The sequence below is a fragment of the Scyliorhinus torazame genome, chromosome 9, assembly GCF_047496885.1.
Source record: "Scyliorhinus torazame isolate Kashiwa2021f chromosome 9, sScyTor2.1, whole genome shotgun sequence".
Classification (NCBI taxonomy): domain Eukaryota; kingdom Metazoa; phylum Chordata; class Chondrichthyes; order Carcharhiniformes; family Scyliorhinidae; genus Scyliorhinus; species Scyliorhinus torazame.
This window is the reverse complement of record NC_092715.1, coordinates 124,949,377-125,526,092: the sequence shown is the minus strand read 5'-3', so window position 1 is coordinate 125,526,092 and position 576,716 is coordinate 124,949,377. Positions and strand designations below refer to the sequence as shown.

Here is a 576,716-nt window from a genome sequence, read left to right as displayed (position 1 = left end):
TCACAGCCCTCCAATTAGAAAAGCATCCCTCCATTGCTACCCTCTGCCTTCTATGGCCTAGCCAGTTCTGTATCCACCTTGCCAGTTCACCCCTGATCCCGTGTGACTTCACCTTTTGTACTAGTCTACCATGAGGGACCTTGTCAAAGGCCTTACTGAAGTCCATATAGACAACATCTACTGCCCTACCTGCATCAATCATCTTAGTGACCTCCTCGAAAAACTCTATCAAGTTAGTGAGACACGACCTCCCCTTCACAAAACCGTGCTGCCTCTCACTAATACGTCCATTTGCTTCCAAATGGGAGTAGATCCTGTCTCGAAGAATTCTCTCCAGTAATTTCCCTACCACTGAAGTAAGGCTCACCGGCCTGTAGTTCCCGGGATTATCCCTGCCACCCTTCTTAAACAGAGGAACAACATTGGCTATTCTCCAGTCCTCCGGGACATCCCCTGAAGACAGCGAGGATCCAAAGATTTCCGTCAAGGCCTCAGCAATTTCCTCTCCAGCCTCCTTCAGTATTCTGGGGTAGATCCCATCTGGCCCTGGGGACTTATCTACCTTAATATTTTTTAAGACACCCAACACCTCGTCTTTTTGGATCACAATGTGACCCAGGCTATCTACACCCCCTTCTCCAGACTCAACATCTACCAATTCCTTCTCTTTGGTGAATACTGATGCAAAGTATTCATTTAGTACCTCGCCCATTTCCTCTGGCTCCACACATAGATTCCCTTGCCTATCCTTCAGTGGGCCAACCCTTTCCCTGGCTACCCTCTTGCTTTTTATGTAAGTGTAAAAAGCCTTGGGATTTTCCTTAACCCTATTTGCCAATGACTTTTCATGACCCCTTCTAGCCCTCCTGACTCCTTGCTTAAGTTCCTTCCTACTTTCCTTATATGCCACACAGGCTTCGTCTGTTCCCAGCCTTTTAGCCCTGACAAATGCCTCCTTTTTCTTTTTGACGAGGCCTACAATATCATTCGTCATCCAAGGTTCCCGAAAATTGCCGTATTTATCTTTCTTCCTCACAGGAACATGCCTGTCCTGTATTCCTTTCAACTGACACTTGAAAGCCTCCCACATGTCAGATGTTGATTTGCCCTCGAACATCCGCCCCCAATCTATGTTCTTCAGGTCCCGCCTAATATTGTTATAATTAGCCTTCCCCCAATTTAGCACATTCATCCTCGGACCACTCTTATCCTTGTCCACCAGTACTTTAAAACTTACTGAATTGTGGTCACTGTTACCGAAATGCTCCCCTACTGAAACATCTACCACCTGGCCGGGCTCATTCCCCAATACCAGGTCCAGTACCGCCCCTTCCCTAGTTGGACTGTTTACATATTGTTTTAAGAAGCCCTCCTGGATGCTCCTTACAAACTCTGCCCCGTCTAAGCCCCTGGCACTAAGTGAGTCCCAGTCAATATTGGGGAAGTTGAAGTCTCCCATCACCACAACCCTGTTGTTTTTACTCTTTTCCAAAATCTGTCTACCTATCTGCTCCTCTATCTCCCGCTGGCTGTTGGGAGGCCTGTAGTATACCCCCAACATTGTGACTGCACCCTTCTTGTTCCTGATCTCTACCCATATAGCCTCACTGCCCTCTGAGGTGTCCTCTCGCTGTATAGCTGTGATACTCTCCTGAACAAGTAACGCAACTCCGCCTCCCCTTTTACATCCCCCTCTATCCCGCCTGAAACATCTAAATCCTGGAACGTTTAGCTGCCAATCCTGCCCTTCCCTCAACCAGGTCTCTGTAATGGCAACAACATCATAGTTCCAAGTAGTAATCCAAGCTCTAAGTTCATCTGCCTTACCCGTAATGCTCCTTGCATTAAAACATATGCACTTCAGGCCACCAGCCCCGCTGTGTTCAGCAACTTCTCCCCGTCTGCTCTGCCTCAGAGCCACACTGTCCCTATTCCCTAGTTCTCCCTCAACGCTCTCACCTTCTGACCTATTGCTCCCGTGCCCACCCCCCTGCCATACTAGTTTAAACCCTCCCGTGTGACACTAGCAAATCTCGCGGCCAGGATATTTATGCCTCTCCGGTTTAGATGCAACCCGTCCATCTTATACAGGTCACACCTGCCCCGGAAGAGCTCCCAGTGGTCCAGATAACAGAAACCCTCCCTCCTACACCAGCTGTTTAGCCACGTGTTTGTCTGCTCTATCTTCCTATTTCTAGCCTCACTGGCACGTGGCACAGGGAGTAATCCCGAGATTACAACCCTCGAGGTCCTGTCTTTTAACTTTCTGCCTAGCTCCCTGAACTCCTGCTGCAGGACCCCATGCCCCTTCCTGCCTATGTCGTTAGTACCAATATGTACAACAACCTCTGCCTGTTTGCCCTCCCCCTTCAGGATTCCCTCTACCCGTTCGGAGACATCCTGGACCCTGGCACCAGGGAGGCAACATACCATCCTGGAGTCTCTTTCACGTCCACAGAAGCGCCTATCTGTGCCCCTGACTATAGAGTCCCCTATAACTATTACTCTTCTGCGCTTTGACCCTCCCTTCTGAACATCAGAGCCAGCCGTGGTGCCACTGCTCTGGCTGCTGCTGTTTTCCCCTGATAGGCTATCCCCCCCGACAGTATCCAAAGGGGTATATCTGTTCGAGAGGGGGACAACCACAGGGGTGTCAACAAGGGTGGCCAACAATGGGCCTTTCCTGCGGTCAAGAACACTGGAGGTAGAAACCCCACCTCACTAAACTATTGGACAATCAGAGGTCAGCAGCTCCACCATGCTATCAGCACCACCAGGGGAATGGTGATAGCTGCCGGCAATGCACAACACACCCATCGGAGGGCCAGGAGCAGTGAAGGACCCAGGCCACAGGTGAACAAGAGCAGGATGGAGGGGCACATGTGAGTCCCCACTTTCCCTTGCTTGATACCTTGATCAGATGCCTTGAGCCTTTGAACAGCTGCTACACCTGAAGAATGCATTGAAGGAAGAACTGTAAAGTGAAATGTTATTTTAATGTATTTGCGAATTACAAGCTTAACATAATTGTCCAAAGAAGTAAATAAGTTAAAGTAAATGTAGAAGACGGCCATACGGACATGCATAACTTTAAAACTTGGGATGAAAACATCTTAGGAATACATGAGTGATAAGTCATTACTCACAAAAGCCTGCTCAGGCAGCTCTTTGTATGGCCATTTCTCATGGAATGTAGGGGGTGATAAGGTAAGTGATGTACTGAATGAAACACTGGAATTATTTTTTTTATGGGTAAATTTGCAGCAAGAGCTGTTCCCAGGATGCAAAAGGCTATAAGGTTTATATTTATACTGTGCCTTTGGTTGTAGAGTACACCAAGGGCATACTGTAATATGAAAGAAGTGAATTCCGTGCCTTCGATGGTACCCTATATAATTGATCCAGAAAACAGAAGTCAGAAATACAAAGCAAGTTTCTTTAATGGCCCAGTGGAGACTAATGGAATAGAGGTAATAAAAAGTGGAGTGATGTTCAGTGATCTGAGTCTCCATTTGGTGTTCGCAAATCTCTGTCTAAACAACACCCAAAAATTTGAACAGCAATGTAAAAGTGCCTTCTGATGGCACTATTTCTAAACAATAGAGACACAATTTTAAAAGCAATTCATAATTTTAAGGACATTGCTTATTAGGTTTTGCTTTGAAAGAAAAGGTAATTTTGACTAAATGAGACAAACCAATATTTCCAGATGCAGACAAGTTCCAAAGTGTCCATTTTCAATTTGGAACCAGGGAGGGCAAGAATTAACTGCCCAACAATTTGTACAAAATGATGATCCCCTTGTGAGCAAAACAAAGACTGATCATAAAACAGTTAAATGGCTACAATATTAATGTATATAGATTTAAAATCAGCAAGGAACTGGTGTCAAATATATTGCAGAAGGTTTGAGGTATTTCAGGACAGCACAAGATAAAAATGAGAGCACAACCTGCACACCTACAAATATATGAACATATGAATTAGGACGAGTAGGCCATTCGGCCCCTTGAGCCTGCACTGCCATTCAATAAAATTATGGCTGATCTGATTACAACCTCAAATCTAGATTTCTACCTGCACAGATAATCTTTCATCCCCAGCTCATCAAGAATAACAGAATAATCACAGAATAATGCAGTGCAGAAGAAAGAGGCCCTTCGGTCCATCCCATCGACACATGAAAGACATCCGAGCTGCCTACCTAATCTCATTTTCCAGCACTGGGCCCATAGTCTTAAATGTTAAGACGCGCAAAGTACTCATCCAGGTACTTTTTAAAGGATGTGAGCAACCCACCTCGATCACCCTCCCAGGCAGTGCATTCCAGACTGTCACCACCCTCTGGGTAAAAAGGTTTTTCCTCAAATACTCCCTAAAGCTCCTGCACTTCACTTTGAGCTTGTGTCCCCTAATAACTGACCCTTCAACTAAAGGGAACAGCTGCTCCATACCCACCTGTCAATGCCCCTCATAATCTTGTACACCTCGACCAGGTCGTCTTCAGTCCTCTCTGCTCCAGCGAAAACAACCCAAGCCTATCCAACCTCTTTATAACTTAATAGTGCATCCCAGTCAACCTCCTGGTGAATCGCCTCTGCACCCCCTCCAATGCAAATCACATCCTTCCTATAATGTGGCGACCAGAATTGCACACCGTACTCCACCGTGTTTGTCCATAGATCTCTGAAGGCAGAGAGCAGGCTAATAGGGTGGTGAAAAAGGCATATGGGACACTTGCCTTTATCAATCGAGACATAGATTACAAAAGCAGGAAGGTCATGTTAGAGTTGTATAGAACTTTGGTGAGGCCACAGCTGGAGTACTGTGTGCAGTTCTGGTTGCCACATTACATGTCTAATTCTGTATTAAAGAAAAACTTTGGGGGCAATTTTGAGCTCGCATTAGCCATCTGCGTAAACGGCGACACAGGCCCAAAATCTCACGAGAGTTGGGAAAAGCAATACTTGCCAGCGAGGCCCGATTTCCTACACCCCTCACCCGTGAGGTAACAAGGTTCCCAAAGGGCAGGAACCTAATTTCAATAAATTTAAATGTCATTATAGGGCTTCCCCACAATACATGCCCTCTTCACTGAATATTCATACCTCAGTGGTGTGGCATCAGGTTTTTAAACAACAGATTCTTAAAAGCTCAAAGCAGTCAAGGGGGAACTGACAGGAGAAGAGGGACTAGACTGGACAGGGTGGCAATGCCAGGGTGGGCTCTCTGGGGAGCCCCATTGGGGTGTTGTGTGTGGTGGAGGGGCACACACCCATGCTTATGTTGGGGGGGGGGGGGGTTCCTGATGCTTGTGGTGAGGGGCGTGGGGGGGCATTTATTTTTAAATCCCAAATTTGGGTGCCCCGATCTCTGTGGAGCCGGCATTGCTGGCTCCATCAGGCCCTGCCCACCAGTGACAGTTGGAGACCCGCATATCGGTTTTACCGCCAGGGGGAAGATTCTGCCCTCTGCTTCCGCTGCCTTTTGAGGAAGATAATTCCTAAGACTCACTACTCTTGGAGAAAAAAATTCTTCTAATCTGTGTCTTAAATGGGTGATCTTGTTTTTAAACCCCGAGTTCCTGTCAAGACCGGTCAAGATTTTATATGTTTCGATCAAGTCACCTCTTACTCTGCTAAACTCCAGCAGATACAAGCCTAGACAGTCCAACGTTTCCTCATAAGACAATTCACCCATTCCAGGTTTTAGTCTAAACTGCTTCCTTAAACAAAGAGACCAACACTACATAGTACTCCAGATGTGATCTCATCAATGCTCTGTATAACTGAAGCATAACCTCTCTACTTTTGTTATAAATTATATTGAGACATCTCACAATAAAAGATATCTAGCTCAATCTTCCACAGTAATTTGGAAATTATGAAATGAAAATCGCTTTTTAATCACAAGTAGGCTTCAAATGAAGTTACTGTGAAAAGCCCCTAGTCGCCACATTCCGGCGCCTGTTCGGGGAGGATGGTACGGGAATTGAACCCGCGCTGCTGGCCTTGTTCTGCTTTACAAGCCAGCTGTTTAGCCCACTATGCTAAACCAGTTCCTTATATTATATTATAAATTATTATAGTATCAACAGACTTATTGATTAAATGCAGCATAACTGATGGGAGTAGAACAATTGGGAAATAGTTACCACTAGATTTATTGTACAAATGAAAAAAAGTCAGTCAATGATAATGCACTGAAATGGAAAACAGAAAAAGTTCAGTCAGCTGAGAAATCATGTGCAAATTATTTGGGCAGAAAGGTTAATAGGTCAGCAGGTCAACAGTAAGAAATCCTCAAAATACAAGTTGCATAGAGAACAAAATTAATACATTTCTACAAAGTGAAAATGAATGTTTAATGAGGTTTGGCTGACAGCCCAGAAATCCATTTCACACTTTTTTTCTGACAACCCACTTTTACAAAATGGCCGACTTCTTGTGACCTGCACCATGTTCACAATAGATTCTCCATAGTTACTTTTAAAAATGTCACATTCATTGTTGGCACTTCTGTATTATCAAATGTAAAGATTGTAAATTGAGCTGCTATTTCACCTTAAAGGACAGCTCTATCCTGACACCTTGCTAAAGGGCGGAACACAGGATTATTTGATTATTTTATATCTTCACACCCATTGTTAGCATTTGGATAATTGCGTGCAAGCGCTGGAAGGATTAAAGGGGTTCAATATTACACAATTTTAACAACATCATATTCACTCTTATATAACCTGACACAACTTGGATAGGAAATTAAACTCAAAACTTCCACTTCAGAAGCAAGAGTCCTAACTACTGAACTAAAAACATGGTTAGACAGAATGTCGCTGGATGCCTGTCCCAGGATTCCTGTTTCGTGGGTAAATATGTAAGACCTGCTTAAAAAGACAATGCTGGGTACAACTCAGCTGACCAATATGCAAAACTTTGTAGACACGCTCCATTTCATACACCAGCAACATTTTACCAGCTCCTGTATACAAGAGTGTAGTTTAGTCTCCAGCTTTTGACATCCTTGGCAGACAATTAAAGACCTGATAAAGATAGATGCAAAAATCTTTGTGGTACAAAAAACATTTCAGCTGATCAGGTCCATGTTGCCACACGGCAGTGATGGATATTTGGAGACGCGTACCTGGGAAGAGGAGGTGAATAGCAGCGGGGTAGGTGATGAAAAAAAAAAGCGTACTTGAAGGGCAAGAGGTGCCAGTGTGGAAAGACGATTGAGAAATGGAGCGGGGTGGACATACTTCTGGGTTAACTGAGAACGATAAAGGATGCACGAGGTTTGTTAGTGATACACTGAACTCAGAAATAATACAGATCCCGATGCTGAACACAGCAGCAGAAAACACTACCCAAAGAGAATTTTACAGGTCTCTGATTGCAAACTCCCCCAACTACACGGTGACCAAGGGAGGCAAGAAATTCCACAGCACCAGCTTCTACACCAGCCTCATGTGGTCATACACTGTTCTGCAGCGTAAATTTACCCAGAGAGAAAATGATCAGGCGATCTTTGGGGATCATCTTACTCAATCACATGGGTCGCAAGTTCCACTTTGAAAACACGGCTTTAGACTGTTGAAACAGCTGCACCCTAACGAACACATTGCTTGATTGACAGGTCTGATTTTCTGATCTCTTCTGTCAATTTCATAATGTTTATTTACACAAGATAGAGAGAGATTTCACCTGCTTGCAGTTTGTTGCTGATACTTTAAAGGATCTGTATGATTGACAAAAGGTTCCCTTATTCAGACAATGGCTCATGCCTTCTCTGACTCTTTGGACCACGACTCTTTGAAAAGATTGCCTGACCCTGTGAATGTTATGGAGGACTAGGACATGTCTATCCCCGCAATGGAGTTGGTCAGGTATTGAATACAGGGTGCAAGCTCATGACCCAAAACAGCCTGTACCCTTAAACAACATTGGTGAAATTCAGAAACCCCAGGAATAGTTTTGGAAATCGGGTCCCGGATGCCATTTTCACCCCACGACAGAGTCTCCCTTACTCAATGAAAAGCCAACCCATTAAGTAGATATCTTGGATTCTTTTTCGCAAATAGTGAAGTGGGAATGTAGGTGTAGCAGATGAGAATACAAAACAATAATTAGAGATAATTTAAAATAAAATAATTGGATCTCAGTCAGCAGCAGGATCCAAACGGAATACATTACCGTGAAAAATGTCAGACAGGAGATTTAAAAAAATTCTGGGCAGAATTTAAATATGCAAACATGCTGTGGAACTAGCTATTATTCTTGTTCAAGAAGGGAGAGAATGATAATCCAGGTATAGATTAGATGTGGGATTTTTTACCCTAATCTTTTTCTTAGAATTCATAATGTAAGATAATATTAGTGAGCATTTCCAACTGCACTGGTTACACTAGGACAGTCAGTATGCATCTTCAAAGATACTTAATGTTTTATATTGAAGAAGCGACAAATTGGAATGCAGTTGATGGATATTTTTAGAAGGTGTTTGATAAGGCAGATTACATTAAGTTGGTTACAAAAATATGGATGTATAACAAAAGAGGAAATATAACAGCATACATAGAACGTTGCCTGACTGATAGAAAACAAATAATTAAATTCAATAAATAAAGGTTGTTTGGATTGGAGAAGGAGTGCAAGTGATTTACCTTCAGGCTCATTGGTGGGTCCACTTTTATTCTCAGTACAAATCACAAGCAGAATCACAGAATATGCCAATGATATAAGAAGGAGGCTTGAAAAAAAAAAATTGAGGGGACAAAGTCATCAAGAAAGCAAAGCCAGGTTAATGGAATGAGTTGACAGAGAACAGATACAACTTAATATGGAAAAATGAGACTCAATACTTTCAGGAATTAAAAATAAGAAACAGGAAGAAACACTCCATGCAATGACATGAAAAGACGTGAAATACAGAAAATTTATGGTACAGAGGAAGCCATTTGGCCAATTGTCTACGTCACTAAAAGAAAACAATGTTGCCTAACCAAACTTTCCAGCACTTTTTCTGTAGCTCTGTAGGTCTTTCAAAAAATATATATATACCCAATTATTTTTTAATTGCAATGAACAAAAACACAGGCTTCAAATACAAAATTCTGGTAATATTTGAATGCAGATTTTAAAACAAAAGCAAAAGCCTTAGGGATGTACATTGTGGATAGCACAATTGCATCACAGTTCCTGGGTCCCAGGTTCGATTCCGGCTTCGGCCACTGTCTGTGCGGAGTCTGCACATTCTCCCCGTGTGTGCGTGGGTTTCCTCCGAGTGCTCTGGTTTCCTCCCACAGTCCAAAGATGTGCAGGTTAGGTGGATTGGCCATGATAAATTGCCCTTAGTGTCCAAAATTGCCCTTAGTGTTGGGTGGGGTTACTGGGTTATGGGGATAGAATGGAGGTGTTGATCTTGGGTAGGGTACTCTTTCCAAGAGCCGGTGCAGACTCGATGGGCCGAATGGCCTCCTTCTGCACTGTAAATTCTAATTCTATGATAATCACAAGAGTAAAGTAGTAACGGTTGTTGAATTGTACAATACAATTATTAGACCACAGTTAGACTGCATGTGTGGTTATATGAGTACCCCATTAGCGAAGGAACATTGAAGTCACTGACAGCGTACATTCATTAGGGTAACATCAGGGAAGGAATAGTCATGAGCAATGACTTGACAAACGATACCATTTCTATTGGAGCACAGAAGGAAATTTAGTAGAGGATTTTTAAAAAAATCTACAAAGGGTCTTGTTAAGAATAAATAGATTCCTTCAAATCGGGGAGTGAGTGAGGAGGAATAATCAATTTAAGATGACTGGGAATTGGGAATATTATTCAGAGAAATGTTTTTATACAGCGTGATTGTAAGATGTTTCCTCAGAGGCAGAGACCATTGCATATTTTATGGGAAAATAGAATAAATATTTGAAGCAGAGGAAGATAAAGGAGAGCAGTGGCACTTATTTTGGATTGGTGTAATGAAAAGCAGATCCGAACGGAATAGGTCAACTGGGGCGCGGTTCTCCGATGCCGCGCCGGTTGGGAGAATCGCCTGGCGTGCCATTTGTACACGAGACGCCGGTCCGACGCCCTCCCGTGATTCACCCAAGCGGCGCGATCGGCCCCGTCGAGTTCTGCGCGGCGCAGGCCGGAGAATCGCCCGAGACACCCAAAATGGCGATTCTCCGCTACCCCCGCTATTCTCCGGCCCGAAATCGCGACCCCAGTTCACGCCGTCGCCATTCACACCTGGTAAATAAAGTTGTCAGCCAGCTGAGCAGTGAGGAGGTGGGCGGACTGTTCCGGAGCTCCTGCAGACCGGGTCGGCTTCCCCGAGAACGCTGCGGCCAACAGGGGCAGTAGGAGGGGGGTGAGGGAGAGTGTGGAAGTGGGAGGGTGAGTGAGGGTGTGGAGGTGGGAGGGGGGGGTGAGGGAGGGAGTGGAGGTGGGAGGGGGTGTGAGGGAGGGTGTGGAGGGAGAGTGTGGAGGTGGGTGAGAGAGTGTGTGGAGGGTGTCGTCCATCCGCGGATGCCACATGTCAGCCACCTTGATATGGCAGGACGGTGACGAGGACATGGCCACAGGTTGTGTGGCTGATGGGTACAGGCGACTGGCACACTGGTGAGGAGGACGGTGTGAACTCACCGTTGGACACAGACAGTGACCAGGGGTTAGGCTGGCTGCGTATCTGCAGCGCGACCATCCCACCGGGGCACACAGGTATCCCATGCAACCCGGCTGGCGAGGTGTGGAAGAACCTCCGTGTAACGTGTTGTTTCTCTGGCCCCCCACCACCCTCCTGCAGGTCACCGTGTATGCCAACCAAACAGCGATGTTCACTGCCGTGGTTGGAGCCGCAGCACTACAGGTGGCCATCCGGCAGCGTAGACTGCGACGGCCCACAGTGGCTGCAGATGCAGCGGTTGCTGCTGCAGCAGAGGGGATGGCCGCGGAGTGGCCTGTCGTCACCGCGCAGGCCGCAGGCGCTCAGGCCTGGAATGTCCAGGGGGATGCAGAGGGGAACATTGACTCCCCGACGGCGAGGAATGCACAGGAAGCGGGCACTGATATCGAAGTGCTTGGGGGGGGGGGGGGGGGGGGGGGGGGCGGAGGAGGAAGAGGAGGAGCCACTAATGGTGGTGCCAGGTCGCCACAGGCGTCCAGCAAGGGTGTTCCGTGACTGAATGTCGTTCGAGGCCCTACCGGACATTACATGCAGGAGGAGACTACGGTTCAGCAGGGAGACGGTCGCACATATATGCCACCTCGTGGCGCACCTCGCACCACTTGGAACGGGTGGAGGACACGCTATACCAGTCTCCGTCAAGGTGACGGTGGCCCTAAACTTTTACGCTACCGGTTCCTTCCAGGCGTCGAGCGGGGACCTATCCGGGATCTCACAGGCATCGGTCCACAGGTGCATCAGGGCCGTGACCGACGCCATGTACGCCATCGCGGACAGGTACATTAGATTCCCCGAGGACCGAGCGCAGCAGGAAGCACGTGCACGTGGATTCGCCAAGGTGGCCGGGATACCGATGGTCCAGGGTGTCATCGATGGTGTGCACGTCCCCATGCGCCCACCTGCAGACAACGGGGAAGTGTTCATGAACAGGAAGGACGCATACTCCATGAACATTCAGGTGGTGTGCGACCCCACATGAAGATCATGCACGTGTGTGCAAGGTACCCCGGGAGTGTGCATGACGCCTACATTCTGGCACAGTCGTTCATCCCCGCAATGTTCGATGGATGCCCCCATGTCAGGGGTTAGATGCAGATGCAGCGGTTGCTGCTGCAGCAGAGGGGATGGCCGCGGAGTGGCCTGTCCTCACCGCGCAGGCCGCAGGCGCTCAGGCCTGGAATGTCCAGGGGGATGCCGAGGGGAACATTGACTCACCGACGGCGAGGAATGCACAGGAAGCGGGCACTGATATCGAAGTGCTTGTGGTGGGGGGGGGGGGGCGGAGGAGGAAGAGGAGGAGCCACTGATGGTGGTGCCAGGGCGCCACAGGCCCCGGCTGAGGGGCTGGTTGCTGGACGACAGGGGCTATCCATTGAGGGCATGGCTGATGCCGCGAATACGGAGGCCTCAGACCAACGCGGAGAGCCTATACAACGAGCCCATGCAGCAACCAGGGGTGTGGTGGAGCGGTGCTTCTGCCTGCTGAAGACGCGATTCAGGTGCCTGGACCGCTCCGGAGGGGCCCTGCAGTCGGGTCGGTCGCGTAGTGGTGGCCTGCTATGCGCTGCACAACATTGCCATGCAGAGGGGAGATGCCCTGGTGGAGGAGTCGGAGGGAGGACGGCACCAGAGCTAACGCAAACGAAGGGGAGGAGGAGGAGGAGGAGGAGGAGGATGGCGTGCAGCAGGGTGGGGGGAGGGGCGCAGGACACAGACACTGCCCGGGTGCTGGTTACGTCCAGGAGACTGCACGGCGGCACCGTCGAGGACAACGGGCACGTGATGCGTTGGTGGCCGCACGTTTCACGCACCGTGGGGGAGGGATTCGCTGACACTGCCACTTGCACCGTCAGTCCTGCACACGGGTACCACACAGCAACCCCCCCGCCTCCACCCCCACACCGCGTACACGGCACCAATTCCACATCACCTTACCACTGCGGCACTACGGGATTGCACAACATTGATGATTGTGTAAGCGGTTGTGATCAGTGCCACGTTGAATGGCGACAGCCCGCTCTGCGATGAGCTGTGAGCTCAGATTCGCCAGCCAAGGTCTGACTCATGGCTATAGCTGAACCATACACTCTGGTGGTCACAGCCTTCGTAACAGACATTTCATCACGTGCCCGTGTGGGGTAGCTGGCGTCGGAGTGCCGAGGATTTTGGGAGGCAGGGGGCAAAGGGACAGCACATCCGGCACCGACGTTGAACCGCTCGTTAACAGCGCCACTCGGTCACCCTCACGAGCCCCCTGGCACTGGACATAGCACAGAGTCTTACAAGTTAAGTGCAACAGTGAGTTTAATTGTGACATTCACATACAGATGCCCTACCCTCTACAACTAAACTGTGCCCTGCACCCGTGCCATCTTATCATGTTCCTAACTTCTTTGCCTTACGGGCCCTACCACTACGTCTAAGTGTCTCCCCTGATGGTACAGCAGGAGTGGAGGCGGACTGCTGAGAATCACGCCCTGCGACATGTCGGCACGCGTTTCCTGTGGCGGCCCGGCTTCGATGGGCCAGGCTGCTCGGCGGGGGTGCTGGATGGCGTGGTGCCACCCTGTCCTGCCCGCTGCCCACCAGATGCACCAGGGACGGAACGGGGGGAGGCCGAGTGTTCCCGGACGTCCCTTGCTGGAGGTACCGAGACGGGCCCCAGAACCTCCCCCTCCCTTGGGGAGCCCGGTGGCCCCAGGGCCTCACTGTGGGACGGGGGTGCGATCGGAGACATGCCCCGTCGCACCACCGACACCTGGCGCTGCCATTCCTGGAGGCCTGCAGCGGTATCGACCACGGTCCGGATGTTTGCAGAGACGGAGCCCAGGGAGTGCGACATTCCTGCCAGGGACTGTGCGATCTCAACCTGTGAGTGCGCCAAGCCATCCATCATGTGCGCCAGGCAGTCTATGCTCTCTGCGACTGACTGGCGGGACTGTGCCATGGCCTGCTGGGGCCGGGCCATGGCATGGTGAGACTGGGCCAGGGCCCCGAGCGCGGCGGCAATGTCATGTAGGCTCTGGCGCATGGCTACCTGTGAGTGGGCAGCTCTCTGCTGGGCCATGGATGACACGTGCACGTGAAGCCCAACGCCTTGCAGAACCTGACCAATGGCCGAAACCGTTTCACCCATTGCCTCCACCGCGGAAGCCACCCGTGTGGTGTCGGCCTGGGTGGCTGCGATGAGCGGCACCACTCCCTGCTCCTGGACGCGAATGGACTCCTCCAACTGTGTGTGTAGGTCCTTGAAGATGGCCCTCATCCCGTTATTCAGTCCCTCGGTGTCCACATGCATTGGTTGTCCGAGTGGGTCAAGTACATCCAGAACCCGGGAACTGTCTGGGCGGCAGCTGTTTGCTGGGCCTGGGCTGCCCTCCGACCGTCCAGCCACTCGGCTGCTCCAAACTCCACTTGCTGTACCGGCTCGGCCGTGTGGTGCACACCAGACCGTGACCCGGGAGCCTCATCACTTATCTGCCCAACCGAGGTGAGTGTCTCTGCGATGGTGGATGGTGTGGGAGACAGCAGTGCCGCTAGCTCGAGGTCATCGTCCGTTAGGAAGTCTGGTGTGTACTGGTCCCCCTCATGGCCCGGCACAAGGTGCATGCAGCCCATGTCATGTTGCCCTCCAGGTGATTCCGTGTACTGTGTGGCCGTTCTCTGTGCGTCATCGTCACTGTGTGTCCTGTGCCCCTCAGTATTGTCTCTGTCCGTCGTATGTGGGTCCCAGTCCAGCGTCCCAGACTGAGAGGATGGCCCTTCTGTCCGACCAACTGCCACCCTCTGGCGTGCGTCCCTGGGTGCGGTTGAGGTTGGAGATGGTCGGCTGTGTCTTGGCCGAGACGACCCTGGACGTTCGGCGGCTGGCCCTGGGGAACACAATGATACGGGGTTCGTTAGACACTCTGGGCCGGGTGTATGGCGGTGGTGGGGGCAGTGTGTGAGGGGGGGGGGGGGGAGGGGATCGAGGGTGCAGTGGCCGAGTGTGAGGGGGGAGGGGATCGAGGGTGCAGTGGCCAGAGTGTGAGGGGGGCGATGACGGGTTGGGGGGGGGGGGGTGGTGAGGACATGCAGGGTTATCTCACTTGCTTCATGCGCCTCCGACCTGGCAATGTCACGACCTCCCGGGTGGCGGATCCCCCAGCGAGGTCAAGGGCCCTCTGCTCGTGAACGTTTAGGGGGTGCAGCACAGGCGAACCCCCTCCGGTTCTCATACGCTCGCGCTGGTTATGAGCTGTCTTGTCCTGGGGGGGGGGGGGGGGGGGGGGGGGGGGGGGGGGGGGGGGGGGGGGGGGTTGGATAAAGGATCACAATTAGGCGGGTATCATCAGGGCGTGCAGTTATAGGATATATTAATGCTGGGTGGGGAGACAGTTGGAGCCACGCCATGGCAGCTCTCCAGGGGGGGGGGGTCCCGGTGCACATGTGGGTCGAGTACAACGTTGTGCACCCTGAACCCTCCCCCCCACCCCACTTCCCCCCCCTCGTGCCGGGGGGGGGGGGGGGGGGGGGGTTTGGTTGTGACCCGGGGGCACCCTCATGGCACTTACCCTGGCAGCCCGAGTGAAGTCGTGCAGCTTCTTCCGACACTGCTCCCCGGACCGGGGGGGGGGGGGGGTGTCCCACAGCACTCACAGCAGTGCCAACTTCACGCCAACCGCGCTGGACGGCTGCTGATGCCCACATCTTGGGCAAAGGGTGGCCCTTCGGTTTTTAACCTCATCGAGGAGGGTGTCCAGGTCCGTGACCAGGAACCTCTGTGCGGCTCGCCGGGCTCAGCCATCTCTCCTCCTTCTGGGTCCTGCCGTGCGCGGATCGCACCATTTATGGCGCAACGCCGCGTCATTCGGGCGTCACGCACTTACGACGCTGCTTTCGTGCCACGCCCCCCCCCCCCCCCCCAGAGTTTCTCGTGGCCCCGCCCCAGCCCATTTTCGGGCCCTGAATCGATCGGGGCCGTTTCGTGCCATCGTGAAACTCGACGGCGTTCACGACGGTGCGGGCACTTAGTCGCGGGAGCGGAGAATCCCGCCCCTGGTCTCTGTGATATAACCATCTACATTGTTTTATTTATCCCATCCCAAAGATTTTGCCTCAACTACTCGACTGAAGGGGCACACCAGGTGTTAACTACCATGCTTCCTGATGTCAGTCCTCAATTTTTCCAATAATTGCGGTTTGAAATAGTGTTTCAGGTTAAAATTTTCTATTCCAATTGGGAACATAGATTTTTGACCTTGAAAAGTGGCAAACTTTTATAACCTTTCTTTATAACTCAATTGTCTGACATCAGGGATCAGACACACAACCTTTCTCTGTATTGAAATTGTAATAACAGCCTGAGTTTTGCGATTCTTGGCAAACAAACTGAGCCAGCTGCTTATTACATTGGTCCACAGATGGGTTTTTGCTTTGGAACTTGTAATGATTAGTAATCCATTTCAGCACAGTGTCATTTACAGGAGACCTGGGACGTGTGTGTCCACAGCAAGCAAAGGTTCATCACCCTTTCAATCAGATTGAAGAATTCTTAGTGAAACATTCAGAGTCTGAACCAGGAAATGGAAGATAGAATAGTTAGAACGATACAGCGCAGTACAGGCCCTTCGGCCCACGATGTTGCACCGAAACAAAAGCCATCTAACCTACACTATGCCATTATCATCCATATGCGTATCCAATAAACTTTTAAATGCCCTCAATGTTGGCGAGTTCACTACTGTTGCAGGTAGGGCATTCCACGGCCTCACCACTCTTTGCGTAAAGAACCTACCTCTGACCTCTGTCCTATATCTATTACCCCTCAGTTTAAAGCTATGTCCCCTCGTGCTAGCCATTTTCATCCACGGGAGAAGGCTCTCACTGTCCACCCTAGCTAACCCACTGATCATTTTGTATGCCTCTATTAAGTCTCCTCTTAACCTTCTTCTCTCTAATAAAAACAACCTCAAGTCCATCAGCCTTTCCTCATAAGATTTTCCCTCCATACCAGGCAACATTCTGGTAAATCTCCTCTGCACCCGCTCCAAAGCTTCCACGTCCTTCCTATAATGCGGTGACCAGAACTGTACGCAATACTCCAAATGCGGCCGTACCAGAGTTTTGTACAGCTGCAACATGACCTCCTGACTCCGGAACTCAATCCCTCTACCAATAAAGGCCAGCACTCCATAGGCCTTCTTCACAACCCTATCAACCTGGGTGGCAACTTTCAGGGATCTATGTACATGGACACCTAGATCCCTCTGCTCATCCACACTTCCAAGAACTTTACCATTAGCCAAATATTCCGCATTCCTGTTATTCCTTCCAAAGTGAATCACCTCACACTTCTCTACATTAAACTCCATTTGCCATCTCTCAGCCCAGCTCTGCAGCTTATCTATGTCCCTCTGTAACCTGCTACATCCTTCCGCACTGTCGACAACACCACAGACTTTAATGTCGTCTGCAAATTTACTCACCCACCCTTCTGCGCCTTCCTCTAGGTCATTGATAAAAATGACATACAGCAACGGCCCCAGAACAGATCCTTGTGGTACGCCACTTGTAACCGAACTCCATTCTGAACATTTCCCATCAACCACCACCCTCTGTCTTCTTTTAGCCAGCCAATTTCTGATCCACATTTCTAAATCACCCTCAATCCCCATCCTCCGTATTTTCTGCAATAGCCTACCGTGGGGAACCTTATCAAACGCTTTACTGAAATCCATATACACCACATCAACTGCTCTACCCTCGTCTACCTGTTCAGTCACCTTCTCAAAGAACTCGATACGGTTTATGAGGCATGACCTACCCTTCACAAAGCCATGCTGACTATCCCTGATCATATTATTCCTATCTAGATGATTATAAATCTTGTCTCTTATAATCCCCTCCAAGACTTTACCCACAACAGACGTGAGGCTCATCGGTCTATAGTTGCCAGGGTTGTCTCTACTCCCCTTTTTGAACAAAGGGACCACATTTGCTATCCTCCAGTCCTCTGGCACTATTCCTGTAGCCAATGATGACATAAAAATCAAAGCCAAAGGCCCAGCAATCTCTTCCCTGGCTTCCCAGAGAATCCTAGGATAAATCCCATCAGGCCCCGGGGACTTATCTATTTTCAGCCTGTCCAGAATTGCCAACACCTCTTCCCTACGTACCTCAATGCCATCTATTCTAATAGCCTGGGTCTCAGCATTCTCCTCCACAACATTATCTTTTTCCTGAGTGAATACTGACGAAAATTATTCATTTAGTATCTCGCCTATCTCTTCAGACTCCACACACAACTTCCCATCCCTGTCCTTGACTGGTCCTACTCTTACCCTAGTCATTCTTTTATTCCTGACATACCTTTAGAAAGCTTTTGGGTTTTCCTTGATCCTACCTGCCAAATACTTCTCATGTCCCCTCCTTGCTCGTCTTAGCTCTCTCTTTAGATCCTTCCTCGCTACCTTGTAACTATCAATCGCCCCAACTGAAACTTCACACCTCATCTTCACATAGGCCTCCTTCTTCCTCTTAACAAGAGATTCCACTTCTTTGGTAAACCACGGTTCCCTCGCTCGACGCCTTCCTCCCTGCCTGACCGGTACGTACTTATCAAGAACACGCAGTAGCTGTTCCTTGAACAAGCTCCACTTATCCAGTGTGCCCAACACTTGCAGCCTACTTCTCCAACCTATCCCCCCCCAAGTCATGTCTAATGGCATCATAATTGCCCTTCCCCCAGCTATAACTCTTGCCCTGTGGTGTATACTTATCCCATTCCATCACTAACGTAAACGTCACCGAATTGTGGTCACTGTCCCCAAAGTGCTCTCCTACCTCCAAATCCAACACCTGGCCTGGTTCATTACCCAAAACCAAATCCAAAGTGGCCTCACCTCTTGTTGGCCTGTCAACATATTGTGTCAGGAAACCCTCCTGCACACATTGTACAAAAAACGACCATCTAATGTACTCGAACTATATCTTTTCCAGTCAATATTTGGAAAGTTAAAGTCTCCCATAATAACTACCCTGTTACTTTCACTCTTTTCCAGAATCATCTTCGCCATCCTTTCCTCTACATCCCTAGAACTATTTGGAGGCCTATAGAAAACTCCCAACAGGGTGACCTCTCCTTTCCTGTTTCTAACCTCAGCCCATACTCCCTCAGAAGAAGAGTCCCCATCTAGCATCCTCTCCGCCACCGTAATACTGCTCTTGACTAGCAGCGCCACACCTCCCCCTCTTTTGCCTCCTTCTCTGAGCTTACTAAAACACCTAAACCCCGGAACCTGCAACATCCATTCCTGTCCCTGCTCTATCCAGGTCTCCGAAATGGCCACAACATCGAAGTCCCAGATACTAACCCATGCTGCCAGTTCCCCTACCTTATTTTGTATACTCCTGGCATTGAAGTAGACACACTTCAAACCACCTACCTGAACACTGGCCCCCTCCTGCAAAGTCAAATCTGTGCTCCTGACCTCTATACTCTCATTCTCCCGTACCCGAAAACTACAATCCAGGTTCCCATGCCCCTGCTGCATTAGTTTAAACCCCCCCCCCCCCCCAAAGAGCGCTAACAAATCTCCCCCCCAGGATATTTGTGCCCCTCAGGTTCAGATGTAGACCATCCTGTCTGTAGAGGTCCCACCTTCCCCAGAAAGAGCCCCAGTTGTCCAGAAATCTGAATCCCTCCAGCCTGCACCATCCCTGTAGCCAATGTTGGTCCAATGTTATTTATATTCTGTCTTTAATGGAATAAAATGTTCCACAGTGCTTCACAGGAGTATTACAAAACAAAATATGACACCAAGCCACAAAGATATTAGGTCCGATGACCAATAGCTTGATCAAAGAGGGAGGTTTTAAGGAGTCCCTTCAGAGAGGAAAATGAGGCTGAGGTGGAGGGGTTTGGGAGAAGGAATTCCAGAGCTTAGGGCGTAAGCAACTGAAGGCATGGCTCAACAATGGTGGCACAATTAAAATCAGAGATGCTGAAGCCAGAATTAGAGGAGCGGAGATATTGGAGGGAACACAAAAAAATCATGAACAGAACAAGTAAAATAAAGAGTGAAAGAAAGTTTGAGATTAATAGAGATGAGAACTTTAAAAAAACAGTGGCATAGTGGTAATACCACTGGACTGGTAATTTAGAGGCCCAGGCTAATCCTCTGGAGCACAGGTTCAAATCCCACTTTGGCAATTAGTAGAATTTAAATTCAATGAATAAATGTGGACTATAAAGCTAGTCTCAGTGATGGTGACCATGAAACTATCAATTTTTATAAAGACACATCTGGTTCGCTAATGTCCTTTAAGAAAGGAAATCTGACAACCTTGCCTGGTCTGGCCTAGATGTGACACCAGAGCCACAGCAACGTGGTTGGCTCTTAACAGCTCTCTAAAATAGTCCAGCAATCCACTTGAGGGCAACTAGGGATGAGCAACAAATACTGGCTTTTCCAGCAATGCAAGCTCCAAAAGTAATTAAAATCTGGAGGAAAGTGAGAGACTTCACACTTTTAGTGCATGTTTCTGGTCTAGAGGGGTTGTCTGGCATCAATTAAGGAATTTGGAGGGGCAGCACTGTGCCGGTGGTTAGCACTGCTGCCTCACAGCACCGAGGACCCAGGTTTGATCCCGGCTCTGGGTCACTCGAGTTTGCACATTCTCCCAGTGTCTGTGTGGGTCTCACCTCCACAACCCAAAGGTGGGCAGGGTAGGTGGATTGGCCACACTAAATTGCCCCTTAATTGGAAATAAAAGAGATGGGTACTCTAAATTTATTGAATAAAAGGTAAGGAATTTGGCACACTGCTGAAAATTTACTTACACAAGAATGGATACACTTCAACCTTTTCCTGCACGCTTACCTATCAGGCGGGATTCTCCGTTCCCCCAGCCACTAGTTTCTTGGCAGCGGGCCTTTCGCTGGCAGTGGGATTCTCTCTTCCCGCCGCTGGTCAATGGGATTTCCCACTGAAGCCACCCCACGCTGCCAGGAAACCCGCGGGTGGGGGTGCGCTACTGGCGGAAAAAGAGAATACCAATGGCCGTAAAACTCCGGCCATCTTGTAGGGCGGCACGGTAGTACAGTGGTTAGCACTGTTCCTTCATAGCACCAGAGTCCCAGGTTTGATTCCCCCTTGGGTCACTGTCTGTGTGGAGTCTGCACGTTCTCCCTGTGTCTGCGTGGGCTCCCCCCGGGTGCTCCAGTTTCCTCCCACAAGTCCTGGAAGACGTGCTTGTTAGGTGAATTGGACATTCCGAATTCTCCTTCAGTAGGCCCGAACAGCTGCCGGTGTGTGACTAGAGAATTTTCACAGTAACTTCATTGCAGTGTTAATGTAAGCCTACTTGTGACACTAATAAAGATTATTATTCACATCTTTCCATGTGTTTCAGTCACTCCCCGAGATAGTACAGCGTAGCTTCTGATAAAGCAGGTAATTCAATCAGCAATGTCTGATTTCTGCATTTCATTGTGCATGTGTAGTTGCTAGAAATTGTTATCCGATTTTACTCTTTAGTACAGTTGCAAAATCTGGACCGTTTTGTATGCAGCCAAACAGATCTAGTTAATGTCAGGGATAGGACTGTCATATATTAAAATTAAATGCATACTCCACATGACCTAATACAGTACATAAAATGCAAGTCATGATGCGGAGTCAGTGTTGTTGGTAACCGGATGGAAATGAAAGGCTTGAAGTAGCGGCGTTTACTATTTTTGCTTTGGAGGTGCCCCTCCCCAGTTGTAAAAATTCCACAGACCCCATACCATAAGTATTTATTTTCTGCATAAAAATAAATGACAATTAAACATATACATTGAGGACTTCCGGTGGCATGGGTGAGCAGGGCGGCCGCAGCAACAAGAGTTTTAACAAAGAGTAAAACAAAAAGTTTTAAGTCAGATTGATGAAGGACAGGAGGGTGAAGGAGGAAGAGGAGAAAAGAAAGAAGATAAAAAACAATAAGCCGCTAAAGGATACGAAGAGCAGCGTTGAAGAAAGGAGGAAACGCGGGTTCGCTGCTGAAGGAGAAGACTAGCAAAAGTGTTGACAGGATGGCAGAAGCCGAACTGTAAGGCGGGGCCGCACTACCTACGGTGGAAAAGATGACCGAAGTGATGGCAGTGGAGCTGGAAAAACAGTTTGTGAGGCACATGGAGGCCTTGAGGAAAGAGACGGCGGTCGTGTTGAGGTCATTGGTGGAGGAGGCAATCGGCCCGATGAGGGTGGAGGTGGCAAAGGCATCGGCCGAGGTGAGAGAGCAGGGCGAGAAGATGAAGGAGGTGGAGGAGGCCGTGTCATGACACAGCGACCAGGTCACCTCGATGGGGGACGAGCTGCGGAGGGTGGTGGAGGTTAACAGAGGACTCCGAGCAAAGCTGGAAGACTTGGAAAACCGCTCAAGGCGGCACAATTTGAGAATTGTGGGCTTGCCCGAAGGGACAGAGGGCACAAGGCCAGCGCAATACTTCGCTAAGAAGTAGGCGGAGCTGATGGGGGAGGGCGAGAGCCCCACCCTGTACGAGCTAGACCGAGCTCATCAGTCATTAAGGCCAAAGCCCAAAGTGAACGAGCCGCCAAGGGCAGTAATTATCTGCTTCCATAGCTTTTGCATGAAGGAGAAGGTATTAAGCTGGGTGAAGCAGGAGTGTGAGGTACTGTGGGATGGTACTGCGGTTCAGATCTATCAGGACTTGACGGTGGAATTGGCAAAAAGACGAGCGGCGTTTGGGCGAGTGAAGGCGGCTTTGTACAAGAAGGGGGTGCGATTTGGTGCGGTGTACCCGGCGAAGTTGAGAATAACATATAACACCAAAGACTTTTATTTTGAGACAGCGGAGGCAGCTGAGGCGTTCGTGAGGGCAGAAGGCTTGGGACAGACGTGAAGAGCGGAACTGGAAGAGAGACTGTGGACTGTGTTTGAGCGGCTGGAAAATGTATAAATGTTACAACTTTCTTTTTACTGATTTGTATTGAAATTTACTTCTCTTTGCATTGTTACAGAGTTCAGGTTAATGGCGTTCTGTGTTGCGACGGTTAAATGTTATGTTAGTGGATTGTTGGGTTTGTTTTGGTGTTTCTTTCTCTGGAACTGGGTGGAAGGGGGCGAGAGGTCTTGGCGGGGAGAGCCACCCGCGCTAGCTAACTAAAGTCAGTTCGTGAACGGGGGTGAGGTGAAAGGAGGTCTGCGAACGTTGGAGCCTGGATAGCAGGCTTCAATGGGCCAGCGAGGCGAGCAAGGGATGGATGTTGGGGGGTGTTTTTGTAGGGGGGGTTCTTGAGAGTGGGGGGGGTTCAATGTTAACAATGGACAGAGGCGGATCATGCTTATGGGGCAGGGCCCGGTGGTATGGTGATGGTGGATAACAAAGGTGGGGTAGGGGGGGGGGGGGGGGGGGGGTGAGAACCCCCCGGAAGGATAGTCACGTGGAACACGAGAGGGCTAGTAGGTCCGGTCAAGAGTGCTTGCACATCTTAAATGTTTGAAAGCCGATGTAGCAATGCTGCAGGAGACCTACTTGAGGGTGAAGGACCAGGTGAGACTTAAAAAGGGCTGGGTTAGCCAAGTGTTTCACTCCGGATTTGATGGAAGGGCTCGAGGGGTAGCGGTGTTGGTCAGCAAAAGGGTACGCTTCCAGATGGAGAAGGTGGTGGAGATCAGGGGGGTAGATATGTGATTGTGGCAGGGGTGCTGGAGGGGAGATTAGTGGCACTGTCAAGTGTATACGGTCCCAATTGGGACGATGTGGGATTCGCGAGGAAGGTGTTTGGGGCTACACCCGACTTGGACACGCATGAGATGATTGTGGGAGGGGACTGGAACTTAGTGCAGGGGCCAAGGTTGGGCAGATCACGGCCGCACTCGCTGGTCCCATCAGGGGGGGGGGGGTGAAGGCTAATGGTGGAAATGGGAGGGGTGGACCCTTGGAGGTTCCTGCACCCAAGGGAACGGGAGTACTCGTTTTTCTCAGCGGTCCACAAGGTATACTCGCGGATCGACTTTTTTGTGGTGGGGAAGGCTTTGCTGGCTGGAGTCAAGGGGTCGGAATACTCTGCAATTGCAGTGTCAGATCACACTCCACATTGGGTCGTGCTGGAGAAGGGGGTAGCGCATAGACCGGAGTGGAAACTGGATGTGGGGCTTTTGGGGAACCAAGTGTTCTGTGAGAAAATTTAAAAGGTAATTAAGGAATATGTAGGTTTCAATTGCACGGGTGAGGTGTCGAAGGCAGTCGCCTGGGAGGCTCGAAAGGCGGTGGTGAGGGAATTTTGTTTAAGGCCAGGGTGGACAAGGAGGAGAGGTTGGAGCGGCAGAGGGTAACAGATGAGATGCTGGAGGTAGATAGAAGGTATGCAGAGGATGGGGACCCGGCGAAGCTGGAAAAGAGGAAGGAACCAAAGGCGAGCTTCGACCGACTGTCCACCAGGAAGGCGGTGCGCCAACTGAGACAAGCAAGGGGTGCAGTTTATGAACATGGAGATATGTTAGCAGGTCAGCTCCGGAGGGAGGCAGCGGCAAGGGAAATTCTTCAGGTGAGGGATAGGGCAGGGAAGTTGGTGGTGGCTCCAGTGCTGATTAACAAGGTTTTTGAGGAGTTTCATGAGCGGTTGTACAAGTCAGAGCCACCCGGTGGAGACCGTGAGATGCAGGAATTTCTAGATGGGTTGGAGTACCCGAGGCTAGGGGAGGGGGACAGGGCTACATTAGAAGAAGCAATAGTGGAGCAGGAGATAAAGGATGCGATTGGGAGTATGCATTCGGGGAAGGTGGCAGGGCCGGATGGGTTTCCAGTGGAATATTATAAAAAATTCAAGGACAGGTTGGCACCCTTGATGGTGGGGATGTTTGAGGAGGCGATAGGGAAGGGGGTGGTGCCGCAAACCTTGGGGCAGGCATCGATTTCACTGTTGCTAAAAAAAGATAAGGATCCGACGGAGTGTGGGTCGTATTGGCCCATATCACTTCTGAATGTGGACGTAAAAGTGTTGGCGAAGGTACTGGCGGGTAGGCTGGAGGAGTGCCTCCCGAAGGTTATAGGGGAGGATCAGACGGGGTTCGTGAAAGGGAGGCAGCTGTTTTCGAACATTTGGAGGGTTTTGAACGTTGTTACGGCACCGGCGGAAAGAAAGGAAACAGAGGTACTTGAGGCATTGGACGCTGAGAAGGCGTTTGATAGGGTAGAATGGGGGTATCTGATGGCAGTGCTGGAGCGGTTTGGGATTGGACCAAGGTTTGTGAACTGGGTAAAGCGATTCTATAAGGAGCCGAAGGAGAGTGTCCGCACAAATAATATCAGTTCGAGATACTTTTCTCTCCACCGTGGGACGAGACAGGGATGTCCTATGTCCCCCCTGCTGTTTGCATTTGAGCCGTTGGCCATCACATTGAGAAGTTCGGGAGCATGGAAAGAAATAGTGCGGGGGGGGGGGGGGGGGGGGGATAGAGCATAGGGTGTCCTTATATGCCAACGACTTGCTGCTGTATGTGTCGGAACCGAGTGCATCGATAGGAGGAATATTGGAGCTACTGCGGGTATTTGGGTCTTTCTCAGGGTACAAGCTGAACCTGGACAAGAGTGAGTATTTTGTAGTGTCTCGGCCGGGGGTGGGGGCAGGGACTCATTTTAGGTATCTGGGGGTGCAGGTTGCCCGGGAGTGGGGGAGGCTTCACAGGTACAACATCACTAGTTTGGTGGGGAGAGTGAAAGCCGATCTGGCAAGGTGGGATGGCCTTCCTCTGTCACTGGCAGGTCGGGTACAGGCAGTTAAAATGAATGTGTTGTCACGATTCCTGTATATTTTTCAATGCCTATCGATTTTCCTGCCAAAGTCTTTTTTCAGGAAGATTGAGGGAAGGATTACCTCATTCATATGGGGAGGGAAGGTGGCCAGAGTGAGAAAGGTGCTGCTACAGAGGGGAAGGCAGGCAGGGGGTTTGGGTCTCCTGAACCTGTTATACTACTGCTGGGCGGCGAATGTGGAGAAGGTGCGGAGCTGGGTCAGAGGGGTTGATTCTCAGTGGGTCAGAATGGAGGAGAGTTTGTGCAGGGGGTCGGGGCTGAAGGCACTAGCAACAGCGCTGCTCCAGATAGCTCCGGGGAAATATTCAGGGAGTCCGGTAATAATAGCTTCATTGAAAATCTGGAGGCAGTATCGCCAACACTTCGGGTTGGGGGTAGGGTCAAGGGAAATGCCGATTCGGGGGAACCACAGATTTGAGCCAGGGAGGTGGGATGGAAGTTTTTGGAAATGGGAAGAGAGGGGGATTAAGACGCTAAAAGATTTGTTTCTTTGGGGTCGGTTTGCAGGATTGAGGGAGCTGGAAGCGAAGTATGGGCTAGAGCAGGGCGAAGTGTTCAGGTACATGCAGGTTCGGGATTTTGCCAGGAAGGAGATACAGAGCTTCCCAGAGGAACCGGCCTCCACTTTGCTGGAGGAGGTGTTGACGACAAGGGGACTGGAGAAGGGAGCAGTGTCAGCGGAGCTATTTTGGAAGAGGATAAGGCACCACTGGAAGGGATCAAAGCAAAGTGGGAGGAAGAGCTGGGAGAGGTTATAGAGGAGGGGGTCTGGTATGAGGTGCTCCGGAGAGTGAATGCCTCCACCTCATGTGAGAGGTTGGGGCTGATACAGCTGAAGGTGGTATATAGAGCGCACCGCACGAGGGCGAGGATGAGCCGATTTTTTGAAGGAGTAGAGGATGTGTGTGAGCGTTGCGGGGGGGGGGGGGGGCTAATCACGTTCAGATGTTTTGGTCCTGTCCAAAGCTAGGGGAGTACTGGAAGGAGGTGTTTAGGGTAATTTCCAAGGTGGTGCGTGTGAAACTGCACCTGGGAGGCTCGAAGGGGTTCTACAAATCATGGGCACTATTTATTATGCACTTTCAAGAACTGGATAACATCGAAGATTAGTTGGGGGGCGGGGGGGCTGTGTAGATTAAGGGTGACTACGGGTAATCCCTGATTCCTTTTTGTCATTTGTTTATGTAAACATGCGGGCTGATGTTTGGGCGTTGGTGGCGGATGGGATCGTTGTTATTGTTATGGGGATTGACATATCTTGCTGATTATTGTTGATGGGTGTAAATGTGGGAGAAAATATGTGAAAAAGGAGAATAATTTTTTTTTTTTAAAAAACAAAAACATATACTTATTCTTTTTGTTTTGCGAAATGAGAAACCCATTGCTGGTTCTGACAGACAATTCTGCCAAGACATGGAGGTACATTTGAGAAAAATGAGTTTAAAAAACTGGAAAATTATTAACCAATAAATGCATGCAGAGACCAAATCCAAAAGGAAAAATATGAAAAAGGAGGGAACTTATTAAGGGCAAGGTCAAAAATAATGTTCAGAGATTGAAATAGTTAACAAAGTGCCTTCCTGAAAAAAAAATGCTGCCCTCTACGGATGAGCTCCTGGAATTACCTGAGTTAATAATTTCACATTGCTCTCGCAATCCAAATCAGATTTCCTCTGGCAAATGTTCATGGGAAAGCCAATGCCAATCACTGGTGCCAATGCTTTGCACCTGCACTAGTGTTAAGTGAGCAAGGGAAGAGGGTGAAACAGTGACCCCACTGCCAGGTTAGGTGTGCTAACCCAATCTTCCATTTCTAACTTTGAGGTTGGAACAGGTCCACAGTCTGTGGAAGGTCTTTCTGAGCTGGGGAGGGCAGTACCAAGCCTTTGTGGCAGTGCCTTTGCCAGATGAATTGACAGCACAAGACTACTTTCCAACTGATAAATCTGCGGTCTCACCACCTTGGCTGCATAATTTGGACCTGCCACTATCAAGGGACACTAAAAAGTAACTCGGTCGGCCATTAGGAAGGCAGTTGGCATTCCTCGAAGCCTATTGGATTTTAACTATTAAAAGCAAGGGGATCCAGGTCGTCAGTAGGTTCACCAGATCGGTTTGTGTTTGCCTCCATGCATAATTTTCTGTTCACCAGTTGTTTGGATGCGTTCCTGGGATGGAATTGAGTCCAATTAGGCAGATCCCCAGGACAGCCATGGCGGGGGAGGGGCAACCGGGTGGGAGGGGGAGACGGCCAGTCGGGAGGGGGGTAACCAGGGGAGGATGGAAGGCATCCAGTGGGAAGAGGGGAGGGGCATCCAGGAGTAAGAGGGGAGGGGCAACTGGGCAGGGCAGCAACCGGGAGAGGGAGGAGGGGAAGCCAGGAGGGAGACAACCGGTGGGGAGAGGGGCAACCAGGGGGGAGAGGCATCCAAGGGTGGAGTGGGGCAAAGCAAAATAAACCTGGGGAGGCAGTGCCATTATGGTATTGAGGCTGGACCAATAATCCAGAGATCCATGGTAATGCTCTGGGACCCAGGTTCGAATCCCACCAGAGCAAATGGTGAAATTTGAACTCAATACAAAACGTCTGCAAATCAAAGTCTAATGATGACCATGAAGCCATTGCTGATTGTCATAAAAACCCATCTGGTTCACTAATGTCCTTCAGGGAAGTAAAATGCAAAAATAAGCACCTAAATATATGACGAGAAGTGAAAAGATTATGGGCGAAATTCTCCGGTACCGGCGCGATGTCCGCCGACCGGCGCACAAAACGGCGCAAATCAGTTGGGCATCGCGCCGCCCCAAAGGTGCGGAATCCTCCGCATCTTGGGGAGCCGAGCCCCAACCTTAAGGGGCTAGGCCCGCACCGGACTAATTTCCACCCCGCCAGCTGGCAGAAAAGGCCTTTGGTGCACCGCCAGCTGGCGCGGAAATGTCATCTCCGGGCGGCACATGTGCGGGAGCGTTAGCGGCCGCTCACGGCATCCCCGCGCATGCGCTGTGGAGGGAGTCTCTTCCGCCTCCGCCATGGTGGAGACCGTGGCGAAGGCGGAAGGAAAAGAGTGCCCCCACGGCACAGGCCCGCCCGCGGATCGGTGGGCCCCGATCGCGGGCCAGGCCACCGTGGGGGCACCCCCCCGGGGCCAGATCGCCCCGCGCCCCCCCCAGGACCCCGGAGCACGCCCGCGCCGCCTTGTCCCGCCGGTAAGGTAGGTGGTATAATCTACGCCGGCAGGACAGGCATTCTAGCAGCGGGACTTCGGCTCATCCGGGCCGGAGAATCGCGGCGGGGGCCCACCAACCGGCGCGGCGCGATTCCCGCCCCCGCTGAATATCCGTTGCCGGAGAATTTGGCAACCGGCGGGGGCGGGATTCACGCCAGCCCCCGACGATTCTCCGACCCGGCGGGGGGGTCGGAGAATCTCGCCCTATATTGCTGTATGTTCAAATCCCACCATGGCCGTTGGTGATATTTGAATTCAATAAAAATCTGGAGTTAAAATTCTAATAATGACCATGAAACCATTGCCGACAGTTGTAAAAATCCACCTGGTTCACTAATGTCCTTCATTGTAGGAAATCTGCTTTTCTTATCCAGTTTGGCCCATCCGACACCAGACCCACAGCAATGCGGTTGACTCCTTTTATTTTAACATTTTGAGTACCTAATTATTTTTTTTCAATTAAGAGGCAATTTTTAGTGCGGCCAATCCACCTAACTACACATCTTGTAGTTTTGGGGGTGAAACCCACGTAGACACGGGGAGAATGTGCAAACTCCTCACGGACAGTGACCCGGGCCTGGATCAAACCCGGGTCCTCAGCATCGTCGGCAGCAGTGCTAACCACTGTGCCGCCCAATGTGGTAGACTCTTAACTGCCCCCCCTCGGAAATAACCCAGCAATCCACTCTGTTCAAGGGTAATTAGGGATGGGCAACAAATGATGGGACATCCAGCGATGCCCACATCCCAAGAATGAATTTTTTTTAAATGTAAAGGCAGGAGATACAAAGTAGGAAAGTAAAGTGTCTGCTAACCACAACTAGATGCTTAGCCAATCACACATCCACCAAGGGAAGTTGCAATAGTATTTGACATAAAATATGTGATGTGTTAGATAGAAAGACAAAATAGTAGAATGAATCCAGACAAAAATAAACAAATAATGCCATTGGGTTAATGCTAGGCAAGCCAACAAACGGATAAATAAAAATATGCTTTGATCTCAAGATTTAAATAAAGCAATGCAAATCCTAGAGGAGGTAGTGTTATGCCCATTAAATAGCAAAATCATCTACGTGCAATTAATAGTAGTAGATATGCATTGACCAGAATGCTCTTTGGAAAAGTTCTGGAGCTGCGATGATACAACGTGTGAAGATTTTTAAAAATTATTTTTATAGGATGTGGTCTTGGCTGGCTTGGTCAGCATTTGTTGCCCATCCATAATTGCCCTTGAGAAGGTGGAGGTGAGCTGCCTTCTTGAATCGCTGCAGTCCATGTGGTGTAGGATGTGCTATTATGGAGGGAGTTCCAGGATTTTGACCCAGGGACAGTGAAGGAATGGTGATATATTTCCAAGTAAGAATGGTCACTGACTTGGAGGGGAAGCTCCAGGTGGTGGGGTTCCCAGGTATCTGTTACTCTTATCCTTCTAGATGGCATTGGTCGTGGGTTTGGAAGGTGCTGCCTAAGGAGCCTAGGTGAGTTCCTGCAGTGTATATTGTGGATGGTACACACTGTTTTTACTGTGTGCTGGTGGTGGAGGGAGTGAATGTTTGTGGAAGCAGGAGCAATCAAGCGGGGCTGCTTTGTTCTGGATGGTGTCGAGCTTCTTGAATATTGTTGGAGCTGCACTCATCATGCAACATGTGGAGTATTCCATCACACTTCTAACTTGTGCCTTGTAGACAGTGTAGGCTTTGGTGAGTCAGGAGGCGAGTTACTCGCTGCAGGATTCCTAGCCTCTGACCTGCTCTTCTAGCCACGGTATTTATACGGCTAGGCTAGTTCAGTTTCTGGTTAATGGTAACCCCCCCAGGATGTTGATAGTGGAGGATTCAGTGATGGTAATGCCATTGAATGTCAAGGGCCGCAGGTTATATTCTCTCGTCGGAGATGGTCATTGCCTCGCACTGGTGTGGCATGAATACCATTTGCGACTTGTCAGCCCATGTCTGGATATTGTCCAGGTCTTGCTGCATTTGCACGAGGACTGCTTCAGTGTCTGAGGAGTCGCGAATGGTGCTTAACATTGTGCAATTCATCAGTGAACATCACAGATGTTCAGACAGCATCGAAGGAGCAATTACAGATACACGTTTAAGGCAAGAACAACAGAAAAGGCAAGAACAAATAGAAACAACAAGCATTTGAAAAACAAGAGTAGATGCTGTTGTAAAATCTGTTAAAGCAGCACTCATTGACCAGGCAGGTAGAACACAAAGATTATATTAATTTAGGATATTACACTCTCCACTCCCCAAAGGATCTTGCTCCCTGATCTGTTCCCAGGTCAGAGATTTTATATTAGCGGTCTGATTCCGTCAGATAAGGGTACGGAGCTCATATATTCAGAGGAGGTCACCTGGAATCTAACTGTCCTGATACCATGACCTCCTTGACAGTTATAACGAATGTGAAGCTGATATATACTCAAATCACAATAAATCAATTGCAGCCAATGTCACACTGGATGGACAGAAGGCCAATGAAAATTGGAAGTAAGTAATTAAAAGCAAGAAAAGGTTTGCAATTTTGGAATTGTGAACTAAATAGGCAAGTTTGTGCTATTTTGTCAGACATAAAATTACTAAGTTCTAATATGTCAGCCTGAGAGAAAAGGTTTCTGATGTTCTTCAGGAAAAGAAGGTTGAGAGAAGATTTGAGCGAGGTGTTCAAAATCGGGACTTTAGACCTCACGATGAGAATTTCATCCCCACGGCCCTGCACCAATAATTAGTAACTTCCACCTAGAGCTAGAATGTCAGAAGATTCTCCAAACAGCCAATTATATTGAAGGATTTTCACAGACATACAAGCAGAAAAGCAGAAGCAGTAAAATAAAATCACTTATTTAAAAAAAATACAGAGCAAATTAAAAATTGGGGAATTTAGAGGGTGGCGGTGGCAGTGATGAGACTAGAGTAGTAATCCAGAGGCCCAGGCTACTTTTCTGGGAAAAGGGTTAAATCCCACCATGGCATCTGGTGGAATTGAAATGCAATTAATAAAATCTGTAATTGCAAATTATCATTGATTATTGTAAAAACCCATCTGGTTCACTGATGTCCTTTAAGGAAGGAAATCTGCCATCCTTACTGGGTCTGGTGACATGTGACTCCAATTCCAAAGCGATGTGGTTGACTCTTGACTGCCCTCAGAAATTGCCCAGCATGACAATAGATTTGAGGGCAATTAGGGACGGGCAAATGTTCACGTTTCCAATGATGTCCACAACCCATGAAAGAACAACATTTTAAACTTGTATGCATGGGTGAAGGCAGCAGCTTAAATATTCTCAAATATGTATTTTTTTTTAAAAGCCAAAAATCATTTAACAACACTCCACAGATACAAAATTATTTTTTCAGGGCCAGTTCTTTTGACCACATCACCATTAAAAACCCAGTAACAACGAATTGAATGTTCTTATGGGATTTCTAACGGCAGCGTGGAAGTAGAAAACTTGAAATTCTCACTAATTGCCTGTTGTGGTGGGGGAAAATGCGCACAGTGCAGCCTGTCTTGGAACAAGTGACAGGCCGTAAGATTTTTGCACTCGTTGGCTAACAACCGGAGGTTTGTGGTCAGTTTCAGAGGGACAATGAGGTTGAATGCTGACAGTTTGCTGTCCGCCCTCCTCACTCCCTGGGAAGTAAATCTGGGCCTGTAAATTAATGAGTACCAGGGGCTCAAGCACAATTAACACACTGATGCTTGAACTGTGCGCATGGTACATCCCAGATCAAGTAATTTCAGATAATAAACTCCAGTTTACAGGTATGGAATCCAGGAATATTTTACAAAGCCGCACCAGCAATATTTCCAGGAACCAACACAAATTGAGAAAGTTGTTCAAATTGCAAAACCAAAACATAACAAAACAAAAGGCCAAGACACAAAGCAATTCCTGGTTGAGTGCCATATTGGCTGGGAGTGGTATAACCTCACACATACCCAATTGTTGATGGTACCTGTAACAAAACAATAACTGCTACCTTAAATTGATTGCACTTACCAAAAGTCATCAACAGAAGTTTCACAAGACAACAAACAGAAGCAAATACAAGTACTATTACCAAGGGTCTCCATTTCCAACTATGGTTACCAACTGGTAACAGGAAAATGCATGTAACCAAGGAAAATTAAAGGAAATGAGCAACTGGATTAAGTTACATGACAAGAAAATAAATTGGAACAGGCAATCACCAAAAACATCTCATCAAAAGGCACAGATATTTGAGACCAATGTGATAACAGCTGGTTGAGGAAATTAAAAAGCCAAAAATTGTAACTGATATTAGAAAGAGTGAACTGAAAAGCCAAGAAACCAGAATCTGTAAACAACCTAATAATTAGATTTATAGGTCCTGTCTTGACTTGAACCACTCATCCCAGAGGACGGAAAAAGGTTGAAAATATTAAAATTGAGCAACAAAATCCCATTCTCTTCCATTTACGTTTTTAGAAATCCAGATCAGGCAATGGATAAGGATCCAACGGAAAGGTGACATCAAATGTAACTGTAGGTCAGGGAGCAACAGCAGATCAGACTGCCGAAGGAGCCTAACCAACTGCCGATGGCAAGTACTGGAGATCAGTAGGGCTGGCGGAACATGATTGCTCCCCCAATCTCCCACCACCCCCAAACCCAGAGATATCACACCAACCAGATTACCCACCAGCCCTGACCTTCTGCCTCTTCTGATCACGTCCCTGGACTTCCACTTCCCCAACTGCAGCCTGGAGTTTCTATGCTCTGGTCACTGCCCTGGCTACCCGAAACCTGTACAGAATTATTCAAATGACGCTATGGCACTAAAATAGACTCCAGCCTTGCTGGGTTCTTTCATCTTTTACTGAGCTCCTCTACACCATTTAAACCTGCCAATTAATATCACAACCTTTGTTTGTTGATAAAATAATAGTATTAGCAGCATGTACCATTTACAAGATGCATTGCAGCATCCCACCAAAGCTCCTTCGACAGCACTTTCCGAACTCCCAACCTCTATCGCCTAGAAGGACAAGTGCAGCAGCTGCATGGGTACACCACCACCTGCAAGCCCCCCTCCAAGCCAATCACCATTCTCATTCAGAAATATGCCACCATTCCTCCATTGTCGCTGGGTTAAAGGAAAGCCGCTCCTGAACAGCAACGTGGCTGTACTTCCACCACATGGACTGCAGCAATTCAAGGCAGCAGCTGACCACCACCATCTCAAGGCAATTTGGGATGGACAGTAAAAATGCTGCCCTGGCCAGAGACTCATGCCCCATGAAAGAATTTTTAAAAGTCTCAGGGAAATTTCAGAATTCATTTAAATTTTGAGATCAATTTCAAATGCTGTAATGATATGTATAAAGTTGAATGGAAATATTGTGTGGTCAAAGATACAAAAATACCATGTATATAAGCTGACATTCAGACAGACTAAAAGCTTTCTGTAGTGCCATTTAGTATTGTTAAAAATAGACCAAACAGTCACAACATCCATGATGTGGATGTTTCCCTTACTTTGGATGCCAGGTACGAACTAACCTGGCCATGCATTATACGCCTTTAACCTAATGGACTGAGTCTACCATTTCACTGATAAATGGCAGCTACCCAAAGAAAAAATTGAGCTGAAAAATAGAACATACTGTAACAGGCACACCCATGACTGAGTAACTGTAACTTTCAGATTTAAATGAACCATCTTCGCAGTGTCATCCAAATATTTTACCGGCTTGTCCTGTACTATGCTTAAAAAGTATTCCAGAGGTGATCTTACTGTTTTCAGTTCCATTCCATTGATATCAGCTGGACTGCTCGAACACCCCTTTATTTGCAGATAGGTGTCCTATTCCATTTAAGTAGGCACCAATTAGCAAGGTCAATTGTGGAATAGGCTGTTGCAAAGGATTACCCGGTTTCTTTTGTAACCTCCCATGTTGAGATCCCTGCACGGGGAAGGCGGCCCATTTGATCCTTAACATTTAGCAGAATCATATTTTGTCGGGGGATAACTGCCTGAGTAATTAATAAAGAATATGAGACATTCGAAAGTAGATGACTGCCAGAAAACCTGAAAAAATCTTTAGTTGAGACCTATGACCGAATCTGCAAGAGGACAGCAGATTCCTAAGCATAGGTAGAACAACTTTCTGTAGATTAGGTTTCCCCAAATAATGCCCCCAAGAATATTGGCTTCTACTCAGGATGCTAAAGTCCCATCTTTTAGCTTGAATTGAGTATATGCTGTATAGGCAAGCTGAATGATATAGTGTATGGGGTTCTAATGAGGCAATTCATCAAATACAGATATTCATGAAGATATTGCATTCTGAAATGCATTGCACTTACAGAGAAGCACTTTGCAAAAACCTTGGTTGATTAAACTGAAAGAAACCTTGTATTGTTAGTTTTGCTCTGGAAATTCAATTTACTCCCATCTGGCAATATTGACGTTGACAACTTGGATCTACAACCAGCCAAAATAATCTTGGATGGTGGGACCATTTACATTTATCCTGTTTTATCAATTAGCTTGGGGCTCGGAGCCCTGGTAAAAGATACTCTCCTAACCATGGTTTTGTTTTTGTAATCAAGCCAATATTAGTAGTTTGCCCATTGAATATCATAAATGTGGTGTTACTGTACTGCAGACAACTCATTCGGATCATTCCAATGAAACAGTGTGACACATCTGTTAAATCAAGAAAGCAGTCCCCCCAGATTCTATCTGGACTCATGCGAACTGTAGTGATCTTTCTCTATATATCCCAAATTACTGCAGGCAGCCTCCTGCTGAATTAGATGGGAAGAAGATACCCAGTGAGTCATGTTGAGGCCTGTGCTATCCCAGATGTACAGAAAAATCCTCAGAGCCTCTGGCTATGAACATCATTTGAAACAAAAGAGCAAAATTCTGGTTGATGGGCCCAGCCCAATAAGTGGGCCCTCAGGGTTATTTAAAACTGCTGCTGAGTCAGGCGTGTGACATGGTCTTAGCTGAATGAATGAGCAGGGTTTTCAGCTATCAAGATATTCAGATCTATCCTCATCATAACGTGCATTTCTGCATGTTTTTCTTAAAAGGGTCTATTCAGTCCTGTGTCTATCCTCCCAAAATAGCTTTCTCAGCAAATAATGGTTACAATAATTGCTGACTGTAGTTCCTTCAGGAATTATAATGGTTGCAACATGCACGTCTATTCAGCACTGCTTCCAATTACAACATGCAGATTACATCTTTGATATAAAAAAAAAACATTACTTGTTTCGCGGCTCTTCAGTGAACAAATTTATCTTTAAGCTTCATGGTATTCCATCCAAAAATGTTGGTAAATTCCCTGCCCCAAACCACCTGGACCTCTGGGCTTCAATTCCTTGGACTTCCCAAGCATCAAGACTAATGCTGAGACAGTTCATTGCGGCCTTCCCAAGAAGGTGTTGCGTCCATATTATGGATGTTTGGACTTCTACCGGCTGTACTTTCTAATCCAGAGCTCAATGCTTCTACGATGCCAGGTGGATTGTGCCAGGGCACAAAGCTTTGTTCAGTGTTTTATGCAATATGCTCTTTAATTCTCTAGGACATCTATTTTTATCTAATCATTCACAGGAAGGCAAGGTCATCATTCATTGCTCATCCCTAGTTGCCCTTGAGAAGGTGTTGGTGAGCCACCACTGCAGTTACTTTGGAATTCTGACTCCGTGATAATGAAGCAATTCTATTCCAGTGTGACTTGAAGCAAAACTTGGAAGTGGTGATATTCCCTGTTCCCTTCTTTTCTAGGATGCGGAGGCCACGGACTAGGGCTGCCGAAAGAGCCTTGGTATCTTAGATTTATCATTTAGGATTGAGATGAGAACTTTCTTCACGCAGAACCAGGGTTGCTTTTCATATTGAGGCCTGTGCTACCCCAGATGTATAGAAAAATCCTCAGAGCCTCTGGCTATTCCAGAGGGTTGTGGATGCTCCATCATCGAATACATTTAAGGCTGAGATCGACATATTTTTGGTCTCTTGGGGAATTAAGGAAAGCAGCCAGGCAAGTGGGGTTGAAGCCGAAGATCAGCCAGCATCGTGCCGATTGGGAGAACATGCTAAAATGGCTGTCTTGTCTACTGCTGCTCCCATTTCTCATGTTCTTTTATATTGTACGCATTTCTGCCACTGTGCACAAGTGGTGGAGGTTTTAAGGTGGTGAATGGGGTGCCTATCAAGTAGGCTGCTTTGTTCTGAATGTTGTTGAGCTTCTTGAGTGTTGTTGTTGCCTCCTTTGGAGAAGTGAAGAGTATGGTATCACTTGTAGATGGTGGAAATTCTTGATTCTGTCAAATAACTGACAGGTTTGTTCAGGGCTTTATGCAGTATGTTCTTTAGCTTCCCAGCTGACTGAGGGGGAAGAAGCCAGATTTGACCATTTTCCTGGATTCTCTCCCTGTCCGAAGCTGGTGGACACGTGGAAGGATTAGATTTTTTTAAAAAGGCGGCACGGTAGCTAGACCTGCTGACTCACATCGCCAAGGGCCCGGATTCGATTCCAGCCTTGAATGACTGCGTGCGGAGTTTGCATGTCCTCTCTGTCTCTGCGCGGACTCCACCGGATGCTCTGGTTTCCTCCCACAGTCCAAATATGTGCAGGTTAGGTGGGGTGACGGGATGGGAAGGGGAATGGGCCTGGGTCGGGTGTGCGTTCAGAGGGTCGGTGCAGATTCGATGAGCCAAATGGCCTCCTTTTGCACTGTAGGGATTCTAATAATAATAATAATAACCTTTTATTGTCACAAGCAGGAAGTAACTGTGAAAAGCCCCTAGTCGCCATACTCTTTTAAAAAAAAAAAAAATTTATTAAAGGTTTTCATAAAATATCAATAACAAAATGAGAAAGAAAAAAAGAACCCAACAGGGTTAAGTACAAAACACAATCTAAAAAAGCAACCCCCCAAACCCCTCCCCCCGTACATAAATAATAAATTAACATTAACACCCCGACTTAACACAACAGGTGTATACACCCCCTCAGACCCTCCAGTGTAAATAACATAAACAAAAATAAAGTAAACCCCCCCCCCCCCCCCCCCCCCCCCCCCCCCCACCGAGCTGCTGACCAATGTCTATCTCTCTGCCAGGAAGTCTAAGAACGGTTACCACCGCCTAAAAAACCCTTGTACATCGCTGATCCAGGATTCCACGCTTGGGGGCCTCGCATCTTTCCACTGAAGGAGAATCCTGCGCCGGGCTACCAGGGACGCAAAGGCCAGAATTCCGGCCTCTTTTGCCTCCTGCACTCCCGGCTCCTCTGCCACCCCAAATATTGCGAGCCCCCAGCCCGGTCTGACCCTGGATCCTACCACCCCCGACACCGTCCTCGCTACGCCCTTCCAAAATTCCTCCAGCGCTGGGCATGCCCAGAACATATGGGTGTGATTTGCTGGGCTCCCTGAGCACCTAACACACCTGTCCTCACCCCCAAAGAACCGGCTCATCCTTGTCCCGGTCATGTGTGCCCTGTGCAGCACCTTAAACTGTGTGAGGCTGAGCCTCGCGCACAAAGAGGAAGAATTCACCCTCCCTAGGGCATCTGCCCACGTCCCCTCTTCGATCTCCTCTCCCAACTCCTCCTCCCATTTACCTTTCAACTCCACCATCGAGGCCTCCTCCTCCTCCTGCATCACCTGGTAAGTTTCCAAGATCTTCCCCACTCTTTCTCCCCCCCCCCCCCCCCCCCCCCCCCCCCCCCCCCCCCCCCCCCCCCCCGAGAGCACCCTGTCCTGTACTGTGTGTGGCAGTAGCCGCGGGAATTCCACCACCTGCCGTCTGACAAACGCCCCTTACCTGTAAGTAAGTTCCCCGGGGGGAGCCCGTACTTCTCCTCCAGCTCACCCAAGCTCGCGAACGTCCCGTCCACAAACAGGTCCCCCAACTTTCGTATCCCTGCCCTGTGCCACCCCGAAAACCCTCCACCTGTTCTTCCTGGGGCGAACCGGTGGTTCCCCCGTAATGGGGTCCACGCCGAGGCCCCAACTTCCCCCCCTATGCCGCCTCCACTGCCCCCACATTTTGAGGGCCGCCACCACCACCGGGCTCGTGGTGTACCCCCTTGGAGGGAGCGGCAGCGGCGCCGTTGCCAGCGCCCCCAGACTCGTACCCACACAGGACGCCGTCTCCAGCCACTTTCATGCAGCCCCCTCCCCCTCCATCACCCACTTGCGCAGCATTGTCGCATTGGCGGCACAGTAGGACCCACAGAGGTTGGGCAGCGCCAGCCCCCCCCCTATCTCTACTCCGCTCCAGTAACACTTTTCTCACCCTCGGAGTCCCCCGCGCCTACACAAACCCCATTATACTCCTGTTAACCTGCCTGAAAAAAGCCTTCGGGATAAACACGGGGAGGCACTGGAACAGGAACAAAAACCTTGGGAGCACCGTCATTTCGATTGACTGCACCCTACCCGCCAAGGACAGCGGCAACGCGTCCCACCTCTTGAACTCCTCCTCCATTTGCTCCACCAGCCTTGTAAAGTTAAGCCTATGCAGGGCCCCCCAGCTCCTGCCACCTGGACCCCCAAATATCTGAAGCTCCTCTCCGCCCTTTTTAGTGGGAGCTCGCCAATCCCCCTCTCCTGGTCCCCTAGCTGAACTACGAACTGCCCGCTCTTCCCCATATTGAGCTTGTACCCCGAAAAGTCCCCGAATTCCCTAAGGATCCTCATTACCTCTGGCATTCCTCCCACCGGGTCCGCCACATACAGCAGCAGGTCGTCCGCATAAAGCGACACCCTATGCTCCTCCCCACCCCGCACCAATCCCCTCCAGTTCCTCGACTCTCAGTGCCATAGCCAGGGGTTCAATCGCCAGTGCGAAGAGCAGGGGGGACAGGGGACACCCCTGTCTCGTCCCTCGGTGCAACCGAAAGTACTCGGGCCTCCTCCTATTTGTGGCCACACTCGCCATCGGGATCTCATACCCATCTGACAAACCCCTCCCCAAACCCGAACCTCTTCAGCACCTCCCACAGGTACCCCCACTCTACCCTATCGAAGGCTTTCTCAGCGTCCATCGCCACCACTATCTCCGCCTCCCCCTCCCTCGCCGGCATCATAATCACGTTCAAAAGCCTCCGCACATTCGCGTTCAACTGTCTCCCCTTCACAAACCCCGTCTGATCGGTACAATTCCTCGTAGAAGTCCCTGAAGACCCCATTGATGCCAACCCCACTCCGCACCACTCTCCCTCCCCTGATCTCCCTCACTGCGTCCCGCTTCTGAAGCTGATGCGCCAGCATCCAGCTTGTCTTTTCCCCATGCTCTTAGTCCGCCCCCTGGGCCTTCCTCCACTGCACCTCCGCCTTCCTGGTGGTCACCAGGTCGAATTCGGCCTTGAGGCTGCGCCTCTTCCTCAACAATCCTTCCTCAGGCTCTTCCGCATACCTCCTGTCTACCCTCACCATCTCCCCCACCAGCCTCTCCCTCTCCCCCCGCTCCTTGTGGGCCCTAATGGAGATCAGCTCTCTCCTCACCACCGCCTTCAGTGCCTCCCATACCATCCCCACTCGGACCTCCCCGTTGTCGTTGGTCTCCAAGTACCTCTCTATACTTCCTCGGACCCGCTCGCTCACTTCCTCGTCCGCCAACAGCCCCACCTCCAAGTGCCACAGCGGGCGCTGGTCCCTCTCCTCCCGCATCTCCAAGTCCACCCAATGCGGGGTTTGGTCCGAAATAGCTATTGCCGAATACTCGATATCCTCTACTCTCGCTATCAGCGTCCTACTCAAAATGAAAAAGTCGATTCGAGAATAAGCCTTATGGACATGTGAGAAGAATGAAAATTCCCTAGCCCCCGGCCTTGCAAATCTCCAAGGGTCCACCCCTCCAATTTGGTCCATAAATCCCCATAACACTCTAGCCACCGCCGGCTTCCTACCCGTCCTAGACCTGGAGCGATCCAGTGCCGGATCCAACACCGTGTTAAAGTCTCCCACCATTATCAGGCCCCCCACTTCCAAGTCTGGGATCCGACCCAACATACGCCGCATAAAACCCGCATCGTCCCAGTTCGGAGCATACACATTGACCAGTACCACCCTCTCTCCCTGCAACTTACCACTTACCATTATGTACCTACCGCCATTATCTGCCACAATGCTCGACGTCTCGAATGACACCTTCTTTCCCACCAAGATCGCCACCCCTCGATTTTTGGCATCTAGCCCAGAGTGAAACACCTGACCTACCCACCCTTTCCTCAGTCTTACCTGGTCTGCCACCTTCAGGTGTGTCTCCTGGAGCATAACCACATCCACCTTAAGCCCCTTCAGGTGCGTGAACACGCGGGCCCGCTTAACCGGCCCATTCAGTCCCCTGACATTCCAGGTTATCAGCCGGATCAGGGAGCTACCTGCCCCCCTCCCCCGACGACTAGCCATGACCCCTCCTCGGCCAGCCACGCGCCCGCACCCCACACCCGGCCCGTTCCCCACAGCGGCATACCCCCGTCTCGACCCCCCCCACTCGTTCCAGCTCCTCCTTGACCTTAGCAGCAGCAACTCGATCCCCCCCCCCCCCCCGGCTAGGACCGATCCAAGCTGGTTTACTCCCCCCATTGCACCTCCGCAAGTCAGCTGACTCCTGCTGACCCCGGCCATTCCCGCCTCCCCTTTGACTCCTCCCATTGTGTGGCACACCCTCCTCTCCCGCACCCCATCGACAGGCTCTCTCCCTCCCCCCTCCGTTCTAAGCGCAGGAAACAATCCTCGCTCCCCCCCTCCCCCCCCAGTCTTCGGCGCAGGAAAAAAAGCCCGCGCTGTCCACCTACCAGGCCCCGCCACCAACCAAAACAGTGCCCAACCCACCCCATCACCCTCCCCAATCCGAAAGAGAAAAACACAGAGAAAAAGAAACCCAAAACAATGCAAAGGCCCCCCCCCCCCCCCCCCACGAACCAAAAATAGGCATTACATATCCACCGCAGTCCCCAATCGCCCATCCCGACCCTCAGTCTGTGTCCAGCTTCTCGGCCTGATCAAAGGTCCACGCCTCCTCCGGAGACTCAAAATAATGGTGCTGGTCCTTGTAGGTAACCCAGTCACGCCGGCTACAACATGCCAAACTTCACCCCCTTCCTGTGCAGCACCGCCTTCGCTCGATTGTACCCGGCCCTCCTCTTCGCCACCTCCGCACTCCAGTCCTGATATATCCGAACCTCCGCGTTCTCCCACCTGCTGCTCCTCTCCTTCTTGGCCCACCTGAGCACACACTCCTGATCGACGAACCGATGGAACCGCACCAGCACCGCCCGCGGAGGCTCGTTAGCCTTGGGCCTCCTCGCCAACACTCTATGGGCCCCTTCCAGCTACAGGCGTCTGGAAGGACCCCGCTCCCATCAGCGAGTTCAACATGGTGACCACATAGGCCCCCACGTCCGGCCCCTCCAGCCCCTCTGGGAGGCCCAGAATCCGCAGATTCTTCCACCTCGACCGATTCTCCATCTCCTCGAACCGCTCCTGCCATTTCTTGTGGAGCGCCTCGTGCGCCTCCACCTTTACCGCCAGGCCTAAGATCTCGTCCTCATTGTCAGAGATCTTTTGTCGAGCCTCTCGGATCGCCACTCCCTGGGCCGTCTGTGTCTCCAGCAGCTTATCAATAGAAGCCTTCATCGGCTCTAGCAGGTCCGTTTTAATCTCTCTGAGGCAGCGCTGGATACCCTCCTGTTGCTCCTGCGCCCACTGCCTCCACGCTGCCTGGTCTCCGCCCGCCGCCATTTTGTCCTTCTTCCCTCCCTTCTTCTGTTCCACCACCACCTTTTTTGTCGCCCTGCTCCTAGTTAAAGCCATATACCGACGGGGAGCTTTTATTAACTCCTTCCCACACAGGGAAATGTCGAAAAAGTGCCCTTGGGGGCCCTGAAAAGAGCCCAAAAGTCAATTTCTGCGGGAGCCGCCGAATGTGCGACTTAGCTCCGCATAGTCGCAACCGGAAGGTGTCGAGAGGGAATCCTTTTGGCAGTGTTCGCTTCACCAACCTGCCCCCAAACGTCTATGAAAACTCCTGAAAAAGGTCTGAGTGTAAGTTCCAGACGGGAGCTGCCGAATGCGCGACCTATTCCTCCATGGCCACCACCGGAAGCCTCGTCCCCGCTTCTTCAATGGCCTTGGTAGATCTCTTCACAGTTGTTCCCTCTGCTGCTGGAATTCACCTTTATTAGAGGCCCTCAAGTTGGTTGCAGCTTTAAGCTTGCCCTTCTCCCGCCCGCCTGCTGGAAGAGGCTCCTCTCTCCCCTGCAGTTACAGACACATCTTTTACTGTTTTCATAGAATTCATAGAATTTACAATGCAGAAGGAGGCCATTCGGCCCATCGAGTCTGCACCGGCTCTTGGAAAGAGCACCCGACCCAAGGTCAACACCTCCACCCTATCCCCGTAACCCAGTAACCCCACCCAACACTAAGGGCAATTTTGGACACTAAGGGCAATTTAGAATGGCCAATCCACCTAACCTGCACATCTTTGGACTGTGGGAGGAAACCGGAGCACCCGGAGGAAACCCACGCACACACGGGGAGGATGTGCAGACTCCGCACAGACAGTGACCCAAGCCGGAATCGAACCTGGGACCCTGGAGCTGTGAAGCAATTGTGCTATCCACAAGGCTACCGTGCTGTTTCTACCGGGTCTGGTAACCAAAAAATATTCCTGGGGGACACTGTCAGGGGAATGTTACAGTCTTCTTCCCACACCGGGAAATGTCAAACAAATGCCGTGGGGGCCCTGTAAAAGAGCCCAAAAGTCCATTCCAAGCGGGAGCTACCGAATATGCGACCTAGCTCTGCATAGCCGCACCCGGAAGTCCCCTAGTCGCCATACGCAAGCGCCTGTTCGGGTAAGCTGGTACGGGAATAATCTTTGCTAAACCGGCTATTTTCTGTTAGCTTAATCAGCCCTTTTTCTATGGTAACTATGGACACTGCTACTGTTGTAGGCTAGACTACACCTGTGCAAATGTAGATAGCTAAACCACCCTCCCCAATTAAGCACTGGGAGCATTAAACTAGTCACTTAAAATTTGTGCTTATTTTTTCTAATTCCGAACATTCCTAAAGAATACTTGCGTCAATCGGCATCATGGTTTCTTCAATATCACTTTCCTGACTGATGCTGGGATCTTTCTGCAAAAGAATCTATGTCTAAGGAAAATCAAATGCTAGTCAACATATTTGAAGGGATTAATATTGATCTCTACCAATTGCTGTTAATTTTTCAATGCTAGCACTTCCATTGTCAAGGAAATTTCAATATTAAAGGATGTAAAAGAGCGTCAGTGCTAGTTTGTGCAACACTCGCGATTCGCCAATCATCGGAGGCCACCATACAATGCCAACATTATCTTTAAGGATCATGGTGCAGTCATTTAATATGCTTGTATTTTATGAACCTGAATATACCAGCTCAATTTCTTGGGCAACAGAATTTGATATAACAAATCGGGGACCAGGATTACAAATGGTTCATTGCAGTTTGCAGTTGTTAAAGTGTTCATTTATTGATGGAGATTGTGGATTATTTAGGTCAATGCCAAAAGAATGTTATTGCAGTACACTATTACCACATTTATGACATTCATAACCTAGGTATGCACACTCAGCAAATTTTAAACAATCCAAAGGATGCATTCGGAGATATCACATTAAAAGAATCACAACATGTCTGTGGGGTAAGGATTCCTGACTGAAACTTAGTACAGTTATTTTTGCTGATTGACTCGACTATCTCAGTGATTAGTCGATGGGACATTTGCTCCAATTAAAAACAGTTCCACTCACTGGAGGTATACAATCTCTCCCCTATTGTCCTCATATTGCCAAGGGTCAGAAAAGCAACAGCATTGGTGAAAATATAATTGACTGTGTTTTTGAGTAATAATAATAATAGCTCATTGTCAGAAAGGCTTCAATGAAGTTACTGTGAAAAGCCCCTAGTCGCCACATTCCGGCGCCTGTTCGGGGAGGCCGGCACGGGAATTGAACCCGCGCTGCTGGACTTGTTCTGTGTTACAAGCCAGCTGTTTAGCCCACTGATCTTGCATATCTCAGCAAGGAGGGTAGCACCACTTAGCTAGCTTGTACCGAAGGCAAGGTGCATTATGGCTGTATTGGAAGATGTTGTTGAAGAGTGACTCACCTCGAGGAATAGTAAAGTTAGCACAACTTGGAGAATAGTGGGCTCCCAAATGTTTTGATGCAGCACTGAAGGCTTTGGTGCAGAGTTAGACAAGAGCAGAGAAGTACACTTCTCATAGGGGACCAGGCAGCTCTTCTTCTCAGCATTTAGAAAGCCAAAGGGGCACAAAGCCATGGGGGTCAATGCGAATCATCACCTGAACACTCACTGCTACAGGAACCATAGAATCCCTACAGAGCAGAAGGAGGCAATTCCACCCATCGAGTCTACACCGACCCTTTGAAAGAGCACACCTCACAATTCTACTCCCCTGGCGTATCCAAACCTAACCTACATATTTTTGGACACTAAGAGCAATTTAGCATGGCCAATCCACCTAACCTGCACATCTTTGGGCTATGGGAGGAAACCGGAACACCGGGAGGAAGCCCACGCAGACAATGGGAGAATGTCTCCACACAGAGTCACCCAATATAGGAATCGAACCTGGCGCTGTGAGACAGCAGTGATACCAATGTGCCACCCTGCTGCCGAAAGGGGCCGAAGGCCAAGAGGTTCAGGTCACTGATGAAGAAGAAACACTGGTCATGCTTCACACTTGCCCAACAACTTAAATCTAAGACTGTAGTCATACAGGTACCTTTGCCATTATGGCTGCAGACACCAAGCTAAAAAAAGGCTTTGAGTGTTACAGCACCCTAATAATTGGTGCTCCAACAGAGTAAGAGGATTACGGAGACAGACAAACATATGAAATAGGAGCAGAAGTAGGCCATTGGCCCCGAGCCTGCTCCACCATTCAATTAGATCATGGCTGATCTGTTTGTGTTTCAAATTCCACATTCCCATCTACCATCAATAACCTTCGATTCCCTTGCCTAACAAGAATCTATCTACCTCCATCTTAGGCAATGAGTTCCAAAATACCTGCTCATTCCAGCTCTCAATCTAGTAAACCTCCTCTGAGCTTCTCCAATGCATTTACATCCATTTACATGAACTGAATGACTTGCTAGGCCATTTCAGGGGACATTTTGGTCACATGTAGGCCAGACAAGTGACAGATTTCCTTCTCTTAAAGGACATTAGTGAACCAGATGGGTTTTTTGACAATTAACAATTGTTTCATGGTCATCATTAGACTTTTAATCAAATTCAAATTTCACCATCTACCATGCTGGGATTCGAACCCAGGTCCCCAGACTATTACCCTGGGTCTCTGGATTACTAGCTCAGTGACAATACCATTACGTCACTACTCCCCTTAACTGTTTTGTGTTCAATTCATCTCGTATTAAAGGATAGCATTCCATTAGTCTTCTTAATTACCCGACTCACCATCCTGGGGGAGTGTCAGTGGTTCCATGGAGCAGGAACCTGTCTTCTCTCAGAATGAGCATTAGTGCTCCCATCATTCCACCCTGCCAATCCCAGCCAAACTGCGGCCACCCATGCAGAGGTGCTGTAGATTGAAGTTGGGCCTTTCAGAGATGCAATGGCATCCTCATAACCATCTGCGGTTTTGTGTACTTTTAGACAGTAGCCTTCTGTCTGTCATGCAAGAGCAACTGAGGTTGCAATGCATAGGAGCAGTAAGACATGCAGTACCCTGCAAGACAGGCACCAAGAACATTCACAAGGGTAATTAGTTGACTGTTATATGGAACAATGAATAGTTTGTTTGATTAAACTATTGTGGCCAAGAGGATGCAATGAAAGAAAAATGGTGAGGTGTGGAGATTATCATAGAATTTAGAGTGCGGAAGGAGGCCATTCGGCCCATCGGGTCTGCACCGGCTCTTGGAAAGAGCACCCTACCCAAGGTCAACACCGTCACCCTATCCCCATAACCCAGTAACCCCACCCAACACTAAGGGCAATTTTGGACACCAAGGGCAATTTATCATGGCCAATCCACCTAACCCGCACATCTTTGGACTGTGGGAGGAAACCGGAGCACCCGGAGGAAAACCACGCACACACGGGGAGGATGTGCAGACTCCGCACAGACAGTGACCCAAGCTGGAATCGAACCTGGGACCCTGGAGCTGTGAAGCAATTGTGCTATCCACAAGGCTACCGTGCTGCCCTATGTTATGAAATGGGCTTGAGGGCACGATAAGCCTACACCTGCTCCCATTTCTATGATCTTAGTGGGGATTTTGGGTTGTGTTCATGAGAACTGGAGTCAAATGAGGTGATCACAGAGAGGTGGGCTAAAATGTGGACGTACCAGCTTCCTCTTCCCTTCCTCCAGCATCTCATGATGACCAGGTCGTAAAAAATGTGGAAGAACACTACGAATCCAGACATCTGCTGTGACAAATAACAGAGGACTCTTCCAGAGTGGTTAAGACAACAGAACCATTGCTTCTGCACCCGAGTGATCTGGCCAATGAGGTTTCTGACAGCATGGCTCCTGCTGATCATATGTGGTTAGATTATAGAGCCAGGTGTTGTGCAGATAGCCGTAGCCATCCAAGAGCCACCCTCCTGGCAAAATCATGTGTACAGTCCAGTTGTTTCTCTCTGTTGAGGATTACAATAAACTCCCCTCTCCTGGCATAAATGTAGTAGTGATGGTAAACTGGGAAATGCTAGGTTTGTCACTTGCTCCAGCTTGGATGGATATTGGCACTTAGAAATTGAAGGTCACGGTCACTTTCTCAGCCAGGGGCAGTGCTGTCTTTGCCCTGCTTTTGAACCTGAAGTTCTGGTTGCAAGAGATGGCAGAGTTCTGTGAACACCTCCTTTGTAAAGAGCTGATGATACACACACTGCTCTTGGCTTAGGTCGCGAACACCCAAAACACACTAAATTGATAGGGCCTCCTTCCCCCTCCCTCTGAGAGCAGCTGGTCTCCTCTTTGCCACCTTCCTCTTATGCTGCAACCGAAGAGGAATTGCAACAATAGCACTCATGACTGGGAGCAAGAAAGTTTGCAGTAATATCCACTGCCTTTTCCACATTCAGCATCATTTCCTGCAGGCTTCAACTGTAACCAACTTCTTAAAACACCCAGAATGTTCACCAATACAAACAGAAGCAGCAAACAGTAATCAGTTACTAAATTGGAAGTCGTTGATGATCCATTTAAGTTGTACTGGTGGAGGATCCTTCCTGCTGTTGATCACATTTTCAGCTATGCGAAGTGTAGTATGGGCACTGATTAAATCAGTGAGGTTGAAAATGGCGGCATTGGCATCAAAGCAGTGTTACACATTTACTGACATCACAATCTACTTATTCTGCATTCTTCCACTGCACACTCCAAACATCTGCAATAACATAGAACATACAGTGCAGGAGGCCATTCGGCCCATCGAGTCTGCACCGACCCACATTAAACCCTCACTTCCACCCTATCCTCGCAACCCAATAACCCCTCCTAACCTTTTCTTTGGACACTAGGGCAATTTAGCATGGCCAATCCACCTAACCTGAACGTCTTTGAACTGTGGGAGGAAACCGGAGCACCAGGGAGGAAACCCACGCAGACATGGGGAGAACGTGCAGACTCTGCACAGTGACCCAGTGGAGAATCAAACCTGGGACCCTGGCACTGTGAAGCCACAGTGCTATCCACTTGTACTACCGTGCTGCCCACAAAGATTGTGTTCGGCAGAAGCCACACCAGAAGTGTGCGTATGCGACACGTTCACCAACCTGGTAACAAAGCAGTACCCAATGTCAATGCGACAATCGTAATGGAGCCCAATTTTGAAGCAATGAATAGTAAAATTGCACTTCATTTGTTTTTTATTGCCGCCTGCTGGAGACCAAAGTTAAATCAAGAAAATTAAAAGATCTGCTGGGCATAACATAATTAATGCGCTTCATGCTTTATTCATGAAAGATGTTTAATGAAGAAGTTAATTAATATAGATCAATGCTCTTGATGCTATGGAGTTCACCCAGTTTCAATCATAGGGCAGATTCATAATTTTATGAGGGGCAGATTCAACTGGAACTATTTCTGGTCTCCCTGTTCTTCGTACTATAAATGAACGAACAGTTGCTGCCATTGCTTATGGCTTGGATAAAAAGGTTGACACTAAAAGAAATGTACAAATTATTGATCTGGGTGGCGTCATCTTTGATGTCTTCATCTCGACCACTGAAAATGGTATATGTGAAGTCAAGTCTACATCTTGGTGTCACGATCAACCATTGTATTGCTGAATTCAAACGAAAATAGGAGAAAGATATTACTGACAATAAGAGAGCTATTTGCTGTCTCTGCGCCACATGTGAATGTGCCAAGCATACCTCGTCATCTAGTACACAAGCTAGCATTGAAATAGACTCTCTGTACGAGGGTGCTGATTTCTACACCTCCATCACCAGGGCATGATTTGTAGAGCTCAATGCTGATCTCGTCTGAGGCACACTGCATCAAATAATAAAGAACAAAGAAAAGTACAGCACAGGAATAGGCCCTTCGGCCCTCCAAGCCTGCGCTGACCATGCTGCCCGTCTAAACTAAAATCTTCTACACTTCCAGGGTCCGTATCCCTCTATTCATGTATTTGTCAAGATGCCCCTTAAACGTCACTTCCATCACAACGGTGCTTCCACCACTTCCTCCGGCAGCGAGTTCCAGGCACCCACTACCCTCTGTCTAAAAAAACTTGCCTCGTACATCTCCTCTAAACCTTGCCCCCTTTGCATCTTAAACCTATGCCTCCTAGTAATTGAAATCTCTACCCTGGGAAAAACTCTATGACTATCCACTCTGTCTATGCCCCGCATAATTTTGAGACTTCAATCAGGTCGCCCCTCAACCTCCTTCGTTCCAGTGAGAACAAACCAAGTTTATTCAACCTCTCCTCATAGCTAATGCCCTCCATACCAGGCACCATCCTGGTAAATCTCTTCTGCACCCTCTCTAAAGCCTCCACATCCTTCTGTTAGTGAGGCAACCAGAATTGAATACTGTACTCCAAGTGTGGCCTAACTAAGGTTCTCTACAGCTGCAACATGACTTGCCAATTTTTATACTCAATGCCCCGGCCAAAGAAGGCAAGCATGCCGTATGCCTTCTTGACTACCTTCTCCATCTGTGTTGCCACTTTCATTGACCTGTGGACCTGTACACCTAGATCTCTCTGACTGTCAATATTCTTGAGGGTTCTAACATTTCATAGAATTTACAGTGTAGAAGGAGGCCGTTCGGCCCATCGAGTCTGCACCGGCTCTTGGAAAGAGCACCCTACCCAAGATCAACTCCTCCACCCTATCCCCATAACCCAGTAACCCCACCCAACACTAAGGGCAATTTTGGACACTAAGGGCAATTTATCATGGCCAATCCACCTAACCTGCACATCTTTGGACTGTGGGAGGAAACCGGAGCACCCAGAGGAAACCCACGCACACACGGGGAGGATGTGCAGACTCCGCACAGACAGTGACCCAAGCCGGAATCGAACCTGGGACCCTGGAGCTGTGAAGCAATTGTGCTATCCGCAATGCTACCGTGCTGCCCATTCACGGTATATTTTTTAATCACATAATTCACCTCACTTAATTTCCTTTCAATCTGATACGGTCCACAAAACCTTGCTTTTAAAAGTTCACCTACCACTGGTAACAACACTAAAACTTCATCTCCAATGGCAAAACTACGAACTTTGGATTTCTTGTCCGCTACCTGTTTCATCACATTTTGTGCAACTTTTAAATGTTGTCTAGCCAATTCATTTGCTCCATTTAATTGTTCCCTAAAATTTGGCACGTAATCCAATAATGTAATTTCCGATTTCTCAGTTACCAAATTTTTCTTAATCAATTTAAATGGATCTCTTACCTCATGACCAAAATTAGTTCAAAAGGACTGAATTTGGTTGACTCATTAGGTGCATCTTAATGTCAAACAGTACGAATGAAATTCCTTTATCCCAATCCTATGGATAATCTTGACAATAAGCCCTCAACATTGTCTTTAATGTCTGATGCCATGTCTGATGCCACCTTTCTAACGCTCCCTGCGATTCTGGATGGGACACAGTTGATTTAAATTGTTTTATTCATAAGCTATCCATAACTTCTTTGAATAACCTGGAGGTAAAATTTGATCCTTGATCCGATTGTATTCTGTGGGTAGTCCATATCCAGTAAAGAATTTAAGTAACTCCTCCACAATCTTCTTAGCTGTAATATTACGTACTGGAATGGCCGCTGGAAACCTAGTAGACACATCCATTAGCGTCAAAAGATATTGATTCCCACTTTTCGTTTTCGAATGCGGTCCTACGCAATCAATAAGGACCCTAGCAAAAGATTCCTCAAATGCTGGAATGGGTATTAAGGGCGTTGGTTTTATCACTGCTTGAGGTTTCCCTATCACTTGACATGTGTGACATGATTGACAAACTTTTACTGCATCTTTATGTAGTCCAGGCCAATAAAAGTATTTCTGGATTTTAGCTTGAGTTTTCCTGATTCCCAAATAACCTCCCACTGGTACCTCATGTGCAACTCACACCTCCTTTCTATACCCTACCGACAAGACTACTTGATGAACTTCTGCCCATTTTTCATTCGTCTGCATATGTAAAGGTCTCCATTTTCTCATCAAGACATCACTTTTACGGTAATAACACTCTGGTATTCACTCAGATTCCTCTTCCGTGTATGCTTTCTGATACATCCGTTCTATTTCTACATCTTTTTGTTGTAACTCCGCCAATTTTCCTGAACTAAAAATATCCACCTCATCCTGCACCTGTTCTTGTTCAACCATCTGATCAAAAATAGTTTCCGATAATTGCACTTCAACGTAATCTTCATTCTTCGATTTCTCCTCTTGTCTTAACCTGTGACTTGCGATCTTGTTACTACACAATCCGGAAAAATCCCAGGATCTTTGTCCTTCAACACTTCAGTTGTCTGATTTTCCACTGGCTTATCAACCAGAGTAGGCATCATTCCCACCTGCGATCCAGCTATATCATTACCCAAGATAAACTGTATTCCTGGACAAGTAGTTTCTCTATTACTCCTACTACCACTTCACCACTCTTCACTGGACTTTCCAACCTTACCTTATATAATGGAACACTACTCCTATCACTCTGAATTCCACATATTACCACCTTTTCTGGCAACATTCTTCCCAAACTACATAACTCCTCATCTCTTACCATTAAGGATTGACTAACTCCCGTATCTCTTAAAATTGTGACTTCTTTACCCGCTCCTGATACACGAGTAAACTTTACCCACACAAGTAAATTCTTTAAAGAAATCTGGCACCTTATCATCAATTATCTCTTGATCAGGCTGTGCAATCTTTTGCACCTCCTTGGCTTCACTTGGGATTTCCTTTACCACTTTCACAAACCCCATTGTCTTATCCTGTTTTACCACATCAGCCTTCCTAGTGCTTTTCTTCAACCACCAACACTGTGACTTTACATGGCCTAGTTTATTACAGTGAAAACATTTGAAACTTTTCATGTCTCTTCCACCCTCCTGGATTTCTTTTTTAACCGGAGGTACAGCCTCCTTATTATCTCCCATCAGATCACCTTTACCTCTACCACTTGAGTATTTCTCATGTCATCAGTTTCTATCCCTCACAGGCTGAAACTGATGTCAGAAATGATTATGAACTAATTCATAATCATCTGCCATTTCTGCTGCTAATCTCGCAGTTTTAACCCTCTGCTCTTCCACATGAATTCTCGCTACATCAGGAATTGAATTTTTAAACTCCTCCAAAAGTATAATTTCTCTGAGAGCTTCATACGTTTGGTCTATTTTCAAAGCCCTTATCCACCGATCAAAATTACTCTGTTTGAGCCTTTCAAACTCCATGTATGTTTGACCAAATGCTTTCCTTAAATTTCTAAACCTTTGTCTGTAAGCTTCAGGCACTAGTTCATATGCACCCAAGATGGATTTTTTCACCTCCTCATACGTCCCAGATACCTCCTCCGGTTGTGATGCAACACTTCACTAGCCCTACCTATCAGCTTTGTTTGAATCAGTAATACCCACATGTCCTGTGGCCATTTCATTTGTTTAGCCACTTTCTCAAATGAAATGAAAAAGGCTTCTACCTCCTTCTCGTCAAACCTTGGCAATGGACATATTTAAATATATCCCCACAAAGCCTTGGACTTTGACGCTCTTTCCCACTCCCCTCATCACTATCAACCAACTGTTTATGGAGTTCAATCCAGGCAAATGCGAGGTGATGCATTTTGGAAGATCTAATTCAAGAGCGGACTATACTATCAATGGAAGAGTCCTGGGGAAAATTGATGTACAGAGAGATCTGGGAGTTCAGGTCCATTGTACCCTGAAGGTGGCTACACAGGTCGATAGAGTGGTCAAGAAGGCATACAGAATGCTTGCCTTCATCGGACGGGGTATTGAGTACAAGAGTCGGCAGGTCACGTTACAGTTGTATAGGACATTGGTTAGGCCACATTTGGAATACTGCGTGCAGTTCTGGTCGCCACATTACCAGAAGGATGTGGATGCTTTAGAGAGGGTGCAGAGGAGGTTCACCAGGATGTTGCCTGGTATGGAAGGTGCTAGCTATGAAGAAAGGTTGAGTAGATGAGGATTGTTTTCGTTGGAAAGACGAAGGTTGAGGGGGGACCTGATTGAGGTCTACAAAATTATGAGAGATATGGACAGGGTGGATAGCAATAAGCTTTTTCCAAGAGTGGGGGTGTCAATTACAAGGGGTCACGATTTCAAGTTGAGAGGGGGAAAGTTTAAGGGAGATGTGCGTGGAAAGTTTTTTTACGCAGAGGGTGGTGGGTGCCAGGAACGCTTTGCCAGTGGAGGTGGCAGAGGCGGGCACGATAGCATCATTTAAGATGCATCTAGACAGATATATGAACGGGCGGGGAACAGAGGGAAGTAGATCCTTGGAAAATAGAAGACATGTTTAAAGGATCTGGATCGGTGCAGGCTGGGAGGGCCGAAGGGCCTGTTCCTGTGCTGTAATTTTCTTTGTTCTTTGTATGTTTCCCTTTACGTCTGCCAATTTTAACTGACTGCCAATGTTTCATGGCCATTTTCTGAAGTTCAAACTCTCTCTCTATCTTTTTCCCTGATATGCATCTCCCTTTCTCTTTCTTTTTGTTCTGCGAGGGCTATCCTTTCTGTTTTCCTTTCTTCTCTCTCTTTTTCCTCTCTCTCTTTCGTACTCAAGCTGCTTTAATGATTTCTCATATTCCATTTGTTTAATTTGTAACTGCAGTTTTGTAATTTCCAATGAGTCAAACTGTGTCTCAGGCAACTTTAAATGCTCAGCCTCTGCCATAATTACCTAATCTTTTTGCATATTGCCAGGTAGTGTTAACTGCAATGTTTTTGCCAAATCTTAACAGTCTGCTTTGAGTCTCTATCCGTAAGGTACTGCGTGTGACCATCGCCACCCTCAAAAACTTCAGAGCCTCTGAAAAGAGTCATTGTCCACAATACACTCCCTACTTAAACTAAAATACCACACCTGAAAAGCAACCACAATATGCTCACCCCTCACTGTCTTTAAGTTCACTAAGCCAATCCAATAAGTAGACTTTTATCCCCTCGAGCCCCCAGTTTGTTATGGGCCAGGGTTTAGAGAACCCCAAAGCGTATCATGGAGTTCACCTGACCCACAACTTTTAATAGATTGTGGTATGGGGAGCACACTGCTGTGTGGTACAGCAGAAATGGAAAAGTAATTTTTCAAGCAAAACAACGTTTATTCTATGAACTCAAGTTAACCTTTTTGAAACATAGTGAACATCTTAGCAACCATCAATTCAAATACAACCCCCAAAGAATACAACACTAAGTAATCCTTAATAACTTCCCAAACAACATCCAGAAGACAGAAGAATCACCTTTTAACAGAAGCACATCAGGTTTACATTCACTACTGAAAACATTTATAATTCTGAATTCACCAAATGATCAAGAGATAGTCTTTTCATGGCAGAGAGATCAACAGTACACCTGCTGTCTGGCTTCAGCTCCAACACTGAAAACGAAATTAAAACGCACCCTGCAGCAAACAGCCTAAAACGAAAGAAAAAAAACTGACAGACAGCCCAGCTCCACCCACACTCTGACATCACTGATAAACACCCATTTCTTAAAGGTACTCTCACATGACAGTATGGAAGGAGGCCATTCAGTCCATCAAGTCTGCACCGACCCATTGAAAGAACACCCGACTCAGGTCCACGCATCCACCCTATCCCTGTAACCCAACCTAGCCTTTTGGACATGAAGGGGCAATTTAGCATGGCCAATCCACCTAATCTGCACATCTTCGGACTGTGGGAGGAAACCGGAGCACCCGGAAGAAACCCACGCAGACACAGGGAGATGGCTGGTAGTGTAACTACTGTCCTAATCAAACTTTAAAAAAAAAAATGTAGAGTATCCAATTCACTTTTTCCAATTAAGAGGGCAATTTAGCATGTTCAATCCACCTACCTTGCACATCTTTTGAGTTGTGGGGGCGAAACCCACGCAAACACGGGGAGAATGTGCAAACTCCACACGTACAGTGACCCAGAGCCAGGATCGAACCCGGGACCTCGGTGCCGTGAGACTGCAGTGCTACCACTGCGCCACTGTGCTGCCCGTCCTAATCAAACCCAATACCACCATTACAACACAGACCTTCACCACCTGCTCTGACAATCAGCCTGGTGTGTTCATCCAGGTGTATGAGGGTGAAAGAGCCATGATTAAGGATAACAACTTGCTGGGCAAATATTGAGCTGACTCAAATTCCACCTGCTCCATGAGGTGTGCCTCAAATTGAGGTGACATTTGATATTGATGTCACTGGTACCTTGAATGTGTCACAGTGGATAAGAGCAGTGGAAAGGAAAACTAGATCACCATCACAAATGACAAAGGTCGCTTTAGCAAAGAAGATATTGAACTTATGATCCAGGAAGCTGCGAGGTACAAAGCAGAAGATGATCAACAGCATGACAAACGGGGGACGACAAGCAGAAGATTTTAGACAAATGTAACAAAGGTATCAGCTGGTTGGATAAGAACCAGACTACAGAAAAGGATGAAGGGGGCAAATGGAGCAGTTTTCAGTGAGAATAAGGAACCAATGTGTCTTTTATAAACATACAAATAGTATAACCGGAGTCAAAGGAAGGGTTGGACTCATTAGGGGATCAAGAAGATCTTCTTGTGGAAATAAAGACACAGCTTAGGTCTAAATGAGTACTTTGCCTGGGTCTTCAGTAAAGAAGAAGATACTGCCAATGTCACCGTAAGGAAGAGGCAGTAGGTAAAAATGTATAATGGATAAATTATTAAAAAGGTTGACAGTGCTCAAAAGTAGAAATGTTCCTGGGCTGATGAAGCAAGTAAGAGTGGAAATTGAAGAGGGTCTGACCAAAATCTTCCTAATCTCTTTAGATGTAGGAATGGTGCAAAAGGACTGGAAATACCTGGTAAAAAAATAGGGGAGAGGATTAATCCTGAAAACGACAGGCCAGTCAGCCTAATGTTTGGAGGTGGGGAAACATTTAGAGAAAATAAACCAACACAAAATAAATTTGAACTTGGAAAATATGTACAGTAAATGAAAGCTAGTTGGATAATTAAAGGCAAGTTATGTTGACTAACTTGATTGAGTTATTTCCTAATTTAGTGCAGAGATTTGACATGGATTGTGCATAAGAACTTTGAAAGTTATCTAATAAAGTACCACATACTAAACTTATTAGCAGAATTGAAGCTCAATGACTAAAGGATCAATGGCTTTGTGGATGCAAAATGGGCTAAGGGACAGAAATCAGAGAGTAGTGGTGGACAGTTGTTTTGAGCTGTCCATTGAGGAGAGACTGAATCAAATGGGTCTACATAGAATCATAGAATTTACAGTGCAGAAAGAGCCCATTCGACCCATTGAGTCTGCACCAGCCCTTGGAAAGATCACCCTACTCAAGCCCACGCCTCCACTCTATTCCTGTAACCCAGTAACCCCACTTAACCATTTTGGACACCAAGGGCAATTTTAGCATGGCAAATCCACCTAACCTGCACATCCTTGGACTGTGGGAGGAAACCAGAGCACCCGGAGGAAACCCACACCGACATGGGGAGAACGTGCAGACTTCACACAGACAGTGACCCAAGCCGGGAATCGAACCTGGGACCCTGGAGCTGTGAAGCGACTGTGCTAGCCACTGTGCTACCATACATGCTCTGGAGTTTAGAAGACTAGGAGGTGATCTAATTTGAATGATAAACATTCTTAGAGTGATTAATAGGTTAGACACGGGGAAACCATTTCCCCTGGTTGGAAAAAAAGAGGAGGATGTAGTCCAAGGGTAATGGGTCAACCATTTAGGACTGAAATGTCTTCAAAGAGGATTGTGAATCTTGGGAATTCTCCATACCATAGGGTTATGGCGACTCTGTTGAAGACTATATTCAAGACCGGGATGGTTAGGTCTTGGGGAAGTTAAAAGGTCAAGGATCTGGAAAGAGGGTGGGAAAGCAAAGTTGATGTAGAAATTCAGCCAAGATCTTATTGAATGACAGAGCTCAAGGAATCGTATGGCCTACATCTGCTCCTATTTCTTTGGTGCAGTGGTATCTTTCAGGGGCCAGTGTTAGGGACCCAGGTATACATGTTCTAATTTAAAAGTTTGGAGAGGCCAAGAAACTTGGAAATAGTGTAAAAAGTGAGGAAGATAGTAATTGGCGTCAGAATGAGATAGATTGGTGAAATGGGCAGAAATATGGCAGAAGAAATGTAAGGCAGGTAAGTGCGAATTGGTCGGAAAACTGAGAAGAGCTGATATAAATTTAAAAGATACAATTTTAAAGGGGGCAAGAGAAGCTTTGGTATATCTGCACAAGTCTTTGAATGCTGCAGGACAAATGGAGAAGGTCGTAAAAAAAAAATAGCTTTATAAAGCTAGGCAAAAAAAGGGAAACATTTGCAGGACAATGGACAGTGGAGTGGGACTAACTGGATAGCTCTTTCAAAGAGTCAGCACAGTTAAGGAAGTCACAAGTGCCTGTACCATTCTAGCATTCTATCCAAGATTGTGGCCAAAAAGTGGTAGACTCAGTAGCAAGGGACTGGTCTTTGTGACAGATTAGTTCACAATTTTGGGGGAGGAGGTGGCAGAAGACAAATCTGAACCTCAATGTGCCACTGAATGCTCAGACATTCCACTACTCTATTCTTAAGGAGAGAATACCCTGACTGGATAGGGACAACTAAAATATTGCAAAGTTATACACTTTCAAGCTGAACCTTTAACATTCAGTAGTGATGGTGCTGATCATGTTCCACATCTTTCATAAACATAATTGTCGAGACTATGCCCCTTTAATTTTGAAAATATGGTTTTCAAACTTTCAACTGATCGAAAATGTTGCAATTCGAAATGAGACTGAACAAACTACTTATAAATTCAAGGTCACCTTCGAAAAGGTGAAAAACAACCAAACCAACATATCCATTAAAACTGTCTAACAAAGCCACAGCTGCCACAGACAGACCCACCCTAAACCTCTTGGAAATACACAATTGGTGAATTATAAACGGTCAGGTTACAGCCACAGCACAGAGATTGCAAGTGACACATAGGAGTGTGAAAAATATTTTCAGGAGATTTAAAAGGCTGAAAAGCTCTGCTCGGTCCCCCTCTCTCTTTAGAAATAATTGCAATAACAGGTTTGGAAGTCAACTTTATTAGCAATATATCAGCGAACTGAGATCTCTTAATAATTGCAATTTCTTCTACATCTGACCTCATCCATAAAAGCAGCTAATCCAAATTTGCCACCAAATGTAAAATCTACGCCTCAAGGACGAACAAAGGAAACTTAGCCGTATATTCGCTGAACATCATTTCATTGGACTCTAACTTCCCTCATTTCTGGTGCAGGTGTCTATGACATTGTGTTTTTATTATTTTTTCCCCATGGGTTGAACAGTTAATAAATTTGCACTTTATTTAACTTAAGAAACCTTGTTTGATTGGCTCCTTATTGCTCACTGCACAAATAGTTAAACACATTCTCATTTGAAAATGGCACATCTTTGTGAAAAAAAACATAAACTTCTGTTGTGATGAGCAGAAAAGGTTGAATGGAGCAGAGCCAGTTCACTCCTTCTCAACTGGTCAGAACATAATATGTCATTACTTTTCCACAGATCATATCATTCCCAAGATGATGGTTCTTGTAGCTTGAGGGAACTATCCTGTAAGGTAACATTACATACACAAGCAAGCCATCTTAATTTGACAAAGAGTCATCCAGACTCGAAACATTAGCTCCCTTTTCTCTCCACCGATGTTGTCAGACCTGCTGAGATTGTGAAGTATTTTCTGTTTTTGTTGATTCCAGCATCCACAGTAATTTGCTTTTATCTTAATTTCAATTGCTATTTTACAAAATAAAAACACTTACCTGCCTTCATTTCCTGAAAATGGCTAATTATGCTGTGGCACAGTTCCATACGTACCAATCACATATCCTGTTAACAGCTAATGACTAGGCTCATTAAGAAAAAGGTTACTTGAGTGAGGAATGAGAAGGTAAGCAATGCACATAGAAATGCAAATGAGGAGCAGTCAACCACTTCAAGGACAAAGGGGGAGAACGCAGGTATATAAAGGAAAACCCTGCACTGCCTCAATTCCATTAGCCACAAAATATTTTTGGGCCAGGATTCACAAAACCGAGATGTACTTGTGAATGGTTACATTGTCCAGTATAAAATATACCAGTTTGTATTACAACTCAGCTGTCCACTTTATAATATTTCTGTTTCATTTACCTCAGAGTCTTCACTGTTGACTCCAAGCTCAAGAATAGCATGGGGAGATTTCATTTTGGCTTGCGTTGAATGACCCATTTCAAGGTTAAGACAGAACCCAATCTTCTCAAGCTGTAAATATGATCAAATTTGAGATATTAGTGCAGAATAGACATTGGAATAACTTTTCAGACTACTTATTTGCCTCCCCTCCCTCTCCCATCTTGGCCTTGCATTGTAACTCGGTTTTGACTTCATACAGCACTTGGTCTTGACTCAGCATGTGCAATACCATGAAAAATCTACTAGCTGTGTACATAATTTTACTTCAAAGTATTGAGTTGCCTCAATACTGAAAAACAATCAGCAAATTAAGGCTATCCACATTTCTAACGAACATGGGGTAATATTGGTCATTTGAAATGAATGGAAAAGATAATTGGGTGCAACATAATGTGGGCTGTTGTTTGCTTGCACTCATCTTGTGCTATTGCTGAAGATGAACTTCACCTCAATAAGCCACTATTTGCAATATATGTTTGTTAGAAAAAGCAGCCACTTATTTGGATTTTCACAAACTTCTCTACTCTAATACTGCATAATTTTTCAAGTCATTCAACAGGACAATGACTTGAGACCACCACTACTGAAATTACAATGTCTAATAAGAATATTTCCCAGAATTCTAGGGTATTCATGATTGGATTCTAAAGCTCCACGAGAAAAGCACAAGGAATTCTACCTGTAGGTAGCAAGCAAAGAACCAGAAGTATTAAACAAGTCAAGACTATTTAGGATTTGATATGTCCCAGTTGATAACATTTCCATCGGAGTCAGGTGGTCATGGATTCAAAGCCTGTACAGAAACATTGGCAAGACATTCATGGAAACATAGAAAATAGGAGCAGGAGACCATTCGGCCCTTTGAGCCTGCTCCACCATTCATTATCATGCCTGATCATCCAATTAAATAGCCTAATCCCGCTTTCCCCCCATATCCTTTGATCCTCTTCTCCCTAAGTGCTATATGTAATTGTTTCTTGAAAAAATGCAATGTTGTGGCCTCAACTACTTCCCGTGATAACGAATTCCACAGGCCGGCCAGGCCCTAGGAGCAGAAATTTCTCCTCATCTCAGTCCTAACTGATCTACACCATCTCCTCAGGGGTAGACCCCTGGTTCTGGACACACCCACTAATAGCCCGGTTAACATTTTACAGGTTTCTATGAGATCCCCCCCTTGTTATTCAGAATTCCAGCAAATACAATCCTAACCAATTCAATCTCTCCACTGTCCCAAGAATTAGTCTGGTGAACCTTCGCTGCACTCTCTCGATAGCTAGAACCTCCTTCTTCAGATAAAGAGACCACAATTGCACACAATATTCCAGGTGTGGCCTCACCAAAGTATAATTGCTGCAAGACATCCCTGCTCCTGTACTCAAAATTCCAGTACAGTGCTGAATTGAGACCCGCATCTTCCAAGTTGCTGTTGCTCATGAGGACATGAAGTTATATTGCAGCATTTGAAAAGTAACAGTTAATTCTCCAAGGGTGGTGGCCCATTCTCTCACAAACTTTACAAACAGAAATAAACATCACTCAGTTCCCTGCCATACCTGGATGGTGATAAACTGTGGATACAATTCACCCAAAAAATGACTAGAGCGATTCTCCAGAAAGATTTCCAAGTGTGGTAGGGAGCAGGAACTGCTGTGAGCTTCCCAGCGTTCGGCCCATCGAGGCCGGCAATGCTACTCAACATGAATTGGTCCACTTGATGAGACCTCATGACCTTCACACCGCAACTGAAGTCTCCCCAGCCGATCCGCCAGGACCGCGCTCGCCAGCCTCCCGCTAACAAGGTTCAGCAGCACTTACAAAGCCAACCCCACTCAGCTCGCAGCCATGACGCCGAGATGATCAGCTCAAATGTTTGGCGACACAGACCTGGGGAGGCTCCTAGATGTGGTCGAGGCCAGGAGGGATGTCCTGTTCTCCGAAGGGTCCTGAAGGGTGAGCCACAAGGCAGTCAGTGCCGCTAGGGACGAAGTTGCAGTGGCCGTAAGCTCAGGCAGCATGACTACGACTGGCCTCCAGTGCCGCAAGGTCAACAATCTACACCAGGCAGCACAGGTGAGTTAACCCTCACATCCGGAACCTTCCCTTCCCCCCCACCCCCCAAACCACACTTCACCCCCCCACGCCACCCCCCCCCCCCCCAGCAAGCCACTGTGAACCACACATGTGGCTCATGATGCCCTCTGTGTCACTGCAGGAGAAGTTCTCTCACAATCACCAGGAGGGGGCCCAGACTGGCGAACAGATGCCACACATAAGAATCCTCACAACATTGGAGGATGGACCCTAGAGGTGACGGCGGTGGCCGAGGACAGAGCAGTCAGCAATACGGAGGTTGGCGCATGCCGCAGAGGTGAGGATCCACCAGTCCACAACTGGATGGACTATCACACGTGAATTGTTAATGCCAGAGAGACTGACCCATCCCTCCCACTGAGCACGTGTTCATTCTCCCGCAGGCACCGGCCCATCGGGGGTGGCCCCGACCCCTGCATCCCATGAGGCCACCTCGGAGGAAAGCACAGAGGATGCCACATTCGAAGTGTCACCCTCCACCAGCGCAGATACACACACCTTGGTGGGAACAGTTTGTGGTCAGGCTTCTGGGGCAGAATCTGGTGAGCAACGCACTGTTGCTGATGTACATCAGGTGGAGGCAGGAACCCCCAAGTGAGACAGCAGTTAGACGGTTGCTGGATCCCAGGATCCAGCTGGGTCCCAGTCAGTTGCTCAGCCTCTGGAACAGGTTCACCCGGAGCTGATGGAGACGTTAGGGAGTGGCCAGGACATCCAGAGGGAGATGTCAACAAAACTCCAACAGGTCTATAGCCGATTGGAGGAGACCCAGAGGCTACTGGTGCAGGAGATTTGCCAGCAATGCATGGCACCGAGGCCAACAATGCTAGAGTGGCAACCGCAGCTGAGAGCCTTGCACAGGGGCCATGCTTATCTTCTCTGTATCGCTCCAATTTTAGTATATGTGCTGCCGAAGCGAGCACCGCAGCGGAGAGCCTGGTGGACGTCAGCAGCATTTATGGAGGTGTCCAAGGTGTGGCGCAGTCGGTGACGGCCATGGCGAAGGGCCTCGGCCCTTAGGAATGTGGGGAACGTGACTCAAGGCTGACTTTGTTGAGGTGCTGTGGGACATGTCTCGCTCTCAGATGGGAATGGCAGAGGCGCTGCGAAGCTTGTCCCAGTCAGAGTTGGGCATTACCGAGTCACTGCAGAACATGGCCCAATCACGGAGGAGCATCACCAAAAGCGTCAACACAATGGTGCAGACATTGGGAGCCTCCAGGGTTGGCAGAGCCAAATGACACATGGGCAGCAGGGGCTTAAACCAGCTGCCCCTCCATCCTGAGGTGTATCTCAGGGCCCTGTGGGCACCGACCAGGAGGAGGGGATGCTGGGTGGCCATCAGCTCCCCCAAGTGCCACCTCTCTGATGAGCCTTGCGCTCGCAGCCAGCATCCAGACAGGGTGACACGGCTGTGCATGTGCCATTGACAAGTGCCCCGGGGCCCTCCGTGGAAGGGAGTGTGGGGATAGTGTGTTGGCACCATTGGGATAGTGGGGCACTTTATACACTTGAACGAGGAAGATTAAAATACCCTCAACACAACCAGTATGACGCCTTTGGCTCTTCGTTCCACGATGCGTGTGACCACCAATCTCACCCCCCAGACATGCCCCCCACCCGACGCGCCCTGCCCACGCACACCTGGCCACGGACAAGCACACAGGGCTGGGGCTCATCTCCTGGGTGTTGGGAGGTTGGTTGCTGCTTGTGTGGTACTTCCTCCTGCAGCGTTCACAGTGTCCATGCATCAAGGTGTGATTGGGATGCTAGACAATGAGATCCACATGCTACATGCCTGCCCACCCAGAGGGATCCACTTGGGACGTGTGAAGTGCTCACTGAACCAATATTGCCAATCCCTATTAGCAATAGCCTTCAGCCGCACGACCAGAGACCTCTGTGGTCAGTGGGTGTTGCGGGTGGTCGGTGGGGCAGACAGGCAGGGGCTTAGTTGCCCCTGATATGGGAACACGTTCCAGGGGTTGGCATGATGGGCTGGCGCACGTCCGCACTCATCCCGCAGGCTGTCCCACCAGCCCCGATGGCGGCCTAACCCCAACCGGGGCTGCACCCCCGGATCATAGGGGCTCATTGCCTGTATGTAAAAATGGCTGCTCACCTCCTCAGTTCCCCGCAGCAGAACATCCGGCAGGTTCACATTTTTCAAAAGGAGTATTAATCAGCGCCAGCGTGATCACTTGCTGGGGTGGCCGCTGAAAGACGGGAGACCGTTGGCTCCCATTAATTATATGGATATAGGGTTTAAGTGGTGATAATTGGTTTCTCACCATAAAACTACGGTTCGAGCGAGAGTGCAACGGGTCCGGTGAATCGCGTCCCACCAAGTATCCGCCTCCCACCAAGTATAACTTTGGGTGTGTTTCGCGGGGTGATTGCCAGGCGTTTGGGTATGATCTGTATTCACTCACACTTGGGGAATTTCTCATTGAAAAATCCCACTGCAGTGGGGAATTAAAGGCGCCGACAAGACCCTATCCTCAGAGATCGGGGTGCCATTTTTGAAGGGTGCCCAGACCTCAACATGAGGTTGAGGGGATCCACCACCCCCACCCATGGACCTCGTGATTCCCCACAGACATGGACAACACCCTGAACCCTCACACCCGGAGGGGCAACCGACCCCCATCACAAAAAGTCTGCATCACCAACCCACCCCACACCCATCCATCCTCATAGGCATTGGGGCATTGCACCACCCCTCCCCAAGTGAGCATACCCCACAATTGGGTCGCCGAGGGACCTCCCTTTTAGTCCCGCTCTCCTTTCAGGGCAACCCCCTATCATACCCCTTTCATGGGCATGGTCCGCTCAGGCTCCAACACTTAGCACCCGGGCAGTGCCAACCTGGCACTGCCCCAGGCATCCCTGTAGTGCCAGGTTGGCACTGCCAGGGTGCCAGGGCACTGCCCTGCCCTGTCCCATCCAGCCAGGGCTCCAATGGCCTCAGAGCCCCTCCCACCCACCTTCCCGGTGTGACCATTACGTGTGCTTTCCATTTCTGGAGACCACTACTAATCTATGCTGGCATGAGGCCTCACACGTGGGGCCGGTGAATACCGGTAGCCAGGAGACTGTTTTTTCAAATGGGCAGTGCATATTGAAAAGAGCCTAATAATTCATTTAAATACGTTGCTGGGCGTGATCCCGATCATTTCCGGCATAGAGGGTCAGGAGCATAACGTGCAGCTCGGCGCCTGGCACAAAACACGTTTTTGGCCTCTCCCACTATGCATCCGCTGTAACGCAAATCGGGACTGGGCATACGCAATGGGAAAATCATGTCTTGTAGTTATACTTCAAAGTAATTCTCTTTACGTGAAGTGCTTTGGGATATTCTTTTGTGATACAAGCGCAAATTCTTCCTTTTAAAAAGAAAACCCCGAGTATTTGGTTTTGATCATTGACTTATATTACCTTTTTAGGAGCAAAAGTACTTTGCCTCAGTTTTTCAACAATATCTTGCCCCATATTTGTCCAGGCTTGGCAAAAGGCCTCAGCTTTCTCTTGACTCAGGTGAATATTTTCCAGTTGTTGTTGAAGAGCAGCGGGTTTCATGTTGTAATAGGCTGCCTAATAAGGAAATACACAAGTGAAAATTCAAAAGAAGCCACATTCCATCCAGTCTTGGAAATATATTGCCATTCCTTTAGTCGCTGAGGCGAAATCCTGGAACACCCTCCCTCCCTCCCTCACAGCACTGTTCGTGTACGTTTACCACATGGAGTGCAGTGGTTCAAGAAGGTAACTTCCCACCACCTTCTCAAGAGCAATTAGTGTTGGGCAATAAATGCTGGTCTGGTCAGTCATGTCCACATCCTGTGAGTGAATAAAAAAAGAATATGTATCCACCCCCCATCCACCACCAGAGTGAAGATTCCACCATTCGGGCGAGTTTCTGCTGAGTCGGATGCTGTGAGTCGGGAGACATCCCAACTCGGGTGAAAATCCAGACCTATTTATTATAATCTTGGAGCTACTCAACTTCACTATCCAGTTTTAATATCACACTTTGTCAACTTCCTCCTCATTAACCATTCAAATATTGTAGCCGCTTAAAATGGCTAACTCCTGATTAGAATGGCCAAACCCCGATTTAAAATGGCAAACGGAAGAGGCTGATGGGAAAATCAGCCAACAGGACTCAAACAGACAGCTGCAGGTAAAGCAATGTATTCGCCTCTGGGGAAGCCAGACCGAATCGATAACAACACCCCAGCCATCTGCATATTAACCAGCAATCCCCGGGAATAATTGATACAAAATAGAAACACAAAGCCAACCCAGACCTTTCGGCGCCAGCAGGTGCTGACACAAAGAGAGGTAAATGACCACCCCTCTACTCCAGCATTGGAGACTATCGAACCAAGTGATTGGGACCAAGTCCAATCACTTGGAACCAGGTACAAGGTCCGTCCCGAGAGGCGGGAAGCCCCTGGGGACTATAAGAATAGGGGCCAAGTTCAAATCGACCCTTCTTCTCCTCTCCGCACCCTTCGAGACCCTTCTGCTGACCTTCTACAATAGCCGCAAGAGAACGTAAGTTTTACTCCAACGATCGCTACGAGATAGGTACTCCTGACTATCGACCTGTACCAGCTTTTGAATCCCGCAGGCTCAGAACCCATTCGAAAAGCGATTTGTTTCCCTCACCTAGTGGGCTATTTTCAAAGTTAAGTATTGGCATGTTAGTTGTAGGAAGTAGCTTAGAAATAGAATTAATGTACAAGTATTAATTGCTATATATAATAAATGAGTGTTGATTTAACTCTTACTAAGCGGTGTATTGGATTATTGATCATTACTCGGACTTGAACCACGTGGCGGTATCAGAAAGATACCTTGCGACTCAAGAGCAAAGGTGACAGAATAAGAACAATTAAACTGAGGCTAAAACGAGCAACAATATCCACATTTATAATGCTCCCTCCAAACCCACCTCACATAAACACAGCTTTCAATACATTTCAACGATTGGTTCCCACAACAAATCAGACAAGATTTTTAGAAATCTGAACAATATCACATCTGTTTCACACTGACATAATTAAATTTATCCACCGAATTGTGTAATTAAAATTCATTTAAAATACATTAAAATGTTTACTTAAAGGCCTGACGTTTCCCAAAAGGGCTTTGATACATTTCCCTGGAGTTGTGATGCAGTGAATTGATTCTGGACTGTGTTGTCTGAGTATTTTGAGACAATTCCCAGGGTGTGTCTGCACAGGCTGTAATTTACACTGATCGAGTATTTTGTCTAGCTTCTGGCAGTTTCAGTCTTAAAGCTTTCAAAATTATTTGGACAAACACTAGCAAGATAAAATTTACATTTAGCATTTTCTTTTTAAACAGAGGCCATGCCTGTTTTAAAAGAAATAAACTCAACAGGTGTGCAGAAGAAAAAACGAACAATGACAATATACTGAAAATACATCTATTATAGTTATGTTTGTGCTCTATAAACTTTGGGAAGTGTATTACCCAGCCTAGGTCTTATTTCCATGCTAACCTATTAATTATTTTTAAAAGTACCAGTTAAATTATGAAGCCAACAATTTTGTTGGCCTTTTCTATGAGCAAAGCACAGGTAAAAATTATTCACTTTGAACCTCCCGTGAGGTTTTTGTTCAGTTTTCAGAGACTCTCGCCCATCTCTCATCATTATACATGGTTCTGAAATTTATAAAACACAAAACAAAAGCTACAACAGGTATATGACTTTTAGTCCCTGCACACACAGGCTCAATATAAATTAAACATGAATTAAGCTTTTGAAATTTTCCCTCTTGTTTTCATAATTCTTAAAGATTAGACTACTGGTTAAAAAAAAAAAGTGTTGGAAGGAGAAGAAAAAATATTGCATCAATACTCTGACAATGGCATTGAATTTTGGGAAATTAGGGGTACAAGCCAAATCAGTGTACACAAATTCAAGAGTCTCAGCAAATATATAAGCAACAAGCCCAAGGTTTAGGAAAAAATAAAGTATTTAAGTAAACGCCTACATAAAAGCACTAATAGACAAATTCAATGGATCAATTTCATTACATTACTGTAAATAAGCATTTTTCTTTTAAATTTTTGGGGCAGTAGATATTTCAGTTAATCATAAAAAGAAATTCAGAAAGCATTTTGAGCAATCTGCATGTCCCCAGTGGTCGGATTGCAGTAGGTGGCAAGCTAAGTAAGTTTGCGGATGACACCAAGGTTGGTAGAGTGGCAGATAGTGTTGAGGATTTCCAGAGGACACAGCAGGACGTAGATAGGTTGGAGACTTGGGGCAGAGAAATGGCAAATGGAGTTTAATCCAGACAAATGTGAGGTAATGCATTTTGGTAGGTCTAACATCGAAGGGAAAAGTACCGTAAATGGCAAAACACCTGGGAATATAGAAAGTCAGAGAGATCTGGGCGTGCAGGTCCACAGATCGTTGAAGGTGGACAAGGTAGTCAAGAAAACATACAGAATGCTTGCCTTCATTGGATGGGACATAGAGTATAAAAACTGGCAAGTCATGCTATGGTTGTACAGAGCGTTGGTAAGGCCGCACTTGGAATATTGCGCACAATTGTGGTCGTCACACTACCAAAAGGATGTGGAGGCTTTGGAGAGAGTGCAGAGGAGGTTTACCAGGATGTGCCTGGTCTGGAGGGTGTTAGCTATGTGGAGAGGCTGAATAGACTCAAGACTGTTTTCATTAGAAAGGCGGAGGTTGAGGGTGACCTGATAGAGATCTACAACATTACGAGGGGCATGGATAGAGTGGATCGGCAGGCACTCTTTCCTAGGGTGGAGGGGTCAGTCACCAAGAGGCATAGGTTTAAAGTCCGTGGGACAAAGTTTAAAGGAGATGTGTGAGGCAGGTTTTTTTATGCCGAGGGTGGCGAGTGCCTGGAACGCGTTGCCAGGGGAAGTTGTGGAAGCAGAAGCAAATCCCTGGGAATTACAGACCTGTCAGTCTTACATCTGTGGTGAGCAAAATATTGGAAAGGATTCTGAGAGATAGGATTTATGATTATTTAGAAAACATAGTTTGATTAAAGATAGTCAGCATGGCTTTGTGAGGGGCAGAACATGCCTCACAAGCCTCATTGAATTCTTTGAGGATGTGACAAGACACATTGATGAAGGTCAGGAAGTGGATATGGGGTATATGGATTTCAGGAAAGCATTTGATAAGGTTCTCCATGGTAGGCTCATTCAGAAAGTCAGGGGGCATGAGTTACAGGGAAATTTGGCTGTCTGGATACAGAGTGGCTGGCCGAAAGAAGACAGCGAGTGGTAGTGGATGGAAAGTGTTCCACCTGGAGGTCGGTGACCAGTAGTGTCCCACAGGGCTCTGTTCTGGGACCTCTGCTCTTTGTGTTTTTTATAAATAACTTGGATGAGGAAGTGGAAGGTTGGCTAGCAAGTTTGCCGATGACCGAAGGTTGGTGGAGTTGTAGATAGTGTCGAGGGCTGTTGCAGGTTACAACAGGATGCAGAACTGAGCTGAGAAGTGGCAGACGGAGTTCAACCTAGATAAATGTGAAGAAATTAATTTTGGTAGGTCGAATTTGAATGGCGAATACAGGGGTAAAGGCAGGTGGCGCAATTCTCCCAGCCCCATGCCGGGCCGGAGAAACGCCACAACCGTGCCACGCCGCCCCAACGCCGGCACGCGATTCTCCGAGGTGCGGAGAATCGGCACTATTTGCGCCGGCGCGTTGGCGCGACACCGGTCACGGGCCGCTGTCCGTGGCGGGCCGCCGATTCTCAGGCACGGATGGGCCGCGCGGAAAAAGCAGAGTCCCGCCGCCGTCGTTCAGCGTCCCGGCATCGCGGGCTGTCTCGGCGGCAACTCCAATTCTCAGAGCCGCAGCGGGCTCAGAGAATCCCGGCCATGGTGTCCAGTTCTGGTCGCCTCATTATAGGAAGGATGTGGATGCTTTGGAGAGGGTGCAGAGGAGATTTACCAGGCTGCTGCCTGGACTGGAGGGCATGTGTTATGAAAAAAGGTTGCGGGAGCTCGGGCTTTTCTCACTGGAGCGAAGAAGGAAGAGCGGTCACCTGTACAAGGTGATGAGGGCATGATTAGAGTGAATAGCCAGAGACTTTTCCCCAGGGCGGAAATGGCTGTCACGAGGGGACATAATTTTAAGGTGATTGGAGGAAGGTATAGGGGAGATGTCAGAGGTTGGTTCTTTACACAGAGAGTGGTGGGTGCGTGGAATGCACTGCCAGCGGTGGTGGTGGAGTCAAGAGTCATTGGGGACATTTAAGCGACTCTTGGACAGGCACATGGACAGCAGTAAATTGAACGGGTGTAGGTTGGATTGATCTTAGATTAGGATAAATGGACGGCATAACATCGTGGGCTGAATGGCCTGTACTGTTCTATGCTCTATTAACGGCGTTCAATAGGCATCTTGATAAACACATGGATAGGATGGGCATAGAGGGATACGGCAAAAGGAAGTGCTGAGGGTTTTGACAAAGGTTGGCATCATGACCGGTACAGGCTTAGAGGGCCGAAGGGCCTGTTCCTGTGCTGCATTGTTCTTTGTTCTAACAAAGTCAAAATACAAACGAAAACAGAATCATGATGAAATACAGCATTTATGCAGGCCATTCAGCCCATCGCCCACTGCCAGCTCTTAAAACAATTAATCCCATTCCCCTGCGCTTCCCATGTCCTGCAAATGTTTCGCCTTCAACTATTACCAATCTCCCCTTTTGAAAGTTATCATTGTATCTGCTTCCAGCACTTTCAGGCACACATGCTGGATTACAACCTGCTGTGTTAAAAATAAAATTGTCCTCTCACTTCAGGATCTTTTAACAATTACTTTAAATTTGTGTCGCTCATTACCAACCCTTCTGCCATGGAAACAGCATCTCTATGTGCACCATCAAAATCTGTACCTAATTTTCAACATCTCTATTAAATTTCTCCTGAACCCTTTCTGCTCTAAAGGAGAATAATCTAGCTTCCCTGACAGCCCCGTTGAGGTGGGACCCATCTATCTTTGACAGGTACTTCCTGTCCTGTCCAAAGGTTGGTTTCAATGCTCCAGGAGTAAAAAGCCTTTCCACCTGCACCATTTCTCCAGTCTTGCAATAACCTGACCCACCTTACTGAACCCAACTCAGTCACATGTAGTACAGGAAGAAAAATATGGGAGAAAACGTTTTTGGTAGTCGACAAATTTGTAAACTTTACAGTAAATCATTAATTTTAAAGCATCAGGTACTTTACGGAGTTTTTTAAAAAACTGTCTGGAAAGTTACTATCCTACACTAACCAGTTCAATGTGTGCTGACAATTTACACAAATCAAACTCCACTATTTTAGATTTGTAATACAGTAATCTCTTGCTGTTCACAGGGCTTACATTCCCACAAAACCTTACAAATGGCAAAATCACAAATGACGAACATGCTTTACAATGGGAATCAATTAGATGTCCTAAAATTTTCCATATATAAAGGATCAAAGACATCTATTTTAAAATAAATTTGAAGAGCAATTTATTGGAGAAATTGTTTAGAAAACAAAAAAACAAGAAAAATGCAAAGTTCGGCACACTTAAAAGTGTGAGAGTGGAAGTGGATTGTGATCAGGAATTAAATAGAGTCCAAAGATGTGCAGGTTAGCTGGGGTTATGGATAGGGCAGGGTAGTAAACCTGGGTGGGGTGTTCATTCAGAGGGTCGGTGCAGATTCAAGGGCCAAATGACCTCTATTTGCACTGTAGTTTTATGGTTCTATAAAGGAAAACCCACATGCAAACAAAAGCAGACAACACAACACGCTATGCACAATTTCTACTTCACAAAATACTTCATGGACATCTTCCTTTTCTTAAACAAATTATATTTTGGCATTTTCTAAGGATAGCTTCTAATTTTACTTTCAAAACCATGGATAAGTGAACACTTGGGCCCACAATGGGTGAACTGGTGTGTACGGAAAAGCGAATACGCGAAAGAGGAAGTTGCGAACTGTATCGTACACCGCAAAATAAATGAATTCGCTTTCAGTTTTAAAATCAAACCTTATAATTTTTACTGTGGTTCCACAACTTTTATAAAATGCAATGCTACTCAATGGAATGCGATTGCTGAGCTTTTCAAATGATTAATAAAAGTCAAAATTTTATGTACTGCAATTTCCCATTATTTTACCTGTTCCAGGATAAAAGAGACAGTTTCCAGCACTAAGCAGAGGTCTTGTTTTTCCAGATAAAGTGCAACGTGAAGCTTTTCTTTCTCTTCTTCATTAAATGAATCCTCATCCTAAAACCATAATTGATTAGTACTGTACCGATACAAGACAATATAATCAGCACTGTAAAACGATATTAGTAAACTGCATAGATAGTTAGTTTTGAATGGTAGCTAATTACATATGAAGAACACGCTGATAAAATTAACTTCTGTCCAAATTAAGATAATGCTTAAAACAATATTTTAAATCAGTTGGGAGGTCCTTTGGTGTAAATTGCCAGGTTTCACTAACTGTACATTTAATTTTATTTATTTTTAGTTAACTAACAGGGGCAAAATAAAAATGTGTTCACCAATGAAAAATAAAACGCCAAATAAAATGAGAACAGAACATTTACAGTAGTGGAAAAGGTCACCAAGCCAGGCATCTGGAGGAAACTATTATTGAAAATGAACATACACAAAGAAATGAATGTGTTGGTCCATGTTCTGCAGTACTGGAGGAGGTGCAGAGGCCATTCTCCAGGATGTTGCTTGGGGTAGAACATTGAAGTTACAAAGACAGGTTGGATAGGTTTGGGTTGTTTTTGCTGGAGCAGAGAGAAGGCAGAGGGGCAACCCGATCGAGGTATATAATATTATGAGTGGCATGGATAGAGTGCGTAGGGAGCAGATGCTCTTCTTAGTTGAAGGGTCAATCATGAGGGGGCACATGTTCAAGATGAGGGGCAGAAGGTTTAGGGAGGATTTGAGAAAAAGCTTTTTTACCTAGGGGGTGGTGACGGTCTGGAATGCACTGTCGGGGAGGATGGTGGAGGCAGGTTGCCTCACATCCTTTAAAAAGTACCCGGATGAGTATGAATGTTATGACGTGCCAAGTGCTTGCAAATGGGATTAGGTAGGTAGGTAGGTAGGTCAGGTGCCAGTGCAGATTCAATGGGCCGAAGGACCTCTTTTGCATTTTATTTTTCTGTGATTTTGTGAATATTAAGAGAAACAAATAGGGAAGATAGAGAAACTATTTCTGCTATGTAGAGAGCCTGAGACAGGAGAGCATATACTGTATAAAAAAAATAGAGCCAGATCTTTCATGAGTAAAAGTAGGAAAGACGTCTTCAAGCACAAAGGACAAACAGCATTGATGCAAGTTCAATTGTTAATTAAGATTAAGATGGCTAGATTGTTAGCCAAAGAAATGAAGGAATTATGGAACAAAGGTGGTGTTACGATTCCAGTTGATGTTATAAATAGTCAAGATGATCTCAGAATGGACCCCTGGCTGAAAAGACAGTAGCATGTTTTAAAAATAAAACATGGAAGAGGAGTCAGGACCACTAATTAGTTTTTTTTTTTAATTCATAAACATGAAAAAATTGGATGATACAATACTCCCGCCACCCCCCCCCCCGCCACCCCTCGCTTTGCTTCATAATTACAGAAATTTTAAAATTAACCTGGCAGAAATTTTAAAATTAACCTGGATTAAGTACATAAGATGACTGTGGTAAGACACTCACCACCCCAAGTGAATATTTGTGGATATGTCCTCAGAATCCCCCCAGATGACTATCATGTGAGAATTTCAAAATTCCACTCTCAAAAACACACTTTTAAATCTTCTCTCATAATTACGCTTTCCTTTAGTGGTTTGTATTCCAAACTCCAGTCCAGGTTTTATACATTATTCTTTCAAACCAAGCTTCCACTCCACTTTTAACAAAGATTCTAGGCCAGCATTTTACACCATCCTCTTTTAAGTTTCCTTTGTTTTAACTGCTTTCACACAAGCTCGGATATCCAGCCACTGATTTCCATAGTAATTTCAACTCATGTTCTGCAGGCTGCAGTAAAATCTCGCAACCCTGAAAGTCGCTTCAAATATCTTTCAAGGATCTCAGCCCAGTCGATCTTTACTAAACAGGGGCGTCATTCTCCGACCCCCCGCCGGGTCGGAGAATGACCGTTGGCCGCCGTGAATCCCGCCCCCGCCGAAGTCTCCGGTACCGGAGATTGGGCGGGGGCGGGAATCGGGCCGCGCCGGTTGGCGGGACCCCCCCGCTGGATTCTCCGGCCTGGATGGGCCGAAGTCCCGCCCAGAAATTGCCTGTCCCGCCGGCGTAAATCAAAGCTGGTATTTACCGGCGGGACCAGGCGACGTGGGCGAGCTCCGGGGTCCTGGGGGGGGCGGTGGGGGGGGGGGGGGGGGTGCGGGGCGATCTGACCCCGGGGGGTGCCCCCACGGTGGCCTGGCCCGCGATCGGGGCCCACCGATCCGCGGGCGGTCCTGTGCCGTGGGGGCACTCTTTCCCTTCCGCCTCCGCTACGGCCTCCACCATGGCGGAGGCGGAAGAGACTCTCCTCACTGCGCATGCGCGGGAAACTGACAGCGGCCGCTGACGCTCCCGCGCATGCGCCGGGAAACTGACAGCGGCCGCTGACGCTCCCGCGCATGCGCCGCATTTCCGCGCCAGCTGGCGGGGCAACAAACGCCATTTCCGCCAGCTGGCGGGGCGGAAATCCCTCCGGCGTCGGCCTAGCCCCTCAATGTTGGGGCTAGGCCGCCAAAGATGCGGAGCGATGCCAGTCTGATTGGCGCCGTCTTTGGCGCCAGTCGGCGGACATCCCGCCGTTGGGAGAGAATTTCGCCCCAGATCTCTGTTCTAGTACCTTTTAACCTCAGACTTCTTGGAAACTCTTTGTTTCTCTAGTTTCTTCAGCTAACTGCTCTTCAGATCTCTGCACTTCGTTTTCTTAGTCCCTAGTATGGATTTTCTTCTAGGAAAGCTGAAAGATATGTTCCTCTCTATTTTAAGCCAACTGCTTCTAGCAGAATTGTGAGGGCTGCCTTCTCTCTCCCTATCTATCACCAACTATGATAACTACCATCAAATAAGCAAAACTAAAACTTAAAAGCTTCTCTGGTTTATGAGGCCCCAGTTGCCAAGCAACCACTGCTGGTTTATTTTCTCTTCACACCATAGCTTTCCGGAAAGCAAACCGTCGGAAGGCGCCGGGATCCCTGGTCTTGCACTCAGAGCCTGCGCAGACCAGCTGGCAGATGTGTTAGTGGACACTTTAACCTGTCTCTACTCCGCTCCGAGGTCCCCACCTGCTTCAAGAAGACCACAATCATACTGGTGCCAAAGAAGAATCAGGCAACTACCGTCCAGTGGACCTGATTTCAGTTGTAATGAAGTACTTCAAGAGGTTGGTCATGAAGCGCATCACCTCCATACTCCCAGCACGCCTTGATCCACTGCAATTCGCATACCGCCGCAACTGGTCCACAGCAGACACCATCTCCCTGGCCCAACACTCATCCCTAGAGCATCTCGACAACAAGGACTCCTACATCAGACTCCTATTTATTGACTACAGCTCTGTCTTCAACACTATAATCCCAGCCAAGCTCACATCAAAGCTCCAAAACCTAAGACTTGGCTCCTTACTCTGCAACTGGATCCGCGACTTCCTAAACCAGAGACCCCAATCAGTAAGAATAAACAACAACATCTCCTGCACAATAGTCCTCAATACCGTGACCACGCAAGGCTGCGTAATTAGATCCCTACTATCCTCCCTGTACACACACGACTGCGTGGCAAAATTTGGGTCCAACTCCATCTACAGGTTTGCTAACGAAACGACCATAGTGGGCTGGATCTCGAATAACGAGTCAGAATACAGGAGGGAGATTGAGAACCTAGTGAAGTGGTGCAGCGACAACAATCTATCCCTCAATGCCAGCAAAACTGAAGAGCTGGTCATTGATTTCAGAAAGCAAAATGCTGTACACACCCCTGTCAGCATCAATGGGGCCAAAGTGGGGATGTTTAGCAGTTTCAAATTCCTAGTGGTACATATCTCCAAAAATCTGCCCTGGTCCACCCCATTGATGCTGTCACCAAGAAAGCACAACAGCGCCTATAATTCGCACCTATAACTCCTCAGGAAACTAAGGAAATTCGGCATGTCCACATTAACTCTTACCAACTTTTACAGATGCACCATAGAAAGCATCCTATCTGGTTGCATCACAGCCTGGTATGGCAACTGCGTGGCCCAAGACTGCAAGAAACTTCAGAGAGTCGTGAACACAGCCCAGACCATCACACGAACTTGCCTCCCATCCACTGACTCCATCTGTACCTCCCGCTGCCTGGGGAAAGTGGGTAGCATAATCAAAGACCCCTCCCACCGGGCTTACTCACTCTTCCAACTTCTTCCATCGGGCAGGATATACAAAAGTCTGAGAACACGCACGAACAGATTCAAAAACAGCTTCTTCCCCGATGTTACCAGACTCCTAAACGACCCTCTTATGAACTGACCTCATTAACACTACACCCCTATATGCTTCAGCCGATGCCGGTGTTATGTAGTTACATGGTGTACCTGGTGTTGCCCCATTATGTATTTTCTTTTAATGCACTTAATGATCTGTCGAGCTGCTCGCAGAAAAATACTTTTCACTGTACCTTGGTACACGTGACTATAAACAAATCCAGTCCAATCCAAGCCCTCTCCAAGCATAATAGAAAAATCAACGCCACACATGCAAACATCTTTGTCCAGTATGAATCTAACTATACATTTTACTCTTCTAGGCACAGTACATCAAATTAAACCCATTTAAAACTATACCTTATTTCTAATGTTTGCCAGTACAAATGTAAATCCCTTTAAACTACCTTTGTTTTCCTAACAGTGGGTATATTGTTTGGTCACAGATCTCCACTGAATGGTGGGCTGAACAGACTTGAAGGGCAACTCCATCAACATGCCTTCTGCCGACTTCCGGGTGCGGCGATGACCAGCTAAGTCGCACGTTTCGGCAGCTCCCGGTGGAACGGACTTTTGGGCTCTTGATAGGAGCCCCAACGGCAATTTTAACGGCTAAAAACACCGTGCGGTAAACCAGAAGGGAATTCCCCCTGGACACGGATGGAAAAAGGAGAGGAAAGTGGCCGGATTGCAGCGGATCCTTTGGAACAGCGGCAAGGAAGGCAAGCAAAAACCAAGATGGCGTCGGAAGGTGGCAGTTTCACATGGGGCCCTGAACAACAAGAGTTCTTGAAATGCTGCGTGGAAGAGATAAAAAAGGAAATGAAGAAAGAGCTGTTGGCCCCGATACTACAGGCGATTGAAGGGCTAAAGGAGGAACAAAAGACCCAGGAGCGGGAGCTTCGGGTCGTGAAGGCGAAGGCAGCCGAGAATGAGGACGATATACAGGGCCTGGTGGTGAAGACGGAGATACAGGAGGCACATCAGAAACGATGTGTGGAGAGGTTGGAGGCACTGGAAAACAACGCAAGGAGGAACAACCTGAGGATTCTTGGTCTTCCTGAAGGTGTGGAGGGTGCGGACGTCGGGGCATATGTGAGCACGATGCTGCACTCGTTAATGGGAGTGGAGGCCCCGGCGGGTCCGTTGGAGGTGGAGGGAGCATACCGAGTTATGGCGCGAGGACCGAGAGCAGGAGAAACTCCCAGAGCCATAGTGGTGAGATTCCTCCGTTTTAAGGATAGAGAAATGGTCCTTAGATGGGCGAAGAAAACTCGGAGCAGTAAATGGGAGAACGCGGTGATCCGCGTTTATCAAGACTGGAGTGCGGAGGTGGCGAGAAGGAGGGCGAGCTTTAATCGGGCCAAGGCGGTGCTTCATAAAAGGAAGATAAAATTTGGAATGCTGCAACCGGCAAGACTGTGGGTCACATATCAAGGGAGGCACCACTACTTTGAGACGGCGGATGAAGCGTGGACTTTTATTGTAGAAGAAAAACTGGAATGAGTGGATTATTAAAAAGAACGTTTGGACAAAGTGGTGGGGCGAATGTGGGGGGCGAAGAGGGGTTTTATGTTCTAATCCTGCGGTGTGGTAACTTTTCTCTCTCCCACAGGGGGTGATGGGGGGAGGTGGGGAGGGAGAGGAGATGGGGCGTTGGCCATGGGGGGCGGGGCCAAGGGAGAAGCGCGGGCTTAATTATGGCGGGAATAGAGAAGCAGGAAGGAGGGGGCGTCGCACGGTGCGAGCCGTGGTCACGGGGGGAAGCCGAGGTCAGCCAGAGTTTGCTGACTTCTGGGAGCAACATGGGGGGAGTAATTACGCTAGCGGGGGGTCTAGCGGGGGGGGGGGGTGGGAGGGGGGAATTACTGGGTTGCTGCTGCTGGGGAAAGGGGGGAGCGGGTACGGGAGAGGATGGGCGGGGGGGCACCGCCTGGGGGAGATACAGCTGCGTGGGAACTGGGTGAGAAGCTGGAAAAAGATGATGGCTAATCGGCAAGGGGGGGGGGGGGTGGGAAGCCCCCCAACTCGGCTGATCACGTGGAACGTGAGAGGGCTCAACGGGCCGATAAAGAGGGCACGGGTACTCGCACACCTTAAGAAACTTAAAGCAGATGTGGTTATGTTACAGGAAACGCACCTGAAACTGATAGACCAGGTTAGGCTGCGCAAAGGATGGGTGGGGCAGGTGTTCCATTCGGGGCTAGATGCGAAAAACAGGGGGGTGGCTATATTAGTGGGGAAGCGGGTAATGTTCGAGGCAAAGACTATAGTGGCGGATAACGGGGGCAGATACGTGATGGTGAGTGGCAAACTACAGGGAGAGACGGTGGTTTTGGTAAACGTGTATGCCCCGAACTGGGATGATGCCAATTTTATGAGGCGGATGCTAGGACGCATTCCGGACCTGGAGACAGGAAAGCTGATAATGGGGGGAGACTTTAACACGGTGTTGGAACCAGGGCTGGATAGGTCGAAGTCCAGGACTGGAAGGAGGCCGGCAGCAGCCAAGGTGCTTAAAGATTTTATGGAGCAGATGGGAGGTGTGGACCCGTGGAGATTCAGTCGACCTCGGAGTAAGGAGTTCTCGTTTTTCTCCTATGTCCATAAAGTCTATTCGCGCATAGACTTTTTCGTGCTGGGTAGGGCATTGATCCCGAAGGTGAGGGGAACGGAGTATACGGCTATAGCCATTTCGGATCACGCCCCACACTGGGTGGACTTGGAGATAGGGGAGGAAACAGGAGGGCGCCCACCCTGGAGAATGGACATGGGACTAATGGCGGATGAGGGTGTGTGTCTAAGGGTGAGGGGATGTATTGAAAAGTACTTGGAACTCAATGACAATGGGGAGGTCCAGGTGGGAGTGGTCTGGGAGGCGTTGAAGGCGGTGGTTAGGGGGGAGCTGATATCAATAAGGGCACATAAAGGGAAGCAGGAGAGTAAGGAACGGGAGCGGTTGCTGCAAGAACTTTTGAGGGTGGACAGACAATATGCGGAAGTACCGGAGGAGGGATTGTACAGGGAAAGGCAAAGGCTGCATGTGGAATTTGACTTGCTGACTACAGGCACTGCAGAGGCACAATGGAGGAAGGCACAGGGTGTACAGTATGAATATGGGGAGAAGGCGAGCAGGTTGCTGGCACACCAATTGAGGAAAAGGGGAGCAGCGAGGGAAATAGGGGGAGTGAGGGACGAGGAAGGAGAGATGGAGCGGGGAGCGGAGAGAGTGAATGAAGTGTTCAAGATATTTTATAAAAAATTATATGAAGCTCAACCCCCGGATGGGAGGGAGAGAATGATGGACTTTTTGGATCGGCTGGAAATTCCCAAGGTGAAAGAGCAGGAAAGGGTGTGACTGGGAGCACAGATCGAGGTAGAAGAAGTGGTGAAAGGAATTAGGAGCATGCAGACGGGAAAGGCCCCGGGACCGGACGGATTCCCAGTCGAATTTTATAGAAAATATTTGGACTTGCTCGCCCCGGTACTGACGAGGACCTTTAATGAGGTAAAGGAAAGGGGACAACTGCCCCCGACTATGTCTGAAGCAACGATATCGCTTCTCTTAAAGAAGGAAAAGGACCCGCTACAATGCGGGTCCTACAGACCAATTTCCCTCCTAAATGTGGATGCCAAGGTCCTGGCCAAGGTAATGGCAATGAGAATAGAGGAATGTGTCCCGGGGGTGGTTCACGAGGACCAAACTGGGTTTGTGAAGGGGAGACAGCTGAACACGAATATACGGAGGCTGTTAGGGGTAATGATGATGGCCCCACCAGAGGGTGAAACAGAGATAGTAGTGGCGATGGATGCCGAGAAAGCATTTGATAGAGTGGAATGGGATTATTTGTGGGAGGTGTTGAGGAGATTTGGTTTTGGAGAGGGGTATGTTAGATGGGTGCAGCTATTGTATAGGGCCCCAGTGGCGAGTGTGGTCACGAATGGACGGGGATCGGCATATTTTCGGCTCCATAGAGGGACAAGGCAGGGATGCCCTCTGTCCCCATTACTGTTTGCACTGGCGATTGAGCCCCTGGCGATAGCGCTGAGGGGTTCCAAGAAGTGGAGGGGAGTACTTAGGGGAGGAGAAGAACACCGGGTATCTTTGTATGCGGACGATTTGCTACTATATGTGGCGGATCCGGCGGAGGGGATGCCAGAAATAATGCGGATACTTGGGGAGTTTGGGGATTTTTCAGGGTATAAATTGAACATGGGGAAGAGTGAGCTGTTTGTGGTGCATCCTGGGGAGCAGAGTAGAGAAATAGAGGACCTACCGTTGAGGAAGGTAACAAGAGACTTTCGTTACCTGGGGATCCAGATAGCTAAGAATTGGGGCACACTGCACAGGTTAAATTTAACGCGGTTGGTGGAACAGATGGAGGAAGATTTCAAGAGATGGGATATGGTAGCCCTGTCAATGGCAGGGAGGGTGCAGGCGGTTAAGATGGTGGTCCTCCCGAGATTCCTCTTTGTGTTTCAGTGCCTCCCGGTGGTGATCACGAAGGCTTTTTTTAAAAGGATTGAAAAGAGCATCATGGGTTTTATTTGGGCCGGGAAGACCCCGAGAGTGAGGAAGGGATTCTTACAGCGTAGCAGGGATGGGGGGGGGGCTGGCACTACCGAGCCTAAGTGAGTACTATTGGGCCGCTAATATTTCAATGGTGAGTAAGTGGATGGGAGAGGAGGAGGGAGCGGCGTGGAAGAGATTAGAGAGGGCGTCCTGTAGGGGGACTAGCCTGCAGGCTATGGTGACAGCCCCATTGCCGTTCTCACCGAGGAACTACACCACAAGCCCGGTGGTGGTAGCTACACTGAAGATTTGGGGACAGTGGAGACGGCATAGGGGAAAGACTGGAGCTTTGGGGGGGTCCCCGATAAGAAACAACCATAGGTTTGCCCCGGGGGGAATGGATGGGGGATATGGAATGTGGCAAAGAGCAGGAATAACGCAACTGAAAGATCTATTTGTGGATGGGAAGTTCGCGAGTCTGGGAGCGCTGACCGAGAAATATGGGTTGCCCCAAGGGAATGCATTCAGGTATATGCAACTGAGGGCTTTTGCGAGGCAACAGGTGAGGGATTTTCCGCAGCTCCCGACACAAGAGGTGCAGGACAGAGTGATCTCAAAGACATGGGTGGGGGATGTAACTTGTGACAAGGCAGTTGCCAATTAGGGCTAGTTTTCATTTTTGTTATTTAATATTTATTCATTTTTTGTTTTTTGTTTATATAAAATAGGTCATTGTTATTTGTGCTGTTATAATATTGTGTAAAGGATGCACAATGTACTGTGTTGGTTGACCAAAAATTTTCAATAAAATATTTATTTAAAAAAAAACATGCCTTCTGCCCCACCAAAGGTGCAAACACCCTGGACCACTGCTACACAAGCATCAAAGGTGCCTACTGCTCCATTCCCCGACCACACTTTGGTAAATCCGACCCCAAGTCGGTACTCCTACTTCCGACTTACAAACAGCAACTCAAGCGTGCTGAGACAGTCAAGAAAACCGTGCAGTGCTGGTCCGAGGCATCAGAGGACTCTCCGCGATTGTTTGGGAGTCTGTGGACTGGTCCATATTCAAGGCTCCGGCAGCTAATCTGGACGAGTACACAACCACCGTCACAGACTTCATCACCAAGTGTGCCGAGGACTGTGTACCAAAGAAGACAATACGGGTTTTCCCCAATTGGAAACCCTGGCTCAACCAAAAGGTCCATTCGCTGCTAAAATCCCGGACGGAGGCGTTAAAGTCTGACGACCTTGACCAAGATATGAAATCCAGGTATGATGTACGGAAAGCCATCAGGGACGCCAAAAGACAATACTGGATCAAACTAGAGTCCCAGGCTAACAGCACAAACCCAAGACGTCTATTGCAGGGCTTACATGAGGTCACATACTACAAAGCAAGGCCAGGCGGAATTTCTGGGGCTGGAGCATCCCTTCCCGATGAACTGAACAAGTTCTATGCCCGCTTTGAACAATCAGCCAATATATCAGTGCCACCCGCCACAACCGCCTTGGACACACCCATACCCACTATTAAAGCTTCGGAGGTAAGAGCTGCCTTCTTGAAAGCAGCTGGATCCTCGACTTCCTCATCAACAAACCGCAATCTGTCAGGATACGTAACAACACCTCCTCCACAATAGTCCTCAACACCGGGGCCCTGCAAGAATGTGTGCTCAGTCCTATACTGTATTTCCTATACACACACGCACGACTGAGTGGCAAGACTCAACTCCAATTCAATCTATCAGTTTGCAGATGAAACGACTGTTGTCGGTCGTATCTCAAACAACAACGAATCTGACTACAGAAGGGAGATAGATCACTTGGTTGCATGGTGTACCGAAAACAACCTCTCTCTAAATGGTGGAAACACCAAGGAACTAATCATCGACTTCAGGAAGCATAGCATGACAACCCCCCCACTCTACATCAATGGCTCCGAAGTAGAGATGGTCGATAGCTTTAAGTTCCTGGGGGTCACCATCACCAACAGTCTGTCCTGGTCCACTCATGTTGATACAACAGTCAAGAAAACCCAACAACGTCTCTACTTCCTACGGAAGTTAAAGAAATTTGGCATGTCTGCAACGACTCTCACAAATTTCCACAGATATGCCATAGAGAGCATCCTATCCGGCTGCGTTACTGCTTGGTATGGCAACTGCTCAGCCCAAGATCGCAAGAAACTACAGAGTGTGGTGAACTCAGCCCAACACATCATACAAGCTTCCCATCCTCCCATTGATTCTGTATACACCTCCTGCTGCCTCAGAAAGGCAGACAGCATTGTCAGAGACACGTCACATCCAGGCTTTGCACCCTCTTCCAGACCCTTCCAGAAGGCAGAAGATACAGAAATCTGAAGACCCGCATATCCAGGCATTGGAACAACTTCTTCCCCACAGCTGCCAGACTCCTCAATGACTCTCCCTTGGACTGATCTGTTCCCTGTAAGAACACTATTCACGACGCCCTATGCTGCTCTTGTTTGGCCCTTGTTTCTCACTGTAACCAATCACTATTTGTTGATGTACCATTGTCAATGTACTCTGTCGATTATTCTTTTGTCTACTATGTATGTTCGCTTGGCCAGAGAAAAATACCTTTCACTGTATTTCGGTACATGTGACAATAAATATCAGTCAATCAATTAATAAATGGCTTCTAGCATTTTCTGTTTTTGTTACAGATTTGAAGCATATTTACTGATCAACGTACATAGGAAGATAGGTTTGGTTGAATGAAGTGTTTAAATTCACTACACATGAGAATGCTGGGCTTTGCATTTAAAATCATAGTTCCAAAAAGCATTGCTCTGGTTTCCTCCCACAGTCCAAAGATGTGTGGGTTATGTGGATTGGCCATGCTAAATTTCCCCTAGGTAGGGTTACATGGCTAGGGTGGGGGATTGGACTTAGGTAGGGTATTCTTTCAGAGAGCCAGTGGAGACCCAATGGGCTGAATGGCCTGCTTCTGCAATATAGGAATCCTATTCTATGAAAAAAGAGAAAGTAGAAGTCTGTACCAAATCCTGAAAAATCAGTTTTTTTTTAAATAAAAACATCCACTGTGCCGGACAGATGGAATGTACATTCTCTAAATTAAACCAAGCACCACACCCAAGTAACCCAATTGTAAATGGATCCAATACTTCTCAAAACATTAACAATACACATATAATTCAGTTGTTTCATTTAGATACCCTGTTGTCATAAATAAACTAAACATGTTTTTCATTAAGTACCTTCAAGTGAAGTTTCTGAAGGATGCGAGACAGCAGTCGTGGAAATTTACCAGCATCAATTCCATTGATTAACATTACAGCTTGCTTTATGCTATACGAAAAGAAAATGGGTCAGATAAGTAAGTTGCTACATAAGTTTCTATATAATTTCAAAAGGCAGGTTTGAGCAGAAAATTCAAGCAAAGGCTTCAACTTAGATAATAATAGGGAAATATAGTACTCTCAACAATGCAATTTGAGGAACACCGCAATTCCAAGGTGGCATCTTTTGATGATCCAGTAAACTGAAGTCCCCGATCAGATGGACATTGCGCTGGCAGCAATATTCAACGAGGAGCCAGGAAATCTCCCAGAGCCTGCCCAACATTTCATCCTCAAACAAACACCAGTATATGGCTAGTTATTTATTGTTTGTGGATCTTCCTGTTCAAAATTTGGTTGTAATCTTTCTCTATTGAATAATAATGACTACAATTCAAAAAGCAAGTCACTGGCTGAGAAACACTTGAAATATTGTCAGTAAGTATGATGCTATATAAATGGAAGGTATTTTGTTGTGAACAATCCAAATCATGCTGAAAGAGCACGTGATAAAAATCCTTAAATAGCCTAACTTGAGATCCACTGACGAAAAAAAATGTGCCTGAGAATTGGAGACCAAGAATTTAATCTTATTCCCTAATTTATTTGGCATTATCAACGGAGTGATGTGATAATGCTATTGTTGTAATTCAAAACTAGCAAGGGATTCAAATACTTCATTTAAATAAATTACAAACTTCAAATGTCAAGAGAGGGAGTTCATATTTGCTAGTTAAGAGAGTGTCAGGCTAGATATTCATCAAACTAGGTAGCATATGAACATTTCTATTAGTTTTTTAAAAATCCTATCACAGAATACAGATGTCGCTGACTAGGCCAGTATTTATTGCCCATCTCTAATTGCCCTTGAAAAGGTAGTGATGAGCCACCTCCTTGAACCGCTGCTGTCCATGTGGTGTCAGTACACCCACAGTGCTGTTTGGGGAGTTCCAGAATTTTGGCCCAGCAACTGTAAAGGAACAATAATATAGTTCCAAATCAGGCCGATGCGTGGCTTGGAGGGGAAGCTGAAGGTGGCAGTAGTCCAATACACCTGCTGTCCTTGTCCTTCATGGTGGGAGAGATTACATGTTTTAAAGGAGTCTGGGTGAGTTGATGCAGTGCATCTTGTAGGTGGTACACACTGTTACGATTGTGCATTGGTGGTGGAGGGAGTGAATATTGAAGGTGATGGTGGAGGTACAAATCAAATGGGCTACTTTGTCCTGGATGGCATTGAACTTCTTCAGTGGTGTTGGAGCTGCACTCACCCAGGCAAGTGGATAGTATTCAATCACCCTCCTGACTTGTGCTTTGTAGATTGTGGATAGGCTCTGGGAGCAAAGAGGAGGGTTATTAAACATCCCTACCTCTGACCTTATGAGGGAAGGTCATCGATGGAGCAGCTGAAAATGGTTAGACCTGGGACACTAGCCTGAGGAACTCTGCAGTGATGTCCTGGAGCTGAGATGATTGACCAACAACCACAACTATCTTCCTTTGTGCTAGGTATGACTCCAACCAGTGGAGAGTTTCCCCCTTATTCGCATTAACTCCAGATTTATTTGTTTTTTTTAATGCCACACTCGGTCAAAAGTTGAGTTGATGTCAAGGGCTGCAACTCTCATCTCACCTCAGGTTCAGCCCCTTTGTCCATGTTTGGACTAAAGTTGTAATGAGGTCAAGGGCTGAGTAGCCCTGACGAAACCCAAACTGAGCATCAGTGAACTGGTTACTGCTGAGTAAGTGCCGTTTGATAGCACTATTGATGATCAACAGTCAACTGATGAGACAGTATTTGGTCAGATTGGATTTGTCTGGCTTCTTGTGGTCAGATCATAGGTAGGCAATTTTCCACATTTGCTAGATAGATGCCAGTGTTGTAGGTGTACTGGAACAGCTAGTTCCGGAGCGCAAGTCTTCATTATTATTGCCCAAATCTTGTCAAGGCATATAACCTTGGCATGATCCAGAGCCTTTAGCTATTACTTGATATCACATGGTTGATGGCTGGCATCTGTGATGCTGAGGGCCTCAGCAGGATGCCGAAATAAGCACGGTAGCACAGTGGGCAGCACTGTTGCTTCACAGCGCCAAGGTCCCAGGTTCGATTCCCGGCTTGGGTCACTGTCTGTGTGGAGTCTGCACGTTCTTCCTGTATCTGTGTGGGTTTCCTCCGGGTCCTCCGGTTTCCTCCCACAAAGACATGCTGAATTCTCCCTCAGTGTACCTGAACAGGCTCTGAAAAGTGGCGACTAGGGGATTTTCACAGTAACTTCATTGCAGTGTTAATGTAAGCCTCCTTGTGACACAAATAAAGATTATTATTAATAGAGCTCTCTCTGGCACATCAAACAGGTGAGCCTTTCCTTTCATATTAGATTTCATCCACTGAATTTTCTTTGCTTAAATGTCATTGCTACAATACACAATCACAAACCAGGGGGAATGTGGGACTAAGTACAACTACTATTTCAAAGATGCAGACATGAAAAGTTGAATAGCAATTCCTGTTCTGTATGTTTCCAATATTCTCAGACAATAATTGTTTATGTGGACACATAGACGGAACTTTCTATTTAAAAAATATTCAAAGTAAACAATTGAACAACTCGTCAATGTGGGTTTCCATTTATTGTTTTATTCATTTATGAAAAACTACATAACACCTAAACCTCCACCCAAAGTCAGCACTGAGTAGCATCCTCTTGTGGTTAGTTGGCAGACTTAGACATGGGCAGCCACACAATCGGCCTTCAATGACTCTCTCTCCTTCATTGATCAACTCAATGAGATGGCCCTCACTTGGTATCGTTTGCAGATGTCTGACTGTAGCCAAATTGTCCCCTACATCTCTTCCTGCAGCGACATTCTTACAGTCGCAGTTCTCTTCCCCCAATCCTACCCCACCAAGGGATCTTTCCTTCACCCCCCCCCCCCTCCCCCAATCCTACCCCACCAAGGGATCTTTCCTTCACCACCCCTCTCCTCCCCTCCCCTCCTGGTTGTAAACATCTTCCCCAGACAGGGCATCAATTTCCACATGTTGTCTGTCAATCCCCACACCGGCCCCTCCCAACACTTCTTTTGATTTCACTCTCCTCCATCTCATCATCAGCTCCACATACACCCATAACCACCCCCACAGCTTATGTGTTATCAATGTATTTGTTCAACATCGTCTTATATTAGCTGCAACCTCCTCCAGTGAAACACTGGGAAGAGCAAAATAATCCTCTTTAGCCCCTGCCACAAACGCTATGGTCTAGCTCCCAATTCCCGTACCCACTCCACTGTTTCAGGCTGAATCAATTCACAACCTTGGTATCGTAATCAACCCCAATCTGAGCAGAGAGCTCCAGTTGCCCCTCCATCAGACACCGCCAGCTTCCAACTCCAGAACCTGCCTCTTTCCTGGACAAATGCTGCTGAAATCTCCACCCACACCAGATAGCTGCAAGTAGCTGCTGTTGAATACAAACATACAAAATAGAAGTCGGCCATTCGGCCCCTTGAGCCTGCTCTACCATTCATTAAGATCTTGGCTGATCTGTTTGGAGTTCCACATTCCCCATCTACTCCTGATACACTTTGATTCCCTTGCCTAACAAGAATCACGGGGGCCATTCCTGGCCGTCTAGGCAGATTGTAATATGCAAAGTACAGAGTTTTGAACTAAAGTTAGAAACGTGTTCTAATCTCCCGTTTGTTTTTACCTCTGGGTTTCTTTGACAATTGCCGCCATCTGACCCGGGAGGGGGGGCTTGTCGCCAACTGTCACTCAGTGTGCGCTCAGCTCGTCCTTCACCCGGTCCCACCGAGCGCTCCGTCCCCCGGTCCCGTCGCCGTCTGCCGGTCCCGCCGCCGGTTCCCCCGGTCCCGTCTCCGGCTATTTCACATCTGCCGCTCCAGTTCCGCTGCCGGCTGCAGGATCACCTGACCGAGTATTGCAGAGCGACGGAGGCCTGGGAGGCTCAGATTCATCCAAAAAGATGCGAGCACAGAATTAGCCCAAGAATGAGTGGTCAGTGGAACTGGCCCAGAAATCGAGATGGGCTCCACTTACCTTCACTTGGAGATAGAATGGCTGCAGCGCAGATGGGAGGCCATTTGGCCCGTCGTGTCCATGCCAGCTCTCTGCAGAAAAACCCAACTCCTGCCACTGCCCATTTCTCTTGAAACCCAGCAATTTATTTTCTCTATTTCATGCAATTCTCTTTTGCAAGCCATAGTATCGATATTTCGATTGTATCTGTAATGCATAAATCTTGAGAGTTAAATGAACAGAATGATTATTGACATTGCATCCATCCTTCATTTCATTTTCACATTAATACATTTGTTGTCCGTTGAGTGGTTCATTTGCCTTCAGTTTTCTCAGTTTGCCTCCCAAGTCTCTGATTTTGTTGTTTTTTTAATTTTTTAATTTAATTTTTTTATTTTATTTTTAAATTTAGAGTATCCAATTTTTTTTTCCAATTAAGGGGCAATTTACCGTGGCCAATCCACCTACCCTGCACATCTTTTGGATTGTGGAGCGAAACCCACACAAACATGGGAAGAACATACAAACTCCACACAGAATCGAACCTGGGACCTCGGCGCTGTGAGGCAACCATGCTCCACTTGCACCATCATGCTGCCCTTCTGATTTTTATTGTTGACTGGTACTGATTTAAGTTACCATGCATTTGCACATTGCTGCCTCACGGCACCGAGGATCGGATTCGATCCCAGCCCCGCGTCACTGTCCGTGTGGAGTTTGCACATTCGCCCCGTGTTTCCTTGGGTCTCACCTCCACAACCCAAAGATGTGCAGGGTAGGTGGATTGGCCACACTAAATTGCCCCTTAATTGGAAAAAAACAGAATTGGGTACTTTAAATTTATAAAACAAAGAATCTAAGATACTAATGCAATTTAAAAATAAATAAATAAATGCTATGCATTTGCACTTCGTGGCTAGTATGCTCCACTTTTATGAAAAAGCAGAAGATGCTGAAAATATGCAGCAGAGCTGACAGCATTTGTGGGGAGAGAAATAGAATTATCGATCCAAGTCGATGACCTTTCATCCAAATTGACAAAAAATTTTAAGCAAGAATGGGGCGCAATGGGAGGAAAGAACAAAAGGGGAGCTCAGTGATAGAGTGAAAGACGAGAGATATTTAATAACAAAAGGGATGATAGTGTGAGGAAAATAAAATGCAAATGAAACAAGCAACGAAACATAACATGGGTTAGACAGCACCTGCTGGCTAATAAAATGAGAACGATGGTTATAATCTTAAATTATTGAATTCAATGTTGTGTCCAGATGGTTCAACAATTTCAGATCATAAAACTACTGCCATTTTTCAGATAGCAGTTGCTGGTAATGGTTCTGTTGTCATAGTTTATACCTCCTCAAGGCCAACCTCTGTTTCTTTTATAGTCCCATGACATTACAGTCTTAAATGGTCTAACCCGTATCCTCAAACTGTGACTCCAGATTCTGGATTTTCCCACCATCAAATGAGATCTCCCCTCATTCTTCTGAACTCCAGCAAATACAATTCTAACCTGTCATGATATGTAGACACACACATAATGATATACAGGCAGGCACAGACAAGCAGCTAATGGATGTCATAATATACACACAGGTATATGATGGTGCACAGACAGGCAATGATTGACACACAGGATGACCAGTGAACACACAGAACGCAGCAGCCAATCACCAGACAGGACACGATCACTATAAAGCCAGTGGGCACTCGTTTTCCCGCTCTCTTGGAATCCAGCCTCTGAGACAGTCAGAGTCCAGGAGCAGCAACTAGAACATACACCATGTGGTAGTAAGATAGTCTTGTCAGGTTAGCTTCAGGTCTCCAGTCAAGTCAGCAGAGTGTCAACCCACAGTTAAAGTATGTATGATAGTTAAGAGTTCAATAAAATCGTGTTGCATTTCTTCAAGTGTTGGAAGCCTGTCTCTCTCACTGCTGCAGCAAACGCAGTCCTCACAGACCCGGCATACCCAACACATCATGGTACCAGTGAGTCATGCTCGAGTTTGACGGACCTACCTTGAGATAGTCTGCCTTTGACCAGCGATCAGCCATCCGGTAACATGGACAGCGTCCGCCCTCCCCCGCAGCTCCGCATCGCCGGCAACCTTGTGCAAACTGGAAGACTTTCAAGCAGAAGTTCCAGCTGTATCTTGACGCCACCGACCTGGAAACCGCATCAGATGCCAGGAAGATCGCTCTCTACAGCCGGGGACTACGCTATCCACATCTTCAACTTCCTCACCTTTGCTGAAGGCGAGGACAAGACAAAGTTTAATCAGTCCTGCTGAAGTTCAACAGCCACTGTGACATCAAAGTCAACGAGAGCTTTGAACGCTATGTGTCCCAGCAGAGGCTGCAGGGTAAGGATGAACCTTTCCAGTCCTCCGTATCCTCGCGCAGTCCTGCAACTACGGCTCCACTTCCGACTCCATGGTCCGCGACCAGATCGTTTTCGGGGTCCACTCCGATCCCCTTCGCCAGCAGCTCCTTAAAGTTAAGCAGTTCACCCTTACCATCGCCATCAAAACCTGCGTCCCCCACGAGCACACCAACAATCGCTGGCTTTTAAAGCAGGCCAAGGCAGGCCAGCAGCACGGTTCAATTCCCGTACCAGCCTCCCCGAACAGGCACCGGAATGTGGCGACTAGGGGCTTTTCACAGTAACTTCATTGAAGTCTACTCGTGACAATAAGCGATTTTCATTTTTCATTTCATTTCATGCCCTCCATACCAGGCAACATCCTGGTAAATCTCTTCTGCACCCTCTCTAAAGCCTCCACATCCTTCTGGTAGTGTGGCAACCAGGTGTACGGTGAATCAGCCTATGTCCACAGAATCGTTCCTGCAGTGAATTCCCCAATGCTCAAGGCCAGTTCATCAAAAGACTTGCAGGAAGAATAGATGGATACATCTTCATCCAGTTCTCCAGAAGTATGTATCATGATATCAGATGAGGATGAGCCACTAACTGAGACTAAAACACAAAGTGAACAAACAACGTCTAATGTTGAGGACATTGATCTAGCTAAGATACCGGAATGCAAGGGTTTGCTGATCATTACTGAAGTCGCAGATTTGCCTGCAACTGCGAAAGCGCCCAAACGTACGCCGAAAGTGGATGCCTCACCAGTTAATGGGCATGCAGCACAGTGTTCAAGCGCAAGCACCATGGATCAATCAAAACTCCTCAATCCAGCAAAGGATCCAGAATCAGCCATTGTGACAGAAGAGCCAGAATTAACTTTCACAGCAAAAGACCCCAAAACAGCCATTGTAACAAGGGATTCAGAAACAGCTAATCCCATGGCCAAGTCCAGGCGCAAGAAGGATGCCACTAAAGCCAAGACAAAAGGAGAGGGTAGGAGCTGATAATAAAAGAGCAAAGGAAGGGTAAGAGAGCCCAGGACACAGTTGGTCAACTGGGTAGCAGCTGCGACAGTGAAGATACAAGCATCGGCAAGAAGGCCAATAAACAAGAAAACACATGGAGACGGAGCAGGTAACATCACTTCAAAAGGCTGAAAGAGATGGTGACGCAAAGACCAACTAGGAAACCAGTCTTCCGAAAGATGAAGCGAAATCAAGTATCTGGTCAAGGTACAGGAGACCAACAAAACAGTGTCGTTTTGAACATGGAATAATCTTTGCACAAGGGGGAAGTTTAGAATCATCATGCATATCATGTTTTGTAAAGCACAGTTACATTTGTATATGTGGCCTGTTTAAAATTATTATGTAGATCATGTTTTGTAAAGAACAGTTACATTTGTATATGTGGCCTGTTTAAAATTATTATGTAGATCATGTTTTGTAAAGAACAGTTACATTTGTAAATGTTAACACTTCCAAAGGAAGGGGGATGTGATGGTATGTCTGGGCACAGTTTTGTATATAGTTATCTCTTACTGTATATAGCTATCGATTAGACCTCCAACCAGCAGGTGGTGATAGAGATCTATCATGTGACCCGAGCTATCCGGTAGTTGGTAGCAGGTCATACTAGAGGTTCATCGCACTAGAAGTAGCGGCAGAAGAATTCACTGAATTTGTTTACGCATTACCGTTTGTATCATAGTTCGTTAGTTATCTTTCCCATGTTCGTTCTATTAATAATGTATCTTACTAGTCAAGGAACTAGATATTCTGTGTGCAACTGTACGACGGCCACAACACAGAACATAACAAGGAGTACTTTTTCACACAGAAGCTGTGGATTGTGGATTAATTGAAATTGCAAGGACTGAGGTCAATGTATTTTCATTAGGTAAGAGTTTCAAGATTTATGTATCAGAAGCAGATAAATGGAATTGAGCCATGTCAGTCATGATCTAACTGCAGCACGGTAGCACAAGTGGATAGCACAGTGGCTTCACAGCGGCAGGGTCCCAGGTTCGATTCCCCGCTGGGTCACTGTGCGGAGTCTGCACGTTCTCCCTGTGTCTGCGGGTTTTCTCCGGGTATTCTGGTTTCCTCCCACAGTCCAAAGACGTGCAGCTAAGGTGGATTGGCCATGATAAATTGCCCTTAGTGACCAAAAAGGTTAGGATGGGTTTTGCGTTATGGGGATAGGGTGGAAGTGAGGGCTTAAGTTGGTTGGTGCATTCTCGATGGGCCGAATGGCCTCCTTCGGCCCTGTATGTTCTACGTTCTTATGAATGGTGGCGCTCATGTGAAGGGCTGATTGATATAATTCTGTTCCAATATTTGCAGATGTGCTCAAAATGTTAAAATTTTACAACTTTGAGGACATCAAATGATAAAAACTGTATTAAAATCAAACAAATTAATCCATTTCACTAGATTCATCTTTGATCTCCTTTCTTGCCCTCTTCTGAGCTCATCTTCTGATGAAAGTTCATCTCAACCTGAAATGCCAACTTTGTTTCTCTCCACAGATGCTGCCAGATCTGCAGAGTATTTCCAGATTGTTTTGTTTTTGTCCACAATTCGCACCTCCAACAATATTGCCACTAATCTGCTGAGCACCCAGCCTTCCTTCCCGGCTCCAATTTTAGCTGATTATGTTAACTGTTCTTCCTGCTCAGGTACTAGCCACCTCTCTTTCAAACCTGTTGTCATCACCCCTCTCATCTCAAACAACCCTTGAATCCTCCATCGCTGCAAACTGCCAGCCCATCTCCAATCTCCATTTCCTCTCTAGTCTTTGAACATGTTGTCTGCTCAAAAATCCAAGTCTATTTTCCCCAGAACTCCACGCTTAATTATCTCCAAACAGGTTTCTGCCACAGTACCGAACGAGAACTTAACAAAGTCACAAATGGAAACCTAAGTGAATGTGGCCAAGGTAAACTATTCCACCTCATCTTGTGAGAAGGTTTTGACACAGTTGGCGACATCGTCCTTCTCCTAAGTCTCTTCACAATCATCCTGCCGGGTTGGACTACACATGCCTCATTCCATTCTTATTAATGCAGATTTAGCCATAGAACATTGCAATGGCTTCCTTCCAACTCCCACACCAATACCTCTAGGATCCCCAAAAGGATCTATCCTTGACTCCCTCCTTTTTCTTATGTATATGCTGATTCATGCAATTCATCCAAAAACAGAGTGTCAGTTCGTACACTGAATGGACGACACTCAGCTATGACTCATTCCCTCTCAACGTAGTCAGTGTTTGTCTTCCATCCTGTACAGGATGAGCAGAAATTTTGTCCAACTAAATAATGGAAAGACTAAAACGATTGTCTTTGGTCCGACGAACAAACTCTGTTCCCAAGCTACCCAGCTCAATTCCTCTCCCTAGTAAATGTCTGAACCAGATGTTTGCCACCTTGGTGTTATTTGACTTTGAGAGGAGTTTCTGGTTGCTGTATGTTCTCTTCCTGAAAGTATCATCATCTGTTAATACTTCATGGTAAGCAATTTTCCTGACAACTTTTGTCAATGGTGCTTTGCCATTGCCTCCCAAGCTAAGGCCAGATGAAGGAGGTAGGTCCCAAATCTACCTCAGCCAGAACAGGAATCAAACCCATGTTATTCTAAACAATATGCTGGATAGCTGGTCAACTGAACTAACCAGCCCCCTCTAACTGCATGACACTTAAGACTGCCTTCTTCCACCTCTCTGTTGCCTGACTCTGCCCCTCCACAATTCATCTCCTGCAATAACCTTCACTTATGATATTTTAAAAAAACTTTTAGACTCTACTATTGACCTCTGACGCTGTACACTTCATAGTCATTCAAAATGCTGCTACCTCTTCCTAACATTATATATTCTATTCACCCATCACATTATGGGCGGGATTCTCCAAGCCTCCGCACCGAAATAGAGTTCCGCGCGAGGGCGAAGAGGGCGTCAGGCCCGCTTTAGAGTCCAACACCTTCCCGCGACTCTCCCTGAACCGGAGAATCGCCGCCAGTTGCGCACGCGCAGTCGAGGCGGCGCTGGTTGGGCCATTGAAAGAGAGCCCTGCGGCGATTCTCCACCGGCAGCTGGCCTAGTTCCCGCCAGCGTGGTTCCCTCGTGGTTCCACCTGACGGGAGCTCGCACTGGCAGCTGCGAACCCGGGGCATCATTGTCCGACCCCCCAGAGGGTCGGAGAATGGCCGTTGGCCGCCGTGAATCCCGCCCCCGCCGGTTGCCGAAGTCTCCGAAGGGAGAAAAGTCGGCGGGGCGTTAATGGCGCCGCTGCCGCGGAGAATGTCACGGGTCTGCGCAAGGCAGCCGATTTTCGGCCTGCCGATATTCTCCCTTCCGGATGGGGGGGAAGTCCCGTCGACGTGATGACCGTTCACGTCGACGTGAATCAAACCTCCTTTTCATCGGCGTGACCCGGTGCTCCAGGCTCACGCCGACCAGCGTGGAGGTGAGTGACGGCCTGGGGGGTTGGCTCTGGGCAGGCAATGGCGTGGCCGCAGTCTGATTGCGTGAGGAGAGGTGTGTCTCGGCTTGTGTGTGTGTGTGCGGCGGGGCGGGGTGGTTAGAGTAGGCTGGGCTCCGGGGGAGTGCCGGGAGGGGGTCCGTGCCGGGGTGGAGGTTGGGGGGGGGGTCCGTGCCGGGGTGGAGGTTGGGGGGGGGGTCCGTGCTGGGGTGGAGGTTGGGGGTTGGGGGGGGGGTCCGTGCTGGGGTGGAGGTTGGGGGGGGGGTCCGTGCCGTGCCGGGGTGGAGGTTGGGGGTTGGGGGGGGGTCCGTGTTGGGGTGGACGTTGGGGGGGGGTCCGTGCCGGGGTGGAGGTTGGGGGGGCGGGTCCGTGCCGGGGTGGAGGATGGGGGTTGGGGGGGGGTCCGTTCTGGGGTGGAGGTTGGGGGGGGGTCCCTGCCGAGGAGGGGGATGGGAGGGCAAGTGAGTTGGTCCACCTGGCCAGGTGCCAGCCTCCAACAGTTGGACCCATGCGGTCCATGCCACCTGGCTGGGGGGAGAAGGGGATATGGGCAATGATGACATGTCGTCGTTCCCCTCCCCCCCACCAGGCCGTCATGTTTTCAGATCATCCAGCGATGTTGGCCGCCGTGGTGGCAGCCGCTCATGTCTATGTTGCCCTGGATGAGGAGGAGGAGGAGGAGCGTGCCAGAGAGGCGGCGCAGGCTGCTGCAGAGGGGCAGGTGGCAGCCGCCCAGGCTGGAGGGACACCTGACCGACAGGACGAGGAGGGGGAGGAGGACGTCACGGCCCCACGGCAACGGAGGCACCCGAGGGCGCCCCGTGTGTACCGGCCCCGGCAGTCATACCAGGACCTCACGGACCGGGAATGCAGGAGGAGACTCCGGATGAGCCGGGAAACCGTGGCACACATCTGCCACCTGCTGGCACACCTGTCACCGCGTGGCACTGGCGGGGGACACCCTCGCCCCGTGTCCGTCAAGGTTACGGTGGCCCTGAACATTTATGCAACGGGGTCATTCCAGGCACCGAGTGGGGACCTGTCCGGCATATCGCAGACATCGGTGCACCGGTGCATCCGGGCAATGACAGATGCCCTATATGCCATGGCGCACCGCTACATCCGCTTCCCCGTGGACCGGGCCAGCCAAGATGCCCGGACCGTGGGCTTCTCTGCCGTTGCCGGGTTCCCCATGGTCCAGGGCGCGATCGATGGGATGCACGTCGCCGTGCGGCCACCTACAGATAACAGGGCCGTGTTCACTAATAGGAAGGGGACCTATTCGATGAACGTACAGGTGGTCTGCGACCACCGCATGATGATCCTGCACGTCTGCGCCCGTCACCCAGGCAGTGTACACGACTCATTTGTGTTGTCGCGGTCATCCATCCCCGGCATGTACGAGGGACGCCATCCCCGGCTGAGGGGCTGGTTGCTGGGCGACAGGGGCTACCCATTGCGATCGTGGCTGATGACGCCTATACGGAGGCCACGCAATGAGGCGGAGAACCGCTACAATGATAGCATGTAGCGACAAGGGGAGTGATCGAGAGGTGCTTTGGTGTGCTGAAGATGCGTTTCAGGTGCCTGGACCTCTCTGGGGGCGCCCTCCAGTATCGGTCAGATAGGGTCAGCCGCATCATTGTGGTGTGCTGCGTCCTGCACAACATAGCCCAGCAGAGGGGTGATGTGCCGCAGACAGAGGAGGGCGGAGTGGAGGAGCAGTAGGAAGAGGCCCAGTCCTCCCCAGATGAGGGGGATGGGGGCAATGGTCAGGGCAGACGGGGTAGACACAGGCGGGTGGCTGTCCACCGTTACCGGCTGGCCCAGCGGGCATGGGACAGACTGATAGACGCCCGCTTCACTGACTAGATGGGCGTGGGAATCGGGTAGTATGGCCACAGACCGCACACCATGGCAACAGCCGACCACCCAAACCCCCCACCCATCCACCCACCCAGCACCCTCACCCCCCTCCCCAACCCCACCCACCCCACCCGCATGCACACCACCCCCCCCCCCATTGCCGATCCACCTGCGGCACAACGGGCTGGGCTCACACAGTTGCGGGTGGACGCGTGACTATCGCAGGCCATGGAGGATGATGACAACCCGCCCTGCGATGAGCTCCTGGCTCTACATCGTTGGACTATGTCTGACCCATGGCCACAGTACCACCATCCACCCGGACCATCCCTGCATGCGGCTGTGACACTGCAGCGCACGGTCCCGTCCTCTGCCCGGGGGATGTTGATGGCGGCCCAGGGGTAAGGTGGCAGACTCACCTGGGGCTGAGGTAAGACCACCCCTCACACACACACTTGCGCTCAACGTACATGACACCCCCGCACACTTTGGACAGAGCACAAAGGCAGCTTCGGTAGGTGTAACATTGACTTTAATAACCAAAGGAGTTCATGCACGTGCCCTAGCCCCTAAAACTCATCTGTGCCCTGCACCCATGCCAACTTACTCAGTGTCTAATTGTTTGGCCTTACGGGCCCTTTGACTACGTCTACGTGGTTCCCCAGGCGGTAGAGCAGAACTGGAGGTGGACTCCTGTGATTCCTGCCCTCTGACACTGGATCCCTTTGGCGGCCGTTTCCTGGGGCGTCCTGGCCTAGATGGGCCAGGCTGCGGCCCGGGCGACTGGGATGGCGAGCTGCCAGCCTGTCCTGCCCGTTGCCCACCCGATGCACCTGGGATGGAAGGGGGGGGGGGGGGGGTCCGAGGTGTCGCGGTGTACCGGGGCCTCCCCTACAGAGGGAGCCGGGACGGACCACACCACCTCCTCCTCCCTCGGGGTGCCCGATGGCCCCCAGGCCTCTACATGGGTGGGGGATGCGAACGGACTGGCCATCCGACGCCCCCCCCGACATCTGGCGCTGCCAGTCCTGGAGGCCCGTGCTGGTATCGACAGGGATCTGCAGGTTTGCAGCCATGGAGCCCAGGGGGTTGGCAAACCCTGTCTGTGACAGTGCGACGCCGGCTCGCACATGGCCACTGGCGCCGATGCCCTCAGCGATGGCCTGCAGAGACTGGGCTATGGCGTTGAGCGCCTCTGCCATCTGGCGCTGGCACTGGCTCATGGCCTCCTGTGAGAGGGCAGCCATGTCCTGGGCCACAGACGCCGCCTGCACGGAAGGCCCCAGGCCTCGCAAACCGTTTCCCATGTCTGACACCGTCGCACCCATTGCCTTCACCGCGGACGCCACCCGTGCGGTGTCAGCCTGGGTGGCACGCATGACCGGCACCATTCCCAGCTCCTGGACGCGGGTGGACTCCTCCACCTGCGACCGCAGCCGCCGCAAGCCGCCCGTCACCCTCTTCGCTCGTCTCCGGGTCAGTGGTTGCATCGGATCTATGTGTGGGTGTGGTAACTCCAGGAACCCGGGATCCATCTGGGCGGCAGATGTTCGCTTGGGCTGGGCTGCCCTCCGACCGCCCGGTCCCTCTGCTGCTCCTACCTCCACCTGCTGTACCGGGACGGCTGTGTTGTGCGCACCAGTGAGTGTATCAGACGCCTCATCACTAAAGTGCCCAACCGTGGTGAGTGTTTCTGCGATGGTGGAGGGTGTTGGTGACAGCAGTGGCGTTGTGTCGTGCTCTTCGTCCCACTCTGAGTCCATGGCACTTTGGGGTGGGGGTTCGTCTCCACCCATCCACTCTGAGTCACTGTCCGGTATTTCGTCTTCCTGGTTGTGCTGTCCCGGGTAGGGGTGTCCTGGGTAGTGGTGTCCTGGGTAGTGGTGTCCTGGCTCGGATGTGACGGGGGCCTGTGGCTGCCCCCCTCGTCGCTGGGTGGTCGCTCCCGCACGTGACGGTGGTGTCGTCTCCCTGTTGCTCCAGGTCTCTCCGTCTCCCATGGTGTGCGAGGGGCATCCTGCGGGCGTCGCATGCTGGAGGGTCCGGGTCTCTCCGTCTCCCGTGGTCTCCGAGGGGCATCCTGCGGGCGTCGCATGCTGGAGGGTGCGGGTCTCTCCGTCTCCTGTGGTCTCCGAGGGGCATCCTGCGGGCGGTCTGCATCTGCGGGGATGGGTGCCTGGACATTTGGTCCTGCGATACACAATGAAGCATGCATGGTTAGACATCAGGCAGTGATCAGGTGATACGGGGGAGGGGGATATAGGGGAGGGGGGATATGGGGACGGGCTGTCGGTGGCTCACTCGCTAGTACGCCCCCGACCTCTGCATCAGCAACCTCCTGGTCCTCAGGTCCGCCAGACAGTTCCAGGGCCCTTTCCTCGTGTACGGTCAGTGGCCTCTCATCAGCGGGCCCTCCTCCAGTCCTCACATGCTCCCTATTGTTGTGTGCGCGCTTCTCCTGTGGGGGGGGGGGGGGGGCAGGTGTAAAAGGCAACAGTGTTAGGCAGGTATATGAATGCACGCCATCGGTTGCGCGTGCATTGCAGAGGTTAAGGTTAGGGCTGGATTCACTTGGGGATATGGGGGAGGGGGGGATATGGGGGAGGGGAATTATATGGGGGATATGGGGGAGGGGGGGATATGGGGGATATGGGGGAGGGGGGATATGGGGGAGGGGGGATATGGGGGAGGGGGGATATGGGGGAGGGGGGATATGGGGGAGGGGGGGATATGGGGGAGGGGGGGATATGGGGGAGGCTCACCCTGCCTGCTCTGACGAGGTCGTTCACCTTCTTGTGGCACTGGGTGCCTGTCCGTGGTGTCAGGGCCACAGCGGTGACGGCCTCTGCCACTTCCCTCCACAGACGCCGGCTGTGGTGTGGGGCAACTCTGCGGCCTTGCCCAGGATACAGGGCGTCCCTCCTCTACTCCACCGCGTCCAGGAGCGCCTCCACATCGCGTGACTCGAACCTCGGGGCTGAGCGACGGCCAGCCATCCAGTCGGGTGTTGCGGTCGGGTGGGGGGGGGGGGGGAGCAGCGCGGCCTTATGAGCCGTCACGCCGTGCAGCGCGTACGACGCTGCACGGCGTGAATCACTGCGCAAGCGCGGATCCCGTTACGTCGCTGCTAGACCATTTCAGGCCGGAGACTATCGACCCATTTTTCCGACGTGACGCAAGTCGGATTTGCGCTGTTTTTTGCGCCGATCGGCGGACTTTCCGCCGATAACGGAGAATTTCGCCCCCAGTCCGCAGCCTCCCTGGTGGAGGCGGGTGTATCCGTCGCCGGGGGGGCACCTCAGGACGGCTGGGATTCCAATCGGGGGCCACCCACAATGTGGTGGTGGTGGGGGGGGCTATATTGTGGGGGCCGGATTGCTGTGTGGGTCCGACCTGTCGCACAGGGCCCCATATCGGCAGCTGGAGATGCGTGAACCACCCCGGGGCCCTGCAAGTCCCTTCAAAACGGAGAATCACTTGGGACTTTGTCCAAGCAATTTCAGAGAATTCCACCCTATTAATTATATTCAGTCATCTTTCCCCCATGGTGACCTTCAGCAAGTTAAGAAACACCTAGATTTTAATTTTTAAACCCTCTTTCAAACACTCCATCCCATCACTTCCAGCCCTACAGCACTCAGGTTTGGTCAATTTTAAGCCTTTCACCAATTTTAATTTAATTATGTTCCCATTGGCAACACCTTCAACAGCCAAGGACCTAGGCTTTCAAAATCCTTCTCCAAATCTCCTTGTCCTTTCTTTCCTCCTGCAAGACACTCCTTGAATCCTTTCATTTGCCTCAAGTGCTAAATTTTGTTGGCAAAAGCTCAAGGGCCGTACGAGGCTTTAACATATGACACCATACATATACTAAATAAATACAAGTTTTTGTGGAATTTTTTGACATGGGCCTTTACAGGTGGATAGCAAGTATGCAATATGAGACATTGATTCGACAACAATGTACAAAAAAACTGAATAAAGACTATCGTTTACTTTAAATTTTTTTTAGTTATCAATTGTCCCCACCTCCAGTATCCTCCAAAATCAAAGGAATGAGCAGGCACCTTTGTTCTGTTTTGGTGTAATATCTGGGAGCAGAATAGATTGGAATTGGGAGGAGGAGGAGGAGGAGGGGGGGGGGGGGGGGGGGGGCGGTTGTTGGAGAAGCAGTCGAATGACTATTCCCATTGTCTCCCTTTTAAATAAAGGGAAAAACCCACGAGGCAAATATGTTCTGAACTTATGGAAGGTTTATGCTTAAACAAAATATTGCACAGAAGAGAAATGTGAGATGCAGGCTTTATTTTGACTGATAGTCTAATTGGCATGTAGGAGTCAAGTCAAATAATATAATTGTACCAACACTATTGACAAATTAAATAGTTTATTGTGCAATATCGGACAAATGTAGTGCTATAAAAACAGTTGTGCAAATCATGTTATGCACACGCAAAAAAAAAAAACACTCTATACACTCCATTCAGACTGGCACAAATTCAACTAGAATCCAAATTGGGGAACTTTTGCACAATATCGCTTCCTTCCGTTTCAATTCCATCATAGATCCACTTCCGGTTACAGCGACATATGGAGCCACATTTCCACGAACTACACTTGGAGCAGGGGTAGAAACAGCCAGGACAGTTTTCATCCAGACAGTCACAAAGGTCTACTCCATTGAACAGCAGCCTGCCTGTGTTGTCATATTTTCTCTGCCAAACAGCACTAATGAAGAAAAAAAAAAAATCAGAATGTATTTTAGAAATACAGGAAATCAGCAACACAGATTCTACAATCATAGTATTTTCACAAGAATTGCTGGTCATGGCACACCTTGTGAAGAGTTTTCAAGCCATATTAGGTTAGAGCGACACATTGCTGGAGATGTGAATTGCTAATGATACAGCAGTGTATCTCAAACCTCAGTCTCTCTCTCTCTAAATCAATTAAATTTAAAGATGGAAAAGGAGCTTCACTGTAGCAGCTGCCAGTTTAGGGAGTTCCTGAAGGTGGTCCTTTCTCTCTTTCTCCCCCCCCCCCCCCCCCCCCCCCAATCCTTTTCAGCCTGCAGTATTTGGTTATTTCTGTGGCACATGGGAAGCAGCTTTTTGGCAAGTTATTATCTTTATAATAAATAGTTTGTAAAGTTAAGTATAGTAGGGCAGCTTGACAGAATAGAATCTGTATTTTGCACCACGTGACGTAGACAAGCATCTTCAGGAAGCGTCACTGGCTGCAAAAACTTGTCCTCTTGGTTTTGGAACTGAAGCAGTGGCTGGAGTCACTGTGGTGCATCCACAAGTCAGAGAACAATGTGGGTAGCCCGTTTAGGAAGAGGGTCACAGTGCAGATTAGGAACATGCAGACAGAGGGAATGGCTGACCTCCAGGCAGTCTACGAGAACCAGTAAGGTAATGCTGAAGTCCCCTGAGCCAATCTTGCGCAGTAACCAGTTTTCTACTTTGGATACCAGTAAGAACATAAGGGTGATGGCTCCTCGGAGAAGTGCAGCAAGAGCCAGGTCCATGGCACCAAAAGTGGCTCAGCTGCACCGGAAGAGGGGAGAAAAAGTAGAAGAGTAACAGTGATAGGAGATTCAATTATTAGAGGAACAGACAGGCATTTCTGCATCTGCAGATACATATCCAGGATTGTATTTTCCACCTCTGGTGCCAGGTCAAAGATGACACAGCAAACTGCAGCTCACTGGATGAACAGCAGAGATCATCATGGTCCACACTGGTACCAATAGCAGAGGGAGGAAGAGGAGAAGGCCCTGAAAGCAGATTGAAGGAGTTAGGAAGCAGGACCTTAAATGCAGTTATCCCAGGATTTCTTCAAGTCCCACATGCTAGGAAAGGAATAGGAAGACTATAATTTTGAACATGTGGCTGAGAATTGGTGCAAGAGGGGAGGGTATCAAGTTTGAAGCACGGGCTAACAAGGGAGAATTGCTAATGTTGGGGCAAGGTTAAGCTAGATTGGCAGGAGGATGGGAGATAGGGAACTCAGAATAGAGGGAAACAAAACTGAAATTAGGAAGTAGAAAAAAAGTTAAATTGGAAGGCAGATAAAGCAGGCAAGCATTTATTAGGATCAGAATGCAGGATAAAGTTAAAGGACTAAAAATATTGAATTCATGCAGCATTCACAATAAGCTAGAGGATTTGAAGGCAAATCAAAGAGTTAATTTCCTTTACAGAGATGTGGTTATAGGGTGAACAAGACTGGGAATTAAATAAGTCGGGCTATTCATCCTTCAGGAAGGAGCAGCAAAAGGAAAAGGACAAGGAAATGGGGTAGCAAAGGAACTAGGCCAGTACATTAGTGAGCTAGGTCAGTACATTAGTGAGCGAGGATCTTGGATCAAAATGGAGGGTGATTTTGCGCCCACATTCGACATCAGCAAGAACGACGACATGGGCTCAAAGCCTTTTCTGAGTTGGGAAGGTATTCTCACCGACGAGATCTTGTTTCCCCATTTTCCATGCCCCTTTCCGGTGACTTGAGGTTCCACCCTTTATATTTGAATGAATTTACATATTATTAAAGGGCCAACATGCCACATCATCCACCCCCTCACGGAGTATTTGAACAATTGCCAACGTGACGTCACATCGGCGAGGTTCACTGAAAACAGTCAAGGGGTTCGCACCAGGGGCGCCAAGGTTACTATTGCCTGACAGAAGGAAAAATGGGGGCATTGATAGGTCAGCATTGCCACTTGCGGGGGATTGTCAGAGTGCCAGAAAATCTGGTCTGAAACTCAGCAGTACATCTGGAGATACACAAGCTGGTTTTCAATCAGGGCCGGAAACTGAAAAATGGCAAAATTCCACCTGTAGAACCTGTTGGGTGGAATCAAGAAGTAATGAAGGGTGGCAAATATTGTTCTCTGCCAAATTGTGGTGGCAATGTTGGACAGAATATAAATCAAGAAATGGTGTTGCATGGAAATAATAATAATAATAATAATAATAATGTGACTTCAACTTGCATATAAATTGGATAAACCTAATTTGTGCTAATGCTGTGGAGCTCGCCTGATGAAGAAGTTGGACTCCGAAAGCTAATGATTCCAAATAAACCTGTTGGACATTAACCTGGTGTTGTAAGACTTCTTAAGTTCCTTCCTACTTTCCTTGTATTCCTCACAGGCTTCATCTGTTCCCAGCCTTCTTGCCCTTACAAATGCTTCCTTTTTCTTTTTGATGGCTCACAATATCCCTCATTATCCTAGGCTCACAATATCCCAGGTTCCCGAAACTTATACTTTCCCATACACATCCTTCTTCCTCACCAGGAACATGCCGGTCCTGAATTCCTATCAACTGACATTTAAAAGTCTCCCACTTGTCAGATGTTGATTTACCCCCAAACATCCATCCCATCCTAGATTCTTCAGTTTCTGCCTAATATTGTTATAATTAGCCTTCCCCAAATTTAGCAGCTCATCCAAGGACTACTCTGATCTTATCAACAGTATCTTACTGAATTATGGTCACTGTTCCCAAAATGCTCCCCTACTGAAACTTCGACCACCTAGCCAGGCTCATTTCCTCAATACAAGGTCTAACATGGCCCCTTTTCTAGTTGGACTATGTTTCAAGAAGCCCTCCTGGATGTTCCTTACAAACTTTGCGCCATCCAAGCTCCTGCCACTAAGCAAGTCCCAGTCAATATAGGGGGAAGTTAAAATCACCCACCACAGCAACCCTGTTGCTTTACACCATTCCAAAATCTGCCTACATATCTGATCCTCTATCTCCTGCAGGCTGTTGTGAGACCTGTAGTAAATCCCAAAATTGTGACTGTACCCTTCCTATTATTGGCATTTTCAATTGCACACAGTAAAACGTCCAATATATACATCTCATGCAGTTCTTAAGTATATACAATCGCCTTGGTGTCCCCCCCCCCTCCCTCCCCTGCTGTTGGCATCCTCTTTCGTTCTGGGTGTTCTGTTCCCTGGCTCCCATTCTGCCCCTCTTCCCCCCCGCCCCCCTTCCCTTTGTTTACTGTTATGGGGCCCCCCATGCTTGTCCCAGTGTTTCCTCTGAGTCTACTCCTCTCTTCCGCCCCCTTTCCCCTTTTGTATATGTATATCTGTCTGCTTTCTCCAGTCTCTCGCTTTTTCCCTAGTCACTGCTGGCTTCGAACAGGTCATGGAACAATCCGACAAACTGCCCCCATGCTTCGAGAAAGCCTTCTTCCGACCCTCGGATGGTGTACTTGATCGTCTCCAGGTAGAGTAATTCAGTCAGGTCTGCCAGCCAATCTGCAGCTGTGGGTGGTGCTGCTGATCATCAGCTGAGCAGGATTCTCTTGTGTGCGAGGTTGTCAGTCCTCTTCTCCATGTGTAGCACTGGTTGTTGTGATACCCCAAAGATTGCCACTCTCGGGCAGGGCTCCACCCTCACAATCTTGGACATTGCCTCAGAGAAGGCTGTCCAGAATCCTACAAGTTTGGGACAAGCCCAGAACATGTGGGTGTGGTTGGCCTGGCCTCTCTGGCACCGTTCACGTTTATCTTCCACCTCCAGGAAGAACCTGTTCATTTGGGTTTTGGTTAGGTGTGCTCTGAACTGCTGGAGGCTGAGCCATGCGCAGGAGGAGGTGGAGTTGGCCCTGTTCAATGCTTTTCTCCAAAGTCCCCAGCCCACCTATAGCCCCAGTTTGTCTCTCCATTTTCCTTTGGCTTCGTCCAGTTGCAGTCTTGCCCTGTCCAGTAGCTGTCCATAGATTTTCCTGCAGTTTTCCCCTTCCTTACTGTCAGTGTTCATCAGCCCTCCAGTAATGTGGCTCCCAGGGCCCTGGGATATCCTATTGTCTCCTTGCAGAGAATGTGCTTTACCTGGAGCTGTCTAGCAGCGAAATGGGTCAGTACGATCCGCATTCCATCGGGTCTTCGTCTTTTTTGGGCATCAACCCTTCCTATTCCTGAGCTCTACCCATATTGCCTTGCTGTATAAGCACTCGGTGTCCTCCCACAGTAGGACACCTTATTCTCCTTAACCAGTAGTGCAGCACCCTCACCTCTTTTACATCCCCTTCGATCCCACCTGAAACATCTAAATCCTGGGATGTTTAGCTGCAAATCCTGCCCCTCCCTAAACCAAGTTTCTATAATGGCAATATCCAGTTCCAAATACTAATCCAAAAGTTCATCTGCCTTACCTCCTTATACATCTCACACTGAAAGAAATGCACTTCAGACCACCAGTCCAGGCTGTGTTTAGCAACATCTCCCTGCCTGCTCTTCCAGAGTATTACTGGCCCTGTTCTGTAGTTCCCCTCAAGTTATTTCACTTTCTGAATCATTGCGCTGATTCCCACCCCCCTGCCATACTAGTTTAAACTCACCTGTGTGACACTAGCAAACTTTGCGGCCAGGATATTTATGCCCCTCCAGTTTAGAATCATAGAATTTACAGTGCAGAAGGAGGCCATTCGGCCCATCGAGTCTGCGCCGGCTCTTGGAAAGAGGACTCTATCCAGGGTCAACACCTCCGCCCTATCCCCATAACCCAGTAACCCCACCCAACACTAAGGGCAATTTTGGACACTAAGGGCAATTTATCATGGCCAATCCACCTACCTGCACATCCTTGGACTGTGGAAGGAAACCGGAGCACCCGGCGGAAACCCACACACACACGGGGAGGATGTGCAGACTCCGCACAGACAGTGACCCAAGCCGGAATCGACCATGGGACACTGGAGCTGTGAAGCAATTATGCTAGCCACAATGCTACCGTGCTGCCCACAACCCGTCCTTTTTGTACAGGATTGATAAAGAGAAGATAGTGGACATAGCGTACTTTGAAAAAGTCCCCCACAGGAGGTTGGCTAGCAAAAGTAAAGCACATGGAATAGGAAATACTTTACTGCATGGATTAAGGATTAGTTAGCAGAATATAAATAAATGAGTCATTCTTGCGTTGGCAGGCTGTGACTAGTGGGATACCGCAAGCATCAATACATGGGCCCCAGTTGTTTACGATAAATATCATGATTTGGATATAGGAACCAAATGTATTAGTTCCAAGTTCATAGATAACAAAGCTAGGTGGGAGCATATGTTGTGAAAAAGATGCAAAGTAACTTCAAGGGGTTTTGGGGAATGAGCAAGAACATGGCAGCTGCAATATATTGTAGTAAAATGTGAACAGGTGCACAAAATATTTCTAAATGGCAAGAGATTAGAAAGTTTGGTTTTACAGACTGGTGTCCTCATCAATAAGTAATTGAAAGCTAACATGCAGATGCAGCAAGCAATTAAGAATGCTGTATGTTCACCTTTATTGCAAGAGGATTGGAAGACAGGAGTAGCAAAGTTATGTGGAAGCTCAATCATGGAAGTATATTTAAAGCAGAGATTGAGAGATTTCTAAACACCAATGACAAAGGGATCCAGCAATTTACAGATCTTAATCAGCAGCTATTAATGGGAATGCTTTATTGACTTTCTATTAACCAAGGGCTATTCCATCTCAACAGTTAGAAGAGTAGGCAGGTACTTGCTCCCAAGCAAATGTGCTCTTCACTTACCACGTTAGGCGCATGGAATCATAGAATCATAGAAGTTTACAGCATGGAAACAGGCCCTTCGGCCCAACCAGTCCATGCTGCCCAGTTTTTACCATTAAGCTAGTCCCAGTTGCCCGCACTTGGCCCATAACCCTCTATACCCATCTTACCCATGTAACTATCTAAATGCTTTTTGAAAGACACAATTGTACCCGCCTCTACTACTACCTCTGGCAGCCCATTCCAGACACTCACTACCCTCTGAGTGAAGAAATTGCCCCTCTGGGCCCTTCTGAATCTCTCCCCTCTCACCTTAAACCTATGCCCTCTAGTTTTAGACTCCCCTACCTTTGGGAAAAGATGTTGACTATCTACCTTATCCATGCCCCTCATTATTTTATAGACCTCTATAAGATCACCCCTAAGCCTCCTACGCTCCAGGGAAAAAAGTCCCAGTCTATCCAGCCTCTCCTTATAACTCAAACCATCAAGTCCCGGCAACATCCTAGTAAATCTTTTCTGCACTCTTTCTAGTTTAATAATATCCTTTCTATAATAGGGTGACCAGAACTGCACACAGTATTCCAAGTGTGGCCGTACCAATGTCTTGTACGACTTCAACAAGACGTCCCAACTCCTATATTCAATGTTCTGACCAATGAAACCAAGCATGCCGAATGCCTTCTTCACCACCCTGTCCACCTGCGACTCCACCTTCAAGGAGCGATGAACCTGTACTCCTAGATCTCTTTGTTCTATAACTCTCCCCAACGCCATACCATTAACTGAGTAGGTCCTGGCCTGATTCGATCTGCCAAAATGCATCACCTCACATTTATCTAAATTAAACTCCATCTGCCATTCGTCGGCCCACTGGCCTAATTGATCAAGATCCCATTGCAATCCTAGATAACCTTCTTCACTATCCACTGTGCCACCAATCTTGGTGTCATCTGCAAACTTACTAACCATGCCTCCTAAATTCTCATCCAAATCATTAATATAAATCACAAATAACAGTGGACCCAGCACCGATCCCTGAGGCACACCACTGGTCACAGGCCTCCAGTTGAAAAACAACCCTCTACAACCACCCTCTGCCTTCTGTCGTCCAGCCAATTTTGAATCCAATTGGCAACCTCACCCTGGATCCCGTGAGCTTTAACCTTCTGCAACAAACTACCATGCGGTACCTTGTCAAAGGCTTTGCTAAAGTCCATGTAGACAACGTCTACTGCACTGCCCTCATCTACCTTCTTGGTCACTCCCTCAAAAAAGAGGGATGACCTTTACTTGTATTTACTCCAAACGTTAGGTGGGGTTGCGGGCCCATGTGGGGTGCTCTTTCATAAAATCCCTACAGTGCAGAAGAAGGCCATTTGGCTCATCGAGTCTGCACCGGCCCTTGGAAAGAGGCCCCTAATTAAGCCCACGCCTTCACCCGATCCCTGTAACCCCATCTGACTTTCTTTTGAACACTAAGGGGCAATTTAGCATGGCCAATCCACCTAACCTGCACATCTTTGGACTGTGGAAGGAAGCCCACGCAGACACGGGGAGAAAGCGCAAACTCCACACACCAACAGTCACCCGAGGCCAGAATTGAACCCGGGTCCCTGGAGCGGTGAGGCAACAGTGCCAGCCACCATGCTACCCATGAAAAGGGGGAAGGGGGTGCTTGGGCAGACTTGATGGGCTGGATGGCCTCCTCTGTACTGTGGGATTCTGCGATGATTTGGGTCATGCACTATTAGAATACAAGGAAGTAAAAGCTCACAAATTTCAAAACCTAATAAAATTAAGCCCAAAATGAAATTTGAGGTAGTGGGAGTTAGAGATAAAGAGGTTATGAAAATCATGTTGAGGATTTTACTTGCTTTCGAAGACCAGCTGCCTTAGCTTTGTCCTGCGGATTTCTTTTGTTTGTATTCTGGTCTCAGGGTTGAACTCGGCCAGCAGAGGGCCAGGATTCTGAAATGCTAAGCATTTTAACTGGCGTTCCGTTTGCTTCTGCAACAGGAAGGGTTTGTGGAAAACATGTTCAATGATTCTAAAAAAAGATAATTCATGTTTCAAATACAATATTAATTCAGATGTATTACTACTGACAAATTCTTCCAAGTGTCAAAGCAAATCTGAAAACAATGGATTACAAAAATAGCCTAGGAAATTGTGCTAAGTAACAGGTTAGGATTCACAGTGCTTGCTGACAGTTACACTTGTTGGAGGGAAACGTGTCCATGGTATCTCCAGGAACAATTTGAACACTGGATGCATCTCACTAAACTTCCTTCAAAATGTACAATGTGGCTTTGGTAAACTGTAGGTGATGCAATTTTTCAATACATCAAAACTATTCGTAGTATTTACAGGGCATACCCGACAGACGCACATGCACACACACTTCAGGTTAACAGCAAAGGATGTGCCAGGCACTCACTGCTTATCAGAGAAATAGAGCAGTTCTTCCACTTCAGCAAGAGCGAGATCCTTTCACTTCCCAAGATCTAATCACTTTGGTGCAGTTCCCTCAGAAAGCATCCACGGGAAATCACACAGTAACCAATCACTGACCGCAATCAGGCAGAATACTGTCTGACCAACCCACAGGTTGCCACCTCCCTCCAAACCTGGTTCCCAAGATCCACCTGTGCTGAGGAGTCTGGTTTTTCCTCTCTAAAAACAAAGCCCGGACACATGGGGGGCTATTCGCCGAGCCCTGCGCCGGGCCGGAGAATCGGAGCAACCATGCCATGACGCCCCGACGCCGGCATGCGATTCTCCGAGGTGCGAGAATCAGCGCCATTTGTGCCGGCGCGTTCGGCGCCGTGCTGGCATCGACAGGGCCACCGATTCTCCGGCCCAGATGGGCCGAGCGGCCACTCTGACACGACAGAGTCCTGCCAGCGCCGTTCACCTCTGGTCGTTGCCGGCAGGAACTCTGCGGGAACGCTCGGGGGTGGGGGGGGGGGGGGGGGGGGAGAAAAGAGGGTGGCTCCGTCACCGGGGGTGGCCTCCGAAGGGGTCTGGCCCGCGAACGGGGCCCACCAATTGGCGGGCCTCCTTTCCTCTGCCGGCAATGTTATAGCCCTGCGCCATTGTTGTGTGGGGTGGTCTGGGGAGGACGGCCACTGCGCATGCGCTAGTTGGCGCCTGCCCAACTGCGCATGCGCGGGACACTTGGCGCAATGTCTTTTACACGGCGCCGGGTCTACGTGCCAAGGCCCCTCCCCCGCAAATCACACCACACCCCTGCCAGCCCCATGGAGGCCCCAGAATAGAGGTCTGGGAACGGGCGCCGGTGGGAGATGTTTATCTCCAAAAAATTGGCGGCACTTAAGACTCCCGTTGGGAGAATCCCGCCCATGATGTCCTGAGAAGCAGGCTGTTTCAACTTGCTTAAAGTCACATTCAGATTATGGGTCCACGGACCAAAATAATAAACAAAAGAAATGAGAGCAAACAGTCTTATAGATAGGTCTTGTTTAATAAGGGGATCAGGGGTTATGGGGAGAAGGCGGATGAGAAAACATCAGCCATGATTGAATGGCGGAGCAGTCTCGATGGGCCGAGTGACCTAATTCTGCTCCTTTTATGTCTTATGGAAATAAACAGGGAGGACTCTCAATACCGAAATGGACATTGAAACCCAAACTTGACAAAAGCACAACACATAAAGTTTCCTCTCCTACCATTTTCTTTTGATCCCGTGCTTCTGATACATGTTTCTCGTGCAACAATTTATTTCTGCAGTTCGTGGCAGGATTTTGAATACTTTCTTGGTTATAAGTGCTCTCTTCAAGAATCTGCTCCATGGTTCACAACAGACATTCCTGGATGTCAAAAAAAAATAAAATTAGGAGTTATGAGGGAAGACACGAGTGATAGTGTCATGACACCGTCGGCTAGTACCTGGTCAATTCTAGCCCCACTTGATCCAGAGTTGCAACACAAGTAAAATTAGATTATATTTTAAATACCAGAGGTCCTTGGCTAAGCTCAATAAACTGCAGTCACCAGTAACCTTTTATTAGGTACAGTATTAGAATTGGCTGGCTGCTGGTTTGTAATGCAGAGCGGGTCAAATTCCTGAGGTTATTCGTGACGGCCCCACCTTCTCAACCTTGCACCTGGCCCAAGGTGCGGTGATCCTCAGGTTAAATTACCACCAGTCAGCTCTCCAATGATAAGGATTTTTGATGCACTGGGATGACTCCCAGTTAATGTCTTTCTGAAATTCAGGCTTTTGTCTTGGTACTTCTCCCTTTTGGGCTGGAAACGGTTCCCTCTGGCAAGGTTGTCTACTTTCTCAGCAGGTTCTCTTCAAGTTCACAGCAAAAATATGTGGCAGCCACTCACTGGTTTTCGAATAAAGTTGTTCTTTCTCATCAGCAGCAGGAGAGGAGAGAGAAAGAGTGAGACTGAACATTCCTTACACCCAAGCTCTAATCACTTTGAAGTTCTCTCAGAAAGCATCATGCAGGACCTAATCACTGACTGTCATCAGGCAGAATACAGTCCATTGGCCAGTTGCCTATCAACCAGGCAAACGGAGTCCCTCCAAAGCTAATCCCCAAGATCTACTCGGCACCGAAGAGTCTGGTTTCTCCTCTCCAAAATACAAAACTTGGAAAGCATGCTGTTTAAAAGGCACATTCCAATTATGGGTCCAAAGACCAAAAAAGAAATAAAAAGAAATGGGAACAAAGGAAATAAACAGAATACAATAGTCCAAGATGTTAAAACAAATTATTGACGGCAGACCATGAATAATAAACTATTTTATATTTTCCAAATTACATATACTTTCTCGAAACAGCTGAATTTCTCATGTCCTTTCTCCTTTCCCGACAAACCCACACAGGACACAAAAATGTACAAAATTATGCTTAGAATTATTCCAATAAGATAAAATTAACCCATATCGGGGATGGATTCCAAGTTGGAACTGATCCAGTGGGCAGCACAAGAAACTACCATATTTACCCCTGAAGACAAGTAATTGAAAAGTGGCAGGATGCAAGGGAGCAGTGACCAGGGATGGCACGTAGATACGCCTTTTAAATACTAAAAAAAAAACATTGGATCGATTTTTCCTGGAATTAAATACGTTCTCGAAAAGGGCTCGTGTTTCAATAAGTGAATCGGCATTAAAGAGCGAGTGTAGACCCGATGGGCCAAATGAGCTCTGTGCTGTACAAATTCAGCAATACGGTCAGTTAAATAAAGAGTGAGGTCAGGCCCGTTCATACCACAGACCCGACCAACTGTTCTTCTGGACAATCTATTGGTTATACCAGACTTGAAAATTAAACTTTACAACTATTGTCTCGCACTTTCTCAACAGGAAAAATAAACAACCATAGAAAAACTCAAAATTTTCGACTTAAACACAATAAATAAGTTTGCAGTTGCGATTATCTTTTATAGGTTTTGCTAACCTCCAACCGCTCACACAAAGTCCAATGCACAGTGCATCACCAATTGACGAGACAAGTGTCAAACATTTGAGACGTCGCTTAATTCAACAGAGTTTGTTTTGCAGTTAAACAATAAACCTGCACACAGGACGGCAAACTGAACAATCCAAACCTGCTGTAATCGCAAAGCGTTAGAAACGGAAATAACGAGATATCACCGCGCAGTTTCTTTTCATACACTAATTATCTGAATAAAGTAATTAGCCTCGGAATCACTGGATGCTCTTTTAACTTGTCGCCTCGCTTATCTCCATCCACCAATCACCTCCAAGCGTCAGCTCTGCCTGTCAATCACACATAAATAACCAATGGCAGCCGCGGCTACCTGACAGCACCAGCAACCGACGGCCACGGGTCTCAAGGAGACCATTCGGCCCATCGTGTCCATACCGGCTCTTTGCAAGAACAATTCAACTATCCCTACTCCCCTTAGCCTTCCTAAACAACCCTTCACTCTTAATTCATGTTGGAAACTAGTTTTGCAGTTTCTATAAATAAATACAACGGGAAGAATATTATATAACCTTTTGGGACAAGGCAACATTTTTAGATTTGCCAATGCATTCAATGTTAGCTTCCACTGGCTCCCAGCACCAGTCTATAGGGGAAAGTCTCCCGCCCAGGACCAGGGTTTGATCCCAGCCCCATCCGTGTGGAGTTTGCACATTCTCCCCATGTCTGTGTGGGCCTCACCCCCACAACCCAAAGATGTGCAGAGTAGTTGGATTGGCCACACTAAATTGTCCCTGAATTGGATTTTTTTAATTATAAAAAAGACCATTGTGACCGATTATAGGTGGAGATCATAGAATCCCGACAGTGCAGGAGGCCATTCAGCCCATCGAGTCTGCACCATCCCTCTGAAAAAGCACATGACCAAGGCCCATGTCTCCACCCAATTCCCGTAATCCAACAACCCCATCTAACCTTTTGGACACTAAGGCGAAATTTATCCTGGCCAATCCACCGAACCTGAACCTCTTTTGGACTGTGGGAGGAAACCGGAACACCCAGAGGAAGCCCATTCCGACATGGGGAGCGAATCACTATAGTGCAGAAGGAGGTCATTCGGCCTTTCGAGTCTGCACCGACCCTTGGAAAGAGCACCCTATCTAGGCCCACGTCTCCATCCAATCCCTGTAACCCAGTAATACCACCTAACCTTTTGGACACTAAGGGGAACTTTAGCGTGGCTAATCCACCTAACCTGAACACCTTTGTGACTGTGGGAGGAAACCGGAGCACCCAGAGGAAACAGACACGGGGAGAAAGAAAAACTCCACACAGGCAGACGCCAAGGTTATCAATTAGAATGTGTCTCTTGGGCGAAGAAAAGATCAGCTGCCACAAAACCATAATTGGGTAATGGATTGGAACGAGAAAACTACTGCCTCAACTTGACAATTCAAAGCCAGGTCTGACTCCATGTGAAATACTGTTGTTTCATTTCACATTGCAATTGCAAAAATGTTGTATAAGTTGATAAATGGTAATGAATTTGAGAAGACTGTAGGCCTGAGGCCACTCATTTTTGCAATTTTGCATTTTATTTCTGTTCTGCTTTAATTTTTAATATTTTAAAGTCACTTTGTATTTTCTCACTTGATAGATACTAATCTTAACCTAGCTATCATTGTGTTTCAATTAATTAGTCAATAATAATCAATAATAGTCGTGATCTGTTATTGTAGATCTTGTTTTCTCTTGGATCGGGCCGCACAGTTGTGTTTAGACTATGGGCGTGATTCTCCAGGAAGATTTCCAAAAAGAGCTTCCACCCCCAACTCTCCATGTGGCCCCCAACTCCCCCTTCACCACCCCCTCTCCCTTAAACCCTCCCCAAACCTTTCTTCACCACCATCCCCACCACTGTGACCCACGTGTGTGGCTAACAATGCCCTCTCTGTGTCTCCACAGGAGCAGCTCTCTCACAATCACAAGGAGAGGGCCAAGACTGGCAGAGGGGTGCTGGACATACGTATCCTCACAACCTTCAAAGAACGGGCCCTGGAGGTGGCCGAGGACAAAGCGGCCACCAATGTGGAGGTCAGCGGACACCACAGAGGTGAGGCTGGACCCCACCATCGCTGGCCTCCCCCTTTGGGTCCATCCCTGGCCTGATGGGCAGCCGGGTCCTCAGGGTGTGGGACATGGTCCGGCACATGGGCCACTGCCTCGAGCATCTGCAGGCGCTGCTGCTGCCGCCGTCTGGCCGCCGTCTGGTCACCCGGCCTATCAGCAGCACCACTAGGGCCTGTTCTGCAGGGTCCAACATACCATCCATACCATTCAATATCTGTAAGGAATTTGGAGTGGGTGTTAGATTGACATACAGCGGTGACTCCCACCCCAGGGCCCTCCATTCCCATTGATCGCCCCTCCCCCATGCCCAAAACACCCAGCCTAAACACTCCCAGCTGCAGCGGACCCTCCTCAATGGACCCTAGACCCTGTAACGCAGACACCTGCACATAATGTCACCTGGACCGGGCGCTGGTCCCCTCCCTGTTGCACTCACCCGGAGCTGTATCCCATCTCCTGGATGTACGGATGTTGGCTGCTGCATGTGTAGTGCTGCCTCCCGTAGTGTTCAGGCATCACGGTCTGATTGGGATGCTAGGTAATGACTCCCAAATGCTAACTGGCTCGCCCACCCATGGGAATCCACTAGGGTTATGTAAAGTGCTCACTTAACCATGATTGACAATTCTCTATTCTCTATTGACAATAGCCTTCAGCAGCATGGCCAGATGCCTCCGCGGTCAATGGGGATTATTGGTGGTTGGTGGAGCAGACAGGCAGGGGCGAGGGTTGCCCCCAGAATGGGTATACACTATCCAGAGGTTGGTATATTGGAGCCTTGCGTGGTTGCCCCTCCTGCGTCTCCCCCTCCCCCTTACCATGGCAGTCCCCCACACCCCGCCTAGCACTGAGGTGGCAGGCCCAGCACCCACGGGCTCTTTGCCTGTGAGCAAAGATGGCTACTCACCTCCTCGGCTCCCCACAGAAGCCTTTCCGCCAGGTTCACGTTTTTGAAAAGGAGTACTAATCGACACCAGGGTGTCCACTTGCTGGGGAGGCCGCTGAATGATGAGAGACCGTTGGATATGGGGTCCCTCTCGTTAATATTGTTTCCATCTTTATTTTGGGGTGAACCACAAGCTGTTTCTTATATCGACCAAATGACCACACAACCAATATGTTAGCTCAAAAACACAGTTTATTAATAACACAAGACTTGTATCTCTATGCAATAACACACGTGGCTCCGTACTAAACTACATCTAATGACTAAGATGACCTTTACTTAACTTCGAGCAACCGGCACTGTGCGAGATAAGGCCTTTATCCGGGTCCACGTGGTTGGTTTGGAAGTTGTTGGGTTCGTCTCAGCTGGGCTCGTCCTTCAGGAATGGTCGTGGGTCCTTGAACTTGGTTGTTCTGCTGCAGTTGGTTGCACACAGGCCGGTCCCAAAAGAGATCGATCTCTAGTGCGCAGGGCTTTTTATCCTTCATCTCTTTTGCACCCTTTTGGGCGGTCCTTACTCTGGGTCCAATGGATCGATAGGGTTTGCGATCACCCTCATCTTAACCAATTAGGGGGCGGATACCTCAATAGCTGGGCGGGTCCCAGCTATCATTGTCCCAGGCACGTAGGCCTTTCCAAATAAGGGCGGGCGGCGCCGGTTAGTCTGCTACTGATGTAACTCCTTGATTCAAACTCTGTTGTCCTGTGGAAATGGTGATCGACTCTTAATGGATACAAGTTTCAGCCAAGTCTGGTTTCTTTGCGCAATACACAGAGGCTGTGTACCTGTCTGTGAACCAAATTGACCACAATTCCCATGGTCCTTTTCAGGTGGCCATTTTACATGGCTACATTCCGTCCTCTTGATCGTGAACGTGAAGCGTGGTGGATCACAGTCTTGATCCCGTAGTCTATCTTATCAAGCCAGCACTGGTCAGTCAGTTCAGGTCCTACTCTACTCTGTCCTAAATGTATTGCACAATTTTACCTAATTCATTAATATTACATACATTCATTAAAACAATTCACGATAACTGATAGCTATTTCATTCCTAAAATTGGATCCATATAAAACATTTTAACTTAAATTAACATACAAAACAGCTGGTTTGTAACTAAACTTTCTAAACTACACTCATGCTGCTGGTTTTACCTAAAGAACTTATCTATAACACAAAACCTACAAAACTTAAACAGCAGCACCACATTCTTTCGTCTTATCACATTTCATCGGTACAGAGGTATAAAGGGTCCATTTAGCAGCGGTTATCACAGATTTGTAAGTTGTATGTTCTGAGTAGAGTTCTATTGCATTCCAAAGAGGGGGGCTCGAACTGTGTATATAGGGGGCCGGGAGGCTTTTGCCTTCCATTTACAGAGTTTGAATGAGAGGACTGCACTATAGATTACTGCAATCAGGAGGAGGGTCTCTATTATGTATGAGAGTGGGTTCCATTTTGCAATGCCTTCCCACCAGGTGGGAGTTTCGGTCTCTATCGCTAACAGTTGTTGTGTGGTATCCTGACTGGAGGTGGTCTGTGGGGTGGTATCGCTCGGGGCTGGCTTAGGTCCTACTTTAATTGTGTGTATTGCCAAATTACCTTTAGTGGGTGTCCCGGGGCACTTTTGTCTGATCCTTATTATGTTCCCTGCAATTTTATTTAAACATCCAATTTCGGGGCACCCTTCATTAGTAAGTTCCCACCAATCTTCTGTCCCGGTTGTGCTAATGTAACACTCTGATGTGGACCCATTGGGCTTTTTGTAAATTTTCCATTGGTTACTGCACCCAAATATGACGCTTGTGTTCTTACGCACCCATAGGGTCCCACTCTCACATTCCCCTGCATCTGTGGGCGGTACCACAGACCGCCGGGCTGTGGAAGGTCTTGGGTATCTTGTGCTCGGAGTCCGGTAAGTGCGGTAATGATCCAGACGGCGATCATGGGTGCTGGATTCATCCTGCGGTGTCTGGTTTCTGTGTAATCCTAGGGAATCAAGCATAGTATCATGACAGCATCGTTGGTTAATATCTGTGTGTGTTAGTCTCTCTCTCTTAGTTCCAATTTCCCTTTATGATTGTCACCATGTGTGACTCCCCCATTGTGTTTTAAAAAAAGAATTTGGAGAGGTACTAATCCAAGTGTCTCAATTCAAGTATTCAAGTGTCTCACAGCGTGTGTGGTCAATGCTAGGAGTGGGCAGAAGCTTTCTTCGACCGTTCTCCATTTTTACTAGCAACCAAGGAGGTTGAAGCTTTGCTTAACCAGCCGAATTTCAGGGCGGCCAGTTTTATAGAGTTTCTTCCCAGGGGCTCAGAGGTAGCAACAGCGATCAGCAACAGTTGTGTTTTTAAGTGTAAATAGCATTTGGAGGTGACCCAAAGGGGTCTGGAAGAACAGTGGAGGAAAGAAGGGTTTAGATTTGGAGCAGAGAGGAAGATTTAAGACGTGCCCATAGCAGCAAAAGGGTGTAGTAAACCATTCCAGAGAGCATGATGCGAAACGTGGGGTGCGTGTGGGCCGCTACAGGACAAGAATGGGTGGGATCCCCGGGTAGGGTGGGAGTTAGTGCGACCTGTGCAGCTGGTGCCTTTCTTTTTGGGATGCGTGGCGGCTGCTTTTGACTTTCCGTTCCTTTAATGTACATTTGCGCGCTTTCAGTTAACTCTTCCCAGTCTGTCATCTCTTCCTCATCTGTCTCGTCTGTCCTGAAGGCACACATAAAACCATTCTGAACTGAAAGTAATGACTGGAGCTTGTCTATCTTTCGCTGGCATGTAACGTGGCCAACGGTGCTCTGTCTTTGTTCTTTACTGGACTGGTGGAGCTCTTAAAGATGCCTGTAAATCGGCACATTTCTTTGTTAGCTGGGTGACCTGGTGTTCAGTCCCCTCTCTTATCAAGACTGCGCGCTGTGTATCTTGATAGGCCTTGTCGTACTGGGTTTGGAAGCTGCTAAGGTGTACTATGCAAGACTGGTGGGCGCATTTAACATTGGCGATTTCCCTGTCTTTAGCGGCTAACTTCTCCCGGAGTTCCTCAATAATGTTCTCACTTTCTTTACTGTTTCCCTCATTCTTTTCTTCCTTCTCTGCTAACTGTCTGCTGAGCATCTCGACGACCTCCTCGGTGCCTCGCAACTGTGCCAAGCAGCACACTATTGCCAATGGCTTTCTAAACTTTGCTGCGTTTTTCTTATATATCTCACACAGATTCTCCCACCAAGTCTGTCCTATCTTTCCTGGACCTGTCTCGGTGTTTGCACAAAATTTCGATCAAAGGGGCCATCCTTTCCCCTTTAAATACGTTCTCAACACAACCTCCCATATGTGGCACTGCTCTGATTTATCAACTACTGTAACCTCGGATTGCTGCTGTGGGTTCATCAACTTCTCTATCATCTGCGCCGCCATCTCTTCTCTATTTAAAATTTGGACCAGGGAGGAATAAGGATTCGATTGAACAACGGGTACAGCTTACAGCTATTTTCCATTTCAGAATCCCTCCAGATTTGCATGCAAGTCTGACGAGTTTACCTTACCCTTCCCTGTTAGTTATGCATGCGGTTAGTGCACACTTCCAAAAATCGGTTATTTGGCCGATATAAAACTTACTGTTGTGGTTCGTTCTCTTTCCCAATTTAATTCAAAGTTGTGGGATCCCTTGGAATAACAAAGTCACTACTAATCGAGGTCCCTCCAGAGTCGCCAATAAATGTTGCCTTCTTTACTTTGAGGTGAACCACAGGCTGTTTCTTATATCGATCAAATGACCACACAACCAATATGTTAGCTCAAAAACACAGTTTATAAATAATGTAAGACTTGTATCTCTATGCAATAACACACGCGGCTCCGTATTAAACTACACCTACTGACTAAGATGAACTTTTATTTAACTTTGAGTGACCGGCACTGTGCGAGATAAGGCCTTTATCTGAGTCCACGTGGTTGGTTTGGAAGTTGCTGTGTTTGTCTCAGCTGGGCTTGTCCTTCAGGAATGGTCACGGGTCCTTGAACTTGTTCTGTTGCAGTTAGTCGCACACAGGCCGGTCCCAAAAGAAATCAATCTCTAGTGCGCAGGGTTTTTAATCCTTTATCTCTTTTGCGCCCTTTTGGGCGGTCCTTACTCCGGGTCCAATGGATCGATAGGGTTTTCAATCACCCTCATCGATCTCAGCTAATTAGGGGGCGGATACCTCGATAGCTGGGCGGGTCCCAGCTATCATTGTCCCAGGCATGTAGGCCTTTCCAAATAAGGGGGGGGTGGTGCCGGTTAGTCTGCTACTGTTGTAACTCCTTGATTCAAACTCTGTTGTCCTGTGGAAATGGTGATCGACTCTTAATGGATACAAGTTTCAGCCAAGTCTGGTTTCTTTGCGCAATACACAGAGGCTGTGTACCTGTCTGCATCCCAAATTGACCACAATTTCCATGGTCCTTTGCAGGTGGCCATTTTACATGGCTATAATATGGAAATAGGGTTTAAGTGGTGATAATTGGTTTCTCGCCCTACGTCGGGATCCCAATTTCACCAGGGAGTGGGCCGGTTGCATCGGCAACTGTTTGGCTCCTGGCGCGGTTCTCATTTTTGGCCTCTCCTGCTATTCACTGGCCTTGTTTCACTCGAGCCAAGAGCGCAACGAGACCTGAGAATCACGCCCGTAAATCTTTTGTTTTTCACTTTCTCAAGCTAGAACACTGAAATAAGTTTTCAAAAAGTATATATCTCCAAAGTGCTGTTCTACTGCATTCTCTGACCTTTGGACTACAAACCATGTTGCTGAGTAATCTTATCCGATGTGGTTACGTGAAGCATCAGGAGATGACGTTTAATTGGTGGAGCTGGAGTGATGGCAATGAGAAGAAACCGCCAAGAGCTATGTAAACAATGTGAATAGTACAACGTCTGCTAAAGGTCTTTATGACAACATCTGGTAAGAGCTGAGATTTGTTTTTGGAGAGACTGTACAGCAGCAGGCTTCCAGCGGCTGAAATGCAGCAGCCAAAAATTAAGTTTAAAGAGACATTGCTTCGGAGACTTAGGGCTGCAGGCAAGTGGAATAGTCATCCCAGACAACAGGAAGAGTGACTGACCAAGGTGCTCATCCATTGGGGTTATTCAGTAACTTGGAAATGTATGTGCCGAGGGGACGATAACTTGTGTACTAATTTGGGGGAGCTATCGTGGAACAGACCAAACTGAGGGTTATCGTTTGTGTTTAAACAAACATCTGCCTGTCTTCCTTTCTTCAGATATATACAACGTTTTTTCTCCTTTCAATAAAGTTATCTTTCTTCCGTATAATCTTTCTTATATATATATAATTAATTATAATTTCCATTTTATTACAATCATTATTTAATAAAATTGTTGTTTTAACACTATGCTTATCAGAGTCATTCATTCCTGTTATGTCCCGGGTTCGGCTTCGAACCCAAGTGAGTCACTGAAAGGAACTCTCACCACTCATTAAAAGACCTCAATGCAATATTGTCCTTACTTTTCGCTTGCCTTTTTACTTTTTTGATAAATGCTTAGATTAATGTTAAACACAAAGATGTTCCTCTTGTCTAATCTTAGGGATGATGGGAACAACACAGAGATTTCTCCTGCTGATTATCCTCTCATTCTCCGAGGGAACGGTTAGCTCACACTTTTTAAATTTTATTATTATTTTCTTATTACTATTTATTTAAAAAAAAAAAAAATTAAAAAAAATAAATGTAAATTATTTTTTTCCAATTAAGGGGCAATTTAATGTGGCCAATCCATCACATCTTTGGTTGTGGGATGAGACCCACGCAAACATGGGGAGATTGTGCAAACTCCACATGGACAGTGACCCAGGGCTGGGATTGAACCCGGGTCCTCAGCGCCGTGAGGCAGCAGTGGTTAGCTCACATAATACGATCTTGTAACATTTACCAGTAGGTGGCAATATAATGCCGCTAAGTAACTCAACCTAAGAAAATAGAACCATTAGGACGCATCAGAAGCCGAATGAAAGAACATAAAGTGACAGGAGAATCGGACAGGACAATGGCTGAATGGTTAAGTTAATATTCAGAACATAGCAAGTGCAGAATGGTCGTTCTGAAAAAGCCAATGTTTCCCTTTATGACCAAAAAGTCTGTGTTGTGGAGTTGGTAGAGTGTTTGTAAAGAGCCAGGTCCCTCGAACAATGAGATAAATGAATCTGTTTCTTGGTGGTAATAACAGAGGCAAATGTTGGTGAGGAGACTGTGGTTATACAGGAGACATGAACAGGAACTCCTGGTCTTGTTCTGGAATGGTATTTTAAAGGGTTTGATAATGAGTCCCAGCTGGACAGGCCTCTGCCCATTATCATGCAACCTTGTATTCCATGGGCTGGATTCTCCAAAAATGGGGCTATGTCCTCACGCCGGCGTAAAAAGGCTGGCGTTTCACTCTTGACTTTTCTTAAGAAAGTCCTGAGTGATTCTCCGACGTGCAGTGGGCTGGCAGGGCCCCGGAGCTCTCCTTGCAGCTCTGGCTGCGGATACGGGGCCCCACACTTCCGGTCGGGAGTCCATGCATGCGCACGGCAGTGGCCTGCAGTGGCCGCGCTGTGCGCGATGACGGACTCGGACCGTGAACTGTCATCCAAAATGTAGGCCCCTCGAGAACACGCGTGCCCGTGGATTGGTGCCACCCGATCCCTCCCCTGGCTATCCATGAGGCCCCCCATCCGGTGTTCGATCCCCACGCTCCCCCCCCCACCCACCACCAGGGCTCACCGCGGATTGAATCCGCAGTCACCACCCAAGGTCCCCGACGGCCGATACGTGGTTAGAACCACAGAGACGGAAACTCGGCCAGCTTTGCGCGGAGAATCGCGCGGGGGGGGGGGGGGCGTCTGTCAGTTGCCCCGTAGCCGCGCCGCATAGCGATTCCCAAGAGATTCTCCGGGGACACGGTACCACTGGCATCAGGGACGGGTGCCAGGGCCAGAGGCCCCCATGGTGCCGGCCACGGTGGGGGATGGGAAGGGGAGGGATATGCAGGGACAGAGTCTGCGGTGCCAACTGGAACCACTGTGCAGCTGATTGGACCTGGTTGGGCACAGGGGTACGCACCATGCTAACATGTTGGCCTTTCAAAGAGGAGGTGGACCCGGACCCTTTGGTGGCGATATTTGGTGTTTCAGAGAAGTCGGAGATCATGGAGAGGAGGAAGGCCAATGTCATGGTCTTCGTCTCTCTGATTGCACAGAGGCGAATTTTACTGGAGTGGCGGTCGGCATTGCCACCGAGGGTAGCAGCTTGGTTGGGTGACTTGTACGACTTCCTGTGGTTAGAGAAGATAAAGCATGAGATAAAGCAGCCTCAGCAGGGGATTTTGAGAAAAGGTGGGGGATGTTTGTGACCGTGTTTGAGGAGCTGTTCATAACAGGGGGGGTGGGGAGAGTTTGTCTCCTGGCTGTTTATTTGCTGTAACCAGTTTTGATACATGTTTGTAACAAAATACATTTTAAAAGAAAGATGTCAGCCTTTCACCCCTTGAAGACAATGGTAACCGCACCCTTCTCCATCGCATCATCAAACATTTCCACCACCGGCGGCATCGACATTCCTTAAACTTTTCATAGAACTTCACTGGGAACCCATCCGGCCCCGATGGCTTACCTGACTGCGTCTTGGGGTGGTGTGGTTTCATTTTTGATGTTCGGGGAGGGGGCTCTCACAGGGATCATTGCGCTAGCAAATGCAATGTTGGCTAGTGAACAGGAGCAAGGTGGGGGAGGGGCCGTGGCAGTTGGAACCTGTATTGGCAGGTTTTGATGGACCTGGGAGGTGTGAGTGGTGGGGGATGGGGTCAGGGGATGAACCCATCACTACCTTCACTGCCTCCAACTCTAATGGCTCCTCCAACCTGGCCCTTTCCACCTCTCCGACCACTCCAAAAACTCTCCTAACCCCAACTTATCCTCCAGCATCTCTTACTCATATAACCCCATTAAGGTCCTCAAACACCCTGTTCACCTGTTCTAGAGCCACCACCACCCCCTGTCCCATCCCTAATCTCTCTTACCGCTACCTGCCGACGGGGCTGGCTCGCCAACAAAAGACTGTCCTTCTTACCATACTCATACACAACCCCCATGCACGCCTCAACTGCCAAACCGCCCTCCCGTAGACAGGCGGTCAAACATCGTCTGCAACTCATTCCTCCTCATCAACAGCCCTGGAACCGGATCCTCCGCATATCTTCCATCCACCTCCAATATCTCCTCTATCAGTCATTGTTGCTTCTCCCTAACCAACTTCGCCTTAAATGCGATGACCTTCCCCCTCACTACCATCTTCAATGCCTCCCAAACCACTGAGGATGAAACCTCCCCATTTTGAATAAACTCCACATACTTCTCCATCACCCTCCCCATCTTGATGAAAAAGTTTGGGTCCACCAACAGGCCCACATCCAACTCCCACGCAGGCCTCTGGATCGGCCCCTTCTCTAAGACCATATCCATCCAGTGCAGCGCATGATCTGATCTGATCTCCGAGTGCTTCAACTTCTTTACCCCGCCAGCAACACCTCCCCTACCACAAAAAAGTCAGACCTCGAATACTACCTTGTGTACCGAGGAGAAGAACGAATATTCCCTGTCCCGTGGATGCAAATTCCCCACGTAACCGCCCCTCCCATCTCCGTCATAAATCCACTTAACACCTTTGCTCCCCCCCCGTCCCTCCCCAAGGGGATCAGTTAGCGCAGCCGAGACCTATCCATCCTCAAGTCCAGCACCATATTCCAATTCCACCCCCTATTATCAGCTGGAGAGTATCCAGATACGGTATGGCAGCTAACATCCGCCTCACAAACCCAACGTCGTCCCAGTTCAGGGTATACATGCAGCCCAACACCACCAATCTCCCCTCCAGCCCACCTGTCACTATCCTTCTTTGCAGTGTCGGTTTGGGAATTCTCGGGTTCTTACACCCCCCACACAAACGCCATGATTAGACTGTCTACGTTTTGGAAAAAGGCCTTGGGGATGAAGATTGGTATGGATCTAAACAGGAAGAGGAACCTTGGCAGTGCGTTCATCTTGATCGTCTGTACTCTCTCTGGCAAGGAGAGTGGGAGTGAGCCCCAACTTTGAAGGTTTTTTCTTACTTCCTCCCCCAGGCTGATCAGGTTCCATTTGTAGATCTGTGTCCAGTCTCTGGCTATCTGGATCCCCAGGTAACAGAATCTGTTCTGGGCTGTTTTGAACGGGAGCCTCTTCAGCTCTGTCCCTCCCGCTTTTGGGTTAATTGGAAATGCCTCACTTTTGCCCAGGTTGGGTTTGTAGCCCGAGAAGGTTCCAAACTCTTTCAATATTTGCAGTATTGCCTTCAGTCCCTCCTGTAGCTTTGAGACATAGAGGAGCAGGTCATCTGCATAGACTGCAACTCTGTGCTCTCTGTCCCCTCACTGGATTCTGTTCCAACTTTTTGCGTCCCGCAGAGCTATCACCAGGGGTTCGATCACTAGCGCGAACAAGAGTGGGGACAGGGGCAGTCCTGTCTTGTTCCTCTCTGTAACTGGAAGTATTTAGAGCTGGTGGTGTAAGTTCGGACACTCGCTTTGGGAGTGTTGTACAGGAGCCTCCCCCAGGTGGTGAACCCCGCTCCTAGCCCAAACCGTTCCAGTACCTCGAGGAAGTAGTTCCATTAGACTCTGTTTAAAGCCTTTTCTGCATCCAGGAAGACAGTCACCTCTGGTGTTCTCTCCCCCCGGGTATTTTCGCATTCACGTTCAGCAGTGAAATGGGTCTAGATGATCCACATTTTCTCACGTTTTTGGGCGAGATTCTCCGACCCCCCAGCGGGTCGGAGAATGGCCGTTGGCCGCCGTGAATTCCGCCCCCGCCGCCCGCCAAAGTCTCCGAAGGGAGAAAAGTCGGCGGGGCGTCAATGGTGCCGCAGACCTCGGAGAATGGCATGGGTGGGCGCAAGGCAATGGATTTTGGGCCTGCCGATATTCTCCCGTCCGGATGGGCCGAAGTCCCGCCGACGTGATGACGGGTCACGTCGGCGTAAATCAAACCTCCTTTTAATCGGCGTCAACCAGTGCTCAAGGTTTACGCCGACCAGCGTGGAGGTGGGTGACGGCCTGGGGGGTTGGCCTCTGGAGAGGCGATGGCGTGGCCGCAGTCTGTATGTGTGGGGGAGAGGTGTGTCTAGGGTTTTGTGTGTGTGTGTGCGGCGGGGGGGGATTGGTTAGAGTGGGCTGGGCTCCGGGGGAGTGCCGGGAGGGGGGTTGAGTGCCGGGGACGGGAGGATGAGTGCCGGGGAGGGGGGATGGGGGGGTCCGTGCCGGGGAGGAGGATGGGCGGGTCCGTGCCGGGGAGGAGGATGGGAGGTCTGTGCCGGGGAGGGGGATGGGGGGGGACCGTGCCGGGGAGGAGGATGGGGGGTCCGTGCCAGGGAGGGGGGATGGGGGGTCCGTGCCGGGGAGGGGGGATGGGGGGGTCCGTGCCGGGGAGGAGGATGGGGGGGGTCCGTGCCGGGGAGGAGGATGGGGGGGGGGTCCGTGCCAGGGAGGAGGATGGGGGGATCCGTGCCGGGGAGGGGGGTTGGGGGTGTCCGTGCCGGGGAGGAGGATGGGGGGGTCCGTGCCGGGGAGGGGGGTCCGTGCCGGGGAGGAGGATGGGGTCCGTGCCGGGGAGGAGGATGGGGGCGTCCGTGCCGGGGAGGAGGATGGGGTCCATGCCGGGGAGGAGGATGGGGGGGTCCGTGCCGGGGAGGAGGATGGGGAGGTCCGTGCCGGGGAGGAGGATGGGGGGGTCCGTGCCGGGGAGGGGGGATGGGGGGGATCGTGCCGGGGAGGAGGATGGGGTCCGTGCCGGGGAGGAGGATGGGGGGGGGGGTCCGTGCCGGGGAGGGGGAATGAGGGGGTCCGTGCCGGGGAGGAGGATGGGGGGGTCCGTACCGGGGAGGGGGGGTGCGAGGGCAAGTGAGTTGGTCCACCTGGCCAGGTGCCAGCCTCCAACAGTTGGACCCATGCGGTCCATGCCACCTGGCTGGGGGGAGGAGGGGTTATGGGCAATGATGACATGTCGTCGTTCCCCCCCCCCCCACCAGGCCGTCATGTTTTCAGATCATCCAGCGATGTTGGCCGCCGTGGTGGCAGCCGCTCATGTCTATGTTGCCCTGGATGAGGAGGAGGAGGAGGAGCGTGCCAGAGAGGCGGCGCAGGCTGCCGCAGAGGGGCAGGCGGCAGCCGCCCAGGCTGGAGGGACACCTGACCGACAGGACGAGGAGGAGGAGGAGGGCGTCGCGGCCCCACGGCAACGGAGGCACCCGAGGGCGCCCCGTGTGTACCGGCCCCGGCAGTCATACCAGGATCTCACGGACCGGGAATGCAGGTGGAGACTCCGGATGAGGCGGGAAACCGTGGCACACATCTGCCACCTGCTGGCGCACCTGTCACCGCGTGGCACTGGCGGGGGACACCCTCTCCCCGTGTCCGTCAAGTTACGGTGGCCCTGAACCTTTATGCAACGGGGTCATTCCAGGCACCGAGAGGGGACCTGTCCGGCATATCGCACCGGTGCATCCGGGCAGTGACAGACGACTTATATGCCACGGCGCACCGCTACATCCGCTCCCCTGTGGACCGGGCCAGCCAAGATGCCCGGGCCGTGGGCTTCTCTGCCGTGGCCGGGTTCCCCATGGTCCAGGGCGCGATTGATGGGATGCACGTCGCCGTGTGGCCACCTGCAGATAACAGGGCCGTGTTCACCAATAGGAAGGGGACCTATTCGATGAACATACAGGTGGTCTGTGACCACCACATGATGATCCTGCACGTCTGCGCCCGTTACCCGGGCAGTGTACACGACTCATACGTGTTGTCGCGGTCATCCATCACTGGCATGTACGAGGGACGCCATCCCCGGCTGAGGGGCTGGTTGCTGGGCGACAGGGCTACCCAGTGCGATCGTGGCTGATGACGCCTGTACGGAGGACACGCAATGAGGCGGAGAACAGCTACAATGATGCCCATGTAGTGACAAGGGGAGTGATCGAGAGGTGCTTTGGCGTGCTGAAGATGCGTTTCAGGTGCCTGGACCGCTCTGGGGGAGCCCTCCAGTATCGGTCAGATAGGGTCAGCCGCATCATTGTGGTGTGCTGCGTCCTGCACAATATAGCAAAGCAGAGGGGCGATGTGCCGCAGGCAGAGGAGGGCGGAGTGGAGGAGCAGCAGGCAGAGGCGCAGTCCTCCCCAGATGAGGGGGATGGGGGCAATGGTCAGGGCAGACGGGCTAGACACAGGCGGGTGGCTGTCCACCGATACCGGCTGGCCCAGCGGGCACGGGACAGGCTGATAGACGCCCGCTTCACTGACTAGATGGGCGTGGGAATCGGGTAGTATGGCCACAGACCGCACACCATGGCAACAGCCGACCACCCCCACCCCCCACCCATCCACCCACCCAGCACCCTCAACCCCCTCCCCAACCCCACCCACCCCACCCGCATGCACACCACCCCCCCATTGCCGATCCACCTGCAGCACAACGGCCGGGCTCACACAGTTGCCGGTGGACGCGTGCCTATCGCAAGCCATGGAAGATGATGACAACCCGCCCTGCGATGAGCTCCTGGCTCCACATCGTTGGACTATGTCTGACCCATGGCCACAGTACCACCATCCACCCGGACCATCCCTGCATGCGGCTGTGACACTGCAGCGCACGGTCCCGTCCTCTGCCCGGGGGGATGTTGATGGCGGCCCAGGGGGAAGGGGGCAGACTCACCTGGGGCTGAGGTAAGACCACCCCTCACACACACACTTGCGCTCAACGTACATGACACCCCCGCACGCTTTGGACAGAGCACAAAGGCAGCTTCTGTAGGTGTAACATTGACTTTAATAACCAAAGGAGTTCATGCACGTGCCCTAGCCCCTAAAACTCATCTGTGCCCTGCACCCGTGCCAACTTATTCAGTGTCTAATTGTTTGGCCTTACGGGCCCTTTGACTACGTCTACGTGGTTCCCCAGACGGCACAGCAGAACTGGAGGTGGACTCCTGTGATTCCTGACCTCTGACACGGGATCCCTTTGGCGGCCGTTTCCTGGGGTGTCCTGGCCTAGATGGGCCAGGCTGCGGCCCGGGCGACTGGGATGGCGAGCTGCCAGCCTGTCCTGCCCGTTGCCCACCCGATGCACCTGGGACGGAAGGGGGGGAGTCCGAGGTGTCGCGGTGTTCCGGGACCTCCCCTTCAGGGGGACCCGGGACGGACCACAGCACCTCCTCCTCCCTCGGGGTGCCCGATGGCCCCCAGGCCTCTACATGGGTGGGGGATGCGAACGGACTGGCCATCCAACGCCCCCCCCGACATCTGGCGCTGCCAGTCCTGGAGGCCCGTGCTGGTATCGATAGGGGTCTGCAGGTTTGCAGCCATGGAGCTCAGGGGATTGGCAAACCCTGTCTGTGACTGTGCGACACCGGCTCGCACATGGGCAATGGCGCCGATGCCCTCAGCGATGGCCTGCTGAGACTGGGCCATGGCCTGCTGAGACTGGGCCATGGCCTGCTGAGACTGGGCCATGGCCTGCAGAGACTGGGCCATGGCCTGCTGAGACTGGGCCATGGCCTGCAGAGACTGGGCCATGGCCTGCAGAGACTGGGCTATGGACTGCTGAGACTGGGCCATGGCGTTGAGCGCCTCTGCCATCTGGCGCTGGCACTGGCTCATGGCCTCCTGTGAGAGGGCAGCCATGTCCTGAGCCACAGACGCCGCCTGCACGGCAAGCCCCAGGCCTCGCAAACCGTTCCCCATGTCTGACACCGTCGCACCCATTGCCTCCACCGCGGACGCCACCCGTGCGGTGTCGGCCTGGGTGGCACGCATGACCGGCACCACTCCCAGCTCCTGGACGCGGGTGGACTCCTCCACCTGTGACTGCAGCCGCCGCAAGCTGGCCGTCACCCTCTTCGCTCGTCTCCGGGTCAGTGGTTGCATCGGATCTATGTGTGGGTGTGGTAACTCCAGGAACCCGGGATCCATCTGGGCGGCAGATGTTCGCTTGGGCTGGGCTGCCCTCCGACCGCCCGGTCCCTCTGCTGCTCCTACCTCCACCTGCTGTACCGGGACGGCTGTGTTGTGCGCACCAGTGAGTGTACCAGTCGCCTCATCACTAAAGTGCCCAACCGAGGTGAGTGTTTCTGCGATGGTGGAGGGTGTTGGTGACAGCAGTGGCGTTGTGTCGTGCTCTTCGTTCCACTTTGAGTCCATGGCACTTTGGGGTGGGGGTTCGTCTCCACCCATCCAATCTGTGTCACTGTCCGGTATTTCGTCTCCCTGGGTAGTGCTGTCCCGGGTAGGGGTGTCCTGGGTAGTGCTGTCCTGGGTAGTGGTGTCCTGGGTAGTGGTGTCCTGGGGAGTGGTATCCTGGCTCGGCTGTGACGGGGGCCTGTGGCTGCCCTTCTCGCCGCTGGGTGGCACACGCCTGCGCCGTCGCACCCGCACGAGAAGGGGGCGTCGTCTCCCTGTTGCTCCAGGTCTCTCCGACTCCAGTGGTCTCCAAGGGACATCCTGCGGGCGTCGCATGCCGGAGGGTCCGGGTCTCTCCGTCTCCTGTGGTGTGCGAGGGGCATCCTGCGGGCGTCGCATGCCAGAGGGTCCGGGTCTCTCCGTCTCCCGTGGCCTCCGAGGGACATCCTGCGGGCGTCGCATGCCGGAGGGTCCGGGTCTCACCGTCTCCCGTGGCCTCCGAGGGGCATCATGCGAGCGTCGCATGCCGGAGGGTCCGGGTCTCTCCGTCTCCCGTGGTCTCCGAGGGGCATCATGCGGGCGGTCTGCACCTGCGGGGATGGGTGCCTCGACGTTTGCTCCTGCGATACACAATGAAGCATGCATGGTTAGACACGCAGGTAGTGATCAGGTGATATGGGGGAGGGGGATATAAGGGAGCAGGGATATGGGGACGGGCTGTCGGTGGCTCACTTGCTAGTACGCCCCCGACCTCTGCATCAGCAACCTCCCGGTCCTCAGGTCTGCCAGCCAGTTCCAGGGCCCTTTCCTCGTGTTCGGTCAGTGGCCTCTCATCAGCGGGGCCTCCTCCAGTGTAAAAGGCAACAGTGTTAGACAGGTATATGATGCACGCCATCGGTTGCGCGTGTATTGCAGAGGTTAAGGTTAGGGCTGGATTCACTTGTTGAAATGGGGGAAGGCTGATATGGGGGAGGGGGGATATGGGGGAGGGGGGATATGGGGGATATGGGGGAGGGGGGATATGGGGAAGGGGGATATGGCGGATGGGGGATATGGGGATGGGGGGATATGGGGGAGGGGGATATGGGGGAGGGGGGATATGGGGAGGGGGATATGGGGGCGGGGGGATATGGGGGAGGGGGGATATGGGGGATATGTGGGAGGGGGGATATGGGGAGGGGGGATATGGGGAGGGGGGATATGGGGGAGGGGGGATATGGGGGATATTGGAAGGGGGGATATGGGGGATATGGGGGAGGGGGGATATGGGGGATATGGGGGATATGGGGGAGGGGGGATATGGGGGAGGGGGATATGGGGGAGGGGGGATATGGGGGATATGGACATCGGGCAGGGGAGGGAGGCTCACCCTGGCTGCTCTGACGAGGTCGTTCACCTTCTTGTGGCACTGGGTGCCTGTCCGTGGTGTCAGGGCCACAGCGGTGACGGCCTCTGCCACCTCCCTCCACAGACGCCGGCTGTGGCATGGGGCAACTCTGCGGCCGTGTCTGGGATACAGGGCCTCCCTCCTCTGCTCCACTGCGTCCAGGAGCGCCTCCACATCCCGTGACTGGAACCTCGGGGCTGAGCGGCGAGCGGCCATCCAGTCGGGTGTTCCGGTCGGGTGTTCCAGTTCGATTGGGGGGGAGCAGCGCGTCCTGATGAGCCGTCACGCCGTGTTGCGTGTATGACGCCGCACGGCGTGAAGCACGTGAGCAAGCGCGGATCCCGTCACGTCGCTGCTAGCCCATTCCGGGCCGGAGACTTTGCGACGTTTGGGGCGGCGTGATGAAAGTCGGATTTGCGCCGTTTTTGGCGCCGATCGGCGGACTTTGCGCCGATAACGGAGAATTTCGCCCTTTATCTTTTTGGGGTATCAGTGAAATTATGGCCTGTGCTAGCGTGGGGTGCAGGGTGCCCCTTGCCAGTGAGTCCACGAACATGTCCCTTAGGTGTGGGGACAGGACTGGTGCAAATTTTTTTTAAAGTCCGCCAGGAACCCGTTGGGTCCCGGTGCCTTCCCCCCCTGCATGGAGCTGATGCTCTCCATGATTTCTCCCAGGTCTATTGGTGCTTCCAGCTCCCCCGATCTGTCTTCCCCCACAACTGGTAATTCAGTCCGTCTAGGAACTGTTTCATCCCCGCGTCCCCGTTGGGGGGCTCGGAGGTGTACAGTCCCTGGTAGAAGGTCTCAAATGCCCGATTGACCTCCTTTGGTTCTGTTACCAGTCTGCCTCTGCTATCCTTTACCTGCGCTATTTCCCTCGTGGCTGCCTGCTTTCTCAGCTGGTGAGCCAATAGGCGGCCAGCCTTGTCTCCGTATTCGTAGAAGGTCCCCCGTGTCTGGCAGAGTTGGTATGCTGCTTTCCTAGTGGGTAGCAGGTTAAAGTCCATCAGCAGCTTTTCCCCCTCCACCAGCAGCTCTTGTCATGGATTTAGGTTATTCCGGACCTGATAATACTCTATTACTAACCTATGCTCTAGGTCAACATATCAAAAGAGGGAAACCTGTTTTCCTGCCAAGACTCAGAATCGATCTCACGAAGGGAGAATGCTTTTCCAGGTCTCAAGCAGTTAAACAAGGTGTCAGTTACTTTTTATGGGGAGAGTTCAGATTCGTCACTCATAACTAAATCAATACCTCTAATGCCGTGGGTCCTAGCCTATTTAGGGCTTCCTAAATGAGTGTCTAGGATTTTCAACTTTGAGATTAATTTTCACACAGTGTATTTTTAATTAAAGTATCTTTATTGTGAAAATACTCCCAATAGATACATACTGAATTGCAGAGTTAGAATATAAGTGAACTAACAGTCATTCTAGTTATCTGTTATTAACACATCGTTAACAATCCTTTGTTATCTGCTAATGTACAAACTTCTCTCAATAGAATGAGATATCTAAAACATGGAAAAATCCTAAAGTATCTCTATCAGTTTTTAATACATTTCTAAGAAGTTATACAAAACCATACTTACAACCTAAGGTTTTGTTCGACGAGACAAGCTTCTAAGAACAGAACTGACTCACACACTAAAGGGGGGTCAGAATAAGAGAATGCTTCTGCTAAAATGCCTTCTCTTATATACATAAACGTTGCTTATCGGTTCAGGAAGGCATTTGTTACCTTGGCATTTATTGTTGGTTAATTACCTATAACCAAATGGCTAATTGGATGTACTATCACTGATAGATCTCTGAATAGTTGTAGGGTCTGTGTAATTGTCAGGTGTCCTAAGATATATTGGCAAGGGGGCCCCGTTTGGTGCCTGTCTTTCTTCAGTGTTGTCACTTTCTCCAGATATCAGAACAGACCCTTTTGTGAAGGTGTTATCGTAAGTGTCCAAAGGTATAGGGCGGGATTCTCCGCAATCGGCGCAATGTCCGCCGACCGGCGCCAAAAACGGCATCGCGCCGCCCCAAGGGTGCGGAATTCTCCGCAACTTGAGGGCCCGAGCCCTCACCTTGAGGGGCTAGGCCCACGCCGGACTGATTTCCTTTGGTGCCCCGCCAGCTGGCGCGGAAATGACTTTGCCGGGCGCGCATGCGCGGGAGCGTCAGCGGCCGCTCACGGCATCCCCGTGCATGCGCAGTGGAGGGGGTCTCTTCCGCCTCCGCCATAGTGGAGACCATGGCGAAGGCGGAAGGAAAAGAGTGCCCCCACGGCACAGGCCCGGCCGCGGATCGGTGGGCCCCGATCGCGGGCCAGGCCACCGTGGGGGCACCCCCCGGGGCCAGATCGCCCCGCGCCCCCCCCAAGACCCCGGAGCCCGCCAGCGCCGCCTTGTCCCGGTGGTAAGGGAGGTGGTTTGATTCTCGCCGGCGGGACAGGCATTCCAGCAGCGGGACTTCGGCCCATCGCGGGCCGGAGAATTGCCAGGGGGGGCCCGCTAACCGGCGCGGTGCGATTCCCACCCCCGCCGAATATCCGGTGCCGGAGAATTCGGCAACTGGCGGGGGCGGGATTCACGCCAGCCCCCGGCAATTCTCCGACCCGGCGGGGGTGCTGAGAATCCCGCCCATAGGATTTATGTATCTGTTTATCTGTTCTCATATTTTGAATACTTCTAGGTATAGGGAGTTTGTCTCAAAGAATTTATTGGTCTGTCAAAGAAGAGCCTTTAATTGTTTATTATTAATGAGTCCTTGAAACCAGCTTGGAGTCTCTCCCATCAGGTGACAACATCTACCTGACCTTTGGCTGGAGTGGTTTTTATTCCATCTTGAATTAGAATGTTGTTTGTATTAATGTCTTATTTTAATCCGAATCCTGCGCTGAACATGATATCCATCACACTCTACGGTCGGGGCCTCGGAGTATTTTCTGTCGACTTCCAGAATGGAGTCCACCAGTTGTTGCCTGGCCACCCTCACTTCCCTATCTCTGCTTGCCTTGTAGGCTATAATCTTTCCAATCATGGCCTTTAGTGTCTCCCAGAACGTGGAGGGTGAGACCTCCCCATTTTGGTGTTACTAACGCCTATGTCCCAGGAGGTCCGTGTCCAGCCTCCACGTGGGGCGCTTGGCTCGGCCTGTCTCCAACCTCACATACATAGAGTGTGGAGCGTGGTCGGAGATAACGATCGCGGAGTATTCCGTTTCCGTGATCCCTGGAAGCACTGATTTCCCCACTGCAAAGAAGTCAATACGGGTGTACACCTTGTGCACTTGTGAAAAGAACAAGAACTTATTTTCTGGTGGACTCCATTCTGGAAGTCGACAGAAAATACTCCGAGGCCCCGACCGTAGAGTGTGATGGATATCATGTTCACCGTAGGATTCGGATTAAAATAAGGCATTAATACAAACAACATTCTAATTCTTTTCGTGCAGGAACCTCCATGGGTCCACCGCCCCCATCTATTCCATGAAGGCTCCTAGCTCCCGAGCTATACCAGTCTTTTTCCCCATTCTGGGGTTTGATCGGTCAGTCAGTGGGTCCTGCACGCAGTTAAAGTCGCCCCCCATAATCAGTCGGTGTGTGTCAATGTCGGGGATTTCTGCCATGGTCTTCTTTATGAATTCTGTGTTGTTCCAGTTGGGAGCGTACACATTTACCAGTACGACCGGTGTCCCTTCCAGGACACCGCTGACCATGACGTACCGTCCCCCTGGGTCCGTAACTGTCTTGGTTTCTGTAAACCTCGTCCTCTTGTTAATTAATATTGCTGCCCCCCCTAGCCATCGCCCCATAGCATCACCCAGCAGTCGGTCCTTCTCCCTCAGGTGCATCTCTTGTAGGTAGATTATGTCTGCTTTTAGGATTCTTAGGTGGGCGAAGACTCTGGAACTTTTCACTGGGCCATTGAGTCCCCTTACATTCCAGCTAACAATCCTGGTGGGGGGTTTCTGATCTCCCGGTCCTGAGGGATCACCCATACTTACCTGGTGGAAGCGCACTTCGACGTTTCCTTTTGTTAGGGGGCCATCCAAAATGACCACAGTTGCCGCTCTCACCAGGAAGTCGGGCCCCAGTGCTCCTGGGTTTCCCTTTGTCCAGGGGGCACCCAACATGGCCGTCAGCTATGTGTACACCACGTGGATGCGCCCCTGCACTCCAAGGTTTCCCTTCGCCTTGAAGCCTTCCCAAGTGGCTGTTTGCGGCGCCATCTTTGTTCCTTGCCATGCTCCATGCCCGTCAAGGCCTGTGTCTGTACTGCTTCTCTACCTCCCCCTTCTCTTTACTTCTCTTTTGTTCTGCGCTCTCCCCCCAACTCCTCTCCCCCCCTAGCCCCTGTCCCTCTGCCCCCCCCACTGTGTTCTCCACCCCCTTCTGCCCCATCCCCCACCCTCCTTGTGTCAGGCGCTCCCTCTCCCCTGAAAGGCACGCTGCGGTCCTTCCTTCCTTCTTTCCCGTGTTCGCCCTCCTCACTAGCACAGTGGCCCCCCTCCCAGTACTTGCCCAGCTCTGGCCCTGTTTTACCTTCCTCTTACTAGCCCTTGTCTCACCCTGCTGTCCGTTTTTCTCACCCTCACTTCCCTTGTCTGCTCTCCCCCCATCGCATTGAGAGAGAAGACAAGCCCAGAAACGAGGCAGCACAGTCCCGCGCAAAACACAAAACACACAGGCACAGTTCATGACCTTAATGTCTCTGTTTGCGGTCTGTCCTCCGCTCTTTGTTCTGATTCTTCCTTTCTTTACCGTCCCCGTGGCTTTCATGGAGGTTGTGGCTGTTCCTCCCCCAGTTTGTTCAATCTAACGAACTCCTCAGCCTCTGCTGGGGTGTTGAAATACAGCTTCTTCCCCCTAAATGTTACCCAGATCTGGCCGGGAATAACATCCCAAATCGCACCTTGCTTTTGTAGAGTGCTGATTTTGCCCTGTTGAACTCCACCCTTCTTTTGGCCAGGTCCGCCCCAATGTCCTGATACACCCTTTTGTTTTTCCCTTCCCATGTGCTCGATCCCGTCTGCCAGGTCCACTTTAGGATTTTTCCCGGTCCTGGAACCGGTGCAGCTTCACAATAATCGCTTTGGGCTGCTCCCTGGCTTTGGGCTTGGGTTGAAGCGACCTGTGCGACCTGTCTATTTCTGGGGGGGGGGTTGGAAATCCTTCCCTTCCCACTAACTTGCCCAGCATTTGGGAGATGAAGCCTGCTCGGTCTCTGCCCTCCATCCCCTCTGGCAGACCCACTATTCTAATGTTCTGCCGTCTGGACCGATTTTCCTGGTCCTCCACTTTCCCTCTTAGGCTCCGCTGGGACGTTACCACCCTTTTCACCTCGGCTTCCAGGGCTATCACCCTGTCGCTCTAGTCTGAGGCGGCCCTCTCCAATTCCAGAATCGTTTTCTCCTGCGCCTCCACCTTTCTTCCCAGGCCTTCAATGGTCCGCTGCATTTTGTCCCTTGTCTCCACCAGCACCTCCTTCATCATTGTGTGGAGCTCCGTCCTGATCGCCTCCTTTATGGTATTTAGCTCCCTTTTTGGCACACTTCTCCACCCTTCCCCCTGTGCGGGGGAGATGATGGTCGCCACGTCCTGCTCCCGCTCCGCTGTTTGGTCGGCCAGCTTTTTCCCTTCCAGGTTTGCCTGAACCTCTGTCTTGTCTCACGGCGCTGCCTGCCTGCGCGCCCGCCGCTCCTGCGTTTTTCCCTCGTTGCTGCTGCTCTTTGCATCTCACCGTCCCTTTGTTATGGCATTTTTTCCTCCTCCAGCCATCTGTCTCTCTCTCTCTCTCTCCACACTACTGTTCCTCACCCTGAAGTTGCTCTCCCTTCCCCCCACTCCTCTGCTCTCGCTGAGTCTGGCCTGCCTCAGGTTTCAGGTTTGGGTTTCTTTGTCCGGTTTGGTTTGGTTTGGTTCCCTTCCCCTTCCTTCTCACCGGGTCAGGTTGGGTCGAGAGAGGAGTTTCCAGATGGGACGGGAGTCACCTTTTGTGCCGTCGCTCACCTCGTGGTCGCCACCGGAAAGTGAGGGGAGTCTCTCTCTCCTCGTCGATTGCTCCGCTCCCGAGTGCCCAGGCCTCCCACTTTAAAGTGTTTTGGTGTCCGGATTGACACCTCTTCCCCACTCACTTGTTGTGGGGATGCCCAAATGGACAAGTTTGTGTGCTTGGGTGCAAGTTCTCCGCAGGGACGGGACAAAACTGTGTTCCCCCCGAGGAGCTCCTCCACGCGTGACGGCTCCACTGTAAGTTCTAGGATTCTATGATGATCTTCATCTGTGTCTTCCCTGGATGGTCACTATGCAGCTCCTTTAGGAGGGATCCCCTGACTCAGACTCACCATGCACTACTCTCCAGAATTGGTTGCATTCTTGGACACATGCTTCTCCATCAAGGACGGTCACCTCAGCACTTCGCTTTACCGCAAACCCACGGATAACCTCACGATGCTCCACTTCCACCCTAAACACATTCAGGAAGCCATCCCTTATGGACAAGCCCTCCATATACACAGGATCTCCTCAGACGAGGAGGAGCGTAACAGACATCTATAGACACTGAAAGATGCACTCGTCCGAATGGGATATGGCGCTCGACTCATCAATCGACAGTTCCAACGCGCCACAGCAAAAAAACGCACCGTACTCCTCAGAAGACAAACACGAGACACAACCGACACATACCCTTCGTCGTCCAGTACTTCCCCGGAGCGGAGAAACTACGACATCTTCTTCACAGCCTTCAACACGTCATCGATGACGATGAACATCTTGCCAAGGTCATCCCCACACCCCCACTACTTGCCTTCAAACAACCGCGCAACCTCAAACGAACCATTGTTTGCAGCAAACTACTCAGCCTTCAGAACAGCGACCACGACACCACACAACCCTGCCATGGCAATCTCTGCAAGATGTGCCAGATCATCGACATGGGTATCACCATTACACGTGAGAACACCACCCACCAGGTATGTGGCATATACTCGTGCGACTCGGCCAATGTGGCCTACCTCATACGCTGCAGGAAAGGATGTCCCGCAGTGTGGTACATTGGCGAGACCATGCATACACTGCGACAACGGATGAACGGACATCACGCGACAATTGCCAGGCACGAATGTTCCCTTCCGGTCGGGGAACACTTCAGCAGTCAAGGGCATTCAGCCTCTGACCTTTGGGTCAGCGTTCTCCAAGGCGGCCTCCAGGATGCGCGACAACGCAGAACCGCCAAGCAAAAACTTATATCCAAGTTCTGCACACATTAGTATGGCCTTGGATTCATGTCGCATCACCCCCCCCCCCCCTCCACCATCTGGCCTGGGCTTGCGAAATCCTACCAACTGTCCAGGCTTGAGACAATTCACACCTCTTTAACCTGGGATTATCCCTCTCTCCAGCTGCTCCGTCTGGACCTGTAGACTTAATTACCTGCAAAGACTCACATTCAAAGTATCGTCTTGCATTTTTGACTTTGTCTATATATATGCTTCTGGTACCCACCTCTTCATTCACCTGAGGAAGGAGCAGTGCTCCGAAAGCTAGTGATTTGAAACAAACCTGTTGGACTTTAACCTGGTGTTGTCAGACTTCTTACTGTGCTCACCCCAGTCCAACGCTGGCATCTCCACATCATTACTTTACAGCAGGTGAGTAGCTGTTTTTAGGTGTTTTTCTCTGTCTCTCCCATGGTTGAAGCTTCTTTAAGATGGATTTCTGTATTGGAGCTTCATGGCCCTTTCAGCGCTTTTCCCCAGTACTGATATAGTCACTCTTATCATGAGACCTGTACAAGAATGTCAAGTCACTTTCTATATTAGTCAAGTGGTAATTCCATTGCAGTTATCCAAAGTCTCCTTACTCCGTGTAGTGATCAGAAGGGCCAAGGTTGTTCACACCTTTAGTGACTTATCAGTTAAGGTGTCATTGTGTTTGGAGGAAAAACCATCAAATCGATGAGTTTCCTGTTGACTCATTAAGAGCACTCCTTGAATTTCAAAATGTCTTTCATTATGGGAATGCATTCTTGTCTTTTTGTTTTTGTTTCAAAAGGTGTAACTTTTAGAATAGATTTCTAAAAGTGTAATATCACAGCTGAATGCTGTAACATATTCCACAAACCTACTGGTCATTTTTATTTAGGGTGCATGGTGGTGCAGTGGTTAGCTGCTTCACAGCACCAGGAACACAAGTTCCATTTTGGCTCTGGGGAACTGTCTGTGTGCAGTTTGCACTTTCTCCCCATGTCTGCCTGGGTTTCCTTCAGGTGCTGTGGTTTCCTCCCACAGTCCAAAGATGTGCCATGCTCAAATTGCCCCTTAGTGTCCAAAGATGTGCAGGTCAGCTGGGGTTACTGGGATAGGGTGAGGGATTGGGCCTCGGTCTGGTGCGAGATTAATCAGTTTTGTAGGCACTGGTACAGCACCTCCAGTAGAAATAGGGTAGATGGGGCCAGAGATCCTTCCATGTGGCCAGTCACATATTAAATCAGCAGACTGGGCTATGCAGCTCAGCAAGATATTATTAACTTGTTCAAGAAATCAGAGGCTTAAGTGTCATGTGAGAGTACCTTTAAGAAATGGGTGTTTAAGAAATGTACCTTTAAGAAATGGGTGTTATCAGTGATGTCAGAGTGTGGGTGGAGCTGGGCTGTCTGTCAGCTTTTTACTTTTTTTTTAGGCTGTTTGCTGCAGGGTGTGTTTTAATTTGTTTTCAGTGTGGGAGCTGAAGCCAGACAGAGCAGCTGTATTGTTGATCTCTCTGCCATGAAAAGACTATCTCTTGATCATTTGGTGAATTCAGAATTATAAATCTTCTCAGTAGTGAATGTAAACCTAATGTGCTTCTGTTAAAAGGTGTTTCTTCTGTCTTCTGGATGTTGTTTGGGAAGTTATTAAGGATTACTTAGTGTTGTATTCTTTGGGGTTGTATTTTAATTGATGGTTGCTAAGATGTTCACAGTATGTTTTAAAAAGGTTAACTTGAGTTCATAGAATAAACATTGTTTTTCTTTAAAAAAATACTTTTCGATTTCTGCTGTAGCACACCTGTAGAGTGGGCCGTGTGCTCCCCATACCACAATCTATTAAAAGTTGTGGGCCAGGTGAACTCCATGATACACTTTGGGGTTCTCTAAACCCTGGCCCATAACACAAGCCACATGAACTTACTGCTCCACACCATCTTCAACAAAGGATATTTATCCATTGTCTGGAATTTGACTAAATATCCCTATCATTAAGGGTTAAAAGGAATGTTTGAGAGATCTTTGTCTTAGTAGACTTTCCTGGCGGGATTCTCCGACCCCCCGCCGGGTTGGATAATCGCCGGGGGGGTGTGAATCCCGCCCCGTTGCTCCGATGCCGGCTGCCGAATTACCCACCGCCGGTTTATTGGCGGGGGTGAGGATCACGTTGCGCCAGTCGGGAACCGTTGGCAGTGGCTCCCCTGGCGATTCTCCGGGCCCCGATGGGCTGAGCGGTCGCCCGTTTTCGGCCAGTCCCACCGGCGTGAAATACACAAGGTCCATACCGGCGGGACCTGGCACTGAGGGTGGCCTGCGGAGTCCTCGGGGTGGTGCGGTGGGATCCGGCCCCGGGGGCGGGCCCCCACGGTGGCTTGGCCTGCGATGGGGACGCACCAATCTGCGGGTGGGCCTGTGCCGTGGGGACACTCTTCCCCTCCGCGCCGGCCCCTGTAAAGCTCCGCTATGGCCGGCGCGGAGAAGAAACCCCCTGCGCATGCGCAGGGATCACGCCAGCGATTCTGCGCATGCGCCAGAACACGCTTGCGCTCCTGCACATGCGGCAACTCGCGCCAGCCGGCAGAGGCCCTTCAGTGTCAGTTGACGCGGCGCCAACCACTCCAGCGCTGGCCTAGCCCCCGGAAGTGCGGAGTGGTTCACGCCACTCTTTGGCGCCGGTACGGCCCGCCCGCCGGTTGGGGGACAAACCCAGCCTCCATCTCCGAGGGCAAGCCTGAATTGGCAAATCCAAAAGGCCTTTGATGTACCTCCCCTTGAAGTTGGGCTGTACAGTCCCCACCTGATCACTAGCTACCCCTGCAAAATAACGAGGTGTGAAATTTCCAAACCTTCAATATGGCTTCTTTCATTCTGTAGTCACAGACTAAAACTCTCAGAGGGTCAGCCATCTGAATGGTCTCAGATCAGTCAAGGTTCAGTTAAAATTAAGAAATAGGCATGAGGATAAATTTTAGTAAAAATCTACAGTGTGAAGGTTTGATCCATCATGGATTATTTAGAGCTGGTGGCTTACAGACAGCAGCCATAAGAATCAATCAATCAGGTGCTTTGGTTCGAGCAAGGACTGCGATTTCCCGGAAGTTGAGCTGTCCAAACAAATAATTGAGTTGGTTATAGCTTCAACACAAATTGAAGCGTTCCTTAAGATCTTTTGGAAAAAAAGAAAGGTCACAATATTAACAAGCTGCTAAAAGACGGCAGAAAATATGAAGCCATTGTAACTGGACAACACATCTGCAAGCCTTAGGTGCAACTGCCTGTATTAATACCATAACCAGGATGCAGAAAGCAAGAACATTATGTGGGAAGTGTAGTGTGCTGTACCCGTGGCGAAACTGTCTTGTATCATTCTTATAGCACGTAAAAAGGACATTAGGTTTACCTGTGCAGAATTCTGATTCCGGACGTGCAACCAGAGATCGGGCGGGATTGTCCGACCCTCCGTGCCGGAATCGTGCCCGGCGCGGGGGCGGAGAATAGTCATTCACGCCGGAAATACGGCGCGACGGCCGTTCCGCGATTCTCCATGGACCCGCCAGTCCCGCGCGCACGGTCGACGCGGCGCCAGTCGGGGGCCATTGGAACAGGCCTCCGCGGCGATTCTCTGCGGTCGACCGTCCGAACTCCTGCCAGTATGGTTTACATGTGGTATCACCCGGCGGGAGCTGGTACCCACGGCCGCGATGGTGGTCCTGGTGGGCGGCGGGGGATATCTCCAGGGGGGGAATCAGCGGTGGCCAGGCCCACGATCGGGTGACCGATCGGCGGGCCATCGCGCGATCTGGGAGGGACCTGCCTTCCTCCGCGCGGACCCACTGTGTGGCTCCGCCAACATGGCCAAGGTGGGCCGCCGCTCGCATGCGTGGACCCACTTGCGGCCGCCGTGTGCATGCGCGGCCTTGCGGTCTGGCTAGCAGGACCCCGCAGGCAGCCAGAACTGCGGGACGTCAGCCAGGGCTCTGCTAGCACCCTGGAAAACAGACAATCGCCCCGGATTCTCGCATCGTTTTCCGACTTAGTCCCCAGAAGGGAGAAACCCGCCCAAGACACAATCAAACTAAAAGTATCTCCAGCGCACTCACTGCAACAAGAGGGAGTGTGCCAGAGACGCGCATAAGCTCAAGTACATACACGAGATTAGTAGCAAGACAGACCAGGGTAAAGATGCAGAGCAGGGAGATCGTCAAGTGGAAGATGAATTGGCTTTCCAGAATGTGACTCTGGCACATTTGATGTGGATGAAATCAAACAGTTAGAAGCTTTTGCTACTATCAGCATAATATACCCAACGAAAAGTGGCAAGCACGCACTCACAGCCAAAGTTGACACTGCAGTGATTGTGAATATCTTACTGGTCAGCATCCTAAAGGATATTCATCGAATCTCTAATTGCAGAAGGACACCATTCGACCCATCAAGTCTGCCTAGGCCCATTCCTTCTCTATCCCCATAATCCCCCGCATTGATCATGGCCAATCCACTTAGCCTGCACATCTTTGGACTGTGGGAGGAAACCGGAGCACCCGAAGGAAACCCACGCAGACACGGGAGAATGTGCAGACTCCGCACTGTAAGAGTCTTTCCTGTTGATTTCTTTTGTCCCCATTTTTTTTATTTTATTATTGGATGTATCAGCAATTAACAAAGAGGAAGTATTAGAAAAGTTGGCGATATGTTAAAGTTGATGAGTCACCAGAACCAGATCAGATGGATCTGAACATATGAAAGGCAGTAAGATTGGAAACTGTACAGGCACTGTCCCTAACCTTCCAATCCTCCTTAAATACCATAAAACTCGAGAATTTACAATGTTACACCCATGTTCAAAATGACAAGGTAAGGATAAACCCAGCAATTTTAAGCCAGCAAATTTAACCTTGGTGATCGTGAAATGGATTATAATCCTCGGCTCTTTTTGGTACTAATCCAGATCGAGCATATTCTCCCGGTCATCACTCTCATTTACGATTGAGGAAGACAGTCCTGACAAACACTTAAATAGGTCTGAAAGGGCGCCCCGATCAACAGAGAGTTGAAACTTGCCTCAGCAAACCCCCCACTCCACTATGAAGGAATTGGGGCTCCCGCCTTCCCCTCCATGACCAACAACCACCCGGGCAGTATTGCCGGCGCTCCCCCACATGCCAGATGCTCCCCTCACTGCCAGATCACCCCATAATGCTAGCTGCCTGCCCGTGACTGCAAGTCCCCCTCTCAATGCCAGGCTCCCCCAATGCTAGGTCCCCATCTCAATGCCAGGTGCCCCCCTCAATGCCTGCTCTCCCCCGTGACTGCAAATTCCCCCTAAATTCCAGGTCTACCATAATATCAGGTCTCCCCCATCAATGTCATGTCCCCCTCCAATAGTAGATTCCCCCCACAATACCAGATGCCTCCTTCACTGCTCATTCCTCTCAATTCCTGCTCCCCCTTTCAATGGCTGCTTCCCCTCACTGGCCACTCCCCGTCACTGCTAAGTCCCCCCTTCAAAGGCCTCGGTGCCCTCCACCCACCATTCCTAACAGAATCCCGCCCCACTGAAGTGGGCTCCACAGAGGGCCTGCCCTGGCACATCCCCAACACATGCTGGCATAGGCTGGCACTGCCAAGTTGGCCCTGCGAAGTTGGCACAGCCATGTGACACTGCATACTCGGGGAGATCCCCTTGACTGATTCACACGTTCATATACCCATTGTAAATGTCACGTCAGTGAGGTATGAATATTAAGTGAGGGGAGACCATGTGGTGGGAGGGCTAATTTATTACATTAACATTTATTCAAATCTATTACAAATCTAAAAGGTTCTCACCCTTTGTGGACAGGAACCTCGTTAATGGGGAGGCAGTGGCATAGTGGTATTGTCACTGGACTAGTGATCTGAAGACCCAGGTTAAGGTCTGGAGACCTTGGTTCGAATCCCACCATGGCAGACTGTGGAATTTGAATTCAATAAAAAATCTGGAATTAAAAGACTAATGATGACAATTAAACCAATGCCAATTGTCATAAAAACCCACCTGGTTCGCGAATGTCCTTTCGGGAAGGAAATCTATTGTCCTTACCTATATGCCAACACGTGAATCCAGACCCACAGCAATGTGGTTGACTCTTAAATGCCCTCAGGGATGCACAATAAATGCTACCCCAGCTGGCAACGCCGACATCCCACAAATGAACCAGCGAGGGGCGTGGAACATTGGGAAATGCCAACCTTGCCAGCGAGAATCGCATTTCCTGACTCTCTTGATATTTTGCACCCTTTGCTGATGGCTAACATGGCCGCAAAACATAAGAACATAAGAACATAAGAACTAGGAGAAGAGAAGAGATTGGGAGAGCTGCCGTTTAGAATGGTAAGGAGCTTTCGATATCTGGGAATCCAGGTGGCTTGGGAATGGGGGGCACTGCACAAGTTAAACCTATCCCGGCTCATAAGAACATAAGAACTAGGAGCAGGAGTAGGCCATCTGGCCCCTCGAGCCTGCTCCACCATTCAATGAGATCATGGCTGATCTTTTGTGGACTCAGCTCCACTTTCCGACCCGAACACCATAACCCTTAATCCCTTTATTCTTCAAAAAAACTATCTATCTTTATCTTAAAAACATTTAATGAAGGAGCCTCTACTGCTTCACTGGGCAAGGAATTCCATAGATTCACAAACCTTTGGGTGAAGACGTTCCTCCTAAACTCAGTCCTAAATCTACTTCCCCTTATTTTGAGGCTATGCCCCCTAGTTCTGCTTTCACCCGCCAGTGGAACCTACCTGCCCGCATCTATCCTATCTATTCCCTTCATAATCTTATATGTTTCTATAAGATCCCCCCTCATCCTTCTAAATTCCAACGAGTACAGTCCCAGTCTACTCAACCTCTCCTCGTAATCCAACCCCTTCAGCTCTGGGATTAACCTAGTGAATCTCCTCTGCACACCCTCCAGTGCCAGTACGTCCTTTCTCAAGTAAGGAGACCAAAACTGAACACAATACTCCAGGTGTGGCCTCACTAACACCTTATACAATTGCAGCATAACCTCCCTAGTCTTAAATTCCATCCCTCTAGCAATGAAGGACAAAATTCCATTTGCCTTCTTAATCACCTGTTGCCCCTGTAAACCAACTTTTTGCGACTCATGCACTAGCACACCCAGGTCTCTCTGCACAGCAGCACGTTTTAATATTTTATCATTTAAGTAATAATCCCTTTTGCTGTTATTCCTACCAAAATGGATAACCTCACATTTGTCAACATTGTATTCCATCTGCCAGACCCTAGCCCATTCACTTAGCCTATCCAAATCCCTCTGCAGACCTCCAGTATCCTCTGCACTTTTTGCTTTACCACTCATCTTAGTGTCGTCTGCAAACTTGGACACATTGCCCTTGGTCCCCAACTCCAAATCATCTATGTAAATTGTGAACAATTGTGGGCCCAACACTGATCCCTGAGGAACACCACTAGCTACTGATTGCCAACCAGAGAATCATAGAATTTACAGTGCAGAAGGAGGCCATTCGGCCCATCGAGTCTGCACCGGCTCTTGGAAAGAGCACCCTACCCAAGGTTAACACCTCCACCCTATCCCCATAACCCCATAACCCAGTAACCCCACCCAACACTCAAGGCAATTTTGGACACTAAGGGCAATTTATCATGGCCAATCCACCTAACCTGCACATCTTTGGACTGTGGGAGGAAACCGGAGCACCCGGAGGAAACGCACGCACACACGGGGAGGATGTGCAGACTCCGCACAGACAGTGACCCAAGCCGGAATCGAACCTGGGACCCTGGAGCTGTGAAGCAATTGTGCTACCCACAATGCTACCGTGCTGCCCCGAAGCACCCATTAATCCCCACTCTTTGCTTTCTATTAATTAACCAATCCTCTATCCCTGCTACTACTTCCCCCTTAATGCCATGCATCTTTATCTTATGCAGCAAACTTTTGTGTGGCACCTTGTCAAAGGCTTTCTGGAAATCCAAATAGACCACATCCATTGGCTCCCCGTTATCTACCGCACTGGCAATGTCCTCAAAAAATTCCACTAAATTAGTTAGGCACAACCTGCCCTTTATGAACCCATGCTGCGTCTGCCCAATGGGACAATTTCCATCCAGATGCCTCGCTATTTCTTCCTTGATGATAAATTCCAGCATCTTCCCTACTACTGAAGTTAAGCTCACTGGCCTATAATTACCCGCTTTCTGCCTACCTCCTTTTTTAAACAGTGGTGTCATGTTTGCTAATTTCCAATCTGCCGGGACCACCCCAGGGTCTAGTGTATTTTGGTAAATTATCACTAGTGCATTTGCAATTTCCCTAGCCATTTCTGTTAGCACTCTGGGATGCATTCCATCAGGACCAGGAGACTTGTCTATCTTTAGCCCCATTTGCTTGCACATCACTACCTCCTTAGTGATAACAATCCTCTCAAGGTCCTCACCTGTCATAGCCTCATTTCCATCAGTCACTGGCATGTTATGTGTGTCTTCCACTGTGAAGACCGACCCCAAAAACCTGTTCAGTTCCTCAGCCATTTCCTCATCCCCCATTATTAAATCTCCCTTCTCATCCTCTAAACGACCAATATTTACCTTAGCCACTCTTTTTTGTTTTGTAGATTTGTAGAAACTTTTACTATCTGTTTTTATATTCTGAGCCAGTTTACTCTCATAATCTATCTTACCACCCCCAATGAACCTTGGAAATCCGACTGTATAGGCCCAGTATTTATATCATTAAAGAGCTGAAGCAGCAGGAAGGACGTCAGCACACAGTCAACATCATTCATCATTGACAGGGGGCTGGATTCTCTGCTGCCCGAGTCCGAAGTCGCGTACGGCGAGAGGGGGCGAAGAATCCCCAATGACGCCAAAATCCCTGAAAAGCTCTGCCCCCTGAAAAGCAGCGTACGGCCTCAAGCTGTGATATGGTGTTCTTATACTGTCTTGTTAAATCTTGTGCACATGCCACACCATGTACGTCCCTTTTCCTGTGATGAGTTTGGCAGGTGTCCTCTGGTCACGCAAAGTCTTGAGGGTCACAAAGTGTTTATTGGAGTCCTGCACTCTGGCAGGTATCTCCTCGTTGCTGTGGCACAGTGGGCGCTGGAGCCACTGGCCGACAATATCAGGATCACCTTGAGAGGAGGTCCTAGATACTGTCAGCTGCTCGCCACCCGTCATTGCGGGGTTGACTTCTGCTTCCCTGCTCACCTGAGAGGAATGATGTCCCGGCATAGAGTTCAGGCCATTGATTTCCTTCCCGCAGTGACGCTGACTGCTTGAAATCAGTGATAAGGTAAAGGTCCGCAGGTCTACTGGATGCAACTCTCATGAAAGTTGCCGGTCTGTCAATGGGGGAGATCATGCATGCACACGGGAGGGAGATTGCTGTGCACATGGTCTCAATTGATTCCATCACTGGCCTTACCAGGGCATGCATTGCTTTTGGTATTCTACCAGGTCGCCACACACCTCCCATTGTACATCCAGTGTATACTGCCTTTCTGGCAACTTCAGAGGCTCAACATCAACCTGGCAATCAGCATTGACTAGTGCTCCCCCAATCCTCCAAATGTTACTGGGTGTCTTGCCTTTGAAGCTTCGTTCTCTGTAGTATTGACTGACCAATAGTATGGCTGCATGGGCTGTAATTGGCCATGGAATGCTTAACATGGCAGGGAGAAGAGTGTTGAGAAGCAATTTGTGGACTATGGGCATCTACTTCTGTTGGTGGGAGCTTACATACTGCTCTTAAATGCACACCTCCCACAATTTCTTCTCTAGCCTCACGCAGTGTTCTTGGATATACCTGGTCAGGGCAGGAGATTTATCCACCTTCATACATTTTAATATGTCCATCACCTCCTCTACTGTAATGCGAATACAGTATATCACCACTAACCTTCCCAGGTTCCCAAGTCTTCATGTCTTTCTCCACTGTAAACACAGAGGAGAAATATCCATTGAGAACCTTGCCCATCTCCTGCAGTTCCACACATATCATAGAATCATACAATCATAGAATTTATAGTGCAGAAGGAGGCCATTCGGCCCATCGAGTCTGCACTGCCCCTTGGAAAGAGCAGCCAACCTAAGCCCATCCTATCCCCGTAACCCCACCCAACCTTTTTGGACACTAAGGGCAATTTAGCGTGGCCAATGCACGTAACCTGCACATCATTGGACTGTGGGAGGAAACCGGAGCACCAGGAAGGAACCCACGCAGACAAGGGGAGAAAGTGAAAATTCCGCACGGTGACCCAGTGGGGAATTGAACCTGGGACCCTGGAGCTGTGAAGCAACTGTACTAACCACTGTGATACCGCCACATATGTGTTCACTTTGGTCTTTGAGAGTCCTATTCTCTCTCTCGTTATACTTTTTCTTTTAATATACTTAAATAATCCCTTTGATCCTCCTTAATCCTCTCGGCCATACTTCATACTTTCTTTTTACCCTCCTAATTTTGTTTTTTTAAAAAAAATTTAGAGTACTCAATTCATTTTTTCCAATTAAGGGTCAATTTATCGTGGCCAATCCACCTACACTGCACATCTTTGGGTTGTGGGGGCGAACCCACGCAAACACGGGGAGAATGTGCAAACTCCACACGGACAGTGACCCAGAGCCGGGATCGAACCTGGGACCTCGGTGCCGTGAGTCAACAGGGTGAACCCACTGCGCCACCGTGCTGGCCGCCCTCCTAATTTTCTTACTGTACTACGTATCCCCTGTACACCTCCAGGAAATCCCTCAATTCCAGCTGCTAGATAGAACCATACTGTGTGAGGAAATCTTCCTGAACACACTTAACAAATTCCACCCCATCTAAGCCCTTAACAGTATGGCAGTCCCAGTCTATGTTGGGAAAATTGAAATCCCCTACTATACTGCAAGTCTCCTCAATCCTCCCTGCTGCTGGGGATTCCATCCCCCTGTCAATCTGGTTTAAACCCTCCCTTGTAGCAAATCTGCCCCCCAGGATATTGGTCCCCCTCCAGTTCAGATGCAACCCGCCCCTCGTAAACAGGTCACCTCAGCCCCAGAAAATATCCCAATGATCTAAGAACTGAATCTCTGCTGCCTGTACCAATTCTTTAGCCACGCATCCCATCTGCCATATTCCCCTGTTCTGACTGTCAGTGTATGTGGCACTGGAAGTAATCCAGAGGTTATCACCTTTGAGGTCCTGCTTCTTAATCTTTTTCCTCAATCTCTATAACCACTCCTCAGGACCTCATCCCTATTTCTATTTACATCATTTGTGCCAACGTGCAAATGACTTCTGGCTGCTCCTCCCCCCCCCGTGAGAATGTTGTGCAGCCGCTCCAAGATATCCTTGACCCTGGCAACACACCATCCTGGACTCCCGTTTGCGGCTACGGAATCTCCTGTCTGTTTATTTCTGTAACCCGCAGCAGTCATTGCGATCTTTCAGCCTTACATTGAGAAAAGGCATTGAATGTTTAATGAGGCAAAATTAATCTTTATAAATTGAATGGTTCATCAGTATGATTTTACATTTATTAAATATTTAATTACAATAATCCATTACAGTACATACTGCATCTAATTCAATGTTGATCCCTAAGGTTGAAAAATTATTCATCAACAGAATAAATTGTGGGTAATCGATAAACATACTTTTTCAATCACTTCATGTACAGTATTTCAGAGAAGATATGTACACTTTACAGTGTATGTGATTATGAAAATATAATAAAGGTACAATTTGAAATGAATTTAAATTCAATGTTTCTTGGGGCTGGTTCAGCTTGTGCAAGAATATAATAAAGACATGCAAAGATAAGAGAAATGAATTTAGCAGATGAAACATCAAACTTAATATTGTGGGGAGATCTCAAGTGAAGATGATTCAAGGTTTTTCAAATATACATGCTCGAAACAAAGAACAAAATGAAAGAGCAACAGGCAAGTGATTGAACACACATTTCATATTTGCCGTTTCTCAGAAATAGGGGGAAAAGATGCCTGAGTTCAATACATTTCCTGAGACTCTGCACCTTGAGCAGGTCCCACAATCAGTAGGCAGCTTATTAGAAAATCAGGAGCAATAAATCTAAGATTTGTTGAAGAGAAGTAACTTTACTTTCTGGTTGAAGGGCAAAGGGGTGATATCAGATTTTCTGCCTGTTATACATCTCCTCAATTTTCTCTTCTCTTGACTTCAAAGGACACAAAAGCTGAGAAAGGTGCATAACAATGGTGAATCCATTATTTCCCCATTTTATACAATTGACAAATGTTAAAATTACTCACAAGCTTCTTGCTATCCTTGAAATACAGCCAGTGATATGGACTAAAGGAAAATTTGACCCTAATTTCCACTAACAGTGGTGGAGGAGCTAGGCAACTTAAAGATATAGCAGGAAAGACAAGGCAGAATTTACTACTCTTCTAGATGGCCAGTTTGATGCCCTGATTAATTCTGTGGTGGGAAAGCCTGTGGATGGCCTTCTGCCCGACCACCAACTGAAGCCTTCATGTGGGTAATTCATGCTCAATTAAGTGTCTCATCCCACTGCTGTTTGAATTGAAAGACTTGCTAGGCCAACTCGGAGGGCACTTAAGAGTCAACATTATACTCTAGCTCTAGAATCACATGCAGGTCAGACCAGGCAGATTTCCTTCGCAGAAGAACATGTGTGAACCAGATGGGGGTCTTCATTTTACAACAATCGACAATGGTTTCATTGTCATCATTAGGTACTTAATTCCAGATCTACTGAGGTGGGATTCGAACCTGTGTCCCCAGAGCACTACCCTGGATATCTGGATTACTTGTCCAGTGACAATACCATTGTGTCACTGCCTCCACATGGTGCAGGAAAAGCTAAAGATTAACATTTACTTCAGGGTGTCCATGAGATACCCCAGGATGAGTCATAAGGCCTTTGTTGTTTTTAATTACTTAAACGAGAATGTAGCTAGCTGAGTTTCCAACATTTGAGAGGGTATCCAACTAGGAAACTATTAAAATTTTAAGAAAATTTTAGTCAGAGTCAGAATTATTTAGATATGTAAATGATAGGTGCAACTGAATGTGGCTAAGCTTGAAATGGTGAATATTGGAACAACAAATCTAAAGAATGTGTGTGTGTCAAATGGAAAGTGCTGGTCAAGAAAAGGTCTTTGGAATTATAATGGATACATTTAAGAAACAGTAAGTATGATGCACAACTGCAGATAAAATGACAAGAGCCTGGATTGCATTAGCTCAGCAACAACGCACAATTGAAAGAGGTCATATTGTTGTCATTTAAGGCTTTACCACTTGAAGTCTTGTGTGAATTTAATCATAGGGAATGTTTAACAGAGGTGAGCAATGATGACAATTCTGTGCAATGGTAAGGAAGTTTGTTTGCTTCCTTCCGGGTCGCTCCAGGATTGAGTGATGCCTCCTTGGAGTCGCTTCTGCAAGCAGTCAGAGAAAGAAATCACCCCAGAATGCTGCAGCTGAGAGAAAGAGTCCAGCAGATCTCACCAAGAAGGCATGCCTGGAGGACGCAGCCATAGCAGGCATCCGTGGGGTTGGCAAGAACATTGATCACAGCAGGACTGTGCTGCCCGTTTACATCCTGGTGGTTACCATTGACCAGAAACTGAACTGGACTATTCATATAAATACTGTGGCTATAAGAGCAGGTCTGAAGCTAGGGATTCTGTGGAGACTAACTTACCTCCTGAATTCCGAAAACCTGTCCACCCTCCAAAAGGCTAAGGTCTGGAGTGTGATGGAACATATTCTCTACTTGCTTGGATGAGTGCAGCTCCAACAACATTAAAACAGCTCAAAACCATCCAGGACAAAATAGCCCACTTGATTGGCACCCCATCCACCATCTCAAGCATTAAATCCCTCTTCTACCGATGCATAGTGGCAGCAGTGTTAACCATCTACAGGATTAATTTCAGCAAATCTCCAAGGTCCTCCAATAGCACTATCAAACCTGTGATCTCTACCCCCGAGAAGGACAGGGGCAGATGCATTCAAACATCACCACCTACAAGAATTCTGACTTGGAATTATATTGCCATTCCTTCAATGTAACTGGATCAACATCCTGGAATTCCTGTACAGCACTGTGGGTGTACCAAAGTGGTTGAAGAAGAAGGCTCACCAGCATCTTTTTAAGGGCAATTAGAGGATGGGCAGAAAATGTGGGCCTAGCGAGTGATGCCCACATCCTGCAAAATAATAAATAATGAAAGAAAAAATAAGACACCAATGGAGCAGGAGGTCATGGAGGTCAGATGAGTCATAGCAGGACACCCGCTCACTGCCATGCGTTCATATGTCAGAGATAAAGAGCCACTCATGGCATCGGTAGGCTCCATTTGTGCATGGAACTTCACAAATGGAAACTCCAACAAATGTTTACACATTTCACACTGCCACTGTGCTGCATGAAGTTGAATAACTGTGCACCCCTCCTGAGGAGAAGTGGCCATAGTTCTCACAGTCTCCACTACCTCCTCTGTGCTTCTGTGCATCGTTCACCAGATTGTGCCACCCATTCTACATGTGCTACAAAGACCACAAATGCAAGTGTTTCCAAGCAGGCGTGGAAGCAATGGAGGGTGTGTAAAGGAATGGTTTCACCAAACATTCTTTAGACCATGCATGAGCAGGGGCACTCATGATGTCCTTTAACAACACAGGAAGCTGCTGACCTGCGGGAAAACCAATGATTAATTGAAGGAGAAGCTGTTTCACTTAAAACATGCTCCTGTAGTTGGTACAGCAGCAGGAGTCATCAAGATTCCTGCAGCACATAGAACATAACAGCGCAGTACAGGCCCTTCGGCCCTCGATGTTGCGCCGACCTGTGAAACCACTCTAAAGCCCACCTACACTATTCCGTTATCGCCCATATGTCTATCCAATGACCATTTGAATGCCCTTAGTGTTGGCGAGTCCACTACTGTTGCAGGCAGGGCATTCCATGCCCTTACTACTCTCTGAGTAAAGAACCTACCTCTGACATCTGTCTTATATCTACCTCCCCTCAATTTGAAGCTATGTCCCCTCGTGCTAGACATCACCATCCGAGGAAGAAGGCTCTCACTGTCCACCCTATCCAATCCTCTGATCATCTTGTATGCCTCAATTAAGTCACCTCTTAACCTTCTTCTCTCTAACGAAAACAGCCTCAAGTCCCTCAGCCTTTCCTCATAAGATCTTCCCTCCATACCAGGCAACATTCTGGTAAATCTCCTCTGCTCCCTTTCCAATGCTTCCACATCCTTCCTATAATGCGGCGACCAGAATTGCACGCAATACTCCAAATGCGGCCGCACCAGAGTTTTGTACAGCTGCAACATGACCTCATGGCTCCGAAACTCAATCCCTCTACCAATAAAAGCTAACACACCGTACGCCTTCTTAACAACCCTCTCAACCTGGGTGGCAACTTTCAGGGATCTATGTACATGGACACCGAGATTTCTCTGCTCATCCACACTGCCAAGAATCTTACCATTCGCCCAGTACTCTGTCTTCCTTTTATTCCTTCCAAAATAAATCACCTCACACTTTTCTGCATTAAACTCAATTTGCCACCTCTCAGCCCAGCGCTGCAGCTTATCTATGTCCCTCTGTAACTTGTAACATCCTTCCGCACTGTCCACAACTCCACTGACTTTAGTGTCATCTGCAAATGTACTCATCCATCCTTCTATGCCCTCCTCCAGATCATTTATAAAAATGACAAACAGCAGTGGCCCCAAAACAGATCCTTGTGGTACACCACTAGTAACTGGACTCCAGTCTGAACATTTCCCATCAACCACCACCCTTTGTCTTCTTCCAGCTAGCCAATTTCTGATCCAAACTGCTAAATCACGCTGAATCCCATGCCTCCGTATTTTCTGCAGTAGCCTACCGTGGGGAACCTTATCAAACGCTTTACTGAAATCTATATACACCACATCAACTGCTTTACCCTCATCCACCTGTTTGGTCACCTTCTGAAAGAACTCAATAAGGTTTGTGAGGCACGACCTACCCTTCACAAAACCGTGTTGACTATCTCTAATCAAATTATTCCTTTCCAGATGATTATTTTAAGCCGCTGCGACACGGTGCCACAGCCGAGGGCGGCACAGTGGTACAGTGATTAGCACTTCTGCCTCACAGCGCCAGGGACCCGGGTCTGTGTGGAGTTTACACTTTCTCTCTGTTAGCACATTCTCCTCGTGTCTGCGTGGATTTCCTCCCGGTGCTCCGGTTTCCTCCCACAGTCCAAAGATGTGCCGGTTAGGTGGATTAGCCATGTTAGAGCCCAAAGATGTGCAGGTTATGGGATGGGGAGTGGAGGGTGGGCCGGATGGCCTCTTTCTGCACAATAGGAATTCTATGGTTCTATGGTCACGGAATTGCAGTACACCATCAGTGCAGATACACTCGCATCGGTGGGATTTGTAGCATGTGCAGAATTAGTGGCACCATCTGACCAACAATGCACACAAGTAGAGGAGGAGGTAGTGGAGGCTGCGAGGACTGTGGCCACTTCTCTTCAGAGGAGTGAGGAGAGGCCCATCATTGCTCAGCTTCATATAGATGATGTGCCTCGGGGTGTCATCATCACAGTGGCAGATCCTTTAGCAGCAGTGTGAAATGTGTAGAGATTTTTTGGAGTTTTCCTGAGGCTGTGAAGTTCGGTCCACATGTGGAACCTAACCATGCCATGGGTAGTTCCATTTTTCTGATTTGTGAATGGATGGCATCTTTCATTGAGAAATTGGCGTGTTAATGGAGAGACAGACAGACCAAAGCACTTGGTGGATGCAGAGGTTGCACACAGACCTCCATAGAATTGCCTCATCCTCACAGTCGATGGAGTAATCGCTGGTGAGGTGGGCCAGCCACATATTTTCTTATTGTCAAGAGATGAGCCACATAGGCAACCACAGAAGTGCATCTCCGAGGACTGAGGAGGGCCAGGCAGAAGGCAATGGGAGACTATCTGAAATAAAAACAGAAAATGTTGGAAAAGCTGAGACCGTCTTGCATCATCTTTAGAATGCAAAGAAGTCACATTTGACTCGAAGCGTTAACTCTGTTTCTCTCTCCACAGATGCTGCCAGACCTGCTGAGTTTTTCCAACATTTTCTGTTTTTATTTCAGATTTCCAGAATTCACAGTATTTTTCTTTTATTTTGGAGTTCATCGGAAGGTGCTGTGATTCCTGAAGGCAAATCCTTAGTCCCTCTGATGGTGATCTCAGCACTACATGCTGGTCAGATGACTGAAGTTGCCGTGCACAGATACAGGTAACCCTTAGTGTGCTTGGGCCTCGTAGGGTTCAGGCACCCAGAGGATACAAGCTATGACCATATAACGCAATGGAGCATGAAAGGCAGCAGGCTGCCCATTTCAATTTCAGACACAGGGGCAGCACCCATACAAGTGATTGTATGGGGGGACTAGCACTTGGGTTTCACTGGGTGATTTTGTATTAAACTGCAGAAGCATTTAACATTTAATGATAATTAAAAGTCTTAACATTCAATGTATAAAGACTCATGTTTTTTACTTTACACAACAATTGATAGTGACCCAGATGTGAAATCAAATAGCTGGACGGTATATAAAATTGAGGAGCTGATGACTGTCTGTGTTGGCCCTGAGGGGTGCAGAGAGATGCTAACGATCTCTGATGCAAGGTCAGCGGTGCTGGCTACGAGAGAGAACTGATCGGCTTGGTGCACTTGTCCTTGTATGAAGTGTCTGCTGATCAGAGAGTTGTGAATCACCCTGTCATGCATGTCACTGCCTGTGAGCTGAGAGGCATGGTGCCACCTTCATCGGCTGGTACCTGCTGAGGTGCCTCATTCTAATACAAGGATGTGGCTCACTCAGAGCCGTCCTCTTGTTCCAACACTACTCCCCTCTAAAGCACCAGGTTGTGCAATGCAGAGGATACCCTTGAGGGTGCGAATTGAAGGGCTCCTTCACGTTTACCAAGGTATCTAAACTTTAGAGACAAAAGGCTATGGTTGGCTTGATGGTGACACTTGTAGTCAAAAGGCAACAGTTCTATGTACCCTTTACCTTGTGTTGAGGTTGCATACAGGAGTCAGAAGCTGTAACTTCAGTGGATACCCCTTGTCCCTCAGGATCCAGCCACAAAGGCACAAATGGTCACATAACGGAGGTAATTGGTACTGTCAATGGATGTCAGAGCTTTGGCAGACTCTGGAACTTTGCGCACAACAGCATAATCTGCTTATCGTAGACAAAGATGGCTTGAGGAAGTGGAACCCTTCTCTGTTCACATGCTCTCAGGGAGCTTTGAAGGTCACATGAGTACAGCTACTGCCCCACTGCACTTGGGGGAAATCCAGCTATGGGCTGAATGCTGACTGCTCTCTCTGTCTGATTCACATCAGATTGGTAGTGAACTTGGTATATTGGCCAACCCGACAGTGCATGACATTCATGGCATCCTTTATGCCGTGTTGGGATGCTGACTGAGAGCTGCCATCTAGATCTCCACATGATCACTGCAACAAACCACAAGCAAAGGGTCTCAGTGCCAACATCATCTTTAAATTTACATATCTAATGGGTGGGATTCTGTGTTAGCCGACGCCGAAATCGGGAAAGGCAATTGGGCGGAGAATCGGTTGCGACGCCAAAATCGCATCAGGCGCCGATTTGACGCCACATCGCAATGCTCCAGCACCTCGACAGCAGCGTTCTGGAACGCACGTACTGTAGATACCCTTTGCATATCATTAGCAGGACTGACTCCGCGATTCTCCGTCTCCAGTGGGTTGAGTTCCCGACTGCGCAGTTCACTTGCGCTTTTAAAAATCGTGAAACTGACGTGGAGGCTGCTGAGGGGAGAGAGAGGGGCTACGGAAAGTGTTCAACATCACCATAGTTTGCTGACAGTTGTGCCACTGACCGGGAGGCTTCTGCCGGGGCCAGGGGGAGTAGTGGGGTGGCCAGGAGGTGGACTGTGGGATAGCGGAATCGGTCCAGGTGTGGCTCCAGTTTTTCTGTTGTCAAAGTCCACGAGTTTTGCGTTGGCATATACACTTAGTCTCAGAAACGGAGAATCCTGCCCAGGGTGTCCACCACTTCCCATTGGCATCAACTCCTGCATACCACATTGGACATCTCTATGCAGTTGAGCCTCTTGCTCCCATGCACATTCCTCATCCACATTTAAAAGCTTCCTCAACCTACCAACTGCTGCAAAAGCCACTCCATGTGGCTGCATCTCCATCTCAGTGCCACTTTCCTCCTGATTGGACAAGTCAGAATCTGGATGCATTACCCCACAGTCAAAGAAGGACTCCACTATGGTGAGCTTCTCAACAACCTTGTTCTTCCTCCAGTAGCTGATGCAGACCTGGGAAATACCTTTCCACCAACAGCACTTCACTTGAACCTACCCTCTACAGCGCCTCCAAACGTCATAGCGTCACTCTTTCAACATGCAACCTGCAGGCTGCTTCACATAATGGCTGGCAGCATTGGAAGAATGGGGGACCTGTTCATCGACGGGACATTTGCGAGCCTAGGGGCACTGGAGGAGAAGTTCAAGTTACCCCCGGGAAATGCCTTTAGATATATGCAGGTGAGGGCTTTTGTGAGGCGACAGGTGGGGGAATTCCCGTTGCTCCCGGCACAAGAAGTTCAAGATAGGGTGATCTTGGGTGTATGGGTCGGGGAGGGCAAGGTGTCGGAAATACACCAGGAGTTGAAAGAGGGGGAAGCGCTGGTAGAAGAGTTGAAGGGTAAATGGGAGGAGGAGCTGGGGGAGGAGATCGAGGAAGGCCTGTGGGCTGATGCCCTAGGTAGGGTTAATTCCTCCTCCTCGTGTGCCAGGCTCAGCCTGATACAATTTAAGGTGGTCCACAGAGCGCACTTGACGGGGGCGAGGTTGAGTAGGTTCTTTGGGGTAGAGGACAGATGTGGAAGGTGCTCAGGGAGCCCGGCGAACCATGTCCATATGCTTTGGTCATGCCCGGCACTGGAGGGGTTCTGGAGAGGAGTGGTGGGAGCAATATCTCAGGTGGTGAAAGTCTGGGTCAAGCCAAGCTGGGGGCTAGCAATATTTGGAGTAGTGGACGAACCGGGAGTGCAGGAGGTGAAAGAGGCCGGCATTCTGGCCTTTGCGTCCCTAGTAGCCCGGCGAAGGATCTTGCTAATGTGGAAGGAGGCGAAGCCCCCTAGCCTGGAGGCCTGGATAAATGATATGGCTGGGTTCATAAAGTTGGAGAGGATTAAGTTCTCCTTGAGAGGGTCTGTGCAGGGGTTCTACAGGCGGTGGCAACCGTTCCTAGACTATCTCGCGGAGCGTTAGAGGAAGGTCGGTCAGCAGCAGCAGCAACCTTGGGGGGGGGGGGGGGGGGGGGCGGTGGAGGGGACGTCCTGGGATGGGGGGGGAGGGGGGGGGAAAGGGGGGACTGCCTGGGAGGGTGGATGAGCAAGAGATAACATGAAGAGTTGGGGAAACTGGCACGTACGGGTGAGGGCCAGTGTACAAAGCTGTGTAAATATATCATTTTGCCATGTATATATCTTGCTCTGCGCGATTTCTCGTTTTTTTTTGTTACGCGGGTTATTGTTTGTAAGGGAGAAAAATTGTGTTAAAAAACTTTAATAAATATATTTTTTAAAAAAATAATGGCTGGCAGCTCCCTCCACAACTCAGCTACTGCTAAGATTGTGGCTTGTTTGAGTAGGCAACGCTCTTCCCTTCCATGCCTCCTGTGCACCCATTGACAAATTCAGAAAAAGGCAATTGGTTGTTCAACAACATTAATTAGCTGCTCACCACTGATATGTCAGCTGATGATCTGTCCCATCATCGGTGCCTAGTAAAATTGGTGGATGGTGGGAAGACATTAGGGAAGCTGGCCTATGCCATTTTACTCGCCCCACCGCCTTGCCCACTTCCAGGCTGGCTTCTATGGGGCCAGTAACATTCTGCCCAATGGCATTCTTTCCAATTTTTTGTTCATTGGAGTGAAGGGTTAGCTGCCAGAGAACGTGTTAAAATTGAGATATAACTGGAAGAGAAGTCAAGCATATCTTTTACTCTCAAATAATAATTGAATTGTGCAATAAAGTAACAGGAAAGGCAACTGAAGCGGTCAGTGTAAATGAGCTAGAAACCTTTGGCGAGAGAAGGGACTAAAGGATACAGTGCAAAATAGGTGAATGGGGTGATTTTGGACAGAAACATGGGTTTGTTTGAGCCTCAGGACTTTTTTGTGTTCCTGAATTCCTTTAGTGTTTTTTTAATCCGAAGGTACATTTTCATTTAACCAATTGTGAACATCAGTCTGAATTTTCTTCTTCCAATTGAAAAACTCCCGCCCGTTTGTGATGATGCGTTCAACTTCTTCGGCCAATTTTCCTTCGTCACTGGTACTGTTCAGAAATAGTTCAAACTGTAAAAAAAAACATATAAATGTCAGAAAAAGCTGAGTCATAGAAATATGGTTACTGTGCAAGTAATAGTATATTAATCAGTACAGCTTTGTTAAAGAGTGCTCGAGAAAACCTGTAGTATTCAATGGGAAAGATGTTTTTTCTACACTGCTGTACACTTAGCCATCTAATTGAAGAGAAGTGACGGGAAGACACAAAGGGGCTGGACCCTCCATCGGCAGGATCGTCCGTTTCACCGGCAGTGCACTCACGCCCGCTGATTTCCCGACGGCATGGGGTGCCCACAATGGGAAACCCCATTGGCTGCTGCCGGGTTGGAGGATCCCGCCTCCGGCGGGGTAACTGGTGCAGCGGGACGGAGAATCCCGCCCAAAGTTCTTTACCACACAGAAGCTGTCTAACTCACCTCTGCCCATCTGCTGCTGAGACCCTCACCCATATTGCCTCCAAACATGTCTATTCTACCACTCTCCTGGCAATCTCCCAACTACCACTCTCTGTATTTTTCTGACCCTCTAAAACTGCATTTCTTAATCCTATAGTTTGTTCTAACTATAGACACAATGGGCGGGATTCTCTGATCCTGAGGCGAAGTGTTGATGCCGTCGTAAATGCTGTCGCGTTTTACGATGGCGTCAACAGGCCCCCCAGGAGCAGCGATCCTGAGCCTTACAGGGGGCCAGCAGGGCACTGGAGCGACTCGCACAGCTCCAGCTGCCGATACCAGCATCAAACGGGCACCGTGGGTCTGCGCATGCGCGCTGTGACTAGCTTCCTTCTCCGCGCCGGCCCCGACGCAACATGGCGGAGAGCTACAGGCGCTGGAGCGGAGTAAAAGAGGAGAAGCCGGCCCGCCAATCGGTAGGCCCCGATCGCGGGCCAGGCCACCGTGGAGGACCCCCCCTCCCTGGTCGGATCCCCCCCCCCCCATCAGGCCGCCCCCCCCCCCCGCAGGATGGATGCCGAGGTCCCGCCGGGTAAGACCACGTGAACGGCGCCGGCGGGACTCAGGCTTTCTTGGAGGCTGTGGTAGTATGTATTGGGGGTCATGTGGGACTGGAAGCCCTAGTGTCATTGGCTGACAGATCCCGGGTCCTGGTTGGCTGTTGACCTCAAGCTCCGCCCTGAAGGCGGAGTATAAGAAGCCGGAGTCTTCCCCCGCAGGCCAGTTCACTATCGAGCTGCGGGGGAACAGACACGCTTAATAAAGCCTCATCGACTTCACTCTATTCGTCTCACGGAGTCTTTGTGCGCTACAGAGGCCACTCGGCCCATCCCGCCCGGAGAATCGCCGGGGGGCCGGCCGGCGCCACGCCATTCGCGCCAGCGCCAATGGCGCCGAATTCTCCGGTCATCGGAGAATTGGCGGACTGGCGTCGGGGTGTCGTTGCATGAATTGCGCCCGGCCCGGTGATTCTCCGACCCGGCCCCGGGGTCAGAGAATCCCGCCCAATGTTTCTACCGCATTGCACCCGGTGCCTGATCGTCCCTGCTGGGTATATCACAGGAGAGCCCCAAATTGGGCTTCACGCCGGACGCAATATCTCATGGAATCAACCAACCCACGGTGCCTGCCGAGTTCAGCTCCCTACTGCTGAAAAGATTTCTAAGTGTGGGCTAGAATGGGGAGAAACTCTCCAAGGCCCAAAAACCTGACGAAGTGTGGGTGAATCTAGGGGCAAAATCTAATGGCTGAGTGGCGCCCGACTTGGGAGGTGGCGTGGCTGATAAATCGCGCGGAAAGCCTCTCACAAAATTTAACTGGCTCGTTACACCTCGCAATGAGCGGGACCCACATCTGTATATTCAAGTGTGCAGTAAGGCACACAGGAATATGCACTCATCGTAGTTACCCAAGGTGTGGGATCTAACCCCGGCACCTCGGAGACCACGAGCGCCGGATAGCACTGGTCTAGACCAATGTGGACTAGGCATACCGGCACTTGGGGGCACTTCCAGGCGATTGGGGGTTCCTGGGTGGTCGGGCTCTGGCAGGGTGGTATCTTGGAACCCCTGATCCCACCCTGGCACAGCTAGACTGGTAGTGTCACCTGGCAGTGCCAATCACGTGCCACTCTAGCACTACCAGGGTGTCCAGGTGGCACTGCCAGGGTGCCAGGCTGGTACTGCCAAGGTGCCCGGATAGCTTTTTGCGTGTGCCAGGATTTGGGTCGGGGTGCCCTGCACTTCTGAGGTGGGGTGCAAGGGACTCGATTACCCCTTTTAGGTGAGTTGAGGCAGTTGGGGGGTCCGGAGACCAAGCTGAGGAGGGTGGTCTCGATTGCGCCCCGATCTCTTCCTGCACTAGCAAGCGGAGCTCATTCTGCAGGAAATGGGACTTAGTGGGGCATTCCTCACCGAGGCCCCGAAATAAAGCAGTGTCCCGTTCAATACTGAGGTCTGTCTCTGCACTGCCTATGATGGGGAACACCCGTCTGTGGTTGACGCGGAACTCTGTTTCATTTCCGCTAAATTGCTCCTTAGGTCTGTATCTCACCCAGAAAGCCGCTGGGAAACTCCCGCCAAACCCGTACAAAATAACACAATAATTTTTTGGGTGAATTGCGCTGCATATCTTTGCTAACCTACATTGGCTCTCGTTCTCCAATGCCTCAAATTCAAAACACTCCTCCTCATGTTTAAATTAATTCATGGACTCCTTCCTCCCTCCCTCTGTAACCTCCTCCAGTACGACGTATCCCCCACCTAAACCCTTCACTTCTCTGACTCAGTCTCTTTTCAATTTCCCTTCCTTTCATCCTGTGGCATGATGGGCGGGATTCTCCGCCGGTGGGATGCTCCGTTTTTCCAGCAGCCCGGGTGTTTCCTGGCGGCCGGCGTAACGGAGCATCCCGCCGGCGGGGTGAGGCAGAAATGTGGCCGGCGGGACGGAGCATCCCGCCGGCGGGGTGAGGCAGAAATGTGGCCGGCGGGACAGAGCATCCCGCCGGCAGGGTGAGGCAGAAATGTGGCCGGCGGGACGGAGCATCCCGCCGGCGGGGTGAGGCAGAAATGTGGCCGGCGGGACGGAGCATCCCGCCGGCGGGGTGAGGCAGAAATGTGGCCGGCGGGACAGAGCATCCCGCCGGCGGGGTGAGGCAGAAATGTGGCCGGCGGGACAGAGTATCCCGCCGGCGGGGTGAGGCAGAAATGTGGCCGGCGGGACAGAGCATCCCGCCGGCAGGGTGAGGCAGAAATGTGGCCGGCGGGACAGAGCATCCCGCCGGCGGGGTGAGGCAGAAATGTGGCCGGCGGGACAGAGCATCCCGCCGGCGGGGTGAGGCAGAAATGTGGCCGGCGGGACAGAGCATCCCGCCGGCGGGGTGAGGCAGAAATGTGGCCGGCGGGACAGAGCATCCCGCCGGCGGGGTGAGGCAGAAATGTGGCCGGCGGGACAGAGCATCCCGCCGGCAGGGTGAGGCAGAAATGTGGCCGGCGGGACAGAGCATCTCGCCGGATGTGTCTGTTTCCTCACTCTGAAATCTTCCCCCTCTTAACTTTAAGATCCTCCTTAAAACTCACCTCATTGGCCATGCTTGGTCATTTTTCCTAATATCTCCTTCTTTGGCTTGGCATTCATTTTTTCTTTCCACTTTTGTAAGGGAAGTTGGAGCATTTTTATATCAAAGGCGCTATATAAGGCCTGTCATTGTTGCAACCGAAGATTATGGTCAATCCTTCCCAACATGGGTTTACGATTTAATGTCAGGTTTTGGCCTGAGGGTTAATTACTGCCTTATCAACCAGTTAGGCTATTTTAAAATATTGTATTCAATGGTAGTAATAATTCAACATATATATTCATAAGGCTTTTATCAAACTCTCATACCTCTTGGAATTCAAAATCAGTCAGAAGTCCTTCAGACAATATGTAGAATAAAGATGTCAGGCCAAAATAATATGTAGAGCTACAATAAGGAAAAATAATTTGAAATATAAATACAATTATAATCTTATGTAAAGATTATTATCAGTGCTATCTTGCCTCACTTGGTAGTATTCTTACGTCTGAGTCAGAACAATGTGCTTTCAAGCCCATCCAGGGCTTTAATGTATGATATGGACTCATGCTCCAGTGCAGCATTAAGGGATTGCTGTATTGCTGAACGTGCTGGGCGGGATTCTCCGTTGGCTGACGCTGATACGCGATTGAGTGGAGAATAGGTTCCGACGCCAAAATCACGGCAGGCGCCAATTTGACGACAAATCACAACTCTCTGTCACCTCGACAGCGGCGTCAATGCGTTCCGTACTGCACACACGGTAGACACCGTTTGCATGTCATTAGCGGACACGACCCAGCATCCTCCGGGGCCTGCGTGATTCTCCTCCTCCGATGGGCCGAGTTCCTGACGGCGCGATTGACTTGTGCTTTTAAAAATCGTGGAACCGGCGTCGTGCTGATGAGGGAGAAAGAGGAGGTAGGACATGGAGAGGCGCGACTATGGACTACCGGGCTGGTCGCTGGCCGGGCTGGCTGGGGTGGGGGGTTTCTGCCAGGGCCGGGCAGGGGGGAGATGACAGGCGAACAAGCCGAGTGGCCGGGGTGACCCTCCACTGGACTAGGGCGGTGTCGCCATTACCGCGACCTGCAAGGCAGCCATTTGCTGTGCACCCCACTGACCATCCACCTTGGCCGCTGGTTCTGCAGAATTACACCAACCAGATGGGAGCCCCCAACCCACCACCCCCATACCCAACCGTCCGCCATACCCCCCCCCCCCACACCCGACTGCCACATGCCGGGATGGCCCACCCAGGGAATGCCCACTGTAGGCCCTCCGGGCTACCGGGTGGGGCCGCGGAATGTACCGCTGGCAAGGGCAGTGACAGCCGATGGCACCCCTGGCATCAAGGACAGGTGCCAGGGCCAGAGGGCCCCACAGTGTAGGGAAATGATGGGGCCAGGGGTGCAGAGATGGGATGGGGGGAGGTTATGCTGGGGCGGAGCCTGCAGTGCCAACTGGGGCCACTGTATAGCCTGTTGGACCTTGCTGGGCACATGTTGGCCTTTCATCCCCTGCAGACAATGGATATTGGAATTCAGCCAGCAATGGTGGCCTTCCTGCTAGTCACCGCAGCCCTGGGGGTTGCCTTGCGGCTATACGAGCTGGAGCTGCCTGAGGAGGAGGATACTGCAGCAGCGGAATGTGCAGCAGTGGAGCATGCAGCAGCAGAGTATGTCACAGAGGAACAGGAGGCAGCCCCCCCAGGATGGAGAGCCAGCCGCCCAACAGGCAGAGGAGGAGGAGGTGCAAAGCAGGCGCCGCATGAGGCCTCATGTGTAGCTGGTGGACCGGACATACCGTCAAAGGCTCCGGCTCAACAGGGAGACAGTGTGACATGTTTGCCAGATCATGGCCACTTGGCACCGCAAGGGTATGGGGGAGGACACCTGCTCCCAGTGGCCATCAAGGTGACGGTCGCCTTGAACTTTTACGAGACCTCCACAACATCGCGCAGCAGAGGGGCGTTGTGCTGGAAGAGGATGAGGAACACCAGGTCTCGTCCAACAAGGAGGATGCGGGGGATGGAGAGGGTGGGCAAGCCATGGAGCCCAGGCAGGCATGGGAGGCCGCAAGACGTGAGCGCAAGGGCCAACACCCATGGGACGCTCTGATCGCTTCCAGGTTCACCAACTGGGGGGGGCACTGGTCAGGGGCATGGACATGGTATCGCACCCTTACACACCTCTTACCCGCCCCCCACTGCTGCCCGGCCAGCCCCTCACCTGCAACCCGTTCTGTGATACATACCTGCCCCACTATGGGGTGCGGGCCCTGGGTTGGCAGTAACACCACAGGATTGGTCCATGGGATGGAGGATGATGATAACCTCTGCGATGAGCTCTGGTGCTCCACATCGTTTAACAATGTCTGACTCCTACCCACGGTAGCACTTTCCACCGTCCACTGGGTGATCCCTGAATGCGAGCTGGTCATTTCATCACAAGGTGCCAACGAATCCCTGGGTGAGGGTGGTGGGACGGTCGGGGGGGGGGGGGGGGGGGGGGGATGAGGGGGGGTGCTCGGCATGCCCTAAGGTTCTGGGCTACTCCATGGGCCGGGGATGCTATCCCCCGAGGCTCCTAATCCTGGATTCTCGCTCTAGTCTTGACCAGGGTCTGCAGGCTCTCAGCCATGGAGCTCAAGGAGCGGACCATCTCGATCTGAGACGACGCCACATCACCTTCTGGGTTTGTGTCACATCAGCCAGAGACTGCGCCATCTCCCTCTGAGAAGGGGCCACCTTCCTCTGTGTCTGCACCACATCGGCCAGTGCCTGGGCAATGCCGCCGACATTCCCAGCCATGGCCTGCTGTGACTGGGCCATCTTCACCCTCTTTTCTGTTGTTGATCATTCTCATCTTTAGGTTTCACCCCCTTCACTGTTTCTGTCCTTGGATGCAGTGTCATTGCTCCTCGGAGCAACCTCTCTCCGTCCTAGCTCTGCCACCCTCAACTCCATAGGTCTGCCCCTCTCTTTTCAGACCCTGCACCTCAGCTCCTCAGCGCTGCACCTTGTCATCCTTGTCCTTGCCCCTAGCTTCCTCAGAACTGCCCCTCTCCAACCTGGCTCTGCCCCTCAGCTCTGTAGTGTTGGCCCTCTCCTTCCTGGTTCTGGAGCACCACAGTAATGTTCATCTATGCTTGGGACATGTCCTTGGGTGACTGGGCCTCAGTCATGGATATCACAGCGTGAGCCAAGTCTTGGACTGATCAGACATTAATCGAACTTCTTGTCCCAGGCCTTTCACTGTGGATGTCACCCTTGCAGTGTTGGCCTGGTTGTCACGCAATGCCAGGCACCACCTCTTGTGTGTGAAGCCTTGCAAACACCTCCACAGGAATGTCTCTGACATGCCCTCCTGTAAAGCCTGGCTCTGCATTTACACCTCGACCAGTGCTGTGATCACCTTTTCCAGAAGCCAGACATCTGGCTTGCTTCCTGGGATCCAGCAGTCCTCCGCCTGCCCACCCCCTGTTTCCTGGGATCCAGCTGACCTCCGACTGCCGACTCCAGTGCGCTACAACAGGTGTGGTGCTCACCAGAGAGTGCTCCAGATGCCTGTCCACTAACATGTCTCATTGAGGTGATTGTCCCTATGCTGGTGAATGGTGCTGGTGAAAGCAGTGCTGAGACTTCGTGTTAGGTGCTCTGAGGAGTTGGATGGGGGACGGTGATCTCACATTGCCTAGCCTCATCTGATGGAGATTCTGGAAGACAAAGAACATGGGGTCAGCTTTTGGGAATGACAAAGCTGTGGGAGAGGAGAAACTCTCTTGAGGTAGGTCATCTGGATAAAGTTACTTTGGGCTCTCACTTCTTCACTGCAGACCGACCTCGTAGTCTGCCATTGTTCAGTCCAGGGCCTCATTCGCGAGTTCCATTGCCCTCTTCTCAAAGGGAGAGAAGGTGTGTAGTTCGGGCAGGCCCGCACCCATCTTCACCTGATCCCTCCTGTTGTGGCCTATCTTGGCCTCACGGGTATGGGGTGTTTTTAGCAGGTGGAAGTGTGTGCAAGGCACCTAGCCAAAGAAGGGATGTGATGGTGATTCCTGGGGAGGGTGGGGTGGGGGTTTCTGAGGGAGATGCTGATAGCTCTGTTGTTAGAGGATTGTAAGCGTTTAGGGTCAGATGCCATAGATTAGGGACGGGAGCAAAGCCAGAAGCATACTGATGGGTACTCACCCTGGCAGCTCAAAAGGAGGTCATTTACCTTCTTCTGGCAATGGAGGCCGGTCCTCCTCGTGATGCTGCTGGCACTTACTGCCTCTGTCATCGCATCCCAGGCATCGGACATTGCGTGGGCTGGATGTTGTCTGCCAACCCGGGAGGAGTAGATTGGCCCTTCTCTCCTCCACTGTGTCCAATACCTCTTGATGACTGCATCTAGGAACCGTGGCGCAAGTCCGTGCAGCCATGGTCTTGGCTGAAATGTTAGTCAGTGCTGTGGGGAACGTTTAAATGCTGCTTTCCGCTTGTCAAGGGCTAACAGGTGGTTTCCTGACTCCAGAAAATGACGCGCCTGGGGAGTTGGGAATTCGGTGTGATTCACTTGAGGGGAGCAATGGCCCATTTGCATAAGCTGAATCTGGCCTCTTCAGTGCTCCCAGCGCCAATGGGAAACACTCCGGTTTTCCTATTGGCGGGAGAACTTAGAAGAGTCAAAATGGGAGAATCGCGCTCTTAGTCATTATTTGGAAGAATGCCACCCAGAATATTGTGTATTGCTGAATATAGAATTGAAATTTCTATTTAGATGCATCTAAGGTAAGGTAAAGTCCCAGATGAAGGAGTTGCTTTCCCCTTTGATGGGGGAGAGCTGACTGGTGGTGATTTAACCTGAGGAACCTGCACAGGTGAGGGGTAAGGTTGTGAAAGCAGGGCCTTCATGAATGCATCTGCATAGAATTCTGCAGCAGATATCTGCATGTATCACATCACCATTTGAATTGATGCAATACATAAACAGAAGAACATTAGATTTATACATTTTTAAATCCTTCTTAAATGCACCCAGAAGCATGTGTCAGATGAAAACTGTACTTTAGACGATTGACTTACTTGGTTTCAATAACATTCAAGTTCGCTCTTATGAAGTTCCATACCAAAGGCCAACCAATTAAATTTTGTGCCACAGAACGATAAACCACAAATGAATGTTCCGGAGAAATCATTGAATCATCCAGAGTATAGTATAAATATCTGCAAAAATAAAGATCCACAATGTTGTTATGGGGCATTCGTAAGGCATAGTATATCTATTCTCACGTTTTATCATGTGATTCGTGGCTTGAGCAGTGTAAAGTTTCCATTCGGTACATACACAAGTAGAACAGTCGTCAAAGATCCAATTAGGTCAATGATGGAATTTTGAAAAGTTCAAAGGTTGGAGTTTGATACGGGATCTTTTTCTGATACAGAATCTCTTGTGGCTTTGCACATTGAGATCGAAGGCGAGTCATTTCCAAATATGCAATAATATTAAAATTACAGTAAGTAAGAGCAGTTTGCATGTTCCTGTGGCTTGTATTCTTTTTAGGACAGCACTGCTCTGTCGTTTTTCTGCTGCAATGATCCCTCTTGGTGGGTTATGTGTTACCAACATTAGTTACAGTCCACTCTCTGCATTTCAGGCTTCCCTTCCAACTACCCTTTGACCTTGTTTTTTCTCCCCTTGTTTTTGTGATGCCATGGCTGCCGACTGGTCTGATGATATCTGACATTTGATTATTGTGCTTAGGTTGTCACATAACATGAGGTGATGCCCTATTATCATCAACCTGTCATATTGCATTACACATTGCCAGAAATGTTGGAATCTTGAGGATGCTTATCAATTTTACTATACAGTAGATGGATATAGGCATAGATATGTATTCTACTATATAAGGGTAATTTTGTAAATCTTTAATCCCGATAAGAAATCTAACTAAGTGCATGAATTGAAGATAGGGCTAAGATGATTGAGAGGAGAGATTTGTGACCTCTGCTCGCATACAATGAAGTTCCATGTCAGAAGCAAAGCTATCCCTGGAAAAAAACAATTTAAACTGAACTATTAAGTCACTTTGTAATTGTTAACAAGCACAAATAAACAGTAGTTACCATAAACTAATGATAGGTGAAATTTTGGAAGTTACATTATTTTCTTGGACCTCTCGTGCTCAAAAGAAATGAACAAAGATTAGCGTAATACGCATGCTTCCCATTGAATAATAAGCAGCAATTACCACCAACCAATGGCAGATAAACCCAAGCCTCTGTCTTTCCTTCCTATATTGGGATTGCTCCAGACTCCCTCCAACTAAATATTGAGGGTGCAATTTAATGGGAATGAAACAGTCCTGTTTCGGGCGCATTTAGCAAGATCTGGCATTTGCAGGGACGAAAATAACCCCACTATTAAACGGGACTTTGCTTCATTTTTGGACCTTGGCAAGGAACGCCCGTCGAGGCTCAGCTCACATGTGCAGGAAGGGCTCAGGGTACTTTTGACCCCCATCATGGCCTCCGAAACTCCCAATGCCCAACCTACCAATTAGGGGGTCCTCATAAGGGCAGGGCACCCCTGGGCCCGATCCCTGACATGGACAAGATGGCATCTGGGCACCTTGGCACTGCCAACCTGACACCCTTGCAGTGCCATTGAAACATGGCAGTGCCACCTGCGCACCCTTGAATTGTAAGGGTGACACCTGGATGGCACTGCCAGGGTGCCAGTCTGACAGCGCCATGGTGCCTGGGTGGCAAAGAACAAAGAAACGTACAGCGCAGGAACAGGCCCTTTGGCCCTCCAAACCTGTGCCGACCATGTTGCCCGTCTAAACTAAAATCTTCTGCACTTCCGGGGTCCGTATCCCTCTATTCCCATCTTATTCATGTATTTGTCAAGATGCCCCTTAAACATCACTATCGTCCCTGCTTCCACCACCTCCTCTGGCAGCGAGTTCCAGGCACCCACTACCCTCTGTATAAAAAACTTGCCTCGTACATCTCCTCTAAGCCTTGCCCCTCGCACCTTAAACCTATGCCCCCTAGTAATTGACCCCTCTACCCTGGGAAAAAGCCTCTGACTATCCCCTCTGTCTGTGCCCCTCATAATTATGTAGACCTCTATCAGGTCGCCCCTCAACCTCTGTCGTTCCAGTGAGAACAAACCAAGTTTATCCAACCTCTCCTCATAGCTAATGACCTCCATACCTGGCAACATCCTGGTAAATCTCTTCTGCACCCTATCTGAAGCCTCCACATCCTTCTGGTAGTGTGGCGACCAGAATTGAACACTGTACTCCAAGTGTGGCCTAACTTAGGTTCTATACAGCTGCAACATGACTTGCCAATTTTTATACTCAATGCCCCAGCCAATGAAGGCAAGCATGCCGTAAGCCTTCTTGACGACCTTCTCCACCTGTGTTGCCCCTTTCAGTGACCTATGGACCTGTACACATAGATCTCTCTGACTGTCAATACTCTTGAGGGTTCTACCATTCACTGTATATTCCCTACCTGCATTAGACCTTCCAAAATGCATTACCTCACATTTGTCCGGATTAAATTCCATCTGCCATCTCTCCGCCCAAGTCGCCAAACAATCTAAATCCTGCTGTATCCTCTGACAGTCCTCATTGCTATCCGCAATTCCACTAACCTTTGTGTCATCTGCAAACGTACTAATCAGACCAGTTACATTTTCCTCCAAGTCATCTACATATACTATGAACAGCAAAGGTCCCAGCACTGATCCCTGTGGAACACCACTAGTCACAGCCCTCCAATCAGAAAAGCACCCTTCCATTGCTACTCTCTGCCTTCGATGACCGAGCCAGTTCTGTATCCATCTTGCCAGCTCACCCCGATCCCGTGTGTCTTCACCTTTTGTACCACTCTGCCATGAGGGACCTTGTCAAAGACCTTACTGAAGTCCATATAGACAACATCCACTGCCCTACCTGCATCAATCATCTTTGTGACCTCCTCGAAAAACTCTATCAAGTTAGTGGCATCAGGAGTGCCAGGGTACCACTCTACCCAGTGTCCGACCACCCAGGGGCCCCGAACGCCTGGAAACACCCGCAAGCGCCACTACGCCTGGTCCAAGTTTGTGGAAACCAGTGCTAAGTGGTGACCACTCATGGTCCCCGTGGTGAGGCCGTCAGGTCCTTCGCCTTGGGCAACTCCAGTGTGAACATATTTAAGTGAGCTTAACTGCACACTCAAATATGCAAATCAGGATCCTATCCTCAATGGTTACGCAGTTAAGTTCACTTAAATATGTTTGCACCGGAGTTACCCAAGGCGCGGGACAATGGGCAGCAATTGGCGGGACCCAGATCATGTTGCCTCGTAAGATCGAGGCGTAACGCGTATTGGCCTTGTCGTGTCCCAATTTGGGCGTGACAAAGACGTTAGATCATGTCCTGAATAATTAACTTGATCTTGTGCTTACTAACATTCTACAAATTTCTGGATAGATGTGGCTAACATGAATAGTTACCTGGATTACTAAGGACCAATGGGTATTCTTAAAACTATGAAGTGATTTTTGAAATAAGCTCACTAATGGCACATAGGGGGCTGAATGCAATGGGGAGCAGTGGTTCTAGTGCCCTATCCTGGCTAAAGGGTTAAGGGTGAGTATTTCCCCACTCCAATGGCTGACCTGCAATGTGAAGTTGAGGTTAAAATTAGATCAGCCATGAACTTATTGAAAGGTGGAGCAAACTTAAGGGGCCTACACCTGCTCCTAATACATATGTTCCTATTTAACTGTGGCCACTCTTGGGACTACAGTGAGTCCTGATGAAGAGGAGCTCATACTCAAAGAAAAGTCTAAGGTCAGGCCCTGGTGTGGGGAGTGGTGGGGTTGTGGGGCTGAGTTTGAGAGGCTGGTAAGGGTAAATGGGAGCATAGATGACTTTTCTGACTGCAACTCATGCAGCTAAAGCTGCCATGTTTCCCACATGGCATGACATCTCCACTATGGGTAAAATATTCACAATGGCAGGGTGAGGCCCTGAGGGCCAGTGGGAGTCTTGTTATACCCCCGTCTTCTCCCAATCTGCATATAAATGTGGAGGAATTAGGGTCGAGTGGGTAGGCAGCGGGCACAATGCTCACTAGATTTTACATGCCCACTGCCATCAAATCTGCCAGCAGGTGACCATATAAACTAGCCCAAGAATTTTGGAAATTGGCAGTTGAAAAGGACAAATGGTTAAAATAGTTCAACAGAATTCTACGCAGAAAATATGGGCAAAATTTAAAAAAGACATCAGGGGCGGTATTCTTGGTTTTTGGGACTATGCCCCGACGCCGTCGTAAAAACTGTGGACTTTCATGCCAGATAAACAGGTGTGAAAGGGCCACATATGCAGGCGGATAGCAGGGAACCAGTGTAAATCTAGCAGCTTTCACTGCAGATATGGGCCCCCACACTTCCGGGTCGGAGGCCGCGCATGCGCATGCCGGCGGCCTCCAGCACCTGCGCCGTGCTCCATGACGGATTCAGACCATGGAGCTGGACCCTGAAAATAGTGCCCACGATCAGCTGCGCGCCCGACCCTGACCACCCGCCCAAACATTGCCCGGTCGCGTATAAGAGCCCCTTGTCCTCCGTAGGCCCGCCCCCGACCAGGGGGGCCGCGGAATGAGTCCGCAGCCGCCACGCTAGTATCCCGACCAACAGGACCATGTTAGATCCACGGTGTCGGGACTTCGGCGGGGGCGGAGAATGGTGGGGCGGACCTCCAGCAATGGCTGCAGGTAGGTGATTTGCGGCACGGCTTTTCGGGGCCCGGAGAATCAGGGAACTGGCGCCGGTCCCGATTTAATGCGGCAAAATGGATTCTCCACCCGGCCGCAATTTCGGTGTCGGGGTGCGTAGAATCCAGCCCAAGGATTTACTGGTTTGTTACATTGCTGTCTGCTGGAAAACTAATACCTGTTTAGAATCCATGGTTCTCTACTACAGCTCATAGCAATAAGTAAATCATCATCCTCTTCCATTGATGTATGATTCAGATAAAGTGTCCAGGCAAAGTTCCATTCTTTATCAGTGCCAGCTTTAATGGCCTCACAGTAGATTACATTTCTGATATAATTTGGAATTCTGAAAGAGAAGAATGTAGCAATATTTTAATATTTTCTTTCAATTGTCATTTTAAAATTCTGCACAATAAAATTGATATTTTGGGGTGTCTTCCTGATGATTATACCTGAATATCTAACGTGCACCTGGCAGGAGAGGCTATCTGTTAAGAATGCAATGCTGAAAGTTATCTCTATCTTCTCATTTTAAAATGTTTCCTAATCCTCAGCTAGTATCCCTTTCAGCATTGGCTTTTCCGGCAGAGTGGGGTGGCCTCAATGGGAAATCCCATTGACGGATGGCGGAAACGGAGAAACCCGCTGCCGGCGAGAACACGCCATCGAGGAACACACGGCTGGCAGACCGGAGAATCCAGATCACTATATTTACATTTTTACAATGACTGTTTCAATGTTTGGGTCATGAATTATCCCTACGATTAAATGAAGGGTCGAAAACAACCAAACACAGGTATTTTTGTTGAAAATATTCTCATTCACAATAAGTTTCAAGATAGCCCAAATTCAAGCATTCCTGTGTGAGGTGAAATGTAGATTTCAGCTTGCTCCATTATGCAGCGAAGGTGACTTAGCCACAACTTTAGAGAAGCATTCTCCAAGGCACAGTTACATTTTTCATTTCAATCGTCAGCCGATTGGTCATATATAACTTGCTGAATGTTGCTGAAAAGAGAGACATGTTGCCAAAGCTTTTTAATCTTGCTCTCATCAGGACAAATACAAGAATGACAAATTTCAAATGAACTCAACAAGTTAAACTGCAGGAGATAAGTGTGATGATCGGTTGGCAAGTCGACTCTGATTGGTCAAGGTGTTGCAATGGGGTAAGCAATGGGGAACTCCAGGACCCCAAGCTCCAAGGTAATTGAGAAAAAGGTGCAAGACTTGAACATATTCCTTTCATCTGCAGAGAACGGGTCTCTGCTAATAAGACCATCCTTGGTCCAGCAGAATAAAGGAGATAAGACCATAAGACATAGGAGCAGAATTAGGCCACTTGGCCCATCGAGTCTGCTCCGCCATTCAATCATGGCTGATATTTTCTCATCCCCATTCTCCTGTCTTCTCCCCATAACTCCTGATCCCCTTATTAATCAAGAACCTATCTATCTCTGTCTTAAAGACACTCAATGAATTGGCCTCCACAGCCTTCTGCCGCAAAGAGTTCCACAGATTCACCACCCTCGGGCTGAAGAAATTCCTCCTCATCTCTGTTTTAAAGGATCGTCCCTTTAATCTGAGATGGTATCCTCTGGTTCTAGTTTTTCCTACAAGTGGAAATATCCTCTCCACGTCCACTCTATCCAAGTCTCGTAGTATCTTTTACGTTTCATTAAGATCCCCTCTCATCCTTCTAAACTCCAACGAGTACAGACCCAGAGTCCTCAAATGTTCCTCATACGAGAAGTTCTTCATTCCAGGGATCATTCTTGCGAACCTCCTCTGGACCCTTTCCAAGGCCAGCACATCCTTCCTTAGATATGGGGCCCAAAACTGCTCACAGTGCTCCAAATGGGGTCTGACCAGAGCCTTATACAGCCTCAGAAGTACATCCCTCGTCTTGTATTTCAGCCCTCTTGACATGAATGCTAACATTGCATTTGCCTTCTTAACTGCCGACAGAACCTGCACATTAACCTTAAGAGAATCGTGAACAAAGATTCCCAAGTCCCTTTGTGCTTCTGCTTTCCAAAGCATTTCCCCATTTAGAAAATAGTCTATGCCTAGATTCCTCCTTCCAAAGTGCATAACCTCACACTTTTCCACATTGTATTTCATTTGCCACTTCATTGCCCACTCTCCTAGCTTGTCCAAGTCCTTCTGAATGTTTGTAACTTCTCGCAAGTGCAAATGAGCTCAATCAATTATAAGACCAGAAGATATAGGAAGAGAATTAGGCCATTCAGCCCATTGAGTCTGCTCTGCCATTCAATCATGGCTGATATGTTTCTCAACCCCATTCTGCTGCCTTCTCCCTGTAATCCATGGTCCCCTTATTAATCAAGACCTGTCTATCTCTGTCTTAAAGACACTCAGTGACTTGGCCTCCACAGCCTTCTCTGGCAATGAGTTGCACAGATATACCACCCTCTGGCTGAAGAAATTTATCCTTATCTCAGTTTTAAAGGATCGTCACTTAATTTTAGAGACTGTTCCCTTGGGTCTCTCTTACTAATGGAAACGTTTTCTCCACGTCCACTCTATCCAGGCCTCGCAATATTCTGTAAGTTTCAATGAGATGCCCCCTCATCCTTCTAAACTCCATCGAATATAGATACATAGATACATAGTAGTTAGGAGCTGGAGGAAGCCATTTGGCCCTTCGGGCCTGCTCTGCCATTTAGCACGATCATGGCTGATCATCCAACTCAATAGCCTAATCCTGCTTTCTCCTCATAACCTTTGATCCTATTCGCCCCAAGTGCTATGTCTAGCCGCCTCTTGAATATGTTCAATGTTTTAGCATCAACTACTTCCTGTGGTAATGAATTCCACAGGCTCACCACTCTTTGGAGAAGAAATGTCTCCTTACCTCTGTCCGAAATGCTTTACCTTGCATCCTCAGGCTGTGACCCCTGATTCTGGACACACCCATCATTGGTAACATCTTCCCTGCATCTACCCTGTCTAGTCCTGTTAGAATTTTATAAGTCTCTCTGAGATCCCCCCTCATTCTTCTGAACTCCAGCAAGAACAATTCCAACCTAGTCAATCTCTCCTCATATGGCAGTCTCGCCATCTCTGAATCAGTCTGTTAAACCTTCGCTGCACTCCCTCGAGAGCCAGAACATCCTTCCTCAGAGGAGACCAAAACTGCACATAATATTCTAGGTGTGGCCTCACCAAGGCCCTGTATAATTGCAACAATACATCCCTGCTTCTGTACTCGAAACCTCTCACAATGAAGGCCAACATACCATTAGCCTTCTTTACTGCCTGCTGCACCTGCATGCTTACCCTCAGCGACTGGTGCACAAGGACACCCAGGTCCCGCTGCGCACTTCTCTCTCGCAATTTACAACCATTCAGGTAGTCATCTGCCTTCCTGTTTTTGCTTCCAAAGTGAATAACCTCATACTTATCCAAATTATACTGCATCTGCCATTGATTTGCCCACTCGCCCAATCTGTCCAGATCACGCTGTAGGATCTCTGTATTCTCGTCACAGTTCACTCTCCCACCCAACTTGGTTTCATCTGCAAACTTTGAAATGTTACATTTTGTTCCCTGACCCAAATCATTATTATATATTGTGAATAGTTGGGGTCCTAGCACCGATCCCTGTGGCATCCCACTAGTTACTGCCTGCCAATTTGAAAAGGACCCATTAATTCCTACTCTTTGTTTCCTCTCTGCCAACCAATTTTCTATCCACCTCAATAATCTCTTATGCGGGACTTTATCAAATGCCTACTGAAAGTCCAAATAAACCACATCGACTGGCTCCCCATTGTAAACTGTACTAGTTACATCTTCAAAGAATTCCAACAGATTTGTCAAGCATGATTTCCCCTTCATTAATCCATTTGACTCTGACTGATCCTGCCACTGCTTTCTAAATTTTCTGCTATAAAGTCCTTGATAATGGTTTCAAGAATTTTCCCCACTACCGATGTTTGGCTTACTGGTCTATAATTCCCCGTTTTCTCTCTACCTCCTTTTTTGAATATTGGAGTGACATTAGCTACTCTCCAATCTGCAGGGACTTTTCCAGAGTCTATAGAATCCCGGAAGATGACCACCAATGCATCCACTATTTCCACAGCCACCTCCTTAAGTACTCTGGGATGCAGATTATCAGGCCCTGGGGATTTACCCGCCTTCAATCCCATCAATTTCCCCAGCACCATTTCTCTACTAATATTGATCTCCCTCAGTTCTTCCCTCTCACTAAATCTTTCATTCTCCAACATTTCTGGTATCTGATTTGTGTGCTCTTTTGTGAAGACAGAACCAAAGTATGTATTCAATTGCTCAGCCATTTCATTGTGCCTTATTATACAATACCCCTGTTTCTGTCTGTAGGGGGCCTACATTTGTCTTCACCAATCTCTTTCTTTTCACTTTTTATAGAAATTCTTAGTGTCAGTCTTTATGTTCCCTGCAAGCTTACTCTTATACTGTATTTTCCCCTTCTGAAATCAATCCCATGGTCCTTCTTTGCTGAATTCTAAACTGCTCCCAATCCTCAGACTTATTATTTTTCTTGGCCAATCTGTGTGCTTCTCCCTTGCATCGGATACTATTTCTAATATCCTTTGTAAGCCATGGATTGGCCTCTTACCCAATTTGCTTTTATGCCAGACAGGAATGAAAAGTTGCTGCAGTTCCCCCATGCGTTCCTTGAATTTTGCCATTGCCTATCCACTGTCATCCCTTTAAGTAACTCTCCCCAATCAAGGCCAACTCACGCCTCATATCTTCATAGCTTCCTTTATCAAGATTCAGCACCCTAGTCTCCGAATCAACTACGTCACTCTCCATCACGATAAAAAATTCTCTCATGTTAAGGTCGCTCATCCCCAAGGGGTCTCGCACAGCCAGATTGGCAATGATTCCCTTCTCATTACACAGCACCTAGTCTCAGATGGTTCCTCCACATATTGGTCAAGAAAACCATCCCGTATACACTCCAGGAATTCCTCCTCTACGGCATTGTGGCTAATTTGATTTGCCCAATCTACGTGCAGATCAAAATCACCAATGATCTCCGATATTCCAGAAATACATGCATCTTTAATTTCTTGTTTAATGCTATTCCTAACATCAGCACTGCAGTTTGGGGGTCTTTATATGACACCCACTAATGTTTTTCTGCCCCTTGGTATATATCAACTCTACCCATACAGATTCCACATTGTCAGAGCTTATATCCTTTCACACTATTGTGTTAAATTCCTACACCACCACCTTTTCTTTTATGCCAGTCCTTCCTAAATACTGAATACCCAGGGACATTCAGTTCCCATCCCTGGTCACCCTGCAGCCATGTCTCCGTAATACCAATTATATCGTACTCATTTATATCTATCTGCGCGATTAGTTCATCCACTTTATTTCAAATGCTCCATGCATTAAGGCACAGAGCCTTTAAGTTTGTCTTTTTCACATTGTTTGTCTTGCTCCTAATATTTTTCTCTTTTGCCCTGTTTGAATTTTGCCCTTGGTTTCTTCGCCTATCACTTTTCTTATTCCCTTTTCTATATTTTGTTTTTCTCCCTGCTCCCTCTTTCTCTGACTCGTTCCATAGGTTACCCTCCCAGAGTCCTCAACTGCTCCTCATATGACAAGTCCTTCATTCCCAGGATAATTCTTGTGAATCACCTCTGGACCCCCTCCAAGTCCAGTATCTCCATCTTCAGATATGGGACCCAAACCTACTCACAATATTCCAAATGGGGTCTGGCCAGAGCCTTATACAGCCTCAGCAGTACATCCCTGCTCTTGTATTCTAGCCCTCTCGACATGAATGCCAACATTATATTTGCCTTCCTAACTGCCAACTGAACCTGCATATTAACCATAAGGGAATCCTGAACTAAGCCCCTTGGTGCTTCAGATTTCTGAAGTCTTTCCCCATTTAGAAAAGTCTCTGCCTCTATTCGTCCTACCAAAGTACATATCCTAATAGTTTCCCACATTGTATTCCATCTACCACTTCTTTGCCCACTCTCCTCGCCTTTACAAGTCCTTCTGCAGCTTCCCCGCTTCCTCAACACTACTTGTCCCTCTACATATCTTTGTATTATCCGCAAAGTTAGCAATAATGCCCTCCGTTCCTTTTTTCTAGATTATTAATGTATGTTGTGAATAATTTTTATCCCAACACTAACTATTGTGGAACACCACAAGTCACCGGTTGCCATCTTGAAAATCATCCCTTTATCCCCATTCTCTGCCTTCTGCTAGTCAGCCAATCCTCTATCCATGCCAGTACCTTGCCTAAAACACCATGGGCTCTTATCTTATTTAGCAGCCACCTGTACGACATCATGTCAAAGGCCTTCTGGAAATCCAAATAGATCATGTCCACTGGCTCGCCTTTTTCTAACTTCCTCCTAACCGCCTCAAAGAACTCTAACAAATTTGTCAGGCATGACCTCCCCATTTGACGAAGCAGTGCTGACTCAGTTCTATTTGATCATGCACTGCCACAAACTCACAATCTCATTCTTTATAATGGATTCTAAAATCTTACCAATGACTGAATTCAGGCTAACCAGCCTATAATTTCCTGTCTTCTGCCTCCCTCCCTTCTTGCATTAGCCATTTTCCAATCCTCTGGGACCCTCCCTGCCTCCAGTGATTCCTGAAAGATCACCACCAATGCCTCTACAATCTCCTCAGATATCTCCTTTAGAACCCTGGTGTGTAGTCCATCCGGTTCGGGTTATTTGTCCACCTTCAGGCCTTTCACATTCCCCAGAACCTTCTCCTTGGTGATAGCCACTACACTCACCTCTGCCCCCTCATTCTCCTGGAACTCTGGCATCCCACTGGTGTCTTGCACTGTGAAGACCGATGCAAAGTACCAATTCAGTTCCTCTGCCATTTCTTTGACCCCTATTACTATTTCTCCAGCCTCATTTTCCAGTGATCCAATGTCCATTCTTGCATCGCTCTTACCTTTTATATATCGCAAAAAGCTCTTGCAACCTTCTTTTATATTACTAGCTAGCTTACAATCATATTTCATCATCTCCCCTCTTTATTGCTTTTTTAGCTGCCCGGTGCTTGCTTTTAAAATCTTCCCAATCCTCTCGCTTCCCACTAATCCTCGCCACATTGATGCTTTTTCTTTTGTTTTATGCTGTCCCTGCTTCCTTTGTCAGCCATGGTTACTTTGTCCTCTCCTTAGCATGTTTCCTCCTCCTTAGGATGAATTTCTGTTTTGCCTCCTGAATAACCCCCCAAAACTCCTGTCTTTTCTGTTCCACCGTCTTCCCTGCTAGGCTCCCCTACCAATTATCTTAAGTTGACTGTTAGGATAACGATTAACAAGTGCTCCCTAGCCACAGAATCACATCTAACAGTAGATGTTTTGTTTTAGGTTTTGCAAGCGCAGGGTGATTGAGTATGATATATACTCTGATGATTACAAACATGGTAGCACGGTAGCATGGTGGTTAGCACTATGACTTCACAGCACCAGGGCCCCATGTTCGATTCCCGGCTTGGGTCACGGTCTGTGCGGAGTCTGCACATTTTCCCCGTGCCTGCATGGGTTTCCTCCGGGTGCTCTGGTTTCCACAATTCCCGAAAGACGTGCTATTAGGTAATTTGGACATTTTGAATTCTCCCTCTGTGTACCCGAACAGGCGCCGGAATGTGGCGACTAGGAGCTTTTCACAGTAACTTCATTGTAGTGTTAATGTAAGCCTACTTGTGACAATAAAGATTATTATTATTAACAACCAAAGGAACATACTGTTTGACTTGACCAGCCAATCACTGGGGCATATCTACATATCTACATACCTGGTACTGCGCAGGCACTGAAATTCATACATGATATTGTTCATTTGTGTGATAGGCAGAACATCTTTTTGGATTTATTGCAGCATCCTGCTGGTAGGAAATACTACTTACATACCCACTGCATAGTAGCAGCATCAAATGGTTTGCTCACCCTGTTGTTCAAATTTGTTGTAGACTGTAATGGAGAACTCATTAGCAGGTTTCTCAACTAGCATGTTAAGGAAATTAGGCTGCTGCATTTCAAAAGTGAATTGGAGTGCATCAAGGTCAATATACATTGAATTTATAGATCCATGCATTATAAGATTGACCTTATCAGCAATCTTGCAAATAGGGCAATTTGCTCAGTTTGCAATATTGTGGCAGAAATAGAACACATCATAGCTATCCTGATTAGATCATTGTTCACTATGTATCCTGAAAATCACAAATGGGCCTAAGGCTGCCATTGTCCATCAACCTCACATTACCCTGGAAAGAAAAAGTTACTCAAAAATTTGAACAGCAGCTTAAGCAAGCCATTTCACACATACTATGCAATGACTACGTAAGTGGTAATTTCCACGAACTGGATGCTGCCATAAATCCAAAATAATATTCTGCCTACCATAAAGTTGAGCAAAACCCTGTCAGATGGAGAGCATGAATTCCAGTGCTGATTGAATCAAACAACATATTGCTTTGCAGAAACAAAAACAAAATGTCTACTGTTGGATGTGATTCCGTGATTGTCAGCATTTTACTGAAAAATTCAGAGTGTGCTAACAGCTGCTCTAACAACCAATTTAAGATAATCAGTAAAGCTTATAATGTGACTCATTTATGCTTGCAGCATACGTTCTTACATGGACCCATTCTCCGCAAACAAAAGTAACATGTTCAAGCTTTGAACCTTTTTAAAATTGTTTGAGGAGCCTGTATTTCCTTATTGCATTCGCCATGTTGATGTCTCAGCCAATCGGCACCCTTTTCTTCCTATAATAGAAAACTGTTATGATAGCTTGAACTCTGGTATTCTTGAGACTGGCCTGATGAACGCAAGATGGAAAGCGATAAGGGGAAAATTCCTCCCCATGGATCCCTTTCCTGCATCCTCTTCCTTGATGGCATTTTATTCTGCCTAATGGGTAGAGTGACCAGCAGTGGTCTTGAAGGGTTGGGAAATGAAGTGCAGTTGGGAATGCAACAGTAAGCCTCCCCATCTGAATTTGTCCCTTTTTTTTATTGCTATCTGATAGATTTTTGTAATTTTGCAACACTTACGTATTGTTAGCTGGATTGTTCATCAGTTGCGAGTAAAGACTTGTTGCTCGATCCACAAAGTCCTTTAGATCAAGTAGACACATTGTTTCAAGAACTGCACTTATAATTGATCTGGATGGCCAGTTAAGTAGAAGCAGGTCAGTGGCATTTATGTATTGCGACTCCACATTTAACATAAAGAATGATTTGTTAATCTTACTACATTCTATTACATCTTCAAATGAATGGATCGATTGGGAATTTTCATAGTAACTTCATTGCAGTGTTAATGTAAGCCTACTTGTGACACCAATAAAGATTATTATTACAACTTTACATTTCAAAATGCAAGGCAAGCTCCCATTTCAGGTTTGCATCACCAGAATTTCCTACTTTTTATTAGAGATTTTCCATTTTACAATAACATTTTAAACAAAATCCAGATTGCCTACAGCTGATGATACACAAATCCAACGTAACAAAAACCCCAACCAACCATACTCACCCCATCCACAAAGAGAAGAAAAAAACAGCTGATAAACAAACAAAACAAAATAAACCCCAAACCCCCCCACACAGAAACTGACTAATTCCTTAAAGTAGGTAATGAATGGCTGCTGTCTCCAGTAGAACCTTTCAAAGGACTCTCGAACAGTATACTTGACTTTCTCCAGGTACAAGAATTCCATTAGGTCACCCAACCCTATCGAGGTGCTGGACGGGGTAGAAGATCTCCAATCCACCAGAACTTGCCACCGGGCAGTCAACGAGGCGAAGGCAAGAACATCTGCCTTCCAACCCGTCTGCAACCACGGCGAGTCCAACACCCCACCAGAGGACAAGGCTCCAGTTCGAGATTCAGAATCGATGCAAAACCTTGCCAGTTTGGGGCAGGACCAGAACATGTGTGTGTGATTGGCCGGCCCATCGGAACACTGTTCACACCTGCCTTCTACCTCTGGAAAAAAAGTCCTCAACCTAGCCTTGGTCTGCTGGATTAGACCAAGCTACGCACATGAAGACGTGGCATTTACCCTGTGAAGGGCCTCACTCTACACCTCATCATCCACTATAGGTCCCATCTCCCTCTCCCACTTCTCCTCCAAACCATCCACCAAGTCCAAACCCTCAGACACACTTTGTCCATAAATACCAGATGTGCTATCCTTCTCCGACCCCACCAGTGAAAGGATCCTTTCCAACAGAGATACCTACGGTGCCTCAAGTAATGTTGGGAAGGTCATCCTTACAAAATTGCTTAGCACGAGGAAACTGAATGAGTTCGCCCCCACAAGCCCAAACTTCGCCGACAATTCCTCCAAACTGGCAAAAACACCACTCTAAAAACAAATCCCTGATTCTCTCCAGCCCCTTCCCTACCCACATCCCGAACGTGGCGTCCATCTCAATGGCTCAAATAAGTGATGGGCACAGGTAGGGGCCAAACTCGACACGGATCGAAGCTTAAAATGCTGCCTGAATTACCTTCATACCCTTAACGTAGACACGACCCCTGGGTTTGAGGAGTGCCTAACCAGAGAAAACGGAAGTGAGTCCATCACCAACCACCCAGGTTAGATTCCCTGTATGGCCTCGCCTCAATCTGTTCCCATACTGAACCTGGGTCACTGCGTCACCCCAGCACCTTCTCAGCATTAGACGCTCAATAATAATAAAGCAAATTTGGCAATGCTAGGTCCCCCGACTGCCTATCTCTTTGAAGAACTACCCTACGATCCTCTGAGTCTTGCCCGCCCATATAAAGAACGAGATCAACCTATTCACCTTCACAAAAAAAGATTTAGGGAGGAAGATAGAAAGAAATTGAAACAAAAACATAAACCTTGGAAGAATATTACTTTTAGTAGACTGGACTCTGCCCGCCAGGGACAAGGAAGATTGTCCCACTTTTGCAGATCGGACTTAACCTTGTCTACCAGACTTGCAAAGTTCAATTTATGAAAGCTGGTCCCAATCATGGACCACCCGGAGTCCCAGATCCTGAAGCAAGAGCTGTCCAAGTGAAAAGGCAACAAGGCAACACCTCCAGGTTGGCCCCCCTCCCTGGGGGGGGGGGGGGGGGGGGGGTTAACCGGAAAACTTCACTCTTTTCCATATTCAACTTGTAACCTGAATACAAACCAAAGCTCCTCAATAGCTCCGTTATATCACCATGGTGGGGACCGGGTCCGTAACATAAAGCAGCAGATTGTCAGCAGAGAGATATCCTATGCTCCACTCCTGCCCTCCTTATCCCCTTCCACTTTACTTTCCATTTTTGGAACATCACCTACCTCTGTTCCTTTCTCAGCTAATCTGGTGAAACCTTTATTTAACCGTTTGTGACCTGACTCTATGGTCAACTTCAACAGGGCCACAAAGGGGACGGTAGTATGTCAACCTCCCCTTATATATCCCGCCACATTTTTACTTCCATTGAAACTAACAGAAGGGAAAATCGGCAGGGTGTATAAGATGCCCATGCATCTCTCTCCTCCTCTTTACACCACATCCTTCCCTGTGCCCCTGCCTTGTACCAATTATCCATCCCCAAACCTTCCATGACCTGAACATAGTACTTGGTTTTGACTTTCCATATGTCATACCATCAGAGTTTTATTTGTGTTAAATAGTTGCTAAATTACAAAGCCACAAAGGAATTATAATTCTGATAAACAATAAATTAAAAATGTCAGGTGCGATTCAGCAGAATGTAGTTAAAGTCTGCTGAATGGCATGTTTGTTTTGGCCTCGGGTAGTTTCCCCCCACCGAGGCAGCACTAAGAGGGGTTTCCTGCTGGTGAGCTTCAGTTGGGCGCCATTTTGTCAGGCAGCCCCATCTTTCCCTCCCCCACTCTTTCAGGACCCCCCTGTACTTTTGATCCCCTCTTCACTCTCCCAACCTTGGGGTGGCCCCGGGAACCCCTCTTCCTGGCAAGGTCTCCCCAGGCCCGAGCCCTGGCAGTGCCAACCTGGCAGCTTGGCACCCCGGCAGTGCCCCTGACACCCTAGCAGTACCATGCAGGCACCGTGACAATACCAAGGTAGCAATGCCAGGGTGCCAGGCTGGCAGTGCCAATGTGGCTGGATGCCAGGGTGCCACCCTGCCCTGCCCCCAAGCACCCAGGGGACTCCAATGCCCTGAGAGACCCCCCCCTCCCCAGATGCCGCTACAATTGGTCCACCTTTGTGTGGGCCAGTACTAAATGGCATTCTGGCGAGATCTCCCACGAGCAGCTGTTGAGTCGTGGGCGCCGAGTGAATCCGGCATCCGGGTATTTAAATGAGCATTACGATCATTTAAATATTCAGGTCAGGATCTTTCCTAGTCAGGAAAAGATCCAGATCACGCTGGTGGAGTGAGCCGAGTGACTCGGGTGAGGTTTCGCACCTGGCATGGAGCCAATTTAGGGCTCGCACATGATTCACCCGTTGCACCCAAATCCACGCTGGGCACAATGGGGTCACTGAATCGCCCCTTTCATTCTTTCCAAGACAAATAATTATAATTATAAATAAATTAATGCATGGTTTACCTGCAATCCTGTATTTCTTTTAAAATATTTTATTAAGTCATTTATATAAACAACAAACAAAACAAATAAGAGCAAAAGCAAACTACAGCACAATAAATAACCAATAACCCCCCCCCCCCCACCCTTCCCCTCTTCCTGTCCTACCACCCCCATTTTTAACCTCCATTTCTCTCTCCCCCCCCCTTCCCCTCTGCTGACACCTTCGATCCTTCTTAAAGAAGTCGATGAACGGCTTCCAGCTCCGGGCAAACCCATCAACCGACCCTCTCAAGACAAACTTAATCTTTTCCAAACTCAGGAATTCTGCCAGGTCACTTCCCCACATCCCCGCTTTCGGTGGCTCCGATTCCCTCTATGCAAGTAAAACCCATTCCCGGGCTATCAGGGAGGCAAGGGCCAAAACATGGGCCTCTCTCGCCCCCTGGATTCCCGTGCTTCCGACACCCCAAATATCGCTACCACTGGGCTCGGGACCATCTTTACCCCCAAAACCTTGGACATTACGTCCACAAACCCCTGCCAGAACCCCTTCAGTTTTGTACGTGCCCAGAACATGTGGACATGGTTCGCAGGCCTCTCCACGCACCGTTCACACCTATCCTCTACTCCCACAAAGAACCTACTCATTCTAGCCACCGTCATATGCACCCTGTGAACTACTTTGAACTGAATAAGGCTGAGTCCTGCACATAACGAGGATGCATTCATCCTCCACAGGGCCTCTTCCCACGTCCCGGATTCTCCCCAGTGCCCTCTATCCCTCCCACCCAGCTCCTCCTCCCATTTCCATTTAACATCTCCTATGGGGCTCCCTCCCAGTCCATTAGCTCCTTACAAACCTCGGACACCTTCCCTTCCCCTATCCCCTCTCTCGACAGCACCTTATCCTGCAGCCCCAAGGGTGCAACCCAGGAAAGTACCTGCCTCCTCACAAAGTCCCGGCCCTGCAAGTATCTAACCCCATTCCCATTGGACAGCTCATATTCCTCCTAGCTCTCAAAACTGCCCCCTATGAACAAATCCCAAACCGCTCAATCCCTGCCTGCCACCACCCCTGAAACCTATGGTTATCACAAATCGGTGCCCACACTGAGGCACTCTCCAATCTCAGATGCCGCTTCCACTGCACCATACTCTCAAGGCCGACACTACCACTGGGCTCACAGAGTACCTGCTGGCGAGAACGGCAGAAGCGCTGTCAACAATGCCCCTAAACCCTTTCCTCTGCAAGAAGCTGCCCCCATACCGGCCCCTCCCCCACTACCCATTTCCTAACCGCAGTGATGTTGGCCACCCAGTAATAATTCATTATATTCGGCAACGCCAGCTCCCCCACCACCTCACCCCCGTTCCAAAAGCGCCCGCTTGACCCGCGGGGTGTTCCACACCCACATAAACCCGAGATCAACGCGTTGACCTTTTTAAAAAATGACTTTGGAACTAAGATCGGAGGTTCCTCTAAAACTCCTCGAACACCCTATTCTACTCCACCGGGTCCAGTACCCTTCCCGTCCCGTCCTTCACTCTTCCAATCTCCCTCACCACCTCCTGCTTCCTAAGTTGGTGGGCCAGCATCCTACTCGCCTTCTCCCCGTACTCGTACACTGCCCCCCTAGCCCTCCGACTGCCTTCCCCGTAGACATCAGCCCAAACTCCATCTGGTGCCTCTGCCTCTCCTTCAACAACCCTGCCTCCAGGGCTTCCGAGTATCTCCTATCAACCCTCAAAATCTCTTCCACCAATCTTGCCATCTCTGCTCGATCCTCCTTTTCCCTGTGTGCCTGAATCTAAATTAACTCTGCCCCTAAACACCACCTTGAATGCCCCCTATAGCGTGGCAGCCGTAACATCCCCCGTATCGTTGAGCTCCACATACTCCCAGATGGTAGACCTCATCCGTTCGCACAGCTCCTCATCTGCCAACAACCCCACATCCAGCCTCCACTGCAGGAGCTGCACCCCCAGGTCCATACGCAAATCTACCCAATGCGGCGCATGGTCTGAAACCACAATTGCCGAATACTCCGAGTCGACCACCCCCGCCAGTAACGCCTTGTCCATCACAAAGAAATCAAGCCCCACGATCTGCAGGTTTTGTCTTCAGGAGCAGTTCTCCAGATCCCCCACCTTCTCCTTCGCCCGCTTTTGCGTCTCCCGCATCACTCCCATCTCGGCTACCAATTAGACGAGCCACTCCCCGTGCTCCCCCACCATCTCCTCCAGTTTCATCATCGCCTGGCCCTGGGACTCCAACCTCTGCTCCACACGGTCAATCCCCGCTTTCAGCAGCTCTACCACCCTGGCTAGATCCTCCTGGGCTTCCCTTCTCTGCTGGCTGAACTTCTCATTTAATAAGTTCACCAGCTGCTCTGTCAACCACTGGGCGGGCAGGACAGGCCCTTTACCCTCCACCACCTTGACATGTGGCACACCAAGATTCTCCTGTTCCACTAGCTTCCTTCTTCTCGACGCACTTGTGGTCGTGGATCCATCCACCAGCCACACCAGTGGAGTCTCACTTTCTCCTGGCATCCTGCATCTTTTTTCATCCAAACTTCCAGCCTACGAGCAGGGAAAAGGTCCAAAAAATCTACCTTGAGCTGCCAAATGTGCGACCGCTTACTCCATGGCTGGCACCGGAAGTCCTGCAATCCTGGGCTGGATTCTCAGGACACCGACGCCGAAATCGCGTTTGGTGAGGGGCCGGAGAATCCAAATTCCCAACAGAATCGGGGGCGGCGTTGCTTCCACAATGCTCCGCCCCCTCCAAAGCGCCGTAATCGCAGAATATGCCGCGCCATCTATCCACGGTCTCATGCCATTGCTGGAGGTCCTCCCCCTGATGCTCGGCACTCGACCGGCCATGTTCCCGATGGAATGGGTCGCGAGTAGTCTCACCCATCGGGAACTCAGTGTGGCAGCTGCGGACTTAGTCCAGCGCCGCCACAGTTGGGGGAGGGCCGATTCACGGGTAGGGCAGCCATTATTCGGGGCTGGCGGAACTGTGGCGGGGTGGTCCAGGGCACGCGAGCCGGCTGAAGGGGGGGCACTATTTTGCGGGCCGGGTCCGTGAGCGACATCCGCCATGAAGCACGGCGCGGCCGCTGCAAGCCGCCGCCGTGCATATGCGCGGCCACGGACCCGGCAATTCTCCAGGTCGTATCGGCAGCTGGAGCTGGGTGCTCTATGCTGCCTTCTTGCTAGCCCCCAGCAAAACGGGACTTAACTATGCCAGTCTGGATCACACCCATTGTGAGCCAAATCCAGATCGCGATGTCTCGTGAGATTTCCTTAGATCTCGTGGGGCGTAATGACCGTCGGGAATCCTGGAAGAGTCCCAGGATACGGCCAGCAAATCGTGCCCCACATTTCTGTGCATTAATTGTTGTTTGTCACGTGTCCACCCACTCCACTGAGTTGTCTATATTCTCTTACATTCTTTCACTATCCTCATAACAGTTCACAATACTTTCAAGTTATGTCTCATTTGAAAATTCTGGAACACTGCCCCATATAACCAAGTCGAAGTCATTAATATATATCAAGAAAATCATATGGTTCTATTATCAATGCAACTGGAGAACTTTCTCCAATCGGAAAAATAATCAATTACTCTCTGCTTCCAGTTACTTTGCAACATTGTATCCACGCTTCCATTATCTCTTTCGTTCTTTGGGTTGCAGTTATGCCAGCTAGATTGTTATATGGCAATTGTCAAATATTTTTTGGAAGTCCATGGGCTGGATTCTCCGCAGCCCCGCACCAAAATCGCGTTTGGCGCAGGGGCGGAGAATCAACGTTCTCGGCAAAATTGCGCTCGGCGCCTCTCCGCCGATTCTCCGGACCCCAGAGAATCACTCGTCTGTGAATCACGCCGTGCAGCTGGGAGGGCATTGCCAGAGGCCCTCCCAGCGATACTCCGCTCCGACTGGACGATTTCCCAACGCCATGGTTCTAACCACATATGGCCGGTCGGGACTAAGTTCACGGCTGCCCAGGTGGGGGGGACGGGGGCATTCAGCGGACTCGGAACTGGAAATGTGTAGGTCTGTATCCGCAGCTAAAGCTGCGAACTTCACGACGGGTCCCTGCTAGCCCCCTCCAGGTAAGTGAATTGCTCTTTATTTTTTGCAGGAATCTGGGAAGTGAAACTCCAGTGTTTTTACGCTGGCGTGGGGACATAGCCCCATTTTTGGAGAATCCAGCTCCATGTATCAAGCACATTACCTTCATCAATCCTTTCACTCTATTATCTCGTCAAAAAAATTAAATCGGTGAGCAGCACGGTGGCGCAGTGGGCTAGCCCTGCCGCCTCACGGCACCGAGGTCCCAGGTTCGATCCCGGCTCTGTGTCATGGTCTGTGTGGAGTTTGCACATTCTCCCCGCGTTTGCGTGGTTTTCGCCCCCACAATCCAAAGATATGCAGGCTAGGTGGACTGGCCATGCTAAATTGCCCCTTAATTGTAAAAAATGAACTGGGTACTCTAAATTTAAAAAATAAATAAATCGGGTTAGTTAAACCTACAAGCAAAGAGGGGTACTCTAAGTCAGGGAAAGCAATTCCTGAAAAATGGCCAGCAGAATGACTGTGCCAGTGCTGTGGAGAGAGGTGAGATCAATGTCCTGCAAGTGCAGCCCAATGCTTTCAGTACAACAGGATTAGATACTGGGGCAAAGTGTGTAAAGCAGTTCTTCAACACAGGGGAGGCTCAAAGTTATGCATGAAGTTGAGTTTGCAAACCAGAAGACGCACAGCCATGTTTCTTGGGGAGGTCAAACATCTTCTTAGTTTCTCACTTTGGAATGCAATCTTTTCTGTCAATGGCCATCTAACAAATTGAAAGTTAGATATAGGAGCCAGTGTGACAGTCCTGTTGGACTGAAAGACTTCTGGCTTCGAACAACAGCACATCACTTTATGGTTTAGGAAGAATCTGACTCCCAATTGTTGGTATGACCCTGAAACCACTGAGATATGGCAGCAAACAGATCAATGACTGTTATATTACCATGATTGGTAAAATGTTGTATTCTTTGTCTTTTCTTCCAGAATGACCTGATGTAGTGTTGACAAAGAATATACCAATCAAAAGATTGGTATCAAAAAAAACTAAGTTATTATTACACTACTAATTAAATGAAGTTCGAACATTCTACTGAGCTACAGATGATAATTAAATATCCTAACTACATAATGATCTAACCTCGTGCTATCTCTAATTAACATTCATTCTGCTCTAAGCTTCTCCTTGTGCTTTCTCCATGCTTCTCCTTATGCTATTCCTAGAATTCCCTGAGAGCCTGTCTTAACTACTGAGAAGTAGTAACGTCCTCTCGTGTTTGATTTACATAGAGATGTAATTATTAACCCTTCACTAACCTGACTATATACATATCATTACATCCCCCTTTTTTTAGACATTTCTTTTCTATCATCAAAAGGAAAAAGTATATAATATCGGTACACAATACATGATATGTATCTGAATTTAACATGCGAGTGAAAAAAATTAATAATCAAACAGTCCAACAGTGATGATTCACAAATTGAGTCTGTCCAGCTTCCTTCTAATCCTGGATGATATTCTCAATCCAAGAAGAGGAGTGTCAGAAGTTTTTAACGTCTTCTGTGAATCATCAACAACCTTGGAAGAAGTCATTGTATTGTGAAAGAAACTTTCATGCAGTTGTAGATCTGGAAAAATCTTGTTCGATGGTTTGATTTTCAAAAGTGCTCATCGAGTTTGTCGAACAATTTTTTTTTTTTTATTAAATATTTTATTGAAAATTTTTGGTCAACCAACACAGTACATTGTGCATCCTTTACACAATATTGTAACAACACAAATAACAATGACCTATTTTATAAACAAAAAATGAATAAATAATAAATAACAAAAATGAAAACTAGCCCTAATTGGCAACTGCCTTGTCACAAGTAACACTCTCCAAAAATATAATTTAACAGTCCAATATATAATTATCTGTAGCAACGACCTATACATACTATACAGTATATATTAACAACCCTGAGAGTCCTTCTGGTTCCTCCTCCCCCCCCTCCCCCCCACCCCCCCCCCCCCCCCCCCCATCCTGGGCTGCTGCTGCTGCCTTCTTTTTCCCATTCCGTCTATCTTTCTGCGAGGTATTCGACGAACGGTCGCCACCGCCTGGTGAACCCTTGAGCCGACCCCCTTAGGACGAACTTAATCCGCTCTAGCTTTATAAACCCCGCCATGTCATTTATCCAGGTCTCCACCCCCGGGGGCTTGGCTTCTTTCCACATTAACAATATCCTGCGCCGGGCTACTAGGGACGCAAAGGCCAAAACATCGGCCTCTCTCGCCTCCTGCACTCCCGGCTCTTGTGCAACCCCAAATATAGCCAACCCCCAGCTTGGTTCGACCCGGACTCCTACTACTTTTGAAAGCACCTTTGTCACCCCCATCCAAAACCCCTGTAGTGCCGGGCATGACCAAAACATATGGGTATGATTCGCTGGGCTTCTCGAGCACCTCGCACACCTATCCTCCACCCCCAAAAATTTACTGAGCCGTGCTCCAGTCATATGTGCCCTGTGTAATACCTTAAACTGAATCAGGCTTAGCCTGGCACACGAGGACGACGAGTTTACCCTGCTTAGGGCATCTGCCCACAGCCCCTCCTCGATCTCCTCCCCCAGCTCTTCTTCCCATTTCCCTTTTAGTTCATCTACCATAGTCTCCCCTTCGTCCCTCATTTCCCTATATATATCTGACACCTTACCATCCCCCACCCATGTCTTTGAGATCACTCTGTCCTGCACCTCTTGTGTCGGGAGCTGCGGGAATTCCCTCACCTGTTGCCTCGCAAAAGCCCTCAGTTGCATATACCTGAATGCATTCCCTTGGGGCAACCCATATTTCTCGGTCAGCGCTCCCAGACTCGCGAACTTCCCATCCACAAACAGATCTTTCAGTTGCGTTATTCCTGCTCTTTGCCACATTCCATATCCCCCATCCATTCCCCCCGGGGCAAACCTATGGTTGTTTCTTATCGGGGACCCCCCCAAGGCTCCAGTCTTTCCCCTATGCCGTCTCCACTGTCCCCAAATCTTCAGTGTAGCCACCACCACCGGGCTTGTGGTGTAGTTCCTCGGTGAGAACGGCAATGGGGCTGTCACCATAGCCTGTACGCTAGTCCCCCTACAGGACGCCCTCTCTAATCTCTTCCACGCCGCTCCCTCCTCCTCTCCCATCCACTTACTCACCATTGAAATATTAGCGGCCCAATAATACTCACTTAGGCTCGGTAGTGCCAGCCCCCCCCTATCCCTGCTACGCTGTAAGAATCCCTTCCCACTCCACTCTATCAAATGCTTTCTCGGCATTCATCGCCACTACTATCTCCGTTTCTCCCTCTGGTGGGGCCATCAACATTACCCCTAACAACCTCCGTATATTCGTGTTCAGCTGTCTCCCCTTCACAAACCCAGTTTGGTCCTCGTGGACCACCCCCGGGACACATTCCTCTATTCTCATTGCCATTACCTTGGCCAGGACCTTGGCATCTACATTTAGGAGGGAAATAGGTCTATAGGACCCGCATTGTAGCGGGTCCTTTTCCTTCTTTAAGAGAAGCGATATCGTTGCTTCAGACATAGTCGGGGGCAGTTGTCCCCTTTCCTTTGCCTCATTAAAGGTCCTCGTCAGTACCGGGGCGAGCAAGTCCACATATTTTCTATAGAATTCGACTGGGAATCCATCCGGTCCCGGGGCCTTTCCCGCCTGCATGCTCCTAATTCCTTTCACCACTTCTTCTACCTCGATCTGTGCTCCCAGTCCCACCCTTTCCTGCTCTTCCACCTTGGGAAATTCCAGCCGATCCAAGAAGCCCATCATTCTCTCCCTCCCATCCGGGGGTTGAGCTTCATATAATTTTTTATAAAATGTCTTGAACACTCCATTCACTCTCTCCGCTCCCCGCTCCATCTCTCCTTCCTCATCCCTCACTCCCCCTATTTCCCTCGCTGCTCCCCTTTTCCTCAATTGGTGTGCCAGCAACCTGCTCGCCTTCTCCCCATATTCGTACTGTACACCCTGTGCCTTCCTCCATTGTGCCTCTGCAGTGCCTGTAGTCAGCAAGTCAAATTCTACATGTAGCCTTTGCCTTTCCCTGTACAGTCCTTCCTCCGGTGCTTCCGCATATTGTCTGTCCACCCTCAAAAGTTCTTGCAGCAACCGCTCCCGTTCCTTACTCTCCTGCTTCCCTTTATGTGCCCTTATTGATATCAGCTCCCCTCTAACCACCGCCTTCAACGCCTCCCAGACCACTCCCACCTGGACCTCCCCATTATCATTGAGTTCCAAGTACTTTTCAATGCACCCCCTCACCCTTAGACACACCCCCTCATCTGCCATTAGTCCCATGTCCATTCTCCAGGGTGGGCGCCCTCCTGTTTCCTCCCCTATCTCCAAGTCCACCCAGTGTGGAGCGTGACCCGAAATGGCTATAGCCGTATACTCCGTTCCCCTCACCTTCGGGATCAATGCCCTACCCAGCACAAAAAAGTCTATTCGCGAGTAGACTTTATGGACATAGGAGAAAAACGAGAACTCCTTACTCCTAGGTCTGCTAAATCTCCACGGGTCTACACCTCCCATCTGCTCCATAACATCTTTAAGTACCTTGGCTGCTGCCGGCCTCCTTCCAGTCCTGGACTTCGACCTATCCAGCCCTGGTTCCAACACCGTATTAAAATCTCCCCTCATTATCAGCTTTCCCATCTCTAGGTCCGGAATGCGTCCTAGCATCCGCCTCATAAAATTGGCATCATCCCAGTTCGGGGCATATACGTTTACCAAAACCACCGTCTCCCCCTGTAGTTTGCCACTCACCATCACGTACTTCCCCCGTTATCCGCCACTATAGTCTTTGCCTCGAACATTACCCGCTTCCCCACTAATATAGCCACCCCCCTGTTTTTCGCATCTAGCCCCGAATGGAACACCTGCCCCACCCATCCTTTGCGTAGCCTAACCTGGTCTATCAGTTTCAGGTGCGTTTCCTGTAACATAACCACATCTGCCTTAAGTTTCTTAAGGTGTGCGAGTACCCGTGCCCTCTTTATCGGCCCGTTCAGCCCTCTCACGTTCCACGTGATCAGCCGAGTTGGGGGGCTTCCTACCCCCCCCCCTTGTCGATTAGCCATCACCTTTTTCCAGCTCCTCACCCGGTTCCCACGCAGCTGTATCTCCCCCAGGCGGTGCCCCCCCCCGCCCATCCTCTCCCATACCAGCTCCCCCCTCTCCCCAGCAGCAGCAACCCAGTAATTCCCCCCTCCCACCCCCCCCGCTAGATCCCCCGCTAGCGTAATTACTCCCCCCATGTTGCTCCCAGAAGTCAGCAAACTCTGGCTGACCTCGGCTTCCCCCCGTGACCTCGGCTCGCACCGTCCGACGCCCCCTCCTTCCTGCTTCTCTATTCCCGCCATGATTATCATAGCGCGGGAACCAAGCCCGCGCTTCTCCCTTGGCCCCGCCCCCAATGGCCAACGCCCCATCTCCTCCACCTCCCCTCCTCCCCCCATCACCACCTGTGGGAGAGAGAAAAGTTACCGCATCGCAGGATTAGTACATAAAACCCCTCTTTGCCCCCCACATTCGCCCCACCACTTTGTTCGAACGTTCTTTTTAATAACCCGCTCATTCCAGTTTTTCTTCCACAATAAAAGTCCACGCTTCATCCGCCGTCTCAAAGTAGTGGTGCCTCTCTCGATATGTGACCCACAGTCTTGCCGGTTGCAGCATTCCAAATTTTATCTTCTTTTTATGAAGCACCGCCTTGGCCCGATTAAAGCTCGCCCTCCTTCTCGCCACCTCCGCACTCCAGTCTTGATAAACGCGGATCACCGCGTTCTCCCATTTACTACTCCGAGTTTTCTTCGCCCATCTAAGGACCATTTCTCTATCCTTAAAACGGAGGAATCTCACCACGATGGCTCTGGGAATTTCTCCTGCTCTCGGTCCTCGCGCCATCACTCGGTATGCTCCCTCCACCTCCAACGGACCTGCCGGGGCCTCCGCTCCCATTAACGAGTGCAGCATCATGCTCACATATGCCCCGACGTCCGCTCCCTCCACACCTTCAGGAAGACCAAGAATCCTCAGGTTGTTCCTCCTTGCGTTGTTTTCCAGTGCCTCCAACCTTTCCACACATCGTTTCTGATGTGCCTCCTGCGTCTCCGTCTTCACCACCAGGCCCTGTATATCGTCCTCATTCTTGGCTGCCTTTGCCTTCACGACCCGAAGCTCCCGCTCCTGGGTCTTTTGTTCCTCCTTTAGCCCTTCGATCGCCTGTAGTATCGGGGCCAACAGCTCTTTCTTCATTTCCTTTTTGATCTCTTCCACACAGCATTTCAAGAACTCTTGTTGTTCAGGGCCCCATGTTAAACTGCCACCTTCCGACGCCATCTTGGTTTTTGCTTGCCTTCCTTGCCGCTGTTCTAAAGGATCCACTGCAATCTGGCCACTTCCCTCTCCTTTTTCCATCCGTATCCAGGGGGGATTCCCTTCTGGTTTACCGCACAGTGTTTTTAGCCGTCAAAATTGCCGTTGGGGCTCCTATCAAGAGCCCAAAAGTCCGTTTCACAGGGAGCTGCCGAAATGTGCGACTCAGCTGGTATTCGCCACACCCGGAAGTCGAGTTTGTCGAACAATTGAACCTTCATTCGTTTGAGTGGTATAGGAGCGTGTTGCTGCTTGACAAATCACTTTAGCAATAGCAGACCAACCTCCATCAAGAATAAGAATCCTGTTTTGTTCAGTGGTTCTAGTGTGGTTGCATATTGATTGTAGTATTGTTGTTCTATGTCTTGTTGACATTGCAACTTGTTGATTACGGGCAGATGATCTGGATCAGGAAGTCTGAACTGAAGAGTAGTCCTTAACTCCCTGTTCAGCAACAATTGAGCTGGCGATAAACCCGTGGCAAGTGTAGTTGCTCTGTAGTTGAGTAAAGCAAGGTTCATATCAGCATGAGAATCGAAGGGTTTGTATAGAAGGGGCTTCACTACGTGAACCTCTTTCTCAACTTTTCCATTTGATTACGGATAGTATGGACTTGACGTAATGTGAGCAAAATTATATTCTTTGGTGACTTTTGACCATTCATGACTATCAAAACACAGTCTGTTATCAGTCATTGAAATAAATTTTTTTTTTTTTTTATTGTTTTGGGGCAATTTTGCGTGGCTAATCCACCTACCCTGCACATCTTTGGATTGTGGCGGTGTAACGCACGGAAACATGGGGAGAACGTGCAAACTCCATACGGACAGTGACCCAGAGCCGGGATTGAACCTGGGACCTCAGCGCCGTGAGGCAGTAATGCTAACCACTGCACCACCGTGCTGCCTGCTGTTATCAGTCATGACAGTGTTCGGAATACCATGTCTCGCAAAGACTTCTTTTGTAGCCTTGATAACAGATCTGGAAGTCAATTATGACAACTTAATGACTTCAGGATAATTTGAAAAGTAGTCTATGATTAACACGTAATTAATTGAAATGAAACAAGTCGATTCCTACTTTCGGCCATGGGCCGGGATTCTCCGACCCCACGCCGGGTGTCGGAGAATCCCCGCGGGACGTGAGAATTACGCCCCGCCGCCCCGATGCCGGCTTCCCACTTCTCCCCCGACAATTCTCGGGTGCCCGCGGGATTCCCGCCGCACCGGTCTGGGGCCATTGAAAGCACCCCCCCCCCCCCAACCCGGCGATTCTCCGGGCCCCGATGGGCCGAGTGGCTGCCGAGTTCGGCCGAGTCCTGCCGGCGTTCGTTACTCAGGTCCCACACGGTGGGACCTGGAAGGTGTGTCTGCGGGGGCCGTCCTGGAGGGGGAATGGGGCCCCCATGGTGGCCTGACCCACGATCGGGGCCTACCAATCGGCGGGTGGGCTGGTTCCTCTGTGCCGGGGGCCAGCACGGAGGAGGGAACCCACGCACATGCACAGAATCACGCCGGCCGTGGCGTGCATGCGCGGAATCACGCCAGCCGTTCCGTGCATGTGCGAACTCGCGCCGGCCGTTCCACGCCGACTGGAGCTGCGGGGACCACTCCGGTGCCGACCTCGCTCCCTCGAAAGGGGAGCATTCCCCATTATCGGGGACTGTTGATGCCGGAGTGGTTGGTGCCGCTTTTCATGCTGGCATGAGGACATAGCCCCATTTTTGGAGAATCCCGCCCATGGAGTCTTCTCTAATGCATGCGGTAGAAGTTTTTCTTTGCACTGTGCAGGTTCGTATTTAGACATGTTTCACACTGGTGAATAAGATTTATGATGTCTCAGTTGATACCTGACCAATAAACAGCTTGTCTCGCTCTCATTTTGCATTTTTCTTAGCTGAGATGACCTTCATGTATCTGTCTCAGAATCATGGGTCTAAGTGACATAGGAATCACTATGCAATCGAGTCGGAGTAACAATCCATCAACAACTGTTAGTTCAGCTTGTATGTTTCTATATTTGGAACAATGTCCTTCAGGCCAACCAAGTAACATTGAATCTTTGTTGGTCTCATCACGGATGAGTTTCAGTTTGTCATCTGAGGCAGGGAAGGTTTCAGCTCGAAGCTCCCCTTCAGCTTCTATGTGCTGAATAAATTAAGTTGGTTGCTCTTCTGAGTTAACAGAACATGATAACGCATCAGCAATTATCAATTCCTTGCCTGGAGTATATACAAGTCGAATGTCATATCTACGTAGCTGTAACCTTGGTGTCATATCATTCAAATCTTTATGAATGATGTGAACAAGTGATCGGTGATCAGTCTCGACTGTGAATGTAGGTAGACCATATACATAGTCGTGAAACTTGAGAATTTCCGTTAGTAAACCTAGACATTCCTTTTCAATTTGGGCATACCATTGTTCAGTAGATGTCATTGCTCTTGAAGCATAGGCAACTGGTGACCATGAAGAATAGTCATCATTTTGTAGAAGAACTGCTCCAATTCCACTTTGACTTGCATCCATTGAGATTTTTGTTTCTGTCGGGGTCAAAGAAAGAAAGAAGAGGTGCAGTGGTCAGTTGTGACTTAAGATCGATCCATTATTTTTGATGAGTGTCAGTCCATGCAAACATGGTGGACTTTTTGATGAGATGTCATAAAGCAGTAATTCTGGACGAGAGGTTAGGAATGAATTTCCCCAGAAAATTCACAACACCTAAGAATCTCAACACAGCTTTCTTGTCATTTTCTGTATGGCAGCAACATTGGCATCGTCAGGTCGCACACCATGATCCGAAATTTGATCTCTAAGGAACTTCAGAGTTGAGATTCCAAAATTACATTTGACTCTATTCAGTTTTAGATCAAATTTATGTACTCGTTGGAAGACTTGCAACAGCATTGCATTGTGCTCTTCTCATGTAGATGACCAGACAATTATATTATCCACATAAACACGTACACCTTCAATACCTTCAGTCATTTGTTCCATCACGCGATGAAATATCTCCGAAGCTGAAATAATACCAAATGGAATTCTGTTGAATCAGCATCGACCAAGTGGTGTGTTGAACATACACAACTTCTTGCTTGTGTCATCTAACTGCATTAGCCAAAATCCTCTGGAGGCATTAATTTATGAATTTTTTTTAGCACTCGCCATTCCGCTGGTGATTTTTTCACACTTGGGTATTGGATAGTGCTCTCGCTTAATATTTTTATTCAGATCTTTTGCATCGATGCATATCCTTAATTCCCCAGAAGGTTTCTTTACACACACCATTGAACTGACCCAGTCAGTCGGGGCTGTTATTTTGGATATTATGCCAAGGTTTTGCATACGTGCAAGTTCTTGCTTTAATCTCTCATGAAGCGGTGCAGGAACTCTCCTCGGAGGGTGTACCACTGGTTTGGTATCTGGCTTCAACTGAATTTTATATTGATAGGGAAGAGTACCCATGCCTTCAAAGACGTGCGGAAAGCGATCAAGAATTCCTTGTATGACGTCCTGAACAGGTGGAAGAGATGAACTTGCGCTATAAATTCTCTGAATTAGGTAAAGATCCTTGCAGGCTTGCGCACCTAAGCGAGAGGATCTGTTCAATTCAACAATCTCAAATCTTAGAGGTATGGTAGTGTCGTGATTTGGGACCAATAAATAGCATGATCCCAATGAGGTGATAGCGTTGCCATTATAGTCACGCAATTGACAATCTGAATTCTTGATTTTAAGAGTTTGCTTCAGTTGCGAAAGGTCATGCCTGTTGAGCAAGTTTGCAGAAGCTCCTGCATCAAGTTTAAAAATGATTTCAGAACTATTTAGTTGAAGCATTGTGTTCCATTCTGATTCTAAATTGATAGAATGAACTGCACTAAGAGGAGATGAAACATCTGTGGTATCATCACATTTTTCAATAATGCCTACGAAGAAGGAATCTTCTAATTAGTAAGCATCAAGATCATTGAAAAAAAATTCTTTCCAATAAGCTTCTTTTGTTGTGTCTACACTTCTTACATTCATTTGCTTATTATTTAAATTCGCAGATTTTAATTGTGTTGCTTTAAGAGATGTCCTGCATTTCACAATGAAGTGGTTGAGTTTGTCACATTGTGAGCAAATATTTCCTCGTGCTGGACATTTTTTGTGAGGGTGGGCGTATCCACCGCGTCCACACATCATGAAGTTCATGTCGTCACGCGTACAGTTCCTTCGCGCAGGCGCAGATTGGTCTTCTTCTGTCTCGTGTCTTTTTGCGAAGTGCGAATGTGTAGGCCGGGAATGCGCATGCGCAAGATGGCTGCCGTCCGAAACGTGCATCTTTCTGAGCTGCGCCACAGCTCCAACGCATTCTACCTCGAGGCTCGTTTTCGCACCTTTTTCATCTGCAGAATCTCAATATATTGACTTTTGGACAATTCATGTATATGACACATTTTGCTAGCATTTTCAAGCTGGAGATCTTTCTGTCTCAGTAAACATTCCCTGAGCTTATCAATTATTCCAAATACAATTTGATTTCTGATCATTGAGTCAGTGAAAATGGAGGAAATACATATTTGAGCTGAGAACTTGGGCGGGATTCTCCAACCCCCCCCGTGTCGGAGAATCGCCGGGGGGGCGGAGTGAATCATGCCCAGTCGCACCGACGCCGGCTGCCGAATTCTCCAGCGCCGTTTGTTTTGCGGGGGCGGGGATCACTCTGCGCCGGTCGGCAGTGCCCCCCCCTGGCGATTCTCCGGTCCCCGATGGGCCGAGCGGTCACCTGTTTTCGGCGAGCCCCGACGGCGTGGATTAAACCAGGTCCGTACCGGCGGGACCTGGCTCTGAGGGCAGCCTGCGGAGTCTTCGGCGGTGCCGCGGGGGGATCCGGCCCCGGGGGGGGGGGGGGGGCCACAGTGGCCTGGCCCGCGATCGGGGCCCACCGATCTGCAGGCAGGCCTGTGCTGTGGGCGCACTCTTTCCCTCCGCGCCGGCCTCTGTAAAGCTCCGCCATGGCCGGCGCGGAGAAGAAACCCCCTGCGCATGCACAGGAATCATGGCAGCGGTTCTGGAAACACGCTGGCGCTCCTGTGCATGCGCCAACTCGCGCCGGCAGCAGAGGCTCTTCGGCGCTGGTTGGCGCGGCGCCAACCATTCCAGCGCCAGCCTAGCCTCCGAAGGTGCATAGGATTCCGCACCTTCCGGGCAGCCCTACACCGGAGTGGTTCACACCAGTCTTTGGCACTGGTACAGCCCGTCCGCCGGATACCGGAGAATCCCGGCCTTGAGATCAATCATGAAGCATTCAATCGACTCCCCATTATTTTGCATCCTTTTTTTAAAGACAAAACACTCTAATGTTTTATTAATCTGTATCTTGCAGTGAAGATCAAATTTTGCTGTGACAACATCATATTTAGTCTTTTCTTCATCCGCTGCAAATTGAAATGAGTTATACAGTTCCATGGCTTGTGGATCAGCCACCTTTAGAAATAATGCTAATTTCCAATCATTACTTGCATCATTTAAATCAGGTGGCAATTGATATAGCTGAAACTGTTGTTTGAACACTCACCAGTTAACATCTAGTTCACCAGTGATCCTGAGTTTTCGTGGAGCGTGAGCTTTCTCCATGAGTCCTGGATTCTTCGATGTCTCGCAGTAACAGGTCTGTAAGCAGTCTATTCTTTGAAGTTCGAGTCGCATGCTAGTTTTTTTGATAGTTAGATTCTTATTAATCTATCTATATAGCTTCAGTAGTCATCTGGTACCATGTTATATTACCATGATGGGTAATAAGTTGTATTCTTTGTCTTTTCTTCCAGAATGACCCGATGTAGTGTTGACAAAGAATAGACCAATCAAAAGATTGAAACAAAACTAATTTATTATTACACTACTAATTAAATGAAGTTCGAACACTCTACTGAGCTAAAGATGATAATTAAATGATATTCAAACTGTACGATGATCTAACCTTGTGCTATTTCTAATTAACATCCACTCTGCTCTAAGCTTCTTCTTGTGCTTTCACCATGCTTCTCCTTATGTTATTCCCAGAATTCCCTGAGTGGGCAGCACAGTAGCATAGTGGTTAGCACTACGGCTTCACAGCACCAGGGTCCCAGGTTCGATTCCCAGCTTGGGTCGCTGTCTGTGCGGAGTCTGAACGTTCTCTCTGTGTCTGTGCGGATTTCCTCCGTGTGCTCCGGTTTTCTTCCACATGTTCCGAAAGACGTGCTGTTAGGTAATTTGGACATTCTGAATTCTCCCTCTGTGTATCCGAACAGGCGCCGGAATGTGGCGACTAGGGGCTTTTCACAGTAACTTCATTGCAGTGTTAATGTCAGCCTAGTTGTGACAATAAAGTTTATTATATTATTATTAAATACTGAGAAGTAGTAACGCCCTCTAGTGTTTGATTTACACAGAGATGTAATTATTAACCCTTCACTAACCTGACTATATACATATCATTACAATGACCTGATGTACATCATCCATACCTAGCTTTTCTCTCTCTCGAGCAGGGATGCCTGCATAGTCTCAGAACTTCTGAAGATGGCAGATGATGTCAACACAACCACTATCATTAACCACTGTCATTAACTGCAAGTTCGGGAATATTTGTTATAAAGAAATGAATATCCTGACTGAGTCTTCAGCTCTGAGATGTCTCTCTTTGCAGGAAAGGTTTGTACATTCTCATGACAGGCCTCAGGAAACCATCCAACCATCCAGGAGGTAACCACATCATTTCCAGTGGAAGAGGGGAAAGAGAGTGATCAATAGTCTGAGAAATCTCTACCTCCAACCCCAACAATTGTACAGCAGGTCAACACTGTAACCACTGTGCACACATGGCAACTGCCAGCAAGCTTGCCAAAGGAACAAGAGATGCTGGAATCTGTTAGCAGCCATTCATGGCTGGCAATGAAAAGCAGACGTGAGCGAACACTAAACCTACTTCTTGCCAGAGGAATGCTCTCTCTAGGCTACGGAGGACATTGAGATGACCCACACAAAGACGGAAAAAGCAAAAGAAGTGAAAAATGAACACAGTGTTCATCTAACTCACAAGAAATGAGTTTGAATAGCACCATCAATCAATGCAACAGCCAAACTGGCCAAGTGCGGTTCAATACGAAGGAATGGAAGAAAAAAATGAAAGTGTAACCAATTATCAGCTCAACCTCCAGACCAACAGGAAGACCTATCAATGACAGAGCCTCTGACATAACTGCAAACAAGATATGGAAGGCTTATAACACCTCCAGACCACCTTGCCCTTCAAATTCAAGGAATTAAAGTGGGGAGATGGAGTAATGACAATGTAGGAATAATGCTAATGCAGTAATAGTGATAATGCGGTAAAAGTGATAAGGAGTAATAGTACGTATGTATTAATAGTGATAATGTAGTAATAGTGATAATATAGTAACAGTGTTAATGTAGCAATAGTGATAATGTAGTAATAGTGATTATATAGTAATAGTTCTAATGTAGTAATAATGATAATGCAATAATAGTGCATTTCTCAAGGAATTAAAGTGAGGAGATGGCGTAGTGATAATGCAGGAATAATGCTAATGCAGTAATAGTGATAATGCTATAAATGTGATAAGGAGTTGTAGTACTATGTAGTAATAGTGATAATGTAATAATAATGATAATGCAATAATAATGTTAAATAGCAATAATATCAATGTATTAATAGTGATAATGTGAGGTGGTCTTGTGGCACAGTGGTAGCATCCCTACCTCTATACCAGAAGCTCCGGGTTCAAGTCCAACAGTCAAGAATTGTTGCCATAGTTCACAGGCTGATAATCAGCTTGGGAATGCTCTCATCTTTCCCCCACTGTTCCCAAAGGGGAAAAAGTTGTGAGCACAGATACGCTAAAGAAAAGTGACAACGTAGTAATAGTGCGAACGCGGTATTAGTGATACTGTAGTAACAGTGCAAATGTAGTATGAGTGATAATGAACTAATAGTACTAATGTAGTATTAGTGCTAATGTAGTAACAGTGCAAATGTAGTATTCGTGATAATGTAGTAATAGTGCTGATGTAGTGCAAGTGATAATGTCGTCATAGTGCGAATGTAGTATTAGTGATAATGTAGTAACAGTGCAAATTTAGTATTGGTGATAATGTAGTAACAGTTCAAATGTAGTATTAGTGCCAATGTCATACTAGTGATAGTGTAGTAACATTATCGTATTAGTGATAATGTAGTAACAATAATACACACAAGTGCCAGGCAATGACCATCTCCTACAAGATCTAACCACCACCCCTTGACATTCAGTGCCAATGCCATCCCTGAATCCCCCACAATCAACATCCTGGATGTTACCATTGATCAGAAACTGAACGGGACCAGCCATATTAATACTGTAGGAAGTCAAAGGCTAGGAATCCTATGGCAAATAAATCACCTCCTGACCCCCCAAAGCCTGTCCACCATCTACAAGGCACAAGTCCGGAGTGTAATGGAATACTCTCCACTTGCCTGGATGAGTGCAGCTTCAACAACACTCAAGAAGCTTGACACCATCCAGGACAAAGCAGTCCGCTTGATTGCTCCCCATTCCACAATCATTCAAACTCTCCACCACCGACAAACGGTGCCAGCCATCGTACCATCTACAAGATGTACTGCAGTAACTCACCAAGGTTCCTTAGACAGCATCTTCCAAACCCATGACCACTACCATCTAGAAATACAAAGGCAGCAGATACCTGGGAACCCCACCACCTGGAGGTTCCCCTCCAAGATACTCATCACCCTGACTTGGAAATATATCGCCGTTCCTTCACTGTCACTGGGTCAAAATCCTGGAACACCCTCCCTAACAGCACTGTGGTGTACCTACACTTCAGGGGCTGCAGTGGTTCAAGAAGGCAACTCACCACCACCTTCTGAAGGGCAATTAGAGATGGGCAATAAATGCTGACCTAACCAGCGATGCCCACATCCCTGAAATGAATGAAAAAAAATATACAGCTAACTTCCATGCTGGAAATTGCAATTGATGCTAAGGCACCAAGTTAGCTCGATTTGGGTTCCATTTTAATAAAATGGGAAAGAGTACAAGTAGTAGATTGGGTGAAAAATAAACTGTACATATGACACGAAATAAGTAAATGCTAAATTTGTTAGTCCAAAATCAAGAACAGAAAATTGTAATACATACATGGTGCCAATCTGAATATTATTGAAATCTTCATTGATCAATTTCATCTGATAATGATAAAATGGAACAATTTTGCTGGCAATGTATTTCTGGAAACAACAAATAAGTAAATTAGGTTGTGAAATGAGGGCATTAGTAGAACAAATTATGAATACATTGTTCAGTGGAATCTGAAGCTTTTAAGACAATGAAGCCTATGTAATCTGGTTAGCAAAACATCAGATTCATGTGTACAGTCTAAATACAGACATGCACAAAAACAAAATACAGCAGAAATCTGAAATAAAAAACTGGAAAAGCTGGAAATACTCACCAGGTCAGGCAGCATGTGTGGAGGTGGAATCAGAGTTAGTAGTCAGAATTATATGCAGAGGCAGTGGCCCCACCCACAGGTTGAAAAGTCAGAGGTGAACCTACCATTGCTTGCCCAGGAATTTAGCAGGATTTTATGTTAACAGGCAGTTAACTCTTGAAGTCACGGCATTTGCTCTCATTAGGCGTTTGCTCTCATTAGGAGGGTATGTCCAGCCTCCAGGATTGCGGCGGGTGGGGAGCCCCAGGAGAGTGGGGGGAGAGACGGAACGGGCCGGGGAGTAGGTCAACCACCATTGGTGGGGGGTCGCTCCTGGGCTGGAGGATAAACTGCTCAGCACCCACGGGTCCAACTTCCCACCCCCCGTATCGTGTATACCCATACCAGAGGCAACATCAGCTGCTGCCTGTCAGTTCCACCGAACACCCACAGCACAGAGCCGGGTCCGTGATAAAATGGTGCAGGTCACTTTAACTCCCACTGACCATTGCAGCTTCTGGCTGCACAGCTGAAGTCTATTGCCAATAGGGAATTGGCAATGTTAGTTATGTGAGCACTCCACGGCTCCCAAGTGGATAGACATGCCATGTCGCAGGCGGGAGTTATTGTCCAGTGTCCCACTCAGTTTGTGAGCCCTGCATGCTTTGCCTGAACAATGGAGACATCAACACCACAGGGGCAGCAGCTGACAATCAAACACTCAAGAGCTGTGCCTCAGCATTGAGGACATCCCCACGGCCAAAGGGTGGATGTGTAAATTGGGGAAGGGACCTGCACTCGGTCCAAGTAATTTTCCTGGCAGGGGTCTGGGTTCGGTACTGAGAGGCACCTTCCATGTACGGGGATGCGTGTGCAAGGTGGGGGTCCCCCAGCAAAAACCGTTTCATTGGAGGGCACCCTGAGTTATGGCAGGGAATGTAAGGGTGGGAGGCTTGGGGCACTTGAGCATACTGGGGTTGAAGCTCTAACTGATTGTCTGTCTCGCACCCTTGACTGATTGTCAAGGTCGCTGCAGGCTACACTTTGGATACATTCTAGGGCTCGAGCGGGATCTTGTGAGGCATACCCCAACCAACAGCCCAGAAGTGCATTCATGAAGTCACGGATGCCCTGTTTTCCTGGGAAGCTGACTATATAAACTTTGACCTGGACCAGGCCCACCAATTTGGCCAGGCAGCAGGATTCCCCTCCATCGCTGGAATGCCCTGGGTCCAGGGGCAATAGATGGCACGCATATCGCCTTATGCGAACCAGGAGGTCTGGGAGCACCCTTTATTAACAGGAAGGGGTTCCACTCCCCGATTGTTGAACTTGTGTGTGACCACCAGCTCAAGATCATGCATGTGTGCCTGCTTTGCCATGAGTGTGGCGTAACAGTTACATACTGGGACAGTTGAAGATTCCCGCCGTCTTAGAAGGACACCCCAGGATGACCGTTGGCTCTTGGGGGATTAGGGGGATTCGCTGAGGTCCAGGCTAATGATAGAACAAAGAACAAAGAAAATTACAGCACAGGAACAGGCCCTTCGGCCCTCCCAGCCTGCACCGATCCAGATCCTTTATCTAAACCTGTCACCTATTTTCCAAGGATCTACTTCCCTCTGTTCCCCGCCCGTTCATATATCTGTCTAGATGCATCTTAAATGATGCTATTGTGCCCGCCTCTACCACCTCCACTGGCAAAGCGTTCCAGGAACACACCACCCTCTGCGTAAAAAACTTTCCACGCACATCTCCCTTGAACTTTCCCCCTCTCACCATGAAATCGTGACCCTTTGTAATTGACACCCCCACTCTTGGAAAAAGCTTGTTGCTATCCACCCTGTCCATACCTCTCATAATTTTGTAGACCTCAATCAGGTCCGCCCTCAACCTCCGTCTTTCCAACGAAAACAATCCTAATCTACTCAACCTTTCTTCATAGTTAGCACCCTCCATACCAGGCAACATCCTGGTGAAGCTCCTCTGCACCCTCTCTAAAGCATCCACATCCTTCTGGTAATGTGGCGACCAGAACTGCATGCAGTATTCCAAATGTGGCCTCACCAAAGTCCTATACAACTGTAACATGACCTGCCGACTCTTTTACTCAATACCCCGTCCGATGAAGGCAAGCATGCTGGATGCCTTCTTGACCACTCTATCAACCTGCGTTGCCACATTCAGGGTACAACGGACCTGAACTCCCAGATCTCTCTGTGCATTAATTTTCCCCAGGACTCTTCCATTGACCGTATTGTCCGCTCTTGAATTAGATCTTCCAAAATGCATCACCTCGCATTTGCCTGGATTGAACTCCATCTGCCATTTCCATGCCCAATTCTCCAATCTATTTATATTTTGCTGTATTCTCTGACAGTCCCCCTCGCTATCTGCTACTCCACCAATCTTAGTATCATCTGCAAACTTGCTAATCAGACCACCTATACCTTCGTCCAGAACATTTATGTATATCACAAACAACAGTGGTCCGAGCACGGATCCCTGTGGAACACCACTAGTCACCTTTCTCCATTTTGAGACACTCCCTTCCACCACTACTCTCTGGCTCCTGTTGCCCAGCCAGTTCTTTAGCCATCTAGCTAGTACACCTTGAACCCCATACAACTTCACTTTTTCCATCAAACTGCCATGGGAAACTTTATCAAACGCCTTACTGAAGTCCATGTATATGACATCTACAGCCCTTCCCTCATCAATTAACTTTGTCCCTTCCTCAAAGAATTCTATTAGGTTTGTAAGACATGACCTTCCCTGCACAAAACCATGCTGCCTATCACTGATAAGTCTATTTTCTTCCAAATGTGAATAGATCCTATCCCTCAGTATCTTCTCCAACAGTTTGCCTACCACTGACGTCAAGCTCACAGGTCTATAATTCCGTGGATTATCCATGCTACCCTTCTTAAACAAAGGTACAACATTAGCAATTCTCCAGTCCTCCGGGACCTCACCCATGCTCAAGGATGCTGCAAAGATATCTGGTAAGGCCCCAGCTATTTCGCCCCTCGCTTCCCTCAGCAACCTGGGATAGATCCCATCCGGACCTGGGGACTTGTCCATCTTAATGCCTTTTAGAATACCCAAAACGTCCTCCTTCCTGATGCCGACTTGACCTAGAGTATTTAAACATCCATCCTTAGCCCCAACATCCATCATGTCCCTCTCCTTGGTGAATACCAATGCAAAGTACTCATTAAGAATCTCACCCATTTCCTCTGACTCCACGCATAAATTCCCTCTTTTGTCTTTGAGTGGGCCAATCCTTTCTCTAGTTACCCTCTTGCTCCTTAGATACGAATAAAAGGCTTTGGGATTTTCCTTAACCCTGTTAGCCAAAGACATTTCATTTTTAGCCCTCTTTATTGCGCGTTTGAGATTTGTCCTACTTTCCCGATATTCCTCCAAAGCTTCATCAGTTTTAAGTTGCCTAGATCTTATGTATGCTTCCTTTTTCATTTTAGCTAGTCTCACAATTCCACCCGTCATCCATGGTTCCCTAATCTTGCCATTTCTATCCCTCATTGTCACAGGGACATGTCTGTCCTGCACTCTAATCAACCTTTGCTTAAAAGACTCCCACATTTCAAATGTGGATTTACCCTTAAAGAGCTGCTCCCAATCCACATTCTCTAGCTCCTGCCGCATTTTGTTATATTTGGCCTTTCCCCAATTTAGCACTCTTTCTTTAGGACCACTCTCGTCTTTGTCCATGATTATTCTAAAACTTACGGAATTGTGATCGCTATTCCCAAAGTAATCACCGACTGAAACTTTAACCACCTGGCCGGGATCATTCCCCAATACCAGGTCCAGTATGGCCCCTTCCCGAGTTGGACTATTTACATACTGCTCTAAAAAACTCTCCTGGATGCTCCTTACAAATTCTGCTCCATCTACGCCTCCAACACTACATGAGTCCCATTCAATGTTGGGGAAGTTAAAATCTCCCAACCCGACCACCCTATTGCTGCAACATTTTTCTATAATCTGTCTACATATTTGTACCTCTACATCACGCTCGCTTTTGGCAGGCCTGTAGTAAAGTCCCAACAATGTTAGTGCACCCTTCCTATTTCTTAGCTCTACCCATATTGCTTCAGTGCTCGAATCCTCCATCATGCCCTCCTTAATCATAGCTGTGCTATCATCTCTGACCAGTAATGCAACTCCTCCACCCCTTTTACCTCCCTCTCTATCCCTCCTGAAGCATCTATACCCTGGGATATTTAGTTGCTAGTCTTGCCCTTCCGTCAACCAAGTCTCCGTAATACCAATAACATCATATTCCCAGGCACTAATCCATCTGAGTTCATCTGCCTTACCTGCTACACTTCTCGCATTGAAACAAATGCACCTCAGACCACCTGTCCCTTTGCGTTCTTCATTTCTTCCCTGGCTACTCTTCCCCTTAGTCACATTGAGTTTATTATCTAGTACCTTACTGGCTTTAGTTGCTGCCTCTTTACTGACCTCTTACTTCCTAATCTGGTTCCCATCCCCCTGCCACATTAGTTTAAAACCTCCCCAACTGTGTTAGCAAAAGCACCCCCTAGGACATTGGTTCCAGTCCTGCCCAGGTGTAGACCATCCGATTTGTGATGGTCCCACCACCCCCTGATGCCAGTATGGAGGCTGGAGACCTGTTATAACGAGGCCCATGTAGCCACCCGGGCTGTTATTGAGTGGTGCATTGGACTGATGAAAATGCGGTTCTGATACCTCGACCGCTGTGGTGGTGCAATGCAGGCACCCTCTGGAGTGTCCCCCGCTTCGTGATGGTCTGCTGTGCCATCCACAGCCTGACACAGCAGTGGGACGATGTGCTGGAGATGGAGGAGGAGGACCATCGGCCTCGTCTGTGGAGGAGAATGAGGAGGAGCTGCACCAGGGTGGGCTGAGGTCGAGCCTGGGGAGGACCAGCGGGAGCAGCCGGAGGATGGAGAACAGGCGGCAGGGATGAGGGTCCAGCATGCCTGGAGGACCAGGAAGGCCCTCACCCTTGCCCGCTTCTCATAGGACATTGTTTAGTTTACCATCTCACCCCCCTATTCCCACCCACCATCCCCCCTCCACACACCCCCACCCGACCTGCCTCTCCCTCAACCCCCCTGAACTATTCCCCCACCTGTCCATTGCCCGCAACCCACTTTATCACCCTGCTCCACCCTCCAAGAGTATGGGTAACATCACTCCAGGGCGATGGACCAGTGTCGGCAATGCCAGCGGGTTTATATACAAGGCAGGAGAGTGGTGATAACGCTTTGTGGGGTGAGCTCTGGTGCTCCTCAATCTATGCCATAGTGTAACTCCTGCCTGTCTGCTGACAGGGCACTGATACCCATCATCTGAACTTGGCATGCCTCAGGATGTGGTGGCAGATCTAGGACCCCCGTGCCCAGGGGGCTGGGGCCTGGGGAAGGCAGAAGACAACTAGAGACAGAGGTGCAGTCCGGTCTACAGTGCGGAATAATGCGACAGAAGTTTCATGTGTCTCGGATTGTAATGGTGTACAATCGTGACCCAGCCTTTTCCTAGCTCCCGATGGTGCTGCCCACCCTCCCCCACAGGGCTTTCTCAGTGATCCTCAATCTGTTTAGCCCTCTGTGCTCTGCCGCTCCATCTAGGTATGTCCCCAGGATGCACATCAGAGGTAGAGGCAGCCTGCTGCTTCCTTCCGCCAACTGACCCGAGACACGCTATTGTCAGATGGGAGGGGGTGGAGACTCGAGAGAGCTGGTGACTGCCATTGCCTCCCTGTAGGGAGGCTCCGGGTTGGTCTCTAGCACTCCCTCCTCCTGGTCGGTGCCCTGGTGGGGTGACCTTGGGGCAGAGGGGTGGCTGGAGGGAGCTCTAGAGGCCACTGCATTATCTGGCTCTACCAGCCCAGGCAGCTCCCCATTGTCTGCACCATGGTGTTGTCACCCTCAGCGATGCCCCTCTGTGACCGGGCTGTGCTCTGCAGTGCCTCGCCAATGTCTATCTGCATCTGGGACACGGTCCTCAGTGATGAGGACATGCTGCAGAGCACCTAGGCAATGCCCACCTGAGACTGGGACTTGCGCCTCAGCGCCTCGGCAAGGTCCATCTGCATAATGGACACGTCCCCCAGAAATTGGGACTTGCTGTCGAGGCCCTCAGCCATGGCCTTCACTGACTGAGCAATGCCTTGGACACCACCACTCATGCTGCTGACATTGTGCTCCCAACAGTGTTGGCCTCAGTGCCTCGCATTGCCAGCACCATCTCATGTGCCCGTAGCCTTTGTGACTCCTCCAATCGACTATGGACCCACTGGAATGTCACTGACATCACCTCCTGAATCTCATGGCCGCGCCCTAGTGCCTGCATCAGCTCCAGGATAACCTGGTCCAGAGAGTCGACAACGGATTGGGACCAAGCTGGGTCCTAGCTTGCAGCAGACCTCCGAATGCTGTCACTCCTGGATGTTCCTGCCTCCAACTGATGCGGAAACCTGTCGACTACATTTGCCCACCAAAGTGTGTGTCTCTGAGTTGGTGGAAGGTGGGATGGTAGCCGGGACACATCGATGGTGGCATCCTTGGAGCTCTTCTATGAGGTGTTCGCTAGTGAGGCAGGGGGAAGTGGGTGGCAAGCACGACAGCTGGGCCGACACCATCGGCTGGAGATCCTGAGGGACAAAGGCCATGTGTTCAGTGGGAGGGAAGGATAATTATGCTTGACATGAGTCACAGGTAAGACAGGTAAGGCCTTCATATCGGGAGCAGAGCTGAGCGGGAGAAATCGGGACTGCAGTCTGAGGAGGAGGGGAATGGAGGCGAGTGCTTGGAGCGACGACATTTTGGGAAGGTAAGCGAGTAAACGGTGAATCTGAGGTTTAGCCTGGGGAGAAACTGAAGAGTGAGTCTCAGGAGGGCTGTGATTAGATTGGCCAAGAGAGGACCTGCTAGCAAGTAGTGGTGACTGGGAAGTAGTTTTTCTTTTCATTTCTCTCTTTGTTTTGTTTTTCTTTTGTTTTTTGGAATTGTACTTGTATACGTTAACCTAAGGTTTAAGACATGGCAGGAGATCCCAGAACCATGTCATGCTCCTCGTGTGCGATGTGGGAGTTCAGGGACATGTCCACTGACCCTGGCTCCTTCATGTGCAAGAAGTGTGACCAGCTGCAGCTTCTGTTAGATCGCCTGACTGCTCTGGAGCTGCGGGTGGATTCACTTTGGAGCATCCGTGATGCTGAGGACGTCGTGGATAGCACGTTCACTGAGTTGGTCACACCGCAGGTGAAAATTACTGAGAGAGATAGAAAATGGGTGTAGCTCTGTTATTTAAGGATGACATCCGGGCAGTAGTGAGGGATGACATCGGTGCCATGAAGGATAAAGTTGAATGTATTTGGGTGGAAATCAGGAATAGTAAGGCAAAAAAGTCACTGATAGGAGTAGTCTATAGGCCACCAAATAGTACCATTATGGTGGGGCAGGCAATAAACAAAGAAATAACTGATGCATGTAGAAATGGTACAGCAGTTATCATGGGGGATTTTAATCTACATGTCGATTGGTTTAACCAGGTCGGTCAAGGCAGCCTTGAGGAGGAGTTTATAGAATGTATCCGCGATAGTTTCCTAGAACAGTATGTAATGGGACCTACGAGGAAACAAGCTATCCTAGATCTGGTCCTGTGTAATGAGACAGGATTGATTAATGGTCTCATAGTTGGGGATCCTCTCAGAAGGAGCGATCACAATATGGCGGCATTTAAAATACAGATGGAGGGTGAGAAGGTAAAATCACACACTAGTGTTTTGTGCTTAAACAAAGGAGATTACAATGGGATGAGAGAAGAGCTGGCTAAGGTAGACTGGGAGCAAATACTTTATGGTGAAACAGTTGAGGAACAGTGGAGAACCTTCCAAGCAATATTTCACAGTGCTCAGCAAATGTTTATACCAACGAAAAGAAGGATGGTAGAAAGAGGGAAAATTAACCATGGATATCTAAGGAAATAAGGGAGAGTACCAAACTGAAGGAAAAAGCATACAAAGTGGCAAAGTTTAGTGGGTGACTAGAGGATTGGGAAATCATTAGGGGGAAACAGAAAGCTACTAAAAAAGCTATACAGAAGAGTAAAATAGATTATGAGAGTAAACTGGCTCAGAATATAAAAACAGATAGTAAAAGTTTCTACAAATATATAAAACAAAAAAGAGTGGCTAAGGTAAATATTGGTCCTTTAGAGGATGAGAAGGGAGATTTAATAATGGGGGATGAGGAAATGGCTGAGGAACTGAACAGGTTTTTTGGGTCGGTCTTTACAGTAGAAGACACAAATAACATGCCAGTGACTGATGGAGGCTATGACAGGTGAGAACCTTGAGGCGATTGTTATCACTAAGGATGTAGTGATGGGCAAACTAATGGGGCTAAAGGTAGACAAGTTTCCTGACCCTGATGGAATGCATCCCAGGGTACTAAAAGAGATGGCTAGGGAAATTGCAAATGAACTCGTGATAATTTATCAAAATTCACTAGACTCTGGGGTGGTCCCGGCGGATTGGAAATTAGCAAACGTGACACCACTGTTTAAAAAAGGAGGTATGCAGAAAGTGGGTAATTATAGGCCAGTTAGCTTAACTTCGGTAGTAGGGAAGATGCTGGAATTTATCATCAAGGAAGAAATAGCGAGGCATCTGGATGGAAATTATCCCATTGGGCAGATGCAGCATAGGTTCATAAAGGGCAGGTAGTGCCTAACTAATTTAGTGGAACATTTTGAGGACATTACCAGTGCGGTAGACAACAGGAAGCCAATGGGTGTGGTATATCTGGATTTCCAGAAAGCCTTTGACAAGGTGCCACACAAAAGGTTGCTGCATAAGATAATGCTGCATGGCGTTAAGGGTAAAGTAGTAGCATGGATAGAGGATTGATTAATTAATAGAAAACAAAGAGTGGGGATTAATGGGTGTTTCTCTGGTTGGCAATCAGTAGCTAGTGGTGTCCCTCAGGGATCAGTGTTGGGCCCACAATTTTTCACAATTTACATAGATGATTTGGAGTTGGGGACCAAGGGTAATGTGTCCAAGTTTGCAGACGACACTATGGTGAGTGGTAAAGCAAAAAGTGCAGAGGATACTGGAAGTCTGCAGAGGGATTTGGATAGTTTAAGTGAATGGGCTAGGATCTGGCAGATGGAATTCAACGTTGACAAATCTGAGGTTATCCATTTTGGTAGGAGTAACAGCAAAAGAGATTATTATTTAAATGATAAAATATTAAAACATGCTGCTGTGCAGAGGGACCTGGATGTCCTGGTGCATGAGTTGCAAAAAGTTGGTTTACAGGTGCAACAGGTGATTAAGAAAGCAAATGGAGTTTTGTCCTTCATTGCTAGAGGGATGGAGGTTAAGACTAGGGAGGTTATGCTGCAATTGTATAAGGTGTTAGTGAGGCCACACCTGGAGTATTGCTTTGAGTTTTGGTCTCCTTACCTGAGAATGGACGTACTGGCACTGGAGGGTGTGCAGAGGAGATTCACTAGGTTAATCTCAGAGTTGAGGGGGTTGGATTACGAGGAGAGGTTGAGTAGACTGGGACTGTACTCATTGGAATTTAGAAGGATGCGGGGGATCTTATAGAAACATATAAAATTATGAAGGGAATGGATAGGGATAATTGCAGGAATGTTGTTTCCACTGGCGGGTGAAAGCAGAACTAGGGGGCATCGCCTCAAAATAAGGGGAAGTAGATTTAGGACTGAGCTTAGGAGGAACTTCTTCACCCAGAGGGTTGTGAAGCTATGGAATTCCTTGCCCAGTGAAGCAATTGAGGCTCCTTCATTAAATGTTTTCAGGAGGTGCAGTGGAGGAAGGCCCAGGGGGTGGTCAACGAGTATGGGGAAAAGGCAAGCCGGATGCTGGCGCATCAGCTTCGGAAGCGGGACGCAGCTAGGGAGATCGGGGGAGTTAAGGACAGGGGAGGGAATGTGGTGCGTAGTGGGGTTGGCATCAATGGGGTCTTCAGGGACTTCTACGAGGAATTGTACCGATCCGAGCCCCCACGGGAGGAGGGAGGGATGGGCCAATTGAGGTTTCCAAAGGTGGAAGAGGGACTGGTGGTGGGACTGGGGGCCCCGATTGGGCTGGAGGAGCTGATCAAAGGGATAGGAAGCATGCAGGCGGGGAAGGCACCGGGGCCGGACGATTTCCCGGTTGAGTTCTATAAAAAATATATGGACCTGTTGGGCCCGTTGTTAGTTAGGACCTTCAATGAGGCAAGGGAGGGGGGGGGCTTTACCCCCGACGATATCCCGGGCACTGATCTCCTTGATCCTGAAGCGGGACAAGGATCCCCTGCAATGTGGGTCTTACAGATCGATTTCCTTGCTAAATGTAGATGCCAAGGTGCTGGCGAAGGTCTTAGCCACGAGGATTGAGGATTGTGTGCCGCAGATCATCCATGAAGACCAGACGGGGTTTGTGAAGGGGAGACAGTTGAACGCGAATGTGCGGAGGCCTTTGAACGTTATCATGATGCCGGCGAGGGAGGGGAAGGCGGAGATAGTGGTGGCGATGGACGCTGAGAAAGCCTTCGATAGGGTAGAGTGGGGGTACCTGTGGGAGGTGCTGAAGAGGTTCGGGTTTGGGGAGGGGTTTGTCAGGTGGGTTAGGCTGTTGTATGAGGTCCCGATGGCGAGTGTGGCCACAAATAGGAATAGGTCCGAGTATTTTCGGTTGCACCGAGGGACGAGACAGGGGTGTCCACTGTCCCCCCTGTTCTTCGCACTGGCGATTGAACCCCTGGCTATGGCAGTGAGAGAGTCGAGGAACTGGAGGGGGTTGGTGCGGGGTGGGGAGGAGCATAGGGTGTCGCTTTACGCGGACGACCTGCTGCTGTATTTGGCAGACCCGGTGGGAGGAATGCCAGAGGTAATGAGGATCCTTCGAGAATTCGGGGACTTTTCGGGGTACAAGCTCAATATGGGGAAGAGCGAGCTGTTCGTAGTTCAGCTAGGGGACCAGGAGAGGGGGATTGGCGAGCTCCCACTAAAAAGGGCGGAGAGGGGCTTCAGATATTTGGGGGTCCAGGTGGCCAGGAGCTGGGGGGCCCTGCATAGGCTTAACTTTACAAGGCTGGTGGAGCAAATGGAGGAGGAGTTCAAGAGGTGGGACGCGCTGCCGCTGTCCCTGGCGGGTAGGGTGCAGTCAATCAAAATGACGGTGCTCCCAAGGTTTTTGTTCCTGTTCCAGTGCCTCCCCGTGTTTATCCCAAAGGCTTTTTTCAGGCGGGTTAACAGGAGTATAATGGGGTTTGTGTGGGCGCAAGGGACTCCGAGGGTGAGAAGGGTGTTCCTGGAGCGGAGTAGAGATAGGGGGGGCTGGTGCTGCCCGACCTCTGTGGGTACTACTGGGCCGCCAATGGTGCGCAAGTGGGTGATGGAGGGGGAGGGGGCTGCACGGAAGAGGCTGGAGACGGAGTCCTGTGTGGGTACGAGTCTGGGGCGCTGGCAACGGCGCCGCTGCCGCTCCCTCCAAGGAGGTATACCACGAGCCCGGTGGTGGTGGCGGCCCTCAAAATTTGGGGGCAGTGGAGGCGGCATAGTGGGGAAGTTAGGCCCTCGGCGTGGACCCCATTATGGGGGAACCCCAGGAAGAACAGGTGGAGGGTTTTCGGGGTGGCACAGGGCAGGGATACGAAAGTTGGGGGACCTGTTTGTGGACGGGAAGTTTGCGAGCTTGGGTGAGCTGGAGGAGAAGTATGGGCTACCCCCGGGGAACACCTTCAGGTACTTACAGGTAAGGGCATTTGCCAAACGGCAGATGGTGGAATTCCCACGGCTACTGCCACACACAGTGCAGGACAGGGTGCTCTCGGGGGGGTGGGTGGGAGTGCGGAAGATCTCGGAAACTTACCAGGTGATGCAGGAGGAGGAGGAGGCCTCGGCGGTGGAGTTGAAAGGTAAGTGGGAGGAGGAGTTGGGAGAGGAGATCGAAGAGGGGACGTGGGCAGATGCCCTAGGGAGGGTGAACTCGTCCTCTTCAGGGCACACATGACCGGGACAAGGATGAGCAGGTTCTTTGGGGGTGAGGACAGGTGTGTTAGGTGCTCAGGGAGCCCAGCAAATCACACCCATATGTTCTGGGCATGCCCAGCGCTGGAGGAATTTTGGAAGGGCGTAGCGAGGACGGTGTCGAGGGTGGTAGGAACCAGGGTCAAACCGGGCTGGGGGCTCGCAATATTTGGGGTGGCAGAGGAGCCGGGAGTGCAGGAGGCAAAAGAGGCCGGAATTCTGGCCTTTGCGTCCCTGGTAGCCCGGCGAAGGATTCTCCTTCAGTGGAAAGATACGAGGCCCCCAAGCGTGGAATCCTGGATCAGCGATATGGCAGGGTTCATTAAATTGGTGAGGGTGAAATTCGCCTTGAGAGGGTCGGGACAAGGGTTCTTTAGGCGGTGGCAACCGTTCTTAGACTTTCTGGCAGAACGATAGACATTGGTCAATGGCAGCAGCAGCTCGGGGGGGTGGGGGGGGGGATTTACTTTATTTTTGTTTATGTTATTTACACTGGAAGGGTCTGAGGAGGTGTATACACCTGTTGTCTTAAGTCGGAGTGTTAATGTTAATTTATTATTTAGGTATGGGGAGGAGGGGTTTGGGGGGTTGCTTTTTTAGATTGTGTTTTGTACTTAACCCTGTTGGGTTCTTTTTTCTTTCTCATTTTGTTATTGATATTTTATGAAAACCTTTAATAAAAATTATTAAAAAAAAAAAAAAATTAAATGTTTTCAAGGTAAAGATAGATAATTTTTTGAAGAATAAAGGAATAAAGGGTTATGGTGTTCAGGTGGGAAAGTGGAGCTGAGTCCACAAAAGATCAGCCATGATCTCATTGAATGGCGGAGGAGGCTTGAAGTGCCAGGTGGCCTACTCCACTCCTATTTCGTATGTTCTTATGACATGAACAACTCATGTGTGACAGGTCACCTGGGCAGCGCAGGCCAAGCTGTTTAAATATTTTAATGAGACTTGCAGCCTCCTATTAAGCCTGCACTGCAGGTTTAACTCTGCTCGACTGGGCTTCCCAGGCTTCAAAAACCCAACAATTGAAGGAAGGTGTTGACAGCTTTTGGGAAAACATATGTGTTTCTCCTCGGCCCCATGATCTCCCCTCATCAAACAACCCTCCCATACATCCTCATCCTACCCATCTCAGGACAATGATCCCCCCCCCCCCCCCCGCCCAGCGTTGGCGATCAAATGCCCCTGGGGTTTCCTCTCTCAGGGTCTGAAGTGAAATCTCTCACCTCCCCACCAACTAATAGTATATTAATTGGCTATTTACTTGTATTGAGGGAGTAGGCATTAACTGGGGAATCACTTGTTCTCCAATATATAAGAAACAATTGAAAATCTGGTTGTTGGATTTGTAATGCGCATCTTTGCACATACAAGCTTATCAAGTGATTAAAGATTGGGCTCCAGTCTAATCCTTCACTGCCTGGCTATCTGGAGTGTGACATGTCCACCATTTTCCCAGTGACAACAGCAGTCACCCAACCTGTGGCTCTGTCTTCCATTACCCCCTGCCTGACTGAAAGCCAAGGCTGTTAGTAAATTGACTTTTGGACAAGAAACCAGTCAAAGCAGAACTTTTCACGCTGAATGATAAAAATCCTAGCATGCAAGGAAATGCAAAATTCTGGGTTCTCTGGCAGAAATTCCATCCCTACCTTGTCTACGCAGCGTGCCTCTGTCAAGATACGGGTCAAATAGTTTAACAAAGGAAGCCACAAATATTCTTTAAGATTTTGTTCTTTGTCTAATTTTACAGTGAATTTAGACACAGTAGGTGAGATGATCTGCCTGAGGGCAGAATCTTGAAATGAAATGAAATGAAATGACCTTCTGCTTGTTTCTCCATTCCTTGCACCTTACACTTTCCTCTTCAGTAGCTCATGGAAGCCTCCCATTTTCAACTACACGTTGTCTTGAATCATCATTCTCTTCCTCCCACTTGGTCTGTGTAAAGTCTCAGGCAAGCGACCGCTCGGAAGAGATGAAGCAGAAACGTTTCCATTTATTTTTCTTACTATTTACACCTCCTAATCCCCAAAAGGTCTCCTGCACCCTGCCCTTCCCGGGCCAGGGTACCGATGTCCTGGCAGTACTAGGAAAAGGGGAGTAGCCCCGCCCCCTCTCATCTGGGTAAACCGTTCTCAGGCGAGGCCACATGGAGTCTGAGGATGGAGATCCCTGGGCCTCCTGTAGGGTAATAACAGTCTACATCCTTCTCACCTTCATTTAATCAGCTCCCTCAGAGAGTTTTAACGCCTGAAAATGTGGTCAATTGACCTTGATGATATTCAATACCAATCTTTCCTCCTGCACCATCCTGAGAATTTCTTCACTGTTCTTGTCTTCTCTTCAACAGAGCCACTGCATCCTTCTCCAGAACCCTCTTTCACATGTTCTCCTTTTTCAATGTCCGCTTTTCTGAAGGCCCATGTGTCAGCTCCGTACAACAAGGCATTCCAAATCATGGTCTTATTAACTCTTTTCTTAGGACTTCTACCCACTTCTACGCTGGACAATTCTTTAGAACCATGTGAAACGTTGGTAACAACGTAAAACACCTGTTGTGGCTCCGCTATCCTTTAAACTCTGTGGTGTTATCATAACTATCAGCATGACAAGGGTTAATGTAGTATCATGAATAGCCACTAGAGGGATCTGCAGATACTACTCTCTAAAGCAGTGATGCGAGACCTTGGGGGAGGAGTGTAAGCAGGAGACAGCTAAAGGTTATCAGTTCAGTTAGTGTGAGAAGGTTAGATTATAGTTTATACCAGTAAGTGAGATAAGCAGTAGGTGAGTGTAGTCAGATGTTATTGATTAATTCTCATTTTTTTTCATTTCATTTCATTTTTCATTTTCTGTATTCTAAAAGCACTAAGTGTCGAAACCCAGTTTAGGAGTGTAAATAAAATCATAGTTTTGTTTAGGTAAAAGCTATACTGTGGTCTTTGTGGAACACTACGCAATCCATCCTAAATAAGCAACGCAAAGAACACCACAAACCCCTTCCCAGTTCTCAGTTCCATTTAATGCAAAAGTTAAAATCACCCAAATAAAATTAAGGGAATGAATTCTGTGATAAATATGTTAAAATTATTACTGCAGTCACATTGTTTCAATATAACATTTAGATTTTTGATTGCAAACATAGGATATAGGAATATATTAATACCTTATAAAGCCCATATGTATAGGTGGTCTTTAATACTGATTGAAGCTTCATGAAATGTACCAGGGCTGTGCTCCACACTTTGCTGTGCTTTTCCTCAGCAAGATACGTAGTTGCACTCAGAGCAATTTTGATGTCAATATATCCATCACTGTTAGATAGCAAAAAAAAAATCATTTTGATTGAAAATGTGCAATGAACCCATAAATTCTGGATGAAAATGTTAACATTTAAGTTTAGGAGTTTTGTTCATATTTGGGGACTATTCCCATGATACCTAACAGGAGCCTATTGGCACCAAACCCTCTCTGAAGGTTGAAAGGCAGGTTAATAGGGTGGTGAAAAAGGCTTATGGAAAACTTACCGTGATCACTCAAGGCATAGATTACAAAAGCAGGGCGGTCATGTTGGAACTGTATAGAACTTTGGTGAGGCCACAGCTGGAGTATTGTGTGCAGTTCTCATCACCACATTACAGGAAGGACGTGATTGCACTGGAGGGGATGCAGAGGAGATTCAGCAGGATGTTGCCTGGGATGGAACATTTGAGTTATGAAGAGAGATTGGATAGGCTTGGGTTGTTTTCGCTGGAGCAGAGAAGACTGAATGGTGACCTGATCGAGGTGTACAAGATTCTGAGGGGCATGGATCAGGACAAACTGTTCACCTTATCTGAAGGGTCCATCATGAGGCGACACAAATTCAAGGTGAGGGGCAGGAGGTTTAGGGGGGATTTGAGGAAAAATCTTTTAACCCAGAGGGTGGTGCTGGTCTGGAATGTACTGCCTGGGAAGGTGCTGGAGGTGGGTTGCCTCACATCCTTTAAACAGTACCTGAATGAGCACTGGGCATGTCATAACATTCAAGATTATGGGCCAAGTGCTGGTAAATGAGATTAGATAGGCAGGCCAGGTATTTTTCATGTGTCGGTGCAGACCCGATAGACTGAACGGCCTCTTCTGCACTGTGTGAGTCTGTGATCCACCGGTCTGCCAGGCATTAGATTCTGCTGGAATCAGGTGGGATCTGGGGCCTGGATATTAAAATACAGCCTGGGAGTTTTGTGCTTCTACATGCAAATTTGTTGTTCACCCAGGCCCTCTTGCATGGACTGATTTTATCCTGACTACAAATTGGATCCAACATGCTCAGATTCTATTGATGAAATCATCTATTTATGATGCTACAGAATGAAATGTTATTCACTCAGTCACAGATACTGCGGGCAGGATTCTCCTTCAGCCAACATCGAAATCGCGAAACGCAACTGGGCAGAGAATTGGTCCTGACGCTGAAATCATGGCGGGCCACCACGATTTTCTGCCCCCACCGTGGGGAATTCCAGACAGCGAGGCTCACTTGTGCTTTTAAAAATCGGGAAATGACGCCGTAGCTGATAAGGGAGAGAGAGAAGGTAGGATTCGCAGAGGGGCTACCGTGGGCTGCCGATCCTGACGTTGACCGGGCTGGCTGGGAGGGCTGCCAGTGTTGGGGAAGGAGGAGGTGATGGGTGGTTACTAGTGGGCGGACCGTGAGGAACGGAGTGATCCCCACAGGCCGGGGGTGTCCTGGGTGGATCGCCATTGCTGCAGCCTGCAAGGCAGCCATCTTGCTGCGCATCCCACTGACCACCCACCGTGGCCAATGGTCGTGCAGAGTGCCATCGGCCATATGGTGCCCTGACACCACCAGCCCCCACCGCCCCTGCACCCTAGGCACCATCCCAGCCTCCACCCTCCACCATACCACCCCAGCCCTGCCCCGCCACCCCACAGATCCTATCCCCTGTCGTGCCACGCCCCCAACAGGCCGCCCGCCACCTGCCAGCGAGGCGTCACACCCACAGTAACCCCTACATGGGGCGCCAGAGAGGGCCGTGGAGCATACAGCTGGCATGGGTAGTACCAACCGATGGTATCCCTGGCAGCAGGAATGGACGCCAGGGCCAGAGGCCCCCATGGTGCTGGGCATCAATGGGGCCAGGGGTGTGGAGATGGGGGAGGGTGGTGGACATGAGGGGACATGGACCACAGTGCCAACCTTGGCCATGCCGTTGAAGACTCTGGCTGAGCAGGGGGACAGTGTAATATATCTGCCAGATTATAGTAACGGTTGGACTGAACTTCTGTGCCACAGGGTCCATTCAGGCACCGAGTGAAGGCCTGTCTGGAATCTTGCAGAGCTCGGTGCACAGGTGCATCCGAGCCATCACAGAGGCCCTGTATGCCCGGTCAGCACAATACATCCACTTCAATGTGGACTGAGCCCACCTGAATGCCTGGGCAGCGGGGTTCGCCACCATCGCCGAGAATGATCGACAAGATGCATGTTGCCCTGCGAGCATCTATAGATGACAGGCAGTCTTTAGAAACTGAAAGGGTTTCTCGATGAATGTGCAGCTGGTGTGTGACCATCAGAAGTACATCATGGACGTCTGCACCCGCTATCCGGGCAGTGTGCACAATGCCTTCAGCCTGGCACATTCGACGATTCCTGACCTCTTTGGTGGTGGGACACCGGAGTGGTGAGCGCTGATTGAACTGTGATCCCTGGGCCAAGCCCGCCCACAACGTCTGCCCATTCCTGCCCTTTCCCACCCCCCTGCACTCCTGCTGCAGCCAGGCCAAACCATCCTATTCCTCACCCTTCTGACAGAGCACCGAGGCAGGTTGTAACACTGTGCACAGGTGTTCAACAAATATCTAGAGGTTTGTGCTCTAGCACCTAATGCTCTACTGTGCCCTGCACCCATGCCAAATTAACTGGTACATCAGAAGTGGAAGCGGCCTTCTGTGATTCCCGCCGTTTGACCTGGATCTCCTTTGGCGGCCGTCTTCCGGTGCGACTGGGCCATGATGGGCCCAACTGCTGCTCGGGTGTCCCAGGTGGTGTGGTGCCGCCGTCCTGGTATGCCCGCTGCCCATGTGATGTGCCATGACAGGAGGGGGGAGTCCGAGGCGCTGCGGTGTTCTGGCGCCTCCCCTGCGGGAGTCACCAGCACAGGCCCCATCACCGCCTCTTCCCTCAAAGTGCCCGATGGCCCCTGGGCTACTCCATGGAATAAGGTGCGTGCAGACCGGGCCCCTGAGGCTCCGCCACACCCCCTGGCGCGGTCAGTCTGGACTGCTCGTGTCTTGACCAAGGTCTGCATTCTCGCGGCCAGGGAGGAGCACGGGGAGTGGACCACCTCTCTCTGGGACTGCACTACATCACCCAGTGACTGTGCCATCACCTTCTGGGTCTGTGCCACATCAGCCAGTGACTGCGCCATCTCCCTCTGGAACTGTGCTACCTCCCTCTGGGTCTGTGCCACGTCAGCCAGTGCCTGAGGAATGTCGGCGACACTCACAGACATTGCCCGCTGTGACTAGGCCATGCTCAAGGGCACCGCTGAAATGTCCAGGTGGCTTTAGTACATGTCTGCCTGTGATAGGGCAGCCCTCTCCTGGGCCTTGGCCAACGCCTGTACAGATTGCCCCTGGACTTGTCCATATTGACCCATGGCAGAGACATTCGCCCCCAAGACCTCCACCGTGGACATCACCCATGCAATGTTGGCCTGAGTGGCAAGCATAGTCGGCACCACCTCCTGCACCTGCAGGCGCTGGTTTAATTTCCAACACCCCCTCATGCAGTCCCTGGCTCTCCACTGCATCTCCACAATCAATGGGACCATCCATTTCAGAAGCCCGAAACCCATCTGGACGGCAGTTAGTCCCTGGGGTCGGCCCGCCCTCCGACCATCTGCCCCCTCCGGAGTACCTACCTCCACCTGATGTACCTCAGTAGGTGTGTAGTCCGCACCAGATAGTGTCCCAGGAGCATCTTCACCAAAGTGCCCAACTGAGGTGAGTGTCTCTGGGATGGGGGAGGTCACCTGCCTCTCCTCCACGGTGTCCAGCAGGGTCTCCAGTTTGACATCGCTAAACCTTGGAGCTGCTCTCCTCGCTGCCATCTTGTTGGCTAGGATGTTGTATGGGAAATGAAGTGTGTATATGTGGCTGCAGCTTGTCAGCCTCCTAAGTGTCAATCCCGAACCCGGATAATCCCGCACCATTTCTCATTGGAATCGATTGCGTTCCATGTAGCGACGGTGCTCCCCTTAACAGTAGCTGATTCGGCCCAGGTGCGCCGCCAGTTTTGCTGTCGTAGAACTCCACAAATCCTGCCCTAGCGTCAACACTTAATCGCCCTGCAAATTTATTTTGATGAAGGTTGAAAATTTAAACTTATGTGGAATATACTTTAAATAGGGCAGAACTATATATGTAACAACATATTGGTACTCCTTCCATCCATGGACAAAAACAACAATCCATAAGATTCTGAGGATGCTGGAAATAAAGGAAAACCTCACAAATATTTGTCAAGGATCAGAAAGTAAACCACCGTCTGTTTTCAAAGCATGGGTTCTGCTGTGGAAGCGAGAAATCTCACCAGAGTCCCAAAACGTGAGATACCCCAGCAGGATTTCCCGTTCTCTTTGTCCCCATCCCCATCAATGACGCAACTCAACTTCTGATGTTAAATGTCGGGATCCTCATTTGAATTAATTTAAATACATTTTCAGGCCTTCATGCCTAACAGTTTGCCCTGTAAAATTGCCCACTTATGTCAGCATGAGGACACACCCATGTGAATTGTGACAGGTCTTCCATAGCCAGGGGCAGTGTCAGTGGGGTATTCTGTGTGGAGGGTGGTATTGAATTGTTGGCGGTGGTGGTGGTGATGGTGGGGGAGGGGGGTGGGGGTTACGTGCCGGGACGCAGTTCCGTGTTGGGGAGAGGTTCTGTTTTTATTTTTTTACAAAGTAGGTTACTGGTCGGGCGGGCCCAGCAGCATGATATTGTGGAACCCGCACCTTAACCTTTTTCTCAGTAACAATAAAATGTGCCGTCCACACTTTTTCCCCACCCGCTGCACCACTCTGCCTTAAGATGCAAAAATTCCGCCCAGTGTATCTAATTACTCTAAGCCTTCATTATGCTCATCCAAATAGATAGGATAGATACTTTTTTTCTGAAATTGAGTTGATTATACTTCATTTATAATTGGGACCAAACCTGGAATGACAAATGCTGCTTTGAGGCACTAATCACACTTACAGAAAAAGCTAACAAGAATTTTTGTACGCTTCTGTTTTGACACATTACTCACCGTTCTAGTTCAAATGCATCATTGATTATGTGTACTCTGTTCGCAACTGGAATAACCTGCAGAAGATGAGCTCTCAGAATTAAAGAAAAGTTATTAAAACCTGAATAAGTTCAAAACAATGTAAAAGTATCTAACAGAGAACTTTTATAATTTGGGCTTTCTTCGAGCCCTGTGTTCATGCACTATGCAAATAATAATGGACAGTTCTGCTCTGGAAAGTTAACTAAAAACAACCTCCATCAGAACATGTGTACAGTATTTGCACCGTTGCTCAACCCAGGTCTTAAGGCGGAGAGAAAGGAAATCATTTCAGAAATAGACACTCAGGTCAGGGGTGGATTCTCCATTGCTCAATGCCAGTATCAGGATTCCTGATTGGGTGGTGAATGGGGGGTGTCACCCGTAAAACGAGATCAGCGGCAGGCGCCAGGCACGTTGCAATGCTCCACTGCCTCGTCTCTGGCCATAGCACACTACCCATCCAGCACCTGCGGGAAATGCAAATTCAGGTTTAGCATGCAATTAATAGGCGGAAGTCCAATTCTCTCACCTCCTATGATATTCTGACCCACACAGTGGGAAACCTACCTGGCGGGCTTTGGTATGAGGTTAGCCAAGTGTAGTCCTAGTGCGGTGGATCCCGAGGGGGGTCAAGGGGTCAATCCATACTGTTATGGACCAGGGTTTAGAGAACCCCAAAGTGTATCATGGAATTCACCTGACCCACAACTTTTAATAGATTGTGGTATGGGGAGCACACGGCCCACTCTACAGGTGTGGTACAGCAGAAATGGAAAAGTATTTTTTAAAGCAAAACAATGTTTATTCTATGAACTCAAGTTAACCTTTTTAAAACAAACAGTGAACATCTTAACAACCATTAATTCAAATACAACCCCCAAAGACTACAACACTAAGTAAACCTTTAAGCTTTCCTTTTTAACATCCATACAACTTAAAAACAAAACCTTTAACAGAAACACATCAGGTTAAAGTCACTCCTGAAAACATTTATAATTCTGAATTCACCAAATGATCAGATATAGTCTTTTCATGGCAGAGAGATCAACAGTACACCTGCTCTGTCTGGCTTCAGCTCCAACACTGAAAACGAAACTAAAACACACCCTGCAGCAAACAGCCTAAAACGGAAGTAAAAAGCTGACAGACAGCCCAGCTCAACCCACTCTCTGACATCACTGCAGTAGTAAACACCCATTTCTTAAAGGTACTCTCACTATAGATATTTATATACATACCCATTTATAAACACCCATTTCTTAAAGGTACTCTCATATGACAATATGTAATGTGCCCCTTTGCAATGCCAAGCTGCAAAGTGGGGGGAGGGGGGTGAGCCCCCAAGGGTATTGGGGGCTGAGTGGGCTCCACATCAAAGGAACTAAATGGTGTTACTTCCTCTTTTCTCACAGCAGAATGCACTCAGCTGTTTTTGATGTGGTGAGGGGCTGTCAATCATAGCTAGAGTGTTTATAAGCATTGCGGTATATCAAAGCAGGGCACTTGAGATGCATTAAAGTGTGAAAGGAAAGATAAATAAACAATCCACCAAACAGTTGTGTCTGGATCATGAAACGGTCAATCACTGGCTAGTGAGGTATTGCTCTGTGAAATTGAATGGATGCTGAGCATTCCAAAGGCTGTCAGGGGATTGAAAGCTTTTCAAATGTTGTGAACTTTCTAGGAGGTCTCTGGCACTTGTAAAAATAGTTCTTTTAAAGGCTTTTCTCTGGGGGAGCAGATGCTAGGAGAGGGAAAGTGGTTGGGCATTGATCCTTCACTGAACTGCCTGGATTGCTCATCAGCTGTCAGGCAGAGCAGTTCAGGCTGAGGAGGCCATGCCAATATTTAAAAACTCAGACCAGGAGAATTCTTTTGAGCAGAGGGCTGCCTGAGTTCACCATGCCAAGGGTGATCTTCGGGTTGCACAGGGTTGGAAGGGGCAGACCAGGGATGAGGTCCCGGGGTCAATCCCTCACCCACAGCCCACATGGCCCTTGGGGACTCCCCCCACCCCCTACAACCTGGCAGCACCAGAGGGGCACATTACCTATGGCCTGACCTCCTTGATCCCCCTTGGTCTACCACGCCAGGTGCGGGTTGCACTGCAAGGACTTGGTGCCATGGTAGCATGGAGGCTGTGCACCATTGGCAATGCCAGGAGGTAGGGACTGAAGAGGGTGGCTAAAGGGGAGACTGATGTGGTCAGGTGAGGAGGCCTGGTCACACTCATGCGAGTGTTGGAGGGTGGTACATGTTATTCCTGTGATTGGGGGGGGGGGGGAAATGTCCCTCCTTGTCAGGGGGGGTCAAGGTTCGAAGTGTGCAGGGGAGAGGACCCTGAATAGAAAACCTGCTTCTCTGTCTCTCCTTTTTAAAAAAAAAATATTTTTATTGGCATTTCTCATATTTATAAACAATTGTATTTATACATCACATTTTTCTTACCCGCGTTAATTTACTTTATTGTACAGGAAGTTTACTTTGTCTTTCATTGAATTGACCCTATATACAATTCTCCGCCCTCTGGATCGATCTATAGTCCGCCCCCCCCCCCCCTCCAGCTTCAGCTGTGTTTTGCTTTTATTTTCAGGGAAAGGGGGGGGGGTCTCCCTCCTCTTCTCTTCTTTTGTGGTTTCCCCACCTTCGTTCTGTCTGCCCCCCCATCCCAGGTGCGCAGTCCTTTGGTTCCTCATCTATCTTGGTTTTTTATTCTTAGCTAACTCCTCTTGCTGACCTCAAACAGGTTTTGGAACAGGCCACCAAACTGCCCCCAAATATCCAGGAAGACTTCCTCTGACCCTCGGATGGTGTACTTAATCTTCTACAGGTGGAGAAATTCCGAGAGGTCAGCGAGCCAGTCTGCAGCTGTGGGTGGTGCTGCCGATCGGCAGCCGAGCAGGATTCTCCGGCATGCGATTAGGGAAGTGAAAGCAAGGGCATTGGCCCCCTTCCCCATGTGTAGGTCTGGCTGCTCCGATACCCCAAAGATTGCCACCATTGGGCATGGCTTCAACCTCACCCCCACAACCTTGCACATTGCCTCGGAGAAGGCTGTCCAGAACCCAGCAAGTTTGGGACAAGCCCAGAACACGTGGGTGTGGTTGGCCGGGCTCCGCTGGCACCGATCACATTTATCCTCCACCTCCGGGAAGAACCTGCTCATTCGGGTTCTGGTCAGGTGCGCTCTGTGCACCACTTTGAGCTGCATTAGACTTAGCATTGCGCAGGAGGAGGTGGAGTTCGCCCTGCTCAGTGCTTCGCTCCAGAGTCCCCATCCTACCTCTGTCCCCAGTTCATCCTCCCATGTTTGTCTGGTCTCGTCCAGTGGTGTTCGAGCTCTGTCCAGTAGTTGTCCGTATATTTTCCCACATAGCCCCCCATTCTCGCTGCTTGTGCCTATCAGATCCTCTAGTAGTGTGGTTTCTGGGGCCCCGGGGTACCCTGCTGTCTCTTTGCGGAGGACTTGTTTCATTTGGAGATGTCTTATTTCCTGCCCTTTTGCTAGTTTCCATTTCCTCGTCAGTTCGTCCAGTGTCGCCAGTGTGTGCCCTACGTAGAAGTCCCCGGCCGTCAGTGTGCCCCCGTCCCGCCTCCATCTTTTGAAGGTGGTATCTAGCATGGCTGGGGGGAATCTGTGATTGCCGCAGATGGGGGCCATTTTAGTTATCCCGAAGAGATGTTTCAGCTGGGTCCACATTCTCAGCGTGCCCGCTACCACTGGCTCGTTGTGTATCTTGTTGAGGGGAATAGAAGTGCTGCTGTAGCCAGGGCCTGGAGGGTCATTTCTTTACAGGATGCCTCCTCCATTTTTACCCAATCTGTGTTGGGTTCTTGTACCAATTCCCTCACTCTTTCTGCCGTTGCTGCCCAGTGGTAGTATTGTAGGTTCGATAAAGCCAAGCCCCCTTTGATTTTCCTGCTTTGCAGTGTCAGTTTGGGAATTCTCAGGTTAACCCCCCCCCCCTACACACAAACACCATGATCAGACTGTCTACATTTTGGAAAAAGGCCTTGGAGATGAAGCTCGGCATGGATCTAAACAGGAAGAGGAACCTTGGCAGTACGTTCATCTTGATCGTCTGCACTCTCTCCGGCAAGGAGAGTGGGAGTGAGCCCCACCTTTGAAGGTCTTTTCTTACTTCCGCCACCAGGCTGATCAGGTTCCACTTGTGGATCTGTGTCCAGTCTCTGGCTATCTGGATCCCCAGGTAACGGAATCTGTTTTGGGCCATTTTAAATGGGAGCCCCTCCAGCTCTGCCCCTCCCCCATTTGGGTTCACTGGGAATGTCTCGCTTTTGCCCAGGTTACGTTAGTAGCCCGAGAAGGTTCCAAACTCTTTCAGGACCTCTTGAGGCACTGCTGCCAGGCTCTTGGATCCAGACTCTGGGATCTGATCATCCTGCCCAACTACTTCCATTTCCACTTCCTTTTGAGGGTTGTCCTTATGGTTTTCCTAATTCCCCGTGAGATTATGGCATCTCTCTACTTGCCCATCTGCACCACTGATGGCTCCAGTGCCACATTCATCAGTCGGGAACATTTCTAGCCTTCCATGTTTTACCACCCTACTTTGTGAAAAATCAGCTTACTCACTCTGCTCTCATGATAATCTGAATTTTATGCCCCCTTGGATTGAAATTTCCTTGAAGATCAGATTTGGGGAATATAAGGGGAAACCGCATTGGGACAGCTTCCAGACACAATCCCACCACCTGGGAGCTATCCTAGGGGCTGGTTGGAAAACAGACCAATTGCATACTCCATGGAAGTGGACAGCCAAGTAGCATTGTTTGGTCCCCAAGTAATGATTATCTTGCAGCCTTTCCTTCATTTTGCTAGTGGTAGAGTGATCCCTTCCATATGAAATAGTTGTCAACTCAATGAAAGTGACTTCTCCATTGCAAGCTGTTAGTGTTCTGAGCTGGAAGTTCCATCCTGCAAAGGGTGGTGGGGATCAGAATTATATGAATGAAAGGCCACAATCGTGACCAATCGAGACCAATCCCCATCAGATCTATCTGTCTCTTACTTGAAGACTGGTGAGCAGGCCAACAACTTGCCTCCACATTGAGGTGCCCTCACTGTAACCAACGTGCCTCAGTAACAGTGAGGCCACTGAGCCTCTCGAGCTCCCGGCCCTCTTATTGAACCTGCAGCATTGGAAGTGCACATGCTATCCTAAACAAGGTGGCAACCTTACATAGAACATAGAACATAGAACATTACAGCGCAGTACAGGCCCTTCGGCCCTCGATGTTGCGCCGACCTGTGAAACCACTCTAAAGCCCATCTACACTATTCCCTTATCGTCCATATGTCTATCCAATGACCATTTGAATACCCTTAGTGTTGGCGAGTCCACTACTGTTGCAGGCAGGGCATTCCACGCCCTTACTACTCTCTAAGTAAAGAACCTACCTCTGACATCTGTCTTATATCTATCTCCCCTCAATTTAAAGGTATGTCCCCTCGTGCTAGACATCACCATCCGAGGAAAAAGGCTCTCACTGTCCACCCTATCCAATCCTCTGATCATCTTGTATGCCTCAATTAAGTCACCTCTTAACCTTCTTCTCTCTAACGAGGTGACCAATTAGAGACTGCCTCCAGGAAGCTTGCTCTGCTGATCTTATTGTGGTGATAAGTGTGGGCTTAGGACCCCCATTTGGTCCTGACTGGCCAGCAGCGCTCGGTGGGTTGGACATCCTCCACCAGGGTCCTTGAGTGTGATTGTGAAGGAAGTGTGGGAGTAACAGCAGATGATCGACAGCACTGATGTATTTTTTAAATACTTTTTGGGGGTATCGTGTCGCTTGCTAGGCCAGCATTTATTGCCCATCCCTAAGTGCCTTTGAGAATGCTGTGGTGAGTTGCCTATTCAAACTGCTGTAGTCTGTGTGGCATAGGTACACTCACACAATTGTGCTCAGTGGATCATCAAGTGTTTCCTCCTGACTCTGTCCATCTAATTTCCATCCTTCCCCACTATCCCCTGACCACTACCCCAATAAATGTCTGGACCACAAGAATTAACAGATGCTTGTAATATTTATTCATAAGACCTTCCTTCTCCACAAATACAATAAGCAGACAATGATCAAACTCCACATGTTTATCCATGGAATTTCATAAGAAATGTACCCTGATCACTGTGCTACCGTGCTGCCCTTCGTGGAGATGTTAGACAGCATGTGCTGCAGGAAACTCCGCCTCAACAAGGGGATGGTGCGGCACCTGTGCTGTGTGTTGTAGACTTGGCACCATGTGGAGGAGGAGGATACCCGCTCTCAGTGGCAGTGAAGGTCACCACAGCCATGAACATTCATGGTTAATTCCAGGGATCGAGTGGGCACTTGTGTGTCATGCCCTAACCTACAGCCCACAAGTGCATCCGATAAGTCATGGATGCCCTGTTTGCCCGGCAACCGATTACATAAATTTTGACTTGGACCAAGCGCATCAAGATACCCAGGCATCAGGATTCTCCGCCATCGCTGGGATGCCCCAGTTCCAGGGGATAATTGATGGCACACATGTCACCTTACAAGCACAAGGCAGTCCGGGAGAGCCCTTCTTTAACAGGAAAGGATTCCACTCCCTGAACTTTCAACTTATGTGTGACCACCACCTCCAAGTCATGCACGTGTGTGCATGCTTCACTGGGAGTGTGTACGACAGCTACATCCTGGAGCAGTCGGAGTTCCTCAGGGTCTTTGAGGGACATCTCAGAATGATGGGATGGCTCTTCAGGGATAAGGGGTATCCGCTGATGTCCTGGCGAATGACGCCACTAAGAAGACCAGAGACCGATGCAGAGAGCCGATCTAACAAGGCCCATGTGGCCACCCAGATTGTCATGGAGTGGTGAATCGGACTGGTGTCTCCGATTCCCGACCGCTCTGGTGGTGTGTAAACCCCCCAGAGGGTCCCCCGCATTGTGGTGGTCTGCTTAGCCCTCCAATACCTAGCATAGCAGTGGGGCGACAGGCTGGAGGTGGAGGCTGAAAGGGATATGCAGCCTCGCCTGAGGATGAGGAGGGGCCGGAGCAGGAGGGACTAGTGGACAAGTCCGCAGAGGACCCGAGGGGGCAATCGGAGGATGGGGGCAGCGGCGAGCCCGGAGGACTGATGAGGCCCTCAACCTCACCCCACTTCTCATAGGACGCGGCTTCATATGTCATCTCAACCCCGCCCCCTTTCCACCCACCGTCGCCCCCCCCCACCCATCCTCCCCCCGACCCGTCTCTCTCTCTCCCCCCCCCCCCCCAACCATTTCCTCTCCCACCCTCCCATGGTCTGTGTAACATCACGCCAGGTTGATGGGCCTGTGTTGGCACTGTCAGCGGGTCAATACGCAAGGCAGGAGAGTGATGATAACCCGCTGTGAGGTGAGCTCTGGTGCGCCTCTAGCTATGCCATAGTCTGACTCCTGTCTGTGCTGACAGGGCACTCACACCTATCACCTGCACATGGTACGCCTCCTCCAGCAATGGCCTACGGCTTATTGTCCTACCCCACTACTCCATTAGTATTGCAGTCCCAATTTTCCCCTGATGACTGGCTCCACAGAACCTCCTTCATGTCACTTCTGTCCCTGTCTTCAAAATATTCTTCTGTTCAACCAACTTTCACCTTCCCATCTCCATTTGCATTTTCACACTTCTGCTCTTAAACCACAATACAATAAAGTTCTTCAGCCATTTGTCTGCACATGGGAATTGGTTTAGAAAGTCACATTATTATTAATTTTCAGTGATTATTAACTCAACATTTCATTGTAAGAAACTGACTTGACAGTCCTTCCTTGTATCTAATGTATTAAAGATGAATAAAAGTTATTAAAAGGTTAAAAAGGTTATAACTTACTGCAGGGTCTTTGTTCAGTTGTAGAATTAACTGGTGCCAATTTGAATCATCATAGATAATTCTACAGAGGCAGGAAATATTGATATTTAGCAGGATCCATTCTTCATCTGTGGTACGTTTTATCTTCGAGAATATTTCTGTGTACAAGTGCCAAGAATGAAAATCAACAGGACAATAGTTTCTGCTTATGTCAGAGAAGAATGAGTATTGTGTACTAGGACATATGTCAATTGCCCCCATTTCAGTGTAGTCAACATTTTGGAGTCAATGAGTGGAATCTTATGGAGATGATGGGCATTAATTGTCCACTTAAAGGCAGCAGGATTGGTCAGGATGGCTGTCCATGGGCCTTTCCACCATGGATTTAATTGGGATGGAGATGAGATGGTTAGTGGGCTCCCCTCTTGCCTGATTAAATGCACTCCACCACCTAACTCACCACAGGGGAAGGCCCAAGCTTCCAGTCAATGTATGTGAGAATCTTTTCCAATCTGACTCCTTTAGTATTGCTTTCTGCTGTGATTCCCTGCCATAGCTGGAGGAGAATGAATGCCATTTGATAGTTTAAAAAAAACAGGAAATGGCATTCACATCAGGCAGTGCATGAATAGCAGCAATTCTGCTTACATTGTAGAATAGATTGGTATTTGATGGCCGGTGTAGACATGATGGACCGAAGGGCCTCTTTATGTGCCGTAAAAATCTATGACTCGATGATGGTAGGCACTGCAATATCAGTCTCCAATGTGGTGCATAAAGTTGACGGTAACATTTACACAGGCCCCAAAGATACATTCTGAGAGTTGCAGTAAGAAGTGATCTAACACCATGAAATTCTGTCACAAACTGCACAATACCGATGAGCTTTCTTGAAAGTATTTCCGTTAACTTGCCTTAGGTACTAGAAAATAATAAAATATTGCTGAAATCTTCAAGCAAAGATTCAACTCTCTGACTTCATTTTCTCAGAAGTGGGGAAAAGCCTTGTCCCATCACATATTGGGAATTAGTGGTAGGAAAATTAAGTGTAATGTGTGCCTGACTTTCTAATAAATGAAAGTGAAGTTCACCAATGTGAATGCAATATCAGAAAACTATCCAGTTTGTTTTGTTAAATGTGATTATGTTGGATTTTCCAAATTGGTAATATTTTTTGATTGGTAATATTTTCCAACTGACTCTACTAGGAGTATGAAATACAACTTTACCTTAGGTACTCTTTCAAGAGGAGAGAGCCGGAGGTTATTCTATTGATGGATGCAGAGAAGGCCTTTGACCGGGTAGAATGGAGGTATCTGTTTCAGACCCTGAGGAGGTTTGTGTTTGAACGATCGTTTATAGCATGGATATGGTTGTTATATGTCATACCCACGGTGAATGTGAGGACAAATGGGATGGACTCGGGGTATTTTAGGTTGCATAGGGGAACGCGGCAGGGATGCTCGTTCACCGTTGTTATTTGCGCTGGAAATTGAACTTCTTCCCAATGCATTGAAGGAGTCCAGAGAGTGGAAGGGTATAGTTCGGGGAGGCAGGGAGCATAGATATCACTCTATGCCGATGACCTACTGTTATACGTATCAAACCTGCTGGAGTCCATAGACAAGATAATGGACCTGTTAGGAACGTTTGGGAGGTTCTTGGGATATAAGCTAACTTTGTCAAAGAGTGAAGTATTTCAGATTAATGCCCAGGGAAGGAGTGCAAATCTGGTTGTTTGGTCGCTCATGCTGGCAGGAGAATATTTAGATACTTGGGTATACAAGTAGCACATGACTGGGACACAATGCACAAGATAAACTTGTCCAGTTCGGTTGAGGGAGTGGAGGGGGATCTGAAGAGGTGGAATTCCCTGCAGTTGTCTCTGGCAGGAAGAATATAGGCATTTAAGATGAATGTACTACCAAGATTCTTATTCGTCTTCCAAACCCTTCCAATATTCCTCCTGAAAGCGTTCTTTCATAGGCTGGCAGATTAAGTTTGGAGTCTTTGTGGGCTGGTAAAACTCCCAGGATACAGAGGATCTTTTTGCAAAGAGGGCAGAAGATGGGGGCAGGGCTTGGCATTCCCAAAACTATTATATTACTACTGGGCGGCAAATATAGAGAAGTGAGGTGTTGGTGGGAGAAAGAGGAATCAGAGTGGATTCGGGTAGAGTAGGCCTCCTGTGTGGGGTCGCGTTTGAGGGCCTTGGTGACGTCCCCGCTCCCGTTCTCCTTGGAGAGATATATTAGGAATCTCATGATTGCATATTCGCTCAGAATATGGAACCAATTGAGGTGGCACTTTGGGTTAAGAGACACGTCGACAATGGCCCCATTTGTAGGAATCATCGGTTTATGTCAGGAACGATGGATGTAATGTATGGTAGGTAGTACAAGGAAGGGGTAGAACAGTTGAGGGACCTGTTTATTGAAGAAAGGTTTGCGAAAATGGAGGAATTACTTGGAACATTTTTATTGCCCAGGGAACACAAATGAGGTCATGCACCTAATTAACTCAACTTCATCCTGTGCTAGGATGAGCCTCATTCAGTTCAAGGTAGTGCACAGGACTCACATGATGCGGGCCCGGATGAGCAGGTTTTTCCAGGAGGTCGGAGATGAGTGTGAAAGGTGTGGTAGAGGATCGGCAAACCATTTGCTTATGTTCTGGGAAAGCTAAGGGGTTTCTGGACTGCAGTGTTTGACACAATATCGGAGATAGAGGGGTGTCAAGAGATAGTGGCACCGTGCTCTTTGGTGGCAATCTTTGGAGTTGCAGAATTTCTGGAGCAGTTGGAGGGGAGAGGGGGCTGACATAGTAGCCTTCGCCTCGCTGAATGCAAAGCGATGAATCCTATTGAGTTGGAGATGGGCGATGCCACTGTGGGGGGGGGGGGGGGTATGCCGGGGTGGGGGGCTTAGGGGAAGGGGAGGGCAATACTGGGTTATTAGGCAAGGGGGCAAAAAAGGGGGACTTTTTTTTCAAACTGTTAGTAAACTTTTGCAAGCTGATTACTGTTTGTTAATGTGTATTTGAAATAAAATATATTATTTTAAAAATGTAAAAAAATGTATAGTAAGAAGACCGTACTATATTATATATTACTTACTACGTTTTCTCTCAAGCCAGAAAAGGGGCTGCACAGATCCATTCTTTATCCAAGAGATAGGAATAAACCATGAGAAGCTAAAGAGGAAATAATAATAATCTTTATTAGTGTCACAAGTCGGCTTACATTACACTGCAATGGAATGGTAGAGATTACATTTCTGAATGCTTATTGTTGGTTTCCTATGAATAATTACAATAGTGTGAAATGTACGTTCAAAATGTAATTAGTCCACCTCCTCTGACCTTCCATGCATTAAGATAAGATCATCCACAGTCCTCATTTGAAGTGGGTTTAGAGGGCATGGGAAATCATTCAACTGTCATGGGAGTGTCCCTTTAAGAAAGTTTTTTGTCTTATCATATGATTGTGTGGTGGAGCTGGGCTGTGGCTCTGTGAGCTGTTTTTACTTTCGCGTTCAGATTTGACTGCTGTGGACTCAGACAGGAGAAATAAATGTTTTGGCCTGTCTCTCTTTAGTTTCATTTTAAATATCTGTTCCAGTAAAAATCACCTTGGTGGTGGCTTTTATGATATTGTTTGCTTTCCGGAAGGGTTTAAACCTGCTGGTGAGACGGGGTCAGAATCTGAGGAAAAGCCAGTCTTATTCAAGTGAGAATGCAGAGTGCTGGGTCACGCCCTTGAAAAGTTTTTTTGGGGTAATGGGATTTTAGTTTTGAATTGGAACAGTTAAGAGGGAATTCATTAAGTATTGTATACATAGATTACTGTAGCTGTGGGGTGTCTTTATGTTTGTAATTGATGTGCAGGCCACAATCTCACTGATACCCAAAAAAGATAAAGACCTGACGGAATGTGGATCATACAGACCCATTTCACTGCAGAACGTGGATGCGAAAATACTCGCAAAGGTCCTGGCCAAAAGGCTGGAGGGCTGCGTACCCGGGGAGAGAACAACAGAGGTGATCGTCTTCCTGGATTCAGAAAAGACCTTCAACAGAGTTGAATGGAACTACCTCCTCGAGGAACGGTTTGGGCTAGGAGCGGGATTCACCGTCTGGGGAGGCTCCTATACAACGCTCCCAAAGCGAGTGTCCGAACTAACACCACCAGCTCTGAATACTCCCAGCTACAGAGAGGAACAAGACAGGGCTGCCCTTTGTACCCACTCTTGTTTGTGCTAGCGATCGAACCCCTGGCGATAGCCCTGCGGGACGTGAAAAGCTGGAAGGGGATCCGGAGAGGAGACAGAGAGCACAGAGTCTCACTTTATGCAGATGACCTGCACCTCTATGTCTCGAAGCCACAGGAGGGATTGAAGGCAATACTGCAAATACTGAAAGAGTGTGGAATCTTCTCGGGCTACAAACTTAACCTGGGGAAAAGCGAGGCATTCCCAGTGAACCCAAAAGGGGGCGGGGCAGAGATGAAGGGGCTCCCATTTAAAACGGCCCAGAACAGATTCCATTACCTGGAGATCCAAATAGCCTGAGATTGGACACAGATCCACAGCCTGGTGGAAGAAGTAAGAAAAGACCTTCAACTGTGGGGCTCACTCCCACTCTCCCTGGCGGGGAGAGTGCAGACGATCAAGCTGAATGTACTGCCAAGGTTCCTCTTCCTGTTTAGATCCATCCTGATCTTCATCCCCAACACCTTTTTCCAAAACGTAGACAGTCTAATCATGGCATTTATGTGGGGGGCTAAGAACCCGAGAATTCCCAACCCACACGGTAAAGAGCAAAGGTTAGAGGGGGCCTGGCTCTACCGAACCTACAATATTACCACTGGGCATCAACGGCAGAAAAAGTGAGGGGATGGGTACAAAAACCTGACACAGCTTGGGTACAAATGGAGGAGGCATCCTGTAAAGGAACGACCCTCCGGGCCCTGGCTACAGCAGCAAAATCTTCCTCAGCAAGGTACACAATGAGCCCAGTGGTAGCGGCCACGCTGTGAACGAGGACCCAGTTGAGACAGCACTTTGGGATAACCAAAATGGCCCCGATGGTCCCCAACTGCGGCAATCACAGATTCCCCCCAGCCATACTTGATACCACCTTCAAAAGATGGAGGCGGGACGGGGGCACACGGATGGCCGGAGACTTCTACGTAGGGCACACACTGGCGACACTGGATGAACTGACGAGGAAGTGGAAACTAAGAAGGACAGGAATTGAGACACCTCCAAATAAAACACTTCCTCCGCAAAGAGACAGTGGGGTACCCCGGGGCCCCAGAAAACACATTACTAGAGGACCTGATAGGCACAAGCAGCGAGAAGAGGGGGCTATGTGGGAAAATATACGGACAGCTACTGGACAGAGTTCAAACACCACTGGACGAGCCAAGACAAAAATGGGAGGACGAACTGGGGACAGAGGTAGGATGGGGACTCTGGAGCGAAGCACTGAGCAGGGTGAACTCCACCTCCTCCTGCACAAGGCTAAGCCCAATGCAGCTCAAAGTGGTGCACAGAGATAGAGAACCTAGTGGAGTGGTGTAGCGACACCAATCTCTCCCTCAATGCCAGCAAAACTAAAGAGCTGGTCATTGACTTCAGGAAGCAAAGCACTGTTCACACCCCTGTCAGCATCAACGGGGCCGAGGTGGAGATGGTTAGCAGTTTCAAATTCCTAGGGGTGCACACCTCCAAAAATTTGTCCTGGTCCACCCACGTCGACGCTACTACCAAGAAAGCATAACAGCGCCTATACTTCCTCAGGAAACTAAGGAAATTCGGCATGTCCACATTAACCCTTACCAACTTTTACAGATGCACCACAGAAAGCATCCTATCGGACTGCATCACAGCCTGGTATGGCAACTGCTCGGCCCAGGACTGCAAGAAACTTCAGAGAGTCGTGAATACCGCCCAGTCCATCACACGAACCTGCCTCCCATCCACTGACTCCATCTACACCTCCCGGGGAAAGCGGGCAGCATAATCAAAGATCCCTCCCACCCGGCTTACTCACTTTTCCAACTTCTTCCATTGGGCAGGAGATACAGAAGTCTGAGAACACGCACGAACAGACTCAAAAACAGCTTCTTCCCCACTGTCACCAGACTCCTAAATGACCCTCTTATGGACTGACCTCATTAACACTACACCCTGTATGCTTCATCCGATGCCAGTGCTTATGTAGTTACATTGTATATGTTGTGTTGCCCTATTATGTATTTTCTTTTATTCCCTTTTCTTCCCATGTACTTAATGATCTGTTGAGCTGCTCGCAGAAAAATACTTTTCACTGTACCTCGGTACACGTGACAATAAACAAATCCAATCCAGAGCGCACCTGACCAGAACCCAAATAAGCAGGTTCTTCCCGGAGGTGGAGGACAAATGTGATCGGTGCCAGAGGGGCCCGGCCACCCACACCCACATGTTTTGGGCTTGCCCCAAGCTTGTTGGGTTCTGGACAGCCTTCTCCGAGGCAATGTGCAAGGTTGTGGGGGTGAGGGTGAAGCCATGCCCGATAGTGGCAATCTTCGGGGTATCGGAGCAGCCAGAACTACACATGGGGAGGATGGGCCAACGCCTTTGCTTTCGCTTCCCTAATCGCATGCCGGAGAATCCTGCTCGGCTGCCGATCGGCAGCACCACCCACAGCTGCAGACTGGCTCGCTGACCTCTTGGAATTTCTCCACCTGGAGAAGATTAAGTACACCATCCGAGGGTCAGAGGAAGGCTTCCTGGATACTTGGGGACAGTTCGTCGGCCTGTTCCAAAACCTGTTCGAGGCCAGAAACGAGGAGTAAGCTAGGAAAAAAAAAGCTGAGGAACCAAAAAATGTTTGTAATTGATAAAAAATCTTGCTGTGTGTTTATATAAATGTCAACTAAGTTCTTAGAATAAAGCTTATTTTGATTAAAGTGTCTGGGAAGACTGTTGAATCACACCTCAAGTGAAGGCTCTTGTGCTCATCCTCGCAAAATTCAACATTAAGTTATAGGTCAGGTGAACTCCATAATATACTTTGGAGTTTCTAAACCTTGGCCCATCAGGCAACCAGAGAATTAATTTCTATATTTACGGACATACGAATTAAGAGTATACCATCCCGCGCATTGAGCCTGCTCCGCCATTCAATAAGATCATTGTTGATCTGATTGCAAACCCAACTCAATATTTCAATCTACTCCCGAATACCTTTCACCTCCTTGCAGATCAAGAATCTATCTACCTCCGCCTTAAAAACATTCAAAGACTCTCATTCCACCGACTTTTGAGGAAAAGAGTTCCAAATATTTATGACCCTCAGAGAAACAAATTCTCATCTCTTCTTAAATGGGTGACCCATATTTTGAAACAGTGATCCCTCATTCTAGATTTTCCCAAAAGCCACCCTGGACTCGAGGACCTTTAGCAAACTCGTGGAACTTGTTGCAAATCATTACGACCCTAAGCCATCGGTGATTATGTAGAGGTACTGATCAATGCTGGTCGGCAAACCACTGGGGAATTGGTTACGGAATTTCTGATGTGCCTTCATAAGTTAGCCGAACATTGCAACTTTGGCCATCCCTGAGATGTTAAGAGATTGTTTGGTGTGTGGCATTAACAATATGGCGACTGTAAGAAAGCTGTTAGCGGATCCAGCCTTGGGCCTAAAAGAACCATGGTGCTGTCACTCTCCCATGAGAATGTGGAAAAGGGAATCCAGGAGATCCAGGATTCCACTGATTATGGCGTACACAGCATTGGCTGGCCTCTGTTCTGAACGGTGACTTCACCTAAGGATAGGGCTCACATAACCCAGTCAACACTATAACAGTGTCATGAGCAAACTTGATGGTCAAGGGCCACCACGGCCCAATGGGACACCTGCTGGAGAACGATGAGGAATATCCACAGCAGTGCTGCATTTACAGTCACAGGGACCGTAACGGTTGAGGCTACCAGAATCAACAGCAAACGCATCGCACTCGCCAGGTGACACAAGCACCCCGAGCCAGCATGTTGCACATTGCCCGCCCTAAGGAACCTAATGTAGTTAAACTGCTTCACTGCAAAAGTGGCCCTGATTAGAATGAAGCTTCAGGTCAATGGTCACCCCTCGACATGGAAATCAACATGGGGTTGCTGTCTCTATTATTGGACAACAAACTTTCCATAGGTTCCACATGGGTATCCTGGGCTTAAGGGGTACCAAGGCCCAGCTGGCAACATTCACTGGGAAACCATTGACCATCATCAGTGCCTTGGTGACCCCATTTACCCGTGGACAACCACGGTTAGGCTACCTCTAGTTGTCGTGCAAGGACCCCGGCCGAGCCTCTGGACTGGCAACAGATTTTCTGGATGGGTACTGGAACACAACCAAAATTGCAGAGCTCAGCGCTGAGGACGGCATCATCCTTTGGGGAACGCCAATCTTGGTATCAGTAAGTAGGCCGGCCCGCTTCTACAGCACCTCCACAATGGGCACCCGAGAGTTTCCAAGATGAAAATGTTGGCCCACAGTTACGTCTGGTGGCCTGGAATAGACGGCAACATAGAGAAGTTGGACCCCGTGGTGTGTGCAATGCCAGGACCACGATAAGCTGCCACCAGCGGCAGCCCTCCACCTGTGGGAATAGCCAGGTCGACCTTGTTCCTGCCTCCGTGTTGACTTTGCTGGATCATTACAGGGATCCACGTTCCTCCTAATAGTTGATGCTACTCCAAATGGATGGATGTGCACTTAATGCAGCAACAACTACGAAGGCCATGGTTGAATGGCTTAGCCCAGACGTTCAGCAGACATGGCATCCCGGAGGTGCTCATTCCCGATAATGGCACAGCCTTTACCAGCGCAGAGTTCAGCTCATTCATACAATCCAACAGAATCCGCCACATGTGCACCGCTCCATATCGTCTGGCATTGAACGATTTGGCCGAGCTTGCGGTCCAAACTTTCAAGCAGTGGATGACGAAGCAGCCAACATGAACCCTGGAGACACGTTTAGCCAGGTTCCTTTCTTGGCATCAGACCACGCCACACGCCAGGGTGTGGGGTTGCACCATCGGAGCTGCTCGTGGGACTCCACCTCTGCACTAGGTTGAGTCTGGTGCTTCCGGACATTGGTGGGAAGCTCAGGTGTGCTCAGGACAGGTCCGAGGCAGACACAGCCAGGTGTACTCCACTGCCCAACCTTTTTTCTGATGACTTGGTACACGTCCAGAACTTTGGTGACAGGGTCACATGGATCCCGGGTTTTGCACCGTCCCAGACCGGACTGGTTCTGTATAAGGTGTGGGCACAGGGCCGCGAGTCGAACAGCCATGCGGAGCACTTCCATAGTCATGTCTATGAGCGGTCAGACCCTCTCCTGGATGCCCGGCCCTGCGTATTCCACCTCCTCCACAGATGCCACTGCCTCTGGCCCCATTGGCCACGGAACCCCAGGACTGCAGATGCAGGCCCTTCAGACTTTGTCTCGGAGATGGAGACTCAGCCGCCAGCAGAGGTCAACAACCCAGTTTCCGATGTCGACCCTGCCACACTGGCTCCACTCCGATGCTCCAAGCGGAAACGTTGATCCCCCGTCTGGTATACACCTCCAGATTCCATGCAGACAACACCTGAGCGCCAACAGAGGGCAAAACGGACAACAGGGCCCTTGCGCCATTCCACCGAAGTGGATGCCTTTCAGGTCTTGGCTGGGGGGGCGGGAGGGGGGGAGAGTCTGACAACGAAGGTCACGTGAGGGTGGTTCCCCGTGACCCTGCTGAGTACGAACATCCCTGGTAACGGGGCTTCCCCTTAATGAGGGGAGCCTGTGCAGTATAGAAAACCCGACCTTGCGGGAGAATATTTTGTTTATTAAACAATCAACAGTAACAAATCCTTTGGTGAGTGGAGTAGTCTAGTTTGGTATGTTGATAAACCCGGTTTTTGCATCCTACCTATCGTTTCCTTGTGGGCACTCTGCGGATTCTACACTCCTAAACAATCCCCTCTTTCAGACAACGTTGAACCGAAAACCTCTCATCAGTAATTCCCAAATAGAAGAATTTCTATCCCTATACAGCCCATTTCAGTACCTCATAATTTTCAACACTTTTATTAAATCTCCTCCTAGTCTTCTCTGCTGCAGTGAAAAATAGTCTGAACTCAGAAAGGGTACTATAGAAACACAAGTTAATTCTTTCTTTCACAGCACTTGTTTCCCAAATCTGGCATAATTTGCAATGTTGTATATGGCTTTAAAATCCTCTGATTAATCTCCCAGGTCTGAGCTCCTGGCAGTTCCCTGCAGATTATAATAACCTGTTCCATAAATTAATACTTGAAGCAAAGTAATTAAATCCCAGCCATAATTACTGTATTGTCTAGAGTATTCAATGAGTGAGTGGTTTACAGTAGCAAGTTCGCGACCTTAAAAAGGCGCCCAACAAATGCCAGCGAGGGACAGAGACTAGAATAGGCTTTCAGTGAAGTGCTGCTAGTTGGTTTAAAACAAAAAAATAGGTATTTGTAGGCAAATTTTGTGAAATAAATACTAATTTGCATTACCTATTCTAATTTACTTTCAGATTAAAGGTTAAAAGAAATATTTTACAGATTAGAAAGACTAAAAGCCAGCTGGAAATAGAAAAATAACAAATTAAAAGCTAATTAAATAAAATAGAGATGCAAGGCCAGGCGATGCATTGTACCTGCATGATGTGGGAGTTGGTGGACCCCATTGTGGGTCCGAGTGACCACATCTATAGCAGTGTTGGTTGCTGGAGGAACGTCGGCTCAGTATTGATGAGCTGGATTCTGAGCTTCAGACGCTACAACACATCAGGGCGGGGGAGAGGTACCTTTTCGCCGTATTTCAAGAGGCAGTCAGACCCCATAGATTAACTACCATGAATTCGGCCAGTGGTCAGGGACAGGAGGGTGTGACAATGAGTGAGGCAGATGGAGGGATCCAGGAGGTAGGGTTGCAGGAGCCTCAGTCCCTGAACTTGTCCAACAGTTTTGATATTCTTGCTTCCTGTATGGACGGGAACGGGGACTGCAAGGAGGATGAGCAAACTGATCACAGCACCGTGGGACAGGGAGCCGTTCAAGTGCGGGGGAGAGAAAAGAAATGTAGTCGTAATCGGTGATAGTGTAGTGAGGGGGAGCTGTTCCCTGTGACCAGGATCGAGAGTCCTGAAGATTGTGTTGCCTGCCTGGTTCTCTGATTCAGGATATCTCATCTAGGCTGCAGAGGAAATTGAAGTGTGTCATGTGAGAGTACCTTTAAGAAATGGGTGTTTATAAATGGGTGTGTATATAAATATCTGCAGTGAGAGTACCTTTAAGAAATGGGTGTTTATTATTGCAGTGATGTCAGAGAGTGGGTGGAGCTGGGCTATCTGTCAGCTTTTTACTTTCGCTTTCAGCTTTTTGCTGCAGGGTGGGTTTGGTTTCATTTTAGTTTTGGAGAAGCTGCAATCACAGTAGGATGTGTGTGAATCTCTGCAAGCTAATGAATGTCCATTTGCTGATTTCAGCGTGGTAACTGTTCTCAGTACTGAATTTAAACCTGAGGTGCGTCTGTTAAAAGGTTTTGTTTTAAGTCTTATGGATGTTAAAAGGAAAGCTCAATAATTACTTAGTGTTGTATTCTTTGGGGTTGTATTTGAATTGATGGTTGCTAAGATGTTCACAGTATGTTTTAAAAAGGTTAACTTGAGTTCATAGAATAAACATTGTTTTGCTTTAAAAAATACTTTTCCATGGCTGCTGTACCACATCTGTAGAGTGGGCCGTGCTCCCCATACCACAATCTATTAAAAGTTGTGGGTCAGGTGAACTCCATGATACACTTTGGGGTTCTCTAAACCCTGGCCCATAACAAGTGGGAGAGTAAAGATCCAGCAGTCATGGTCCATGTCGGTACCATTGACATAAGTAGAACAGGACAGAGGTTTTGCTGAAGGAATATGAGGAGATATGGGCTAAATTAAAAAGCAGAACCGAAAAGATGATAATCTCTGGATTATGGGTTTGAATTCATGGGACATTAGCACGTACTGGCGAAGGAGGGAGCTGTTCCTCACCTGAATCAAGCTGGAACCAGAGCCCTGGTGAATCACATAATAGAGTTGTAGATAGGACTTTAAACTAAATAGTGGGAGGGAGTGTTCAGTTATATGAAAAATTAGAAAATCAAAGTTAAAGGAGAAGGTAGAATTGCTGGTTAATGATGAGGACTTTAAACTAGTTAGAGGCCGAGGGGTCAGGAGAGGCGAATAAAGTTTCCAGAACAAGTGAAAGAAAAGAGAGTATGGAAAGCGGCAGGAATCTAACTTCAGGTACAGCAGATAAGGTAACAACTGTGAGAGTGGGGCAGTCAACATAGGACTGAGGGTTTGTATCTAAATGCGTAACAGTATACGAAACAAGGTAAATTGGACATTCTGAATTCTCCCTCAGTGTGCCCGAACAGGCGCCTTAGTGTGGCGATGAGGGAATTTTCACATTAACTTCATTGCAGTGTTAATGTAAGCTGACTTGTGACACTAATAAAGATTATTATTAAATGAGCTTGTATCGCACATCGAAATTGGCATGTATGATGTTTGGGCAATGGCAGGAGCTTTTGGGGGTTATTCGGGAGGCACATCAAAAATTCATACCAAGGAAGAGGAAACATGCTAAAGGGAGGAGGATGAGGCAACAATGGCTGACAAGGGAAATCAAGGACAGGATAAAAGCAAAAGAAAAAGCATACAAGGCGCAAGGATTAGTGGGAATTCAGAGGGTTGGGAAGCCTTGAAGAGCAAGCAGAGGACAACTAAAAAAGTAATAAGTGGGGAGAAGATGAAATATGAATGTATGTTAGCTAGTAATAGAAAAGAAGATAACAAGAGGTTTTTTTCAATATATTAAAGGTAAGAGAGAGGCAAGAATAGACATTGGACCATTGGAAAATGAGGCTGGAGAAGTAGTAATGGGGAGCAAAGAAATGGTAGAGGAACTGAATAGTTACTTTGCATCAGTCTTCACGGTGGAAGACACCAGCAGCATACCAGAACTTCAGGAAAATCAGGGGGTGGAACTGAGTGTAGTGACCATCACTAAGGAAAAAGTGCTGGGGAAGGTTAAAGGTCTGAAGGTGGTTAAATCACCCGGACCAGATAGACTACACCCCAGGGTTCTAAAGAATTTAGCTGAGGAGACTGTGGAGGCATTGGTGGTGATCTTTCTTGAGTCACTGGAGGCAGGGAGGGTCTCAGAGGACTGGAAAATGGCTAATGTAACACCCCTGTTTAAGAAGGGGGGGAGGCGGAAGACGGGAAATTATGTGGCGGTTAGCCCGACTTTGGTCATTGGTAAGATTTTAGAGTCCTTTATTTAGGATGAGATTGTGGAAGTGCATGATAAAGTAGGACTGAGTCAGCACGGCTTTGTCAAGGGTCATGCCTGACAAAATTGTAGAATTCTTTAAGGAGATAACGATAAAGTTAAATAAAGGAGAGCCAGTGGACGTGATCTATTTAGATTTTCAGAAGGCCTTTGACAAGGTGCTGTACAGGAAGCTGCTAAATATGATAAAAGCCCATGGTGTTAGAGGAAGGTACTAGGAAGGATAGAGGATTGGCCGACTGGCAGAGGCTGAGAGTGGGGATAAAGGAGTCTTTTTCAGGATGGCAGCCAGTGACTCGTGGTGTGCCTCAAGGGGTCAGTGTTGGGACGACAACTATTCACGATTTATATTAAGATCTGGAAGAAGGAACTGAGGACATTGTTGCTAAGTTTGCAGATGATATAAAGATATGTAGAGGGACAGGTAGTGTTGAGGAAGAGGGGAGGCTGCAGAAGGTCTTGGACAGGCGAGGTGATTGGGCAAAGATGTGGCAGATGGAATGCAATGTGGAAAACTATTAGGTTATATACTTTGGTAGGATGAACAGAGGCATAGACTATTTTCTAATTGGGGAACGACTTCAGAAATCTGAAACATAAACGGACTTTGGAGTCCAAGTTCAGGGTTCTCTTAAGGTTAACGTGCAGGTTCTGCTGGCAGTTAGGAAGGCAAATGCAATGTTGCCATTCATTTCCAGAGGGCTAGAATACAAGAGCAGGGATGTACTGCTGAGGCTGTATTAGGCTCTGGCCAGACCCCACTTGGAATATATATATTTTAAAATATTTTTACTCAAGGCGTTTTCAGATTATTTACAAACCACCAAACCAGGCATTTAAATCAAAACACATAAATAACAACCCCAGTATAGTAAAGTAACTCCAACACCTCTCCCCCACCTCGCTGATGTTTACCATTCCTTAAGGAAGGCGATGAACAGTGTCCACCTCAAAAAGAACCCCTCTTCAAATCCCCTCATGGCAAATTTAATCTCGCCTCCACCACCCACCTCCTAACCATCTCAACATTCGCTGCCCAGTAATCATTCAGCAAGCTCGGCAACGTCAATGCACCTCTTCGCCTGTCCCTTTCCAAAATGCCCTCCTAACCCGGGGTACCTTACCCGCCCATATAAACTCAGAAAAGATCCTATTCACGCTTCCAAAGAAAGACCTGGGCACAAAAATAAAGAGATTCTGAAAAATAAACAGAAACTTAGACAAGACCATCAATTTTATTTTCTGGACCCTCCCAGCCAGCGATAGCGGCAGGACATCCCACCTCTTAAAGTCCTCCCTCATCCCCTCCATCAGGTTTGCTAAATTCAATCATATGCAGTTGGGCCCAACTTTGCACTACCCGTATACCCAAATAATGGAAGCTTGGCTTAACCAGCCGAAACGATAACCTCTCCATGCCCCTCCCCTGCGCCCGAGCGTTCACCGGGAATACTTTGCTTTTTCCTAAATTGAGCTTATACCCTGAGATGGACCCAAACTCTGTCAATATCCCCATAATCCTTTCCATACTCCACTGGGTCCAAGACGTACAACAGAGTGTCCGCACACAGGGAGACGTGATGCTCCATCTCATACCCCCTCTCACTATACTCCTCCACACCCTCGAAGCCCTAAGTGCCATCGCCAGAGGCTCGATCATCAATGAAAAAAAGCAACAGAGATAATTCTTTAAAAAATGGACATTCCTGCCTGGTTTCCCGATACAGATGAAAATACCCCAAACTAATATTATCCGTGCAAACACTTGCTGCAGGGACCCTTAGCCAATAGCTTCGCATCCACATTAAACAACAATATTGGACGATATGATCCACGCTCTGCAGATCCTTATCCTTCTTTAAAAGAAGCAGAATTGATGCTTGTGTCAATGTGGGCGGGAGCTCTCCCCCTTGCCCGCTGACTCATTAAATATCTCCAATAACAAGGTGTAGCGCACAAAGACTCTGAGAGACAAATAGAGTGAAGTCAATGAGGCTTTATTAAGCGTGACTGTTTCCCCCGCAGTTCAGTAGTAGACTACCTGCGGGGGAGGGCTCCAGGTACTTATACTCTGCCTTCAGGGCGGAGCTAGAGGTCAATGTCCAACCAGGACCCGGGATCTGTCAGCCAATGACATCATGGCTTCACAGTCCCACATGACCCCTAATGCATACTACCACATTCACCCCTTGTTAAAAATGAACCCGGCGGGGTGATGCTTCGCATGGTGGTAAGGGTTTACAAGGCTGGTCCTGGGAGGAAAACTTTCAATATAACAGTATGTACAAGGTTTTTTTTTTTTGTTTCAACTATTTACAGCAATCGTCAGGAAAAGACTATTAAAAGTCCACATTGTACTGTTAGATCGACGCCACGAGTCGGTCGGGCGGTCTGGTCGTCCGTGTCGATCGCCTCGGCCCCGGTGGTGGTGGTGCTTGTTCTGGTGTTGTCTTCTCCGGGAGCCTTACGGTTTCAGCTTGGGCTTTATTCCTGGTTGGGCCTGGGAGGAGGACTGATCCTCCTGGGAAGGGGGCGGTCGCGGGGTGCGGCGGTGGCAGGAAGGGGTTGGGTGATTGGTGTCGGGGTGGTGTGTGTGTTGCCGGCGGGCGCCAGATCTCGCAGAGAGACCGTGTCGTGTCGGCCGTCGGGGTACTCCACGTAGGCGTACTGCGGGTTCGCGTGAAGGAGGTGAACCCTTTCGACCAACGGGTCCGACTTGTGCGCCCGCACGTGCTTTCGGAGCAAGATGGGTCCTGGGGCCGCCAGCCAGGTCGGCAGCGACGTTCCAGAGGAGGACTTCCTGGGGAAGACAAGGAGGCGCTCATGAGGCGTTTGATTAGTGCTAGTACACAGTAGTGACCGGATGGAGTGGAGGGCGTCCGGAAGGACCTCCTGCCACCGGGAAACTGGGAGGTCCCTGGACCGTGGGGCCAGTAGGACGGTCTTCCAGACCGTGCCGTTCTCCCTCTCTACTTGCCTGTTCCCCCGGGGGTTGTAGCTGGTCGTCGTGCTCGAGGCTATCCCGTTGCTGAGCAGGAACTGGCGCAGCTCGTCACTCATGAAAGAGGACCCCCTGTCGCTGTGGACGTATGCGGGGCAACCGAACAGTGTGAATATGGTGTTCAGGGCTTTAATGACTGTGGCCGTGGTCATGTCAGAACAGGGGATAGCGAATGGGAAGCGGGAGTACTCGTCCACCACATTAAGGAAGTATATATTGCGGTTGGTGGAGGGGAGGGGTCCTTTGAAGTCCAGACTAAGGCGTTCAAAGGGGAGGGAAGCCTTAATCAGGTGCGCACCATCCGGCCTGAAAAAATGCGGTTTGCACTCTGCGCAGATGTGGCAGTTCCTTGTGACTGTACGGACCTCCTCTAAGGAGTATGGGAGGTTGCGGGACTTGATAAAGTGGAAAAACCGAGTGACCCCCGGGTGGCAGAGGTCCTCGTGGAGGGTTTGGAGGCGGTTAATTTGTGCGTTGGCACATGTGCCGCGGGATAGGGCATCGGACGGCTCGTTCAGCTTTCCGGGACGATACAAGATCTCGTAGTTGAAGGTGGAGAGCTCGATCCTCCACCTTAAGATCTTGTCGTTTTTGATTTTGCCCCGCTGTGCATTAACGAACATGAAGGCTACCGACCGTTGGTCGGTGAGGAGAGTGAATCTCCTGCCGGCCAGGTAATGCCTCCAATGTCGCACAGCTTCCACTATGGCTTGGGCTTCCTTTTCCACTGAGGAGTGGCGGATTTCTGAAGCGTGGAGGGTACGGGAGAAAAAGGCCACGGGTCTGCCCGCTTGGTTAAGGGTGGCCGCTAGAGCTACTTCGGAGGCGTCGCTCTCGACCTGGAAGGGGAGGGACTCGTCGATGGCGCGCATCGTGGCCTTTGCGATATCCGCTTTGATGCGGCTGAAGGCCTGGCAAGCCTCTGCCGACAGAGGGAAGGTCGTGGTCTGTATTAGAGGGCGGGCCTTGTCTGCGTACTGGGGGACCCACTGGGCGTAGTATGAAAAGAACCCCAGGCAGCGTTTCAGGGCTTTTGAGCGTGCGGGAGGGGAAATTCCATGAGTGCGCGCATACGTTCGGGGTCGGGGCCTATTATCCCATTGCGCACTACGTAGCCCAGGATGGTTAGCCGGTTGGTGCTAAAAACGCACTTGTCCTCGTTGTACGTGAGGTTCAAGGCTTTAGCGGTCTGGAGGAATTTTTGGAGGTTGGCGTCGTGGTCCTGCTGGTCGTGGCCGCAGATGGTTACATTGTCGAGATACGGGAGCGTGGTCCGCAACCCGTGTTGATCACCCATTCGGTCCATCTCTCGTTGGAAGACCGAGACCCCGTTTGTGACGCCAAATGGGACCCTTAGGAAATGGTATAATCGCCCGTCTGCCTCGAAGGCTGTGTACTTGCGGTCACTTGGGCGGATGGGGAGCTTGATGGTAGGCGGACTTGAGGTCCACGGTGGAGAAGACTTTATATTGGGCAATCCGATTGACCATGTCGGATATGCGGGGGAGAGGGTACGCGTCTAGTTGTGTGTACCTGTTGATGGTCTGGCTATAGTCTATGACCATCCTTTGCTTCTCCCCTGTCTTCACTACTACCACCTGTGCTCTCCAGGGACTATTGCTGGCCTGGATTATGCCTTCCTTTAGTAGCCGCTGGACTTCGGACCGAATGAAGGTCCGGTCCTGGGCGCTGTACCGTCTGCTCCTAGTGGCGACGGGTTTGCAATCCGGGGTGAGGTTCGCTAACAAGGACGGGGGTTGCACCTTGAGGGTTGCGAGGCCGCAGATAGTGAGTGGGGGTATTGGGCCGCCGAATTTGAAGGTAAGGCTCTGTAGATTGCACTGGAAGTCTAATCCCAGTAATGTGGGGGTGCAGAGTTGGGGAAGGACGTGGAGCCTGTAGTTTTTGAACTCCCTCCCCTGCACCGTTAGGGTAACTATGCAGAAACCTTTGATCTGTACGGAGTGGGATCCTGCAGCTAGGGAAATCTTTTGTGCGCTGGGATAGGTGGTCAAGGAACAGCGTCTTACCGTGTTGGGGTGGATAAAGCTCTCCGTGCTCCCGGAGTCGACTAGGCATGGTGTCTCGTGCCCGTTTATCAGCACCGTTGTCGTCGTCGTCTGGAGTGTCCGGGGCCGAGCTTGGTCCAGCGTTATTGAAGCGAGACGTGGTTGTAGTAGTGGAGCGTCTTCTTCGAACCCCGTGGAGCCGTCGACACTGGGGTCCGTTGTTGCCGTCCAAGATGGCGTCGGGGATGAACAAAATGGCTGCCCCCATGCATCGCACATGGCTGGGGGGTCACAAGATGGCGGCGGGGGTGGACAAAATGGCCGCCCCAATGCGTCGTACAGGTCTGGGGTGGTCCAAGATGGTGGCGCCCTTCCTCCCCTCGTGGTGGCCGGGACCCAAAATGGCGGCGTCTGCGGGTCGCACATGGGGCGCTGGGGGGGTTGGGGAGCGTTAGGAATGCGCGGGGCTCCCTCATCTCTGGGGACAGCGGTGGTCGGGACCCAAATTGGTAGCGCCGGCGGGTCATACGTGGGGCGCGGGGGGGGGGGGGTTTGGGGGGCGTTAGAGCCGCGCAGAACTCCCTCTTCTCCGGGGAGAGCGGTGGTCGGGACCCAAAGTGGCAGCGCCGGTGGGTCATACATGGGGCGCGGGGGGAGGGGTTGGGGAGCGTAAGCGGCGTGCAGGGCTCCCTGTTCTCCCGGGACCGCGGTGGTCGGGACCCAGAGTGGCTGCGCCTGCGGGTCGTACATGGGGCGCTGGGGAGGGTTGGGGAGCTTAAGCGGCGTGCAGGGCTCCCTGTTCTCCCGGGACAGCGGCGACCTGGCGGGACCGGCACACAACCGCGAAATGGCCCCTTTTCCCGCAGCTCTTGCAGATTGCTGCGCGGGCCGGGCAGCCCTGCCGGGGGTGTTTCGTCTGGCTGCAGAAATAGCAGCGGGCGCCCTCGGTGCGACTTGGTGTTTGGACCGCGCAAGCCTGTGGGGTGTCCGGGGGGGGGGGGGGGTGGGTTTGTCGCGACGGGTACGTACGGAGCCCAATGGGCTGCCGCGCGGTCGGGGCCGTAGGCACGGGTATTACGCGCGGCCACGTCTAGGGAGGCTGCTAGGGCCCGTGCCACTGAGAGTCCTAGCGACTCTTTTTCTAGAAGTCTTTGGCGGATTTGGGAGGAGTTCATACCTGCCACAAAAGCATCGCGCATTAACATGTCCGTGTGTTCATTTGCGTTCACCGACGGGCAGCTGCAGGCTCGTCCCAAAATTAGTAGCGCGGCGTAGAATTCATCTATCGATTCTCCGGGACTTTGCCGTCTCGTTGCGAGTTGATAGCGAGCGTAGATCTGGTTTACTGGGCGGACATAGAGACTTTTCAGTGCTGCGAACACCGTCTAGAAATCCTCTGCGTCTTCGATGAAAGAGAAAATCTCCGTGCTTAACCTCGAGTGCAGGAACTGTAGTTTTTCGTCTTCTGTGACCCGGCCGGTGGCCGTTCTGAGGTAGGCCTCGAAACAAGTCTGCCAATGCTTGAAAGCTGCTGCCGTGTTCACTGCGTGGGGGCTGACCCTCAGGCATTCCGGGATGATCCTGAGCTCCATAGTCCTTTTTAGGAATAAACGTCCAACCAGGACCCGGGATCGGTCAGCCAATGACATCATGGCTTCACAGTCCCACATGACCCCTAATGCATACTACCACACAAGGTCCCCAATTCTGTAACATATTTTTACAGAATTCAGCTGGGAATCCATCTGGACCCAGGGCCTTCCCAGACTGCATAAAACCCACTCACCCTCTCACTTCTCCCAGTCCAATCAGAACACCCAATCCCTGCACCTTCCCCTTATCCACCAGTGGAAAATCCAGGCCTTTAAAGAACCACCTCATGCCCAAATCTCCCCCCCCCCCTCCCCCTCCCCCTTACCCCACCCTCCTCCCCCTTACCCCAACCTCCTCCCCCACACACAAACAAGAGTTCTTTCACCATCGCTGACACCTTTAAGTACTTGGGGCACGACCGATCCATTTTAGGATCAAGAATCATATTAAAATCCCCCCTAATTAATCTATGTGTATCCAGATCCAGGACCTTCGCAGCATCCTTTTCATAAAATTGACATCATCCTAGTATGGGCCATAAATATTCATCAACACCACAGGCACAGCTTTCAACCTCCCACTCATCATTACAAATCAACCCCCTGGATCCCCAAAGGCACCTTTTTACTAATCACCACCGCAACACCTTTCATCTTCATATCTAACCCTGAATGAAACATCTGCTCCACCCATCCTTTCCTCATTCTAGTCTGATCCACAACCTTCAAAGTGTATCTTACATAAACACCACAATTGCCATTAAACTCTTTAAGTGGGCAAAAATCTGGGACAGCTTGCGCGTCCACCCCCTCCCCAAACAATTCCCCTCCCTCCCGGAGTTCCACACCCCCCGTGAATCCCACCCCCGCCGGTTGCCAAATTCTCCGACACCGGATATTCGGCAGAGGCGGGAATCGCGCCGCACCGGTCGGCGGCCCCCCCCCCCCCGGCGATTCTTCGGCCTGCAATGGGCTGAGGACCCGCTGCTGGAATGCCTGTCCCGCCGGCGTGAACCACCTTTCTTACCGGCTGGACAAGGCAGCGGGAGCAGGCTCCGGGGTCCCTGGGGGGGGGGGGGGGGCGCGGGGCAATCTGGCCCCAGGGGATGCCCCCACGGTGGCCTGGCGATCGGGGCCCACCGATCGGCGGACGGGCCTGTGCCGTGGGGGCACTCTTTTCCCTTCGCCTCGGCCACAGTTTTCACCATGGCCGATGCGGAAGGGACACCCCCCTCCCTGCGCATGCGCGGGGATGACGTCAGCGGCCGCTGACGCTCCCGTGCATGCGTGGACTTCTGCCGGCCAGCGAAGACCTTTCGGCCCCGGCTGGTGTGGCGCCAAAGGTCATTCCCGCCGGCCGGCGGTGCGCCAACCACTTTGGCGCGGGCCTAGCCCCTCAAGGTGAGGGCTTGGCCCGTAAAGGTGCGGATTTCTCCACACCTTTGGAGCGGCCCGATGCCGGAGTGGTTCCCGCCACTCCATCCCGCCGGGACCCCCCGCCCCGCCGGGTAGGGGAGAATCCCGCCACTCCAGTCCATTATGCATACAAACCAAATCAAAATCCCATGTCCTCAAACATCCTCCAATCCATGGTCCCTTAGAAAGCTGCTCACCTCCTCCGGCATGTCGAAATAGTGCTCCTGTCCCCCATGCGTGACCCATAGATGTGCTGGGTACAAAACCCTAAACTACACTTTGTTCCTGTAGAGGGCCGCCTTGACCCTATTAAATCCGAGCCCGCAATTTGGCCAACTCCACTCCCAGGCCCTGCTAGATACGGACTGTATGGCCTTCCCAGGTGCACTCTCATGCCAACTTTTCCCACTTCAGAATCTTCTCCTTATCCAAGTACCAGTGCAGTCTCAGAATGATCACTCTCTGCAGCTCTCCTGCCTTCGGCCTCCTCTGCAGCAGCCTGTGTATCCGATCCACTTCAGGAGGGTGGTCAAGGACACCCTCCCCCACCAACTGCTCAAACATCTTGGCCACATACTTCTTGGCCTGTGTTCCCTCGATCCCTTCAGGCAGCCCCAAGTTCCTCAGGTTCTGCCTCCTCGAACGGTTCATCGAACTTCTTCCTCAATTTTTTTTGACCCTCCGTCATCATCAGCATTTCAGCCTCCAATGAGGCAATATGATCCTCATGGTCAGCCATCGCCTTCTTCACCATCTGGATCGACACATTCTGTGCCCCAAGCTTCTGCTCCACTCTCTCCAGGGCAGCCTGAATCAGCCCAGCTACCTTGACCAGATTCCCTAAAACTGCCTTCCTTTGCTGTTTTAACTTGGCCCCCAGGAATACCACCAACTGCTCAGTTGGCCATTGTGCGGGCAACAAATCCATTGGTCCCTCCGCCATCTTTTCCCCAGCTACGCCATGTGAGTCCTCTTGGTCCGAATGGTGCCCCTTATTTGTCTCACATCTTGCTTGGTAGCCCTTTGACATTACCCACTGAAGGAGAATACCTTAGTGTTTGATATTCTCATTTTATTCCACCTCCCAAAGTCCTGGAAAACGGGTTCAAAGGACCAAATAATTCAATCTCAGGCAGGAGTCGCCTTATGTGCAACTGCCAACTCCATGGCCACCACTGGAAGTTCCCCATATGGAATATAGTGAGCAGTTTTGGCAGCCATATCTAAGGAAGGATGTGCTGGCCTTGGAGGGAATCCAGAAGAAGTTCACAAGAATGATCCTGGAATGAAGGGCTTGTCATAGGAGGAGCGGTTGAGGACTCTGGATCTGTACTCAATGGAGTTTAGAATGGGGGATCTCATTGAAACAGACAGAATACTGAGAGCCATAGATAGAGTGGACATGGAGAAGATGTTTCCACTAGTTGGAGAGACTAGAACCCGAGGACACAATCTGAGACTGAAGGGACGATCCTTTAAAACAGATGAGGAGGAATTTCTTCAGCCAAACGGTGGTGAATCTGTGGAACTCATTGCCGCAGAAGGCTGTGGCGGCCAGGTCACTGAGTGTCTTTGAGACATAGATAGATAGGTTCTTGATTAATAAGGGGATCAGGGGTTATGGGGAGAATGCAAGAGAAAGGGGATGAGAAACAAATCTGCCATGATTGAATGGCTGAGTAGACTCAATGGGCTGAATGGCTTAATTCTGCTCGTATATCTTATGGTCTAAATTGGCAGGGTTGCTGAGTGGCAACACTGAGAAACAAATGAGAGAATACTTACGCTTCTGCTCCATAATTACCCAGAGGACAAATAGTTGAATTCCAGCTTTGCATATACAATACTCATTCTAAATGTGGACATAGGATTTAATGTTGACAAGAAGTTAGCAGAAAAAATGAGACAGAAATATAACAATCATATACAAACTGGAAGTGTGTACAGAATATTTTCATTCAGACATTTAGAACATAGAACATAGAACAATACAGCGCAGTACAGGCCCTTCGGCCCACGATGTTGCACCGAAACAAAAGCCATCTAACCTACACTATGCCATTATCATCCATATGTTTATCCAATAAACTTTTAAATGCCCTCAATGTTGGCGAGTTCACTACTGTAGCAGGTAGGGCATTCCACGGCCTCACTACTCTTTGCGTAAAGAACCTACCTCTGACCTCTGTCCTATATCTATTACCCCTCAGTTTAAAGCTATGTCCCCTCGTGCCAGCCATTTCCATCCGCGGGAGAAGGCTCTCACTGTCCACCCTATCTAACACCCTGATCATTTTGTATGCCTCTATTAAGTCTCCTCTTAACCTTCTTCTCTCCAACGAAAACAACCTCAAGTCCATCAGCCTTTCCTCATAAGATTTTCCCTCCATACCAGGCAACATCCTGGTAAATCTCCTCTGCACCCGCTCCAAAGCCTCCACGTCCTTCCTATAATGCGGTGACCAGAACTGTACGCAATACTCCAAAAGCGGCTGTACCAGAGTTCTGTACAGCTGCAACATGACCTCCTGACTCCGGAACTCAATCCCTCTACCAATAAAGGCCAACACTCCATAGGCCTTCTTCACAACCCTATCAACCTGGGTGGCAACTTTCAGGGATCTATGTACATGGACACCTAGATCCCTCTGCTCATCCACACTTCCAAGAAATTTACATTAGCCAAATATTCCGCATTCCTGTTATTCCTTCCAAAGTGAATCACCTCACACTTCTCTACATTAAACTCCATTTGCCACCTCTCAGCCCAGCTCTGCAGCTTATCTATATCCCTCTGTATCCTGCTACATCCTTCCACACTATTGACAACACCACCGACTTTAGTATCGTCTGCAAATTTACTCACCCACCCTTCTGCGCCTTCCTCTAGGTCATTGATAAAAATGACAAACAGCAACGGCCCCAGAACAGATCCTTGTGGTACTTCACTTGTAACTGAATATATATAGATATATTGATAGGCAGAGAAGATTAATTTATCTACGGGATAATGTTTGATAATGTTTGATAATATTTGGGTAATGATAGGAGCAAGGATCATGGTAATAATTTTATTCTCCCTTGATTTTGTTTTCCTTCTTCAGACTATTCTAATACTGCATCAACTGTTATTTGCTGCATTGGAGTTAGATCTATAAAGTACACATTATTTGTGAACGATTATATGGACATAAATAATTTTACTTTTCTCCAGTCCTCTGGAATCACATCAGTGCCATGTCTTGGTTGCATTACTAGCTAATGGTCTTATGTGGTTTGAGAAGGGATCTCTCCCAGGTCAGTTTTCCTTATTTCAATCCTTTACATAAACCAAAATTTCTGGAATGAAGTTTGAACTGTGATGTGATGGTGACAAAATGTATTGAAGCAGAAAGTCAAGGAATGGTAGGATGTGGGTTCACACATGTGATTTACCTTCACATGTTGAATTTCCAACCTCAGTCATGGTATTAAGAGAAGAAGATCAAATTAAACAGATGATTCGCCCAAAGTCAGCTCACCTGCTGGTTGGTCTCAGAATGGCAGAGTATAGGAACATAGGGATTAGGAACAGGAGTAGGACGTTTCAGGCTGAGGTTTAATATTAGATTCTTTAATGAGTCTTTTTGACCTCAGATTATGTCAAGAATGAAAGCTTCAGAAAGTGACAGAAATTAAGGATTTTCAATTTAACAGCAAGAGAAGTGTCTTATCCAATAATGTTTCAGAACAATGATCAAGCTGTAGCCTAGTAAAAAGAATGCAAAAGCATTGAAATAAATACCCCAATAGTATACACACATATTTAGGGACATGAATAATTTTGCTTTTTGATTGATAGGAGTTCAAGTTACTTACCTATCACTGATGAGAAAGAAGAACGCTCAACAACATTAAAAAAAATGGATTATACATACGTTGAAATTCTGTTTTCTGCTGATTTTGCATAAGGTTCCTGTGTTATGATGCCTCTCAATGTATTAACTCTTATAACAGGCACTCCTTTCTGCATTGTCCATGGGTCCATGATGGATTTTATTGATGCTGGCAGTTTAATAGCATCCTGACTATCTATAGCCTAGTGAAGCAGAAGTTATCAATTAGTAATTCATTAATTATGCTTCTACTGACTCATATTTTCCAGTAATCAATTGTTGAGTGGCCCTTACTAAACTCATAATCAATATCATCAAACACCACTCAGATAGTGTGAAAGGCATCTGTAAAAACCATTATGACTGACAAACAATAAATTATAGAATAAAATAAACTCGAGCCAACTTTGAATTACTTACTTAAACTGTGAATAATCAATCCTTAAGCATTAATTCTGCATTGTATCCAGTTAAACAAAAAGTATGATTTCCATTCTGTCACAAGAATGAAATGTAACTCTAGTATGAATACCATGAGGCTAAATAGGAATGCCTTAAAAACTAATTTTAAAAAGCTGAAGTCTGTTCAGGGTCTTTAATGAGATTGAAAGAAAGGAAAAAAATGCAACCAGTTTGTTATAATGAGTAAAAGCATTTGCCGACTTGAGGAATTTGAATCTCAAATATATCCAAATGTTGCAAAAGGTTTTGATTAAAGCATTAATATTTTTGTATGACCAAGTCTTTGGAATACGGTTCTTATAAGTAACTTGTGTAAACTGTGTCTACTTGCTATGGAATTTAGGGATTCTGGTTTGACATATTTGTTCTATACTGATATGATGGCTTCCCATTTGAGATCCTAAAATGTAGATGATGGCTTCATTGTTAGTAATCTAGATTAGTCTTAATAAAAGGTATCAGGCAGATTATTGCACTATATTAGGAGATTTACTGGACTAAACTCAAATATTATGGAAGTTTAGATATCATAGAATCACTACAGTGCAGAAGGAGGCCATTCAGCCCATCGAGTTTGCACTGACCCTTTGAATGAGCACTCTATGCATTTCCACCCCCCCGCCCACCCTGACCTGTCCCCGTAACTTCATAACCTAACTAGCACATCCCTAGATACCAAGGGGCAATTTAGCGTGCCCAATACACCTAACCTGATTGTCTGATTGTCTTCATTTCCATGCCTGTGTCATTATTTCCCCTCTTTAATGTCTTATGCATTGCAAGTCTTTTCTCTCCTAATATATGACTCTTTTTCTCGTTATTCCATTAACACCAGGAATTTATTTATTTTCCTTGTTTCTCTTTCTGCTCTTATCTGGCCCACTCACTCCCCCTCTCCTTGTTCACCTCTCTTTGTGTTTCTGTCTGCCAATTTAGTTTTCCTTCCGCAGCATCATGTCTATCTCAATTACATCAGCACTCTCATATCAAAGTTACGGGTAGAGAACAGTCGTGCAGCTATTTTAGAACAGCTCGGGCGGGTGTGCTGCTAATGGTAAAATCTTCAGCAATATCGCCAGGGTCTTGCAGGACCACAGCCGTGACCCTTGGCTCCGCCACCTTTCTGACACCCGTTTCATAAAGGCGTCAGGACTCCAGCAAGTTAAATTCGCAGATATATTTATTAAATAAACTAATGTTTACAAGAGGGCCAGTTAAACCTCACTGGGTCCTTTCTCTCTGTCGGTCGGTTCCAGACTGGCCAACCTTTTCACACTGCCCCACCCCCCGCCCGAAGAAGACGACAAAGTCAAAAACATCGACTTGGCGGATGAAGAAAGGAAGAAGACAAAGAAACTGGTGTTGCTCCCGCAGCGAACAGGCGATGAAGATGTTTGGGCTCAGATCAGTCCCCGTTGAGAAGAGGGATCAGGTCGCACAATGTGTAGCATACCGGAGAGCGACGTTTATGTCGGGTACACCTGGTCAGAGAAATCTGGAGGTGGTGGAGCCACAGGTTTGGCATCGGAAACTGCAGAGGACTGTGTTTCCATATCGGGATCAGAGAACAGGTTATCTGGCATGTCAGCATTGTCATGATATCCATATTAACATATCATGGTGCAATCACACACACACACTGATGGACAGGTTGACGGACCAATCAACACACACACAACATCACAGCCAATCACCAGTGAGAGCACACGCACTATAAAACGGGGAACACCACAGTTCCCGCTCATTGCAGCAGGAGATAGCTCAGAGCACAGAGCTCACAGCGTGCCACTCAGACATACACCATGTGCTGAGTGCCTCTCTAAGATAGTGCTAGGGCTGGGTCCACAGGTTAACTGGTGAAGTACGAACCACAGCCAGAAGTTAGCAGTTGTTATTATACAGAATAATAAAACAGAGTTGTACCATCTACAACCGTGTTGGTTCGTTTGTATATCGGAACACCCAACACGACAAGCATCACGAGGAGATAGGATGCAATAGGTTGCACGGGCCGTAGAGCTGGAGGATCCAGGGCCGATCCAATCCGGGGTAGCACCCTAACCATCAACCTCCTAACGAGGAGGTGATCGAGGTGCCATTGTATTAATTGCTCTCGGACACGAACCTGGTATGACACAGGACCTGATTGTCGGACAACAACTCCAGGAAGCCAGCAGGAGCCGTCAACAAAGTTACGAACGAAGATTACTGTGTTAGGTGCGAAGCGCAAAGAAGATGAGGTCGAGTTGGACCATACCCTTGTAATTCTTGGGAACAGCGCACCTCCATGTTTATGTCGGGAAATAATGGGCTGCACACTAGCATAATGGCTTCACAGCGCCAGGGTTTCAGGTTCGATTCCTGGCTTGGGTCACTGTCTGTGCGGAGTCTGCATGTTTTCCCCTTGTCTGCGTGGGTTTCCTCCGGGTGCTCCAGTTTCCTCCCACAATTCCCGAAAGATGTGCTGTTAGGTCATTTGGACATTCTGAATTCTCCCTCTGTGTACCCGAACAGGCACCGGAATATGTCGATTAGGGCCATTTCTCAGTAACTTCATTGCAGTGTTAATGTCAGCCTACTTGTGACAATAAAGATTATTATTATTATTATTATTATTATTAATATAAAAGAAGGTCAGCCGTGTGAGTAGCCAGCGGCCCATCAACATTTTGGCCGCGGATACTCCAGTTACAGCATGAGGAGTAGTCCTGTATGCAAACAGGAAATGTGCCAGCCTGGTAGCCATCAAACCACTAGTCTGCTACTTCAGACGCTGCTTCTGCCAGGCCATTTGATGCCGAGTGATAATGGGCTGTGCAGACATGACGAATACCATTTGTTATCGCAAAAGCAGTCAACACCTCGCTTGTAAAGAGCCCAAACATCTTCATCATCTGGTCGCTGCGGGAGCAACACCAGTTTCTTTGTCTTCTTCCCTTCTTCTTCATCCGCTTGTTATCAGTGACAAGTACCTCCCGTGATTCCCATGAGTCAAAAAAGAGACACGCAGTTGTTCTGTAGTCACGCAGAACGTGATGGACATCGTTTTGTGTACCTCCAACCACTTGGAGTGTGCAGCTACCAGGATGAGAAACATCAAGCCTAAAAAAGAACTGGCATAGTCCGCATGGATGTGAGCCCAGGGACCTCTGGGCCATTCCCAGGGGTGCAGGGGCACTGTTGTCGGCAACTTCTGGTGTCCATGACTGAAGGGGCAACTCTGGACTATTGCTTCCAGATCACCATCTAGCCCCGGCCACCAGACATAACTCCTGGCCAACATTTTCACCTTGGAGATGCTTGGGTGACCCCCATGAGGAACCTTCAGAACTAAAGTCTGTCCTTTCTCACAGACGATGACCCTGGTGCCCCAGACAAGGATACCCTCTTCAATGATCAGTTCTGACATCTCCGAGGAAAAGGCCTTCAACTCCTATGGAATGTGTCGTGATTTACTGCCATACAAAACTAAATGACGCACCTTTGCCACCATAGGGTGAGTCTGTGTCCACTCACGGATGCAGGAAGCTGTCACCGATAGGGTGTCAAAAAAATTAAGATGTGGAGATGCCGGCATTGGACTGGGGTGAGCACAGTACGAAGTCTTACAACACCAGGTTAAAGTCCAACAGGTTTGTTTCGATGTCACTAGCTTTTGGAGCGCTGCTCCTTCCTCAGGTGAATGAAGAGGTATGTTCCAGAAACAATTTACGCAAAGAGTAGTGAGGCCGTGGAATGCCCTACCTGCAACAGTAGTGAACTCACCAACATTGAGGGCATTTAAAAGTTTATTGGATAAACATATGGATGATAATGGCATAGTGTAGGTTAGATGGCTTTTGTTTCGGTGCAACATCGTGGGCCGAAGGGCCTGTACTGCGCTGTATCGTTCTATGTTCTATGTTGTATGCTCCAACTGCTCCAAGGGCAGCACGGTAGCATTGTGGATAGCACAATTGCTTCACAGCTCCAGGGTCCCAGGTTCGATTCCTGGCTTGGGTCACTGTCTGTGCGGAGTCTGCACATCCTCCCCGTGTGTGCGTGGGTTTCCTCCGGGTGCTCCGGTTTCCTCCCACAGTCCAAAGATGTGCAGGTTAGGTGGATTGGCCATGATAAATTGCCCTAAGTGTCCAAAATTGCCCTTAGTGTTGGGTGGAGTTACTGGGTTGTGGGGATAGGGTGGAGGTGTTGACCTTGGGTAGAGTGCTCGTTCCAAGAGCCGGTGCAGACTCGATGGGCCAAATGGCCTCCTTCTGCACTGTAAATTCTGTGATAATCTGTGAAACTTCATCTGCCACCGGCTCTACCAATACCCGTGGCAGAGGTAGATGACTCAATGCATCTGCATTCGGTATCTGGGTTCCCGGACGGTGCTCAAAAGTGTACTGTTAGGCGACCAAATATAAGGCCCATCGCTGAATCCAGGCAGAAGCAATTGGGGGGGGGGGGGGGGGCATGTCTTCACAGAATAAATCGAGGAGTGGCTCTTGATCCGTGATCACCAAGAAATGGTAGCCGTAAATATACTGATGAAAGCGTTTAACACCAAACAAACAAAGAACAAAGAAGAAAGAACAAAGAACAAAGAAATGTACAGCACAGGAACAGGCCCTTCGGCCCTCCAAGCCCGTGCCGACCATACTGCCCGACTAAACTACAATCTTCTACACTTCCTGGGTCCGTATCCTTCTATTCCCATCCTATTCATATATTTGTCAAGATGCCCCTTAAATGTCCCTATCGTCCCTGCCTCCACTACCTCCTCCGGTAGTGAGTTCCAGGCACCCACTACCCTCTGCGTAAAAAACTTGCCTCGTACATCTACTCTAAACTTTGCCCCTCTCACCTTAAACCTATGCCCCCTAGTAATTGACCCCTCTACCCTGGGGAAAAGCCTCTGACTATCCACTCTGTCTATGCCCCTCATAATTTTGTATACCTCTATCAGGTCGCCCCTCAACCTCCTTCGTTCCAGTGAGAACAAACCGAGTTTATTCAATCGCTCCTCATAGCTTATGCCCTCCATACCAGGCAACATTCTGGTAAATCTCTTCTGCACCCTCTCTAAAGCCTCCACATCCTTCTGGTAGTGTGGCGACCAGAATTGAACACTATACTCCAAGTGTGGCCTAACTAAGGTTCTATACAGCTGCAACATGACTTGCCAATTCTTATACTCAATGCCCCGGCCAATGAAGGCAAGCATGCCGTATGCCTTCTTGACTACCTTCTCCACCTGTGTAGCCCCTTTCAGTGATCTGTGGACCTGTACTCCTAGATCTCTTTGACTTTCAATACTCTTGAGGGTTCTACCATTCACTGTATATTCCCTACCTGCATTAGCCCTTCCAAAATGCATTACCTCACATTTGTCCAGGTTAAACTCCATCTGCCATCTCTCCGCCCAAGTCTCCAGACAATCTAAATCCTGCTGTATCCTCAGACAGTCCTCATCGCTATCCGCAATTCCACCAACCTTTGTGTCGTCTGCAAACTTACTAATCAGACCAGTTACATTTTCCTCCAAATCATTTATATATACTACAAAGAGCAAAGGTCCCAGCACTGATCCCTGTGGAACACCACTGGTCACAGCCCTCCAATTAGAAAAGCATCCCTCCATTGCTACCCTCTGCCTTCTATGGCCTAGCCAGTTCTGTATCCACCTTGCCAGTTCACCCCTGATCCCGTGTGACTTCACCTTTTGTACCAGTCTACCATGAGGGACCTTGTCAAAGGCCTTACTGAAGTCCATATAGACAACATCTACTGCCCTACCTGCATCAATCATCTTAGTGACCTCCTCGAAAAACTCTATCAAGTTAGTGAGACACGACCTCCCCTTCACAAAACCGTGCTGCCTCTCACTAATACGTCCATTTGCTTCCAAATGGGAGTAGATCCTGTCTCGAAGAATTCTCTCCAGTAATTTCCCTACCACTGAAGTAAGGCTCACCGGCCTGTAGTTCCCGGGATTATCCCTGCCACCCTTCTTAAACAGAGGAACAACATTGGCTATTCTCCAGTCCTCCGGGACATCCCCTGAAGACAGCGAGGATCCAAAGATTTCTGTCAAGGCCTCAGCAATTTCCTCTCCAGCCTCCTTCAGTATTCTGGGGTAGATCCCATCCGGCCCTGGGGACTTATCTACCTTAATATTTTTTAAGACACCCAACACCTCGTCTTTTTGGATCACAATGTGACCCAGGCTATCTACACCCCCTTCTCCAGACTCAACATCTACCAATTCCTTCTCTTTGGTGAATACTGATGCAAAGTATTCATTTAGTACCTCGCCCATTTCCTCTGGCTCCACACATAGATTCCCTTGCCTATCCTTCAGTGGGCCAACCCTTTCCCTGGCTACCCTCTTACTTTTTATGTAAGTGTAAAAAGCCTTGGGATTTTCCTTAACCCTATTTGCCAATGCCTTTTCATGACCCCTTCTAGCCCTCCTGACTCCTTGCTTAAGTTCCTTCCTACTTTCCTTATATGCCACACAGGCTTCGTCTGTTCCCAGCCTTTTAGCCCTGACAAATGCCTCCTTTTTCTTTTTGACGAGGCCTACAATATCACTCGTCATCCAAGGTTCCCGAAAATTGCCGTATTTATCTTTCTTCCTCACAGGAACATGCCTGTCCTGTATTCCTTTCAACTGACACTTGAAAGCCTCCCACATGTCAGATGTTGATTTGCCCTCAAACATCCGCCCCCAATCTATGTTCTTCAGTTCCCGCCTAATATTGTTATAATTAGCCTTCCCCCAATTTAGCACATTCATCCTCGGACCACTCTTATCCTTGTCCACCAGTACTTTAAAACTTACTGAATTGTGGTCACTGTTACCGAAATGCTCCCCTACTGAAACATCTACCACCTGGCCGGGCTCATTCCCCAATACCAGGTCCAGTACCGCCCCTTCCCTAGTTGGACTGTTTACATATTGTTTTAAGAAGCCCTCCTGGATGCTCCTTACAAACTCTGCCCCGTCTAAGCCCCTGGCACTAAGTGAGTCCCAGTCAATATTGGGGAAGTTGAAGTCTCCCATCACCACAACCCTGTTGTTTTTACTCTTTTCCAAAATCTGTCTACCTATCTGCTCCTCTATCTCCCGCTGGCTGTTGGGAGGCCTGTAGTATACCCCCAACATTGTGACTGCACCCTTCTTATTCCTGATCTCTACCCATATAGCCTCACTGCCCTCTGAGGTGTCCTCTCGCTGTATAGCTGTGATACTCTCCTGAACAAGTAGCGCAACTCCGCCTCCCCTTTTACATCCCCCTCTATCCCGCCTGAAACATCTAAATCCTGGAACGTTTAGCTGCCAATCCTGCCCTTCCCTCAACCAGGTCTCTGTAATGGCAACAACATCATAGTTCCAAGTAGTAATCCAAGCTCTAAGTTCATCTGCCTTACCCGTAATGCTCCTTGCATTAAAACATATGCACTTCAGGCCACCAGACCCGCTGTGTTCAGCAACTTCTCCCAGTCTGCGCTGCCTCAGAGCCACACTGTCCCTATTCCCTAGTTCTCCCTCAATGCTCTCACCTTCTGACCTATTGCTCCCGTGCCCACCCCCCTGCCATACTAGTTTAAACCCTCCCGTGTGACACTAGCAAACCTCGCGGCCAGGATATTTATGCCTCTCCGGTTTAGATGCAACCCGTCCATCTTATACAGGTCACACCTGCCCCGGAAGAGCTCCCAGTGGTCCAGATAACAGAAACCCTCCCTCCTACACCAGCTGTTTAGCCACGTGTTTGTCTGCTCTATCTTCCTATTTCTAGCCTCACTGGCACGTGGCACAGGGAGTAATCCCGAGATTACAAATATGACAGCCAATCCTTCCTTCTCAATGCGAGCATAGTTACGCTCAGCAGCCATTAACTTCCTGGATGCGAAGGTTATCGGTCCGTCTCGACTGGCACCAATTCGGTGGCTCCTATACCGTATGGTGAAGAATCGCATCTGACATATAGCGGCTTTGCTGGATCAAAGTAGGTCAACACCTTTGAGGAGGATAATATTCGTTTCACCGCCTTAGGGGCCGGTGCTTGGTCTGATCCTCAGTTCCAGGGGTGATTCTTTTGCAGAAGAAGATGAAGGGGGCCAGGATAGTTGTTAAATTGGAATGCAACATCCGTAATAATTGATCAGCGCCAAAAAAAGAACGGCGATCCGAAGCATCACGTGGGATGGGGGCCATTTTGATCGCCTGCACCTTTTCTTTGACTGGGTGTAGGACATCCCAGCCTGATTATACCGAGAGTTCCCAATCATCGGAGTTCGGTTTCGACTTTGTCTACTATCGCGCAGGGGACCAGAGGACTCAAAAGTAACGGGGTTGGGCCTGAGGGTCCACCTGAACCACAGCCCTTTTTATGGTTCCCAAGCCTGGTCTGATGACCTCTGGAAATTTGTTCAGCACTTCGCTTAAACCTCCCGTCCCTACGTGGAGGATATTTTGCCAATCTTTAAGTGGTGCAACCAATTCCCGTCCCAACAGGCTCGGACAACATTGAGGGGCAGACGCAGGGATTGCTGGCTGTAGACCACCGGTGCAAGCGTGGAACCCATTATATTTAGTGGTTCCCCCGTAGAGATGGTGAGGCGAGCAGCTGTGTCCACCAGCATCAAAGTATGTGCAGCTTGCCTGATCCAGTTGAATGTATCCTGCATCACAACCAAAACTGCGGCACCTGTGTCCAATTGCATCTGCAAGATATGCCCATTAACCTGGATGGGAATTCGGATTGGGGCTACGCGAGGTGCCGCCACGCAATTTAGGTGAATTCCAGTCTCTTCTTCCACCTGTTCTGGGTCATCCAGTTATAGGGGCGGGATTCTCCGCCCCCTCGCTGGGTCGGAGAATCGCTGTGGGCTGGCATGAATCCCGCCCCCGGCGGTTGCCGAATTCTCCGGCGCCGGTCGCCGAGCCCCCCCCCCCCCCACCCGGCAATTCTCCGGCCCGCGATGGGCCGAAGTCCCGCTGCTGGAATGCCTGTCCCGCAGGCGAGGATCAAACCACCTCTCTTCCCGGCGGGTCTAGGCGGCGCAGGCGGGCTCCGGGGTCCTGGGGGAGGCGCGGGGCAATCTGGCCCCGGGGGGTCAGGGCCCACCGATCCGCGGGCAGGCCTGTGCCGTGGGGGCACTCTTTTACTACGCATCGGCCGTGTAGGTCTCCGCGATGGCCGACGCGTAGGTGACACCCCCCCCTGCGCATGCGCGGGGATGAAGTCAGCAGCCGCTGACGCTCCCGCGCATGCGCGGACTTCCGCCGCATGAAATCCGCACCTTTGGGGTGGCCCGACGCCGGAGTGGTTCACGCCACTCCATCCCGCCGGGACCCCCCGCCCCGCCGGGTAGGGGAGAATCCCGCCCGGGGTTCGTGCACAGGATTGGCGCCTACCTCAAAACAAATATCTTGGGCGGCGTCCGGCCCGCTGCCGACGACCGCGTCTAGCCTGATGCCCACTTGTCGCACAGGAGGCGGAATTGCCATCAAGCAAGTTGGAGGAGGATTAACAGCTTGGCCCATGTCTTTGCGGCATTCCTTCCTTGATACGGAGGGGTGGCGAGGAGAAACATCAGACAACGTTCACTGTCATACACTGAAGCTCTTGGGCACACCGAGCAGCGCACTCCTGAGAAAGAGACATTTGTAATGTCTGTTGAAATGTTAAGGAACTTTCTCTTAATAACGTCTTTTGTGTATCATGGTTGTTAATGCCACAGACCAAAAAGTCGCAGAACATATCTACTAGTACAGCACCGTGTTCACAATATTCAGCTATTTTCTGCAACATACTCGGCAATGGTCTTTCCATTTGACCTTTCCACTGTATTAAATCTACACCTCTGTACGATGATGGCTGGAGTCGGGTTAAAATGTTGACCTACCAGTGTAACGAGCTATTCGAATGCCATCGTATCCAGTACTGGCAGAAAGTATGTGTGTCGCAAGCTACCAACAAGATTATGGTCTGGTGTTCATTTTCAGTGATATTATTGGCTCTGAAAAAGTACTGTATTTGGTCCGCGTACTGATTTCAGGCTTCAATAGCAGGGTCAAAAGCATCCAAACGGCCAAACAGAAGAATATTTGACTATTTAGCGTTGCACCTTAGTCCAAGGAGAAAAAGAATTGTGCAAAGAGTCAGCTCAGCTCGATGAATAGCATGTCGATAGCTCCAATTTACCCTCGTTGCCAGTTTAGTAAAGGCATTGGGAGTCCAGCGAGTTGAATTAGCAGATATATTTATTAAACAAACTAATATTTACAAGAGGACAAGTTGAAACTCGGTTCCAGACTGGCTGACCTTTCATACAAGAAGTAGGGCAACCCTGCCCTCAGTGGGGGATCTCATACTCATCGAATACCATGTGGAAAACAATCATCCCCACACCATATGTCCCGTGTGTTATATTACCATGATTGGTTATATGTTGTATTCTTTGTCCTTTCTTCCAGAATGATCTGATGTAGTGTTGACAAAGAATATACCAATCAAAAGATTGAAACAAAACTCATTTATTATTACACTACTAATTAAATGAAGTTCGCACACTCTTCTGAGCTACAGATAATAATTAAGTGATATTGAATCTGTCTTACGGTACTCAATATCTAAATAATCACTATGTACACTATGATCTAACCTTGTGTTAATTCTATCTACTCTAATCTTCTTCTTATGCTTTCACCATGCTTTCTCCTTATGCTACTCCCAGAATTCTTTGAGAATCTGTCTTAAATACAGAGAAACAGTAAAGCCCTCTAGTGTTTTATTTACACAGAGTTGTAATTATTAACCTTTCACTAACCTGACTATATACATATCATTACACTGTGTAGGTTATTACAGCCCACACTTTAAAAAACCCTGACTTAGGTCATGACATAAGCGTGATAATAATCAATCATTCTCATAATCTACCAGGGAAAAGTAATCAACTGCCTGAATTAATGAGCTTCCATTCCCAATCTCAAATAGGAATGTAAAATCATGTTTTATGCCACTTAGGTCAATCTTTTTCCGTTTCTTTTGACACAATCAGTCAAGTGGAATAAAAGCAGAACCTTGCGGATGTTTGAAATCTGAAATAAAAACAGAAAATGCTGGAAAAACTCAGCAGACCTGGCAGCATCTGTGGAGAGAGAAAGAAAGGTAATGGTTCAAGTCTAATGTGACCTTCCATCATAACTCAGACACGTGAAATGTTTCCTGATGTTGTCTGGCCGTGTGTGAACATTTCTCATGATGGTTTGGCAGATGTAAGTACAGATCCAGCTGATAGTTCGGGAGGTTTACCTTTTCACAGAGGGTTTTGTCATTTGGAATTAGTGGAGTGAATAGAATAACATGGGGTGAGTGCTTCCTCACAATGAGGGGAGACAGGTTGTACCCACATCTCTACCAATTACCTACATCAAGATTTCCCAAACCTTTCCAGCCACGGAACCCTTTTGACTTCCCAAGAGAACAGACAGAACACCTGAGAAACATTCTTATTGTGTTGAAGAGCCAAACCACAAAAAAATGTTTGCTTTAGTGCAATGGGTACAAACATACAAATACCTAATTTACAGAAATCTTTTCTATTTCTTATATGAGAACTTTTATTTAAAGAACGTATTTAAGTCTTACCTTTATCATTTTTAACAAGAGAGAGTTGCTGCTCCTTTTGTTCAAATGGGAGAGTGTTACTGGAATGCTGGATTCTTAAATTAGACACACACACACATTTCACACACACTCACATACACATTCCATCTCACACACACATTTATAACTCACACTCATTTCACACACACACACTCACACTCATCTCACACACACACTCAGCTCACACACACACTTAGCTCACACACACTCATCTCACACACACACTCAGCTCACACACACACTCAGCTCACACACACTCAGCTCACACACACACTCAGCTCATACACACGCTCATCTCACACACTCAGCTCTCAAACACTCAGCTCACCCACACAATCAGCTCACACACACTCATCTCACACACACACTCATCTCACACACACACTCAGCTCACACACACACGCTCATCTCACAAACACACTCAGCTCACAAACACACTCAGCTCACACACACACTCATCTCACACACACACTCAGCTCACACACACACTCAGCTCACATACACACATACTCAGTTCACACACACACTCAGTTCATACACACACTCAGCTCACACACACTCATAGGCTCTTATCTTTCACTCTGATCTCTCAACTCTCACTCCCTCTCACACCTCACTCCCTCTCTCACAGATATGCTCTCATCTCCCACTCACTCACCCTTGCTCACACTCACACATTTTCATCTCACACACACTCACTCTCATCTTATTCTCATCTCTCCCACACACTCTCATATCTCTATCATCTCTCACTCCTTCTCACATACACACTCATCTCTCACTCTTGCACCCACTGATATGCTCTCTCACGCACATGCACACACACTCTCATCTCTCAATCCTATCTCACTCTCATCTCTCTCACTCTCATGTCACTCTCATCACACACAAACCCTCTCCCAACTCCCACACACTCTCCTTAAATACACTCATCACACACACACTCAGCTCACACACACTTAGCTCACTGATATCACACACTCACTTTCATCGCTCACTTTCTCATTCTCATGTCACACACTCTCACCTCTCACTCCCTCTCTTAGAGGGTCAGAAGTGAGAGTTACGGTCAATTCCTACATAATGTGGTGTTTTCAAAGTGTCACACATAAAAATGGCTTCCAATGGAACATTTAAATTTCAGATTATCTAAACAACAGGCGATTGTCTGTAGCAGCACAATTACGAAACAGAAATAACAAAAAAAATTGTAAAATCCACAGGATCAATGTGCAAAACTGTACAATAGTAAATGAAGCCCATTTAAGCTTGCTAAACCCACCATCTGCAAATGATCCCATATGTCATCTGTCACTGCATTTGAATAGGAAAAGGTCTTGAGGTATGACTGAAAAATAAAGGGGAAAACTGAAATGTTGTGTTTGAAGAAATAAAGACAAACTCTTCCTGTGAAAACAAACAAAACTATGGAAACAATTTTAAATTGTGTTGTGAATCATGGGGGAGGGAGGGGAATTTTCCACCCCCATTTTTGGTGGGCAGGATTGGAGAAAGGGGTGGAGAATCAAGTGGGAGTCTCAAAGCAGCTTTTACTCTGGCGGGATTTTCCCGCTCGATCATCCCCACTTCCACCAGTGATGTAAAGGGGTTCCCATCACACACAGATGAGAACCCCATTATAATACATTTAAATATAATTAGCAAGCTTCCCACTGTAGCATCCCCCCATGCTGGAAAGTCCCCTTCGATGGCATGATGGCACGTCAACGCTATTCACGACAGGTTTTGAAACTGGCGAATAGAACCTGCAGGGGCACACCGGTTAGTACAGTCCCCAGTGGGGAGAAGGTCATGCCCAGGCTGTATTCTAGCACTGACCCCTGGCACTGTTCCTTGACAGTGTCAGAGGGCAATGCCGGGCGTATTGACTTCTGTTACAGAGGTTTGGGGGTGGATGTCCCTTTCCGTGCGTGATTCTTCTTTGAATTTTTAAAAATTTTAATTCTTTTTACATCGGCACGCCCTTCTCAAGTGCTGAACTTGCTGGTGGGGCAGGCTCATGATGTCCTGCAACCCGCCTCCTGTTTTTTTAATAAGTATTTACAAAGTAGGCAGTAGAAGCCAACAGTCTACATGCCGCTTCTCCTGCCCGAGTTGCCACATTGAAAGAAAAAAAATCGGAAAATTTTGCCCAATATTTCTATTAACAGAACTTACTGACTCAAAACAGGAAAGATATTTTCAAACTCACTCTTATCCCTTTTGCAAACAGTTCCTCTGTCATAAAATTGGAGACCATATGGATAATGGCGGCACCCTGTGGTTAGAAGAGGAAAAATTGTTCATGTGTCAATATAATAGCGATGTGCCCCGTTACACATCTGACTACTAATACTTGCAATATCAAAATTTAATGTCACAAGAAATTAAAGGCAGCAAATTTCCAAAAGTTAAAAAAATTCATGAATCAAATTATAGTATTGAAAGCTTGTGAATATAATACAGGAATGGGTCATTCAGCCTCTAGTTACTCATCTTGGTTCCTTTAATCCTTCTTGCCCTTGCCGAACCAAAATCTATCAATCCCAGCTTTGACATTTTCAACTGACTTGGCCCCAACATCTTTTTAGGGTGAGAATTCCAGATTTCCATCACCTTTTGTGTCCTGACATTAGCTCTGAATGACATAGTTTTAATTTTAAGAATTTGCCCCTTGTTCTGGATTCCCCCACCAGAGCATATAGTTTCTCTCTATCTAACTGACTGCAATAATCATCTTTAATGCCTCAATAAAATTACATTGAATCCTTTATACACAAAGTAATACATGCCGAATCTCTGCACTCTATACTTCTAATTTAACCTTTTATCCCAGTATCATTCTGGTGAATCTGTACTGCCATGTTGAAGGTCAGTATGTTTTTCCTGATGCACAGAACTGAATGCAATACTACAAATGTGATCTAACCGGAGCTTTATACAACTGTAGCATAACATACAACTTTTGCCCTCTTGAGGTGAAGGCTGACATTCCTTTCTAATTACATCTGTACCTATGTTAACATATTTCTGTATAATTCCTATCTTGTTTATTTTGAGTTAGATCTTTGATCATTTTATTCACGATTTTATCATTCGAATAGAAAAAAGAAACTATAAGCATACATAGCAAAAATGGAGAAACAGTCACAGATAATTATATAGCACTGTAAGATGTAGTCACCAATACAACAGGGTAGCCACATATAATTTTGAAAGGATGGAAATGTGCAATAAGAGAGCATGAAATGCCTGGCTACACATTCTGTAAAACATGGGTATGATGGTGGGGACCAAGAATTTGAGCAGGCTGCCCATTCTGTGGCCTAGAAGAGTGATCCATTGCTGTCCAAGCCCAAGCTTGAGGAACTCAGGTTATCCCCGCTACATGTCCCAATGAGATGGAGAGTCTTTGAGAGACAAATTGGGTACAAGACAAGTAAAGAAGAAAAGGATAGGCACATTGTGAGATGAAAAAAATGGATCCTGAAATGTGTTGGCTCAGCCACCTTCAAGAGAGCAGAGGAAGAAATAACTCTTTGAATTGTGGCTTTGACGACTTTCCTCACCTCCAGCAGGTTTTACTGAAAAGTACCAGAAGAGTTGATCTTGTGGAACTTGTCTTACCTCAGCTTTATAATGGGCATGATTGATCAAATGCTTGATAGAACATGGGTCCACATGAATGGTGATAGAAAGCTTACCTGGCAAATGTTCCCAGGATTATGCATTATGAAGAAAATATTTGGAGATTAAGCAGACAATGCATCTCAGAGTGGTAATGGTTCTTCAAAAGAGGTCAATGTGGATCAAGCATGAAAAAGGGACTAACATTTCCCAATAACTGAGCTTTAAAAAAATACAACTTCGACCTCTGATTTCAGTCTAATTTTCATAATGATCATTGTATAATTCAAGTCTATTAAAGCAGCAAACGATGCAAGATAGTCTTTGTTTTATTCATCTGGAAAATAAATGTTTCCTGAAATTTCAGCATCTTTTGCTCAGTTGCTCAGGGTATAAAAACAGAAAAATAAATTACTGGAAAAAGTCAGGAAGCTTTATTTTTCTGTACATTTAGAGTACCCAATTCATTTTTTCCAATTAAGGGGAAATTTAGCATGGCCAATCCACCTACCCTGCACATCTTCGAGTTATGGGGCCGAAATTCATGCAAACACGGGGAGAATGTGCAAACTCCACATGGACAGTGACCCAGAGCCGTGATCGAACCTGGGACCTCGGCGCCGTGAGGCAGCAGTGCTAACCACTGCACCACCGTGCTGCCCTGAAAAGTCAGGATGTTTGGCAGAATCTGTAGAGAGAAAAGAATTAACATTTCAGGTCCAATATGACTGCTCCGGAACTTAGGATATAAAGCACCAAAACTGACCATATTGTATTTGTTTTCTCAAATAGTGTGGGAGTTGGTAAGCTCAGTTGGCTATCTGGCTAGTGTATGGTACAGAATGGTTACCATGGTACAGGAAGCCCTGTACTTACTGCAGCAGTATATGGAGGTCTGCCTGCTCACATTGCCCCATGCTTGATGTGAAGTGGTGCCCCTCAAGCTATATAACCACTTTTCTCACTTCAACAGAGGGAGATGCTGTGATTCCTGTTATGGGAGGAGAAACCTGAAGCACTTTATTTTCTCAGCATCTGTCCGTAAGCAAAGTTGTTTTAATTTTTGAAGCAAGTTGTGGCTGTTTCCCCAATCCGGCGGCATATGAAGTTAATTTTTAAAGTGAATCTCAGCAAACTCTCTTTGAAGTTGAACAAAGGTATTGTTTATTCATACATTCACACCCGGGCAATGGTTGCAATTTCATATACACACACAAACGTAGAAAGAAGATGAAAAATAGGAGTTTTTATACCATTATAACTTAAAAGAAAAAGAACCACAGATATGGATATCAATTATATTGTCATAGTTCAAAAAGTCCAGAGAGGGCTCCATCATGGACGAGTTACAGTTCAGGGAGGATCAGTTAACTGAACCAGGAGTTGCAGAATTCCTTTAAAGTTGAGGGTGACAGAGCAAATCCTGGTCTGTTTAGCACGTGATGGCAGGGATCTCCCAGAAAGAGAGGCTTCGAGGAAGCTTAGATTTGATGTAGGCTGTTGGTTAACCTGGAGTCCTGCTCTGGTGTTTGTAGGCTGGAGGTTAATCCACAGACTGAGCTATGAGTCTAGAAATGTAATACTATATTAATACTTTCTAAATATCAGAAGCTTAGGTAATATAACATTGCTTATTCTTATTCTTAGGCAGTCTTTGGAGTCAAGGATGAGTTGCTTCCAATGTAAAAATTAGCTCTTAGCTGATTGAGGAGCCCAATGCACGACTTCTGGCACAAGTGGGGCAGATGGTTGTTGGAGGAACTGGTAGATGGAGTGCCTGGGTTGCCACACGTTCTTTTTGCTGTTGACGCTTGGCTTCAGCTTAGTCTTGATAATGAAACTCGAGGTGTTGAGATCCTTCCTGGCTGCTTTTCCACTACTTCGGACAGTCTTGGGCCAGGGATTCCCGGATGTCAGTGGTGATGTTACACTTGTTCAAGGAGGATTAACATTGCCTATTAACAAGATGTAGGCTAACAAGACGTTTCTATGCCTCTGGTCAAATTTTATTCTTCACTTTTTGGAGATAACTGTTGGCTATTAATAACTCTTCAGGTTTAATGGGTTTCATTGACTCTCCTTTTGTTACAGGATCAAGCTGGAGTGACAGACCGTCTAATGATCCCTGGTTTCATTGATTGTAATGTGTCTTCAGAATGAAAGTTGTGACATTCCATAAGAATAAGGGTTCAGCTTTGGTCCTGTAACTACAGTTAGAAATTTCTAGAAACTTTAGTTACCCTGTGAATCATGTGACCTGTAACAGCCATCTTTTAGCTAAGCAAAGCAATTTGTAAATAAGCTAGAACGGTTGATTTAAAGTGTTTATAATCTTTTTCATGTCTTGGGGTCATGACATCCCTCATTGTAAAAGTAAGTTGTCATGTGAGAGTACCTTTAAGACATGGATGTATAAGCAATATACCTTTAAGAAAACAGTGATGTCAGAGAGTGGGTGGAGCTGAGCTCAGATCAGCCATTTTGAAGTTTTGAGTTTGAAAAAGAGCTTGTGTGTCTGTGTGTTTCCAGAGAGCTGCAGTTTGAAAAAACAGGTTGTGTGTGTCTGTGTGTTTCCAGAGAACTGCAGTTTGAAAAAGCAGCTTGTGTGTGTCTGTGTGTTTCCAGAGAGCTGCAGTTTGGAGGAAAACAGCTTGGGGAGTGTCTGCGTTTTGCAGTGAGCTGGATTTGCTGTGATATCTGCCATGAAAGACTATGAAGATCATTTGGGTGATTTAAACTCAATATAGTAAAGCCTTTAACCTGATGTGATTCTGTTTAAAGGTGTTAAGTCTCTTGGAAGGTTGAAGGAACATTTTGAGGAATTATTTACTGTTGTAATATTTTCGGAGTTATCTTTGAAGTAAGGGATGTTAAGAGATCCAATGTTTATTTGAGATCTTAAGTTGAGTTCATGGAATAAACATTGTTTTGTGTTAAAAAATCCGTGTGTCCATAATTGTAATCCCACACCTAGGGAACAAGCCGTGTGCTAGGAAAAGCAACAAATACATTAAAGGGGGAGGTTGGTTGAACTCCATGATACATTTTGGGGTTCTGAAAACGCCTCGACAATAACAAAGTAAAGTCTCCATAGTCCCAGATGATCATAGGCTGATTTCCTCTTTGCGGGGGGGGGGGGGGGGGGGGGGGGGGCGAGCTGACTGGTGGTGATTTAACTTGAGGATCACCACACCTCAGGTGAGGGGCAGGGTTGAAAATGTAGGGCCTTCTTAAAAAACTCAGCTGGTACGGGGAATTAACCAGTGCTGTTGGCCTTGTTCTGGTCACAACCAAACTGTCCAGCCAACAGAGCTAAACCAGCCCCGCCATGCAATGGCACCATGCACTGTCATGGATTATGGCTAATTATCTCATCGGTGAGAGTGATTTCATCATGATCAAAATAATTCACACCCATAAATGCTAAGGCTGAGAGCGATAGTGATCTTATTTCTACACTTAAGTGTTGACTGCTTGTGGACTGTGACTTTAACCCATCTTGGAATGAGTCACAGATTCACTCGAGGTAAAGCTGCTTTTCTGAAACTAGGTCTCTACATGGTCAAAGAACAAAAAAAAGTACAGCACAGGACCAGGCCCTTCGGTCCTCCAAGCCTGCGCCGACCATGCTGTTCGTTTAAACTAAAATCTTCTACACTTCCGGGGTTCGTATCCCTCTATTCCCATCCTATTCATGTATTTGTCAAGATGCCCCTTAAATGTCACTGTCATCCCTGCTTCCACCACCTCCTCCGGCAGCGAGTTCCAGGCACCCACTACCCTCTGTGTTAAAAGACTTGCCTCGTACATCTCCTCTAAACCTTGCCCCTCACATCTTAAACCTGTGCCCCCTATTAATTGACCCCTCTGCCCTGGGAAAAAGTCTCTGACTATCCACTCTATCTATACCCCTCATAATTTTGTCGACCTCTGACAGGTTGCCCTTCAACCTCCTTCGTTCCAGTGAGAATAAACCAAGTTTATTCAACCTCTCCTCATACCTAATGCCCTCCATGCCAGGCAACATCCTGGTAAATCTCTTCTGCACCCTCTCCAAAGCCTTCACATCCTTCTGGTAGTGAATTGAACACTATACTCCAAGTGTGGCCTAACTAAGGTTCTATACAGCTGCAACATGACTTGCCAATTCTTATACTCAATGCCCCTTCCAATGAAGTCAAGCATGCCGTATGCCTTCTTGACTACCTTCTCCATCTGTGTTGCCCCTTTCAGTGACCTGTGGACCTGTACACCAAGATCTCTCTGACTGTCAATACTCTTGAGGGCTCTACCATTCACTGTATATTCCCTACCTGCATTAGACTTTCCAAAATGCATTACCTCACATTTGTCCGGATTAAACTCCATCTGCCGTCACGCAACCCAAGTCTCCAAATGATCTAAATCCTGCTGTATCCTCTGACAGTCCTCATTGCAATTCCACTAACCTTTGTGTCGTCTGCAAACGCTGACCGAAAGGTGCGGAGGAGGGGCCTAGGCCGGCGCCAGCGGGGTTTGCGCCGCGCCAACCGGCGGCGAAGGGCCTCCGCCAGCAGGCGCGAGTTGGCGCATGCGCGGGAGCGCCAGCATGTACTGCCGTCATCCCAGCTCATGCGCAGGGGTTTCTTCTCCGTGCTGGCCATGGCGGACCATTACACCAGCTTGGCGTGGAGGGAAAGAGTGCCCCCATGGGGCCAGATCCCCCCCTCGCCCCCCCAGGACTCCACAGGCCGCCCGCAGAGCCAGGTCCCACCGGTACGGACCTGGTGTAATTTACGCCGGCCGGACCGGACAAAACCGGGCGGCCACTCGGCCCATCGCGAGGCGGAGAAATCGCCGCTCCCAACCGGCGTGACGCGATTTCCGCCCCCGCCAAAAAACGGCGCCGGGAAATCCGGCAGCCGGCGTTGGGGCGGCGGGGCAGGATTCACGCCGCCCCCCGGCGATTCTCCGGCCCGGTGTGGGGTCGGAGAATTACGCCCCTTGAGTCTGGGTGGAATCTCATGGTGGTCAAAGGAAGCACCACAAGGAACTCTGAAGGCTTCACTTAGGATTTTAAAAAAAATATATATATTTATTGAAGATTTATTTCATTTCTTTTACATTTAGTTCAAGGTGCAACAAAACCCCAGGATTTAGTACAGCATTGAATCATCATAATTCCACATTTACACAAAGAGACAAGCAAAAACCTTTACAAATAATACAAATAGTCAAACATGATAAACCTCATCATTATAGTCAGTTCCTCCTTTCACACAGATATGGGAAGGATAACGAAGGAGCGGGAGGATTCAGGATAAAACCCATATCCCCCACAGCACCAGAGGGCGCCAATAACAAAGAGAAGGAAACCGGTTCTCCCCAAGACCATCATAGGATAATCACTAGATTATTTAACTTCAAAATAACAAAAATAGAAAGCAAAAGACACAACACCACTAGTTCTAATGGGGGTTTTCTCTCATCCACAGTGAGGCCTTAAGGCCATACCAACTATCTCCATGCTAAACTATCAACCCACCACCCCGATGTGGCGCTCCTCATCTTCCCTGCAAATAAGATGGAGAGTACCACAAAAATATATACCTTCCCAGTAAATCCAAGTATATCAGCACATAAAATTACGAAGATAGATAAATATTGCACGACTGTCAAGACATACAACCCACGCGGCACGTTCATCAATAGAAAGAAGGAGATCCACAGCCACAAAACAAGGCCTCCCTTCTTCCATCGGCGGAGCATATCGGCAGAAAAACACCAACAAGGATACAAAGAGTGATCCCAGGTTTCACAGGACAGCAAGCAAAAAACAAATTGTCTTGGTGCCCATTTTATACCCTTATCAGGATAAAAGACAACACCACATAATCAGGAATAAAATCATAAGGGAACAAAATTTAGTATTGATGAAGAACTGCAGAACAATACAGACCTAGAAAAGGCCAAAGTCATGATCAGATCATCGAGGAACATTCAAGAATCACCGAGAGCTTCACCGAAGTCTTGGCGCCTCCATTATGTCGTCAACCTGAATCCCAGATGAACGAGAATCCTGGCGCCAGTAGGTGACAAAGACTCATCGCTCCCAGCCATCTTCAACCCCACTCAACGACCATCGAGATCAAGACAAACATAAGACCAGTGGTTGAGGTCACCAACTGACCCCAGCCTTGAGACCGGATGAAATGTACTTATCGAATTCCCGACGCCCATCCCTCAGGTCGAGATTGTGAAAGCATGACAGCAAGTTCTCAAAATCAGCCAGGTATTTCACCGCACTCCTTTTGGGGTACCAAGCTCACAATCTCCCTTTCTGGCCTCAGCTCCCCGACTCAAACAAGATATTCAACGCACCAAACAGCAGGATTTTCAAGGATTGAAGGTGAACACTCACCTAAGAAACCTGTGTCGGGAGCCGGAAACATCGACCACATCTTGACTCACAAAGGTAACCCTCATTTAGAGCCAAACAACAATGCCGTGAACAGGACCCCACCCCAGCTGTTTCCAACCATCTCACGTTGACGAGAATGCTTTACTCGGCTTTACTCGGCTCCCCATTGCTAAAAGTTTAACCAGGAATTTTCAGAAACATAGCAAAGACCAGGATCAAATAATCACGGGTCGTGCATTGGATAAAAGAGCATGAGTAGCGACAGAGATCTGAAAAATGCAGCCACTCCCCCGTCACGTGACCCCCCACTTCGGATTTTTAATATCGACTTCAAGTCCTGTGAAAAGCTCAATCAGGATCACTGCACCTGGCATAACCAAATAAAAACAGCGCGGCCCCCTTCAAAAGCAAGAGAGAGAGAAAGCCCAAGGAAAGGAAATCCCAAATCCAAAACTTAAAAAAAAATAAATTAAAAAACCCAATTCATTTTTTCCCCAATTAAGGGACAATTTAACATGGCCAATCCACCTACCCTGCACATCTTTGGACTGTGGGCGTGAGACCCACACAGACACGGGGAGAATGTGCAAACTTCACACGGACAGTGACCAGGGGCCGGGATCGATCACGGGTCCTCGGTGCCCTGAGGCTGCAGTGCTAACCACTGTGCCACCGTGCCACCCACACCCAAAACTCAATGTCCTATTTCCAGCCTTATAGTCCAGGTGCAGATTGGCCTCAGCAGTTAACTATGTATCTAACTGAACCCTACCAAATACCCCAGATGATGAATATGTTAATCTTCTCCTCAAAGCGATTACTTAAACATTATATCCTGATGCTCAATGCGTGCACTTGGATTCTTTCCTCAAAATCTTCAATGACATGCTAAAACCGTTATCTGACCTGAAATCCAATTTAATCTTTCACATTTGTTCTGAAATTTACCTTGTAGTATGTGGTGTCGCTGAACATACCCATGATTTTATCAAAGGTTTTAATATCTTCTTTCTTCATAGTCAATGACTGTGAAGGCGAGTTTGTCTCACTGTGGAACACATTGTATTGCAAATGAAGTGGATACTGAAGTTTCTGAAATAAATCAGTACAGCAATTAGTTCATTCCATTACAGAGACATAATAGCCTATTCCTTTCACAAGCAAGTACAATTGACCCCCATTCTGACCTCTACCTCATCCATTTAATTTCCTAATCCAAAGTTCTACATAGTTTGTTGTTGACATCCAGGCAAAGTTAGTCCATATTCCAGATTATGGATAACAGCCCCCATATCCATACTGTTCATAGCTGCCTTTATTTTGTTTTCTTCTTGATATATTTTTGGTATTTTCCTATGATTTGGGCCACGGCATTGCTAACCTAACCATCAATCCCAGTCATTCTAGCTTTTAGTTTAGTCAATATACATAGCGATTATCAGTTTTACTTCCATATCATCTTGTTGAAAATCAATCTTATTTTATAATGCTGTACCTTCCTGATTTGATAAAACCTGCTCATGAAGTCACAGTTTTGGAACATTTACTTCTTAGGAACTCAAATTTCAAGAGAGGAGAAATGAAAAAACCCTAGCCAATTACAACAGACTTGTAATAAAGCAGCATTTAATTATCTTTCTCTACAACAATTCCAGTAACCACAATTACCCCTGAAAGCAGATTTTATTTTGCATTTGTCTTTAAAAGTTAATAGGTGAAAATGTCATTATTCTATCATTCATCTGCTTCAATTTCCAACCCATGGGCATTGTTTTCCTGGTCCCATTCTTACCTCATTCATAACAGGCACCAGTGGGCAAATGTTCTGAGGCATCCATTCCTGGCATACAGGAGGGGAGGAATTTACGTATTATGACATTAGGTCACCTGTTTCCTATCTTTCCAATTCTGCTAATACACCTTAGTCTGTGCTGTTGTTATCTTAAAATTTGAATATTCCAGAGCTGTCTAGCTGGTCTTCTTACATTAAAGTTGCAAAGAATTACAACTTACCCCAAAAGCTGCACCTCATTATTCAAGCCTCACTGGCAGACTTGTGTTCATTTTGAAATTATTGTCCATGGGTTATATTTTATGTACCCACCCCCCCACCTCCCTGCCCAGTGTGTTTTGGATGGGGGGGGCATGTACCACAGGGTGCATGCCTACCCTACCACCTTCATACCCACTCCCAAGCTCAACCCCATAAATTATAGGAGCTTTATTTTTGAGGGAAAAATGTCCATGATTTTGCCCAGTGAGTCAATGGTTGTTCATAGGGATAGAGGGGTGACAGCCACCATTGTTGGTCAATGACTTGACTTTCTCCCCAGTTAGATCCATGAATTTCAAGGTATTAGTTTGTGGAATTGAGGGAAGCTATTTACCTGTGCCTTCATATAGAGTTAATTCTAGGTGCCGTTCCTAATTTGCCTATTGATTGGCGGAGGTTTTTTATTAAGAAATGACTTGGCTGAGGAAAAGATATTATTGTGTCTAGTGGTTTCAGGAAAGCCAGGAAAAATAAGAGTCCGCTGAAACTGAAATTATATAGGAAAGGCTGGGCGGCATGAAAAGGTACCCAAAATTCTGTAAATCTGCTGTAAGATTAATGTATCAAGTAAGGATCTGTCCAAACAGTCAGAAACTCGAGTCTGCTCATTTTAAAAGGAGCATCAGGCTAAAAAGGAAAATTTCATGATATTTGGGAAAGCTTTAAATCATATGAATAAAAAATTTGGAAAACATATGAGCAAGAAGAGGCAAATCAGATGGCAATTCCACCAAAGTTAATGATGAAATGATGAAACAGAGATAAAGCATGCTCTAAAGCAGAGTGGATAAGCTCAGTTCAGAACTGACACAATAGAATGTACGAAGTCTTACAACACCAGGTTAAAGTCCAACAGGTTTGTTTCGATGTCACTAGCTTTCGGAGCGCTGCTCCTTCCTCAGGTGAATGATTCACCTGAGGAAGGAGCAGCGCTCCGAATGCTAGTGACATCGAAACAAACCTGTTGGACTTTAACCTGGTGTTGTAAGACTTCGTACTGTGCTCACCCCAGTCCAACAATACTTTAATGCCTCTTCCAGGTAGGGTGACCAAAATCCATTACAATATTCAAAATATGATCCAATTTATAATCTCTACAATGCAAAGTTAACTTGTTACAACTTCTAATCAACTCACAATACATTTTGTACATGCTGAGTTTGCTTTCAGAGAATGTTTATTAATCAAACATAAGTTTTATAACTTTACTACTGAACTCCCTTATATTTCATTCAATTGAGGAAAGACCCAGTTAAACATCGGGTGCTGGATTCTCCGTGGATCCCCACGCCGGCATGAAAACAGTGGTTATTTACACAGGAAAACTGGCGCAAAACGGCCACCGATTCACCATTTTGCTGGGGACCAGTAGCAGCTCTAGCTGCTGATACGGCCTGCAGCACCTCTGGTTTTGTGGCTGCTCATGCGCACGGCGGCAGCCTGCAGCGGCCACGCCGTGCTCCACGGCGGACTCAACTAAAGCCCAAATGTAGGAGTCCCAAAACTTTCTGAATCCCAGGGCTAGCTGTACCCTGGCCAGGTGCCATGCCTCTGGACACATTCATCCCTCAGCTGCTTGAGTTGCAAAGACAGAGCCGCGAGTACCAGCAGGGGGCGGGGGGGGGGGGGGGGTGGGGGGGGGTCAGCGACATTCCTGCGACTGCAAGACCAAATGTAGGAGTCCCAAAACCTTCTGTCACAGGATATATTGCCGGCAATGCGTGGCACCTAGGCCAACACTACAAGGGTGGCGTCCGCAGTGGAAAACCTGGGCAAGAGGTCAAATCCATGATGGGAGAACCCCAAAACATGGGTCAGTCCCTGAGAGCCATGGCTGAGGGATTCCACATCATGGTGTAGATAATAGTGGGTCTCCAGGACAGGCAGCGACAGTTGACACTGCAGCTGTCCTCCATCCCATCAAGTAACCCAAAGACCCTCAAGCACCTGGAGAGAGGAGGATCTACTGGAGCACCTTCCAGGAGACCCTAGGAGAGCCCAACTAATCTGAATCCCCTCTTCCTGAAACTGGTACAACTGAGGCTTAGCGGGCAGAACAGGATGAAGTCACAACACCAGTGTCACCTGAAATTAAGCCGGAGTCATCCAGGTCCCAGCCCTCCAGAGGATGCCTGCCAAGGGCATCTCGGGCAACAGGGGGTGGATGGCAGCAGGCCTCCGCCACCTTGAATGTGCATCCTGGGAACACACCCAGATGTAGTGGGAGGATTCGCAAGGCAAAGGAGTTGTAGAGGCACAGGGTAGACACGGGTGAAGTTAGGCACAGATAGGTTGGAGTAATTATAATTTGTTACATCGGCACCTGTCACTATATTAAATGTTATTGTTGCTCACCACCTTAACGCCTCACATTCTTGAACTATCTTGCAGAGCACTTCTCCCCATTGGGACACAGTTGAGCTCACTTGCTCTCAATGCAGTCTGCAGACTGAAAGACTTTAGGAATATCAGATTCTAAGCAGTGGGCAGTTTTAGAGTTAAAAGCCTTAGGGTGTGTTTTGCTGAAGTGGTCATGTTTGTTAGAAAACAGTTCTGTTTGCAGGGTGCTTTTCCCAGCCAGAGGTGAAATTGACAAAGGAATGTGTTTTCAGTCTGCACTAATGGACTGTGGTTTGACTGGGAAAGTCCCTGAGGAGTTAATGTGCTTTGCAGCCTGTGTATCCGCGCCAGAGTGATGTCACGTCTGGTGGGGGTGGCGGGGGGGGGGGGGGGGGGGGTGATTCAGTGAGGGTTGAAGATGCAACATTAACCATATATTAAAATGCAGCCAAATTGATGCAAATTAGCTTCTCACCATTCCTGGCCATGAACCTGATTGCGTCATCGGGGAGCGACCAGTAATATCACGTTCCAAAATCTCGTTGGTTCAAATCTCGTTTTTGGCCTCTTGTGAGACTTTGTGGCTATGGCGGGATTTTGCAACCGCGGCTAAAGGACCCACTAAATCCCATCCTCTGAGTCAGAAGGTAGTGGATTCTAAAACACCCACTCTGGGGTTTCCGGTACTAGCCTGATGCTTCAGTGCAGTCCTAAAGGGGAGCTGTACTGTCAGGAATGGTGTCTTTAAAATTAGACGTTCAATTAGATGTTCAACTGAGGCCTTGATTGACTTCTCAGAAAGCCTAAAAGATTCCACAGCACTTTATCATGGAAGAGCAGGAACATTTCTCCTGATGCCCTAACCAAAATTTATTCCAGAATCAACATCACTGAAACAAAGGAGATAATTATTATTTTTTCCACAATACTTATCTTTCAGCTACATATCTCCTCTTTCTCTTTGTGGGATCTTGTGAAAAGCAATTTGGTGCCAGATTTGCATCAATTCAATAAATTCCTTTAAAAAGTAAGTTATTGACCGTTCGACATCTTAGGATATCCTGAAGACTTGAAAGGTGCTATTTAATTGCAAATTTGCTCTTTCTGTTGGAAAAATGCCACTGTGATATCGTGTTAACTCCCCAATTTTGTGAAGTGGACTGTTAATAGCGTAACTGTTTCAAGCAACTCTTCTCAGGGTCTAGTAGCAAAACCTTTACTCTATTGTTGTTTTGGAAATGCTGGATTTTCTTACCAATTTTTCAACAGTGTCTTCAACGGCAATATTAAGGTTTTCGAAGTATGATGCGAATCCTTCATTAAGCCAAAGATCGTTCCACCATCTCATTGTAACCAGGTTTCCAAACCACTTCAAAAAGAAACAAAAAAACATAACTCATTGTTAATTCAATACTCCAGAATTTTCTATTCCCCAAAGGTCCCTACTTAGTAAATTTGAAGATGAAATTTAAGCATATTTAAGCAAATATAGTTCATGCCATTGCAAACCAAATGTCATTTTCAAACCTTTTTTTATTGGAACCACACATTTACATGCTAGATCTTTGAGGTGAGGTGTGGGTAATTCAGGTTTTAAAGAAATTTATGTAATTGGTGCAATGGATATCACTTGTAACTTATTTTTGTTGTACAAGCTCATACAGTCATGGTGCCATGCTGTCAGGGACCTCTCACTGCCAAAAGGATAGTGTCTCCTTAATTAAACAAAAATTATATGATATACTAGCTGGCAATGGTCCATACTCTTACCAATTATTTCTCTCCAGGAAGCCTTATCTGGCATTAGAAGATACATGTTTGATGCATACTATCTATAAGTGCACAGATTTGGTAATGTACCATTTTTTATTAATTCACTCCTGGAATGTGGTGTCACTGGAGAGGTCAGCATTCATTGCCCGTTCCTAACTACTCTTGAGAATAATAATAATAATCTTTATTGTCACAAGTAGGCTTACATTAACACTGCGATGAAGTTACTGTGAAAAGCCCCTAGTCGCCACATTCCGGCACCTGTTCGGGTACACAGAGGGAGAATTCAGAATGTCCAAATTACCTAATAGCATGTCTTTCGGCACTTATGGGAGGAAACCGGAATACCCAGAGAAAACCCACGCAGACGTGGGGAGCACATGCAGACTCCGCACAGACAGTAACCCAAGCCAGGAATCGAACCTGGGACCCTGGTGCTGTGAAGCCATAGTGCTAACCACTATACTACCATGCTGGCCAGAAGGTGGTGGTGAGTTGCCTTCTTGGACTGCTGAAGTCCATATACTGTAGGTACACCCACAGTGCTGTTAGGGAGGGAAGGGTTCCAAGATTTTGACCCAGCAACAGTGAAGGAACAGCAAGAGATTTCCAAGTCAGTATGGTAACTGACTTGGAGGCGGTGGGAAACTTTCAAGTGATGGGGTTCCATGTAGCTACTGTCCTTGTCCATCTAGATGGTAGTGGTTATGGATTTGGAAAGTGCTGTCTAAGGCGCCTTGATGTGTTCCTGCAGTGCATCTTGCAGATGGTACACATGGCTGTCGCTGTTCATCAGTGGTCAAGCGATTGAATGTTTGTGGAAGGGATGCCAACCAAGTGGGCTGCTTTGACCTGGATGGTGTCAAGCTTCTTGAGTGTTGCTGGAGTTGCACTCATCCAGGCAAGTGGAGAGTATTCCATTACACTCCTGACTTGTGCCTTGTAGATTGTGGACAGGTTTTGGTAAGTCAGGAGGTGAGCTACTTAACACAGAATTCCTAGGCTCTGACCTGCTCTTTAGCTTGTAGCCACAGTATTTTTCTGGCTGTTCAATGGTAACACTCAGGGTCTTGATACTGGGGGATTCAGTGACAATAATGCATTGAATGTCAAGGGGCAATGGTCAGATACTCTCTTTTTAGAGATGGCCATTGTCTGGCACGTGTGGCACGAATGTTAGAGGGTGTTGAATCTGTGGAACTATTTGCCGCAGAAGGCTGTGGAGGCCAAATCACTGAGTGTCTTTAAGACAGAGATAGATAGGTTCTTGATTAATAAGGGGATCAGGGGTTATGGGGAAGAGGCAGGAGAATGGGAATGAGAAAGATTTCAGCCATGATTGAATGGCTGAGCAGACTCGATGGGCCGAGTGGCCTAATTCTGCTCCTATGTCTTATGGTTTTATGTCTTATGGCCACTTGTCAACCTAACCCTGAATGAAGGTAAAGTTGCCATATTCCCAGATGACTATAGGCTGCTTTCCCTTTTGAAGGGGGAACCTGACTGGTGATGATTTAACCTGAGGATCACCACACCTCGGGCGAGGGGCAAGGTTGAGAAGGCGGACCTTCATGAATTTATTTACTTATTTATTAAAATTTAGAGTGCCCAATTAATTTTTTCCAATAAAGGGGCAATTTAGCGTGGCAATTCCATCTACCCTGCACATCTTTGGGTTGTGGGGGCGAAACCCACGCAAACATGGTGAGAATGTGCAAACAACACACGGACAGTGACCCAGAGCCGGGATCGAACCTGGGACCTCGACGTCGTGAGGCAGCAGTGCTAACCACTGTGCCACTGTGGTGCCCTGGACCTTCATGAATAACCTAGGCTGGTACAGAAATTGAACCCATGCTGTTGGCCTCGCTCTTCATGACTAACTAGCTGTCCAACCAGCTGAGCTAAACCAGCCTGAATATTGTCCAGGTCTTGTTGCATTTTGTTATATTTCTAAGTTAGCCACAAAGAGAAGAGGTATGGAGCTGCCCACACTCTGGATTCTTTCAAACACAATGAGAGGTTTTATTAAGAGGTGTTGCTCATACAATCTAAGATGGAGAACTGCAACAGCCGCGCAAACACTCCGCTGATGTCACTACACATTACGTAATGCTTTACCAGCAGGGATAAATTCTCTAAGAGATAACACCCCTCCCGCTTCACTTCACTGATGCAACAACAATGATTTAATATTTACACAACAGACGTACTTATGCATTAGCTTTATACACATATCTACAATTCAGTAAGACAATCCCTCAGGTGGACGTCTATTCCTTTTGCGTTGAATTCGGCCTTCTGGAACCTGGTTACTCAAGATCTTTAAATTGCCCTCATTCCCTTCAGTAGGTGGTACTTCTGGGAAGTTACTCCAGTGTCTGTCACTACAGGTATTGGAAAGTCCTCAGAAACAGAAATTATACTTGTCTCTGTGTTTGCTCTTGGTTCCGAAGTATCGTTGTCTAGATTTTCCAAATTTATTTCAGTGATTTCCCTTTGAAATGCTGGTAGCTGGTCAGCATGGCTTCACCAAACTCTTTCATCATCTGTCTGTACAGTTTGTGAAATTGGACCTGTCACCGAAAATGATGTTGTAAGTCTATTTCTCTCGCTGAGCATAATTAATTTATGCATTAGTAAGAGTGTGTTAAGCAAATACTATCAGTCATTCCTCTCCTGTAGGCGTTATGTGCAAGACAACTGCACCAACCCCATTGGGTGAGGCATCGCAAAGCAGTTGGAACTTCAGCTTGGGTTATAATGAACCAACAGATATGACTTCTGTAAGGCATCTTTTAACTAATTTTATGCACTTTCAAATCCTTCTGACCAGTGTCTTGCCTGTTTAGCACAAAACAATAAAACAATGTGTGTAAAGACTTCAATTACATTGTTAAATTTGGCATGAATTTATCATAATAATTCATTGATCCTAAAAGCGACCTAATTATGTCACATCTTGAGGACCTAATACTTCTAAGAATGCTGGTATCTTCTCCGGCTTCTTGTGTAAACCAATTTTATCGATGATATGACCCAGATAATTTATGGATGACTTGAAAAGTCACACTTTTCCTTTTTAACTCTCAGGTTGTGGCTCTGTAACCATGTCAGAGCAGCTTCCAAATTCTTCAAGTCTTCCTGTTCACTTGAATTGGTGATTAGTTTTTCATCTAAATAACATTGCACCTCATTCAGCCCACTTTGACATGGATCTCTAAAAAACAGCAGAGCAGACGTTATTCAAAAAGGAAGTCTTCTGTAACGAAACAGACGTTTGTATGTCATAATAATGAGTAGCGGCTGTGATTCTGCAGCCACATTCATCTGTAAATATGACTGTAAAGGATTAATTGTACTGAATGTCTGTCCTTCAGAAAGTCCAGCATACAAGTCCTCAATCAGCGGCAGTGAATAGTGCCTGCGCATAATACTGGGTTAATAGTTATTTTAAAATCTCCACATTTTCTCACTGAACCATCACATTTCAATACATGTTTGCCCAATCATTTGTAGTAACTGGTTCAATGAATCCTGTTTGGACTAGTTTTTCTAGTTCTTCTTCAACTTTTGGCCAAATAGCATATGGTACGGTTCTAGATTAAACATTTTGGTGTACTATTGGGCTTGCTTTTTAAATGCACTTCAACTCCAGTCGTTCAGCCTTGTGAATCTTCAAACACCATCTCATACTTCACCAGAGGTTGTTGCAATTTGCTCTTTGAATCCATGAGTTGATTTACTTCTTCCCAGTTGAGTCTGATCCTCGCCAAACATGCTCTACCAAATAGAGCAGGAAAATCTCCATGGACGTGAAGAGGCAACTCTGCCATCTGTCCATTTGCTTCTACTTTCAACATAATGCATCCTTTTAATGGCACTACCTCTTGTAAGGGATGGATTAATTCTGTCCACTGTGAGGATACTTGGCAGCCTTCCAGTCCAGGGTGTTGATTGGGACATAAAGCGCCAAGTGTTCAAATTCAGGCGCTATCCAACTATTTACAACATCTTGCTGACTTTCCCAGCTGCTTATCTCTTCTGGACGTGTTTATTCCACAGCATAATTTTGAGGCCCTTCTGCTTGTTCATTGATCTTCACCTCGGACCTGAGTCGCGACAGGTGCCAGGAGCTGAATCTCGAGACCGCCATTGACACCGAGGTCCCCAGCGGGTTGATGGGTGGGAGATTTTTGTGTTGTATTCTTATCTTATATTATATTCTTCTATCATATTATTCTGATCAATAAAGTAGAGTAGACAAACGTCTGTCGTTGTTTTCTTGATTACATTGTGTCCAAATCACAAAGAATCCTTGGAGTAATGCAAGACACCTCTTCAGTGTATGTCCTTAGGATCTCATTTCATAGTACATCAGAGACATGGTTGTCCCTTGCAGCCTTGTTCCTTGTTGTATCCATTTTGTGGATGTTTGCTCTAGCCCCCATCCATGAAGCTTCTTTTGCTGCTAGCTCCATGGATGTGACAACTTCCACAGCAGTTTTGTGAGTTAAATTGCTTACAGTAAGCAGCTTCTTCTGAATAGCTTCACCGCAGAATCCACAAATCAACCTATCACGAAGCGTATCATCAAGTGTTGCACCAAGTTCGCGATATTTTGCTAATCTTCTTAAACTCACTATAAATTGTAAAACACTTGCACCTTCTTTCGGACTATGGCGGTGGAACCAAAAACCTTCTGCAATCAGTAATGAGCTAGGAGACAAATGCCCCTCTAAAATCTTTGAAGTAGGTCTTTCCTTCACCTGACATGTGTGTGTGTGTAAATCTGTCCTGGGCATCTTCCTTTGCTCCCAATGCCTTCTTACTATTTTTGCTGACAAATTTCTTCTTCAGCAATTTTTCTTGCCGCAATCCTTATCGCCAGTTTTTTCTTTTGTTATGTATCTTTGTTTGCCGCAAAGAGAAACCATATGGAAGTCCCACATTCTGTATTATTTTAAGCATGATGAGAGGTCTATTAAGAGATTTTGCCCATACAGTCAAAGATAATTTGTGATTCTGACACAGTGTAATCAAGAGAACAATGATAGAAGTTTCTACTTTACTTTATTGATATGAATAATATGATAGAAGAATATAATTTAAGACTGATAGAAGATAAGAAGCCCATCACATGATGCTTTACCAGCAGAGATGTATTCCTGATGCATTGCACATTTGGACCTGGACTGCTTCAGTATCCAAGGAGTCGTAAATGGTGCTAAACACTGTGCAATCATCAGCAAATATTCCCACTTCTGACCTTATGATGGAGGGAAGGTTAGTGATGAAACAGCTGAATATAGTTGGACCTAGGGCATTACCCTGAGGAATTTCTGTAATGATGTCCTGGAGCTCGGATGACTGACCTCCAAGAAAGAAAACCATCTTTGTGTCGAGTATGACTCCAACCAGAAGAGTATTTCACCCCTGATACCCATTTACTCCAGTTTTGCAAGGCCTCCTTGATGCCACACATTCAAATGTTGACTTGACGTCAAAGGCAGTCACTCCCACCTCACCTCTGGAGTTCAGCTCTTTTGTCCATATTCAAAGCAAGACTGTAATGAGGTCATGAGTTGAGTGACCCTGGCGGAACCCAAACTGAGCGTCCGTGAGTAGGTTATTGCGAAGCAAGCGCTGCTTGATAGCACTGTTGATGGCCCCTTCCATCACTTTAATGATGAGTGAGAGTAGCCTGATGGGGTGGTAATTGTTGTGGTTTGATTTGTTCGATTTTTGCGTACGTGACACGCCTGGACAATTTTGCACATTGCCCGATAAGTGCCTGTGTTGTTGCTGAACTGGAACAGTTTGGCTATTAGTGTGGCAAGCTCTGGAGCACAAGTCTTCGACTTTTTTGCCGAATATTGACAGGTCGCGTAGCCTTTGCAGTATCCATTGTCTTTCGCCCTGTCTTCAGGATTGGCCAACTGATAGAAGTTGGGATAAGAGGAACATTTTCAGGATGGCAACCTGTAACTAGTGGAGTGGCTCAGGGATCCATGTTGGGGCCACAATTATTCACAATATATTTAATGACTTGGGCGAGGGAAGTTTTTCCCTGGAGCAGAGACGGCTGAGGGGGTCCTGATTGAGGTGTATAAGATTAAGAGGGACATAGATAGGGTGACTAGGAAGGTACGTTTCCCCTTAGTGGGGGAGTCAATAACCAGGGGTCATAGATTTAAGACAACGGGCAGGAGATTTAGAGGAGACGTGATGGAAAGCGTTTTCACCTAGAGGGTGGTGAGAATCTGGAACTGACTGCCTGAAAGGGTGGTAAAGGTGGGAACTCTCACAACTTTTAAGAAGTATTTAGATGAGCACTTGAAATGCCATAGCATACAAGGTTCTGGACCAAGTGCTGGACAATGGGATTCGAATAGTTTGGTGTTTGGTGGTCAATGTGGGCATGATGCACCAGTGAGCCTCTTACTGTGCTGTAAAACTCCCTGACTTTATCTATCACTCCAGGACCTGGGTTCAATTCCGGTCTTGGGTGACTTTAGTAGTCACAGAGGAGTCTAGCAAAATGAGTAAAACCAATGGTTAATTACCAAAATAAGGTATACATAAGTAACTGGTGTAGACAGAGCAGGGGCATCACTAGAGCTCGGCTCCTATCTGATCCAGCTTTTAATGTCCAAAGTTAACTATTCTGCTGGTGAGCCTCCGTTCCTCAGCAGGTGAGCTCCTACTCCATAATTAACCAGGTAGTCCCTGTGGCTGTCGTGAGGGTTAAAATAACCCTCCTCCACAATGTCCATAAGTCCTTCCAACGAAGGTAGAGTAGGAGACGCCGGATCATTTACGCCCGTAGCTACACTGCCAGTGACTGCGGGGCTGGGCCGGGGGACGTATAGCCTGTGGGGGAATGCCGTTTTCTCGACGACCCCCTAGGGGGTGCAACCACTGGTAATTGATCACTGACCAGATTCTACTTTGGAAGTCTTGGTTCTCCATTTCTCTCGTATCTCGGTGTTGGGGCCCCCAGGGGTTGATGCCCCTAGGCCCCCATGAGTCAGCGCGACGTGGCTGGAAGATGGTTCCTCCGGAGGGGCATGAGGTAATGTTGGTCCCCTACTCCTGAGGTGGTCAAGATGCTTCGCATCGTCCGCTCTCACATCTGTACCTGGTACAAAACCGGCCCACTGTCCTTGGAATCTACCGGGCACCGTCCCCGAAGTTGCAGTCGTCCCCTGATTCAAACCGCCTGCTCCGCGTCGGCTTATCCTGGTTGCATCTCTGCTGTTCCCGACACTATCGCACTTTCCCACCAATATCGAGGAAAGTGAGGCTGAGGCGAGTCTTGAGTCGCCAGTCCTTCAATAGTTCTGCCGGCCGCTATGCTGGTCACAGCATGTCCAATGGTCCAATAACAGAAACAAAAATCTAGCCAGCGATGCTTCCATGGATCCCGTGTTCTGCTTCTTCAGACTCCCTTTGAAGATCTGTACCACCTGCTCGGCCAGCCTGTTCGGGTGATACAGGGTATGTGGATGTGCCACACCCCTCTGGCCTTCATGAAGCACTCAAACCCTTCGCTGGTAAAGGGGGTGCCATTATCCATTGCCAGTACCTCCGGGATGCCATGGGTACTAAAGGGGAACCGGTGCTTCTGAACCGTCGCTCTCGATGTGATGGATGACATCCGGTGTACTTCCAGCCACTTGGAATGGGCGTCCACTTTGAGAAGAAATGTTGACCCTTGGAAAGGTCCCGCAAAATCGGCATGGAGGTTTACCCAAGACCGGCCTGACCATTCCCACTGTTGCGGGGAGGGAGGGGGGTATGTATTCATCAAGATGCCTCTTAATAATCACTATAGTATCTGCTTCCATCACCTCACTCGGCAGCGTGTTACAGGCACCCTCTATGTAAAAAAGTCTTTAAACTTTCTTGGAGTTTCTGCTGTTCTTGCCATGTGTTGCACTGTTGAGCCAGATGTTTGATCATGCCATCTCGGCCTGGCCACCACACATAGCTATGGGCCAGCATCTTCATTTTCAACACCCTCAGATGTTCATTGTGCAGATGCTCTGCCCAGGTGTGGGACATGAGCACCCCACAAAAGGATGCCATCTTCAATGCTGAGCTCCAGCATTTTGGTTGAAAAGGCCCGCATTTTTTCTTGCAGTTTCCCTTGCTGGCTCCCATGTAAGACAATGTGGCATACCTTCGCCAAGATGGCATCTTTCTGTGTCCAGTCGCATATCTGGGCAGCGATGACCGGCAGCGTATCCATAAAGTTAAACGTTGAAACAACTTTGTCAGCTCTGGATGGAGATGGGGGCCACGTCGGCAGTGGGAGCCTGTTCAATGCATCAACATTCGCAATCTGCGTGCCTGGGTGAGGCGCAAAGGCGTACTCATACATTGCCATCCCTGAATCCGGGGGGGGGGATCCTTTTGTGGGATCGCTTTGTCCTCCTTAAAGAGCCCGCGCAATGACTTGTGGTCCATTACGATAGTGAATCGACCCTCATACATGTACTGGTGAAATATCTTCACCGTGAATACGGCGGACAACATTTTTTTGATCTGACTGCAATTTCGCTCTGCCGCGGTCAATGTCCTGGATGCAAATGCTATTGACCATTCTCTTCTGTCAGCAATGCAGTGGAACAATGCAGCTTTTATTCCGTATGGTGAGGCATTGCATGTTACCAAAAGAGTCTTGAAGGGTTCGCAATGTGTCAATAATTCGGATGATGTTAGCTGCTGCTTCACCATGGCAAAATCTTCCTCCTGAAGTGCTCTCTGCACCCATTCTTGATGATTCTTCAGCAATTTGTGCAGTGGGGCAAGGATGGTCGCTAGGCCAGGAATAAACTTCCCATAATAGTGTACAAGAACAAAGAACAAAGAAATGTACAGCACAGGAACAGGCCCTTCGGCCCTCCAAGCCCGTGCCGACCATGCTGCCCGACTAAACTACAATCTTCTACACTTCCTGGGTCCGTATCCCTCTATTCCCATCCTATTCATGTATTTGTCAAGATGCCCCTTAAATGTCACTATCGTCCCTGCTTCCACCACCTCCTCCGGTAGCGAGTTCCAGGCACCCACTACCCTCTGCGTAAAAAACTTGCCTCGTACATCTACTCTAAACCTTGCCCCTCTCACCTTAAACCTATGCCCCCTAGTAATTGACCTCTCTACGCTGGGGAAAAGCCTCTGACTATCCACTCTGTCTATGCCCCTCATAATTTTGTATACCTCTATCAGGTCTCCCCTCTACCTCCTTCGTTCCAGTGAGAACAAACTGAGTTTATTCAACCGCTCCTCATAGCTAATGCCCTCCATACCAGGCACCATTCTGGTAAATCTCTTCTGCACCCTCTCTAAAGCCTCCACATCCTTCTGGTAGTGTGGCGACCAGAATTGAACACTATACTCCAAGTGTGGCCTAACTAAGGTTCTATACAGCTGCAACATGACTTGCCAATTCTTATACTCAATGCCCCGGCCAATGAAGGCAAGCATGCCGTATGCCTTCTTGACTACCTTCTCCACCTGTGTTGCCCCTTTCAATGACCTGTGGACCTGTACTCCTAGATCTCTTTGACTTTCAATACTCTTGAGGGTTCTACCATTCACTGTATATTCCCTACTTGCATTAGACCTTCCAAAGTGCATTACCTCACATTTGTAAGACCTTAGAACAAGCGTAACTCTGTCACATTTTCCGGAGTGAGGGCTTGTTTAATCACCTGCATCTTCTCGTCTACAAGGTTCAACCCCTCCTGATCCACAAGATACCCCAAGTATGTAATCTCCCTGGCGTAGAAAATGCACTTTCCCCTTTTGAGGCGGTAAACTAGCAGAGGCATCCTCCAGGTTGCTCAGGTGCTCCCTTTCTGTGGCTCCGGTGACCAAGACGTCATCCAAGTAGACTGCAACACACGGTAGCCCTTTCAGGATGTTCTCTATAGCATGCTGAAAAATTACACAAACATCCCGCATAGGTCTTCTACCCTAGGCATTTTGTACTTGTCCAGAGGGAGGCCTTGTTGATGGTCAACGTATAATCACTGCACAGGCGTACAGTTTTGTCAGGTTTAAAGACCGGGTCTACCGACACTTCCCAATCGGTAAATCATGCCAGTCGGATGACCCAGAGGCCTTCCATTTGGCTGAGCTCATCCTCAACCTTCACCAGCAATGCAGGCCCGGAAGTACTTCGGCTGTGCCTCAGGGTCAACATGTATTTTGGCCACAGCTCCATTAATTCTGTCCAGGCCTTTCTGGAAAATTTCAGGATATTTACCCAATACTTCGTAAAGTCCTTCGGTACCCATCCGGAAATTCCATTGCCAGTTCAATCGGAGGCATTGTGGCCAATCACTGCCCAGCAAACTCGGTCTGGGGCCCTTGACTATTATTAACGTCAGCAAAACGGACTGTTGCCAGTAAGTCATCCTCGTGTCCGCTATGGCTAAGGGTTCTCCCATGTAGATCGCCAGACTTGCCTCGGTGTCCCGAAAATTCAACCATTGGATTCCAGACTTGATCCCCTCAAATGTCTTCCAAATACCAAAACTGCGGCCCCCATGTCCAACTCTATCTCGAGCAGGTGACCGTTCTCCTGGACGTTAATCCTGATGGGTGCAACTCGTGGCACGGTGAGGCAATTGAGTTGCATACATTCCCTGTCCTCAGGCTGGTCTAAGTGAAGGATCCGGGCTCTGGGCTGGTGACTCTTCAGTAGGGCGGTGAGTTTGCTGGCTGACCTGCAGTTCACTATCCATTTTTAAAAAAAATTTAAGAACCCAATTCATTTTTTTTCCAATTAAGGGTCAATTTAGCATGGCCAATCTACCTACCCTGCACATAAAATTTTTTTCATAGAATTTACAGTGCAGAAGGAGGCCTTTCGGCCCATCGAGTCTGCATCAGCTCTTGGAAAGAGCACCCCACCCAAGGTCCACCCCTCCACCCCATCCCCATAACCCAGTAACCCCACCCAACACTAAGGGCAATTTATCATGGCCAATCCACCTAACCTGCACATCTTTGGACTGTGGGAGGAAACCGGAGCACCCAGAGGAAACCCACGCACACACAGGAGGATTTGCAGACTCCGCACAGACAGTGACCCAAGCCGGAATCGAACCTGGGACCCTGGAGCTGTGAAGCAATTGTGCTATCCACAATGCTACCGTGCTGCCCTCACATCTTTGGGCTGTGGGGGTGAATCCCATGCAGACATGGGGAGAATGTGCAAACTCCACACGGATAGTGACCTGGGGCCTGGACCGAACCCAGGATTAACCACTGCACCACCGTGCCACGTTTCAGTATCCTATCCCTGCAAATGGGCCATCCACAAATGGCGCATCACATTGAAGCATCTTGCATCATTTCTGGGAAGGCGTCCCACCTGGCCATAGTGGCTTTTATCTAACGGGTCGGGTCCCGATGGTGTTCGGACCAGGGCAGGCTCCCGGGGCTCCCAGTGCTATGTGCCAGAATGAGGGGCATCCTATGCTGTTTACCTCCATCCCTGACATCCCCTGGAGCTCCCTTCTCTGCACTCTCCCACGGGAAGGAGATCTCAACGTCCTTCTTCAGGTCCAGCAAAGGTTTGGTCAACAATTTCCACTGGATCGCCATATTGTTGACTCTGCATACAAGACAGTCATGTAACCTCTTGGGTAGGGATGGGCCATAATCGCAAACTTCAGCCAATTTTCGTAAACGCTTCAAGAACTCAGTAATGGACTCCCGTGGGGTCGTCTTGGCTGTAATAAGTCAGTACCTCTATATGATAACCAACGGCTTGGGTTCATAGTGTTTACCATTAGTGCCATTATCTCTTTGAATGTTTGTGAATCTGGGGCAGCGGCATATGTCAGGGCCTTTATAATGCTGAAAGTGGGGACCCCACAGTCGATCAGAAGAATTACCGTCTAGCAATCATTCCCAATGATAATGTTCAGACCGCCACACCTACATTGAAAACATCGAGTCTGTCAAAGAGCGGCATTTTCAAAATGGTGCAAACCTCAACCCTTTGCAAAGAAAAGTGGCCGTGCTCCAATGGTTAGCAGCTGCCAAATGAACATTGTCCATTTATTGTGGTTACCTGTCAATCAGCAGGCTGCAATACTTTCCTACTACTTCACCTCGACCAACCAAATAAAGAGAAACCCACTATTAGAGACTGGTGAATGCTCCACAGGGACACTGGAAATATCAGAAACTAGTGTGTAAACACAATAGAGCACACACAAATAATAACATTCCTCAACACAATGTTTTAGCTTCACAATTACCTCATTATTCCAGGGTTCTGTGTAAGAATCCCATGTCAACTTCTGCATGTTAGGCAGTTTCTTCACTCCCATATTCAGTAATTGTGATCATGTAACTCTAACAACAATTTTAAAATGATCGCCATCACAAAATGTTGAATGTAGCTGTGTGCCCTGCAATGTTTTCTGCACGATCCCCAATTCCCAACAGAAATTAATACAGAAGACTAATTTGTAAAAACATTGTGCAAACGTGCCTGATGTGCCAGTTCATGTGCAACTATTGCAGAAATGCTTGATCTTTCAATTAATTTCATCTTTGGATGATATAACAATGAATCCTGTTTGAACATCAGCAGACCCCAGTTTTCCATTGCCGTTGATCCGTAGTCAGGCAATGCCATTATATCTAAAAGGATAAGAACATAATGAGTCAGTTATAATGCAAAGCCGAGTTACAGCGCACAATAGCCGAGCATGTGGTCGAAGCCATGTCCATGTTTCAAGTGTAAAATTGGATGTAATATGGTGGGAAGCATATGGTCCAAATTTAATCTTTTTGGTAAAGGCATATATAGTAAATTCCAAGGCCCCAATGCCTGAAACAGGCATTAGGCCCTTTGCAAATGAAAATAAAAAGCCAAAAATATGTTTGAGGCCTCTTTTGCAAGCTTGGTCTATTGCAGCTGGCACCGGATGTGTTGCATTCAGAAAGGTCTATATTCAGCCTATCCAGTGCATGCCATCATCAGAAGTGAATTTTCTAAAAGAAAAATGACTAGCAAGTGGAAGGAGGGGGTGGATTCTCCCTTGCCCAATGCCGGTATTGGGATTCCCGATCGGGCAGAGAATGGAGCGTCAAAGGGAAAATTGGGTTTGGCGTCAGGTGCCAAACACGTTGCGATGTTCTGATCCTCCCTCTAAGTCCCTCGCCACATCAAAAGGAGCTAGGTGCTTTCACTTCCACTTTTTCTCACTGGAAAGCACTTAAATTGTTTTGACGTGGTGAAGCCCTCTCAATCATAGCTAAATGTTTATAAACATTGTGGTTAGCTTCTAAACAGGGTACTTGAGTTGCAGTCACGCATGCAGGAAAATGTAAATAAACAGTCCAAACACCTGGCTATGTGGAAGCTATTACCCTGTCAGTTACAGCCCATTAAAAGCTATTTCTCTTTGAGAGTGATTAGAAGCCTTGCAGATCAAAGGATCGTAGGCTGTTTGAAGCCTTGTGATGTGGCTTGACTTTCTATAAAGCAACAGCTGCTGCTTTCAACACTTCTGTCTGAGACAGCACATATAAGGAGCTGGGAAGTGAAAAAGCAGTGATTTTCATTGTTTCGGCCTGGACTGCTTTTTAGCTTCCAGGCAGGGGTGATTGATTGGGAGGGGATTCTTAGATGGATTTCTGAGATGTGAGATGGGGGTCTTAGCAATGGGGGTCTCTGATGGGCGGAATCACTGATGGATGGGGTCTCTGATCGGGGAGACAGATGGGAGGGGCTGGAAGGGTGCTGGGGGTTGGAGTGGGCAGATTTGCATTGTGGGGGGCCCTCTGATGAATCTTTGGAGCACCAAAGTTAAATACCTACCCGCTTGACCCACCACGGGGCCCACCGCTTCAGGCCAACACTTTAAATACATGCACCAGTGCACGCACACGAGAATCCCAGCCAAGCGACCTAGAAAGCATCATGGGCGCATGGAGGGTCAGGCGTCCAGTGCGTTAATCGGATGCAAATGGGTTCAAAGACTCAATCCCAACCGGGATCGGGACCGGGATGCCTGGGCACGGACCATCATTGCCATGGCCTGCAGGGTAGCCATCTTGCTGCGCACCCAGCTGACCGCCCACCATGGTCCGTAGTTGCACAGAGTGACACCAGCCATATGGGTGCCCCCATCTCTGCATCCCTGCACTACACCCCCATTCCCCCACAACCAGGCGCCACCAGCTGGCGTACAGTCCTGGGGGATGCATTGAGGCTGCACGAGCAGTAGCTGCTCAGGGAGGACCTTGCAGTGACAGAGCTTGTCCCAGAGGAACAGGAGCCAGCTGGTGAGTGTGGTGAGCTGGTCACCCAACAGGCTTAGGAGGAGGTGGGAAGGAGGCGCCGCATCAGGCCTCGTGTGTAACAGCAGAGCCTGTCCTTCAAGGACATGCTGGAGGAGGATGCTGTTGAAAGACTCTGCTGAGCAGGGGAACAGTGCGACATATCTGCAGGATCACAGAGCGTCTGGAACCGTGGGGATATGGAGGAGGACACCTGCTATCGGTGGCTGTCAAGGTGATGGTCGCCCTGAACGTGGTCCTTCCAGGCGCCAAGTGGGGACCTGTCTGGGATCTCACAGACCTCGGTGCACAACTACATCTATGCCATCATAGAGGCCCCATATGCCCGCTCGGCACAATATATCAACTTGAATGTGGACCGAGGGTGTCCAGGCAGCAAGGTTCGCCACCATTGCCAGGATACCCTAGATCCAGGGGGTGATCGATGGGCTGCATGTCCCCCGATGAGCACAGGCGCATGACTGGCTGGTCTTCACCAACCGCAAGGTGTTCCACTTGATGAATGCGCACCTGGTGTGTGACCATGATCTGTGCGTCATGCACGTCTGTGCCCGATACCTGGACAATGTGCACGACCCCCTCATGCTGACACCTTCGAGGCACATCCCCGGCTGAGGGGTTGGCTCTTGGGCGACAGGCCTTATCCGCTGCAGTCATGACTGATGAAGCCTATCTGGGGGTACAAACTGATGCAGAGACTGGCTACAATGATGCCCATGCAGTGACCAGGAACATGATCGAGCGGTGCTTCGGTATTGTGAAGATGCGGTTCAGGTACATATATCGCTTTGGAGGGGCCATCTAGTATATCACTAGGAGGGTCTCCCACATCATGGTGGCCTGCTGTGTCCTCCACAACATCACACAGCAGAGGGACAACATCCTGAGGGAGGGGAGGAACATCACGCCTCGTCCAATGTGGAGGTTGCCGGGTAGGGTCAGGATGGGCAGGGCATGGGGTCTGGCAGGCACAGGAGGCCACACAATGTGTACGCCAGGGCTGGAACGCGCAGGGTGCACTAATAGCCTCCAGGTTCGCCGACTCGGGGGTCTGGCCAATGGCATGAGCAGCCTATCCCACCCCCACTTTCCCCCCCCCTCCACGACCGACCGCCCTGCAATCCCCTCTGTGATTCTGCCCTGCCACACTGGGGCCATGGTCCATGTGATGGAGGATGATGATGATCCACTCTGCGATGCGCTCTGGTGCTCCACGGCGTTTGACAACTGCCCACGGTAGAACTTTCCACCGTCCGCCTGGGTGATCCCTGCAAGCGAGTTGGCCATTCCATCACAGTGTCCCTCCAATTACTTGGAGTGGCAGAGGTGGGGACGGGTGTGGGTGGGGGAGGCGTCAGGGTTGAGAGGGAGGTGGAAAGTCAGGGTACCAGGCCTTGTTAGCTTTTATTGGTAGAGGGATTGAGTTTCGGAGCCATGAGGTAATGGTGCAGCTGTACAAAACTCTGGTGCGGCCGCATTTGGAGTATTGTGTGCAATTCTGGTCGCCGCATTATAGGAAGGATCATTACATAGATTGATCATTACATAGAATTTACAGTGCAGAAGGAGGCCATTTGACCCATCGAGTCTGCACCGGCTCTTGGAAAGAGCACCCTACCCAAGGTCAACATCTCCACCCTAACCCCACTAAGGGCAATTTTGGACACTAAGGGCAATTTAGCATGGCCAATCCACCTAACCCGCACATCTTTGGACTGTGGGAGGAAACCGGAGCACCCGGAGGAAACCCACGCACACACGGGGAGGATGTGCAGACTCCACACAGACAGTGACCCAAGCCGGGATGTGGAACCGTTGGAAAGGGTGCAGAGGAGATTTACCAGAATGTTGCCTGGTATGGAGGGAAGATCTTATGAGGAAAGGCTGAGGGACTTGAGGCTGTTTTCGTTAGAGCGAAGAAAGTTAAGAGGTGACTTACAAGATGATCAGAGGATTGGATAGGGTGGACAGTGAGAGCCTTTTTCCTCGGATGGTGATGCCTAGCATGAGGGGACATAGCTTTAAATTGAGGGGATATAGATATAAGACAGATGTCAGAGGTAGGTTCTTTACTCAGAGAGTAGTAAGGGCATGGAATGCCCTGCCTGCAACTGTAGTGGACTCACCAACACTAAGGGCATTCAAATGGTCATTGGATAGACATATGGACGTTAAGGGAATAGTATAGATGGGCTTTAGAGTGGTTTCACAGGTCGGCACAACATCGAGGGTCGAAGGGCCTGTACTGCGCTGTAATGTTCTATGTTCTATATGTTCTATGTTCTATATGTTCTATGTTCGGTGTCTGACATGGGGTCCTCAGACCATGCCCACCTCCACCGTCCGCCCATCTCCCCGCTCCCCCCCTCCACCAACCTGGGCCCCACAGTACCCTCTCTGCAAACCAGCCCAGTCCAGCCCAGCCCTTCCCTCACACCTTTCAGAAAGAGCAGTTAGGCAGGTTGGAACTTTTGCGCATAGGTCTTAATTTTGAAAAGAACAGGTGAACATCTCTATAAGGGTTTGTGCCCTAGCCGAGTGTTTTTCAAACTTTTTTCTGAGGACCCATTTTTACCAACCAGCCAACCTTTGTGACCCATGCCGTCCGATGGTCACGATCCACGGCCCCCAAACTTCTTGACCCACCATTTTCGCTTACCTTTAATGCGGCAGGTGAGCATGCTTGGTCCTCACAATCTCACTTATTTTGTCATTCAATGTTACATTTCCGTATGGGTTTTTCATCAGAAGTCCTGGAGCTCACACCAGCACTGCTTTGTCCTGTTGTGGACTCTCCTGACAGCTCTCACCACCACTGCTTTGTCCTGCTGTTGATTCTCTTGAGCCGCTCTCTCCAGCAGGTTTAGTTGTGAGATCCTGGCCTGTTTGTGTCTCTGGCCCTCTCTTCCTTATTACAAAATGATCCATTTTAAATTTTACAGTCCTGTTGCTTGTTTGCTGCTGGCAAAATGGAGGAATCGCAATCGCGTCCAGAGCACTTGACCTCAGTGTTCGGGTCGGCGTGGACTGCTCTCTGTCATCGCTTCAGGCAGGAAGACTGCATTGAATTAAAAAGAAATCTCCTCCTGGATCAGCGCGCTGATGTTAGGAGGAGGCAGTGTTTTTTGCTAGGTTCTGGGCATGCCCACTGATGAGCGGGCACACTTGCCCGCATTCTGAAAGCCGGTCGCAGCTGCAATTTTAAAAAATCGGCTCCTGCGGCCATTGCGCATTAATTCCTGCGATCGGGAACGGGTGGTGAGGGTTTGGTGAGGAGGTGGTGTGGGAGTGCTGAGGGGGTGGTGAGGGTTTGGTGAGGGGGTGGTGAGGGTTTGGTGAGGGGGTGGTGTGGGTTTGGTGAGGGGGTGGTGAGGGGTTGGTGAGGGGTGGTGTGGGAGTGCTGAGGGGTGGTGAGGGTTTGGTGAGGGGGTGGTGAGGGAGTGCTGAGGGTTTGGTGAGGGTTTGGTGAGGGGGTGGTGAGGGAGTGCTGAGGGTTTGGTGAGGGGGTGGTGAGGGGTGGTGTGGGAGTGCTGAGGGGGTTGTGAGGCTTTGGTGAGGGGGTGGTGAGGGGGTGATGTGGGAGTGCTGAGGGGGTGGTGAGGGTTTGGTGAGGGGGTGGTGAGGGGGTGATGTGGGAGTGCTGAGGGGGTTGTGAGGCTTTGGTGAGGGGGTGGTGAGGGGGTGATGTGGGAGTGCTGAGGGGGTGGTGAGGGTTTGGTGAGGGGGTGGTGAGGGGGTGATGTGGGAGTGCTGAGGGGGTGGTGAGGGTTTGGTGAGGGGGTGGTGAGGGGGTGGTGAGGGTTTGGTGAGGGGGTGGTGAGGGTTGGTGTGGGAGTGCTGAGGCGGTGGTGAGGGTTTGGTGAGGGGGTGGTGAGGGGGTGGTGAGGGTTTGGTGAGCGGGTGGTGAGGGGTGGTGTGGGAGTGCTGAGGGTTTGGTGAGGGGGTGCTGAGGGTTTGGTGAGGGGGTGGTGAGGGGTTGGTGAGGGAGTGGTGAGGGGGTGGTGAGGGGGTGGTGAGGGAGTGATGAGGGGTGGTGTGGGAGTGCTGAGGGGTTGGTGAGGGTTTGGTGAGGGAGTGGTGAGGGAGTGGTGAGGGGTGGTATGGGAGTGTTGAGGGGGTGGTGAGGGTTTGGTGAGGGGGTGGTGAGGGGTTGGTGAGGGAGTGGTGAGGGTTGGTGTGGGAGTGCTGAGGCGGTGGTGAGGGTTTGGTGAGGGGGTGGTGAGGGGGTGGTGAGGGAGTGGTGAGGGTGTGGTGAGGGCGTGGTGAGGGTTTGGTGAGCGGGTGGTGAGGGTTTGGTGAGGGGGTGGTGAGGGAGTGGTGAGGGGGTGGTGAGGGAGTGGTGGGGGGTGGGCAGGGAGTGGTGTGTGTGGTGAGGGGTGTGGTGTGGAGGTGGTGAGGGGGGTGGTGTGGGGGTGGTGAGGGGGGTGGTGTGAGGTTGCTGAGGAGGTGGTGTGGGTGGTTAGGGGATAGTATGGGGGTGGTGTGATGGGGGTATTGCCACATGTGCCACAGGGACCCTGCAACCCTGTTTGGGGCAGCACGGTAGCATTGTGGATAGCACAATTGCTTCACAGCTCCAGGGTCCCAGGTTCGATTCCGGCACTGTCGGTGCAGAGTCTGCACATCCTCCCCGTGTGTGTGTGGGTTTCTTCCGGGTGCTCCGGTTTCCTCCCACAGTCCAAAGATGTGCAGGTTAGGTGGATTGGCCATGATAAAATTACCCTTAGTGTCCAAAATTGCGCTTAGTGTTGGGTGAGGTTACTGGGTTATGGGGATAGGGTGGAGGTGTTGACCGTGGGTAGGGTGCTCTTTCCAAGAGCTGGTGCAGACTCGATGGGCCGAATGGCCTCCTTCTGCACTGTAAATTCTGTAATAATCTATGAAAACCCAACTTGGTTGCGCGGTGCTGACCTCCACCTCAGTGACTTCCCTCTCTCCAGGCCCACCGGCCAGGTCCAGTGCCCGCTGCTCCGCGATGGTGAGGGGCCGCAGGTCTGGCGGTCCCCCTCCAGTCTTCTTTCTCACTCTGTGGTTATGCACACCTTCTTCTGACGGGGGTAGTCACAAAACGCACAGTGTTAGGCCGTCAGATGCTTGCAGCACAGTGGCTGGGCAGCTAGTGGTCTTTGTGGCCAGGGCATCCGGCCATGGCGGGCGGTATGTGTGCTGGAATGTGGTTCGGGGTGGGGTGCGATCAGGTGGATTTGGTCGCCCTCCGGGTCGGAAGGGGAGAGTGGCGGAGGTGGGATTATGGGTGGCTGGGATGGGGATTTGTGTCAGGAGCATGGTGCTGCCTACTCACCCTGGCTGCCCTGAGGAGGTTGTGCAACGTCTTCCGGTACTACTGTCCGGTCCAGGTGGGTGGACCCACAGCACTCATGGCCTCTGCCACCTGTGTCCAGGCCTGGTGTCGCTGTGTACCGCGGCAGGTGGCAGCCTCCTTCCCACCCCCTCCCTTGGGAAACAGGGTGGCCTGCCTCTCCTCCATGGCGTCCAGCAGGGTCTCGAGCTTTGCGTCCGCAAACCAGGGTGCCGCTCTTTGTGTTGCCATCTTGTTGGCTGGGATGAGTGTGGGTGGGTAGTGGAGTGCTTATCTGCGGCTGCAGTTTGTCAGCCTCTCGAGTGGTAATCCCGACCCCTGTTGAATCAGACACTGATTTATGTTGGAATCAGTTGAGTTCCATGTGGCGCCGGCGTTGGCCCATTAACGGAGCATGAATTGCTCCAGAACTGATGCTAATTTAATGTGGTAGAAGTATACCGATTCAGTCCCGGTGTCAACACTTTCTGAACGGAGAATGCCGCTGGTGGTTCCTGTCCATAACCATTAGGTTAAAGCCTAGAACTTCGAGTAGGAGTCAGATTTGACTAATTTTGATGAGACCCAAGAGATCAAATGGATCAGACATTACTTTTTACACAAAACCCTGGAATACTAAAACAATTGTGATTGTATAATGCACTTTATATTTTTTTAGTTTGAGCATCTTTGCAAACACTGTTTTTCCCTTTGAGGAACAGCAGAGAAGCTATGGAAGGATTCCCAATAATCGAGACAGACAGATAGAATTAATCAAGTCACTTTAGTTTACGCTGCAGCTCTGGCCTTAGTCAGAATCATGGATAGGAGTATGAGTAATATAAATATAAGATAAGTGACTTACCTAATTTGGGGAGGGGGTAACTCAGATTATAATACTCTTCAAAGTATGCGAGTATTGGACCTGTTATGTTTAATGCATAGTCAGCTTCACCTTTTGATATGCTTGCTTTATCTGCCCAAACACGAATCTGAAAAAGTCATTGAATTTACAGTAAAATATCTATAAGTAATTTTTAATTAAAATTTCGATTTCATAATAAAACTTAGGATCATTTCCTTTCTACGATTTATGTAATTCTTTGTTCTTCCTGATTGATTTGCTATCTCTATTAATTCAAACTTCTCACACTTCCTACATTACGGCAGGGACTGCACGTCAAAATTATTTTATTTGTTGGAAATCGCTTGGAGGTCCGGATGTTGTGGCAGTCACAATATTGCACAGAATTACACAGGATGTACAGGACAGAACATACAGCACAGAATATACAACACAGGATGTACAACACAAGATATACAGCACAGGATGTACAGCACAGGATATACAGCGTAGAAAAATGTTAATGGAGCAATTATTGCAAGGGGAATGGAATATTAAAGTAGAAAAGCTTTACTGCATCTGTTTTACTGCAGCCGTACAGGGTATTGGTAACACCACATCTGGAATACTGTGTATCGTTTCCTTATTTGAAAAAAGAAATAATTGTGTTGGAAGCGGAACCGAGAAGGTTCACTTGGCTCATCCCTGTGATGAAGGACTTATCCTATAAAGACAGGTTCACCAGGTTAGGCCAATATCCAAAGGAGTTTTGAAGAATGGGAGGTGATCATATTGAAACAATCAAAATTCTGAGGGGACTTGATAGAATAGGTATAGAGAGGATGTTTTCATTTGTGGGGGAGACTGGAACTGTGGCACACAGTTCAGGAATAAGAGATTAAGACTGAGATGAGGAGAATTCTTTTCCCTCAGGAGGTCAGTAGTAAGTGGAAATATCTTCCGCTGGGAGCGGTGAAGGCTGTTTCATTGATTTTATTCAAGGCTGAGTTAGACAGATTTTTGATAGGGAGTCAAAGGGTATGGAGGCAGACAGGAAAGTGGAATTGAGACAACAGCCAAATCAGCTAGAATCTTATTGAATCGCAGAGCAAGTTTGAAAAGCCGAATGACCCATTCCTGCTCTACAATCCTCTGTTCCTATTTTCCTAAATCTTTAATGGGGAGAAGTTTTAAAAGCCTTGAAGCTCAGAATCTCCTTTTGCCAGCTCATTGTTACAGTTCCAATGAGCTGGACAGTTCGAATGAGTTTAAGATTTTTTAATGCACATTCATACATTCAAGGGCATCTAACTTCCTCCAATGGTGTCCTGGGACCATATCCAAAAGACGACCTTACATCTCCCAAAGGTCACTTAACTATCAACGGGATGAACTGGGACATATCCAAAAGAGTCCTCTATTTCCCCAAACAGCTCTAACAGCTTTAGACTTTCCCTTAGCAGGCCTAAAGTGCGCATACCATCAGCAAAAATCAGATTAGTCTGAGGGAGCTGCACTTTAACATGTATAGCTCCCTCCATGAACCACAGATGCACACGTTACAGCCCGCCTCCATTCCCCAATGAAAATGGTCAGTGCTATGTTCAGGGACAGGACTTCTGGATTTGACCCTCCACTGCCACCTTCGTAACAATGAAGAGGCTCACTGTCTTTACAAAAATTCAGGCCATAAGTATTAAATCATCTCTAAGTCTTATCTTTTCTAAAGGAAAGGTCCTCAACCTGTTCAACCTTTCCCAAAAAACTTTAACCTCTCAGTTCTGACCTCATTCTCTTAAATCATTTTTGCACTTTCCTTGTTCCTTTCTACTAAATAGAAGACTTGCATTTATGACCTCAGGGTGCCTCAAATTGCTTAACAGCGAAATAATTACTTTTGAAGTGTCGGCACTGTTGCAATGTAGGGAACATGGCAGACAATTTGTGCACAGCAAGGTTCCACAGACAATATGATGATGAACGGGCAATCTGTACTTTTAATGTTGATTGAGGAATGAACATTAGCCAGATGCCCCGGGACTCTTCTTCAAAATTGTGTCATGGGATCTTTTATGATCACCTGAGAGGGCTTGGTTTAATGTATCACCAGAAAGACAGGAAAGTCGCATTCCCTCCGTACTGCACTCGGGTTTCAGCTTAGATTTTTGTGCTTTAGTACGGACAGTAGATTGTGCACAATTCTATCAGTGTGGCCTGACCATGTTCCTACGCAACATAGCTTCACTAATTTTGAATTCTATATCTCTAGAATTAATAATAATAATCTTTATTAGTGTCACAAGTAGGCTTACATTAACACTGCAATGAAGTTACTGTGATAATCCCCTAGACGCCACATTCCGGTGCCTGTTCGGGCACACAGAGGGAGAATTCAGAATGTCCAATTCACCTAACAGGCACGTCTTTCGGGACCAGTACAGCTAGCATTTTAATTGCTTTGCTGACCGCTGATGCTGCCTTTAATTTGTTTACCTATATCCCAATTGATCTTGCTACCCCTCTAATCCATTCAGTTTCTTCTGTTCTAAGATAAGGTCGTTCTTTCCATTTTTTTCTACAAAAATGCATCCTTTCAAATTTATCAAAATTCAAGTTCACTTACATTTGACTGCCTAGTATTCAAGGTTCCTAAAAAATGTTGCATTTTTCCTGAATGCCAGCTGTACCCCTCAGTTTAATATCGTCGACTAGAATTGATGTTGTGTTACTTGTTCCCATGTTCAGGTTATTAATGTAAATTACTAATTATTTGTGGTCCAGCACTGATTCTTGTGGAAGAATACTTTCTACCTTCTTCCAATCTGGATAGCTACCCTTTAAATAATAATAATCTTTATTGTCACACGTAAGCTTACACTAACACTGCAATGAAGTTACTATGAAAAGCTCCGAGTCACCACATTCTGGCGCCTGTTCGGGTACACAGAGGGAGAATTCAGAATGTCCAATTCACCTAACAGCACGTCTTTCGGGACTTGTGGGAGGAAACAGGAGCAACCGGAGGAAACCCACGCAGACACGAGGAGAACATGCAGACTCCACACAGACAGTGACCCAACCCGGGAATCGAACCTTGGACCCTGGAACTGTGAAGCAACTGTGCCAACCACTGTGCTACCCACCAATACCTTTACCAATACTCACTGCTTTGTTTATTTGAACCCCAATTAGTTATTCTTTTTGCCATTATTCCCTGGCTCCATGTGCATTAATCTCTATAAATCCAACCTTTTTATTCTTTTTTAAGTTTTCCTCAAAATGGCTTCCATTAAAAAGCTGCTGAACTAATTCAGAAACATGTATTCCCATTCACCTAATTTGATTTAAATATATCATTAATCCGGCAGAGGTAATTTCTGACACAAAAAACCCCCAAATAATCCTCATAGAAATATATCACTGTCATTGATAGTTACCTCTATGCCGTTGTAAGTTGTGTTAACGTAACCATAATCACAAATAGCAAAAGCAGTTACATAGGTAGACATCTTCACACTGGTGTTAAATGTTGTAACCTTCCATTTACCATCCTTGTCCAGTCTTTCAGAAACATCTAAAAATTCAAAACATTCAAGTTGAGTTGTTTCCTATTACTTCTGCACTGGTGTAAAAGCTGGCATGAGACACACTATTATACATCTGTTAGTACTCATAGGTTTGGTCTCAGGCAGACTTATTTTTTTAAAGGAAATGCCTGACTTTGCAGCAGGTGTGATGGAAACCTGGGGTTTTTATGATGTTCTGAAGGAATTTGTGGTTGCTTAATCCAAAACAGAAGTACACTGATAATAAATTAGCTATCATTACAATGATAGCATGTCAACCGGTACATCAGATGTTGAGATGAGAGTGGCGGGGTGGTGGGGGCAGGGTTGGGGTGAGGGGAGGTGGACAGTTAAAGATGATCCTAGCAACAGTTAGCGTGTTTGTGATTGACCCATTTACAAACAAGGCCTTGGGGCTGAAACTCAAAGTTCTGCCAACAGAAGCTTCCAGACTGTAACTTTTATAACAACAAGGGAAGGTCAACTGTTGCAGTAAGGTTGGAGGTTGCTGATGCACACAATGCACATTGCATAGATAAGACACTCAGAATTAGTCTAGAGGTTATCAGATAAAGCAATGTGCTATAAGAGAATCAATCGAAGGAAAAAGGGAAAATTCCAGCTTGCTAAGGAAGAATAAAATATAAGTAGTTTCACCTTTTCATTAGTACAATGAACAGAACACATGTCTGCATATGCTGTCTGCTGTTTGTACTCTGCTTGTAAATTGCTTTTGTATGCTGAAGTAATATTATTGTAATCCAAATCACCAACTGACTTTGTTACTACTTAAGTGCATTTAAACTTTTTTAACAATATCAGCATGTTTGTGTAATGTTCTGTTAATTTGTTTTGCAATAGTGACTGTTTCATTTGTGGGAATCAAGCCACTGCAACACTAAATATGGGACGGCAAAAACTGCCTCATGCACAAAGACTGGCATGATATTCTTACATAATACTCGAATAGTGAAGTGCATTTTTCAAACTCTGTCGGTTTCTGCATTAGTAAGGAACACATGCGCTTCATTGTGTTATCATTAAATGGGTTCCTAAAGTTTATGCAGTCTTAAGGGGAATTCACCAGCTTCCATTGTGGGTTGTTATGAGGCCATGTTTGGTTGATAGGAGTAGCAAAAGGTACAGCAGCTTATTGACTAACAATAATTGGCCTGCATGAACAACATTGAACACCTAATCATTGCGCACTGACCCCACTTTTATGCAGCCCAAAGAGCAAGGGCAGGATTCTCCGGTCTGCCAGCCGTCTGTTCCTCAGCGGCATGCCCTCGCTGGCAGTGGGATTCTCCGTTCCCGCCACCTGCCAATGGGATTTCCAATTGTGGTCACCCCACGCCGCAGGGAAACTTGGGGGTGTGGGTGCGCTGCTGGCGCAACGGAGAATCCCTTCAGCAGAGAATCCTGCCCCAAGAGCTTGACTTTAGTAAAGGAGAATGCTTTTGCTAACGTGTGGAAGGTGAATGAACTTAGGCAATCCCCAGATTGGAAATAGTCAGAAAGTCAATATCAACTGAGTGATCACGTGACGGAAACATGGGAATTCTCCCAGAGCGTGGGAAAACCACAAGTATGGAGTAGCTGCTCAGCTAGTGAATAAAGTATTGTTTGTTACAAGTCCTTCGTCGGCAGTTTTTGGGGAACCCAACATTTCTACAGTCAAGCAGCATCTGTGGAGAGAAGCAGAGTTTTTAAAAATAAATTTAGAGTACCCAATTCATTTTTTCCAATTAAGGGACAAATTAGAATGGCCAATCCACCTACCCTGTGTTGTGTTGTGCTTCTTCATGTAGCATAAGCTGCTTGCTTGATGTATACTCTGACAAAGGAAGGTTCAGACTTGGAGATGGGCTTAACACATTTATTGAACAGTTAACAATTCTCCTACTTGAGTTTGACTCTCCTGCTAATCTTGCTACAGTAACTAACCAGTCTGCTCTAAGCCATGCGGTGGGTGTGATGCTCTGAATTGTCCCTGTCCTTCTCATTACATTTCACCTGTGGAAAGAGAAAGAGCATGTGTGCTCTGTCCTTTTATATGGGTTGCCCCCTTGTGGTAGTGTCACCTCTGGGTGTTTTGACTGCCAATTGGTCGTGTCCTATTCTATGTGTTCATTAGCTGTATGTCTGCATGTAATGACATCTCTGGTTCTCCCTCTAGTGTTTACTTAGTTGTAGTATATTTACATTAACCCCTTGTGTATTTACAGTGATGCATATCACCACACCCTGCACATCTTTTGGATTGTGGGGGCGAAACCCACGCAAACACAGGGAGAATGTGCAAACTCCACACAGGCAGTGACCCAGAGGCAGGATCGAACCTAGGACAACCACTGCACCACCGTGCTGTCCCGGAGAGAAGCTGAGTTGACAGGGCCGCTATATCTCACGTGATGCCGAAAATATGAATGACGACACCGAGATTTTGGTTTACGACCTTCCTAGCCTCCCTCTGTTGATGTGATCAGATTTATGCCCAGGAAGAGTGCGAGCCTGATCTGCATGAATTATTATCTAATTCACCGGCATCACGCTGCAACGTCTGGCCTCGTTCTATCTTCCTATCTAGCCGGCGTGACATTACACCGGCGTGAATTACTACTGGTCTTTAAAAATGGAAACCTGGTGCCATGTCTGTGACTGACCTCATGGGGCTCAGTAAGTCTGTTCACTGGGATTAGTAGGTCTGCTCATGGGGGTCAGTGAATCCATTCACAGGGGTCTGTGAGAGTGGGGATTACCTGAAGGCCATATGGCGGTGCGCTGGCTCTGTGCCATGCAGCCTGGCCAGCTATGCTGGCTGGGCGCTCTCAGTACAATGCTTGTTGGAGCCCCCTCCTTGGGGTGGGAAGGGTAGCTGGATGAAGCTGAGGAATTACTTTCCTGTGAGTTTTATTTTGGGGGTTGACAGCAAAGAGCTCCCTGAAGGCTGCCACTTGAATTATCAGAGTGCCTATTAACACAGTTTAGCACTGAAGGAGGAACCAATTATGCCCAGTTAGTAAACTGAGTTTCACATATGTGATACTGATTGGCCCTCAGGAGTTAACCCTTAACATGACCATCTCCCCACAGTGCTAAGTCCAAGGTTGAGCCTCAGCTTTCGGTGGGAGGGCTGGCAGACCTAGTGCCACAGAAACAAGAGCCAAAGGATTCACCTCTCCCCACAGCCCCCAGCTCCTGCATTAGCAGTAGCTTGGATTTTGCCCTCCACGCTCTTCCCAATGCCCACCTCACCGTCTAAATGACAGTGTTGAGATGCAACCAGAAAACAAAAGTCCCGCCTGACAGAGCCTTCAGTGGTCCTATATACAGGGCAAGGCATTCTTAGGCTGATGTCCATCTGCGAGGCTGAGTGGATGAGAGCTCATTCCAGTGATGAGGGCCCACTGTTCCACTGTTGGAGATGGGATGGGAATTGATATCAGTGAGTGTGCGAGCGCTGCAGGCGATGTCCTTCAACTGGCTGCTTCTAGGTAAGGATGGTCAATGTGTCCGGGCATGGTCATGAGTCATTATTGGTATATTGATCTCTCTTTGTCTATTGTCTCACAGTTCCTGTGGAGATGGCTGTCATACTTATAAATGCGATGGAGGAGGAAAGAGTCCAACATCAACATGCAGCTGCACTGATGCTGGAGCATCACTCTGAGGACCAGGGGGCCACAGGGCCTAATCAATAGCCGGAAGACGGAGGCTGGACAAGCAGATGCTGGAAAATCAGACGCAGCATGTTATGTGATTGGCATTTTTCGCATGAAATGTTTTTTTACCCCCAAGTGTCTTAACAATTCGGTCTGGAACACGGCGACAGGATTCACCCCAGTTTTAATGCCAAAAGTGACACTTAGCCAGATTTGGGGCAGATTCCGCCCAACATTTCAGGTTGATTGACAACACTTTCATCTGAGACTTATGTGAATCTCAGTCATGATGGTAACCACTAGTTTCTGCTGATATCTCAGAATCCCTCACCCCATAGTTGTGCCACATTTGTTTTAAAGCTGTTCACAACTGGTCTATATTTTATTTTATGGACCCCTAAATCCTCAATTTTAATTAATAGCAATGCTCCAGTTGTGTTCACAGTGTGTGCCTGGAGGTGAACCTGCTCTTCAATTTTGTTAGCTATGATAGCTCTTTCCCTACAATTTTCCCACATTTCTTTCATCCTTATTTCCCAACTATCTACTTTCCTTTTAAAACCTTGAGCAATGAATATATTCATTCATGAATTCCAGAGCAGTGCATTCCACATTCTCACAATCCTCACTCCTTTATGGGACGTTGATCTTTTTTTCTGAATTCACTTTTAACTTTTAACCAGTTTAGCTATAAATTAAAGATTACGGGCGGAATTATCTCCTCCTGCCACTAACGGATTTGTGGTGGGTGGGGGAGGGCAATAAAGAGGCAGCTCAAACGTTGGTTTCATAATAGTTTCATAGAGTTTACAGTCCAGAAGGAGGCCATTTGGCCCATCAATTCTGCACCAGCCCTTGGAAAGAGCACCCCACCCAAGTCCAGGCCTCCGTCCTATCCCCGTTACCCAGTAAGCATACCCAACCTTTTGGACACTGAGAGGTAATTAATCATGGCCAATCCACCTGCACATCTTTGGACTGTGGGAGGAAACCGAAGCACCCGGAGGAAACCCACACAGTCACGGGGAGAAAGGACAAACTCCACACAGACAGTCACCCAAGGCTGGAATTAAACCTGGGACCCTGGAGCTGTGAGGCAGCAGTGCTAACAACTGTGCCACCCTGCCGATGCCAGGAAATGATGATGGAAGCTTGCAGTCCCGACCTTCATGGCGGTTCCCCATTACTGCAGAGGCAATCAAGAAGTCATTTTAAATCTCATTGAATATATTCAAATGAACACCTGACCAGAAATGCCGACTCACCCTGCCCCAACCCATCCAATTACCCGCCCAGCCAGCAGCATTTCACTCCAGTCCAAGACATGTCAACGCCACGTTGATCCAGACATGCCAAGACTTAAGTGGATGGAGGCCTAAAGCAGCATGTGGGCCCTGAAACAGGCGGTGAAAGCCTGCAATGGTGGACCCTGGGTAGATGATGAAATCTTGCAATGATGGACTCTGGGTAGATGATGACAGCTCGTAATGGTGGACCCTGGGGTAGATGATGAAATCTTGCAATGGTGGACCCTGGGGTGGATGATGAAAGCTCGTAATGGTGGACCCTGGGGTAGATGATGAAATCTTGCAATGGTGGACCCTGGGGTGGATGATGAAAGCTCGCAATGGTGGACTCTGGGTAGATGATGAAAGCTCTCAATGGTGGACTCTGGGGTGGATGATGAAATCTTGCAATGGTGGACCCTGGGGTGGATGATGAAATCTTGCAATGGTGGACCCTGGGGTGGATGATGAAATCTTGCAATGGTGGACCCTGTGGTCGATGATGAAAGCTCGCAATGGTGGACCCTGGGGTGGATGATGAAAGCTCGCAATGGTGGACCCTGGGGTGGATAATGAAATCTTGCAATGGTGGACCCTGGGGTAGATGATGAAATCTTGCAATGGTGGACCCTGGGTAGATGATGAAAGCTCTCAATGGTGGACCCTGGGGTGGATGATGAAATCTTGCAATAGTGGACCCTGGGGTGGATGATGAAAGCTTGCAATGGTGCACCCTGGGGTGGATGATGAAATCTTGCAATGGTGCACCCTGGGGTGGATGATGAAATCTTGCAATGGTGGACCCTGGGGTGGATGATGAAAGCTTGCACTGGTGGACCCTGTGGTCGATGATGAAATCTTGCAATGGTGGACCCTGGGGTGGATGATTAAATCTTGCAATGGTGGACCCTGGGATGGATGATGAAATCTTGCAATGGTGGACTCTGGGTAGATGATGACAGCTTGTAATGGTGGAACCTGGGTAGATGATGAAAGCTCGCAATGGTGGACCCTGGGGAGGATGATGAAATCTTGCAATGGTGGACTCTGGGTAGATGATGAAAGCTCGCAATGGTGGACCCTGGGGTAGATGATGAAAGCTTTCAGTGATGGACCCTGGGGTGGATGATGAAAGCTCGCAATGGTGGACCCTGGGGTGGATGATGAAAGCTCGCAATGGTGGACCCTGGGGTGGATGATGAAAGCTCTCAATGGTGGACGCTGGGTAGATGATGAAAGCTCGCAATGGTGGACCCTGGGGTAGATGACGAAAGCTCGCAATGGTGGATCCTGGGTAGATGATGAAGCCTTTCAGTGGTGGACCCTGGGGTGGATGATGAAAACTCGCAATGGTAGACCCTGAGGTAGATGATGAAAGCTCGCAATGATGGACCCTGGGTAGATGATGAAAGCTCGCAATGGTGGACCCTGGGGTGGATGATGGAATCTTGCAATGGTGGACCCTGGGTAGATGATGAAAGCTCGCAATGGTGGACCCTGGTGTGGATGATATAATCTTGCAATGGTGTACCCTGGGTAGATGATGAAAGCTCGCAATGGTGGACCCTGGGGTAGATGATGAAATCTTGCAATGGTGGACCCTGGGGTGGATGATGAAATCTTGCAATGGTGGACCCTGAGGTAGATGATGAAATCTTGCAATGGTGGACCCTGGGGTGGATGATGAAATCTTGCAATGGTGGACCCTGGGGTAGATGGTAAAGTGGTGCGATGGTGGAACCTAGAGCAGCATGTAGACAAGTGTGCGGGTGGAGCATTGAACAGGAGGTGTTTAGCTACAGTAGGTGCTAGAACTCATTGATAGTCTTTGTGGTGAAAGGGTGGAGAACCCAACCCCCCCCCCCTAGCGCCCCATGTACGACCCGCAGGCCCCGACCACCGCTCTCCCCGGAGAACAGGGAGCCCTGCACGCCGTTTACGCTTCCCAACCCCCAATACCCCCACTCACTATCTGCGGCCTCGCAACCCTCAAGGTTCAACCCCCATCCTTGTTTGCAAACCTCACCCCGGATTGCAAACCCGTCGCCACTAGGAGCAGACGGTACAGCGCCCAGGACCGGACCTTCATTCGGTCCGAAGTCCAGCGGCTACTGAAGGAAGGCATAATCCAGGCCAGCAATAGTCCATGGAGAGCACAGGTGGCAGTAGTAAAGACAGGGGAGAAGCAAAGGATGGTCATAGACTATAGCCAGACCATCAACAGGTACACACAACTAGACGCGTACCCTCTCCCCCGCATATCCGACATGGTCAATCGGATTGCCCAATATAAGGTCTTCTCCACCGTGGACCTCAAGTCCGCATACCATCAGCTCCCCATCCGCCCAAGTGACCGCAAGTACACAGCCTTCGAGGCAGACGGGCGATTATACCACTTCCTCAGGGTCCCATTTGGCGTCACAAACGGGGTCTCGGTCTTCCAACGAGAGATGGACCGAATGGTTGATCAACACGGGTTGCGGGCCACGTTCCCGTATCTCGACAATGTAACCATCTGCGGCCACGATCAGCAGGACCACGACGCCAACCTCCAAAAATTCCTCCAGACCGCTAAAGCCTTGAACCTCACGTACAACGAGGACAAGTGCGTTTTTAGCACCAACCGGCTAACCATCCTGGGCTACGTAGTGCGCAATGGGATAATAGGCCCCGACTCCGAACGTATGTGCCCCCTCATGGAATTTCCCCTCCCGCACTGCTCAAAAGCCCTAAAACGCTGCCTGGGGTTCTTTTCATACTACGCCCAGTGGGTCCCCCAGTATGCAGACAAGGCCCGCCCCCTAATACAGACCACGACCTTCCTTCTGTCGACAGAGGCTTGCCAGGCCTTCAGCCGCATCAAAGCGGATATCGCAAAGGCCACGATGCGCGCCATCGACGAGTCCCTCCCCTTCCAGGTCGAGAGCGACGCCTCCGACGTAGCTCTAGCGGCCACCCTTAACCAAGCGGGCAGACCCGTGGCCTTTTTCTCCCGAACCCTCCACGCTTCAGAAATCCGCCACTCCTCAGTGGAAAAGGAAGCCCAAGCCATAGTGGAAGCTGTGCGACATTGGAGGCATTACCTGGCCGGCAGGAGATTCACTCTCCTCACGGACCAAAGGTCGGTAGCCTTCATGTTCGATAATGCACAGCGGGGCAAAATCAAAAACGACAAGATCTTAAGGTGGAGGATCGAACTCTCCACCTTCAACTACGAGATCTTGTATCGTCCCGGAAAGCTGAACGAGCCGTCCGATGCCCTATCCCGCGGCACATGTGCCAACGCACAAATTAACCGCCTCCAAACCCTCCACGAGGACCTCTGCCACCCGGGGGTCACTCGGTTTTACCACTTCATCAAGTCCCGCAACCTCCCATACTCTTTGGAGGAGGTCCGTACAGTCACAAGGAACTGCCACATCTGCGCAGAGTGCAAACCGCATTTTTTCAGGCCGGATGGTGCACACCTGATTAAGGCTTCCCGCCCCTTTGAACGCCTTAGTCTGGATTTCAAAGGACCCCTCCCCTCCACCGACCGCAACACATACTTCCTTAATGTGGTGGACGAGTACTCCCGCTTCCCATTCGCCATCCCCTGCCCTGACATGACCGCGGCCACAGTCATTAAAGCCCTGAACACTATATTCACACTGTTCGGTTGCCCCGCATACGTCCACAGCGACAGGGGGTCCTCCTTCATGAGTGACGAGCTGCGCCAGTTCCTGCTCAGCAACGGTATAGCCTCGAGCAGGACGACCAGCTACAACCCCCGGGGGAACGGGCAAGTAGAGAGGGAGAACGGCACGGTCTGGAAGGCCGTCCTACTGGCCCTACGGTCCAGGGACTTCCCAGTTTCACGGTGGCAGGAGGTCCTCCCGGACGCTACTGTGTACTAGCACTAACCAAACACCTCATGAGCGCCTCCTTGTCTTCCCCAGGAAGTCCTCCTCTGGAACGTCACTGCCGACCTGGCTGGCGGCCCCAGGACCCATCTTGCTCCGAAGACATGTGTGGGCGCACAAGTCGGACCCGTTGGTCGAAAGGGTTCACCTCCTTCACGCGAACCCGCAGTACGCTTACATGGAGTACCCCGACGGCCGACAGGCGCCCGTCGGCAACACACACCCCCCCCGACACCAATCACCCCCTCCCTGCCACCGCCGCACCCCGCGACCGCCCCCTTCCCAGGAGGATCGGTCCTCCTCCCAGGCCCGACCAGGAGTAAAGCCCAAGCTGAAACCGTAAGGCTCCCGGAGACGACAACACCGGAACAAGCAACACCACCACCACCGGGGCCGAGGCGATCGACACGGACGACCAGACCGCCCGACCGACTCGTGGCGTCGGTCTAACACTACAATGTGGACTTTAACGAGAACATTTTGTTTTTCTCCTGACGATTACTGTAAATAGTTCGAAAAAAAAAAAAAAACCTTGTACATACTGTAATAACATGTGAAAGTTTTCCTCCCAGGACCAGCCTTGTAAACCCTTACCACCAAGCGAAGCATCACCCCGCCGGGTTCATTTATAACAAGGGGTGAATGTGGTAGTATGCATTAGGGGTCATGTGGGACTGTGACGCCGTGATGTCATTGGCTGACAGATCCCGGGTCCTGGTTGGCCGTTGACCTCTCAGGGCGGAGTATAAGAACCAGGAGTCCTCCCCCGCAGTCAGTCTACTACTGAACTGCGGGGGAACAGTCACGCTGAATAAAGCCTCATCGACTTCACTCTATTCGTCTCTCGGAGTCTTTGTGTGCTACACACCCTTATTCAAAATTGCGTGTAAAGATAAGCTCAACGAGTGCAGGCAGTCATTTTAACCTCGGTAGTAGGAAAGCTTCTAGAAACCATTGTTCTTGATAAGATTAATAGTTTATTGGGTAAATGTGAGTTAATTTAGGGAAGGCAGGTTGGATTTGTTTAGGACAAATCATGTTTAACAAACTTTTTTTGAGTTTTTTGATGAAGTAACAAAGAGGGTTGATGAGGGTGAAATTGATGATGTGCTGTACATGGACCACCAAAAGGCATTTGATAAATTGCCACACAACAGACTTGTGAGCAAGGTTCTAGCTCATAGTAGAAAAGGGGCAGTAGCAGTATGGATATGACATTTTCTGACAAGGAAAAGGGTAGTGATTAATGGATGTTTTTCAGACTGGCACAATGTTTGTAGTGGAGTTCCTCAAGGGTGGGTGTTGGGACCCTTGCTTGTCTTGACATGTATCAATGATATAAACCTTAGTGTACAGGACATTATTTCAAAATGTGTAAATGAAACAAATCTTCAAACAGTGTGAACTGTGAGGAAGATAGTGTAGAACTTCAGAATGACATAGGTTGGTGGAATAGGCAGAAGAAATTTAATTCAGAGGAAAGTGAAGTGATTGATTTAGGTAGAAAGAACCCGGAGAGACAATAAAAATAAAGGTACAATTGTAAAGGAGGTGCAAGAGCAAAGGGATCTGGGTGTACATATGCATAAATCATTCAATAAGACTGGACAATTTATAATTTGAGAACATAGTTAATAAGGCATATGGTATCACAGGATTTATTAACAGAGACAGAGGACATGATTCAGCCATCACATTGCACCCGGTACAGAGCCGGGCACAATGGGTTAATCCTGCAACTGCCCCAAATCGGGCTCCGCATTGGGCGCCTGGAAGTCATCCAACTCGATACACCTGGCGCAATCTAGACCATGCCCTTAGTGGGCGTGATCCAGATAATGATATTTAAATGAGCCGTTGCGCTCATTTAAATACCTGGACGCCACTTTCAGATGGTACCCAAGAGCCGACGGCCACGCCTGCGAGGCCTTACCCAGGTACCGTTTTGCACAGGTTTCCATAAACATAACATAGGCCAGGCATAAATGATGGCACCTTGGGGGTCCTGCAGGTCATTAGCGCCATCGGGGACAGGGGAGGGTAATACCCTGTACTTCCCCTGGCACCTGGGCACTATGGCACTGCCAGCTTGGCACCCTGGCAATGCCACCTGGGCACCTAGGTAGTGCCACCCTGGAAATGGTTTGGGGCGGGTGAAGCGGTTTTCTGAAAGTTGTGGGGGGGGTTACTGAAAGGGGTGTGTGGAGATCGGGACAGTTGTTCAAAATGGTCCCCTGATCTGTGAGAATTCCCCCCCCCCTCATATGCCGGTGGGCCTTGCAAAACCATCATTTGCATGGATTTAAATCTAATTAGACATAGGATGCTCCATCCTTCATTGATGCTCCGCCCCTCTCAGGCAAAGGTCATGTGGGATGTGAGTATACTGCTGGCATGGGTATCAGGCCAGAGGCAGGGATGCAGTGCGGAGGGCAGAGTGCCAGGCAGAGGATGGCCAGGACATGGGGTCCAGACAGGCACTTCAGTATGTACAATGTGACTGCCAGGGCCGGTGTGCACGGGACGCTCTAATTGCCTCCTCACCGAATAGGGGGCCTCGCTGACGGCACTAACATCCCATCCACCACCACCGCCCCCACCCCCCTCCCCACCCCCACCTCACTGGCCGACCACCCCTTCCCATGACCACCCACCCTAACTCCCCCACCGCCCTGCACCCCACTCCGTGATTCCTACGAGCGGGAGCGGGCCCTGGGTTGGCAGTCACAGCAGGTCTGGTCCAGGGATGGAGGATGATGATGACCCGCACTGCAATGAGCTCTGGTGCCTCACATCGTATGCCGAGGTCTGACTCCTGCGCACGGTAGAACCTTCCACCATCAACCTGGGCGACCCCTGAATGCGAGCTGGCCATACTATCACACCGCCCCACCGGACCTAGATGGGGGCAGGGTGCGAGGGGTTGGACGAGAAGGTTGGGGAGGGGCGGGGTACCAGGGCGATGTCCGGGGTCCGACCTGAGTGCCCCGGCCCCAGACCACCTCCACCGGCCGCCCATCTTCCACTGCACCCCTCCCAGCACCCCCTCGACAGTTAGCCCAACGCAACCCATCCCTCACACCCTTCAGAAAGAGCACCGAGGCACTTTGGAACTTTTGTACACAAGTGTTTATTTTGCAAATAACATGTGAACATCACTTTCACGGTTTGTGCCCTAGCCCCTAACACTATCCGATGTGCTGCACCCAGGCCAACTGAACTGGTGTCTACCTTTCTGACCTTATGGGCTCTAATGCTAGGTGGATCCCCAGGCAGCACATCAGTGGTGGAGGCAGCCTGCTGCAAATCCCACTGACACTGGTCCCCTTGGTGGGCGTCTTCTGGGGTGACTGGGTCTGGAGGGGCCCGGCAGTTGCTCGGGTGTCCCATGTGGCATGGTGCCACCTTGTTCTGTCCGCTGCCCATCTGAAGGGCCTGGGACAGGAGTGGGGGGGGGGGGGGGGAGGTCCGGGGCGCTGTGGTATTCCGCCACTGCCTCTGCAGGTGTCATCAACACAGGCCCCGACACCTCCTCCTCCCTCGGGGTGCCCGATGGCCCACAGGCTACTCCGTGAGTCAGGGGTGAGATCGGGGTGAACCCTTGGGGCTTCCCTATCAATTGGCACTGTCAGTCCTGGAGGCCTGCTCTCATCTCGACGAGGGTCTCCATGCTCATGGCCATGGAGCACAGGGACTGGTCCATCTCCCTCTGGGACTGTGCCACATCACTCAGTGACTGTGCCATCTCCATCCAGCACTGGCGCAGGTCAGCCAGTGTTCGGGCATTGACGTAGACACCCTCAGCCATACGCGTTACAACTGGGCCAAGCTGGGGGGTGCTGTGGGGGGGACAGAAAACACACAGTGTGCAGCACAGTGGGTGGGCAGCTGATGGCCTTCTTGGACAGGATTTCCGGCTATGGTGGCCGGTATGGGTGCTGGCATGTGGTGCAGGGTGGGGAGCGTGCACACTGCCGACGGTGGGGTTCTGTCTCCCTTCAGATGGGTGGGAGGTGGGTTATAGTTGTTTGGAATGGGATTGGTGCCAGGGGCACAGTGCTGCTCACTCACCTTGGCCGCCCTGAGGAGGTTGTGCAGCTTTCTGCAATGCTGACCAGTCCTGGCAGTGGAGCCCACAGCTGTCACAGCCTCTGCCACCTGTGCCCAGGCCTGGTGTACAGCAGTGGTGGCAGCCTCCTTCCCACCCTTGAGGAGCAGGGTGGTCCGCCTCTTCTCCACGGCGTTTAGCAGGGTCTCAAACTCTGAAAACTGGGGTGCCGCTCTCTGTGCTGCCATCTTGTTGGCTGGGATGAGTGTGCGTGGGGAATGGAGTAATAATATGCGGTTGCAGCTTGTCAGCCTCTTGAGTGGAAATCCTGACTGATTTGTTGGAAGGTGTCGCTCGTGCAGATATAGGGCAGATGAAACGGTAAAAACGATATTTATAGAGGTCAAAACGATAAAGTAACAAAATTGTGCAAAAGTTCAGTCTATAAGTTTAGTCTCTGCGGCGGGTGACGAATTCTGGTTGACCGCCTCAACAGTAGATCAGGGGCCACCTGCACTTGGATAGGCGGGACCGCCGCCAATGCGGTGGTCACAGAGGTCGGCAGGGTTGCTGGTAGATCGGTGGCCTCGTGGTAGGGCACGTCCGGAGGAAGCATTGTATGAGGCGGGACATCATGGTTAGGTGGCGGGCGTGGAACTATGCGCAGCGCCCGTCTGTTGCATCATAGGAAGGAGCCATCAGCCATGCGGACGAGGAACGATCTCGGGGCCACTTGCTTGACCACCACAGCTGTGGCGGACCAGCCGCAGTCAGGCATCTGCTCACGAACACGATCAGTTGGGACCAGTTCGGGGAGATCCGTGGCATGAGTGTTGTATGCTGATTTCTGTTGGGCCCGAGACCGCTGCATCATTTGTATGACCGTGAGGTGGTCAAGGTCTGGAACATGGATGGCTGGAACCGTGGTTCGCAGAGTGCGATTCATGAGCATCTGCGCGGGAGAGAACCCAGCGGACAGCGGGGATGCTTTGTTTGCCAGCAGCGGCAGGTTGAAGTCGGAGCCTGAGTCTGCAGCCTTGCATAGTAAACTCTTGACGATATGGACCCTTTTTCGGCCTTCCCATTTGACTGCGGGTAGTGGGGGCTGGAGGTTACGTGACGGAAGTTGTATAGGCGGGCAAAATCAGACCATTCCTGGCTGTAAAAACAGGGACCGCTGTCACTCATCACCGTGAGCGGTATCCCATGCCTGGCAAATGTTTCTTTGCATGCTTTAATCACCGCCTTCGACGTGAGGTCGGACAGTTTCACCACTTCTGGGTAATTGGAGAAGTAGTCGACCAGGAGGACATAGTCACGCCCCTTGGCGTGGAAAAGGTCGACACTGACTTTGGACCATGGGGAGGTCACTATCTCATGTTGCTGCAGTGCTTCTTTGGGTTGAGCTGGTTGCAATTTCTGACATGTGGGGCAGTTGAGGACCGTGTTGGCAATATCCTGGCTGATGCCCGGCCAATAGACTGCCTCATGAGCTCTGCGTCGACATTTCTCGCCCCCCAGGTGACCCTCATGAAGTTGGCCGAGCACCATAGCTCGCATGCTCTGCGGAATCACAATCCTATCGAGCTTCATGAGGATACCGTCCACCACCGTCAGGTCGTCCTTGACATTGTAAAACTGGAGACACTGTCCCTTCTGCCAGCCATTCGTGAGGTGCTGCATCACATGCTGTAGCAGAGGATCCTTGGCCGTTTCCTCATGAATTTGGATGACCCTCTCATCAGTGGCCGGAAGGTTGGAGGCACACAATTGCACCTGCACATCGATTTGGCAGACAAAGTCAGTTTGTTCACACGGTGTGGTGATAGACCTGGAAAGGGCATCTGCAACAATGAGTTCTTTGCCTGGTGTGAAGACAAGTTCAAAGTCGTAGCAACGTAGCTTGAGAAGGATTCGTTGTAACCGAGGCGTCATGTCATTTAAATCCTTCTGGATTATGTGAACTAATGGCCTGTGGTCCGTCTCAACTGTGAATTTTGGGAGGCCATACACATAGTCGTGAAATTTGTCGACTCCCGTTAGGAGGCCCAGGCATTCCTTCTCAATCTGAGCGTACCATTGCTCAGTGGGTGTCATGGCTCTGGAGGCATACGCAACTGGGGCCCATGAGGAGGAGTCATCCCGTTGGAGGAGCACCGCCCCAATACCGTCCTGGCTCGCGTCAGTGGATATTTTGGTCTCCTTGGTAGGGTCGAAGAACGCCAGAACCGGGGCTGTGGTGAGTTTTGCCCTCAGCTCACGCCATTCGTTCTCATGAGCGGGCAGCCACTGGAATTCCATCGACTTTTTGACGAGATGGCGGAGGGTTGTGGTGTGGGACACCATGCTGGGCATGAACTTACCGAGGAAGTTGACCATCCCTAGAAAGCGGAGGACCGCCTTCTTATCCTCTGGGGTCTTCATGGCGTTGATCGCCGAGCCCTTGTCAGCATCTGGCCACACGCCTTGCTGCGAGACGTGGACACCAAGGAATTTGATTTCTGATTGACCGAATGAGCTCTGTTGAGTCAGAGGCCATGCTCATGGATTCTGTGGAATACCTGCTTGAGGCGATCGATGTGTTCTTGAGGAGTTGTGGACCAGTTTATGACATCGTCAACACACAAGCGCACCCCCTCGATACACTCCAACATCTGTTCCATGATGCGGTGAAATACCTCTGAGGCAGAGATGATACCAAAAGGCATCCAGTTGTAGCAGTAGTGACCGAACGGGATATTGAATGTGCACAGCTTGTGACTGGATGCATCCAGCTATATTTGCCAGAACCCCTTGGAGGCGTCCAGCTTCGTAAAGAGTTTGGCATGAGCCATCTTGCTGGTCAACTCTTCTCATTTTGGTATCGGGTAATGTTCCCTCATGATGTTGCGGTTTAGATCCTTGGGGTCGACGCAGATTCGAAGCTCCCCTGACGGCTTCTTGATGCAGACCATGGAGCAGACCCAATCCGTGGGTTCTGTGACCTTTGGTAAGATGCCCTGATCCTGAGGTCCTGTAACTGCTGCTTGAGGCGGGCCTTGAGGGGTACCGGCACCCGACGTGGTTCGTGGATCACAGGGGTGGCGTTTGGTTTGAGCAGGATTTTGTATCGGTATGGGAGTGTGCCCATTCCGTCGAACATGCTGTGGTACTGCGTGATGATGTCATCAATTTCAGCCTGGAAGTTCTCATCAGGTGAGGATGTCGCCTGTGAGGATGACATGGTGTGGACTCGCTGAACCAAGTTCAGGAGTATGCAGGCCCGAGCACCGAGCAGGGGTGCTCTGTCAGGTCCCACGATCTCAAATCGCAGTGTCGCTTTAAATGACTTATTGGAAACTCCGAGTTGGCATGAGGCACTGGCAGCTATAGCATTGCCATTGTAGTCAAGGAGCTGGCAGGCCGGTGGAAGAATGTTTGGTCTGACGCGGATGGTGTCGAGATCGGATTTCGAGATGAGGTTCGCCAATGCGCAGGTGTCCAGTTTGAACCGGATGCGAGCCTTGTTGACTGTGAGGACAGCACACCACCCGTCACCAGGATCCACACTGAGGATCGGGAGGTGCTTCACTGTCTTGGAGAAAGACAGCGCATGCTTCGTAATGATGCCCACCCTGTATGGAGATTTGAGGCACTCAGCATCAGGATCTGTTGGGCTGTCGGGGTTGGAGTCTGGCATGGCCTGCTGTATTGAACGGACGCTTCTGCGCCGTGGCTGGGATCGCTGGATGCTGGGCAGTGGAGCAGATCTGCAAAGGGCTGCGTAGTGGCCAAGCTTGCCACACTGTAGACACCGTCGTGATTTTGCCGGACATTGCCGCTTTAAATGGGCGGAGCCACAATTCGGACACGTCATGGCGCCAACGTCAGCGCGTTCCGTGCTCCATCGCGCATGCGCAGTGCGGTCGAACGACGTACGCACCTGTGCAGTCTGGTCATCGGTCTCGCCGTCCCCTCAGTCGTGGCGCGCATGCGCAGGGGCCTGCGAAAAGTGCGCGAAATGGCCACTCTCATCGATACTTAGGCCATACATTTGTGCGACGGCCTGCACCCATTCCGCCTCGTGGGAGGTTAGCTTTGCCGTTTCTGCCGCCCTGATATGGGAGTACCAATTGTTAGCATGTTCGTGGAGAACGCACGTTTCGATGGCGATGGTGAGGGTGAGCTGCTTGACTTTCAGGAGCTGCTGGCGAAGGGAATCGCAGTGGACCCCGAAAACGATCTGATCCCGGATCATGGAATCAGTGGTCGAGTCATAGTTACATGACTGCGCGAGGATGCGGAGATGGGTCAGAAAGGATTGAAAAGGTTCATCCTTACTCTGTAGCCTCTGCTGGAAAATGTACCGTTCAAAGCTCTCATTCACCTCAATGTCACAGTGGCTGTGGAACTTCAGCAGAACTGTTTTATATTTTGTCTTGTCTTCGCCTTCAGCGAATGTAAGGGAGTTGTAGATGTGGATGGCGTGGTCCCCGGTTGTGTAGAGGAATAGTGCGATCTTCCTGGCACCCGATGCGGCCTCGAGGTCGGTGGCTTCGAGATAGAGTTGGAACTTTTGTTTGAAGATCTTTCAATTTGCACCGAGGTTGCCAGCGATGCGGAGCTGCGGAGGAGAGCGGACGCTTTCCATGTCACCGGATGGCTGTTTGCTGGTCAACACTGATTCACTCAAGGTAGGTCCGTCAATTTTCAGCATCACTCACTGGTACCATGATGTGTTGGGTAGGCTGGGTCGATGTGGACTGCACTTGATGCAGTGTAGCGAGAAACAGACCTCCAACACTTGATAAGATGCAACACGATTTTATTTAACATCTAAACTATTATACATGTTCAACTGTGGATTGACACTATGCTGACTTACTAGCTACCACATGGTGTTTGCACTGGCCAGCTCATAAACTCTGGCTGTCTCAGAGGCTGGGTCCCGAGAGAGTGGGTAAACTGGTGCCCTCTGGCTTTATAGTGGTTGTGTCCTGTCTGGTGATTGGCTGCTCTGTTCTGTGTGCTTACTGGTCATCCTGTGTGTCAATCACTGCCTGTCTGCACTCCATTATATACATAGATATATATTATGACACTGACCCCAGCAAATTGGACAACATTTTTAATTGGAATCGATGAAGTTCCACATGGTGCTGGTGCCAGCCCATTAACGGATCCTGAATTGCTCCGGGACCGGCTCCAAATTAGTTACCATAGCAGTCCACTGGTTCAGTCCCGGCATCAACACTTAATTTCTGAAATGGAGAATCCCGCCCCTTGAAGTTAACTGATGTTGTAAAAGTTGAGAGCCACAGCTGCATTTACTTACACTGGCAAAATTCTCTGGCAAGATCATGTTTACTGCAGATCTACATAAAAAGTTGGACCCAGCAGTCTTATAGACTTCCCTGGCAGGGCTTTTCATTGAGGTTTTCATTAGACCGGCAAGGTCTGTATATTTTTTGGAGAAATGTAATATATTGTTGGACACATCCTTCGAACTCTCCTTTTCCCAGTGTTGCACTGCTATTATTGCACATTCGTTTAAACTTCCCTCAGGGAATCCTGCAACTATAACTCTTCTTATAATGTTATGCCCCTTTAATTTTGAAAATATGGGATTGGATTCTCTGTAACCTGATGCCGAAATCGTGGTCGTCAATCGGGCGGAGAATGGATTCCGACGCCGGAATCAGGGCCGGCGGCGGTTTGACGCCTGTCCGCCACGCTCTGCCATCTCCAAACCACCGTCTTCGTGACGCGCGGCATGCACCGTTTCAATGCCGTTGGTGCGTCACTAGCCTCACCCATGATGCTTCGCCACCGATGGGCCAAGTTCCCGCTGGCGGGGGCCACTTGTGGTCCCGAGCATGCGGGAACCCAGCGTCCCGGCTGTGGGCAGTGTCCAGCACCGCCACACTCAGCCGTGATCCATGCCGCTGGCCGGGTAGGCTTCTGCTAGGGTTGCGGGTCTGGTAGGGGTGGCCAGGGGGTGGGATGTGGGGCTGTGGTTGGCGGGTTGGGTACAGCCGGCACCATGTTTTATGGCGTGACAGGTGCAGGTTGTCAGCCGTGCGCATGCGCGGCCCAGGACCCAGCCATTCTCCGGCCATTTTCGGCGCAATCACCGGGAGTTTCACTCGGCGCCGATGCTAGCCCTCACCGGTACCGGAATCGTTGCGGGTTTTGCGCCGATTTTTCTGCAGTGCAAGTCCACACATACTCCGCTGGCGTCAACACTTCGTCTCAGAAACGGAGAACCCAGCCCATGATTTTTAAACTTTCAAGTGATTGGAAATTTTACAATTTGCAATGAGACAAGACAAACTGCTTAAAAATGAAAGGTCACATTCCAAGGTGAAGGTGAGAAACAAATAAATCACCCTCAGGGAAGTGTGATGAGAGGCATATTTCTCTAATCTGGACACCCATCGAAACCCGTAACTGTCAATGAAGAGCCATTAAAAATACCCAAGTATTGGACATTGAAGCAAAGGCTTCATAGGGAAATAGTTAAAAAAACAAGTTTTTAAAATATTGTACAGCAGTTGAAATTCAAGCTTGTATTGTTCTGAGTCAAGGTCAGATTATAGTTTGCAGCTTGGCAGTGAAACCTGACACCAGACTCTCAGCTCGACTGCAAAGGGAGCACAGCCAGTGTCATAATATGCACACAAGTATATGATGGTGCACAGACAGACAGTGAGTGACACAAAGGATGACCAATGAACATACAGAACACCAGCCAATCACCAGACGGACACGGCCACTATATAACCAGGGGGCACTAGTTTTCCCGCTCTCTTGGGATGCAGCCTCTGAGACAGTCAGAGCCTGTGAGCAACAACTAGATCATCCACCATGTGGTAGTAAGATAGTCTGGTCAGGTTAGCCTCAGGTCTCCAGTCAACTCAGCATATAGTCAACCCACAGTTCAAGCATGTTTAATAGTTAAGAGTTTAATAAAATAGAGTTGCATTTCTTCAAGTGTTGGAAGCCTGTCTCTCTCTACAGTAAACGCAGTCCTTGCAGACCCAGCTTACCCAACACATCATGGTACTAGTGAGTTATGTTTGAGTTTGACGGACCCACCTTGAGATAGTCTGCCTTTGACCAGCGATCAGCCATCCGGTAACATGGACAGCGTCCGCCCTCCCCTGCTGCTCCGCATCGCCGGCAACCTCGGTGCGAACTGGAAGATTTTTAAGCAGAAATTTCAGCTGCATCTTGAAGCCATCGACCTCGAGGCCGCATCGGATAGCAGAAAAATTGCCCTCTTCCTCTCTACATCTGGGGACCACGCTATCCACATTTCTAACTCCCTCACCTTTGCTGAAGGCAAGGACAAGACAAAGTTCAAAACAGTCCTGTTGAAGTTCGACAGCCACTGTGACATCGAAGTCAACGAGAGCTTTGAACGCTCTGTGTTCCAGCAGAGGCTTCAGGGTAAGGATGAACCTTTTCAATCCTTCTTAACCCATCTCCGTATCCTCGCGCAGTCCTGCAACTACGGCTCCACTTCCAACTCCATGATCCGCGACCAGATCGTTTTCGGGGTCCATTTCGATCCCCTTCGCCAGCAACTCCTCAAAGTTAAGCAGCTCACCCTCACCATCGCCATCGAAACCTGCGTCCGACATGAGCATGCTAATGACCGGTACTCCCATATCAAGGCAGCAGAGACGGCGCAGCAAGGCCCCCACGATGCGGAGCGGGTGCAGGCCGTAAAACAGCTCCAGGGCCTGAGTCTGGTGAGGGCAGCCATTTCGCGCCCTTTTCCCGGGCTCCTGCGCATGCGCACAACGACCAAGAGGACGGCGAGGCCGAGGATCGAACTGCGCATGTGCGCACATCTTTCGACCGCATCGCGCATGCTCGGTGGCGCACGGAACGTCCTGACGTCGGCATCATGACGTGCAACAACTGTGGCTCCGCCCACTTAAAGCGGCAATGTCCCGCGAAATCTCGACGCTGTCTCCAGTCTGGCAAGCTTGGTCATTACGCAGCCCTGTGCAGATCTGCTCAACTGCCCACCACACAGCGATCCCAGCCGCAGTGCAGGAACGTCCGTTCAGTGCAGCAACCCGTTGCAGACTCCAACTTCGACATGGTTCCGGATTCCGACACTGAGGATCTCACATCCCCATTCCGGGTGGGCAACATCACCAAGCATACGGTGCTTTACAAAAAAATGGCGAATCCACTCTCAGTGCTGAGCATTGATCCGGACGACGAGTGGTGTGCCACCCTTACGGTCAACGAATCTCGCATATGCTTCAGGCTGGACACCGGCGCTTCAGCGAACCTCATTTCGAAGTCTAACCTGGATACCATCCACGTCAAGCCGAGCATTCTTCCATCGGCTTGCCAGCTCATCGACTACAATGGCAATGCCATTGCTGCCAGTGGCTCATGCCAGCTTGTGGTTTCTCATCGTTCCTCAAGAGCCACCCTGCGTTTCGAAATAGTAATGTCCAACAAAGCTTCCTTGCTAGGAGCTCAGGCCTGCAAAATCCTGAATCTTGTGCAACGGGTTCACTCCATGTCGCCTGCTGAGGCATCAGCCTCGCCAGATGCCAACTTTCAAACCCATTTAGATGCCATCATAGCACGATACCACAGTGTCTTCGAGGGTATGGGCACACTCCCCTACGCATACAAGATACTTCTGAAACCGAATGCCACACCCATGGTTCATGCACGGCGTCGGGTGCCGGCACCCCTTCAGGCCCGTCTCAAGCAGCAGCTGCAGGACCTCCAGGACCAGGGCGTCATTTCTAAGGTCACGGAACCCACGGACTGGGTTAGCTCCATGGTTTGTGTCAAAAAACAATCAGGGGAACTTCGCATTTGTATCGACCCCAAAGATTTGAATCGTAACATCATGAGGGAACACGAACCCATCCCTAAGCAGGAAGAGATCACTAGCGAAATGGCTCACGCCAAGTTATTTACGAAGCTGGATGCCTCCAAGGGGTTTTGGCAGATACAGCTAGATGCATCCAGTCAAAAGCTCTGCACTTTTAACACCCCATTTGGTCGTTACTGTTACAACCGGATGCCCTTTGGCATCATCTCCGCCTCGGAGGTGTTCCACCGAATAATGGAGTAAATGATGAAGGGCACCGAGGGGGTGCGAGTGTACGTTGATGACATCATTGTCTGGTCCACAACTCCTCAGGAACACATCGATCGCCTCAAGCGAGTGTTCCATAGGATCCACGAGCATGGCCTCCGACCCAACAGAGCCAAGTGCTCGTTCGGTCAAGCAGAAATAAAGTTCCTCGGCGACCATATTTCGCACTTCGGTGTGCAGCCAGACACAGATAAGGTGTCGACAATCAATGCTATGAAGACACCAGAGGACAAGAAGGCGGTCCTCCGCTTCCTAGGGATGGTCAATTTCCTTGGGAAGTTTATTCCCAACCTTGCATCTCACACCCCAGCTCTCCGCAATCTTGTTAAAAAAAAACACTGACTTTAAGTGGCTCCCCGCTCACGACAGTGGCGTGAGCTCAGGGCGAAACTCACCAAGGCCTCGGTCCTGGCGTTTTTCGACCCTGCCAAGGAGACAAAGATCTCCGCCAACGCGAGCCAGGCTAGCATTGGGGCAGTACTCCTCCAGCGTGACAAATCCTCCTCCTGGGCCCCAGTTGCATATGCATCGAAAGCCATGACCCCTACTGAGCAGCGATATGCTCAAATCGAGAAAGAGTGCCTGAGCCTCCTCACGGGGATTGACAAATTCCATGATTACGTGTATGGACTCCCCAAGTTTACGGTCAAAACGGACCACAGGCCACCGGTTCACATCATACAGAAGGACCTCAACGATATGACACTACGCCCACAGCGTATCCTCCTCAAACTCCGATGCTATGATTTCGACCTGGTCTACACCTCGGGCAAGGAGCTCATTGTGGCTGATGCACTCTCTCACTCCATCACCACGCCGTGCGAGCAGTCGGACTTCGTCTGCCAAATCGATGCCCATGTTGAGTTCTGCGCATCCAACTTTCCGTCCACTGATGAAAGGGTCGTGCAGATTCGTCAAGAGACAGCCAGGGATCCTATACTCCAACGGGTCATGCGCCATCTCACAGATGGTTGGCAGAAGGGCCAGTGCCCACAGTTCTACAATGTAAAAGACGCCCTGGCAGTGGTCGATGGCATACTAATGAAACTGGACAGGATAGCAATACCACAGAGTATATGAGATCTCGTCCTCGGCCAACTCCACGAGGGTCACCTGGGGGTGGAAAAGTGTCGCCGGCGAGCCCGAGAGGCAGTATATTGGCCTGGCATCAATGACGACATCACCGACACTGTCCTCAATTGCCAAACGTGCCAACGGTTCCAGCCGGCTCAGCCGAAAGAGACTTTGCAGCCGCATGAACTGGTGTCGGCATCATGGACCAAGATTGGCATTGATCTCTTCCACGCAAAAGGCCGGGACTACGTCCTTCTCGTGGACTATTTTTCAAATTACCCCGAGGTAGTCAGACTGCATGACCTCACATCAGCAACAGTCATCAGGGTGTGTGATGCGCAATCAATTACTCTCGAGACAAGGTGAGTCATAACTAATAGGCTTTAATCTGCTAGAACTGTTCCCCAGCAGCTTCGATACAGAAAGTGAAGGCTGCTGGGACGGCATCGGTTCTTATACTCCGCCTCTCAGGGCGGAGCTATGTACATCAGCCAATAGTAGACTCCTGGGTCTAGCCAATGGCCATCCACGTCTCAGGTACCGCAACACCTGGTATTACCACATTCACCCCCGTTAAAAAAAGAGCCCGGCGAGGTGATGGCCAGCGTTAATGTCGCCTTTCGCATGGTAGGACCGGGTATGGAGGTGCCGTGATATCGAGGGTAATAGCAAAGTGTTCATGGTGCAGCAGTCAGTCGATCGGGTGGCCTGGTCGTCCTTCTGGAGCGTCTGGGCTTCGGCGGTGGTCCTGATGGGGGTGCCGGCGGTTGCGACTCCGGGAACGTGGTGTCGTCCTCCCAGGCAGCTTTGTCACCCCTAGGCGGCGCTGTTGGGGCGAAAAGTGGGCGAGGGGGGGGGGGGGGTGGTGCCTGTAGGGGGTGTCGGTGCTTGTTCGGGCCTAGGCAGGGGCGGCGGGAGTACTGACCCTCCGGTCAGGTGCTGTGGGGAGGGTGGGGGTGGGGGCAATGGTGCGGGTGTGTGTGGGGCTCCGGCGGGCGCCAGGTCCCGAAGGGAGACCGTGTCTTGGCGGCCGTCAGGGAACGCTACATAAGCGTGCTAGTGGTTGGCGTGCAGCAGGTGGACCCTCTCGACCAACGGGTCCGACTTGCGCGCCCTCACATGTCTCCGAAGCAGGATGGGACCGGGTGTCGCTAGCCAGGTTGGGAGCGAGGTCCCGGTGGAGGACTTCCTGGGGAAAACAAGGAGATGTTCATGAGGTGTCTGATTTGTGGTAGTACAGAGCAGCGACCGGATGGAGTGAAGGGCCACCGGGAGGACCTCCTGCCAGCGGGAGACTGGGAGATTCCTAGACTGTAGGGCCAGCAGGACGGTCTTCCAGACCGTGCCGTTCTCCCTCTCAACCTGCCCGTTTCCCCGGGGGTTGTAACTGGTTGTCCTGCTGGAGGCGATGCCTTTGCTGAGCAGGAATTGGCGCAGTTCATCACTCATAAAGGATATCCCCTATCACAGTGAATGTATGCGGGGAAACCGAACAGTTTAAAGATACCCTGGAGGGCCTTGATGACGGTGGTTGTGGTCATGTCTGGGCAGGGGATGGCGAATGGGAACCGGGAGTACTCGTCAATCACGTTCAGGAAGTACGTGTTGCGGTCGGTGGAGGGGAGGGGGCCTTTGAAATCCATGCTGAGGTGTTCAAAGGGACGGGAAGCCTTTATCAGGTGCGCCCTCTCTGGGCGGTAGAAGTGCGGTTTGCACTCTGCGCAGATTTGGCAGTCCCTGGTGACTGTCCTGACTGCCTCGATGGAGTAGGGCAGGTTGCGGGTCTTGATAAAATGAAAGAAACGAGTGACCCCCCGGGTGGCAGAGGTCCTCGTGGAGGGCTCGGAGGTGGTCCACTTGTGCGAAGGCACAAGTGCCGCGGGACAGAGCATCAGGAGGCTCGTTCAGCTTCCCCAGACGGTACAAGATCTCGTAATTGTAGGTGGAGAGTTCGATCCTCCACCGCAAGATCTTGTCGTTCTTAATCTTGCCCCGCTGTGCATTATCGATCATGAAGGCCACCGACCGTTGGTCCGTGAGGAGAGTGAATCTCCTGCCAGCCAGGTAATGCCTCCAGTGTTGCACAGCTTCTACTATGGCCTGGGCCTCCTTTTCGACCGAGGAGTGGCGAATTTCGGAAGCGTGGAGGGTACGGGAGAAGAAAGCCACAGGCCTGCCCGCTTGGTTGAGGGTGGCCGCCAGAGCTACGTCGGACGCATCGCTCTCGACCTGGAAGGGGAGGGACCCGTCGATGGCGCGCATTGTGGCTTTTGCAATGTCTGCTTTGATGCAGCAGGAGGCCTGGCGGGCCTCCGTCGACAGAGGGAAGGTTGTGGACTGGATTAGGGGTCGAGCCTTGTCTGCGTAATTGGGGACCCACTGTGCATAATAGCTGAAGAAGCCGAGGCAGCGCTTTAGGGCCTTGGGGCAGTGAGGGAGGGGGTACTCCATGAGGGAGCGCATGTGCTCAGGGTCGGGGCCTGTGACTCCACTTCGCACTACGTAGCCTAGAATGGCTAGACGGTCGGTGCTAAACATGCATTTATCCTTATTGTAAGTCAGATTAAGGATATTCGCGGTTTGGAGAATTTTTCGGAGGTTGGTGTCGTGGTCCTGCTGGTCATGGCCGCAGATGGTGACGTTATCAAGATATGGGAACGTTGCGCATAAGCCGTACCGGTCAACCATTCGGTCCATCTCAGGTTGGAAGACCGAGACCCTGTTCGTGACACCGAAGGGATCCCTTAAAAAGTGATAGAATCGCCCATCTGCTTCGAAGGCAGTGTACTGGCGGTCACCATTACGGAGGGTAGCTGGTGGTAGGCAGATTTGAGATCCACCGTGGAGAAAACCTTGTATTGCGCGATCCTGTTCACCAGGTCGGCTATACGGGGGAGAGGATACGCGTCCAGCTGCATAAACCTGTTGATGGTCAACCCACAGTTCAAGCATGTTTAATAGTTAAGAGTTTAATAAAATAGAGTTGCATTTCTTCAAGTGTTGGAAGCCTGTCTCTCTCTCTGCTACAGTAAACGCAGTCCTCGCAGACCCAGATTACCCAACACATCAGCCAGTAAGTTAGATATCAATGTGAGTGATGGTAAAGACCACTATTCAGAAGTTACAATTCAAAACTTGTAAACCAATAGGGAGCAAAGAGGAGGGCGGTATCAAACCCCATAGGTATAAGGTTACTGGCACATGCCTTCCTCTCTCGCTGCACCTTTGATCTCTTTAAAGTTATTTTATTCCAGATGCCCCGCTGGGCTTTTGTTTTGTATTTTTGTAGTTTTTGAAGTGTACTCACTAGATATCTGCAAAAAAACTCAATCCCGCATTACCATCTCTTATTTTAAAAGTAAGAGATCCTCCAGCTGCCATAGATAAGCATGCCCAAAACCTCTTGGGATACACAATGGGGAAAGTATTTCAAGGCAAGACTGCCCAGCTACAGGGAGAGATTGCAAGTGACATAGAGAGTGTCAAAAATAAAGAGTGGGATTCTCCGAGCCCACGCTGGGTTGGAAAATCGCCGGCAGAGCGCGCGGATCCCGTCAGGCCACTCCGACGCTAGGGTATCGATTCTCCGGCAACCGGAGAATCAGCGGCAGTCGCGCCTGCGCGGTCGACGCGGTGACGGTCGGGGGCCATTGAAAGCGGCCCCTGCGGCGATTCTCCGCGTTCAATGTGCCGAGTGCCCGCCAAGTTACGCCGAGTCCCGCATATGGTCCTACCCGGCAGGACCTTGCCATTCTGGCTGCAGGGGCCATCCTGGTGGTGGGGCGGGGGGAAACTGACTCCGGGGGGGCCTCCACGGTGGCCAGGCCCGCGATCGGGGGCTGCCGATCGGTGGGCACGCTCATTCTGGTGGGGGGGGCCTATGTTCCTCCTCGCCGGGCCCCTGTAGGGCTCTGCATATTGCCCGGGGGCCGGCGCGAGACGACCATGGCGCGCACATTCGTGGACCCGCGCCAGCCATGGCACACGTATGTGCGCACCCGTGACGGCCGTGTACGGACGACTTTTGGCGCCGGAGCAGCACACAGCACTCTGACGCCGTTTTAGCCCCCGAGGCCGGGGAGAATGACTGGGCCTGGAGGCCCGTTGACGCCGCCGAAATCCCGGCCAATGTCTCCAACAGAGGAAATCTCTGAAGGCTGATCTCTCACCCTCTCTATCTCTTGGAATAAGAGCATTGCCTGGTTCAAGAAGCTAACTCTACCAGTAAGCTACCAACAAACCAAGATTTCACAATAATTGCAATATCTTCTATCTGACCGAGAGGTGAGAGGTGAGTGAGCCGGGACAGTGAAAACAGCGCGAGAGGTGAGTGAGCCGGGAGATTTAAAAAGCGCGGGTGATTTAAAAAGCGCAAGAGCTGCGAGTCAGAGCGGAGATTTTAAAAGATCGTGGCCTAGTTTCGGGAGCCGTTCGGAGGAGGAGGAGCAGTCTCTGTCAGGGAGAGAACCTGAGAACATCTAAGACACTCAGAAGGTAAGAAAGTAAGTAAGTGATTTTTACTCATTTTTACTTTTATACCTTTTTCAAATTGTGTGTGTCGGGGGAAACTGAAGTGACATCACAGAAAAGCTGTGACCTGAGTGGCTGGTTGGGAATCTACACTAAATTAAAAAAATTAAGCATGGTAACTAATTAAACATAATTACTTAATTATAATTTAGAGGGGTATCTAAGCAAGAGATCGGAGAGTACTATATTTAGCTTTCGCATTCATATTAGAAATCTAGTGCTAGGAAACAGATAGTTAACAGTAACCTTGAAAATTAAAAAAAAATATTTCAAATTTTTTTTAAAAACAAACTTTTAATTTTAATTAATTGACGCAATGTCAGTTAGAGGGGCGCAGTGCTCTGACTGTGAGATGTGGCAGGTCCGGGAGGATTCCAGCATCCTGGATAGCTTCATCTGCAGAAAGTGCACCCAACTGGAGCTCCTCACAGACCGCATGGTTCGGTTGGAGCAGCAATTGGATGCACTTAGGAGCATGCAGGTGGTGGAAAGCATCATAGATCGCAGTTATATAAATGTGGTCACACCCAAGGTGCAGGCAGAGAAATGGGTGAACACCAGAAAGGGCAGGCAGTCAGTGCAGGAATCCCCTGTGGTTGTCCCCCTCTCGAACAGGTATACCCCTTTGGATACTGTCGGGGGGATAGCCTATCAGGGGAAAACAGCAGCAGCCAGAGCAGTGGCACCACGGCTGGCTCTGATGTTCAGAAGGGAGGGTCAAAGCGCAGAAGAGTAATAGTAATAGGGGACTCTATAGTCAGGGGCACAGATAGGTGTTTCTGTGGACGTGAAAGTGACTCCAGGATGGCATGTTGCCTCCCTGGTGCCAGGGTCCAGGCTGTCTCCGTACGGGTAGAGGGCATCCTGAAGGGGGAGGGCAAACAGGCAGAGGTCGTTGTACATATTGGTACTAACGACATAGGCAGGAAGGGGCATGAGGTCCTGTAGCAGGAGTTCAGGGAGCTAGGCCGAAAGTTAAAAGACAGGACCTCTAGGGTTGTAATCTCAAGATTACTCACTGTGCCACGTGCCAGTGAGGCTAGAAATAGGAAGATAGAGCAGCTAAACACGTGGCTAAACAGCTGGTGTAGGAGGGAGGGTTTCTGTTATCTGGACCACTGGGAGCTCTTCCGGGGCAGGTGTGACCTATATAAGGACGGGTTGCATCTAAACCGGAGAGGCATAAATATCCTGGCCGCGAGGTTTGCTGGTGTCACACGGGAGGGTTTAAACTAGTATGGCAGGGGGGGTGGGCACGGGAGCAATAGGTCAGAAGGTGAGAGCATTGAGGGAGAACTAGGGAATAGGGACAGTGGGGCTCTGAGGCAGAGCAGACAGGGAGAAGTTGCTGAACACAGCGGGTCTGGTGGCCTGAAGTGCATATGTTTTAATGCAAGAAGTATTACGGGTAAGGCAGATGAACTTAGAGCTTGGATTAGTTCTTGGAACTATGATGTTGTTGCCATTACAGAGACCTGGTTGAGGGAAGGGCAGGATTGGCAGCTAAACGTTCCAGGATTTAGATGTTTCAGGCGGGATAGAGGGGGATGTAAAAGGGGAGGCGGAGTTGCGCTACTGGTTAGGGAGAATATCACAGCTGTACTGCGGGAGGACACTTCAGAGGGCAGTGAGGCTATATGGGTAGAGATCAGGAATAAGAAGGGTGCAGTCACAATGTTGGGGGTTTACTACAGGCCTCCCAACAGCCAGCGGGAGATAGAGGAGCAGATAGGTAGACAGATTTTGGAAAAGAGCAAAAATAACAGGGTTGTGGTGATGGGAGACTTCAACTTCCCCAATATTGACTGGGACTCACTTAGTGCCAGGGGCTTAGACGGGGCGGAGTTTGTAAGGAGCATCCAGGAGGGCTTCTTAAAACAATATGTAGACAGTCCAACTAGGGAAGGGGCGGTACTGGACCTGGTATTGGGGAATGAGCCCGGCCAGGTGGTAGATGTTTCAGTAGGGGAGCATTTTGGTAACAGTGACCACAATTCAGTAAGTTTTAAAGTACTGGTGGACAAGGATAAGAGTGGTCCTAGGATGAATGTGCTAAATTGGGGGAAGGCTAATTATAACAATATTAGGCGGGAACTGAAGAACATAGATTGGGGGCGGATGTTTGAGGGCAAACCAACATCTGACATGTGGGAGGCTTTCAAGTGTCAGTTGAAAGGAATTCAGGACCGGCATGTTCCTGTGAGGAAGAAGGATAAATATGGCAATTTTCGGGAACCTTGGATAACGAGAGATATTGTAGGCCTCGTCAAAAAGAAAAAGGAGGCATTTGTCAGGGCTAAAAGGCTGGGAACAGACGAAGCCTGCGTGGAATATAAGGAAAGAAGGAAGGAACTTAAGAAAGGAGTCAGGAGGGCTAGAAGGGGTCACGAAAAGTCATTGGCAAATAGGGTTAAGGAAAATCCCAAGGCTTTTTACACGTACATAAAAAGCAAGAGGGTAGCCAGGGAAAGCGTTGGCCCACTGAAGGATAGGCAAGGGAATCTATGTGTGGAGCCAGAAGAAATGGGCGAGGTACTAAATGAATACTTTGCATCAGTATTCACCAAAGAGAAGAAATTGGTAGATGTTGAGTCTGGAGAAGGGTGTGTAGATAGCCTGGGTCACATTGAGATCCAAAAAGACGAGGTGTTGGGTAGATAAGTCCCCAGGGCCTGATGGGATCTACCCCAGAATACTGAAGGAGGCTGGAGAGGAAATTGCTGAGGCCTTGACAGAAATCTTTGGATCCTCACTGTCTTCAGGGGATGTCCCGGAGGACTGGAGAATAGCCAATGTTGTTCCTCTGTTTAAGAAGGGTAGCAAGGATAATCCAGGGAACTACAGGCCGGTGAGCCTTACTTCAGTGGTAGGGAAATTACTGGAGAGAATTTTTCGAGACAGGATCTACTCCCATTTGGAAGCAAATGGACGTATTAGTGAGAGGCAGCATGGTTTTGTGAAGGGGAGGTCGTGTCTCACTAACTTGATAGAGTTTTTTGAGGAGGTCACTAAGATGATTGATGCAGGTAGGGCAGTGGATGTTGTCTATATGGACTTCAGTAAGGCCTTTGACAAGGTCCCTCATGGTAGACTAGTACAAAAGGTGAAGTCACACAGGATCAGGGGGGAGCTGGCAAGGTGGATACAGAACTGGCTAGGTCATAGAAGGCAGAGAGTAGCAAAGGAAGGATGCTTTTCTAATTGGAGGGCTGTGACCAGTGGTGTTCCACAGGGATCAATGCTGGGACCTTTGCTCTTTGTAGTATATATAAATGATTTGGAGGAAAATGTAACTGGTCTGATTAATGAGTTTGCAGACGACACAAAGGTTGGTGGAATTGCGGATAGCGATGAGGACTGGCAGAGGATACAGCAGGATTTAGATTGTTTGGAGACTTGGGCAGAGAGATGGCAGATGGAGTTTAATCCGGACAAATGTGAGGTAATGCATTTTGGAAGGTCTAATGCAGGTAGGGAATATACAGTGAATGTTAGAACCCTCAAGAGTATTGAAAGTCAAAGAGATCTAGGAGTACAGGTCCACAGGTCACTGAAAGGGGCAACACAGGTGGAGAAGGTAGTCAAGAAGGCATACGGCATGCTTGCCTTCATTGGCCGGGGCATTGAGTATAAGAATTGGCAAGTCATGTTGCAGCTGTATAGAACCTTAGTTAGGCCACACTTGGAGTATAGTGTTCAATTCTGGTCGCCACACTACCAGAAGGATGTGGAGGCTTTAGAGAGGGTGCAGAAGAGATTTACCAGAATGTTGCCTGGTATGGAGGGCATTAGCTATGAGGAGCGGTTGAATAAACTCGGTTTGTTCTCACTGGAACGAAGGAGGTTGAGGGGCGACCTGATAGAGGTCTACAAAATTATGAGGGGCATAGATAGAGTGGATAGTCAGAGGCTTGTCCCTGGGGTAGAGGGGTCAATTACTAGGGGGCATAGGTTTAAGGTGAGAGGGGCAAGGTTTAGAGTAGATGTACGAGGCAAGTTTTTTACGCAGAGGGTAGTGGGTGCCTGGAACTCTCTACCGGAGGAGGTGGTGGAAGCAGGGACGATAGTGACATTTAAGGGGCATCTTGACAAATACATGAATAGGATGGGAATAGAGGGATACGGACCCAGGAAGTGTAAAAGATTGTAGTTTAGTCAGGCAGCATGGTCGGCATGGGCTTGGAGGGCCGAAGGGCCTGTTCCTGTGCTGTACATTTCTTTGTTCTTTGTTCTTTGACCACATCCAAGAAATCAGCGAATCCAAATCAGCTACATTTTAACATCTATGCCTCAAGGACAATCAAAGGACACTTAGCTGTATATTTTTGTACCCTTTCTTATTGGACTCTAATTCCCCTTTTTCTGATATCTGCGTGCCTCTGTGAGCATGCATGTCTGCATGCATTTGAGCCCAAATGACTGCATCAGGGCCCATTGTTGACATCGCATTTTTAGTATTTTTCTCAATTTAGTGATGAATAAATTGGCTCTTCCTTTGACTCAAGAAATCCTGGTTCATTTTATTTACTGCTCCCAATGTGATCTCCTGTGAGATTAAACACAGACTGGGTGATGATTTTGCAGAACGCCTTTACTCAGCCCGCAAGCATGACCCCAATCTTCCGGTTGCGTTCCATTTTAATTCAGCATCTTACTGTCATGTCCACATGTCTGTCCTTGGCATGCTGCAATGCTCCAGCGAAGCCCAACGCAAACTGATGGAGCAGCACATCAGCTTCCAATTGGCCCATTACAGCCCTCAGGACTCAACATCGAGTTCCACAAACATAGACAAATATTTCTCCTCCATCTTAACCTTTATCTTATAATCCAAACATTTTTGTCCCAATGCAAAACCCTCCCTCCCCCACTGGGCCATCTGTCATTTGTTCTTAATTTTGCTGCATTTTTGTTGCAATGTTTCCAAGCTGCCACTAACCACTGACCTTCTACTCTATTCCAGCTGTTCTACCCCCTCCAGGGTCAGGGATGTCACTGAACGGCTGCAGGGCATCCTAAAGGGGAGGTTGATAAGTCAGAGGTCATGGTACACTTTGGTACCGACAATATAGGTAGAGTGGGCAGCACGGTAGCATTGTGGATAGCACAAATGCTTCACAGCTCCAGGGTCCCAGGTTCGATTCCGGCTTGGGTCACTGTCTGTGCGGAGTCTGCACATCCTCCCCGTGTGTGCGTGGGTTTCCTCCGGGTGCTCCGGTTTCCTCCCACAGTCCAAAGATGTACAGGTTAGGTGGATTGGCCATGCTAAATTGCCCATAGTGTCCAAAATTGCCCTTAGTGGTGGGTGGGGTTACTGGGTTATGGGGATAGGGTGGACGTGTAGACCTTGGGTAGGGTGCTCTTTCCAAGAGCCGGTGCAGACTCGATGGGCCGAATGGCCTCCTTCTGCACTGTAAATTCTATGATTCTATGATTCTATGAAGTGTGAGGTCTTGCTCAGAACTCAGGAGCTTGGCAGCAGATTAAAAAGCAGGCCCTCAAAGGTTGCAATCTCTGGATTACTCCTGGTGCCATGTGCTAGCGAGTACATAAATAAGAGAATAGGGTAGATGAATGCGTGGCTCAAGAGTTGGTCCAGGAGGGTTTTAGATTCCTGAATCACTGTGCCTGTTTCTGGAGAAGGTGGAACATGCACAAGCGAGACGATCTGCCCTTGCAGGTGGGTTTGCTCGTGCTGTTGGGAGGAGTTTAAACTAGTTCAGCAGGAGGAGGGGGACACAGAACATTAGTACAATAGGGGCACAACTTTCTAGTAAAGGGACCAAGATATAGGGGGTTCAGCTCCCAGAGAGTAAGGCGAGGCTGGATGGCCTCTACTTTAATGCTAGGCGTATTATAGGTAAGATGCATGGTTTGACATGTGGAATTATGATATTGTTGCCATCACAGAGATGTGGTTGAGGGAGGGGCAGGACTGGCAACTCAACATTCTGGGTATAGGATTTTCAGGCGAGACAGGGCAGGGTGTAAAAGAGGCAATGGTGTTGCATTATTAATTTAGGAGTCAGTTACTGCAATAAGGAGGGATGATATCTTGGAAGAGTCTTCAAATGAGGCTTTGTGGGTGGAACTTAGGAATGACAAGGAGCAGCTACATTTCTTGAAGTGTATTAAATTTTAGGCCCCCAAGATGTCAGTGGACAATAGAGGACTAGATATGTAGACAGTTCAATGAGGTGTGTAAAAATAATAATAGGGTAATTATATTTGGGGATTTCAACTTCACCAACATTAATTGGGATTGTCATAGTGTAAAAGGTGCAGAGGGGCCTTTTCAAGAAGGGTGGTAGAGATAAGCCTGGTAATTACAGACCAGGGAGTCTCACATCAGTGGTAAGGAAACCATTGGAAAACATTCTGAAGGAGAAAATTAATCTCCATTTGGAGAGGCAAGGTTTGATCAGGGGTAGTCCCCATGGCTTTGTCAGAGGGAAGTCATGCCTAACGAAATTGATTGAATTTTTTGAGGAGATCAAGGGCAGTGCAGTTGATGTAGTTTATATGGATTTCAGCAAAGCCTTTGACAAAGTCCCACATAGGAGACTAATAAAGAAGGTAAAAGCACATGGGGTCCAGGGTAATTTGGCAAGTTGGATCCAAAACTTTCTTAGTGGTAGGAGACAGAGGGAGGTAGTAGGCTGTCTGTGTGACTGGAAGCTGGTGGCCAGTAGCATACCACAGGGATCAGTGCTAGGTCCTTTATTATTATGATACATATAAACAATATAGATGGGAATGTGGAGGGGATGACAATTAAGTGTGAGGATGACAGGAAGATTGGCAATGTGGTTAATAGTGAGAAAGACAGTCTTAGATTCAGGAAGATGTAGACGAGTTGGTCAGATGGGCAGGTAAGTGGCAGATGGAATTTAACCCTGAAAAGTATGAAATTATGCACTTTGGAAGGAGCAGCAAGACAAGGCAGTACTCAATGAATGGCACCACACTAGGAAGCTCAGAGGAACAGAGGGATCTTGGGGTGGTTGTCCATAGATCCCTGAAGGCGATATGGTTAATAGGGTAATTAAGAAGGTATTTGGGACACTTGCCTTTATCAGTCGTGGTACAGGTTAAAAGAGCAGGGAGGTTTTGTTCGAGCTACACGATATTTGGTCAGGCCACAGCTGGAATACTGTATGCAGTTCTGGTCAATACACTATAGGAAGGATGTGATTGCACTGGACAGGGTGCAGACCAGGATGTTGCCCGGGATGGAGCATTTGAGTTATGAAGAGAAGCTGGATAGGCTTGGGGTATTTTATTTCCAGCAGAGAAGGCTGAGGGATATAAGATTATGAAAGGTATGGACAGGGTGGATCGGAAGCAGCTGTAGGGTCAATAATGAAGGGGCAGAAATTTAAGTTGGGGGAAGGAGATTTAGAGGGAATCTGCGGTAACATTTTTGACCCAGAGTGTAGTGGGAGTCTGGAATGCACTGCCTGGGAATGTAGTCGAGGTGGTAAACCTCACAATCTTTAAAAAGTATATGGAAGAGCATTAGAAATATCATAACATTCAAGACTAAGGGCCAAGTGCTGGAAAATGGGATTGGTGTAGATTTAGTGTACTTTGTTGGTGTACACTCGCTGTACGATATGACTCTATGGCCGGGATTCTCCCTTCTGGGGACTTAGTCCCCAAGCCGGCGGGAAAACCGGCGCCAACCACTCCGGCGTCAACAGCCCCCAAAAGTAAGGAATTCTCCAAACTTTTGGGGGCTAGGTGGACACCGGAGGGGATGGTGCCACTCCAGCTGGCGCCGAAGGGCCGGCGCGAGTTTGCGCATGTGCGGAACGGCCGACGTGATCTTGCGTATGCGTGAACCGGCTGGCGTATTTTTGCGCATGCTCGGGGGGTTCTCTTCTCTGCGCCAGCCCCCCGGTAAATATGGCGGAGCCCTACAGGGTCCCAACGCGGAGGAAAGAAGTCCCCCCATGGAACAAGCCTGCCCGCAGATCGGTAGGCCCCGATCGTGGGCCAGGCCACCGTGGGACCACCCTCGGGGTCGGATCGCCCTGCCCCCCCCGAGGACCGCCACCGCACACTTACCTGCCAGGTCCCGCCGTGCGTGAGGTGAGTAATACACGCCGGCGGGACTGGCCAAAACTGGATGGCTGCTCGGCCCATCGGGGCCCGGAGAATCGCCGGGGGGCGGGCCGTCCGATGTGGTGGGAATCCCGCCGCCGTCCGAAAAATGGTGCCGGAGAATAGACCAGCCGGCGTCGGGGCGGCAGGGTGGGATTTGCGCCTCCGCCGGGGATTCGCTGACCCAGCGGGGGGTCGGAGAATCCCGGCCTATGTCTGTGATGAAGTCACATAGACTCAAAATGTAAACTCTCGTTCCAGATGCTGCCACCTGTTGACTCTTCCCAGCATTCTCTGTTCTTGTTCAGAAAACTTTGTTTGATTGGCTTCTTATTGCTCACAATTTAAACAGTTAAATACAGTCTGATTTGGAAAAGACTTATCCATGTGAAAAAGATAAACCTTTGGTGTGACCAACCATGGTGGTTGAATAAAGCCAGTTCACCATTTCTCACCTGCTCCATAGCATTCTGAACCTACCTTCGGAAAATTCTTATAATACTTTCACACGTCCTCAGGCTGTTGGAGGCAAGATCAGTTCTCTCCTGAAAACCAAAAATAACCACAAAAACTCTCTTCCAGGTCTAGCAATCACTCCTCAGAAATGTTTGTCAGGCTGCAATCTCCAAAATAAAGCATTGTTGTCAGTTCCATCAGTTTCTGACAAGTACACCTCCATTAACTTGTTCAATGCCCTTTGCTACATTTGGGACGCATCCCAAGTTTTGAAAACTCCAACATTATATATATTAGAAATGTATGCTCAGTTTCATTCTGTCTGTCCATCTAATGATCATGTCCATCAATATCTCTCTCCACCTCCCTACGCAAACCACTGGCAATGATTGGCCATCTATCCTTGGCCTGCCATGGGCCCCCATCTATTTCCCAGCACTACAGTATATTCCAGTAGTTCACTTTTGCAAGTATACATATATCACTATAGATCAACTCACTATGCTCAGGAACCAACTTTGAGTTTGTGCTGCTAGTCAGAATGAGATGCTAGGGGAATAAGCAATGGAGAGAAGGAGAGGGTAAAGGGGCGTTTCTCTTAGCTGTTTTCCTTACATTCATTCAAAATTAAGATCAAAAAAATGCAAACTTGAGCCAAAAAATGGAAAATTGTACTAGATATTTACTCAAATGTTTTGCCATTCAGTTTGATGAGGGGAGAACATGAAATGTGTGGTAGCATTGTAACACACAAATCGTACTTGGCCAGGTAATGCTGAGCAGAAGAATCAGGTGGAGAGGATATCTCAGGCTTCCCCATCCAATCTCATCTGCACCTGTGCTGCACCTGTCCAATGATCTAGCCAATTGGAGCATTGCCCTTAATAACAAATTAATTTGACTGTACCAAGCAGCATGTGACAAAGGGGCAGACTTTGCACATGAAGCAGCAGCACTAATCAGTAAATCAGACTGACAGCTACAATTTTCCAGTCACTGCGGAACATGACAACATTTATTCAGTATTTCTCTGATTACAAGAGCACTTTCAGTTTTTTACTCAAATCAGACATTAATGAGCCAGAATTTCTCTTCACAAGGTAATTGCTAAATAATCTTGCAGTGCATTGCAGTTCAACTAACATAAATGCAGGATGATATGTGTAGAACAATGTTGCTCTGACTAGTTGCCAATGGTATGATTTATTTAGAGCAGATTGCTTTTACAATTACCACTTTTTTCCTCTTACTCACCAATTGCTGGCATGTTAGAAATTGCCACAAACTGGGAGCGGTGCACAAGCCTGATGTCGAATGTTGCCTTCATAGTAGGTTCATCAAAGCATGGGTAAACTGATCGGGCATGTGTTGGTTCCAACAGTGATGCAATGATAATTCTGATTGGAGGAAAAACATACAATTTATTATTGCTCTTTTCATTTAAGAGATAAAGAGCAAAGGTGTGGAGGTAGAGAACCATTCAGATGCGAGAACATGGTCCTTCAACACAACATTTGCCAGTCCTGAAATCAGTGATCTGAGATATTGGAGGCTTTCCCAGGACGGAGCCTGCTAATGTCCCCAGCAGTAACCTTGTCAGAGTATCTGATATAACAGGAGAGCACCACAACTTCTTGAGACGAGCAAGTGCCCACTGCCTCTATCGGTTAATCTCAGGCATCTGCCAGCCTGCTGCTACTGGAAGCTATTAACTGGAGGCTGCCCATTACTTGACGCACCCCAGGAAGAAAACAAACATAACTCAATGAAATATCTCCGTCACAGAAATTCTTTAGTCTTTTCTGTGCACTCCTCATGTAAGTCCACTGGGAGACCAGCAAAATATTTAGGAGCATGTTAGGTCCTGGCCTCACAAACAATTTTCTGGGAGGGCTGTTTGGAGTGGAATGTCCACCTGTCCCAATCGTGACTCTTTATGTGAGTGGTTGTACCCAAGGAAGGCAATTTCCTGAGTCTCGGTCTAAATTTCACCAGGCAGCCAGTAATATGGGGATGAACAAAGCATACCAGCTGGTTGAGCGGCACAAGTGAGTTCTATCCACAGCTCGAGACCTGGCTAGGACAGCTGCAGAAAATCTGTATTTGTGAGATCATTCACAAACTTTCACTGAGGTTGGAGCTGCTGGCTCCATATGCAATTCTGGCCTTCACACTCCATAAAGAGTGAGATTCCAAATCCATGATGCAAGCCGGAGACCTCACCCGTTACACTGATTTATTAAATTAACTCCCACTGTTTCCGTATTCCTAGTAACACCACCCTTTACAATTATTCCAAGAATCAATATGACTTTCTAATACCACAATTAACCTTGCAACCTAACATGTAAAATTGAAGGGCAGGAAAAGACCTGCTGGTCCATCAAGCTTGCCCCACGCCATGTTAACAGGAGCATTATGACCATTGTGTTTTTCCTCATGTTTCCATTCAAAATACCTCCCCACACCCACCTCTAGTTGCCTGCTGAATCAGATGTGTATTTTCTTTTTTAATGCTCAACTTAATTTTGGTTTGAAACAAGGGTGAATTCTCCATTGGCGGGATTCTCCGTTCCGCCAGCAGTACACCCTCGCTCGAGGCTTTCCCAGCAGCGTGGGGTGGCTACAATGGGAAACCCCATTAGCCAGCAGGCGGAAGGGAGAATGCCGCTGCCAGCGATCGCTCGCCGCCGAGAAACACTCAGCTGGGGAGGTGGAGAATTCACCAAGATCTTTCACTGGAAAATAATCAGGTAACTGGGCAGTGACAGGTCCAGGCCAAAAGAAAGGCTGCAGTTCCACAATTATTAGCAAAACACTGCAAAGCTCGAGCCAACACTATTAGACATAGCCTGTAAACCTCTCTGGGTTTGAAAAGGAAAAAAAAATTACTGTCAAAAACAAGAAGAGAAAAAGGGGCATCGTTAACTTAACATTGTAACCCTTAAGCACTTATACTTTAAACCTCAAATTCCAAACAGAACTCTTTGCATATAAAAGTAAATTACTGTGGATGCTGGAATCTGAAACAAAAACAGAAAATACTGGACAAACTCAGAATGTCTGACAGCATTTGTGGCTGGAGAAGGGAGCACGTTTCGAGTCTGGGTGACGTTTTGACAAAGAGTCATCCAAGAGACAAAGGATCCCCGATCCCGTGGTCAAGTTCTGACGCCGGCGCCAAAGCGGCGTGAGCCACTCCAGCGTCAACGGGCCACCAGGCCCGGGTATGCACCCCTTCGTAGGGGGATAGTACGGCGCCGGAGTGGTATCCACTGCCCCGGCGCTCGCAAGCCGGTGTGCCAGGGCCGACGCGAGTCCACACATGTGTGTGGGTTCCCGTCTCCGCGATAGCACCCAGGCAATATAGCGGAGCCCTACAGGGGCCTGGCCCGGAGGAACATTGGCTCCCATGGAACTATCCCGCCCGCCAAATGGTAGGCCCCAATCACGGGCCAGGCCACCGTGGAGGCCCCCCCCAGAGTCAGATTATCCCGCCCCCCCCCCTACCAGTTCGGCCCCTGCAGCCAGAACTCCGAGGTCCCACCGGGTGGGACCATATGCAAACCATGCCAGCAGGCCCCGGCTGAACTTGGCGGGCACTCGACCCGTCGAGGCCCGGAGAATCGGCAGGGGGGGGAGCCACTGGCGCGGCGGCGGTCCCGCGGGGGCCCGGGAATCGGCACCAGAGAACTGACGGGCCGGCGTCGGGGCGGTGTGGCACGATTCACGCGCCCCCCGGCAATTCTCCAGAGAATCCTGGCCAAAGATTCATCCAGTCCCGAAACGTTAGCTCCCTTCTCTCTCAACAGATGCTATCAGACCTGCTGAGAACTCTTCACATTCCACTTTTAATTTTAACCAGGAATATTTTTTTGCATTACAACTTTTGGAATGTCAATTGATTAAACAGGCCAAGGAGTGTCATCTCCCAAGAATTTACCGTTTTTTTTCTCGTTTTCCCAGTTACCTTCCGACTTGAGGGGTTTCTTGGGAATTCTTCCATCAACATCTGACCAGGGGAATCGTTCAACCCTACTTGAACACAGTTTGGGATTTCTCCAGCCTGAACATGGGTCCACTACTCCCATCCTTGCATCGTAACTCCAAATTGGAAACACCACTTATTCCAAATTGCCCTCTGCTCCTTGTTCTGGTTGCTAGCAGATTCTCTGTCTGCCTGCTCCAAAACTGCTCGCGGCACAGACTGTTTCCAGCATGAATGCCTCGCAGACTACAAAATACAACCAAGATATAAATATAAATTCCCAACCTCCACAATCCTTCTCCACTAGCAGGATGCTGACATCAATTGATGAGGTCCTACAAGCTGAATTTAGGGAGTTAGGAGTTAAACTAAAAAGTAGGACCTCAAAGGTAGTAATCTCAGGATTGCTACCAGTGCCACGTGATAGTCAGAGTAGGAATGACAGGATAGCTAAGATGAATACGTGGCTTGAGAGATGGTGCAAGAAGGAGGGTTTCAAATTCCTGGGACATTGGGACCGGTTCTGGGGGAGGTGGGACCTGTACAAATCGGACGGTCTGCATCTGGGTGGGACCGGAACCAATGTTCTTGGGGGTGTGTTTGCTAGTGCAGTTGGGGAGGGTTTAAACTAATGTGGCAGGGGGATGGGAACCGATGTAGGAAGTCAGTGGGGACGGAAACAAAAGGCAGGAAGGGAGAGTGTGTAAAGCATGACCAGAGAAAGCAGGGCAGAGAGCAAGGAAAGTCTACATTAAACTGTATTTATTTCAATGCAAGGGGCCTGCCGGGCAAAGCGGATGAACTCAGGGCATGGATGGACACATGGGACTGGGATATTATAGCTATGACTGAAACATGGCTAAGGGAGGGGCAGGACTGGCAGCTCAATGTTCCGGGGTACAGATGCTATAGAAAGGATAGAACAGGAGGTAAGAGAGGAGGGGGAGTGGCGTTTTTGATTAGGGAGAACATCACGGCAGTACTTAGAGGGCATATATCCAAGGGTTCGCCCACTGAGTCTATATGGGTGGAACTGAAAAATAAGAAGGGAGAGATCACCTTGATAGGACTGTACTACAGGCCCCCAAATAGTCAGCGGAAAATTGAGGAGCAAATATGTAAGGAGTTTACAGATAGCTGCAAGAATAATAGGGTGGTAATAGTAGGGGACTTTAACTTTCCCAACATTGACTGGGACAGCCATAGCATTAGGGGCTTGGATGGAGGGAAATTTGTTGAGAGTATTCAGGAGGAATTTCTCATTCAGAATGTGGATGGACCGACTAGAGAGGGGGCAAAACTTGACCTCGTCTTGGGAAATAAGGAAGGGCAAGTGACAGAAGTGTTAGTGAGGGATCACTTTGGGACAAGTGACCATAACTCCATTAGTTTTAAGATAGCTATGGAGAATGATAGGTCTGGCCCAAGAGTTAAAATTCTTAATTGGGGCAAGGCCAATTTTGATGGTATCAGACAGGAGCTTTCAGAGGTAGATTGGGGGAGACTGTTGGCAGGCAAAGGGACGGCTGGTAAATGGGAGGCTTTTAAAAATGTGTTAACCAGGTTTCAGGGTAAGCACATTCCCTTTAGAGTGAAGGGCAAGGCTGGTAGAAGTAGGGAACCCTGGATGACTCGAGATATTGAGACTCTGGTCAAAAAAAAGAAGGAGGCATATGACGTACATCAACAACTGGGATCAAGTGGATCCCTTGAAGAGTATAGAGATTGTCGAAATAGAGTTAAGAGGGAAATCAGGAGGGCAAAAAGGAGACATGAAATTGCTTTGGCAAATAATGCAAACGAGAATCCAAAGAGCTTCTACAGATACATAAAGGGAAAAAGAGTAACTAGGGACAGAGTAGGGCCTCTTAAGGATCAACAAGGACATCTATGTGCAGAGCCACAAGAGTTGGGTGGGATCCTGAATGAATATTTCTCATCGGTATTCACGGTGGAGAAAGGCATGGATGTTAGGAAACTAAGGGAAATAAATAGTGATGTCTTGAGAAGTGTGCATATTACAGAGGAGGAGGTGCTGGAAGTCTTAAAGCGCATCAAGGTCGATAAATCCCCGGGACCTGATGAAATGTATCCCAGGATGTTGAGGGAGACTAGGGAGGAAATTGCGGGTCCCCTAACAGAGATATTTGAATCATCGGCAGCCACAGGTGAGGTGCCTGAAGATTGGAAAGTGGCGAATGTTGTGCCCTTGTTTAAGAAGGGCAGCAGGGAAAAGCCTGGGAACTACAGACCGGTGAGCCTAACGTCTGTAGTAGGTAAGTTGCTAGAAGGTATTCTGAGAGACAGGATCTACAAGCATTTAGAGAGGCAAGGACTGATTCGGGGCAGTCAGCATGGCTTTGTGCATGGAAAATCATGGGCGTCATTCTCCGACCCCCCAGAGGGTCGGAGAATGGCCGTTGGCCGGCGTGAACCCCGCCCCCGCCAGTTGCCGAAGTCTCCGAAGGGAGAAAGGTCGGCGGGGCGTTAAAGTCGCCGCTGCCGCGGAGAATGTCACGGGTCTGCGCAAGGCAGCCGATTTTCGGCCTGCCGATATTCTCCCTTCCGGATGGGCCGAAGTCCCGTCGACGTGATGACCGTTCACGTCGACGTAAATTAAACCTCCTTTTCATCGGCGTGACCCTGTGCTCCAGGTTCACGCCGACCAGCGTGGAGGTGAGTGACGGCCTGGGGGGTTGGCTCTGGGCAGGCGATGGCGTGGCCGCAGTCTGAATGCGTGAGGAGAGGTGTGTCTCGGGTTGTGTGAATGTGTGTGCGGCCGGGGGGGGGGGGGGTGGTTAGAGTAGGCGGGGCTCCGGGGGAGTGCCGGGAGGGGGGTCCGTGCCGCGGGGGGGGGATGGGGGGGGGGTCCGTGCTGGGGAGGGGGATGGGGGGTCCGTGCCGGGGTGGAGGTTGGGGGGGGGGGTCCGTGCCGGGGAGGGGGATGGGGGGGGGTCCGTGCTGGGGAGGGGGATGGGGGGGGGTCCGTGCCGGGGTGGGGGATGGGGGGGTCCGTGCCGGGGCGGAGGTTGGGGGGGGGTCCTTGCCGGGGAGGGGGATGGGGGGGGGGTCCGTGCTGGGGAGGGGGATGGGGGGGTCCGTGCCGGGGTGGAGGTTGGGAGGGGGGGTCCGTGCTGGGGTGGAGGTTGGGGGGGGGGTCCGTGCTGGGGAGGGGGATGGGGTGGTCCGTGCCGGGGTGGAGGTTGGGGGGGGTCCGTGCCGGGGAGGGGGATGGGGGGTCCGTGCCGGGGTGGAGGTGGGGGGGGTTCCGTGCCGGGGTGGAGGTTGGGGGGGGGGTCCGTGCCGGGGAGGGGGATGGGGAGGGGGGGTCCGTGCTGGGGAGGGGGATGGGGGGGTCCGTGCCGGGGTGGAGGTTGGGGGGGGTCTGTGCCGGGGAGGGGGATGGGGGGGGGGTCCGTGCTGGGGAGGGGAATGGGGGGGTCCGTGCCGGGGTGGAGGTTGGGAGGGGGGGGTCCGTGCCGGGGTGGAGGTTGGGGGGGGGGTCCGTGCCGGGGAGAGGGATGGGAGGGCAAGTCACTTGGTCCACCTGGCCAGGTGCCAGCCTCCAACAGTTGGACCCATGCGGTCCATGCCACCTGGCTGGGGGGAGGAGGGGATATGGGCAATGATGACATGTCGTCGTTCCCCTCCCCCCACCAGGCCGTCATGTTTTCAGATCATCCAGCGATGTTGGCCGCCGTGGCGGCAGCCGCTCATGTCTATGTTGCCCTGGATGAGGAGGAGGAGGAGGAGGAGGAGCGTGCCAGAGAGGCGGCGCAGGCTGCTGCAGAGGGGCAGGCGGCAGCCGCCCAGGCTGGAGGGACACCTGACCGACAGGACGAGGAGGGGGAGGAGGACGTCGCGGCCCCACGGCAACGGAGGCACCCGAGGGCGCCCCGTGTGTACCAGCCCAGGCAGTCATACCAGGACCTCACGGACCGGGAATGCAGGAGGAGACTCCGGATGAGCCGGAAAACCGTGGCACACATCTGCCACCTGCTGGCACACCTGTCACCGCATGGCACTGGCGGGGGACACCCTCTCGCCGTGTCCGTCAAGGTTACGGTGGCCCTGAACATTTATGCAACGGGGTCATTCCAGGCACCGAGTGGGGACCTGTCCGGCATAACGCAGACATCGGTGCACCGGTGCATCCGGGCAGTGACAGATGCCCTATATGCCATGGCGCACCGCTACATCCGCTTCCCCGTGGACCGGGCCAGCCATGATGCCTGGGCCGTGGGCTTCTCTGCCGTGGCCGGGTTCCCCATGGTCCAGGGCGCGATCGATGGGATGCACGTCGCCGTGCGGCCACCTGCAGATAACAGGGCCGTGTTCACCAATAGGAAGGGGACCTATTCGATGAACGTACAGGTGGTCTGCGACCACCGCATGATGATCCTGCACATCTGCGCCCGTCACCCAGGCAGTGTACACGACTCATTCGTGTTGTCGCGGTCATCCATCCCCGGCATGTACGAGGGACGCCATCCCCGGCTGAGGGGCTGGTTGCTGGGCGACAGGGGCTACCCATTGCGATCGTGGCTGATAACGCCTATACGGAGGCCACGCAATGAGGCGGAGAACCGCTACAATGATGCCCATGTAGCGACAAGGGGAGTGATAGAGAGGTGCTTTGGCGTGCTGAAGATGCGTTTCAGGTGCCTGGACCTCTCTGGGGGCGCTCTCCAGTATCAGTCAGATAGGGTCGGCCGCATCATTGTGGTGTGCTGCGTCCTGCACAACATAGCCCAACAGAGGGGCGATGTGCCGCAGGCAGAGGAGGGCGGAGTGGAGGAGCAGCAGGAAGAGGCGCAGTCCTCCCCAGATGAGGGGGATGGGGGTAATGGTCAGGGCAGACGGGGTAGTCACAGGCGGGTGGCTGTCCACCGTTACCAGCTGGCCCAGCGGGCACGGGTCAGACTGATAGACGCCCGCTTCACTGACTAGATGGGCGTGGGAGTCGGGTAGTATGGCCACAGACCGCACACCATGGCAACAGCCGACCACCCACACCCCCCACCCATCCACCCACCCAGCACCCTCACCCCCCTCCCCAACCCCACCCACCCCACCCGCATGCACACCACCCCCCCCCCCCCATTGCCGATCCATCTGCGGCACAACGGGCCGGGCTCACACAGTTGCGGGTGGACGCGTGTCTATCGCAGGCCATGGAGGATGATGACAACCCGCCCTGTGGTGAGCTCCTGGCTCTACATCGTTGGACTATGTCTGACCCATGGCCACAGTACCACCATCCACCCGGACCATCCCTGCATGCGGCTGTGACACTGCAGCGCACGGTCCCGTCCTCTGCCCGGGGGATGTTGATGGCGGCCCAGGGGGAAGGGGGCAGACTCACCTGGGGCTGAGGTAAGACCACCCCTCACACACACACTTGCGCTCAACGTACATGACACCCCCGCACACTTTGGACAGAGCACAAAGGCAGCTTCTGTAGGTGTAACATTGACTTTAATAACCAAAGGAGTTCATGCACGTGCCCTAGCCCCTAAAACTCATCTGTGCCCTGCAACTGTGCCAACGTACTCAGTGTCTAATTGTTTGGCCTTACGGGCCCTTTGACTACGTCTACGTGGTTCCCCAGACGGTACAGCAGAACTGGAGGTGGACTCCTGTGATTCCTGCCCTCTGACACTGGATCCCTTTGGCGGCCGTTTCCTGGGGCGTCCTGGCCTAGATGGGCCAGGCTGCGGCCCGGGCGACTGGGATGGCGAGCTGCCAGCCTGTCCTGCCCGTTGCCCACCCGATGCACCTGGGACGGAAGGGGGGGGGAGTCCGAGGTGTCGCGGTGTACCGGGACCTCCCCTACAGAGGGAGCCGGGACGGACCACACCACCTCCTCCTCCCTCGGGGTGCCCGATGGCCCCCAGGCCTCTACATGGGTGGGGGATGCGAACGGACTGGCCATCCAACGTCCCCCCGACATCTGGCGCTGCCAGTCCTGGAGGCCCATGCTGGTATCAACAGGGGTCTGCATGTTTGCAGCCATGGAGCCCAGGAGGTTGGCAAACCCTGTCTGTGACAGTGCGACGCCGGCTCGCACATGGCCACTGGCGCCGATGCCCTCAGCGATGGCCTGCAGAGACTGGGCCATGGCCTGCTGAGACTGGGCCATGGCCTGCAGAGACTGGGCCATGGCCTGCTGAGACTGGGCCATGGCCTGCTGAGACTGGGCTATGGCGTTGAGCGCCTCTGCCATCTAGCGCTGGCACTGGCTCATGGCCTCCTGTGAGAGGGCAGCCATTTCCTGGGCCACAGACGCCGCCTGCACGGAAAGCCCCAGGCCTCGCAAACCGTTCCCCATGTCTGACACCGTCGCACCCATTGCCTCCACCGCGGACGCCACCCGTGCGGTGTCGGCCTGGGTGGCACGCATGACCGGCACCACTCCCAGCTCCTGGACGCGGGTGGACTCCTCCACCTGCGACCGCAGCCGCCGCAAGCCGCCCGTCACCCTCTTCGCTCATCTCCGGGTCGGTGGTTGCATCGGATCTATGTGTGGGTGTGGTAACTCCAGGAACCCGGGATCCATCTGGGCGGCAGATGTTCGCTTGGGCTGGGCTGCCCTCCGACCGCCCGGCCCCTCTGCTGCTCCTACCTCCACCTGCTGTACCGGGACGGCTGTGTTGTGCGCACCAGTGAGTGTACCAGATGCCACATCACTAAAGTGCCCAACCGTGGTGAGTGTTTCTGCGATGGTGGAGGGTGTTGGTGACAGCAGTGGCGTTGTGTCGTGCTCTTCGTCCCACTCTGAGTCCATGGCACTTTGGGGTGGGGGTTCGTCTCCACCCATCCACTCTGAGTCACTGTCCGGTATTTTGTCTTCCTGGGTAGTGGTGTCCCGGGTACTGCTGTCCCGGGTAGTGGTGTCCCGGGTAGTGGTGTCCTGGGTAGTGGTGTCCCGGGTAGTGGTGTCCTGGGTAGTGGTGTCCTGGGTAGTGGTGTCTCGGGTAGTGGTGTCCTGGCTCGGATGTGACGGGGGCCTGTGGCTGCCCCCCTCGTCGCTGGGTGGTCGCTCCTGCACGTGACGGGGGTGTCGTCTCCCTGTTGCTCCAGGTCTCTCCGTCTCACATGGTGTGCGAGGGGCATCCTGCGGGCGTCGTATGCTGGAGGGTGCGGGTGTCTCCGTCTCCCGTGGTCTCCGAGGGGCATCCTGCGGGCGGTCTGCATCTGCGGGGATGGGTGCCTGGACGTTTGGTCCTGCGATACACAATGAAGCATGCATGGTTCGACATCAGGCAGTGATCAGGTGATACGGGGGAGGGGGATATAGGGGAGGGGGGATATGGGGACGGGCTGTCGGTGGCTCACTTGCTAGTACGCCCCCGACCTCTGCATCAGCAACCTCCCGGTCCTCAGGTCCGCCAGCCAGTTCCAGGGCCCTTTCCTGGTGTTCGGTCAGTGGCCTCTCATCAGCGGGGCCTCCTCCAGTCCTCACATGCTCCCTATTGTTGTGTGCGCGCTTCTCCTGTGGGGGAGGGTGGGGTGGCAGGGGTAAAAGGCAACACTGTTAGGCAGGTATATGAATGCACGCCATCGGTTGCGCCTGCATTGCAGAGGTTAAGGTTAGGGCTGGATTCACTTGGGGATATGGGGGATATGGGGGAGGGGGGATATGGGGAGGGGGGATATGGGGGATGGGGGGAAATGGGGAGGGGGGATATGGCGGAAGGGGGATATGGGGGAGGGGGGATATGGGGGAGGGAGGGATATGGGGGAGGGGGGATATGGGGGAGGGGGGATATGGGGGAGGGGGGAAATGGGTGATATGGGGGAGGGGGGATATGGGGGAGGGGGGATATGGGGGAGGGGGGATATGGGGGAGGGGGGATATGGGGGAGGGGGGGATATGGGGAGGGGGGATATGGGAGAGGGGGGATATGGGGGAGGGGGATATGGGTGAGGGGGGATATGGGGGAGGGGGGGTTATGGGGGAGGGGGGATATGGGGAGGGGGGATATGGGGGAGGGGGGGATATGGGGGAGGGGGATATGGGGGAGGGGGGATATGGGGAGGGGGGATATGGGGGAGGGAGGATATGGGGAGGTGGGATATGGGGGAGGGGGATATGGGGGATATGGGGGAGGGGGGATATGGGGGATATGGGGGAGGGGGGGATATGGGGGAGGGGGAGGGGGGATATGGGGGAGGGGGGATATGGGGAGGGGGGATATGGGGAGGGGGGATATGGGGGAGGGGGATATGGGGGGATATGGGGGAGGGGGGATATGGGGGATATGGGGAGGGGGATATGGGGAGGGGGATATGGGGGAGGGGGGATATGGGGGAGGGGGGATATGGGGGAGGGGGGATATGGGGGAGTGGGGATATGGGGGAGTGGGGATATGGGGGATATGGGGGAGGGGGGATATGGGGGAGGGGGGATATGGGGAGGGGGATATGGGGGAGGGGGGATATGGGGAGGCTCACCCTGCCTGCTCTGACGAGGTCGTTCACCTTCTTGTGGCACTGGGTGCCTGTCCGTGATGTCCGGGCCACAGCGGTGACAGCCTCTGCCACTTCCCTCCACAGACGCCGGCTGTGGCGTGGGGCAACTCTGCGGCCGTGCCCGGGATACAGGGCGTACCTCCTCTGCTCCACCGCGTCCAGGAGCGCCTCCACATCGCGTGACTCGAAACTCGGGGCTGAGCGGCGGCCAGCCATCCAGTCGGGTGTTGCGGTCGGGTGTTCCGGTCGGGTGGGGGGCGGAGCAGCGCGGCCTTATGAGCCGTCACGCCGTGCGGCGCGTATGACGCTGCACGGCGTGAACCACTGCGCAAGCGCGGATCCCGTTACGTCGCTGCTAGCCCATTTCGGGCCGAGAGTATCGACCCATTTTTCCGACGTGACGCAATTTAGATTTGCGCCGTTTTTTGCGCTGATCGGCGGACTTTCCGCCGATAACGGAGAATTTCGCCCCATGTCTCACAAATTTGATTGAGTTTTTTGAGGGGGTGACCAAGAAGGTAGATGAGGGCAGTGCAGTAAACGTTGTCTACATGGACTTTAGCAAAGCCTTTGACAAGGTAACGCATGGTAGGTTGTTGCAGAAGGTTAAAGCTCACGGGATCCAGGGTGAGGTTGCCAATTGGATTCAAAATTGGCTGGACGACAGAAGACAGAGGGTGGTTGTAGAGGGTTGTTTTTCAACTGGAGGCCTGTGACCAGTGGTGTGCCTCAGGGATCGGTGCTGGGTCCACTGTTATTTGTGATTTATATTAATGATTTGGATGAGAATCTAGGAGGCATGGTTAGTAAGTTTGCAGATGACACCAAGATTGGTGGCACAGTGGATAGTGAAGAAGGTTATCTAGGATTGCAACGGGATCTTGATCAATTAGGCCAGTGGGCCGACGAATGGCAGATGGAGTTTAATTTAGATAAATGTGAGGTGATGCATTTTGGCAGATCGAATCAGGCCAGGACCTACTCAGTTAATGGTATGGCGTTGGGGAGAGATATAGAACAAAGAGATCTAGGAGTACAGGTTCATAGCTCCTTGAAGGTGGAGTCGCAGGTGGACAGGGTGGTGAAGAAGGCATTCGGCATGCTTGGTTTCATTGGTCAGAACATTGAATACAGGAGTTGGGACGTCTTGTTGAAGTTGTACAAGACATTGGTACGGCCACACTTGGAATACTGTGTGCAGTTCTGGTCACCCTATTATAGAAAGGATATTATTAAACTAGAAAGAGTGCAGAAATGATTTACTAGGATGTTACCGGGACTTGATGGTTTGAGTTATAAGGAGAGGCTGGATAGACTGGGACTTTTTTCCCTGGGGCGTAGCAGGCTTAGGGGTGATCTTATAGAGGTCTATAAAATAATGAGGGGCATAGATAAGGTAGATAGTCAACATCTTTTCCCAAAGGTAGGGGAGTCTAAAACTAGAGGGCATAGGTTTAAGGTGAGAGGGGAGAGATTCAGAAGGGCCCAGAGGGGCAATTTCTTCACTCAGAGGGTAGTGAGTGTCTGGAATGTGCTGCCAGAGGTAGTAGTAGAGGCGGGTACAATTTTGTGTCTTTTAAAAAGCATTTAGATAGTTACATGGGTAAGATGGGTTTAGAGGGTTATGGGCCAAGTGCGAGCAACTGGGACTAGCTTAATGGTAAAAACTGGGCGGCATTGACTGGTTGGGCCGAAGGGCCTGTTTCCATACTGTAAACTTCTATGATTCTAACTTCTATGAATCCAGAAAGATGTTCTACCTACCATACAATTGAGCAGTGTTGTATAAGAATTTCAGTACCAATGCTTAACAGGCAGTGAGATACATTCATAAACAGGGACTAGTTCTTACAAACAAAAGGAATATCTTCAAGTCGTGAGCCTTTTTTTGAATTACCTGGAAGCATGGGGAGCCTATAGTTCCCCATTGCTTGTTTCATGGCAATGCCAACCAAACAGTCCCTTTTCAGCTGTGGTATCAATTTTTGTAATTGTCTGTAATTTGTCATTCTTAGATTTGTCCTGATGAGTACAAGATAAAAATCTTCTGCAACATGTCTCTCTTTTCAGCACTACGCAAGTTCTGTACTACCAAGTGGCCATTGATATCATTGGGTCTGAAGGGTTAAATGAGTGTGGTGGAGCTGAGTTAACAGCAGGAGGGAAGATTGCTGATTCAGTTTGCTTCAGTAATCTCAGTGGTCAGGAAATTTCACAGGGCTTTCCTCAATCTCCTGCTGTAACTACAGCAAAAAAAAAATCAACATGACACCTGCAGGATTTCAAGGCCTCTGTCTCTGTGTTAGCTCAGATCCTATCTGTAGCTTTGCTCAGTGACGTATCTCACATAGTTCTTAAAACTATTATTAGCATTCACCACTTAAGCACACATATTTTAACCTTATCCAAAATAAGCAGAAGAAACAAAAGTCGGCTGGGATAAACCATAACTCTTGTTAACTAATTGATTCCTTGCAAACAAAGGGTTTGCCTGTGCTTACAGCAGGACCTCAGTGCTGTTTATCTCTTTTGAAATCATTTGTTCAAGTGATTATATTTTTATATTGTCACTCTTTAAAACTGTATTTTATTCTTAATATCTATTAATCCTGGATCCTTCATACAGGCTCATATACAATTACCACCAGACCATCTTGCCGTGATACAACTATCCTGCTGATACACCTTTTGATGAGTCCACATAACATGTAAATTAACATTTTGTTAACATTCTCCAGCAATAAATTTCTTTAAAATCTTACATCGCCTATTACGAGCTTTTTTCTGCTATAGGAAAACATGTTTTTAATATTGACTAGAAGATTCAGAGTAAATTAAATAACTCTGAACATAATTTTTAGGACTGCTTATGTCTGGTACCATTACAAATCATACAATATATCGTTTTAATGAAAGTTACTGATAAAGTGCCTCAAAATCTAATTAATCCTTGAAGATCACAAAACAAATGCATCCCTATTTGATAGCTACCACAATAGTAAAATATGTGATCTGACAGACATTGGCTTCACCATCTGGACAGAATCATAGCAACATGCATCATTGTGGTTTAAGTTAAAATAGCATTACTCAGCTGGATTCCCAAGGGTAAGATTGAGAAGATGCATTCCAATACCATGGATCACCAACTGGCTCAGACAAAATGTTGATAGTATTAGTGTTGGAAAGGATTCAACTTGAGTTTACTCACCAGCCTGTTCTCACTGACGAACACTGGCCCTTGGTTGAGCAATGCCTAGATTTTAAAATGATCATTCTTATTTTCAACATCTGCACGAACCCCCTCAGTCTTACCCCTCTCTACCTCTATACCTTCTCTTAAGTGGGCTTAAGTGGGGTGCTCTTTCCAAGGGCCGGTGCAGACTTGATGGGCCGAATGGCCTCCTTCTGCACTGTAAATGCTATGATTCTCCAGATCTGCAACTCTCCAAGATATCTGCACTCCTGCTACTCTGGCCTAATGCACACCCGTAACTTTAATCACTCCACCTTTGATGCCTATTATTTAGCTACTAAGAACCTAAGCTCTGGAATTCCCTTCACAAACCTGTCCGCCTCTCTTTCCTCCTTTAACCTCTTTGACCAATGTCATCTGCCCTAATATCTCCTTATGTGGTCTGAAGTGAAATAGCGTTTGCTAATGCTGCTGTGAAGCACCTTGGGATATTTTACAATGTCAAAGATCTTTATAAAATACAAGGTTGCTGCTTTTCTTTTTATTGCTAAAGGTCTATTTTTCTCATGATATTGTCCTGACTCAGATGAACATAGGCCTATTTTTTGTGATTTCAATGTCAGCAAAACATGTATTATCCAACATTATGACTGTGAAGCTGACGGAAATCTCTGGCCCCCAGACATGCACAGTTAAACATAGAAATTCAGAACTTGATGCCATTGATTCCCAGCCGTTTCACAGGTTGCATCGTTGGAATCCTTGCAGGGGGAATCTTAGAAATCATTTGATTTGGGGCTGGATTCTCCATTCTGAACACTCAGTGCTGCCGCCGGGGAGAATTGTGCTAATTGCGCGGCGCCCGCTCGGTGCGCCGGCCAGGAGAAATTCATGTCATTCAAATGGGCCAGCAGGCAGCCCATGAGCAACCAACCCGATTCCCAGCCCCACTGGTGTCTGACACGCTGGGATCGGGATTCGTGTTCAGAGCCTGGCAAGCCGGAGCACCTTTTAACCGCTCCACTCAGCACTGACTGTCCTTTCACCCTAAAAGACTTGCTCCAAGGTTCCTGGATGCTGACATTGACCAAATGCTAGACGCCATTGAGGAGAGGTGGGGCGGAGACTCAAATCCCTGACACTGAACAAGTCCTGGGGTGAGGTAGCAGAGTCTGTGAGTGCTGCCAGATTCACCAAGAGGACCAGCATGCAATACCGTAAGAAGGTGAACGACCTCCTTCAAGCAGCTTGGGTGAGTAACCATCTCTGTGCTCCTGGCATCACTCCCGTCCCTCACTCCTTATATCTGCCCCTAATCCCCGAGAGGCCAACAGTGCCCCACCTGCCTGCATCTCCCTTAAGAGCCACCCTCCAAGAAACCCCAACACATGTATTTGGCTGGGTGCTTTGCACACACACACACCACCACCACCTCCACAAAACTCATGTGCTAGCGTCTCACTATATTTTTTCTGTGTCCCCCATAATCGCCAGGAGCACCAGAGAATGAGAGGGGGCATCCCAGATATTTGGGTGCACACGCTCTCTGAGGACCATCCAGGCCCTCAGAACACCCCAGAGCATCGATCGGGGAAAGACACCGATGGCTCTGCTTGTACCTGCACCATCCACCATCGCAGAGACTATCACCTCGGTGGGTAACATTAGCGTTCAGGTGGATCATCCTCTGATGAGCACCACACACATGCTGCAGCACATCAGGTGGAGGCAGGGACTCCTGAGGGAGCGGGCAGTTGGAGGGCTGCCCGATCCCCGGAAATAGCTGTTGTACAGATAGATGTTGTGCTTCTGAAAAAGATGACCTCATCACTGTTGCAGATGCAGAAGCATAGACAGAATCTACAGGAGGGCGTGCGAGCAACTTTACAGCGCCTGCAAGTACAGCTAGTGGGACACAGCTGCCTTCAGGCGCAGGAGATGGTGCCGACAATGCGTGACACTCAAGCCAACACTGCAAGGGTAGCGTCTGTGGTGGCAGGACAGGGGCAAGACATCAGAGCCATGTGTCAGGACTTCGAAGGCTTGGGGCACGCTGTGCTATCCTTGGATGAGGCATAAGACAGGAGAGTCCAGTCACAGGCGGACATGTTGCAGGCGCATATGAACATTGCTGTGACACTCCCAGAGCTTGGCTGAGGGCATCAAAAACATTGGCCGGGCGCTAACTGACCTTAGCCAGTCACAGAGGAACATGTCATAGGCACAGAGGGACATGACCGAGGCAGTGAGGGACTTTGCTCACTTGTTGAGGGGCATGACCCAGTCTCAGTGCGTCATGGTTCAGGGCATCGAGACCACGGTTCAGACAAGGACGGGCCTCCAGGACTGACAGAGCTCATTCCAGCCTCCCCTCTCTCCCACGGAATAGCCCGGGGGCTAGTGAGCATCCTGGAGGAGGAGGAAGTGATGGGGCACATCCCAATGCCCCTGCAGGGGAGGTTTCAGAACTATTCAGCCCTTCTGAATTCCCCTCACCTGACACTGAGGCATGTCATGGGCAGCGGGCAGAACAGGTTGACATGTCATCACCTGTGATACCCAAAAGTTGGCTTGGCCCATCCAGGCCAAGGACCTCCATAATATTCCCCCCAAGGGCATCACAGAGCAGAGGGCGAGACAAGCAGCAGGTCTGCCTCCACTCCTGTATGTGCTGTCTGGGTCAACACGTAGAAGAATCGGGAAGCCACAAAAGAATAGAAAGACAGATGTAACTTAAGTTGACATGGGTGTAGTATAGAATAGATAGTAAGGGGGAAGAGTACACATGTAAATACTCATCTTTAAACACTTTTGCACCACCAGTGCAATCGGCCTCTAACATCTGTCTCACGAGTGGGAAGGATTGGCTGGGGCTGGGTGTTGTGTGGCAGCAGGTGGGCTTGGGGGGATGGGGGCGACTGAGGTACAGTGCCCATGACACATGAATGTCCCACATGGTTACACCCTCACTGAGAAGTGGCAGGGCATGGGAGCAGCAGTGCGAACCAGCCTTGTATAACAGCATCCCCAGTGAGTGAGCCCTGACCGTTCACCATCTCCCATAACTCCACCTCCCCCCCTCCTCCCCAAACAATATATTTGGGGCCGAGAGAAGAATTTGCCAGCACACATACAAGGATCATCTGGGTGGATGTGGTGTGTTATCTTAAAGATTGAAATCAGACTTTGTCAGAAAATGAGGAACAGCAGAGTTCATCTTACAGCGGGTCATCATCACCCCAAGTCACATTGGCAATACCCGCTGATACTGCCAACCATGGACCAACATCCTGTGGTGATGCTGATATGACCTTCGGAGGGGGGAGGGGCTCTGTGATAGTGGAAAGGAGTGGAAGTCTAGGAGGAAGGTGGAGTGAAGGACTAAGGGAGAGGGAAGGGGTGGATGGACTGAGGCAGAGGAAAGGTTGAGAGTTTCAGGGGAAGGTGGATTCTGTGTGGGAGAGGGGGTTGAAGTATAGGGGGAGGGGGAAGAGGTGGGACAGGGCAGCAGAGTTGCCGGTGGGCAAGTCTCCTAATTGGTAAATCAGGAGGTGATTAGGTTGTCTGGTGTGCAGTAGCCCTGGATCACATGTTGGGCTTCCTGATGTGCTTTCTCCGGCTCCATGCCCAGGTCTTCCTGGAAACCATCCTTGTCCTCGTTAGATGAGGCCTACTGTTTTTCCTCCTCCACCTACATGCTGCTTTGCCATGTTGTGCAGGATCCAGCAGGCCACCACGATGCTCAAGACCTTCTGGGGGCTACAATGGGAGCCCCACCAAAACAGTCCAGACATCGGAAGCACATATTGAGCATGCTGATGAACCGCTTGATGAATCCTAAATTCATTTTCTGTGGGAGAAACTGTCAGTACGATTATGATTCCCTGGACCACCCAATGTCACCATGGTCACTCTTTATTGCTGCGCTACCCGTAACAGGCTCCCCCTCTCCCCGTCCCCCCCCCCTCCCCCGGCCCATTCAAGATGATGTAGTTCGCATTGCACCCCATTCCCATCAGTGACTGGCGTCCGGCCTGTGATGTGAGGAGCCTCTAGCCTCACCACCAATCCCTGCCAACAGGGGTACCGGTGGCTGCAGCAACCGATATTCGTGATAGGATCTGTGGCTCCTGTCCTGTTTTTTCCAGTGAGGTTAACTGTGGGTCTCCTCGCTGGGTGGGCCATGTGTTCTCCCATCAGCAGGGTGGAAATCTGGTGGAGACAGTCGACTTGTGCAGGCAGTCGCCCCCATGCCAAGAGGCTGATGTGCAGATGGGAATGCGAGGTATGTGTGAGTGTGCTGGGAGCTTAGCTGCAGTGTGATGTGGAGCCAGAGTTTAACACACAGGCTGTGACATTGAGCTGGTCAGGTTTCCTGGCTGGGAGCAGGATGGCGGGATCAGGGGCGGGGTGGACGGGCAGTGCTTGGAGACAGTTCCTGACCCTGATGGGTGGGTTAGCGGATAGTGCCACGAGGTGAGGCTTTTACTCTGAGAGAGGCTGTGTGCCAGGGAAGGTTCCAACAGCCACTGTGCGTGTGTCCGTTGTTTGGGGTGAGCTGTGCTAATCCCCTGCTTCCTCTCCTGTGGGGCTGTGCTTCTAAGGAGTGCACTGAGGACTCGATGGGCCAAATGACCTCCTTCTGCACTGTAGGGATTCTATGTGTTCTCTGAGTCCATGCATTTGCCGTCAAGTTGTTCACTGCTACTCTGATGTCCAGGCAGACATCCCACAGCAAGCCCGAAATGTTTTGAGAGTTTTCTTACCTTCTTGCTCCTCCTCAATGGCCATAGTGCCCAGGCCCTGCTCGTAAATACTTGTACCAATTCACACCCGCGTGACTCCCGCCTGAGAGGTATGGAGCATGGCAGAGGGGTGGAGCAACCAGTGCCCAGCACATTAATCATAGTCAAATCGATGCAATTCACGGATTTGGGACATCCGGCACAGGGTGCAATCCTCGATGCAGCCACCAGAGGGGGAGCAGAGCATCACAACGGGATCAGCACTGGGCTCCAATCCCGTTATGTGCCCGCACATCATTCTTCACCCGATCGCAAACTCGCTGCTGGCATCAGGCAGTGGAGAATCCTGGCCAATCTCTTTAACTAATGCTTGGTCATTAAAGGGAGGTTAGGTACTTCATGATTAATAATTTTCCTCATAGTGAATTATGCCCTGAGTATAATTCTACTACTCATTTACAATGGAATTGATGTCAATTTTAAAGGTGATCAAATGCAACATACATTGAAAGTCAGATACTAAGAGGTTGCCTTTCATGTTTAAATGCACCACAGTTTTCGCAAACAATGTTTATTTGAACCCATTTCTGGAAAAATGGACGAGAGAAATACAATTGGTATTTGCATTTAAATAGAGCCTTTCACATCCTCAGAATGTTCAAAAGCATTCACATCCAAAGATATAGGGCTGGATTCTGTGCCGGCGGGATGCTCCATTTTGCCGGCAGCCCGGGGGTTTCCCGATGGCGTGGGGCTGCCCCACAATGGAAAACCCCATTGACCAGCTGGCGTAACGGAGCATCCCGCCGGCGGGGTGAACAGAAATGTGGCGGGGCGGGACGGAGAATCCAGCCCGTACTTTTGAAGTGTGGTAATGGTTGTAAAGTAAACAAACATGCAGCCAAGCTACTCAGAGATAGATCCCACAAACAGTAACCCTCACTTCCCCAACATCACATCTTGTACACAGCAGTTAAATTATCTGATCTTGACATAAATATTCTCAAAACAGTTCACAAGGGTGTCGCAGCAGATCCCTCTCTTAATTGCAGGAGCCGATTGCACACAATATGAGGCAGCAGACAGTGACTGGAGAAGAAGGTTTTCCTGCAAAGCTTCTTCCAACCTGAGGAGGACATGTTGAAGAGCACAGGCAGGGAGACAGCGATGAGCAGCAACCCTGGAGGAGGTGCGTGTGGAGTCTCTTCACACCTTCAGCAGGATTGTCCATTCCTGAGACTAAATGCTGACTTCAGCACATGTTTCATGGGGTTTCACGACAGCAAAACTGGCGGCGCACCTGGACTGATTCAGCTCCTGTTAAGGGGCTCACACCAACACCACGTGGAACACAATCGATTTCAATGAGAAACGGTGCCGGATTCGCCGGGTCCGAGATTGACACTCGGGAGGCCGACAAACTGCAGCCGCATATACGCACTTCACTCCCCACACACACCATCCAGGCCAACAAGATGGCAGCAAGGAGAACGGCCCCACGTTACATGGACGGCGAGGTTGAGATCTTCCTGGACGCGATGGAGGAGAGGTGGATGACCCTGTACCCTGGCCCGGGAAGGAGGCTGACAGTCGCCGCCATTCGCCATACCTGGGCCCAGGTGGCAGAGGCAATAAGCGCTGTCAGCAAAGCTGTCGGGACTGAAATGCAATGCCAGAAAAAACTGCACAACCTCTGCAGGGTGGCCAGGATGAGTAGGCAGCACTGTGCGCCTGGCACCAACCCCCGTCCTGCACACCCATAAACCGGACCACCTACCCCCGCTTGGAGGGCAGCCGAACCCCCATGCTGCACCATATGTCAGCACCCATACCAGCCGTCAAGGCCGGTTCCTTGGCCACTAAGGCCACCAGCTACCCACGCCCTGGGCTCCATGAGTCAGACTGTCTAACACTGTCATTTTCTGTTTCCCCCCACCAGGAGACGGCCGCTCATAACCGCCGGGAGCGGGAGAAAACTGGAAGAGGACTGCCGGATCTGCGGCCCCTGACTGTGGTAAACCCGAGGGCCCTGGACGTCCTCGGCAACCCGGAGTAAAGACAGGTCGCTGGGATGGAGGTCGGCCCAGGGCGAGGAAGTGAGACCCTGTTGAGTTATGATTCCCTGTGACACGTGTGACAACCCACCCCTCACACCACCCTCACCCCCACACCATTCTCATCCCCCACCCTCACCCGACACCACCCTCCCCACCTCTCCACACGCACCCCGCCCGCAGTCTAATCATGTGTCTTGTCTTGTGTCTTGCAGGACCTGCCGGTGATGGGGCGGGTCCATCTGGTGTCCCCCACCCCCAGTCAGTGCCACAGCCAGAGCCCCCCCCCCCCCCCCATGAGGAGAGCAGATTGGAAGGTAGCCCTTGACCCAAGCCGCTGGACACCTCGGAGCTTGTGTCCGAGGATGACAGTGAATTCCCGTCACAGCTGTCTCCAACACCCTCCAACATCCCAGAGACAGGCACCTCAGTTGGGCGCTATAGTAAAGAGGTTCCTGTGCACCACACCAGCTGCTCCCGTACAGCAGGTGGATGTGGGAACACCCAAGGACGTGGACGATCGGAGGGCTGTCTGACCCCAGGGATTAGCTGCCATCCAGGCGTGTTTTGGGCATCTGGATTGCTCAAACAGTCCCATTGATTGTGGAGATGCAGTTGCAGAGCCAGAGACCACATAAGGGGTTGTCAGTGAGCATCCAGTACCTGCAGGTGCAGTTGGAGGAGCCCAACCACATGCAGCAGCAGGAGGTGGTGCCAATCATGTGTGCCACCCAGGCCAACACTGCATGGGTGGCATCTGCGGTGGAGGCATTGGGGGCGACGGTTTTGGCAATGGATCAGCATTTCCAAGGCCTGGGGCATTCTGTGCAGGGGCTGGCCGAGGCCCAGGACAGGGTTGCCTCCTCACAGGAGCCATATGCCAGAGCCACCTGGAGGCGCTTTGGAGCGTGGCCCAGTCACAGACACCATGGTTGTGAACGTCGGCGGCATTGCCAGGTGCTGGGCCGACGTGGCACAGACACAGAGGGAGGTGGCCCAGTCCCAGAGGGAGATGACACAGTCACCGGCTGATGTGTCACACATCCAGAAGGTGGTGGCACAGTCCCTGGGTGATGTGACGCAGTCCCAGACGGAGATGATTCACTCCCTGTGTTCCACAGCCGCGAACATGCAGAAACTGGTCGACACCAGAGGGGGCCTCCAGGACTGGCAGCTCTAGGTGGCGGGGAGCCTCAGGGGATAGGTCCACTCACGCTCCCTGTAGCCAGCTGGGTTGGCCAATTCCTGATGTAAAATGGAGAACAGCAAAAGCTGAAGGGAAATTCGGCCAACACAGGCAGAAACTAGCAGGTGCAAGTTTACTGTGTATTAAACTCTGCAAAAGCCCAGACAGCATCGATACAAGCAACCATCTGCACAATAATGTAGCGGCCATCTACATACTAATGAGCGATCCCTGGGAACAATCGAAACATTTGGGACAAACAAAGCCAAGCCAGACTCCTCGGCGCCAGCAGGAGCCAACACAAAAGAGGTTAACGGACACCTAAAGACCGCCCATCGATCAGGGAACCGCTCCAGTATTGGAGTAATCGAACCAAGCGATTTGAACAAAGTCCAATCACTTGAAACCAGGTACGGGGTCCGCCCTGAAAGGCGGGAAGCCCCTGGGGACTATAAAGTAAGGCCCCCCAAGTTCAAATCGTCCTTCTTGACAGGGTCACTCAGCAACGCGAACTAACCCTTGACAGTGACCAGTCCAGCTGCCGCCAAAAGAACGTAAGTCTCAAGTCAACGCTCGCTACGAGATAGGTGCTCCTAGCTACCAGTCCATACCAGCTTTGAGTCCCGCAGACTCAGAACCTGAACGAAAGGCCATTTGTTCCCCTTACCTAGTGGGCCAGTCCGAAGCTAAGTATTGGTCTGTTAGTGATAGAAGTAGCTTAGAAAGTAGAGTTTATGCATGAGTAGATTTGACTGTGTGTAAATACATGTGCTTTGATTTGGTGGCTTAACCACTCCGGGAGAACCCAAAAATTTGAATTAGAGATCCAATTGGGAACAGGAAAACCACAAGTGTTCAAGCAGTTCTGATCAATCCTCATAATTCGGAAGTGTGTTAAATGCATGCGTAACTAACAGGGCTATAAGGTAATACTGATAGATTTTTTGTTGCGACAAAACTGTCGGGAGTTTGTATTCCGGAAAGTAGCGAAAGCCGTACCCGTAATTACAGCACCGCCTTAATACCCCTTGTTCCAAATTTTAAAAGAAGCATTCAGAGAAGAAAGATGGCAATGCAGGCAATGCAACGCCTCATGAACCCAGAAGAATTCGCGGTCACAGCGACCAGCAGCAGTAGAGTAGGACAGTGTCCCGTTTGGGAAGAGGAAATCAGAAAGTGCCTCAAAGGGAAAGGATGGCCCCTTTGGAGCGAATTCTGTAACAATGAGGAAACAGGTCCCTGGAGGAGAGGACATACTTGGTGGGAGAACCTGAGCGAGATTCACAAGAAGAGCTTAGGAAAAGCTCGCAAGCCGATGGTAATCGTGTCCTGTTTGACACAATTGCGAGGCACAGAGGAGGTCGTTAGGACGCTCCGGAAAGAGATAGAAGGCATACATCGAATGAGCAAGGTCGATGTCAGTGAGGTAGAAAGAGAGAACGTAGAGTTAAGGAGGAAGTTGGCAGCAAAAGACGGAGAGGTGGATGATGCCAAGTGGGCACACCAGTCTTGTCTGGCGCACTTAAGCAGCTTCCAATCCCAGTACGAAAAGGCCTATCAGAACATGCAACGTGCAGTCCTGGTACGAGAGGAAACCGAGGCAGGTAGAGGCATTGCAGAGGCAGTGTAGTGACCTGAAGGCAGCGTTACGAGCACTCCATGCTGCCTCCACGGAGCAAAGACAAAGCTCATTAGACCACGCAAAGTGCCGGAAGCAGATTGCAGAACTGCAATCTCTGCTTTCAGTTCAAAAAGGATTCCAGGAAACCTTTGGATCACAGCTAGATGAGGAAGACGGCCCTAATTGGGAAGAGTTAAATGAGACAGCGCAGAGATATGTTCAGGGAACATGTGTGCAGGGAAAGCCCCAGAAGAGAGAAGCACCCCAACCCCTTACAAAGCAGATAGTTCAGGCTCCAATTAACCCAGTCACCACCCACCGCACAGCCACATTGGACGAAACTGAATTTCTGTACACCACCCCCTTAGCAGTGACCCAATTACGGGACGCATACGATAAAATCAAACTGTTCCTCCCCACCTCAGACCCCCACCACTTCTTTGCCAGAGTAAAACAGCAGGCTACCATGTACGGCCTGGATGAGCGAGAGCACGTAAAGCTCACAGTTTTGAATTTGGACCCTTCAGTCGTAGCAGCCCTTCCCGACCCACAGAATGTAGGAGGAGGCACCCTTGCAGAAATGCATACTGCGATCCTGGACGCGATTGGGTACAACAGGGGTGACCCCGTAGATGGCCTCAATAAGTGCAGGCAAAAGAAAACCGAGCACCCCACAGCGTTTGCTGGACGCCTGTGGATCCATTTCGCAGCAGTTTTCGGAGACTTAGACCGCGCCCATTTGTCCCCAGACAACATGGCCAAATGGACCCGCACCCTTATCTCCCATGCCACAGAAACAGGACAAAAAGCTTGCGCCAATTATGACTCCTCAGAGGAGGCTCATAATGAGAACTGGGTTGTAAAAAGATTGTCCCGCACCTGGGAGCAATCTGTTCAAAACAAACCCACGAACAAAAATCCCGAAGAACAGCAGGCAGAAGCATACATACACGCAGTTAAGGCACACCAGAACCCCGCCTGGGTAAATGAAGGCAAGAACAGCCTCCCACAAAGGTCACAGGAGTGTTACAACTGTGGACAGTTGGGACACTTGGCAAGCGAATGCAATGCCCCACGGAAGCCACAGAGAGCCCAGCAAGCAGGCACCCTGAATAAGAATAGGACAGAGCCCATACATAGTGTGAGCACCCATTCAGATCAGACGGACCTGAACGGAACGGACTGATGGTGTTCGGGCTCCCCCAGTTGGGTCTCCGACACCCTTTGGGATAGGTCCGGCTGACCAGTAGTTGCAGCAAAGATACGGGACAGCCCATCGAGTTTCTCTGGGACACAGGAGGGTCCCGCACCACAATCAATTCCTCCACCATGTTTCAAAAGGACACGTGGCCCACTACAGCCACCATCACCCTCAGCGGCTTTACAGGCCACTCACAGCAGGGACACATCACAGCCCCTGTACCCATTCAAATCGGCAACATCACCACCAAGCACCCCATCATTTTAGTCGATCTACCCCACACAGCAGAACACATTTTGAGAATTGACTTTATGAATTCCCACAACCTATCCTTTGATCCAGTCAACCAATGTGTCTGGAAAATGGCAAAATCCGCAAGAGCCCCAACAACGATCCCCATAGGAGAATATGCAAACAAAATTAGCGCAGGAGGCGAATTTTGGTTTGACCCGACCATGATTAGCACGGACAAGCAGGTTAGGGCAGTTTTACAAAAGAACAGGACAGCATTCGCGACCCACAAACAGGACTGTGGCTGGATGACTGGTTCAGTACAAATCACAGGACCTGAGCCTAGACCCCAAAGGCAATATGGATTTCCCCAAGAGGCAGAGGGAGAAATCGCAAAAGTTATCGACAGCTTATTAGAGCAGGGTGTACTTAGATCAGTAGCCTCCACTAATAATGCCCCGATTTGGCCAGTGAGAAAGCCCGATGGATCATGGCGACTGACCATCGATTACCGGGAACTCAACAAAATCTCCCCTGCAGCAGCCCCCACGGTAGCCACAAGTCCCGAGACCATGCTCAAGCAGGGACTCAATTCCCGATACTTTACGGTTTTGGATATCAGCAATGGATTCTGGTCCATTCCATTGGCAAAGGCGTGCCAGTACAAATTTGCCTTCACGTTTAAAAATCAACAGTACACGTGGACATGCCTTCCACAAGGATTCCACAACTCCCCCTCCATTTTCCACCGACAGCTGGCAAATGGTTTAGCCAAATTTTCTCGCCCCGAATGTCTGGTCCAGTACGTAGACGACCTACTACTGCAGACAGACACCAAGGACGAGCACATCGAGCTTCTGTCCGAACTCCTGGAACTCCTACAAGCAATTGGTTGTAAAGTCAACCCCAAAAAGACCCAGATTTTGGAACACAAGGTGATATATTTGGGTACAATTATCACACATGGTAAACGCGAGATCAAGCATAAAAGGATTGACTCGATTGCTAAATTGCCCCTTCCCCAGAACGTTTCAGCCCTCCGGTCGTTTTTAGGACTGGTTGGCTACTGCCGAAACCACATTGACGGGTTTCGCCAGCAAGGCAGCACCCCTCTCAGACCTCCTAAAGAAAGGAGCCCCCTGGGAATGGCTTCCGCAGCATACGGATGCTGTGGACGCGTTGAAGCAATCACTCATAGCAGCCCCCGCACTACAAGTTCCAGACCCGCTTTCCCCTTACGCTATAGAGGTAGCAACCACAGACCGCACCCTTTCGGCCGTGCTCCTCCAGGAATGACACGAACAGTTAAGGCCCGTGGCTTAAGCCTCCAGAGTTTTAGATGCTGTGGAGCAGGGATTTTCAGCCTGTGAAAGGCACCTGCTCGCAGTTTTTTGGGCAGTAGAGTATTTTTTTTGCATAACCGGACTAAACCCCATCACAATCCTGACGGAACAGACCCCCACCCAACATTTACTGGACGGACGACTTAAGGACGGTACAGTTAGTCAGATAAGAGCAGCCAGATGGACCCTTCTTTTGCAGGGACGGGACATCACTGTTAAAAGGACAAAGACCCACACTTTTTTAGCCGATAACCTACAGTACCCCGGAGCCCCCCATGAATGTGAAATCATCTCTCCTCACCACAACACAAGCCCCTTTATTGCGAAAACACCCCCCAGAAAGATAGGTAGTTCAACCCAGAGCCTCAAGCACACAGACACGTGCAAACCCATTAGGATATATGTGGATGGATCTTCCACAATATTAGAAGGGAAGCGCATAACAGGATGCGGCATTTACGTCGAGGACGCGCAGGGAACCGCCCTAGAAGAAATAGCAATAAAACTTCCAGGACACTTAGGCGCGCAGGCAGCAGAACTTGCGGCCATCGCATACATAGTGGAACACCCAGATTCCTTCCCCAGCCCAGCAGACATATATTCGGACAGCCTCTATGTCTGCAACAGCCTTACGGAATTCCTACCCCTGTGGAAAGCAAGAGGATTTGTTTCCGCAGACGGAAAACCCCTCCCTTCAGCCCCATTGCTCAGTCACATTTTAGAGAGAGCCCAGAACAGGACTTTTGGAATAGTTAAAGTTCGTAGTCACCATCGTTCCTCCCCCCCTGGAAATGTAAAAGCTGACGCACTGGCAAAAGCAGGTTCCAGGCACGGATATTTTTGGACACCCCCCGAAAGCTCACCAGTGAATGCAATTCAGGTCTCTCAGACTAATATCGAGGATTTAGTGCAGGCCCAGAAGCAGGATAGCAATCTCAGGGAGATTTTGAAAGGAAAATTTACAGCACCTTACGAGAGAGTTAAAAATGCTCTGACCACACATGACGATGTGGTGTTAAAAGACACCCTTTATGTGGTTCCTGAACAGGACAGGAATCAGCTCATTTGTTTATTCCATGACGATCATGGACATCAGGGAATTGATCCCACTACAGCCCACCTCAGGCAGCTCTGTTGGTGGCCGAGTTTGAAAGACGATGTAACTCACTACGTTGAGAATTGCCTTATCTGTGCCCAGAACAACCCGGACAGATACGCCAAAAAGGCTCACCTCAGTCACACCTGACCCGTTAATGGCCCCTGGACTAACCTCCAGATTGATTATATTGGACCATTGCCCCCTTGCAGGAATGGTTATAAATATGTATTTGTGGTGATAGACACGTTTACAAAATGGGTGGAAGCATTCCCATCCAGAATGAACACGGCAAAGACCACAGCCAAGATTTTAACCCACCACATCTTTATGAGATAGGGACTCCCCCGCAGCATTGAATCCGACCAAGGTTCCCTTTTATGGGACGTGTCATGAAGAACGTCCTCACGATATTTGGCATTACCCAAAAATTCCACATTGCATACCACCCCCAGTCAAGTGGTATCGTGGAGCGCATGAATCGGACCCTAAAATCAACCCTCAGGAAAATGGTCCAGCAAAACAACACCACTTGGGATTCAGTCCTCCCTTTTGCGCTGATGTTTTTGCGAAATACAGTTTCAACATCTACAGGTTACACCCCACACACCCTCATGACCGGGCACCCCATGAAAGGCACAGAATTTTTATTGGGATTAGATTTGACCAGCCCCGAAGTGACGGCCATCACACATGAGAAAGCAGGAGAACAATTAGTGGAAAATGGTAAAACGGCTCAGCTAGCAGCCGCAGTGAAATTGGGCACAAGAAAGAAACAGAGCAAGGCCTGTTTCGATAAGACAGTGCATGCGACTGAGTTCTGTGTAGGACAGCAAGTCTTGCTCTCTGCATACAACCCCAGCACATTCCTGTCACCTAAATATTCGGGTCCGTACTCCATTGTGGACAAAGTAAGCCCTTCCTTCTACAAAATAATGTACCCCAATGGGGAGACTGCGTGGTTCCATATCAACCAGCTGAAGGCATATGGAACACAGTCTAACCACGCACACCACGTCATGCTCGACGCAGCAGACCACACCCCACCCACAGCCAACGTAACCTTACCCTCCCCCAACACGTCCAGCCCAGCCACGGACTCAACCCCGACTCCACCCCCGAACTCTAGACTCCACCCCGGAACGCCCACAGACTGCAGCAGCAGCGACAGTGACTCGGACAATAGCCACAGCACGCCTCCCTACTATCCCCATGCAACAGGCCCCACACCCACCGAATCTGACCACGATTCGAGTGACTCCTTCATGATCACTTACCTAAACACACCCCAACATCGACCACCGACCTACAATGACAACCCCGATTCCGTCCCCACAGAACTAGACACCACCTTTTGGCACCGAGATAATTCGTACAGACTCGTCCGGAACGACGAGAGCGATCCAAAATCACACCATGCAGCCCTATCAGCTCTGATACACTCGAGAGTTTGGCATCCAGGAGAAAATGCCGACTTTGAGTCTGACTCCCAAAACGAGAACCCCTTTGAGACCCTGTTCGCAACTGATGACTGAGGTGTCCAGATGATGTTTTAAAAAAGGAACCGCTTGGGAGAAAACGTTGTCCTTTCTGATGGAACCTGCAGCATGTTTTATGTTGTTTGTAGTTGTATGTTAAATGTTGTCTGTAAGACCGGGAAAAAAACATTTCCACGACCCCACGACCCCACCCTCCCGACGCCCACTGGCAGCCGGAGAAACTAGTTTGTCCCGGACGCTCGTTCAGAGGAACTAGTTTGTCCACAGAGACTTGTTAATGTCCCAGACGCCAGTTCAGAGGAACTCGTCTGTCGACAGAAACACAGACCCCCGTTCGTAACTGCCCTTCTGGTTCGAAGGAAGAACCAATACGGCAACCCCCCATGATGACTACATTTCTTGCACGTTTTTGTCGGTTGCTCAGGCAGTGGAGAAACGGCATTGGGACCTGCCCTGCCTGGGAACCCCCCTCTGGTCAGCTACGCTCGGGTAGAGCACACACGGCATTGGTCGCCGTCCTACCCGGGGATTCCATCCAAATCTTCCCCATCACGGCCCATACGCACCTCATTTCGGCAATTTTCGTTCACAAAGCTTTGTTTTGTTTCAGGTAACCCTTAGGTTGCCAACCCTCTGCTATTTACATCCTCAAACATTTGGATGGTAAATCGCACAGCCTCCGAGGCGGCTCGCACCGGTTCAGTATTTGTAAGTGTGTCTTGTCCTGAAATTCGGTTTTTGGAAAAGAAATGAGGGAGTCACACATAGTGACCAATTATAAAGGGAGTAATTGGCACTAAAGGACAGACAGGCTATCGTACGAGATATTAAACCAAGATAGTAACAGACACTATGCTTGATCCCACAGAACTCAAGAAGCTCCAGGAACAGAAGAGAAGAGAAGAGAAGAGAAGAGAAAGATGAAGAACCATGAGGACATCCTCCGTGTTGCTCTTAACCCTAATGGACATTTGGTTGCGCGCGAACGGAAACCCCCTGACCCCAACCCCCCCCCCAGCCGTTAATGATTCACTTCCCCACAGTACCCAGAGCCCAGTCACAAGCGACACCACACCATCTTGGTGTGACAGGTTTATAACCTGGTACTCCCTGTCCTACTTGATAGAATCCCTATTAGTATTGGCGATACTCTGCTGCATCGTGCAGACTATTCGTCTGAGAAAATGGAGAAGGAGAGCCTACCGCGCTCGCACCCCGGTACATAGGATCAGATCCCCTATTTTTGGATATGACCAGACCCCCGACCCCGGCGATCTATAATAAAGAACATTCGTTTGCGTTACTTTTTGTGAATAAAGAAATGTTTCATGAGCGATTGTACAATCCTGAGCTTGATTGCCAAGCCAGGAAAAATGTGTATAATGCTGCTATGATTTTGTTTGTATTGTTTAGGAAGTTAGTATGACTGAATGTCTGAGTGAGCGTAGTTTATTAAGGACAGTTGGAGGTACCGTTTTTCTTATTTTGTAATGCTTGTCCCTGTTTTGACATAGTGCCACTTAGAATTGTCAGTTAAAATTTTCTTGCATAGTTATGGTCAGTGTGGAGGCCATAGAAGAGTGCTCGCTGGGTCAGGGAATGAAGAACAATGCAGTTATGTGATCCTTCACGCTTCGCGTTAGGATCACAAGGAGGGTGTGTAGCCACCTGGGTTGGCCAATTCCCGATGTAAAATGGAGAACAGCAAAAGCTGAAGGGAAATTCAGCGAATAGAGGCAGAAACTAGCAGGTGCAAGTTTACTGTGTATTAAACTCTGCAAAAGCCCAGACAGCATCAATACCAGCAACCATCTGCACAATAATGTAGTGGCCATCTACATACTAATGAGCGATCCCCGGGAACAATCGAAACATTGAAGGTCAACAAAGCCAAGCCAGACTCCTCGGCGCCAGCAGGAGCCAATACAAAAGAGGTTAACGGACACCTAAAGACCGCCCATCGATCAGGGAACCACTCCAGTATTGGAGAAATCGAACCAAGCGATTGGAACTAAGTCCAATCACTTGAAACCAGGTACGGGGTCCGCCCCAAAAGGCGATAAAGTAAGGCCCCCAAGTTCAAATCGTCCTTCTTGACAGGGTCACTCAGCAACGCGAACTAACCCTTGACAGTGACCTGTCTAGCTGCCGCCAAAAGAACGTAAGTCTCAAGTCAACGCTCGCTACGAGATAGGCGCTCCTAGCTACCAGTCCATACCAGCTTTGAATCGCGCAGACTCAGAACCCGAACGAAAGGCCATTTGTTCCCGTTACCTGGTGGGCCAGTCCGAAGCTAAGTATAGGCTTTTTCGTGATAGAAGTAGCTTAGAAAGTAGAGTTTATGCATGAGTAGATTTGACTGTGTGTAAATAAATGTGCTTTGATTTGAATCTTACTAATTGGTGTACTGAGTTATTGATCATTATTTGAACTTGAACCTCGTGGCAGTATCATAAAGATACCTGGCGACTCTAGCGCAAAGGTTATAAAACAGAGCCAATTGAACCAACCAAAAGTTAGCAACATCCCACCCCATGGAGTAGCCCGGGGGCCATCGGGCACCCCAAGTGGCGTGGAGGTGATGGGGCCCATACAGTGCTGGTTGAATTTCAATATCCATTGTCTACAGTGGGTTAAAGGCCGACATGTGAGTATGGTGCGTACCCCCCTGCCCAACCAGTTCCAACGGGCTTCATGGTGGCCCTGGTTGGCACTGTGGACTCTACACAGCATGTCCCCCCCCACCCCCCAAATCCCCGCACCCCTGGCCCTATCATTGCCTGGCACCGTGGGGACTCTGGCCCTGGCGCCCATCCCGATTGCAGAGGTACCATAGGCTGGCACTTCCCATGCCAGCAGTGCACACTGTGGTCCCGGTCCAGTGCCTCCGTAGGGGCTACAGTGGGCATTGTGCTGGGTGGACTGTCTAATGCCCCGGGTGGGGGGGTATGGAAGAGGGTGGTGGGTGGGGGCATCCACACAGCCTGTGTCACTCTGCAGTACCCGGGGGCAAGGCGGTTGGTCAGTGAGGTGAGCAGCGAGATGGTTGCTTTGCAGGCTGTGACAATGGCGGTCCATGCCTGGACACCACCCCAGTCTCGTGGGGAGGGTCACCCCAGCCCCTTGGCCCATTCCCGCATCATTCCCCTCCTTCTCGGCCCTGGCAGGGGTCCCACCCCCCACCCCAGCCAGCCCGGCCATTGTCCGGCCCGGCAGCCCACAGTCGCACCTCTCTGTGTCCTACCTCCTCCTCTCTCTCCCTCATCAGCCACATCGCTGGTTTTACGATTTTTAAAAGCACAAGTGAACCACGCTGTTGGGAATTTGGCCCATCTGAGGTGGAGATTCGCAGCGAATACCAGGCCAGGCCAGCTAATGATATGCAAACGGTGCGTACTGTATATGCGTTCCGGACTGCATTGACGCCATTGTCGACATGATGGAGGATTGCGATTTGGCGTCAAATCAACGCCCCCTGTGATTTCGGCATCGGAACCGATTCTCCACCCAAACGCGTTTCCTGATTTCGGCGTGAGCCAACAGAGAATCCTGCACCTTAACCTTTTTCTCTCCTTCTATCTATCACACCCTCCACGCGCTGACAGATTGCTGCTTCTTCAGCAACCGTCCTGTCTCTCTGATCTCTCTTCACACTTTAAGCAAACCCTTGTCCCTCTGTTTCATTTCAGGCAGTGAAAAAGTGCAGGTCCCAGTGTCAGTGCAGAAGGGAGCACAGACTTTCTGGAGATGTGGTGTAATTTGACTCTAGAAAGCACCAGCCCAGTGACCAGCATCGTACCTAACTTAGTGCAGTGTTACCTGTTGTGTTGGGTGTTCCGATGCACAAATGATCCAACACGGCTGTAGATGGTACAACTCTGTTTTATTGTCTTAACAACGTTAACAACTAACTGCTGGCTTGGGTACGTGCTTCACCAGCTAACCTGTGGACCCAGCCCTATCACTATCTTCTGTGAGGCACTCAGCACATGGTCTATGTCTGAGTGGCACGCTGTGAGCTCTGTGCTCTGAGCTATCTCCTGGTAGAATGAGCGGGAACTGTGGTGTTCCCTGTTTTATAGTGCATGTGCTCTCACTGGTGATTGGCTGCGATGTTATGTGTGTGCTGGTTGGTCCAACTGCCTGTCCATCAGTGTGTGTGTGATTGCACCATGATATGCTGATGTGGATATCATGACATCCCCCCCTTTCACAAGGATATGTGCCTACATGCTAATAAATAGAAATGTGTACTGAGTGCATCTGAGTGTGTGTGTGCAATATTTACAACATGAGGCTAAACTATATACAGAGGAAGGTGTCAGGTGCAACAGAACAACGAGGTTGTACCAATAACAGAACAAATGCAATCAGCAAACGACGAGAGAGAACTTCTGAAACCAGAAACGACAAGAAAAGAAACTCGTTAACAGTACTGTAAAACAATTCAGTGAGTCCAATGTGCTAACAGGCTCATAAGTCAAGTCTCTCAGGTGGGCAACGAATTCGGGTTGACTGCCTCAAGGGTGGGTCAGGATCCACCGGCTGTCGACTTCCGGGTGCGGCTATGCAGAGCTAGGTCGCATATTCGGCAGCTCCCGCTTGGAACGGACTTTTGGGCTCTTTTACAGGGCCTCCACGGCGTTTGTTTGACATTTCCCGGTGTGGGAAGAAGGCTGCAGCATTCCCCTGACAGTGTCCCCCAGGAGTGTTGTGTCTTTTGGCTACCAGACCCGGCAGAAACAGTGAAAGATTTGGCTTGAGCTGCAGCAGTAGACGAGGGCCTCTTCCAGCATGCAGGCGGGGGAAGGGCAAGCTTAAAGCTGCAATCTGGCTTGACTCTATCAAAGGTGAATTCTAGCAGCAGAGGGAACAACTGTGAAAAGATCTACCAGGGCCATTGAAGAAGCAGGGACGAGGCTTCTAATGGCGGCCATGGAGGAGTAGGTCGCGCATTCGGCAGCTCCCATCTGGAGCTGACACTCAGACCTTTTTCAGGAGTTTCCATAGATCTTTTGGGGCAGACTGGTGAAGCAAACACTGCCAACTTCTATGAAACGGACCAGAAGTGTAACGGCCAAAGGAGGGGCACTGGAGCAACGGGAGAAGCGAGGGAAAGAAAACAAAATGGCGGCGGCCAGGGACAAAGGGGAGCTGCAGGAGTTCATCAAGCGCTGCTTCGAGGAGCAGCGCGAGGAGATGCGCAAAGAGATGTTGGTGCCTATGCTTTTGGCAATTGAAGGACTCGGGATCACGCAAAAGGCCCACGAAGCTAAGATCCAGGAGGTACAGAAAAGAGTCAGTCAGAACGAGGACGAGCTTGTGGGCCTGGCGGTGAGAGTGGAGCAGAACGAGGCGCTATACAAGAGGTGGGCAGGAAGACTCGAAGACCTAGAGAACAGGTCGAGGAGAAAGAATCTGCGAATCCTGGGTCTCCCTGAGGGAGTGGAGGGGGCTGATGCCGGGGCATACACGAGCACGATGCTCGAGGCGATGATGGACACGAAGGCCCCTTCGAGGCCGCTGGAGTTCGACGGGGCACATCAGGTGCTGGCGAAGAAGCCCCAGGCAAATGAGCCGCCAAGGGCGATGGTGGTGAGGTTCCACCGGTTCACGGACAGAGAGTGGGTCCTGAGATGGGCCAAGAAGGAACGGAGCAGTAAGTGGGACAATGCAGAGATCCGAATATACCCAGACTGGAGCACGGAGGTTGCAAAGCGGAGAGCGGGTTTCAACCGGGCCAAAGCGGCGTTGTACCGGAAAGAAGTGAAATTCGGAATGCTGCAGCCAGCGCGACTGTGGGTCACATACAAGGGCCAACACTATTACTTCGAAACGCCTGAAGAGGCATGGACCTTTGTACAAGCCGAAAAGTTGGACTCTAACTGAGGGTTTGTGAGGGTGGGGGGGGTGTTTTGGGGTTTGATGTGTGATGGTTGTTGTATATAGGGGGTCAATCACGCGCAGAAAATGTTACCTGGGCTGGGGGAGAGAGACAAGGCCGCGACAGGAGCTGCGCCAGAGGGGGCGGAGCGAGCTTTGGAAAGCGCGGGGTTTTTTCCCGCCCGCGGGAAGAAAGGCGGGAAGGGGAACGAAGGAATGCATATGGATTGGGAGACTCCCACGCGGGGAGGTCAATGGGACGGCGGGGGAAGCCGGGGTCAGCAGGCGTCAGCAGGCGTCAGCAGGCGTCAGCTGACTTACGGGAGTGACATGGGGGGAGCAAAAAAGCTAGACAGGGGTCTAGCGGGGGGAGGGGAGGGGGGAAAAGGGGGTGGGGGAAAGGGTTGCTGCTGCACTGGCCGATAGGGAATGGGACACAGAAGAGGTGGTCGGGACGGGGGTCCCCGCTCTGGGGGACTGGAGGGTGAGGGAGGCGTGGACACGGGACTGGTCCAGAAAAGGCGATGGTTAGTCAGCGGGGCGTGGGGGGGGGGGGGGGGGTGAGAGCCCCTCCAATCCGGCTGATAACGAGGAATGTGAGGGGCCTGAATGGGCCGGTGAAGCGGGCTCGAGTGTTCGCGCACTTAAAAGGACTGAAGGCGGACGTGGCCATGCTCCAAGAGACACACCTGAAGGTGGCGGACCAGGTCAGGTTAAGAAAGGGATGGGTAGGACAGGTATTCCACTCGGGACTGGACGCGAAGAATAGAGGGGTGGCAATATTGGTGGGAAAGCAGGTGTCATTTGAGGCCAAGACTATTGTAGCGGACAATGGAGGGCGATATGTAATGGTGAGCGGTAGTCTGCAAGAGACGTGGGTGGTGTTGGTAAACGTATACGCCCCGAACTGGGATGATGCAGGATTCATGAAGCGCATGTTGGGGCGCATTCCGGACCTGGAGATAGGAGGCCTGATAATGGGAGGGGACTTCAATACAGTGTTGGATCCAGCACTGGACCGCTCCAAATCAAGGACTGGAAAGAGGCCGGCGGCGGCCAAGGTACTTAGGGGGTTTATGGATCAGATGGGGGGAGTGGACCCATGGTAGTTTGCAAGGCCGCAGGCCAGGGAATTTTCTTTCTTCTCCCATGTACACAAAGCCTACTCCCGGATAGATTTCTTTGTTCTGGGTAGGGCGCTCATCCCGAGGGTGGAGGGGACAGAGTATTCGGCTATAGCCGTTTCGGACCATGCCCCGCACAGGGTGGAACTGGAGCTGGGAGAGGAGAGGGACCAACGCCCGTTGTGGTGGCTGGATGTGGGACTGCTGGCGGACGAGGTGGTGTGTGGGAAGGTGAGGGGGTGTATCGAAAGGTACTTGGAGGCCAACAACAACGGGGATGTGCGGGTGGGGGTGGTATGGGAGGCGTTGAAGGCGGTGATCAGGGGAGAGCTAATTTCCATTAGGGCTCACAGGGAGAAGACAGAGGTTATGGAAAGGGAGAAGTTAGTGGGGGAGATTTTGAGAGTGGACAGGAGATACGCAGAGGCCCCGGAGGAAAGATTACTTGGGGAAAGGCGACGGCTCCAGACGGAGTTTGACATGTTGACCACAGGGAAGGCGGAGGCACAGTGGAAGAAAGCGCAGGGGGCGACCTACGAATATGGGGAAAAGGCTAGTCGGATGCTGGCACACCAGCTCCGTAAGAGGATGGCAGCGAGGGAAATAGGGGGAGTCAAAGATGGAAGGGGAGCCACGGTTCGGAGTGCAACGAAAATAAATGAGGTATTCAAGGCCTTTTATGAAGAGCTGTACAGATCCCAGCCCCCAGCCGGGGAAGAGGGGATGAGACGATTCCTAGATCAGCTGAGATTCCCGAGGGTGGAGGAGCAAGAGGTGGCTGGTTTGGGGGCACCAATTGGGTTGGAGGAGCTGAGCAAGGGTTTGAGGAGCATGCAGGCGGGGAAGGCCCCAGGACCGGACGGATTCCCTGTGGAGTTCTACAGGAAGTACGCAGACCTGTTGGCCCCGCTACTGGTGAGGACCTTTAATGAGGCAAGAGAGGAGGGGACCCTGCCCCCGACAATGTCGGAAGCGACAATTTCTTTGATCCTAAAGCTGGACAAGGACCCACTGCAATGTGGATCGTACAGGCCGATCTCGCTCCTCAATGTGGATGCAAAGTTGCTGGCAAAAGTGCTGGCCACGAGGATCGAGGACTGTGTCCCGGGGGTAATCCACGAGGACCAGACGGGATTTGTAAAGGGCAGGCAACTAAACATCAATGTGCGGCGGCTCTTAAACGTGATAATGATGCCATCGGAGGAGGAAGAGGCGGAGATAGTGGCAGCTATGGACGCGGAGAAGGCCTTTGACCGAGTAGAGTGTGAGTACCTCTGGGAGGTGCTGCGTAGGTTTGGGTTCGGGGTAGGGTTTATCAATTGGGTTAAGCTCCTTTACAGAGCCCCGATGGCGAGTGTAGTTACGAACCGGCGGAGGTCGGAGTACTTTCACTGTACGAGGGACGAGGCAGGGGTGCCCCCTGTCCCCCCTGTTGTTCGCATTGGCGATCGAACCATTGGCCATGTCATTGAGGGAGTCTAATAAATGGAGGGGGGTGGTCCGAGGGGGAGAAGAGCATCGGGTGTCGCTATATGCGGATGACCTGTTGCTGTACGTGGCGGATCCAATGGAGGGGATGGTGGAGGTCATGCAGACTCTAAGGGAGTTTGGGGAGTTTTCGGGCTATAAGCTCAATTTAGGGAAGAGTGAGCTCTTTGTATTACAGGCGGGGGACCAAGAAAGAGGGATAGGGGACCTACCGCTGAGGAGGGCGGAGGGGAGCTTTCGGTATCTGGGGATCCAGATACCCAGGAGTTGGGGGACCCTACATAAACTGAATCTGACGAGGTTGGTGGAGCAAATGGAGGAGGATTTCAAAAGATGGGACATGTTACCGCTCTCGCTGGCGGGTAGAGTGCAGTCGGTCAAAATGGTGGTCCTTCCGAGGTTTCTGTTTGTGTTTCTGTGCCTTCCCATCGTGATCACTAAGGCCTTTTTTAAGAGAGTAGGCAGGAGTATTATGGGGTTTGTGTGGGCGAATAAGACCCCGAGAGTAAGGAGAGGGTTCCTGGAACACAGTAGGGACCGAAGAGGGTTGGCGCTGCCAAACCTGGGGAGCTACTACTGGGCAGCACATGTGGCGATGATCCGCAAGTGGGTTATGGAGGGAGAGGGGGCGGCATGGAAGAGGATGGAGATGGCGTCCTGTAAAGGAACGAGCCTGGGGGCGTTGGTGATGGCACCGCTGCCGCTCTCGCCGACAAAGTATACCACGAGCCCGGTGGTGGCCGCAACGCTAAGGATCTGGGGCCAGTGGAGACGGCACCGGGGTGCAATGGGAGCATCGGTGTGGTCCCCGATCCGGGGTAACCACCGGTTTGTCCCGGGGAAGGTGGACGGGGGGGTTCCAGAGCTGGCATCGGGCGGGGATTGGAAGAATGGGTGACCTGTTCATCGACGGGACGTTTGCGAGCCTAGGGGCACTGGAGGAGAAGTTCGAGTTACCCCCGGGAAATGCCTTTCGATATATGCAGGTGAGGGCTTTTGTGAGGCGACAGGTGAGGGAATTCCCGTTGCTCCCGGCACAAGAAGTTCAAGATAGGGTGATCTCGGGTGTATGGGTCGGGGAGGGCAAGGTGTCGGAAATACACCAGGAGTTGAAAAAAGAGGGGGAAGCGCTGGTAGAAGAGTTGAAGGGTAAATGGGAGGAGGAGCTGGAGGAGGAGATCGACGAAGGTCTGTGGGCTGATGCCCTAGGTAGGGTTAATTCCTCCTCCTCGTGTGCCAGGCTCAGCCTGATACAATTTAAGGTGGTCCACAGAGCGCACTTGATGGGGGCGAGGTTGAGTAGGTTCTTTGGGGTAGAGGACAGATGTGGAAGGTGCTCAGGGAGCCCGGCGAACCATGTCCATATGTTTTGGTCATGCCTGGCACTGGAGGGGTTCTGGAGAGGAGTGGCGGGAGCAATATCTCAGGTGGTGAAAGTCCGGGTCAAGCCAAGCTGGGGGCTAGCAATATTTGGAGTAGTGGACGAACCGGGAGTGCAGGAGGTGAAAGAGGCCGGCATTCTGGCCTTTGCGTCCCTAGTAGCCCGGCAAAGGATCTTGCTAATGTGGAAGGAGGCGAAGCCCCCCAGCCTGGAGGCCTGGATAAATGATATGGCTGGGTTCATAAAGTTGGAGAGGATTAAGTTCGCCTTGAGAGGGTCTGCGCAGGGGTTCTACAGGCGGTGGCAACCGTTCCTAGACTATCTCGCGGAGCGTTAGAGGAAGGTCGGTCAGCAGCAGCAGCAACCTTGGGCGGGGGGGGGAGGGGGGTGGGGAGGGGACGTCCTGGGAGGGGGGGGGGGAAAGGGGGGACTGCCTGGGAGGGTGGATGAGCAAGAGATATCATGAAGGGTTGGGGAAACTGGCACGTACGGGTGAGGGCCAGTGTACAAAGCTGTGTAAATATATCATTTTGCCATGTATATATCTTGCTCTGCTCGATTTCTCATTTTCTTTTGTTACGGGGGGGGGTTATTGTTTGTAAGGGAGAAAAATTGTGTTAAAAAACTTTAATAAATATATATTTTTTAAAAAGGATCCACCGGCTGAGGAATGGGCCTGGCCACAGGCAAGAGAGGAAGAGACAGAGTGGCAGGAAGCTCAACAAAGTCGACATCAGGGACCACAGGAGGGAGTGGCACCGGTGCATGATCTCGTAGTGAGCGCGGAACCAGACGAAGGGTCTGCCGATTACGGCGGCGAATGGAGCCATCAGGCATACGAACCAGGAATGAGCGGGGAGGCACGTGGCAGAGAACCTCAGCGGTTGCCGACCAGCCACCCACCGGTAGGTGTATGCGGACGTTGTCTCCAGGCGCCAGAGCAGGAAGATCAGTCGCCCGAGCGTCATGTGCCACCTTCTGCTGAGTACGCTGTTGTTGCATCCGTCGCAATACTGGAGCATGGTCGAGGTCAGGAACATGAATGGGCGGCACAGTGGTCCTGAGGGTGCGACCCATCAACAGCTGGGCTGGCGAGAGGCCCGTAGGCAGTGGGGCCGAGCGATAGGCCAGCAGGGCTAAACAGAGGTCAGATCCGGCATCAACAGCCTTGCAGAGGAGCCGTTTCACAATGTGAACGCCCTTTTCTGCATTGCCATTCGACTGAGGATGCAAGGGACTGGACGTCACGTGTGTGAAGTTGTATGAAGTGGCAAAGGAAGACCATTCTTGGCTCGCAAAGCAAGGCCCATTGTCAGACATGATGGTGAGCGGAATTCCATGGCGAGCAAAGGTTTCTTTGTATGCCCAGATGACAGCTGATGACGTTGTGTCGTGCAGGCGTATGACCTCCAGATAACTTGAGAAGTAGTCAATCAGAATAATGTAGTCCCTGCCGAGCGCATGAAAGACGTCCACGCCCACCTTCGCCAAGGGGGACGTGACCAATTCATGGGGCTGAAGGGTCTGAAGGGTCTCAGGGGGTTGCGCCGGCTGAAACCTTCGGCAGGTGGGGCAGTTTCGCACCATGTTGGCGATGTCGTTGCTGATGCCCGGCCAGTACACAGCCTCTCGGGCCCTCCTCCTGCACTTTTCAACTCCGAGATGGCCTTCGTGCAGTTGTTCGAGGACAAGCCGGTGCATTCTGTGTGGGATCACGATCCGGTCCAACTTCAAGAGGACACCATCAATGACGGCCAAGTCGTCCCGGACGTTGTAAAATTGTGGGCACTGCCCCTTGAGCTACCCTTCCGTCATGTGGAGCATCACATGCTGTAGAAGGGGGTCAGCCGCAGTCTCACGGCAAATGTGGGCCAGACGTGCATCAGTGGCCGGCAGATTGGCCGATGTGAAGGCTACCTGTGCGTCGACCTGACAAACGAACCCCTCCGAGTCGGGCGGTGTGTTGACCGCCCTGGACAGAGCATCTGCGATGATGAGATCCTTCCCCGGGATGTAGAAAAGTTGGAAGTCGTACCTCCGGAGCTTGAGCAGAATGCGCTGGAGGCGAGGGGTCATATCGTTGAGGTCCTTCTGAATGATGCCGACCAGGGGGCGATGGGCAGTCTCCACAGTGAACTGCGGAAGACCATATACATAGTTGTGAAACTTGTCGATGCCAATCAACAGGCCTAGGCACTCCTTCTCAATCTGCGCATAGCGCTGTTCTGTGGTGGGTCATGGCCCGCGATGCATAGGCGACCGGGGCCCATGATGCGGTGTCGTCCCGTTGCAAGAGTACCGCCCCAATGCCGGACTGGCTGGCGTCAGTTGAGATCTTTGTTTCCCGTGTGGTATCGAAAAACGCCAATACCGGGGCGGTGGTGAGCTTGACCTTGAGCTCCTCCCATTCACTCTGGTGTGCGGGCAGCCACTGGAATTCCATTATCTTTTTGACCAGATGGCGAAGAGCAGTCGTGTATGAAGCAAGGTTAGGAATTAACTTCCCCAGGAAGTTGACCATCCCGAGAAAGCGCAGCACTGCCTTCTGATCTGACGGCTGCTGCATGGCTGCGATGGCTACCACTTTGGCGGCATCCGGCCGCACACCCGACCGGGAGATGTGGTCCCCGCAAAACTTTAGCTCAGTCTGGCCAAAAGAGCACTTGGCTCAGTTGAGGCGCAGGCCCTGATCTCGTATCCGTGCAAAGACACGCTGGAGACGACTGATGTGCTCCTGTGGTGTGGTGGACCAGATGATAACGTCATCTACGTAGACGCATACCCATTCGATGCCCTCCACCATCTGTTCTATGATGCGATAGAACACCTCGGAGGCCGAGATGGTGCCGAATGGCATCCTATTGCAGTAGTATCTGCCAAATGGAGTGTTGAAAGTGCACAGCTTCCTGCTGGACTGATCCAATTGAATCTGCCAGAAGCCTTTTGAGGCATCAAGCTTGGTGAATATTTTTGCCCGAGCCATTTCGCTCGTGATTTCTTCTCGTTTGGGTATGGGGTAGTGTTCCCTCATAATGTTGTGATTCAAATCTTTTGGGTCGATACAGATCCGGAGCTCGCCGGAGGGCTTCTTGAGGCACACCATGGAGCTGACCCATGGCGTTGGCTCCGTGACCCGGGAAAGCACTCCTTGGTCCTGCAGGTCCTGCAGCTGCTGCTTGAGGCGGCCCTTGAGTGGTGCTGGGACTCTACGAGGTGCGTGAATGACTGGGGGGTGTCCGGTTTGAGTCGTATCTTGTACGTGTAGGGCAGTGTGCCCATGCCCTCGAATGCCTCCTGGATGTGCGCGAGGAGTGATTGGAGCTGCGCCCTAAAGTCTGCATCCGGGAAATCGGACATGCCTTCTGGAGACAGAGTGTGTACCCGCTGAACGAGGTGGAGGATCTTGCACGCCTGTGCACCTAACAGAGAGTCCTTCGAGGATCCAACGATCTCAAATGATAATGTGGCTTTGTGTGAGTTGTGTGTAACATCGAGCTGGCAGGACCCCGTGGCCAGGATGACGTTTCCATTGTAGTCAACCAGCTGACAGTAGGATGGCAGAATCGGTGGTTTAACCTTCAAGGTCTGGAAGGCTGACCATGCTAGGAGATTGGCGGAGGCACCAGTGTCCAGGCGAAATGTGATCTGTGATCGGTTGACCGTTAGGGTGGCACACCACTCATCGCCCGGATCAATGCTGTGCACTGGCAGTGGCTGGTGGTTCCGACTTGGGGACATCCGGTTCTTGTGGATTACCGCAACGCGGAAGGGCTCCCTGTCTTCGGTATCGCTGGTCTGCCTACTATCTGTATATAACTCAGTGTAGGGGGGCTGAATCGGCCGCACGTCCCTGTGACGCTGGCGGAATTGTTGGGAGTTGGCAGGTTGAGCTGCTCGACAGCAGGCAGCACAGTGACCCATCCTGCCACAGCGGAGGCATTGTCGCGCTTTGGCCGGATATTGCCGCTTTAAATGGGCGGAGCCACAGTTGCCGCACATTGTGATGTCATGGCGTTCGTGGCACCACCGCGCATGCGCGGTGCGGTCCTGCGTGGAGCGCGCATGCGCATCACGTTCCGCTACGTCAACGTCCCCTCTTTTGGCGCGTACAAGCGCGGGACGCCTCGGAAAGCGCGTGAAATGGCCGCCCTCGTCCGGGCCGCGCGCCGGAAGGAACTCGATCGACTGGACCCGCTCCGCCTCGTGGGACCCGTGCCGTGCCATTTCGGCCGTCTGGATTTGGGAATACCAGCTGGTCGCGTTCTCATGGAGGACGCAGGTCTCGATGGCAGTCGCTAGGGTGAGGCATTTTATTTTTAGGAGCTGCTGGCGTAGGGTGTCCGAGATGACCCCAAAAACTATCTGATCCCGTATCATGGAGTCGGAGGTGGCCTCATAGCCGCAGGACTGCGCGAGGATACGGAGGTGTGTCAAGTAAGATTGGAAAGGCTCATCCTTACCCTGCAGGCGCTGCTGGAATAGGTACCTCTCGAAGCTCTCATTGACTTCCACGCTGAAGTGTTCATCGAACTTCAGAAGCACCGACTTATATTTTGTTTTGTCTTCGCCTTCCGCGAATGCCAGGGAGTTATAGATGTGGATGGTGTGTTGCCCCGCCGTGGAGAGGAGGAGGGCGATCTTCCTGCTGTCCGATGCATTCTCCCTGTCTGTGGCTTCTAAGAAGAGCTGGAAGCGCTGTTTAAACAGCTTCCAGTTTACGCCGCGATTACCAGCGATTCGGAGCAGCTGCGGCGGGCTGATGTTTTCCATGGAGCAGGGTGGCGGATTTCTGAAAGGGTGCAAGTAGGTCTCACAGTCACTGGTTCGCTTCCACTACTGGTATCATGTCGTGTTGGGTGTTCCGATGCACAAATGATCCAACACGGCTGTAGATGGTACAACTCTGTTTTATTGTCTTAACAACGTTAACAACTAACTGTTGGCTTGGGTATGTGCTTCACCAGCTAACCTGTGGACCCAGCCCTATCACTATCTTCTGTGAGGCACTCAGCACATGGTCTATGTCTGAGCGGCACGCTGTGAGCTCTGTGCTCTGAGCTATCTCCTGGTAGAATGAGCGGGAACTGTGGTGTTCCCTGTTTTATAGTGCATGTGCTCTCACTGGTGATTGGCTGCGATGTTATGTGTGTGCTGGTTGGTCCAACTGCCTGTCCATCAGTGTGTGTGTGATTGCACCATGATATGCTGATGTGGGTATCATGACATTACCCATTCGGGTTTTCATGCGAACCAAGCTTGGGGCAATCAGAACACCGTATTCATTACTTGATACAAAATATATGCAATATTAATTAAACAAATGTACAAACATTTGAAAATAGGTTTAAACAGTCAGAAATCAAGACCGATACGTTCACTAGGCAGGAATGTTCCCTTCCAGTCGGGGAACACTTCAGCAGTCAAGGGCATTTAGCCTCTGATCTCCGGGTAAGCGTTCTCCAAGGCGGCCTTCAGGATGCGCGACAATGCAGAATCGCCGAGCAGAAACTTGTAACCAAGTTCCGCACACATGAGTGCGGCCTCGACCGGGACCTGAGATTCATGTCGCATTACATTCATCCCCTACCATCTGGCCTGGGCTTGCAAAATCCTACCAACTGTCCTGGTTTGAGACAATTCACACCTCTTTAACCTGGGATTACCCCTCTCTCTGGATCTGTAAAGATTTAATTACCTGCAAATGCTCACATTGAAAGCATTGTCTTGCATCTTTGACTTTGTCTATATATATGTTTCTGGAACATGCCTCTTCATTCACCTGAGGAAGGAGCGGTGCTCCGAAAGCTAGTGTTTGAAACAAACCTGTTGGACTTTAACCTGGTGTTGTAAGACTTCTTACGATACTTTCGCTGCCAGAGAACAGCTTCAAACGGGTTTTGCATTTTCACTATTCCTAAAGCTGGTCTATTTTGCCCATTCTTCCAGATGGTGACAATCTGTTAACAGAAGAGTTCGGTTTCTGACAGTGTGCTCCAGTTCATTTCAAATAAATATATTTCTTCAATAGTGAACCATTTATATTGTATTAGCATTGGTAAATTAGAAGACTTGGGAGCGGAAAGAATCAACAAAGCTGTAAGTTCAGCTCCGACAAAGAATCATAGTGGACTCAAAATGTTAACTCTGTTTCTGTCTCCATGGATGCTGCCAGACCTGTTGCATTTTCCAACAATTTCTGTTTTTATATCCGATCTCCAGCATCCGCAGTATTTTGCTTTTATTTAACAAATCTCTAAGTATTGGCGTCTGCACTCTTGACATTTTCCTTGCTTATGTTCTGTTGCCTGTCACTCCAAACACAGCATCTGAACATCTAATTGATCTTTGACTCATTACTAATCTCCTGTAATCTCTTTTTACACCAATAACGCCCTATTCCTTTCAATTTCTCACTTCAAATGAAGGATGAACAAATTTAAATAAAAGCAAAATACTGTGGATGCTCGAAATGGGAAATAAAAACAGAAAGTGCTGGAAAAACGCAGTAGGACTGGCAGCATCCGTGGATAGAGAAACAGTGGTAATGGGCTGGATTCTCTGCTGTCAAGATTCTCCGGTGCACCGGCAGAGCACACAGACCCAGGGATTTCCTGACAGCATGGAGCTGGCCACAATAGGAAATCCGATTGGCCGGCTGGCGGGACGGAGAATCCCACTGCCAGCGGGGGAGCGCCGCAGCAGAAAACTGGTACGGCGGGTTGGTGAATCCCGCCCAATGTTTCAAATCCATATGATTCTTTTTCAGAACAGATTTGAATTTTGCTGCAATCCCTGGCTTGCCAAAATTGCATATTCCAACCACCATTTCAATCATGCATCTCAATTGTTTTGTGAAAACCACCATCTACCGGCTAAACAAAACCAAGTTGTTCAGTTAGCAGCCCCTGTGTCACGTGATTTTGTAAGAAAATTGAGAGCAATCCGACTGCTGTCCTTCTGAGGGCCAAATCTGTTTTTAGTGCTTCACAGAGTGACTCTGCAAATCAAACTGCATTGTCATTTAGGGTGACCAGGCACAGAGAAGGTAACAGATCCAAAGATCCACAGAATCCCTAAGGTGCTGAAGGGGGGCATTTGGCCCATCGAGCCTGCACCAACCCTCTTAAACAGCAGCTTCCCGAGGCCCACTCCACCCCACTAACCCTCTAGTTCCATAACTCCACCTAAACTAACATCTTTGGACACTAAAGGGAAATATAGCGTGGTCAATCCACCTAACCTGCACATCTTTGGATTGTAGTAGAAACCGGAGGAAATCCATGCAGAGACGGGGAGAACGTGTAAACTCCACACAGTCACCAAGGTCAGAATCGAACTCAGATCCCTGACACTGTGAGACAGCAGTGCTAACCACTGTGCCACCGTGCCACTTCTATGGTGGGCTATTTATCTTGTTTCACTGAGCAAGCAACCCTTCAACTTTCAAGCCATTACAAACCTGACAACTGATCTATATTCTTATAAACATAATGGCAGTCCAACCAACATATGATTCCTGTCTAACAGCAATGTGGTTAATTAATTCATGCTTAATTAGTGACAGACTACAAATAGTCGTCTAGTGAGTGACACCCATACTCATATTGTAATTTTAAAACAACTCAGTATTGTTTGGCTATAAAAATTAAAAGCATCAATTCACCACAATATGTCTGTGGCTGACTCACCACATCTGACATGCATATTGGACAACACTGCTTTAGAGAATGGTTTCGAGGAGCTGGCGGTATGTGATATATCACCGAATGTGCAGGATACCACAGGTACCATCACATCAGAGGGTGATATGACGTATCACTCAGATTCTAACTTCAATGATCTAGGCTATCGATGAGTAAACTCCAGTCCCTCCATATATATGTTATTTTTCATCCTCATGATGGGGATATCTCTGGAAATCCATGAAATCCCTATTTACTCTGAAAAGATGCTGGTGACTATCTTCTGAAGTCTCTCCAGCCTCTTTGATGTAAATGCTCCCAAACCTGTTTGGCAATTGAGTGTCAAGATCTTGACCCAGTAATAATGAAGGAATGGCAATATCTGCCCAAGTCAGGATGGTGTAAGATTTGCATAGGACACTGGAGGTGATGGTGTTACCAAACTTTTTTTTGCCATTGTCCTGCTAGGTGGTGGAAGTTGCAGGTTTTGGAAGTGTTGGCAGACGTCTTTGTGATTTGATAAAAAAACATCCTGCAGAGAACCACAGTACACTGATTATGCAGTAGGTAGATGCTCAAGTGTGATAACCTACCAACCCGTTCAGAAAAAAACAATTATCCAGATTGTTTTTTAAGGTTGAAAGACTTTTAAAGTAAATCAGCATTGAGTAACTGTTCTTCAAGGGAACTCTATCTATTGTCCCAAAAGTGCTAGAAAATAATTATTTAATTTATGTGAAGATTGCTAATATTGTGCTCATTCCCTGCAACATAGCACTCAAAAGTTGAAACTTTTCTTTTATGTATGTTTTTCATCTATCATCTTCTTAATAGGACACAGGTAAATGGCTCATCGGATTTACTTTTCCCTTTGACAGGAGGTATTATTGCAAGATCTGAGCCTTTTGTTATATTGTACTCTCTGCTGCCTTTTCTGTTTGGGAGGTGTAAATAAAGTTAGTTCAATATTGGCCGCCTGCTATGAATCCACATAGTGAGCGTTTCGTATTACAATACAACACAGAAAGATGACAACAAAGCTGCAATCGAATTTTCTTCTGCATTTAATATGAGAAATTAAAGACCAAACATCACTATGTCACATTTTTGGAACTCTTAACATTGATTTCGAGGAATTTTGAGCGATTAGTCCTGGCAAAGTACCTCCTCATCTCTAACCTCTCTTTCTTCACCAAAGTCCTTGAATGTGCCGTGACCTCCCAAATCTGTCTTTCACATAACTCTATGCATGAATTCCTCCAATCAGGTTTCTGATCCTGCCCCAGTATTGAAACATTGCTTATCAAAGTCACAAGTGACTTCCAATGTAGCTATATTAAACTATCCAACTCCAGCTTTCTCAAGCTGTTGACAGCTCTGGATGTGGTTAGCCACAGCATCCTCCTCTAAAGCCTCTCTGCTGTTATCTGGCTGTGTGGGATTGCTCTCACAGGGGACGTGATTCTCTGAGACCCGCGCCGGGCCAGAGAATTGCCGCAATCCACCCCGACGCCGGCGCCCGATTCTCCGAGGTGCAGAATATCGACGCCATTTGCACCGGCTCGTTTGGCGTGGCGCCGGTCGCAGGCCGCTGCACGAGGCCGGGCTGCCGATTCTCCAGCCCGTATGGGCCGAACGGCCGCGCGGAAACGGCAGAGTCCTGCCGGCGCCGTTCATCCCTGATCGCTGCCGGCGGAAACTCTGCGCGAAGGGTCGGGGGGCAGCCTGTGGAGCGGGGAAAAGAGCTCCTTCACCGGGGGGTGCCTCCGATGGGGTCTGGCCTGCGATCGGGGCTCACCGATTGGCGGGCCGGCCTCTGCCCTCCCGGGCCTACTTTCTTCCGCTTCCGGCCCCAGAGCCCCCATGCCATGTTGCGTCGGGCCAGAGCGTTGAAGAAGTCCCCCGCACATGCTCGGGTTGGCGCGGCCCAACTGCGCATGCGTGGGTTGACGCGGCACCCATTTGGCACCAGGAAGGGAGGCTGGAGAGGCGTGAACCGCTCCAGCGCCGTACTGGCCCCCTGTGGGGGACAGAATTGGTCGTTCCCGTGCCCGTTTCGCGCCATCGTGAAACGCGTCGGCGTTCATAACGGCGCGAACACTTTGTGTCCATTTTGGAGAATTGCCCCCTAGGTTCCATTAGTATCTAACCATTTGTTGCCAGACAATCACCTACAGTGGCTTTTCTTCCCACCTGTTACCTCTGGTGTATCCAAGGATCTACCCTTGGCCCCTTTCTACTTCTCAACCAAGTGCTGCTCCATGGTAACATCATCTGATAATCCTGTGAGCATATTATAGTCAAAAGCAAACTCATTTCTATTGTTGCATTTCCTAGTCAGTTTCTGTATGATTTGCTGTTTCAATGTGCATTTTTTACTGTAGATTTATTTCCATTAAAATCAATTTTCCATTTCTATGCTCATCACTTAATTGATCCAAATCCCTTTTAAATTTGCAATCATACAGACCAGTTAACTGGTAATGGCAAATTTTATATTAATTCACAAAGTAATGACTTTCATATCATTCACGAATAGTGAAAAAAAGTCGGTCGAGCAGATCCCTAGAGAATTCCATAAATCTTGTGCCCCCACCAGATAAGGCATTTATGTTTCTATATTCAAACCACTAAAGACATTTCCCTGAGGTTTTTTTTCAACAAATAGAAAATTTGCACATGAAGTTTTGGCCTGTTGCCTTTTGAAAATCCAATTAACTTTTGGCCCAAATCTTCTGTTAAAGGATCAGAATCCCTATTTCCTGTGCTCATGAACTGGGGAGGAAGGGAAAACTGCTCCCCTTGCTAAATATCTCCTCCACTTTAGTAAACCTCTGCAATAACAAGAGGTGAAGTGGGCAAAAAATTGGCAGATGGGTTCTAATGTGGGAAAATGTGAGGTTGTTCACTTTGGCAAGAAGAATAGAAAAGCAGGATATTATGTAAATGAACGGAGACTGTAGAATGTTGCAGTGCAGAGGAGTCTAGGTGTCCTTGTACATCAATCATAGAAAGTTAGCATGTAAGTGTAACAAGTAATAGGAAGGCAACAGACTCTTTATTGCAAGGGGGCTGGAGTATAAAAGTAGAGACGTCTTGCTACAACTCTATAGGGAATTGGTAAGACCAAACCTGGAGTACTTTGTGGCGCCTTTGCCCTTCTTACTTAAGGAGTTAGACAGATTGTTTATCTACAAGAGAATTAAGGGTTATGGGAGAGTAGGCTAAAGAATGGAGTTAAGGCCAAAATTAAATCAGCCACAGTCTTATTGGATGGTAGAGTAGGTCTGGTGAGCCAAATCATCTACTCCTGCTCCATTTTCTTATGATCGTATGTCTTTCTTGTGATTAATTTTGCACAAGTAGGTCTAAATTCTTCAGATCAGTGTTAGTTGTTTACAAAGATCAAGTTGGTGATTGCCTCCTCAAAGTATAACATTATACTGATTGTCACACTCAGCACTGATCTTGTGTATTAATTTTTCACTATTAACCTTTGCTACTGCTGATTACAAAATGCTCTGTTCCACTAAGAGTTCAAGACGTGCTAACAAACTTTTATACAAAGAGTGTAAATACATTTAATGCTTTGTGGTTTTCAAATCTTAAATTTGTAATAACCAATATGAAGAATTAATGCAACACATTTGGTATTTTATGATCCCTGTAATATTTCCATATAATTTATCCGAAATGAATCATTTGCATCATAACACTATGTATTATTTATAACTAAAAGAATTGCGGCCCATCTTGCTATTATTTACAGTTTGTCTTTCCAGTGTACTCAGTTTCTCCTCAACTGATTTCAGTATCATCCCGAACTTTACTCCTTATAGATTCCTTGTATCTCATTCTATTAATATCCTTTGTCTTTGGCTATTTTCCACCATGGAAGGTTAAGAAACAAGCGAGGCCTAAGGTTCCCAATCTCAGAGACCCAGTATTCACAGGGTTTTTTGTTTAAGAAGCATTAATCTCATGGGGAGTCAGTGAAGACAGTTCCCAAGTATATGATTGAGATTATACATAAATGAGGCTCAAGCATCTGCAAAATATTGCAAAATGCTTTGAGCAACCCACAGAAACCACCTATAGATAGCGACAATTCCAGGTCAGTTTCTGAGGCATTGAACGTCTTTGGAGTGGTTACTACTAGTGGTGCTGCAATAGTTTCACTGCTGGTTCACTTGCACAGTTCAATTTCACAGAACTTCCAAGACCTTACTGGATCTATTATATCTGGGGTGATACGGACCTCGGTAGTACCTCGGATATGGGCTACAAAGACTTGTCACGATGCTGCTTTCTGAATAATGACATTGTGCCTATTTCTTAAAGGCCAGTCCAATACCTGCATGTGAAAACGTTTCTGATGTGACTTAAAATTCCTTTCCATTGCAAGAAAAAGCCTGCTGGATTTACAGAAAAATCACATGGACATGACCGGTCATTCAATCCAACTAGTTTAACATGTGTTAATATGAATAGTAGTCCTAATCTCATATACCTAATCTGATCCCAAATCTTTTTAATCCCTCTTTCACCATCACATATCTAATCTATTTTCAAATATAGATGAGGTACAACTAATAATAATATAAATAACAATATTTATGGTCACAAATAGGCTTACATTAATACTTCAATGAAGTTACTGTGAAAAGCCCCCAGTCGCCATATTCCGGCATCTGTTCGTATACACAGAGGGAGAATTCACAATGTCCAAATTACCTAACAGCATGTCTTTCAGGACTTGCTGCTTTGTGGGAGAAAACCGGAGTTCCGGAGGAAACCCACGCAGACATAGGGAGAACATGCAGACTCCGCACAGACAGTGACCCAAGCCGGGAATTGAACCTGGGACCCTGGTGCTATGAAGCAACAGTGCTAACCACTGTGCTACCGTGCCGCGCAACTCCTGTGATGTTTTTCAGATTCTTAGGGCTGGAATCTCCTTTTCAGAGACTGAGTGCGGATTCTGTGACTAAATCGTGAGTGTTCTACGTGTACAATAGTAGCACCAGTCCCAGATCAATTCAGGACATCCTAATGGACTAGCACTGGCACTACGTGAATTAGTGTAATTCCAATGCATGTCAGCGTGCGATGCTATGGGGTCGGAATCGGCTTTGGAGAACCTGACAGGCAAGAGCTGCATATAGGCACTCCACTCCCCACACACCCTCATCCCAGCAAGGGAGATGGTACTGGTTGCGCTAGAACACACACCATTGAGTGATGGGTCAGCTGGAGCCCGAGGGATCCTCGGAAATTGCCAGGTCGGGCCCGTTAATGATATACCAATGGCGTTTACTATACAATTTGCATGCCCATGCCTGTATCGAAGAACACATTCACGCCGCTGTCGAAGCACCAGATCGTGATACTTCGTCGGGCGCCCGGTGCCAGCCTCAATTTTCAGCTGACATGCGATTCTCCGCCCAATCAAGCTTCACTTTTCCGGCGTCGCTGGACGGAGAATCTAGCCCATAGCGTTTGAAGTGTATTCTCCTGTTTCGGTATTTGTCTAAAATGAAACTTGAGATGAGATTCTTACATTTAGTTCACAACAGAACTCCGAAATTAGTTGGGCAGAGTAAGAGCTTGTAATGTGTAGGTTCTGACTGGCAATTCTAGGCTTTAGCAGCCTATCTAGCTTCTGGCTTCATTAATTGCTACCAGCCAGATCTCATCGCACTTCCAATTACTTCCACGTTCCTGGACATATCTCTAGGCCTCAGTGTGGTGAAGACAAAACAGGTCAACTGCATTGTTGTACTTCCTTGGCACTTGTAATTTGCTTGCCCATTTTGATGATGGCAAACTTATTTTCGTCCTCAGGTCTATACTGGTGCCCCATTGCTGCACACCTCAAAATCATACCATGTCTGGGATATTAAGGTATTGAGGCTGCATTTGTCTGATTTTGGTCTCTTTGGACCAACAGCTTCCTGCAATGCGCATCAACTGTGAGGCACCAGAGGACCCTCACAGCTCCTCATCTCCCAAACTATCTCACTCAGGGAGTATCTTGTAGAATTTTTACACCAGCAAGGTTGAGTGAATTAATTTGCATAGTTGTTAAAAAGTAATTAATTAAGGCAAACATTTCCTGGCAACTTTGAACGAATATTGTTACGGGAAGAAACAACTTGAATATGTAGCATTCTGAGTTACTTTCTCTGTACACTTGCAATATTTGGGAGGGGGGATAATTGTACTGATCTTTATGTAGGATTTCTGGTCTTGTGGTCAAGTGGTAGTACCCCTACCTGTAATTCAAAAGTTTTGGGTATGAGTCTCACTGTGGGGCTATTCCTATACTCAAATCCTCTCGCTGTGAAGGCCAATGTACCATTTGTCTTCTTACCACCTGCTGTACCTGCGGGCTTACTTTCAGCACCTGATGCATGACGACACCAAGGTCTCGCCTAGTATCCACCTCTCTCAATTTACACCCATTCAAGTAATAATCTGCCTTCCTATTTTGCTACCGAAGTGGATAACCTCACATTTATCCACATTATACTGCATCTGCCATGCATATGCCCACTCACTCAGCCTGTCCAAATCCCTCTGAAGCATCTCTGCATCCTCCTCATGCTTATGTAAGGCACCATAAACATACCTATACATGTACAAAAACAAATTGTTTGAAGCCCATCTATACGGACAAAGTTTGAATACAACACAGCAGAATTGTGAACTTGGAATCTTTAGGGCTCAACAAAATAGTGGATTGACAATAAAAGTATCTGTATTTTGAAATAGTTAATGTTGCCAAGTTCGTCAAAGACAAATAACAGTGTAAAGAGACTATGCTCAGATAAGGTACATCATTCCTTGAGTCCTCTCTAGATGTCCCTCACTGAACTCAGACACGAATGAGGTTCACCGAATCTATTTAATATTAAGGGATACGCTCAGCCTATTCACTTGGTTTTGCTGTGCATATGGCAATGCTGTTTATTCTCAGATACATCCTGGCGGCACATCAACCACAATGAATTTAAGCTATATGAATGTGAATGTCAGAAAGGGAACTGAAAGTCAAATATTGTTATGTGTATGGCTAGAAACTTTTAACAGAAGTTCCCTTGTTCAGGGATATTTTATGTGGTTTCAGTGACTCGAGTTACACAGACAAACTTTAAGCTATAAATACAAGATAAAGTTGCTGACATAATTTGCTTTAGCAACCCAGGATAATGGTTGCTCCTGAATATAGTTTATTAGCAGGCTAGCTGCAAAGATACATTTATTTTTCTTCCAAGTTTCAGCAAAGAAATTATTGCTGAGTTTCTGCCAGAAATAAGACATTGACAATCGGGAAGAAGGGGTCCTAACCACGGTGCTGTCTGCATATGGCACTAAAACAAGACATTTGGACTACATTAGCTCTCATACTATAAATCCACAGCAGTAAAATGTGAATTGAGTGTTTGTACTCATTTTATTAAATGTGCGGGAAATCAAGTTAAATCTTCGAAACTCCGCGACCTAACTGTTGAACCGGGGGGAATTCAAATGCAGCAAAACAAAAGAGTGAACAAATAAATAATTCTTCTTCTTATAATGTCCAGAATCGAACGCATGTATTAGATTCAAAATTAGGACTGGTAGAAGGGGCCGACACCGTATTGGACGCAACAAGAATGAAGTGGGAGGAGGACCTGGGGATTGAAATAGGGTGGGGACTCTGGAGCGAAGCACTGCATAGGGTCAACTCCACCTCCATGTGAGCAAGGCTCAGCCTGACGCAACTAAAAGTGGTACATAGAGCCCACTTAACAAGAACCCTTATGAGTAGGTTCTTCCCAGAGGTGGAGGATAGACGTGAATGGTGCCAAGGAGGCCCGGCCAACCACACCCACATGTTCTGGTCTTGCCCCAGACTTGTGGAGTACTGGACAGCCTTCTTCCAGGCAATGTCCAAAGTGGTGGGGGTGAGGGTGGAGCCATGCCGGAAGGTGGCGGTCTTCGGGGTTTCAGACCAGCCAGATCTATTCCTGGGGAGGAGGGCGGACGCCCTTGCCTTTGCCTCCCTGATCGCCTGCCGTAGAATCCTGTTCGGCTGGCGGTCAGCAGCACCACCCAAAGCTGCAGACTGGCTGTCTGATCTGTTGGAGATTCTCCTAATGGAGAAAATCAAATTCGCCATCTGAGAGTCAGACGATGGCTTCCACAGATCGTGGGAGCCATTCACCCAATTGTTCCGGGACCTGTTTGTGGCCAACAAACAAGCAGAAGAATAGCCAGGTAGCCAAGAATCAGGGGAAAGTAGCCAAAGCATGAGAGGGAGAGATAGACCGGGAGCGGGGGGTGGGGGGTGGGGGGGGACAGCTAAATCTAAGAGGAAGGAAAGGCGAGCCATGGGGGGTGGGGGGGGGGGGTTGGCAGGAGCGGGGAGAGGGGGTAGAGGGAAGAGACAGAACAATAGAGGAGAGCCAGGGATGGGGAGGGGGAGGCAGGGAAGCGTTAACAAACTTAACGTCCACAGGAACAGAGAAAACGGGGAAGACGGGAGGGCCGCAGAAGCGGAGGTGCGCACGAGACGACAACGGCAGCGAACTCCGTCTGGGAGAAGCAAAGGACGACAACACCATGAACAGATGCCTACTTTTGTGTGTAAATAATTTTGCCAAGTGTACAAAGCTGCTGCTGTTGAGCGGGGGCATAATACCGTCCGATGACTTCTCAGGGAAAATTAAAACGTCAGCAGCAGCGACCCGTAGGGGAGTGGGGGTGAGTGCTCCGTTGGGAGGGTGTGGAAAGACTGAGGCGCGTGGGGTCACGTCTAGTTAATTGCTATTGTATATTCTCTTTTTGCACTATGTTAATTTTCACTCTATTTTGCTGTGTTAGGATTATTACTATTTATTATGAAAAACGTTGCAAAACTTTAATTAAAAATGTTTTTTTAAAAAGATTCGAAATTATAACAATCTTTGTTTGCAGCACAGATCGTTGATTAATCATTCTTACAGAAAATAGAGAGGCTATATCGAAAACAAAAAGCCTTGTAGATCAAGAAAAGGCAAACATCGAAAGTGTTCCTTAAACTCTCAGCAATGTGATATCATTTACTTGTTGGGTTAAGCGCGCCCGGTCACTGAGACTTTTTAAACTTGTCCTGTTCAAACTCTCACTCACTTGTTCAAGTCACTCTCCGAGTAGTGGTTGATGAAAAGTCCCGTTACTTTTTCGTCCAGGTACCCGGTGTAGTTGGCTTGAATGATGTACTCCTGCCCTGGCACCAGTTTGCCGTCCAGCTCGATCACCAGGTACTCGTTCTCGAGTTCAATCCACATGCGTTCAATGCTGGGAGTGGGAAGACGTGTCACATCAGGAGAGCTGTCAGTGACAGTCAGCCCGGAGTAATTGAGGTACAGACTGTGAATGAGAATGACCTCCGTCTCCTCTCGACACATCACTGTCACATTGACCTGGCCCAGTAAGAAGTAGAGCTTGTCCTGCCCGGCCACCTGCTTTGGCCACAGCTCCAGTTGGTAGTGGCTGGGGGTCAGGCTGTCTGATAAACGGCTGTGGTTCCACGGTCCCCAGCGCCCAGCCACCGCCGCCGGCAATATCTCGGCTTGCCCACTCCTCAGCATGGCGTAAAGAATCACAAAAACAGTGCAAATCACCAGCAAAGCGAAGCCGAGGAGGGCGAAAAGCACCATCGCCTTCTTACTCAGGTAGAACCCAGAGTTGGACTTTGGCCCCATTTCTGATCCCGTGTCCCGATGTGATCTGCGGCTCTGCGGGCTTTATTCACATTTTATTCCAGCTCTCCCTTTGCCGGGCTGAGAAAGGGTTGAAGCCGACTCCATTCGGACCAATAGCAATCTGACTAGCAATCTGGAATAGTTTGGGAGAGCTCCCACTGCACGTCAAACGCCCAGTGATATCTCATTTTACCAATGGCAGAGCGCAGCGGTTTCAAATACTTTGGCAGTGCCTCACATCACTTTGAATATAAAGGTGGAGACTGAGCAGAATGTGAGCAATCAGATGAGACGGATCCGCGCCTTGTTTAGATTTAGACACTGAAAGCAGAACTGTATTGTAATAATACTTGCTTATTATTAAACTAGTAGAAAATTAAGATCCCCAATTGTTTGCAGCCGTTTGAAGACATATATCGCTGCTTTGATGCCAGTGACATTTTAGAGCTCCTGCTCCTGCTAACTTAACTTCCCACACCCGAACAGATCTTAATTAGCAGGAAGGACACCGCTCAGCCAGCATTACTCAACTATTTAGTTAGGTCAGTTTCAGATCTTCTGATCGCTACAAGTCTACAAGCATTTGGGCACTTTCTTTAGTTGTTTCAAGTTGCAGAAGTCTCCAGGTGTGTTGTATTAACTGCTGAAGGATTTTTTTTGTTCACCTCAGGGCTTCTGAACAAACTAGTTACTGCCGCACATGGATACAACAGTATACATTCCCCTTGCAATCCAACACGTCGAAGAGAATGAACTCATGAGGTCACGCAGAGTAGGACAAGCTGCTGGAGGAGCAGGAGAGGGACAGAGGGATAGATTCCTCGGTTTTGAGGCTATGTCCGGAGGAAGTGTCTAGTTCTTCGACGGAAAAATCGGCGAGGCCCCAACACCGACTATCCGCCCAGTGCGCGCGCCGTGTAAAACCCCCGGAGTTCACAAAATAAAGGGCTGGAGAATTGCCGGGTCCGTGGCCGCGCATGCGCACGGCGGCGGACTGCAGTGCTCACACCACATAAATGGCACCAGCCGCTTGCGGACGCGACCTGCCAGGTAGTGCTCCCCTGGACCCCCTTGCCACACCCCGGGCCACCCTCCACCAGTCCCCCCAGTCCTCGCCATAGCCCCCCGGCCAGCAGCATGCCCCCACCCCCGCCCGACTATGACAACGCTGGACACAGTCCGCAGCCGCCACGCTGGTTTCCCAAAAACTGAGAGCACATGTGTCCCGCACCATCGGGAACTCTGCCCATTGGGGGTGGAGCATCAAGGGAGGGCCTTCAGGTAACGCCCTGAGGCCATCACAACGGAGTGCGGTGTACTCCCCAATGTCACCATTTTGGAGGGGGCGGAGCACCTGAAAACAGGCGCCGCCCCTGGTCGTAAAAAGGGATTCTCTGCCCGATCGCCAATTGCGATATCAGCATCGGGGAATGGAGAATCCCGTCCAAAGGCTCTCAACTGGAGGCCGCATCTGTCCAAGATGTTCAGGGAGCAATTCTCCAATGGGAATTTTAGTGAGGAACAAGTGTGAGACTTCTGTGCTTCCATGTTGGGACATCCTCACCATCTGCTGCAGGCACAACTGTAACCTCTGAACATAGTGTGGATCACATTGCAAGTTGTCTGTGAAGTTGGCCATATCAATGAATATTTGTGTGTCAGATTCTCCCTGGCTGGAGCTAGAGATATTTACAAATTTCATAGTTTGCCATCCACTGTTTCAAAAGGGAGGTTACTAGGATTTTCTATTCATTGAGGACTGACTACATGTCATTTTCACTGCCTGAGGATAAGCAGGTCGAGTGGACATAGTGCAGAGCACCTATAAATGCACACACCTTTCTTTGCATCCTTCATAGTGGTTAGCACTGTTGCTTCACAGTGCCAGGGTCCCAGGTTCAAGTCCCGGCTTGGGTCACTGCCTGTGCGGAGTCTGCATGTTCTCCCCATGTCTGCGTGGGTTTCCTCCGGGTGCTCCGGTTTCCTCCCACAAATCCCGAATGACGTGCTTGTTAGGTAATTTGGACATTCTGAATTCTCCCTCAGTGCACCTGAACAGTGTGGCGACGAGGGGATTTTCACAGTAACTTCATTGCAGTGTTAATGTAAGCCTACTTGTGACAACAACAAAGATTAATGTTATCACATTGTCGTTGACAACCTCTTTGATCGTTTGGGGAATCAACACCATAATATTTATCCTCTGAGGCTAGGCAGAATCTTGAATCCCAAGCAAATTGTAGATTAGATTGGGAAACACATGTTTACCTATCAATTCCTTCTTCCAATGCAGGGTGCCATTGAATGCATCCGTCGCATGTCAACTCTGCTATATAGTGCAAATGTAAGAGTTTCCGCTCTCTCAATGTCCGACTGTTGCATGATTACAAAGAGAGAATCATGCAGCTCAATATCCTATATCCTAGCAGTAGTCATGATACCTTTATTCTGTGGCAGTCCATTGTGTCAGCTGTGTTTCAGTCACCACAGCAAACCCAAGGGTGGCCAGGAGTAGACATTGGCTATCCGTGATGCTATGGCTGATGGCTCCTATGTAGAACCAAACATACATGTGCAGTACGCATACAATGAAAGCCATGCTGCCACAAGAAATGAGCTTGGACAAACCAACGTTTATATAGCCTGGAACCCTCTGGAGGAATGCATCAATGCTTGGTACAGTGAGTCACCATTGTGGTGGTCTGGTGCTACAAAGTTTCACTTACACTAGCAGTTCAGGAGCAATGCATGACGAGGAGAAGCAGGAGCATGAGGAATATGAAGAGGAGGAAGAAGTGGAGGAAGAGAGAAGACAACATAATTGGCCTTTTCTGGTGGGGCAGTACATGACAAACGTATTTGACTGCAATGCCAGTAATCACAGCCCCGATTCCCCATTCACCAATAATTTCCACACCTCTGTCATTGAACATCACAGTGTGTACTTGGCCGCAATGTAACAATAAACATCCCAAACCAAATTTATAAAGCATATTATTCCTTATGCAAGTAAAAGCAAAATAATAACCTTTATGCATTCCCTTAATGCCTATCTTCCATGAAGCCAAAGAACTGGAGTATGAGGAGGAGCAAAAGGAGGATGTTTAAGAGGAGGAGATGAATGACGAACAAGAGGAAGTGAAGCTGAAAACTTAAAAATCCCCTTTCTGGCTGAGCTGTATGTAAAGAACTAATTCTAGCATGCCACCCGTAACCTCAGCCATGTGATTTGCATGTTCTATGTAAATCTATCCTTGGGAATGCAGCATAGTTGGTGGAAATCTTTAACTGCGACTGGAGATGGCCTTGTAGGAATAAACTCAAGCTGTCAGGCCCTCAAAGGTTTACTTTGCAATGAAACACCTTGGCATATGAGCTGGCTGGCTGACAGATTGGCATGGGTGGGAGGACAAATTACGTCATCCTGAGAGAGAACCAACAAGTTTGTGCTCCATTGAGCCACTGCCACTTCCTTGGGGTTGCACCTCAGTGATCCCATTAAAGTATTGAAGGACAGATTGCTGGACTGTTGTGCAAACCTTGCACACTATAATCCATACCCAAGATGACAGCAAAATGCACTTGCATAGCAGCAAATTGACCTTGCATGATCTCAGTCAGATCTTCCACTGCAACACTCAGACGGCTGATGGAGCCAGCTTGTATTGCATAGAAGCTGAGGTGTGAACCATCAGATGCTCTGTGGGTAGTTGGGTACACAAGTGTGCTGATGGAGTTGGCCATCACTTGTACAGGGAAGAGATAAACCTCTAACATTTCTATAGAGGCTGAGAGCAAATTAATGCTGGACTCCTATATGCTTTTTGAAATTGATCACAGGCTTTCTGGCAGGCATGCAAATACACCAGGCATGTTGTTGTGAATACCCATCTATAGGTTGTCCCACCACCCTGCTTATCTGAGTCCTCATAGAAGAACCCATGTACAACACTGCCCTCCAGCAAGCTGGACTGGCTTTATCCTTGCCCCCTGACCTGGCTGCAGGCCATTTGGGCCTGAGGCTTCACCACATGCAGGTTCCACTTCAATGATAGACGCTAAATTATACAGTGTCAGCATCTGAGCTGACATTACCAGTGTGAAATTGAACTACAGTCTGTTTCCTTGCTGTTCCTCCAATGCCTGGCCAGGTTAATTTGTGAGTGTCTGAAAGGGGAAAGGCAGAGGGGTGAACTGATGGTGGGGGGAGCAAGGAAGAGTCAGAGGTGCATGTTTACACCATCTGCAGCTTATAAATCAGAAGAGAGTTTGGATGAGGAATGGTGCGATGTGAAAAGGAGAACGAGGAATCAGGATAGCATCATCATTGATAGTTTCACTGTCATAGAATCATAGAATTTACAGTGCAGAAAGAAGCCAATCGGCCAATTGAGTCTGCACCGGCTCTTGGAAAGAGTACCCTACTTAAGCCCACACCTATGCCCGTAACCCAGTAACCCCACCTAACCTTTTGGACACTAAGGGCAATTTAGCATAGCCAATCCACCTAACCTGCACATCTTTGGACTGTGGGAGTAAACCAGAGCACCCAGAGGAAACCCACGCAGACACGGGGAGAACATGCAGACTGCGCACAGACAGTGACCCAAGCCAGGAATCGAACCTGGGACCCTGGAGTTGTGAAGCAACAGTACTAACCACTGTGCTATCATGCCACCTTTAACTTGTGTCCAAAGCCTCAGCAATGGCCAGTCCAATAATGAGCAATAGCATCATCTTCATGGGCCTAGTTTCGTACCTTTAGGTGATCCTGTCCCTCTCTAGTTAGTTCAGGCTGCCTCTGGTTGTGTGTAATCTTTTCCTCCAGGAGGGAGGGAAGTGTTGTGCAATCTATTTGGTTAATGTGACTGTCATGGTTGAATAGCCAGCACTTAATTGGTAATGGGTTGAAGAGTTATGGAGAACGGGCAGGTCAGTGGAGTTGAGGCTCGGATGGGATCAGCCATGATCACATTGAAGGTATTTAGGCTCCGGTGGCTAAATTGCCTACTCCTGCTCCTAGGTCATGTGTTCCAGGGAGAAGATGCTCTGGCTGATTTTGCAATCCAGCTCTTGGTCTGTAGCATTGTAGGTAACAGATGAGGAACATATCAGCCATGATAGAATGGCAGAGCAGTCTCAATGGGCCGAATGGCCTAATTCTGCTCCTTTATCTTATGAACTTACTAACTGTGGGTGTGTGGCTTGCTGCAGTGCTAAGTTTGTGGTGGAGCATATGGATATCAGATATGAGCCCTGATTGATAGAAACTGTTGATAGGTGAGTGTTGGGGGTAAGGTGACTTGAGCAGAGTGTGGAGCTAGTGGTGCAGTCAGTAGGATATGGCATTTGAACATAGATACACTGAAGTATACACTTGTATAATGACATGGACATTCTTGTGGCACTGAATCCAGATCTTCAGTTTGACTCCCAGCATTGATTTCCATGGCTACCTACCTGATCCCACTGGCTACTGAACTTGTGTCAGGAGTGCCTTTTGACCCCTTGTGGATAAAGGACATTTCCCTCCTTTGCACCTCCTCCACCAAGACCACCAATGCTGCATCCAGAATCTTTGGATCCCACATTCCTTCCCTCATGTCGAGCCATTCTTCAGTGTTTCGCTGGTCAGATGCATTTCACGCAGGACTGCCGACACCCGTTCCAGTCACAATGGATGTCTCTCAAGAGGTGCCACCTAGCTTTAACCAGTGCAGTCTAGCTTTAACTGGTGCTAGCCACTCACGATATTGGCCCCTTGCTCAGGCACCCAGCCAATCAACAGCACAGTTAGTACTGCTGATTACTGAAATAATTTATAGCAGCAGGCTGTATGATAGAGGTGAGCTGCCTGCATTGTAGTCAAGGGGTGCAGCTTAATTGCTCATCTAAATCACCATCATCATTTTACAGTTTATTAAATTTAACCTTCTGCGTTTCTTAATTTATTTCGATACTTAAAAGTATTGGTGCAGATTTATAAGCAAACACATCTGTTTGACTTCAGGCAATCTTATTGCTGGTTGCTGTTCCCTTGAGTTCGGAGTAAGAAACCTCTGTTGCACATTGGAGCATGGTTTATGAAAAACAGGCATCCTGCAAATTCAATTCAGTTGGTAAATGCAAATCCTTCCTGAACTTGAAAAATAAAGCAACGTGATTACTAATGAGGTCTGTATAATTGTAATAAGTGCAGTATTTCAATTTAAACACTGGCGCGAGGTGAATTCTGGATTGATATCAGGTAGCAATTCTTGGCAAAGAGCAATTCATATTTGAAATGATTTTCTGCGCACTGGATGGGAGATAAAAGGGATAATTTTGATGAATCATCCTCATACTACCGATAATTTCCTATTCATTAACTTTATTCTGAATATCTGCATTTAATTCAATGGTGTAGGGCACTATTCACCCAGCTTCCTCAGTGTTAAAGAATAACCTCATTTTGATTGAAGGCTGGCACGGTGACAAAGTGGCTAGCATTTCTGCCTCAAAGCGCCAGGAAAATCGATTCTGGCCGTGGGTGACTGTCTGTGTGGAGTTTACATGTTCTCCTATGTCTGTGTGAGTTTGTTCCAGTTTCCTTCCACTGTCCAAAGCTGTGCTGGTTAGATGCATTTGCCATGATAAATTGTCCCTTAGTGTCCAAACTTGTGCAGGTTAGGTATGAACAGGGCTTAGGTAGGGTGCTCTTTCGGAGGATCAGTGGAGACTCGATGGGCCAAATAGCCTCCATCTGCACTATAGGGATGCTATGATTCTATGAGTGGCAGTGAAACATCATAGAATCACTACAGTGCAGAAGAGAGCCATTTGGCCTCGAGTCTGCACCGACCCTCCGAAAGAGCACCCTACTTATGCCCCTGCCCTATCCCGGTAACCCTACCAAAGCTTTGGACATTTGGGGGCAATTTTAAAAATAAATAAATTTAGAGTACCCAATTCTTTTTTTCTCAATTAATGGACAATTTAGCATGGCCAATTCACCTAACCTACACATCTTTTTTCACATTGGGAGTGACACCCATGCAGGCATTGGGAGAATGTGCAGACTCCACACGGACAGTGATCCAGAGCCGGGATCAAACCCAGGTCCTCAGCGCCATGAGGCAGCAGTGCTAACCACTACACCACCGTGCCTATTTAGGGAAAATTTAGCATGGCCAATCCAACTAACCTGCACATCTTTGGAGACATATTGGAAAATAAGTTATGGAACAATCAGGCACTTTACAAACCATTAGTTTAAGTTTCCATCCACACATGTGATGCATAATAATGGAAAAGACTGCAGTCAGTGTGTAGATATATTACAAGCGCAGACGTAAAGAAAGGGGTGTGAAGAAGGGAGAAAAGAAAACGTCTCTGATAGAGTGGAAGGCAGGAGTGATTTCACTGACAAATGGGATGATAGTGCAAGGCAGAGGTAGTGGGACTAGTATAGAAACAAAACACTGTCAGTCATTTACCGCATTACCACCACCCACTGTATGAACAAAATTAGAGCAGTGGATCTGATCGATAATGTTGAGTTCATTGTGAGTCCAGAAGGCTGTAAGGTGCCTCATTAAGAGATTATTAGAATTTGCTGATAGCCTCGCCACCTTCCTTAAAGAAGGCTTAACCATCCCTCCTACATCACTTTACTTTTTGCCTCACTGAACAACTTCTCCTTTGCCCCTTCTCATTTCCTCCAACTGCAATTTGTCGCTATGGAAACCATATTGGTCCTGGTTATGTCAGCCTTTTTGTGGGACATGTGAATATTCCTCATTTCATTTCAACTCCAGTCCTGTCAATTACTTCTATTTCTGATACATTGATGACTGTATAAGTGTTGCTTCCTGCATTCACCCCAAACTAAAGAATTTCATCAGCTTTGTTTACAATTTCCCATCTTCCTCGTCTTCACATGGTCTAGCTATGACTCCTCTTTTCCCTTCCTTGACTTTTCTATCTTCAATTCTGGGGCTAGGTTGCCACTCAATGTCTAGTGTAAGGCTACTAATACTAATACCTTTCATCGTTGTGCTTCACTTCCACATTGTTCTGTAAGGACTCTATGCCATTCTTCCAGTTTATCTGTCTCCAGCCCATTTGCTCTGACAATGCCACCTTCCACACCAGGTCTTGCAAAAAGCCTTCCTTTGTTTTCAACCGAGCATTCCTCTCCATCGTGGTTGACAAGGCTCTCGACCATGTCTGTCCGATTTCCCCCAAACTCTACTCTTACCACGTCTCTCTCAGAGTCACAGGACAGTTCCCCTTCTCCTCACCTTCCATTCCAGCAGCCTCCACATTCAATGGATTATCTTCCACTATATTTGTCACCTCCAGCGCAATGATGCAAACAATCACATCCTCCTCTCCCCTCCTCCTTCAGCATTCTAAATGCAGCCTTCCTTCCATGACATTCTTGGCATTCTCATCCATTCTTTCAACACCCCAGCATTCCCTCTTTCCTTTTCAATGGCACCTTCCTATGCAAATACAGGAGATACAATATCTACCCTTTCATCTCCTCCCTTGTCACCTTCCTGAGCCCCACACACTTCTCCCGGTGAACAGTATTTCCAATTTAGTGTGGTGTATGTGTTGCTCACAATGCATTCTTCTTTACATTTAGGGGGACCAAATTGGGTGATCCCTTTGTTGAACACTTCCATTCAGTCCACACAAATGAACTCAAGCTTCCAGTTGTCATTTTAATTCTCCACCCCCATCCCTCTCCCTCCCCTCTCTGTCCTCTATCTCTTGCACTGTTCCGCTGAAGCTCAATGGAAGCTCAAGGAATGGTACCTCATCTTTAGAACATAGAACATAGAACATAGAAAAATACAGCACAGAACAGGCCCTTCAGCCCACGATGTTGTGCCGAACCTTTGTCCTAGATTAATCATAGATTATCATAGAATCATAGAATTTACAGTGCAGAAGGAGGCCATTCAGCCCACTGAGTCTGCACCGGCTCTTGGAAAGAGCAGCCTACCCAAGGTCAACACCTCCACCCAACACTAAGGGCAATTTTGGACGCTAAGGGCAATTTATCATGGCCAATCCACCTAACCTGCACATCTTTGGACTGTGGGAGGAAACCGGAGCACCCGGAGGAAACCCACGCACACACGGGGAGGATCTGCAGACTCCACACAGACAGTGACCCAAGCCGGAATCGAACCTGGGACCCTGGAGCTGTGAAGCAATTGTGCTATCCACAATGCTACCGTGCTGCCCTTAAGAACAAATAAATCTACACTATATCATTTTACCGTAATCCAGGTACCTACCCAATAGCTGCTTGAAGGTCCCTAATGTTTCCGACTCAACTACTTCCACAGGCAGTGCATTCCATGCCCCCACTACTCTCTGGGTAAAGAACCTACCTCTGACATCCCCCCTATATCTTCCACCATTCACCTTAAATTTATGTCCCCATGTAATGGTTTGTTCCACCCGGGGAAAAAGTCTCTGACTGTCTACTCTATCTATTCCCCTATCATCTTATAAACCTCTATCAAGTCGCCCCTCATCCTTCTCCGTTCTAATGAGAAAAGGCCCAGCACCCTCAATCTTTCCTCGTAAGACCTACTCTCCATTCCAGGCAACATCCTGGTAAATCTCCTTTGCACCTTTTCCAAAGCTTCCACATCCTTCCTAAAATGAGGCGACCAGAACTGTACACAGTACTCCAAATGTGGCCTTACCAAAGTTTTGTACAGCTGCATCATCACCTCACGTCTCTTAAATTCAATCCCTCTGTTAATGAACGCTAGCACACCATAGGCCTTCTTCACAGCTCTATCCACTTGAGTGGCAACTTTCAAAGATATATGAACATAGACCCCAAGATCTCTCTGCTCCTCCACATTGCCAAGAACTCTACCGTTAACCCTGTATTCCGCATTCATATTTGTCCTTCCAAAATGGACAACCTCACACTTTTCAGGGTTAAACTCCATCTGCCACTTCCCAGCCCAGCTCTGCATCATATCTATATCTTTTTGCAGCCGACAACAGCCCTCCTCACTATCCACAACTCCACCAATCTTCGTATCATCTGCAAATTTACTGACCCACCCTTCAACTCCCTCCTCCAAGTCATTAATGAAAATCACAAACAGCAAAGGACCCAGAACTGATCCCTGTGGTACACCACTAGTAACTGGGATCCAGGCTGAATATTTGCCATCCACCACCACTCTCTGACTTCTATCGGTTAGCCAGTTCGTTATCCAACTGGCCAAATTTCCCACTATCCCATGCCTCCTTACTTTCTGCAGAAGCCTACCACGGGGAACCTTATCAAATGCCTTACTAAAATCCATGTACACTACATTCACTGCTTTACCTTCATCCACATGCTTGGTCACCTCCTCAAAGAATTCAATAAGACTTGTAAGGCAAGACCTACCCCTCACAAATCCGTGCTGACTATCCCTAATCAAGCAGTATCTTTCCAGATGCTCAGAAATCCTATCCTTCAGTACCCTTTCCATTACTTTGCCTACCACCGAAGTAAGACTAACTGGCCTGTAATTCCCAGGGTTATCCCAAGTCCCTTTTTTGAACAGGGGCATGACATTCGCCACTCTCCAATCCCCTGGTACCACCCCTGTTGACAGTGAGGACGAAAAGATCATTGCCAACGGCTCTGCAATTACATCTCTTGCTTCCCATAGAATCCTTGGATATATCCCGTCAGGCCCGGGGGACTTGTCTATCCTCAAGTTTTTCAAAATGCCCAACACATCTTCCTTCCTAACAAGTATTTCCTCGAGCTTACCAGTCTGTTTCACACTGTCCTCTCCAACAATATGGCCCCTCTCATTTGTAAATTCCATTAGATAATTTCTTGCCTTCTGGTAATGTTGCTGGCAATGTTCTGCAGTTGCCATTTGCCGCTCCTCCATCTTTTGTTCCTTTACTTTTTCCATTAATAGCTCCTTCTGCCCTGCACTCTGCCATCCCTCATTGAAATTTCTCCTGTCTCCCAATCTATCACAAACTTTCCCATTTTGTTCTTTTCTCTCTCATTGCTTTTCTCTGTCTCTGTACTTACTGAACATCTGTTATGCACATAATGATTTTCAGTTCTAATGCAAATTTCACTCTGGTTCCCTCTCTACAGATGCTGACTGACCTGTTGAATAATTTCAGTATTTTCTGTTTATAATTTCAGATTTCCAGCATCCACAGTTTTTTTGCCATTTGTGGACGTGATACTGTTTTCACATTGGACCCATGATTTGCTGTGCGTGTAAATCTAACGGTGTCTGCTGTTAGTTAGACTTGCCCTCAGACATTTAAATGCTCAAACGTTTTTGTGTGGCAAATTACTAAAAGTGTGAACTGATAACGTCCCATTGAAGGAAAACAGAACATTTGGAACCTCAGCAATCAGGGCAAACAACTACGTAACTCGGCAAATAATCAGACTGAAAATAACAGTGGAATGGCCAAGAAGGACATGTAAATATCTGGGGCGGGATTCTCTGTCGGCTGACCCCAGAATCAGGAAACGCAATTGGGCAGAAAATCGTTTTTGACCCCGGAATCGTGGCGGACACCAGCTTCACTGCAAATCACAATTCTCCAATGCCTTGACAGTGGCGTCAATGCGTTCCACAGTAAACACCATTGGCATATCATTAGCAGGCCTGACCCAGTATCCTCCGGGTCTTCGTGATTCTCCGCCTCCACCTGGCGAATTGTCGAGGGTGAGGTTCACTTGTGCTTTAAAAATCAAAAAAAAGGCGCCGTGGTTGATGAGGGACCGAGAGAGGAGGGAGGACACGGACAGGTGCGACTGTGGACTGCCGGGTCGGACACTGGCCAGGTTGGGGAGGGATGACCATGGGACCAGTGTCCAGGCATGGACCGCCAATGCAGCCTGCAAGGCAGCTATCTTGCTGCGCACCCCACTGACCACCCACCTTGACCCCTGGTTCTGTAGAGTGCCACCGGCCGTGTTGATGCTCCCCTCCCTGCACCCCAGCCCTCACTCTCCCACCCATCATCCCCCTACCCCAGCCCACCCCACCCCCCCCCGCACCCCACCTTCTGCCGTGCCCCCTCAAATTGGCTGCCACCTGTCAGTGGGGCATCAGGCGGCTCCACCCAAGGACAATGCCCATAGTAGCCCCACCAGGGCCATGGAGCGTACCACTGGCATGGGCAGCGCCAGCTGACGTTATCCCTAGCAACCGGGGTGTGTGGCAGAACCAGAGATATCCATAGTGCCAATCACCGACAGGGCCAGGGGTGCAGGGATGGGGTAGGAGGGAAGACATGGGGGGTAGAGTCCGCAATACCAAATGGGGCACCGTGTAGCCCGCTGGCTCTGGTGCGGCACGGCGTTACGCACCATGCTAACGTGTCAGCCTTTCACCCCATACAGACAATGGATATTGGAATACAACCAGCAATGATGACATTCCTCCTGGCCATCACAGCCCTGGAGGTGCCCTGCGGTTTTACCAGCTGGAGCTGCTCGTGGAGGAGGAAGCTGAAGCAGCAGAGGGTGCAGCAGTGGAGTGTGCCCCTGAAGAACAGGAGGCAGCCGCAAGGGATTGAGATCCGACCGCTCAACAGACCGACAAGGAGGGGGAGGAGGATGTGCAAAGGGGGCACCGTATGAAACCTTGTGTGTACCTGAAGCACCTGTCATTTGAGGACCTGCTGGATCAGACATGGCGTCAAAGACTCCGACTATGCAGGGGGAGGGGAGTCCGAGGTGCTGTGGTGTTCTAGTATCTCCCCTGCGGGAGTCATCAGCACAGGCCCCATCACTTCCTCCTCCTCCCTCGGGGTGCTGGTTGGCCCCCCGGGTTACTCCATGCGACTGGGGTGTGAGTGGAGCTAACCCCTGAGGCTGACCTGCCACCTGCCGCTACCAGTCCTGGAGACCCGCTGTCTTCTCGACTAGGGTTTGCGTTCTCGCGGCGTACATTAGTACAGGGAGTGGACCTTCTCTTTTTTTTAAATTATGGGGCAATTTAGCATGGCCAATCCACCCACCCTGCACATCTTTGGGTTGTGGGGGTGAGACCCATGCAGACACGGGAAGAATGTGCAAACTTCCTACGGACAGTGACCTAGGGCCGGGATCGAACCAGGGCCCTTAGTGCTGTGAGGCAGCAGCGCCAACCACTTCACCATCGTGCCACCCCGAGTGGACTTTCTCTGCCTGCACCACATCACCCTGTTATGGGCCAGGGTTTAGAGAACCCTAAAGTGTATCATGGAGTTCACCTGACCCACAACTTTTAATAGATTGTGGTATAGGGAGCACACAGCCCACTCTACAGGTGTGGTACAGCAGAAATGGAAAAGTATTTTTTAAAGCAAAACAATGTTTATTCTATGAACTCAAGTTAATCTTTTTAAAACTTACAGTGAATATCTTAGCTACCATTAATTCAAATACAACCCCAAAGAATACAACACTAAGTAATCCTTACTTTCCTTTTAACATCCATAAGACTTAAAAAAACACTTTTAACAGAATCACATCAGGTTTAAACCCACTACTGAGAACAGTTATAACTCTGAATTCACCAAATGATCAAGAGATAGTATTTACATGGCAGAGAGAACAACATTACACATTCTGTGGCTGACTGCTGCTCCAAAATTGAAACAAAACCAAACAAACCACAGACACACCCAAGCTTTTCTCAAAGTGAAACTAAAAGCTGACAGACAGCCCAGCTCCACCCACACTCTGACATCACTGCAGTAATAAACAGCCATTTCTTAAAGGTACACCCACTACAGTTATTCTATAAAAACACCCATTTCCTAAAGGTACTCTCACATGACAACTCATTGACTTTGCCAGGGCAATTAGGGATCAGCAATAAATGCTAGCCCAGCCAATGATGCTCACATCCCCTGAATGAATAAAAAATAAATAAATAGTGCGGCCTCTTCTTAACTAATCCCAGCTACTCTGAAATATTCCCTGGTGTTATTTGCATCATGGGTCCATAATTTTCTATAGGAGTGAATCAAGCAGCCCTGCCATTGGTTAAACTTGCTCCTGCCTGTTAATTTAGACAATATTTTGCATCAAAGAGTTAATTGTAAAACCTTCAAGAAGCGAAACAAGCCACCTGAGACATGAATAAACACTGCAAGCAAATGTCTTTCTCCTCAACCGATCAGATTAGTGAAATGGAAACTAAAGCACTGAACAAGAAGTGTAAATTCACTGACAAATCTGGTATTGTCAGAGAAATGAAGAGAGGGACAAAGGTTGAATTAAGAGAGAGAGAAAAAGAGAGTCAGAACAGAAATGTTTCTAAAAAATTAGCATTTTTAAATGTCCAACAATAATTTAAAGCTGGAAGAATGAGACTCCACTCTTGTAATAGTTCATTTTCAGCGTCTGCAAGGGTCATTGACAGTAATTGACAATTAGCACATCGTCTGATAGCTAAGCCATGAATGCTTAAATATCCTTGGTCTGAAATGGCTTCAAAGAAAGCATGTTGTATCACTTCAGACCAACTCTAAATTTTTGTGGCAAGTTTAATGCAAGTGAAGCAAATTCACTTCGCTGAATGCATCTCCATGATGATTTAAACAACACAATGCTGTTTTCATAAAGCTAAAGGAGGAGCAGCTCACGTTGGCAGCAATAGTTGGACTTGTGCGTTTACTCAGGCAGCTTCCCTCAGTTGAGGTTTCAGAAGTGTGTGCACCTAAATAACAGCAAACACTATTAACCTTACCATTATATTGACAGCAAATTATGGGCCGATATTGCATACAGGGACTTTGATATGCGTTTTAGTAATTTAGTGATTCAGCAGCTCTGCCTGGGGTTTGGTCAATGCAGGAATCAATGTTATGATTATTGCTCTTCATATTTTTATGTCTCTGATCTGTACGTTTGTGGATGATGAAAATGTTTGCAGATGTGAGGACCTAAGATGTGAAAAATAGGTTGTAGGTAGATTTGGAGGCAGTGGGCAAATGTACCCCTGATCGGCAGCTGTTTTTCAAAATATATAAGCATGATCATCAAGATGCAATTGCAAAGAGAGAATCCTACTCTAGTATATGTCTTTAGGGATTTTATATTCAAGATAGCTGTCAATCATCAGTTCTACCACCCTCAGTAACCTTCTCTATTACTTAAACAAAGAACTGAAAGCAACTGTTCAAACACCATTTACCTTCAACTAATCTATTGTCGTGGAAATAATAATAAAGACAAATTCCTCGAGGTTCGATTTAAGGAAATTTATTCACACAAATATATTTGTGGAGAGAAAGTGTTCTAGCTGCAAAGCCATTGCACTGCACTCGAAGATTCGATTGAAGACAGCATGTTTTTATAATCTGAAGTAAACAGGCATGTTTATATTAAATAGACCTTGGAAAGTACGTACGATGAAATACGTAGTACGTATGTTCTTGCCCTTGGCTTTGTTATCTTTCGGAGGACAATGTGTTTTCATAATAAAACCGAAACCAGAATATTTCAGCAATATTTCATTTATGTTAATTTCCCTTCCACAAGTCCCTCCTTGTTGATCTTTTGATCAACACCTTTTAGCAAATTATTGTGTCCTCTGTAGAGAAGGGTGGTTTATATGGAGAATGGACGTATGACAGTTCCCTGCGTGTTATGAGCCTGGTAGCAAGGAGGCAAGGTGGCTAGTGTTGTTCTCCCGTGTCAGTACAATAAAAATATCTTGCGCAATATTAAAACAGTAACCATACGACAATCAAGATTACAATGGCGATTATAATCCAGAACACAATCCTCTGTCCCAACGACCCTAACCACCCAAAGCCAAAGTCCCATCCCTCATTTTCATGTAATCTTATCACATCTCTACGAATGTGATCTACCAGATTATCAATTTTTCTGAGTTACAGGGATGTATGTGCAACAGTCACTTCCAATCAGGGCACAAGTGCCTCCCTTTTCAGCTGACAAGAAATCAAGGGCCATTCTATTCTGCAGGGCAACCGCTCTTATAGCGACCATCTCAGTTTCTATCTGGTTAACAGCTTCTGCAGTGTCATTAGCTCCCTGCTCAAGGATGTCTCATAGATCGCGTAGTTCGTATGCATTAGTGCTATTCATAATGGTGGTATCATTATTCCCAGCATTTGTGCCCATGTCATAACACTTTGTGTCGTCCTGTGATGAGGATGGTCCTGCAATTGCTGAATGTGATGCACATAAGGGACTACCTATCCCAAATAGCAGGAGCCTTCCCAATTTTCTGGTATGGCCACAGATAAAATACGTGCCGTTATATTCGGTCAGGTTTCCTTTACTATCAGTCATCATTCGTCTAATCGGATCCCCTTCCCAGGAGTCTCCACTAGTTCGATTTTTAATCAAAGGTGAATAATCCTTTAGCTGTAAGGTGGAACAAAGGGGTTGCCAATTCAAGGTCTGGTCGCACTGACTCGTGCCTACTGAGTGGGTCCCATATGTTTTATAATTCTTAAAGCATATACTTCCTTTTGGGACTCCAGTATAATTGGGAAGGATGAATCAGGATGGTTGACGTGTAACATTAAAACTATTCCTCAAACCTATTCATATCGTATCCAACTAATCTCCAATCTAACATATTCTGTGTATCTTCATCACGTCCTATTTGTCTTAGAGCCCATTCTGCTATCTCTTTACTGGTGAATGGGATAGGTCGCACAGGGATGCCCTCCCCCGAGCATCTGGGAATTTGTGTATAAACCCAACAACTGAATTTATTTACCCTCTCTGCATATGAGTGAGACATGTATATTAAGGTGTTAGTATGCAGTTTACCCTCTACATGATGTTGTATTAATATGATAATATAAAAACATCAACTCGTCATTCTCTTCAGGTTAGCGTTTCACTAGTACTCTCAAAGTTCCGTATGATGTAGTTTACACGAGTTGCGTGGATCCCATCTGGCTTTTCTTTTACTTTAACGACTGTTCGGGTTGTTAGCAGCACTTGGTAGGGTCCATTCCACTTAGGAGAAAAATAATCTTTGTTTAGTGCTTTCACATATACTTGATCTATAGGTTCAAAGGGTGTGTATTTCCCTCTTTTTGGATGCATGTTGCATGAATTTGGATGAATGCTGCACCTTTTCATGTTTTTTTTCATTTTTTTTCAGCGGTTCCACACATGGCCTGGGCATATTTTCGTGATGCCTCATCTGCCCATATTAAGGCTACTGCCGCTGGAGTCACTGGGGGTTTAGTTCCAGTTGTCATGGAACGTTCCATTAATATCGCATACGGGGTTAAACCCGTATTATGATTTCTCTGATTTGGCAGGGCATACATTAGTATGGGTATGGCATCTGACCATAGCAGCCCATTTTGTTGACACACTTTTGTAACTGCAGTTTTAATTATTCCATTCTCCCTTTCCACCCAAAAAAAAAATTTTTTTAAACTGCAGGAAGTCTTACAAAAGATTAATGACCCTTGGGCACAGCTATTAAAACACCTGATAGAGTCCAGATGAGAAAATATAGTGACCCATTGCACGGCTTGGTATGCTCATGAGGCTGAGCATGCATACAATTTACAAACACAAAGTCACTAAGGAAAGCAGATCTTATTGCATGTCACTCCTTTTTATTTTTTGGTGTTGTGGGATTAGGAATGTTAGTGCAGTTGACCCATAGTCAGAGAGACCTTTTTAGGATGGGTTTAACTTCAGAACCCCATTTAACATTGGCCATAAGACATCCCGCTGAGGCAAAGCAAATGGGAGAAGTGATCAAAGAGGCCAAAGGAAAAGAGTAATACATGGGATTTACATTGAAATGGACGGACAAAATTGCATATACATAATCCATTCCTGAGGATTGTGGCTGATATGGTATATGCAATTTCGTCCGTCCATTTCAATATAAATCCCATGTATTACTCTTTTCCTTTGGCCTCTTTGATCACTTCTCCCATTTGCTTTGCCTCAGCGGGATGTCTTACGGCCAATGTTAAATGGGGTTCTGAAGCTGAACCCATCCTAAAAAGGTCTCTCTGACTATGGGTCGACTGTACTAACATTCCTAATCCCACAAGACCGAAAAATAAAAAGGAGTGATATGCAATAAGATCTGCTTTCCTTAGTGACTTTGTGTTTGTAAATTGTATGCATGCTCATCCTCATGAGCACACCAAGTCGTGCAATGGGTCATTATATTCTCTCATCTGGACTCTATCAGGTGTTTTAATAGCTGTGCCCAAGGGTCATTAATCTTTTGTAAGACTTCCTGCAGTTTAAACATTTTTTTTTAACTGTGGTACTGTAAGGGTTAACGTTCAGCTGCTAGCATACAACATATACACAGAGCGATCGGGCGCAGGCTCAGAAGTTATTAAATTTTGCAGCTGGTGAGCTCGTATTTGAGACAGTTCTATAAACATTCCATTATCAATGCAATGTATGACCGCTCCTAATTTGCAGAGTGTCTGTCTGCCTAATAAGGTCAGGTGTCGCTAGTTGCGGTACATCCTTTCTGGGGGGTTAAATGCTTCTTGGCCCCTTGCATGATAGCCTCTTTCCCTCTATTTGCTAACCAGTGTTCGAGGGACTCATTTCCTTCATTCAAATGATTATCATTATTGGGAATCCAGCCCCCATTTATGTTGGGTGGGACTGCAATCCCATAAGTCAAAGCTGACCAAGATGCACCATAAGAGTATTTTAGAAGCAGCAAAACATCCCCTGGGAGGGGGCTATAAATAGCACACATTTAAGTCAATTTCCAATGATTAATTTTATAGGCATTAGCTATTCTTAGAGATGTATATTTTTTCTTTGTCAATTCAGAAAAGATCAACTGTCTGCTGAAATGGTTAATGTTTCCTGCAGAATCTAAGGGGCGGAGAACTTGGCATGATGCCATTTATGTCTTGTCACGTAATCTAAAAACTTATTCATATTCAATTACTTTTATTCGTAAAGGCACTTTCTTTCTTTTAAACTGATCATAATTTCCAATGTTTTCGTTCATTAGAGAAATCTCAACAAAAATCACTAAGTTATAATCTCTGACTCACAATGACAGACGATAAAAAATACAACCCACTTAGCACTTTATGCTTTGACTTAAATTAATTGGTTAAACAAAACACACAGATTCTCACAGCTCACAAATCTCACAGTTAACCGTTAGCCTTATCTCACACATAAATCTGAATTCCTTTTTCTACAGGAACCCATCTGTTACGCTTTTACCGTAATCTTCTATTTACTTTTACTCCCCTGTTTTTTGTTTCGAAAGGGGGTCAGCTTCATTAGATTCCTATGCGGGACATATAGGGTTTCCTACCTCATTCTGTTGCGTTATGATTGTTTCTTTTCATTTTCTTACTCATTTTGACTCCCTTATCTGTCCTCTTCAAGGAGTTCACTTTCTTTCTCACTCCGGATGTCTTTACCGAGGCTTCGGGACGACCTGTGAGTGGGCGTCGAGTTTATTGCTCATCGTTCCTTCTGAAAAATACTTCAGAACATATATATAACAATAACAACGACCGCGGAAATCATTTACAAATACAACAGGGAGTGCACACTGGTGTTTATCCTTTCACGAACCTCGAAGTTTTAAAAAAGATTTTAGTCTCTAAGGCACCTTTTTCTTCCCATGCAGCTATCATAAATTTATTACTTAAGATAACTCTCCTAGCATGAGTCACTGGCCAGTAATTAAGGCTGTCGAGCCGCAGACCCCCCTTTCAGCTGGGGTCGCGGTATGGCTCTCTCCCTTTCAGCTGAGCGAGTCCTGTTAGAGATTCGTTTCAGTGTTCACTTCCCGTTAAAATTAGGGAAACTGCAACGACTACGCCAATTTGTCGTGGAAATCATAATAAAGACAAATGCCTCGAGGTTTGATTTAAGGAAATTTATTTACACAAATATATTTGCGGAGAGAGAGTGTTCTAGCTGCAAAGCCATTGCACTGCACTCTGAGATTCGATTGAAGACAGCATGTTTTTTATAATCTGAAGTCAGCAGTCATGTTTATATTAAATAGACCTTGGAAAGTATGTACGATGAAATACGTAGAACATATGTTCTTGCCCTTGGCTTTGTTATCTTTCGGAGGACAATGTGTTTTCATAATAAGGCCGAAACCAGAATATTTCAGCAGTATTTCATTTATGTTAATTTCCCTTCTACATCTATGCTGTCTTGCATTTTATAGCTGGTATTTTCCCCAAGTGCCAAATAATTTTGTCCTGGATTATTTCCCACAATGAGCAGCAAAACGATCTGGTGGTTGTAGTTCATGAGTATTTCAAGGTCCACTAGTGTAATAAGGCTGTTATGAAAGTTGAATGGGGTGTATAATTTGATAATTAAATATTAATGATCTTTAACTCGTGCAAGGTTTTGATTTAATTTCAACTATTTCTAGATTTGTTCCCTTTCCATAGTGGGAGATAGTAAGTCCTTCAAAAGATTCAGAAGCATGGACCACAAGGCCTATATGATACAATGTCCCATTGTTCCTCTCCCTGTCCCCAGTTAAAAATTTAGGGCAAGCCTACCCATAGGGAGAGCGGCAGCCCCACAGTTATTTAATCAATTGACTGTTGACAGGCTGGAGGCAGGATTTTTCTCCCAGAGATTCTAACTAAACGGAGGCTGGCAGCTCTCAAGTACAGGTAATGCCAACACAACCACTGTTGATACTGCACTCGAAGCATGCGGAGATGTTTAGAGATGGAACAGAACTTTGAAAGTGTTTGTGGTTTGAGAAAGGGAGGCCAGAAAGGGGTGTGGGGTCTGGGATTAATAGACCCATTAAGTGGGAGGGAACTAGAAGCATAATACTATGAGGAAAAAGGGATGGGATCCTCTGATGGGATAGGGGTATAGTTAAGAAACCCCCCACCCCTTGCTCACCACCAGCCCATGCAGGGAAACCTGCTAGGCTGGCTTCTTGGCATGAGCCTTTCCCACAAATGCTTTAATCCAGGTGATGATGAGATAAGTCTCTTAAGTGGCATTAATTACCCATTTCAGGGACTGAATTAACCAATAGTGGGTGGTCCACCCAATGCCATCCCCTGCCACAGGTAAAATTGCTGTGGGGGCAGGGCAACCAGGTAGGCAGTGGGCAGATCGTCCATTGTATTTAAAATGCTCCCCTCCCCAGCCTTCAAACCCAAATAGTTACCTGGTCCAGATGGCCAGCTGGTAGTAATCAGGCGGGTTATAACAGCCCTCCCCACAAAGTCCGAGGAATCCACTGAGACCCGGGCGAACGAGGACGTCAGACTTGTTTTGCCGCAGGCCGTACACCATTTGCATGGGGGCGTGTAACGAGAAGGAGAACGGCGCTTCCGTGATGAACGGCGTAACGTTGTACATCAACAGGCCGTAGGATTGAGGACTCCCCCTCAGAGGCGTCCTATTTCTCCATCTCGGAGTTGGAGTCCAAAGCCTCCGTCATCTCGGCATCCCTATCTCCACGCGGTTCTGCAACAACCTGCACAGGCTTTGAGTGCGGCGCCAGAGGAAGATCATGAGGATGATCCTCCACTGTGTCTGGTCTCTGCGGCTGTAGAAGTGAGCTCCAGGGGCGGGGAACCTTTGGAAGAGGCAGCCTTCTGGACCGAAGGTGGTCTACATGCTTGCGCTGGAGACGACCCTGGGCTTGCACCTGCTAAGAGATAGGGCAAGTTCATTGAAAGGTAACTCCCGGGGCCCACTGGTTACCACCAGCAAAATTTCGAACAAACACGTGGTCACCAGGCGCAAACTGCCTAAATGGCCGATGCCGAGAAAGGCCATGCCCCTGCCATTATTGAGAGAGGCGTACATTTGAGCCAATGCCTGGTAAAACCATGCTAAGGTGGTGCGAAGTCTTCGGCCCATTAGGGGTTCCGCGGGCGCTAACCCAGACATCGCATGTGGAGTGGTCCTATACGAAAACAAAAAACAAGCCTGTCTAGTATCCATAGATCCGGAAGATTGTTTCTTTAGGCCCTGTCTGAACATCTGCACTGCGCGCTCTGGCAACCCAATGGAAGCCGGGTGGTATGGAGCGTTGCGAATATGGCGTCTGCGTTCATCTTCACTTGTTCATCTAAACTCCTCACTTGTGAAAGGAGTGCCGTTGTCCGTGACAAGCACTTTGGGGAGACCATGCGTACTGAAAGATGCACGCATCTTCTTGATCATTGCGCAGGATGTTGTGCCTATCACCTTATGCACCTCTAGTCATTTAGATTGGACATTGATTAATAAAAGGAACATAGATCCTTGAAAAGGGCCAGAAAAATCTGCATGCAAGCGCGTGCAAGGCCGCCCTGGCCATTCCCAATGATATAGGGGCCTGGCCGGCGGAAGCTTCTGATGCTCCTAGCAATTGGAGCAGTTTTGGGCCACCTTCTCAATGTCGGTATCGAGGCCTGGCCACCAGACATAACTCCGGGCCAACATTTTCATTTTGGTCATACCCGGATGCCCATTGTGCAAGTCTTTTATTATCAGCACCTGTCCTTTTTCCGGGATGACCACACGCGACCCCCACGAGAGGATATCATCTTCCACGCTAAATTCTGACAGCTTGGAGGAAAATGCCCGCAACTCGCCTGGAAGCTGTCCATGTTGCCCACCATACAGGACTATGTGCTGAACCTTTGACAGGACTGGATCCATCTGGGTCCACTCACGGATCTGTGATGCTGTGACAGGCAAGGAGTCCATAAAATTTAGTGTTGCAACCACCTCGCCGGTCGTGGGGGTCGACATGGGGCCAGTCAACAAAGGCAATCGGCTCAGTGCATCGGCATTTGCTATTTGGGTCCCTGGTTTATGCTCTAGAGAATACTCTTAGGGAGCGAGCAACAAAGCCCAGCGCTGGATCCATGCGGAAGCAATGGGCGGAATTGGCTTATCCTCTCGGAAAAGTCCAAGCAGAGGCTTATGATCAGTCACAATAGTGAAGTGGCGGTCATAAAAATACTGGTGGAAGCATTTCACCGCATTGACCACTGCCAGGCCCTCCTTCCCAATCTGCGCGTATTTCTTTTCCGGCGCAGTCAATGTGCAGGAGGCGAAAGCTATCGGCCGCTCGGCCCCGTTCTCCATCTTGTGGGACAGGACGGCCCCAATACCATATGGGGATGCATCACACGTGATGAGCAAAGGCTTTTCAGGATCATAGTGGGTTAGTAACCCAGACGGCGACAATTGCTGTTTCATCCACCGGAAAGCGGTATCTTGCGACTGACCCCAAACCCAGGTGTGATTCTTCTTCAACAGGAGGTGCAACGGGGCCAGCGTAGTTGCCAGATTGGGGAGGAACTTCCGTAATAGTTTACGAGGCTGAGAAAAGAACGAAGATGCGAAGTGTCAGTCGGGGCCTGTTGAATTGCACGCACCTTCTCTGCGATGGGGTGCAAACCTTCACGGTGCACCCGATAACCTAGGTAGACCATTTCCTTTGCCTGAGAGATGCACTTTGTACGACATAAATGGACTCCAGCCTCTGAGAAGCATATAAAGACAACCTCCAAATTTCCCAAATGTTTCTGCTCCGACATCCCTGTAATCAAAACGTCGTCTAAGTAAACAGCGGCATGTGGTAAATCTCTCAAGATGCCTCCCCTGAAGGGTTGAAAGATAGAGCAGGCAGAAGATATTCCAAAGGGCAACCATGTATATTCATACAGGCCGCTGTGTGTATTAATAGTTACATATGGTCGGGAGGCAGAGTCCAGCTCCAACTGTAGGTAGGCGCGACTCATATCTAATTTTGTGAATGAGAGTCCGCCTGCAAGCTTCGCGTAGAGTTTCTCTATGCGAGGCATTGGATATCGATCGAGCTGGGAAGCCATATTCACTGGAAGTATATAGTCGCCGCACATGCAAACCTTGGCATCTGGCTTCATTACCGGTACAATTGGCGCTGCCCAATTAGCGAAACAAACGGGCCTGATAATACCCAAGGACTCCAAACGAGTGAGCTCCCCTTCTACCTTCTCGAGCAAGGCGTAAGGCACTGGGCATGCCCGGAAATAGAGCAGCGTGGCTCCTGGTTCAACCTGGATATGGGCTATGGCCCCTTTTATCTTCCCCAAACCGGGCTGGAATACATCTGGGTACCGTCCTAGTGCCTCCGTTAATCCTCCAGAACCTGTTTGGAGGATGTGCTGCCACTGCAGCCTCAAATGGCGCAACCAGTCCCGACCCAACAGGCTGAGCCATGGCAATGCACCACGATAAGTGGGAAATGCCCCACCTGGCGTCCATAAGCAACATGAGTTGTCCAATGTCTAATGGTTCCCCCGTGTAGGTGGCCAACCTGGCCTGTGTGTCGGATAATGTAAGGGTCTGTATACCCTGCTTGATGTGGTCGAATGTCCTCTGGGCAATCACGGAGACCGCTGCGCCAGTATCCAACTCCATCTCAAGCAGGTGACTATTGACCCGTACTGTCACCTTAATGGGGGCCAGGCCACATGGGGAGCTGCCACACAATGCAGCTGTAGGCAGTCGTCCTCCGTTTCCACATCCTCGGGAATAGTCCCCGCAGGTTCATCCAAATGGAAGGTACGGCCCCTGGGCTGGTCCCAGTTTCTATATGGCCTCTGGCGCCCCCAGGACCGGTGTCCGCGACGGGGTCAGTGCCCACAAGTCCAGCACTGATATAGCTCCTCATCCATTGGTTCTGGAGAAGGCTCCCTTCGGGGAGGAACGTCCGGCGGCCACTGGCGTCGATCCGGCCGCCGTCCGACCCAAGGTACTGCTGGGGTGCGGGGAGATACTTTTGGACAGAAGGGGATGCGCTCCAAGGCATGCACCTCCATTCCCTGTAGCTCCTGCACTCCCCGTTCTGCGCTCTCCCGGGACAACGCTATTTGAATGGCCCTTTGAAACGTCAATGTTGGCTCGGCTAACGGCTTTCTCGGGTGGCCACGTTGTTAATAACACAAACCAAATGTTTGCGTAGCATTTCTGACAAAGTCTCACCATTGTCACAGTACTCCGCAATCCTGCGTAGCCTGGAAAGAAACTCAGCAAGGGATTCTCCTGGGGTCCTTGCTGCGGTATTAAACTGGTAACGCTGGACTATCCTGGATGGGGTTGGGTTAAAATGTTGCCCCACCAAGGTCACAAGTTCATCAAACGTCTTGGTGTCCGGCACAGCTGGGTACGTAAGGCTCCTAATCACCCCAAACTTATGCGGGCCACAGGCGATGAGCAAAATGATCACCTGGCGCTCATTTTCAGGTATGTTATTCGCCCGGAAATAGTAACACATCTATTGTGCTATGCACGCGTGAGTTCGGATCCCATCCTCGCCGCCAGTTTTGTGAGGGCCACGAAGAATTGACTTCTAATGATTTCTCCAACCCCCCTCATTGGGGAAGCTCATACTCACTAAGGATTGTGGGATTGCCAATAGTCCCCAGCCAGTAGTAATCAGGCAAGTTATAACATATTCAAAAACTTGGTTGGGTTCTTTGATGAAGTAAGGGAGAGAGTTGACAAGGATAGTACAATTGATGTTGTGGACAAGCTTTCAAACGGGTTTTGATGCAATACCACATAATAGTTGTATTAGCAAAATTGAAGCCCATGGGATTAGAGACAATGGCTGTGTGAAGAGAAATTTCTAGGGGACAAGAAGCAGAGAGTAGTGGTGAATTGTTTTTTTTAGTGGCATCCTCAATGTTAGGACCACTGTACTTTAATATATGTTAATAACTTGGACTTGGGTATATAATGAGGAGGATAGTGACAGACCTCTGGAGGACATATGCTGGCTGTTGAAATGATCAGATATATAACAAATTAAATTTAACACAGAGAAGTGTGAAGTAACATTGGGCAGGATTTTCCAACCCTGGTCACCTCGGGAATTGTCGTGAGTGGGATGGAAAATCTGACTGATCATCAAATGGGTCATTGACTTTGGGGCAAGGGGGAATTTTCGGTCCTGCAGTGGACAGGACCACAAAATTCCATCGACAGTTTGGTAAGAAAAATAAGGAAAAGTAATAGAATCTAAATAATACCATTTTAAAGGTGCTGCAGAAACAATGAGACCGGGAAGTATCTTTACCTGCATTTTTGAAAGCGGCAGGACAAATTCAGAAGACTCTTAAAAAGCTCTTAATAGAGCTATCTCGCCAACGGAATCTTGTGGTCCTGTTAAAATGAATGAAAGTTTAAATGACCCACCACATCCTCTGCAATGGGATCCACCAAGCTGGAGCACAAAAATCCTGGCCATAGAGTACAAAAGCAAGGAAGTAAGGCTAAACCTTTATATGCAATTAATTATGGTCAATCTGGGGTATTGTTTGCATCATACTGTAGGAAGAATGTCAAGGCCTTTCAGAAGGTCCAAAGGAGGTTTAATAGAGTAAACTGGGGGCTGGTTTAGTTCAGTTGGCAGGACAGCTGGTCTGTAATGTAGAGCAAGGCCAATAGCATGGGTTCAATTCCCATACTGGCTGAGATTATTTGTGAAGTCCCCACCTTCTCAACCTTGCCCCTCGTCTAAGATATGGCACAGTAGCACAGTGGTTAGCACTGTTGCTTCACAGTCCCAGGGTCCCAGGTTCGATTCCGGCTTGGGTCACTGTCTGTGTGGAGTCTGCACATTCTTCCCATGTCTGCGTGGATTTCCTCTGGGTGCTCCGGTTTCCTTCAACAAGTCCCGGCAAACGTGCTGTTAGGTGGATTAGACATTCTGAATTCTCCCTCTGTGTATCTGAACAGGTGCCGGAGTGTCGCGAAAAGGAGTTTTCCACAGTAACTTCATTGCAGTGTTAATGTAAGCCTACTTATGACAATAATAAAGATTATTATTATTAGATATGGTGATCTTCAGGTTAAATCACTATGAGTAAGCTCTCCCCCTCAAAGGGGAAATCAGCCGAGAATCATCTGGGACTATGGCACCTTTACTTTACTAGAGTAGTACCCAGGATGAAAGTCTTCAGCAAATTGCAAAATCGAGTGAAATGAAGATAAAAAACAATGCTGTAAATGTTCAGCACGTCTGGCAGCAACTATGGAGTGAGAAACTGAGGGCGCGATTCTCTGAAATGGAGACAGAGTGTGCGCGCCATCGTGAACGCCGTCGAGGTTCACGACGGCGTAAAACGGCCCCTATCCCGACCGATTCAGGGGCCGAAAATGGGCTAGGAGCGGCGCCGCGTCATTTACGTGCGCCAGGCCTTGGCGCCGCGTAAAGGCGGCGCCGCATACATGACGCGGCCGGCGCCGCATAACTGGCGTCACCCGCGCATGCGTGGTTGCCGTCCTCCCCGAGTCCGCCCCGCAAGAAGATGTCAGACGGATCTTGCAGGGCTGCGGAAGAAAGGAGGTCCTCCTTCAGAGAGGACGGCCCGACGATCGGTGGGTACCGATCGCGGGCCAGACCCCATTTGAGACCCCCCCTCCCCCGATGCAGGATTCCCCCACCCCCCCGCGCAGGCCGCCCCCCCCCAGCGTTCCCGCCGGCAGCGACCAGGTGTGGACGGCGCCGGGGGGAACCCGCCGTTTTGGGCAGGCCGCTCGGCCCATCTGGCACTGAGAATCGCAGGGGTACCGGTGAATCGCCATTTTGGCTGTCTCGGGCGATTCACTGGACCGCGGCGTGCAAAATGCGATTGTGCCGATCTGGCCGCTTCCGTGAATCGCGGGAGGGCTTCGGACCGGCGTCGCGGGAAAATTTGGCGACCCGGGCGATTCTCCAAACCGGCGCGGGAGCGGAGAATCGCACCCAGAGTTAATGTTTCAGGTTGATGACCTTTCATCAGAACTTTAGGTTGTTTCTCCTGAGAGAAGAAAAGCTCCAGGGCAGACTCAATGGAGCTGCGAGTCAAAGCGGAGATTTTAAAAGATTGCGGCCTAGTTTCGGGAGCCATTCGGAGGAGGAGGAGCAGTCTCTGTCAGGGAGCGAACCTGAGAACATCTAAGACACTCAGAAGGTAAGAAGGTAAGTAAGTGATTTTTACTCATTTTTATACCTTTTTCAAATTGTGTGTGTCGGGGGGAAACTGAAGTGACATCACAGAAAAGCTGTGACCTGAGTGGCTGGTTGGGAATCTACACTAAATTAAAAAAATTAAGCATTGGTAACTAATTAAACATAATTACTTAATTATAATTTAGAGGGGTATCTAAGCCAGAGATCAGAGAGTACTATATTTAGCTTTCGCATTTATATTAGAAATCTAGTAACTTTGAAATTAAAAAAAAAAGATTAAAAACATTATTTTAAAAAACTTTTAATTTTAATTAATTGACGCAATGTCAGTTAGAGGGGTGCAGTGCTCTGACTGTGAGATGTGGCAGGTCCGGGAGGCTTCCAGCGTCCCGGATGGCTTCATCTGCAGAAAGTGCACCCAACTTGAGCTCCTCACAGACCGCATGGTTCGGTTGGAGCAGCAATTGGATGCACTTAGGAGCATGCAGGTGGCGGAAAGCGTCATAGATCGCAGTTATATAAATGGGGTCACACCCAAGGTGCAGGCAGAGAAATGGGTGACCACCAGAAAGGGCAGGCAGTCAGTGCAGGAATCCCCTGTGGTTGTCCCCCTCTCGAGCAGGTATACCCCTTAGGCTATCCCCCCCGACAGTATCCAATCAGGGGAAAACAGCAGCAGCCAGAGCAGTGGCACCACAGCTGGCTCTGATGTTCAAAAGGGAGGGTCAAAGCGCAGAAGAGCAATAGTAATAGGGGACTCTATAGTCAGGGGCACAGATAGGCACTTCTGTGGATGTGAAAGAGACTCCAGGATGGTATGTTGCCTCCCTGGTGCCAGGGTCCAGGATGTCTCCGAATGGGTAGAGGGCATCTTGAAGGGGGAGGGCAAACAGGCAGAGGTCGTTGTACATATTGGTACTAACGACATAGGCAGGAAGGGGCATGAGGTCCTGCAGCAGGAGTTCAGGGAGCTAGGCAGAAAGTGAAAAGACAGGACCTCTAGGGTTGTAATCTCGGGATTACTCCCTGTGCCACGTGCCAGTGAGGCTAGAAACAGGAAGATAGAGCAGCTAAACACGTGGCTAAACAGCTGGTGTAGGAGGGAGGGTTTCCGTTATCTGGACCAATGGGAGCTCTTCCGGGGCAGGTGTGACCTATATAAGAAGGACGGGTTGCATCTAAACCGGAGAGGCATAAATATCCTGGCCGCGAGGTTTGCTAGTGTCACACGGGAGGGTTTAAACTAGTATGGCAGGGGGGTGGGCACAGGAGCAATAGGTCAGAAGGTGAGAGCATTGAGGGAGAACTAGGGAATAGAGACAGTGGGGCTCTGAGGCAGAACAGACAGGGAGAAGTTGCTGAACACAGCGGGTCTGGTGGCCTGAAGTGCACATGTTTTAATGCAAGAAGTATTACGGGTAAGGCAGATGAATTTAGAGCTTGGATTAGTACTTGGAACTATGATGTTGTTGCCATTACAGAGACCTGGTTGAGGGAAGGGCAGGATTGGCAGCTAAACGTTCCAGGATTTAGATGTTTCAGGCGGGATAGAGGGGGATGTAAAAGGGGAGGCAGAGTTGCGCTACTGGTTAGGGAGAATATCACAGCTGTACTGCGGGAGGACACCTCAGAGGGCAGTGAGGCTATATGGGTAGAGATCAGAAATAAGAAGGGTGCAGTCACAATGTTGGGGGTTTACTACAGGCCTCCCAACAGCCAGCGGGAGATAGAGGAGCAGATAGGTAGACAGATTTTGGAAAAGAGTAAAAACAACAGGGTTGTGGTGATGGGAGACTTCAACTTCCCCAATATTGACTGGGACTCACTTAGTGCCAGGGGCTTAGACGGGGCGGAGTTTGTAAGGAGCATCCAGGAGGGCTTCTTAAAACAATATGTAGACAGTCCAACTAGGGAAGGGGCGGTACTGGACCTGGTATTGGGGAATGAGGCCGGCCAGGTGGTAGATGTTTCAGTAGGGGAGCATTTCAGTAACAGTGACCACAATTCAGTAAGTTTTAAAGTACTGGTGGACAAGGATAAGAGAGGTCCTAGGATGAATGTGATAAATTGGGGGAAGGCTAATTATAACAATATTAGGCGGGAACTGAAGAACATAGATTGGGGGCGGATGTTTGAGGTTAAATCAACATCTGACATGTGGGAGGCTTTCAAGTGTCAGTTGAAAGGAATTCAGGACCGGCATGTTCCTGTGAGGAAGAAGGATAAATATGGCAATTTTCGGGAACCTTAGATAACGAGAGATATTGTAGGCCTCGTCAAAAAGAAAAAGGAGGCATTTGTCAGGGCTAAAAGGCTGGGTACAGACGAAGCCTGCGTGGAATATAAGGAAAGTAGGAAGGAACTTAAGCAAGGAGTCAGGAGGGCTAGAAGGGGTCATGAAAAGTCATTGGCAAATAGGGTTAAGGAAAATCCCAAGGCTTTTTACACGTACATAAAAAGCAAGAGGGTAGCCAGGGAAAGGGTTGGCCCACTGAAGGATAGGCAAGGGAATCTATGTGTGGAGCCAGAGGAAATGGGCGAGGAACTAAATGAATATGTTGCATCAGTATTCACCAAAGAGAAGAAATTGGTAGATGTTGAGTCTGGAGAAGGATGTGTAGATAGCCTGGGTCACATTGAGATCCAAAAAGACGAGGTGTTGGGTGTCTTAAAAAATATTAAGGTAGATAAGTCCCCAGGGCCTGATGGGATCTACCCCAGAATACTGAAGGAGGCTGGAGAGGAAATTGCTGAGGCCTTGACAGAAATCTTTGGATCCTCACTGTCTTCAGGGGATGTCCCGGAGGACTGGAGAATAGCCAATGTTGTTCCTCTGTTTAAGAAGGGTAGCAAGGATAATCCAGGGAACTACAGGCCGGTGAGCCTTACTTCAGTGGTAGGGAAATTACTGGAGAGAATTTTTCGAGACATGATCTACTCCCATTTGGAAGCAAATGGACGTATTAGTGAGAGGCAGCATGGTTTTGTGAAGGGGAGGTCGTGTCTCACTAACTTGATAGAGTTTTTCGAGGGGGTCACTAAGATGATTGATGCAGGTAGGGCAGTGGATGTTGTCTATATGGACTTCAGTAAGGCCTTTGACAAGGTCCCTCATGGTAGACTAGTACAAAAGGTGAAGTCACACGGGATCAGGGGTGAGCTGGCAAGGTGGATACAGAACTGGCTAGGTCATAGAAGGCAGAGAGTAGCAATGGAAGGATGCTTTTCTAATTGGAGGGCTGTGACCAGTGGTGTTCCACAGGGATCAGTGCTGGGACCTTTGCTGTTTGTAGTATATATAAATGATTTGGAGGAAAATGTAACTGGTCTGATTAGTAAGTTTGCAGACGACACAAAGGTTGGTGGAATTGCGGATAGCGATGAGGACTGTCAGAGGATACAGCAGGATTTAGATTGTTTGGAGACTTGGGCGGAGAGATGGCAGATGGAGTTTAATCCGGGCAAATGTGAGGTAATGCATTTTGGAAGGTCTAATGCAGGTAGGGAATATACAGTGAATGGTAGAACCCTCAAGAGTATTGAAAGTCAAAGAGATCTAGGAGTACAGGTCCACAGGTCACTGAAAGGGGCAACACAGGTGGAGAAGGTAGTCAAGAAGGCATACGGCATGCTTGCCTTCATTGGCCGGGGCGTTGAGTATAAGAATTGGCAAGTCATGTTGCAGCTGTATAGAACCTTAGTTAGGCCACACTTGGAGTATAGTGTTCAATTCTGGTCGCCACACTACCAGAAGGATGTGGAGGCTTTCGAGAGGGTGCAGAAGAGATTTACCAGAATGTTGCCTGGTATGGAGGGCATTAGCTATGAGGAGCGGTTGAATAAACTCGGTTTGTTCTCACTGGAACGAAGGAGGTTGAGGGGCGACCTGATAGAGGTCTACAAAATGATGAGGGGCATAGACAGAGTGGATAGTCAGAGGCTTTTCCCCGGGGTAGAGGGGTCAATTACTAGGGGGCATAGGTTTAAGGTGAGAGGGGCAAGGTTTAGAGTAGATGTACGAGGCAAGTTTTTTACGCAGAGGGTAGTGGGTGCCTGGAACTCTCTACCGGAGGAGGTGGTGGAAGCAGGGACGATAGGGACATTTAAGGGGCATCTTGACAAATACACGAATAGGGTGGGAATAGAGGGATACGGACCCAGGAAGTGTAGAAGTTTGTAGTTTAATCGGGCAGCATGGTCGGCACGGGCTTGGAGGGCCGAAGGGCCTGTTCCTGTGCTGTACATTTCTTTGTTCTTTGTTCTTTGTTGTTCAAAATAATGAAGGAGTTTGATAAAGTAAATTAGGGAAACTTGTTTCTAGTGGCAGCAGGGTCAGAAGGCATAGATTTCAGGTGACTGACAAAAGAATGAGACACAGTGTGAGGGGGAAAAAATTACACAGCAATATGTTACGATTTGTCTTGCACTACCTCAAAACATGGGTGGAAGTTGATTGAATACAATCTTTCCAAATGGAAATTAAAGGGGAAATTTTGTCAGGCTATAAGAAATAAACATTGGATTAAGTGTATATTTCTTGCAAAGAGCTGGTAGATGCATGTGTGTCAGCATTTTATCATTCTCTGACCCTATGAATGGAAGGATCTGGGGGAGAGAATGGGTGTCAGGGGGTTGAGGGTATTACAAGAGTGATCACAAGTTGGCAGCCAAAGTTTCAAGTCTCCCAATTTTTATTGACTTTTGTTGACTTTGAGAGAGATGTAAAATGGGTGCCAATTTACTATCAACTTACTTTTCAACATTGCACATAATCAAAATCCCCCCCCCCCCCCCCCCCCGCCCCCAACCACCACCATTTAATATTAGCCTAGTCTAAGGAAGCTGGTTCTTTCTCATTTTGAAAATTGCCCACTCGAAGGAATGTGATTCAGGGGCGAAATTCTCCCCCAACGGCGCGATGTCCGCCGACTGGCGCCAAAAACGGCGCCAATCAGACGGGCATCGCGCCGGCCCAAAGGTGCGGAATGCTCCGCATCTTTGGGGGCCGAGCCCCATCATTGAGGGGCTAGGCCGACGCCGGAGGGATTTCCGCCCCGCCAGCTGGCGGAAATGGCGTTTGGTGCCCCGCCAGCTGGAGTGGAAATGCGGCGCATGTGCAGGAGCGTCAGCAGCTGCCGACAGTTTCCCGCGCATGCGCAGTGGGGAGAGTCTTTTCCGCCTCCGCCATGGTGGAGGCCGTGGCGGAGGCAGAAGGGAAAGAGTGCCCCCACGGCACAGGCCCGCCCGCGGATCGGTGGGCCCAGATCGCGGGCCAGGCCACCGTGGGGGCACCCCCCGGGGTCAGATCGCCCCGCGCCCCCCCAGGACCCCGGAGCCCGCCCACGCCGCCTGGTCCCGCCGGTAAATACCAGCTTTGATTTATGCCGGCAGGACAGTCAATTTCTGGGCGGGACATCGGCCCATCCGGGCCGGAGAATTGAGCGGGGGGTCCCGCCAACCGGCGCGGCCCGATTCCCGCTCCCGCCCAATCTCCGGTACTGTAGACTTCGGCGGGGCGGGGGCGGGATTCACGGCGGCCAACGGTCACCCGGCGGGTGGTCGGAGAATGACGCCCCTGATCTTTAAACATAGGAAAGGACGGACTTGATAGATTAATTGATCTCAAGAGGCCAGGAGGAACTTGGGGGCATCAGTGCAAGTTACAAATGAAAATTCTGCAGACAGTCTTGGAGATCTGGAATCATTTGCCAGCGAGAGTTAAAACTAGTTCTCGCTATAGAAGAAAGATGGGTTAACTGAAGGCTCTTAACATTTCTTTACTACCTGCAGGGTTGAAGAAGAACACCCCTTGGTTGACTTATATCGACCTATTATTTCTCTGCCCTTTTACTTCATTCAAGAGATTGTAGTGCAAGTTGGGAAAGAAGATGAGTGGAATGGCTCTAAATGGTGTCAGTTGTTAGATACTGACACCATTCCTTTTTTAGTGTAAGTTTGTAAAACTCTCCAACAAAGTTTACAGTGAAGAGTAATTACATAAATAAAACTTTTAGGTCAACTATTATTTTGTGAACTTCCGGGTGCGGCGATGACCAGCTGAGTCGCTCGTTTCGGCAGCTCCCTGTGAAACGGACTTTTGGGCTCTTGATAGGAGCCTCAACGGCAATTTTGACGGCTAAAAACACTGTGCGGTAAACCAGAAGGGAGTCCCCCCTGGATACGGATGGAAAAAGGAGGAGAGAGTGGCCAGATTGCAGTGGATCCTTTAGAACAGCGGCAAGGAAGGCAAGCAAAAACCAAGATGGCGTCGGAAGGTGGCAGTTTAACATGGGGCCCTGAACAACAAGAGTTCTTGAAATGCTGTGTGGAAGAGATAAAAAAGGAAATGAAGAAAGAGCTGTTGACCCCGATACTACAGGCGATCGAAGGGCTAAAGGAGGAACAAAAGACCCAGGAGCGGGAGCTTCGGGTCGTGAAGGCAAAGGCAGCCGAGAATGAGGACGATATACAGGGCCTGGTGGTGAAGACGGAGACGCAGGAGGCACATCAGAAACGATGTGTGGAAAGGTTGGAGGCACTGGAAAACAACGCAAGGAGGAACAACCTGAGGATTCTTGGTCTTCCTGAAGGTGTGGAGGGAGCGGACGTCGGGGCATATGTGAGCACGATGCTGCACTCGTTAATGGGAGCGGAGGCCCCGGCGGGTCCGTTGGAGGTGGAGGGAGCATACCGAGTGATGGCGCGAGGACCGAGAGCAGGAGAAATTCCCAGAGCCATAGTGGTGAGATTCCTCCGTTTTAAGGATAGAGAAATGGTCCTTAGATGGGCGAAGAAAACTCGGAGCAGTAAATGGGAGAACGCGGTGATCCGCGTTTATCAAGACTGGAGTGCGGAGGTGGCGAGAAGGAGGGCGGGCTTTAATCGGGCCAAGGCGGTGCTTCATAAAAAGAAGATAAAATTTGGAATGCTGCAACCGGCAAGACTGTGGGTCACATATCGAGGGAGGCACCACTACTTTGAGACGGCGGATGAAGCGTGGACTTTTATTGTGGAAGAAAAACTGGAATGAGCGGGTTATTAAAAAGAACGTTCGAACAAGGTGGTGGGGCGAATGTGGGGGGCAAAGAGGGGTTTTATGTACTAATCCTGCGATGTGGTAACTTTTCTCTCTCCCACAGGTGGTGATGGGGGGAGGAGGGGAGGTGGAGGAGATGGGGCGTTGGCCATTGGGGGCGGGGCCAAGGGAGAAGCGCGGGCTTGGTTCCCGCGCTATGATAATCATGGCGGGAATAGAGAAGCAGGAAGGAGGGGGCGTCGCACGGTGCGAGCCGAGGTCACGGGGGGAAGCCGAGGTCAGCCAGAGTTTGCTGACTTCTGGGAGCAACATGGGGGGAGTAATTACGCTAGCGGGGGATCTAGCGGGGGGGGGTGGGAGGGGGGAATTACTGGGTTGCTGCTGCTGGGGAGAGGGGGGAGCTGGTATGGGAGAGGATGGGCGGGGGGGCACCGCCTGGGGGAGATACAGCTGCGTGGGAACTGGGTGAGGAGCTGGAAAAAGGTGATGGCTAATCGACAAGGGGGGGGGGTAGGAAGCCCCCCAACTCGGCTGATCACGTGGAACGTGAGAGGGCTGAACGGGCCGATAAAGAGGGCACGGGTACTCGCACACCTTAAGAAACTTAAGGCAGATGTGGTTATGTTACAGGAAACGCACCTGAAACTGATAGACCAGGTTAGGCTACGCAAAGGATGGTGGGGCAGGTGTTCCATTCGGGGCTAGATGCAAAAAACAAGGGGGTGGCTATATTAGTGGGGAAGCGGGTGACTATAGTGGCGGATAACGGGGGCAGATACGTGATGGTGAGTGGCAAACTACAGGGGGAGACGGTGGTTTTGGTAAACGTATATGCCCCGAACTGGGATGATGCCAATTTTATGAGGCGGATGCTAGGACGCATTCCGGACCTATAGATGGGAAAGCTGATAATGGGGGGAGATTTTAATATGGTGTTGGAACCAGGGCTGGATAGGTCGAAGTCCAGGACTGGAAGGAGGCCGGCAGCAGCCAAGGTGCTTAAAGATTTTATGGAGCAGATGGGAGGTGTAGACCCGTGGAGATTTAGCAGACCTAGGAGTAAGGAGTTCTCGTTTTTCTCCTATGTCCATAAAGTCTACTCGCGAATAGACTTTTTTGTGCTGGGTAGGGCATTGATCCCGAAGGTGAGGGGAACGGAGTATACGGCTATAGCCATTTCGGATCACGCTCCACACTGGGTGGACTTGGAGATAGGGGAGGAAACAGGAGGGCGCCCACCCTGGAGAATGGACATGGGACTAATGGCAGATGAGGGGGTGTGTCTAAGGGTGAGGGGGTGCATTGAAAAGTACTTGGAACTCAATGATAATGGGGAGGTCCAGGTGGGAGTGGTCTGGGAGGCGTTGAAGGCGGTGGTTAGAGGGGAGCTGATATCAATAAGGGCACATAAAGGGAAGCAGGAGAGTAAGGAACGGGAGCGGTTGCTGCAAGAACTTTTGAGGGTGGACAGACAATATGCGGAAGCACCGGAGGAGGGACTGTACAGGGAAAGGCAAAGGCTACATGTAGAATTTGACTTGCTGACTACAGGCACTGCAGAGGCACAATGGAGGGAGGCACAGGGTGTACAGTACGAATATGGGGAGAAGGCGAGCAGGTTGCTGGCACACAAATTGAGGAAAAGGGGAGCAGCGAGGGAAATAGGGGGAGTGAGGGATGAGGAAGGAGAGATGGAGCGGGGAGCGGAGAGAGTGAATGGAGTGTTCAAGACATTTTATAAAAAATTATATGAAGCTCAACCCCCGGATGGGAGGGAGAGAATGATGGGCTTCTTGGATCGGCTGGAATTTCCCAAGGTGGAAGAGCAGGAAAGGGTGGGACTGGGAGCACAGATCGAGGTAGAAGAAGTGGTGAAAGGAATTAGGAGCATGCAGGCGGGAAAGGCCCCGGGACCGGATGGATTCCCAGTCGAATTCTATAGAAAATATGTGGACTTGCTCGCCCCGCTACTGACGAGGACCTTTAATGAGGCAAAGGAAAGGGGACAACTGCCCCCGACTATGTCTGAAGCAACGATATCGCTTCTCTTAAAGAAGGAAAAGGACCCGCTACAATGCGGGTCCTATAGACCTATTTCCCTCCTAAATGTAGATGCCAAGGTCCTGGCCAAGGTAATGGCAATGAGAATAGAGGAATGTGTCCCGGGGGTGGTCCACGAGGACCAAACTGGGTTTGTGAAGGGGAGACAGCTGAACACGAATATACGGAGGTTGTTAGGGGTAATGATGATGGCCCCACCAGAGGGAGAAACGGAGATAGTAGTGGCGATGGATGCCGAGAAAGCATTTGATAGAGTGGAGTGGGATTATTTGTGGGAGGTGTTGAGGAGATTTGGTTTTGGAGAGGGGTATGTTAGATGGGTGCAGCTGTTGTATAGGGCCCCAGTGGCGAGCGTGGTCACGAATGGACAGGGATCTGCATATTTTTGGCTCCATAGAGGGACAAGGCAGGGATGCCCTCTGCCCCCATTATTGTTTGCACTGGCGATTGAGCCCCTGGCGATAGCGTTGAGGGGTTCCAAGAAGTGGAGGGGAGTACTTAGGGGAGGAGAAGAGCATCGGGTATCTTTGTATGCGGACGATTTGCTACTATACGTGGCGGACCCGGCGGAGGGGATGCCAGAAATAATGCGGATACTTGGGGAGTTTGGGGATTTTTCAGGGTATAAATTGAACATGGGGAAAAGTGAGTTGTTTGTGGTGCATCCAGGGGAGCAGAGTAGAGAAATAGAGGACCTACCGCTGAGGAAGGTAACAAGGGACTTTCGTTACCTGGGGATCCAGATAGCTAAGAATTGGGGCACATTGCATAGGTTAAATTTAACGCGGTTGGTGGAACAGATGGAGGAGGATTTCAAGGGATGGGATATGGTATCCCTGTCAATGGCAGGGAGGGTGCAGGCGGTTAAGATGGTGGTCCTCCCGAGATTCCTCTTTGTGTTTCAGTGCCTCCCGGTGGTGATCACGAAGGCTTTTTTTAAAAGGATTGAAAAGAGCATCATGGGTTTTGTGTGGGCCGGGAAGACCCCGAGAGTGAGGAAGGGATTCTTACAGCGTAGCAGGGATAGGGGTGGGCTGGCACTACCGAGCCTAAGTGAGTATTATTGGGCCGCTAATATTTCAATGGTGAGTAAGTGGATGGGAGAGGAGGAGGGAGCGGCGTGGAAGAGATTAGAGAGGGCGTCCTGTAGGGGGACTAGCCTACAGGCTATGGTGACAGCCCCATTGCCGTTCTCACCGAGGAACTACACCACAAGCCCGGTGGTGGTGGCTACACTGAAGATTTGGGGACAGTGGAGATGGCATAGGGGAAAGACTGGAGCCTTGGGGGGGTCCCCGATAAGAAACAACCATAGGTTTGCCCCGGGGGGAATGGATGGGGGATATGGAATGTGGCAAAGAGCAGGAATAATGCAACTGAAAGATCTGTTTGTGGATGGGAAGTTTGCGAGTCTGGGAGCGCTGACCGAGAAATATGGGTTGCCCCAAGGGAATGCATTCAGGTATATGCAACTGAGGGCTTTTGCGAGGCAACAGGTGAGGGAATTCCCGCAGCTCCCGACACAAGAGGTGCAGGACAGAGTGATCTCAAAGACATGGGTGGGGGATGGTAAGGTGTCAGATTATATAGGGAAATGAGGGACGAAGGGGAGACTATGGTAGATGAACTAAAAGGGAAATGGGAAGAAGAGCTGGGGGAGGAGATCGAGGACGGGCTGTGGGCAGATGCCCTAAGCAGGGTAAACTCGTCGTCCTCGTGTGCCAGGCTAAGCCTGATTCAGTTTAAGGTATTACACAGGGCACATATGACTGGAGCACGGCTCAGTAAATTTTTGGGGGTGGAGGATAGGTGTGCGAGGTGCTCGAGAAGCCCAGCGAATCATACCCATATGTTTTGGTCATGCCCGGCACTACAGAGGTTTTGGATGGGGGTGACAAAGGTGCTTTCAAAAGTAGTAGGAGTCCGGGTCGAACCAAGCTGGGGGTTGGCTATATTTGGGGTTGCACAAGAGCCGGGAGTGCAGGAGGCGAGAGAGGCCGATGTTTTGGCCTTTGCGTCCCTAGTAGCCCGGCGCAGGATATTGCTAATGTGGAAAGAAGCCAAGCCCCCGGGGGTGGAGACCTGGATAAATGACATGGCGGGGTTTATAAAGCTAGAGCGGATTAAGTTCGTCCTAAGGGGGTCGGCTCAAGGGTTCACCAGGCGGTGGCAACCGTTCGTCGAATACCTCGCAGAAAGATAGACGGAATGGGAAAAAGAAGGCAGCAGCAGCAGCCCAGGATCGGGGGGTGGGGGGGGGGGGGGGGGGGGGGGGGGGGGGGGAGGGGTGGGGGGTGGGGGGAGGAGGAACCAGAAGGACTCTCAGGGTTGTTAATATATACTGTATAGTATGTATAGGCCGTTGCTACAGATAATTATATATTGGACTGTTAAATTATATTTTTGGAGAGTGTTACTTGTGACAAGGCAGTTGCCAATTAGGGCTAGTTTTCATTTTTGTTATTTATTATTTATTCATTTTTTGTTTATAAAATAGGTCATTGTTATTTGTGTTGTAATAATATTGTGTAAAGAATGCACAATGTACTGTGTTGGTTGACCAAAAATTTTCAATAAAATATTTAATAAAAAAAAAACTATTATTTTGTGACAAAGCAGGCATCCTGCTTTAAATACACTTTAAATATTGAGAAAATCAAAATCTCATACAAGGAAAATCAACTTAAGACATGATAGGCAAAATTCTCTACTCCCCACCTCTAAGATCGGGAACCCTGATCGGGTGAAGAATCTCACGTTGGTGCAAAACCGGGAACGGCACTGAATGGTAGACATGTCCCCAGCCTCCGGTCCCACCCTGCTGGCCTTAGCAAGCTTCCCACCCCACGCCAGTGGGAACATGCAAACATAGGCATACATTTGAAACTTCACTCCTGTTATATTCTGACAGCAATCCCACCACCACCCCTCCCCCCCCACCCAACCCAAGCGGGATATTCCCATGGTGGGGTGTAGTACATCCTTCCTCTTTGCTAACCACAAAAAGCACATAGACATTGTTGAAGTGGCCAGCAGCTATCAATCAGAACAAGGGGCTAGACTACATCCCCACGCCGGCGTAAAAACGTTGGTGTTTTACTCTGGAGATTCCTGGGAATAAGTGGAGCTAATTCGCAGCCCTGCAGGGGGCTAGCAGGGACCCAGAGTAATTCACGTAGCTTTAGCTGTGGATACGGGCCCCCACACTGCCGGTTTTGACTCTGCGCATGCACACAGGGCGGCCTCCAGCAGTCGCACCGGGCGCCGTGGCAGACTTGGACCGCGGAGCCACACATAAAAACTAGATTCTCCCGATTGGCCACACGCCCGAGCATCCGACCGCGCGGGTCTGCCCCCCGGCCGCCTATAAGGCCCCCCCTCCAGTGTCCGATCCTCCCGTCCCACACCAGGGCAGCCGTGGACTGAGTCTTCAGCCGCCACTCGAGCATCCCGACTGGCAATAGCAGGTTAGTTCCACGCCGTCGGGAACTCGGCCGGTCGGGAGCTGAGGATCGCTGGGCTGGCCTCAGTCAATGGGCCCCTAGCCACGTGACGTACTCCGTGATCACGTCGATTCTCAGATCCCGGAGAATCGCTGGACCGGCGCCAGGCCCGATTTTGTCGTGGAATTGGATTCCCCGCGCCGAACACGATTTTGGCATGGGGCTGTCGAGAATCCAGCCCAAGGTTTTTATAAACATTGCCATTAGGATCAATGGAGAGTATTTCAGATGCATTCAAGCATGAAAGGAAAGATAATAAACAAACCTTGCTGTGTTTAAACCATTAAGCTATCTATCAAAGGCTAGTGTTGCTAACTTTCTCCTTGGTTCAATTGCTCTGTTTTATTACCTTTGCTCTCGAGTCGCCAGGTATCTTTATGATACCGCCACGAGGTTCAAGTCCGAGTAATGATCAATAACCGAATACACCGATTAGTAAGATTCAAATCAAAGCACATTTATTATACACAGTAATCGCTACTCATGCACAAATTCTACGTCTAAGCAACTTCTACAACTAACAGGCCTATACTTAACTTCAGACTGGCCCACCAGGTCAGGGGAACAAATGGCCTTTCATTCGGGTTCTGAGTGCGGGATTCGAAGTTGGTACGGATTGGTAGCTAGGAGCGCCTATCTCGTAGCGAGCGTTGAATTAAGACTTACTTTGTTCGGGGGTCACTGCACCGGTCACGGTCAATGTTGGTTCGTGTTGCTGGGTGACCCGGGCAGGACGCAGAGGTGAAGAGAGAGTGATTTGAACTTGGGGCTTAACTCTTATAGTCCCCAGGGGCTTCCCGCCTTTCGGGGCGGACCCTGTACCTGGTCCCAAGTGATTGGACTTTGTCCCAATCGCTTGGTCCAATACTGGAGCGGTTCCCTGATCGATGGGCGGTCTTGAGGTGCTCGTTCACCTCCTTTGTGTTGGCTCCTGCTGGCGCCGGGGAGTCTGGCTTTGCTTTGTGTGTCCAAAATGTTACTTATTGTTCCCGGGGATTGCTCATCAGTATGCAGATGGCTGCTACATTGTTATGCTGATGGTCGCTGGTATCGATGTTGTCTGGCCTTTGCAGAGGTAAATACACAGCAAACCTGCAGCTGCTGGTTTCTGTCTATGTTGGCTGACTTTCCCATCAGCCTTTGCCGTTCGCCATTTTAAATCGGGAGCTGGCCAATTTAGGTGGCTAAAGGTGCTGCACTGTGAAATTGAATGAACACTAAGCATTTCAAAGGATCCCAGGAGATTTCAAGGCTTTCAAGTTTTTTGTGCTTTCTAAGAAGGCTCTGACACTTCAAAAAGTAGCAGGTTTAAAAGCATAGGGCTGAGGGAGCAGATGTGAGGAAAGGGAAAATCTTCCTGGCTTGAATCTTCAATGAACTGTTTAATCTGCTCACCAGCTGTCAGGCAGAGCAGTCCATTGTGAGAAAGCCACTTCAATGTTCAAACAGTTCAGACAAGGATGCTGATTTTAATCAAAGGGCTGCCTGAGGTCACTATCAGCTGGAAGAGGCAGTCAAGACACGGGACCCCCATCCCAAGGCAGGGCCTCATGTAAACCCCTTACCCATAATCCGATCACACCCAACCTCCAGAACCCTTGGGGGACCCTCAATCTGATGCCTGGCAGCAGCAGAGGGACACATGAGCAGTTGGCTAAGTTTCTTAACCCCCCTCAGGGTCCAGCTCGCCAGACTAGGGTGTCACTACCAGCGGTCAGTGCACCTATGGCAAAGCCAGGTGACGGGGCCTGAAAAGGGGAGGCCTGAAGGTGGGTGCTGAAGAGGGGGCGTGGCTGAGGTGGGGGGGGGATGGCTGGGATTGTGTGGCTGATGGAGGGTAGCTGGGTTGGGGGCCGGGGGGTTGGGTCACCCTTATGCATACGTGGTGTGTAGGGGGCGGTGACCTGATATTTCCGTGGTGGGGTGGAGTACACCCTTCCTTGTTGAGGGATTAGGAACCCCTCCCTTATCAGCGGGTGGTCAACAAGAGGGGGCTTGTCTCTGGACGCTGGGACTGGCACGGCCATTCAAAATGGTGGCCCAAGACCAGTAAGCGCAGGGAAACTAAGCCGCTATGCATTATTTAGCATAGCAAGGGTATGCGAATACCACCTTGGCGAAGGCCCTAGAACCAGCGGGATGCAGTCCTGATTCTATACTGGTGGAAGCCCTTTGTGGCTGAACCAGAGAATCCCACCCGATATTTAAGAATAAAAAATCATAACGTCACTAGCTACACAAATGTATTGTGTATCACATCTGCTTAAGGAATAGAATTATAGAATTGTGGAATGTTTACAGCACAGAAGGAGGTCATTCGGTCCATCACATCTGTGCCGGCTCTCTGGAACAACAACTCATCTCGTCCCATTCAACCAGATAATTATCCAATTTTCTTTTGAAGGTCTCAGTTGAATCTGTCTCTACCATATTCTCAGGCAGTGCTTTCCAGATCCTAACCATGGGCTACATAAAAAGTTTTTTTTTTAAGTTGCTATTGTTTCTTTTGATAATCGCCTTAAATTGCGTCCTCTGGTTCTCAACTCTTCCACCTACAGGAACAGTTTTTACCTGTCAGCTTTCACCATACCGCTCATGATTTTGAACAACTCTATTGTATCACCTCTTAATCTTCTCTTCTCCAGAGAAGACAGACAGCTTCTTCACATAGCTGAAGTCCTTCAAACTTGGAACTGTTCTCTTGAATCTTCTCAGCACCATCTTTAATTCCTTTTTATAGCTGATGGTAGCTGTCATGATATGCACTCATGCCCATAATGAGATACAGACAGGCAGTGACAGACACCCAGTACAGCCAATCAACACACAGGACAGAACACAACCAATCATCAGGCAGAACACTAGAAGGTGGTCTGGCACGATAAAACATACGAGGCATCAATACTCTGCCTCTTTCCACTGTGACAACTGTAGTGACAGTCAGGGTGTATATATCAGTTAGCACCTTCTACACGTGGCTCAGAGCTAGTCTGGTCTAGTTAGTTATAGTAAGCACGCTTAGATTAGTAGAGTGTCAAACCCACAGCGAACTGTGTGCACTGCTTAACAAGTTCAGTAAAGCGTATTGAACTAACATCAAAGTTTGGAGTCTACTTTCAAGTACAACTGCATCCAATTGCAGTCCCAGGGTGATTAACATGACATGGTACCAGTAGTTTACTATCTCTAAGTGGTTTACCTCGAGTAATTCCGTGACGACCAACAAGTGCCTTCCAGCGGCATCGAGAAGACCCAGGACCCTCCACAGCTACGGATCTTCGGCAATCTCGGCGCCAACTGGCGGGTCTTCAAGCAAAGGTTCCTTCTCTACATTGAGGCCTCAGACCTCGAGGATGCGTCCGATGCCAGAAAAATCGCGCTCCTCCTATCAACTGCGGGGGACCAAGCCATCCAGATTTTCAACTTGCTTAATTTTACCGACGTCCAGGACAAGACCAAATTCAAGACCGTTTTGGAGAAGTTCGACAGTCACTGTGAAGTCGAAACAAATGAGACCTTTGAGCGCTATATCTTCCAGCAATGCCTTCAGGTTAAGGTTGAACCTTTCCAATCCTTTCTAACTCATCGCTGTATATTAGCGCAGTCCTGAAATTATGGTGCAACTGCTGATTCCATGATCAGGGATCAGATCGTGTTTGGGGTGTACTTCAATTCCTTGTGGGAGTAAACACCTCAAAATTAAGCACATGATCCTGCCAGTCGCAATCGAGATGTGTATAGTGCATCAGCATGCGAGAAATCAGTACTCCCGTTTCAAATCGGCAGGATACGTAAAACGTGCTTCCCACGAGGCAGAGAGAGTGCAGGCCATCGCCCAGATGCAGTGCTTCAGTATCAATGAAAGCGCCCGTTTCGCACGCTTTTCCCAGGGCCCCACTCGTGCGCAACACCAACGGGAGAACGAAGCGGCCGAAAACCAAACTGCGCAGGTGCGAACGTCGGCTGACCGCATTGCGCATGTGCGACGGCGCACGGAGCATAACGATGTCAACGTCATGATGTGCCTGAACTGCAGCACCGCCCACTTAAAGCGGCAATGCCCTGCAAAAGGCAGGCGATGTTTAAATTGCGGGAAGCCTGGACATTATGCAGCCTTGTGCAGGTCTGCACCACCAGTCAAGGGCCAGCGATCCCAATTCCAACGCAAGCGCTGTTGATGTGTACAGCAAGGTATACTGAATTCTGATCCTGGTAGCACTACGGATCCAGAGGACGACTTCCTGGAGTCCCTCTATCATGTGGGCATCATCACTACATGTGAGTATGCCTCCTAAAATTCAGCAAGACGCCTATCTATCCTCAATGTGGATTCCGCGGACGAATGGCGTGCTGTCATACAAGTTAATCAATGCAGCATTGTCAAGCTGGACACTGGTGATTTTGCCAATCTCATCTCTCAAGCTGATTTTGACCGCATTAAAAAGCAACCCAAAATTCTTCCGCCAGCCTGCCAGCTCCTCGATTATAATGGCAATGCCATTACTGCACTAGGATCTTGTCATCTATTTGTCTCCAACAAGACCATAAATGTCACACTGCGATTCAAAATCGTCAAGCCTGATAAGGCATCCCTGCTTGGTGCCCATGCATGCAAGCTACTCAACCTCGTACAGTGAGTCCATGCCATGTCTTCTTCCAATGTGGATCTTCAGGCTGACATTGATGACATTCTTGCTCAATATCCGGATGTGTTTGATGGAATGGGCACTCTGCCATGCTTCTGCAAGATCCTACTCAGGCCTGATGCCACGCCTGTAATCCATGCACCACGCTGGGTGCTGGCTCCTCTGAAGGAACGTTTAAAGGCACAGCTACAGGAGCTCCAAGACCAGGGCATCATCTCCAAAGTGACAGAACTGACTGACTTGGGTCAGCTCGATGGTCTGTGTGAAGAAGCCCTCAGGAGAGTTGCGGATATGCATAGATTCCAAAGATTTTAACCAGAACATAATGTGAGAACACAATCTGATCCCGAAGCGGGAGGAACTGACCGGTGAGATGGCACACGCCAAATTCTTCACGAAGCTAGATGCATTGCGTGGTTTCTGGCAGATACAACTGGAGAAGTCCAACAGGAAGCTCTGCACGTTCAACACACTATTTGGCAGGTACTGATATAACCGTATAGCGTTCAGCATTGTCGCAGCCTCTGAAATCTTCCACAGGATCATGGAGCAGATGATAAAGGGCATTGAGGGTGTGCGTGTCTACGTAGATGATGTAATGATATGGTCCACGACCCCCGAGGAACAAATATCTCATCTCAAACAAGTCTTTCGACGTGTCCATGCAAACGGCCTCAAGCTGAACAAGGCCAAGTGCTCCTTTGGCATGTCATCCATCAAGTTCTTGGGCGACCAGATATCCCAGCAGGGTGTGCGACCAGATTCGGACAAGGTCAAGGCCATTAACGCCATGAAGACCCCAGAAGACAAGAAGGCGGTACTACGCTTCCTCGGAATGGTGAACTTCTTGGGAAAATTCATTCCCAACATGGCTCACACACCACGGCTCTCAGACATTACTCAGGCAGTGCCATTACCATCGCTGAATCCCCCACAATCAACATTTTATGAGTTACCATTGATCAGAAACTGAACTGGACTAACCACATTAATACTGTGGCTACCAGGGCAGGTCAAAGGCTAGGAATCCTACGGCGTGTAACTCACCTCCTGACCCCCCAAAGCCTGTTGACCATCTACAAGGCACAAGTCAGAGTGCAATGGAATACTCACCACTTGCCTGGATGAGTGCAGTTCCAACAACACTCACGAAGCTCAACACCAGCCAGGACAAAGCAACCCACTTGATTGCTCTTCCTTCCACAAGCATTCAAACCCTCTGCCACCAATGAACAATGGCAGCCATGTGTACCATCTGCAAGATGCATTGCAGTAACTCACCAAGGTTTCTTTGCCAGCACCTTCCAAACAGACGACCACTGCCATCTAGAAGGACAAGAGCAGCAGATACCTGGGAACCCCACCACCTGGAGGTTCCCCTCCAAGTCACTCAACACCCTGACTTGGAAATATATCACTGTCCCTTCACTGTCGGTGGGTGAAAATCTTGGAACTCCCTCCCTAAATGCCTCGTGGGTGTACCTGCACCTGCAGGACTGCAGCAGTTCAAGAAGGCAACTCACCACCACCTTCTGAAGGGCAACTAGTGATGGGCAATAAATGCTGACCTCACCAGCGATGTCCACATCCCGTAAATGGATTTAAAAAGTGATATTGATTTTAAATTGTATGAAGCTTGTCTTATCCAATAGAAGCTTCCTCTTAAGCAAATCCCCTTAGAAATGGCCAAGGATTGAGTGCAAGAAACAAGTTTCCAATTCATGGGAATTTTCCTGAATTTGTGACAAAACTTTCCAAAGGTCAAGCCAGGGCATTGATAAATAAACGTGCTACACATCTGCCCAAGATGCTAATTAAAACCTGTAATAACACAGACCGGATGGGAATTGTGAAACATATGTTCAGGGGAGAGAGAGTTTGAAAGTGAGTTCGGTAACTGGAGACTCTGGTGTTTGTTTTGAACTCTTCTTGCAACATTTAGTTTGCTGTTATAGTAAAGAGATCAAAGTGACTGCAAAGCCAGTTGGTTTGGTCAAAGATAATCAATTACTTACGGTTGTATACTTCAGGATTCATGTGCAACCGTTCGCCATGCTGATTAACTGCACTGAATATGTTTAATCATTTTCCTGCAGTAATCTGTTCTGCCAAAGCGAGGCTATATTGCTATGGATTAACTTGTCTGGTGTTGGCAAGTGTAAAACACAGCCCTCTAATCTTTTCAATGCAATGAAAATCCTGCTGTACCGTTTGCAAACAACTTTTTCATTTTGTCCAGTTTAGCCCATAAACCCATTGAAAATAGTGTTAGATTTTCATTTGAATTATGGAAACTGATGCCCTGCTATGTTTGAAGCTACCAACTAGACATGGAGAGCATGAAAAAGTAACGGCACAAAACAAAAAAATAAGCATTTTAATCACAGACCAATTAGCAGTAAGGAGATTGGCAGGAATGTTTTGGTGCTCCTCCTCCTGGCTGTCCACCGTTGCTTCGGCGGAAACCCTGGTTAGACAGGTAAACAGGGTGTCCATCGATCTTTCACCAAAATTACAGTGAAAAGAACCTTCCCCCCCCCCCCCCCAAGAAATTCCCAATCAATAACATTTCCAGCATAAAGGCAAGGAATTCTTATTTTGAATGTAACACCAAACATGCAGCTAAATGAGTCACTGTGGGAAAAACATTTTGGAAGAAAGTCACTTTGGATGTAATTCATCTATTTAATAAAAAAATAAGAGCATGCCTGTGGCGATTTGTGCTCATTGTTCCTTTAAGGGCACCACAGCAGAGTGTTATAACCCTCCCGGAGTTCACAGTATGAGGAGAATCCGATTTCCCATGACCTCCACGGAATATGAACTTCCCCGGTAACGGGGGTGGAGCTTCCTATTACCTGGGGGAACCCTCACTTGTATATAAAGTCCGGCCTGGGTGCAGGTAGAGGAGGGAGACCCTTCAGGGAGTGGAGACTTATTGTATATTGAATAAACCTAGTTATTGTTTTCTACCTGCTGGTTCATGCGTGCTACTTTGGCGGATTCTACAATAAAGGTCACCTGGCTTGGGAGTGCGTTATCACCCCAGGGGGAGGAGTCCTCTCTTAGGTAGGAAACATATAGCGGACAAGGTGCAGCAGTGCTTGCTGCAGTACAGTTTTTTTTTGTGATTAAATATCTTTTGTGTTTCTAATGTCTGTGAACGTGCACCATTACCTCTGGCGATGAGGATAAAATTATGGTGACACTACCTCTAGCCTGATACCTGTGAGTATCCTGTTTCTAAAAAATAAATTTAGAGTACCCAATTCATTTTTTCTAATTAAGGGGCAATTTAGCGTGACCAATCCATCTACCCTGCACATCTTTGGGTTGTGGGGGTGAAACCTACACAAACACAGGGAGAATGTGCAAACTCCACTCAGCAGTGACCCAGAGCCAGGATCAAACCTGGGACCTCGGCGCCGTGAGGCAGCAATGCTAACCAGTGCGCCACCGTGCTGCCCAAGTATCCTGTTTTAATTGAAGTCTGAAAAAAAAGTACTCACCTGAATGCTTCTCTTTGAATGAATTGACCCATTTGAGATACTAAGATACTTCCAGACCCTGAGGGATGGATGCAAAACAAACCTGAATTGGCCAGTGCAGTCAAAAGTTTAGAAACATATAGAAAAAAAAATCTAGAGAAAATAACTCAGACTAGCAAGCTTTAAGTTAAGAAAAACTTAAATTAACAAAAAAACAACAAAGTTGCTTCAAAGTTTCTTTGAGGAAGAAGAGAGCACAAAGGGTAACAAAAAATACCCAGGAGTTCTAGCAAAGTGTCCCAAACTGCGGAAAAATCAAGAGGCTGAAACTGACAAGCTCCGAATCGGAGCAGAGCTTGTGCAGATCTATACCAGCAATGATTGCACTGATGGACTTCAAGCAGAGAAGTTCTGAAGTTTGAAAAAGAAGACAAGTTGAAAACCTTTAAAAACAATGGCCCCTTGGACCTCGAGAATGCCGGGTTTCCAAGTGAAATAGACAAAAAGAAGGAAAAAACAGATTCTCCAAATGGCCAGCAAAATCCTGAAAGATTTCTAAAAGAGTTTTCCTTTCGTAAAAAGGAGAAGATTTGAAAGTTAAAAAAGAGCAACCAGGTTCGCACCAAAACTTCAAAAGCACGGGAAAAACACAGAGAAAGCCAACAGCTGTTGACAGGTCAGTGAAAAAAAGCTGACAGTCTTAAAGCATTACAAAAGGTAATACATTTAAAGTGGCAATGCAGTTAAAGCATCAACTACAAAAAGGAACAAACGGCTATGAACAGGAAAGTTGGAAAAGAACCCAGAGAGTGGCCAACTTTCAAAACAGTCCATAAGCAATGAAGAGCTCAAATAAGAAGCAATGAAAGACCTCAAGGACCTCAAAGAGAAATCAACAAAGACTTCAAAGAGGAGGCAATAAAGACCTCCAATGTAGGATTCCACCCCCTGAGGTGATCACCCATCTGCATCCGAATTGGCTCCCCAAGCCAGGTGACCCTTACTCTGCTGTGTTGCCCTTAAGTGGACAATCACCACACATTACCACAATTATATGTGTTTTCTTCATATTTATTGACTTGTTAATAAGCATACATTTTCAGAAACTGTACACTCCAAAGCAATACAGTTTCATTCAAAGGCTGTTAATTCCTAAGCAAATAAGTAGACTTCCAAGCTTCACTGGGCATATAATTAAAAGCTCCTTAGTTTCCAATATCAAAATTTACAGGTACACTGTCTCAAAACTGGCAATCTCGGGACCAAGATATTGAACTGGATTTTAGATATTCTTGGTTTTCTTGTCAAGCATATCGGATCATGTGGCTATCAAGACAAGAGTATCTTTTTAATGAAAGTCTTTACAGCCAGTTAAGAATATAATGATTGCAATAGCTTGTATAGATCAAAAGCACGATAGCTAAAATCACATAGCTAATCACACCACTTCTCTTTCAGCAGATTAAGGAAAAGTTATTCTTGGGGCGGGAAAAAAAGTTTAAGATGTCACAGAATCATACAAACCCTACATTGGAGAAGGAGGCCATTAGGCCCATCGAGTGGCCCATCGAGTCTGCGCTGACACTCTGAAAGAACACCCTACCTAAGCCCAAACCCTCGCCCTATCCCCGTAACTCCACCTAAACCTTTGGATACTTAGGGGCAATTTTGCATGACCAATCCACCTAACCTGCACATCTTTAGACTGTGGGAGGAAACCGGAGCACCCGGAGGAAACCCATGCAGACACGGGGAGAAAGTGCAAACTCCACACCGACTGTCACCCGAGGCTGGAATCGAACCCGGGACTCCGGCACTGTGAAGCAACAGTGCTAACAACTGTGCCACCATGCTGCCCCTTAGAAAATTGTCTGGTTTTTGTACATCACCAGTTTCTGGATAGCCGGATTTAAGGTGAGTACCTGTATGCAAATTAACCCCTTTAGTAGGGAATCAATTATCTGGTTAAGGTATAGAATGTTAGAAAATTGAGCCTTGGCTCACTCTCATGTCTGAGTCAGAAGGTTATGGGTGCTCCAGAAAGGGCACCTTCTCCAATGCCACTTTGGAAGGTAGTCCAAGTGTATGGCAGGAAAAGGGAGATTCTGCACCATGGCGTTGTTGACATAGGCGGGGGTGGGGGGGAGGGGGGGGGGGGTGGGGTGACAGGAAAGCCTGTAGGCAACATTTTAGAAGACATTGGGAAGCTTTGTATGATGAGTTAAATGCAGGAAGTTTAACACTCAAGCCATTGCAACAATGCTGATAAAGTTCAAAGACTTAAGCAGAGTTCTCAATTATAAATTCAACTACCATCATCCTCCAATCTACTCACACCACACCCCGACCCCACTTCCTTGCGCTCTCTTACATTCACTGCACCACACACCTGCACATCACCTTTCCACACATACTCTGCACCTTCTACTTTCAGCACTCTTGCAACTCTCATTTCCTGCACCTCATATCATACACACGATAAGGGAAGGCAGTGACACAGTGCTATTGTCGCTGGACCAGAAACCCAGGGTAAACCTCTGGGGATCCAGGTTCAAATCCCACTGTAGCAAATGGTGGAGTTAAAAAAAACTCAATAAATCATCTGGAACTAAAAGTCTAATGATGACCATGAAATCACTGTTGGTTGACATAAAAACACATCTTGTTCACTCATGTCCTTTGGGGAAGGAAACCCCTTTAGTAGGGAATCCTTTGGGGAAGGAAACCTACCATCCTTACATGGTCTGGGCTGCATGTGACTCTAGATCCACAGCAATATGGTTGATTCTTCAATGCCAACCATTTGTATTCAACCACTACAGAGAATACACTAAATCACTGTTCCAGAAACCTCCACTTTCTGAAGGGCAACTAAAGATGGGCAACAAATGATGTCACCGATGCCCATATCCCATAAATGAATTTTAAAAAACAATATCTGTACTATTTGTCTAAGGTAGACATATCCACACAATACTTCAGGTTGTAGCTAAAATTCCCTCTTTTTTCTACAAGTTGCCCTACATGTTGAGACAAGTGTTGACCATGAGGCAGATATTCATCGCACCTTACTTGCTTGTTCCTTTCACACTTCTATCTCACCTTACATACTCTACATGACTGGATTCTAAAAGTTTTGGTAGGCTATAATTTTGCTATTTTTGTTGCAATACCAAAGATTCCTCCTCAGAAATTGAAAAATCCTGTTTGCTTTGGATGTTATTAGTTGAATGTGGAATACCCATTGAAGATTGAGAGATGTCCCTCCTTCAGGACATCAGCAATTTTTCTGTACTTGCATTTCTTTTTGTTAAACAATCCAAAAGTTGATGATTAGCATCCACCCATCTAATGTTAGAGATTTCTGCTCTCTCTAATATTTGTTTCAGGACAGCGAGGTCAAAGGGTGGCCTTCAGTCACTCACACTTTTCATCGTGTGGCGATTATCACATGATAAACATTTTAAAATATATAACTGTTGTAACTTGACACCACATAAAAAGGTAGTCAAATGCATTTTTTAAAAGAAGGCACTGTGAAGTCACACGAGATCAGAGGTGAGCTGGCAAGATGGATACAGAACTGGCTAGGTCATAGAAGGCAGAGAGTAGCAATGGAAGGGTGCTTTTCTGATTGGAGGGCTGTGACGAGTGGTGTTCCGCAGGGATCAGTGCTGGGACCTTTGCTGTTCATAGTATATATAAATGATTTGGAGGAAAATTTAACTGGTCTGATTAGTAAGTGTGTGGACAACATAAAGGTTGGTGGAATTGCAGACAGTGATGAGGGCTGTCAGAGGATAGAGCGGGATTTAGATTATTTGGAGACTTGGGTGGAGAGATGGCAGATGGAGTTTAATCTGGACAAATGTGAAGTAATGCATTTTAGAAGGTCTAATACAGGTAGGGAATATACAGTGAATGGTAGAACCCTCAAGATTATTGACAGTCAGAGACATCTAGGAGTACAGGTCCACAGGTCACTGAAAGGGGCAACACAGATGGAGAAGGTAGTCATGAAGGCATACGGCATGCTTGCCTTCATTGGCCGGGGCACTGAGTATAAAAATTGGCAAGTCATGTTGCAGCTGTACAGAACCTTAGTTAGGCCACATTTGGAGTATAGTGTTCAATTCTGGTCGCCACATTACCAGAAGGATGTGGAGGCTTTAGAGAGGGTGCAGAAGAGATTTACCAGGATGTTGGCTGGTATGGAGGGCATTAGTTATGAGGAGAGGTGGAATGAATTCAGTTTGTTCTCACTGGAACGAAGGAGGTTGAGGGGTGACCTGATCGAGGTCTACAAAATTATGAGGGGCATAGACAGAGTGGATAGTCAGCGATTTTTTCCCAAGGTAGCGAGGTCAATTTCTAGGAAGCATAGGTTTAAGGTGCGAGGGGCAAGATTTACACAGAGGGTAGTAGGTGCCTGGAACTCGCTGCCGGAGGAGGTGGTAGAAGCAGGGAAGATAGTGACGTTTAAGGGACATCTTGTCAAATACATGAATAGGATGGGAATAGAGGGATACAGACCCCGGACGTGTAGAAGATTTTAGTTTAGACGGGCAGGGTTCATAAAATGTATACAAGAGAACATTTTAGCTCAACATGTGGACAGTCCAACAAGGGATGGTGCAGTGCTGGACCTAATTCTGGGGAATGAAGCCAGACAGGTGATTGATGTGATTGTGGGGGAGTATTTTAGTGATAGTGACCACAACATGGTGCAATTTAAGTTTATTATGGACAAGGAAATAGACAAATTGCAGAAAAAGGTCTTGCATTGGGGGAGAATAGACTTTAGTAAAATAAGGCAGGATCTGGCCAAGGTAGATTGGAACAAATTACCTGTGGGAGATCTACAGAAGAGCATTGGGGCTGCTCAAAGTGGAAATGGGGAGGGTAGAGGCCCAACATGTTCCCTCTAGGGTAAAAGGAAGGAGTGACAATCCCAGAGAACCATGGGTAACCAGAGATATTCAAGATACAATGAGAAGGAAGAGAGAGACTTTTAATAAGTACAAGGGGAGCAAATCAACAGAGGCATTAGCTGAATACAGAAAGTGCAGGATAGAGCTTAAGAAAGCAATTAGGAGAACAAAGAGGGGATATGAGAAATATCTAGCTGGTAAAAGTAGGGAAAATCCCAATATGTTCCTTAAGTATTCCAATGGGAAGAGGCTAACTAGGGAAAACATAGGGTCCATTCGGGATCAAGGGGGGAATCTGTGGGTGGAGCCAGAGGACATTGGTAGGGTGTTAAATGAATATTTAAACATCTGTCTTCACCCAAGAGAATGAGGAGGCAGATATGGAACTCGGGGGGAGAGAGACTGTGAGGTTATTGAGCAAGTTGTCATAGGGAGGGGCAGGGTATTGGAGGTGTTGGCAGCCTTAAAAGTGGAGAAATCTCCAGGTCTGGATGAATTGTGTCCCAGGTTGCTGTGGTGGCGAGGGAGCAGATTGCAGGGGGACTGATCCAAATTTTTATTCTTCTCTGGCCACAGGAGAGGTGCCAGAGGACTGGAGAACCGCAAATGTGGTCCCACTATTTAAGAAAAGTTGTAGGGATAAGAGGGAACTACAGGCCAGTGAGACTCACATCAGTGGTGGGGGAACTAATAGAGAAAATACTGAAGGAGAGAAGCTATCTCCACTTGGAGAGGCAAGGTTGGATCAGAGATAGTCAGCATGGCTTTGTCAGAGGGAGATCTTGTCGAACAAATTTGATTACATTTTATTGAGCACGAGACTAAGTGTGTAGATGAAGGTAGTACAGATGATGTAGTTTACGTGGATTTCAGCAAAGCATTTGACAAGGTCCCACATGGAAGCTTTATAAAGAAGGCAAATGGACATGGAATACAAAAGAACTTGATAAAGTGGATTCAAAGCAGGCTGAGATGTAGGAAGTAGAGTGTCATGGCAGATGCTGCTTTAGTGACTGGAAGCCAGTGTCCAGTGGCGTACCACAGCGATCTGTGCTGGGTCCCCTATTATTCGTCATTTATATAAATTACTTGGATGAATATATGAGGGGTAGGATCAGTAAATTTGCGGATGACACAAATATAGGCCGGGTTGTTAAGATTGAGGCTGAGAGTCTTGGGTTACAGGAAGATATAGACGGGATGGTCAAATGGGCAGAAGGTCGCAGATGGAATTAATTTTGGAAAGTGTGAATTCTACACTCTAGAAGTAGCAATTTGACAAGGAAATAGTCAATGAATGGCAGTAGACTGGGAAGTCCTGAGGACCAAAGGGACCTTGGCTTGTTTGTAAATAAATCGCTGAAGGCAGAAGGACAGGTTAATAGGGTGGTGCAAAAAGCATATTTGTACACTTGCCTTTATTAATCGTTGCATAGATTACAAAAGCAAGGAAGTCATGTTGGAGTTTTATAGAATATTGGTGAGGCCACAGCTGGTGTACTGTGTGTAGTCTGGTCGCCACATTATAGGAAGCATGTGATTTCACTGGAGCGGGTGCAGAGATGTTTCACCAGGATGTTGCCTGGGATGGAACATTTAAGTTATGAATACAGATCTGATAGGCATGGGTTTTCACTGGAGCAGACAAAACTGAGGGGCGCACTGATTGAGGTCTACAAGATTATGAGGAGCATGGACAGGGTGGATAGGGAACAGCTGTTCCCCTTAGTTGAAGGTTCAGTTACGAGGGGACATAAGATCAAGTTGAGGGGTGGGAGGTTCAGGGAGGATTTGAGGAAAAAGGTTTTTACCCAAAGGGTGGTGAAGGTCTGGAATGCACTGCCTGGGAGGGTGGTAGAGAGTTGCCTCACATCCTTTAAAAAGAACCTGGATGAGCACTTGGCACGCCATAACATTCAAGACTATTAGCCAAGTGCTGGCAAATGGAATTCGGATTAGCAGATCAGGTGCCTTTCATGCGGTGGTGCAGACTCGATGGGCCGAAGAGCCTTTTCTGCACTGTCTTATTCTGTGATTCTATGATTCTGGGATTATTCCCATCAGATATAAGGGGCGAAATTCTCCCCCAACGGCGCGATGTCCGCCGACTGGCGCCCAAAACGGCGCCAATCAGACGGGCATCGCGCCGCCCCAAAGGTGCGGAATGCTCCGCATCTTTGGGTGCCGAGCACCGACATTGAGGGGCTAGGCCGGCACCGGAGGGATTTCCGCCCCGCCAGCTGGCGGAAACGGCGTTTGTTGCCCCGCCAGCTGGTGTGGAAATGACATCCCCGGGCGGCGCATGCGCGGGAGTGTCAGCGGCCGCTGACAGTTTCCCGCGCATGCGCAGTGGGGAGAGTCTCTTCCGCCTCCGCCATGGTGGAGGCCGTTGCGGAGGCGGAAGGGAAAGAGTGCCCCCACGGCACAGGCCCGCCCGCGGATTGGTGGGCCCCAATCGCGGGCGAGGCCACCGTGGGGGCACCCCCCGGGGTCAGATCGCCCCACGCCCCCCCCAGGAGCCCGGAGCCCGCCCACGCCGCCTTGTCCCGCCGGTAAATACCTACTTTAATTTATGCCGGCGGGACAGGCAATTCTCGGCGGGACTTCGGCCCATCCGGGCCGGAGAATTGAGCGGGGGGGCACGCCAACCGGCGCGGCCCGATTCCCGCCCCCGCCGAATATCCGGTACCGGAGACTTCGGCAACCGGCGGGGGCGGGATTCACGGCGGCCAACGGCCATTCTCCGACCCGCTGGGGGATCGGAGAATGACGCCCATGATGTGAAAATGTGCCCTAATTCAGAAGATTTGCATCTGAAACATTGCTAAAAAGTCACATATGGATGGAAATCTCAGTACACATTTATCCAGATATAACTTTCCAATAATTTATTTGCCCATAAAACATTCTCTGTTCCATTCTCAACTGCAACAAATGAAAACTAGAATGCCCAACTAGTTCAACTGACCAATCAAGCTTCATTATAGATAAAGGCAAATTACTGTGGATGCTGGAATCTAAAACAAAAACAGAAAATACTAGACAATCCCAGCAGGTCTGACAGTATCTGTGGAGAGAGAAGGGAGCTTTGAGTTTCGAGTCATCCAGACTCTAAACATTGGCTCCCTTCTGTCTCCACAGATGCAGTCAGACCTGCTGAGATTGTCTAGTATTTTCTGTTTTTGATCAAACTTCATCACTGCTCTCGGTAAAAGATATTGGGGTGAATTCTCCACCTTCCCAGCCATGTGTTCCTCGCCGACATGCTGTCGCCGGCAGCAGGATTCTCTGTTCCTGCTGCCAGCCAATGGGATTTCCCATTGTGGCCACGCAACGCCGCCGGAAAACCCATGGGCACCGGTGTGCTGTTGGCGGAACGGAGAATGCCGGCGGTGGAGAATTTATCCCATTATATCATCTTTCTGTTAATTAACTAATACTATTAACCAGGATAGGAGATGCACTGTCAAAGTTATTCCAGACTTACTTGGTTTAATGTCTAAACTAAGATACTTAAAAGCCCCACAAAGCTGATTCCCAATTTTAAATTCTACTCTAACCTTATTACAAACATATTGCCAAAATTCTGCAAAACTACCCAATAAGAAATCATCAACGTGTACTGTATCAATGCAATGCCTGAAGGTTTTCCTTTATGGTTCCAATAAAACATTGCAGGATCTGCTTTGAGTTGAACATAATCTATTTTCAGCAAAACAGATGAAAAATACCAGACTTTATAAGCCTCTTTTAAGCCATAGACACATTTGTTTAGCTTCGATCATTTTCCTCCTGCATCTGGTGTTTCTTTGGACTGCTTCAGAAACTTTCCTCTGAAAAGTATTGGTCTTCACTCACGAATATGGGGGCCAAAAGAACTAAAATTACTTTTCCGGTTACTTTTGAGCTGTAGGGGGTGTGCTGTTGGTGGAGGGGGGGGGAGGGTGGTTAACTCCCAACATCTACAACGCCCTGTAAGTCTTCAAATCCCTAGCAACCAGCTTCATTCAAGCCTTAAAAGTCAAATTTTCAAAGACCTTTACAGTATAAATCTATTATGTGGCAAAGCTGATTGACCCTTATATGGTACCTTTGAATAAATTCCATTCTTATGATCACAACCTATTACCTTATCAGGACCTTTTCATTCCCTATTGTAACGTGGAATTCAAGCACAGACTTCATGAATGTTATAAAGCAGGGATCCTTTGTTCCACTGGCATCAAACTTGTATAAACATTTGAAGGAAAGCTTTACTTAAAGGAACAAAGAACTCACAATGAATATTTATAGCTAATGCTCCACTTCCACCCAGAGCTTAACTCCTGATCTCGAACCAACTGGATAGAAGAGTTCAATTGGTGGACCTCCTCGTGTTAACTTCTTGTGACAATATGAATCCGATTACCTTGTCGCTCGGCATGAAAGGGGTCTTCCTGTCCTCATGGCCACGTGAACTCAGGTTTGCTGTCCAGGTGGTCTGCCTAGGTATCCAGCAGCTGTTCGCTTGCCTAGTTGCCACTTGCTGGTGCTCCAACCACTGTCAGAAGCCTCGGTCTGCCCTATTCATGGCCTCAGCTCCTTAACACAGTGACTCACCAAGTGAACTGCTGCCCCGGCTCCTGGTTCTCGCTCTCTCTCTGTGTCTCTATGAGGCTTTTGCACATTCCTTCTCCTCTAGCCGAGGCCACCCCCCCCCAACTTTCTGAGGCAGTCCCCAGGGCTGACTGAATCCTTGCCCAGTTCCTCCCAGGCCAACAATCTCTGGTGGGGACCTAGTGCTCTGCAGGGAATGCCCCTGGGCAAGACCCAGTCTCCAGCCCCGCTCTGAAGTCAAAAGCCAGAAGTAGGGAAGCCAAAAGCATGCCATCTCCTTTGCTGCACTATGATCCTCTCTTTAAAAGCATAATAAAATCTCCTGAATTGAAGTGTGTCCCAGATGGTCTGATACAATGCGTCATTTCTCTCTGAATTCTCTCTGAGACGTCTGATTGACAAAAGCCTGTCTCCCTGCATAGAAAGCATTCAAATGTGTAGAAAAATTGAACTAATTGCAGAACCATCAGGTGCAGGAGGACAATCGCCCAGAACAGAAGGCAATTGGGATTTCGCCCATTGACTAAACGTTAGGGGCCATAACCTCCAACTATCTGGAATTAATTCTTTGTGTGAACTGCCCATGCCAAGGCAGATGCCAATGTGCAGTCTGGTTGGTCACTGAACATTTTATGCAGCATTTAATCGATCACCGCATTATTTATTTTGTAAGGTGGGTTGCAGAAACGACTTTCAGTAGCTGTATACACATATTCTGAACCTTTCACCAGCAAGTTCCCCTGCATTATCAGTCAGAAACTTGGAGCAGAATTTTCCCATCCTACCCACCATGGATTGGGCAGTGGGCAGGAATGAAGAATCTAGCAGTAGACAAAAGTCGGAAACCTGCCAGCATAAAAATAGCTTGTGATTCTGCCGATGGCGGGCTAATGGTGGGTCGGTTATCCCACTGCCTATTAAAACTGACGCTTGCCAGAATCTCATGACGCCTTACAATCTTACGGCAATGGGAAATTACATTGGCCTGAAACCCATTTGAAAAGGAGGGCATGCACTCATCAGAACTCAGTTCACTCGTGACTTGGAGGTGAGTGCAACGTACATAGCCTACCTGTCATAGCGCTGCACCACTCTTGTTGTGATGGTTAGCACACTGCTGGGGCTGTAGGGTTGGTCTCCTCCTGCTCTTTGCCTACATTGTCCAGAAGTACACAACTGAGCTGTGGTGCTCATGCAGGTCTGCACTTGCAGACACAATCAGTACTGCACTCTGTGTTGGGAGTGCAGGGGTGTTCTGCTCTTGCTGGCTCTCACCGTTGTCCACAAGGAGTGTGCAGTGATACTCAGGCAGAACTCCATGTACAGAAACAAGCCTTTCAACCAGGGATGGGGTATGAGGGGAGAGAGAGACGATGAACACAAAGGGGGGGAATGGGAAAGGAAAGCAGTGAAAGGTCTGTGAGGGAGTAAGGTGGCACAATAGAAGGTGGAGGGACAAGAAGGTGGAGGGGGATGAGGAGCAATGGAAAGCAGAGGGTGAGAAGGTGTATTTTCATAGAATTTACAGTGCAGAAGTAGGCCATTCGGCCCATCGAGTCTGCACCGGCTCTTGCAAAGAGCACCCCACCCAAGGTCCACACCTCCACCCTATCCCTATAACCCAGTAACACCACCCAACAATTTTGGACACTATGGGCAATTTAGCATGGCCAATCCACCTAACCCGCACATCTTTGGACTGTGGGAGGAAACCGGAACACCCAGAGGAAACCCACGCACACACGGGGAGGATGTGCAGACTCCGCACAGACAGTGACCCAAGCCGGAATCGAACCTGGGACCCTGGAGCGGTGAAGCATTTGTGCTATCCACAATGCTACCGTGCTGCCCTGCAGGTGGAGCCCGACAAGAGTACATGAAATGCTGATAAGCAAGAGGGTCAAAATGATACACATGTTTGAACAAAGGGGATTCACACAGATTCTGGAATAGGAAGAAGGGTTTGTTCATGTGCCACAAAAGGGACGGATCGCATGGAGCCTCTGAAATGGGGCGTTGTGGTTTGCGGGGGGGCTGGACAGTGTGGTCTGCAGTCATCAGGGCAATGGGAAACTCTGTGAAAGTCCAAATCCGTGGTCTGGGACGTGCAGTCAGGAATCACAGAGTATTGACACTCCTGTGGCAATGTGGAAATGAGTCACAGATTACAGACAGCCCAGGGTCTAAGTGAACCTCATAATCAAAAGTCAGAGATTTAGGGCAGCACGGTGGCACAGTGGTTAGCACTGCTGCCTCACGCGCCGAGGTCCCAGGTTCGATAAAAGATGTGCAGGGTAGGTGGATTGGCCACACTAAATTGCCGCTTAATTGGAAAAAATGAATTGGGTGCTCTAAATTTATTTTTAAAAAGTCAGAGATTTGAGACAGTCCAAGGGTGCATCGGGCAAGCAGCAGGAGGATTTATTGGGATCGCCATGTACTCCAGCTTTGGAGGTGGTGAGGAGAGGGTGAAGGGCAAGGGCTGTGTGCTCCAGAGGAAAAAACCACAGCTTGGTGTGCAGGCCTGTCTCAAAGTCGTTGTCACTGGGCTTGGCTGCTTCTGTACTGGGCTGCAGGTAAAATGGTGATAGTAACTGGAGGCATCTACAGTTTGTAGATTGTAAAGAAAGGGTGTGGGGGATATGTGAAGCTCCTCGGGGTGGGGGAGGGTGGTGTTATATTACAGGGGTGTAATATATATGCTACTCATTTGTCTTGCCGAGTTGTACTTAACTTGATGATAAACAGTCAGTGTCTTCCAGTTGATGACAAATTATTTATTAAGTAACAAAATAATATACCTGTGAGTTCTTTCACTTTAATACTTTGACTAGTTAATAGAATTAACTAAGATTAGACTAAATTAACGATTAATATAATACACTACACTCTGAGCTGGTCACTTCTATCCTCCAGCTGCAATACACACACACTAACACTAAGAAAGAGCGGGAAACTCCTTATATAGTCCCAGTTAGTGTTGCCATCCAGTGATCATCTGACTGTACTGACTGCACATTAAGTAATCAAGTATTAACATATACAGAGGTCACTACAGGGTGGGGGGTGCGGTTTCACCTCAGTCGGCAACCATGTACACAGCCTCGAGATGGGGTGGGTGGAGGTCCACATGGGCATGGACACGTCACAAGTGATGGGCTCAGGTGGGAGGGGAGGAATGTCCACCACAACAACTATGAGATACAGTATTATTAGGAAGGGCTGAAGAGCAATAGGATGAAGTTGACTGTGGCGACATTTTTATTTCTTACATATATCTGATGCATGGACAGTGAGAGAGGGAATGTTGAATTTCATTTGAAAGGAATAGTGAAGGAAACCATCTTGCTGTAGCACAGTAATGAGGCTGTTACAAATTGAAAGTATCATGAAGCTGATCAGGAGAGGTCAGAGGCTGTGTGGGAGGACCACACTGCTGGGCTAAGGAGTCCTTCAACTTGTTGGTCTCACAAGAATAAACAGGAGTTTCCTGAGAGTGAAAGGAGAAATAAATCCTTGGGAAGAATTACTGAAAGACAACGCCTTCATCCCCGCTAGTGGTTTCCCATCACAGTCACTGCATCTCAAGAGTAACACGAAAGAATGTGGACTGTGTGAATGCAGGCAATAGTGTAGGAGGCACAGCTGCATCATACCATAACATTCCATCAATGAAGGTCAGTCAAGTGTTCAGCAGAATTGACATTCACAATGGGCCAAAGGGCATCCATTTATTGACCACAAGCAAAAGACTGGTCATCAGTATGCTGTATTTGAGATTGAAGCACAGAGCTAGGTTGGGTCACATGTCCCATTTACATCTTATTATCCCATGCAGCGCTCCAGATGTCACATATCTTGGTCACCTCGATGTGTGTGCTAGTGTCGCAGGGACAAAGCTGCATCACCCATTATGCAAGTAGGCCAGGAAACACAATGGTTCTAGATTTTCCTACAAGTGGAAACATCCTCTCTACGTCCACTCTATCCAGGCCTCGCAGTATCCTGTAAGTTTCAATAAGGTCCCCCGTCATCCTTCTAAACTCCAACGAGTACAGGCACAGAGTCCTCAACTGTTCCTCATACGACAAGCTCTTCATTCCAGGGATCATTCTTGTGAACCTCCTCTGGAACCTTTCCAAGGCCAGCACATCCTTCCTTAGGAACGGGGCCCAAAACTGCTCACATTACTCCAAATGGGGTCTGACCAAAGCCTTATACAGCCTCTGAAGTACATCCCTGCTCTTCTATTCTAGCCCTCTCGACATTAATACTAATTTTGCATTTGCCTTCCTCACTGCCAACTGAACCTGCACGTTAACCTTAAGAGAATCTTGAACAAGGTCTCCCAAGTACCTTTGTGCTTCAGATTTCCTAAGCACCTTCCCATTTAGAAAATAGTCTATGCCTCCATTCCTCCTTCCAAAGTGCATAACCTCACACTTTTCCACATAGTATTCCATCTGCCACTTCTTTGCCCAGTCTCCTAGCCTGTCCAAATCCTTCTGCAGCCCCCTGCTTCCTCAATACTACCTGTCCCTCTACATATCTTTGTATTATCTGCAAACTTAGCAACAGTGCCTCCAGTTCCTTCTTCTAGATCGTTAATGTATATTGTGACATTTTGTGGTCCCAGCACCGACCCCTGAGGCACACCACTAGTCACTGGCTGCCATCCTGAAAAAGACCCTTCTATCCCCACTCTCTGCCAATCGTCTACCCATGCCAGGATCTTACTCTTAACGCCATGGGCTCTTAATGGATTTAACAGTCTCCGATGCGGCACCTTGTCAAAGGCCTTCTGGAAATCTAAATAATTCATATCCACTGGTTCTCTATGTCTAACTTCCTTGTTACCTCCTCAAAGAACTCTAATAGATTTGTCAGACATGACCTCCCCGTGCTGACTCAGTCCTATTTTATCATGCACTCCCAAGTACTTATAGAATTTACAGTGCCATTCGGCCCATCGAGTCTGCACCGGCTCTTGGAAAGAGCACCCTACCCAAGGTCAACACCGCCACCCTATCCCCATTACCCAGTAACCCCACCCAACACTAAGGGCAATTTTGGACACTAAGGGCAATTTATCATGGCCAATCCACCTAACCTGCACATCTTTGGACTGTGGGAGGAAATCGGAGCACCCGGAGGAAACCCACGCACACACGGGGAGGATGTGCAGACTCCGCACAGACAGTGACCCAAGCTGGAATCGAACCTGGGACCCTGGAGCTGTGAAGCAATTATGCTATCCACAAGGCTACCGTGCTACTCCACGATCTCATCTTTAATAATGGACCCTAAAATCTTACCAATGACCGAAGTCAGGCTAACTGGCTTATAATTTCCCATCTTCTGCCTCCCTCCCTTCTTAAACAGCAGTGTTACTTTAGCCACTCTCTGGGACCCTTCCTGCCTCCAGTGATTCCTGAAAGATCACCATCAATGCCTCTACAATATCCTCCTCAGCTATCTCTTTAAGAACCCTGGGGTGCAGTCCATCCGGTCCTGGTGATTTATCCACCTTCAGACCTTTCAGTTACCCCAGAACCTTCTCCTTATTAATGGTCACTACACTCACCTCTGCCCCCTGATTCTCCTGGAGTTCTGGCATTCCACTGGTGTCTTCCATTTAAAGATTGATGCAAAGTAACTATTTAGTTCTTCTACCATTTCTTTATCTCCTATTATTACTTCTCCAGCCTAATATTCCAGTGGTCAAATGTCTATTTTTGACTCTCTCTTATCTTTTATATATTGAACAAACTCTTCCTATCTTCTTTTATATTACTAGCTAGTTTACACTCATATTTCATCTTCACCTCCCTTATTTTTTTAGTTGTCCTCTGCTTTCTTTTAAAGGCTTCCCAGTCCTCTGGCTCCCATTAATTCTCGTCACTTTGTATGCTTTTTCTTTTGTTTTTATGCTGTCCTTGAATTCCCTCATCAGCCATGGATGCCTCGTCCTCCCCTTGGCATGTTTCCTCCTCTTTGGGATGAATTTCTGGTGTGCCTCCCGAATACCCCCCAAACCTCCTGCCATTGCTGTTCCACTGTCTTCCCTGCTAGGCGCTCTTTCCAATCAAATCTGGCTAGCTCCTTCCTCATGTCTTTGTAGTTACCCTTATTTAATTGTAATATCGTTACATCTGATTCCAACTTCTCCCCTTCAAACTGCAGGGTAAATTCTATCATATTGTGGTCACTGCTTCCTAAGGGTTCCTTCACCTTAAGTTCGCTAATCAAGTCTGTCTCATTGCACATCACCAAATACAGAATTGCCTGTTCCCTACTAGGCTCTGTCACAAGCCGCTCAAAAAAACATCTCTTAGACATTCTACAAATTTATTTTCTTGGGATCCACTACCAACTTGATTTTCTCAATCCACCGTCATATTGAAGACCACCATGATTATTATAATATTGCCTTTTTTATATGCCTTTTCTACCTCCTGGTTTATTTTCTGCCTCACATCCTGATTACTGCTAGGGGGCCTGTACAGAACTCCCATCAGAACCCGCCTGCCACCATGCTTAGTTTCTAGAAAAAAACATTCCACCCCAGCCCCATGGACAGCACGGTAGCACAGTGGTTAGCACTGTTGCTTCACATTTCCAGGGCCCCAGGTTCGATTCCCGGCTTGAATCACTATCTGTGTAGAGTCTGCATGTTCTCCGTGTGGCCACGTGGGTTTCCTCCGGGTGCTCCGGTTTCCTCCCACAGTCCAAAGCTGTGCAGTTTAGGTGGATTGGCCATGATAAATTGCCCTTAGTGTCCAAAAAGGTTAGGTGGGGTTACTGGGTTATGGGGATGGGGTGGAGGTGTGGGCTTGGGTGGGCTCTTGTGGGCTCTTTCCAAAGGGCCGGTGCAGACTTGATGGGCCGAATGGCCTCCTTCTGCACTGTAAATTCTATGATTAATAAGTCTTTGTTTAGTTTCTTTCCATTTCCTTATTCCTTATTATAAATTCCCCTGACTTCATTTGTAATCGACCTACATTTGTTTTTTGCAAATCTACTTCTAGAAGCTTTTACAGTCTATTTTTGTACTTTTTTTGTTTTTATTGCAATCAGGCAGATCTTGAACATATAGTAAACATTCGGCTTTTAAAAATGTTTTGTCACATTAATGCCCAATTTTCCCCAAAAAAGTAGACAATGATATGGGGCTGGTTTAGCATAGGGCTAAATTACTGGCTTTTAAAGCAGACCAAGGCAGGCCAGCAGCACGGTTCAATTCCCGTACCATCCTCCCCGAACAGGCGCCGGAATGTGGCGACTAGGGGCTTTTCACAGTAACTTCATTTGAAGCCTACTTGTGACAATAAGCGATTTTCATTTCATTTTCATTTCAAATACCCCTTTACTTCTCAGAGCAGCAAGGAATATTGGGACTAATTTGGTGAATTACTAATTTAGTGAATTCAGATCAACAATTTGCAGTAAATTGTTTCGTTTACAAACATTGAATCTGCTATGTACACCTTATAATCCAATTAGAAAAAGACGGATGAAAATAAAGTCACAGTGTGATCATTGTCTATTTATTCCATCAGCATACTCACAGGATGGCCAACCTGACTGCATTTATCATTTTAAGATTTGCCTGCTTTTGCAAAACCGCTTCTTATATGCTGTTTCCTCAAATCACTCCATAATTCAAATGCACAATGTTTCAATGACAGCACATAACTTGCAATTCTTTTTTGTGGCAATTTAAACACTCAGAGAATGAGCAATTTTTTGCAGCCCAACATGAACGGCAGTTATATGGCAACCACTGTGTTAGAGCGTCCCCATGTAAGATTTTGCTGATAAGGCTAGTTTTATGGGTTTAATGTTGATCTGAAGTAATCTTTATTTGTGTCATAAGTCGGCTTACATTAACACTGCAATGGAGTTACTGTGAAAATGCCCTAGTCGCCACACTCCAGCGCTTGATCGGGTACACTGAGGGCGAGTTCAGAATGTCCAATTCACCTGACAAGCATATCTTTCGTGACTTGTGGGAGGAAACCAGGGCACGCGGAGGAAACCCACGCCGACACAGAGGGAACATGCAGATTCCGCACAGACAGTTACCCAAGCGGGAATCGAACCCGGGATCCTGGCACCGAGAAGCAACAATGCTAACCACTGTGCTACTGTGCCACCCTTAACATCTATGAATTTTATTTCATAAACAGTTCAGTTTGAATTTCTGTTAGTGGGACATTTTACAGTTAAGGCTGGGGACAGGATGATAACTGTTTGTGAGGAACTGATGTTAATGGATTTTATGGCTTTAAAGGTACTGTAAAGTCTGTCATGTCTGTAGACTGCCCGAAGTGAATGATGAACTACAGAACATGGAGTTTAAAATAATTTATTGTAGAATAACTGGGTGATAAGATAACCAGGATAAATAAAATAATAAACAACTAACACTAAACAACTATTGTGGAACTACTGCAAATACGTCTATCCTCCAACATGACCAACTCCCAACTCCCAGATCACAGGGTCACGTGAAGGGTTTACAATGCCACCTAGTGGTCAGAGGTCGTGCATAACATTATGGATAAAACTTGCCTTATGCATATCATCCTTTGTAAAAGAAAATTATGCACAAGCAATAAATTACTTTTTATATTTCATCATGATATGCATAACTGTATACATGTTCAGATATCTTTTGTTTTACTTTACAGTCTGTTCTGGCTTGCACCTTATTCTTGTGGATTGTCTCAGTGTCTGCTGAACGGGCACAGGTTCTTCATGTTCTTTAATATTTGTTGTTTGCGTTTGATGTTGCTAATGCGTTGATGCATCATCCTCTTGTGTTGGTTTCTTCTCTTGTGTACCTTCTGTATGTTCTTCAGATGTTTTAGGAATATTGTATGCTTCTACTGGTGGTTGCATCACAAATAGTTGCCATACTTTGAGCAAAGCTCTTCTATTCCTTCTCAAGACATCACCTTCATCTATCATAACAAGATATGAGTTTGGACCTGCTGGTTGCAGTGCCTTTGCCTGTTTAGACCATCCATTGCCTTTGGAGTCTTCTACTCTCACCATATTCTTTGGCTGCAGAGGTTGAAGTCTTTTGGCAGACCTATCATAGAACACCTTCTGCCTCCTTTTCTGAGAGGTCAATTGTTTTGTTACCGAGTGGTTCACGGGCTCATTAGGAAAGCGAGGTAGAGTTGTACGCAGGTGCCTGTTCATTAATATTTGAGCAGGCGAGAGGCCATTGACTAGCAGTGTCGAACGATAGCTGAGGGGTGCAAGATATGTATTATCGCAACTGTCGAGTGCTTTCTTTAGGAGCTGTTTGACAATATGCGCTCTCTTTTCAGCCTTGCTATTCAACTGAGGGTAATGCGGGTTGGAGTTAAACATGTTGGAAATCATACTACCATGCAAATTCCGTCCATTCATAGCAGTCAAAAGAAGGAACATTATCGCTCATGAAATATTTCTAAGTGTGGTAGCGAGCGGAAATTGCTGCGAGTTTCCCGGTGCTCGACCAAGCGACGCCCGCAACGCAATTCAATGTTAATTGGTCCACTTAACAAGGCCTCACGGGCTTCTCGCCGCAAATGAAGGCTCGCCAGCTGATTCACCAGGACCGCGCTCGCCAACCCCCCCGCTGGGCAGCATGGTGGCACAGTGGTTATCACTGCTGCCTCACAGCTCCAGGGTCGCAGGTTCAATTCCAGCCTTGGGTGACTGTCTGTGTGGAGTTTGCACTTTCTCCCCATGTCCGTGAGGGTTTCTTCCGGGTGCTCCAGTTTCCTCCCACAGTCCAAAGTTGTGCAGGTTAGGTGGATTGACCATGCTAAATTGTCCCTTAATGTCCAAAAAGATTAGGTGGGGTTACTGGGTTACGGGGATATGGTGGAGGAGTGGGGTAAAGTAGGGGGTTCTTTTCAAGGGCTGGTTCAGCCTCGATGGACCAAAAGGCCTCCTTCTGCACTGTAAATTCTATGATTCTATAACAAGGTCGAGCAGTACCTAAGTTGCACATGCTCAGCCAACCCCAGCTAGCTCGCAATAATGTCGCCAAGGAGACCACCCCCCAGGATGCTGACCTGTGGAGGCTCCTAGATGCAGTGGAGGCCAGAAGGGGTGTCCTGTTCCCCAGAGCGTGGAGGGCAGCACCATCGGGAGAGTGTATTACACATTAAACACCCTTATGCACAACCACTATGATGCCTCTGTCACTTTCTTTTGCAATGCGGGCTGACTTCCAAACCCTTGGCCCATTTCTCCAGGCAACCCCCTCATCCCCGGGCACACCGCGTGCAACTGATGGTGTGAGTGAGCACTCAGCAGACAGGCAAGGGCCAGACTATGGCATAGATTGAGGAGCACTGGCGCTCAGCTCTGCGGGTTATCATCATCCCCTTGTCCTCGACAGTGACCTGCTGATGGTACTGACACAGTCCCAGCACCCTGGAGTGATGTAACACAGACTTTGGGGGGATGGGAAATGGGAGTAGGGGGATGATGGACCAGGCCACGTCCTAAGTGAATCGGGTGAGTATGAGGGTTCCGTGGCCCTCTGGTCTTGACGGACCCTCGCCGCTGCCACCAGTCCTCCAGCCCCTTCTGGTCCGGCGCCACCTCATCATCCTTGTCCTCCTCGCCCACGTCCTCATTCTCCTGGGAGGTGGGCACATGTTCCTCATCACCAACCTCCAGCACGCCGCCCCGCTGCTGTGCGAGGTTGTGGAGGGCACAGCAGACCACAACAAAGTGGGCGACTCTCCGGGCGGTGTACTGGAGTGCACCATCGGAGCGGTCAAGGCATCGGAACCTCATCTTGAGGAGTCCGATGCACCGCTCAATCACAGCCCTGGTGGCCACATGGGCCTCATTGTGCCGGGTCTCTGCTTCAGTCACCGGCCTCCATACTGGCGTCATTAGCCAGGTCTTCAGCGGATACCCCTTATATCCCAAGAGCCAGCCGCCCATCCTGGGGTGGTCACTCCTCGGGAAGCATGCACACGTGCATTATCTTCATGTGGAGGTCGCACATGAACTGTAAGTTGAGGGAATGGAACCCCTTTCGGTTAACATAAAGCACCCGTAGATGGCTCGGTGACCACAGGGCGACATGCGTGCCATCTATGACTCCCTGGACCTGGGGCATCCCAGCGATGGTGGAGACCTGCTGCCTGGGCATCTTGTTGGGCTTGGTCCATGTCAAAGATGATGCAGTTTTCCGCCCAGGCAAACAGGGCATCCGTGACCTGTCAGATGCACCTGTGGCTTGTGGCCTGTCAGATTCCACACAGGTCCCTGCTTGAGTCCTAGAATGATCCCAAGGCATAAAAGGACAGGGCTGCGGTTACCTTAATGGCCACAGAGAGCGGGTGTCCTTCTCCTCCATCTGGTGCCAAGTCTGCGACGACATGGCACAAGTGTTGCACCATTTCCTTATTGAAGTGGAGCTTCCTGCGGCACGTGCTGTCCGTCATCTGCTGGAAGCATCAACAACGCCTGTATACCCTGAGCCATCGCGGGACTCCCCCTCTGGGTCCCTCCCTGGCCTGATGGACGGCCGGGTCCTCAGGGTGTGGGGTGGGGGTCCAACACATGGTCCACCACCTCGAGCATCTGCTGATGCTGCTTCTGCCGCCATCTCTAGCGTCTGGCTTCCTGGCCTAGCAGCAGCACCACTCGGGCATTTTCTCCATCCAATATCCCTGCCATAGCGTTCAATATCTGTAAGGAATTAGGAGAGGGTGTTAGACTCACAAACATCGGTGGCTTCTGATGTGTTGGGTAGGCTGGGTCGATGTGGACTGCACTTGATGCAGTGTAGCAAGAGACAGACCTCCAAGGCTTGATAAGATGCAACACGATTTTATTTAACATCTGAACTATTATACATGTTCAATTGTGGGTTGACACTATGCTGACTTGACTGAAGACCTGATACTAGCCTAACCAGACTTACTAGCTACCACATGATGTTTGCACTGGCTAGCTCACTAACTCTGACTGTCTCAGAGACTGGGTCCCGAGAGAGCAGGAAAACTGGTGCCCTCTGGCTTTATCGTGGTCGTGTCCTGTCTGGTGATTGGCTGCTCTGTTCTGTGTGCTTACTGGTCATCCTGTGTGTCAATCACTGCCTGTCTGCACTCCATTGTATACATAGATGTATATTATGACAGCTTCCACCCCAAGACCCTCCAATCCCCCATTATTACCCAGCCCTACCCTGAACATCCTGCCCATGTACTCCCAGCCGCAACGGGCTCCCCTCACCGTACCCCAGACCCTGTACCCTGCACACCACTCATAACCTCACCTGGACTGGGCATTTGTCCCCTCTCCATGGCACTTACCCATTCTCCGGCCATGGACATGTCCCAGGAGCTGTGTCCCATCCCCTGAGTGTTTGGCTGTTGGCTCCTGCATGTGTGGTGTTGCCTCCCTCATTGTTCAAGCACAGTGTCCAGACGTCATGGTTTGATAGGGATGCAAGGCAATGACTTCCACATGAACCATGGCTCCCCCACCCACAGGAGTCCACTTGGGTTGTGTGAAGTGCTCACTTAACCACAATTGCCAATTTCCTATTAGCTATAGTCTTGCGCCGCACGGCCAGAGGTCTCAGCAGTCAGCAGGGGTTATGGGTGGTCATTGGGGCAGACGGGCAAGGATACGGGTTGCCACCGGAATGGGTACAAACGATCCAGGGTTGGCGTAGTGATGCTGCAAGCGGTTGCCCCCCCCCTCCTATGGCAGCCCATACCAGCGGAGGGTCCCCCTCACCCCAGCCAAGGGTCCCCCACTCCTCGCCAAGCACAGGGGCAGCAAACCCAGCGCCCTCGGGCTCTTTATTGTGAGCAAAGATGGCTACTCACCTCCTCGGCTCCCCACAGAAGCCCTTCCGCCAGGTTCATGTTTTTAAAAAGGAGTACAAATCGGCACCAGCGTGACCACTTGCTGGGGGGGGGGGGGGGGCGATGAATGACGGGAGGTCATTGGATAAGAGCTCGCTCTCGTTAATTGTATGGAAATTGGGCGTAAGTAGTGATAATTAGTTTCTAGCCACGCTACGGCAAGATCCCGATTTCGCCTATGGGAGTGGCTGGTTGCATTGCAAACTGTTTGGCGCCTGGCGCGGTACTCGTTTTTGGCCTCTCCCACTATTCACCAGCCTCGTATCGCTTGAGCGAGAGAGTAAGAGACTGGAGAATCACGCCTTTTGTGTTGATTTAACCATATCTGTCGGGTAGGACATCTGTATTAGAGGTAAACCTTTCTTCTTTGATATTATGATGGGAAGTGCTCTTGACATTTGTTTCTAATGGCTTTAGTACCTGTGGGACTTAAGTTAAATTATGTTGACGAGGATGTAACAGTGATTGTAACTGCTCTGAATCTACAAAGATGTATAATTTGTTCACAATGCGATGTACCTCTGGGCACCCAGGGAATAAGAGCTGGATATTTGTCTTCAGTCTACATGGCTCTCGTTACAGAGGTGGGGTGGCACCACATAACACCTAAACCAATGGAACAGGTAAATTTGAGACTATTTCCAAATAAGTGATTCCAGAATAATGGGATGTAGGGTTAAAGATGGAAGGTCGGAACCTTTGTTGACACAGCTTTGCCATGGTTTCTGTGATATGATTCTTCAGAGATTCTGGGCGGGATTTGTCAGCTAGGCCTGCCCGCCCGGCGACCGGAAATACCCGCCCAAGGTCAACGAAACTTCCATGTTGCCTTCACTGTTTTTTGTTAAGTAAATGTAAGATTGTGCTTAATAAATACTAGCTATTCGTATCTTGTTAGGTCAGGAGCATCTGAAGACCCCATTATCAGAAGTAAAGAATTTGGAGTTGTCAGATTTGAATTAAAAGGGCTTTGTACCTCAAAACCATAACACTTACGCTTAGTCACAAATTCCCTATAAGGTTTTGGTAGTGCACTCTGCTGTGGCAGCATCCAGTGCAAAGCACTCAGCATGCTGTCTGACTTCTGTGTGCTCTGGTACCCCGAGTGAAGCCTCTGCTGTTTGCTTGCCAATTAAATGTGGGAATCCATCCTACATCCTGTGCACAAATAAATACTCCTCTGTCAGTAATCGTGTTACTCCTCTGTTCTTCGGTGGGATTCTGCCAGCTCACTGCACTGATCTAATGCCAACTCTCACAACTCATAATACACAGAGTGGATGTAGGAAGTCCAGGACTATGGAAAAGCTTTTCATGTAAAGTCCTGAATTGGTCTTTAACATGGCCCAAACAGGAAAATCACAGCTTATCCAGGACTGTTTGTTAGATCAATCGACAGGAAGGAAGGAATTTTAAAAAAGTTTGGAAGACAACAAACATATTTTAAAATGTTTTTATTGGGTTTTATACATGATATGCTTACAAATGTACACACAGAAAAACAAAAAACAAAGGAAGTAAAAGACACATGACACATATCAGGCAACGGGGTCTCACCTCCCTTCTGTTTTAGACAAAGCAAAACTGGGTGGGAGGGACACCTGGGTGGTGCCCCTGATGCTATTTACATCTCTTGGTCGGTTTATTATCTTGGTACATTTGCATCAGCATCGTTCATTGGTCGTTCCTTCTTCCCGCTCTTTCTTTCTCTCTTTCGCCTTGCTGTGCATGTTGTGGTCATTATCTTCCCCTGTGCTCTCCCCCCAGTTTGTGTTTCCTCCTCTTTTCTCCCTTCTGGCTCCCCTCTATTATTCTTTCCACTGCCCCCTCCCTCCCTGTCCCCCACCACTCCCCCCCCCCTTCCCTCCCCACCCCCCTTTTCTCCTACCCTTTCTCTGCTACCCCCTTTCCATCCTGCTGGGTTTGGCTACTCCTTCTTGCTCTGTCTCCCCCCCTCCCCTGGGTCCTCCTCACTCCCCTCTCTTCTATCATGCATTGACTACTTTTCCCTGGTTCCTGGCTACTTATTTATTTGTTTGTTTGTTGGCTGCAAACAGGTCCCGAAACAGTTGGGTGAATGGCTCCCATGTTCTGATGAAGCTATCTTCCGACCCACGGATGATGGGTCACAAAATTGATTTTCTCCATTTGAAGAAATTCTGATTGGTCAGACAGATAGTCTGCAGCTTTAGGTGGTGCTGCTGACCACCAGCCGAGCAGGATTCTATGGCGGCTGATCAGGGAGGCGAAGGCAAGGGTGTCAGCCCTCCTTCCCATGAAGAGATCTGGCTGGTCTGATACCCCGAAGACGGTCACCTTCAGGCCTGGCTCCACCCTCATCCCTGCCACTTTGGACATTGCCTAAATGAAGGCTGTCCAGCACCCAGCAAGTCTGGGGCCCGACCAGAACATGTGGGCGTGGTTGGCCGGGCCTCCTTGACACCGTTCACATTTGTCCTCCATGTCCGTGAAGAACCTACTCATTCGGGTTCTGGTTAGGTTGGCTCTATGTACCACTTTTAGTTGCGTTAGGCTGAGTCTTGCGCATGTGGAGGTGGAGTTGACCCTATATAGTGCTTTGCTCCAGAGTCCCCACCCTATTTCGAACCCCAAGTCTTCCTCCCATTTCGCGTCCAGTTCAGTTTCAGCCCTCTCTATCAGTCATTTGTTCATGTCACTACAGTTCCCCCTGCCTAGAATGTCTGCGTCCAATTTTTCTTCTAAAAGCATCTGTCATGGTAGTCGTGGGTATGGCTTTGTCTCCTTCCGTAGGAAGCTTTTAAGCTGCAGGTACCTGAGTTTGTTGCCCTTTGCTGGCTGGAATCTCCATGTCAGTTTGTCCATTGTTGTGACCCTACTGTCGGTGTCTAGGTCCCTGACTGTCAATGTCCACTCTGTCATGTCTTCACCTTTTAAAGGTGGAGTCAGTGAGTGCCGGCGTGAACCTATGGTTGTTGCAGATGGGGGCTTTGTCGTACATTTCGGTCAGGCCAAATTGCTGCCATAGTTGTTTCCAGGTCTGGAGGGTGGCTACCACCACTGACTGGGCTACTGGAGTGTTTTTTGGGTGGGGAGTGCCGCTGCGGCGAGGGCCCGGATAGAGGTCCCCTTACAGGAGGCCTCCTTCCCGCGCACCCGCTCAGCTTCTGGCTCCTTTATCCATCCCAATATTCTTTCTGATGCCACTGCCCAGTAGTAGTATTGCTGATTTGGGAACACACTCCCACCAGGGAGAGTGGGAGTGTGTTCCAGCTTTACAGGTCTTCCCACTGTCGGGTTCACTGGGAAGATCTCGCTTTTGCTCATGTTGAATTTGTAGCCCGAGAAGGCACCAAACACTTTCAGGAGCGCGATGATACCTTCCATGCTGCTTTGTGGGTCCGAGATGTAGAGGAGCAGGTCATCCGCATAGAGCGAGACTCTGTGCTCTCTGCATTCTCTTTGGATCTCCCTCCAGTTTTTTGCTGTTCTGAGTGCGATTACTAGATTCGATCGCTCAGGCAAACAGCAGCGGCGACGGCGGGCAGCCCTGTCTAGTGCTCCTGTGCAGCTGGATGTACTGGGAGTTGGTGGTATTAGTCTGAACCCTCGTCATGGGAACGTTGTACAGGAGCTTCACCTGAGAGGTGAATCCTGTTCCGAGCCCGAACTGCTCCAGTACCTCTGTGAGGTATTTTCACTCGACTCTGTCGAAGGCATTTTCTGCGTCCAGGGAGACGATCACTTCAGGTGTTGGCTCCCCAGATGGGGTCATGATCACAGTCAGCAGGCGCCTGATGTTCGATGTTAGTTGTCTACATTTGACCAAGCCCATTTGATCCTCTGCGACCACCTCTGATACGTAGTTCTCCAGCCTTTTGGCTAGGATCTTGGCCAATATTTTGGTGTCTACGTTTAGTTGTGGGATGGGTCTGTATGAACCGCACTCTGTTTGGTTTTTGTGTGTCTTAGGTATTAGCGCTATTGAGACTTGTGCTAGCATAGGTGGCAGTGTGCCCCTTGCCAGCAAGTCTGTGAACAGCTCCCGCAGGTGTGGGGCCAATATTGTCGCAACGTCTTGTAAAAATTGCGCCTGGAACCCGTCCGTTCCCGGCGCCTTCCCCGCCTGCATGAAGCTAATACTTTCCATGATCTCTCCCAGTTCTAGCAGTGCTTCCAGGTCCCATTTCTTGTCCTCCCCCATGACTGGCAAGTTCAGTCCATCGAGGAACTGTTCATCCCTGAGTCCCCTGCTGGGGCTCTGAGGTGTACAGCTCCCGGTAAAAGGCCTCAAAGGTTTTGTTAACCTTGGCTGGGTCTGTTTCCAATGTGCCTCGATTATCTCTAATTTGCGTGATATCTCTAGTGGCTGCCAGCTTTCTCAGCTGGTGTGCCAACAGGCGGCTGGCTTTGTCTCCGTGTTAGTATAGGGTTCCCTGCACCTGGCGGAGTTGGTGTACTACTTTCCTCATGGAGAGCAGGTCAAAGTTCATTTAGTGCTTTATGCACGATCAATTACAATCAAAGACAAAGTAGTAACAAAGAAGGCTTTAATAGACTAGAACTGTTCCCCAGGAGCTTCGGTACAGAATGAGGGCTGCTGGGACGGCACCGGTTCTTATACCCCGCCTGTCAGGGCGGAGCTACATACCAAACAGCCAATGGTAAACTCCTAGGTTTAACCAATGGTCTTCAGCCTTTCGGGTACTGCAATACCTGATAATACCACATTCACCCCCTGTTAAAAAAAAGAGTCCGGCGGGGGTGGTGGCCAGTGGTTACAATTGCATCTAACATGGTACGATCAGATATGGAGGTACCGTGATACCTCCTTACAGGGTTGTCGAGAATATTTACAAGCATGGAAGATATATACATTCAGTGTTCATTTACAGTTACACTGAAGCAATCAGTCGGTCGGGTGGCCTGGTCGTCCTCCTGGATCGTCTGAGCTTCGGTGGTGATTCTGGTGGGGGTCCGTGCGTCTGCGACTCCGGGAGCGTGGCTTCGCACTCCATGGCAGCTTCGTCACCCCTAGACGGCGCTCATGGGGCAAACGGTTGACACAATAGGGGGGCGCCTGTCGGGGGCGATGGTGGGTGGGAGGGCCTAGGCAGGAGCGGCGGGAGGATTGACCCTCCTGTGAGGTGCTGTGGAGGGGGGGTGGTGGGGGTAATGGTTCGGGTGCGCGTGGGGTTCCGGTGGGCGCCAGGTTCCGAAGGGAGACTGTATCTTGCCGGCCGTCAGGGAATGCCACGTAGGTGTACTGGGGGTTAACGTGCAGCAGGTGGACCCTCTCGACCAACGGGTCTGACTTGTGTGCCCGCATGTGCTTCGGGAACAGGATGGGTCCGGGTGTTGCTAGGCAGGTTGGGAGCGAGGTCCCGGAGGAGGACTTCCTGGGGAAGACAAGGAGACGTTCATGAGGTGTCTGGTTGGTAGTTGTACAGAGCAGTGACCGGATGGCGTGGAGGGCCTCCGGGAGGACTTCTTGCCTGCAGGAGACTGGGAGATTCCTGGATCGTAGGGCCAGTACAATGGTCTTCCAGACCGTTCCGTTCTCCCTCTCTCCCTGCCCATCTTCCCGGGGGTTGTAACTGGTCGTCCTGCTTGAGGCAATGCCCCTGTTGAGCAGGAATTGACGCAGTTCGTCGCTCAAAAAGGAGGACCCCCGCTCACTGTGTATGTACGCGGGGAAACCGAACAGTGTAAAGATACCCTGGAGGTCCTCCTTTATGAGTGACGAACTGCGTAAATTCCTGTGGTTACGGTCATGTCGGGGAAGAGGATCGCGAAAGGGAACCGAGAGTACTCGTCAATCACGTTCAGGAAGTACGTGTTGCGGTCAGTGGAGGGGATGGGGCCTTTGAAGTCCATGCTGAGGCGTTCAAAGGGACGGGAAGCCTTTATCCGGTGCACCCTCTCTGGCCGGTAGAAGTGCAGTTTGCACTCTGCGCAGATTTGGCAGTCCCTGGTGGCTGTCCTGACCTCCTCGATGGAGTAGGGTAGGTTGCGGGTCTTAATGAAGTGAAAAATACGAGTGACCCCCGGGTGGCAGAGGTCCTCGTGGAGGGCTCGGAGGCGATCCACTTGTGCGGTGGCACATGTGCCGTGGGACAGGGCATCAGGAGGCTCGTTTAGCTTCCCGGGAAGATACAAGATCTCGTAGTTGAAGGTGGAGAGTTCTATCCTCCACCGCAAGATCTTGTCGTTTTTAATCTTGCCCCACTGTGCATTATCGAACATGAACGCCACCGACCGTTGGTCAGTGAGGAGAGTGAATCTCCTGCCGGCCATGTAATGCCTCCAATGTCGCACAGCTTCAACTATGGCTTGTGCCTCTTTTTCACCCGAGGAGTGGTGAATTTTGGAAGCATGGAGGGTACGGGAGAAGAAGGCCACGGGTCTGCCCGCTTGGTTGAGGGTGGCGGCCAGAGCAACGTCGGACGCATCGCTCTCGACCTGGAAGGGGAGGGACTCATCGATGGCGCGCATCGTGGCCTTTGCAGTGTCTGCTTTGATGTGGCTGAAGGCCTGGCGGGCCTCCGTCGACAGGGGGAAGGTTGTGGACTGGATTAGGGGTCTGGGTTTGTCTGCGTTGTTAGGGACCCACTGGGCATAATAGCTGAAAAACCCGAGGCAGCGCTTCAGGGCCTTGGGGCAGTGAGGGAGGGGGAACTCCATAAGGGGGCGCATGCGTTCAGGGTCGGGGCCTATAACTCCATTTCGCACTACGTAGCCTAGAATGGCTAGATGGTCGGTGCTAAATACGCATTTATCCTTATTATATGTTAAGTTAAGGATTTTCGCGGTCTGGAGAAATTTTCGGAGGTTGGTGTCGTGGTCCTGCTGGTCATGGCCGCAGATGGTGACGTTATCAACATACGGGAACGTTGCGCGTAAGCCGTACCGGTCAACCATTCGGTCCATCTCGCGTTGGAAGACCGAGACCCCGTTAGTGACACCAAAGGGAACCCTTAAAAAATGATAGAGCCGCCCATCTGCTTCGAAGGCAGTGTATTTGCGGTCACTAGTACGGAGGGGTAGCTGGTGGTAGGTGGACCTGAGATCCACCGTGGAGAAGACCTTATATTGCGCGATCCTGTTTACCAGGTCGGATATTCAGGGGAGAGGGTACGCTTCCAGCTGCGTAAATCTGTTGATGGTCTGACTGTAGTCAATGACCATCCTATGTTTCTCCCCGGTCTTTACCACCACTACTTGAGCTCTCCAGGGACTGTTGCTCGCTGCAATGACCCCTTCCCTCAGTAGCCTTTGGACCTCTGACCTGATGAAGGTCCGGTCCAGGGCACTGTACCGCCTGCTCCTAGTGGCGACGGGTTTGCGAATCCGAGGTGAGGTTCGCAAACAGGGAAGGCGGGTCGACCTTAAGTGTCGCAAGGCCGCAGACAGTAAGGGGGGGGGGGGGTATAGGGCCGCCGAATTTGAAGGTCAGGCTTTGCAAGTTACATTGGAAGACCAACCCCAGGAGTGTAGCCGCGCAGAGGTGCGGCAGGACATAGAGTCAGAACTTGTTGAATCTCCTGCCTTGGACAGTGAGGTTTGCTAGGCAGAACCCCTTTATCTCCACTGAGTGTGACCCGGAGGCCAGGGAGGTTCTTTGGTTTACAGGGTGGGTAACAAGTGAACAGCGCCTTACTGTGTCGGGGTGTATAAAGCTTTCCGTGCTCTCAGAGTCGATCAGGCAGGACGTCTCGTGGCCGTTGATGAAGACCGTCGTCGTTGCTGTTGCGAGTGTCCGAGGTCGATTTTGGTCCAGAGTCTCCGAGGCCAGATGAAGTAGTTGCGGGTTTTGATCGGGCAGCGTGTAGTCAGCCGTGCTGGGGGCCTGGGGCCCCATCCAAGATGGCGTCTCCCATGGGTCGCACATGGTGGTCGGGGATGGACAAAATGGCGGCGGGAATTGACAAAATGGAGGCACCTATCCGTCCAGCGTGGTGTCCGAGGGGCAAGATGGCCACGCCCGTGGGTCGCACGTGTCCCTTGGATAGGGGGGTGGCAGTGAGTGCTGGCCGCCTGGGGCCCGAAGGGAAGGTTGCCGCGGCGGTCCGGAGTCGCTGGAGACCGCGGCCACGGCTCGTGCCTGGCTGACCCCCACAAAATGGCCCTTCTTGCCGTACCCTTTGCAGGTGGAGATGCGGGCCGGGCTGCGCTGGCGGGAGTGCTTCGCCTGCCCGCAGAAGAAGCAGTGGGGCCCGACGGAGTTAGCGGGCCGTCTTACAGCGCATGCCTGCAGGGACACGGGAAAGGTCTGTGGGGCTGCGGCTGCGGGATGCCACTCAGCCCAGGGGGCCGCCACGCGGTCGGGCGCATAGGACTACGCGTTTCTGGAGGTAATGTCCATGGACCCTGCCAGGGCCCGTGCCTCTTTAACTCCCAGGGTGTCTTTTTCTAAGAGTCTTTGGCGAATCTCTGAGGAGCTCATACCTGCTACGAAGGCATCCCGGATTAGGAGTTCCGTGCGCTCGCTCCCCGAAACTTGCGGGCAGCCACAGTTTCTGCCCAGCACCAGTAGCGCATGGTAGAACTCCTCCAATGATTCCCTGGGGCTTTGCCGTCTAGTTGCAAGCAGGTGACGTGCATAGACCTGATTTACAGGGCGGATATAATGTCCTTTTAACAGTTCGATCGCAGCATCGAAGTCCTCCGCCTCCTCAATGAGGGTGGAGATCCCAGGGCTTACCCTTGAGTGCAGGAGATTCAGTTTCTGTTCTCCTGAGGGGGTGCCTCCGGCCGTCTCGAGGTAGCCTTTAAAACATGCCAGCCAGTGCTTAAATATCGCCGCCGAGTTCTCCGCGTGGGGGCTGAGTTGTAGACACTCTGGCTTGATTCGGAGATCCATCCTTTCAGCTTAAGTGTAGTCTATTAAATTGATGCACGATCAATTAAACTCAAAGACAAAGTAGTAACATAACTGAAGGCTTTAATAGACTAGACCTGTTCCCCAGCAGCTTCAGTACAGAATGAGGGCTGCTGGGACGGCACCGGTTCTTATACCCTGTCTGTCTGGGCGGAGCTACATACCAAACAGCCAATGGTAAACTCCTAGGTTTAACCAATGGTCTTCAGCCTCTCGGGTACTGCAATTCCTGATAATACCACAGTGCTTTTTCCTCTCAGCCAGGAGCTCTACGGTTGGGGCTTCGGAGTATTTACAGTCCACCTCCAGAATGGAGTCGACCAACTGCTACCGAGCTGCTCTCACCTCCCTGTCTCTTCGCGCTTTAAAGGCGATTAATTTCCCCTCTAATCACGACCTTTAGCACCTCCCCTAAGGTGGAGGGTGGGACCTCCCCTTTTTGATTGTTTTTTTTCAGCTATGGCCTGTGATACTCTCTCGCTAAAGACCTTGTTGGCCAGTAGTGCAGTGTCAAACCTCTATATGGGGCGTTGGGCACTGCCTGTCTCCAACCTCACATCCATATAATGTGGAGCATGGTTGGAAATTACGATTGTGGAGTATTTTGCATTGATCAGCCCTGGAAGCACCAATTTCCCCACCACAAAGAAGTCGATCCTAGAGTATACATTATGCATTGGGGAGAAGAAGGAGAACACCTTTTACCCTGGGTGGTTGAACCTCCAAGGGTCCACCGCCCCCTCTTGTTCCATGAAACGACCGTGTTCCTTCGCCATGTTCAAGGTCTTCCCTGTTTTGGGGTTTAACCTGTTTGTGCTTGGGTCCCGTACACAGTTAAAGTTCCCCCCCACCATGATCAGTCGGTGCGGCGCTATGTCGGGGATTTCCGCCATGATCTTTTTTATGAATTCTGTGTCGTCCCAGTTGGGAGCGTACACATTAACAAGTACTACCGGTGCCTCGTCTAGGGCCCCACTTGCCATGACATACTGTCCCCCTGGGTCCGTAACCGCCTTCGTCGCCTTAAACATAGTCCGCTTTTTGATTAATATTGCCACCCCCCTGGCCCTCGTCCTGTAGCAGGAATGGTAGGTCTGTCCCACCCAGCCCTTTCTTGCCTGCAGTCGGTCCTGCTCTCTCAGGTGTGTCTCTTGGAGGAAGACTATGTCGGCATTCATGTTTCTTAGGTAAGTGAAGACTCTGGATCTTTTCACTGGGCCATTAAGTCCCCTGACGTTCCAGGTGACTATCCTGATTTTTTTTCCATCACTCGCTCCTGTGGGATTAACCATACTACACTCCGGGATTTCCCTTTGTTAGGGGCTGTCCATGATGGCTGCTGTCACTGCTTTCCCCATGCGGTCGGGTCCCTGCACTCCGGTGTTTCCTTTTGTCCAGGGGGCACCCAACATGGCCACCAGCTGTTCGTAGGCCCCTGTACTCCGGGATCTCCCGTCGCCCAGTGATTGCTTGCAGTGCTTCTTTGCTCCGGGTTCCTGGTTGCGGAACTTTGTAGACATTTTGCCACTTTTGCTCCGCTCCTGCCTTTTTCTCTTTCCCTATGCACCCTCGCTCCTTGGCCCTCCCTTCCCCTCCCCTATCCCCCCACCTTCCCATGCTCTCCCCCTGTTTCCCTTCCCCCAGCTGTTCTCCTCCTTTGTTCCCCTGTCCCCACTGCTTGTTCCTCCCCCCCCCCCCCCCCCCGCCTGGCGCTGCCCCCCTGATGGGGTTGTGCCGCGGCCTCTGTCTGCTGTATACTCCCGGAGCAAGCTTTCCCGCTAATGTGGAAACGTTCCCCAACCCACCAGGTTACCCAGCATCTAGGCCGTGTAGTTTGTGGGGTCCTTGCCCTCGATTCCCTCCAGAAGGCCCACAATCCTCAGGTTTTGCCTTCTTAAAGTGGTTCTCCTGATCCTCGACTTTACCCCTCAGGTTGCCGTGCTTCGCGACCAACCTCACCACCTCTGTCTCCAGTGCCATGATCCGACCGCACTGGTCAGTTGCGGCTTTCTCCACGTCTTTGATAGTTGCCTCTTGGGCTTCCAATCCCCTTTCCCCTCTGTTCAGGGCAAACTGCATTTGTGCCAGAGTTTTGAACACCGCGTCTTTCACTGCGGTCTGTTTTTACCTCCAGCCGGTGTTCTCTCAGTGCCTCCGAGAGGGGCGCCTTCCAGCTCCCCCCCGCTAGTGCGGGAGAGCTTTGTGTGTGGCTGGTCTGCCCTTTTCGCTCCGGCGAAACGTGCGCTCCATCGCCTCTTGCGCTGATCGGCTCGTCCGACTGTCTCAATTCCAGGCCCCTTCCACTCCCGGGGCGAGATTCTCCGACCCCCCGCCGGGTCGGAGAATCACCGGGGGCTGGTGTGAATCCCGCCCCCGCCGGTTGCCGAATTCTCCGCAACCGGATATTCGGCGGGGGTGGGAATCGCGCCGCGCCGGTTGGCGGCCCCCCCCCCCCGCGATTCTCCGGCCCGAATGGGCCGAAGTCCTGTCGCTAAAATGCCTGTCCCGCCGGCGTAGATCAAACCACCGACCTTACCGGCGGGACAAGGCGGCGCGGGCGGACTCCGGGGTCCTGTGGGGGGCGCGGGGCGATCTGGCCCCGGGGGGTGCCCCCACGGTGGCCTGGCCTGCGATCGGGGCCCACCGATCAGCGGGCGGGCCTGTGCCGTAGGGGCACTCTTTCCCTTCCGCCTTCGCCACAGTCTCCACCATGGCGGAGGCGGAAGAGACTCCCTCTACTGCGCATGCGTGGGAATGCCGTCAGCGGCCGCTGACACTCCCGCGCATGCGCCGCCCGGAGATGTAATTTCCCCGCCAGCTGGCGGGGCACCAAAGGCCTTTTCCGCCGGCTGGCGGGGCGGAAATTCGTCCGGCGCCGGCCTAGCCCCTTAAGGTTGGGGCTCGGCCCCCAAAGATGCGGAGCATTCCGCACCTTTGGGGCGGCGCGATGCCCGACTGATTTGCGCCGTTTTGGGCGCCAGTCGGCGGACATCGCGCCGATACCGGAGAATTTCGCCCCTGGTCTCTGTTCGACCCCAGACTGGCTTTTTCCCTCTTGGTGCAATTTGTTGTTCTACTCTGTGATATTTAAGAACTTAAATTCATCGTGCGTCCCTGTAGTAATAACTGTTTGGGAGACATGCAGCCACATGATTCACAAACTTGGCCAAACCAACAAAACACAGTTAAAAGATATTGTCTCCTAAACTGTCATTATATCAAAGTATGTGTACACAAATGCTGTCTTTTTTGCTTGATTTCGTGATTCAACCATTTGGAATATTATCAAGCATTTGAAGAATATAATGAGGAAGACAAATGAACATAGCAGGATCTCAGTCCAGATGTGCTCAGAATTGTACATAGGTCCCATGATACTCCAGCAAACACCATTTGCCAATAGCAGAAGGTTTCATTCTGCAGTGAGTGTAATGTTTCGTTGCTAAGTGAGGTAAGCTGTTCTCTGCACTATTTTGGTACTGTTTCGGGGAACAGGTAAAGTAAAAGAGAATACTTTAATAGCATTAATGGTAACTGGGAACTCTGCAAAACGTACTTCAGAGAGTCTGAGAACACAGATGTTGGTCAGGATTCCAAGATGAAGCAATGGAATGGGAACATAAGTAAAACAATGTGATTTAGACTAACTTAAATTGTACATATACAGATGGGGAGCACATTGTATTTATCATATTTTCCTCTTTTTGTAAATATTGGCTGGAATTTTTCATTCCTGCATTTTCGGGTGTGTATGACAACGGGAGTGGAATATCTCGCGAGAAGCCCAAATCGTGTTTCACGCCAGCAGGAATTCCCACTATGATCATCCCCTCCTCCCATCAGTGGCAGGCCGATTTTCCTACCATTCAATGTTGGGAACTTCATTTCCATTCATTTGCACCTAATTATCGGGTCCCCTCCACGCAGGAATCATCCATCTCTGTCCAAAAATCCAAGCACAACGGTGTGAAGTCACGATGGCACGAATCACAATGCGGGAGGCATCCGGGGTGCCAGGAGAGGATTTGGGGGCACAAGTGAAATACTTGGGTTGCACCGGGAGAGGCTTTGGAGAGGACTGGGAAATACCCAGTGGTCTGGGAGAGGCATCAGGGGGAATCAGGAAATACTTAGGGCACCAGTAGAGGCATTGAGGGTGCCAGCGAGAGGCCTTGGGGACTACAGAGCTGAAGGCTCCGGAGCCACAAGACTGAAGGCTCCGAGCCTACAGGGCCAAAGGCTCCAGGTCTCGTGGGCTGAAGACTCCGGAGCCACAAGGCTGAATCCTCCGAGACTACAGGACGGAAGGCTCCAGGCCTACAGAGCTGAAGGCTCCAGAGCCACAAGGCTGAAGGCTCCGGTAACAGAAGGGGCAAAGGCCCCAGGGTCACAGGGTGATGGCTCTGGGGTTTCAGGGCTGAAAGTTCCAGGCTCACATGGCTTAAAAGAGTCAGGGGCACCAGGGGAAGGCTCTGGGCCTACTGAGCTGGACGCTCCGGGGCCACAGGGGTGAAGATTCCGGGATTACAGGATTGAAGGCTCCAGTGCAGAATGGGCAAAGTCCCCAGGGCCACAGGGTGATGGCTCCGGGCAAACAAAGTTGAAGGCATTGGGGCAAAGAGGCAAAGGAACTGGGACCAGAAGGAGTAAAGAAACCAGGGCAAAGAGTTTGGGGTGAGAAGGGAGGGAGAGTTATGGTCAGAAGGGGGAGACAATCAAGGCACTTAACAGCAGCACCACATTTAGGGAGTACCCAGTGATGCGCTGGGAATCCCCCGAGGAAGCTCCCACATAAGAGTTTACCCAGCAAGTGTCCCAAAGTTCTAACTTCCTCTGAACAATTGTGTCTCTAACTTCAGATAGTTCTCCCAGTTTAACCCGAATAGTTACTCTGAAAGAGTTAGAAGGAAAGAAAATCAATTATTTGATTAACTATTTAAACACCGAAACCCTGCCTTGTATGGAACATCCTGCATGCACATGACTGCCCAGGGGACCCATCACACCACCTTCAACCAAACCACACCCCTCTTGGTGTGCCCTATTCCCCCTCCTTGATCCGACACCCAGCCCCCATTAGCCCCCTCCCCCCCGTCCAATCTGCAAATGTGGCGCATGGAGTGAAAAAGCTGGGCAAGTCTAAACGAGACCTTCTTCACCTTTCTAATCCAGTCTTGGTGCATCCCCAGCAGAGGTGGAAGCAGCTTGATGCCTGCCACTCCCTGTTGTCTGTGATTGCCTTGGCGGGCGTTCTCTGGAGATCCAAAACATGAAAGGCTGCAGCCTGCTTTTGGGGTCTTCCTGTTGTGGCAGTACTACCTGCCTCAGGGGAATCAGATGGGCTGGATACTCCCGAGTCACCTGGGTGGATGGCTCTGGGGTATGCATCAGCTGATCCTCCTCCCTAAGGTGCATGAAAGACCCTGGCTTCTTCCTTGGGATAGTTGGGCAACTGGGGTGGATTTAAGAAGCTCCACTGTCCTCTAGTGTTGGCACTCATGGATCCCCCCAGTACTTGCACCATGGAGTGCATGTTCTGCACCATGGAGTGCATGTCCTACAGCAGTGAGCTTGCATGTCCTGCAGCAGTGAGCTTGCATGTCCTGCAGCAGTGAGATACCTGTGGATGTATAATGGGTGTGTAATGTGTATTGTGCAAAAAAAACAAATATACTATTAATATTCAGCAGCTCAGGCAGCATCTGTGGAGAGAAACAGTTTCAGGTCGAGGTGGCCTTTCAGTCTATTTCTCGCCACAGATGCTTCTTGACCTGTTGAGTAATCTAGCATATTTTGTTTTTAATGAAATGAAAATCGTTTATTGTCACAAGCAGGCTTCAAATGAAGTTACTGTGAAAAGCCCCTAGTCACCACATTCCAGCGCCTGTTCAGGGAGGCTGGTACGGGAATTGAAGCGTGCTGCTGGCCTACCTGGGTCTGCTTTCAAAGCCAGCAATTTAGCCTTGTGTGAAACCAGCCCCTTAAAGTGGGGATTATTTCACAATGTGGTTACTTCGTTGGCCAGTACTGGGATCGAACCTGAGACCTTGGCATTGTTAGCACCACGCTTTAACCATCTGAGCTAACCGGCCATGTATTTCAGGTTTGCAGCATCTGCAGTATTTTGCCTATGAAAAGGGCAATTTACCTAAAAGGTACACTTCCCCCAAAACATCTAAAAGCATTTGGTCGGTGTAATAGCCGCATGGTCTTATAGGGTAGGGATGATTAACTATCCCGGGAATCTTCCAGAATACAAGATCCCAGTAAGGGGGCGGGGGACCTTTAACAATGTTTCACTATGTATAAATAGAGTCGGCCAGTAAGGCATCCACAAGAGGAGTCCCAGTAGGGAACTACTGGAGCTACATATAATAATATAGTAATAATTGCAAAATAAAATAATTTTTTGTGGATTCTTCGTGGCCCTCATAAAAGTCAGCCTACATACTAAGATTTGTGAATGGAGTTAGGGTAGGTCGGGGGCTGGGGGGAGGCGTAATCATTCAAGGGCATCATGTGCTTCATCCTCGGTCTATTGTGCAGTTGCCTCAATTCCTGCTTCAAACCTGCTGAACGGCATAATTCCATAACTGCTATTCCTCACTTTTTAAATTCATTCATGTGGGACATCGCCAGCTAGGGAAGCATTTATTCCCATCCTTAGTTGAGAAGGTGTTGGTGATCTGCCTTCTTGAACTACTGCAGTCCACTTGGCGTGTGCCCTATTCCCCCTCCTTGATCCGACACCCAGCCCCCATTAGCCCCCTTCAGCCTTGTGAACTTCCGCTGCTCTCAGCCTTGTGAACCTCCCCTGCTCTCAGCCTTGTGAACCTCCGCTGCTCTCAGCCTTGTGAACCTCCCCTGCTCTCAGCCTTGTGAACCTCCCCTGCTCTCAGCCTTGTGAACCTCCCCTGTTCTCAGCCTTGTGAGCCTCCCCTGCTCTCAGCCTTGTGAACCTCAGCTGCTCTCAGCCTTGTGAACCTCCCCTGCTCTCAGCCTTGTGAATCTCCCCTGCTCTCAGCCTTGTGAACCGCCCCTGCTCTCAGCCTTGTGAACCTCCGCTGCTCTCAGCCTTGTGAATCTCCCCTGTTCTCAGCCTTGTAAACCTCCGCTGCTCTCAGCCTTGTGAACCTCCGCTGCTCTCAGCCTTGTGAACCTCCCCTGCTCTCAGCCTTGTAAACCTCCGCTGCTCTCAGCCTTGTGAACCTCCGCTGCTCTCAGCCTTGTTTACCTCCCCTGCTCTCAGCCTTGTGAACCGCCCCTGCTCTCAGCCTTGTGAACCTCCGCTGCTCTCAGCCTTGTGAACCTCCGCTGCTCTCAGCCTTGTGAACCTCCGCTGCTCTCAGCCTTGTGAACCTCCACTGCTCTCAGCCTTGTGAACCTCCCCTGCTCTCAGCCTTGTGAATCTCCCCTGCTCTCAGCCTTGTGAACCTCCGCTGCTCTCAGCCTTGTGAACCTCCCCTGCTCTCAGCCTTGTGAATCTCCCCTGTTCTCAGCCTTGTGAACCTCCCCTGCTCTCAGCCTTGTGAACCTCCGCTGCTCTCAGCCTTGTGAATCTCCCCTGCTCTCAGCCTTGTGAACCTCCCCTGCTCTCAGCCTTGTGAGCCTCCCCTGCTCTCAGCCTTGTGATCCTCCCCTGCTCTCAGCCTTGTGAATCTCCCCTGCTCTCAGCCTTGTGAACCTCCGCTGCTCTCAGCCTTGTGAACCTCCCCTGCTCTCAGCCTTGTGAATCTCCCCTGCTCTCAGCCTTGTGAACCGCCCCTGCTCTCAGCCTTGTGAACCTCCGCTGCTCTCAGCCTTGTGAACCTCCCCTGCTCTCAGCCTTGTGAATCTCCCCTGTTCTCAGCCTTGTGAACCTCCCCTGCTCTCAGCCTTGTGAACCTCCCCTGCTCTCAGCCTTGTGAACCGCCCCTGCTCTCAGCCTTGTGAACCTCCGCTGCTCTCAGCCTTGTGAATCTCCCCTGTTCTCAGCCTTGTAAACCTCCGCTGCTCTCAGCCTTGTGAACCTCCGCTGCTCTCAGCCTTGTGAACCTCCCCTGCTCTCAGCCTTGTAAACCTCCGCTGCTCTCAGCCTTGTGAACCTCCGCTGCTCTCAGCCTTGTTTACCTCCCCTGCTCTCAGCCTTGTGAACCGCCCCTGCTCTCAGCCTTGTGAACCTCCGCTGCTCTCAGCCTTGTGAACCTCCGCTGCTCTCAGCCTTGTGAACCTCCGCTGCTCTCAGCCTTGTGAACCTCCACTGCTCTCAGCCTTGTGAACCTCCCCTGCTCTCAGCCTTGTGAATCTCCCCTGCTCTCAGCCTTGTGAACCTCCGCTGCTCTCAGCCTTGTGAACCTCCCCTGCTCTCAGCCTTGTGAATCTCCCCTGTTCTCAGCCTTGTGAACCTCCCCTGCTCTCAGCCTTGTGAACCTCCGCTGCTCTCAGCCTTGTGAATCTCCCCTGCTCTCAGCCTTGTGAACCTCCCCTGCTCTCAGCCTTGTGAGCCTCCCCTGCTCTCAGCCTTGTGATCCTCCCCTGCTCTCAGCCTTGTGAATCTCCCCTGCTCTCAGCCTTGTGAACCTCCGCTGCTCTCAGCCTTGTGAACCTCCCCTGCTCTCAGCCTTGTGAATCTCCCCTGCTCTCAGCCTTGTGAACCGCCCCTGCTCTCAGCCTTGTGAACCTCCGCTGCTCTCAGCCTTGTGAACCTCCCCTGCTCTCAGCCTTGTGAATCTCCCCTGTTCTCAGCCTTGTGAACCTCCCCTGCTCTCAGCCTTGTGAACCTCCCCTGCTCTCAGCCTTGTGAACCTCCCCTGCTCTCAGCCTTGTGAATCTCCCCTGCTCTCAGCCTTGTGAACCTCCGCTGCTCTCAGCCTTGTGAACCTCCCCTGCTCTCAGCCTTGTGAATCTCCCCTGCTCTCAGCCTTGTAAACCTCCGCTGCTCTCAGCCTTGTGAACCTCCCCTGCTCTCAGCCTTGTGAACCTCCGCTGCTCTCAGCCTTGTGAACCACCCCTGCTCTCAGCCTTGTGAACCTCCCCTGCTCTCAGCCTTGTGAATCTCCGCTGCTCTCAGCCTTGTGAACCTCCGCTGCTCTCAGCCTTGTGAACCGCCCCTGCTCTCAGCCTTGTGAACCTCCCCTGCTCTCAGCCTTGTGAACCTCCGCTGCTCTCAGCCTTGTGAACCACCCCTGCTCTCAGCCTTGTGAACCTCCGCTGCTCTCAGCCTTGTGAACCTCCCCTGCTCTCAGCCTTGTGAACTTCCCCTGCTCTCAGCCTTGTGAACCTCCGCTGCTCTCAGCCTTGTGAATCTCCGCTGCTCTCAGCCTTGTGAACCTCCGCTGCTCTCAGCCTTGTGAACTTCCCCTGCTCTCAGCCTTGTGAACCTCCCCTGCTCTCAGCCTTGTGAACCGCCCCTGCTCTCAGCCTTGTGAACCGCCCCTGCTCTCAGCCTTGTGAACCGCCCCTGCTCTCAGCCTTGTGAACCTCCCCTGCTCTCAGCCTTGTGAACCTCCCCTGCTCTCAGCCTTGTGAACCTCCGCTGCTCTCAGCCTTGTGAACCTCCCCTGCTCTCAGCCTTGTGAACCTCAGCTGCTCTCAGCCTTGTGAACCTCCCCTGCTCTCAGCCTTGTGAATCTCCCCTGCTCTCAGCCTTGTGAACCGCCCCTGCTCTCAGCCTTGTGAACCTCCGCTGCTCTCAGCCTTGTGAATCTCCCCTGTTCTCAGCCTTGTAAACCTCCGCTGCTCTCAGCCTTGTGAACCTCCGCTGCTCTCAGCCTTGTGAACCTCCCCTGCTCTCAGCCTTGTAAACCTCCGCTGCTCTCAGCCTTGTGAACCTCCGCTGCTCTCAGCCTTGTTTACCTCCCCTGCTCTCAGCCTTGTGAACCGCCCCTGCTCTCAGCCTTGTGAACCTCCGCTGCTCTCAGCCTTGTGAACCTCCGCTGCTCTCAGCCTTGTGAACCTCCGCTGCTCTCAGCCTTGTGAACCTCCACTGCTCTCAGCCTTGTGAACCTCCCCTGCTCTCAGCCTTGTGAATCTCCCCTGCTCTCAGCCTTGTGAACCTCCGCTGCTCTCAGCCTTGTGAACCTCCCCTGCTCTCAGCCTTGTGAATCTCCCCTGTTCTCAGCCTTGTGAACCTCCCCTGCTCTCAGCCTTGTGAACCTCCGCTGCTCTCAGCCTTGTGAATCTCCCCTGCTCTCAGCCTTGTGAACCTCCCCTGCTCTCAGCCTTGTGAGCCTCCCCTGCTCTCAGCCTTGTGATCCTCCCCTGCTCTCAGCCTTGTGAATCTCCCCTGCTCTCAGCCTTGTGAACCTCCGCTGCTCTCAGCCTTGTGAACCTCCCCTGCTCTCAGCCTTGTGAATCTCCCCTGCTCTCAGCCTTGTGAACCGCCCCTGCTCTCAGCCTTGTGAACCTCCGCTGCTCTCAGCCTTGTGAACCTCCCCTGCTCTCAGCCTTGTGAATCTCCCCTGTTCTCAGCCTTGTGAACCTCCCCTGCTCTCAGCCTTGTGAACCTCCCCTGCTCTCAGCCTTGTGAACCTCCCCTGCTCTCAGCCTTGTGAATCTCCCCTGCTCTCAGCCTTGTGAACCTCCGCTGCTCTCAGCCTTGTGAACCTCCCCTGCTCTCAGCCTTGTGAATCTCCCCTGCTCTCAGCCTTGTAAACCTCCGCTGCTCTCAGCCTTGTGAACCTCCCCTGCTCTCAGCCTTGTGAACCTCCGCTGCTCTCAGCCTTGTGAACCACCCCTGCTCTCAGCCTTGTGAACCTCCCCTGCTCTCAGCCTTGTGAATCTCCGCTGCTCTCAGCCTTGTGAACCTCCGCTGCTCTCAGCCTTGTGAACCGCCCCTGCTCTCAGCCTTGTGAACCTCCCCTGCTCTCAGCCTTGTGAACCTCCGCTGCTCTCAGCCTTGTGAACCACCCCTGCTCTCAGCCTTGTGAACCTCCGCTGCTCTCAGCCTTGTGAACCTCCCCTGCTCTCAGCCTTGTGAACTTCCCCTGCTCTCAGCCTTGTGAACCTCCGCTGCTCTCAGCCTTGTGAATCTCCGCTGCTCTCAGCCTTGTGAACCTCCGCTGCTCTCAGCCTTGTGAACTTCCCCTGCTCTCAGCCTTGTGAACCTCCCCTGCTCTCAGCCTTGTGAACCGCCCCTGCTCTCAGCCTTGTGAACCGCCCCTGCTCTCAGCCTTGTGAACCGCCCCTGCTCTCAGCCTTGTGAACCTCCCCTGCTCTCAGCCTTGTGAACCTCCCCTGCTCTCAGCCTTGTGAACCTCCGCTGCTCTCAGCCTTGTGAACCTCCCCTGCTCTCAGCCTTGTGAACCGCCCTTGCTCTCAGCCTTGTGAACCGCCCCTGCTCTCAGCCTTGTGAACCGCCCCTGCTCTCAGCCTTGTGAACCTCCGCTGCTCTCAGCCTTGTGAACCTCCGCTGCTCTCAGCCTTGTGAACCTCCGCTGCACTCCCTCTGTAGCAAATATATCCTTTTCTGAGGTAGGGAAACCAAAACTGCATGCAATGCTCCAGGCATGGTCTCACCAAGACCCTGTATGACTGCAATACGACTTCTAAAGTCAAATTCTCTTGCAATGAAGGCCAACAGACCATTTGCCTTCCTAATTGCTTGCTGCACCTGCGTCTCCAGTTTTATTGACATCCACACTTGCCAACATATCACCATTTAGTTAATACTGTTCTTTTCTGTTTTTCACACCAAAGTGTATAACTTCACATTTAACCACGCTGTGCTGCATCCACCATGTGTTTGTCCACTCACTCGACTTGTCTAACTCACCTTGAAGCCTCCTTGCATCCTCCTCACAACTCACAATTCTGCCCAGTTTTGTGTCATCAGCAAACTTGGAAATATTACATTTGGTTCCCTCATCCAGATCATTTATATATATCGTGAACAGCTGGGGCTCAAGCATTGATCCCTGCAGTACCCAACTAGTCACTGCCTGCCACTTGGAAAAAGACCCATTTATTCCTATTCACTGTTTCCTGTATGTCTAACAATTCTCAATCCATACCAACACATCACATACTCTTAAATTTTGCCCACTAACCTCTTATGAGGAATGTTATCAAAGCCTTCTGAAATACTCCAAATACACCACTTCCACTGGTTCTCCCTTATCTGTTCTACCAGTTACATCCTCAGGAAACTGCAGTAGACATGTTAAACATGATCTGCCTTTCATAAACCCATGCTGGCTTTGTCCAATTCCGTTAATGCTTTCCAAATATTCTGTTAGCATGTCTTTTATAATGGACTCTGGCATCTTCCCCAATACTGATGTCAGGCTAACTGGCCTATAATTCTCCCTTTTGTTTTATCTCCCTCCATTTTTAAATGGTGGGTTTACATTTGAATCATTTGAAAAATGATCAGGATTCTAAAATTGCAGCTTTTGTCATTACAGTAGCAGAAAATGCTGGAAAAAGTCAGCAGCAATGCAGGGAATAGATGCATGACAGCTTCAGCTGCAGATCCTCCAAATCATTTTGAAGCGAGGTCATCAGTCAAGACATAAACATGTGTCAACATCTGCACAGGTACTGACTGACCGGCTGTTCATTTCCGGCATTCTCTGGTGTGCGTGAGATTTCCAGGATCTGGAATGACTTCCTTTTTACTTATTATTATCTTTTAAGGCATCTTGACAAATACATGGATAGGATGGGTATAGAGGGATACGGCACAAGGAAGTGCTGAGGATTTTGGCCAGGGGCGGTATCATGACAGGCGCAGGCTTGGAGGGTCGAAGAGCCTGTTCCTGCGCTGTATTGTTCTTTGCTCTTTATTCTATGTCGATTCTGCATCAATATTTTATGAATCTACAACAACATTGAATCATTTTTTGACAGTGATATGTTTAAATAATTTTAAACCAATAAGGTTGTGAGAGATCTTCAAGAGTTAACTAAGTGTTGCTTAAGATTTTTGAGCATTGCTGACCAGGTTTATTAACCTAAGATCCTGTGAACTTTGAACTTCCACACAGTGGGCTATCCAGCAGGGCAAGCAGAATCAATAATGAGGGTCAGTATTTGGTTAAGAGTGTTAAACAGGCAGGCAAACCTCCACAAAAACAGAAGGGTGGAGCAGCTTTAATATTGCAAATTTCATTTGTTATGAAGTCTACATCAAAACAGAAAGGCAAGATTGATAGCCAGGCATTAGGAATGTTTCTGCAGGAGGGAGGTGAACAATCATGGGCAGGGCTGATTAGCCTCGGGAAGCAGGCATGGGAGGACATTTCAGCACATAGAAACCTGAAAACCCTAGGGATGTAAGAAAGAAACACCAGCGTGCTCCTGGAGGCACCAGAAACATGATGGGTGTCATGATATCCAGATCAGCATATCATGGTGCAATCACACACACACTGATGGACAGGCAGTTGGACCAACCAGCACCCACATAACATCACAGCCAATCACCAGTGAGAGCACACGCACTATAAAACAGGGAACACCACAGTTCCCGCTCATTCTACCAGGAGATAGCTCAGAGCACAGAGCTCACAGCGTGCCACTCAGACATAGACCATGTGCTGAGTGCCTCACTAAGATAGTGATCGGGCTGGGTCCACAGGTTAGCTGGTGAAGCACGTACCCAAGCCAGTAGTTAGTTGTTACCGTTGTTTAGACAATAAAACAGAGTTGTACCATCTACAGCCATGTTGGATCATTTGTGCATCAGTACACCCAACACGACATGATACAAGTAGTGGACGCTAACCAGCGACTGTGAGACCTCCTGCACCCTTTCAGAAATCCGCCATCCTGCTCCATGGAAAACATCAGCCCGCCGCAGCCGCTCCGAATCACTGGCAATCTCGGCGTAAACTGGAAGCTGTTTAAACAGCGCTTCCAGCTCTTCCTCGAAGACACAGACAGGGAGAATGCATCGGACACCAGGAAGATCGCCCTCCTCCGTTCCACGGCGGGGCAACAGGCCACACACATCTATAACTCCCTGGCATTCGTGGAAGGCGAGGACAAAACAAAATATAAGACGGTGCTTCTGAAGTTCGAAGAACACTTCAGCGTGGAAGTCAATGAGAGCCTCGAAAGGTACCTGTTCCAGCAGCACCTGCAGGGTAAGGATGAGCGTTTCCAATCTTACTTAACACACCTCCGAATCCTCGCGCTGTCCTGCGGCTATGAGGTCACCTCCGACTCCATGATACGGGTTCAGATAGTTGTTGGGGTCATCTCGGACACCCTACGCCAGCAGCTCCTTAAAATAAAGCGACTCACACGAGCGACTGCCATCGAGACCTGCGTCCTCCATGAGAACGGGACCAGCCGGTACTCCCAAATCCAGGCGGCCAAAACGGCATGGCATGGGCCCCACGAGGCAGAGCGGGTCCAGTCGATTGAGTACGTCCCGGCCCGCGGCCCGGACGAGGGCGGCCATTTTGCGCGCTTTCCGAGGCCTCCCGCGCTTGTACACGCCAAAAGAGGGGACGTTGACGCAGAGGAACGTGATGCACAGGTGCGCTCTATGCAGGACCGCACCGCACATGCACGGTGGCGCAACGAACACCATGACGTCATGACGTGCGGCAACTGTGGCTCCGCCTACTTAAAGCGGCAATGTCCGGCCAAAGCGCGACAATGCCTACGATGTGGCAGGATGGGCCACTATGCTGCCTGCTGTCGAGCAGCTCAACCTGCCAACTCCCAACAATTCCGCCAGCCTCGCAGGGACGTGCGGGCAATTCAGCCCCCCTACACTGAGTCATATACAGATAGTAGGCAGACCAGCGATACCGAAGACAGGGAGCCCTTCCGCGTTGCGGTAATCCACAAGAACCGGATGTCCCCAAGTCGGAACCACCAGCCGCTGCCAGTGCACAGCATTGATTCGGGCGATGAGTGGTGTGCCACCCTAACGGTCAACCAATCCCAGATCACATTTCGCCTGGACACTGGTGCCTCCGCCAATCTCCCCGCATGGTCAGCCTTCCAGACTTTGAAGGTTAAACCACCGATTCTCCCATCCCACTGTCAGCTGGTTGACTACAATGGAAATGTCATCCTGGCCACGGGGTCCTGCCAGCTCGAAGTTACACACAACTCACACAAAGCCCTGCTGTTGATGGGTCGCACTCTCAGGACCACTGTGCCGTCCATTCATGTTCCTGACCTCGACCATGTTCCAGTATTGCGAAGGATGCAACAACAGCGTGCTCAGCTGAAGGTGGCACATGACGCTCGGGCGACTGATCTTCCTGCCCTGGCGCCTGGAGACAACGTCCGCATACACCTAACGGAGGGTGGGTGGTCGGCAACCGCCGAGGTTCTCCGCCACGTGGCTCCCCGCTCATTCCTGGTTTGTATGCCTGATGGCTCTATTCGCCGCTGTAATCGGCGGGCCCTTCATTTGGTTCCGCGCTCGCAACGAGATCATGCACTGGTGCCACGCCCTCCTGTTGTCCCTGATGTCGACTTTCTTGAGCTTCCTGCCACTCTGCCTCTTCCTCTCTCACCCGTGGCCAGGCCCATTCCTCAACCGGTGGATCCTGACCCACCCTTGAGGCGGTCAACCCGAATTAGTTGCCCACCTGAGAGACTTGACTTATGAGCCTGTTAGCACATTGGACTCACTGAATTGTTTTACAGTACTGTTAACAAGTGTTTTTTTCTTGTCATTCATTGTTCCAGAGTCTTCTCTCGTTGTTTGTTGATTGCATTTGTTCTGTTATTGGTACAATGTTGTTGTTCTGTTGCACCTGACACCTTCCTCTGTATATAGTTTAGCCTCATGTACATGTTGTAAATATTGCACACACATACTCAGATGCACTCAGTACACATTTCTATTTATTATCATGCAGGCACATATCCTTTGTGACAGGGGGGGGATGTCATGATATCCAGATCAGCATATCATGGTGCAATCACACACACACTGATGGACAGGCAGTTGGACCAACCAGCACACACATAACATCGCAGCCAATCACCAGTGAGAGCACACGCACTTTAAAACAGGCAACACCACAGTTCCCGCTCATTCTACCAGGAGATAGCTCAGAGCACAGAGCTCACAGCGCGCCACTCAGACATAGACCATGTGCTGAGTGCAACTGACAGTCTATTGTGTTGGGAAGGAACAAACAGCACATTCCGAGCAACTTTAAACCAAATTCCCACTTCCGACTATAAAAGCATTGAGGCTCAAACAACCTCTTCACAAAAGTGAGATACTGCTTTTACAGCAACTATTGAAAGAAATAGAATTCCATCAAGAGGTTGTATGTATGTTCATCAACAACAACAAGAAAATCAACTTTTACATCCACAGCACTTTTAATGGAATTTAACATCACAAGGCACAGCACAGGATTGCTAAGCAACATGTGACACAAAGCCACATCAGGAGATATTAGGGCAGATGGCCAAAAGCTTGTCAAAGAGATAGGTTCAAGGTCTGTTTTAAAGGAGGAAAGAAAGATAGCGAGGTGAAGAGGTTTGGGACGAGAATTCCAGAGATTAGGGCCTTGGCACTGCTGAAGGCACAGCTGCCAATGGTGGAGCAACTAATATTGGAAATGTTCGAAGGGCCAGAATTGGCTCAGTTGTCTCATTGCAAAGCACGTAGCAGTCAACAAAATGCTATTGAAGTGTAGTAGCTTTTGTAACATAGGGAACGTGACAGCTAATTTGCACACAGCAAGGATGCACGGACAGCAATGCAACGATAATCAGATAACCTGATTTTTTCAAAGTATTGAGTGAGGGACAAATTGACCAAGACACCAGGGAGAACTCCCCGCTCTTCCTGCAAATAGCACCATGGGATCTTATACATTCACCTGAGAAAGCAGACAGTGCTTCAGTTTGACATCTCATCCAAAATACAGCACCTTGGACAGAACAGCACTTGCTCAGTACTGCACATGTTGAGATTATGTCTTGCAGTCTCTCTATCTTGCACACTGTGATGATCTGCACTTTTACAGACCCATTGGAACATGGGAGCGAGGTTTATCTTATCGTGTAACCTGGGAACAATCTCTCACCACCTCCCCTTGAAATAAATGCCTTCCCTCAAACCTGTATATGCAGTATCCAACAACCTGCCAAGGATTCATGTCAACTGATTTCTGGAGAATCCCGTCCATGATTTCACTGCACTGTGGAACCACACCCTGCTCAATACCTTAGAGTTTGACACCATCAGAGTTTCAGGGGGCGGGTAATTTTCAAAATTAAGGAGGATGCCAGTATTGGAACAACTTTGGCCCCGCTCAAAAAACTGTCAGCAAAATATGTTTTACTTGCTAGCTGCTTGAGGGTGAAGTTGGTACAGCTTGAGCGTACTTGAGCACCAATTTCGCACTGATCAAAATATCAGTTTTTTACTTTTTTAGGCTATGAACTTAAATTGTTCAAATCTGTTCAATGTCGATATTTTGTAAATGTCTAGTGTGATGAGGGGGAGAAGGTGAAAACAGAGAGAATTTCAGTTGATGACACATTAGTAACAACTACCTTTCTTATATCAGGCATGGGGACAGTTAAAACTAACGTCTGCAACACCCACTTCCAACTATTCTACCGCCCCAGTCTGAGAATACATTTCTGCAGCCTTTTCTTCAAACTGGAGGCCCACTGAAGCTATTGTATTCCAAATTCATGCCTTTGCGAACCCTCCATCCCTGTAATGCTTGCACTACATCTCATGCTCCAAGGATGGATTGATGTTCCCTCAGATCCATTCACCGATCTGTCAGATCTGTTCAAAGAATGCTTGATCCACCAGTGTTGCACAGACCAGCAGAAAAAATGCTATGAATTTGGGGACTCTTCTGGAGACCTATTTAACAAGTTCCTCTCTCATAAATCCCACTATGCATGTTGCGTGTTGCATTGAGTAAGAAACACAAGCTCAGCTATTGATTTAGATTTCTTGTCATGTGTACCAAGGTACAGTGAAAAGTATTGTTCTGCTTACAGTCCAGACAGATCGTCCCATACATGAGAAACAGAACATACGATAAATACACTGTAAATGCATAGGCATAGACATCGGATGAAGCATACGGAGTGCAGTATTACTCAGTAGAGAAGATGTGTGAAGAGATCAATTCAGTCCATAAGAGAGTCATTCAGGAGTCTGGTAACAGTGGGGAAGTAGCCATTTTTGAAACTCTTAAGGCATGTTCTCAGACTTTTGTATCTTCTGCCTGATGGAAGAAGTTGGAAGAGTGAATAACCCGGGTGGGAGGGGTCTTTGATTATGCTGCCCACTTTCCCAAGGCAGCGGGAGGTGTAGACAGAGTCAATGGATGGGAGGCGGATTTGCGTGATGGGCTGGGCTGTATTCACCACTCTCTGCAGTTCTGTACGGTCTTGCGGCAGTAGTTGCCATACCAAGCTGTGATGCAGCCAGATAGGATGCTTTCTCTGGTTGCTCCGTGCGATGCTCCATTGCCGACCAGTCAAATTCCTCACGGCGTGGGAGTCTCATGGTCCCAGCCGTACGGGAACCTCGCGAGGCGGATGCAGACTCAGTCTGGGGCCACCACAGTTGGGGGAGGACCGATTGAAAGGCGGGGGGGCTTCATTTGGGGCTGGGGGCAATGTGGGCGGGCGATCTGGGACGCACGAGTGGCCGATGCGGGGCACTACTTTGCCCGTCCAGGTCCACGGGCTGAGTCCGCCATGTAGCACGGTGCGGCTGCTGCAGGCTGCCGCCGTGGGTATGCGCGACCTCTGACCCGGAAGTGCTGGGGGCCATATCGGCAGGTAGAGCTGCGAGCTCTACGACAGTTCCCAGCAAAATGGGGAATCTGTGGCCTTTTGACGTCAGTTTTCCTGGTGTAAAAGACTACAGTTTTCCTGAAGACGTGGGGACTTAGTCCCCAAAACGGAGAATCCAGACCGATATGTCTCATGATCAACCTCTTGAAGCACTTCATAATGATAGATGGCAAGGCCACCGGATGGTAATCGTTGAGGCACATTGCCTGGTTCTTCTTTAATGTCGGCCTTGAAGCAGGTGGATAACCTGGAACGCAGTAGGGAGAGGTTGTAGATGTCTGCGAACACCCCATCAGTTGGTCTGCGCAGGATCTGAGTGGATTGGATTGGATTGGATTTGTTTATTGTCACGAGGTACAGTGAAAAGTATTTTTCTGCGAGCAGCTCAACAGATCATTAAGTACATGAGAAGAAAAGGGAATAAAAGAAAATACATAATCGGGCAACACAACATATACAATGTAACTACAAAAGCACTGGCATCGGATGAAGCATACAGGGTGTAGTGTTAATGAAATCAGTCCATAAGAGGGTCATTTAGGAGTCTGGTGACAGTGGGGAAGAAGCTGTTTTTGAGTCTGTTCGTGCGTGTTCTCAGACTTCTGTATCTCCTGCCCAATGGAAGAAGTTGGAAGAGTGAGGCACGTTGCCTGGAGTGCATGACTAGGGTCCCCGTCAGGACCCATTGCTTTCCGTGGGTTCACTTTCAGACCGACCTGACTTCTAAAGCTGTCTGTATGGATGTGTCCAAGGCTGTTGGTGCAGTTGGCAATGGTTTGTTAGCTTCTTGCTTGAATCAAGCATAGAATACATTGAGTTCATTGGGGAGGGGTGCTCTGTTGCCGGAGATTCTACTCTACTCGGCTTTCCTTTGTAGCCCCTTGTAGCGCACAAAGACTCCATGAGACAAATATAGTGAAGTCGATGAGGCTTTATTAAGCGTGTCTGTTCCCCCGCAGCTCGATAGTAAACTGGCCTGCGGGGGAAGATACCGGCTTCTTATACTTCGCCTTCAGGGCGGAGCTTGAGGTCAACGGCCAACCAGGACCCGGGATCTGTCAGCCAATGACATTAGGGCTTCCAGTCCCACATGACCCCCAATACATACTACCACATTCACCCCTTGTCAAAAATGAACCCGGCGGGGTGATGCTTCGTATGGTGGTAAGGGTTTACAGGGCTGGTCCTGGGAGGATAGAACATTCACATGGTAGTACAGTATTGGACAGTTCCGTCCTGTTGCAACTATTTACAGAGGGTATAGGAAAAAAACAAAATGTTCTTTGAACAGTCCATCTTTGTTTTACATCGACGCCACGAGTCGGTCGGGCGGTCTGGTCGTCCGTGTCGATCGCCTCGGCCCCGGCGGTGGTGGTGGTGCTTGTACCAGTGTTGTCGCCTCCAGGAGCCGTACGGTTTCAGCTGTCGGTGCAAAGGGGAGGGGGACTGATCCTCCTGGGAAGGGGGCGGTTGCGGGGTGCGGCGGTGGCAGGAAGGGGGGCGGTTGGGTTGATGGTGTCGGGGGGGGGTGCGTGGTGCCGGCGGGCGCCAGATCCCGCAGGGAGACCGTGTCCTGTCGGCCGTTGGGGTACTCCACGTAGGCGTACTGGGGGTTTGCGTGGAGGAGGTGAACCCTTTCGACCAACGGGTCCGCCTTATGTGCCCGCACATGCTTTCGGAGCAGGATGGGTCCTGGGGCCGCCAGCCAGGTCGGCAGCGTCGTTCCAGAGGAGGACCTCCTAGGGAAGACAAGGAGACGCTCGTGCGGCGTTTGATTAGTGCTTGTACATAACAACGACCGGATGGAATGGAGAGCGTCCGGGAGGACCTCCTGCCACCGTGAAACTGGGAGATCCCTGGACCGTAGGGCCAGTAGGACGGCCTTCCAGACCGTGCCGTTCTCCCTTTCTACTTGCCCGTTCCCCCGGGGGTTGTAGCTGGTCGTCCTGCTTGAGGCTATGCCCTTGCTGAGCAGGAACTGGCGCAGCTCGTCACTCATGAAAGAGGACCCCCTGTCGCTGTGGACGTATGCGGGGTAACCGAACAGTGTGAAGATGCTGTTCAGGGCTTTAATGACTGTGGCCGCGGTCATGTTGGAGCAGGGAATGGCAAAAGGGAAGCGGGAGTATTCGTCCACTACATTAAGAAAATATGCGTTGCGGTCGGTGGAGGGGAGGGGCCCTTTGAAATCGAGACTGAGGCGTTCAAAGGGGCGGGAAGCCTTAATCAGGTGCGCTCCATCTGGCCTGAAAAAATGCGGCTTGCATTCCGCGCAGATGTGGCAGTCCCTTGTGACTGTACGGACCTCCTCTAAAGAGTATGGGAGATTGCGGGACTTGATGAAGTGGTAAAACCGAGTGACCCCCAGGTGGCAGAGGTCCTCGTGGAGGGTTTGGAGGCGGTCAATTTGTGCGTTGGCACATGTGCTGCGGGATAGGGCATCGGACGGCTCGTTCAGCTTTCCGGGCCGGTACAAGATCTCATAGTTGAAGGTGGAGAGCTCGATCCTCCACCTTAAGATCTTGTCATTTTTAATTTTGCCCCGCTGTGCATTATCGAACATGAAAGCTACCGACCGTTGGTCAGTGAGGAGAGTGAATCTCCTGCCGGCCAGGTAATGCCTCCAATGTCGCACAGCTTCCACTATGGCTTGGGCTTCCTTTTCCACTGAGGAGTGGCGGATTTCTGAGGCGTGGAGGGTTCGGGAGAAAAAGGCCACGGGTCTGCCCGCTTGGTTAAGGGTGGCCGCTAGAGCTACGTCGGAGGCGTCGCTCTCGACCTGGAAGGGGAGGGACTCGTCGATGGCGCACATCGTGGCCTTTGCGATGTCCGCTTTGATGCGGCTGAAGGCCTGGCAAGCCTCTGTCGACAGAGGGAAGGTCGTGGTCTGTATTAGGGCACGGGCCTTGTCTGCGTACTGGGGGACCCACTGGGCGTAGTACGAAAAGAACCCCAGGCAGCGTTTCAGGGCTTTTGGGCAGTGCGGGAGGGGAAATTCCATGAGTGCGCGCATACGTTCGGGGTCGGGGCCTATTATCCCATTGCGTACTATGTAGCCCAGAATGGCTAGCCGGTCGGTGCTAAAAACGCACTTGTCCTCGTTGTACGTGAGGTTCAAGGCTTTGGCGGTCTGGAGGAATTTTTGGAGGTTGGCGTCGTGGTCCTGCTGATCGTGGCTGCAGATGGTTACATTGTCGAGATACGGGAACGTGGCCCATAACCCATGTTGATCAACCATCCGGTCCATCTCCCGTTGGAAGACCGAGACCCCGTTTGTGACGCCAAAAGGGACCCGTAGGAAATGGTATAATCGCCCGTCTGCCTCGAAGGCTGTGTACTTGCGGTCACTTGGGCGGATGGGGAGCTGATGGTAGGCGGACTTGAGGTCCACGGTGGAGAAGACTTTATACTGGGCAATCCGATTGACCATGTCGGATATGCGGGGGAGAGGGTACGCGTCTAGTTGTGTGTACCTGTTGATGGTCTGGCTATAGTCAATGACCATCCTTTGTTTCTCCCCTGTCTTCACTACTACCACCTGCGCTCTCCAGGGACTATTGCTGGCCTGGATTATGCCCTCCTTTAGTAGCCGCTGGACTTCGGACCGAATGAAGGTCCGGTCCTGGGTGCTGTACCGTCTGCTCCTAGTGGCGACGGGTTTGCAATCCGGGGTGAGGTTCGCAAACAAGGATGGGGGTTGCACCTTGAGGGTAGCGAGGCCGCAGATAGTGAGTGGGGGTATGGGGCCGCCGAATTTAAACGTAAGGCTCTGTAGATTACATTGGAAATCTAATCCCAGCAAGGTGGGGGCACAGAGTTGGGGAAGGACGTTAAGTTTGTAGTTTTTGAACTCCCTCCCCTGCACCGTTAGGGTAACTATGCAGAATCCCTGGATCTGTACGGAGTGGGATCCTGCAGCTAGGCAAATCTTTTGTGCGCTGGGATAGGTGGTCAAGGAACAGCGTCTTACCGTGTCGGGGTGTATAAAGCTTTCCGTGCTCCCGGAGTCGACTAGGCATGGCGTCTCGTGGCCGTTAATTAGGACCGTTGTCGTTGTCGTCTGGAGTGTCCGGGGCCGAGCCTGATCGAGCGTAACCGAAGCGAGCCGTGGTTGTAGTAGTAGGGTGGGGTCCGTTGTTGCCGTCCAAGATGGCGTCGGGGATGGACAAAATGGCCGCCCCCATACATCGCACGTGGCTGGGGGTCACAAGATGGCGGCTGGGGTGGACAAAATGGCCGCCCCCATGCGTCGTACAGGTCTGGGGTGGTCCAAGATGGCGGCGCCCTTCCTCCCCTCGTGGTGGCCGGGACCCAAAATGGCGGCGTCTGCGGGTCGCACATGGTGTGCTGGGGGGTCTGGGGAGCGCTAGGACCGCGAGCGCTAGGACCGCGCGGAGCTCCCTCACTGTGAGCGCTAGGACCGCGAGCGCTAGGACCGCGCGGAGCTCCCTCACCGCGAGCTCTTGGACCGCGAGCGCTAGGACCGCGCGGAGCTCCCTCACCGGGGACAGCGGTGGTCGGGGCACAAGTCGGCGGCGCCGGCAGGTCAGGCGTGGGGCCGCGAGCGCTGGGACCGTGCAGAGCTCCCTTGCCGGGGACAGCGGTGGTCGGGGTCCAAGTAGGTGGCGCCGGCGGGTCATGCGTGGGGCCGCGAGCGCTGGGACCGTGCAGAGCTCCCTTGCCGGGGACAGCGGTGGTCGGGGCCCAAGTCAGCGGCGCCGGCAGGTCAGGCGTGGGGCCGCGAGCGCTGGGACCGTGCAGAGCTCCCTCACCGGGGACAGCGGTGGTCAGGGTCCAAGTAGGCGGCGCCGGCGGGTCAGGCGTGGGGCGCGGGACGGGGGTTAGGGGGGCGTTAGGGACGCGAAAAACCCCCTCCTCTCCGTGGGGAGTGTTGGCCGGGACCCAAAGCAGTAGCGCCGGCGGCGGGTCATACGTGGGCTGCGGGGAGGGGGGTTGGGGAGCGTAGGCGGCGTGCAGGGCTCCCAGTTCTCCCGGGACCGCGGTGGTCGGGACCCAGAGCGGCTGCGCCTGTGGGTCACACATGGCGTGCTGGGGGGGTTGGGGCGCATAGACTGCTTGTAGGGCTCCCTGTGGCCCCGGGACGGCGGCGACCTCGCGGGATCGGCACACCACCGCATAATGGCCCTTTTTCCCGCAGCTTTTGCAGATGGCTGCGCGGGCCGGACAGCGCTGTCGGGGGTGTTTCGCCTGGCCGCAGAAATAACAGCGGGCGCCCCCGGTGCGACTCGGCGTTTGGACTGCGCAAGCCTGTGGGGTGTCCGGAGGGGGGGGGGGGGGGGTAGGGGGTTTGCCGCGACGGGTACGTACGGGGCCCAATGGCCTGCCGCGGTTGGGGCCGTAGGCGCGGGTATTACGCGTGGCCACGTCTAGGGAGGCTGCTAGGGCCCGTGCCTCTGAGAGTCCTAGCGACTCTTTTTCTAGAAGTCTTTGGCGGATTTGGGAGGATTGCATACCTGCCACAAAAGCGTCGCGCATTAACATGTCCGTGTGTTCGTTTGCGTTCACCGACTGGCAGCTGCAGGCTCGTCCCAAAATCAGCAGCGCGGCGTAGAACTCGTCCATCGATTCTCCGGGAGCTTGCCGTCTCGTCGCGAGCTGGTAGCGAGCGTAGATTTGGTTAACTGGGCGAACGTAGAGACTTCTCAGTGCTGTGAACGCCGTCTGGAAATCGTCGGTGTCTTCAATGAGGGTGAAAATCTCCGTGCTCACCCTCGAGTGCAGGACCTGCAGTTTTTGTTCGTCTGAGACTCGGCCGGTGGTCGTCCTGATGTAGGCCTCGAAGCAAGTCTGCCAGTGTTTGAAGGCTGCTGCCGCATTCACTGCGTGGGGGCTGATCCTCAGGCATTCTGGAATGATCCTGAGCTCCATAGTCCTTTTTAGGCACGCTTAATAAATTGTAGCGCACAAAGACTCCATGAGACGAATAGAGTGAAGTCGATGAGGCTTTATTAAGCGTGTCTGTTCCCCAGCAGCTCGATAGTAAACTGGCCTGCGGGGGAAGACACCGGCTTCTTATACTTCGCCTTCAGGGCGGAGCTTGAGGTCAACGGCCAACCAGGACCCGGGATCTGTCAGCCAATGACATTAGGGCTTCCAGTCCCACATGGCCCCCAATACATACTACCACACCCCTTATATTGTTTAAGCCTTGCCACAACCGATGTGAATCCATGTCGTTACTTTGTGACTCTAGCTTAGTCTGGTTTTGTCTCTTGCCATCCCTGATGGCTTTGTGGAGGCCGTACCTAGATTTTTCGATTTCTTGTCTCGGTCAGCGTCGTCTGTCTTGAACGTTTCAGACTTGGACTTCAGTGGAGAGTAGTTTGTCAGAATATACATCTATGTATATAATGGAGTGCAAACAGGCAGTGATTGACACACAGGATGACCAGTAAGCACACAGAACAGAGCAGCCAATCACCAGACAGGACACGACCACGATAAAGCCAGAGGGCACCAGTTTTCCTGCTCTCTCGGGACCCAGTCTCTGAGACAGTCAGAGTTAGTGAGCTGGCCAGTGCAAACACCATGTGGTAGCTGGTAAGTCTGGTTAGGCTAGTATCAGGTCTCCAGTCAAGTCAGCATAGTGTCAACCCACAGTTGAACATGTATAATAGTTCAGATGTTAAATAAAATCGTGTTGCATCTTATCAAGTGTTGGAGGTCTGTCTCTCGCGACACTGCATCAAGTGCAGTCCACATTGACCCAGCCTACCCAACACATCATGGTACCAGCTGAGTGATGCTGAAAATTGACGGACCTACTTGAGTGAATCAGCATTGACCAGCAAACAGCCATCCGGTGACATGGAAAACGTCCGCCCTCCTCCGCAGCTCCGCATCGCCGGCAACCTCGGTGGAAATTGGAAGATCTTCAAACAAAAGTTCCAACTCTATCTCGAAGCCACCGACCTCGAGGCCGCATCGGGTGCCAGGAAGATCGCACTATTCCTCTCCACAGCCGGGGACCCACGCTATCCACATCTACAACTCCCTTACATTCGCTGATGGCGAAGACAAGACAAAATATAAAACAGTCCTACTGAAGTTCGACAGCCACTGCGACATTGAGGTGAATGAGAGCTTTGAACGGTACGTTTTCCCGCAGAGGCTTCAGGGTAAGGATGAACCTTTTCAATCCTTTCTGACCCATCTCCGCATCCTCGCGCAGTCATGTAACTATGACTCGACCACTGATTCCATGATCCAGGATCAGATCGTTTTCGGGGTCCACTGCGATTCCCTTCGCCAGCAGCTCCTGAAAGTCAAGCAGCTCACCCTCACCATCGCCATCGAAATGTGGGTTCTCCACGAACATTCTAACAATCAGTACTCCCACATCAGGGCGGCAGAAACAGCAAAGCTAACCTCCCACGAGGCGGAACGGGTGCAGGCCATCGCACAAATGCAGGGCCTAAGTATCGATGAGAGTGGCCATTCTGCGCATTTTTCCTGAGCCCCTGCACATGTGCGCCACGGCCGAGGGGACGGCGAGATCGACGACCAGACTGAGCAGGCGTGTACATCATTCGACCGCACTGCGCATGCACGATGGCGCATGGAACGCTCTGACGTTGGAGTCATGACGTGTCCGAATTGTGGCTCCGCCCATTTAAAGCGGCAATGTCCGTCAAACTCACGACGGTGTCTACAGTGTGGCAAGCTTGGCCACTACGCAGCCCTTTGCAGATCTGCTCCACTGCCCAGCATCCAGCGATCCCAGCCGACAGCAGGCCATGCCAGACTCCGACCCCAACAGCCCAACAGATCCTGATGCTGCATGCCTCAAATCTCCATACCAGGTGGGCATCATTACGAAGCATGCGCTGCCTTTCTCCAAGTCAGCGAAGCAACTCCCGATCCTCAGCGTGGATCCCGATGACAAGTGGTGTGCTGCCCTCACAGTCAACAAGGCTCACATCTGGTTCAAACTGGACACTGGCGAACCTCATCTCCAAATCCGATCTCAACACCATCCGCGTCAGACCAAGCATTCTTCCACCGGCCTGCCAGCTCCTTGACTACAATGGCAATGCCATAGCTGCCAGTGGCTCATGCCAACTTGGAGTTTCCAATAAGTCATTTAAAGCGACACTGCGATTTGAGATCGTGGGGCCTGACGGAGCACCCCTGCTCGGTGCTCGGGCCTGCATACTCCTGAACTTGGTTCAGCGAGTCCACACCAAATCATCCTCAGAGGCGACGGCCTCACCTGATGAGAACTTCCAGGCTGAAATTGATGACATCATCACGCAGTACCACAGCGTGTTCGATGGAATGGGCACACTCGCATACCGATACAAAATCCTGCTCAAACCAAACGGCACCCCTGTGATCCACGCACCACGTTGGGTGCCGGCACCCCTCAAGGACCGCCTCAAGCAGCAGTTACAGGACCTCCAGGACCAGGACATCATATCAAGAGTCACAGAACCGACGGACTGGGTCAGCTCCATGGTCTGCATCAAGAAGCCGTCAGGGGAGCTTTGAATCTGCATCGACCCCAAGGATTTAAACCGCAGCATCATGAGGGAAATTACCCGTACCAAAACGAGAAGAGTTGACCAGCGAGATGGGTCATGCCAAACTCTTTACGAAGCTGGACGCCTCCAAGGGGTTCTGGCAAATATAGCTGGATGCATCCAGTCACAAGCTGTGCACATTCAATATCCCGTTCGGTCACTACTGCTACAACCGGATGCCTTTTGGCATCATCTCTGCCTCAGAGGTATTTCACCGCATCATGGAACAGATGCTGGAGGGTATTGAGGGGGTGCACAAGTATGTTGACGATGTCATAATCTGGTCCACAACTCCTCAGGAACACATTGATCGCCTCAAGCAGGTATTCCACCGAATCCATGAGCATGGCCTCCAACTCAACAGAGCCAAGTGCTCGTACGGTCAATCAGAAATCAAATTCCTTGGTGACCACATGTCGCAGCAAGGCGTGCGGTCAGATGCTGTCACAGGATCGGCGATCAACGCCATGAAGGTCCCAGAGGACAAGAAGGCGGTCCTCCGTGTCATGATTGCCACATCAGCATATCATGGTGCAATCACACACACACTGATGGACAGGCAGTTGGACCAACCAGCACACACATAACATCGCAGCCAATCACCAGTGAGAGCACACGCACTATAAAACAGGGAAGACCACAGTTCCCGCTCATTCTACCAGGAGATAGCTCAGAGCACAGAGCTCACAGCGCGCCACTCAGACACAGACCATGTGCTGAGTGCCTCACTAAGATAGTGATAGGGCTGGATCCACAGGTTAGCTGGTGAAGCACGTACCCAAGCCAGCAGTTAGTTGTTAACATTGTTTAGACAATAAAACTGAGTTGTACCATCTACAGCCGTGTTGGATCATTTGTGCATCAGAACACCCAACACGACATGATACCAGTAGTGGACGCTAACCAGCGACTGTGAGACCTACCTGCACCCTTTCAGAAATCCGCCATCCTGCTCCATGGAAAACATCAGCCCGCCGCAGCCACTCCGAATCGCTGGAAATCTTGGCGTAAACTGGAAGCTGTTTAAACAGCGCTTCCAGCTCTTCCTAGAAGCCACAGACAGGGAGAATGCATCGGACACCAGGAAGATCGCCCTCCTCCTCTCCACGGCGGGGCAACACGCCATCCATATCTATAACTCCCTGGCATTCGCGGAAGGCGAGGACAAAACTAAATATAAGATATTGCTTCTGAAGTTCGAGGAACACTTCAGCGTGGAAGTCAATGAGAGCTTCGAGAGGTACCTCTTCCAGCAGCGCCTGCAGGGTAAGGATGAGCCTTTCCAATCTTACTTGACGCACCTCCATATCCTCGCGCAGTCCTGCAGCTATGAGGCCACCTCCAACTCCATAATACGGGATCAGATAGTTTTTGGGGTCATCTCGGACACCCTACACCAGCAGCTCCTTAAAATAAAGCGCCTCACCCTAGCGACTGCCATCGAGACATGCGTCCTCCTTGAGAACGCGACCAGCCGGTACTCCGAAATCCAGGCAGCCGAAACGGCACAGCACGGGTCCCACGAGGCGGAGCGGGTCCAGTCGATCGAGTTCTTCCCAACCCGCGGCCCAGAGGAGGGCGGTCATTTTGCGCGCTTTCCTAGGCGTCCCGCACTTGCACGCGCCAAAAGAGGGGACATTGATGCAGAGGGACATGATGCGCAGGCGCGCTCTACGCAAGACCGCACCGCGCATGCGTGGTGGCGCAACAAACGCAATGAACGCCATGACGTCACGACGTGCGGCAACTGTGGCTCCGCCCACTTAAAGCGACAATGTCCGGCCAAAGCGCGACAATGCCTCCGCTGTGGCAGGATGGGCCACTATGCTGCCTGCTGTCGAGCAGCTCAACCTGCCAACTCCCATCAATTCCGCCAGCCTCGCAGGGACGTGCGGCCGATTCAGCCCCCCTACACTGAGTCATATCCAGATAGTATGCAGACCAGCGATACCGAAGACAGGGAGCCCTTCTGCGCTGCGGTAATCCACAAGAACCGGATGTCCCCAAGTCGGAACCACCAGCCGCTGCCAGTGCACAGCATTGATCCGGGCGATGAGTGGTGTGCCACCCAAACGGTCCACCGATCACAGATCACATTTTGCCTGGACACTGGTGCCTCTGCCAATCTCCTCGCATGGTCAACCTTCCAGACCTTGAAGGTTAAACCAGAAGTGGTGAAACTGTCCGACCTCACGTCGAAGGCAGTGATTAAGGAATGCAAAGAAACGCTTGCCAGGCATGGGATACCGCTCACGGTGATGAGTGACAACAATCCCTGTTTTTACAGCCAGGTACGGTCTGATTTTGCCCGCCTATACAACTTTTGTCACGTAACCTCCAGCCCCCACTACCCGCAGTCAAACGGGAAGGCCGAAAAAGGGGCCCATATCATCAAGAGATTACTATGCAAGGCTGCAGACTCAGGCTCCGACTTCAACCTGATGCTGCTGGCATACAGAGCATCCCTGCTGTCTACTGGGTTGTCCCCCGCGCAGATGCTCATGAATCGCACTCTGTGAACCACGGTTCCAGCCATCCATGTTCCAGACCTTGACCACCTCACAGTCATACAAAAGATGCAGCAGTCTCGGGCCCAACAGAAATCAGCATACAACGCTCATGCCACGTATCTTCCCGAACTGGTCCCAACTGATCGTGTTCATGTGCAGTTTCCTGACGGCAGCTGGTCTGCCACAGCTGTGGTGGTCAAGCAAGTGGCCCCGAGATCGTTATTTGTCCGCATGGCTGATGGCTCCTTCCCACGACGCAACAGTCGGGCGCTGCGCAGAGTTCCACGCCCGCCACCTAACCATGATGTCCCGCCTCACACAATGCTTCCTCCGGACGTGCCCTACCACGAGGCCACCGATCTACCAGCAATCCTGCCGACATCTGCGACCACCGCATTGGCGGCGGTCCCGCCTATCCAAGTGCAGGCGGCCCCTGATCTACTGTTGAGGCGGTCAACCAGAATTCGTCGCCCGCCACAGAGACTAAACTTATAGACTGAACTTTTGCACAAATGTGTTACCTTATCGATTTGACCTCTGTAAATATCGTTTTTTACCGTTTCATCTGCCCTAGATCTGCACTAGCGACACCTTCCTGTGTACATAAGGTCACTTTAGCACATTCTGTCTATAGTCATGCACATATACACATCCACACACCTTAATATTTATTATCTCAACACACACAATACAAAACAAAAAAAAAGGGGGGGAGATGTCTTAATACACATCTATGTATATCATGGAGTGCAGACAGGCAGTGATTGACACAGAGGAGATGACCAGTAAGCACACAGAACAGAGCAGCCAAACACCAGACAGGACACGACCACTATAAAGCCAGAGGACACCAGTTTTCCCACTGTCTCAGGACCCAGCCACTGAGACAGTCAAGTCAGCATAGTGTCAACCCACAGTTGAACATGTATAATAGTTCAGATGTTAAATAAAATCGTTTTGCATCTTATCAAGTGTTGGAGGTCTGTCTCTCGCTACACTGCATCAACTGCAGTCCACATCGACCCAGCCTACCCAACACATCATGGATCTCCCGGTTAAACCATGGCCTGCAGTTGGGGAACACGCATACTACATTCTTTGGCACGGCAAAGGCAGCCATTATTGAACAAATTTTATTTACACCTCCCCAACAGAGAGGATAGCAGAAAGGGTGATATAAGTGGAAAAGATCTGGCAAATGGAGTAGAATGTTGGAAAATGTGAAATTGTCCGTTTTGTCAGGAAGAATAATAAGAAGCTTATTATCTAAATGGTGAGAGATTGCAAAGCTCTGAAATGCAGAGGGATCTGCATGTCTGAGTGCATGAATCACAAAAGGCTAGTATGCAGTTACAGAAAGTAATTAAGATTGTTATCATTTATAGCAAGGGAATTGAATACAAAACTAGGGAAGTTATACTTCAGTTCTACAAGGCACAAGTGAGACTATATTTGGAGCACTGTGTACAGTTATGGTCACCTTATTCAAGGAAGGATGCAAATGCAGTTCAGAGAAGGTTTTCCAGACTAAACCTGGAATGGGTGGGTTGCCTTATGAGGAAATGTTTGACGGGCTAGGCTGGTGTTTAAAAGAGTAAGAGGCAACTTGACTGAAACATATAAGATCCTGTGGTACCTGAAAATGGAAGGAGATAGTCAGATAAGCAGATAGAAAGATAGGTTAGGTTAATTGAAAGTGTAAGATGCAAGAAGAAATATTTTAGGGGCCATTCTCTATAGCGCGGACCAAGTGCCCGCGCCGTCGTGAACGCCGTCGCGTTTCACGATGGCGCAAACAGGGCCCGGGCACGACCTATTTTGGCCCCCACAGGGGGCCAGCATGCCGCTGGAGCCACTCCAGCGTCCTTACATGGCGCCAAATGGGCGCCACGTCAACCCGGGCATGTGCAGTTGGGCCGCGCCATCCTACGCATGTGCGGGGAACTTCTTACGCACGCCGGCCCCTCACCAACATGGCGCCGGTGTTCTGGGGACGCGCGCTGAAGGAGGTAGGTCCGGGGGGGAGAGGCCGTCCCGCCGATTGGTGGGCCCCAATCGCGGGCCAGACCCCATCGGAGGGCCCCCCCCGGTGAAGGAACCCCCCTCCCCCCCCACAGGCCACACACCCAGCATTCCCTCAGAGTTCCCGCCGGCAGCGACCAGGGGTGGACGGCGCCAGCGGGAACCTGTCGTGTCGTAGCGGCCGCTCTGCCCCTCAGGTCCGGAGAATGGCCGCTCGCCGTTTGCGGCGATTCTCCGAGCGGCCCAGCGTGAATCGCGCGGCGCTGGTTTCAGGGGGAATGGGAGAATCACATGTGGGGGTCGGGGCAGCGTGGCGTGATTCGCGCGGCACTCCGGCGATTCTCCCACCCGGCGTCGGGGTGGAGAATCACGCTCTTTGTTCTTTTCATTATTTTTTTGTCAAATGATATTTATGTCAAATAGATATTTTATATTACTCTGGGAGTATTGGTCATATGTATTTTAGTTGTGCTTACAGTAAAAACATGTCTGCAACCAATCTATTAAATTTCAAGTATTTTTGATGTTGGTTTATCCAGATCCTCAGGCCTCGAGTCCTAGCGTTGACCTCCATGGCACCATGGTGCACAAGGTATAAAGTACCAGGGCCCAGAGGCTAATGGGGGGGCCCAAGCTTATTGTCACAAATGGAGTTCTCATCCCTGTCCAGACTGAGCAGCCAGAGCTTCAGATCTGAAAGATCATCTTTTAAAAATAAAATCAAAACTTTCAGGTCAGTTTTGTTGATTATCATAGAATTTACAGTGCAGAAGGAGGCCATTCGGCCCATCGAGTCTGCACCGGCTCTTGGAAAGAGCACCCTACCCAAGGTCAACACCTCCACCCTATCCCCATAACCCAGCAACCCCACCCAACACTAAGGGCAATTTTGGACACTAAGGGCAATTTACCATGGCCAATCCACCTACCTGCACATCTTTGGACTGTGGGAGGAAACCGGAGCGCCCGGAGGAAACCCACGCACACACGGGGAGGATGTGCAGCTGCTGCTTTTGACTTTCGGGCAGCTTTGTGGTTTCAATTTTATTGTTTTTTAAGTTGGCTGGAAAACCACAAAACTGCTCAGAAGTCAGCAGCGGGCTGAAATAATACGTTCCAAATGTTCGGAGCTGGTCCTGGGTGTCAGGAAGGTCTAATACAGAGGTAAATAACCTCGTTGGAGAGTAAATGCAGTAGGAGTGTAAAACGAAAATCCAACCCAAGCCAAGCCTGTCCCTCCTGGGTGAGTGAAGATAAAACCAGGTTTTCCATTCCTTGTAGCTTGAAATTGTTCATAATTTGCATGCACACGATTGGTGTGTTCTGCCTGAAATGGATTCCATTCGCACAAAGCCTGTTTCTTTTTAACATAAACTTCATACAAACACTACCCGAATAAATTTGTTAGTAATTTGCAGTCCAAATTTTCTTCAAATAATTTGAATAGTAATCAAAAAGATATGAAGAAACTGAAACGGAGCATCTGTTGAGCTCACCCAAGGCTGTTAACCCATCATGGGCACTACTGCTCAGACTGCAGAATTTGTCTTCAGTTTGACAGCTGTAAATAAAATTGTCAATGGCAGTGCTTTCAAGTGAGGAGTAACAGAAAAAAATACAAACATATTGTCGTCCAGCATTGCACTTATATTTTATGTATGAAAAAGAAATGAACAAGGTAAAATGTATATAAGGATCTGCAAGTGTGAGTTGCGGGCTTTCTTTTGAAGCTCTTTAGTTATCTCCCCTTGAAGTTGTTTAGACCTGTTGATTCTAATCTACTGGGGAAAACAATGAGCAAAGTCAAGAGGGAGTATTTGGTTGCTCAAGTCAGTCATTACTGCAGCTCCTCCAGTCATAGGTTTCATCCCTCCTACTCGTGCCGCTTCCCCCAGAGATAGAGGGAGCAATTCTCAGGCCATGTCTCACTCGGTGCACATCCCACTGTGCCAGGAGAATAGCGGGGGAGGCCCTAAACAGGCTCTGCCTCATTGAGCGTGAAACACATTAACACGTTTAAATCAGCCAGTTTGAAGCCAGATTCTCCTGGCTCCCGGTATTCGCTGCACCAGGGAGAATCAATACTGGTCTCCAGCACCAGAAACCAGACACGATGACAATGCCAGGGAGCTCGGAGGACATTGGAGCCTACGTGTGGTTGGAAACATAGCAGAGCAATGTCATGGCATTGCCCCACCACCCTGGGATCCCCCTAGCATCCTAGGAGTGCCATGTTGGCACTGCCAAGAGTGGAGCCTGAAATGGCAGGGCATAAACATGGGTGGGGCCTGAAAGGGACAGGACCTTAAGGGGGCAGGTTCTGGTACTAGTGATTGAAGGGGAAGCCTGATGCTGGTGAGAAGATCTCCCCCCATCTAAAGGGAGACCCATTGGGAGGGCCCTGATGTCAGCGATATGGAGAGGGGGAGGCTTTGCTGTTACTTTGAGATGTGACGATTGGAAAATTTTAGGAATATTGGCTTCTAAATATTGGGACATCTTAAGAGTTAAAAGCCTGGGGGTATTGTGTTTTTGGCTGCAATGGTCACGTTTTTAAAATGGATTTTGTTTGGTTTGAGTAAATAGGTTGTGAAATTGACCACAAGAATGTGGATTGACTGGGGAAGTGTCTGGGAGTTAATGTGCTTTTGCAGCCTGCAGAGATGTGTTTTTCAGCTTGGGGAGATGAGGCCATTGGTGGATGGAACCCAGAAAGGCAGAGAGGCAGTGAGAGTTTGGAGAAGCTTTGAGAGAGAGAAGATTTGAGTTCTGAAAATGCCTGACTCTGAGTCCACAATTCATCCCAAGTAGGATAGTTTAAAAAAAGAGTAATAATATTTTAAAGCAGAGCAGTCCTGTCTGAAGACAAGGAAAAGGCTGAAACAACCTAGTAGAAGCAGCTATTTGAATATAGTCAGCCAGAATCTGAAACGGTACCAACCGGAGCCAAATCTGTTTTATAAAGCAAGTATAACTCTATGCCCTACTAACTTTAAACTGGATTAAGAGCTGTTTGTTTATTTTATTGTTGTTTAATGGGAAATTGTATAGTTGTGGTAAGGGATAATTTGTAAGCTGTTCTTTTAGGCTGTGATGTGAAAGGTTTAATATTGTATTCATAATAAAGGTTTTATTTCAGAAATACCAAAGCCTTATTTTGTCATGCAATCGCTCCTGGAGTGAATCATTCTTTCCACACAGTCCAAAAATAAACTAAAATATTGAGGTTTTGGTCCAGTATCCTAGCCACTGTTGGGGTTTTGTTGCTAACTTTTGGTTGGTTCAATTGGCTCTGTTTTATAACCTTTGCTCTAGAGTCGCCAGGTATCTCTATGATACCACCACGAGGTTCAAGTTCAAGTAATGATCAATAACTCCACACACCAATTAGTAAGATTCAAATCAAAGCACATTTATTATACACAGCAAATCGCTACTCATGCATAAACTCTACTTGATAAGCTATTTCTATCACTAAAAGGCCAATACTTAGCTTCGGACTGGCCACCAGGTCAAGGGAACAAATGGCCTTTCGTTCGGGTTCTGAATCTGCGGGATTCAAAAGCTGGTATGGACTAGTAGCTAGGAGCGCCTATCTCGTAGCGAGCGTTGACTTGAAACTTACATTCTTGGATGCCGCCGGACAGGTCACTGTCAAGGGTTGCTTCGTGTTGCTGAGTGACCCTGTCAAGAAGGACGATTTGAACTTGGGGGCTTTACTTTATAGTCCCCAGGGGCTTCCCGCCTTTCGGGGCGGACCCCGTACCTGGTTTCAAGTGATTGGACTTCGTTCCAATCGCTTGGTTCGATTTATCCAATACTGGAGCTGTTCCCTGATCGTTGGGCGGTCTTTAAGTGTCCGTTAACCTCTTTTATATTGGCTCCTGCTGGCGCCGAGGAGTCTGGCTTGGCCTTGTTTACCTCAAATGTTTCGATTGTTCCCAAGGATCGCTCATTACTATGTAGATGGCTGCTACATTACTATGCAGATGGCTGCTTGTATCGATGCTGTCTGTGCTTTTGCAGAGTCTAATACACAGTAAACTTGCACCTGCTTGTTTTTGCCTGTGTTGGCTGAATTTCCCTTCAGCCTTTGCTATTCTCCATTTTAAGTCGGGAAGTGGCCAACCCAGGTGGCTACAGTTTGGTCTGGGATCATAATAAAATTGGGGGCTTGTCCGGTATCAGGATTGGGATCATGATCAGATTCTTAAGTGTAGTTCATTGTTGGACTTGGGGTTATTGACCTTAAAGACAGTGCAGGTGTGTGGAATGATTGCATTCTTTCATGTTTTGAAATTTAAATAGGGAGTGACAGGAGATGGCTCCTTCAGTTGTAAAGGTCTTGCTGTGCGTGGAAACGATTACTCAGAATTGTTTACAAAGGGAGATTAAAGAAAAACTCTTAGGATTGGCGGGGAAGCTGCAGTTAACCTTATCAAAAGGGGTGAGGAAGGTAGAGAAAATACAAGCCACAGCTCAATATTATTCAAATTTGCCAGAGACACAGCCTGAATCATTAGAATCAGTTGGAATTCAATTGCAAATGAAACCATTAGAAATGCTGGAAAAAGATAGATAAAGAGAAAGAAATAGAACAGAAGAAATTGTAAATGAAGAAAAAGGAGGGATTGGTAATGGCAGATGAAAAGAGAAAGGAGAGATTGGCTATGGCTTAAGCAAAAGAGAGTGCAGAAACGAAAAAGAGAGGGCTTTTCAAATGTAAATGGAAAGAAGGAAGATGGAGGTAGAAATGGAGAAAGGGATAAGGGAAGAAATAGAGAATTAGAACTTCGGAAACTGGCACTGCAAGTAGAACATCAGCTTAAAAATGTGGAGCTAAAGGCAGAAGCTGAGGAAGATCTAAGGGAAGAAGAAATACTTCCTAGTCAAAAGATTTGTATGGATATGTTTAAATATATTCAAGCATTGAAAAGATTGATGGGAAAGATGTGGAAGCTTTTTTCATTTCATTTGACAATGTGGCTAAAGAATTGAATTGGCCAAAGACCATGTGCGTAGTGTTGGTTCAAACAAAGTATGCTAGCCTTGTATGTTATTCGGCCCCCTGTTGTACATGGGGCCAGGCAGCAGCACAGTGCATGTGGGCACACATAAATCATTCAAATTAGGAGACAACACAACGTTTGTGTGGCCTATATTCAAAAGCACTGCGGAGTAATTTTTAACTCATAACAGTCTCAATCATGCAACTCTGTAGCTTATTAAAGCCACTGACCAACATACAGCCACAAACTCCTCCAGTTTTGTATGTAGCTATTTTCCCAATGCAACACCATGGCTCATCATAGAAACTATCCAACTCATATCAAAAAATATTTTTAACACAACTAATTTCCTGAGAGATAGATGTAAGGCAAGGATTGCTTAGTTTAGTGCTGGATCTGCATTATTCTTGACCAGCTCTGCATTTCAAAGGGTTTCCCTGATAATGTACTTTTTCCAACTTCTTCAGTTTTCCAATTTTTAAATTCTATTTTAGGATATGACAGTCCTCGGTCAAATTTAAATTATGTCCACAATGACTGTTACCAATTTTTACAGGTGCACCATAGAAAGCATCCTAACTGGCTGCATCACAGCCTGGTATGGCAACCGTTTAGCCCAAAACCGTAAGAAACTACAGAGAGTCGTGAACAAAGGCCTGTCCGAAACGAGAACCTGCCTCCCATCTATTGACTCTGTCTGCACCTACTACTGTCTTGGGAAAGTGGGCAGCATAATCAAAGACCTCCCCCACCCTAATTATTCTCTCTTTCACCTTCTCCCATCGGGCAGGAGATACAAAAGTCTGAGAACACGCACTAACAGATTTAAAACAGCTTCTTCCCCGCTGTTACCAGGCTCCTGAATGACCCTCTTATGGGCTGAACTGATCTCTCCACACACATCTTCTCTACTGTGTAGTACTACACGCCATATGCTTCAACCAATGTCTATGTATTTACATTGTGTATTTATGCATATCCTATTTTCATGTGTGGAACGATCTGTCTGGACTGAACGGAGAACAATACTTTTCATTGTACCTTGATACAAGTGGCAATAAATCAAATCCAATCCAATCATAATATGAAAAACTACATGGATAGAGTTTATTATTCCAAACATTTAATTTAGGAATTCTCCATGTGGCAGGTAGGGAAAATGTGATTGCTGCAGCTTTATCATGACGGTAATGTGTGAAGAGAGTAAAATGGAGTATATTCATGTTGATGTTTGTCTGTTTAAAAATGTAAAATGAAATATATTACAGAGTATAAGTTATATATAATCCAAAGAAATGTTTAAAGGGTTTTAGAAAATGAAGTCATCTGTTTACAGGTGAGGTGAGAGAATGAGCGCGGAGTCCATGGCCGGGATTCTCCGAACACCCGGCCAAGTGTTGATGCCAGCGTAAACACCGGAGTGCTGTACGCCGGCGTCAACGGGCCTCCAGGCCAAGCAATGCACCGCTGTACACGGGACTAGCATGGCGCCGGAGAGCTGCGCGCTGCTCCGGCGCCAAAAGGCGGCCTTGCACGGCCGGCGCAGGTCCGCGCATTTGCACGCGCCGGCCCCTGCGCGACATGGTGGAGCCCTACAGGGGCCCGGCGCGGAGGATCATAGGCCCCCCCCAGAATGATCGCGCCCGCCGATCAGTAGCCCCCGATCGCGGGCCTAGCCACCGTGTAGGCTCCCCCGGAGTCAGATGCCCCCATCCCCCCACCAGGACGGCACCTGCAGTCAGAAGGCCGCGGACCCGCCAGGTGGGACCACATGTGAACAACACCGGCAGACTCGGTGGGCACTCAGCCGGTCGAGCGCGGACAATCGCTGCGGGGCCGCTTTCAAAGGCCCCTGAATGGAGCTGTGTCGACCGTACGTGCATGAGTTGCGGGCCCATGGGGAATCGACGAAGTGCCGTCTCGCCTGATTTCCGGCGTGAACGGCTGTTCTCCGCCCCCGCCCCGTGATTCCACCTTGGAGGGTCGGCGAATCCCGCCCATGGTGTCAAGGGAATGATGTGAGTGAGTGAGTGAATGCTGAGTCAGTGTGTTGGGGGAGTGAGGTGAATGAGTGAGTGCTGAGTCAGTTTGTTGTGGGAGTGAGCTGAGTGAGTGCTGAGTCAGTGTGTGCAGGTGAGTGAGGTGAGTGTGTGAGTGCTGAGTCAGTGTGTGCAGGTGAGTGAGGTGAGTGAGTGAGTGCTGAGTCAGTGTGTGCAGGTGAGTGAGGTGAGTGTGTGAATGCTGAGTCAGTGTGTTGGGGGAGTGAGGTGAATGAGTGAGTGCTGAGTCAGTTTGTTGTGGGAGTGAGCTGAGTGAGTGCTGAGTCAGTGTGTGCAGGTGAGTGAGGTGAGTGAGTGAGTGCTGAGTCAGTGTGTGCAGGTGAGTGAGGTGAGTGTGTGAGTGCTGAGTCAGTGTGTTGGGGGAGTGAGATGAATGAGTGAGTGCTGAGTCAGTTTGTTGTGGGAGTGAGCTGAGTGAGTGCTGAGTCAGTGTGTGCAGGTGAGTGAGGTGAGTGAGTGAGTGCTGAGTCAGTGTGTGCAGGTGAGTGAGGTGAGTGTGTGAGTGCTGCATTAGTGTGTCCGAGAAGTGAGGTGAGTGAAAATGCACAGTTAGTGTGTCCGGGGAGTGAGGTGAGTGTGTGAGTGCTGAGTCAGTGTGTCCGAAGAGTGACGTGAGTGCTGAGTCAGTGTGTTGGGGGAGTGAGGTGAATGAGTGAGTGCTGAGTTAGTGTGTCCAGGCGAGTGAGTGAATGCTGAGTCAGTGTGTCCAAGGAGTGAGGTAAGTGAGTGCTGAGTTAGTGTGTCCGGGGAGTGAAGGGAGTGAGTGAGTGCTGAGTCAGTGTGTCAAGGGAGTGAGGTGAGTGAGTGAGTGCTGGGTCAGTGTGTCGGGGGAGTGAGGTGAGCGCGTGAGTGCTGAGTTAGTGTGTGCGGGGGAATGAGGTAAGTGAGTGAGTGCTGAGTTAGTGGGTTCATGGAGTGAGGTGAGTGAGTGAGTGCTGAGTCATTGTGTTCGGGGAGTGAGGTAAGTGAGTGAGTGCCGAGTTAGTGTGTGCGGGGGAGTGAGGTAAGTGAGTGAGTGCCGAGTTAGTGTGTGCGGGGGAGTGAGGTGAGTGAGTGAGTGCTGAGTCATTGTGTTCGGGGAGTGAGGTGAGTGTGTGAGTGCTGAGTCAGTGTGTCCAGGGGAGTGAAGTGAGTGAGCGAGTGCTGAGTCAGTGTGTAGGGGGAGTGAGTGAGTGAGTGCTAAGTCATTGGGTTAGAGGAGTGAGCTGAGTGAGTGAGTGCTGAGTCAGTGTGCAGGGGGAGTGAGGTGAGTGTGTGAGTGCTGAGTCAGTGTGTCCAGGGGAGTGAAGTGAGTGAGCGAGTGCTGAGTCAGTGTGTAGGGGGAGTGAGGTGAGTGTGTGAGTGCTGAGTCAGTGTCTCCAGAGGGGTGAGGTGAGTGAGTGAGTGCTGAGTCAGCATGTCCGAGGAGCGAGGTAAGTGAGTGCTGAGTCAGTGTGTCGGGGGAGTGGGGTGAGTGAGTGAATGCTGCGTCAGTGTGTCGGGGGAGTGGGGTGAGTGAGTGAGTGCTGAGTCAGTGTGCTGTGGGAATGAGGTGTGTGAGTGAGTGCTGAGTCAGTGTTGTGGGAGTGAGGTGAGTGAGTGAGTGCTGAGTCAGTGTGTTGTGGGAGTGAGGTGAGTGAATGAGTGCTGAGTCAGTGTGTCCGGGGAGTGAGGTGAGTGAGTGCTGAGTCAGTGTGTTGTGGGAGTGAGGTGTGTGAGTGCTGAGTCAGTGTTGTGGGAGTGAGGTGAGTGAGTGCTGAGTCAGTGTGTCGGGGGAGTGAGGTGAGTGAGTGCTGAGTCAGTGTGTTGTGGGAGTGAGGTGAGTGAGTGAGTGCTGAGTCAGTGTTGTGGGAGTGAGGTGAGTGAGTGAGTGCTGTGTTAGTGTGTCTGGGGAGTGAGGTGAGTGAGTGAGTCCTGAGTCAGTGTGTCGGGGCCCTGAGGTGAGTGAGTGAGTGCTGAGTCAGTGTGTTGTGGGAGTGAGGTGAGTGAGTGAGTGCTGTGTTAGTGTGTCTGGGGAGTGAGGTGAGTGAGTGAGTGAGTGCTGAGTCAGTGTGCCGGGGGAGTGAGATGAATGAGTCAGTCCTGAGTCAGTGTGTCGGGGGAGTGAGGTGAGTGAGTGAGTGCTGAGTCAACGTGTGTTGGGGGAGTGAGGTGAGTGAGTGAGTGCTGAGTCAGTGTGTTGTGGGAGTGAGGTGAGTGAGTGAGTGCTGTGTTAGTGTGTCTGGGGAGTGAGGTGAGTGAGTGAGTGCTGAGTCAGTGTGCCGGGGGAGTGAGATGAATGAGTCAGTCCTGAGTCAGTGTGTCGGGGGAGTGAGGTGAGTGAGTGCTGAGTTAGTGTGTCCGGGGAGTGAGGTGTGTGAGTGAGTGCTGAGTCAGTGTGCCGGGGGAGTGAGATGAATGAGTGAGTCCTGAGTCAGTGTGTCGGGGGAGTGAGGTGAGTGAGTGAGTCCTGAGTCAATGTGTCCGGGGAGTGAGGTGAGTGAGTGCTGAGTCAGTGTGTCGGGGGAGTGAGGTGAGTGAGTGAGTGCTGAGACAGTGTATCCGGGGAGTGAGGTGAGTGAGTGCTGAGTCAGTGTGTCGGGGGAGTGAGGTGAGTGAGTGAGTGCTGTGTTAGTGTGTCCGGGGAGTGAGGTGAGTGTGTGAGTGCTGAGACAGTGTGTCAGGGGAGTGACTTGAATGAGTCAGTCCTGAGTCAGTGTGTCGGGATAGTGAGGTGAGTGAGTGAGTGCTGAGTCAGTGTGTCAGGGGAGTGACTTGAATGTGTCAGTCCTGAGTCAGTGTGTCGGGATAGTGAGGTGAGTGAGTGAGTGCTGAGACAGTGTGTCCGGGGAGTGAGGTGAGTGAGTGAGTGCTGAGTCAGTGTGTCAGGGGAGTGACTTGAATGAGTCAGTCCTGAGTCAGTGTGTCGGGATAGTGAGGTGAGTGAGTGTTCAGTCACTCTGTTGGGGGAGTGAGTGAGTGAGTGCTGAGTCAGTGTGTCGGGGGAGTGAGGTGAGTGAGTGAATGCTGCGTCAGTGTGTCGGGGGAGTGGGGTGAGTGAGTGAGTGCTGAGTCAGTGTGTTGTGGGAGTGAGGAGAGTGAGTGCTGAGTCAGTGAGTTGGGGGCGTGAGGTGAGTGAGTGAGTGCCGAGTCAGTGTTGTGGGAGTGAGGAGAGTGAGTGCTGAGTCAGTGTGTTGGGGGCGTGAGGTGAGTGAGTGAGTGCCGAGTCAGTGTTGTGGGAGTGAGGTGAGTGACTGAGTGCTGAATCAGTGTGTTGTGGGAGTGAGGTTAGTGAGTGAGTTCTGAGTCAGTGTTGTGGGAGTGAGGAGAGTGAGTGAGTGCTGAGACAGTGTGTTGTGGGAGTGAGGTGAGTGAGTGAGTGCTGAGACAGTGTGTTGTGGGAGTGAGGTGAGTGACTGCTGAGTCAATGTGTCCGGGGAGTGAGGTGAGTGACTGCTGAGTCAGTGTGTTGTGGGAGTGAGGTGTGTGAGTGCTGAGTCAGTGTTGTGGGAGTGAGGTGAGTGAGTGCTGAGTCAGTGTGTCGGGGGAGTGAGGTGAGTGAGTGCTGAGTCAGTGTGTCGGGGGAGTGAGGTGAGTGAGTGAGTGCTGTGTTAGTGTGTCCGGGGAGTGAGGTGAGTGAGTGAGTGCTGAGACAGTGTGTCCGGGGAGTGAGGTGAGTGAGTGCTGAGTCAGTGTGTCGGGGGAGTGAGGTGAGTGAGTGAGTGCTGTGTTAGTGTGTCCGGGGAGTGAGGTGAGTGTGTGAGTGCTGAGACAGTGTGTCAGGGGAGTGACTTGAATGAGTCAGTCCTGAGTCAGTGTGTCGGGATAGTGAGGTGAGTGAGTGAGTGCTGAGTCAGTGTGTCAGGGGAGTGACTTGAATGAGTCAGTCCTGAGTCAGTGTGTCGGGATAGTGAGGTGAGTGAGTGAGTGCTGAGTCAGTGTGTCAGGGGAGTGACTTGAATGTGTCAGTCCTGAGTCAGTGTGTCGGGATAGTGAGGTGAGTGAGTGAGTGCTGAGACAGTGTGTCCGGGGAGTGAGGTGAGTGAGTGAGTGCTGAGTCAGTGTGTCAGGGGAGTGACTTGAATGTGTCAGTCCTGAGTCAGTGTGTCGGGATAGTGAGGTGAGTGAGTGAGTGCTGAGACAGTGTGTCCGGGGAGTGAGGTGAGTGAGTGAGTGCTGAGTCAGTGTGTCAGGGGAGTGACTTGAATGTGTCAGTCCTGAGTCAGTGTGTCGGGGGAGTGAGGTGAGTGAGTGAGTGCTGAGTCAGTGTGTCAGGGGAGTGACTTGAATGTGTCAGTCCTGAGTCAGTGCGTCGGGGGAGTGAGGTGAGTGACTGAATGCTGCGTCAGTGTGTCGGGGGAGTGGGGTGAGTGAGTGAGTGCTGAGTCAGTGTGTTGTGGGAGTGAGGTGAGTGGGCGCTGAGTCAGTGTGTTGGGGGCGTGAGGTGAGTGAGTGAGTGCCGAGTCAGTGTTGTGGGAGTGAGGAGAGTGAGTGCTGAGTCAATGTGTTGTGGGAGTGAGGTGAGTGAGTGAGTGCTGAGTCAGTGTTGTGGGAGTGAGGTGAGTGAGTGCTGAGTCAGTGTGTTGGGGGAGTGAGGTGAGTGAGTGAGTGCTGAGACAGTGTGTTGTGGGAGTGAGGTGAGTGACTGCTGAGTCAATGTGTTGTGGGAGTGAGGTGAGTGAGTGAGTGCTGAGTCAGTGTTGTGGGAGTGAGGTGAGTGAGTGAGTGCTGAGACAGTGTGTTGTGGGAGTGAGGTGAGTGACTGCTGAGTCAATGTGTTGTGGGAGTGAGGTGAGTGAGTGAGTGCTGAGTCAGTGTTGTGGGAGTGAGGTGAGTGAGTGCTGAGTCAGTGTGTTGGGGGAGTGAGGTGAGTGAGTGAGTGCTGAGTCAGTGTGTCGGGGGAGTGAGGTGAGTGAGTGCTGAGTTAGTGTGTCCGGGGAGTGAGGTGTGTGAGTGAGTGCTGAGTCAGTGTGCCGGGGGAGTGAGTTGAATGAGTGAGTCCTGCGTCAGTGTGTCGGGGGAGTGAGGTGAGTGAGTGAGTCCTGAGTCAAGGTGTCGGGGCCCTGAGGTGAGTGAGTGCTGAGTCAGTGTGGTGTGGGAGTGAGGTGAGTGAGTGAGTGCTGTGTTAGTGTGTCCGGGGAGTGAAGTGAGTGAGTGAGTGCTGAGTCAGTGTGTCGGGGGAGTGACTTGAATGAGTCAGTCCTGAGTCAGTGTGTCGGGATAGTGAGGTGAGTGAGTGAGTCCTCAGTCATTGTGTCCGGGGAGAGAGGTGAATGAGTGAGTGCTGAGTCAGTGTGTTGGTGGAGTGAGAGAATGCTGAGTCGGTGTGTCGGGGGAGTGAGGTGAGTGAGTGAGTGCTGAGTCAGTATGTTGGGGGAGTGAGCTGAGTGAGCGAGTGCTGAGTCGGTGTGTCGGGGGAGTGAGTGAGCGAGTGCTGAGTCAGTTTGTCGGGAGAGTGAGGTGAGTGCGTGAATCCTGAGTCAGTGTGTCGGGATAGTGAGGTGAGTGAGTGTTCAGTCACTGTGTCGGGGGAGTGAGGTATGTGTGAGTGAGTGTTGAGTCAGCGTGAACGGGGAGAGAGGTAAGTGAGTGAGTGTTGAGTCAGTGTGTCGGGGAGTGAGGTGAGTGAGCGAGTGCTGAGTCAGTGTGTTGTGGGAGTGAGCAGAGTGAGCGAGTGCTGAGTCGGTGTATCGGGGGAGTGAGTGAGTGAGTGAGTGCTGAGTCAGTGTGCTGTGGGAATGAGATGAGTGAATGAGTGCTGAGTCAGTGTGTCCGGGGAGTGAGGTGAGTGAGTGCTGAGTCAGTGTGTTGTGGGAGTGAGGTGAGTGAGTGAGTGCTGAGTCAGTGTTTTGGGAGTGAGGTGAGTGAGCGAGTGCTGAGTCGGTGTGTCGGGGCAGTGAGTGAGTGAGTGAGTGCTGAGTCAGTGTGTTGTGGGAGTGAGCTGAGTGAGCGAGTGCTGAGTCGGTGTGTCGGGGGAGTGAGTGAGTGAGTGAGTGCTGAGTCAGTGTGTTGTGGGAATGAGATGAGTGAATGAGTGCTGAGTCAGTGTGTCCGGGGAGTGAGGTGAGTGAGTGCTGAGTCAGTGTGTTGTGGGAGTGAGGTGAGTGAGTGCTGAGTCAGTGTGCAGGGGGAGTGAGGTGAGTGTGTGAGTGCTGAGTCAGTGTGTCCAGGGGAGTGAAATGAGTGAGCGAGTGCTGAGTCAGTGTGTAGGGGGAGTGAGGTGTGTGTGTGAGTGCTGAGTCAGTGTCTCCAGAGGGGTGAGGTGAGTGAGTGAGTGCTGAGTCAGCATGTCCGAGGAGCGAGGTAAGTGAGTGCTGAGTCAGTGTGTCGGGGGAGTGGGGTGAGTGAGTGAATGCTGCGTCAGTGTGTCGGGGGAGTGGGGTGAGTGAGTGAGTGCTGAGTCAGTGTGCAGTGGGAATGAGGTGTGTGAGTGAGTGCTGAGTCAGTGTGTCGGGGGAGTGAGGTGAGTGAGTGAGTGCTGTGTTAGTGTGTCCGGGGAGTGAGGTGAGTGAGTGAGTGCTGAGACAGTGTGTCCGGGGAGTGAGGTGACTGAGTGAGTGCTGAGACAGTGTGTCGGGGGAGTGAGGTGACTGAGTGAGTGCTGAGACAGTGTGTCAGGGGAGTGACTTGAATGAGTCAGTCCTGAGTCAGTGTGTCGGGATAGTGAGGTGAGTGAGTGAGTGCTGAGTCAGTGTGTCAGGGGAGTGAGGTGAGTGAGTGAGTGCTGTGTTAGTGTGTCCGGGGAGTGAGGTGAGTGAGTGCTGAGTCAGTGTGTCGGGATAGTGAGGTGAGTGAGTGAGTGCTGAGTCAGTGTGTCGGGGGAGTGAGGTGAGTGAGTGAGTGCTGTGTTAGTGTGTCCGGGGAGTGAGGTGAGTGAGTGAGTGCTGAGTCAGTGTGTCAGGGGAGTGAGGTGAGTGAGTGAGTGCTGTGTTAGTGTGTCCGGGGAGTGAGGTGAGTGAGTGCTGAGTCAGTGTGTCGGGATAGTGAGGTGAGTGAGTGAGTGCTGAGTCAGTGTGTCGGGGGAGTGAGGTGAGTGAGTGAGTGGTGAGTCAGTGTGTCAGGGGAGTGACTTGAATGAGTCAGTCCTGAGTCAGTGTGTCAGGGGAGTGAGGTGAGTGAGTGAGTGCTGTGTTAGTGTGTCCGGGGAGTGAGGTGAGTGAGTGAGTGCTGTGTTAGTGTGTCCGGGGAGTGAGGTGAGTGAGTGAGTGCTGAGTCAGTGTGTCAGGGGAGTGACTTGAATGAGTCAGTCCTGAGTCAGTGTGTCGGGATAGTGAGGTGAGTGAGTGAGTGCTGAGTCAGTGTGTCAGGGGAGTGACTTGAATGAGTCAGTCCTGAGTCAGTGTGTCGGGATAGTGAGGTGAGTGAGTGAGTGCTGAGTCAGTGTGTCGGGATAGTGAGGTGAGTGAGTGTTCAGTCACTCTGTTGGGGGAGTGAGTGAGTGAGTGCTGAGTCAGTGGGTTAGAGGAGTGAGCTGAGTGAGTGAGTGCTGAGTCAGTGTGTCCGGGGGAGTTAGCTGAGTGAGTGAATGCTGCGTCAGTGTGTCGGGGGAGTGGGGTGAGTGAGTGAGTGCTGAGTCAGTGTTGTGGGAGTGAGGTGAGTGAGTGAGTGCTGAGTCAGTGTTGTGGGAGTGAGGTGAGTGAGTGCTGAGTCAGTGTGTTGTGGGAGTGAGGTGAGTGAGTGAGTGCTGAGTCAGTGTTGTGGGAGTGAGGAGAGTGAGTGCTGAGTCAGTGTGTTGGGGGAGTGAGGTGAGTGAGTGAGTGCTGAGTCAGTGTGTCGGGGGAGTGAGGTGAGTGAGTGAGTGCTTAGTCAGTGTGTAGGGGGAGTGAGGTGAGTGAGTGAATGCTGAGTCAGTGTGTCGGGGGAGTGGGGTGAGTGAGTGAGTGCTGCGTCAGTGTGTCGGGGGAGTGGGGTGAGTGAGTGAGTGCTGAGTCAGTATGCAGTGGGAATGAGATGAGTGAGTGAGTGATGAGTCAGTGTTGTGGGAGTGAGGTGAGTGAGTGAGTGCTGAGTCAGTGTTGTGGGAGTGAGGTGAGTGAGTGAGTGCTGAGTCAGTGTTTTGGGAGTGAGGTGAGTGAGTGCGTGCTGAGTCAGTGTTGTGGGAGTGAGGTGAGTGAATGAGTGCTGAGTCAGTGTGTTGTGGGAGTGAGGTGAGTGAGTGAGTGCTGAGTCAGTGTTGTGGGAGTGAGGAGAGTGAGTGCGTGCTGAGTCAGTGTTGTGGGAGTGAGGTGAGCGAGTGCTGAGTCAGTGTGTTGGGGGCGTGAGGTGAGTGAGTGAGTGCCGACTCAGTGTTGTGGGAGTGAGGTGAGTGAGTGAGTTCTGAGTCAGTGTTGTGGGAGTGAGGAGAGTGAGTGAGTGCTGAGACAGTGTGTTGTGGGAGTGAGGAGAGTGAGTGAGTGCTGAGACAGTGTGTTGTGGGAGTGAGGTGAGTGACTGCTGAGTCAATGTGTTGTGGGAGTGAGGTGAGTGAGTGAGTGCTGAGTCAGTGTTGTGGGAGTGAGGTGAGTGAGTGAGTGCTGAGTCAGTGTTGTGGGAGTGAGGTGAGTGAGTGAGTGCTGAGACAGTGTGTTGTGGGAGTGAGGTGAGTGACTGCTGAGTCAATGTGTTGTGGGAGTGAGGTGAGTGAGTGAGTGCTGAGTCAGTGTTGTGGGAGTGAGGTGAGTGAGTGAGTGCTGAGTCAGTGTGTCGGGGGAGTGAGGTGAGTGAGTGAGTGCTGAGTCAGTGTGCCGGGGGAGTGAGTTGAATGAGTGAGTCCTGCGTCAGTGTGTCGGGGGAGTGAGGTGAGTGAGTGAGTCCTGAGTCAAGGTGTCGGGGCCCTGAGGTGAGTGAGTGCTGAGTCAGTGTGTTGTGGGAGTGAGGTGAGTGAGTGAGTGCTGTGTTAGTGTGTCCGGGGAGTGAAGTGAGTGAGTGAGTGCTGAGTCAGTGTGTCGGGGGAGTGACTTGAATGAGTCAGTCCTGAGTCAGTGTGTCGGGATAGTGAGGTGAGTGAGTGAGTCCTCAGTCATTGTGTCCGGGGAGAGAGGTGAATGAGTGAGTGCTGAGTCGGTGTGTCGGGGGAGTGAGGTGAGTGAGTGAGTGCTGAGTCAGTATGTTGGGGGAGTGAGCTGAGTGAGCGAGTGCTGAGTCGGTGTGTCGGGGGAGTGAGTGAGCGAGTGCTGAGTCAGTTTGTCGGGAGAGTGAGGTGAGTGCGTGAATCCTGAGTCAGTGTGTCGGGATAGTGAGGTGAGTGAGTGTTCAGTCACTGTGTCGGGGGAGTGAGGTGAGTGAGTGAGTGTTGAGTCAGTGTGTCGGGAAGTGAGGTGAGTGAGCGAGTGCTGAGTCAGTGTGTTGTGGGAGTGAGCAGAGTGAGCGAGTGCTGAGTCGGTGTATCGGGGGAGTGAGTGAGTGAGTGAGTGCTGAGTCAGTGTGCTGTGGGAATGAGATGAGTGAATGAGTGCTGAGTCAGTGTGTCCGGGGAGTGAGGTGAGTGAGTGCTGAGTCAGTGTGTTGTGGGAGTGAGGTGAGTGAGTGAGTGCTGAGTCAGTGTTTTGGGAGTGAGGTGAGTGAGCGAGTGCTGAGTCGGTGTGTCGGGGCAGTGAGTGAGTGAGTGAGTGCTGAGTCAGTGTGTTGTGGGAGTGAGCTGAGTGAGCGAGTGCTGAGTCGGTGTGTCGGGGGAGTGAGTGAGTGAGTGAGTGCTGAGTCAGTGTGTTGTGGGAATGAGATGAGTGAATGAGTGCTGAGTCAGTGTGTCCGGGGAGTGAGGTGAGTGAGTGCTGAGTCAGTGTGTTGTGGGAGTGAGGTGAGTGAGTGCTGAGTCAGTGTGCAGGGGGAGTGAGGTGAGTGTGTGAGTGCTGAGTCAGTGTGTCCAGGGGAGTGAAATGAGTGAGCGAGTGCTGAGTCAGTGTGTAGGGGGAGTGAGGTGTGTGTGTGAGTGCTGAGTCAGTGTCTCCAGAGGGGTGAGGTGAGTGAGTGAGTGCTGAGTCAGCATGTCCGAGGAGCGAGGTAAGTGAGTGCTGAGTCAGTGTGTCGGGGGAGTGGGGTGAGTGAGTGAATGCTGCGTCAGTGTGTCGGGGGAGTGGGGTGAGTGAGTGAGTGCTGAGTCAGTGTGCAGTGGGAATGAGGTGTGTGAGTGAGTGCTGAGTCAGTGTTGTGGGAGTGAGGTGAGTGAGTGAGTGCTGAATCAGTGTGTTGTGGGAGTGAGGTGAGTGAGTGAGTGCTGAGTCAGTGTGTTGTGGGAGTGAGGTGAGTGAATGAGTGCTGAGTCAGTGTGTCCGGGGAGTGAGGTGAGTGACTGCTGAGTCAGTGTGTTGTGGGAGTGAGGTGAGTGAGTGAGTGCTGAGTCAGTGTTGTGGGAGTGAGGTGAGTGAGTGCTGAGTCAGTGTGTCGGGGGAGTGAGGTGAGTGAGTGCTGAGTTAGTGTGTCGGGGGAGTGTGGTGAGTGAGTGAGTCCTGAGTCAGTGTGTCGGGGGAGTGAGGTGAGTGAGTGAGTTCTGAGTCAATGTGTCGGGGACCTGAGGTGAGTGAGTGAGTGCTGAGTCAGTGTGTTGTGGGAGTGAGGTGAGTGAGTGAGTGCTGTGTTAGTGTGTCCGGGGAGTGAGGTGAGTGAGTGAGTGCTGAGTCAGTGTGCCGGGGGAGTGAGATGAATGAGTGAGTCCTGAGTCAGTGTGTCGGGGGAGTGAGGTGAGTGAGTGAGTCCTGAGTCAATGTGTCGGGGCCCTGAGGTGAGTGAGTGAGTGCTGAGTCAGTGTGTCGGGGGAGTGAGGTGAGTGAGTGAGTGCTGTGTTAGTGTGTCCGGGGAGTGAGGTGAGTGAGTGAGTGCTGAGACAGTGTGTCCGGGGAGTGAGGTGACTGAGTGAGTGCTGAGACAGTGTGTCCGGGGAGTGAGGTGAGTGAGTGCTGAGTCAGTGTGTCGGGGGAGTGAGGTGAGTGAGTGAGTGCTGTGTTAGTGTGTCCGGGGAGTGAGGTGACTGAGTGAGTGCTGAGACAGTGTGTCAGGGGAGTGACTTGAATGAGTCAGTCCTGAGTCAGTGTGTCGGGATAGTGAGGTGAGTGAGTGAGTGCTGAGTCAGTGTGTCAGGGGAGTGAGGTGAGTGAGTGAGTGCTGTGTTAGTGTGTCCGGGGAGTGAGGTGAGTGAGTGCTGAGTCAGTGTGTCGGGATAGTGAGGTGAGTGAGTGAGTGCTGAGTCAGTGTGTCGGGGGAGTGAGGTGAGTGAGTGAGTGCTGTGTTAGTGTGTCCGGGGAGTGAGGTGAGTGAGTGAGTGCTGAGTCAGTGTGTCAGGGGAGTGACTTGAATGAGTCAGTCCTGAGTCAGTGTGTCGGGATAGTGAGGTGAGTGAGTGAGTGCTGAGTCAGTGTGTCAGGGGAGTGACTTGAATGAGTCAGTCCTGAGTCAGTGTGTCGGGATAGTGAGGTGAGTGAGTGAGTGCTGAGACAGTGTGTCCGGGGAGAGAGGTGAGTGAGTGAGTGCTGAGTCAGTGTGTCAGGGGAGTGAGGTGAGTGAGTGAGTGCTGTGTTAGTGTGTCCGGGGAGTGAGGTGAGTGAGTGCTGAGTCAGTGTGTCGGGATAGTGAGGTGAGTGAGTGAGTGCTGAGTCAGTGTGTCGGGGGAGTGAGGTGAGTGAGTGAGTGCTGAGTCAGTGTGTCAGGGGAGTGACTTGAATGAGTCAGTCCTGAGTCAGTGTGTCGGGATAGTGAGGTGAGTGAGTGAGTGCTGAGTCAGTGTGTCAGGGGAGTGACTTGAATGAGTCAGTCCTGAGTCAGTGTGTCGGGATAGTGAGGTGAGTGAGTGAGTGCTGAGACAGTGTGTCCGGGGAGTGAGGTGAGTGAGTGAGTGCTGAGTCAGTGTGTCAGGGGAGTGACTTGAATGAATCAGTCCTGAGTCAGTGTGTCGGGATAGTGAGGTGAGTGAGTGAGTGCTGAGACAGTGTGTCCGGGGAGTGAGGTGAGTGAGTGAGTGCTGAGTCAGTGTGTCGGGATAGTGAGGTGAGTGAGTGTTCAGTCACTCTGTTGGGGGAGTGAGTGAGTCAGTGCTGAGTCAGTGGGTTAGAGGAGTGAGCTGAGTGAGTGAGTGCTGAGTCAGTGTGTCGGGGGAGTGAGGTGAGTGAGTGCTGAGTCAGTGTGTAGGGGGAGTTAGCTGAGTGAGTGAATGCTGCGTCAGTGTGTCGGGGGAGTGGGGTGAGTGAGTGAGTGCTGAGTCAGTGTGTCGGGGGAGTGGGGTGAGTGAGTGAATGATGAGTCAGTGTTGTGGGAGTGAGGTGAGTGAGTGAGTGCTGAGTCAGTGTTGTGGGAGTGAGGTGAGTGAGTGCTGAGTCAGTGTGTTGTGGGAGTGAGGTGAGTGAGTGAGTGCTGAGTCAGTGTTGTGGGAGTGAGGAGAGTGAGTGCTGAGTCAGTGTGTTGGGGGCATGAGGTGAGTGAGTGAGTGCCGAGTCAGTGTTGTGGGAGTGAGGAGAGTGAGTGAGTGCTGAATCAGTGTGTTGTGGGAGTGAGGTGAGTGACTGCTGAGTCAATGTGTTGTGGGAGTGAGGTGAGTGAGTGAGTGCTGAGTCAGTGTTGTGGGAGTGAGGTGAGTGAGTGCTGAGTCAGTGTGTTGGGGGAGTGAGGTGAGTGAGTGAGTGCTGAGTCAGTGTGCCGGGGGAGTGAGATGAATGAGTGAGTCCTGCGTCAGTGTGTCAGGGGAGTGAGGTGAGTGAGTGAGTCCTGAGTCAAGGTGTCGGGGCCCTGAGGTGAGTGAGTGCTGAGTCAGTGTGTTGTGGGAGTGAGGTGAGTGAGTGAGTGCTGTGTTAGTGTGTCCGGGGAGTGAAGTGAGTGAGTGAGTGCTGAGTCAGTGTGTCGGGGGAGTGACTTGAATGAGTCAGTCCTGAGTCAGTGTGTCGGGATAGTGAGGTGAGTGAGTGAGTCCTCAGTCATTGTGTCCGGGGAGAGAGGTGAATGAGTGAGTGCTGAGTCAGTGTGTTGGTGGAGTGAGAGAATGCTGAGTCGGTGTGTCGGGGGAGTGAGGTGAGTGAGTGAGTGCTGAGTCAGTATGTTGGGGGAGTGAGCTGAGTGAGCGAGTGCTGAGTCGGTGTGTCGGGGGAGTGAGTGAGCGAGTGCTGAGTCAGTTTGTCGGGAGAGTGAGGTGAGTGCGTGAATCCTGAGTCAGTGTGTCGGGATAGTGAGGTGAGTGAGTGCTGAGTCAGTGTGTCGGGGGAGTGAGGTGAGTGAGTGAGTGTTGAGTCAGCGTGAACGGGGAGAGAGGTAAGTGAGTGAGTGTTGAGTCAGTGTGTCGGGGGAGTGAGGTGAGTGAGCGAGTGCTGAGTCAGTGTGTTGTGGGAGTGAGGTGAGTGAGTGAGTGCTGAGTCCGTGTATCGGAGGAGTGAGTGAGTGAGTGAGTGCTGAGTCAGTGTGTCCGGGGAGTGAGGTGAGTGAGTGAGTGCTGAGTCAGTGTTTTGGGAGTGAGGTGAGTGAGCGAGTGCTGAGTCGGTGTGTCGGGGCAGTGAGTGAGTGAGTGAGTGCTGAGTCAGTGTGTTGTGGGAGTGAGCTGAGTGAGCGAGTGCTGAGTCGGTGTGTCGGGGGAGTGAGTGAGTGAGTGAGTGCTGAGTCAGTGTGCTGTGGGAATGAGATGAGTGAATGAGTGCTGAGTCAGTGTGTCCGGGGAGTGAGGTGAGTGAGTGCTGAGTCAGTGTGTTGTGGGAGTGAGGTGAGTGAGTGAGTGCTGAGTCAGTGTTGTGGGAGTGAGGTGAGTGAGTGCTGAGTCAGTGTGTTGGGGGGGTGAGGTAGGTGAGTGAGTGCTGAGTCAGTGTGTTGTGGGAGTGAGGTGTATGAGTGCTGAGTCAGTGTGTCGGGGGAGTGAGGTGAGTGAGTGAGTGCTGAGTCAGTGTGTCGGGGGAGTGAGGTGAGTGAGTGAGTCCTGAGTCAGTGTGTTGTGGGAGTGAGGTATGTGTGAGTGAGTGTTGAGTCAGTGTGTCTGGGGAGTGAGGTGAGTGAGCGAGTGTTGAGTCCGTGTATCGGAGGAGTGAGGTGAGTGAGTGAGTGCTGGGTCAGTGTGTAGGGCGAGTGAGGTGAGTGTGTGAGTGCTGAGTCAGTGTGCAGGGGGAGTGAGGTGAGTGAGTGAGTGGTGAGTCAGTGTGTCGGGGGAGTGAGGTGAGTGAGTGAGTGTTGAGCTACTGTGTCGGGGGAGTGAGGTGAGTGAGTGAGTGTTGAGTCAGTGTGTCGGGGGAGTGATGTGAGTGAGTGCTGAGTCAGTGTGTCGGGGGAGTGGGGTGAGTGAGTCCTGAGTCAGTGTGCAGTGGGAATGAGATGAGTGAGTGGTGATGAGTCAGTGTTGTGGGAGTGAGGTGAGTGAGTGAGTGCTGAGTCAGTGTGTTGTGGGAGTGAGGTTAGTGAGTGAGTGCTGTGTTAGTGTGTCGGGGGAGTGAGGCGAGTGAGTGAGTGCTGTGTTAGTGTGTCTGGGGAGTGAGGTGAGTGAGTGAGTGCTGAGTTAGTGTGTTGTGGGAGTGAGGCGAGTGAGTGAGTGCTGAGTCAGTGTGTTGTGGGAGTGAGGCGAGTGAGTGAGTGCTGTGTTAGTGTGTCTGGGGAGTGAGGTGAGTGAGCGAGTGCTGAGTTGGTGTGTCGGGGGAGTGAGGTGAGTCAGTGGGTTAGAGGAGTGAGCTGAGTGAGTGAGTGCTGAGTCAGTGTGCAGGGGGAGTGAGGTGAGTGTGTGAATGCTGAGTCAGTGTGTCCAGAGGAGTGACATGAGTGAGCGTGTGTTGAGTCGGTGTGTCGGGGGAGTGAGGTGAGTGAGTGTGTGCTGAGTCAGTGTGTAGGGGGAGTGAGGTGAGTGAGTGCTGGGTCAGTGTGTCGGGGGAGTGCGGTGAGTGAGTGCTGAGTCAGTGTGTCGGGGGAGTGAGGTGAGTGAGTGAATGCTGCGTCAGTGTGTCGGGGGAGTGGGGTGAGTGAGTGAGTGCTGAGTCAGTGTGCAGTGGGAATGAGATGAGTGAGTGAGTGATGAGTCAGTGTTGTGGGAGTGAGGTGAGTGAGTGAGTGCTGAGTCAGTGTTGTGGGAGTGAGGTGAGTGAGTGCTGAATCAGTGTGTTGTGGGAGTGAGGTGAGTGAGTGCTGAATCAGTGTGTTGTGGGAGAGAGGTGAGTGAGTGAGTGCTGAGTCAGTGTTGTGGGAGTGAGGTGAGTGAGTGCTGAGTCAGTGTGTTGGGGGAGTGAGGTGAGTGAGTGCGTGCTGAGTCAGTGTTGTGGGAGTGAGGTGAGTGAGTGCTGAGTCAGTGTGTTGGGGGAGTGAGGTGAGTGAGTGCGTGCTGAGTCAGTGTGTCCGGGGAGTGAGGTGAGTGAGTGAGTACTGAGTCAGTGTTGTGGGAATGAGGTGAGTGAGTGCTGAGTTAGTGTGTTGGGGAGTGAGGTGAGTGAGTGAGTGCTGAGTCAGTGTGTTGTGGGAGTGAGGTGTATGAGTGCTGAGTCAGTGTGTCGGGGGAGTGAGGTGAGTGAGTGAGTGCTGAGTCAGTGTGTTGTGGGAGTGAGGTGTATGAGTGCTGAGTCAGTGTGTCGGGGGAGTGAGGTGAGTGAGTGCTGAGTTAGTGTGTCCGGGGAGTGAGGTGTGTGAGTGAGTGCTGAGTCAGTGTGCCGGGGGAGTGAGATGAATGAGTGAGTCCTGAGTCAGTGTGTCGGGGGAGTGAGGTGAGTGAGTCAGTGCTGAGTCAGTGTGTTGCGGGAGTGAGGTGAGTGAGTGAGTTCTTTATTTGTATGTCCGGGGAGTGAAGTGATTGAGTGAGTGCTGAGTCAGTGTGTCCGGGGAGTGAGGATAGTGAGTGAGTGCTGAGTCAGTGTGTTGGGGGAGTGAGGTGAGTGAGTGAGTGCTGAGTCAATGTGTTGTGGGAGTGAGGTGTCTGAGTGCTGAGTCAGTGTGTCGGGGGAGTCAGGTGAGTGAGTGCTGAGTTAGTGTGTCCGGGGAGTGAGGTGTGTGAGTGAGTGCTGAGTCAGTGTGCCGGGGGAGTGAGATTATTGAGTGAGTCCTGAGTCAGTGTGTCGGGGGAGTGAGGTGAGTGAGTGAGTCCTGAGTCAATGTGTCGGGGCACTGAGGTGAGTGAGTGAGTGCTGAGTCAGTGTGTTGTGGGAGTGAGGTGAGTGAGTGAGTGCTGAGTCAGTGTGTCGGGGGAGTGACTTGAATGAGTCAGTCCTGAGTCAGTGTGTCGGGATAGTGAGGTGAGTGAGTGAGTCCTGAGTCAGTGTGTCGGTGGAGTGAGGTATATGTGAGTGAGTACGGAGTCATTGTGTCCGGGGAGAGAGGTGAATGAGTGAGTGCTGAGTCAGTGTGTTGGGGGAGTGAGCGAGTGCTGAGTCGGTGTGTCGGGGGAGTGAGGTGAGTGAGTGAGTGCTGAATCAGTGTGTAGGGGGAGTGAGGTGAGTGAGTGAGTGCTGAGTCAGTGTGTTGTGGGAGTGAGGTGAGTGAATGAGTGCTGAGTCAGTGTGTCCGGGGAGTGAGGTGAGTGAGTGAGTGCTGAGTCAGTGTTGTGGGAGTGAGGTGAGTGAATGCTGAGTCAGTGTGTTGTGGGAGTGAGGTGAGTGAGTGCTGAGTCAGTGTGTCCGGGGAGTGAGGTGAGTGAATGCTGAGTCAGTGTGTTGGGGGAGTGAGGTGAGTGAGTGAGTACTGAGTCAGTGTATTGTGGGAGTGAGGTGTATGAGTGCTGAGTCAATGTGTTGGGGGAGTGAGGTGAGTGAGTGCTGAGTTAGTGTGTCCAGGGAGTGAGTTGTGTGAGTGAGTGCTGAGTCAGTGTGCCGGGGGAGTGAGATGAGTGAGTGCTGAGTTAGTGTGTCCAGGGAGTGAGGTGTGTGAGTGAGTGCTGAGTCAGTGTGCCGGGGGAGTGAGATGAATGAGTGAGTCCTGAGTCAGTGTGTCGGGGGAGTGAGGTGAGTGAATGAGTGCTGAGTCAGTGTGTCCGGGGAGTGAGGTGAGTGAGTGCTGTGTCAGTGTGTTGTGGGAGTGAGGTGAGTGAATGAGTGCTGAGTCAGTGTGTCCGGGGAGTGAGGTGAGTGAGTGCTGAGTCAGTGTGTTGTGGGAGTGAGGTGAGTGAGTGAGTGCTGTGTTAGTGTGTCCGGGGAGTGAGGTGAGTGAGTGAGTGCTGAGTCAGTGTGCCGGGGGAGTGAGATGAATGAGTGAGTCCTGAGTCAGTGTGTCGGGGCCCTGAGGTGAGTGAGTGAGTGCTGAGTCAGTGTGTCGGGGGAGTGAGGTGAGTGAGTGAGTGCTGTGTTAGTGTGTCCGGGGAGTGAGGTGAGTGAGTGAGTGCTGAGACAGTGTGTCCGGGGAGTGAGGTGACTGAGTGAGTGCTGAGACAGTGTGTCCGGGGAGTGAGGTGAGTGAGTGCTGAGTCAGTGTGTCGGGGGAGTGAGGTGAGTGAGTGAGTGCTGTGTTAGTGTGTCTGGGGAGTGAGGTGACTGAGTGAGTGCTGTGTTAGTGTGTCCGGGGAGTGAGGTGAGTGAGTGAGTGCTGAGTCAGTGTGTCAGGGGAGTGACTTGAATGAGTCAGTCCTGAGTCAGTGTGTCGGGATAGTGAGGTGAGTGAGTGAGTGCTGAGTCAGTGTGTCAGGGGAGTGACTTGAATGAGTCAGTCCTGAGTCAGTGTGTCGGGATAGTGAGGTGAGTGAGTGTTCAGTCACTCTGTTGGGGGAGTGAGTGAGTCAGTGCTGAGTCAGTGGGTTAGAGGAGTGAGCTGAGTGAGTGAGTGCTGAGTCAGTGTGTCGGGGGAGTGAGGTGAGTGAGTGAGTGCTGAGTCAGTGTGTAGGGGGAGTGAGGTGAGTGAGTGAATGCTGCGTCAGTGTGTCGGGGGAGTGGGGTGAGTGAGTGAGTGCTGAGTCAGTATGCAGTGGGAATGAGATGAGTGAGTGAGTGATGAGTCAGTGTTGTGGGAGTGAGGTGAGTGAGTGAGTGCTGAGTCAGTGTTGTGGGAGTGAGGTGAGTGAGTGCTGAGTCAGTGTGTTGTGGGAGTGAGGTGAGTGAGTGAGTGCTGAGTCAGTGTTGTGGGAGTGAGGAGAGTGAGTGCTGAGTCAGTGTGTTGTGGGAGTGAGGTTAGTGAGTGAGTGCTGAGACAGTGTGTTGTGGGAGTGAGGTGAGTGAGTGCTGAGTCAGTGTTTTGGGGGCGTGAGGTGAGTGAGTGAGTGCCGAGTCAGTGTTGTGGGAGTGAGGAGAGTGAGTGCTGAGTCAGTGTGTTGGGGGCGTGAGGTGAGTGAGTGAGTGCCGAGTCAGTGTTGTGGGAGTGAGGTGAGTGTGTGAGTGCTGAGTCAGTGTTGTGGGAGTGAGGAGAGTGAGTGCTGAGTCAGTGTGTTGTGGGAGTGAGGTTAGTGAGTGAGTGCTGAGACAGTGTGTCCGGGGAGTGAGGTGACTGAGTGAGTGCTGAGACAGTGTGTCCGGGGAGTGAGGTGAGTGAGTGCTGAGTCAGTGTGTCGGGGGAGTGAGGTGAGTGAGTGAGTGCTGTGTTAGTGTGTCCGGGGAGTGAGGTGACTGAGTGAGTGCTGAGACAGTGTGTCCGGGGAGTGAGGTGAGTGAGTGAGTGCTGAGTCAGTGTGTCAGGGGAGTGAGGTGAGTGAGTGAGTCCTGAGTCAAGGTGTCGGGGCCCTGAGGTGAGTGAGTGCTGAGTCAGTGTGGTGTGGGAGTGAGGTGAGTGAGTGAGTGCTGTGTTAGTGTGTCCGGGGAGTGAGGTGACTGAGTGAGTGCTGAGACAGTGTGTCCGGGGAGTGAGGTGAGTGAGTGAGTGCTGAGTCAGTGTGTCGGGGGATTGACTTGAATGAGTCAGTCCTGAGTCAGTGTGTCGGGATAGTGAGGTGAGTGAGTGAGTCCTGAGTCAGTGTGTCGGTGGAGTGAGGTATATGTGAGTGAGTACGGAGTCATTGTGTCCGGGGAGAGAGGTGAATGAGTGAGTGCTGAGTCAGTGTGTTGGGGGAGTGAGCGAGTGCTGAGTCGGTGTGTCGGGGGAGTGAGGTGAGTGAGTGAGTGCTGAATCAGTGTGTAGGGGGAGTGAGGTGAGTGAGTGAGTGCTGAGTCAGTGTGTTGTGGGAGTGAGGTGAGTGAATGAGTGCTGAGTCAGTGTGTCCGGGGAGTGAGGTGAGTGGGTGCTGAGTCAGTGTGTTGTGGGAGTGAGGTGAGTGAGTGAGTGCTGAGTCAGTGTTGTGGGAGTGAGGTGAGTGAATGCTGAGTCAGTGTGTTGTGGGAGTGAGGTGAGTGAGTGAGTGCTGAGTCAGTGTTGTGGGAGTGAGGTGAGTGAGTGCTGAGTCAGTGTGTTGGGGGAGTGAGGTGAGTGAGTGAGTACTGAGTCAATGTATTGTGGGAATGAGGTGTATGAGTGCTGAGTCAGTGTGTTGGGGGAGTGAGGTGAGTGAGTGCTGAGTTAGTGTGTCCAGGGAGTGAATTGTGTGAGTGAGTGCTGAGTCAGTGTGCCGGGGGAGTGAGATGAGTGAGTGCTGAGTTAGTGTGTCCAGGGAGTGAGGTGTGTGAGTGAGTGCTGAGTCAGTGTGCCGGGGGAGCGAGATGAATGAGTGAGTCCTGAGTCAGTGTGTCGGGGGAGCGAGATGAATGAGTGAGTCCTGAGTCAGTGTGTTGTGGGAGTGAGGTGAGTGAGTGCTGATTCAGTGTTGTGGGAGTGAGGTGAGTGAGTGCTGAGTCAGTGTGTCGGGGGAGTGAGGTGAGTGAGTGAGTTCTGAGTCAATGTGTCGGGGCCCTGAGGTGAGTGAGTGAGTGCTGAGTCAGTGTGTTGTGGGAGTGAGGTGAGTGAGTGAGTGCTGTGTTAGTGTGTCCGGGGAGTGAGGTGAGTGAGTGAGTGCTGAGTCAGTGTGCCGGGGGAGTGAGATGAATGAGTGAGTCCTGAGTCAGTGTGTCCGTGGAGTGAGGTGAGTGAGTGAGTCCTGAGTCAATGTGTCGGGGCCCTGAGGTGAGTGAGTGAGTGCTGAGTCAGTGTGTCGGGGGAGTGAGGTGAGTGAGTGAGTGCTGTGTTAGTGTGTCCGGGGAGTGAGGTGAGTGAGTGAGTGCTGAGACATTGTGTCCGGGGAGAGAGGTGAATGAGTGAGTGCTGAGTCAGTGTGTTGGGGGAGTGAGCGAGTGCTGAGTCGGTGTGTCGGGGGAGTGAGGTGAGTGAGTGAGTGCTGAATCAGTGTGTAGGGGGAGTGAGGTGAGTGAGTGAGTGCTGAGTCAGTGTGTTGTGGGAGTGAGGTGAGTGAATGAGTGCTGAGTCAGTGTGTCCGGGGAGTGAGGTGAGTGAGTGAGTGCTGAGTCAGTGTTGTGGGAGTGAGGTGAGTGAATGCTGAGTCAGTGTGTTGTGGGAGTGAGGTGAGTGAGTGCTGAGTCAGTGTGTCCGGGGAGTGAGGTGAGTGAATGCTGAGTCAGTGTGTTGGGGGAGTGAGGTGAGTGAGTGAGTACTGAGTCAGTGTATTGTGGGAGTGAGGTGTATGAGTGCTGAGTCAATGTGTTGGGGGAGTGAGGTGAGTGAGTGCTGAGTTAGTGTGTCCAGGGAGTGAGTTGTGTGAGTGAGTGCTGAGTCAGTGTGCCGGGGGAGTGAGATGAGTGAGTGCTGAGTTAGTGTGTCCAGGGAGTGAGGTGTGTGAGTGAGTGCTGAGTCAGTGTGCCGGGGGAGTGAGATGAATGAGTGAGTCCTGAGTCAGTGTGTCGGGGGAGTGAGGTGAGTGAATGAGTGCTGAGTCAGTGTGTCCGGGGAGTGAGGTGAGTGAGTGCTGTGTCAGTGTGTTGTGGGAGTGAGGTGAGTGAATGAGTGCTGAGTCAGTGTGTCCGGGGAGTGAGGTGAGTGAGTGCTGAGTCAGTGTGTTGTGGGAGTGAGGTGAGTGAGTGAGTGCTGTGTTAGTGTGTCCGGGGAGTGAGGTGAGTGAGTGAGTGCTGAGTCAGTGTGCCGGGGGAGTGAGATGAATGAGTGAGTCCTGAGTCAGTGTGTCGGGGCCCTGAGGTGAGTGAGTGAGTGCTGAGTCAGTGTGTCGGGGGAGTGAGGTGAGTGAGTGAGTGCTGAGACAGTGTGTCCGGGGAGTGAGGTGACTGAGTGAGTGCTGAGACAGTGTGTCCGGGGAGTGAGGTGACTGAGTGAGTGCTGAGACAGTGTGTCCGGGGAGTGAGGTGAGTGAGTGCTGAGTCAGTGTGTCGTGGGAGTGAGGTGAGTGAGTGAGTGCTGTGTTAGTGTGTCTGGGGAGTGAGGTGACTGAGTGAGTGCTGTGTTAGTGTGTCCGGGGAGTGAGGTGAGTGAGTGAGTGCTGAGTCAGTGTGTCAGGGGAGTGACTTGAATGAGTCAGTCCTGAGTCAGTGTGTCGGGATAGTGAGGTGAGTGAGTGAGTGCTGAGTCAGTGTGTCAGGGGAGTGACTTGAATGAGTCAGTCCTGAGTCAGTGTGTCGGGATAGTGAGGTGAGTGAGTGAGTGCTGAGACAGTGTGTCCGGGGAGTGAGGTGAGTGAGTGAGTGCTGAGTCAGTGTGTCAGGGGAGTGACTTGAATGAGTCAGTCCTGAGTCAGTGTGTCGGGATAGTGAGGTGAGTGAGTGTTCAGTCACTCTGTTGGGGGAGTGAGTGAGTCAGTGCTGAGTCAGTGGGTTAGAGGAGTGAGCTGAGTGAGTGAGTGCTGAGTCAGTGTGTCGGGGGAGTGAGGTGAGTGAGTGAGTGCTGAGTCAGTGTGTAGGGGAGTGAGGTGAGTGAGTGAATGCTGCGTCAGTGTGTCGGGGGAGCGGGGTGAGTGAGTGAGTGCTGAGTCAGTATGCAGTGGGAATGAGATGAGTGAGTGAGTGATGAGTCAGTGTTGTGGGAGTGAGGTGAGTGAGTGCTGAGTCAGTGTGTTGTGGGAGTGAGGTGAGTGAGTGAGTGCTGAGTCAGTGTTGTGGGAGTGAGGAGAGTGAGTGCTGAGTCAGTGTGTTGTGGGAGTGAGGTTAGTGAGTGAGTGCTGAGACAGTGTGTTGTGGGAGTGAGGTGAGTGAGTGCTGAGTCAGTGTTTTGGGGGCGTGAGGTGAGTGAGTGAGTGCCGAGTCAGTGTTGTGGGAGTGAGGAGAGTGAGTGCTGAGTCAGTGTGTTGGGGGCGTGAGGTGAGTGAGTGAGTGCCGAGTCAGTGTTGTGGGAGTGAGGAGAGTGAGTGCTGAGTCAGTGTGTTGGGGGAGTGAGGTGAGTGAGTGCTGAGTTAGTGTGTCCAGGGAGTGAATTGTGTGAGTGAGTGCTGAGTCAGTGTGCCGGGGGAGTGAGATGAGTGAGTGCTGAGTTAGTGTGTCCAGGGAGTGAGGTGTGTGAGTGAGTGCTGAGTCAGTGTGCCGGGGGAGCGAGATGAATGAGTGAGTCCTGAGTCAGTGTGTCGGGGGAGCGAGATGAATGAGTGAGTCCTGAGTCAGTGTGTTGTGGGAGTGAGGTGAGTGAGTGCTGATTCAGTGTTGTGGGAGTGAGGTGAGTGAGTGCTGAGTCAGTGTGTCGGGGGAGTGAGGTGAGTGAGTGAGTTCTGAGTCAATGTGTCGGGGCCCTGAGGTGAGTGAGTGAGTGCTGAGTCAGTGTGTTGTGGGAGTGAGGTGAGTGAGTGAGTGCTGTGTTAGTGTGTCCGGGGAGTGAGGTGAGTGAGTGAGTGCTGAGTCAGTGTGCCGGGGGAGTGAGATGAATGAGTGAGTCCTGAGTCAGTGTGTCCGTGGAGTGAGGTGAGTGAGTGAGTCCTGAGTCAATGTGTCGGGGCCCTGAGGTGAGTGAGTGAGTGCTGAGTCAGTGTGTCGGGGGAGTGAGGTGAGTGAGTGAGTGCTGTGTTAGTGTGTCCGGGGAGTGAGGTGAGTGAGTGAGTGCTGAGACATTGTGTCCGGGGAGAGAGGTGAATGAGTGAGTGCTGAGTCAGTGTGTTGGGGGAGTGAGCGAGTGCTGAGTCGGTGTGTCGGGGGAGTGAGGTGAGTGAGTGAGTGCTGAATCAGTGTGTAGGGGGAGTGAGGTGAGTGAGTGAGTGCTGAGTCAGTGTGTTGTGGGAGTGAGGTGAGTGAATGAGTGCTGAGTCAGTGTGTCCGGGGAGTGAGGTGAGTGAGTGAGTGCTGAGTCAGTGTTGTGGGAGTGAGGTGAGTGAATGCTGAGTCAGTGTGTTGTGGGAGTGAGGTGAGTGAGTGCTGAGTCAGTGTGTCCGGGGAGTGAGGTGAGTGAATGCTGAGTCAGTGTGTTGGGGGAGTGAGGTGAGTGAGTGAGTACTGAGTCAGTGTATTGTGGGAGTGAGGTGTATGAGTGCTGAGTCAATGTGTTGGGGGAGTGAGGTGAGTGAGTGCTGAGTTAGTGTGTCCAGGGAGTGAGTTGTGTGAGTGAGTGCTGAGTCAGTGTGCCGGGGGAGTGAGATGAGTGAGTGCTGAGTTAGTGTGTCCAGGGAGTGAGGTGTGTGAGTGAGTGCTGAGTCAGTGTGCCGGGGGAGTGAGATGAATGAGTGAGTCCTGAGTCAGTGTGTCGGGGGAGTGAGGTGAGTGAATGAGTGCTGAGTCAGTGTGTCCGGGGAGTGAGGTGAGTGAGTGCTGTGTCAGTGTGTTGTGGGAGTGAGGTGAGTGAATGAGTGCTGAGTCAGTGTGTCCGGGGAGTGAGGTGAGTGAGTGCTGAGTCAGTGTGTTGTGGGAGTGAGGTGAGTGAGTGAGTGCTGTGTTAGTGTGTCCGGGGAGTGAGGTGAGTGAGTGAGTGCTGAGTCAGTGTGCCGGGGGAGTGAGATGAATGAGTGAGTCCTGAGTCAGTGTGTCGGGGCCCTGAGGTGAGTGAGTGAGTGCTGAGTCAGTGTGTCGGGGGAGTGAGGTGAGTGAGTGAGTGCTGAGACAGTGTGTCCGGGGAGTGAGGTGACTGAGTGAGTGCTGAGACAGTGTGTCCGGGGAGTGAGGTGACTGAGTGAGTGCTGAGACAGTGTGTCCGGGGAGTGAGGTGAGTGAGTGCTGAGTCAGTGTGTCGGGGGAGTGAGGTGAGTGAGTGAGTGCTGTGTTAGTGTGTCTGGGGAGTGAGGTGACTGAGTGAGTGCTGTGTTAGTGTGTCCGGGGAGTGAGGTGAGTGAGTGAGTGCTGAGTCAGTGTGTCAGGGGAGTGACTTGAATGAGTCAGTCCTGAGTCAGTGTGTCGGGATAGTGAGGTGAGTGAGTGAGTGCTGAGTCAGTGTGTCAGGGGAGTGACTTGAATGAGTCAGTCCTGAGTCAGTGTGTCGGGATAGTGAGGTGAGTGAGTGAGTGCTGAGACAGTGTGTCCGGGGAGTGAGGTGAGTGAGTGAGTGCTGAGTCAGTGTGTCAGGGGAGTGACTTGAATGAGTCAGTCCTGAGTCAGTGTGTCGGGATAGTGAGGTGAGTGAGTGTTCAGTCACTCTGTTGGGGGAGTGAGTGAGTCAGTGCTGAGTCAGTGGGTTAGAGGAGTGAGCTGAGTGAGTGAGTGCTGAGTCAGTGTGTCGGGGGAGTGAGGTGAGTGAGTGAGTGCTGAGTCAGTGTGTAGGGGAGTGAGGTGAGTGAGTGAATGCTGCGTCAGTGTGTCGGGGGAGCGGGGTGAGTGAGTGAGTGCTGAGTCAGTATGCAGTGGGAATGAGATGAGTGAGTGAGTGATGAGTCAGTGTTGTGGGAGTGAGGTGAGTGAGTGAGTGCTGAGTCAGTGTTGTGGGAGTGAGGTGAGTGAGTGCTGAGTCAGTGTGTTGTGGGAGTGAGGTGAGTGAGTGAGTGCTGAGTCAGTGTTGTGGGAGTGAGGAGAGTGAGTGCTGAGTCAGTGTGTTGTGGGAGTGAGGTTAGTGAGTGAGTGCTGAGACAGTGTGTTGTGGGAGTGAGGTGAGTGAGTGCTGAGTCAGTGTTTTGGGGGCGTGAGGTGAGTGAGTGAGTGCCGAGTCAGTGTTGTGGGAGTGAGGAGAGTGAGTGCTGAGTCAGTGTGTTGGGGGCGTGAGGTGAGTGAGTGAGTGCCGAGTCAGTGTTGTGGGAGTGAGGTGAGTGTGTGAGTGCTGAGTCAGTGTTGTGGGAGTGAGGAGAGTGAGTGCTGAGTCAGTGTGTTGTGGGAGTGAGGTTAGTGAGTGAGTGCTGAGACAGTGTGTCCGGGGAGTGAGGTGACTGAGTGAGTGCTGAGACAGTGTGTCCGGGGAGTGAGGTGAGTGAGTGCTGAGTCAGTGTGTCGGGGGAGTGAGGTGAGTGAGTGAGTGCTGTGTTAGTGTGTCCGGGGAGTGAGGTGACTGAGTGAGTGCTGAGACAGTGTGTCCGGGGAGTGAGGTGAGTGAGTGAGTGCTGAGTCAGTGTGTCAGGGGAGTGAGGTGAGTGAGTGAGTCCTGAGTCAAGGTGTCGGGGCCCTGAGGTGAGTGAGTGCTGAGTCAGTGTGGTGTGGGAGTGAGGTGAGTGAGTGAGTGCTGTGTTAGTGTGTCCGGGGAGTGAGGTGACTGAGTGAGTGCTGAGACAGTGTGTCCGGGGAGTGAGGTGAGTGAGTGAGTGCTGAGTCAGTGTGTCGGGGGATTGACTTGAATGAGTCAGTCCTGAGTCAGTGTGTCGGGATAGTGAGGTGAGTGAGTGAGTCCTGAGTCAGTGTGTCGGTGGAGTGAGGTATATGTGAGTGAGTACGGAGTCATTGTGTCCGGGGAGAGAGGTGAATGAGTGAGTGCTGAGTCAGTGTGTTGGGGGAGTGAGCGAGTGCTGAGTCGGTGTGTCGGGGGAGTGAGGTGAGTGAGTGAGTGCTGAATCAGTGTGTAGGGGGAGTGAGGTGAGTGAGTGAGTGCTGAGTCAGTGTGTTGTGGGAGTGAGGTGAGTGAATGAGTGCTGAGTCAGTGTGTCCGGGGAGTGAGGTGAGTGGGTGCTGAGTCAGTGTGTTGTGGGAGTGAGGTGAGTGAGTGAGTGCTGAGTCAGTGTTGTGGGAGTGAGGTGAGTGAATGCTGAGTCAGTGTGTTGTGGGAGTGAGGTGAGTGAGTGAGTGCTGAGTCAGTGTTGTGGGAGTGAGGTGAGTGAGTGCTGAGTCAGTGTGTTGGGGGAGTGAGGTGAGTGAGTGAGTACTGAGTCAATGTATTGTGGGAATGAGGTGTATGAGTGCTGAGTCAGTGTGTTGGGGGAGTGAGGTGAGTGAGTGCTGAGTTAGTGTGTCCAGGGAGTGAATTGTGTGAGTGAGTGCTGAGTCAGTGTGCCGGGGGAGTGAGATGAGTGAGTGCTGAGTTAGTGTGTCCAGGGAGTGAGGTGTGTGAGTGAGTGCTGAGTCAGTGTGCCGGGGGAGCGAGATGAATGAGTGAGTCCTGAGTCAGTGTGTTGTGGGAGTGAGGTGAGTGAGTGCTGATTCAGTGTTGTGGGAGTGAGGTGAGTGAGTGCTGAGTCAGTGTGTCGGGGGAGTGAGGTGAGTGAGTGAGTTCTGAGTCAATGTGTCGGGGCCCTGAGGTGAGTGAGTGAGTGCTGAGTCAGTGTGTTGTGGGAGTGAGGTGAGTGAGTGAGTGCTGTGTTAGTGTGTCCGGGGAGTGAGGTGAGTGAGTGAGTGCTGAGTCAGTGTGCCGGGGGAGTGAGATGAATGAGTGAGTCCTGAGTCAGTGTGTCCGTGGAGTGAGGTGAGTGAGTGAGTCCTGAGTCAATGTGTCGGGGCCCTGAGGTGAGTGAGTGAGTGCTGAGTCAGTGTGTCGGGGGAGTGAGGTGAGTGAGTGAGTGCTGTGTTAGTGTGTCCGGGGAGTGAGGTGAGTGAGTGAGTGCTGAGACAGTGTGTCCGGGGAGTGAGGTGACTGAGTGAGTGCTGAGACAGTGTGTCCGGGGAGTGAGGTGAGTGAGTGAGTGCTGAGTCAGTGTGTCAGGGGAGTGACTTGAATGAGTCAGTCCTGAGTCAGTGTGTCGGGATAGTGAGGTGAGTGAGTGAGTGCTGAGTCAGTGTGTCAGGGGAGTGACTTGAATGAGTCAGTCCTGAGTCAGTGTGTCGGGATAGTGAGGTGAGTGAGTGAGTGCTGAGACAGTGTGTCCGGGCAGTGAGGTGAGTGAGTGAGTGCTGAGTCAGTGTGTCAGGGGAGTGACTTGAATGAGTCAGTCCTGAGTCAGTGTGTCGGGATAGTGAGGTGAGTGAGTGTTCAGTCACTCTGTTGGGGGAGTGAGTGAGTCAGTGCTGAGTCAGTGGGTTAGAGGAGTGAGCTGAGTGAGTGAGTGCTGAGTCAGTGTGTCGGGGGAGTGAGGTGAGTGAGTGAGTGCTGAGTCAGTGTGTAGGGGGAGTGAGGTGAGTGAGTGAATGCTGCGTCAGTGTGTCGGGGGAGTGGGGTGAGTGAGTGAGTGCTGAGTCAGTATGCAGTGGGAATGAGATGAGTGAGTGAGTGATGAGTCAGTGTTGTGGGAGTGAGGTGAGTGAGTGAGTGCTGAGTCAGTGTTGTGGGAGTGAGGTGAGTGAGTGAGTGCTGAGTCAGTGTTGTGGGAGTGAGGAGAGTGAGTGCTGAGTCAGTGTGTTGTGGGAGTGAGGTTAGTGAGTGAGTGCTGAGACAGTGTGTCCGGGGAGTGAGGTGACTGAGTGAGTGCTGAGACAGTGTGTCCGGGGAGTGAGGTGAGTGAGTGCTGAGTCAGTGTGTCGGGGGAGTGAGGTGAGTGAGTGAGTGCTGAGTCAGTGTGTCGGGGGAGTGAGGTGAGTGAGTGAGTCCTGAGTCAAGGTGTCGGGGCCCTGAGGTGAGTGAGTGCTGAGTCAGTGTGGTGTGGGAGTGAGGTGAGTGAGTGAGTGCTGTGTTAGTGTGTCCGGGGAGTGAGGTGACTGAGTGAGTGCTGAGACAGTGTGTCCGGGGAGTGAGGTGAGTGAGTGAGTGCTGAGTCAGTGTGTCGGGGGAGTGACTTGAATGAGTCAGTCCTGAGTCAGTGTGTCGGGATAGTGAGGTGAGTGAGTGAGTCCTGAGTCAGTGTGTCGGTGGAGTGAGGTATATGTGAGTGAGTACGGAGTCATTGTGTCCGGGGAGAGAGGTGAATGAGTGAGTGCTGAGTCAGTGTGTTGGGGGAGTGAGCGAGTGCTGAGTCGGTGTGTCGGGGGAGTGAGGTGAGTGAGTGAGTGCTGAATCAGTGTGTAGGGGGAGTGAGGTGAGTGAGTGAGTGCTGAGTCAGTGTGTTGTGGGAGTGAGGTGAGTGAATGAGTGCTGAGTCAGTGTGTCCGGGGAGTGAGGTGAGTGGGTGCTGAGTCAGTGTGTTGTGGGAGTGAGGTGAGTGAGTGAGTGCTGAGTCAGTGTTGTGGGAGTGAGGTGAGTGAATGCTGAGTCAGTATGTTGTGGGAGTGAGGTGAGTGAGTGCTGAGTCAGTGTGTCCGGGGAGTGAGGTGAGTGAATGCTGAGTCAGTGTGTTGGGGGAGTGAGGTGAGTGAGTGAGTACTGAGTCAATGTATTGTGGGAGTGAGGTGTATGAGTGCTGAGTCAGTGTGTTGGGGGAGTGAGGTGAGTGAGTGCTGAGTTAGTGTGTCCAGGGAGTGAATTGTGTGAGTGAGTGCTGAGTCAGTGTGCCGGGGGAGCGAGATGAATGAGTGAGTCCTGAGTCAGTGTGTCGGGGGAGTGAGGTGAGTGAATGAGTGCTGAGTCAGTGTGTCCGGGGAGTGAGGTAAGTGAGTGCTGAGTCAGTGTGTTGTGGGAGTGAGGTGAGTGAATGAGTGCTGAGTCAGTGAGTCCGGGGAGTGAGGTGAGTGAGTGCTGAGTCAGTGTGTTGTGGGAGTGAGGTGAGTGAGTGAGTGCTGATTCAGTGTTGTGGGAGTGAGGTGAGTGAGTGCTGAGTCAGTGTGTCGGGGGAGTGAGGTGAGTGAGTGAGTTCTGAATCAATGTGTCGGGGCCCTGAGGTGAGTGAGTGAGTGCTGAGTCAGTGTGTTGTGGGAGTGAGGTGAGTGAGTGAGTGCTGTGTTAGTGTGTCCGGGGAGTGAGGTGAGTGAGTGAGTGCTGTGTTAGTGTGTCCGTGGAGTGAGGTGAGTGAGTGAGTCCTGAGTCAATGTGTCGGGGCCCTGAGGTGAGTGAGTGAGTGCTGAGTCAGTGTGTCGGGGGAGTGAGGTGAGTGAGTGAGTGCTGTGTTAGTGTGTCCGGGGAGTGAGGTGAGTGAGTGAGTGCTGAGACAGTGTGTCCGGGGAGTGAGGTGAGTGAGTGCTGAGTCAGTGTGTCAGGGGAGTGAGGTGAGTGAGTGAGTGCTGTGTTAGTGTGTCCGGGGAGTGAGGTGACTGAGTGAGTGCTGAGACAGTGTGTCCGGGGAGTGAGGTGAGTGAGTGAGTGCTGAGTCAGTGTGTCAGGGGAGTGACTTGAATGAGTCAGTCCTGAGTCAGTGTGTCGGGATAGTGAGGTGAGTGAGTGAGTGCTGAGTGAGTGTGTCAGGGGAGTGACTTGAATGAGTCAGTCCTGAGTCAGTGTGTCGGGATAGTGAGGTGAGTGAGTGAGTGCTGAGTCAGTGTGTCAGGGGAGTGACTTGAATGAGTCAGTCCTGAGTCAGTGTGTCGGGATAGTGAGGTGAGTGAGTGAGTGCTGAGTCAGTGTGTCAGGGGAGTGACTTGAATGAGTCAGTCCTGAGTCAGTGTGTCGGGATAGTGAGGTGAGTGAGTGAGTGCTGAGACAGTGTGTCGGGATAGTGAGGTGAGTGAGTGAGTGCTGAGACAGTGTGTCCGGGCAGTGAGGTGAGTGTGTGAGTGCTGAGTCAGTGTGTCAGGGGAGTGACTTGAATGAGTCAGTCCTGAGTCAGTGTGTCGGGATAGTGAGGTGAGTGAGTGTTCAGTCACTCTGTTGGGGGAGTGAGTGAGTCAGTGCTGAGTCAGTGGGTTAGAGGAGTGAGCTGAGTGAGTGAGTGCTGAGTCAGTGTGTCGGGGGAGTGAGGTGAGTGAGTGAGTGCTGAGTCAGTGTGTAGGGGGAGTGAGGTGAGTGAGTGAATGCTGCGTCAGTGTGTCGGGGGAGCGGGGTGAGTGAGTGAGTGCTGAGTCAGTATGCAGTGGGAATGAGATGAGTGAGTGAGTGATGAGTCAGTGTTGTGGGAGTGAGGTGAGTGAGTGAGTGCTGAGTCAGTGTTGTGGGAGTGAGGTGAGTGAGTGCTGAGTCAGTGTGTTGTGGGAGTGAGGTGAGTGAGTGAGTGCTGAGTCAGTGTTGTGGGAGTGAGGAGAGTGAGTGCTGAGTCAGTGTGTTGGGGGCGTGAGGTGAGTGAGTGAGTGCCGAGTCAGTGTTGTGGGAGTGAGGAGAGTGAGTGCTGAGTCAGTGTGTTGGGGGCGTGAGGTGAGTGAGTGAGTGCCGAGTCAGTGTTGTGGGAGTGAGGTGAGTGACTGAGTGCTGAATCAGTGTGTTGTGGGAGTGAGGTTAGTGAGTGAGTTCTGAGTCAGTGTTGTGGGAGTGAGGAGAGTGAGTGAGTGCTGAGACAGTGTGTTGTGGGAGTGAGGTGAGTGACTGCTGAGTCAATGTGTTGGGGGAGTGAGGTGAGTGAGTGAGTGCTGAGTCAGTGTGTCGGGGGAGTGAGGTGACTGAGTGCTGAGTTAGTGTGTCCGGGGAGTGAGGTGTGTGAGTGAGTGCTGAGTCAGTGTGCCGGAGGAGTGAGATGAATGAGTGAGTCCTGCGTCAGTGTGTCGGGGGAGTGAGGTGAGTGAGTGAGTCCTGAGTCAAGGTGTCGGGGCCCTGAGGTGAGTGAGTGCTGAGTCAGTGTGGTGTGGGAGTGAGGTGAGTGAGTGAGTGCTGTGTTAGTGTGTCCGGGGAGTGAAGTGAGTGAGTGAGTGCTGAGTCAGTGTGTCGGGGGAGTGACTTGAATGAGTCAGTCCTGAGTCAGTGTGTCGGGATAGTGAGGTGAGTGAGTGAGTCCTCAGTCATTGTGTCCGGGGAGAGAGGTGAATGAGTGAGTGCTGAGTCAGTGTGTTGGTGGAGTGAGAGAATGCTGAGTCGGTGTGTCGGGGGAGTGAGGTGAGTGAGTGAGTGCTGAGTCAGTATGTTGGGGGAGTGAGCTGAGTGAGCGAGTGCTGAGTCGGTGTGTCGGGGGAGTGAGTGAGCGAGTGCTGAGTCAGTTTGTCGGGAGAGTGAGGTGAGTGCGTGAATCCTGAGTCAGTGTGTCGGGATAGTGAGGTGAGTGAGTGTTCAGTCACTGTGTCGGGGGAGTGAGGTATGTGTGAGTGAGTTTTGAGTCAGCGTGAACGGGGAGAGAGGTAAGTGAGTGAGTGTTGAGTCAGTGTGTCGGGGGAGTGAGGTGAGTGAGCGAGTGCTGAGTCAGTGTGTTGTGGGAGTGAGCAGAGTGAGCGAGTGCTGAGTCGGTGTATCGGGGGAGTGAGTGAGTGAGTGAGTGCTGAGTCAGTGTGCTGTGGGAATGAGATGAGTGAATGAGTGCTGAGTCAGTGTGTCCGGGGAGTGAGGTGAGTGAGTGCTGAGTCAGTGTGTTGTGGGAGTGAGGTGAGTGAGTGAGTGCTGAGTCAGTGTTTTGGGAGTGAGGTGAGTGAGCGAGTGCTGAGTCGGTGTGTCGGGGCAGTGAGTGAGTGAGTGAGTGCTGAGTCAGTGTGTTGTGGGAGTGAGCTGAGTGAGCGAGTGCTGAGTCGGTGTGTCGGGGGAGTGAGTGAGTGAGTGAGTGCTGAGTCAGTGTGCTGTGGGAATGAGATGAGTGAATGAGTGCTGAGTCAGTGTGTCCGGGGAGTGAGGTGAGTGAGTGCTGAGTCAGTGTGTTGTGGGAGTGAGGTGAGTGAGTGAGTGCTGAGTCAGTGTTGTGGGAGTGAGGTGAGTGAGTGCTGAGTCAGTGTGTTGGGGGGGTGAGGTAGGTGAGTGAGTGCTGAGTCAGTGTGTTGTGGGAGTGAGGTGTATGAGTGCTGAGTCAGTGTGTCGGGGGAGTGAGGTGAGTGAGTGAGTCCTGAGTCAGTGTGTCGGGTTCCTGAGGTGAGTGAGTGAGTGCTGAGTCAGTGTGTTGTGGGAGTGAGGTGAGTGAGTGAGTGCTGTGTTAGTGTGTCCGGGGAGTGAGGTGAGTGAGTGAGTGCTGAGTCAGTGTGTCCGGGGAGTGAGGTGAGTGTGTGAGTGCTGAGTCAGTGTGTCGGGGGAGTGACTTGAATGAGTCAGTCCTGAGTCAGTGTGTCGGGATAGTGAGGTGAGAGAGTGTTCAGTAACTGTGTCGGGGGACTGAGGTATGTGTGAATGAATGTTGAGTCAGTGTGTCCGGGGGAGTGAGTGAGTGAGTGCTGAGTCAGTGTGTTAGTGGGGTGAGCTGAGTGAGCGAGTGCTGAGTCGGTGTGTCGGGGGAGTGAGGTGTGTGAGTGAGTCCTGAGTCAATGTGTTGGGGGCCTGAGGTGAGTGAGTGACTGCTGAGTCAGTGTGTTGTGGGAGTGAGGCGAGTGAGTGAGTGCTGTGTTAGTGTGTCCGGGGAGTGAGGTGAGTGAGTGTTGAGTCGGTGTGTCGGGGGAGTGAGGTGAGTGAGTGAGTGCTGGGTCAGTGTGTAGGGCGAGTGAGGTGAGTGTGTGAGTGCTGAGTCAGTGTGTTGTGGGAGTGAGGTGAGTGAGTGCTGAGTCGGTGTGTCGGGGGAGTGAGGTGAGTGAGTGCTGAGTCTGTGTTTCGGGGGAGTGAGGTGAGTGAGTGCTGGGTCAGTGTGTCGGGGGAGTGCGGTGAGTGAGTGAGTGCTGAGTCAGTGTGCAGTGGGAATGAGATGAGTGAGTGAGTGCTGTGTTAGTGTGTAGGGCGAGTGAGGTGAGTGTGTGAGTGCTGAGTCAGTGTGTCGGGGGAGTGAGGTGAGTGAGTGAGTGCTGAGTCAGTGTGTCGGGGGAGTGAGGTGAGTGAGTGAGTGCTGGGTCAGTGTGTAGGGCGAGTGAGGTGAGTGTGTGAGTGCTGAGTCAGTGTGTAGGGGGAGTGAGGTGAGTGAGTGCTGAGTCGGTGTGTCGGGGGAGTGAGGTGAGTGAGTGAATGCTGCGTCAGTGTGTCGGGGGAGTGGGGTGAGTGAGTGAGTGCTGAGTCGGTGTGTCGGGGGAGTGAGGTGAGTGAGTGAATGCTGCGTCAGTGTGTCGGGGGAGTGGGGTGAGTGAGTGAGTGCTGAGTCAGTGTGCAGTGGGAATGAGATGAGTGAGTGAGTGATGAGTCAGTGTTGTGGGAGTGAGGTGAGTGAGTGAGTGCTGAGTCAGTGTTGTGGGAGTGAGGTGAGTGAGTGCTGAGTCAGTGTGTTGGGGAGTGAGGTGAGTGAGTGAGTGCTGAGTCAGTGTGTTGGGGGAGTGAGGTGAGTGAGTGCGTGCTTAGTCAGTGTGTCCGGGGAGTGAGGTGAGTGAGTGAGTACTGAGTCAGTGTTGTGGGAGTGAGGTGAGTGAGTGAGTGCTGAGTCAGTGTGTTGGGGAGTGAGGTGAGTGAGTGAGTGCTGAGTCAGTGTGTTGGGGAGTGAGGTGAGTGAGTGAGTGCTGAGTCAGTGTGTTGTGGGAGTGAGGTGTATGAGTGCTGAGTCAGTGTGTCGGGGGAGTGAGGTGAGTGAGTGCTGAGTTAGTGTGTCCGGGGAGTGAGGTGTGTGAGTTAGTGCTGAGTCAGTGTGCCGGGGGAGTGAGATGAATGAGTGAGTCCTGAGTCAGTGTGTCGGGGGAGTGAGGTGAGTGAGTCAGTGCTGAGTCAGTGTGTTGCGGGAGTGAGGTGAGTGAGTGAGTTCTTTATTTGTATGTCCGGGGAGTGAAGTGATTGAGTGAGTGCTGAGTCAGTGTGTCCGGGGAGTGAGGATAGTGAGTGAGTGCTGAGTCAGTGTGTTGGGGGAGTGAGGTGAGTGAGTGAGTGCTGAGTCAATGTGTTGTGGGAGTGAGGTGTCTGAGTGCTGAGTCAGTGTGTCGGGGGAGTCAGGTGAGTGAGTGCTGAGTTAGTGTGTCCGGGGAGTGAGGTGTGTGAGTGAGTGCTGAGTCAGTGTGCCGGGGGAGTGAGATGATTGAGTGAGTGCTGAGTCAGTGTGTCGGGGGAGTGAGGTGAGTGAGTGAGTGCTGAGTCAGTGTGTCGGGATAGTGAGGTGAGTGAGTGAGTGCTGAGTCAGTGTGTCGGGGGAGTGACTTGAATGAGTCAGTCCTGAGTCAGTGTGTCGGGATAGTGAGGTGAGTGAGTGAGTCCTGAGTCAGTGTGTCGGTGGAGTGAGGTATATGTGAGTGAGTACGGAGTCATTGTGTCCGGGGAGAGAGGTGAATGAGTGAGTGCTGAGTCAGTGTGTTGGGGGAGTGAGCGAGTGCTGAGTCGGTGTGTCGGGGGAGTGAGGTGAGTGAGTGAGTGCTGAATCAGTGTGTAGGGGGAGTGAGGTGAGTGAGTGAGTGCTGAGTCAGTGTGTTGTGGGAGTGAGGTGAGTGAATGAGTGCTGAGTCAGTGTGTCCGGGGAGTGAGGTGAGTGGGTGCTGAGTCAGTGTGTTGTGGGAGTGAGGTGAGTGATTGAGTGCTGAGTCAGTGTTGTGGGAGTGAGGTGAGTGAATGCTGAGTCAGTGTGTTGTGGGAGTGAGGTGAGTGAGTGCTGAGTCAGTGTGTCCGGGGAGTGAGGTGAGTGAATGCTGAGTCAGTGTGTTGGGGGAGTGAGGTGAGTGAGTGAGTACTGAGTCATTGTATTGTGGGAGTGAGGTGTATGAGTGCTGAGTCAGTGTGTTGGGGGAGTGAGGTGAGTGAGTGCTGAGTTAGTGTGTCCAGGGAGTGAGTTGTGTGAGTGAGTGCTGAGTCAGTGTGCCGGGGGAGTGAGATGAGTGAGTGCTGAGTTAGTGTGTCCAGGGAGTGAGGTGTGTGAGTGAGTGCTGAGTCAGTGTGTTGTGGGAGTGAGGTGTATGAGTGCTGAGTCAGTGTGTCGGGGGAGTGAGATGAGTGAGTGCTGAGTTAGTGTGTCCAGGGAGTGAGGTGTGTGAGTGAGTGCTGAGTCAGTGTGCCGGGGGAGTGAGATGAATGAGTGAGTCCTGAGTCAGTGTGTCGGGGGAGTGAGGTGAGTGAATGAGTGCTGAGTCAGTGTGTCCGGGGAGTGAGGTGAGTGAGTGCTGAGTCAGTGTGTTGTGGGAGTGAGGTGAGTGAATGAGTGCTGAGTCAGTGTGTCCGGGGAGTGAGGTGAGTGAGTGCTGAGTCAGTGTGTTGTGGGAGTGAGGTGAGTGAGTGAGTGCTGAGTCAGTGTTGTGGGAGTGAGGTGAGTGAGTGCTGAGTCAGTGTGTTGGGGGAGTGAGGTGAGTGAGTGAGTACTGAGTCAGTGTGTTGTGGGAGTGAGGTGTATGAGTGCTGAGTCAGTGTGTCGGGGGAGGGAGGTGAGTGAGTGCTGAGTTAGTGTGTCCAGGGAGTGAGGTGTGTGAGTGAGTGTTGAGTCAGTGTGCCGGGGAAGTGAGATGAATGAGCGAGTCCTGAGTCAGTGTGTCGGGGGAGTGAGGTGAGTGAGTGAGTCCTGAGTCAATGTGTCGGGGCCCTGAGGTGAGTGAGTGCTGAGTCAGTGTGGTGTGGGAGTGAGGTGAGTGAGTGAGGGCTGTGTTAGTGTGTCCGGGGAGTGAAGTGAGTGAGTGAGTGCTGTGTTAGTGTGTCCGGGGAGTGAGGTGAGTGAGTGAGTGCTGAGTCAGTGTGTCGGGGTAGTGACTTGAATGAGTCAGTCCTGAGTCAGTGTGTCGGGATAGTGAGGTGAGTGAGTGAGTCCTGAGTCAGTGTGTCGGGGGAGTGAGGTATGTGTGAGTGAGTGCTGAATCAGTGTGTCCGGGGAGTGAGGTGAGTGACTGCTGAGTCAGTGTGTTGTGGGAGTGAGGTGAGTGAGTGAGTACTGAGTCAGTGTTGTGGGAGTGAGGTGTCTGAGTGCTGAGTCAGTGTGTCGGGGGAGTCAGGTGAGTGAGTGCTGAGTTAGTGTGTCCGGGGAGTGAGGTGTGTGAGTGAGTGCTGAGTCAGTGTGCCGGGGGAGTGAGATGATTGAGTGAGTGCTGAGTCAGTGTGTCGGGGGAGTGAGGTGAGTGAGTGAGTGCTGAGTCAGTGTGTCGGGATAGTGAGGTGAGTGAGTGAGTGCTGAGTCAGTGTGTCGGGGGAGTGACTTGAATGAGTCAGTCCTGAGTCAGTGTGTCGGGATAGTGAGGTGAGTGAGTGAGTCCTGAGTCAGTGTGTCGGTGGAGTGAGGTATATGTGAGTGAGTACGGAGTCATTGTGTCCGGGGAGAGAGGTGAATGAGTGAGTGCTGAGTCAGTGTGTTGGGGGAGTGAGCGAGTGCTGAGTCGGTGTGTCGGGGGAGTGAGGTGAGTGAGTGAGTGCTGAATCAGTGTGTAGGGGGAGTGAGGTGAGTGAGTGAGTGCTGAGTCAGTGTGTTGTGGGAGTGAGGTGAGTGAATGAGTGCTGAGTCAGTGTGTCCGGGGAGTGAGGTGAGTGGGTGCTGAGTCAGTGTGTTGTGGGAGTGAGGTGAGTGATTGAGTGCTGAGTCAGTGTTGTGGGAGTGAGGTGAGTGAATGCTGAGTCAGTGTGTTGTGGGAGTGAGGTGAGTGAGTGCTGAGTCAGTGTGTCCGGGGAGTGAGGTGAGTGAATGCTGAGTCAGTGTGTTGGGGGAGTGAGGTGAGTGAGTGAGTACTGAGTCATTGTATTGTGGGAGTGAGGTGTATGAGTGCTGAGTCAGTGTGTTGGGGGAGTGAGGTGAGTGAGTGCTGAGTTAGTGTGTCCAGGGAGTGAGTTGTGTGAGTGAGTGCTGAGTCAGTGTGCCGGGGGAGTGAGATGAGTGAGTGCTGAGTTAGTGTGTCCAGGGAGTGAGGTGTGTGAGTGAGTGCTGAGTCAGTGTGTTGTGGGAGTGAGGTGTATGAGTGCTGAGTCAGTGTGTCGGGGGAGTGAGATGAGTGAGTGCTGAGTTAGTGTGTCCAGGGAGTGAGGTGTGTGAGTGAGTGCTGAGTCAGTGTGCCGGGGGAGTGAGATGAATGAGTGAGTCCTGAGTCAGTGTGTCGGGGGAGTGAGGTGAGTGAATGAGTGCTGAGTCAGTGTGTCCGGGGAGTGAGGTGAGTGAGTGCTGAGTCAGTGTGTTGTGGGAGTGAGGTGAGTGAATGAGTGCTGAGTCAGTGTGTCCGGGGAGTGAGGTGAGTGAGTGCTGAGTCAGTGTGTTGTGGGAGTGAGGTGAGTGAGTGAGTGCTGAGTCAGTGTTGTGGGAGTGAGGTGAGTGAGTGCTGAGTCAGTGTGTTGGGGGAGTGAGGTGAGTGAGTGAGTACTGAGTCAGTGTGTTGTGGGAGTGAGGTGTATGAGTGCTGAGTCAGTGTGTCGGGGGAGGGAGGTGAGTGAGTGCTGAGTTAGTGTGTCCAGGGAGTGAGGTGTGTGAGTGAGTGTTGAGTCAGTGTGCCGGGGAAGTGAGATGAATGAGCGAGTCCTGAGTCAGTGTGTCGGGGGAGTGAGGTGAGTGAGTGAGTCCTGAGTCAATGTGTCGGGGCCCTGAGGTGAGTGAGTGCTGAGTCAGTGTGGTGTGGGAGTGAGGTGAGTGAGTGAGGGCTGTGTTAGTGTGTCCGGGGAGTGAAGTGAGTGAGTGAGTGCTGTGTTAGTGTGTCCGGGGAGTGAGGTGAGTGAGTGAGTGCTGAGTCAGTGTGTCGGGGTAGTGACTTGAATGAGTCAGTCCTGAGTCAGTGTGTCGGGATAGTGAGGTGAGTGAGTGAGTCCTGAGTCAGTGTGTCGGGGGAGTGAGGTATGTGTGAGTGAGTGCTGAATCAGTGTGTCCGGGGAGTGAGGTGAGTGACTGCTGAGTCAGTGTGTTGTGGGAGTGAGGTGAGTGAGTGAGTACTGAGTCAGTGTTGTGGGAGTGAGGTGAGTGAGTGCTGAGTCAGTGTGTTGGGGAGTGAGGTGAGTGAGTGAGTGCTGAATCAGTGTGTTGTGGGAGTGAGGTGTATGAGTGCTGAGTCAGTGTGTCGGGGGAGTGAGGTGAGTGAGTGCTGAGTTAGTGTGTCCGGGGAGTGAGGTGTGTGAGTGGGTGCTGAGTCAGTGTGCCGGGGGAGGGAGATGAATGAGTGAGTCCTGAGTCAGTGTGTCGGGGGAGTGAGGTGAGTGAGTGAGTCCTGAGTCAATATGTCGTGGCCCTGAGGTGAGTGAGTCAGTGCTGAGTCAGTGTGTTGCGGGAGTGAGGTGAGTGAGTGAGTTCTTTATTTGTATGTGCGGGGAGTGAAGTGATTGAGTGAGTGCTGAGTCAGTGTGTCCGGGGAGTGAGGATAGTGAGTGAGTGCTGAGTCTGTGTGTTGGGGGAGTGAGGTGAGTGAGTGAGTGCTGAGTCAATGTGTTGTGGGAGTGAGGTGTCTGAGTGCTGAGTCAGTGTGTCGGGGGAGTCAGGTGAGTGAGTGCTGAGTTAGTGTGTCCGGGGAGTGAGGTGAGTGAGTGAGTGCTGAGTCAGTGTGCCGGGGGTGTGAGATGATTGAGTGAGTCCTGAGTCAGTGTGTCGGGGGAGTGAGGTGAGTGAGTGAGTCCTGAGTCAATGTGTCGGGGCACTGAGGTGAGTGAGTGAGTGCTGAGTCAGTGTGTTGTGGGAGTGAGGTGAGTGAGTGAGTGCTGAGTCAGTGTGTCGGGGGAGTGACTTGAATGAGTCAGTCCTGAGTCAGTGTGTCGGGATAGTGAGGTGAGTGAGTGAGTCCTGAGTCAGTGTGTCGGTGGAGTGAGGTATATGTGAGTGAGTACGGAGTCATTGTGTCCGGGGAGAGAGGTGAATGAGTGAGTGCTGAGTCAGTGTGTTGGGGGAGTGAGCGACTGCTGAGTCGGTGTGTCGGGGGAGTGAGGTGAGTGAGTGAGTGCTGAATCAGTGTGTAGGGGGAGTGAGGTGAGTGAGTGAGTGCTGAGTCAGTGTGTTGTGGGAGTGAGGTGAGTGACTGAGTGCTGAGTCAGTGTGTCCGGGGAGTGAGGTGAGTGGGTGCTGAGTCAGTGTGTTGTGGGAGTGAGGTGAGTGAGTGAGTGCTGAGTCAGTGTGCCGGGGGAGTGAGATGAGTGAGTGCTGAGTTAGTGTGTCCAGGGAGTGAGGTGTGTGAGTGAGTGCTGAGTCAGTGTGCCGGGTGAGTGAGATGAATGAGTGAGTCCTGAGTCAGTGTGTCGGGGGAGTGAGGTGAGTGAATGAGTGCTGAGTCAGTGTGTCCGGGGAGTGAGGTGAGTGAGTGCTGAGTCAGTGTGTTGTGGGAGTGAGGTGAGTGAATGAGTGCTGAGTCAGTGTGTCCGGGGAGTGAGGTGAGTGAGTGCTGAGTCAGTGTGTTGTGGGAGTGAGGTGAGTGAGTGAGTGCTGAGTCAGTGTTGTGGGAGTGAGGTGAGTGAGTGCTGAGTCAGTGTGTTGGGGGAGTGAGGTGAGTGAGTGAGTACTGAGTCAGTGTGTTGTGGGAGTGAGGTGTATGAGTGCTGAGTTAGTGTGTCCAGGGAGTGAGGTGTGTGAGCGAGTGTTGAGTCAGTGTGCCGGGGGAGTGAGATGAATGAGCGAGTCCTGAGTCAGTGTGTCGGGGGAGTGAGGTGAGTGAGTGAGTCCTGAGTCAATGTGTCGGGGCCCTGAGGTGAGTGAGTGCTGAGTCAGTGTGGTGTGGGAGTGAGGTGAGTGAGTGAGTGCTGTGTTAGTGTGTCCGGGGAGTGAAGTGAGTGAGTGAGTGCTGTGTTAGTGTGTCCGGGAGTGAGGTGAGTGAGTGAGTGCTGAGTCAGTGTGTCGGGGTAGTGACTTGAATGAGTCAGTCCTGAGTCAGTGTGTCGGGATAGTGAGGTGAGTGAGTGAGTCCTGAGTCAGTGTGTCGGGGGAGTGAGGTATGTGTGAGTGAGTGCTGAGTCATTGTGTCCGGGGAGAGAGGTGAATGAGTGAGTGCTGAGTCAGTGTGTTGGGGGAGTGAGCGAGTGCTGAGTCGGTGTGTCGGGGGAGTGAGGTGAGTGAGTGAGTGCTGAGTCAGTGTGTTGGGGGAGTGAGCTGAGTGAGCGAGTGCTGAGTCGGTGTGTCGGGGGAGTGAGTGAATGAGTGCTGACTCAGTGTGTCGGGGGACTGAGATGAGTGAGTGAGTGCTGTGTCAGTGTGTCGGGGGAGTGAGGTGAGAGACTGAGTGCCGAGTCAGCGTGTTGTGGGAGTGAGGTGAGTGCTGAGTCAGTGTGTTGTGGGAGTGAGCTGAGTGAGCGAGTGCTGAGTCGGTGTGTCGGGGGAGTGAGTGAGTGAGTGCTGAGTCAGTGTGTTAGAGGAGTGAGCTGAGTGAGTGAGTGCTGAGTCAGTGTGTAGGGGGAGTGAGGTGAGTGTGTGAGTGCTGAGACAGTGTGTCCAGCGGGGTGAGGTGAGTGAGTGAGTGCTGAGTCAGCATGTCCGAGGAGCGAGGTAAGTGAGTGCTGAGTCAGTGTGTCGGAGGAGTGGGGTGAGTGAGTGAGTGCTGAGTCAGTGTGCTGTGGGAATGAGATGAGTGAGTGAGTGATGAGCCAGTGTTGTGGGAGTGAGGTGAGTGAGTGAGTGCTGAGTCAGTGTTGTGGGAGTGAGGTGAGTGAGTGCTGAATCAGTGTGTTGTGGGAGTGAGGTGAGTGAGTGAGTGCTTAGTCAGTGTTGTAGGAGTGAGGTGAGTGAGTGCTGAGTCAGTGTGTTGGGGAGTGAGGTGAGTGAGTGAGTACTGAGTCAGTGTGTTGTGGGAGTGAGGTGTATGAGTGCTGAGTCAGTGTGTCGGGGGAGTGAGGTGAGTGAGTGCTGAGTTAGTGGGTCCGGGGAGTGAGGTGTGTGAGTGAGTGCTGAGTCATTGTGCCGGGGGAGTGAGATGAATGAGTGAGTCCTGAGTCAGCGTGTCGGGGGAGTGAGGTGAGTGAGTGAGTCCTGAGTCAATGTGTCGGGGCCCTGAGGTGAGTGAGTGAGTGCTGAGTCAGTGTGTTGTGGGAGTGAGGTGAGTGAGTGAGTGCTGTGTTAGTGTGTCCGGGGAGTGAGGTGAGTGAGTGAGTGCTGAGTCAGTGTGTCGGGGGAGTGACTTGAATGAGTCAGTCCTGAGTCAGTGTGTCGGGATAGTGAGGTGAGTGAGTGAGTCCTGAGTCAGTGTGTCGGGGGAGTGAGGTATGTGTGAGTGAGTGCTGAGTCATTGTGTCCGGGGAGAGAGGTGAATGAGTGAGTGCTGAGTCAGTGTGTTGGGGGAGTGAGCGAGTGCTGAGTCGGTGTGTCGGTGGAGTGAGGTGAGTGAGTGAGTGCTGAGTCAGTGTGTTGGGGGAGTGAGCTGAGTGAGCGAGTGCTGAGTCGGTGTGTCGGGGGAGTGAGTGAATGAGTGCTGACTCAGTGTGTCGGGGGACTGAGGTGAGTGAGTGAGTGCTGAGTCAGTGTGTCGGGGGAGTGAGGTGAGAGACTGAGTGCCGAGTCAGCGTGTTGTGGGAGTGAGGTGAGTGCTGAGTCAGTGTGTTGTGGGAGTGAGGTGAGTGAGCGAGTGCTGAGTCGGTGTGTCGGGGTAGTGAGTGAGTGAGTGCTGAGTCAGTGTGTTAGAGGAGTGAGCTGAGTGAGTGAGTGCTGAGTCAGTGTGTAGGGGGAGTGAGGTGAGTGTGTGAGTGCTGAGTCAGTGTGTCCAGAGGGGTGAGGTGAGTGAGTGAGTGCTGAGTCAGCATGTCCGAGGAGCGATGTAAGTGAGTGCTGAGTCAGTGTGTCGGGGGAGTGGGGTGAGTGAGTGAATGCTCCGTCAGTGTGTCCGGGGAGTGAGGTGTGTGAGTGAGTGCTGAGTCAGTGTGCCGGGGGAGTGAGATGAATGAGTGAGTCCTGAGTCAGTGTGTCGGGGGAGTGAGGTGAGTGAGTGAGTCCTGAGTCAATGTGTTGTGGGAGTGAGGTGAGTGAGTGAGTGCTGTGTTAGTGTGTCCGGGGAGTGAGGTGAGTGAGTGAGTGCTGAGTCAGTGTGTTGGGGGAGTGACTTGAATGAGTCAGTCCTGAGTCAGTGTGTCGGGATAGTGAGGTGAGTGAGTGAGTCCTCAGTCAGTGTGTCGGGGGCGTGTGGTATGTGTGAGTCATTGTGTCCGGGGAGAGAGGTGAATGAGTGAGTGCTGAGTCAGTGTGTTGGGGGAGTGAGCGAGTGCTGAGTCGGTGTGTCGGGGGAGTGAGGTGAGTGAGTGAGTGCTGAGTCAGTGTGTTGGGGGAGTGTGCTGAGTGAGCGAGTGCTGAGAAGGTGTGTCGGGGGAGTTAGTGAATGAGTGCTGACTCAGTGTGTCGGGGGACTGAGGAGAGTGAGTGAGTGCTGAGTCACTGTGTCGGGGGAATGAGGTGAGTGCGTGAATCCTGAGTCAGTGTGTCGGGATAGTGAGGTGAGTGAGTGTTCAGTCACTGTGTCGGGGGAGTGAGGTATGTGTTGAGTCAGTGTGAACGGGGAGAGAAATGAGTGACTGAGTGCTGAGTTAGTGTGTCCGGTGAAGTGATGTGAGTGAGTGCTGAGTCAGTGCATCAGTGGAGTGAGGTGAATTAGTGAGTGCTAAGTCAGTGTGTCTGAGGAGTGAGGTGAGTACGTGAGTGCTGGGTCAATGTGTCTGAGGAATGAAGTGAGTGAGTGAGTGCTGAGTCAATGTTTCGGGGGAGTGAGGTGAATGAGTCCTGAGTCAGTGTATTGTGGGAGTTAGGTGAGTGAGTGAGTGCTGAGTTAGTGTGTCCGGGGAGTGATGTGTGTGAGTGAGTGCTGAGTCAGTGTGCTGAGTGAGTGTTGAGTCCAACGGGCAGCACGGTAGCATTGTGGATAGCACAATTGCTTCACAACTCCAGGATCTTCACAATCCCAGGTTTGATTCCGGCTCGGGTCACTGTCTGTGCGGAGTCTGCACATCCTCCCCGTGTCTGCGTGGGTTTCTTCCGGGTGCTCCGATTTCCTCCCACAGTCCAAAGATGTGCAGGTTAGGTGGATTGGCCATGGTAAATTGCCCTCAGTGTCCAAAAGCGCCCTTAGTGTTGGGTGGGGTTACTGGGTTCTGGGGATATGGTGGAGGAGTTGACCTTGGGTAGGCTGCTCTTTCCAAGAGCCGGTACAGAATCGATGGGCCGAATGGCCTCCTTCTGCACTGTAAATTCTATAATCTATGAGTGTTGAGTCACTGTGTCGGGGGAGTGAGGTGAGTGAGTCAGTGTGTCGGGGGAGTGAGGTGAGTGAGTGAGTGCTGAGTCAGTGTGTCGGGGAGTGAGGTGAGTGAGTGAGTGCTGAGTCAGTGTGTCGGGTGAATGAGGTGAGTGAGTGAGCGTTGAGTCACTGTGTCGGGGGAGTGAGGTGAGTGAGTCAGTGTGTCGGGGGAGTGAGGTGAGTGAGTGAGTGTTGAGTCACTGTGTCGGGGGAGTGAGGTGAGTGAGTCAGTGTGTCGTGGGAGTGAGGTGAGTGAGTGAGTGTTGAGTCAGTGTGTCGGGGGAGTGAGGTGAGTAAGTGAGTGCTGAGTCAGTGTGTCGGGGGAGTGAGGTGAGAGTGAGTGTTGAGTCACTGGGTCGGGGGAGTGAGGTGAGTGAGTGAGTGTTGAGTCACTGTGTCGGGGGAGTGAGGTGAGTGAGTGAGTGTTGAGTCAGTGTGTCAGGGGAGTGAGGTGAGTGAGTGCTGAGTCAGTGTGTCTGATGAGTGAGGTGAGTGAGTGAGTGCTGAGTCAGTGCGTCGGGGGAGTGAGGTGAGTGAGTGCTGAGTCAGTGTGTTGTGGGAGTGAGGTGATTGAGTGAGTGCTGAGTCAGTGTTGTGGGAGTGAGGTGAGTGAGTGCTGAGTCAGTGTGTTGGGGGAGTGAGGTGAGTGAGTGAGTGCTGAGTCAGTGTGTTGTGGGAGTGAGGTGTATGAGTGCTGAGTCAGTGTGTCGGGGGAGTCAGGTGAGTGAGTGCTGAGTTAGTGTATCCGTGGAGTGAGGTGTGTGAGTGAGTGCTGAGTCAGTGTGCCGGGGGTGTGAGATGAGTGAGTGAGTGCTGAGTCAGTGTGTCGGGGAGTGAGGTGAGTGAGTGAGTCCTGAGTCAACGTGTCGGGGGCCCTGAGGTGAGTGAGTGAGTGCTGAGTCGGTGTGTCGGGGGAGTGAGGTGAGTGAGTGAGTGCTGAGTCAGTGTGTTGTGGGAGTGAGGTGAGTGAGTGAGTGCTGTGTTAGTGTGTCCAGGGAGTGAGGTGAGTGAGTGAGTGCTGAGTCAGTGTGTCGGGGGAGTGACTTGAATGAGTCAGTCCTGAGTCAGTATGTCGGGATAGTGAGGTGAGTGAGTGAGTCCTGAGTCAGTGTGTCGGGGGAGTGAGGTATATGTGAGTGAGTGCGGAGTCATTGTGTCCAGGGAGAGAGGTGAATGAGTGAGTGCTGAGTCAGTGAGTTGGGGTAGTGAGCGAGTGCTGAGTCGGTGTGTCGGGGGAGTGAGGTGAGTGAGTGAGTGCTGAGTCAGTGTGTTGTGGGAGTGAGGTGAGTGAATGAGTGCTGAGTCAGTGTATCCGGGGGGTGAGGTGAGTGAGTGCTGAGTCAGTGTGCTGAGTCAGTGTTGAGTCCAACGGACAGCATGGTAGCATTGTGGATAGCACAATTGATTCACAACACAAGGGGCGTGAGGTGAATGAGTGAGTGCTGAGTCAGTGTGTCGGGGGAGTGAGGTGAGTGACGGAGTGCTGAGTCAGTGTGTCCGGGGGAGTGTGGTGAGTGAGTGAGTGTAGAGTCAGTGTATCCGGGGGAGTGTGGTGAGTGAGTGAGTGTTGAGTCACTGTGTCGGGGGAGTGAGGTGAGTGAGTGCTGAGTCAGTGTGTCGGGGGAGTGAGGTGAGTGAGTGAGTGTTGAGTCACTGTGTCGGGGGAGTGAGGTGAGTGAGTGCTGAGTCAGTGTGTTGGGGGAGTGAGGTGTGAATGAGTGCTGAGTCAGTGTTGTGGGAGTGAGGTGAGTGAGTGCTGAATCAGTGTGCTGTGGGAGTGAGGTGAGTGAGTGCTGAGTCAGTGTTGTGGGAGTGAGGTGAGTGAGTGCTGAATCAATGTGTTGGGGAGTCAGGTGAGTGAGTGAGTACTGAGTCAGTGTGTTGTGGGAGTCAGGTGTATGAGTGCTGAGTCAGTGTGTCGGGGGAGTGAAGTGAGTGAGTGCTGAGTTCGTGGGTCCGGGGAGTGAGGTGTGTGAGTGAATGCTGAGTCAGTGTGCCGGGGGAGTGAGATGAATGAGTGAGTCCTGTGTAAGTGTGTCGGGGGAGTGAGGTGAGTGAGTGAGTCCTGAGTCAATGTGTCGGGATAGTGAGGTGAGTGAGTGAGTGCTGAGTCAATGTGTCGGGGCCCTGAGGTGAGTGAGTGCTGAGTCAGTGTGTTGTGGGAGTGAGGTGAGTGAGTGAGTGCTGTGTTAGTGTGTCCGGGGAGTGAGGTGAATGAGTGAGTGCTGAGTCAGTGTGTCGGGGGAGTGACTTGAATGAGTCAGTCCTGAGTCAGTGTGTCGGGATAGTGAGGTGAGTGAGTCCTGAGTCAGTGTGTCGGGGGAGTGAGGTATGTGTGAGTGAGTGCTGAGTCATTGTGTCCGGGGAGAGAGGTGAATGAGTGAGTGCTGAGTCAGTGTGTTGGGGGAGTGAGCGAGTGCTGAGTCGGTCTGTCGGGGGAGTGAGGTGAGTGAGTGAGTGCTGAGTCAGTGTGTTGGGGGAGTGAGCTGAGTGAGCGAGTGCTGAGTCGGTGTGTTGGGGGAGTGAGTGAATGAGTGCTGACTCAGTGTGTCGGGGGACTAAGGTGAGTGAGTGAGTGCTGAGTCAGTGTGCCGGGGGAGTGAGGTGAGAGACTGAGTGCTGAGTCTGCGTGTTCTGAGAGTGAGGTGAGTGCTGAGTCAGTGTGTTGTGGGAGTGAGCTGAGTGAGCGAGTGCTGACTCGGTGTGTTGGGGGAGTGAGTGAGTGAGTGCTGAGTCAGCGTGTTAGAGGAGTGAGCTGAGTGAGTGAGTGCTGAGTCAGTGTGTCGGGGGAGTGAGGTGAGTGTGTGAGTGCTGAGTCAGTGTGTCCAGTGGAGTGAAGTGAGTGAGCGAGTGCTGAGTCGGTGTGTCGGGGGAGTGAGGTGAGTGAGTGAATGCTGAGTCAGTGTGTCGGGGGAGTGAGGTGAGTGAGTGCTGAGTTAGTGTGTCCGGGGAGTGAGGTGTGTGAGTGAGTGCTGAGTCAGTGTGCCGGGGGAGTGAGATGAATGAGTAAGTCCTGAGTCAGTGTGTCAGGGGAGTGAGGTGAGTGAGTGAGTCCTGAGTCAATGTGTTGGGGCCCTGAGGTGAGTGAGTGAGTGCTGAGTCAGTGTGTTGTGGGAGTGAGGTGAGTGAGTGAGTGCTGAGTCAGTGTTTCGGGGGAGTGACTTGAATGAGTCAGTCCTGAGTCAGTGTGTCGGGATAGTGAGGTGAGTGAGTGAGTCCTCAGTCAGTGTGTCGGGGGCGTGTGGTATGTGTGAGTCATTGTGTCCGGGGAGAGAGGTGAATGAGTGAGTGCTGAGTCAGTGTGTTGGGGGAGTGAACGAGTGCTGAGTCGGTGTGTCGGGGGAGTGAGGTGAGTGAGTGAGTGCTGAGTCAGTGTGTTGGGGGAGTGAGCGAGTGCTGAGTCGGTGTGTCGGGGCAGTGAGGTGAGTGAGTGAGTGCTGAGTCAGTGTGTTGGGGGAGTGAGTGAATGAGTGCTGACTCAGTGTGTCGGGGGACTGAGGTGAGTGAGTGAATGCTGAGTCGGTGTGTCAGGGGAGTGAGTGAATGAGTGCTGACTCAGTGTGTCGGGGGACTGAGGTGAGTGAGTGAGTGCTGAGTCAGTGTGTCGGGGGAGTGAGGTGTGTGTGTTCAGTCAGTGTGTCCGGGGAGTGAAGTTGAGTCAGTGTGACCGGGGAGAGCGGTGAGTGAGTGAGTGCTGAGTCATGGTGTCCGGGGAGAGAGGTGAGTGACTGAGTGCTGAGTCAGTGTGTCCGGTGAAGTGATGTGAGTGAGTGCTGAGTCAGTGTGTTGGGGGAGTGAGGTGAGTGAGTGAGTGCTAAGTCAGTGTGTCTGAGGAGTGAGGTGAGTACGTGAGTGCTGGGTCAATGTGTCTGAGGAATGAGGTGAGTGACTGAGTGCTGAGTCAATGATTCGGGGGAGTGAGGTGAGTGAGTGAGTGCTGAGTCAGTGTGTCCGGGGAGTGAGGTGAGTGAGTGCTGAGTCAGTGTGTTGTGGGAGTGAGGTGAGTGAGTGCTGAGTCAGTGTGTCCGGGGGGTGAGGTGAGTGAGTGAGTGCTGAGTCAGTGTGCTGAGTGAGTGTTGAGTCCAACGGGCAGCATGGTAGCATTGTGGATAGCACAACTGCTTCACAACACCAGGGGGCGTGAGGTGAATGAGTGAGTGTTGAGTCAGTGTGTCGGGGGAGTGAGGTGAGTGAGTGAGTGTTGAGTCAGTGTGTCCGGGGGAGTGAGGTGAGTGACTGAGTGCTGAGTCAGTGTGTCGGGGGAGTGAGGTGAGTGAGTGAGTGTTGAGTCAGTGTGTCCGGGGGAGTGAGGTGAGTGAGTGAGTGTTGAGTCAGTGTGTCCGGGGGAGTGAGGTGAGTGAGTGAGTGTTGAGTCAGTGTGTCCGGGGGAGTGAGGTGAGTGAGTGAGTGCTGAGACAGTGTGTCCGGGGGAGTGAGGTGAGTGAGTGAGTGTTGAGTCACTGTGTCCGGGGGAGTGAGGTGAGTGAATGAGTGTTGAGTCAGTGTGTCCGGGGGAGTGTGGTGAGTGAGTGAGTGTTGAGTCAGTGTGTCGGGGGAGTGAGGTGAGTGAGTGAGTGCTGAGTCAGTGTGTCGGGGGAGTGAGGTGAGTGAGTGCTGAGTCAGTGTGTCGGGGGAGTGAGGTGAGTGAGTGAGTGTTGAGTCAGTGTGTTGTGGGAGTGAGGTGAGTGAGTGAGTGTTGAGTCACTGTGTCCGGGGGAGTGAGGTGAGTGAGTGAGTGTTGAGTCAGTGTGTCCGGGGGAGTGAGGTGAGTGAGTGAGTGTTGAGTCACTGTGTCGGGGGAGTGAGGTGAGTGAGTGAGTGTTGAGTCAGTGTGTCCGGGGGAGTGAGGTGAGTGAGTGTTGAGTCACTGTGTCCGGGGGAGTGAGGTGAGTGAGTGAGTGTTGAGTCAGTGTGTCGGGGGAGTGAGGTGAGTGAGTGAGTGCTGTGTTAGTGTGTCGGGGGAGTGAGGTGAGTGAGTGTTGAGTCAGTGTGTCGGGGGAGTGAGGTGAGTGAGTGAGTGTTGAGTCAGTGTGTCGGGGGAGTGAGGTGAGTGAGTGTTGAGTCACTGTGTCGGGGGAGTGAGGTGAGTGAGTGAGTGTTGAGTCACTGTGTCCGGGGGAGTGAGGTGAGTGAGTGTTGAGTCACTGTGTCCGGGGGAGTGAGGTGAGTGAGTGAGTGTTGAGTCAGTGTGTCGGGGGAGTGAGGTGAGTGAGTGAGTGTTGAGTCAGTGTGTCCGGGGGAGTGTGGTGAGTGAGTGAGTGCTGAGTCAGTGTGTCCGGGGGAGTGTGGTGAGTGAGTGAGTGCTGAGTCAGTGTGTCGGGGGAGTGAGGTGAGTGAGTGAGTGCTGAGTCAGTGTGTCGGGGGAGTGAGGTGAGTGAGTGAGTGTTGAGTCAGTGTGTCGGGGGAGTGAGGTGAGTGAGTGAGTGCTGAGTCAGTGTGTCGGGGGAGTGAGGTGAGTGAGTGAGTGTTGAGTCAGTGTGTCCGGGGGAGTGTGGTGAGTGAGTGAGTGCTGAGTCAGTGTGTCCGGGGGAGTGTGGTGAGTGAGTGAGTGCTGAGTCAGTGTGTCGGGGGAGTGAGGTGAGTGAGTGAGTGCTGAGTCGGTGTGTCGGGGGAGTGAGGTGAGTGAGTGAGTGCTGAGTCAGTGTGTCGGGGGAGTGAGGTGAGTGAGTGAGTGTTGAGTCAGTGTGTCGGGGGAGTGAGGTGAGTGAGTGAGTGTTGAGTCACTGTGTCCGGGGGAGTGAGGTGAGTGAGTGAGTGTTGAGTCAGTGTGTCCGGGGGAGTGAGGTGAGTGAGTGAGTGCTGAGTCAGTGTGTCGGGGGAGTGAGGTGAGTGAGTGAGTGCTGAGTCAGTGTGTCGGGGGAGTGAGGTGAGTGAGTGAGTGCTGAGTCAGTGTGTCCGGGGGAGTGTGGTGAGTGAGTGAGTGCTGAGTCAGTGTGTCCGGGGGAGTGAGGTGAGTGAGTGAGTGTTGAGTCAGTGTGTCCGGGGGAGTGAGGTGAGTGAGTGAGTGTTGAGTCACTGTGTCCGGGGGAGTGAGGTGAGTGAGTGAGTGTTGAGTCAGTGTGTCGGGGGAGTGTGGTGAGTGAGTGAGTGCTGAGTCAGTGTGTCCGGGGGAGTGTGGTGAGTGAGTGTTGAGTCACTGTGTCGGGGAGTGTGGTGAGTGAGTGAGTGTTGAGTCAGTGTGTCGGGGGAGTGAGGTGAGTGAGTGAGTGTTGAGTCACTGTGTCCGGGGGAGTGAGGTGAGTGAGTGAGTGTTGAGTCAGTGTGTCGGGGGAGTGAGGTGAGTGAGTGAGTGTTGAGTCACTGTGTCCGGGGGAGTGAGGTGAGTGAGTGAGTGCTGAGTCAGTGTGTCGGGGGAGTGAGGTGAGTGAGTGTTGAGTCACTGTGTCCGGGGGAGTGAGGTGAGTGAGTGAGTGCTGAGTCAGTGTGTCGGGGGAGTGAGGTGAGTGAGTGAGTGCTGAGTCAGTGTGTCCGGGGGAGTGAGGTGAGTGAGTGTTGAGTCACTGTGTCGGGGGAGTGAGGTGAGTGAGTGAGTGCTGAGTCGGTGTATCGGGGGAGTGAGGTGAGTGAGTGAGTGCTGAGTCAGTGTGTCCGGGGGAGTGAGGTGAGTGAGTGTTGAGTCAGTGTGTTGTGGGAGTGAGCTGAGTGAGTGAGTGTTGAGTCAGTGTGTCGGGGGAGTGAGGTGAGTGAGTGAGTGCTGAGTCAGTGTGTTGGGGGAGTGAGCGAGTGTTGAGTCAGTGTGTCGGGGGAGTGAGGTGAGTGAGTGAGTGCTGAGTCGGTGTATCGGGGGAGTGAGGTGAGTGAGTGAGTGCTGAGTCAGTGTGTCCGGGGGAGTGAGGTGAGTGAGTGTTGAGTCAGTGTGTTGTGGGAGTGAGCTGAGTGAGTGAGTGTTGAGTCAGTGTGTCGGGGGAGTGAGGTGAGTGAGTGAGTGCTGAGTCAGTGTGTTGGGGGAGTGAGCGAGTGCTGAGTCAGTGTGTCGGGGGAGTGAGGTGAGTGAGTGAGTGTTGAGTCGGTGTGTCGGGGCAGTGAGTGAGTGAGTGAGTGCTGAGTCAGTGTGTTGTGGGAGTGAGCTGAGTGAGTGAGTGTTGAGTCAGTGTGTCGGGGGAGTGAGGTGAGTGAGTGAGTGCTGAGTCAGTGTGTCCGGGGGAGTGAGGTGTGAGTGAGTGCTGAGTCGGTGTATCGGGGGAGTGAGGTGAGTGAGTGAGTGTTGAGTCAGTGTGTCCGGGGGAGTGAGGTGAGTGAGTGAGTGTTGAGTCACTGTGTCGGGGGAGTGAGGTGAGTGAGCGAGTGTTGAGTCAGTGTGTTGGGGGAGTGAGCGAGTGTTGAGTCAGTGTGTCCGGGGGAGTGAGGTGAGTGAGCGAGTGTTGAGTCAGTGTGTCCGGGGGACTGAGGTGAGTGAGTGAGTCCTCAGTCAGTGTGTCGGGATAGTGAGGTGAGTGAGTGAGTGTTGAGTCAGTGTGTCCGGGGAGTGAGGTGAGTGAGTGAGTGTTGAGTCAGTGTGTCGGGGGAGTGAGGTGAGTGAGTGAGTGTTGAGTCAGTGTGTCGGGGGAGTGAGGTGAGTGAGTGAGTGTTGAGTCACTGTGTCGGGGGAGTGAGGTGAGTGAGTGAGTGTTGAGTCAGTGTGTCGGGGAGTGAGGTGAGTGACTGAGTGCTGAGTCAGTGTGTCGGGGGAGTGAGGTGAGTGAGTGAGTGTTGAGTCAGTGTGTCCGGGGGAGTGAGGTGAGTGAGTGAGTGTTGAGTCACTGTGTCGGGGGAGTGAGGTGAGTGAGTGAGTGTTGAGTCAGTGTGTCGGGGAGTGAGGTGAGTGAGTGAGTGTTGAGTCAGTGTGTCGGGGAGTGAGGTGAGTGAGTGAGTGTTGAGTCAGTGTGTCCGGGGGAGTGAGGTGAGTGAGTGAGTGTTGAGTCAGTGTGTCGGGGAGTGAGGTGAGTGAGTGAGTGTTGAGTCAGTGTGTCCGGGGGAGTGAGGTGAGTGAGTGAGTGTTGAGTCAGTGTGTCCGGGGGAGTGAGGTGAGTGAGTGAGTGTTGAGTCAGTGTGTCGGGGAGTGAGGTGAGTGACTGAGTGCTGAGTCAGTGTGTCGGGGGAGTGAGGTGAGTGAGTGAGTGTTGAGTCAGTGTGTCCGGGGGAGTGAGGTGAGTGAGTGAGTGTTGAGTCACTGTGTCGGGGGAGTGAGGTGAGTGAGTGAGTGTTGAGTCAGTGTGTCGGGGAGTGAGGTGAGTGAGTGAGTGTTGAGTCAGTGTGTCGGGGAGTGAGGTGAGTGAGTGAGTGTTGAGTCAGTGTGTCCGGGGGAGTGAGGTGAGTGAGTGAGTGTTGAGTCAGTGTGTCGGGGAGTGAGGTGAGTGAGTGAGTGTTGAGTCAGTGTGTCCGGGGGAGTGAGGTGAGTGAGTGAGTGTTGAGTCAGTGTGTCGGGGAGTGAGGTGAGTGAGTGAGTGTTGAGTCAGTGTGTCCGGGGGAGTGAGGTGAGTGAGTGAGTGTTGAGTCACTGTGTCGGGGGAGTGAGGTGAGTGAGTGAGTGTTGAGTCACTGTGTCCGGGGGAGTGAGGTGAGTGAGTGAGTGCTGAGTCACTGTGTCCGGGGGAGTGAGGTGAGTGAGTGAGTGAATGTTGAGTCAGTGTGTCCGGGGGTGTGTGGTGAGTGAGTGAGTGTTGAGTCAGTGTGTCGGGGGAGTGAGGTGAGTGAGTGAGTGTTGAGTCAGTGTGTCGGGGGAGTGAGGTGAGTGAGTGAGTGCTGAGTCAGTGTGTCGGGGGAGTGAGGTGAGTGAGTGAGTGTTGAGTCACTGTGTCGGGGGAGTGAGGTGAGTGAGTGAGTACTGAGTCAGTGTGTCGGGGGAGTGAGGTGAGGTGAGCGAGTGCTCAGTCTGTGAGTCCGGTGAGTGATATGAGTGAGTGAGTGCTGAGTCAGTGTGTTGGGGGAGTGAGGTCAGTGAGTGAGTACTGAGTCAGTGTTGTGGGAGTGAGGTGAGTGAGTGCTGAGTCAGTGT

At 49.7% G+C, this 576,716-nt stretch overlaps 3 protein-coding genes and 1 pseudogene across 6 annotated transcripts in view; all 4 read right to left on the bottom strand.

Annotated features, from left to right (window-relative positions):
• The window catches only part of commd10 (COMM domain containing 10), a 216,980-nt gene extending 128,844 nt beyond the window's left edge, over positions 1-88,136 (bottom strand). The window contains exons 1-5 of one of the 2 annotated variants that reach the window (XM_072516496.1): positions 87,905-88,136; positions 84,108-84,198; positions 72,019-72,129; positions 65,267-65,422; positions 59,693-59,803 (exon numbers count right to left, since the gene is read on the bottom strand). In XM_072516496.1, the coding sequence (XP_072372597.1) occupies positions 59,693-59,803; positions 65,267-65,422; positions 72,019-72,129; positions 84,108-84,198; positions 87,905-87,933 (498 nt within the window). In that variant the 5' untranslated portion in view covers positions 87,934-88,136. The remainder of the gene's footprint in view (positions 1-59,692; positions 59,804-65,266; positions 65,423-72,018; positions 72,130-84,107; positions 84,199-87,904) is intronic. The other variant, XM_072516495.1, reaches the window with a different exon arrangement.
• Positions 62,678-62,751, bottom strand: LOC140430175 (U6 spliceosomal RNA; annotated as a pseudogene).
• A 13,187-nt stretch (positions 88,137-101,323) lies between the features above and the next one.
• On the bottom strand, positions 101,324-113,147 carry LOC140430022 (ARL14 effector protein-like). Of its 3 annotated transcripts, none has more exons than XM_072517583.1 (4): positions 113,079-113,147; positions 111,179-111,319; positions 109,360-109,496; positions 101,324-101,681 (listed from the first exon to the last, which is right to left on the bottom strand). In XM_072517583.1, exons 2-4 carry the CDS (start codon positions 111,299-111,301, stop codon positions 101,453-101,455), a joined length of 489 nt encoding a protein of 162 aa, XP_072373684.1. In that variant the 5' UTR covers positions 111,302-111,319; positions 113,079-113,147; the 3' UTR covers positions 101,324-101,452. The 3 variants fall into 3 exon arrangements, with proteins under 3 accessions (XP_072373684.1, XP_072373683.1, XP_072373685.1); XM_072517582.1 differs by having other exon boundaries at positions 112,928-113,132; XM_072517584.1 differs by having other exon boundaries at positions 101,475-101,681; positions 109,364-109,496; positions 112,928-113,132.
• A 46,975-nt stretch (positions 113,148-160,122) lies between these two features.
• On the bottom strand, positions 160,123-406,384 carry LOC140429466 (aminopeptidase Q-like). Its single transcript, XM_072516494.1, has 20 exons — positions 405,648-406,384; positions 349,553-349,695; positions 311,982-312,118; positions 308,566-308,692; positions 300,585-300,736; positions 287,544-287,657; positions 282,844-282,987; positions 274,081-274,146; positions 273,151-273,216; positions 259,783-259,943; positions 237,550-237,626; positions 234,456-234,592; positions 226,565-226,620; positions 221,411-221,558; positions 205,872-205,960; positions 182,685-182,795; positions 173,776-173,943; positions 168,897-169,037; positions 164,158-164,236; positions 160,123-160,327 (listed from the first exon to the last, which is right to left on the bottom strand). The coding sequence occupies exons 1-20, from the start codon at positions 406,220-406,222 to the stop codon at positions 160,175-160,177; spliced, it is 2,844 nt and encodes a 947-aa protein (XP_072372595.1). The 5' UTR covers positions 406,223-406,384; the 3' UTR covers positions 160,123-160,174.
• Between the last annotated feature and the right edge of the window lie 170,332 nt (positions 406,385-576,716).

Coding starts and splice junctions, on each gene's coding strand:
- LOC140430022 (XM_072517583.1), bottom strand. CDS start 111,301: ATGGAGCAGATTCTTGAAGAGAGCACTTATAACCAAGAAAGTATTCAA. Junction 109,497..111,178: donor CACGGGATCAAAAGAAAATG/GTAGGAGAGGAA, acceptor TTCCTGTTGCAG/AAGCAAACGGAACGCCAGTT. Junction 101,682..109,359: donor CAGCTGGTCTTCGAAAGCAA/GTAAAATCCTCA, acceptor TTTCTTCATTAG/TGCTGTTTGGCAGAGAAAAT.
- LOC140429466 (XM_072516494.1), bottom strand. CDS start 406,222: ATGGGGCCAAAGTCCAACTCTGGGTTCTACCTGAGTAAGAAGGCGATG. Junction 273,217..274,080: donor TGTTTGCAAAAGGGATAAGA/GTGAGTTTGAAA, acceptor TTTATTTTTCAG/TCATACCTCAAGACCTTTTC. Junction 259,944..273,150: donor TATGGGATCATTTGCAGATG/GTGGGTTTAGCA, acceptor CTGCTTCACTAG/GCTATAGATAGTCAGGATGC.